Source organism: Lathamus discolor, chromosome 5 (assembly GCF_037157495.1).
Source record: "Lathamus discolor isolate bLatDis1 chromosome 5, bLatDis1.hap1, whole genome shotgun sequence".
NCBI classification, from domain to species: Eukaryota; Metazoa; Chordata; class Aves; order Psittaciformes; family Psittacidae; genus Lathamus; species Lathamus discolor.
The window spans coordinates 7,622,464-8,199,179 of NC_088888.1; the positions used below are offsets into that span (position 1 = coordinate 7,622,464).

At 40.2% G+C, this 576,716-nt stretch overlaps 5 long non-coding RNA genes across 10 annotated transcripts; 4 read left to right on the forward strand and 1 right to left on the reverse strand.

Annotated features, from left to right (window-relative positions):
• The first annotated feature begins 6,270 nt into the window (after positions 1-6,270).
• LOC136016003 (uncharacterized) lies at positions 6,271-263,848 on the forward strand. 4 transcript variants are annotated; one of them, XR_010613450.1, is made up of 6 exons: positions 6,827-6,986; positions 20,922-21,754; positions 79,687-79,724; positions 223,996-224,203; positions 224,534-224,602; positions 263,795-263,848. It is a non-coding gene; the product is annotated as an uncharacterized LOC136016003 (long non-coding RNA). The 4 variants fall into 4 exon arrangements; XR_010613452.1 differs by lacking the exons at positions 6,827-6,986; positions 79,687-79,724; positions 223,996-224,203; positions 224,534-224,602; positions 263,795-263,848 and adding an exon at positions 6,271-6,512 and having other exon boundaries at positions 20,922-22,328; XR_010613449.1 differs by lacking the exons at positions 79,687-79,724; positions 223,996-224,203; positions 224,534-224,602; positions 263,795-263,848 and having other exon boundaries at positions 20,922-22,328.
• A 103,375-nt stretch (positions 263,849-367,223) lies between these two features.
• LOC136016004 (uncharacterized) lies at positions 367,224-374,389 on the forward strand. 2 transcript variants are annotated; one of them, XR_010613453.1, is made up of 3 exons: positions 367,224-367,472; positions 368,873-369,018; positions 374,271-374,389. It is a non-coding gene; the product is annotated as an uncharacterized LOC136016004 (long non-coding RNA). The 2 variants fall into 2 exon arrangements; XR_010613454.1 differs by lacking the exon at positions 374,271-374,389 and adding an exon at positions 370,375-370,699.
• Positions 374,390-420,579: 46,190 nt separating this feature from the next.
• Positions 420,580-453,130, forward strand: LOC136016005 (uncharacterized). Its single transcript, XR_010613455.1, has 4 exons — positions 420,580-420,718; positions 425,559-425,649; positions 426,638-426,793; positions 453,066-453,130. It is a non-coding gene; the product is annotated as an uncharacterized LOC136016005 (long non-coding RNA).
• Positions 453,131-471,948: 18,818 nt separating this feature from the next.
• Positions 471,949-497,563, forward strand: LOC136014260 (uncharacterized). The gene is made up of 3 exons (XR_010612584.1): positions 471,949-472,019; positions 472,447-472,501; positions 497,481-497,563. It is a non-coding gene; the product is annotated as an uncharacterized LOC136014260 (long non-coding RNA).
• LOC136016006 (uncharacterized) lies at positions 483,974-492,343 on the reverse strand. Of its 2 annotated transcripts, XR_010613456.1 has the most exons (4): positions 492,243-492,343; positions 491,753-491,823; positions 491,353-491,396; positions 483,974-484,462 (listed from the first exon to the last, which is right to left on the reverse strand). It is a non-coding gene; the product is annotated as an uncharacterized LOC136016006 (long non-coding RNA). The 2 variants fall into 2 exon arrangements; XR_010613457.1 differs by lacking the exon at positions 491,353-491,396.
• Positions 497,564-576,716: the final 79,153 nt, after the last annotated feature.

Below are 576,716 nucleotides of genomic sequence, written 5' to 3' on the forward strand. Positions count from 1 at the left end.
AAAGTGCCTTTGGTGAGTGCAGAGGGAGTGATGATTGATCTTTTTGGTAATCCAATGCATTTTGTATCAGTTCTTGGTTAGAGTAGCCAAAACCTTAATGGTACTTATGACCCATATGTTACCACTGCTGGGGGATTACTCTGCTGTTAACTGTTTTGCACATAGATCAAGTAATGCCAGTAATGACAAGTAATGAGAAACAGAGCAGCAGAAAGAAAATCTGATGCTTGTTTCATTTGCCTGAATCTGTGGCCTGCTGTTTTTCACATGGTGTCGATGCCCTTTCCTTCTGCTCTGCACATCCACATTTGCACATGGGCAGCTTCTCCCTTCAGGGACATGCAGACAAGGGCTGGCAAGTCTTTTGTGTCTCTTCTGTCACCCAGCAGGGGCTCTGTTCTTCTGAACACCCATGCAGCTTGACAGAAAGGAAGAAAGAGACAATCTCTTTAAGATAGAACAGAAGTCATGCTGTGTTTCAGTCATCTTGTTTTCCCCCTCCCAGAGATTATACAGAATACCTTCCACAAACCTTTCATATTTGGGGATTTTGGGATCAATGGCTATTTCTAGTAAAGACTGAAGGGAGCCAGACTCACAAATTATCCATCAGATAGAGGTAGATGTGATGGGTTGTGATTTGGAAGATGTTGGGATTCAGAGAAGAGCTAGGAATGTGAACAGACAAGAGGAATAAGAAAAGACCTTTGTTGTTTGTTTTCATTAGGAGAGATGTTATAGCAAGGGTTCGTGATGCTTTCATACAGAAGTGACGTGAGTTTGCTGACAGATAATCCAGCAAGTTCCATTAAGTTGACAGGAAGTGCATGGGTTTACTGGATTTGCACATGGATCTAAGCAGATGTTTTGAAAAGGGGTGCTTAGTGTTGGAGTACAAACCAGCAAAACGTATTGGCGATGCCTCTCCTTTCTGGAGTGGTAAAGTCAAGGCTATACTGTCTGTGTGCTAGTATAGTTTGTGGGCTGAGCTTCTTGACATGAAGTTCACATACAGAAAACTCTCAGATGGTCATGGAATTAGGACCTAAATTTGAAGGTTTCTGGCTCAGAGTACTGTGCATCTGTTCTTTCCTGAAGTCTTTGCTTGGTCCTTTTCCTCCTCCTGGTATTCCTTTTAGTGACTTTCAGTACTCTTGGTGCACCTAAGGGAAGAGTTGAACTGCTGATTTTAATATATTGAGTTAATTTGTCTTCCTTTTGCTTCCTTGCTACAATATTTGGTTTGTATGGTAGGTGGAAAAGGTGATATTTTCTTTCTGGTGCTGCATGTTCCCAGACATCTGGTTCCTCAGAGGTGCATGTAGTATGGGTATATTTTCCTGTTTCAAATTATTTAGCTTCTTTCTTATATTACCTTTTATACCTTCACTTGGCATTTATCAGGCCATTGCCTGCAGCCTCCAAAATTCCCTGTGCAAGATGGGATTTTCCAACTGAGCAAATTATGGTTTTTTTTCTTTAAAATTGTGTTAATTTGATGTTATGGAAAAAGAAGCATAAACTTAGAGTGTTTGTAGAAAAGTGCTTTTCAGTCAGAAATATTGTCATCCCAGCAGGATTGTGCATTTGCATCGTGTGCTCTGTTTCTTCCTCCTGTCTTTGGCTCTTGGAAGGCTGAAATGCATTTGCTTTCTGGGGGGAGGAAATCACACCATAGGTCCCATTAGTACTGAGATTGCTATCTTTATCTGAACTAAGAATCTGAGTATAGTTCCCCTGTTGAAGGTAAGTGTAAAGCGTATAACCATAGAATCACTGAATCCCAGACTGGTTTGGGTTGGAAGGGGCCTTAAAGCTCATCCAGTTCCAACCCCTGCCATGGGCCGGGACATCGTCCACTGGATCAGGTTGCTCCAAGCCCCATCCAACCTGGCCTTGAACACTGCCAGGGATGGGGCAGCCGCAGCTTCTCTGGGCACCCTGTGCCAGGGCCTCAGCACCCTCACAGGGAAGAATTTTTTCCTGATGTCTGATCTCAATCTCCCCTCTGTCTGGTTAAAGCCATTCCCCCTTTTGCCTTGTCCTGTCACTCCAATTACACAACCTCACTTGGTCAGTGATTGTTTTCTTACTAAAAGTCTCTGGATTTCTTCTTCTGCAGGGCAGTATGAAAAGGAAAGAGCAATAGAGAGATTGTGCCAGTTGGCACCTGTCTGTGGGGAATTTTGAGGTGTGTGGAGTAGAGTAGAAGCACAGGGTTGGAGAGGTCATCTCTGTTCCCTGAGTTGGTGCTTTCCTATCCCAACTCTTGAGTTAGAAAACCCTTGATGGAAGTGGATCAAACCGTGTTGTAAAAACCCTAAGGTTTTGCTGGCATTTCTCCTGATGACAGGTTTTATCGGGCTCTATGCTGTTCTGACAAATACTTTCTAGCCATGGCCAGCTATTTGCTTTTGTCCTTTGGCTCACATTGCTCCTTTCCCTCCCCAGTGCTTGTCCTCCTGTTGCCTTGCTTTCTTGGTCTGTGGTTAGCAATCTTACTCACCCTAAGCCTTCATTTTATTAGGCTAAGAAAACCAGGTTTTTTAGTCTGCCCTTGTAATAGACTTGCTGTTCCCCCTGTGCCTCTAGTAATTCTCCTCTCTGCCTGCTAAAGCTTCTGCAATTTGAGTTCAGCTGGAGCTGCAGGTCCCCAGCATGCCCAAACCCCAATGCTGACTGTAATTTAGCTCAGTTCATTTTTTAAAAGGTGGTGCTTTTAATCACAGATTTTCCATGGTATTAGCATGGATGTTAAAAAGAGATAATGCTCGTGCTGCCACTGAGACTCAGCACTGTCCTGTCCTTGCTTTCTCTTCCCTAGGCATGTCCTAGTGCTGGTGTCACAAATGTGGCCTATCTTTTATGTATTCCTTCAAGTGAGCAGCTGTTAAAATAACACCAGCAGGCTTTATAAAATAATAATGAATAATAATGATCCCAGGAGGAGCCTGCCCTTCCATTAGCCCAGCTGGAGGGTAGGATAAATTGTAGTACATTCTAGTTAAGAGTTTAAAGTCAGTGGGGGATATGAGACAACCCACTCTGTGCTGATGCTTCACACACGGATGTATGCAAAGCCGTGTCTCTGCTGACTTGGCTGCCATGAGCGCTCCCTGTAAAGATGGTTTTGTGCTCCATTATATTGAGATGCAGGAAGAAAGCAGGCACACACTCGGGTTTCCATGATCCATGCTGCTAATGGATGCCTTATGGAAAATTTCTTAATAGAAAGCAATTTGCATAATCAGAGGAGCTCTCATGGACACATCTTGGGGTGATTACTGGCCTTCCTCATCATTATCACAGGATATCTGCAAATAGAAAGAGCTGTTACAAATTATGTGTTGAGGCAGCAACTCCACAGGAAATGAAAATGTTTGAGAATCTGGACAAAGCATTGTACAGTGTGATTTCCCCAAGTCTCTTCCACCAAAACAGTCTCTTTTCATAGGATCCAAGACTGGTTTGGGTTAGAAGGGACCTTAAAGCTCATTCAGTTCCAAACCCCTGCCACAGGCAGGGACACCTTCCACTAGACCAGGCTGCTCCAAGCCCCGTCAAACCTGGTCTTGAACACTGCCAGGGATGGGGCAGCCACAGCTTCTCTGGGTGCCCTGTGCCAGGGCCTCACCACCTTCACAGAAAGAACTTCCTCATGTCTCATCTCAATCTCCCCTCTGTCAGGTTAAAGCCATTCCCCCTCATCCTGTCCCTACAGGCCCTTGTCAAAAGCCCCTCTCCAGCTTTCTTGTTGGCCCCTTTAGGCACTGGAAGCTGCTCTAAGGTCTCTGTAGGGGCTTTTCTTCTCCAGGCTGAAGAAGCCCAGCTTTCTCAGCCTGTCCCCAGAGCAGAGCTGCTCCAGCCCTCAGAGCCTCCTCTGGACTCACTCCAACAGCTCCACGTTTCTCTTGTGTTGTTGCCCCAGAGCTGGGCACAGGACTGGGGGGGGGGGGGTGTCTCACCAGAGCAGAGCAGAGGGGGAGAATCCCCTCCCTCCAGCTGCTGGTCATGCTCTGGGGATGCAGCCCAGGACACGGCTGGTTCCTGGGCTGCAGGCGCACACTGCTGGGTCATGGGGGGGCTTCTTATCCACTAATGGGGACTGTACGCAGCTTTTTTTTCTTTCTATTACCGTGTATGTTCTAAGGTGTTGAGGCCTTGCAGGGTTACTTGCATAAGGCAAATATCATATACGTTTATTCTGTGCTGTCAGTGGTAGTGAGACCGCCAGACCTCACCCATATGTCAGCTGGCTATGTATGCTGCTTTGGTTTTGACTGCTAGGTTCATGCATAATGCTCCCATTGGCAGCATAACAAAGCTGCTTCTAAAATAAAAAGAATTTCCTATGTTCCTGAAGGAAGTATCAAGAAGTAACATCTCTGATAATCCAGTAAATGGCTTTCCCCCTGCTGATACTGCTCATTTCTCACATGGGAGAAGTATGAAAGAAGAGTGTTTTTCTTATTTTAGGCATTTGTCAATCATTGTGGATTTATAGAAAAGAGTTGTGGAAGAGACTAGTGAAATATAATGAGGAATGAAAGACATGCCTAAACCTGGCAGAATCATGCATGAGGCCAGTGACGAATCATATGGTCACTTCAGTTAACCTGTGCATGCCAGTGAAATGTAGTTATTGTTTTCTCTATCATTTATTTCACAGTTTTGCCTGTCTCCTCAGCTGTAATTATCATTCCATCGGGGTTCTGTCTAGGAAAGCAGAACCATCTGGGGAAATCAGCATTGCTTCACTCAGTCTCAGCTGGAATTAAAATTATCTGCTGCAAAGATGAAGGAGGAGGAAAAAATGCAGAATACCTTGTCATGGGAATTGCTGACCTGCGTCTACAGTTCAGTGTGAGAAATAAATTCTATTTAATTACATCCTGTAATGTACACTAGCATTACAGGAAAAACCCAAACAAACAGAAGGAGAAAGTTTGCTCCTATATCGCAGATAGGCTGTCTTGGAATTGTGGTGCATATGTGCTTTCATGAAAGCCAGTGAATTGTTCGCACTTACACAGATGACAGGATGAGACCAGCATGTCTTAAAATTAGTGAAATACATTAATTCTTATCCCTAAAATATGACCTCATATTCCCAGGACTGCAGAAACAGAGGATGTGCAGTAAATCAGTCCAACAGCCTTTTACCTCTAGGTCTGAACCCTGCTTAGATCACTGGTTGAAATGAATTTCTGTCTTTGTTTGAAGCGAGTCTCCTCTGAATATTTATTGACATAAAAAAACTGCTTTGGCATCTGGCACAATTTGACATGATTAATTGTCACTGTTAAAAGAGAGCAGGGAAGCAGTTAGAGCAGAGGGCTGTTGTAGTGTTTGGGAGTCTGCACAGTGATTGCTAAACTCATGTTGTTATTGCCAGGCCTACACTTCCCAAAATCCCAGGAAGCTAATGTTAACAAAGCGTTTGTGTGTATGTGGCTGAGGGAGAAGGATCATCAACAAACATGTTAGCGAGTCGCTTAGTTGTTCAGAATCACGATCTATCCAACACGATTCAGCACCAGTGTCTTAAGTGAGGCTTGCTGCTGATCATTCTAAGTTGTCTCGTAAAATTGTCAGTGCAAAGAACACATTGGCCAAATTATTGAATGACATGAGAGTTAAAGTCACGTCAGGAAATAGTGTTGAATGAACAGTTCTCTGAGCACTGGAGCAAACGAAGCCTGATCTATGAATTTGTATCCAGTGTTTTGACAGAATAGGATTTGCTAAAGTGTGAGTTTTTCCTGCTAGGATGTTTCTGTCATTGCTCTGCTGTGCAGATTGTGCTAGTAGCTGCTCATTACTTATTTTGTTACCTGTCCCTAGGTGAGTAGTACACAGTGGCTCTCCTCTATCCATCCTCAGTCATCAGTGTATAATCAGCATATAAAATTCCCACTATTGCTGACTTTCCCTGGATAAGTTGGGATCAGAGCCTTTACTCACTCCTGCAGGTTTTTTTGGCTTGAATTGCCCACGTGATTCTTGCTCTGGCTGCAGTGAGTGTGCAGTGAGGCAGACAAGTAAAGGCACAGGTAGGAGAAAAGCCTAAGCTCTCAGTCATAAAGGTGGTGTATCATAAAGTCACAGAGTGGTTTGGATTGGAAGGACCTTAAAGCTCAGCTGCAGAGCTGATAACTAGAGTGTCTGAGGGTAGCTCACATGTGTGAATGATCAGAGACATGCACAGGTGTGGGCACACAACCTGCAATCAGGCTGCTGCTGAGGCACTCCCCTGACTTTCAGTGTTCCTCACGTCTGAAAGTGCTCTCTTGGAACCATCTCCTTTCTGTGTTATTTCTTCTTCCAGATTTGGGTTTGGATGCAGTCTGTGACAACAGAATATCTCAGTAGAAGTGCTGACCTCACTCCATTTTCAGGATGAAAATGTGGTGAAAGCAGGACAAAAGACAGCAACATCAGAATATGCAGTTTGGAGCAGAGCTTATTAATTGCAGACTGGTGTTTCCAACTGAGTTTCATATGGATTTCATGTGAGTGTATGCAGAATTCATGGTAAGATAGGAGAGATTTCTGTTGATCTACATGATGTGACTATTTGGCTCAAGCAAGCAGTTGGTTGGTACTTCTTAAAATGCTTATTTACTTGCCACAGTGGGCTCACTAAGAGATCTTGTTCATTAAAGCTTATTCAAGCAAAACACTTGTCTCAGGGCCCCTGAAGGCACCAGTAACCCTTAATTGTCCTGACCAGCCTCACCTGGCACCCACCCCACAAACTCCCTCTGCTCATTTCTGCAGCTCTATTTAAGCTGTGTTCTGGGTTGTGTTTTGGGTTTGAGTTATGTTGTAGGTGTGCTTGTTTCTGGTCTTGCTTTCTGATTTGGTCTTTGGATTTGCCAGATTGTTGCTTTCATTTTTTCTGAGCTGCCTGTGAGATGTCTAGCTGTTCCTGCTTTGGTTGCCTTCAGCTCACCTTCCCACTTGGAGCTGCCCTGTCCCTGCAGGTGAGAAACTCCCTGTGACTTCTCTAATTGCCTCTATTTTCAATGTTGTTATTCTCTTCTGAAGAACTTCTATGAAATGCAGCACAAATGAAAGAGTTGTAACAGCTAAGACGATACAAGCCAGGCGTAAGAGTAGAATTATCCCCTCCAAGCAAGTTGTGACTTTTCAAGAAAAAATGAAGTAGTTTAAAGTAGTAATGTGTGTAGTTTAAAGACTTAAGGTGGCTGAAAGGGGTTAGCAGTGGAAACTGCTGTGGAAAAAAAGCTCCTTTATGTGCTGGTGCTCACTTAAAAAAATTAATTTGGAGCTGGGTGGTTTCATCGTGTTTGAAGTGCAAACACTAATCTTAGTGGCTTCATCATTATTGTTTTCTGTTGTTATTATTGAGTCTCTTAATTCTGTATCTAGGCTAATGCAGTTCTCTTGGCTGTGTGCTTTCTGAATGATAAGTAGTGTCATCTACCTAGGTTTGTGAAAGGGGAAGGGAAGTATGAGAATAAAGTTCTTAACATGCTTTGGGAGATGGAGAAGCCTGTCGGGCTCTGCAGAGCCCTAGGAGCTCTGGGTGTCTTTGAGCAGCCATCAAGCTAAAACAGGCACTGTTACGCATCAACATAATCTTGTGTGGAGAAAATGGGGCTGGCTATGAAAGGCAGGGTACAAGGTGTGTTCAGCTGAAGCGGTTGTGGTTTATTCACCTCTTGTTGTGTTTTTTAAATGCTGAGGGCACACTTGGTGCATCTCTGGGCAAGGATGTAAAAGAGGAGTGAGATGGGATGGCTCTAAGCAGACAGTGTCTCATGGCCAGATTGCTCGTAGTGGAGGAGGAGAGCAGGGGATGTTTAATTCCATTCACTGTAGCTTTTCCAAATACAGGAGGGACTCTCCAGCCATTCTAGTCTCTGTACAAAGTTTGTGGGCCCAGCAGTGGCTCTAGACACATGCTGTTTTCATAGGTTGCACTCTCCTGACTATTTATTAAGTGCCAGATTTACTTGCAGCAATATAATTGTGATTGCCAAAGAACATATTTTGGCATCCCCCATTGAGGACTCTTGGTTTTAATGTCTCTGCTATGCAGTGCCACTCTACCATTGCATCACAAACGCTCTTCAGTAACTGCCTGCACAGTTTAGAGCCACCCTGAACCAACTGAGTAAGAAATCACTTAGGAAATGCTTATGCATTAAGTGTGCATGCTTAGAGCATCAAAGTCTGTTCAGGAACCTCAACAGGCAGTGGGCTTTGCTGGGTGTATTCTTTTTCTCTGATGGGTTTTGTGTGGGGTTTTTTGTTTTCTTATGAAACAAACACAGTTATCCCAAAATCATCTGTGGTTTAACAACAGAGTGATGCTAATCTAAAATATGCTTGCTTTTTTGCCTGTTATTACAAGCCAAATGCCTGGCTACAGCCCTCAAATGTGTTTTTATTTGGTTGCTTCAGAAAGATGTGTGGCAGAGAGCAAAGTCTTTGTGCAGCCATTGACCATTTCTGCTGCTGGATTTAATAAATGCTGTTTGAGTTTGTATTCCCTTGCTGGCTTATTTTGGGGAATTGCCCACCCCTGTGAAATCTGAAAGTTCAAGAGAAGAAACTATGAAAGGGAATATCTAATTCCTTTACTCTAGCTGCTCGTTTATTGCCTCAATTAATCTATGGTTGCAAGTCCCTCCATTTATGGAAAATTACTGGAGTGGCTGTGTGCACTCTGCATAGCTGAAAGCTGGATTTTAATAAATGTGGGGTCTTTAGTATGTGGACATAGGCTGGCCTTTGAAATCCATCAAGGCTTGTCCAGCCTGCTCTGAATAATTTCAAGAAGCCAGTGCATAATTAATGAAACATGGTATCAGATCTTTCACCTGTGGGCTGTCAGCCTTATTCCAAGCAAATGTGAGTTTTGTTCTGAACTTGTCCCCCTCCTTTAGACTGTCTTTGCTTACACACTCATATGATTTATCTCTGCAAAATATGTATTGATAAGTAGTTACCAGTTGTTCAGTAGTAAGGCTGAACTAGCAATATAATTAATTATATAATGCTGTGTAATTTGTAATAAGGCCTTGAGTACTACAGTACTCAGTAGTCACTGTGAGCGAGTTAGCTTCAGCTGAAGGTACCTCATGGGGAGCATGTGGACAGGCTCGTCTGGATTGCAGATCAAGGTGAGGAAACAAGAGCTGGTGTTCCCTCTGATCCAGGAAAGGAGTGAATCTTGTTTACCCTTCTCTTAAGTATTTGACTGCTTCCACTTAATAGATTAGTCATAATTCTTTATCCATGCAACTTGAAATGCTCCACAGAAATGGTTAGTCACAGTGGGGAAGGAAGAGGTGGAAAGAGGTGTTTACTCTTTGTATAGCTACCAGAGTTCTGGTTTGGGATGTATATGTAAATGTAGCATAGATTCATAAATGTATATAGCAATATGAACATATTTTAAAGGTCATAGAGTGGTACTGGGAGCTGCTCTAAGGTCTCCCTGGAGCCTTCTCTTCTCCAGGCTGAACCAGCCCAGCTCTCTCAGCCTGTCTCCAGAGCAGAGCTGCTCCAGCCCTCGGAGCATCCTTGTGGCCTCCTCTGGACTCACTCCAACAGCTCCACATCCCTCTTGTGTTGTTGCCTCCAGAGCTGGATGCAGGACTGCAGGTGGAGTAAATAAACATGTATAAATATACAGACTCCCTGTGTCAGAGGGAAACAAACAGTTGTATTTACTGACATTTAAAAAAATAAACCCCCAGTAAAGGGTTATGTTGGCTCAGTTCCTCCCTAAACCCTCTATGTTTGGGACAGCTTGTCCTAATGGCATCAGGCTAATTTGACAACTGCTGAGTTCTCCCATATTTTTTCCCTCTTTGTTTTGATGAGCTGTTCTGGTTGTTAATCTTGCCAAGTCATTTTAAAATTGATTATAGAAAGGAATCTATTGACTTTTCCATGGATAGTGCCACTGATTTCAATTAGACCAACTGAAAGTAAGTATGGACTTCGCATGGCAGGTTGGGTTTTTTTTAAGGTGGTGTTGTATAAATGTGTGTTTAAAAAGGCCCCATTTGCACATGCATGACAGCTGATAAAGCTCAAAAAAGTAAATGGGAGGGAGGGAATGGCAAACCAAGAAGCCTCTTCATGAATCTATGCCCACTTAACATACCTCCCTCATTTCCAACTAGAAGCACATAGTCCACTGATAGCTTTCTAACCCATCAGGTAATCTTAGCTTTGTAAGTATCTACCTGGAAAGCATCATTTTAACCCCTACTTCTGTTCTGGTGGCCGAGTGACCTTTTCAGTTTACTGCATAAAGTTATTAGTGACTGGTGGTTTGTGCCTTTACTCAATGCTTTGTTCTCATGTAATCTGTGTTTTTTCCCAATGTCTGTAACTGGCAGAGGGAGAGGTGGACTTCGGCCTCTGCTCCTGTATGGGTGGTCACTCACCTGGGAACAGAATCTCTCTTTCCTCTGTGCAGCCTTATCTCCACAAGATGAAGGCACTGACTGCCCCAAATTAAGCCATTGTCTGCACTGGGAAATCGCTTGTTTACAATTTACCAGCTATTTGCAAAGCCGCTGTTAACCTGTAGAAAAAGATATTTTGCAATTAGGAGAGGGAATTTTATGCCGCTGGACTTGACCAAGAGCTGTGATTATATATAAATTAGCTTTCTTGCACCCCACCCCACCCCCCTCACCTTCCCCCGAATTCTCTCCTAGGCTTTGATCAGGCTGCATTGCCTTTCTTGCTGGTTGTAAAACCCAACCTGTATTATGCCTGAAAACAACACCAGCAAAGTGTGTTATGTTAGCTGCACCACTAAATGAAACAAACCTTATTATTTTATGTTTTTAGTCAAAGTTCAGTGGTTGAAATGTCAGCCTTCTAGCTTGTTAAGCTCTTCAAGGATTACGAGCTTATAGGAAAAAGACGATGACTTTCTTCTTGATTAAAAATGAACTATTTCAGCTTTGGAAACTGCTCCCTAATTAAAAAGTAAATCATATTATAGGTTCTCCATGATGAACTGATAATAATTGAAAATTATCATTTTATTACCTTATATACCAATAAAATGGCATAGTATTTGCCAGTGGGAAGTGAAAAATAACCTTACAATTGTCTTGCTGATACACGTGTGCTTATAGATATTAAAGGGCCTTACTTGCGTGTTTCTTGTGGCTTAATGCTTTTATTATCTTGAATGTCATATAGAAATAAAAAATTATTTCCCATCACATTTTAAATATTCTGTAATAAACCTTGGCTGTGCCATTAAGTCCTCAGGAACTATTAACTGCTTTTACAGTAACAGAATTTACATTTGGGCATACTGTAGGTGTTGGCTCAAGTACAGGACATTGAGGGGTTGGTCTTCATGCCATAATAAAAGATATTTCTATCTTTTTCTCAGTGTTAGATGCTGTCCAGCCTGCAGATGAGGTGATGGTGCAGTGTGTACAGGAGTGGTAGGACTGCTGGTCTTTCACCAGCTCTCATTCCAAAATCATTTTGAGGGCTGTTCAAAATCATTTAGCCTCAGATGTCTGAGCTTGTGGATCAGCCTTGTATGTAAGCAACAAGACTTCTACAAAGCTGCACCGGGGAGGTTTAGACTGAATATTAGGAGAAATGTCTTACCCAAAAGGGCAGTCAGGCATTGGAGGCTTATAACAGACATTAGGAAGAAGTTCTTTCCTGTGAGGGTGGTGAGGCCCTGGCACAGGTTGCCCAGAGAAGCTGTGGGTGCCCCGTCCCTGGCAGTGTTCAAGGCCAGGTTGGATGGGGCTTGGAGCAAGCTGGTCTAGTGGAAGGTGTCCCTGCCCGTGGAAGGTGTCCCTGCCCATGGCAGGGGGCTGGAACTGGATGAGCTTTAAGGTCCCTTCCAAATCATTCTAGGATTCTAATGTCAGATGCGATGTTGTGCTTGTACAAATTTATGTAGGTAAAATAAACTGAAAAACAATATATTTTTGATGTGAGTTCTGTCATGCAATATAGTCATGGTATAGCAAAAGGGCTGCTGAAGCCACACAGCATTTTAATAAGTCTGTGTTCTGGTCCTAGGGGTATTTGAAGTACAGTCTTGGTGACAGTGGCTTTAGGAAAAAGTGAGTGTCAGATGCAATTAGGCTATTTCCCATTTAGTAGAATTATTACCTTGCTTTTACTGCAGCTTCATAGTCAAGGAGCCTTGGTGACTGCTCAGTGTATGTGGGGGTGGAGTAAAGCTAATAGAAGAGGACAAATGGGAATACAGCCTTTCCCAAAGCACTCTTTATGCCTGGGAGCTTGAGCAAGGAGAGCTCTGCAGAACCTTTACTTCCTCCTGTCACTGGCCCATGTCACTTCAGAGGGATAAACTGGTCTTGTGAGATCGCACCCATGTGCACACAGGGGTAGGGGTCTCCCTAGGGATAGGACAGGTGGAGAAGCAGGGAGAGATGGATGGTTTGGTTCTGTGGCATGTGACATGGAGCACTCCCTGTTGCTAGTCCTGTGTCTGTAACACAACTCATACATACTAGGTGACAATCCCGGAAATACCATCCAAAGCCAGCATCAATGTTGTTATTTTCCTATTTGCCTGAGCCTAGTGTTGTCTCTTCTCCAGTGTCCTAACTGGGCAATGAATTGTTCCCCTATGACTTCTGAATGGTTTTGAAATTCGGTATCTCAGTTCCTGGTTTGGAAAATGAATAACTGATAATTTAAGGGAGAATGATGAGCTGTCCTGTCACCCTTTATTTAACTCCAGCAGATAGCCTGTATGATCTAAATGACAATAAGTTACATTTTTGTCGTTGATGAAGGGAGTCTCAGAATTGATGTCACATATGTTTGGTATCTATCCAAATACCTATTGGGTGTTTTGTAGCTTAGGAATGGCTGAATTAAACTCAGTTGGGCATGCTGTATTTCCTGTTTCATAGCTATTTGTCAGCAAGTGGAACAAAACTTAAACTGACTTCAGTACCAACAAGATTTTGACTGTGTTAAAATGACACTTAAGTTGTGGTAGCAACTGCCTTGGTTGATACCATGTAAGCAGCTCTGTCTTGCTCTGCTAGTTTGTTAGCTGTAACTTTGTGACTGTTTAAGCTTCAAGGTCGAAATCTTCCAAGTGTCTCTCCAATTTACTTAAGTTTATTCACAATTTAAATATAAAAAGTATTTGCCAAAATTTTGGAGAAAGAAAACGCCTTTTAGTAGTCTCCATTACACACGCATGCGTCAGCATTTGCTTTGCTCATCTGAAACCCTGATGTTCTAAGACTGTAGGTATTTTTGGTTCTAATGCTTCTGTGCAGGTGTGTGCCTTTTGGGTCCTGGGGAATCTCTTTTAAATTAGACTAGGACACTGAAAATGCTGTTTGAGTATGCCCTGCATAAATTCACCTGTAGCTTTGGAGAGGCATTAGGAAGGAAGGTGGGATTTACTTTCTTTTACTAAGGAACTGAGGAAGTGTGAGCCTTTTTGTTACTGTGGTGTGTGCTCTGTACCAGGAGATTCAGATATCTTCAGGAATATTAAGGATATGATCAAGTATGCAAGAAGAGGCAGGCGCTTGTAAGTCTGAAAGGTCCGTAGCTTCGTTAGCATGTCTGCTGGCTAAAGGTGTGATGTGTAGAGTGATGGTGGCAGGATGCTAGTATCTTCTGAGCATGCTTTTGTGATTAACCCTGATTTTAACCATGGTTTTGTGATTAACTGAGTATGAGTTACGGATCCAAGGTGCTAATCCCCCAGAATTAGCACACCTGGCTTTACCAAGCCTTTAGGATATTAGACTACCTCTTACCATTTCAAGGAATGAAGCCAAGGAATTCCTGGGAAAGCTGTGGGGCTCTCCCCTGTTGCTGACTGGTACCATATGGATGATACAGCATAGCTACTTCTCCTGCAGGAGTTTGTGACCTCAAATCAGTTATGGAAATAAGATGACATCCCTTCTGAAAGGTGAAAACCATGCACTTACTGTTTGAGAATGACGATCATTCTGTGGATTCTGTATAGAGTATTAAGCTCTTTATGAGGGATAAAGAAAAAGAAAACCTGTATTAAGCCTCTCCCTCCCCCGGCAAATACTCTGGTTCACATGTCTCACTGTATGTAGGTTGTTTGGAGAAGTGACATGTAATGTCATACTCTGTGCACCTGTATTTCCTGAAAAGCCAGTTTAACCGTTCTGATTCATAAGTTAAATTATTTGTTAATTCATTTGTTAATTCTCAAGGAAGTCATTCTTCCCATAAAAATTTTGGGAGGCTCAATGTGGTTCTTCAGTCGAACCAGAAAGCTTTATGACTTATTTTAAAGGTAAAAATCGGTATTCTGTACTGTTGTGTTACGTTTAATGTCTACATAATGTGAAAAGGCTGACAAACTAAGTCAGATCTTTCACTTAAGTATTCAATGTGTTTCTTGCCTCAGCATTCCCATTGCTTTAACTGAGAAAGTCAGTACGGAGGTTATCTTGTGGTGCCAGGTCAGTAAGGTAAAAAGCGTATGTAGTACATGCCAAAGATCATGGAATCCCAGACTGGTTTGGGCTGGAAGGGACCTTAAAGCTCTTCCAGTTCCAACCTCCTGCCACGGGCAGGGACACCTTCCACTAGAGCAGGTTGCTCTGAACCCTGTCCAACCTGGCCTTGAACACTGCTAGGGGTGGTAAAGTGTGTGCTTTGATCTCAACATTTCAATGTTCGCAGCCTTTTAATGCTTGGAGTTTTGATTGCTGGTCAGTAGTGACACAATTGGTGATTTAGGATGAAGAATGAAGCCAATTATGCATTAAAATAAATGTTTTACATAGATGCTTTTCAAATAATCCCCTTAAGCTACTGGGTTTGCCATTGCTTGCAAAGACCCCCAGAGTGATTGTAGGGTAATTTGTGTGTGCCCAACACTCTCTTCATACAGAAAACTTCCCTTCCATAGAACGGAAGCAAATCTTATGACAGTTGTAGTCACTTAAGAGCAAACACAGTTTCTTACATACAGCATAAATTGTGTGTTTTAAATGCTGTGTAGCTTTCAATGTGGTTTATTTGTGGAGCTTCTTTACCACCTAAAAATATAAGCTACTCCATAAATAATTGTTCAGGCTTAGTTGCAAAGTGACAGAGCAATGTTTCATGTACAGTACTTTATCGATGGAACAATTTGATTGAAATGCATGGCAAAACTCTGACAGTGGAAGGAATTATTTCAATGTTGACATAATTTCCAATGGGATTTGAGGCACTTAATGTCTTTTCAGCAATAGCTATCTAATATGGCATGTACATAAGTTAACTATGGAGAGGCATTATCTTTCAGTTTTGGTGGTGTCAGTTGTATTTCTGCCCTCTTGTAGGTGTTCAGGAACATGTCAAATTCCTAGGTGGCTCTTTTTGAAGAACTTTAGAAGTCTGGGAAATCCATTTGTGTCTCCATGTAATGAGTAAGAATTTAATCTCTGCTATGAGCTTTCTGCTTCATTTATCACTTTCACATTTCAGTCTCCTGACATGGTGGATCTGTATCTGATATTTAAAACTGAAACATCTAACTAGGAGGTAGTTGGAGGGAGTCAGTGATACTGCTTGTGTTCGCTGTGAGCAAATAAATGACCTGCTCAGGCAGGTGGCTGAACTGAGGGAGGAGGTAGAAAGGTTGAGAGCCATTAGAGAGTGTGAAAGTGAAATAGATTGGTGGAACCGCACCCTAAGGCAAGGGCAGAGGGAAGTGGTTCAACAAGATATGGATCCCCTTCCCTCCTACCATCAGACAGAAGGAGAGAGCTTAATGGACAAGGATGGATGGAGGGAGGTTCCTCCTCGGAGAGGTAAGCGAAAACCCTCACAATCCCTTCCTCCCTCCCAGTTGCCCTTGAATAACAGGTACGAGGTCTTGGAAATTCAGGGCCAGGTGAATGGAGATGGTGAGGCAAATCTATCTAGTGAGTCGCCCAGGGCTAGTCACTCACCCACATACCTCAGAACTTCCCCAACCAAGAAGAAAAGAAGAGTAATTGTGGTGGGTGACTCCCTTCTGAGGGGAACAGAAGGGCCCATTTGTCGACCGGATCCACCCCACAGGGAGGTCTGCTGCCTGCCTGGGGCTCGGATTAGAGATGTTAAAAAGAAGCTCTCTGAACTGGTGCAGCCGTCTGACTACTACCCACTGCTGGTTTTTCAGGTTGGCAGTGACGAAATTATTACGAGGAACGTAAGGGCAATGAAGAGAGACTACAGGGCCCTGGGACGGCTGGTTAAAGGGTCTGGAGCGCAAGTGGTGTTTGCCTCCATACCTGTTACAAGCGAGGGTGAAGGGATATATAAGAAGACTCTGCAGGTTAATGTATGGCTACGTGACTGGTGCCAAAGGCAGGGGTTTGGGTTTTTCAGTCACGGGCTGCTGTATGGGACACCTGGTTTGCTGGTGACAGGCGGGATACACCAGTCCCAGAGAAGAAAAAGGGTTTTGGGGCAGGAGTTAGCAGGGCTTATTGACAGGGCTTTAAACTAGTTATGAAGGGGGGAGGGGATTTAACTGGGCCTGTTGGGGACAAGCCCAAGAGGAACATGCTAGGGATTGAAGGATGGCGGGCTAAGGAGGACTATCAATCTCTTGTTTCACTTGTGGGAAAGGATAGCTTTTTAGACCCTGTCCCGCAGGGGAAAAAGGGTACTAGGACTGGCTCCCTGAAATGCCTGTACACCAATGCACGCAGCATGGGGAATAAACAGGAGGAGTTAGAAGTCTGTGTGCGGGCTAAAGGTTATGATCTAGTGGCGATTACAGAGACATGGTGGGACAGTTCACATGACTGGAATGTGGTCATGGATGGCTATGTCCTTTTTAGGAAAGATAGGTCAGCAAAGCGAGGTGGTGGAGTTGCTCTTTACGTGAGAGAGCAACTAGAATGTATTGAGTTCTGTCCGGGGTCGGATGAGGAGCAAGTGGAATGTCTGTGGGTACGAATCAAGGGGCTGACTGGCATGGGTGATACAGTTGTGGGGGTCTATTACAGACCTCCTGATCAGGACGAAGGAGTTGATGAGGCTTTCTACAGGCAACTGGAAGTAGCCTCGCGACTACATGCCTTAGTCGTCGTGGGGGACTTTAACTACCCCGATATTTGCTGGAAGACTCACACAGCCAGTCATTCACAGTCTAGGAGGTTCCTCGAGTGCATTGATGATAATTTCTTAATGCAAATGGTGGACGTACCAACTAGGGGAGCAGCGCTGCTAGATTTAGTACTCGCCAACAAGGAGGGTTTGGTCGAAGTGGTGACGGTCAATGGCAGCCTTGGCTGCAGTGACCATGAGATGGTGGAGTTTAGGATCCTGTGTGGGAGGAATAGAATACCTAGCAAAGCCACAGTTCTGGATTTCCGAAGGGCCAACTTTGGCCTCTTCAGTCAACTGCTAAGGGAAGTCTCATGGGAAAGTGTACTAGGTGGTAAAGGGGCTCAAGATAGTTGGTTAGCATTCAAGGACCGCTTCTTCCAAGCTCAGGATCGGAGCGTCCCAATGAGTAGGAAGTCAAGTAAGGGATCTAGGAGACCGGCGTGGTTAAACAAGGAGCTGCTGGGCAAACTCAAGTGGAAAAGGAGAATCTATGGATTATGGAAGGAGGGGCTGGCCACTTGGGAGGAATATCGGACAGTTGTTAGAGGATGTAGGGAGGCAATTAGGACAGCTAAGGCCTCCTTGGAACTCAATCTTGCTAGTCGGGTTAAAGACAATAGAAAGGGCTTCTTCAAACACATAGCAAATAAAACTAAAACAAGAGGCAATATAGGCCCACTGCTAAATGAAGTGGGTACCCTGGAGACAGAGGATATAAAGAAGGCAGAGGTGCTAAATGCCTTCTTTGCCTCTGTCTTTACTCCTGCAGACTCTCCCCGAGGGCCCCGGATTTCTATAGCCCCAGAAGGAGTCAGGACAAAGGAGGAGTTTGCTTTGGTAGATGAGGATTGGGTTAGGGATCAGCTATGCAAACTGGACATCTGTAAATCGATGGGTCCGGATGGAATGCACCCACGGGTGCTGAGGGAGCTGGCGGAGGTCATTGCTAGGCCACTTTCCATCATCTTTGGTAAGTCGTGGGAAACGGGCGAGGTGCCTGAGGATTGGCGGATGGCAAAGGTCACACCAATCTATAAGAAGGGCAAGAAGGAGGACCCGGGTAATTATAGACCGGTCAGCCTTACCTCCATCCCTGGAAAGATGATGGAACAACTTATTCTTGACTCCATCACTAGGCATATCAAGGATGAGGGGGTCATTAAGAACAGCCAACATGGTTTTATGAGGGGGAAGTCATGTATGACCAACCTTATAGCCTTCTATGAGGAAGTGACTAGGTGGAGGGATGATGGTAGAGCGGTAGATGTAGTTTTTCTTGATTTCAGTAAGGTATTTGATACTGTCTCCCACAGCATCCTCATAGATAAGCTAAGGAAGTGTGGGCTTGACGATCAAGTAGTGAGGTGGATCGAGAACTGGTTGAAAGGAAGAAGGCAGAGAGTTGTGGTCAATGGCGCAGAATCTAGCTGGAGGTCTGTGACTAGTGGAGTCCCTCAGGGGTCGGTGCTGGGACCGGTGCTGTTTAATATTTTCATCAATGACCTGGATGAGGGAACTGAGTGCACCCTCAGCAAGTTTGCTGATGACACAAAACTGGGAGGAGTGGCTGACACACCAGAGGACTGTGCTGCCATTCAGCGAGACCTGGACAGGCTGGAGAGTTGGGCGGGGAGAAACTTGATGAAATTTAACAAGGGCAAGTGTAGAGTCTTGCATCTGGGGAAGAACAACCCCATGTACCAGTACAGGTTGGGGGTTGACCTGCTGGAAAGTAGTGAAGGGGAAAGGGACCTGGGGGTCCTGGTGGATAGGAGGATGACCATGAGCCAGCAATGTGCTCTTGTGGCCAAGAAGGCAAATGGCATCTTAGGGTGCATTAGAAAGGGAGTGGTTAGTAGGTCAAGAGAGGTTCTCCTCCCCCTCTACTCAGCCTTGGTGAGGCCACATCTGGAATATTGCGTCCAGTTCTGGGCCCCTCTGTTCAAGAAGGACAGGGAATTGCTTGAAGGAGTCCAGCGCAGAGCCACAAAGATGATTAAGGGAGTGGAACATCTCCCTTATGAGGAGAGGCTGAGGGAGCTGGGTCTCTTTAGCTTGGAGAAGAGGAGACTGAGGGGTGACCTCATCAATGTTTACAAATATGTAAAGGGTAGGTGTCAGGATGATGGAGCTAGGCTTTTTTCAGTGATATCCAGTGATAGGACAAGGGGCAATGGGTGTAAACTGGAACATAGGAAGTTCCACGTTAACATCAGGAAGAACTTCTTTACTGTAAGAGTGACAGAGCACTGGAACAGGTTGCCCAGAGGGGTTGTGGAGTCTCCTACACTGGAGATATTCAAGGCCCGCCTGGACAAGTTCCTGTGTGATGTACTGTAGGTTACCCTGCTCTTGCAGGGGGGTTGGACTAGATGATCATTTGAGGTCCCTTCCAACCCTTGGGATTCTGTGATTCTGTGATTCTGTAATAAACAAAGCATCTTGTTATTTCTCTGTGCAAACTGTGATTGGCTGTAGATAACTCTAACTTTCTTCAGCTGTTCCTTCACAGTGCTTTATAAACTGCATACATAGAGAAGGGATAGTCTTTCCCTGTGTGAAGCTGGTGTACTAGGATCTAGAATGTTCTCTCTCTAGTTCTGCCACATACTATTAGATGATTTTGGTCAAATAATTGCCGTGATACTTTCTTTCATATCAATGGGGGGGCTGTTATATGAATATAGTAATTTGACAGTTCAGCTGTGACAATCTGTGCTTGAAGAACCCTGAAATTACTGAGCAGAAGCCCTTATATAAATTTAAACGGTGAGAAGAATGATTTATTAATAGCCCTTTTCAGCGTAAATTTGAGTCAAGTCTGTGTGCCCAGCTATATAAAGCAATTCATGGGCTGTGTAAATGACTTGCTGATATGAAAGAAGCTTATAGTAACAGTTGAAAACTGCTGTACCACACAGAGATGGACTCAACTCTGCCTCCGTCTTCCCCATTATTCATTCCATAAAACAAAAAATTAACTTCTTGCAAAGCAATATTTACGTGTGTCTTTATTTTCTGATTAGCATTGTAATACAGCTTTTTCCTTGGCTGCAAATAGTTAGGAAATCAAAAGAAGCACTGACTATATGGAATATGAAACAAAATACTCCAGAAATTTTAGCGTCACTTAAGCCAGGAGATCTGATAGCGATCTGGCCTGTTAAAATGACAAATATAGCTCTAAGAGGTTTGCCACTTTTTGGTATTATCCATGGAATAATAGCTTAAGAAAAAAAGAATATGAATGAGTATTAGTACTGAAAGATCTTGAGGCAACAAACCAGGTTTAATGGTTTCTTACGAGTATTCCTCCTATTTGGGTGTCTTAATTGTCTGAGAGTAGGAGTTGCATGTCTGAGTCAGTTTTATGACCTGTCTCAGACTAGATAACAAGCTATGAGAGCATTTTTGTGTGTAACCCAAACTCTTCTACCTGGGTCATTGTCACTGTATTGCTGATAGTTGCATCTTTCCTGGGGTGGTTTGGCTACAGATTATCATAGAATCACAAGCTGGTTTGGGTTGGGAAGGATCCTAAAGCTCATCCAGAATCCAACCAGCTGCCACTGGCAGGGACACCTTCCACTAGACCAGGTTGCTCCAAGCCTCATCCAGCCTGGCTTTGAACACTGCCAGGGATGGGGCAGCCACAGCTTCTTTGGGCCTTCTCTTCTCCAGGCTGAAGAAATCCAACTCTCTCAGCCCACCAGTGGCTACCACTGGCAAGATAAACTGCCACTGGATAATTTTACAGCAATGATGCAGGTCTCTTCTGACATCAGACACTTTTTTCTTCTTTCCCACAGGCAAATGTACCTTTAATACATGAGGTTATTCACAGAATCTGCGACATTCCTGGATTCTGCTTGGAGAGGGAAAAGGTGGAACAGCACCCACAAAGTAGCCATTAGATAAACAGCCTGTTTCACTCTTCAGAGCTCTCCTGCGGCTTTGATGAAAGGTGTGATGGATGGACGAAGGTTGCAGAAAGAAATAATCTGCTCTTGGCTATTTGAGCAGGAGACTCTGACCTCGGTGTCCCAGGGGAGATTTTTGAGTCAACCCTATCATTCCTGTAAGGCTTTATCAGTAGCAAAGAGTGGTGATCCTTTCATCCTGCAGCATTAACACAGTTGCTGTCAGAAACTCTGCAAATACTTGAGACAAAACTGACTTCCGGGCTTGGAAAACCTTGGGTGTTCTGGACTTCCTTGATTGTGGCAAAGGTGTAGAAGAAAAGTCAGCATTGGTTTGATGGATTGGTCTGTCTCTCTAGGCATTTAAAGATCACCTTGGGAAAAAACAGTCAAACAGATCAGCTGGTCTGGAAGAAGCAAGTGCTAAACCTCTGCAAGGAGAAAACTTTTCCATAAACTTTATCTTTTAAAAAAATCTAGGGGGTAAAACTTGCAGCTGATCTGAAGTAGCAGAAAATGAATGGAAAAGGAGGCTGCTGTAAAGTGGAAGAGATTCTGAACCTGCCCAGTGTGTGCTCTCTTCCTGCCAATTTGTGTGGGACCTATTGCCTTCAGTCTTATCCCTCACTGCTCCAGAAGATGCTGTTCCAGAGACAGGTAAACTTGCTTTATTCTGCTCCTCATGAACTGCTGCTACAGATGAGAACTTAAGCCTGTTGGAGGTTAGTGCTGAGGTCTTGTTTTGTTTTTCCTCTCATATTTGGAGTTATTCCTTTACAAAAGTTGTAGTTAGACTGCACCTTCACAGAAGTTTATGGGTGTCCTGATTGATGCTTCCTTGAGACGTGTTGTAGCAAAGCCAAATAATCACAAATGTTACATACTGAACATTAAGGGCATTTCCACTCTGGGAATTAAAAGTCTTTTGAGTTTATAGATGTTAGATGCTGCAGTGTAATCATCTGGTGGAATCATTGCAAGGCTTGATTAATGGCACAGAGTTTAAGACTGGAATTTGTTACTTGTGTACCTTGCACGCTGTGTAGTGGAAATGTTTTCCAGGACATAAAGCTGCCCCTTCTGCCAGCTGCAGTTTGTGAAAACTCCTAGCTTGCTGGAGCCTTGAGTCTGCTGTCACTGGAGGATGTTCCCCACGTTGCAGTTAAATTTAGGTGTTGCGTTCCCATTGTACTGGAGTACCTATAATGAGGGCTCTGTTAAAACTTGGGTGTATCTTGAGTCTTTATCTGTTTGTCGTGATCCTCAATACAAATTAAATATAGTACCTAAGCAAAATATCTGTGAAATAACTTGATAGCTCTTAGCTTGGCTAAGAAATATAACCCTTTGCTGAATATGTGTATGCAGATTCCAAAGATCTCTTCTAAGACTTGAGGATTAACCAGTAAGTGAGATGGAAATGGTCTTCCTCTTCCCTCCCTTTCAAAAATACATATTTTGATGAGGGCAGATGGACTTTTTGTATCACTAACTGTGATGTGCTGAGCCTCAGTGAGATGTGTGCTTTATTTAAAGTACTGTTTTGCCCAAAAGATTAATTTCTCAGAGGCCAAAAGCAAAGCTTCCTGAAAGAGCTGTGATGTTGATCCAATTCCACTACTTTCAAGCTTTTGATGCCCACTGAAGCGTAATGTGGCCTCAGAAGCAAAAGGAAGGGACTTTTTCACAGATTGTGAAGAAGTGGTGACGTTTCTTAGGTTTATAATTAGTTTCTCAGAAGTTCCAGCATTAACTCTTTTCTGCTGTTGTACGTCTGAACTAAGAAACCTCTTTGTTCCCTGTACCAGTTATCTTTTTCGGGTTGATCAGTCGCTACAGCTCATGCATACCACAAGCCCTCAATTACTAGGAATATGATCAGCTTTGCTGTGCTCTGACTGCACAAAAAGTTCAGCTCTGGCATTCCTAGTTTTAATTATTGTCTTTGCCTGAATGAATGGATTTTGCACAAGCATAGCTGATATTAGTGCAGGTAAGACACTTAAATATAGAGGAGCTGATACTCGAGAAAATATTTGAGGAGTCAGGCTGGTATTTTACTCTTCTAGTGATAGAATAGAGATACGCTATTTCATTGCAGGTTCAGTAGTAATTATTTACACTGATAAGTAGGGATATGGAGCCAAATGTCCTGCCCTGGGCTTTTACTTCAACTTGGTTGAGACTGAGCAAAATAACTAATCTTATGAAAGAGGAACGCAGATGATGTGACAAAACGCGCCTGGGGAATAAGGTTGTGATGTGATCCTATCTCTGAGGAAACCAGCAGGAATCCGGGTGGGAAGTTCTCCAGAGTGTTACTCAGAGCTGCTCTGCTGGCTTCTGAAGGCATGAAGCTACTAAAATTCATTCTTAAAATAATGATCCTTATTTTCCTCTTTCATGAGAAGAAGACAGAAATGTCTATTGTTTTGATGTCAGAAAACAAAGTTGTTCGGAGTTATGCTGGTGTTTAGCACCTCACAGAGTCTGTTGTAATGAGCAAGTGAGGCTTTTCCATGCTTCTAGGGAAATTTAATGAGTGGAAGAGTAACATGAAGGAGGAAGAGTGTTGCTCCTTAGCAAGGCAAGTCAGGTGCTGCTGCTTTGGCATTGGGAAGGGATCATAGAATGGTTTGGGTTGGAAGAGGCCTTAAAGCTCATACAGTTTCACGCCCCTGCCATAGGCAGGGACACCTTCCACTAGACCAGGTTGCTCCAAGGCCCATCAAGCTTGGCCTTGAACACTGCCAGGGGATGGGGCATCTGATGGGGTATCTGATGCAGTTACACGGATGTTGCATGGGGCAACAGTGTGATGCACAGAGGTGCTGTGCTGTAGAAGTGGAGCAGCAGTGTGCCTGCTGTATTAAGAACTCTGCAGAGCTGGCTGGCTTTGCTGGGGATTTCTATGGCTCTGCTAATGTTGGTGCGTGAACGATGACGTGCTGCTCTGTGGGTGCAGTAGATGGCTGCTGATGCTGTGGTCAGGCTGGAAGACTTCAAATCTGGTTCCTCTGGCAAAGTGAAGTGTTACTGGTGCCAGTAGTCCTAGTAAGAGGAATAAAGTACTGTTATGGGTCAGTTACTGTCTAAAACCTCGGAAACAAGGAAAGATAAATAGCTGTTGAAAGGTCAGAATCCTGTATCGGTTAGGCTGTGCATCAGTGGAGCTTTACTCAGAACATGGCTAGAGGGTAAAGGCAGGGGTAATGACTTGTGGGTTTTAGAATGTGTTTTGTAAGTGGTTATGAAGTCTGTGCATGTGTGTTCCTCACTCTCTTGGAGTAACTGCATCAGACTCCAAAACAAAGCAGGTGAAAGATGAGGACGCAGTAAGAATAGGACGGAAGAAATTAGGAATAATATAATATAGGAACAAAAAAATACAGGAAATTTCCCAGTACCTTTGTATTGCATCTTCCGGTCTGTTCTTGGGGAATGCAACACTCGGGTAGCCTCAAGAGCATCTAATGGCATGGAGGAGAAAATTCCTGAAAAGGCAGGAAAGTCTGAGAACAACTACTGAGGAAAGAGATGATAGCTATGTGAAAGAAAGGGTTCCTTCTAGAAAGTAAAGTAGGAACGAATAGTGGTGTTTCAGGAATGGTAGCTGGCAATAAACCAGATACCAGTGCGAGTACCTTCCAAGCAACCGAGCAACAAACTCCAAGAAATACTCTTTATGCAGCTTGTAACGATGTAGTGCCAGCAGTCGTCCTGTAACTAAACACTCCGGTAAAGGAGGGATTACTTGAAGAGGGAACATTTTCATGCTTCACTTATAAGCCAACTGCTTAAGTGCTGGGGTTTTAGATGAATATTCCTTGAACAAGCTATTCCCAATTATCTCCTGCAAGGTTTCTGAAAGACAAATAGTCTGTTAGATGACGTGAGGGGCTTGTGCCATGCTCATAACTAGTTCCAGCTTGGTCATGAAATGAAGCAGAATCCTTGGCATCCTGTGACTTCGAGTGCCACTGGACTGCCCAGTGTCTTCGCTCTTCTCTGAAGCATCTCGCATTGCCTCTGGAATGCTCGTCTGGGTGCTGACAGATGATAGCAACTCTTATGATGGTTGTTTTGGTTCCTTTGATCTCCCCTAACAAAGTACAGTTTGCTCAAAACAACTGAAGGAAGCAGAAGCCATTAATTCTCCTCAAAATTATTCTTGTGTGTCCTGGGTTCAGCAGGAGCAGTCATTTTTTCTCCTTCTTAGTAGCTGGTGCAGCGCTGTGTTTTTGACTTTCAGCCCCGGAACAGAGCTGACAACACCAATGTTTAGTCTGACCAAGGACTTTGTGAGCCTCATGCTCTGCCAGGGAGGAGGGGAGGCTGGGAGGAAGCAGGGACAGGACACCTGACCCAAACTGACCAAAGAGGTATTCCATACCACAGCACATCATGCCTGGGATGTAACGGGGAGTTAGCTGGAAGGGCACTCTCTGCTCAATCAGGCTCGTTTTCAGCGGGTCGTATCGTATTCTCTTGCCTTGTTATTTCCCTTATCATTATTATTATTGGTGGTAGCAGTAGTGGTTTGTGTTATACCTTAGTTACTGGACTGCTCTTATCTCAACCTGTGGGAGTTATATTCTTTTGATTCTCTACCCCATCCCTCCGGGAGCTGGGCGGGGGGGTCGGGGGCTAGGCTGAGTGGCTGACTTGCCAACAGAGTTTAAACCACGACATTGTGCAAACCTCTGTGCTGGCTTTGGTGGCCGCTTGTGGAAATATGCCTAGGATTAATTGCCTTAAAGTCTGATGCACCTCCAGAACTGTTTTAAAACTTGCTTCATTTCTAATTAAAATGAAATCTGAACCCAGGTGAGGTTTTTGATAATTTCAGCCTTTTCTCCTGAGGACTAGCTGCTATTGTACTGTTCTATGTTACCATGCTAAAATCACTCCACGCGATCTCATTGACTTTTCCTTGAACAAGGAATTAAATAGTCTTCAGAATTAGTTCCCCCATGAGATACGATATTAGATACTGGCTCCAGTTATGCTGCACACTGTCAGTTTTCCACCTCTTGAAATTCTTGAGGCAGATGCAGTAAAATTTCTTCAGGCTCGATAAGGAAAGTTGTGTATAGTTTGAATGCTCGGCAGAAGTTGAGAGGCTTGGTTGGAGTTTGGGAAGGCTGCTCTGAGATTCTCTCACAGGGAGTTTTCTGTACTAAAGCCAGCCTGTGTCACTGCTGCCGATTCTGCATTACTTTGGTGTTATACATTTAAAGAAGAATAACTTTCTTTGATAAATGATGTGTAAATAGTAAAGGCAAGAGCATAACAAAAAGTCACCACAGCTTAGCATGGGTCTTTCACATTGAAGACCCTAAATACTGTCTTTATGTGTGTGTGTGATGAGAAAATGTAAGTAGCATATGGGAAATTGAGGATGGAATTGTTCTAGCTAAGTTTTCTGCCTGAATGCCTTATGCACAGTAAACCCTTGTGAACTAACATTGGTTTAGCCAACTAGGAATATATCTTTGGGGTATGTTTGGTTTCCAGTATGCACCAGTTCTCTGTGTGTGTTTGTTCTTAAGCTGTATGGTACAATATATGCGGATGTTGTGCTCAAGAAATAAATCATGTCCTCGGAGAGCATATTGTAACCACATCATCATTGAAATGTTAGAATCATAGAATCATAGACTAGTTAGGGTTGGAAAGGACCTCCAGATCATCTAGTTCCAACCCCCCTGCCATGGGCAGGGACACCTCACACTAAACCATCCCACCTAAGGCTACATCCAACCTGGCCTTGAACACTGCCAGGGATGGAGCACTCACAACCTCCCTGGGCAACCCATTCCAGTGCCTCAGCACCCTAACAGGAAAGAATTTCCTCCTTATATCCAATCTAAACTTCCCCTGTTTAAGTTTGAACCCGTTACCCCTTGTCCTGTCACTACAGTCCCTGATGAAGAGTCCCTCCCCAGCATCCCTATAGGCCCCCTTCAGGTACTGGAAGGCTGCTATGAGGTCCCCACGCAGCCTTCTCTTCTCCAGGCTGAACAGCCCCAACTTCTTCAGCCTGTCTTCATACAAGAGGTGCTCCAGTCCCCTGATCATCCTCGTGGCCCTCCTCTGGACTTGTTCTAAGTAATTCGTCTGGAAGGAATGGGTCTCTTCCCCCCGCATTCTTCTTTGTGTGTTTCTCTCCTCATTGGATGTGAATGTCTATTTTTTCTCTGCCTAAAACTGGTTTAGATCACATCCTTGGTTTAGCAAGAAGCACAAGAAATTAACACAGAAGCAAGGATGATGTTTCACCTGTGGGGTTTGGTTTAGCTTGGAAATTCTCTGGAAGGTAGTAAATAATACAACAGTACTTTATTTAAAGTAAACATGACAGATCATGACTTCTTTATGGAGTTCTTCCTTGATCAAGCTGCTATAGACTTACGAGTTTGCTTAAGGGATGCCAAGTACAAAGATGCAAACCTGTGTTATGGTAGATGATGTAATACAGTTGTGATTGAAAAACTTCCTAATTGTAATAGGGGCACTGAAGTGGTACGTCACAAAAATGCCTTTGTTTTTATAGAGCATGTGTTGAACTAGGTGCTGTGTGCAGACAAATGGGGAAAGTCTTATGCTATTGTGATACTAAAAATGTATTTTTAGGATAGACTGAGTTTTTTTTCTCTTCCTTTGTAGTCTGACCTGGTTTATCAGCTCAAGCTCTCCTGTGTGGATCTAGGGAGGAGATGTTGCCCCTGTGAAAGCTGAGGTTTCTAATGAAGTTACCTGATCTCAGCAGCTGGCACATAATGGAAAATACCAAATATTGTGGAAGCTTTCTGTTAGCAATTCTGCAGGGCAGTTCTGGCCATTTGGGATGTTGCTTGCCCAGGACCTTACTGTTCAGGTACCAAGTTTCTCATGGCGGAGAAAAGACTGAAGACAAAGATGAAATGTCAACATCTGTAATGTCTAGTATCTAGCTTGCTCTTTCCAAATATTGCAGAGTGACAGTCATTTTTAATGAATTTATTGCTTTAGGTCAGCAGAAGTCCTCAATGCAGTTAATTGATTCTGGAGTGAAATACTGAATTCAGCATGACTTGAGGATGTGTGTGTGTGTGGAAACGGATTGCTGGTATTTATTGCTGATATTTATCAAAGAAGGTTGTCCTTTGACACACTTAAAGTTATTTTTACTATTGTTCTATAAACCTGCTTCAAGGAGGATATTTATGTGACAGATTCACGATGAGTGTGCTCCAGGTAGGTCCGCTTTCTGATTGAACGTACACTGGGAATGACTTTTCCCTTTGCTTACTCGATCATGTAGGCTTGTTGCCTGACAGAGAAAGCAAGAAGCATAGTCCTAACCTCAGAGTGTGGCAGAACTTATTTATTTTTCTGTAATAAAATGCCTGTGTGCAGAAGTTGTGAATCCTTGGCCTAAGAACAAATGGAGGAACATTTTGGAAAAGGTTATAGGACGTGCTGAATTGGAACTGCGTGCTGCTCCAATGCAAATCATGGAATTACAGAATGGTCTTCTGTACAGAACTGGTTGCTGTTACCATTCAGATTTCTTTAGGCAAAACCTCCTTGTTACAACTTTTTAGTACGAGAAGCATGTGACTTTACAGCGAGAGGTAGGTGTCTCCTAAAAGGCCTTGGGTCTGTCTTTGAAAATATCCTTGAGAGAAGAGAAAGATACATCTAGTAAAGAAAAAAGATGAAAAAAGGGAAGATGAATGTGTGCGGTGCTGGTGGGGACAGCTGCTCTTTCTCTGTATGCGTGTACAGAAATTAGGGTAGAAAGTGAGTCTGGACTGTGGCAAATTATGATTAAATGAAGTGCCCTCGTTGTTGTTCCCAATGCAAGAAAATTTCATTACTCTATTGATTTATAGTGATTAATGTTTTCTTTCTCCCTCTCTCTTTTCTTGTTTTGAGGCTGCATTGTCAGGAAAGTGAGCATTCACAGCTGCTTATTGATTCTAACTAGGGCTGAAAGATGATTGAGTGCTGTGGCTTTTTGTGCCCTGTTGTTTCTCCTGTGCTCTGGTGGAAAAACAATTAAAAGTATTCCCATTCCCAATAACAACATTTCTGGATGTTCTTTTAGTGACTGAATGTAATGCTAGGGATGGAGATGGAAATGGCAATGACCACCTGACAGCCCAGTGTAAGATTAATGTGTATCACTTTAGGAGATAAGGGCTATAAAACAGTACAATCTGGTCCTTTAGAGCAAGACTGAAGTATTAATTTAATCTGTAAAACCGCAGACATAAAGAATTATTAACAGGGAAAGGATTTAAGGGTTTGGCTGTATTCTAGTTGATTTGTAGTAACCCAACAGCTAGAAATGTGTCCGATTAGCTGATCAATGAGACGCTGTTCCTGCATGTTGCATTGTCCTGTCCCTGTGATAATGACATTGGGTTCTTTAGCTTGTGCAATACTATACGTATTTGAATCCATAAATAGGATTGAGCTTTGCTAATTATAAATTGGGATTATGCAGCAGTGCTATCAGACTTTATGTATTGCTTCAGCATTTTAGTGAACCAAAACACTTTGTTTCATGCTGGTGTTTTTCTCCTCTCACTGGTGAAAAAATGTGGGCAAGTGAAAGCAGAACTGGTAGGCTGATGAGGGGAATAAAGGGTGTGCTGGAGGAAATAGTGGAATTTGAATCATTGTCAAAATAGTGGGTTTTAAATCGTCTGAACTGCTCTTGTAGCTCAGTTTCACTGGCCTGTGTGGCTCCTGGTTACAGCTGCCACTACTGGTTTTCTCTAACGTATTTTAGAGAAGAGGACACCCCCCCCCCCCCCCCCATGTTTGTGAGGTGAGGGCATTGATCCAGCCTTTTGGCGTAATAGCCTGTGGTTTATTTTGCTTTTTGATTGGTCACCGTGATACTATGTTACTGCTGCAGTAGGTTTCTCTTCAGGGTAATACATTTTTATGCAGCAACTCTCAAGCTCCCCTAAACAGTGTCAAAATAGGAAATCTTCCTTCCTTGCTGGTTAGCGTGGCTCCTCTGCCTTCTGTGCTTTTATTACCTTGGTTTGCAGTTATTTTACCCAAGGGACCCTAAACACTGCCAGCTTTCACATAGGTTTGTATTGAAGGTTTGTGGCAGTGATTCTCTATGGCTGACCACAGGGACAAAGCTGTAAAATCTATTTGTGCTAATTTTCCATGTGAAGAGATACATCACCAAGTCATACTGAATTCTAGCTAATCTTTCTTCTTCACCCCCTATCTCCAAGTACAAGAGTGTGTATCCTGAACATTATTGCTGGCTATGGAAGGACTCTGCTATTCTCTTGTTTGCTCTGTGTGTCTGTGTGCTGTTCCCAGGGATGGTGACCACTGCTTCCCTAGGCAGCCTGTTTCAGTGCTTAATAACCCTTTCAGTATAGAAACTTTTCCAAATATCTGATCAAAACCTCCCTTGGTACAGCTTGATTTCAGTCCATTTCCCACTATATTCCTCATGCCATGTCATAGTATTGTATCGTATATCATAGAATAGTTTGGGTTGGAAAGGACCTTACAGCTCATGTAGTCCCAAACCCCTGCCACAGACAGGGACACCTTCCACTAGACCACATCTTGGTATACCATGTGCCTGTTTGGCATGTAACATGACTCCTTTTCAGGGTGTGATTTGCTACAGGTCACACATCCTTTCCTAAAAAAATAAATGCTGGCAGAGTTGGTGATTCCCATGATCGTGTCATACCTGGTGCCCATCTTTGTGGCTTCCTGCCCAGCGCTTAGAAGCCACCTCTGTGGTTGCTGCTTCTACCTTCTGTTGTGGTTTTTTCCTTTCCACAAGATAACAAAAGTGGTAGCTCTACAACTCCCATATCTGCTTTTGTAAGATAGAAGCTGCTTTTAATTTGCTGGTAGCTCATTTCTTTTTGTAATAAACTGTTTAACCCTCCTAAAGGTTTATGCAAGCTTTTTCTTAAGGGGTTAGACGAAGCTTATGAAGCCCAGCTGGTGCAAAGAAATGTGACCACTCATTTCTAGTAGTTTCCTTTGGCTGCTTTCTCGGATGTTCTGTGCCTTTTGTGGTGGTATTAATTGTACTAGCAACTCAGGCTGGTTAATGGCAGCAGATGTAAAGGGGGTTTTACATTCTGTGGTCTTCCAAATGTAATTTGGATGCTTCCTGCAGCAGTCCTGCACTTGATTTACTCTGCCTTCCCTCATTCATCTGCTTACAGATGGTGTGATTTGGGTGAAGAAGCCTTGTTGGGGTGTCAGAGCAGGCTGTGTGTGTGACCCACCTACCAGAATCAATCTCGGGAGAACTGTGTGGTGTCTGAGGCTGTGTTTTGCATAGTGTCTGTGGGTTGGAACCGTATCAGTACTGCCTTTAGCAGAAGAAAAGAGGTTTAAAAGCTGTTGGATAATTAGGATGGAAATTCTGGATTATATTTTCACTGCAGTGCGTAGTTCAAATGCTGAACATACCAATTCCAGCTCGGGGCAGTATGATTTAATCTTAAACAGATTTTGAGAAATACAAATACAGGAATTCTTACTCTCCTTTGCCTCCCATCTTGTATTTTTTTTTTTAATGGTTTAAGTATAATAAAGTTACATTATCAGATAGCTTTTGCTTTCAGGGCAAAACAATTTTTTATTTTTCATTAAAAATGTATAGAAATAAGGATTTCTTGCATCTGAGGTTTTTTTTTTTTCCTTAACAGCCATGGTTAAGCTGCTAAACCACTGCACAGTAATTAGGTTTATTGCAGTGTGCCATGGTGTAGACCTATTTAAATTCCTAACATACGGATCTAATTTTGTATCTTGATGGCAGAAAAAGAGAATATGTAAGAAGGTGTTACACTTCTCACTGCTCTGTTGTGGGAAGGAGATGAAATAGAAATCAAACCACCGAAGTGCAAGGGTAATGTGTATTGGGTAAATTCCCTTTAGCCTCAACTGCTTTATACCGGGCTTTTTGCAATGTAATTGAAAGTGAGGTGTAGTAATTAAAATATGATGTTTTTTCCCTTCCAAGCCAGTGTATACATCCTATCAAAGAGCAATTGCATGATCTCGGGTAAATTAATTTCCTGCATTCAGACATGTTGTCTTCTCCTTGATTCATACGTTTCCATAGCAACAACTGACTTCACAGGGCCTGACTCTGCCTCCTCGTAGAGGTGACTTCAGGAGCAGGAGCTGGTATTTTTACCATGATTGTTCTTCATCTTGAACATAAACCAGTTTATTTTTCCTAAACTGAATACATTTCCTTTCTTCTGTGTTTACATTTTTGTAACGTTTTTATTGGTGTGGTTCACTGAGAGGGTTGCAGGCTAAGAAAACCCGCACAAATGTGTTTTCTTAAAAGCTGCTTTAAAAGGACAATGAGGCTTTTTAAAAATCTTGTGAAATTTTATGACTTGAATTAACTTCTGTCAGTCTCCAGGAAAGACATCAAATGGCAAAAACCTGGATGCCATTTACAAGGATGCAGGTAAAATACAATCATAGACTGATTTGGTTGGAAGGGACCTTAGAGCTCATCCAGTTCCAACCCCCTGCCACGGGCAGGGACACCTTCCACTCGAGCAAGTTGCTCCAAGCCCCTGTGTCCAGCCTGGCCTTGAACACTGCCAGGGATGGGGCAGCCACAGCTTCTCTGGGCACCCTGTGCCAGGCCTCAGCACCCTCACAGGGAAGAATTTCTTACTAATGTCTCATGTCAATCTCCCCTCTGTCAGGTTAAAGCCATTCCCCTTATCCTGTCCCTACAGGCTCTTGTCAAGGCCCCTCTCCAGATTTCTTTAGGCCCCTTTAGGTTTAGAGATATATAATTAAGATAATGTCCACATTCACTTCCCCCCAGAGCAAATAGGTCACAGTTCCAGAGCAAAGATCATGAAAACAAAAATAAAGAGAAAAACCTTGAAAAAGGCGGTTAAAATTTATTGTAGTGAATTGTTGGATTAAAATCATGTTAAAAGTCAGCTAGTATTATACTAAAAGCAGAAATTATACCACATATATGAATGTATGTGTTCTTTCCATACATTGTATTTGCTGTTGCTTTACAAAACAAGGATTGAACTCCTGCTGTGTTGTCTAAAGAAGGTATCCAATGTATGCCCTAGTGTAAGGTCTGTCCCTTAAAAGTGAACAAAATATGATCTCAAGAAAACCCCTTTTGAAAGTAAGGAGTAAAATCCTTGTCCCACAAAAATCTACTATTTTCCTCTGGAACGTGTGCAACGAGGTGATTTTTCCTGGTCTTTACCAGTCTACAGGAAGCTTTCACTGAAATGTGATGTGAAATAAGATAACCTCATATCACGTACTCTGGAAAATCACAAGGTAAAACATATGTTGCAGAGTTTGATATTGATTGATTCTGTGATTTATTTTCTTCTTAAAATGTGTTTAAACATCAAGCAATGCAGGAGCCAGGTGGAAACGTACCTTACTCTTGCAGAGCTGTATTCTATCTCCACTGTGTCTGTAGGGAAAATGCACAACAGCAATGAAAGAAAGCAAGCAATAGTAAAAAATATATGTCATATAAGCTTTGGGAGCAGAGTACTTATGGATCGTTTTTGTGTTGTCTCATACTTGGGAATATTAGCTGTAGTGCGCAGTCCACAGTGCTTTTTAGTGTTATTGGTGTATAATATTAGTATTAAAAATAGATCTGTAATGGCATATTATAGTGGGGGGAGCTCCCTTTGCACCCTCAGGAGCTGGGGCCCCTTGCCTGAAGGTGTGTTTGTTGGAGAAGCTTAGTCCTTATGACCTTCTAATGCTTGTTTTCGATCAGTGGGACACCATGGACGTGGCATATGTTCTGTTCTCTGGGTGCTTCCCTGGTGGGATCAGTTAGTACAGAACTGTATTGATGGGAACCCTTATGCCTTGTGATGTGTAAGATAGCTTTGGTGCTTCTTGGTACTGTAAAGTCCCACTAAAATCATAGTTGTGTATCAGAAATAATCAGTGTCATTACTGATGCTTACAGAAGACAAGTGAGAGGAACTACAGCCATGATCTGGTTGTGTCAAAAGCAAGTAGAAAAGCTCAAACTTGTAATCATATGCAGGTATACCTAGGTGGCAGGTACGCTGTGTGCCTTCATGCTTAGTTTCCAGCGATGTTAATGTAATGTGCTTCAGTTCAAATTTCCTCTAGAGGATTTTGAAGTCCATGGGGACTGTGCATATTCACATTGTCTCCCCAGAAGGTTGCATAGCCTTAAACTATTCCCATTTAGTTACAGATGTCTCTTCAGGTGTATGGATGCTGCCCTGACAGATCAGGTACCATCTCCTGTTCTTGATTGACTTCTTAATTCCTCACTTTGCTTGGAAAAAGCACTTTTCCCTGGCTCATGAATGGCTTTGAAGTGTTATGGGTCACTCTCCATTCACCTTTACTTTCTCAACCCATAAATTGACTGGAATACAAATGGATTTAATAAATGCAGTTGACTGCTGCCTCTTGACTGAGATGAACAGGCAATGGTAATCAGTCAGTTTGGGGTGACAAAATGCAGGATGCTGTAACAACTGGCAGAGCTAACGGCTCTGCATTTGCTGCAGAAGTGCTTGTGATTGTTCCTAAAACTAGACTAGATGTTCACGTATCAGAGTTCACGGCAAATTGCGTTATCTAGCAGGTTTTTCAAGCTCCCTTCATAGAAGAAAGGCTAAACCCGCGATTGAAGTGTATTTATGAGGCAATGACCTTGCATGGAGATTTTCAGTATGTATTTAAGAGTTCCTTTTAGAGCTTTTCACCAGTTATTAACAGCAATAAGTTAATTGAGTTCTAGAGTAGATTTTTTCCATTAACTTATCATTACAAACTTATAATGTATGCTCTAATTAGGTAGTGTTTCCAGTGGGAATATTGAACTAAATTGAAACTGGGACAAATACATTTGACATGCTTAGTAGCACCTACTAGAAGTCTATTGTGCATCCAGAACCTGCTCAGTAAGCAAAAGTAAGGAAATTTGGCTGAAATATAGGGTGCAGTTTGCATAAGTGCTTGCTGAGATACTGACATTAGGTAATATGTTTTTGAGCGTGTCTGTCATTCCCCTCCTTGCTTCTGTGTTTTTCAGTCAAAACTCCCATTAATTTTTTGGTCACAAAAAGCTGTCATACTGATGTTTTCTTCTAACCTATGAAGAAAACAAGGATATGGGTATTGGAATTCCCACTGTCCTGGGTTCAGCAGTAGCAGTCATTTTTCTCCTTCTTAGTAGCTGGTGCAGTGCTGTGGTTTTGACTTTCAGCCTGGGAAGAGAGCTGATAACAGTGATGTTTTCAGTTGCTGCTCAGTAACGTTTAGTCTGACCAAGGACTTTCTGAGTTTCATGCTCTGCCAGGGGAAGAGAGGAAGCCAGGAGGAAGCAGAGACAGGACACCTGACCCAAACTAGCCAAAGAGGTATTCCATACCACAGCACGTCATGCCCAGTATATAAACTGGTGGCAGTTACCCAGAAGGGCGAGATCACTGCTTGCTTGTGCTGGGTATTGCTCAGCAGGTGGTGAGCGGTTGTATTCTCTTGTTATTTCCCTTATCATTATTATTATAGGTGGTAGCAGCAGTGGTTTGTGCTATACCTTGGGTACTGGACTGCTCTTATCTCAGCCTGTGGGAGTTACGTTCTTTCGTTTCTTCTCCTCATCCCTCTGGGAGCTAGGGGGGAGGAAGGGGGAGCGTGAGCGAGTGAGCTGCGTGGCTGACTAGACTTAAATCACGACACCCATGAAATAAAAGCTTGGAGTTTGGGTTGGAGTCTTCACTTGGAAAGCCATGACACCAAAAAAGCATGGGAGGAAGCGTTTTTTGTTACTTATTTTGTCTGTGCCAGGAATAATCACAGAATCCCAGACTGGTTTGGGTTGGAAGGGGCCTTAAAGCTCATGCAATTCCAGCCCCCTTCCATGGGCAGGGACACCTTCCACTAGACCAGGTTGCTCCAAGCCCCATCCAACTTGGCCTTGAACACTGCCAGGGATGAGGCAGCTGCAGCTTCTCTGGGCAACCTGTGCCAGGGCCTCACCATCCTCACAGTAAAGAACTGATTTTGAAGTCTCTCTTAATTCCTAATCCGGGTTTACTTCTTTTCAATTTAATGTACTTTAATGTGAGCAGTAATGTAACAGCTGGATTGAAACCAAATTTTATGAACCTTGTTTTATTTGTCATTATTGTATAATACTCTCAGTACCTCATGCCTACCTGTGATGCTGTGGATGATTAAAAACTCTACCTACTCTGGAGGATTCTGCCTCCAGGTAACCTTCCCTTTTCAATTTAATCTTCATCGTTCAGCTACTACAACACAATAGAATGGGACTCATATGAGCAAGAGCTTAATATACCCATAGGAGGACAAAATAAGCAATCTTGAAGATGCTATCAAGTTGCAGAGCTATCCAGCTGTGGACAGATATGGCCTCTGGAATAAATCTGTACAGCAGTTTTTCTTCTCCAATGAATCCTCAGGCTAATGGCAAAGAGTGGGTTTTGGAAGTAGGCAAGTTGTTCTGGTTTCTTAAACCCTTCTCCCTGCCATTTTCTTGCCCTCAGCAGGCACACACTTCCTTTGGGAACCCAGCAGAGGCATCCCATGCAGCAGGGCATGCCCGTTTTTGGGCATCCCATTGTAGGGGTGGAAAGAGGCTCAGTCTGCCATGGGCAGAAGATTGCCACTTGTGCAGTATTGATACCTGTGGGCTAGATGTGCATGAAGAAGAATGACAAAATAATAGTGTTTGAATTGCTTCTATAGGAAACTGTGGGTTGCTCTGGTGGTGGGATAATGTGCCGCCCATAAAGCATGGATGGAAGGATGGCAAGTTATAATTGCATAGATAAGCTTAATTCCTGAATTTCATCATTTTGGAGTGCTGAAATCTGCCAAGGAAATACTCTGTTAAAGTAACATTCTGGTATTATATATAGATACCAATGCATTTACTTTATAAGGATTCATGGAATAGTCAGTGGAGAATTAAGAAGTGTTCAGGGGACAGAAGAATGGGTGCTAGTAGTAGCTATTCTGGTTGTAAAGGGAGGTGAAGTCACTGCATATGGTATGCATAGTATAGGTTACTCAGCCCAATAGTAGGTACACACTTAGATACATAGAAAATCTGCGATTGGGCAGAAGGCTGATGTATTATTTTTTTTCTCCCAAGAGTGTTCTGAATAATTGTATTTCCTTGGATAGTTTCTGTGACAAATTCTCACCCTTGAAAACCTGTGTGGGCTTTGTTTTTTGCATAATGTGTGCATCAAATACCATTCTGAGGTGCTTCTGCTGACCTGTCAGCGTTTGATTGCTGCTTGTAATTAGGTGAGATAGAATTATAGAATCAACCAGGTTGGAAAAGACCTTCAAGATCATCCAGTCCAACCGTTCCCCAGCACTGCCAAGGCCACCGCTAAACCATGTCACTGAGGGCCTTGTCTACACGGTTTGTGAACACTTCCAGCAACGGTGATTCCAGCACTGCCCTGGGCAGCCTGTTCCAATGCCTGACTGCCCATTGGGAAAGAAATTGTTCCTAATATCCAGTCTACACCTCCCCCATTTCCTTATCCTATCCCTTGTTCCTTGGGAGCAGAGCTCAGCCACCTCCTGGCTCCATTCTTCTTTCAGGCAGTTGTAGAGAGCGATTAAGTCCCCCCTGAGCCTTCTCTTCTCCAGACTAAACCCTCCCAGTTCCCTCAGCCATTTGCACTGGTATTTATTGGCAATTTACACACTGGTTTCTTGCCTAAAAAAGTCAAGTGTGAAAACTGAAAAATAATGAGGGTCCCTTTTGGTATGGGAAAACAAAGGGAAAAGTACTTGCAATGCTTCCCCTGCATAGGGGGGTTAGTATTCATCTTTTGGATACAAGGTTTGAAGTGGCATCAGTGCATTGATGACTGATTTGCTTCAGCCAGCAATACCCTGAGGGCCAGTCCTCGTGGAGCAAGGTGGAAAGGGCATGTAGCACAACTGGGATGGGCCAAGCCTCCCAGGATGTTATAATAGTCCCATTTGCTTAGCAGTTATGTGTCCAGTCATGGGTCATTAATTTTGATGATATCCAGTCTCTCAGTTTCTTCTGTCAGTTTCCTCAGGAAAAGAAATGGTTCATTCAGGGAATTGTTTCATGAGCTGACTGTATATTCATAGTTGATTAAAATAATTCCCTGCCTCCCCTCCCCTTAACCAAGTCTTCTTTATTTTTAGGGTATTTTAAAATATGAATTTCCCATTGCAATTTCATTTGTCTCTAAAAGATTTTCCAGGAAGACTTTATGGAAGTGTTTAGTTGGTGGCTTTTTTGTTTGTTTTTTGTGGGCATATTTTTGGGGAAAAAATGTGACGTTTGTATACGGTAAATGCTGTTCTCAGTAGGACTCATCAATAGGAATCATTACAAAAACTAAACCTGTGTTCAATTTCAGTTTAATTACTAGCCATGGCTTTAGAGAGGAAAAAGGACTATTTAAGTCATCTTTGCTTCTGGCAATTGCAGACTTTCTGCTTATTGTACATTTTCTATGGCTTTGTCCAGTTTAATTATAAACCCCTAATTAGCAGTACAAGGTAAGTAAATTTTCCTAACAATATGTTTCTCAGCGGGATCTTAAATACATCTGGAAAGTCAATCTGCATAGAAAAAATTCCTGTCTCTGGCAGTTATTATTTGTAGTGCCTCATAAATAACGTTCACGTATGGATCTGGGCTCAGGAAAGGAAAATTCATGTTCTAGGCTAGAACCTGGTGAACATGGAAACCACAGCAGACCAGAGTATGTGGTAAATAGCGTTTTACGGGTGCAGCTGGAATATTCTTGTCCTCTTGCACATGTGTGTTGAGTGAACTCTGGGGCAATGGCAAAAGCTTTGAATCAATGTAAAGCTAGTAGGTGCCACACGACAGCTGTGTCTAAATTGGAGCAGGATGGGTTTTACTTGGTGGATAAGGAATTGGCTTGATGATCAAGCTGAAAGAGTTGTGGTCCATGGCTTGATGTCCAAGTGGAGAGACAAAAAGAGGTGACAAGTGGTGTTCCTTAGGGGTCAGTCCTCAGCGGAAGGTCAAAATATTCCCTCAACACCATATAATGGGCACTTTTTAACTTTGCACTTGTCCTAGGTTCAGCAGTAGCAGTCACTTTTCTCCTTCTTAGCAGCTGGTGCAGCGCTGTGGTTTTGACTTTCAGCCTGGGAACAGCGCTGATAACACCGATGTTTTTTGTTGCTGCTCAGTAATGTTTAGTCTGACTAATCTGACTTTCTGAGCCTCACGCTCTGCTAGGGAGGAGGGGGAGTTGAGAGGAAGCAGAGACCGGACACCTGACCCAAACTAGCCAAAGGGGTATTCCATACCACAGCATGTCATGCCCGGTATATAAACTGGGGGCAGTTACCCAGAAGGGCGAGATCACTGCTTGGTTGGGCTGGGTATTGGTTGGCAGGTGGTGAGCGGTTGTATTCTCTTCCTTTGTTATTTCCCTTATTATTATCATTGGTGGTAACAACAGTGATTTGTGCTATACCTTAGTTACTGGACTGCTCTTATCTCAACCTGTGGGAGTTACCTTCTTTCAATTTCCCCCCCCATCCCTCTGGGAGCTGGGGGGGAGGAAAGGGGGGGGAGTGAGCGAGCGGCTGCGTGGTACTGAGTTACTAGCTGCGCTTAAACCACGACGGCACTCAAGGAGCTTATTTGCATGAGGGATACCTGAACTTGTGGAAAAGCCAGTACCGGCCATGAAGATATCTCTGCTTACATTACTACTTCCTGTAGAAGTTCTTAAGTGTTTTGTAGTTTTGTGACCAGGTTGCTCCAAACCCCGTCCAACCTGGCCTTGAACACTGCCAGGGATGGGGCAGCTTCTCTGGGCATCCAGCTGATGGGTGCTGGTATGATCTTTGAAGATGACTTGGGGTATCTCTTTGTCAGCTCCTCACTCATTTCTCAGAAAGGCCAGAAAATCCCTGGAAACTTCTTTGCTCCCCCATGTTTCTGTTAAAATGATTTTCAGTTTCTCATTGGAAGTGTTAATATGGCTTTCCAGGCAAGTTCCTGAATACACTTACAAGTGCATAGAAATAGTAATAAAGGAAGACTTTGCTCAAACCAGTGAGTGAACACAGGTCTGTGCAAGTGTTAGCACCTTACTTTGGGGAAGACAGAGCAGTCCCTCTGGTGTGATGACCTCAGTTCTCTGTTCTCTGACTTGTTCTGTTTCTGCCACTGTTTTGCAGTGCTGTGTTCCCCAGAGCTCCTTCTGGTTGCACCACTTGCATCTCTTTCCAATGCTGTTATAATCGGTGTAAATATCAGGGAAGAATCTCTTTCATAGATAGGTCTTAGGTTGGGCAGTCATAAGTGAATGAGCTTTCCAGACTCCCAGAGAAATCATTGTTTCTCTGAATAAACCCGTATTTTTGTCTGTGATGATAATTTCAGTGATTAAAATGTAATTAGTAACTAACTAGGTAAGGGTGAAACAGAAATCTCAGTGGCATGATAGGTTTCTGACTCCTGGAAGGGAGTTAATCCCATTTGGGAGTTCTAGGGGAAGAAAAAAAAAGCAACAGTAATTACCTAATTAATAGGGTCTGCTTTCTGTACCTGCTCTTCAACTGCAGTGTTACAGTTATCGGAGGTACAGTTGCACACTGCAAAACCGTAAGGGTAAACTTGCAAGTAGGGCAAGGCACAATTAAAACTGAAAATTGGTATCTGTAACATTAATTAGAAAATCATTAACTACCATTTATGATAATGTGCTGTCGTGTGTCTCTGTCTTCCTCCTGTTCCTCCTCCTCTTGAAGTAATAAAAATTCCAATTTATCACTTCAGAAATTGCAGAATCCCAGACTGGTTTGGGTTGGAAGGGCCCTTAAAGCTCATCCAGTTCCAACCCCTGCCACAGGCAGGGACACCTTCCGCTAGAGCAGGTTGCTCCAAGCCCCTGTATCCAACCTGGCCTTGAACACTGCCAGGGATGGGGCAGCCGCAGCTTCTCTGGGCACCCTGTGCCAGGCCTCACCAGGAAAGTGGGATTATGTTATGCTTCCATTCAACCTCTTAATCTCTTGGAGTTCAAACCCCTGTTTCATTCCACCCTTAAGAAGTCCACTGTGTTCTTGTGGCTGAGGAAAGTGAGAAAGCCAGATGGAGACTGGAGAGAAGGAAATCTTTGAGGAGGTGTTTTGACTAAAGAAGCCAACACAGTGACTCGCTAATCTGGGATTAGATTGTTTTCTCAGTAAGCGTGCTTTAAACATGGTTAATTCAATTTGGGAAAGGTGAATGTGGCCTCAGAGTATGCAACTAGTGGTCTTGGATTCAGAGGACATGCACTCTGCTGGAGGTACGTGAGTGTTTCCAAGACTTGTGAAGTTTTTTTATAGGGAAATATGAGCGATTTACTACCAGGACCCATCAAAGTAATTTCTCATTCATCCACAGCTGGTATGCACACTGCTATTATTTCTGCTAATATGTTCTTTCGTTTCTTGGACAATGTGGATATTTAGTAACAATGAAAGCTTTCAGGATTTCAAGACACTTCATTAACAGCAGTGAAGGTAGAATCCAGTAAAGAAATCACCTCATTTGTTGTTTTTTATTTGGTTGGCACAAGCATAAACAAACCGCTGTTCCTGCTTCGAATGGCAATGAGCTTTCCTTAGTCTCTGAGTTGTTGATAATTGAGAAAATAAATGTTCCGAGGTCGATCATGATTTTCTGTGTGTTGCTGTGTTTGGGGTTTTAAAATATTTTTGCCTTGTAAAGAGGTTTTCAAATAGTGTTGTGTTTGGGTTTTTTGGTGGCTTTTGTTTCTTGTTTTCTCCAGATGGGAAGAAGTCTCACATCTCACTTTGTGTGGGAGCTGCCTGCTCAGAATTGCAGAGTGTGCTGGGTTTGTTTGTTTGTTTGTTTGTTCTTTATTTTGTAAGCAAGAAGCATGGTGAGATCTGAATGGAAAGATGACACCTCGCACCAGCACATCATCAGTCTCCAAGTGTTCACCTGGAAAATGGGAGCCTTCTGCCACATAAAGGCTGTTTCTTAGCACACTGTTTTGAGAGAAAGATCGCTTTCTGTACATGCATTAAAACAGAAAACTTGCCGGGGAATGCTTTGTCTGGTCCACAGAGGTCAACTCTTTTACTATGAGCCAGAAAATCTGGTTGAGCTGAAGAACCAGTGCTTTTAACACCTCTCTCGTGTTAGCTAGACAGTACTCTGAAATTGCTTCTGGTTTTCTTGAAAATATCACTTATTCTGTATGAGCTGGTGACTGTCACTCAGGGAAGTGCTTATGCCCTGAATACTATGAGCATTTCTAATTAGTTGTGCCCATCATAGATTTCCTTTATATTTCCGTCTCCCTTCTTATTTCTTACTCCCCTTTGTATTGCTACCACAGGTCTTCTTAGAGGGCATGACCTTCATCAGGCAAAAGAGGTGCTTTCCGCCGTTTCTCAGAACAGCCTTACAGTCTGATCCATACCATTCATTCTTTCTCACATAGCTTTTCTGTGTGTGTTAATAGAATCCCAGACTGGTTTGGGTTGGAAGGGACCTTAAAGCTCATCCAGTTCCAGCCCCTTCCACAGGCAGGGACACCTTCCACTAGACCAGGTTGTTCCAAGCCCCTGTGTCCAACCTGGCCTTGAACACTGCCAGGGATGGGACAGCCACAGCTTCTCTGGGCACCCTGTGCCAGGGCCTCAGCACCCTCACAGGGAAGAATTTCTTCCTAATGTCTAATCTAAATCTCCCCTCTGTCAGTCTAAAGCCATTCCCCCTTGTCCTGTCCCTACAGGCCCTTGTTGAAAGCCCCTCTCCAGATTTCTTGTTGGCCCCCTTTAGCTGTCCTCAGTTTTATTTTCAGCTTCCTGTTTGCTGTGGCATGTAGAGTGTAAGCACACAAATATTTCCCAGCTTCATAAGACGATCTCCTAATGAGTATTCTATCTTTGTTAAACACTTCACTTTATTTCTGATGCTAGGAATGCTGTCCTGACATGTACAACAGTTACTTGGTTTGTGCAAGGTTTCATATATACCATTAAGAATTTATCTCAAGTTTTTCACAGGTATTACAAGTAACAGTGATCCAAATGACTCTGAGGTGTGTTTTATGGAAATACAGTCAAAAAAACAGAGGCAATCTTCTTCAGCAGGCTGCAGCCAATATGCTGGGATTAATAAGCAAAGTTATGTTTGTCTGGGGGACTTTTGCGCAAAACATTATTGAGGATGACAGCTTGGTTATGAGAAGCTTGATGTATACATCAGTTTAAAAGCTTGTCACCTTCTTGATGCATTAATTCAAGTCCTTTATGCAAGTTCCTATTCTAGGCAAAGCATATGGTCTGTCACTTAGCACATGACATGTTTTTAGATCACTGTGTCTGCAAGCAAACCGTCCCTGCATGTCAATGTAGAGACTTGCCCTGTAAAGGCTGGCACCGATTTATTACCCCTTCAAATAGCTCTACTCTATTGTTGAGACTATTTATAGTTTAAATACGAGGAGAGATGTTCACTGTTTAGCCCACAGCTCTCCTTTACTATCCTTTGAATTTTCCCTGTGAGAAATGACTCCTATTCATCCAGCAGCTGAAATAATATTCATAGGAGCATAAATGTATACACTCGTATTTCTCTGTAATAGTCATGTTGACAGGTCTCATAACTTCATAGACAATTCCCTTCACTTACTGCGTACTGAACTTGATTTTATAAAGATTGTTTAATTCATCAAGGTTAAGCAGACTTTAGCCAGATCAAGATGAACTGTGAAATAATAGAAACCCTGAAATCAAGCTTTAGGGAAAGAGGTTTTAATTTACGCTTTTGATAGGCAACTGTGAGTAACAGCAGAGAAGTAGGACTTGTGGTCAGGGTCATACCCATAGGAACGATTTACTCTTCAGTGCATCAGAATGAGGCCCGAAGTCCACTCATGAGTTATGCAAAAAATGGGTAATTGCTGGATACTTGTACTCTGAAATTCTATGCAGCTGCCAAAGCAGGTGCACATTAGATTGGGTGCCTTTGGATGGGGCTAGGGAGACTGCAGACTAATGGACAATATTTAAATCTCCACATCAGAGAGCATCCACCTCCATGAATGGACCGGACTATTTACCAGTGTACTGAACTTGCTACCAAGATTCCCCTCCCTATAGAAAGGTGTAGCAGTAGGAAAAAGGACATATCTACAATACTGAGAGTGCAAAACAGCATGTCTTTGAACATTCATTTGCATTCTGGATTGTTGCTCAGTGCTATTAACCTCATTCCATTTCCTTTCTGGCTGCAGCTATTGATACGAATGTGCTTGCTTTGTTTTCATACACTGATTAGCAAATGTCAGCAACAGAATATGAATATTTGCATTCATACACATCCTGGAGCATTTGCTATTCATGTTTTGCTATTAGTTATTCACTTAATTATTTATTTCCTTTTTTTTCTTTTCTCAGTGGTTGTCACCATTCAGTTGGGAAGCAGAAAAGGGACTTTGTGACCTGGGTCAAAAACTGCCCATCAGCCTGCTGAATGCTAAACCTTGGGATAAGAAGTTGTGCAAAGTACGTGGGGTCTGTTTTATTCAGCCCTGGGAACAAGTGTGCTCCCAGACTGCTTGAAGGGGCAGCATTGATGGAGCTTTCTCACAGAAATATGCCTCATTTCTGTTTTTTTGGGTACTTCTGTGCCTCAAACAGTCAAGCGTGGGATAAAAGAGGATTCAGTGTGATGAGTGGTATTCATTTAAATGGCTGATAAAATGTCCTACTGGCAGCTGAGTTTAGGGATCAGTACTGTTAATAACATGCTCTTCCCCTCAGCTTTTGTTTGAGGAACAAAAGCGGAGGAAGCATCCTTCCAAATCTGTGCAGTCACAAAAACTCTTGTGAACATAGAACATGTGAAAATGGACAAGTACAAGACCTTACCAACAAGATGAGTAGTGAGTGTGTGTGCGTTTTGGTATCTCTGAAAGAGGCCTTACAAAGGTCGTGTGGAGCTGTGGCAACAGTATTTAAAACGGACTTGTAGGAAAGGATAGAATCATCCTTGAAGTGGCGTGTCAAGGGCACTGAATGACAATATTAATTGCTCTGAGTGTGTGTTTATAGAGGGAAGGTTTGTGGGTGGCTTTCTGAAGTCTTGGAGCGCAGGAGTTGCATGCTGAGGGAGGTGAGCCAGGCAGGTAACTGGCTGTGATGTGGATGGCTCCAGTTTTGGGAGGAATGCATCTGATGTCTTCTGTTTCCTGGTAACAAAATTAACAGCCTCACTATGTATGTTATTTACAATACGCAGCTTAACATATGTTCTGGTTAACATTGATTTTGCTCAGGGGTTTCTCTTGTCCCTATTTTAAGCACTGTGCCAAATAAACCCCAGGTTAGCAGGTGTTAGTTTTGCAGGCTGCTGCACTGCAGAGAAGTTCTCTTGGAAGCCTGGGGGAGATGAACACGTTTCTGACTTCAGAAGAAGAGGTAGCAAGTGCAGAATTGAGGTAGTGGACACTGTTATCAAGGGAAAACTAGACATTCCTCTCGTAGCTCTTAAGGTCAAAAGCACTCTGCCTGGTTAGGACTCCAGCTGCATTTTTAAGTCACAGAGGTTATTTTTGATGTTAGTAGGGGCAGACTTAGCTTGGTACAATCATAGAATGATAGAACAGTTTGGGTTGGAAGGGACCTTCAAAGCTCATCTAGTCCAGCCCCTCCTGCCATGAAGCAGGGACATCTTCAACTAGATCAGGTTGCTCAGAACCACAACCAGCCTGGCCTTTGATGTCACTAGGGATGGTGCATCTACCACCTTTCTGGGCAACCTGTGCCACTATGCACTGCGGATACTAGTTTTCCTGTCTTGCTGTCTCTGCACTCACATGGGACAGCTCGAAGGTGATCTGTGCAGTCAACAGCTCTGCTAAAGCTACAGTTTAAATTTTCCAGTATTTGCAGTTACATTTTCATAACTGACTCCTGTCTGTTCATTTTTGTTATCACCTGAGCTAGGCACACTTAGGAAGACTACGCTTACGAATTTATCTCAGGAACTAAATTCGTCATAGAATCAGTGAAGTTGGAAAATGTTTGCTGGAGCTACTCATGCTGTTTCATAGAACCATAGAATCAACTGAGTTGGAAAAGATCCTCAAGATCATCAGGTCCAACCATTCCCCAGCACTGCCAAGGCCACCCCTAACCCATGGCACTGAGGGCTTCATCTACACGGTTTGTGAACACTTCCAGTGACGGTGATTCCAGCACTGCCCTGGGCAGCCTGTTCCAATGCCTGACTGCCCTTTGGGGAAGGAATTGTTCCCAGTATCCAGTCTAAACCTCCCCTGGTGCAGCTTGAGGCCGTTTCCTCTTGTCCCATCCCTTGTTCCTTGGGAGCAGAGCCCAGCCCCTCCTGGCTCCATCCTCCTTTTAGGCAGCTGTAGAGAGCGATAAGGTTCCCCCTGAGCCTTCTCTTCTCCAGACTAACCCCCCCCCAGTTTCCTCAGCTGTTCCTCATCACACTTGTGCTCCAGGCCCTTCACCATCACTGTTGCCTTTCTCTGGCCCTGCTCCAGCACCTCAATGTCTCTCTTGTCATGAGGGGCCCAGAACTGAACACAGGATTCAAGGTGCGGCCTCATCGGTGGCCAGTACAGGGGGAGCAACTAATTGTAGGAGATGGTCATTGTGTCCTAATTTATGGTGACTGTTAACAGATTTGAGGTGGCATTGCATATGCATTGGAGATGGGATTAGATGATTTGAAACAGTTTCTCAGGTTATGTATCTTTGGTTTAGAGGTTTTATGCATATAAATTTCATTCTGTAGTAGTTGGTGACAGTTCTTCTCAAAGAAGGTTTTCTGTGGGAGTGTCTGTGTGCTAGAATAAGATAAATGTAATTAGGAATTACTTGTTCACTGAATAAAAGGAGTGAGAGTTTTAGACAGAATCTTGAAAGAGGCATCCTCATAGAAATAGACCCCAAGCATTACCTTTGTTGTCCCCTCAGTTCATTATATCCATAGTAAATGCTATCTGTTTTTGTTCATGGATGTGTTGTTTTGGAGCAAGGAGAGGGGGAAGCTTTGAAAATCTTTGGTGACTAGTATATCTAGACTTATTATTATCAGCTTAGAATAAATCATGAAAAATAGGAGAAACTGATGTGTCTTCACAGTGGTGCAGTTCCACCGATTACAATAGAGTTTTGTGAGAGAGAAATCAATGTAAAATTAAAGCCCTTATATTTATAAAGCTCTCTTTGATCAAGGGCCTCTGCATTGAATGAGTCTTACAATATCTAAACCATAATAAAATTTCCTATTGAAAGCATTATACAGGGCTGTTACAGTAATTTGCTCAAGGCTGCAGATCAGAGGAATCGAGAAACAATACTCAGCTCACTTTTTTGAAGTGTTCTGACTGCAATTGTCTCTAACATGCTTGACCAATACTACTACAGGAGGGTAAAAGTGAGAAGAAAATCGGTGAGCTGCTGTCATTATTGTATTTCAATACAATAGTGCTAATATAAAGTAACCGGGATACTATATTGGATTTTAGCAGTGGACTTGGCAGTGGTAGGTTAACGGTTGGACTCGATGATCTTAAAGGTCTTTTCCAACCTAAATGATTCTCTGATTAACACTGGAGTAAAGAAATACAGAAGTTCAACACTGTTGGCGACAACTGAGAACAATGAACTGCTGCTCCTCACAGCTTTTAAAAGCAAGAAAACAAACCAAAAAATCCCAGCCATCCCTCCAGTTGTGGCGCTTGCACCTTTGTTCATATGGATATGTGTATGTACTATTGACTGTAGTCAGCACAGCTGCTGAAGAACTACAGTTTCCATCCTGCAGAATGGATTTGACAGTATTTCAAGACTTGCTTTTAACCTAGACAGGATAAAAATCTTTCCATAGAATAAACATGTTGCTTTAAGGTAGCTTGATATAATTCTCTATCACCCTCAGCTTTTGTAGTAGGACCACTTGATAGTTTAATGCATTAGATGCTGCATTGCTATTCACCTTTATGGACTGAGATCTTCAGGCTAGCATTATTTCCTGTGGTTTGCTGTCATCCTCATGATGTGACTTGGTAGCTCAGTCGGGGAGATAAGTTTGGTGCCAGACAGGGAATATATCCTTGCCAGTGGGGACAGGCTGTGAAGTAGAAGGGATAAGGGTTACTTCAGCATTTTCTAGCAGAGGTAGATTGATCTCGAGGAGCTGGGAGATGAAAGTCAAATCTGGATGATGCTCCCTGGGGGCAAAACTATCTTAAATAAAATGATGGGTTTTGAACAGACTGTTACTGCTCAAGAACAAGATACTGGTGTTGTCCTGAACACCACCGTTGACTTTACCATCTTGTTTCAGGTAAAGTGAATTAAGGTTTGGAATTACTAGAAAAGGAGTCAAGGGCGAACCAGAGATCGTTATTAGGCTACTGTATAAATCCAGGGTTTAGCTGCATCTTGAATAGTGTCTAGAGTTCTGACTCTTCCATCTGAGATTGGACAGCATAGAATCATAAAAGGGTCAGAAGAGAGTGTTAAAAAATGATTGGAAGGATGAAAAATGGCTGCTATAGGAAGAAAAATAAGGGGGGGGGGCTGTAGAGACAAGTGGGAAATAATGAAAGCTTCAAGGAGTTTAGGGATCAAAGTCGGTGAATACCAAATAATAGTTTGGTTTTCCCCATACAAGAAACAACGGGCATCATTTAATGGATGGTTGGATTGTGGAACTCACAGGATATTCAGGTGTTAAAAAACTGAATAGAGAACAAAACCTCAAAATCAAACAATAATCCTACTGGACATGTCAAGGGGGAAAAAAAAAACCCATCCTCTGAGGGTTATTAAATAGTCTGGACCCAGAAGGCTGTTTTGGGGGTAAGTTACTACATTTTTGCCCCATCCTCATGCAGTTCGCCTTGTGCTCACTGTTGGGGCTGCTGAGCCAAGTGTGTATTTGCTCTTGTTGAGTATATAACATGGTTATTGCTATATAATATAGCATAAGTGTTTAGCATCCTTATTGCTGTCATCCGAAACCAGAGAGTGGTGTGTTTGGACAATTAAAATATTTTGGTGAAAGAAATACGTATTTTTAAATGAATAAATAAACTCAGCTGGTTTGTATACAGCTTCACTTACACTTTGATTTCAGGCATATTAACATCTGTGCTCTGTAATCCTGGGATATATTGATTGTAAGAGCAGAAGTGGAGGCAACTGATACTCCTCTGACCTATTGCCTCACTGAGGTGTTAAAGCAGATGCCATAAAAATGCAGGGGTGAGAAGGTGAGCTGCAGCATTCTCTCACTCTTTATGCTTCGTTTTGTTCTGAACACAATGCTTGTGGGGGCTTGTAGGATTTTGTCAGCAAAGCCAGTCTCTGGTCCTCATTGCAGAGAGGCAGTGATTTCTGTCAGTTACTAGATCTCTGGCTGCAGAGTGAATGCACTATCTTCTTGCTGGGTGAAGACTCAGCCTTACTGTAGAGGACCCAGTTGCAGAGTTGCTGTCAAATCATACTCATCCCAACTTGCTCTGGGGGGAGAAGCGTTGGATAGGAGTGCAGCTGCTGTGGGACGCAGAAGCCAAACAGGAATATCCTTGAAGTTATTCTTTAATGAAAATTACAAAAATGGATTTCTCTTGGGCTTAGGACTGTTTTATTTTATTCAGGAAGGATAAATATGTGGATGTGTATCTGAATAAACGTCTAGACTATAATTTCTTTTGTGTTCCCAGAGTGTCTATACTCTCTAAATATGTGTGATAATAAATGAAGCGGCAGCAGCAGCAATGTTCGTAGTGGAAAAGGTGAAATTGAACTGACTATTGAACTTTCACCACAGAAAGGAGATTATTTCCTCATAAACTAAACAACGTGTTTAAATAGAGCTGCAGAAAAGGAAAGGGGTTTTTTTCTTTCCATTTCTCAAAAAAATCCTTTCCTTTGACACTACACTGTTCCCATTCTTATTTCTGGGATAAACCAGCTATGTTCGCAAATGGGTTGCCACCAAGTGGCGTGGGCACTTTTTTCTCTGAGTAGTAACTTGACCTAAAATGAATTTTCACAATAACTGCAATGAATTTCAGAATCACTTTGGGTCAATTTGGTAACTAAATTATTTTTAAATTATATTGATAATGAATAAAAAATAATAAAAAAAACCCCAAACACAAAACGTATGTTTTTGGCATTTCAGAGCTTCCTTACTTGCAGGTTTGAAGCAGGGCTTGGAATAAAAAAATCACATTACAGAGTCTCCAATTTTAATTTTATCTTTGAAATGAAGTTTAGTTCAGAAGCAAAGATACCTGCTGAGCCAAAGTGAATGTATGTGTGTATTTAGAGTTACATTGCAGAAGACCAAACTGTATTTGTTGATTCTGTTGCTAAAGAGAGGGAAAAAATGACCTTTTTCCTATTTGCAATGTTGCTGTTGTCACAAAATATTTGTCTTGTTGTATTAGAACCACCAAATCAACATAAACATTGCATATTTTATCAGATATTTTATTAACCAAGAATTATATCCTAAACCACTGTGCATAGTTTCAAGTATTGTTTGTGTCTTGGAAAATCCTAAGACTGCACGGAGCATTTGAGATGAGGATAGTGTTAGATCAACACAGTCGTTACACACTGGGCTTGGTTCAGCAGCATTAAAGTGGTCTGGCACATACTTCACTTGAACGCAGTAGTGTCAAGAAACTGGGCAAATAAAGGGAAGGAATTAATTGCAGGAAAATAAATGTATCTTAAATTGGGGTAGGGGGAGGGGGTTATCATCTTTATATATGAACTAGCAGTGTTGGCTAGTTTTGTTGCTCTGAGTCCTTGAACAAAATAAGTGCATGAAGAGAAATGTATAAAATGTGTGTGCTGTATCTGCGCTGAGAGGTCTTTGGCAGATTTTAGTGGTGTGTTTCTTCTGTAAGTCTGTGTGGTGGTGAAGGTATGTGACATGGTAACTGGAGCTTGTTGTTTTACAATGCCGTAGCTCATAGAATCCTAGAATCCCAGACTGGTTTGGGTTGGAAGGGACCTTAAAACTCATCCAGTTTCAACCCCCTGCCATGGGCAGGGACACCATCCACTGGAGCAGGTTGCTCCAAGCGCTGTCCAACCTGGCCTTGAACACTGCCAGGGATGAGGCAGCCACAGCTTCTCTGGGCACCCTGTGCCAGCGCCTCAGCACCCTCACAGGGAAGAATTTCTTCCTGATGTCTCATCTCAATCTCCCCTCTGTCAGGTTAAAGCCGTTCCCCCTGGTCCTGTTCATACAGGCTCTTGTCAAAAGCCCCTGTCCAGGTTTCCTGTAGCCCCTTTAGGCACTGGAAGCTGCTCTGAGGTATCCCTTTAAGGAGCCTTCTCTTCTCCAGGCTGAAGAGGCCCAGCCCTCTCAGCCTGGCTCTGTAGCAGAGCTGCTCCAGCCCTTGTGGCATCTCCGTGGCCTCCTGTAGTTTTGCTCCAACAGCTCCACATCCCTCTTGTTTTGTTGCCCCCTGAGAGCCAGGCACAGGACTGCAGGGGGGTTCTCACCAGAGCAGAGCAGAGGGGGAGAATCCCCTCCGTTGACCTGCTGGTCACCCTTGGGGAGATGCAGCCCAGGATATGGTTGTTTTCTGGGGTCAAGTGCACACTGAAGGTGAGTCATGGGGAGCTTCTTCTCAACCAGCATCCCCAAGTCCTTCTCCTTCGGGCTGCTCCATCCAGCCTCCCCCAGCCTGTAACTGTGCTTGGATGTAGTTGTTATTGCTTTTAATGAAAAAACAAAACAAAAGAACCTTTTTCGAGACAATAATCAGTTGGTAATGATCATAGACAGTATTAAACATCCATATGTATTGCAGAGATCTTCAGATTGGCTTTGGTAGGTTTTTGTTAATGATAGAAAATATGTCAGTGTGACCTTAGTTTGCAGTTTGCACAATGCTATTTCCCTTCAGTGTAACTGGAGTTAAATCCTTAAAGTAACTATTTGGGCACACTGGGTTGCAAACACAGCAGTCTTATCTTTTGGCACTCACAGAGGAATGCAGTTGCACTTTTGTAGCTTGTGGTTCGACACAGATTACATTTTGGACAGCATGTGGTGTGTACCATGTCAGACACTCTGATCATGGTGATATCTTGCTGACCTCTTGATTATGTTCTCTTACTTGTTCGACTTCAATTATCACATTATCAGCATCAAAGAAGTGGCAAATACATACAGATATCCTCCTGTGCATGTTATTCTGATATGTTAATTCATAATTATTGTTAAGAAAGATAGTATTTATAAAGCATCTTCTGGAAAGGAAAAAAAAAGCACCTTTTTAAAGGTCTTTAGATGACAGTAGGGTAAAGTTCTGATCAAGATAAATGCAAGGATAAGTCATCATGTGGCAGGTGGCCAAGTGAAAATAAGTTGATGGGTATATATCATAATTCAAATAAAGGGTAGTTCTATGGTTGCAGAAGTTGATTTCATTTCATTTTGACAGGGAAGTGCAGCAACTATCCTTGTAGCCATCATGTGTTTCTTGATCAGTGTTCCAGGAATATGCAGGGAATCTTTAACATAATTGTGAAAAAGACGGCAGGTCTGCTTCTTCTGTGACATTGGTAGCTGATTTATTTGTACAGCAGATCCGACAGTGGCATATAAATTTATGCCACGAAATACTCATGTTTGAGTTTTATCCAGGTTTTAACAATAGCACTGAAGCCTTGCTTTTTAATGATGACAACCTGGGAAGTATAAAAAGATACAGATAGAAGGTATTTCTAATCTGATGCTTCACCAAACAGCACTGCGTGAAAAAGAAGGGGGGGAGGGAGGAAGCGAAGTGAGAGGCCTCATCCATTATCATTGCGTCTCTCATTTCTCGTTGTCCCAGCAGCTGCTCCTCTAAATTATGGTATAGACAGAAGAAGTAGGTAATTTCTTTTGTCATAATAAAATTATGGAGAAAAGGTCTGTTTGTGAAAGCCAGTCTGAGCTCTTAGACACAGACCATGTAATTTAAACCAAATGCTAGCAAGAGGTCAGTCTTCCTTTGTATTCTTTTCTGATAGAAAATACACTTGCATAGTTTTAAACTGGCAGAGGGGAGATTGAGATGAGACATTAGGAAGAAATTCTTCCCTGTGAGGGTGGTGAGGCCCTGGCACAGGGTGCCCAGAGAAGCTGTGGCTGCCCCATCCCTGGCAGTGTTCAAGGCCAGGCTGGACAGGGCTTGGAGCAATGTGCTCTAGTGGAAGGTGTCCCTGCCCATGGCAGGGGGCTGGAACTGAATGAGCTTTAAGGGCCCTTCCAACCTAAGGCAGTCTGGGATTCTATGAAGTGAAAAATTAAATGTATATTGATTTTGGTACTGATGGTGTGGTTCAAAAGCACTGTGAAACTGAAACAGAGATCGTGCAGAATTCAGCCTGAAATTAACTGACAGAAGTCACTATTTTTTACCCAAATTCTGTGCCAAATTCTAAAGAAGGAGTGATTCTTTGCTGTGCTAAAGCTGTTAGAAAATAGGTAGGAGCAGGACAGCTTTTTAAGCTATATAGATGTGGAAAGAAAAAATTAGAAGTGGATGCAGTAGTGATGCTCCTCTCAGTGTTGTTTCAGGGTGCCTGTTTTAAAATATCCTTGTTGTGGAACAGGATCACGTTGTGGGCCTCCGTTCAGTTTGCACCCGCTCTAAATACCACATTCTTTTTTTGGGTGGCAGAGCTGACAATGTTGTTATTCTTCATGTTGTTATTTTTATTCAGTTCTCTCCCCATTCTCTTCTGTGGCTTGACTTTTTATTTATTAAATCTTACTTTATTGATTCCAGGCTATTTCTCTATCGGGATCACTTAGGATTCTCCACCAGTGCTCCAAGTGCTTGCAGAGATCTTGCTGACCTGCACAGAGTTGCTTTATTTTGCCATCCAGGTTATTAATGCAAGTTTTGAAAGGGAGCAAGCCTTGAACACATTCTTAGGTTTAAATAACCCCTGGATACAGAAATGCTGATACTCAGGCTTGCGCTGGTGGCTGTGTAGACAACTTGAATATCATCACAGAACTGTTCCATGAGAGACAGCATCCATTGCTACCAAAGAGTTTGCAACAGGCAATGCCAGTCAATATTTTTATATATGTAAAGCTCGCAGTGTGCCCATACCTCTTCTGCAAAATAGTTACTGATCCATAAGTGAGGAAAGGTTGAAAAATCATCCGCTATATTGGGTCTGCCTAGTTCGGTTGTGTGATGTGATTTCTGCTGTCTTTAAAAGATGCATTAAAGTCAGGAAATAGTGCAGCTATTTGTTTCCATTTGCTGTAGCCCCGTCAGAGAATGAATTTGATCTGGATTGATACAGATTGTTCCTGACAAATCCATCTCTTTCTATAATGTTGTATGATGATTTAGTTGCTTAACATACTGCTCCCTTAATCATTTCTTTGAGCATCTTTGTTGCTTCGGTATTCTAATGTCTAATTCCCAAGGATCCCTCTAAAATTGCATATTACGTTTGTTCTTTATAGCCATAATGACTTTAACTGGCAAGTAAATACAGCTGGAACTATTTTATTTTTGTATCTGTTTACAATGAAATAACAAATGTGAAAAAAAAAAAGGAAAAAATCCAGCAAAAAAGAGAAGTTCTTAAGTTACCTGACTCTTGATGTAACATAATCAGGCTCAAACCAGCTCTGACATAACTCAAATATTCATTAGTGACTGTTGCTTTCCTTTTTGCTTTCCTTGAAAAGTAACAAGGAGTAGGAGAAGAGGAAATGGCCTTTTCCAACCTTGTTGATTCTGTGATTCAGTGTTTGTACTGGGTTTGGTTTCTGATTGTTTTGTGGTTTATAGAAATGGTGATGTAATCTGGGCTAAGTCAGTATTAGTAAATGTTCTCTTTTTCTTTCCTCTTCTGTTTTCTTGTCTTTCCTCCCCAGGAAGATAGTGAGGAAAGCAACTATTTTCCTTTAAGGTATGGAGGTTGTTAGGATTTTATGTCACTGAGGTCACATCAAGAATTTGTTGGAAATGCAGAGGAAATGAACTTCAGAATTTTATGGCAGGAAATCCAACTTTCAAAATAGAGGTGCAATTCATAAAAGTCTCATTTGCAAAGTGCCCTTGTCCTGATTTTCCAAATTCTCTTCTCTTGGTACTAAAGAGGCACGCGCTGAGGTTTACATAAACTTGTTGTGCCTCATGGAAGGACTTTAGGTGTGTAAAGTATTAAGATTACCCTGTGCTGGGGTTAGAATCCTGTTCTGAAAAGCACATTTAAGCCCTAGCGTAGGATTGAATACTGGCTCCTTAAGTACTTACCAAAGGAGCACTTTGAAATCGGTGCTGGAGTACAGGTTGGTTTGCATCACCCAAGTACATTCTGTTCCAGCCAGTGAAAATTCTTTTTGGCCATAACTGCTTTGTCAGAAGTAAACTAATACATGTAAAATAGGGACACAACATTTTAGAAGGGGAAATCTGAAAGGGATCTTGTCCTTGTTGTAGGCAGGTGCTCTGCCTGCCTTCTAGCTGGTATTTAAGATCTGAAGAGCACGTCTTTTGTTGACAAAAGCTTTGATCATTAGGAGGCTGTTTCATTTCAAAGTTTGGATGTTGCACTTGTCAAGTATGGATAACAATGATTATTGCTGTTGAGATATGTTATTATACTGCCCTACATAGAACTACATAATCCCCTCCTTTCTAAAATGATGTGTTTATTGGCAGTAACAGAAATGGGTTGGCAGTGTGCAGAGATGCTATTGAGCACAGTATTGGTACACTGGCTTAAAAATCTGGATCTAAGAAATACTGTTGGGCAAGAAGAGTAGTATCTTGAATTCTGATGTTAGCTTTTAGACCAAAGGGGTTTAGAGCACCTCCCATATGAAGACAGGCTAAGAAAATTTGGGTTGTTCAGCCTGGAAAAGAGTATGCTGTGGGGAGACCTTAGAACAGCTTCCAGTGCCTAAAGAGAGGGCCTACAAGGATGGCAGAGAGAGGGACTCTTCGTCAGGGACTGTAGTGATAGGACAAAGGGAAATGGGTTCAGCCTTAAACAGGGGAGATGTAGGTTAGATGTAAAGAGTAAGTTCTTCCCTGTGAGGGTGGTGAGGCCCTGGCACAGGGTGCCCAGAGAAGCTGTGGCTGCCCCATCCCTGGCAGTGTTCAAGGCCAGGCTGGACGGGGCTTGGAGCAACCTGGTCTAGTGGAAGGTGTCCCTGCCTGTGGCAGGGATGTTTTTCTTCTGTCTGACTTGCGTTCTCAGAGACTCTGCCCTACTGAAAGCACAGTGCTTGCAGTAGTCTCCAAGGCTAAACCAATAGTTTAGTCCAGTTTTTTTAATGTATTGCCAAATGTAAGTATCAGGTGATGCCTCTTCTAGCCTCTGTCCAATTGTATAAAATACAGTACTTGGGAGCCCTGTAATGGACACTTGCCAGACAGTGGAGATTGATACCTGTCTGATGAGCTGTCTGCTTAATGGTTTGCCTTGGCAGGGTTTCCCCTCTCCTGCAGCTGCTTGTTTTGGAGCCTGTGTGGCTGCACACGTTGTTTAAAACCACAGCTGCTCTGCTCTGCATCCATTGTAAACCCCAGCTATTGATTTAGATTCTCCAATTTTTATGTATTGAAAGATAAAGAGGTTGTTTAAAAAGGCATTTGTGTGGGACCTGGAGCCTGCCAGGGCTGTGAGGCAGAACAGCCTCTACTTCTTTGCATGGCAGATGTGCCAAAGTGCTCAAAGTGACTCCCAGACTCTGGTCCTTGTTTTATTATAACAAAAACAAATTAATAAGATAGAACAAGAGAAATACTTCGAGAGAATACACAGATCTGTTGGGTCAGGCAGATTGAAGTAAGTTCTGAAAGCAAATCTTTCCGCTTCTCCAGGGGATCCTCGAAAGGTTGGAGCTTTCTTCCAACTTTGCTTCTGACTACAGCTGCTGAGAAGACGTGGTCTCAGTGGCTTTGTTGTTTGAAATAACCCTGCCCCCATGCTGCCTTCTGGAACTGTAGGCACCTCTCTTTACCATCATCTCTTTTGGGCCTCCTATGGCTATGTGCTCTGGGGCTCCAAACACAAAGGAATATGAAGCTGTTGGATCAAGTCTAGAGGAGGCCACAGAGATGCTCCAGATGCTGGAATAGCTCTGCTATGGAGATAGGCTGGAAGAGCAGGGCTTGTTCAGCCTGGAGAAGAGAAGGATCCAGGGAGACCTTAGAGCAGCTTCCAGTGCCTAAAGGGCCAATAAGAAATCTGGAGAGGGGCTTTTGACAAGGGCCTGTAGGGACAGGATGAGGGGGAATGGCTTTAACCTGACAGAGGGGAGATTGAGATGAGACATTAGGAAGAAATTCTTCCCTGTGAGGGTGCTGAGGCCCTGGCACAGGGTGCCCAGAGAAGCTGTGGCTGCCCCATCCCTGGCAGTGTTCAGGGCCAGGTTGGGCAGGGCTTGGAGCAACGTGGTCTAGTGGAAGGTGTCCCTGCTTGTGGCAGGGGGTTGGAACTGGATGAGCTTTTAAAGGTCCCTTCCAACCAAACCAGCCTGGGATTCTGTGCTCCTTGAAGTCCACCCCTGCTCCTCTCAGAGATATACAAATCAATATTTACACTGCAAGTCCTATGTTTGGCAGTGTCTTTCCTACCTGGCAGTGTTAAAGCCCACAAGCTCTCTGTGTTGGATCAGCTCAGCCCCCGTGGAGGCACATCCTGCTCCCCATCACAGAGAAGATTTTTCCCTGTATCTAGGTGCAGCTTCTGCTGTGCAGCCTCATCCTTTCCAGCAGAGTATGGTAGAGGTAGCACTTACACAACAAGTGGGGGAAGCACAATAACGAATGCTACTGCCCATAATGTTGCTTTACACTTGCTTTTTAGCACATGAGTATTCATTTAAGAACCTGGGGGAATTTTTAGCGTTGTTGTGTCTTCTTGTGCATCATGCCTCTCTGCCTTCTTGTCAAGCAGTTATACACTGCAGCCTTCCCAGAACTTTTCACAGCTTGCTGTGTTTTGTTGATACTCTGGTGATAAGTGAGAATGATGGGGAATATAAAATCGAGAGGGCTTTGGATCACTTTCAGGGATTCCTGATTCTCGGGAGCTGTTTTGGCCATGCCCTGCGGAAGAGCAGTGTTCACTCAGGATGATTTGAATGATGTTTTCTGGGAGCTCTCCCAGGGTTTATTGTTGTTGCTTTATTTAATTTCCTTGTACTATTATGGCCCTGCACCCCTCAGTCCCGTGATGATTTGCCCATTGTGTTTAGAGGCATGGAGCAGGGTGTGAGTGGCTGATATAGAGGAACACTGTATCAACAGCTGCAGTGCTGTATTTTCTGTCATAACACAGAAATATTTTTCCATGTAGGTAACTGGGAGGTCAGAGCAGTGGAAGTGTTTTCTCCATGCTTTTTCCCCCAACATGTACTCCTACTCCCCAGAGTTAAAGGCATGTTCTAGAAAGCACATCTGAGCAATCGGAATCAAGTAGGTATGCTTGAAATCATGGCACTTGAGGCTTTTAAGTTAAAACAGAGGAATTTCGGGTTCTAGGTTCTACTTTCTATGTGATTTGGTTGTTTAACAAAACTCTCTTTTGCAAATGGAAAATGCTGTGCTCTCAGAGTGGTTTTTTCCAGTCAAAATCTGACTGTGCCGTTGTAAGAGCTGACAGAGATGCAGCATTTTCAATATATCTGAACATTTCAGGTGCATACAGTAAATATTGATGCTACAACGAACTGGAAATATGTGCTATTACCATCGCAGAAATGGTATTTTTGGAATGAATATTGCCAAATCAACTTTCCTGTGAATTTTATTACAGTAGGTTAAATTATGAGTGTGGTAATAAACTGCAAAATGTGTTTGTTTTGTTTTAAATCTGCAAGCGGAATGAAAGAAGTGCCAATTTATATCAAAATAAGTACTCAAGGTGTTTCTGGTTTTAATTAAGGGAGGTATTTGCCACAAATTATTTTTACTGCTTAGAGGCAGATTTAGAGGCCTCTACCTAAAAGTAGAGTAGCTACACATCTGCATCTACAGAGATCAGTTCTGGTGTGTATATTGCCTGCCACAGAAACGTACTATAGTGAACTCAGTCCGAGGTGGGAATGAAGTACAAATCAGAAGCAGATTGCATCCCTGGATTAAGGTAGGAAGTGAGGAAGGGAACTGACGTCTTCAACTTCTCGGCTATTTTGTTCTTGAGGAGAGCTGCTGACTTGGTGTGGGGCACGTGTTATGCATTAACAACCTTATAGTCTGAATCGCCTACATGAGCCTGTGATGCAAGCTGTTGCATCCACACTGGCATCCTGTTGTGTGCCCTAAAGAGGCCAAAAAGAAGGCTCAAGAGGGGCTTTTGACAGTGCCCTATGGGGACAGGACAAGGGGGAGTGGCTTTAACCTGACAGAGGGGAGATTGAGATGAGACATCAGGAAGAAATTCTTCCCTGTGAGGGTGCTGAGGCACTGGCACAGGGTGCCCAGAGAAGCTGTGACTGCCCCATCCCTGGCAGTGTTCAAGCCCAGGTTGGACACAGGGGCTTGGAGCAACCTGGTCTAGTGGAAGGTGTCCCTGCCCATGGCAGGGGCTTGGAACTGGATGAGCTCTAAGATTCCTTTCAACCCAGACCGGTCTGTGGTTGTAATAGTTGCACTCACTTGGCAGTCTCTGTTTTGAGCTGTAGCACAGTATTAGTGAATTGCAGTCAAAGCCTCCTTAGGGAGGCTGCTGGTATATCACTTCAATGTTGGTGACTGTAAAAAGGATTTCAAGGCAGTTAAAAGAGGTTGTATTTCAGAAGATGGTATCTCTTGTGTAGCTGGAGCCCTCTATTCAGTTTCCTTTGTTTACCTCTTGTATTGCTCTTTACCTGGAAGAAAGAAGACTCATAAATAGCTCCCTTCACTCCTTTATTTCCTAATGTAAGAAATTAATTGGGAAAATCTGGTTCTTTGCAGGAGGGAAACTGCTGTTTATAAATATTTACCCTAGTGATGTGAAATAACATCATATATGAAGAAAAGATGCATCTGGCTCTTAACAGGAGAACAATTTCCTGCTTGGATGTTTCTTGTATGGCCTCTTTAGGTATTAGTTATCTGACTGCATGTAGCTTTCATGGGATTTATTTTATTTGTGCATAAGCCATTGTTTCTCTATAACCCTGTAGCTGAGGTGTCCCAATGACTGATGTTAGCTGCTTGACCTGCAAGTGACTTCTGGAGAAGCTCTGTGGATGCCCGTGTTGCTGCAGCTTGAAGACAGAGTGGCTTTGAGTCATGTTGCAGAGAAGCCCCTTAGCAGTATGGAGGAAAACTTGAATGCAGGGTTTGGCCGTCAGTCACTTGCAGGTTTTCACCAGGCCCAAGGAGCAGTGTGGAGTGTGGGTGCTTCATAAATAATTAGTAGGTATTCAGTTGATGACTTGGCATTCTGGCTTTATTTTGGAAAAAAGGAAAGAAAGAGGAACCCCTTTTCATGTACAGCTTCTCAGCTCTAGTCAGTCAAGAGTTACAAGGAAGCACACTAAAGCTGCTGTTATTGCAGGATGTGTAGCTGCTTGGTTTTAATTAGGAATTGTATGTTGAACGCACAAGTGTAGTTACTTTCCCCCAAGGAAATACGAATGAGTCCAGGGGAAGCCAGACAGGCTTGAGAGGAGCCGCGGCCAGAAGTCAGACGCCTGAAGCAGGAAGGGCTGCCGGGTGCCTGACTCCAGGTTTCAGGCAGCGTTGTCTGTCGCCTGCCTCGCTGTTAGCTGAGTGAGCTGGCTGAGTACCAGGGCACCACGATGTACCACCGGGGAAGAACAACAAAAAAGACAGGAAAAGCAAACGCAAAGTGAACATTGTGAACCCGCGGCGCTCTTCCCAGAGGAGCCACGTGCGTGTCCTGCGGCACTAACGCGGCCTTTCCTTCCTGGGCACCACACGTTATGGCCGGTGTCCAGGGTGAGTGTGGGGCAATTCGAGGGCAACTTCCCTGCATGGCTGTGAATCTGGGCCTGGATCAGAGGAGTTTGGGTCTGAATTTGTCCCAAACGGCTGGAGAACACAGAGCCGGTGCGTCCTCATCTGCTCCATTACAGATCCAAAGGACGTAAGTTGGAGGGGTGGGGAGAGAGAGAGAGGGGCAGCCATGAGGGGAGAGGAGGGGCGGCCATGATGGAAGATCGTGAGGGCAGAGGAGGGAGGGTGACCATGAGGGGAGATCATGACAGGAGCGGAGAGATGGCCATGAGGGGAAATCATGAGGTGAGAGGAGGGATGGCCATGGAGGGGTAAGGGGGCATTATGAGGGGAGAGGAAGGGTGGCCACGAGGGGCTGAAGGGCAGTTGTGAGGGGAGATCCTGAGGGGAGAGGAAGCGTAGCCATTGAGGAAGATCATGAGGGGAGAGGAGGGATGGGCATGAGGGGTAAAGTGATGTCGTGAGGGGAGAGGAGTGGCAGTCCCTGAGGGTTGATCATGAGGGGAGAGAAGGAGTGGCCATGAGGGGAGAGGAAGGGCAGCCATGGGATGCAGGGGGTGGCCATGAGGGGTGAGCGGCATTCATGAGGGGAGAGCAAGGGCAGCTGTGGGGCATGAGGGGTGGCCATGAGGTGCAGGGGCAGCAGCTGTGCAGTGTGGGCAGCTATGGGGGGCACATGAGGGCTGGATGTGAGTAGAGATCATGAGGGGCAGCCATGAGGGGAGATCAGTTTGCCCTTAGTGACATGGGTTAATGGTGGGCTTGCCAGTGCTGGGGTAGTGGTTGGACTTGATCTTTAAGGTCTTTTTCAACCTTGTTGATTCTATGATAGTTACAGCTTTTTCTTTTCTTAGTATAAATCAGCAATTACTGGAAAAAATTGTTGCTGACGCACAGGCCCATTGTTCATAAGCATAAATTTCCAGTGATAGCAATACAGATACTTTAGCAAAGCTTTAGACCCTTAGTATCCAGCTTTACCTGGCTCTTACTGTTGTCTTAATTACCAATCTTCAACTGATGTGAGAGGAAGATCTATCCAGTAAGTGTCCTGGAAGAAATGATGAGAAAGCTGATGGGCATTTTGTCATTTTTTAGTTATGTTTTCTTTGGGGCAAAAATTCTTCTGATCAAATGGGCCTCAAAAACTTGCTGTGTAACTTGAGAGTTACTTGGGTAAGCCAAAGACTTCATATGATGTGATGCATTGGTATTGTAGGCAGATACTGACTTCTTTTGGAGACGTTTTGGGGGCTGGGTCTGTTGGAAATTCCTGAGACACATGTTGGGAGGATGAGAGAAACGCAGACTGAATGGTACAATGAAGCTAGTCAAACATCTTTAAGGCTCTCTCCGACTTAACCATTCTGTGGTTGCGTGGAAGGTAAGCCAATCAAGATGCATACACTAATGCAACAGGTTTTTTCTTGATACCAGAAAATTGCAGACTCTGTAGGAAAAAATATCAAGATGCGTGTTTAAAGTGCATAAAGATGCTGGCTAATAGCCAGACCCCTGGAATAGTGTGTTAGGAATTTCCACGGTTGCTCTTCTCTCTCCTGCTCTTGCTCACTTCTATTCTTCTTTCAATCAGTTGCTGAAGAAGCTTACCTTCTAACTGTAGTGTTGGTGAGAGACAGGTACTTTCCACTGCAGGGGGAAAAAAAGCAACAGAATTAGTTCACTGCCTCTGGAAAGCTGATAGTCTGCAGCTTAAGCCTAAGTTGTCTTAATGGGTTTTATACTGCTAGATAGCAGGTGTTCTGCTCTATGACAACTCTACTTCTGAAGCGTGCCCAACAGACCTAATGGAAATGGATGTAAAGTGAAGTGATTGTTAAACTGGGATGCTGAGAGACAGCACCCTGGAGGTAAAATCCTGCAAATGAACTGCAACTGCAGAATAGTTGCGTGATAAGGAAATTTGTCATATAACCACTAGGATCCTACATTGCTCCTGACTGGCAGAAGACAAGAAAAAGTGTCTGTAGCTTGCTCCAGTCAGAAGCAGAATTTCTCAATTTAGGAGTGACTTTAAAGTCCTTTTTTTGTGTATGGATTATCTTTGTAAATACCTGATTCTATTGATGTGGAAAGAAGCCTATTAAAAGGTCAAGTTTAGTACGCACAGCCTGTGCAGTGAACAGTGATGAACCTTTCGTTACAATTTAAATACTTTTTTATATATTTATATTTTAATATATATATACTTTAAAGAGATGACAATGCCTTCCCTTCATTTACTTGCTGTTTGAGAATGTGAGCAAGAGTATCAGGTATTTCGGTAGGTTAACTCATGAACTCTGATGTGGAGACCCTTTCATTAAAGACCTTCCCTTTAGACGCCAGATACTTTGAAATGTGTGAAACTGAAGTTGGATTTAGGTGTGTCTGTTTTGTGTGGAAGTATAATTCATGATGTTACTGAAAAAATGGAGGATGTCTGGGGGATTTGTGCATCTGTTGAGAATTCTGTGGTTGTGGTGTTGTTCAGTGAGGGCTTGGGTGACACTGGGAGTTCAGGGCTGCTGACTCTGAGGTACCACCATGATAAAGAACTAAGTAAGACATTTTGTGAGTAAAGTCATTTGTAATGCAGTCCCTTTAGAAAACAATAGATCAGACTCCAAACTGATATTCTCCAGTATCCTTCCGTGGCTTGAATATAAGTATATGAATTTATATTTCATACCTTGTGAGATTTTGTTCTGTATTTCTAGGATGTTCTTCGCTGAAGGGCATCATGCTGACCTGGGAGCATTTCTGTAGAGCATTTTGTTGTTAGCTGAAAGGATCTTTGTGCCCTTCAAATTGTGGTTGTAGAATAGTCCTCTTTATTTTACATTTTGGTATGTATTTATTTTTTTCCTCTCTTTGAGAAGAAGTCTAAGGAATTGGGTTCTTTATCTCAAATTGAAACACTCCTAGATGAAATCTCAACAATCTTACTTTTATATGCTCTACATACTTTAATATGTTTCTGACTATGAAATAAAATGCATCATCTCAACAAAATAGCTTCTTTTTTACTGCTGTTTCACTCTGCAAAGCATCTTCTGGAATACATTTAACTTCCTGGTAGCAATTCAGCTCAGTTAGTACACTATAAGCGTAGAACTTGTATTAAATCTGTGAAATGACTGCTCACCCCAGAATTATCTTACTAAAGAAACTCTGCTAAAAGCTGCTAACATATCCTAATAAAAGGATGTGTGATGGCTTTGTAAAGTTTCAAAGAAATGCTATGGAACTGTAAAGCATGTAGCAGAACTTATTGCACGTCTTAGGACAGTAGGGTATGAAGACAATTGCTTTTAAGCTGCAGCTGTGGGAGGCACAGCTTGAGAAGAGATGGTCTTCAGAATTTGGTGGCATACCAGATGAACCGAACCTTTCCTAGAATTCTGACGGTGGAACTGTCCCCTCTAGGGCTGCTGTCACTATCCTATCCTGTGCCTGTTAGTACTTGCCTTGGCCTCTCGCTCTGCCAGGTAGGCAGAAGTTGAGAGCAGGCTTTCTTGTGGTGTTCTCCAAGCAGTGTGTTACATGGGCTGCAGGACCATAGTCTTAGGGACTGCTGCTTCCATGGCCCTGGCACCCTTTTTGCGCGCTTGCTTCTGAGGAAGCTGCTTTGTGAGGCATGATTGAAAGAATATACTTACTTAAAGCATAGATTCACTATAGAATCCCAGACTGGTTCGTCAAAAGCCCCTCTCCAGCTTTCCTGGTCTTTTGGTGCCAAAAGCTGCTCTAAGGTCTCCCCTGCTCTCTCAGCCTGTTGAGAAACTATTCTGTGTTCTCTGAAGTTGGGAAACAGGTTAAAAGGATAATTCTGCAAAGCTTATTTCTTAACTCTTGCCTGTCCTTGTAATCTGGGGTTATAAAATTTCCAGTGAAGGAGCAGTTGAGTGTCTTCTCTGTGCCTGGAACTTTTCTAGAAGAGCACAGATGTCATTGAAAAGCTTCTGTCTTATTCTGTCTGCCCATTAGTGAAAAGACAAAGCATCTTCTTCCTTTTCTCCATCACTAGTTTTATATGCAGAAAGCATGCAAGATCCATGTGCTGTTTAAATAAAACATTAATATGTACGTACTATTTCCTCTATCTTTATATTGCTGCTTGGATTACTTGATACTAATACTGAAGTTTTTGCGGTAAGGAAAGAGATGTTGATAATTCAATTATCAGAGGATGTCCATAAAATTATTTTAAGTCTTGTCAACTATTTTCTGCATCATTTCATGCCAGTTATTGCAACATCAAGTCTTGTAGATATTGCACATCCTGAATTTCACATCAGGAAGCTATAAATATGTTTTATATTTATATGTATATATATAATAGTTCATATATATAAAAAATAGGTTTTTTTATATATATATATCAGCCACAGCTAAATAAGTGAAATCACAAAGAAGTCAGTTAAAGATCATGCATTTTCTATTAGCTCAAAATTTCAGTGAAGCCAAGGGGATGGTAAAAATACTCCTTCTTCATTCATCATGACCTGCTAAATAGTACTACTGAAAATTTAGAGAAATTCTTCCATGTTCAAATAGAAGCCAGTGAATGTTTGTGCAGGTGTCACCCATCTCCTTACCATTATTGACACTGTAACATCACACTACTATCAAGCAATCAGGCTTTCCAAACTTACAGATGATCACATGCTTGATCTTCCCCATTCATATTGATTCTTTGACAAAGGTATGGATGAAACCCCACCCTTCGCATGTTTTGCAAGAGAAGTTCAGTATTGGGCTGACTTTCCCCTGAAAGGCTTCAGTGCAGTGGGAAAATCATCAAGCCTAGAAGCTCTAATGTTGCTGCTTCTCCATACCCTAGCAGTTTGAGGGCTAGGTTAATTCCCACTGTATTTTCCATGCATGTCCGTAAAAATATTAGCCATGTAGTGTTTTTGGTCTACTGATTATTACCCATCCCTTCTTCTTTGTTCTGTGTCTTCAGCCTGATGCATGAGCATGCCAACATACACCATAGTGGCCCCACCTGACAAGTCCCCTAAAATGCACAAGAGGGATGGTTTCTTCCTCATCATTAACTGAGAATCCAAGATGTAATCTCATACATACCGCAAAAAGCAAACTATTTCAGCAGTGCCTAAAAAAACCTTTGTAATTAACAAAGGTTATAACAAAATCAGTAAAATTTTATTACTTTATCTGAAAAGGCCTAAAATAAATAGGCAAAATAATCCCCAACAGTTACAAAGCTGAAGCTGGAAATAAACTGGTTAAGGCATATGTGTTTCAGAGGACCTTGAGAAGAAAGCAACTTAATCTCTAGCAATAGCTGGCTATGTCCCAGTGCCCAGCTGCAGGAATTGGGGGCATATAAAGAAAGGAGAAGTGAAGCCTTTTTATCTGGGGCTAAAAAGCAGCAGATGATCCAGTGAGATTTCTATGTACCTCTTGTTAGGTGTGTTTGAGAACAGAAGCAGGAAGGACTTAGTGCTGATATTTCCCCGAGAACAAACAGCCTTAAAAGCTAAGAGGAATCCTTATTAGATACATCTTAATACTTTTGAACGTTTTCTTTTTGTATACCTTTAGTCCTGCACATCTATGCTTTTTTCTGTCCTGTGTCTGGCTCGGGGAGCAACAGCACAAGAGGGAGTGAGTCAACAGGAGGCCACAAACACACTCTGAGAGCTGGAGCATCTCTGCTCTGGAGGCTGAGGGTGCTGGGCTTTTTCAGTCTGGAGAAGAGAAGGCTACGAGAAGACCTTATAACAGTCTTTCAAAACCTAAAGGGGCCAGCAAAATATCTGGAAGAGGGGCTTTTGACAAAGGCCTGTAGGAACAGGACAAGGGGAATGGCTTTAAACTGACAGAGGGAGATTGAGATGGGACATTAGGAAGAAATTCTTCCCTGTGAGCAGCGGCAAGACCCTGGCCCAGGGTGCCCAGAGAAGCTGTGGCTGCCCCATCCCTTGCAGTGTTCAAGGCCAGGTTGGGCAGGGCTTGGAGCAACGTGGTCTAGTGGAAGGTGTCCCTGCTCATGGCAGGGGGTTGGAAGTGGATGAGCTTTTAAAGGTCCCTTCCAACCAAACCAGCCTGGGATTCTATGATGCTAATATAAAATTAGAGGTCTACTTTCATTTTATTACTGAAAGATTTAGAAATTTTTCTGGAGGTTGTTGCAAAGTGGTTATTCACTATTCTGGCTCAGGAATGAAACTTGAGTTATGGGGCCTAGTAAGAGAAGGGAAGAAGCTTATTAAGCGTGTGGGATTTGTGATGTGTTTTTTGTGGTTTCCCCTTCCCCCCCATCATCTGCTTCCGAGGACACTTGTTTCATTCAAACCCTCCATCTGTGAACTGCTTGGCATGGGGTATTTCCATTAATGTAGACTTGAGAGGAGGGAATAAGACAGATTTGATCCTCCTACATGCTGTGACATATTTTGCCCTAAGGCAGTATTCCTTCCCTGCCTCAGGCGCTATGTGGAAGAAGAAAGGCAAGATGTTGCTGTGTTTGCGGTGGAGGTGGTGATGTTTGAGTTGGTGTGTAGTTATCAACACATACCTCTAAGTAGCTGCTGATCCTAAAACGCGTTGTTCACCTGAAAGCTATCACTGGTGGGCAAGTCTGTAAGTGCATCTGCAGCTTGCTGTTCAGTAGGAGGGACATGCGAGCACAAATGGACTGCGTTCCCAAAGGACAGAGGAATAAGTGGGAGTGACGATCACACGGCCATCTGCTTAATGGTACAAGTGAATCTTCAACTGTTACAGTAAAATAAGCAGTTGTCATGGTTTTAAACAACAGAGAGTGTTATTTTGTTCTGTTTTCTTCCAAACAAATTATTTTGTGACTATTTGAATTACACATTTAAAATAGTTTTCAGTAACCTGTTAAAAACAAAAGACCTATTAGGAAAGAGCAGTAAATTGCTGCAGGAAACTACAATCCCCTTTGACTAACTGCAAACATCATGAAGTGAACAGGGAAGTAAAAGAAACTCCAAGCGAGTGTTTTGGAGATATATATAGCACTGTAAATAATCTCAGAAGACACCTCTAATAAATAATCTTATCCTGATTTAATCCACACATCCATACCTGTTAATCTAACAAATAGAGTTCAGAAACTCAAATATAGTTTGTAGGTTGTGGCCCAAATGCATATGAAATGGCTGCTAAAATTTGCTTATAGAAAAAATGCCAATGTTTCATACACTTCAATTAGAAGTAATAAATAGTATTTCCCTTCTTTATTTTCTATTAGTGTAAAGCAAACAGTTATTTTCATATTCGCTCCTATAAAGTTTTGTAGAGGTACAGATCTTCTAACTGCATTACAGTTGCTGTTTAAACCATGGGATAAAGAACCAAATTTATATGCAGGTTGAATGGATTTCATAGACAAATAATCCCTTTTTAGGTGAAATGTCCATATAACATCACCATGCAATTAGCTGAAAAATGCCAGTTTCTCAGGACAGAATATTTTTTGCAACTGCGCTGAGGTGTAACACATTGCACACATTGACTTGCTCCCATCAGGCTGCTCTTTGAAATGTAATAGAGCTGATTAACCTGTAGAATACCAGACTGGTTTGGGTTGGAAGGGACCTTAAAGCTTATCCAGTTCTAGCCCCCTGCCATGGGCAGGCACATCTTCCCCTAGACCACATTGCTCCAAGCCCCATCCAACCTGGCCTTGAACACTGCCAGGGATGGGGCAGCCACAGCTTCTCTGGGCACCCTGTGCCAGGGCCTCAGCACCTTCACAGGCAAGAACTTCTTCCTGATGTCTCATCTCAATCTCCCCTCTGTCAGGCTAAAGCCATTCCCCCTTATCCATGTCCCTCTTGTCTTGGGGCCCTAGAGCTGGGCTGGCTACAGGTTACCTCAAGGAGAGGAGTGCAGCAAGTTTCAGAAGAAATTAACACCACTACTTTCAGCTCCAGGTATTCAGTCAGATAATTACGGTGTTTCTCATTAGAACTGGGAGGATGTATGATCCCTTTGACTCCAGCTTTTGATTTTTTATTTCTCAGTTCGATTGAATTGTTGCATATCTGCAAATGGTGTTGTACTAATAATTAATTAAATCATAAAGAAACCAGCCATGGCTGTGTACTGTTCTCAGTAAAAAAAAAATATTTATTCCAGCTATGTTCTCCAGAGCAGTATTTCAGAATTAGTGTTGGAATGCTTTTTTCTTATTCCAGATTGTCATATATTGAATTGTCTTTCCTTAGTCCTTGTTTCTGTTCTTTTATTTTCCCTTTTTCTTGGCTTCAGTTGCTTTTTCATGTCAGTACTTTCTGCTTTCAAAACTGTTTAATGCAAGCTAAATTATCCAGATCATACAAAGATTTAGAACTTCAGATTAAACCCAATAATTTATCCATTGTGAATTTTTGCTATATTACTTAAAATGTGTGACTAGAAAGAATCACAGATGAAATCACACATTTTGGTTCTGGTTTTATTAATATATGGCTACTGGAAATAAGGCTTTCACTATATATTAATGTTCAAAAACTGTAGATGAGGTACTTTGTGGCATGGTTTTGTGGTGGACTTGAGAGTGCTGGGGGAAAGGTTGGATTTGATATTTAAGGTCTTTTCCATCATAGTTGATTCTGTGAGTCTGTGATTGTTGGGAAGAAATAGGTACTTGTAGGCTGATTCAGTCCCATGATATAGGTGTCTGAGACCAGCTGGATGATATGCAGTGGTAATCTTGCAGTCCTCAGTTTCTGGATGCTTAACTTGAAAACAAAGTCCCTGTGAGCTGTGAAAGGAAAAGACAGGCAGTTCTGTCTAAAATGTTAGACCTCTGTAAGACAGCTTGTACAGGGCTCCCAAGTGTGAGAGCATTTGCTTCATTTTTGAGTGGGATGTGATTTGTACATGAAAGATAAGGAGCACATGCATACTGATATGCATAGAAAGTTAAGAGAACTTTGTAACAGCTGGAATCTAAAAGCTATGAGAAAACAAAGCCTGTGTTGTCACCTGGGAAGGCTCCTGTTTATGTGTTTTGCTTGGTTTTGGTTACTGTGCTTTGTGTGTGTGTAGGAGAAAATATCATGAATTGCTGTTGCTGTGCTTCTCCCTTAAGCTTTTGTCCTCTTTGCCCTTCTGCAAGTGAACAAGTAACCACTTTTATCACATTTATTATGCTTCTAGTGCTTCTTTTTCTTTCTGCACTGCAAACATTTCCATCTGCGTGCTATCATACACAAAAAACCTGGGAGGCATCAGATGAAGTAGTCTGCAGAGATTATCTCAATTCATTGCAAACATACAGGGTCCATTTCTGACATCCTCTTTATGCATTTCCCCCACTGCACTGACTGGCCTTTCAAATAAATAAAGTACTAGGAAAATATTAAGAATGAAAGAATCTGGCCTATTGTGACTCAGCTTCATTAGCCAGTTAAAATAATTAGCAGGCAACTGACAGGATATGTAAACAGAAATTTAATGTCAAGTGGTGGAGGCACTGTCTCTGGAAGTGTTCACAACTGTGACTGTGTAAATGAGCTCCTGTGACATGGTTTAGTGGTGGCCTTGGCTAGGGGAGAGGTTGGACTTGATGGTCTTGAAGGTCTTTTCCAACCTGGCTGATTCTGTGATTCTGTGTATATTGTTAGAATGGTTATGGTGGGAACTCTTGAAGCAGCGTGGGGACTGTAACGATGTGTAGAGATAGGTATCTCGAGCTTTCCTACCACAAATGTAAGCATTACCTGAGGGCTGTGTGCACACACAAGCACCAATACTTGTAAAATATACACACAACATTGAGGCTACTCAAGTTTGCATACACAATTTTGAGGCTGGTAAAAGATGGGCTGGGAATTAATGCCATGAACTATTGATTTCCAGGGTGCTTGTCTCCTGTTGTTGGCCACTGCCAGTATTTAAGGGGCTCTGAGGATCCTGAATCACTGTTGACACTCTCTGACCAAAGCTGGCTGTTGTAAGGCATGGGTTTGTCACTCAGAGAACTTCTTTTAGGCTATTCCATGGGTTGGAAATGTTACTAGAGATGAGCAAGAGCATGGCAATATAAAGAATGGAGCTGCTCAAATCCACTATTTTGCTGAATTGTATCATACCAGCATTGGCTGTTGATAAGTTTATTATGCACCTAGTAGGTATCTCTTAATTGTGTCATTTCTGTATTCAGAAGCTAAGTGCATGGTCAGATACTGATCATGACTGAGATCAGGTTTTAAGACCATGGAACTTTGAATGTCATGTTCAGGAGTTTTCTGAGTTGCAGGCTGTCATTGTGCAAAATTGCTTCCGCCTCTGAAACAGATCACACGATAGCCAGATCATAAATCGTATTCTGTCCACAAATGGAGCTGAATTGTGTATGTAGTTAGCTGCTAATCTGTGAGTGATGGACGAAGTGAAAAAGAGGCAGCAGAGACTAAAGCAAGGGTTTATGACAGTAGGTTTTCAGCTGTATTAATGACAGGTTACAGCTGAAACAAATACGCTTTTCAGTGCTGCAAAGCATGTGTGAATGGTTTAGTGGTGGACTTGACAGTGCTGGAGGAACTTGATCCAAAAGGTCTTTTCCAACCTAGCTGATTTTATGCCAGGGAAAGATCTATTGATCTTTGCTTGATCTCCATTGGCCCCTCTCTGCCTTTATAGTGCTGTGTAGGCTACAGAGATAGCATTGTGAACACCAGGTTTCAAGTGACATAAATTGGTTTTATTATTTTGACCTCTGTTGAACCACAGAGAATCAGATCAACTGTTGGAACTGTCTGGGTCCTTGACTGATACAAGTTGGCACATACATTTAGGCTTCATAGAATCACAGACTGGTTTGGGTTTGAAGAGACCTTTAAAGCTCTTCTAGTACTAACCCCCTACCACAGGCAGGGTCACCTTCCACTGTACCAGGTTGCTCCAAGCCCCATCCAGCTTGGCCTTTAGCACTGCCAGGCATGGGGCCGCCACAGCTTCTCTGGACAACCTCTGCCAGCATCTCGCAATCCTCACAGGGAAGAATGAGGAAAAGTTAGCCCGGTTCCAAGTGATTGTATAATGTGTACAACATGTGCATGCTGGTGTGCAAACAAGCATGGAGTGATTTTTGAGTTGTACATATTTTCTGTTTATTTCCAAAGCAAGGAAATACTGTCTTATTGAGACAAATTTATTACTTTCTCATATTGCTGTAGTCATGTTCTAAGTGACAGCAGATGAGGGCTGATTTCCTAATGTGCAGTTTGACTCAGTTAAGCTTACTTTTCAGAGCTAATTACTCTATTGGTGTCAAATTAAATTTTTCCTGCTTTGGCATGATTCAAAATACATTTTCCATAGTTGCCCATAGCTGAAGATAAGACACACAGAAAAAGTAAAGTGAGATGGAAAGCATTTACCTTCTTTTCCCTTTGTCATTGGCTGCATGGTATGATCTTGCAGCAGCTGTTTCATCACCAGAACATTTGTTTCCCATTGAGATTCCTACTGACTTCCACTGAAGCTTTGTTTACAGTGAGAGCAATGAGCTTTAAGCGCATTGTGTGGTTCCACTGTATGGGACAGGTCCTGCAAACAAAGAAGATTGCTTAGGTCTCGGACCTGAGCAGGAAAGGCATTAATGCCAGCACACTGCCAAAAGCTGAAAGCAGTGGGATAGTTTATGCTTTGGAAGGTTCCCATTTTGTGAATTTACTGCATGGGCTCCCTGTTTATTTTGTTTGCCTGCCTTGTGTTGTTACAGCCTTTTATTTCTCTGTTCAGCTTCCCTTCTCACAGTCAAATTCCTTTATGGGGACAACTGCTGTCAGATTTCTCTTTTTCTGCAGATGTTTTTTATTCAATTAGGAGCAGGCTTTGAGCAAGGCTGCATGGTCCAATGGTAGAAAACAGGCACTGCCAAAGACTGCTCAGTTCTGTTGTAAGCCTTGGTGATAGGGTTGAGAAGGGTTCAGTTCTGACTGACCTGATTTTATGTGGCCCCATTGCCTTCATTGTGTGGTTTGTAACACTTAAAATCATAAAATTGTGGAATGGCATGGGTTGGAGGGGACCCTAATGTCATCCAGTTCCACCCCCTCCCATGGGCAGTGACACCTTCCACTAGAGCAGGTTGCTCCAAGCTCTGTCCAACCTGGCCTTGAACACTGCCAGGGATGGATCATTCCCTAAAGCTTTTATTATCTTGGTATAATGTCAGTGAGCTTTACGGGCATAGTATTTGAAATCCTAGGTCCGGACTCAGGGTCTAGAGGTTCTGGATAAAATGAGTTTCAGAGGCAGTGAGCAGAGATCTTGCTGATGCTACCAGCTGTTAAATCAAGCCTTTGGTCCCCCACCTTGAATCTAATCTGCCCCTCTTCTGACAAAGGTATTGTCAGGACTGCTTTGAATGTTGTTTCAGTATAAGAATAGTTTTTAATCCCCATTGTTAAGAAATTGCTGCTGTATTTTTAAAAGCATTGTTAAAGATTTTAAAATAGGTTAGGAGGTCATCTAAGCTTTCTTTTTTTTGCCCCCAGAGAGGTTGTAAAATCCTCTAACCTAGCTGAAGAGACTAACGAATTAAAAGTGTAACAGCTGAATGTGCCATGTGGGTGGATGCCTGGTGCTTGTGCTGCTGGTAATCCCTGCAGAGACTAATTTAATTTGAAAGTGGCAGCTAGCGAAAGAAGCTGACTTCAACTTGAATTTATTTCAGGACTTCGCTTTTTCTTCACTTTAATGTGTCTTATCAAATGCTAAAATAGATTTTGAGAAGTATTTACAGAACCCCACCTGCAGTCTTGCATCTAGCTGTGGGGCGACAACAGAAGAGAGACATGGGGCTGTTGAAGTGAGTCCAGAGGAGGCCATGGAGATGCCCTGAGGGCTGGAGCACCTCTGCTCTGAAGACAGGCTGAGAGGGCTGGGCCTATTCAGCCTGGACAAGAGAAGGGTCCAGGGAGACCTTAGAGGATCTGCCAGTGCATAAAGGGCCCAACAAGAAATCTGGAGAGGGGCTTTCAACAAGGGCCTGTAGGGACAGGACAAGGGGGAATGGCCTTAACCTGAAAGAGGGGAGGTTGAGATGAGACATTAGGAAGAAATTCTTCCCTGTAAGGGTGCTGAGGCCCTGGCCCAGGGTGCCCAGAGCAGCTGTGGCTGCCCCATCCCTGGCAGTGTTCAAGGCCAGGTTGGATGGGGCTTGGGGCTACCTGGTCTAGTGAAAGGTGTCCCTGCCCATGGCAGGCGGTTGGAACTGGATGAGCTTTGAGGTCCCTTCCAACCCAAACCAGTCTGGGATTCTGTGATTCTAATTTTCTGAACAAAATCAGACAGCTTGAGTGAGTCTTCTCTTTAAAAATCATGTAATGATGATCTTAGCTGTAACATTTTAAATTATGTAGTAAATCAAGTGCTGGATGCTTCCTCATATAGTTAGGTCTTAATAGTCATCTCCAGTGGCAGTGATGGGATATGACGAGGTTTTTGATGGATATAGAGGTTGTTCAAGAATTTCTTTCGGCAACAGTCTGCAAAGTCTGTATTTGTTTACACTGTGGAGAATAACATCTGTTTTTCTCTGGTTTTCTTGACAATAGGCACCAACTATATTTTATCATGGCATAAATTTCTCAGAGAGACACTTGATATGTATCTGCAAATTGCAAACATTTTATGTGTGTGTGTTTTCAGAATAAGTAGTTTTCTATATTAAAAATAAGCTGTGCTTGGAGGTAGCCAGGTAGCCAGGGTCCACCATAGCCAGGTGAGAACCTCTGAGCTGGTCTCACTGCTCTTCTTGGCCAGTGCCCAGATGGTTTAAGTTAGCAATCAGAGAGTTAACTAGATTGGAAAAGATTCAAGATCATCAAGTCCAACCATTCCCTCAGGACTGCCTTGGTATTTGTGCACTGTTGAATGGATGTGAAGGAGAGTGCAGGGCATCTTTGTACTGCTGAGATGGGCTCCTGAAAACAAACGTGTGTCCACTGCTGTGTCAGTAGTGAAGGTTGTCAGTCAACACAGAATAACCATCTCTGCAGATAAATTGCAAGTCAGGCCTTATTTTTCTAGTGATGCTTTCTACCTTTCAGGAAAGCATCGAATCCCAGACTAGTTTGTGTTGGAAGGGACCTTAAAGTTCATCTAGATCCAACCACTGCCACGGGCAGGGATGTCTTCCACTAGACCAGGTTGCTCCAAGTGTCGTCCAGCCCTACCTTGAGCACTGCCAGGGATGGATGGTCAGAGCAGATGTCCATGGCTTGGGTGTCTGATTGAAAACATTACTTTGGGTGTGAAGGCAACCTGGATGTTTGATCTGGTAAATATTCTACTTGGACTTCCTATTTCCAGTGAAGTCGGTGGCCAGAACAGGTCCCTAATAGCTTTGTTCCTGCAAAGGACATATCCCCATGATGGGTATGATGTATCCATCATACTGCATACTAACATATCAGACTAACACCTTAAATCATCATCTCAAAATGTCTTTCTTATTGCAGGAAGAGTAAGTACTAACAGCAGTTACCAGACTATGTCTCCTCTGCTAGCGTAAGCCTGGGAATGCTATGTACAAAATGCTGTGGGTGGGTTTGGTTCTGGGTCAGCGCAGCAGAGAGAGCTCAGCTGAGGATATGAACAGAAACAGATATAACCTGCTTATATCTGTGCGTCTCGGTGCTGTGGGCTTGCAGATGGAGAAATGTGGTTTATTTTTACGTGGTAGGGCTTTAGTAATAGTGTAGATGTATGAATTGAGTGGGAACCCCCCCCCCCCCCCCCCATGTAAATAATCATGATTCTGTTCAGACTGGAGAATACTTTGGTGTTAAAATGCAGCTCTCATTCTAAGGCTAAGGTGCAGGGAGCAGAAAGTGAGTACTTGGTCTAGCAAACATCATAAGTCTACTCAGTGCAACTAAAATGTTAAGTGGAAAGCAAATGGTGGGAATCCTCTCATTTTCCAGTTTAGTTCTAAATGAATACAAAGTACTTATATTGTACTGCACAGCTGGAGGTGCGGAGGTACAGACAGTGCTCAGATACAGTTCCCAGCTGGGTCTGAATGTGGTCTGGTGGCTATGTGACTTGATAGCATCAAAGATCTCCAACTAGGATTTTTCTAGGGCTTAGTCAAATCTTCACCAAAATAGAAGTCTGAACTAGTATCTAAGTGGAACCGAAATATCCTGGGAAAAGGTTTGCAACTCTAAACCGAAAGGTGACTCCCAGTATGGAAATGCTGAGAAACTGGGAGAGGTTGATTGAAGTACTGTGCAGATTAACTGTAATTCTAATTTACTTTTCCAATCTCTAAGGGCTTTTGAATTGGAAAAATTACCTGCTTCATGGCTGAGGGACCATGTTACTTAAGGCCTTGGGTGTTCTGGGTGTTCAGACCTCACACACAGGCTTTGCTGTGAACCGGTCAGAGTTTCAAAGTGCAGCTGACGTAAGAGCGATCAGACCTGGAGAAGGCCGTCAGAAATACTGCGTAGGGTTGTGTCAGAAAACATCCTGGACACTTAGCCATGATTGTGTGGCAACTCTGGACTGTAAGCTGTCATAACTAGGGTGTTTTGCAACATAATTTTGTCAGGAAGCATAGTTTGCAGCAAATAAGTCACTAGCTTTTGGGGCCTAATACATGTAATTTAATCCTATTACATTGTTTTCCTCATTCACAGCAGCAGCAAGTGAAACAGTGGTTCTGTGCCATCGAAGTTTCCCAGGTGCTGTCTGTGCCAAAGACTATGCAGACACTGCCATTAAGGCTCCTTGAGGGGGTGCTCAGAGCAGCAGAAAATACACTGTATTTTCTGGATGTCCTCCTAAAGCCGAATGTTAAATTAGACATACTGTCTCAAAGCAAGGCGTGCATAAATAAGCCAGTAAAAAATATACATTGGATGTAATACTGAGTCTTGAGAAATACTTATCGTATGCTTTTCATAGAGTCATGGAATTGTTTAGGTTGAAAAGGGCCTTTAGGGTCCTCAAGTGCAACTGTTCTGCCAGGACTGCCAGGGCCACCTCATCATCTACATGTCTTTTAAATACCTCCAGGGATGGTGACTCCACACTTTTGCATTTAATGCTATAGAATATTTGTTCTGCTGGTCCCTTCTGCTGGGCTGATGAAAGATTAGTTATGAAATGAAAATGAACAAATGATGCCTTTTAGTTTCCATCACTTAGAAGGTTCCTTCCTGAGTAGCCTTGACTTTCATTTTCAGTTCACCAGCTCCTGTGTATGGTCTACAGTGTCTGCTATAGTACACTACAGATTAAATGCTGTGCCACCTAGAATATATATTCTCCCTTCCCCCTCTTTTTAGTCACCCAGGTAATTTTGTTTCTGAGAGTGAAGTCCAGTGCAGTCAAACTTGAATTAAAATGCCAAAGCCTGTCTGAAAGAGTTTTTAAAATTATTTCTTTTTACCCTTGCAGGTGTTGGAGGGCTCTGAAATGTTCTTAGAAGACTGGGGAAAGACTTTGAACTTGAAATAAAACCTAAAATTTTATGTTTTTATTTTCTTTTTTAATTGGCCCCACTGAAACAGTTGGTCAGTGGGGCAGCATATCTGGAGTGTTAAGAGGGGAAGTTCTAAGTGTAATTTGGGAGGTGGTTTCATGTCAGAGTGTTTCAGCTTCCACACAGGTTATTTTTGGTCTGGGTCTGAATTTACACTTGTGTGATGGGCCATTGTTGATAACTGTAGGGGAGGCAATCTCATATGGATCTGTCAGTGAAGTATTTTTAGCTGTGGACAGCTTCTTAGTTTTCATGGAATAGTTGGGTTTGGAGGGACCTTAAAACTCATCCAGTTCCAACCTCCTGCCATGGGCAGGGACACCTTCAACTAGATGAGGTTGCTCCAAGCCCTGTCCGGGCTGGCCTTGAACACTGACAGGAATGGGGCAGCCACAGCTTCTCTGGGCAAGACAGATCGCGTTTGCTTGTGCCTCTTCCGGTGTAGGAACTAGAAGGAATTAAATGTTCATTAATTCAAAGCCAGAAAAGATGCTTCTGCATGTAACACGTACGGGAGATGGGGAACTCCAGCCTCAGGATGCTACACATTTGCCTCACATTCAGAAAATACTGCTTCCGTGATAGACAAATTTTGAGGAGATTCTCTTTAGTTACCAGAACTAATGACAGTATTATCACATATAAATGACATAGGTTTTCTAAATGTATTAAGGGATCTTTGTATGTGATTAACGCAATGACTAATTCAATTCTGGGAAGAAAATGGGTGTGTTGACCTACAGAAGGTTTTGAATTTCTGAAGTGCTTGTCTTCATCAGGAAAAGGTGAAGAGCTCATCTGACTTGGGTTTTTTTTCCCCCTTTTCTCCCCGTCTCCCCTGAGGTTTTATAAGAGTAAAAGGAGCTGGTATGTTTAGGGAAGAAGGAAAGAAAAATGATTTCACTTGCAGATTCATGGGCCTGTCCAATCAAAAGTTTCCCTGCGTGGCTGCTACATTTCTGTAGTGGATTTTGGGTTTAAGTAATCTGTTCTGAAGAGGAAGTATCTCCTCAAAATGCCCCAGAGTGGCTTTGGGCGTGAAAAGACACCTTAGGATAATCATGATGTTTGAAGTGCTTTGCTCAGTCGAGGACTCGTTTAGGACATTTTAAGTAGATAGCATGGCAGATTGTCATCAGATCTGGAAAATTGTCCGTCCATTATCTGTGGTAACATATGTGTGGCACAAAAAGTACGTGAGAATCGCTACAATATACTAGACTTTTGCCAGCTAGATTCTTGCTTATTGCTGGAGAGGATTGAGCCTTGCTGGTATGATCTAAACCAACACCAGTGATGTTGGACTATGCTAAATGCCTAATAGCAGTAAATACAAAGAACTAGGCATTTTTTTGGCTGGTTAGAGTGGCTTGATCCTTTAGGTAGATGGAAGATGAAATTGCAGCCCCATTAGGCTGGGAGCAGCAAACACAAGGGATATTAAATAGGGCTGCATTTAGACTCTCAATTTTTTTTGTGTGTATTCAGCAATGACCTCTATTAGATACCATACAGGTAAACAACAAAATCCCTAACACAAAATACAAGGATACTGGAATAGATCGTAGTTGACACAAACTGGCAGAGATCCACTGACACTGGTGGGGCTGACAGCTTGTATCAGCTCTGTGAATACTGGCTCATATCCAGGGCTTCAGAAGCAGGGTTGAGGCCATTATGTTTTTTCTTGTCTTGTGACAGGGATGTGAATTTGGCTTTAAAAAGTAGGGCAGTATCATTGCTACTGTTTTTAAAAGTTAAAGATCAGTTTTTACATGCCAGCTTGGTCTAGAAATCTCCTTTTGTAACTACTTATGGAAATGAGAGAGATCTAATGCAATTAATCTGAATGATGGAAAGAATCATAGAATAGTTTGGGTTGGAAGGGACCTTCAAAGGTCATCTAGTCCAACCCCCTGCAGTGAGCAAGGACGTCTTCAACTATGATCAGGTTGCTTAATGTTTGCAACTAATTAATAATTTTAATGACATTATTAAAATTTATGAAGAAACTTTTTGTTGCGGTGCACTTATGCATATTTCATTTCTTGCTCCCATTTAGGAATGCAGTAGATCTCCCAGCTCATGGACTCTGCTATGGTAAGTCAAATGGTTCATGTCTTGTGTGTGGATGATTGGGTGCTTTGGCATTGGACTTCTTGGGGAATGAAGCATGGTGCAAGAAGAGACAGAAGAGCTAGTTCTGCTTGTATAGGCTGAAGAGGGATTTTCAGGGTCACCTTTCAGGTTGCACTTTGGCTTCCCTCCTATGTGTCCACTCCAAAGTATCTTCCTTCCGGGGTCGGCGATTTGGCTGACAGAACGTATTTTTAGTGGCTTCTTACAAAGATTTTGTGTTGTCTGCCTTACGTATAGTTGCCTGATTGCCACAAATTTTACATGTTGATTGTGACTTCAGAGATGCATTTAGTGAGACAGATGGAGGCAGGGATCACAGATACGCAAGTCTGGATTTAATTATATGAGCCTAAATGTGAAATGTCTCTTGCTTGGTCTCTTGATTGGATCTTGCGCAGGCAGTGCTTCATATTGTGTTTTTATGGTAGGCTTGGTAGAATATCAGTAAAAAGAATGTTTCCTTACACCTGAGTCTTCATCTGTATGGTTTGCTGTCTGGAAGTAGGCTTATGATATTTTGAAGTTGTCTTTCTTCTCCCTTCAGTTGCACATTAGAGAAATTCCCTCTTGTGTCTTTAATAAAGTACCAGGCAATGAAAGAGGCTTTGTTCATACATCTTTTTCAAATGAAATGTATTTAACTACTGGCACTTAAGAGTAAGGATAAAGTCCAAACAGAGTCAGAATAAGATCTGATTGGAAATCTCAGAGTCTACAAAACCAGGTTAAATGAAAGTTGAAGAGGTTCTGATCTTACATTATTTTATAATGGCTTAGATTAGTCTCCTCAACAGGTTTAATTACATCAGAAGGAATACTCAGCTATACCCAAGAAGGTAATTGCTAATGTAGCAAGGCAGTTACCTACAAACTTTTGGCACAGTGAACTGTTAAATAAAGAATGTGCTAGAAGTGGTCTGTTGCAGAACTGGGCTTTCATTCCTGTATTAGCCCAGTGGCATTGAAAACATTTCACTGAAAGAAGACTGGAAAGTCGTCTAGATGTTCAGCTCAAATACTGCTGTGCCACTGAAGAGTTCCAGCGTGTGTTTATAGACCCTAGGTTTGGTGTTACTTCTGTACTGACAGTGTTTGCTAGCTGTCTGTCCTGTGTCTATTCATGGTTTGTAGAAGAGGAGTAAGGAAATAAGTCACAGACCAGCTTTGAAGAGCAAGCGTCAAATATTTAGTATTATATGTGTGTGCGCAGTATGGGACATACAGGTGATAAATATGTTAAATATATGTTTGGTGACCTCTGAGGCACAGTATGTAGCTCATTGCCCTTCTTTTAAAGCTACTTGTTGCCTGCCAGTAGGAGTTTGAACAAGGCCAGTAGTTAATGGCCATTGTCTCTTGGCACAGTCAGTGGCTGCTGCCTTGAAAACTATGGAGTTGCTGGGTTCAGTCCTTGTGATGGGGAGAGTTCAGCCATTCACTTACTCTTTTTCCTCTTGAAGCTGTCTGGTCCCTTGCCCATTAGTCTGAACAAGACTTTTTTGCAATGTTTAATGATGATCTACTGAAGCAATCCCTTGAACATCTGGATTCCAAGCCTGCTGCTGATCTCTGCTTTTGTTTTTCCATTACTTTTAAATAAAGCAGGAAGGCTGATTAGGGAACACCAAAATTGAAAGCAAATGGGGAAAAAGAAAGAACCTTTGGTGAGGTTGCTGATTGTTTCTCCATGTATGTTAATGCAGTGAGATAGCACTAACTGTTGAAACAAGGCTTCTTCCTATAGGGCTCTTCAGACACAAACTGGTTAACTGTAACTGTGCATATGTCTGAAATAGATACTTTTCCTTGCTATAAAGAAGAGTTTTTAAATAAAGATCAACACTGTTTCTGGGAAGCTGTGGAAAGTTTGTGAATGCTAGGTGAACACCAGTTCCTTTTTCTAAGCATTTCTCAGGCTCCTGGCTCTGACCAGTGTTTACAAGCTTCATTTAATTTCAGTCTGGGTGATGTTTAAAAGAGGCAGAAAAAGCCAACGCTATTTTGATGCTAATGTGCTCAGGACTCTACACTATGATATAATATGCCAATTCCAGGAACTTCAGTGTTATCTTAATAACAAATGAGAAGTACTGAGATTAATGGTGGTTTGTTCACTGTTTTTTTTGAACTCAAGAGAGCAATTGCCATCTAAACTGGGCAGCTGTTTTGATTCTGATGAAGGGGGAGACAGGAAAAATTATTACTTCAGAATAAAAAGTCCAAGAAGATTATTCTTCTCATCTCCTCGCCTCATCACATGCTTTTATCATCTGTCCTTCAGACAGCCAGCTGGTTTGTTTGAAATGAGAAATGCTTTTTTTTTTGTGCTGCTTCCAAAGTACTGTTTGACACTTCTGTGCTGCGTTTGTGGGGAGGACTTAAGAGAGCATAGCTCAAGGAAGTAGGTCTGGGATGTGCCTCGCTCAGAGGTCTCTGTAGAAACAGGCAGATCTCATGGTCCCGCAGTGTGATGGCAATGCTGTTTGCAGGACCAGAGACTGTTAAAAGCCAGATCAGCCTTCAGTGATTGACTTGTGTCCTTGATTCAGTGTGCTCCAGAAATGTGTATCTAAGAATGTGTGTGGCATCTTCTCTAAAGACACATCCAGTTATTGGGGGAGGGGGGGGAGGGAAGGTTTGAACTGAGTTTATCCACTTTTTTCTAAGCTCACTTAGACCATGATTAATATTCCAGTATCCTAACCAGTAGCAGTTCCTTGCATAATGCAGCAGCTGTCCCTTGTAGCCTCTGTACTAGTGCTGTGTGTTGAGACAGCTGTTCTTGTACCCTATAAAAACTCACTGCCAAGCACTGAACAGTTGTGCAGACTAAAGCAGTCCTAATGACCATCTATCTCCTTGAGGAGCTCTTGTCTCTTTAGACTGATAGTAGTTGTTGGAGCAGTCCAACAGTGGGGAGAATGAATGAGAGAAAATGAAAAAAGGGAAGAGGTTTCTGCAGAAGGCAGAGGTTGAACAGGATGTGTAAGGAAAGAAAATAATGAGAAAATGAACAGTGGGAAAAGTGACTAAAAGACCATGAACCAATTCAGAATCATCTGCTCCTGTCTTCCCATGGTGGAGTGGAAACATACACTGTGAGTAGATATAGGTGTATGTGTATACATACTGATGTAGGTACTAATAATTAAGATGCTGTATTGAAAAGAAAAGGCATATAGGAAAAGCAGAATTAGAAAGGAGAATGTACTGGATGCATCAAAGATGGTTCTTTTAAGATAACAATAGTGCACATTAAAATTATTAAATATAAAAATTAGACTGTAGGACTCTGCTTATAAAGAATGACTTAAAGAGACAATACAAAACACTGAAAGGGAGTGAATGCAGATACAAGAAAAAAATGCAGGTTACATGGGCCATTAAAAAGATACTATAAAAAGTTTTCCCAGCTATTTGGATTTTGGGTGGAATTAAACTGCACTAAATTGCTTTGGGTTTAATGAGGAAAATTAAAGCAGATTTTTTTGAAATATTAATATAGGTTCACATTGTGCCTGTGGTCTTTGTAATCATCTTTCTAATGGAGCTTTTCCCCGTTCGCCTGGTGATGAAATGAAAGTGCTTCTCACCTCTTTCTTTCTCAGTGCTCAGCGCACAAAAGGTGGAGTTAATTTAATGCAGGAAATCCAACTACATGGCAGCTAGTCAGAATGCTAAGGAAGTAGATACCAAGTAAAACTTCTTTAGAAAATACCCTGTTTTCTTGTACCAGGCATGTTTTTTTACGTGCCATGTCTTTTTTGAAATGAAACTGAATTCACTACAACATTACACATTTGACAACCATCTGTAGGACTGTAATGAGAGGGCCAGTACTTCAAGCAGTTGTTTAGCGGACAGTGTACCAGTGATGGAGTGTTTCTCAAAGACTCTCTATTAAATAAATGCATGAAGCCTTAACCTGCCACCAGTTCTGTATGTAATGAAAATGCTCCTCATCCTCCTAGGTAAGTATATTCTCCTCTCCTATAGAAGTGAAGGGTCTTAGAGAAAATAGCAAGCGCAGTAAGCATCTTCCAGGGACACATATCTTTTATAGGTAAAATATGAAGTACATACACCTATATTTACAGAATTTGTAGCCAATTGGTTTTGCACAGCGTACGTATCTGAGAGCCATAATAGAAAGGAAGATATTGGAAGTTAATTCTGTTCATCTGTAGTAGCTCTGAGCAAGCTGCACTTGGATTTCTGCCTCAATCCCCAATGTCAGCAGTAAAATCAGTATTATGTCCTCAGGTTGTTTTTCTTTCCTTGGTCTGTTATTTAATCATGGAAGATTTTTGCGTAGTATTACAAGTTTTCTATAACTTGATAATTTTACATTAGGAAGCCCCACTGAAATACTGTTTTCTTTGAAAATGAATACTTAATTGAGAGCTCTGTTTATCCTGCTCATGGGTAGGTCTGGAGGACATATGATTCTCTAAAACCTTCTGATTGCTCTTTGCTCCCACAATCCCTTTGATGATGTCTTCACAAAGCTGTTGACCTCACTTTTTGAGTCTGTCACCAAGCCACTACTTCTGAGAGTTTTGTTGCTGAAGCATATGTTGAGAGAGGATCAAGGAAGGAAGCAGTAAATGCTCCATCTCTGGCAGTGTTCAAGGCCAGGTTGGATGGAGCCTTGGGTGACACGGTTTAGTATGAGGCATCCCTTATGATGGCAGGGGGCTTTTAACTAGATGAGCTTAGGGTCCTTTCCTACCCAAACTATTCTTTGATTCTAAATTCTTTTTATTTGTTTGAATAGCTGAGAAGGAGCTGGTAGGGATCTGTTGTTATTAACTGTGGTTTGAGTCCAAGAGCTTTATACTGTAGCCTTCAAAATCGGTGAGAAATCTCTCCCCCTCAAGCTATGAAGAGTTTTCCCCCAAAGGTCAAGTTTTCTGTGAGCCAAACTTTACATAGATTGGGAAAGAGGTCCTGAAAGACCTCCTTGTGTACAATTACTCCACTGAATTTTTGCTTCTTTACATAGGGTCTAAAACCACATGTACAGAGGGTTCATACATGAGTATGTATCTGCAGCTGTAGTGTGTATGTAGTATTTCATTTTTGTGACTTTTTCAAGCTAAATTACTTAAGCATAACTGCCATAAAATGTGCAAAAGCTGCAGTTCAGTTTTCACTCCAGCAATTCAGTTTGAGGGTTTCTATTCACGTGAAAAGGAAGTAGTAACCCATCTGACAATCTGTCTCACAGCCTATATTGTAATCTGAAAGTATTTAGCGCCTGAAAAAATGATCTCTGTAACCTCTTCATACTTATTTCTTTTGAGTGGATCAGTCCACAATGTGAAAGGGAAGACTGTGACCATATTTCTACTCTTAAGTCATGTGAGAGTGTTAAAAATGATGGAGGAAGAATAAAATAAAGTATAACTTCAGGAATAAATCTGCTTCTGCTCTTCAGTTAGTAAGGCATCTAAGGCATCATGGACAATCTTTTTTGAAGAGCCGTAGTGTTGTCTCTCAGCTTTCTTCTTTTCCTGATGCCCCTTCATACTTTGTAACTTTTTAATTCCTTTCTGTGAAAACAAGTGCAGAAACCTTCCATTTTTTGAAGTATTGCTCTTCAGGAATGTTTTCCTTGCACAATGTCTGAATGCAGTGAAAAGGTGGCACATTTGTACTGCTAGGTATGCCTTTGACTGTGGGAGCCACAGACATCCCCAGAGACCTTTTATGTCTTTATGCGTGAAATGACAAGACACATTATTTCTTTTGTATCTCTGCTTAGGTTTATCTGGGTGGAGTACTGGATGAGGAGAAAGGAGAAAATTGCTAGCTGACGTGTAGAAGCCTAATTGAAGCAAGTAACATAGTTGAGGCATATGCTGTCGTGTGTGGTGTACTGGGGCATTATTTTTGCTGGCTTCTAAAATTTTGAAGATGAGTTGGGTCCAATAATCTCTGGGATGCAGTCTTGGATGATTAGTGTTGAGAAACATCAAACAGTCATATTCGGTAGCCTCTATGCTGTGCATTCAGTAGCCATATGTACTTCCTTGGATATGAAACAACAGGTACCAGCTAAACATTTCGCCTTATGCTGACTTACTACAGCACCTCTGGGGGGGCCCTTATCACTGTTCACTGCAGCAGATGGAAGTGGCTTTACAGCCTGGAGAATTGAGATCAGGAGACAATCCTGTAACTTCAAATCTCAAAGCATACTGTAGCAACATATCCAAGTGTGAAAAGATTTTCGTTTACAGGATTTTGTTATAAATAGCTACAAATGACAACAACCTTACGAGTAGCGCTCACAGGAATCATGTGTTGGGGTGGGAAGGTCTGGAAATGGAAACAGTGATTTTTGGAACATGCTTTTGATTAAGAATCTTCAACTACCTTAATAAAGTTATTTGAATGTCTTTAGTAGGTTATACTTCCAGTTCAGAGAAGCTCATGCCGTAATACCCCCTGTTGTAGAAGACCAGGGTTGTTTGTGTTTTAACACACTGCCTACATGCTAGGAGGTGGAGTTTCCACTCTCTTAAGAATTCATGATTGAATTATCCACTCAGATCCCTGACCCTTGTCCAGAGCTGTTTGATAACCATTGATTCCATGTTCATGGCCAGGCATGCCAAACTGTGAAGCTGGAATCAGACCCTGAACCCAGATCACTCTAATTTTTCCTGCCCTAGCCTGCGGTGTAACGTGGTATCATCCCAAAACATCAATGCAAGAGCTGTTGCTTGTTGAAAGGGACAACTAGTCAAGAGCTGATGATCACAGTGAGCCCCAGTGAAGGCATCCACAAAAAGCAAGGCAAGTGGAATTCAGTCCTCAAAGCCCTCAAGCTCCTCTGTATTTTGTTAGTGTGGTATTTCAGGATTTCATGTCTGCTCCCCAGGCAGTGCATGCTCTATGTGAGAGACAGCCATTGCACATACTTATTCATGTGAGGACAGTTTTATAGAATATCTGACAGTGGGCTAGAACACCAGCTGTTTGGCTCCACTGAGATGTGCAGCACTCATCTGGACTTAGTTTGATTACTTTTGCGTGACTTTAGCTTTAACTCTTCAGCAGCTCTGCCTTGCTTTTAATCAGCACTCATTCCTTTTCTAGTTTTCAGTCCTTGCTGTATACTTTCTGGCAGATGATTTTTTTCTTGCTCAGTCTCTCCGTAGGTTTGGCTGCTGTCTTCAAGAATCCTGTAAAATTAATGCATTGAGCCTCATTTATGATAAGAAAATGCCTTTTAATTTCTGTTGCTATAACTGATGGAAGGCAGAAAGGATGGCATGCAATGTATTCAGGTTTCTGTAGTAGCTCTGCGGTGATAGATGAACAGAAATACTCTGTCTACAATCAGGGCTTTGAATGAGGCAATAGCTTGCTTCTAATGGACTGTTGTGTTTATGATATATCATATATAGATATTAACCCTGTAACCTAGGAAACAGAGGCACTTTCTTTGCAGTGTTGGAATTAAAGATGACTAACATGTTCCTATAGATGGCTGTTCTCATTACTGGGCTGTAGTTGACTTCTGAGAGCAAGCTATTCCTTGCAAGAACCTAAGCTTTGAAATAAGTTCAAGGACCATCAATATAAAATCCCATTGCCTGGAAGCATTTGATTGTCTCACATTTCTCAATGGTGAGCATAGAGATGCTATTGTATTTCAGTAGTTATTTGCATCTGTTGAATAATAGAGACTTGCTGCAAAGGAGTCGATATTATTCTGCAGCCATATTCTGTTCCTGCCTCTTGCAGCATGTTACCTGTTGTGGGTCACAGTGCTGGTATTTTGACTGTGCAGGTGTGCTCTAACTTAAATAATGGTAGGATCTTGCTACGTGTTACCACCAAACTGCTGAATCCCACTGGATGTATATATGTAGCTATATTGTGAACTAAAGAACTCTATTTGATGTTCTCTGAATTTCTGAATTTTCTTTGCTTCAGTGATTATCTTGTTATACCTTACATGTCCAGTATGTGCATGACACCTACTTAATTGTATTTGGAGAAGATCTCTTACTGTAGAGCACAGAAGCACCCTGTCAACACTAAACTGTGCTTTGACTTTCAACTTAGAGTTGAGAAGCTGGAAGGAGTGAGAGAGGGTACCTGTGAGCCTCAGTAGGGAAGTTCTGGGTACTAGGTACAGGCAGTGACTTGTTTGTTTTTGACCAGTTGTCCTAATTGTGTGATGGAGAATGCCATTGAGAAAGAAGAGAAGCTTTGTCTGGGATATTGGATGCTCCCTTTATTAGGCTTGGGTAAATGAAACTAAGTTTAGGAACACAGGAAAATCTCCTGGGAGCTTATTTGCTTTGATTGCTAAACCTTTTGAAGTGTGCTTATTGCTGTAAGGAAGGAAATCTGGAAAAGGTCAAGTATGAATTAGGTGAGAAATACAAAAAGGAATTGCTTGAGATGGTCATTAAATAAGACAAAAATGAGATTTGGGAGTAAATGGAACAGTATCACTGTAAAGGTGAAATGCGTCAGCATAAATCAGTAAAGACAGTGAAACTAGAACAAGTCTATACAGGATGCATTGATTTTGTAATGTCCAATTCCAGTCCAGTGAAACTGATATTTTGCAAGAGCCTCACATCCCAGTGTACGTACCTGTTTGTGAAGACCTTGCAAAGACTAAAGGTCAGTCTGTCTCTGTCTACTGTACATACGTAGTTCTAATACAACCGTTACCATCACATCTAGGCAGTAGGAAAAATGATCAATAATATCATCTCTGGTGTTGGGGAATGTCTAAAGCCCTGTTACGCTGGACTGTTGAGTGACTGATTAGCGCAAAGCTGGTCCCAGCTCCTGGAAACTCAGGATCTGGTGTTTTGAGCAAGGAGATAGCTATGGGTGAATAATCAGATGAGCAGGAAACAAAAGTATGGCAGTAGCACCTCCTTGCAGTTGAAAGAGCAGTGTAGCCGCAAGTGGCTTGGAGACTGGATCTCCACCTCTTTATTCTTCTTGTAGTGGCATTGGGGAGTGTCAGCAAAATGCTCTGGGATCCTTGATGCTCTGCTGCTTTGCTGCCTGCTTTTAATGTGGGAAGACTCAGAGTCTTGCTGATCCTGGGTGGTTATTCACACTCTTAATCAATCAAAACAGAAATTGCAGGGGTATTCTTGGGCTTTCGTCTTACTTGTCCCCCTTTTAAAAATAAAGTAAAAGGCCACTAATGTAAAGCAGATAATTGTTCTGAAGGGGGCTCCCGGAGCAATCGCAGAGATAAAAACAGAGCAGATGCATACAAACCAAAAAACTGCTCAGCAAATCACTTAGTTATTTTTAATATTTACCTTTTAAGCTGTAGTTTTGTGTGAATAATGTTAGTATCAATATTAATATCTGCTGAGATGAACAGAACCAAAAATGTTATAGAAAAATGTTACCCTGTGCCATAGTTTTCAGTGAGGAGTGTCAGAAAGCTGATGAAAATCTGCAAGGACTAATTACGTCCCTGAATTTGAGACTGGTGTCGCTGGTGTACTCAGTCTCATAGAACCCCAGACTGGTTTGGGTTGGAAGGGACCTCAAGGCTCATTCAGTTCCAGCCCCCTGCCACGGGCAGGGACACCTTCCACTAGATCAGGTTGCTCCAAACCCCATCCAACCTGGCCTTGAACACTGCCAGGGATGGGGCAGCCACAGCTGCTCTGGGCACCCTGTGCCAGGGCCTCACCAACGTCACAGGGAAGAATTTCTTCCTAATGTCTCATCTCAGTCTCCCCTGTGTCAGTTTAAAGCCATTCCCCCTTGTCCTGTCCCTACAGGTCCTTGTCAAAAGCCCCTCTCCAGATTTCTTGTTGGCCCCTTTAGGCACTGGCAGATGCTCTAAGGTCTCCCTGGAGCCTTCTCTTCTCCAGGCTGAACCAGCCCAGCTCTGTCAGTCTGCCTCCAGAGCAGAGGTGCTCGAGATCTCAGAGCATCTCCATGGCCTCCTCTGGATTCACTCCAACAGCTTCTCATTCCTCTTGTGTTGAGACTCCATAGCTGAATGCAATTGTTGCTTACTACCTTTTGTTTTTTAATATGTCTCTAACGAGTGGCAGCTGAATGTCCTGCAGAGAACATCTTTAGTTTGTATCTGCATGAATGTGCATAGCTGGTTTCAGTATTTGTTTGATATCTTTAACAGAAGCCACAATAACTGTCTTTAAAATATGTCTTTCCCCCCCCTCTAATTTCAAATAAAATATGCTGGTTACGTTAACTGTTCCCTTTCTTGTTGTTTGCAAGTGCTTGAAAATGTCAGCAGCCTTAGGAAGTTATTTACAACAGGAGACAGGGTTCATCCTTTTTTCTTTTTCTTTTTCCTTCCTTTTTGTTTTGGTTTGTTTTTACACGGGAGATTTATGTTTATACACATTCTGGAGATGAAAGAAAATGCTATATAGCTGCACTGTCAGAGCAAAATGCAAATGCTCTGTCTCAGTGTAGGTCTCTGGTGAAAGCCCAGAGCTGAGCTACCTGGGTAACCATTGGCAGTGCAGCTGAATATGCACTATCCCAGTTTGGGATTTGGATGCTGGTTCTGGTGACAAGCCCACCACTGATATCTGGTAACACTCTAGTTCAGATGTGCTTGTACATGCTGCTGTCACATCACATCACAGTGAGGATCTGCTCTGAGGAGACAGCACCTCATCTTTAGTGACTGCAAGAGATTGAGCCAAAGCATCAAGACCATCTTGAGGTCTTGGGCTCTAGGTGATTGATTGCTGGGTGTCTGACAGCTCCACGACCCCACAAGGCAATGCATGCCCTCAAGTTGTCAAACTGCTGGTGGCCATGCCTTCCCCTGCCAAGTAGGGGGAGATGTTACAACTCTTTTTGTGATGGTTGTGACAGGGATATCCACTGTTCTGCAGGGACTGGGAGTTGTGTATCGTACCTGATGCCATTCTGGGAGCCTTAAACCTGGATACCTTTGCCTGTGGCGTTTATGAAGTAGGATTGTAAAAGAAATGTCTGAGGGGGTGTTTTCTCCAGTGACAAAAACCTGAGATCTTAGTAGGAATATTCAGTGAAACAGCAGCTCCTGTAAATCAGCATTGCTCCTTTGAAGAGACTGGGGAGATGGTGCTTTATACTGGCAGCTGTATCTTGTCCTTAGTTGTCAAATGAGGATGTTATGCATAAACACTATGAGTTGTTCTCCTCAAATGGTGTGGGAAGTACACGTTTTGACCTTAATGACCTGCAATCTGTTAGCAGTTTTCAGCAATTACACACTTCATATAAATGATAAATGACTAATATTACAAAATGCATTCACTTTACACTCTTCCACCTCTTAGTAGTTACTTGCTTGCAGTAAAGCTGTATCCTGATTTTGGGGAAATGAATACAAACTTTAAAGAAAAATGAACAAAGATCACAGAAATGGCCTGGTAGAGTTGCTTGTGCGTTGTGCTCATCTACAGCAACAGCTTAATAAACACACCAGGGTGACTCCAGCTTCCATTCATTATCTTAGACTGAAAGAGAATATTCCACCTAGTCCAGACATCTCACGAGAGTAATTAATTTTTCTGCAAATCCTTCTCACCAGAATTTTAGTTTGTGTGGAAAGAAATCCCTCTGCAATTTCCATTCTTCAGACTTATTTCTGCTTTGCCTTTAGCCTGCTGTTCTTTTTTCTAGCCTTAAATGTTCGCTTCAATAACATGGCCAAATCCTGACTGTCACTTGAGTTTTTACACAGCTTACTTCTGGCAAAGTACTGCCTACCTGGCCTTCCTACCATGGTCCCCTCCCTGCCTCTGGTGGGGCATAAATGCTCATCAGTTTCAATTCTGGTAATTGTTTCTGGCTGTGTCAGTTATCCAAGTGGCCAGGTTGGATGGGGCTTGGAGCAATCTGCTCTAGTGGAAGGTGTCCCTGCCCATGGCAGGGGGTTGGAACTGGATGAGCTTTGAGGTCCCTTCCAACCCAGACTAGTCCAGGATTCTATGAAAATGGCTTAGGCTTCCCTTTCATGAAGGTTCTCCCATTCTGGGCTTTCCAGAATGGCTGCTCGTGCAGCCCTTCTATTTCACTTTCGGTGGCAGCATCACGAGTTAAGGTAGCAGGTTCATTGCAGTAAGCTCCAAATGCTCTTTATGTTGTTTGCAGTGCTGTAGTTTGCTGCTCTACTGCCAGTGTCATCACCTTCTATAAAGCTTAATTTAATTCTTCCTTAATTACCTCTTTGTATTAGCATATACATCTCAGGCGGAAGCTGTAAACAGCATACATAAGACTACGGATGTCACAGAAAAAGTCTGTTTTCATGTACTTGTCTGTGGTTGCATGGGGCAAACCTTTGATGCTGTTGTAAAGATGTCCAGGAATGGGAAGAGGGCTTCATGCTCCTAAAACTTTTTTAGATAATTTTTGCTAAGGACCAGCATGGTGGGAGTTGCGTGTGTTTACTCCAAGTTCTCTGACCACTTTCTACCAGGATGTGTATTACTTTGCTTAACTTTGGTGTTTTGTCAAATTACATGAAGAGAAGAAATCTCTGATGTATTTATCATAGAATTCCAGACTGGTTTGGGTTGGAAGGGACTTTAAAGCGCATCCAGTTCCAACCCCATTGGAGCAGGTTGCTCCAAGCCCTGTCCAGCCTGGCCTTGAACACTGCCGGGGATGGGGCAGCCACAGCTTCTCTGGGCACCCTGTGCCAGGGCCTCGGCACCCTCACAAGGAAGAATTTCTTCCTAATGTCTCATCTCAGTCTCCCCTCTTTCAGGTTAAAGCCATTCCCCCTTTTCCTGTCCCTACAGGCCTTTTTCAAAAGCCTCTTTCCAGATTTCTTGTTGGGCCCCCTATATGTGAGGGGGAATACTATCAGGGCCATGAAGACATCTGTAAGTAAACCACATCTCTTACTTTGGGAGTGAGCTGAAGCAGGAAAGTTTTTCTCTTAACTTTTTAATTTAGGTTCTGTGTTATAAGCAGTTGCACTGAGATTTGCCTCTTTGCCCACCTTTCCAGATCCTGAAAAGCCCTGGGATTTATGGAGGTTATGGCTTGCAAGGTGCAATGGGTGTGGGAAGCTCCCACATTCATTTTAGATTCTCCATGTGACTCTTTAATATCTTAGTGTGTGTTAATGTGTCTTTCCTTTCCAAGATGATGCAGTTTTACTTTTCAAATAGATGTCTGTTTGCAAAGTGTATGTTACGTATAGACTTAAACACAGAGGAATATTGATCATACGTGGAGTTGGTATCAGCAGATACTATGTAGACCCTTGTTTGCATCTATATTATTTTCTTCTCTATGTTATGCTTGTGATGCTATTATGTGGTTTTGCTTCATTCCCCCTTTCCTTCCTGTCCATGTTGTACTCTATATTTTGCCTTACTCAGTTTCTTCTCTATTTTCCTTCTGCCTCCTACTTGTTTTAGGCAGAAAAGAAACCCATTATTATTAACGTGTTGACTGAAACTTCTAAAGCACAGCATTCATAGGAATTCAGAAATGAGCAATATCAATTTCCCAGCTGTTACTTAATCTGCATCTATAAAAAACAAATACACTTGACCTTTCGATGAGATTTCTAAATTGTTTTCTTTGAATGTCTCTGTGAAATTCTGTTTGTTAGAGAACTGTATAAAAAGCTTGTATGGAGGTTATGAAGCTGCTCCTTGGGGTTCTGAGGGGTTAGACCCAAATAGCTTCTGCAAGTTTCAATGAAATAGGGCTATTCCACACACACACATACACATCCCCCCCTCCCCCCCCCATCCCCTTCGCTTTTTTCTGCATATCAGTAATTTTTGGTTGGTGACTACAGAGAGCAGGAGCTCCACCCTGGAGCTCTACTCTCTAACTTAATGCAACTCAATACCTAATTCTGCTGAGGGCAGTGTCTGCAAGGCCAGTCCTTCTGGGATAAGTGATGAGATTTCAGTAACAAAACATTGACATCTTGAAGTAATACATGAGGATTGAAATGGATATTAAAATACCCTTATTTATATTGCTAACTCCTTAAATGACTTGGAGAAGGAATTTTGAAATCTGATTTACCCTTTCTACTTGTAATCGGGCTTATACTTGTCATCTGTCTGCCTTTATCTCTCTACAACTACCTGAAAGGAGGATGGAGCCAGTAGGTGGCTTCTCCCAAGGAAGAAGTGATAGGACAAGAAGAAACACCTCAAGCTGCACCGGGGGGGTTTAGGCTGGATATTAGGAACATTTTTTCCCCCAAAGGGCAGTCAGGCATTGGAACAGGCTGCCCAGGGCAGTGGTGGAATCGCCGTCCCTGGAAGTGTTCACAAACTGTGTAGATGAGGCCCTCAGTGACATGGTGTAGTGGTGGCCTTGGCGGTGCTGGTGGTGAACGGTTGGACTGGATGATCTTGAAGGTCTTTTCCAATCTAAACAATTCTAGGGTTCTATGACTTCAGCTGCTGAGCACAACCAGGCCATTTTGCTGCCATTTTCCATCAGTTTCTGGGCAAGTTTCACTGTCGTTTTTTCACCCACGTGAGGTGTTGCAGTCCTAAAATGGCAAACCAGGGCAGTCCTTGTTTACTTTAAAAAGTGCTTTCCCATGTAATTACTTCCTAAAAAATTCTCACTCTCTGGTATTAGCCCTGATGTTGCTCTCTTTCATAAAGTGTTTAATTGGGGCTGAATTTGGCTTGATGGTGTCTCTTTAAACACCACACTTATACCCAAGGAAAAGACAGATGCTGTACTAACCTCCACTGATTGCTTTCTGATTGCCAGTTTAGTTGTCTTTCTTTAGCCATTTAAGATGGCCATATGGGAAATCAACAGTGATGATCTTTATTAAAGCAGCAGAAGGGAGGTGCTTCACCTACACATAGAAGGGAGAGGGATCTGAACCCAATTAAAAACTGTATAAAACTGCCCGAGCATGCTAGTCATTTAAAACTGCTGAGGGCTGCAAAATGAATAGAAAGCTTGACAAAATATTTACACTGTTGCAGGTCCTGTAGGTAAATTAACCTCAGAAACAGAGAGGGCCACAAACTTGCTCTATTTTTTTTTCCTGTAAAAAGCTGGGCTGTTGTATGTCTTTGCATGTGAAATGGCACTAATGAGTGAGAAAGGCTTTGGGAAGATTAGTTACAAAGAAGTTACTGGAATTCTCTCTCATTGAGGGTCTGATCTGGTATCTGTGATGCTTCTTGTTCTATTAGGAACAGGATAGTTTTGTTTAACATTGACTTTTCTAACAGTAGGAGTGACAATGATTTAAAATCCTTCAAAGCCTGCCAAAGTGCTTTGCAACAGGTATGGGAAACAAGACAAATTCAGTCTTTGAGGAGATGATGGGTTTTGATTTTGGCCAGCTAAATGTAGCATGTTCTGAAGTTAAATATATGGGCTACACTTGCAAAAGCAGCAAGCTTCACTGGGCTAGAAAGTCAGGTTCTTCAGTTATCTGAAGTGTTGAAATCTCCTTTAGCATTCTCTCTGCCTCGCTGCTGCAGTGGTGGATTTGTCTGGTGCATTTATTTTGGCATTCCTTGTTTTGGTCCCCCAAAGAAATGCAATAAAATTTGTTGCTGGACCAGATTTTGCTATTTAGGAAAAGATGTAAGATCTTTCCTCTCCCTAGTCGTATTTCCTGGTTTGTCAAGGGTTTAGTGGAGTTGTAGATCCAGTTGTACATCATCCCTTGATTAAAAACAAGTCTTCCACACCATCAATTCCATTTCAGTCTCCAAATTCATGCCATTTAGATAGGAGGGTTAGTAATTAACCTCTGTAGCCTTTTGTGAAATCCAGGAAGAGCTTAATTTTATTCTGCTTTTTAGCTGATACTGTTTGTAACAATGCCTGTGCTATAGAGAGCTATATGGAGCTTTCTGCATGAATGTAGTTATCATCTCAGAGGGGCAAAAAGTCATCTAGTTCATATTAACTGAAATATCCTGTGTGGTTCCCTGTAGTCAACAGCTGGATGATAAGACATCAAGAATACATTAGGTAGCTTTCTAATTAAATATCTTCATTGCATCTAGAACACACAGTAACGCTTCCTTACTAATAAAGAGAAAGCACACTGCAGTCAATTTGTTGCAGATACTGCATTGCCACTCTGATGCCAGACCTCTTGCAGTCTTTTGTAAGAGTAGGATATGAACATAATGTGTTGTAAAAAGTAACATTTGGCTGTGATTTTACAAAGTGTTATCCTATTTATTTTAAGTGTCATGTAATTATCAATTCATTTACTAGCTATTGTAATACCCTGAATCATAACGAATAGATTTGCATAATAGGTAGTATCACATGAGCTCAGTTATAATTTGGTATTAGCTAAATGTACCATGAAAACAAAATGTTTCCTGCAAAGGTGTGATGGGGTTGATATATAACCTGTCTTATTCATGGTGTATCACAAATGCTATCATGAGAAATTGTTCTATTTGTGGACTTCCTCTCAGAGGGGACTGTTTTGCAGCCCTGAACTTCACCCATTTCCTTTCCTGTTTCCAGCCTCCCAATATAACTGGTATTCAGCTCTGCCAATTTTACAGATGAGGAAAACCTCAGACACCTATCCTTGCTGTTAAGCAGATAAGGCGGTCTCTGCCTGAAAGACTGAGGTTATTGCTCAGGTGATACTCCAGGACCTGCACGTGTCATGCTGGGTAAATGAACTGAGGAGTGGTTGCACTGGGGACTTGGCATCCAGAGGGGACTTGCCTCAGCTCTGGGTAGGTTTCTGTAAAAGTCTTTGTTCCCAGATATAACTTCTTTATTTTTTTTAAAAGGTGATCTTTAACAGATCTTAAAAATTCTTTTTAAAGATCTCTGAAATGACATGTGCTCCTTCCTGGAACTGAGGTCACAGAATCCCAGACTGGTTTGGGTTGGAAGGGACCTTAAAGCTTATCCAGTTCCAATCCCCTGCCATGGGCAGGGACACCTTCCACTAGACCAGGTTCCTTCAAGCCCCATCCAACCTGGTCTTGAACACTGCCAGGGATGGGGCAGCCACAGCTTCTCTGGGCACCCTGTGCCAGGGCCTCAGCACCCTCACAGGGAAGAATTTCTTCCTAATGTCTCATCTCAGTCTCCCCTGTGTCAGTTTAAAGCCATTCCCCCTTGTCATGTCCCTACAGGCCCTTGTTCAAAGCCCCTCTCCAGATTTTTTGTTAGCCCCTTCAAGTTTTGGAAGGCTGTTATTTAAGGTCTCCGTGCAGCCTTCTCTTCCGCAGGCTGAACCAGCCCAGTTCTCTCAGCCTGTCTCCAGAGCAGAGTTGCTCCAGCCCTTGGAGCATCTTCATGGCATCCTCTGGATTCATTCAAGCAGGTCCACATCTCTGTGTTGCTGTATTGTGGAGTATATGAGCAGGCTCCCAGTTCTTCAGTCCTTTGATCAAAGCTGATCCAATTACACCCCTGTGTGTGTGGGGAAACAACTCTGCGTTTGTACCAGTCATCATCACTAGTTCAGACTGGTGTCTGACTAATCTGCAGATTTTCACCTTTGCCATCTCAGTGCTGCTTCTCCTACTCCAAGCCCTCTCTGCTGTTTCCTGTCTCAGTCTTTATTACTTGAAGATTTGTGCAAGCAGAAACGAAACACTTTGCATACAGAATAAGTGGTCCCTTTCAGCTTGGGTTTAATGTGTTTTGAAGACATGTGATCTTGCAGTAGTAGAATGATTAGGATAACCCAAATGTGAGCAAAATCTAGTTTCTGAGATAATTCTGAACATGTCATTTGGTTCACTTACAAACTCAACATGTTTTCTGTTGCATAAGCAAGACTTGCTGCTGCAGTTGCCTTAAAATGATCGTTGTGTGAACTGTTGTGTCTATAACAGATGTGTATAATCCCACTTCCCATTTTTTTTAATGTGTTTCATGCAGAATATGAAATACTTACTTTCCTGGCTAGTACAGTTGATTTTTATTTGTGCCTGCAAGTAAGATTAAGGATATTGAAATTGCAGAGATTGTTATTTCCACAAATACAGTGTGGTTGCTGGTACCTCAAGGATTATCTAGTCTGATCTACATGCAGGAGGCAGCACTGCAATGGCGAAAGGCTAACACAGTTGACAACACTTTATTTGTTTGGACTCATATCACTGTTGGCTTTAAAATGTAACAGGAGAAATACATTGCAGGAATTGATGAAGTAATGCCCCATTTGCACAATACTGCAACTCTCTGCAGTTGTTTAAGGCAGGCTTTCTTTCTCGATATCCAAAGTAAAGCTTTTGAATTGCACCTCTGCACCCTCACTGGTGTGCAATTCAAGCTGTCCTCTCTTAGTTATAGTTAAGTTTGGCCAGCTAGAAAGCAAATGATGCAGTGCTGTGGCAAGGGAAAGACTAAATTTTACAAGGGATCCATGTAATATTTGAACAACAGACATTTTTTCCAGACATAGAACTGATTACCCAGTTGGTAATCCCCTCTACTGGGACAAGCACTGGATGTGATAGGATGGAGTTGTCTATATGAACACACAGAGGATGGCATTCCTGGGAGTAGAACTACTCTCTAGTGAGAAGTGTTATTTTAGAGTCTGTATTTCCACTAGGCTAGTGTGTTGGTAAATAGCATCGCCAAAGAAAGTGACTGTTGAGAATTTGAAAGAAAATCCTGTTCTTTAATGGAGATACCAATTTATGTTTCCATAGTTCTCTTTGGCTTGCTGGTAACTTAACGGGGGGAATTTCTGGGCTTTATTTCGTAATGGGATGTTTGCAAATAAGGATTAAGAGAAAATAGAAAGCTAAAGTACCCATGAAATTCACAGGGGACTATTCTGTGGTGTTTATATTCAGTATAGTATTTCAGTTTTCAGCATGTATATCTGAAATGTGCCTTAAATGTGGTTTTGTTTTATTCTGGTTTGCTCTAAATAGCTTTTGGTAGAACAAGTATTTCTTCAGGTTGGTCACAGTTCAGAGGAGCCCACTGTGTCGGAATCAGATTCACTAGATGATGGCACTTGCACAGGCAATGTGGTACTAAACATGGTCATAAGCAGAACAAAAAGCACTGAAACTATACGAGTTGTTGCCATGACCAAACTTATTGTTGTGTTTGTCCCAGATGCTGCTGCTGAAGTGAATCATCTGTCACTGGACAGTGTACAGGGATCATCAGCTCAGCTTGTGCAGGATATTAGCTGTCTGGGAGTGATGGGCTTAGTACTTGTCAAAGGGGACCGGCTCTCTCTTTCCAGTTCTCACTTTGCACTAGATTTCCAACAAAAGCATGAAGAAAAAGTCCAGATCACTTGACTTGCCTTTCCCATTATGCTTACTTTTCTTCTTCTAATATTTCCTACCTCTAGGCAGGGCGGAGCCTGGGGCACGTTTGAATCCCAGCTACTCTTATGTTATTTAAGATCCCTTTCTGATGAAAACACTGATACAAATTGTCTAGTCCCTAAATGAGAGAAAGACGAGCAGAATTGCCTTAGGAATCTCATCCAGGGAATTAAAATTTTGATGTGCCATGTGATGCTTGATATAATTTTTACTGATCCAGAAGAAGTGGAACTATGCAAAAAATGTTCCTTTATCATTCTAATTACATGTTTTCCCTCTCATCATTGAGAGTTTCTCTTCAGTATTCTGTATTGCTGTTAAATGTTAAATTCTGCATATTGCTGTTAAATCCTGAAAGCTATATACCAGCATCCTCAATCCATACTATGGTTGCTGTGATGGTAACCTTAAGTCCATTAGCTAGGGGTGAACTGCATCAGTGCTAGATTCCAGTTCTACCCTCCTAGCTTTTTTCTTTTGGGGAAAAAAAGAGCAACACTTCTTCCACTGGCAGCTACTGCCTCAACTAAAAATCGCTGTAAATTGCTTTCATCTAGTGACACAACAGTGTTGTGTCCATAGAGACACTGGGTCACAAATGGGAACCTACACATCATCCTTTGGCGTGAGCCTTGGTGTGGGACAAAACAAAGAATGGAACCAGTGACTGCATGTTAGGTAGGTCCAGGAGTTGCAGGTGATTCTACACTCTCACACATTACATACACTAGTTCTAATTGAGGAGAGCTCATTTTGCACATCACTTCAAGCAAAGAGAAGCTGTTCTCTACAGATTTTTCACTTGCTTCTTCATATTTCTACTAAGACCATCCTTCCTTAATTTTCTGTACTGTGGTACATCATTTGCAAGTATCCTGAAATATTGAAATGGGATATCTCTCAAAAATAATTTTACTGCTGATGCAGTAACGGTGTTATATAAAAGTTTAAAGCTTAGTGCGACTGGTGGTATCTGCTATCATCAGGGCTGTAGAGTACCACCTTGTCTTTTCTTCTAGCTTTCATCTTTACAAGATAGATTTTCTCAAACTCAGGTTTTACACTCAGCAGAAGTGCCAGGAAATTTCGGATTAAATAACTTTCTCTTCCCCCACAGCTGCTTAACTGACTTTTTGCATGCTCTTGTCAGCAAGAGAGGTAAAAGCTGTAGCATGGCGAGATGTACAAATGATAGGACAAGAGGAAATGGCCTGGAGCTGCAGTAGGGCAGATTTAGATTGGATATTAGGAACAATTTCTTCCCCAGAAAGGTGCTCGGGCATTGGAAATGACCTTCAAGATTATCAAGTCCAACCTTGCTCCAGCACTGCCAAGGCCACAGCTGAGGGCCTTGTTTGCAAAGTTCGTGAGCACTTCCAGAGTCAGTGATCCCACCATTGCCCTGGGCAGCCTCTTCCAATGTCTGACTGCCCTTTGGGGAAGAAATTGTTCCTAATCTGCAGTCTAAACCTTCCCTGGTACAGCTTGAGACCATTTTCTCTTGTTCGATCCCTTGTTACTTGGGAGAAGAGACCAGTCACCTTCCTTTCAGGTAGAATTCATTGTGTGTTTTCAAAAATGCCTTTTCCATCTAACACTACAGCTTTAGGGCAGGTCAAACTTGGATATGTTTTCACCTTAGCAGTGACCCTATTAGCAGCCTCATAAAATTATATCAAAGATGTTTAGTTTCTTGTTCCATGGGGTTACTATGCAGCGTCACAAATGGCAGTAAGAATGAAAGCCTGTGGAAGCTAGCTCATCTTGCTCTCCTGATGTGGTTTCTTATTCTTGGTCCTGTAGCTGCTTACAGACATCTTTTGTGTTATGTCGGTTTTAGTCTATGGGTGGCAGTCACTTTCTAGGTTTCTTGTGCGATGTTTGCAGTCTTTCCTGGGCAAGGCTTATCAAATTTGCTGTTAGTAACACACATCAACAGGCAATCGGTAAAATCAGAGCTAATCACATCATGTATTTTTTTAAGAATCTGTCTGCAGTACCAGCAGACGTTAAATGAAAGCTAATAAAGTGTGTCATCTTTTAAACAGGGGGATGCCCCGGGATTTGATACTGGACAAGCTCTGAACAATAAAAGGCGATTGCCGTAGAGGTTTGCATGCATGAAAAGAATGAAATAATCATGCAAGCAGTACATATTTGAGCTAAACCTGAACAGGCATTACAGATCCTGCAAAATCTTGTGAGCTTATTAGAAAATGAGAGAGATAACAAGCAAAGGCAGCCAGCATGCGGCTAGTAGGCTGTTTGCTAGAGAAGATACACTAGCAGAAGTCCCAGTAATTCCCATAGGTTTGCATATGTGTTCATTGGAAATTCATTGTTTGTCTAAGCAGTGGTTCTTTTGGTGTAGAAATACCGCTTATTTTATATCATAGAAAGGTTTGTGTTGGAAGGGATCTTAAAGCTCATCTGGTTCCAGCCCCCTGCCACAGGCAGGGATATCTTCAATGTTCGTTCAAGAAGGGAGAATTCAAACTATAGGCTATATTGGAAGGATAGCAAAGAAGATATGTCAAGTAACACCCGCCTATTTTTTTTACTTGCTTCAATAATAAACTCACATAATAAACCTCTGTACTGCTACAAGCTGTTTTTAGGTTTTTGTTTTCTTTCTATTTTTCAGCATTGCTAGTGACAGGCAAATCTCAGTAATTTGGGGATGCGACTCTTTTTGATGTAATAAGTAAGTAGGCACTAAATCTCCAAGTTGCTTGTCAGTGAGAAGAGCCAGTGAGAAATAAAAGGGGAAGAAGATCTTGAATTCCCCTGAAATCAACAGAAAAGGTAGATTGGTGCTGCCTTACAAGTACCATTAAATGTCATGCTGTGAGTGAGGTGTTGCAAACTGCTATGCATGTGCTTTTCAGAAAACTTGTGATTCTATGAGCTTGGGATTCTTTCTGCTTGTCACTTGGGTAAAACTGTCACCACTCAAAACTGAAATGCCATAAGCCAGATCCAGGGTATCACACAAGTCACTTACATAGAATCATAGAATCATAGAATAGTTAGGGTTGGAAAGGACCTCAAGATCATCTAGTTCCAACCCCCCTGCCACAGGCAAGGACACCTCACACTAAATCATCCCACCCGAGTCTTCATCCAACCTGGCCTTGAACACTGCCAGGGATGGAGCACTCACAACCTCCCTGGGCAACCGATTCCAGTGTCTCACCACCCTAACAGGAAAGAATTTCCTCCTTATATCCAATTTAAACTTCCCCTGTTTAAGTTTTAACCTGTTATCCCTTCTCCTGTCACTACAGTCCCTGACGAAGAGTCCCTCCCCAGCATCCCTATAGGCCCCCTTCAGGTACTGGAAGGCTACTCTGAGGTCTCCACGCAGCCTTCTCTTCTCCAGGCTGAACAGCCCCAACTTCCTCAGCCTATCTTCATAAGGGAGGTGCTCCAGTCCCCTGATCATCCTCGTGGCCCTCCTTGTTCCAGCAGTTCCATGTCCTTTTTATGTTGAGGATGCCAGAACTGTACACAGTACTCCAGGTGAGGTCTCATGAGAGCAGAGTAGAGGGGCAGGATCACCTCCTTCGACCTGCTGGTCACGCTGCTTTTGATGCAGCCCAGGAGGAGAAGCTGAAACACCATTTGTTTCTATATTTCTAAGAGTTCATGGGGTTTTTTAGCCATTTCTCCACTGAATCATAGAATCACAGATTGGTTTGGGTTGGGAGGGGCAGCCACAGCTGCTGTGGGCAACCTATGCCAGTGTCTTGCCACCATTTCTTCCTAATTTCTAATCTAAATCTCCCCTCTGTCAGTTTAAAACCATTCCCCCTTGTCCTGTCCCTACAGGACAAGCACCTCTCCAGCTTTCTAGTTGACCCTTTTAGGCACTAGGAGCTGCTCTAAGGTCTGCCGTTAAGGAGCCTTCTCTTCTCCAGGCTGAGCCAGCCCAGCTCTCTCAGCCTGGCTCCAGAGCAGAGCTGCTCCAGCCCTCAGAGCACCTCCATGATCCTCCTCCGGACTCACTCAAGCAGGTCCACGAAAGTCCATCTGTGAATTTCAGGTAGTTACATCACTTATGTACCAGGGCTTTTTAATGCAGTCTCAATTATTAGAAGACTCTTACTAAACTCACAAGACATGGGACCATAGGAAATCAGAGATATGGATCAGAAAATGAAGTCAGAAGATCATGTTCCGTTGTCTGACGGTCATTTCAGTCACTCTTAAAATTGTTGAGAAATTTCATAGATAACTTGGGTTAAATGTGAAAAGAGAAATAATTGTAATATATAACCTACACACGAGCTTAACAGACCAAAACCGTAATCAGCTGGAATGAAGTATTATGTTAGGCCTTCTTTGCTGGGGCGTTTTTGAATGTTTTGGGATGATTTACTAAATGAGTTCTTAGAAATGAGGTTTTATTTTTGTACCCCTGACTTTTTTTTGGACATAAATGGAGAAACGGCCTCTGGCTTTGGTGCCAGAAGCAGCTCATCAGTACTGAGTCACCTGAAAAATCCCACCCCAAGACTCTTAACTGCGCTTGTGTTGTTATGAGTTATGAACTGGCTTCACCTCTGTTTGCTGAGCCAGTGATAGAAATGTTTCCTAAAGAAAAAGAGAAATAGTTGAGAGTAAATAACATTAAAAAACCCCAAAGTTAATTAGAGTTTTGAACCTCTTAGTGTCCCTAAACAATGACCAGAGAACATTATTATCATGGTAATAAGAGAAAAATTATATCTGAATTGTTGAACCTTGATCTGCTTTGTGCATATTGGTTTTCATTATTCAGCTGGCATTATCTTTCCCCCCAGGAGTCGAAATTGCTCCTTCGTAGCATCATCTTACTCTTTGTGCCTTTTAATAACCACCTAAAAGCTTATTGGAATGATTTGTCACTTGTCTATGCTGGCAAGACCATTTTCCCCAATACTGAAGCCCCAGTAAAGCCTTGAGTTAGAACTTGTGCAGTGCAGAAGCCTCCAAACATTGGTGCAGACTCTGAAAATGCAAAATAATATGACTTTAAGTTATGGTAAGTCAGAACTTTGTAGGGCTTGGAGAAAAACCTTGTAGGAAGTGTCATTTTGAATGAGCTTTTGTCTGCTATGGATAGAGCACCCCTTAAAAATCCAGGAATATCCTGCCATGGAAATGTAACTCAAAGGACTTTTGGTCAGCTTAGCAAATTTTTGCAGGATATTTATAGCCTTTACTTTATCTCCTGTCTTGTCTGGAGGGATCTTGCCCTATTCTGGCATTCATCAGTTATCAGTCGCTATTGCATCATGGTTCACCACAAAGTCACCTTTTTTCCTTCTATAGCTGGATTGCAGGAGGTAAACACAAGATACCAACAGGGGCCACAGGGAAGAATAAACAGTAGAAGTACCATAGCGTCTTACAATCTTTAAGGTCCCTTCCATTCTATGATCTTCCTCTTGCCTCCCTTCAGCATAGCCAATAGACTTGAGTCTTTGCTGGAAAGTGGATTGATGTGGCAAATCTAAAATGAAATAAATATATTTATTAGATTAATTTTTATCATGGTATTTTTAACTATGGAATGGTAGTGCTAAAGATCCTGAAGGCATTGCCATGTTAACCTTTCTCTGCTGTTTCCCAGTTGGTTGCCTATCATCATAATCAAAGCATCACAGATAATAACTAAGCAGATTCAGTGAGCAGAGGTGCTGTGAGGATGCATTTTAATCGGAAATAGTGAAGAATTTCAGCATTTTTCTATCTGTGCTACACGGTGACATTTTTAAATGCTCAGAGGGCACACAGGTCTCCAGCTCTTGGTGAAACTCTGTGAGAACGTGATGTGCAGCTCTGATTTGTGTTCTTCACAATGACAGAAAATCCCACTTACTGTTATTTGTTTAGTGCAGATCCGGATTTGTAATTTGCTAATAAGAAAATATGCCAGTCAGTGCCACTCAGAATAAAATCAGTCGAGGAACTGCACCAGCATAGCTGAGGGCACATGCCTTCCAGTAATTATATTTTATTTAGGCAGAATATACAGGCATCTTTTAAGATCCCATTATTATGTGTGGCTAAATAAATGCAGCCATTTCAATTATATTCTGTTTAATTCGATAATTATGTGGGTTTCAGAAATTGCCTGCACCTCCCTGGTATATTCTTTTCATGCATGTTTGAATTACTTAAATGCTGCAACTGCAAATGTCTCTAGAGAGAAAGAACTTGAGAGTCTTGAGATAGCTCAAAACCTGAAAAGCCAGTTTAGTATTTTCAGGATTATTTTGTCTAGAAGATGTTTGCTGCTTACTCATTAAGGCATTGAGCGTTGGAGAAGGCTGATGGCTGATTTCTAATACTCCTGAGGAAATGTGCAAGTCTGACAAAGATGTCATTTGCCAGCTCAGGTGAAATAAAATTATGTTTTAATTATTTTAAAAATAGATTACACTTTGCAGGGACATCTTCCACTGGACCAGCTTGCTTGAGGGCCCTGTCCAATTGCTTTACATTGCGAGCACAGGCGGACATCTTGCCTTACAGGTGGGCTCTGATGACTTGAACAATTGAGTAAAATCTTTTAGTGTTACCTCATAGGTTTGGAAATGGGAGGCTGCTAAGGCATAGAAGCACATGTGAAGATGTCACTGTGGATGTTAGCTGTGTGGCGTAACTGAAATTTGGCACTCTCCTACTTGTTTCCTTCTCTTCTAGTTTTTTCCTGTTAGACCTCGCTATTGTTAGAGATTTCTAACCTTCACCAGAAGGGTCTATTTGAAATCTGAGGAATCTAATTTGTGTGGCACCTGGATTTAATGCCAGAATTGCCTGTCCAGAACCATCCTTTTTTTTTTTTTTTCTCTCATTTTGCCTCCTGTGATCACAATTAGAAAAAACAGTATTCTATTCAAAATAGCTGTGTGCTTGGGAGAGGGTTTAGTGGCTTAGATTAACAGGTCTCTGAAGTTATCTGAAGTAGGGTCAAATCCATTAAATCTTAAGGGAAACGTTTTCAGGTTTTGAGCTTTTTGTATGTATGCTGCAAGAAGGGAGATTTAGATTAGATATCGGGAAGAAATTCTTCCCTGTGAGGGTGGTGAGGCCCTGTGCACAGGCTGCCCGGAGAAGCTGTGGCTGCCCCATCCTTGGCAGTGTTCAAGGCCAGGTTGGACAGGGCTTGGAGCAACCTGGTCTAGTGGAAGGAGTCCCTGTCCATGTCAGGGTGTTGGAACTGGATGAGCTTTAAGGTCCCTTCCAACCCAAACTAGTCTGGGATTCTGTATTTCCTACCTTTGTACTGTGCAAGTGAAACTCTCTGGTTTCCTCTTCCTTTCTTCAACCCCATGTACTCACATGCATGAATCAACGCTTAAAAGAGGGGCTCAAAGATTTAAGTGTTTCAGAGTTGTAGCGTCACATACATTCTGTTAGCGACAACACGAGCAGCATACATTCCAATTAGAAAGAAGTGAACAGAAGTAGAGGGAGATGATGGCTCACTGACTAGTGACACGAGGTAAGGATGACAGTAGATGAGACTTCACCTTGCTGTGGGGAACCTGTGGCTTGCTGGAGGTAAGCTGCAAGAAATAGCTCAAAGGGATTTGTTTTGAAACACAGCTGTTAGCTGACACTGGTTGACAATCCAAGGCAAAACAGTTGGTTATGAAGTGCTCTGCCTTGCTTGTTTTACTGCAAAGTGATTTGTCTGCCAAGCGCACACTTTGGTAGACAGGTGTAGAATAATTAACTTATCTTAAAATATACCTGTATAGCAAATGCCTTTGTCAGCTCCATCCCTGGCAATGTTCAGGGCCAGATTGGACGGGGTTTGGAGCAAGCTGCTCTAGTGGAAGGTGTCCCTGCCCATGGCAGGGGTTGGAACTGGATGAGCTTTAGGGTCCTTTCCAGTCCAAACCAGTCTGTGATTCTAGGAAAAGCAGGGTGAAGTTGGTTTGCCAAATGTAGAAGCGTTGATAAGTTTTTGACATGTCAGTGTGGCAGAGTTGTTTTTTCTTTTTACGTCCAGTAGTCCTCAGTCACAAGCTCTGGTTGAGTTTGTCAGGGCAGGTTTTGACTCCAGTTTACTTACTTTTGTAAATGTTAAATATTTCAGCGGTGCTGAAAGCTAATGCAATTGCAGCTGGGTGGGCAAACCAAGTATATTGCAGTACAAAGAACTGATTTCACTCTCACAGTTTTGCGTCATTTAATGGAGAAAGATTAATCTTGAAACCTATAGGAACCTATTCTGTAGCAGTGAAGTTGTGTTGAGTAAGCTTATAAAGTTCTGTGCACTCTGAGTGAGACATAGGACATGAAATGGAGCAGTATCTTAACCTGTGGGATCATAAGCGAACCCTTTTGATTTGTGGATATACATGTGCAAGTAGGTGGTGTGCATTTTTTAAATGATGCTATGGAAAGATGATTGAATTTTCTTTAAATTTGTTTTCTAAGCATTGGCTCTGATCAGAAGGAAAAGGCTGAATCCAGTGTATTGCTTTCAGCGGGGTGTGTATGCAACAAACTCAAGCTGCACAGGGAAAGATGGAAATAATATCTTAAATAATTCACCCATTTGCTCACTAATCATTTATTGCTTGAATAAGTACTATCAAAACCGTAGCACTTCTATACCTGCCTTTTTCTGTCCACTTTTGTAATCATCCATCATTTCCACTACAAAATGGGAAACAATGATCAAGATATTTAACACATCTAACAATAGAAGCAGGTTATCTGGGGTCTAGGCAGCACTTGTAAAAAGCTCAGCATAGTCCACATAAAAGTTACATTGAGCATTGAGATTCTGTTGCTTGAAATTAAACTTCCTGCTGATCTTAACAGAGATTTTGATAGAACATAAAACCAGCTACTAAGCCATTTATATAATTCAAATTGGTAACTTGAATATTCAAGGATATTATTTATATAAAAGGTAAATTTAAAACCATCAACATACAGCTTTTTAAGCATTTTTCCTTTTGATTTTTTGTGAGTGCTAAACTATGCAACCAGGCACTTGGGAAATAGAGTATATTGTGGCTTTGCTTTATTCACAAGAAAAATCAAATGAATGATGTGCATTATAAGTATATTTTCGACGAGGTTCAAAACTGTGCAAACACCCAACCTTACATAATGTATTGAGATTCTGACTCAAATTCAAAGGACAATTATGTTGTTTGGGTAAGCAATAAAATGGTCTAAGCAAAACTCAGCTAAACTGTTGAGAAACCTCTTTGCGGTTATGGATTCCTAATAAATAATTCATACAACTCTAATTGCAGTCACTAAGGGTTATAAACCAGATTTTCACATTAAAGTGCATATATTTTTTCGAAAGATGCACAGATTTAAGAGCTAAAAGGGAACATGACAGGCTGGATCAATGGTCTGTGGCCCAGTGGTGCGGGGTTCAACAAGGCAAAGTGCCGGATCCTGCGTTTCACAGAATCACAGAATCACAGAATCCCAAGGGTTGGAAGGGACCTCAAAAGATCATCTAGTCCAACCCCCCTGCAAGAGCAGGGTAGCCTACAGTACATCACACAGGAACTTGTCCAGGCGGGCCTTGAATATCTCCAGTGTAGGAGACTCCACAACCCCCCTGGGCAACCTGTTCCAGTGCTCTGTCACTCTTACAGTAAAGAAGTTCTTCCTGATGTTAACGTGGAACTTCCTATGTTCCAGTTTACACCCATTGCCCCTTGTCCTATCACTGGATATCACTGAAAAAAGCCTAGCTCCATCATCCTGACACCTACCCTTCACATATTTGTAAACATTGATGAGGTCACCCCTCAGTCTCCTCTTTTGCAAGCTAAAGAGACCCAGCTCCCTCAGCCTCTCCTCATAAGGGAGATGTTCCACTCCCTTAATCATCTTTGTGGCTCTGCGCTGGACTCCTTCAAGCAATTCCCTGTCCTTCTTGAACAGAGGGGCCCAGAACTGGACGCAATATTCCAGATGCGGCCTCACCAAGGCTGAGTAGAGGGGGAGGAGAACCTCTCTTGACCTACTAACCACTCCCTTTCTAATGCACCCTAAGATGCCATTTGCCTTCTTGGCCACAAGAGCACATTGCTGGCTCATGGTCATCCTCCTATCCACCAGGACCCCCAGGTCCCTTTCCCCTTCACTACTTTCCAGCAGGTCAACCCCCAACCTGTACTGGTACATGGGGTTGTTCTTCCCCAGATGCAAGACTCTACACTTGCCCTTGTTAAATTTCATCAAGTTTCTCCCCGCCCAACTCTCCAGCCTGTCCAGGTCTCGCTGAATGGCAGCACAGTCCTCTGGTGTGTCAGCCACTCCTCCCAGTTTTGTGTCATCAGCAAACTTGCTGAGGGTGCACTCAGTTCCCTCATCCAGGTCATTGATGAAAATATTAAACAGCACCGGTCCCAGCACTGACCCCTGAGGAACTCCACTAGTCACAGACCTCCAGCTAGATTCTGCGCCATTGACCACAACTCTCTGCCTTCTTCCTTTCAACCAGTTCTCGATCCACCTCACTACTTGATCGTCAAGCCCACACTTCCTTAGCTTATCTATGAGGATGCTGTGGGAGACAGTATCAAATGCCTTACTGAAATCAAGAAAAACCACATCTACCGCTCTACCATCATCCCTCCACCTAGTCACTTCCTCATAGAAGGCTATAAGGTTGGTCATACATGACTTCCCCCTCATAAAACCATGTTGGCTGTTCTTAATGACCCCCTCATCCTTGATATGCCTAGTGATGGAGTCAAGAATAAGTTGTTCCATCATCTTTCCAGGGATGGAGGTAAGGCTGACCGGTCTATAATTACCCGGGTCCTCCTTCTTGCCCTTCTTATAGATTGGTGTGACCTTTGCCATCCGCCAATCCTCAGGCACCTCGCCCGTTTCCCATGACTTACCAAAGATGATGGAAAGTGGCCTAGCAATGACCTCCGCCAGCTCCCTCAGCACCCGTGGGTGCATTCCATCCGGACCCATCGATTTACAGATGTTCAGTTTGCATAGCTGATCCCTAACCCAATCCTCATCTACCAAAGCAAACTCCTCCTTTGTCCTGACTCCTTCTGGGGCTATAGAAATCCGGGGCCCTCGGGGAGAGTCTGCAGGAGTAAAGACAGAGGCAAAGAAGGCATTCAGCACCTCTGCCTTCTTTATATCCTCTGTCTCCAGGGTACCCACTTCGTTCAGCAGTGGGCCTATATTGCCTCTTGTTTTAGTTTTATTTGCTATGTATTTGAAGAAGCCCTTTCTATTGTCTTTAACCCGACTAGCAAGATTGAGTTCCAAGGAGGCCTTAGCTGTCCTAATTGCCTCCCTACATCCTCTAACAACTGTCCTATATTCCTCCCAAGCGGCCAGCCCCTCCTTCCATAATCCATAGATTCTCCTTTTCCACTTGAGTTTGCCCAGCAGCTCCTTGTTTAACCACGCCGGTCTCCTAGATCCCTTACTTGACTTCCTACTCATTGGGACGCTCCGATCCTGAGCTTGGAAGAAGCGGTCCTTGAATGCTAACCAACTATCTTGAGCCCCTTTACCGCCTAGTACACTTTCCCATGAGACTTCCCTTAGCAGTTGACTGAAGAGGCCTAAGTTGGCCCTTCGGAAATCCAGAACTGTGGCTTTGCTAGGTATTCTATTCCTCCCACACAGGATCCTAAACTCCACCATCTCATGGTCACTGCAGCCAAGGCTGCCATTGACCGTCACCACTTCGACCAAACCCTCCTTGTTGGCGAGTACTAAATCTAGCAGCGCTGCTCCCCTAGTTGGTACGTCCACCATTTGCATTAAGAAATTATCATCAATGCACTCGAGGAACCTCCTAGACTGTGAATGACTGGCTGTGTGAGTCTTCCAGCAAATATCGGGGTAGTTAAAGTCCCCCACGACGACTAAGGCATGTAGTCGCGAGGCTACTTCCAGTTGCCTGTAGAAAGCCTCATCAACTCCTTCGTCCTGATCAGGAGGTCTGTAATAGACCCCCACAACTGTATCACCCGTGCCAGTCAGCCCCTTGATTCGTACCCACAGACATTCCACTTGCTCCTCATCCGACCCCGGACAGAACTCAATACATTCTAGTTGCTCTCTCACGTAAAGAGCAACTCCACCACCTCGCTTCGCTGACCTATCTTTCCTAAAAAGCACATAGCCATCCATGACCACATTCCAGTCATGTGAACTGTCCCACCATGTCTCTGTAATCGCCACTAGATCATAACCTTTAGCCCGCACACAGACTTCTAACTCCTCCTGTTTATTCCCCATGCTGCGTGCATTGGTGTACAGGCATTTCAGGGAGCCAGTCCTAGTACCCTTTTTCCCCTGCGGGACAGGGTCTAAAGAGCTATCCTTTCCCACAAGTGAAACAAGAGATTGATAGTCCTCCTTAGCCCGCCATCCTTCAATCCCTAGCATGTTCCTCTTGGGCTTGTCCCCAACAGGCCCAGTTAAATCCCCTCCCCCCTTCATAACTAGTTTAAAGCCCTGTCAATAAGCCCTGCTAACTCCTGCCCCAAAACCCTTTTTTTTCTCTGGGACTGGTGTATCCCGCCTGTCACCAGCAAACCAGGTGTCCCATACAGCAGCCCGTGACTGAAAAACCCAAACCCCTGCCTTTGGCACCAGTCACGTAGCCATACATTAACCTGCAGAGTCTTCTTATATATCCCTTCACCCTCGCTTGCAACAGGTATGGAGGCAAACACCACTTGCGCTCCAGTTTGGGCCACACTAACCCCATGCAGCGCTCCAGCTTGGGAATTGTGGCTGGAAAGCTGCTTTGTGGAAGAGGACCTGGGGGTGCTTATTGACAGAGCTGAACATGAGCAATTTTGTGTCCAGGCAGCCAAGAAGGCCAGCACCATCCTGGCCTGTATCAGCACTAGTGTGGTCAGCAGGGCCAGGGCAGCGATCATCCCCCTGTATTGGACACTAGTAAGGTCGCACCTCAAATCCTGTGCTCAGTTCTGGGCCCTTTATGACAAGAGAGGTGTTGAGGTGCTGGAGTGCGTCCAGAAAAGGGTAACAAAGCTGGAGAGTAAGCCTTACGAGGAATGGGTGAGGGAGCAGCCTTGAGCTATGTAATGGTTTGAATTTTACACTCAAGAAGCTGAAGGGAACCTGGAATGGAGGTCTCATGAGTTGCAACTCATGTCAGTGACCTCACTGGCTGTTCATTTTTGCTTAAGTCAACAGTATTGTACCAAATGAGGGTTGGATTCCTTGTCCAAAAGGTGAAATAAGAAAATACAGCAAACAGATTTCGGAAAATTTCAATAGGAACATTAACACAATGAAATGGGAAAGTAGAATCATAGAATAGTTCAGGTTGGAATGTAGTTCTGAGCAACCTGATCTACTTGAAGATGTCCCTGCTCCTTGCAGCGGGGTTGGACTAGATGACCTTTGAAGGTCTCTTCCAACCCAGACTATTTTAGTAATCTTCACAATGCTTCGGACACTCAGTCCTTGTTGGGACACGTATTTCCCAGTGTGCTGGGCAGCTCTGTTCTTCAGTCATACTCAACTATTACCTGGGACAGTCTTCCTCCACCCTTAATATCATTTTGTGAAGAGAGCAGGGGAATCCATATTTCCATCTGGCTTCCTCTGTCCCATGGCTATGGCATGTTGCCACTGCCACTTTATTTAACATCTGTGTATATATATATATTTAATGAAGTTTTAAAGTTCTGGAGATTTTTTGTGTGCTTGGCTGCTTTCTCCTTAGTTTTGTTAGGAACCCTCTTAAACAAGGCACTGCTTGCAGATGCGTTTCTTAATTAATTGTGAATGTGTAGTGTGGTGACAGATGCAGAGGATGTTGCCTTTATCCTGATCACATTAAAATGAGTTGTGTTGAATATTCTATGATGCTTGGGGAAATTGCTTAATCCTATTACTTCTTGGAGAAGATTGAGTACCTCCTAATGTGAAATAGGAAACCTCAGAGCCGCACAGTGCAACTGTTGTCTCTGAGAGTGTGACACAAAACCGTATAGGATTTCTTCTAATGCGAGTCAACAGTGATTTCTGGGCTTGTTTATCACATAAATGTTATCTGGCAAATTATTAGACAGTTGCTATGGAAACAAAGACCTACTACTAGAAGGATTTGTTACCATAAGTATTTAAGACAATGCTCAGACCTGCATGCCTGCTGCAAACAGGCAGCTCCTAAGGGTGGAAGTGACAGATAACACCTATTTTTCCTGGTAACAAAACAATTTAGAAATATTTATCAGCTGACCTTTGCTTTTCTTGCAAGTACATAGATCTATGAAATGAAGTGCAAAGGTGTGAAAACACTAATAGAAAAATATGCTTTTATCTTATTTCATACAGTTTGAAAAGATAATATAGATGTTGGTACCTATTAGAGCACAGTGTGTAAGGCATGGGAAGCCTGGAAGGCTTCTCTTACTACTCTGTAGTGTTGCATGAAACAAAATGACAATATATTCCAGCTGGAGGTAATAATAAGTTGCTGATTGTTGAACTAAAAAGAAAGAAACTGAAAGTGTTTGGTATTGGTGTCTTCCTTCTGATGAAAGCTATGGTGAAATTCTGCAAAAGGGGAAATGAGTCCTGGGCATGGAGAAGATGAGCCATAGTTGGATTGTTCTTAATTATCTTCCTTGTGGATCAGCAAAAGTAGTGTCTCCACTTGCTGTATTTATCTCATAAAGAAAGGCAGGATATTATATATAAAAAGTTCCAATTTCCACATAGGCTTCAGTGCTTATAATCTTCTAAGGGTTTTTATAATACTTGGTTAAATCCATCCCTTGAATTGGGCAAGTATCTAAACTCCTCAGCTGTTATTTTGGAAGATCTGGTTCATGAATTTGAAGAGAAAAGCTTAGAAGATATGAGCGATGAAAGCAAAAACAACCCCCAGAAAGTGAAAGATCACTTTACTTTTCTTCTTACTCTTGCAATTTTGAAGCCAGTAGTGTATCTGGAAGGCTGGGTTGTTTTTCTCTTCTTGGAGCCAGCAACCCCACTGTTCTCAGGTTGGTGACTGGTATTTCTTTGAGTATGATACTGAAATATTTTCTTTGGCAGCTTGTGTCAGCACAGGTCTCAGCATTAAGCATAGGCCGCAATTACAGGCAAGAGGGAGAGTCCCATGGCAGCAGCACTGCTGATGTGGAAAGTCTGGTTCCAACAAAATGGGCTCTGTTGTGGCAACTGATGAAGCCGCACCTCAAATCCTCTGTCCAGTTCTGGGCCCATCACTACAAAAGAGATACTGAGGTCTGGAGCGAGTCCAGAGAAGGGCAATGGAGTTGGTGAAGGGCCTGGAGCAGTTGTGATGGGGAACGGCTGACGGGCCTGGCGGAGGTTTAGTCTGGAGAAGAGAAGGCTCAGGGGGCACCTTATTGCTCTCTGCAACTGCCTGACAGGAGGATGGAGCCAGGAGGGGGCTGAGCTCTGCTCCCAAGGAACAGGTGGTACAAGAGAGGAAATGGGCTCAAGCTGCACCAGGGGAGATTTAGATGGGATATTAGGAACAATTCCTTCCCCAAAGGTCAGTCAGGCATTGGAAGAGGCTGCCTAGGACAGTGGTGGAATCACTGTCCCTGAAAGTGTTCACAAACTGTGTAGGCGAGGCCTTTGGTGACATGGGTTAGTGTGGCAACTGAGGCATGGACTCCAGTTGTGGTGCAGCCAAAATCATTTATTGAGCGAGCTTATAGGCTTTTTATAGACTCCTGCCTAGCAGTTAGTAGTTGTTAGCATCTGTTAATTTCTTTTTAGTACCTTTTGCGACATCATACGCTTTTCTCAACCAATCATATTATTGTTCACGCACCTTTGTTTGAACAACTTATTCGTTCTCAAGTGTATAAGCGCATTTCTCTGTTACCACTTTCTGCTACATTATTACTTTATATTTTCCCTTTAACACACATTCTTTTGTTCCCTTAGTCCACATTGGAGTCTTTCATTAGTTCCTGGGAAAGTCCCCAGTACAACAGCACATCTTTGTCTTCGGTAACTTCTTTGTTTCAATGTCTACAGTTCTTTGAGATTATCTTAGTGTTCTAACTTCAGCTTCTCTTGACTCCCATGGTTTTCAGCTGATGAGGGTTAGTATGTTCATGCTGTTATCCAGGTCTGCTGGTACAGCTTCTTCTGCAACATTCCCTGCAGTTTAGTGGTGACCTTGGCCATGCTGGAGAACGGTTGGGCTGGACGATCCTAAAAGTTTTTTCCAACCTGCTTGATTTATGGTTCTGTGAACTGGCATTGGCTGAAGTGATTTTCCTGTGCCCTGAGCATATGGGAAGATGTGCAAGAAGCACAGCTGGGCAGAAAGTCTGTCATCCCCTTTAAGATGTGCACAAAAAGGACAAAAAGGTGACATTTCTTGTGTGATTTTATTTTATTTTTCTTTTCCTAGTAGCTATGGGCAGCAACAGAATAAAAGATGAATCGGCTATTGATCTTAAAGCAAACAGCATGGCTGTTTATTTTAAGCTAGGTGCTTATACGCAGTACTAATACATTGCCACAAATTGTGTTCTAGCAATAAAAGAAAAGCCAGAGGCACTGGGGGATTAAGACAAAAGCAGATTTATAGAGCTGAATTTCTATGCACTGAACACATATGTTGAGTGTGTGGGAAAGGCAAAATGACTCAACTTGTGCTAAGACCAGAAAAATACCCAGTTAGCAGTATCCATCATTGGGTTAAAATTGCATCAGACGTTTAGCAAGAGAATGAGTTCTTTGGCAGAATAAAGAGAATTAAGGAAATTTGGAGACATGATCCTGGGAAGCCCTCTACAGAATAGTGAACTGAGGTTAAAAAGCTCAGCTTTGCCACATGGCTGATGCCCTAGAATGGAACTTCCTGTCTAAAAGGCAGAAAGAGAAGAATTGGATGTGGACCTATTGCTTTGGAAACTACTGAGCAAATAGAAGAAATACCAGGATGGATATATGAATTTGTTGTTCTGTGAGAAAAAGGATGCTAAAAAAGAAATGCTTCCCACCACTTCTAAGAGAATTTTGGAACTGTTATTGGTGCCAAATATCCATCTATATAAAGTTTTTAATGTGTATATATATGTATAGATATGTACTTTACAATGAGTGTAGCAGTGGAGTTCTGGCAGCTCTTTAGCAAGCTGAGCTAGTCTGTTTGTGTTCAGCACCTCCTTTGGGGAGGCTGCTTGGATCATTTTCAGCACCTGAGGTGTAACACAGTTTTGATGGTACAAAGGGCCCTAGGTTTACGTAGATGAATTTTTTTATCCAGGGTAAACCAGTAGAATACCTAAAGGCAACCCAGGCATTTTGGCAAGCGTAAGAGCAGTGGTTTCAGCTAAGTAGCTATGTACATTTTAAATAACAGAAAGAAGATACAGGAGAGAAATCGATCCAGCAATGCATATAGGTATGTCTTCACTATCACACCTGTCCTGGTAGTCAGTTAAAAACATGAGATTACATATTTTGAATGATGTAGAGGGAATTCGGGTTATATCGTGTGGGCTTTGAGGTGTTGCAATTTGAGCTCTGAGAAGGAAATTCATGACCTCTAGCCCGCTGAGACAGAGGTTTAAAATGAACTGAAAGACATCCCAGAGAGGGGAGCTTCCTTTCTGAAACTCACTTCTGTTATTTCTCTGAAACTAAGGCGTGTATTTGCTGCCTTCAGTCAGGTATAATGTAAATCTGGCATGTCACAGCCACCACAGGCATCTGACGAAGATGGCAGGCTTGTCCCTTTGTGAAGTCAGTGAGGGCTGTGAGATAGCAGCAGGGAACAGGGACAGGGAGGTTGGGGTTAAATTTCCTACTTAGTCTGAGAAAATCATCTATATATTACCTGCTGTTGGGAAATTGTCTTTACCACCCCCTTGTATTTTCCTGGAGATCATCCATCATCATTCCTATTGAAAGCTGGACATCAGACTGACAGAAATCCAGGGAGGAAATTTCCAGGAGTGGAAGGAAGCAGGAACTTGACCTTAATGTGTAGGAGTGAGGCATGCAGTTTGAGTTGGGGAGACCTGAACTTTGAGTCTCTTCACATGGCGGGGGGGGTTTGTGTGTTAGTCACCGGATAAGCAACACAAAGCAGCATTCTCTGCTTATATCTGTGGACAATTGAGGTGGTAGTTTCTGTGGGTTTGGTTAAACTCAGTACTTCAGTGTGCTCTTAGGTAGAATAAAACAAAGAAATTCCTCTCTGTGAGGGTGGTGAGGCCCTGGCACTGGGTGCCCAGAGAAGCTGTGGCTGCCCCATCCCTGGCAGTGTTCAAGGCCAGGTTGGATGGGGCTTGGAGCAACCTGGTCTAGTGGAAGGTGTCCCTGCCTGTGGCAGGGGTTTGGAACTGGATGGACTTGAAGGTCCCTTCCAATCCAAACCAGTCTGGGATTCTGTGATCCTAAATACGTTTTCTGCTTGGTGGCTTTTGGGCAGGGCTTGGCTTGGGTTACCTGCTCTGCATATTCTAAGCTGGTTTGGGCAAAAGAGCAGAACCTGGAGAGGAGATCTGCTTAGCAAAGATGAAGGTGACTCTGGGTATATTCAAGAGCAAATCTTTGAATATGCAGGGGTTTACAGTGAAACGTAAAATCCTGCAGCCTCTCATGTGCTTAAGCAGTTTGGGTAGCAGTTTTGTGCATGAAAATTTGGAATTTAGGCACACAATTTCTGCCAGTTTTGCATCGGAAATGTGTCAGTAACACTTTGGATCTTGCCTTTTGTGTGTAATACAACTGTTTAAATGACTAAAATTGTGAGCACTCTGTGGAACGAATAGTGTCTCCTTGGTGGAGTTTTAAGAAACTTCTTTGTCAATGTGGAGCAGTGTTAGTTTTGTGTCTGGCTAATTCAGGATGGTGGCAACTATTAAGCTGTTAGATTAGGATACAGTTAAGGAGGAAAGAATCACTTCCATTCTAAATATTGTTGATTTTGTCAGCTTTCCCAGTTCCCAAAACTGGATAACCTTCATGGAAGCAGCTGCCTTCTGATCAGCTGACGTGCACAATTTTAGAAGCTTTCTTGTTTTTACCATATACCTGGGGGGGCGGGGGGGATATATGTATGTGTATGTGTGTATATATATATATATATATATATATATATATATATATATATATATATATATATATATATATATATATATATATATATATGTATATAATCATAGAATAGTTAGGGCTGGAAAGGACCTTAAGATCATCTAGTTCCAACCCCCCTGCCATGGGCAGGGACACCTTGCACTAAACTATGTCACCCAAGACTCCATCCAGCCTCACTTTGAACACCACCAGGGATGGAGCATTCACAACTTCCTTGGGCAACCCATTCCAGTGCCTCACCACCCTCACAGTAAAGAGCTTCTTCCTTATATCTAACCTAAACTTCCCCTCTTCAAGTTTGAACCCATTACCCCTTGTCCTGTCACTACAGTCCCTAATGAAGAGTCCCTCCCCAGCATCCTTGTAGGCCCCCTTCAGATACTGGAAGGCTGCTATGAGGTCTCCATGCAGCCTTCTCTTCTCCAGGCTGAACGGACCCATATATATATATATATATATATCCCCATGTGTATATATAGATATACACAAAATATATTAAATACATATATATATAGGGATATATGAAGATATTTTTAATGATGTAGGCAGTTCTTTTCAAAGAGCAATTTAAGGTATGGCACTAATGGACCACTGCTGATATAAGGGGAAACTGCAAAAACAGAGCTAATTTGGTGGCAGCAGTAGTTTGATATTAGAAATGGCTTACCTGTATTTCCCATTCTTGATTGGATTCTACAAAAGTGAAAGCCTTTCTTCCTGCTTTTGGATAAATACCAGAATAGATCTGGAGAAGGGGTGTATTTTCACTGGAACTTTTTGTTATATGTGTGTACATAGATGTATATAGTGTATGTCACATCAAGTCTATCACAAGAGCTGTAAAGACTGGGTGTGATTTTGCATTCACGCATTTGCATATATATTTGACTATTAGATATAGCTGAAAGTTATCTTCCAAAGCAACTCAAAAAGTTGAAAGCACCTCTCCTTTTGGATTATGTCGCTAACACGGCTCTGTACTTGACTCAATTTCGAAAGCCATTCTTAGTAGTTGCAATGCATGTGAGCTTTTTTCTCTTGGTCAGATTCTTTTTAAACAATTGTAAAACTGCTCCTAACTAAATTTCCTACCTAAAGTCAGGGTTTCATATTCCCCTATATAGAATCATAGAATAGTTTGGGTTGGAAGGGACCTTCAAAAGTCATCTAGTCCAACCCCCTGCAATGAATGAAATCAGAAACGTAGATTTGAATGCAAGTAGAGTTTGGATTTAAGCAATTTCTTTTCCCTTTGGAAATGATGTTAGATATAATCAAGTGGTTCATGAGCAAGTTATTAGTAAACCTGCTCTATTTTTCTCATACTACAGTCACAGGTTGACATATGTCATTTGGGTATAGGCAAGATTATGCTATGAGTCATGCTAAGTTTTATTGAGCCAAATTTTAAGATTGTCACTAATTTAAACTGACCCTTACGATACTCTGAGGTCAGCAGAAATAAGGGCTACCTAAAAATTCCATCTGCTGCATCATCTTGCAAACAGTACTGTTTCCTTGTTGAACCTGTAGGAGAGCTCATTTGAGCTGTACTTACCCACAGTGAAGTAGTGAAAAACTGAGAAGCTCTTGTTAGAATGTAGAAAATGTATGCTATTTTGGACACTGTGATGTGCCACAAAAAATTGTCAGTATATGAAGAATCCTATTTTCTCAAATAAATTGGAATTGACTAGAGTTCCACTTAACCAGCACAAAGGAACATAGACAGTTGGACCAAATATGTGTGTGTTTCAGTGCAAATATAAGAAGTCTGGAAAAAAAAAGTTGAAACTAGAGTTACTGGTTATAAATGAGATTGTTAATTTAACAGGCATGTTAGAAACTTAGTAGAAGAATAATCAATGTGACAGGCACATCGGTAACAAATTACATGGGAAAGGTGAAGTCATGCCTGTCGAGGACCAGGTTTTTTTGTCTTGAAGTAAACAGAGTAAAATCGCAGAGATTAGCTACATCACTAAAGCAGAGTCCCTACAGATTGAAATAACAAGATTGAATAGGAAAATTAAACTGTAGCACCACAGGACTACAGTATAGTATTAGGGCTGTAGTACTGACTGTCCTACCTGAATAGTGGCATTGCCTGAGAAAACCTAACAAGATCAAGCAGGGCATGAAGACACAAATGTAGTAACAGTGGGAGACATAATTTACCAAGCTGAGATTGGATAAATGGGTTGGGAGGGGGGTGATTCTGAGTGAAATTTTAGAGGCTTTGAATAATTGCTTATATAGAGGCTATTTGTTTATCTTGATAAAAATATATATAATAGTTAATGGCACTATGGAATGCTATTAGGTTGGAAAAGACCTTCAAGATCATCCAGTCCGACTGTTCCCTAGCACTGCCAAGGCCACCACTAAACCGTGTTACTGAGGGTCTCCTCTACACAGTGTTATAAATTATCTTGAGACAGAGTAGTATGAAAAAAAGAGAAGAAATTGCTGTCTTGTGCCTTGAGGCCAGCAGCTTCACTGCATCTGTAAGGAAAACATGGAGCTCCGAATATAGATTTTAGGGAAGAAAAATGATTGTAAGTATTTCCTTGCATGGACTAGATTTTAATTTGCAGATGGCCGCCAGTGACTGTTTTGTGCTCACAACTTCAGTCTTAAAATTCTCTTTTCCCTTAAAATACAGAGTTTGTCTGTAAAAGGGAGTATCCTTTGAACTAAGCAACTGTGGGTAAGTGTGCGGCTGTAGATGTGTGCCTAAGGAAAAACATATTTTGTGATTTAGGACTTGAATTATCTTGTTTAATGTGTGTGTATTCAGGCAAAAGAAAAAACAACCAACCTAGCAACCCTTTTACTTTTTTCCCCTTATGTGCTTTTTTCCTCATTCATTCATTTCCTTTCCTCCATCTCGCATCCTAACATGACGTTGAAGTGTGTTCACTTTTGTGCACAAGTGCTGGTTTTGCAGATAGGCTTTGAATCTTTTGGAGTGGAAAGCTGGCAGGTAATCCTGGCAAACTGTGTTCTGTTTTCCTTTGTTCTGTCAGTCAGATGCTCAAAATTAGGAACTGGTGCTCTGAGCTGAAGGAGAATTGGTAATCTGGGCGGACTTGGAAAATGAGGTTTCCAAGCTGCGGAGTCTAAAATTCAAGCATCCTTATTGTTTTATTGCAACTCAAATCAATCTGTTCATAAGAGTGGAGGTCATTTAGGATGAAAATGCCTCTTTAGCATGACCTTTGACGTTCAGGTGAATGGTGGTGTGAGAGAGAAAGCAGAGACTTTTCCAGGGTCAGCTGGGATAAGCTTGAGTGATCAATCCCTGCTGGTATGAAAGGGAGAGGTTAACTGAGCACAGAGCTAAGGCATTTATCCAGAAAACGAGCTGTGTGACCAGTTCTTGTACTCGCAGGACTTTCAGTGAGCTGCATGGGCCTGTTTGGAAGTTAGCATTAAGAGGTGAAGGGAAAATTTGCTGGCAAAAGGACAGCATTCACATACATGGTCAAGAACTGACTGTTGGACCTGAAGATCACAGAAAACAGGGTCTTATTGTGGGCAAAGGCAGTTTTTCCTGTGAATGTGTCCCTCCTCATAAAAGGATGTAATACACGTTTCAGGCTTCCATTTAAACATCTAGCAGGTTGCAGGATCTAGCACTGCACTCTGTCAGTGAGAGAATCATGATTTAGCCTGGTTTCCCAAGGAGAGAAGACTTATATGATCACATTCTTGCATATACTTGTCTAAACATAAAATTAAACATGAACTTGTTTTCCCTGTTCTCCAGTAGATATTTAAGCAAAATTTCAGAGATGCAGAAGTCTGACAAAGTACATTTCTATGTTTATAACAATGAGCAGCCAGACAGAGGAGAACCTCTTACTGCCTCAACTCAGAGAGGGTTCCCATGAAGATTCAGTCTTCATTAAACATGAGGAACTCTGCACAAGGGAAAGCCACAGGAGACACAAATTAGTAAGAATTCAGTCTTCGTTAGTTTTATTGGTCATGAAAATAACTCAGAGGTTAGCAGGTTCTTGAGCAGAATTGAGTCTTATGTGATGTTAACTACTCCTTGAGCTACCAGTAGGGAAAAAACCCCAAACCCAGAAGTGTGAGTGAGCAAGCAAATGCATTTCATATGTCAACAGCAATGTGTGCCGTATTATTTTTGGTCAGCTCTTGCATTAGGATTAGATTTCTTAAAAGTGGTGGTTTACCAATAAAATAAACCATATGTACCTAGAAATGGAGAGGCTGAGCCAATTTTTCAGCCTTCTTTTCTTCAAATCCAAATAACCTCCAGAATACATTTATTGTGATCAGGGATTTGTACATTTAACCATTCAAGGAAAATGTTAAAATAGCTTAGATGACTATATGCCAGACTTAAGTACTTATTAGCTGAGTTTGTCAGCTCAATTCTGCATATTAAATTTCAGAGATAAATTAGATCTTGGCAGGCATTGAAGGTTTGGGCTTTTGTGCAAACTACAATTAAAGGTCAATACCACTGAAACATAACAAACAGGAATCTTAGGAAATAAATTGTCTCTGTCAGATGTGCTTCAGCTAGATACAGACTGTAGACTCCCTGAATGCAAAATGGAAAGAAAACTGTATGGATCGGTTTAAATAAAGAAATGCAAGTCCTCCAGAAATCAAAGGAGGTTGATCACAGAGGTTTTTGGCTCCAGCCTTTTTTGTCTCTTAACTAGCAGGTAGTTAAATATCCTTTGTATAATGGAGGGATGAAGACATTTCGTCTAATACAAATGAGGACTTTACGCTGTTACTTTCTTGTAAAACAGCAGTAAGGAATTTGCAGCTAAGGTTTTGCTGAAATTCCATCCGCATGATTTCCTACTGCATGTGTATCAGGGTAAATCTGTCCCTTAAATCGGGTTAGAAAGAGCAGAACACTGGAGGAGCTTAATCCCTGTCTTTGTGGCCCAGGTTCTGGAGCCAGCCCAGGGGTGATAAAGACCTAACCAAATTCATTCTCTGACCTACAGCTTATGCGCTGTGGAGCTAGAATTGCACCCACGTGCCCTGGCACAGAGATGTGCCGATGCACGCCTACTCGGGCAGCTCTCCAAGTGCTTTTTGTCACAAGGGTACCCAGCATTTTCCTTGTTTGTGTGTTTGCCAGTGCTGCGTAGGAAGGCAGGGGAGGAAAAACCTGACCTACACAGCTTGTCTGCTTTAGCTCATCTGTGAAACCTGTGATCCCCCGGGTGTGATAATGATTTGTGGTGCTGCTTTCTGTAAAGATGATCATGTTTTTAAGGCAGTTCTGGTCATTAAAAAACACTGATTTATTTAAATCTCTTCACTGGGAATTTTCTAGGCTGTTGCTTGGTCATTTCTTACTGTGCTTATTGCTCTATTAATTTTTACCTCTGAAATAAAGCAGTTTAATAGCGGAGTTCCCTTTTCCTGCAGTCCAGCAAATCTGTCCTTGTAGACAACAGATGGGAATGCGCTGAATGTTAAAGGCTTGACCATCACCTCAGCAATGCATAGATAACTGGGGAAGCCAGTGCGATGTTGAAGAAACAGGAAGATAATCATAAAATGGCTAAGGTCAGAACGGACCTCCGAAGGTCATCTAGTCCATCCTCCCTGATCAGGCAGGGTTGCCTAGAGCATGTTACTCAGGATTGTGTCCAAATGGCCCTTGAATATCTCCAAAGGAAGGTGACTCCATAACTTCTCTGGGCAGCCTATTCCAGTGCTCAGTCACCCTCATAGTAAAGAAGTTCTTCATCATCTTCAGGTGGAGCTTCCTGTGGTTTGGTTTATGCCCTTTGCATCTCATCCCGTTGCCTGGCACCACTGCAAAGAGTTTGGCGTCGCTCTCTGGACACCCTCCTTCCAGATACTTACACGCATCAATCATATTCCCCCGTTGTCCTCTCTAGGCTGAACAGACCGTCTCTACTGACATATAGAGCATATCTGGACCCAGAGACCACGTATTATAGATTATGTGCATGTTAAATGATTCCTGTTAGTCACAATTTTCCCCCTACACTGAGTGTAGAAGCAGGTTTTAGTTGATGGGCTACATTTATATGGCAATTAAAAAATTGTGACAAATGTACAGGGATTTCTTATTCCCTAGCCTTTATGTGCATGGTAACAAAAGGCATGTCTGAAATACACAATGGGCAAGGAAGGCTTTCTCTCATACTATGGAGGATGAGACTTGAAGAGCTCATGTGGAGCACAGCTAGTGACCCATCCAGCACAGGAAAGTCAGATCTGTGCTCAGGAAGTCTCCACCAGGAAGGAGACATAGTACTGGACCTTCAAGAGGGAAGTCTTGAGACTTGAGAGAAAGCTGCTCTTCAGAAAAGGACTTGGGGGTGCTGATTGATGGAGCTGAACATGAGCCAGCTTGTGCCCAGGCAGCCAAGAAGGCCAACGGTATCCTGGCCTGTATCAGCAATAGTGTGGCCAGCAGGACTATGGAAGTGACAATCCCCCTGTCAAATCTGACAATCCCACCTCAAATCCTGTTTTCAGTTCTGGGCCCCTTATAACAAGAGATGGTGGGTGACATATTGAGATGCTGGAGCAGGTCAAAGAAGGGAAACAGAGCTGGAGCACAAGTCTGATGAGGAAAGGCTGAGGGGACTGGGTGGGGTTTAGTCTGGAGAAGAGAAGGCTCAGGGAGGGGGGGATCTCATCACTCTCTACAACTGCCTGAAGGGAGGATGGAGCCAGGAGGTGGCTGGGCTCTGCTCCCAAGGAACAAAGGATAGGACAAGAGAAAACAGCCTCAAGCTGCGCCAAGGGAGATTTAGATGGGGTATTAGGAACAATTTCTTCCCCGAAAGGGCGGTCAGGCATTGGAACAGGCTGCCCAGGGTGGTGGTGGAATCACCGTCCCTGGAAATGTTTGCAAACTGCATAGATGAGGCCCTTGGTTTAGTGTGACCTTGGCAGTGCTGGGGAACTGTTGGACTTGATGATCCTAAAGGTCTTTTCCAACTGAATTGATTCTGTGACTCTAAGTCATATTTTTACACTTCTTTTATTCTTACTTTCTATTTTTTTTAATTTTGGCAGGGTTTTTAAAAGAAAATTTTCAGTAAAAAATGATGTAACTGTCAAAGCATGATGTGGCATGTATATTCCTACATTGCTTGATTTAGACTGTTATTTTTGTTCAGAGCAACTGCTCTGTTACTGATGCTGCAGGGGTTGTGTAAGGCAGCAGAACTCTGAGGTACCAGCAGAGCACTTCTGCTGCCGGCCTGTTTGCTTGTTTAGACTAGTTTAGGTTGGAAGGGACCTTCAAAGGTCATCTAGTCCAACCCCCCTGCAATGAGCAGGAACATCTCCAACTAGATCCAAATACATTAGTTCTGGCTTTTCAAGCCTGCAGCTGGGAATCTTTGGCTTATCTACAACAGGAGAGCCCAGGCAGAGGCAGTGCAAAATGCTCTGTCCTGCAACCTTTTTAGGCTTTGAGCAACCTGGTGTCCCTGCCCATGGCCAGGGGGTTGGAACCGAACGAGCTTTAAGGTTCCTTCCAACCCAAACCATTCTAGGATTCTACAGTTTGTTTCTCTGCTGAGGCAAAATTGTTGACAAAGAGGTAGCATTATATGCCCCCCCAGAACTGAATTTGGAGTCACCAGTTAGTTTCTGATCATCCTGTGAATGGCTCTGAAGCGGAAGTTCAAGGATGTTCTCTGTACGGCCCATGTCAGCTGTTTCTCTGGGTGCAGACATGCTGTGATTAGGTTATCCTTTATTCTGATGTCTGCTGAGCCGTTAATGTACCCGATTGGTTAGGCGTAGGAGAACTTCCAGTCTTGTTACAGTCAAAATAAGCAATTCAAGCAGTTAACACAGCTCCTCCTGACAGAAGTAGGTCATGGAGGAATCTTCTGGACAGCTCCGTCTCTCCAGAGGGGCTACAGACTCCCACTTTTCTTCTCCTGCAACAGGGAGAAGGGGAATGAGTAGGGGGTGAGAGAGTGCCTTGGGCAGCCATGCCCAGGAGAGGGCTCAAGCCTTCAGCATTTTGTCAATTCTTTTAATAGGTTTCTAACCCTTTCATATTTTTCTTTAACCCATTGAGAACAGGTTTTGAATGCTGCTTTTGTGCCCCATGATGTCTTAGATTTCAGAGTAGTTAATTTCTCAGTGGATAGCATACATGCATGCCTAATGATAATGTTAGCAGCTACTATGTCCTAATATACTTTGTTAATGACTATTTTATAATCGTATCTCAATTAACTTGAGTGTGAAAAATAAAGATGGGTAAGGGATGGTGCCGTTCATTCACTGCTGATGGGGAGCCAATTGCTATGTCCTTTCCTACTGCTTTTTATTTGCACGTTCAAGATTAGCACTATTCTCAAAGGAGTGGCTTCAGGCAGCAGCTTGTACCACAAGCTGTAGTGGCTCCTCTTCCCCTACAGTGATGGTATGCTGATCTTAGAAAACCTTACTGAACCTCAGAGCCCATCATTTGAAACATAGTGGGATGTGAAAAATAAACAGGATGGCTAGAGCCAGAAAAAAAAGTGGGATTGTGAAAATCCTGTCTCTCCTAGATATCGAAGGTGAATGTAGATTTTTATGTATCTCTGTATATTTTCAGTGAGTTGGAGATCACATTGGTAGAAGTATTTAGACGACTGGCAAAGTCTCAACCCTAAAAAATTCATACTGCCTACTGTGTAGTGCTGTCTGCTGCTGCTTGTCTTTGCCCTTTGGTGAGGTTGCTCATGTGGTGCTGTACCTGTGGTACTGTCCATGGTGTTTGGCTGGGCCATTAGTGTTGCAAAATGCCTGTGTTGCTGTTGGTTATCCTGTTTTAGTATTGCTTATCTTCAGGTTCAGTGCAAGCTAATATTGATTATATCCTGGTCAGCACACTTGTAATTTGTAGTTTTTATAGGCTTCTGATTTGGCTTAAGAATAATTTCTGTCTTCAGTATTGTTTTCAAAATATAAATCAATACTATGCTATTATTGCCTATTGTTTTAGCTGCCCCTGTTTCTTTTTCTGCCTTGTCTGGTGTCCACCTGAGCATTTTGTGCCAGCTGTGCGAGGAGGAAGGGCAGATGTGGTGGCTTTACCTGAGGAGCATGTGTGTGGGAAAACCATAATACAGGCTTTAGCAAAATCTGTACCTTGCCCAAGAGCAAAAGTAACTTGGCAAAATACCTCAGTGCAAAAGAATGTGCCCCTGGCTTTGACGTAGGCAATCAGTGGTTGCATGTTTGTGTCTTAGTGGGAACCACTCAATATGTTTTCTGGTTTTGTCATCAGGATCTCACACAAGCCTTGACTGAGTGGTGAGTTTTGGAAATGGCCTGAGAGGAGGACAGAAATTACCCTCAGTTCAGATGGAGTTGACTCTGGGGAAAACATCTGGCCAAGAATTGATGATAGGGCATCTTTTATTTAGGAACAGGGAGAAAATTGACTGATGATGAGGAAGGATATATTGCTCTTGAGTATGTTCTTAATGAGAAATAACTAAACCAAATGGACTTCTGGAGAAATTCAGAGTGGTCAGATGATGAAAGGTAACAAAAGGTAAATGAACCATTTGCACATTGCATTTGGAGCAGGCTGCCCAGGGCAGTGGTGGAATCATCTTCCCTGGAAGTGTTCACAGACCACGTAGACGAGGCCCTTAGTGACATGGTTTAGTGGTGGCCTTGACAGTGCTGAGGAATGGTTGGACTTGATGACCGTAAAGGTCTTTACTCTATGATTTTCTGGCAATGGTATTGCTACCTTAATTTACTGTACTATCAGGGGTATGGAGAAAGACTTCAATATATAGGAAATGCTAGTTTCTAAGACTCCAACAGAGTTTAAGTGCTGTACTCTTTCTCTCAGCCACCCTCAGCTGAAGTATCCAGAAAGGAAGCTCACATGGATCCATTCAAGGTGGAAAAGCCTAAGTGCATGGTAGTAAATTCTGTTGTGTTTTTTATCAGCATTCTGAAGGTAGTGTAGCAGGGGCAGCTTCTGTGTCCAAAAGAAATTGCTTGAAAGCCCTAATCCTGCAGAACTACCCACATCTACTCATCACCCTTTGGTTTATGTGTTTTCTTTGGACTCTATTTCGCTTTGAAGCTGCAACTCAAGTATATAGGTAGCTCTGAAAACTATGGGAGAATGGTCAGGCAACTGGTTACTGGTGTTTGTGTGTGGGCAAAGGGAATTGTGGAATGGTTTTGGTTGGAAGGAACCTTAAAGCTCATCCAGTTCCAACCCTGTGCCATGGGCAGGGACACTTTCCACTAGAGCAGGTTGCTCCAAGCCCCATCCAGCCTGGCCTTGAACATTGCCAGGGATGGGGCAGCCACAGCTTCTCTGGACAACCTGTGCCATTGTTTTTCACACTTCAGAATTTTCATCTTAGTATACTCTTATGATTTTATAGTATATATTTTAATTTTGTTCAGTACAGTATTATGCACTTTAAAAACAATCGCTTTTGGTTACATTGGCTATTGGCATGCCAACCTACAAATCTGAACATTAGTGTAGTAGTGTATTATCCCACACACTTCTCCACTGCAAAGGAAGAAGAGGAATAGAGAAGCTGGTTATGTTGTAATAAAGTCATTTGTTGAAGTAGGTCTTAAGGGGCTAGTGGTAAAGAAAAGCATAATTCTGAAATGATTATTTCTGTTATTTTAATAATAGGGGGGAAATTAAGATGAAGACAGTCACTTGTAAGAAGAATGGTATTACACTTGATTGTGCAACAACATGCAGATTCTGTTCAAGTGGAAAAGATAAAAGGTTACTCAATGTGGGACAAATGGATTTAGGGCAACATGATTACAGCTTTATTGAATAATGGGCTGGAGTGGGAATGATATAATTTCTGAAGTGTTTGTTTAAACAAGATCTCGTAGCCAAAACTAGCGATATTGCGTAGGAACTGCTGGAGATGGAGTCTGTGAAAATCAGGATATGTAATTTCACATGAAGAGGATGAGTTACAATTTTAATGGAGATGAAAATGAAATTTTTCCTCATCCTTCTGAGTCCATTCTATAAATCCCCTTATAATGATGGTAGACTTACTTTCTCTAAATCCTACCTACCTATGTGGACTTTTACATATACATGATGTGCATGCTGAAGAGATTAAAGGGTAGGTTTAGTTTCAAGAATTTGGCTCATTAAGACACTCACTTGATATCCTAGTCCTTCTTTTGGAGGTAACCATTCCTGCAGAAGGAATGACACAGCAAGATATGAAGTGCTACTCAGCTGATCTGCTCCAGAGCATTGATGTGAGCCTGCATTGGAAGCAATGAGGAGTTACTTGCAATTTTTTTTCTTTACAAATAAAGCAGAAAATAAAATAGAAAATGCTCTTAGAAAAGGCTTTTCCTTCTGACTGTTTCAAGTGTTATGTTCTCGTGAGAATTCCCTGCAGACCTGTGTCCAGCTCTGGGGCAGCAACACGAGGGATGTGCTGCTGCTAGAGGGAGTCCAGAAGAGGCCATGGAGATGCTGCGAGGGCTGGAGCAGGTCTACTCTGGAGACAGGCTGAGAAGAGAGCTGTTGTTTCAGCCTGCAGAAGAGAAGGCTCCAAGAAGACCTTGTAGCAGTCTTCCAAAACCTAAAGGGGCCAACAAGAAATCTGGAGAGGGGCTTTTGACAAAGGCGTGTAGGAACAGGGCAAGGGGAATGGCTTTGAACTGACAGAGGGAGATTGAGATGAGACATTAGGAAGAAATTCTTCCCTGTGAGGGTGCTGAGGCCCTGGCCCAGGGTGCCCAGAGAAGCTGTGGCTGCCCCATCCCTGGCAGCGTTCAAGGCCAGGTTGGACAGGGCTTGGAGCAACCTGTTCTAGTGGAAGGTTTCTCTGCCTGTGGCAGGGGCTTGGAACTGGAAAAGCTTTAAGGTCCCTTCCAACCAAAAGTTACTGTGAATCAGTGAATGAAGGAAAAAAACCCCACAAATAATTATAAAATTTTATTCAGATAAAACTGATTTATTGCTTTGGATCAGAATTCCATTATTGTTTGTGTTTTCAGTCATCCAGGCAGGAACTTCAACACTAGTGCACTCCCAGGTTCAGATAAGTGGGACTGACTTTACATACCAGATTTTTTGCATTGACTTCAGTGTGTGGGTCAGCTGCGCTAAAGAAGCAAATCTGTGCAGCTTTCTAGGATTACAGCCTTAATATGTAAAATTTAGAATCATAGAACCCCAGACTGGTTTAGGTTAGAAGGGACCTTAAAGCTCATCCAGTTCTAACCCCCTGCCGCAGGCAGGATCACCTTCCACTTGAAATGTATTTCTTTAATATACTGTGATGGAAAAGAGTAACCTGTTCATTTTAAGAACTCTATTTTTTTTTGGAGGGCAGTAAGTGTTTTTTCAGTGAGATTGTCAGAGCTCTTCAGCTATTTAGTGATGTTTGTAGGTTGGTGTTTATCATTTTGGCAAATATTTTGGGAGTTACTTTCACAGTTTTTCCATCTGGGCTTAATAATTGTTGGTTATATGAAGAACAAAGCAATCATAATATTGTTATAGCTAATGCTGTTTTGTATTAGCAACAATTTGTGGACTTCTCAGACAATGATTCAGACTTAGGAAAGAATTAATAGCAAGACAAAGGTTTTAAGCACAGGGTTTGAGATGTGACCGACCAGGCAAATGGGACCTATTCTGCTTCTATTTCTGCCAGGGGCAGGTATGCAGTGATAGGAACATGATGGTACCATGCAGCTGGTAATTCACAGAGCAGCTGTCAGTGGAAAATAAAAGAGAAGATGTCCCTTCCTGAGCCAGCAATGGTGGTGAAATCGTTTTTATCAAATAAACCTTGCTCCTTATATAATCTCGTTGTAATATCCACACACACCTCCATCCCAAAGTTTCCCACTTTGAGATACAACCACCCCTCACTGAGCATGTGCTCTGTGTTTTATTGACTGTGTCTTCAAGAGACAAGGGAGAGAACTTTACCCCAATGGGTAACAAAAGTCTGTATGACCAGAGTCACTCAAGCTCCACCTGAATGTAAAGAGTAAGTGTAAAAGTGAATAGAGAGAAGATGGGTAAGACTCCGTTGTACCTGATGGGCTGAACTTGTCTTCTCCCCCATAGGGTCACTTCTTGGACAGGTACTTTATTTGATGAACATTAAATGATCAATTCGGCTAGCTGGTGTTAGTGATTATAGTTGAGTTGTGTATTTCTTCAAGATGGTTTTGCAGTCAGTGTGCTATCAGCAGCCATTTCTGACCCTTGTCCTGTCCCAAACTTGCATTTTGTATTATAAAAATCTCCAGCTGATGTCCTTTTTGCTTCAGTTTCTGGAGATTTAAATAATTGAAGGATTTTGACATTATCAGTGCAGATCCATGAATATGTCGTTCGAATTCACCTCCAATAGCATTGGGTGTCTAGGAGGGTTCTCACACTGCGATGTTGGGCACAAGGGTCTTGTCTGTCTTGGGATACTGACTGGCTGATCAAATATAAAGGGTTTGAGGAAACCCCCCCTTTCAGCATGACAGTCATATGTGGAAAAGGGCTGTGCTTTGGCATCTCTGGCCACACAGAGCTCATGGCCCTGTTCAGTGTGGCCTGTTTGCCAGCAAAACTGGGTGCTGAATGCCCAAGCTCTCCAAAGAGAGGTCTGGGTTCACCATAGCCAGAAAGGCTCCAGGTAGTGTCAGCATGAGACTGAACCCCTGGTTCCCTCTTGGCTCATGTCAGAGGCAAACCGTGTCCCCTCTCTTAGGAGTGTGCAAACTTGGAGTCAAACCTGGCTGTAAATAAATCCAGGTAATGGTCCATATGATGCCAACATCTGTTTTAAGATAAAATTGGCTATTTTGGATAAAGAGTGATGTCAAAAGTAAATCTGAAGAGCCTATTAAATAGGGAAAGAATAATTTTCCACCATCGTAGTTGTGTTTTGGAGTGGCTGGTAAGTCTAAAGATGCATCAAAGAAAAAATAATGCTGCTGATAATCTGTACAGCTCCTTCCAAAGAGTGCTAACACATCACACATCCATATCTTCATTGCTCTACCCATTCAGCTGCTTCTGGGCATACACGTTTTATGAGTCTTTCAAATCTTATGAGTTCTTTTGGGGGGATACTGATAAAACTGCTTTAATAAACATATATGGGGGGTGAAAATGGAAGCCACTGAACACTGCTGCTTGTGTTCTAGATGCTTGATATTTCTGGTTGTCCCTTGAGCAGTAGATGAGAAATGACTCTATAGTTTTAATTTAAATTCATTTTAGGGCTTACACTTTTGATTAAAGATTGATCCTTTGTCACTCACAAGCAATAAATCTGGATAGTGTCATGAGAGGAAATAATTTACACAGGAGCAAGTCCTCAGCAGCTGTGCTGTGCTTTTGTGAAGCTGTGTTTATCTGCAGTAGGTGAGCATTTGCCCTGCTGTGTTTATTGCATCATGAGTGTTCTATTCTGAATAAAAGCAGGCCCCTGTTCATCTTCAAGAGGATGAAATAGGTCCCAAGTTGCTATAAACAGCTGTAACACCTCTGGCCTTGGCAGCTGTCTGCTGAAATTACGACTTTGTATTAGGGACATGCCCTCAGCTCATTTTTAATTGTGGTGGACAGTACATTTCCATCTGTTACTTCCTTTGTATGCTTTATATACTCTTATATTGATGTACATCCAGACCTATGCTTATTACTCCAGGGCAATGACATTTCTGTGGCTAGAAATGCTTCTGAAGGGCTCCTATATGTTCCAGGGTGTCTCTTTCTGGTCAGAGACCAGCATGGCCAGGGAACCTGGAGCCGCCTTTGCCCAACACAGCAGTAGGAGGGATTCTCTATAGGTTTTTTTTCTTGTTTAACCAATCCCACTTTTCTTCCCTCTCTCTTATTTTTTAATTTAAGTAAAAAACCCTTATTTGCCAAACATTGCTCCCAGTCAATCAGAACAGGAACAGGAGATGTGTGTGCAATGAAGAGCAGGATGAGGACAATATAGTTACTTCCACACAAGTGAATCTGGAGACAAGAATTAAATGTCTCACTATGCTATTTTACATTTGAGCTAGTTATATCTCCTTCTTCTGAAATAAGATTCAAACTAGTTCCAGTCATGCTGGATGAGGATAATTTGAAGATGGATTATTTTTTTATCATTTTTTCGATGATTCTGGGGTTAAACATTAAAAGCCCAAGTGTTTCTATGTATTCTTTATCTTGAAAATCAAATCCAAGTAAGGGCTAAGATTTTTATTTTTAGGATTGATGATTTTATCAATTATGCTTAAAGTTATCCTGCATGCAGAGCCAGATCCTGATGGGGTTATTATTGTGGGAGAAGGAAATGTATAGCTGCCTGGTCAATTCAAATAAATCCAAACAGTAAGAAGCATTTTTATTTGGTTCCTTGCACTTAAAAAAACCACACCCTGAAATAAAACCACTGAACACCACCTCCTCGCCCCCAAACAAAACACCCCCACCCCCTCCTTATCCCAGTTTAATGTGGACAACCAATCTTCCTTATGTAGATTACATTTCTACTGGGGTACATAAACCATCTCAAATCACTTAGGACTGAATTTGGAGTTTGATTGTAAAGATTATCATGTATTTTTAGCTGATTTTAATAAGCACTCCCTGAAGTGCTGCTTTTCTTACCTTCAGTGTCATGTGAAGTTTGAAAGAAAAGTTCTAAAATACAAACAAAAATAAAAGTGTTTATTTCATAGACAGGACCATATTTCTTACGAGTCTTCTGTTATTTTCCCTATATTGTGTAGTTAATGATTATTCTCCTCTGCAGTTTCTCATACCAGAAAAGGGGGGGGGGGGGGGGTGCAGAGGGAGCTTGTGTAGTTGAATTCATTTACAAGTTATTGTGAGTGCCTGGCTACTAACATAGATGTAAAGGCAACAGGCTTTAGAGCTTCCTTCTAATTGGTGAGCACTTAGTTAGTTCCACAGTAAGGAATATTTTGTATATTTTCCAAATATTGACATGAATTTGCTTTGTGTATTTTCCAAATATTGTCATGAACAATAATATTATTTACCATTACCACTTCATATCTTCCAAGATAGCTCTTAGATTGTGTGTATTTACAAATAACAACAAAGAAAGCCAGCTCTCGCTCATATAAAATAATTAGCATCCATCTCTAGTTGTCTGTCTGCTAAAATGATTGAAAGCCACACTAGCTGAATCTGCGGACACATCTCAAATAGCTGTTAAGCAACAGCAAAATAAAACCTATAATTGGCTGCTGCAAGCTGCAGGATCTCTTCCAGGTCATCGCACACACAAAGCATCCTTTGATCCCTTTCCTTGCATGCCTTCATAATCCATCTTTTGTTGTTTTAACCTTTAGTCTGCATCATAATTCCATTGCTTTCTTTTAACCCTCCCTATAGCGTAAATTAAGTGATAACCCAGGAATGGTTGTGCTAAGTGACTAAGGCTTAAGTCACAAGGAGCATTTGTGGCTCTTGGGATGGATGTGGTGGCTGGAGCGAGCATGGAAGAGCATGCTTATGTTTTCCTGATGTGTTTTTTTTGACTTTTAATCATTTTAGATTGCTATTATCATAAAGACGCATTGCCAGAGATGCCCAATTCTATAGCATCTTGTTAGTCAGACTAGACCAAGAGATAGGGTCAAACAGTAAAGATCTAAGATATAATGTCCTCCTTCTAATGCTTGACCAGGTTCAGATCAGTGTTTGAAGTTGTGTGCCTGGTTGACCTGTGCCGTGTAGCTGAGATCAGGTTTGTTCAGGTGAAAATACCTGAAACCTCAGGGCTTATCTTTAAGGTCCCTTTCAACCCTAGCCATTCTATGATTCTGTGATTATCCAGGTTGCCTCAGAGTACAAAACTAAGCTAGAAATCCCATCAGCAAAAGTCTGGCTGTGAAATTTATGACATATTGCCATCCAGTCCAGACTGGGATGCAGAACTCTAAGACCTTATCTGAATATTTCAGACCTAGAAAAAGAGGTCGTTTGGGGTGTTTTGGTTTGGTTTTGTCTTTAAATGGTCAGAATTGATGCTTGTGCAATTTTGTTTGGTTCATTTCCCACGTGGAAACCGGAGGCAGAAACTGAAGCTGTAGATTTACTTGTTGCAGTCTGAGTAGATGTTAATGTGCAAAATCTTGTAACAAATCATATGGATTAATTGAATGATTGCAATATAGAGGAACATTTTTCACTGTAGTGAACAAACAGGCAAGGAAAAGTGTTTTTTTTTAATGTAAGCTGAATATTAATGCGGTGCGATGAGAGTTACAAAGTGTGTTTATAGCTCACTAAACCTCCTCCAAATGAACTCTCATGGGAGGCTGTATGTGTATATAGGCATTATCTCTCACACAAAGTTATTAAGGTTTAGTTGACATTCTTCTGTCTTGCCTCACTGCTTCTGATCAGACAGCAATGGCATGCCCGGCTCCAATCCTTAGTCTACTGAAAGAAAATAGGACAACTGACTGCACCTAAGGAGAGGTAGCAAGATCATCTGCTATGTGGAAGAATAAAATGAGCAATTGATTAGCATGATCAGGGTTAATTTACAGGCACTGAATTTGGTTGAGTTTGTTCGGGTGAGTTTTTCCTTCTTTAGTGGATTCATCTGTGGTACCACGTTGCAGTCTCTTAGAGCTGCAGGATGAACGAACCTCTGTACCCACACCTAGAAAAGGGATCTTTATATGCTATTTCATTTGGGTTATTCTGTTCACTTCTTTTAGAAAATTAAACAGGGATGCAGATACTTCAGGTGTAGCGTAAGTCCACCCTGGGCCCACAGATTTTGCTACAAACCAAAGGAGTACATTTTCCTACAGCGCCATTCTGAGATATTATTTGACACTGGCACAGGTTGCCCGGGGAAACCGTGGCTGCCCCATCCCTGGCAGTGTTCAAGGCCAGGTTGGACAGGGCTTAGAGCAACCTGGTCTAGTGGAAGGTGTCTCTGCCTGTGACAGGGGGTTGGAACTGGATGAGCTTTAAGGTCTCTTCCAACTCAAACAATTCTATGATATTATCTGGCCCCATTCAAACTCTCTTCATGCCCACTTAGTCCTGTGAATGGTGATTAATGAAACAACAAATGCAGTTGATAAGTCAATGACCTTCTCATTTCCCACCTGGAATCACTGGGTTATAGCTGAGATTATAAGTATTTTATTCATGCTGTCCATCATTTGTAAACAATGCCTCCATTTGCTAGGTAAAGGAAGAGCATGCTGTTGCCTGTGTCCCATGCTGCTGTGGGCCTAGAGGGGGCCTCTTTATGTATGTGATAATGATTATTCTGGCTCTCCTAGTTTAAACTCTGAGTCTTCATCTGTTCTTTGAAGGAGGATTAATATTTAAAACATGGAAAATCTCCATATTGACCATTATTTTTGCAAAAAGGAATTCAATGTGTGTATTCCATGTAGGCTATTGATTAATTCTCAGGGCAAAAGGACTCTTTAGCTTTACCATCTCTCTAATTTACCTGTTTAGTGCAAAGAAAATACATTGAGCTATGATCCTGACAACTGCAGTTATGAAAACACATTTAACTTTGATATTACACAGTCTTAAAATATTACTGGGCAGCTAGTCGGTCAGAATATGCAGAGAAACATACTTGGTTTTGATGCATGTGGCTGAGCAAATAAATTACCTTCACATTTGTAATTTTATCTTCGTCAGTTTTCTGCAGGGAGATGGGTGAATGCTCAGAGTAGCCTAAATCAAATTCTCTTCTGCAAAATATTAAAGAAAATTAGGTTGTTGATTCTTTAAATAACAATAGCAGAAGCAGCAAATAGAACCAATTAATCTTTATGAGTAGATAGATTCATCATCGTTATCTGTGTGTACTGTATTCACATCAACGTCTGGAAATGAATTTAGGAGAGAACCCCTGCTCAGGTGTGAGTGCCAATTTGTCTGATGCACTTTGACAGATATTGCAACCTCCACGTCTTCAAAGGTACTGGAAGAAAAGGGGAGTGGAGAAAGGTTTATATCATGATTGCTCGAGCTTGAGGAAATAGTGAAGCCTTCACAAGAATCTCTTTCTCCTGGAAGGCTGAGGAAAAACTCCAGCAGCACAGGAACTGGGGGCTGTGCAGATTTGGGATATTTTTCCGGTGAAGGGAGACTTGATTAACCTGCCGCCTAAAGAACCTGCTGTGGCTTTGAGCTAGTTTTCTTAAGTCTTTGAAGTAGTTGGGCTTGCACAATGGCATGTGTTTGTGGTACTGCTGAGTGGTTTTTTTTTTTTTAGTATGCACCTGTGATTATCTAATTGGGTGCTTTGATTTTACTGTTGAGCATCCTGCTGAGCAAGTCCAGAGGAGGCCACAGAGATGCTCTGAGGGCTGGAGCACCTCTACTATGGAAAAGGCTGAGAGGGCCTGCAGAAGGGGAAACCTTAGAGCAGCTTCCAGTGCCAAGAAATCTGGAGAGGGGCTTTTGACAAGAGCCTGTAGGGACAGGACAAGGGGGAATGGCTTTAACCTGGCAGAGGGGAGATTGAGATGAGACATTAAGAAGTTCTTCACTGTGAGGGTGGTGAGGCCCTGGCACTGGGTGCCCAGAGAAGTGGAACTGTGCACTTCTCTGCCCCATGGCTGCTCCCCATCCCTGGCAGTGTTCAAGACCAGGTTGGATGGGGCTTGGAGCAACCTGCTCTAGTGGAAGGTGTCCCTGCCCATGGCAGGGGTTTGGAACTGAATGAGCTTTAAAGGTCCCTTCCAACCAAACCAGTCTGGGGTTCTATGATCCTGTGAAAATCAGACGTTATGTAAGAACACCTGCCTGTTCTTAAGCAGCAAGAAACTGAGACAGTAAGCTGTCTCAGTTAGTCAACAATAGCATTGGTTAAAGTTGACAAAAGCTGTATTTGACCACAAGCCAAGGCCATTAATACCATGAGGGGTTGTTTTTTTCTGTTTCTTTTTTTTTTTTTTTGTTTTTTGTTGTTGTTGTTGTTGTTGTTTGGTTTTTTTTAGCATATACTGGAAGTGAGGCTCAGGTATTGGAAAGCAATAAAGAAAAAAGTCTGAATGAACACCTACTTATGCTATTTTTAATCTGCGCCTTTTGGAGTTGAGCCCAGGAGCACATGTGAATGGTGCCAAAGGTGGCTGTAGGTATAGGAATGCCTGCTGTTCACTCCAGGCATAAGTCAAATTGACAGGTTGGTTAAGTCTTAGCTGAAATGTGCTGCTCTTTAAAACAGGAAACCCCCCCTGTAACCAGAACCTTAATTATCTTAGTAGGTGGCAGATAGAGCTGCTGAAATACCTCTTGTTGAAAATATCCTATTTGATAAGCGGTAGCATTTATAAAAAATTTCCTGTCACGTCCATATCGAAAGGGTTGACTGACAAGCTTAGCTCATAAAAGTAAAGGATTTAATTGTCCAGTGGCTCCTGAAGCCTTTTCCCTTGGAGAGGTCTGGAAATCTCATTCTAACACAATACTTTCACAGTAACATTGAATTTTTTGCACAGCCACAGTTTAGAATGGAGTTTAACAGACAGGAGGAGGAGTAAAAGTTTTTCTTTCAGACATACTAGCAGTGAAAAGTATCTAAACATTAATTCTGTTTATAAATTCTCTTCATCCATTCTCCATAGTTAATACACATTTCCTGGAAAGAGAAGCACTCAAGTGAGTTTTGCACATGTAGGTAGGGATACATGGATAAGATTTTCTGTGCATCTAAATGTAGCTGTAAACCATAGATACAAAATGAACATTTGGTTTATATATATATGCGCCAGAAATGTTGTCATTAGTGCCCCCTTGCAATTAAAATGGAAATGAAAAATGAGAGATGATATAAAAGCATTAAAATATGGCAAATATTTTGTTTGCATTCTCCAACATTGAATTTTCATTTAATCCCATATTTTACTCCAGCATCATTATTTCCAGACACCATCATCAGTCTCAAAAAGTGACACATCCTCCTTTGCCAAAATGTCACATTCAGCAATAACACAATATCTGTACTAAATAGAACAGTTACTGTAATTGAAGATCAATCATAGAATCAACCAGGTTGGAAAAGACCTTTAAGATCATTAAGTCCAACCATCCTCTTAACTGTTAACCATTAATGTCAACTCCTAAGATCATTTCTACATCAAAATAGTTCAAATGTTTGAATGGAATGCCAGAAAGTTAATACAAATCTTAATTAATTTCACATGATACCAGGTAGAGTGGAAAAGGATTATGATTTTATTTTTTCCCTAGAATACCTGCTCTAAGTATTGAAACACACCCTAAACTTGACCAGATTAATGACTGAAAACAAAATAGCCCTACGTCAGCCAAATGAATGCCAAATGGAGTTTAACATTTCCATCTTCTAAGATACAGAGGGCATCAACACATCTCTACAAGTGTCAAAACAGCTGCCTATGTGCAAGTGCATTTTGTGGTGTACAATTGACTCCATTGAATAGATGAAATGTTGTCTGGAAACTACATGGGTAAAAAACATTACTGAGAACTAGAACAAACACATACACAGCTGTCAATAAAGGACAGAAACACTTTTCTGTGGGAGAGTACTTCTTGTCTTTTTTGAAGTGCATCTCCTAACACTACACACTGTTTTGGTAACAAAGCAGAGTGGGCTTGGAGCACAGGAGCTGGATTCCTTTCAGATGAGACTAAATGGCAAAATGCATTCTCAGGAAGTCACCTAATGTGCTTCAGCTGCAGATGAACACTCAGTCCACAGGAACATAGAATAGCTTGTCAAATGGGAGACCCATCTAAGTGTATAGCATAGACACTGGCTCCCCAGGAGAGCTGCTTGGCTCTACAGAACCCCTCTGAAGGGCTGTGCTTGGTGGAGATGCAGAATAGTCCATGTCTCGGCCGTTAAGCTGTCTTACCTATGGAGCAGGGTAGACACATCCAAACCACTACTGGGGCTAGTGTCAGTGAGGCACACACTAAGCCTCCAGTCACACCTTGTAAATGTTGGAAGTAATGTCAACTGGAATGAGACAAAGCAATGCCAGTGACCCTTTTGACAATGTCATGGTTGTGGCAATTTTGTTCTCTGGACAGGAAACAACTTCAGATACCTTCAATTTAGCAGTTTAGGTGCAACCCCTTTTTACCCAAGCTGATGCTTCAAGACTCAGAAGGGTTGGGGTCTTTGGCTGTGTGGCAGCCCCATATTGCTGACTGACTTACAAGCCTTGTTAGTTTCAAGCCCGTTGGGCTGAAGAACCCAGTGCCCAAATGGCCCCAGAAGCCGGAGCACTCTGCATGGCAGGGCTGCTCAGGGCAGGCATGTGGGAGCCCTAGTTGATACTTGCTCAAATTAGTATGTTTAGGAGGAGTTTCTCAGCCTTCACAGCTTTGTAGATGTTTGCAGCTACAGGCATTCTGATTTTATTATTTAGTAAATCACAAGTCATTAAGAGTTGTTCGTGAGTATTTTCATGAGGAGATGGCACAGGCAAACCTGTGACAGTAGCAGAGATGATAAATCCTTGCTAGAAGTGGTGGGAACATCAAGGAAGGGAGGGTGCCTACAGCAGAAGTGCTGTCTGAAAGACAGGGTTAGAAGGTATCTTCTGTACCTTTTCTTCTCTTGTATTGCTTCCATATAAACATTTTAGGTGTGGGAACTGTGAAGCATTTTCTTGCTCATCACAGTATAATCGCAGAGACTGAAGGTCAGAAGGTAAACTTGCAATACATTTTCACAGGCTAAATTAATACCCATGTGGTTAGTAGTAGTTAGTGTATGGTAATGGAAAGAGCTTCTACCAGCATTTTTCCAAGAATACTCAAGATGTGTCAGATAGTTATTTGTTGTTTGGGTGTTTTTTCACTGTGAAGATATTCTTTACCTTCCTCTTCATCTTAGGAGAAATAAAAATACTGAATTTTAAAATCCTTCACTAGAAATACATTGAGTGTTAGGAGATAAATGAAGATAAACACCAATGCACTACGGTCAGTTATGGAAGAAGTTTGTTATTTCAGAAGTTGCCGCATTCAACCTCAGAAAGAGCAGATGAAGTCCCAAAGACCCGTGTTGAACCTCAAATGTGTAATGTCTTAGTAAAGTCCTAGTAAATGCACTGAGATTATTTAAATGGATAGAGATTGTGAACTACTTTTTGATTTAGTTGGCTTTTCTTTGCCAGTTCTCATGGTCTCAGGCCATTATTTCGTATGCATTAAACAATGTACCTTTGCAACACTGTCGAAGTAGGAAGATACTGCTACCACATTATTAGTTTGCTGTTTTACAGTGCATGTCCCAGAGCCTAGAAGGAACCTCTCTCGGGTGGTTTAATCCGAAGATCTTCAGGGTCTCCTCTCTGCCACCCTGCTCTACTCCAGTGTGGGCAAAGCTTGGCACAGGCATTGTCCTGCTGTATTAGACCAGTGATCTAAGCATCCTCTTTGGTGCTGATTTCCTTAGGCGATATTAAGTCAGACACAATTAAGCCTTTGTAGCTCTTGTGAGTTACAAGCCAAATTTCTGTTGCATGGTTTTAAGATTGGTATGAGTCAGAAGTATTCATTATTATATGCTTCCCCCCACCCCCCGCCTTTTTTTGTTTGTTTTCCTTTTTTGTCTTTTTTTGTCTACAAAATCCTTTTTTAAAACCCTGCTTGGTTCCTGTTGATGTTCAGGTCATACATGGCACTGCAGAACAGTCCAGGGCCTGGATTGTGCAGGTAGGATGGAAGACACCAACTCTAACTGAGAGAGTGCATGAACAGAAGGTGCAAAACTGTATGCTGAATAAAAACAGAAGGTTGAAAGTGGAGTAAGTGATGGGAGGGGGTCTTCATAAGTGTCCTGGCACCTCCAAGTCCTGGAAGTCCAAGGGAGATTTAGATGAGATATTAGGAAGAAGCTCTTCCCTGTGAGGGTGCTGAGGCCCTGGCACAGGTTGCCCAGAGAAGCTGTGGCTGCCCCATCCCTGGCAGTGTTCAGGGCCAGATTGGATGGGTCTTGGAGCAACCTGGTCTAGTGGAAGGTGTCCCTGCCTGTGACAGTGGGTTGGAACTGGATGAGCTTTAGGGCCCTTCTAACCCACACCATTCTATAATTCCATGTTTCTATGAAGTTCCTCTCTCAAGTCTTATTTTGTTTGAGGTAGAGGCTGGAGAGTTACACTGGTTTCTTCATGCTTTGATTCCAACAGTGTTAGCGGGGTGATAGATTTGTGGTACTGATCAGCACAGCGAGCCAGCAAGGGGGAGCATCATCACTCGTGGCTGGGAGAAGAGCTCTGGTTGGGTATGTAGGGGAGGAAGGTGCTTCAGCACCTCTTGGGGTGCCTTGTGCTGGGTAACCACTGGATGAAATCCTTGTGCAGTGATAGTAACCCTGGTTTTATGAGGAGATAATAAAGTTTTAGGCAGAGCTGCAATGCTGCCAGTGGCACAGATAACAGGTACTTAGTGGGAGGAGGAGTTTGAGGACTGGAGAGTAAGATGGTTAAGGTGAAATAATGAGCTATATGTTCCAAAGGGGCCACTCATTCTGGATGCCCTACATTTTAGGTGCTGAGATGTGGACTGCTTCGGTAAAACAGAGGGGTTAGAAGTGAAGTGAAAATGAGTTCCCGTTTCTACATTGCTTTGCACAAAAGAAAAATAACAGGAAGAGTGTGTGACTATTTGAGAGGTGAATGTTTCTAACCTGAAGAACATTCTTAGCATAACAAAAAGACATATAATCACCATAGGAGTGCTAAGATTAAAAAAGGAGAAAGGATGATGAAATATTTGTGGGGAAATAAATATTCGTTGCCCAATTACATTATAGTTAATAAAATTAGTAATTAATAATAAATTATTAATTCTTAAATACTACCTCTACTTACCACTGGAAAAGTCAATTTACAGCTCAGTATTTAGTTGGGACTGTTATGCCCTACAGCAGCAGGTAACTGCTAATATATAGATCCATCATCTGAGCTTGCTCCAAGCAGTTGTTCTGCAGCTCTGAGAGTTACTGACTGTTTTCCCAAAATGCTCAGTATGGGGCTAAATTCTGTCTCTGTCTTTCTGTGTGAATGCTAGTATCTGCAATGCAGTCTTTTTCGAGCATGTATTACTCATTTAGTACACGTGTCTATTACACATGCCACTGTGTTGACCTTTCTTATCCCTTATTTCTGTTTCATTTTGCTTGTGCAGGGAATATCCTTGGGGTTTGGTTGCCCTGTCAGTCAAACTTGCACAAGCCTGTTTTTAAATCTAGATTTGCCCACTTTTCTTCTTGATTTCTCCAGGAGTATTACTTATGTGCAGGCTTAGAGCTGTTGTTGGGGGTACAGTTCAACCTACTTCATGCTGTATTGAAGGCTGCTTCAAGTCTGGGTGAGTTGGGCATAGACAGGGCACAAGAGTTTGCTGTAGTTCCTCCTACCAGAAGCTATTGCAAATCCCTGCCTATCCAAGCAGAGCTTGGTTTTGAGTGATGCCCAGAAACGTGGAGCAGAATATGCCATCACTGGCTAGGCTGGATGTGGTTCTGAGCAACCTGATCTAGTTGAAGATGTCCCTGCTCATTGGAGGGGGCTTGAACTAGATGAGCTTTGAAGGTCCCTTCCAACCAAACTATTCTGTGTTTGCCCAGAATCTCTGTTTTCTCTATTGAGCTTGTTTCTCAACCTCATATAGTAAGTGGCGGCAGGAGGTTGCCAGAAATATTTGGAAAGTGGGACTCAGATATTACAGCTCTCCTTTCTTAGGTCTCTATCTACTAGAGGTGGAAGAACTTACCTATTCTTCTTTCTGCATCCTTGTGTCTTTGCCTTGGACCTACAGCAGGATGACCAGCCTGTGATGATTTGCATTGGTAGGAGTTCACACACAAGCAGCACTCTTGTTTAGTTTGCTAAAGAGCTGTCCTACTTGGCTTTGTGAAAATCAGAGTCCTTGTTTTTTGTCAATAATGTCCATGAGGATGCTAGCATAGATTTATTGAGTATTTCTGTTTTACCAAAAAGCTTTCTCGTGCTATATATCACATATTTTTGTTGGCTCAGTGTGAAAGTGCTGAGCCAAGGTGGCAAGGGAAGAGGTGAAAACTTATCAGCAAACCAAATCCTGGAAGGTCTTTGCTGTCATGAGCAGTTGTGAAGCTAGATGCCAGCATCTAATAGTGCAGCAGGCTTTTTCACTGAGATAGGATGTATACATATATATATACACACACACATATGTAATACATATATACATATGTAATTACATTAGTAGATTATAAAAGTGATCCCTTTGATATCTCAGAGTGATGCTCTCGGGGTAAGAAACACCTTTCAAGAGCAGAACAGCACATCTAGGATGCAGTGTAGTTGTAGTGTGGCATCAGTGTCACCAGGCGTCAAATGGTGGCTCTTCAGCTGACTGAAAGAACTGCACAGTTCTTTACCTGTTGAGCCTGCATTGCTGTTGAAAGCAACATCAAACACTGACAGTTTCTAAATTCTGTGAGGTGTTACACTGAGCCCTTTTTTTCCTTTATAGTTAAGGAAAATATTACTTAGTCTGATACTTATTTTTTTTAAACTACTCATAAGAAAATAAATATGTCCTCATAACCTGGAGCTTAGTATCAGGAGTTTAATGTATATTGGTAGTAATGTATCTGTGTCTCATTTAGTGTGCTGCCACTGAAATGTGTACATTAACAGCTTCTTTTTATTAAGATACCTCCTTGATAATGCAGTGAAAGATTATTTGTGACAAATCTTTTGCTAGGTATTGTGTACATAGCTATGCCTCAAGTAATTCATATAAAAGAGATTTCAAGGGAAAGCATTTGTGTGTCAGCTTTTCATTTTGTTTCTTTGCCTTATGGAAAACAATGAAATCCATTCTGTTTCTGAAACAAGGTGCATATGGTAGAGCTTAGCATTTTGGAGAATGCTGGGTACTCCATAAACTTTGGTACACCTACAGTAATTGCTTTCAGAAGTAGAGTGTGACATGTAGTTGAATTAATGCATCAATTAAGCTGTTTCTCCTTTTCATGCTGTTTACTTTATGTAAGGAGCATACTTTTAAACACGAGATAGTTCCATCTAAAAAATAAGCCCCAAAATATTCTTTTCCTACAATAGAGCTGATGCTTCAGACAAAACCATTTCAAAGTGATTTAAAGTTCTAGGATAATTTTTGCCTTGATCGTGTCTTTCACTGGCTGTAAACACAGTTCCTTCAGCACACAGGCATGGCACAAGAATGCGGTACTGAGCTGATTATATTATCCAATTCCTAGAAAGATACAGTTTCAAATTATTATGTATGCTTGGGCCCGGCGTTTCTCATATTTTCGACACATTTATATTATACCCATATAATCTAATATGAAATAATGGGCGTAATATAAAAGAATGGTGTAAATATAATATAAAAGAATGGAAACAGTATAAAAATGATAAATCTCATCTATTTATTCTTGCTTTAAAATATAAAGACTATTGTGAGTATTATGGAATGTCACAGTCAAAATCTCACAGAGAACAGCAGAGAGACTGATCAGATCTCTAGAGTGGAATTCGATAGAAACAGTTTGTTTCTTCTTTTTTAATGTATTCATTTATTTTAACATGTTCAGCTGTGACAGAATCATCTTGGGAAGAACTGAGAGCAGTAAGTTGGCTGTTGCTGTTCACTTTCTTCAGTAACAGGTCCACTGTAGTTGACACTGATGGCATCTTTCCTCTTGCTGTTCATACCTTAGCATCTGTTGAAGGGAGATGGACAATTAGGTGTTTTTTGAACCCCTAGTGATACCATTTCGAAGCTTAGTTTTAGCATACGTGGATGATGAGTTCCCAGCTTGGTGTGAGGGAAATGAACAATGACAGCAGATGAGTCTTTCTGTAAAGGTTACTGCCTTTCAGTAACCTTTACAGTTTACAGCCTGTAAACTTGTAGTATCCTACATGTGAATAAGTTAGTCCAGGACCATACAATGTTTGGATGCTATTGAAAAAAAGCAAGCTATATCCCCACTTCCTATAGCACTGCAGGATTGTGGTCCCTATTTAGATTAACCTAGACCAGGTTGCCAGGTTCGGTGGGGCTTGGAGCAGCCTGCCCTAGTGGAAGGTGTCCCTGCACTTGGCAGGGGGTTGGAACTGGATGAGCTTGAAGGTTTCTTCCACCCCAAACCAGTCTGTAATGCTGTGATTTAGTTTCAGAAGCTCAAAATATGGGTGTGTGTTTTTGGTTGAAGAATGTAAAACCCCACAAAACCAGAGACTACCACTTAAGTGTGCACAGACTCTGTGGTTGTGGCAGCGTTGTGCTGATCTTTGATAGATGTTGGATTTACCAGAAAGGAAAGGTAAAACTCCTTGAGTTTCTGTATTAAAATGCAATCAGAGGTGACACATCAACCCTATTTTCCCTGTTAGGAGCTGTTTAGGTTGTGTCTGGTACAGCTGCTTTGTGTGCAGTTAATGCCAAACACTGTGTCAGAGCTGCCAGCTCTATTGGGTCAGAAAAGGACAAATTAAGGACCAGTACAGCTGTTTCTGTGAAGCAAAAAAAAATTTGGCTGGTGAAAGACCAATCCTTTACCTCTTTTCAGCAGAAGAGGCTTCCGGAGACTTCCTTCATGTGAAATGTTCTTATGTAAGCAATTGGTAGGCGGAAGCCTGACCTCAACCAACTGAAAGGAAACTTAGATGTTTTACAGGAAATCCTTTATCTCTTTCACCAAGATGTATAGCTTCAGTGCTGAATAACTTCAGCTTTTCCCTTAGAATATCTAGGATAGGAGCAGCTTAGAAAAAACTAGGAGAGGAAAATTTTCGACAAATATTGGCAAGTTTTTGCACTTCTGTGTGAATTATATTGATGGTCATTCTTAAAAAGTCCTTTAAAAAGTGTAAGCCTCCGTGAGCAGCTGCTGTGATCAAAATTGTCTCAGTCTGGTTTTGAACAGCATGTGTGCTTGACTGATTGTGTATGTGGCTTTTAATTCACCTTTCTTTAGGGAGATATCTTTTTCTATCAGCAGTAGATGGCTGAAGCCTCTCAACTCTGGAAGGCAAAATGGAAAGGTTACCAGAATTCTCTTAAGCAATGCTAATGTCATTTAGAAGTCTTTTTGTTACAAGCAAAGATTAGCTTTATGGTCTCAATCACATCCTTTGCTGTACATGTGTAATGCTGTATAGTCCACAGCAGTTAATACGGGGTGCCTTGTAAGCTGGTCTGACTGCCCTGAAAGCTCCATTTAACTTAATACTCCATGTTACTAAGCTGTTTATCCCTGCTCTGACCTGCCTATTTACAGAAAAAGTGGGTTTGTTTTTGAAAATCCTTCTTGCCTTTTAAAAATGGTTTGTACCTTTTTTAAAGGCTTAACTTTAAAAACATAAATAAACCTTCTGTCAAGTAAATTGGGGGCAGTTTTGCTGGTTTTAGGGTTGGTGGCAGAGTGCTGGCATAGGGCAGCCACAGAGAGCTGAGAAGCTCTCAGTGCTAAGACGCCGGGCTCTGTTATTGCTGACCATGGGGTCAGTGCAGTTTGTGCCTGGGGGTGTGCAGCTGCTCATGAAGCAAAGTGGCTGATGGCATAAATTCACATCCTTGTAAGGTCTTCTAATTTTTGGCAGTGAAACACAGAATCATAGATTCCTAGACTGGTTTTTGTTGGATAGGACCTTAAAGCTCATCCATTGCCAGCCCCCTGCCAATGGTCAGGGACACCTTCTACTAGACCAGGTTGCTCCAAGCCCCAACCAGCCTGGCCTTGAACACTGCCAGGGATGGGGCAGCCACAGCTGCTTTGGGCAGCCTGTGCCAGGGCCTCACCACCCTCACAGGGAAGAATTTCTTCCTGATATCTAACCTAAACCTCTCCTGTTTAAATTAAAACACTACAGCCTTCATTGTAGGGATAGGATAAATACTCCTCTGAAGCACGGCAGCCACAGCAAGGAAGTGCTATGTGTGCAGTCCTAGGTTTTGGTGTGGGGAGAAAGTTTCAGACCCTACAATTTATAACTTATTTTGTGTTTCTAATTTCTGCAGGATTCACATTCCTCAGTCTCAGGGAAGTTTACCTGCAGGTTTTTCTGACAAAGAAAAAGAGTGTGGTGTGTTTGAGCAGCATTCTTAGTATGTCCCAGCACTTGCCTGCAGCTTCAATTAAGTTTATCTAACGAAATACTCTACCAGATGGTCAGCTCTAATTATTTTCCATTATCACCGCTGAACTGCCCCATTCTCAGGCCAGGCAACAAAACCTCCATCCTTTCTGTTTTGTTTCTTTCTGGAAGTACACAAAGACAAAATGTTAAATACAGTGCTGGTGCCACATGGGTATACATTTGAATGACTTGTGGTTTATTCCTTTTTTGTAGTTTTATGGTAGGGTTTTGTAGTTTGTTTCAAGTGATTTTCCCAGATGCCAGCTGTTTTCGACTCAGGAAAGAAGAGGTTGGGTGGAAGAAGTATAGAGTTGAGCACTGCCCTTGTTCCAGCTCCCTTTTACATCACTCTGAGAGCAAAATAAAATGACAATAAATGGTTCTAGTCTACTTATACTGATCTGATTTAAATGTAAAGTGGTATGGGGTTAGAGTTGTTGCTCATAGGCTCAGCTTTGATTGTAAATGGAAGTGTGGTAGGAACAAAGGATTGCATCATGCTAAAAAGAAGATGTGAAGTCTCCAGATAGCATAGACCCATAGGATGATGTGGGTTGGAAAGGACCTTAAAGCTCATCCAGTTTCAAACCCCCATCACGGGCAGGGACACCTTCCACTAGACCAGGTTGCTCCAAGCCCTGTCCAACCTGGCCTTGAACACTGACAGGGATGGGCCAGCCACAGTTTCTCTGGGCACCCTGTGCCAGGGCCTCAGCACCCTCACAGGGAAGAATTTCTTCCTAATGTCTCATCTCAGTCTCCCCTCTGTCAGGTTAAAGCTATTCCCCCTTGTCCTGTCCCTACCTGCCCTGACAATTCCAGTAATTATATAGTGTCAGATAGGTAATATCAAATATCTCCACAGTGAAGGTTTTCTGATTAATAATGGAGTAACACTCATTTACACCAGCTGCAGACTTCTCAAAAATTAACCAAAGTGCTCATTCATTGCTGTTGGCTACATATCAAAAATGAGGTTGAAAAAGAAACAGATCAGTTGCAGAAAATGCAGATAACAATGATGCTCTGCAATAGGGAAAAGCACAAAAGTAGGAAAAATAACAAAAAATATAGTTCACAGCTCAGAAAATAGGACTGAGGAGATACTGTATAATTAATAAAATTTACAAAGCATCAATCAAGTAAACAATCTGGTTTTGGGCAGACTGAAAATAGAAGGCCAAATTCTGTCTTCAGCGGCCCATGTGGGGTTTTGTCTCCAAGGCAGAATTTATGTTGTAATCTGAGTGGATAACAACCCAAAACAAGAGAAAGAATGTTTTAGTGGTAGCACAAGTGAGAGACATCAGGCAAATGTGCTAGATTTAAGAGAGCTTTAATTGAGCAGGTTGGTCTTGCATAACAGTAGTACAGTAAGCAGCCAATCCTTGAACCTGTCTTCTAATAAAATATTATTGTTAACTCTTTCCAGCCAGAGAATGATAAGCAATTGATTCTCCAGATACAATGGTAAAAATCTCCACTAATACCGTGTTACAGCAGTTCAGGGGATAAAGCAGCATGGAAAAGACATGCAACTGCTTGTGAGGAAAATATTGTATTGCTGGTCTAGCCCATAAGAAGCTTGGATGGCAAAGAAATGGTTAAAAATCACAGCATTTTCAGGATAGCTAAGTAGGTTGATGAAGAAATGTTTCTATAGGTTCATCTCACCCTACAAAAAGCAAGAACACAGCTGGGTCCTGTGAACACAGTAAGGAATAGTGGGTAAAGAATGGTGGGGTAGTGCGAGACTGCCTCTCCAAGATCTTTGGTAAGCTGAACATTGCACATCTGCTATGATTATTTCAGTAGCAGATGTGCTTAATGAAAAGGGCCAACAAGAAAGCTGGAGAGGTGCTTTTGACAAGCGCATGGAGTGACAGGACAAGGGGGGAATGGCTTAAACTGACAAGGGAAATTTAGATGGGACATTAGGGAGAAGTTCTTCCCTGTGAGGGTGTTGAGGCACAGATTGGAATTAACTAGTTTGGACCTTTAAGATCAAGTCCAGCTGTTGCCCAGGACTGCCAAGTCCATCACTAAACCATATCTAGCCAGTTTTTTTTCTTGCTATAATTCTGTACCTCGCAGGTAAATGCAGAGACCAATAGATAGCCATCAAGTTTAGAATGACATTTTATACTGAAGGAAATTAAGCATATTCTTCCTTAGTCTTCCCTGTCAGTTCCTTTCACCTTGGTAAGTCATGTTTTCAATTCTCATGATATTTTTTCCCTCCTGTGGGTTCTTTCCAGTTTGTTTATATCTTTCCTCAAGTGTGGAGGAAAACAGGACAAAGTACTTCAGTAAGACTGTGTCTGAAATAAGTTGAGTGGAGTAATGGCTGACTTTGTTGTACTCACAATGCTCCTGTTGGTACATCTTGGAATGATGTTTGCCATTTTTTGGAGCACATTGTTTATTCTCACTTAGCTCAGAGTCTGTTACATTCTTTGTCAGTTCTTGCACACTTTGGGTTTGTGCTTGCTTGCTTCCTTCCTTCCTTCCTTCCTCCGTCCACTTTGTATTGAATTTCATCCTAGTGATTTCAGATAATTTCTCGAATTGTAAGGATCCTTACCAACTATAAGCTTTTCATTCAAGGAGCTTTCAACTGGCTTGCTCACAGGTTTTGCAGCTGGATTCTCTGTGTCATTCTATTTCATGCAAGTCTTAATGAGATGATTAAACAGAAGGAAGCCTCAGGTAGACCTTTATTTAAGTGCCCTCCAAAAGTGATAGTAAAGCATGAATAATTTTGAGTACAGAGGATAATGCACCCATTGTAGACCAAACTAATGACTCCTTCACATTGGAGAAAACCATGATACGCTGTCTGAAAAGCCTTACAAAAGTCAAAATCCATCACATCTACAGCTTCTCCACACTCTGCAAAGCCAGTTATCCTGTCAGAGAAGTCAATGAGTTTGGTCTTGGTGTGATCTCCTCTCACAAATCTAAGTTGTCTGTTTCTTTTCAGCTTATGATACCTGAGAGGATTTAAAACTGATTATTAATTTGTTCCAGTACCTTTCCAGGTGTCAATGCAATGCTACCTTGTCTACAAATCCCCAGGTTCCTCTTTTCTTCACTTACTTGTCCTGCTTCAGGCCTATGAGAGCTCACCAGTCTTCATGAGTTCCTGAAGATAATCATTAACAGTTTGGAGATTGCCCTAGCTAGTTCTTCAAGCACTCTAAGTTGAATTTCACTATGCCTTGCTGATTTGAATTCATCTGACTGACTTAAATACCCTGCTCTTGCCTGTGCTGCTCTCCTTCTCAAGCTAATTGTGCTAAGCATTTTGGACATTTTCTGCAAAGATAGAAGCATAGAAGGTATTGAACACTGCAGCCTCCTCTGTGTCTGTTATTATCTGTCTTCTCTTTCAGTCTTTATTATTATCTATATCTAGAGCTTTTACCTATTGCCTTTAAACTTGAGTAGTCTGTGATTCATTTTGTGCTGTAGCTTCTGAAGATTTATTCCAGGCCATCTCTTGGCTTGTTCTACACATCCACTGATGTGTGTAGCCTACGTGTGCTCAGAATGCAGACTTACTTAAACTGTGTCTGTGGGGCCCATGTACTCACTGTGTCTGCAGTCTAGAGTTTCTCTCCTCAGCCAGTGTGTAATTAATACAGTTTGGCATTTTGGACTTCTGGTGCCTGTTTGGAAAGTGTACCCAAGGCTGCTGGATTGACTGAGATACTGTTGGGCTTCCTGACTTGACCCTGCTTATTTTCTTCCGGGTCACAAAGGCAGCAAGAGGGGGAATATGGTATGGGAATTCACAGCTGAATACAGTAAGTCTGTAGATTTTAGAAGTCTTTATTCAGACTGCCATATAATGAGGATATTGGTGAATGGCATTAATTTCTCCATCAGCCTGAAATCACAGACTGGTTTGGGTTGGAAGGGACCTTAAAGCTCATAAAGTTCCAACCCCCTGCCATGGGCAGGGACACCTTCCACTAGACCAGGTTGCTCCAACCTCCATGCAACCTGGCCTTGAACACTTCCAAGGCTAAGATGGATGTGGAGAGGAAAGGATTGATTCCAGCTGCTACTGGGGTAGCTTCTTAGTACTCTATAGAAGGAAAAGACTTTTATAAAGGAGAAGAAAACCCAGTACTGCTTGTAGAATCTGAAATAGCAATGCCCTTCAAAGCTACCTTTTCACAGGAAGATTTTCAGAGGTATTATTGGAATAGTAATATTCTTTGCCTTGCAAAGGCTGAGAGACGGCTTATAGGATAGCTTATGAAATGCTTCAAAACCTACTGTGGCTGTACAGCAGAGCTCTGGGAAACAGCATCCTAATAATTACAGTTCAGCAAGAGGAAAGGTTTGTTCTTAATTATTCTCTGGAAGGGTGAGAGATGTTTGATGGCTGGTGGTGACTTCTGACAGAATGTCAGCCAAGCTGCCCCATCAGGGTTTGTTCACAGGACATGCCATCTTCGACTCCGGGCCCACCATGGGTTTATCCTGAGCACTGAGAAGAGGGTTGATGAGTGTAGCAGAGCTTGCTCTGCTCAGCCTCCCTCTGCTCTGAACCCCTAGGAATTGGCAGAGAAGCTGCTGATCTGACACTGAGGTGTGATGCTGCTCTGGGCTTGTCCTGACAAATCCACCCTGGGGGACCTGAAATTCCTTCTTCCGTGAATGTTAACAACCGTTCAGCAGATGAAATGAAATGCTACTCAAATGACTGCACATTAGATGTTTCACAGTTGCATCAGGATGGTTGTAGGAGCCTCTGATAGCAGTGTAGCTTTGGGAGTTCGGTGGGGTTTTTTTCTCCCCACATATCTTAAGTTTTGACAGGTCCAGTGGGACCTGCAAGGGCTTGGCATCTCTGGTTCTGGGACTCTTTCTGTGTTAAATAGTGTATTGGGTTTGTGTGGTAAGGTTTTGGTACCTGGGGGGCTACAGAGGTGGCTTCGATGAGAAGTTCCCCAATGTCCAATAAAGGCCAATTCCAGCTGGCTCTGAGATGGACCTGCTATTGGCCAAGACCAAGCCCATCAGCAATGGTGGTAGCAGCTCTGGGATAACATATTTCAGAAGGGCAAAAAGTGACAGGGCAGGAGCAATTGCAGCTGGAGAGAGGATTGATGATATGTGACAGAAACAGCCCTGCAGACACCAGGTCAGGGAAGAAGGAGGGGAGGAGGTGCTCCAGGCATTGGAGCAGAGATTCCCCTACAGCCCATGGTGCAGACCATGGTGAAGCAGGCTGTGAGCCTGCAGCTCATGGAGGTCTGTGGTGGAGCAGATACCCACCTGCAGCCCATGGAGGACCCCACACTGAAGCAGGGGGATGCCCATGAGAAGCATGCGCTGGAGCAGGGTTCTGGCAGGATCTGTGGCCCTGTGGATAGAGGAGCCCATGCTGGAGCAGGTTTGTTGGCAATACTTGTGACCGCATGGAGACCCGCTCTGGAGCAATCTGTTCCTGGAAGACTGCACTTTGTGGAAGGGAGGCACACTGGAGCAGTTCCTGAAGAACTGCAGCCCATAGGAAGGACTCACATTGGAGAAGTTCACAAAGAACTGTCTCCTGTGGGAGGGACCCCGTGCTGGACCAAGGAAGAGTGTGAGGAGTCCTCCCCTGAGGAGGAAGGAGCAGCAGAAACAGCATGAGATAAACTGACTGCAACCCCCATTCCCCATGGGGGAGAGGAGGTAGAGAATTTGGGAGTAAAGTTAATTTGGGAAGAAGGAAAGGTGGGGGAAGGTGTTTGTAAGATTTGAGTTTGCTTCTCATTGTCTTACTCTGATTTGATTGGTAATAAATTAAACTAATTTGCCCAAGTTGAGGCAGTTTTGCCCATGATGTTAATTGGTGAATGATCTCTCCTTTTCCTTATCTTCATGCATGAGCCTTTCATTATATTTCCTCCTGCCTTCTCCAGCTGAGGGCAGTGATAGAGCGGCTGTGGTGGGTGCCTGGCATCCAGCCAGGGTTAACCCACCATACTCAGGTAAATATTAATTCAAGAGTTCATTCAAAAGCTGATATCTCAGAAAGGAGGCTTTATGGAGGTACTCTTGCTTGGGTTTTTTTGTTTGGTAGCATTAACTAGAGAGTCAAATCGGTGCTTAGGAGCGTGCACGCATTGGTAATAGCAAGAGTTTACGGCAGCACAGGAGAGAGAATAAGGCCCATTAAATACAACATAATACAAAGCATGGTGTTATTTCTGTATTTGAAGTGTTGACAGTAAAACAAAATAGAATCCACTTTTATTTTTAAACCTGTGACTGATTAGGAGACAAATCTATATGTGGCTATATCAATTTGTTACCTCCATTTTGCTTTGTAAAGGCAATTTTGATTGCAAAGCTGTCCTGTGCTGTGCTATAGATTCCACTGAGACTTCATGTTGCACTGAATCAGCAGGCTGTCAAGCCCTGAGAATCATCCGTTCAGACAAGGCTTTCACAGAGAGCTATTTCCTAGCCAAGAAAACCCTGTTTCTCAGGAATCTGTAACAGTCATACATGGAAACTGAGAATGGGAACAGCATCTATGTGTCTGTCCGATATCAGCATCACTTATTGCAAAATAAAAATGACTGGTTTGGTGATCTTTCTAAAATGCCTGTCTTACATCAAGTGGTTGGTGGTCACAAAAGGTTGGGGCATTAGCTGTGTGTAAAGGAAGGTTTGGAAGCAATGTAAGACCAGAAGGCATACACATGTAATTTGGCTTCTGCAAGGTCAGAAGCTGCTTAGGTTATACTGAAGTCCAACCAAAATATGTGCAGGAACCTAGCCTTTGAGTCAGGATTAAGGGGAAATGAAGACATTAATACAGAATGCTACACCCACTGTGTGCTCTTGTCCAAAGTCTTTTGGCCTGAACTCATGCCATACACAAACTCAGCTTGAAACTAGATGGTATGAGCAAATCCCATAGGGGTTTGTATTTGAAGCCTTGTTTTCCACTGCCTTCTTAGGAAGTTTCAAAACAGATTTTAGATGCACTTGTGGTGGCTGAAGTCTTCAGAAATCAAAAATCTCCACATATATCAGCCTGTATGGCAGGCAGCAAACCACCCATGAGTCTGTGTCTGCAGTGCAGGTCGGGGCAGGGGGAGAAATGGGGGCCTGGAGGTTGCTTGTAGGAGGCAGTTTTAGAAATAGCCTGGGTACTGTTGCGTTTTACATGGTTATGGAGTCAAATTAGGAGACCTGGTCTGCTCAGCATGAATGCATGTTGAACAAGAAGAATGCCCTAATCTGCAGAGGGACCTAAGATGGTCTTTCCAGTATCTGAAGGAGGCCTACAAGGATGCTGGAGACAAACACTTCATCACTGACTGTAGTGACAGGAGAAGGGGGGGATGGCTTTAACCTGACAGAGGGGAGATACACATGAGACATTAGGAAGAAATCCTTCCCTGTGAGGGTGCTGAGGCCCTGGCACAGGGTGCCCAGAGAAGCTGTGGCTGCCGCATCGCTGGCAGTGTTTGACGCCAGGTTGCATGGGTCTTGGAGCAACCTGGTCTAGTGGAAGGTGTCCCTGCCTGTGGCAGGGGTTTGGAACTGGATGAGCTTTAAGGTCCCTTCCAACTATTCTGTGATTCTCTTCTATGGCATCTTTCCTCCCTTAATCAGGAAGCCTTGCTGCTCTCATGCATGGTAGTGAGGGCTCTCTTCATCAGTCTGCAGAGGTCCTGCCTGGTCTGCAGGACATGCTAGCTTTTAAAGAACTGAGGTATTTTAAAATCCACTAAATATTTAAGCATCTTGTCACTAAAGAATGAATTTCTCCTTCATAGTTGAAGGAGTCCAGCGCAGAGCCACAAAGATGATTAAGGGAGTGGAACATCTCCCTTATGAGGAGAGGCTGAGGGAGCTGGGTCTCTTTAGCTTGGAGAAGAGGAGACTGAGGGGTGACCTCATCAATGTTTACAAATATGTAAAGGGTAGGTGTCAGGATGATGGAGCTAGGCTTTTTTCAGTGATATCCAGTGATAGGACAAGGGGCAATGGGTGTAAACTGGAGCATAGGAAGTTCCACGTTAACATCAGGAAGAACTTCTTTACTGTAAGAGTGACAGAGCACTGGAACAGGTTGCCCAGGGGGGTTGTGGAGTCTCCTACACTGGAGATATTCAAGGCCCGCCTGGACAAGTTCCTGTGTGATGTACTGTAGGTTACCCTGCTCTTGCAGGGGGGTTGGACTAGATGATCTTTTGAGGTCCCTTCCAACCCTTGGGATTCTGTGATTCTGTGATTCTGTGATTCTGTGATAGTTGTAGTCTTCACATGGCATAGTTTGACTGTAGAAACAGAATCCTGGAGACTGGCTTTGTCAGGAGCTGTTTTTCTGAGCAAAATGAGGAGCAGAGAAACATGAGGATGAGTAGTGCTCCATGGAATTGCAGCTTTTCATCCTCTAAATGCTGTGGTTCTTGACATTTGGACACTTGTGGCTTTTGTTTTCTTTCAAGTCATTATCAGCAAAGGACAAGCACACGGCACAATATGCAAGCACTCAAATGATTAAATACTTGATTTGGTTTGCGTAAACCTTTTATCTTAAATATCCGCTTTGATAGCTTACAGTGTGAAAATACGAATTCAGGTCTATAGATGAGATTATTGCAGTGAGGGAGGGAAATGCACAGGCTGGGAGATGTACTTCAGACCTGTGGCATGTCTTCCAGTGCCAGTCCTGAAGGCTGCCAGGTGGGCAAGCACTCAGAATTTGGGAGCATCCCTAAGGTAGGTTTTTCCCAGTGGGGCTGAAATATATTCGAGGATATGAACACAACGGACTCAAATAATTTAAAGAAGGCTGTTTTACAGCACCAGTGAAACTTTACAGAACACAAAGATTTCCTCCATCATATTTATTAGCATTTTATTGTTCTAAAAAAACCCATACTTTCAAGAACAAATACAGAATCATAGAATAGCTTGGGTTGGAAAGGACCTTCAAAAGTACATTAATAAATACAATACAGTTGAAACATCTACTCAGCTCTGTTGGGTAGTTGGTATGGTTACAAAGCCCCAACAAAAAGCCTCTACTAGCAGCTAGCAGTATTTTCACTTTGTCTCAAGTATGTAATGAATTCCAGCACTAGATTTACACAGTTGGTCATTCCAAGGCAGGAGAAAATAACCAGATTAATAAGACAATGTGAAAATGTATGTTGTTCCCCACTGACCTGGTATTGCAGAAACATTGAAAGGGAAAAAATCCTGCCACTTAAACGAACAGAAGAATTGCTATCTTTACATAGCTGTTGGAGCTTTAGAGACCCCTTTCTCATGATGAACCTTCAGCAATAAAAGCTGGAGTGAAGCTGCTGTAGTTAGTGAACTCAAGATAATTAAAGAGATGATTGAAAATTGCTTGTGTATGTGTGAAGATGTTGTACGTATTATTCTACAAAGCTTGGTTATTTTAAATAGATTAAAAAGGATCCCTAGGAGTCAGGAGCCAAGTGCACTAGCTTTCTTGTTCTTCCTACAAGAGTGGCTGTCCATCTTAGATATCGCTTTGTTGCTATAGCATCAGGAGCTACTCATGTACATCTGCTTGCACTTCGTGAAGCTGACTGCCATAGTGTGTGCCATTGAATCTTTCCCTTGCTCTCTCATGTATCTTAGCTAAGGACACGCACAAACATACACAGTTTCATGGGGGGTTTGTTCCTGTAAACTGGCTTGTTAATTTAAACACTGGTGAAGACTGGGTTTGTGTAAATGATACGTGCAGACACCAATGTGTGTGATCAAGGTTTGATTGCTCAACATGAGATGTGCAGTCACCAGTGTGTGTGATCAAGTTTTGGTTTCTCAGTGTGGCGCACCAGGAGGTGTTTGCATCTTTCCCACAAGTCTGCTTTCCTTAATGTGATGTCGAGTCTTGTTGGCTCCTGTCAACTTCATACCTCTTGATGAGGCAGAGTTTGTTTACTGAGTCCCCAAGAGGTTTTGGTACCACTGTAGGTCCTTCGCTGTTGGTTTCAACATCCTCTGTTGGAAGAATCTGGGGAGGGGCCCCTACCTGACGGAAGGAAATCACTTCAAGCAACAAACTTCTTTTATGTGGTGGTGTTTTAAGATTCGCACTGGAAATCTGGTAGTTGATGGGTTAAATGTTTGGCCATTATTTGATGTATTAATTCAGTTTGAAGCTTTCTATAGGTTTGTCTCACTTTTACACTTTTAAGAGTTAAGAAATGTACAGAATGCGTGGTGTTTCAGTAGGTTGAGCAATGCGGTCAGTACAAATTGAAGTAATAAGATTACCCATAAATTGCCATTATTCATTGGGCTGTCTTTTGGGGATCTATTAACCTTTCCAAGCCTCAGAGAATGTGTTGCTCCCAGGTGCATACACAGCCTCCTATGTCCACACGGGTCATAGCGGCTCGGAATGGAGCTAGTGTAGACATGGCACAAAACTGCAACCAATTTGGCAATGCTGGAGCAGATACTTTGGACTGTTTCTGTGTCCAACAGTTCAGCTTCAAAGATAGCAGTTCTCTTGTACAGTCAGGGTTAAAATGAAGGCTCTTAATTTCTGGATGAATAATGAAAATAGAACAAGTCAAAAGAATTGAGGAGTCTATTTTTGTTTTAGTAATGCTTCTTTGGAGCAATTTAAACTGAAATCTGAGCAAGCTTGAGGTCTCCATTTTATAATGGTGAAGGCTAGTATAGTGCTGGCATCCTTTGTTTTCAGTAGTTACTGCCCTTGTGAAAGTGGTAACATGACCCATAAGCAGAATGTAGACAGTTCTACTTGTTATGCCTCAAGTAAATTAATGCAGTGGTCCCTATCTGGTCATAGCATCACAGGATGGCTGAGGTAGGAAGGCACCTATAGTGATCATGTAGTCCAACCCCCATTCTGTGTTCTTTGGTGAATGTTGTACCAGGGTGGCATCCACTGGAGGGAAGGGGAGAGCCATCCTGCACCTGGGTAGCACTGAAAGGGGGGTGGGTGTGTTGGGGGTGACCTTGGCCAGCTTCCAGACACATACCCAGCCGCTCCTTCACTTCCTCAGCATGACAGGGGGATAAAATGAGAAAGCTTGTGACTTGAGATAAAAGACAGAGGCATCACTTACCAATTGCCATCATGGGCAAAACAGACACACAGGCTCTGCTTGGGAGAAATTAATTATTTATTGCCAATTAAAATAGGTTTGGATGGTAAGAAACAAAGAAAAATGAAAACACCTCTTTGGCGTGTTCGGGTCTTTGGGGTTTTCAGAAAACTAGGAGAAAGGACTAGGAGAAAGGACTGAGCATGTCTGTTGTGCTCTTGGGGTCCCAGTGTAGAGCCAAAATGTTCTTGGAGGCCGTATGGATAATGATTAGTTACATTCTGCCGCTCACATTCAAGTTGCCTCCTATCCACTGAACTTTGGGAGTTTGTTTATATATGTTACAATTTCACTATCAAAAATGAGCTCTAATAGATGCTACTGAGTGCAGTGAAAGTAGTGGCACTTCACTCGTGATTAGGTACCTGTCCAAGGTTTGTTTGTGAGAGCTTTATAAATCTGCCTCTCCTATATTGAGTTTCCCATTGCTGGATCCACTTCTCCCCATCAGAGAGCAAGATAAAATGAAGAAAGCTTCCACAGCAGGAGGCTGGAGTATATGACTACAGGAAGAATTAGCCTTAGATTTATAAAATTTCAATAAACAAAAGACTGTGACCTGAAAATTACGATACAGGGCAGGGATTAAATGTGTTGAACTCGTATCGGAAACTGTAGAATTTCTAGACACAGTACAAGTACTTCCCTGAACGGTGATAGCAGCCTGCCTGAATCTATATCGCAGAACTGGGGAGGTACACAAAGACTGTCTGAAAAAGCTTTGTTTCCTTTCTTCTACAAGGGCTCCAGCATACACAAAGTGTGCAAATACACACAAAGCGGGCAAAACGCCTTCAGGATTCAGTATGTGCATTAATAAGATAAGCAAATATGAACTTATTGATCTTCAATTAATAAAAATTTAATACAAAAAATACTAATAAGGAAGACAGGTCAAAGCTAGTAAGGTATTTTTCCAATTAGCTGATAGAAAAGACAACAAAATTAGCCTCCTGTTGATATGATGATGAGCAAACACAAATGCATAATTTTCCAGTTCACAAATCTTCTGTATAAAATGCCATTAGAAAAGGAATGCAAAACTTGCTTTCATGGGTATTGGTTTTCAGAGGCATTAGAGGAAACTGTACAAGAAAAAAATCCACAACAATCTAACTGAAACCGAACCTGCCCTATTGTAAGGTTAGAGGAAAGGTTTAAACCACTGCTCTTACTCCAAGATTTCATGGAGTAACGATAGAATAGGAGAGGTTCTGGGTGAGTCAGGAAGATCCCATCATCACTGATGACCTTCAGTGAAGAGCACATGGGTCAAGAGCGGAGAACCATGAGCTCTTGCAGAACTACAGTGTAGCCACGGCCACACACTCTTCTTTGTAGTTGGTTCTGTGAGGGAGATCAATCTTTTATGCCCTTATCACCCAGTGAGCACAGACTGGGGACTTGGTCTGATATGAGGATCTGATACCAAATGAGAGCTTTTAATGTTCTGAAATCTCAGTCACAGAAGGAAACCAGGAGTGAAAACGAGTTCATTAGAGTTCTCATCAGACTGAATCACTATCTAAATCATTCCACTTTTCAAAGAGTCACAGACTGGTTTGGCTTGGAGGGACCTTAAAAATCATCTTGTTCCAACCCCCTGGCACCATTCCTGTTATTTATCTTGTTTGCATGTGCCACTCAGAAAATAGAGATTATTTAGTGTCCTTCAGAGCTCGGCACTTAAGAAGAAAGTTAGTTGCAGCAACACATCCTGGGAAAGGGATTGCTTATAGTACCATATGTCTTGTGCTTTGCAACGTGTGGAAATCTTAGTGTAAATTTGTTCACCATGCAGTATTTTAGTCCTTGAGTCTTTACGTAAGCCTGGTTAGTTTGGCTCATATTGGAGAAGATGCACGTGCACAAGTAGGTGTGGAGCAGGGTATCTGGTTCATGATTGCTAAATGGATCTCAACTAAATCTCCTGGTCCTAGCCTGCCTTCAGAGCACAGGGCTGTCCCCTGATCTTCTGTGTGTTTACTGTACACTGCTGAGTTGGGTTTGGCAGCTTGTTAGCGCTACAATGGGTAGACCATTGCAGATGTTTGGGCAGCCTCAATGCAAGGATGTCCACATTTGTGGGGCAGATGCATATACGAAGATATATAAACATTTAATCAGATTATTTCCTGGCTGTGTCTGTAGGTGAAGAATATTATGACTCTAATTAAGTATAACAGCTCTAAATGAATATATCAGCGTAATCCTGAGAGTCCAAAAATGAGCTCCCTCTGTAGAGCCAAAACCAAAAAAAATGGGGTTTAGTACCATTTTCTTTGGAAATACTTTGTAGAATTGCTGAATTGTCCATAATGTGTTAGTTCTGCAGGTAGTGTTGATGCTCATTAGCAGCCTGACTGTGGTACAGAGGTGTTAAGCCTGTTACTGACGCAAAGGCAGTGAGTCTGGAAGCGCTCAGCTTTTAGGTTCAGCAAGCTTCCCCCTTCCCAATGACTGGAGATGATTGCAAAGGTCATAGGGCTTATGTTTTCAGCTGTTTCATACCACTTTTATTGACATCAATTTAAGCGTGGCAGCCAGGACACAGTGCAGGAATGCATGGCCCATTGGGTATGCTCTTAGCTCTGTCACCAACTGTACCTGATAAACTGGGCAGGCCATTATACCTCTCCATGCCCCATTTTCCCCACCAGTAAAACCACTTTTGCAAAGCTGAATTCTGTGACAGTGCTAAATGTGTTTTGAAACAGATGAGGGCAAGTCTGTAAAGTGGGAAATGTGTTAAGGAACAGCTAGACAGTATTATATTTGCTCCTGTGGCTTCTCCGAACTCTTCCTGGATTCTGATTTTCAACCCTTTTTTCTTCTTCCCTGACTACCTCTCCCTTTGAAATGAGTTGTTGCACTTGTCACCTTCGGACTGAGCTGCTGATAAAACAGTGGGCGAAGGCGCTGACCCCGTGCAGTCAGATGTCTCAGACATGTGCAATAATCCGTGGTGATGCTGAACGTGTAGAAGCAGTGCTCCCTCATCCTAGCACTTTCCACTCTGAGGATCTCTGGAGTTGCTTCTGTAAATTAGACTAGAAGGCCCTTTAGGTCACGGTGCTGTACTGCCCTGACTAGGTACACAGTAAAGTTAAAGAAAACGACAGTTACATTAAACTTGGTAAATTGTCCAAGGTGGGCTCAGAGATCCACTCTGCAAAGTGATGAAGTCTTCAGTAGGAAATGTAGACTGTTTGCAGAGCTTTAAAACTCTTGGTCTGTCATCTTTTCTGATGACTGAGTTTGGCAGAATTGGAATTGGACAGTGAAGGAATTAAAAGGGTAAGACTTCATCCAGGGCTGCATGACACTGATCTAGTCAGTAAAATATATTTATGTTGATATTATTTCTACCAACTTCCTCTTTCTTGTTTAAAAAGAAAAAAAAAAAAAGAAATTTGAAGTTAAATGTTCTCAAATTCATCATCATCCCAGACTGGTTTGTGTTGGAAGCGACCTTAAAGCTCATCCAGTCCCAAAACCCTGCCACGGGCAGTGACACCTTCCACTAGACCAGGTTGCTCCAAGCAGTTGTCCAACCTGGCCTTGAACACTGCCAGGGATGGGGCAGCCACAGCTTCTTTGGGGACCCTCCTCCAGGGCCTCAGCACCCTCACAGGGAAGAACTTCTGCCTAATGTCTCATCTAAATCTGCCCAAAAGCTGAGACCAACAAAGAAAAGGATCATAGAGCCTGGTGACAAGGCATTCGTTTGGGAAGCATAACTTTCTTGTACTTTCCTGCTCCAGTAAATACAGGTACTTGTGACTACAAATCGTGATGGTTACAGCAGTCTTGTAGGAGCTAGTGTTGGGATTCAGATACCATAAGGTGAAGAGAGGTTTTGAATCTGAAGTTACCTCATTCTGACCAATGATAAGCCTGTTTGTTGGTTATCCAAATAGCCACGTTGGACAGGGCTTGGAGCAGCCTGCTTTAGTGGAAGGTGTCCCTGCTGATGGCAGGGGCTTGGAACTGTATGAGCTTTAAGATCCTTCCAACCCAAATCAGTCTGGGGTTCTGTATTTTGCAGAAGAAGAAGGAAATTGTACCTTGCCTTACGCTGGTGCTGCAGTTTATGTGGGCACTAATGAATGCCAGGCAGTCCCCACACTTGGCATTCTGCCCTGCTCGGCTGAGAACACACAGCATCAAGCAGCAGCGGAGGAGGGCTGGAATGTCTGAGAGCAGCTGAGTTTACAGCAGGTCACTGCTTTCATTTCTGACAACACTAAGAAAGGAATCCACTGAGATGGCTTACAAGGCTGCAGTTACATTTCCCCCCTTTGGTTGAATCTAAATCTGCGCCATTAAAAAACGTAATTTTGGAGTCCTCCCATGCGCCCCCGGCTCCTTTTCCTCCTTGCCTCCTTCTGTCATTTTGTTAAATTTTCTCATTGAAACAATTTGATGAATGAGAATCAGAATCCACAGATATCTCCTGATGCCTTTGATGTATAGAGCTTTAAAAATAGCCTGGATGGGTATGTGCATTTAGAGATTACTGTCTGCGGGAGTTCAGGGAGGCAGAATGGAGATGAGGAAGCATCTGTTAACAGCTTGACAAAACTCCCACATGTCCTACGAAGAAAACTTGGGAATGGAGTAAGGAACTAGGAGATGGCACCTGAGGTACCTGTGGGTTCTCTTGGTTGACCTGAAGTCGGTACTGGTGGGTGCTCTTGCTGTGTAATACTTACTTTTAATGCCTTGTGAAATCTGTTTAACTGATCTAGTTAATAAAGTTTCTAGTTTGCTCCTCAGTGGGATGTTCAAGAGAAAGAGCATAATGCATTGACTGCCCCTGCAAACTGAATTAATCTTTATTAAGTAGATTTCACAGAGGGTTGTCCAAACCTGAATGAAAGGGTGTATTGATTTTAAAAAGGGAATTACTTAGACACATGCGCCAGCCCATAAATATTCCTATACTATTTCTCAGTTAATGTAGTCAAAATGTGTATGTCAAAGCAAAGGGGGGAATCTTGGCCTGAAAGCTGTGCTGAAGAAAGTTTGTGATATAGAGCTAACCCAGCAAAAAGGGGTAATTTGCTATGAAAATTTTGTTGTTTAAAGACATTAATATCTTTCTAAATCCAGTCTTCCTCTTATAAACCATTCACCAAGAGCTTGATATTCAGCAGTATTTCAGTGTTCATGATTAGCTTCCTCTTTCTTTTATCCAGACTGTCAGGACATGCTGTTTCTTTTGCATTTGTTTTTCATTTTACCTAATGGAGAAGTCTGTTTACCTGCTGCACAGTACAGCAGCAAAGAACTGCTGCTGTGTGTACTTTGTGCTTTAGAAAGGGTTGATCTAAAGGCATTCCTGATCAGTTTGAATGCTACACTCTGATGTTAGCAGTTCCTTCTGTTCACATACTTAGAATTGGGAAGAGTGTGCCTTTTCTGGTAGACCATATGTTTAATAACTAAATGACCTTGATCTCTTGATTGGAAGAACATCGTTCAGGCTTGTGAGCAGCCTGTGATTCATGAGCTGTTTAAGGCTTTCTCTTTGGAGTTTGACTACTGGCAAACACATTGCTGAGGGTCTCCTTGCAATGTCAGACATCTCCTACGAAATGCCACACATACTGTAACAGTCAGGAGCAATGATGTGCTCCAACATGCCCTTCTCCATCTGAACTGGTACCATGATGCTGGCCAGGGTTTCTATCAACAGTTTGCTCTGGGTGCTGGTTTTGATTTCTTTGAGAGCATATAAAAATAGCTCGTACTTGAAAAAAGTTGTGATATTGTGCTAGCGTATACCCTGCAGTGTGGTTGCTTAGCACAAGTGGGTTTGTGTGTGGATATAATTGTCCAGAAATGGTCCTTTCTGAGTCTAATAGGTCTTATGTTACATTATAGAATCATAGAATCAGACTGGTTTGGGTTGGAAGGGACATTAAAGCTCATCCAGTTCCAACCACCTGCTATGGGTAGGGACACCTTCCACTAGACCAGGTTGCTCCAAGCCCCATCCAACCTGACCTTGAACACTGCCAGGGATGGGGCAGCCACAGCTTCTCTGGGCACCCTGTGCCAGGGCCTCAGCACCTTCACAGGAAGAATTTCTTCCTAATGCCTCAGCTCCATCTCCCCTCTGTCAGGTTAAAGCCATTCCCCCTTGTCCTGTCCCTACAGGCTCTTGTCAAAAGCTTCTCTCCACTTTCTTGTTGGCCCCTTTAGGCACTGGAAGCTGCTCTAAGTTCTCCCCAGAGACTTCTCTTCTCCAGACTGTACAAGCCCGGCTCTCTCAGTCTGTGTCCATAGCAGAGGGGCTCCAGCCTATGTGTTGTGTTTTCTTATGTGTGAAGAGAAACAGACAAGTCCCTATTCTTTTGTCATCTGTATGATCACATGTTTTTCACTAGTACAAATATCAATCTTAAAAGAAAGATAACATCCCTAAAAAGCACTGTTCAGAATATAGATTCTTTAAGTCTGTGTATTTCGTTGTGCTGCTGAGAGTTGGTATTTGTAGTACTTGGATTTAATGGCTGCAAAGCTTTTTTGCCTACAGATATTGTCAATAAAATATGAATGTATTTTCTGAAATTTCAGAATTGTTTGCATGAGAGGAACATACATCAGGAGCCAATAAACCTTTACCTGCTCTAATGTATCATAAGGAGAAAGCACTTTTTCTTGTAGTTTAGGGGAGAGACAATCTTTTAATTCGTGTTTCAGTAATTTATTTTATAAATGTGTTCCTTCAGGAAGCAGAATAATAGGGAAGGTGATTGACAGGAATTCATCCAGATCCGGAGTGTGGGAAGATTCTTGTCAGGGAAGTTTTAGATTGCTCAGAACTTTTCTTACATTTCTGCCATTTCTACAGATAATCTGTTTTTCCAAGAACTTCTCAGGGCTTTAGGATAAATGTCCAATCCCTAGAACAAAAATACTAGCAAAACATTCAAACTTAACGTGTTGATGGAATATGTCAAATGATGAACCTCAGTGATGAACCTCAGCTGATGAATGACTCAATTAGATATTCCTTGCACTTCTACCTTAATCTTGAGAGATGATGCATGAAGAAGCGAATGTAATTAGATAATGCACTTTTAGTTTATATATGAAAATATCTCATTTTTTTCTGAAAGAACCAAGTTGAAAAAAGAATTGGTGCCTAACAGCTGTGTAATACTGTTTTGAAAACAGGAGATTGGAATGGGAGGCTGTGTAATTAAATGGGGGCTGTTAAAAGCTTTAGATTTCTCGAAAAGCATGCTAAAAAGCTCTGTCTTCTTAAAATGAACTTTGTACTTGTAGAACATGGTATTTCACCCCCAACCTTCAGCTTGTTATTCACACTTAGATATTCTTGCTAGATATTCTTTTTCTTAGGTGTTCAAAAGTTCTCCAGACTTCCCCTCGATTGACTGTTCGATTCAGGTACCCAGACTGGAGCTGCCCAGTGCTGCGTCCAGCCTAAAACCAGGCTAAAGCCCCCTCTTGTCGTGAATGATCCTGCTGACTTCGTGTCCCAGTCTGGGACTGTGAAACGACTGACTGGCCTTTGCTATGCAATACCTTAGTAGCCATTGTAAAATAATGATGTGATATTTTAAGAAGTGACAATAAGTATTTAGGGATGTAGCTCTGTCTCAAGATGAGAAGGTATTCAAGTGTAGGAATTGCACAGAAGTCTTGGTTCAAATTCACTGGGATGCAGAGTTATCTTTTGCATTTGTTACGGAAAATATTATGCAAAAGAGTTGGGTTTGGTTTTGGTTTGTGGGTTGTTTTTTTTTCCCTTTAAATCACAGCAGTGTTCATTCAGTATTCCCATGTTTCATTCACTGTGCACTGCATGGTTTTGACACGCCACCACCCCTCACTACTCTGCCATGTTTCTTGAACCTTTATGGTAGGCCAGTTTTAAGTATTTGTGGGCTGAATTTTGAGAGGAACATTACGAGCAGATAATTTCTCCGACTACAATTTGTAGTTACATGTGTGCCGCGCTGCTCCTGGATTGCGCTTAGTTCAGGTGGCAGGTTTAGATTGTGATGTAATTTCTGCCCCTGTCTGTTAGTTATGTCTGTCTTCGTTATTAAGAACCTAGGGTTTACAATTTCTACAAATACTGACGCCTGTCACACTCAAGGAACATCTTCAAAATGAACATTTGGGGATGATTTAGTGATTACAAATTTGGGTGGAGCTTCAGATGTGCTCTTTGTGTGGATTCTCACAGTTGTCTGCATCAAGTGATATGGTATTTCTTTATTTTGCAAACTTATCATTACATAAGAATGCAGAAGTCAAAATTAAGTGATGCAGCCTGGGTAAGAAGCAGCCTAGTTGCTTTAATGCTGCTTTCTTCCCAGGCTTTACTGAGTTTCTTTTTGCATTTGTCACATGGGAATATTCATAATGTATCCAGAGGTGTAGCTTACTGATTGCATGCAAATTGGTGTGATTTGGTTTCTTAAAGGATGGGGGGTTTTGTTCTACTTATCCCTGTTCTCTCCCCTTTTCGTTTTAAGCCATCCACACCAACTTTTTAATACCAGGGAAGGTGGAACAAGCCATAATCTTTCAAGTCTCCTGTGAATAACATCACAGTTGAGCTACACAAGGAGCTTAAAGAAAAGGCCAGTACCAATTAACTCCAATTGTTGTAGCATTTAATACAGTGTCTGTGTGCACAGGGTTGTGCACAGCTCTTTGTATTCCAGTCTTAGGGGCAGCAACACTGTGCCAAGTAGAAAATAGGTTAGGGGAAGTTGAATGCATTCTGTCTTACACTTGTTTACCATTTCAGCATGCTAGCACATTGCCTTGACTGACACTAAATGTCTCCAAAATGTGAATAATCCAGGAAAGTCCGTTTGTCTGCCATTGTCTGAAAAATCTCCTTTACAAGATAGTCATTTTAAGACTGTCTGGTCTGGCATCAGCTCAGCTGGCATTACTCTTGTCACTGAGTGCTGTTTCCTCATCTGCTGTGCTTCAAACTGTTTGGAGCCTCATGGCTGGCTAGTCAGTGTTTATGAGGTCAGGGAAACAAAATTGGAAGTAACTTAGTATGTGGATATTGAGAAGTCCGCAATAGTAATAGACTAAAAGTCATTCTAGGAAAGGGTAGCAATTGTAGGAATTGTTTTGACTGTGTAAGTAGTTACATATATTATTTAAAGAGACTGTTTAAAAATTATTGCCCATGGCAGCAGGGTTGCGACTAGATGATCTTAAGGTCCTTTCCAACCCAAACCGTTCTGTGATTCTATGACTCAGCTTAACCTCCCCTCTTTTTTTTTTTTTTATGAATGCATCCACAGTTGTTTAGGAATCTTGTTCCTTTGGCTGAGAAACACTTTCTTCTGAACTGAAGGAACAGGAATGGTATTAAAGGATTCAATTCTTCACTTTCAACAGCTTCTGCATAACAGATCAAGTCTTGTGTGCTTAGATTCAAGGAAGAAGTCATTTACTGTGAGGGTGGTGAGGTGTTGGCACAGGTTGCCCAAAGAAGTGGTGAATGCTCCATCTCTGGCAGTGTTCAAGGCCAGGCTGGATGGGGCTTGGAGCAACCTGGTCTAGTGGAAAGTGTCCCTGTCCACGGCAGGAGTTGGAACTGGATGAGCATAAGGTCTTTTCCAAGCATAACCATTCTGTGATTCTGTGCTTGTGACTTACCCAGCTTATGTTGTCATGTTCCATTATATATTAAAATCAGTTCTATGCTTGTGATTCTTATCCAGCTTATGTTGCCATGTTCCATTATGTATTAAAATCAGTTCCCTCCCTCCCTCCCCATGCAGTTCCTGTTACACTGGATGAGGAAGATGGAAGCATGAAATAAATCTGGTTTACATACATTTTACCTCAAAATAGGTGGGTGGTTTGCAAATACGCAAGCAGAATACCTGAGATAGTGGTGAGCTATATATGTATTAAGGCAGCTTAATGACCAAAGGTAGAAAAGGTGGTGCTATGTGTCAGCATTCCTTTATGGCTTCATGTAAACATGAGAAGCAGGGAGAGAAAAGAGGGAAGACTTTTGAAACTGAATGTTTCAAAATGTAGACAGCTAGATCTGGGTTCTAGAGGATAACCATGTCCCCTTTGTGACAGATGCTTTCCCATGGAAACACTGAACAAATGTAGGACTGCATCTTTGTTATGGCATTATAAGGTGTCTAGATCTGTATGGGATGGCATAAACCTGACTACATGGGCACACTGTCTTCAAGTAGTTTCCAGAGTTTGGTGATTTAGCACACACTAAGCTAGCAAATGAATGTAGAAAAACCTCATTAATAACAGTCAGAACTGTTACATACAGGCCTCATTTACCTACTTTCTCTAGTGCTCTGCTCTATGGTCAGTAGTCTCAGCCTGCCTCCAGCAGAGCAAAAGGGGAGCTGTGACAAGTCTTGGGTCACCTTGAGGTCTTCATCAGGAGCTGATGTTTGCTGTAGACTTTCTGCCTCCTCAGTCTTGAGTCTGGGTTAATTTTCATATGTTTCTCATCATAGTTTGCTTCCTTTTAAGTAGTTTTCCCTCTCAAGTTTGGAAGCTGCACTCCCAGCATCAAGTAACATAAAAGGCTGTTATTTTTACACTGGGACCACCTGGGTTGGTCAGACCTTTACAATGTATTATTGTTATATTTGCAGAATTTAAGACAAAAGAGATACGGGAATTATCACTCAACCCACTAGACAACTGCTCAAACATGCTGAAGCCACCTGCGACCAAGGCAATCCCAGACAGCTACAGAGACCATGCACTATCAAATCAATGTAAAGCCTATGGCCTTTTGTTATTTATGGCAGAAATCGTATTTACTGAGTTACAAGGGAGGGGACGGTGCTTTTAGAGCTGGCCATATGCTGTTAAACAGTGAAGGCTGATTTATTGCTCCATGTGGAGAAAGGAAGGCATGAATACAGATTACATGATATTATATTACAGATATGCATAAGTGTAATAGCACAAGCTGCACTGGTTTAGCACAAGAGGCACTTGAGATGTAATACTCTCAGTGCCAGAAAATGCCTCCTGCTAACTTCAGTGGAGCTCATGAACAAGAGTGGAAAAGGAGGTGGGATCTTCATTGTGTAGACTTTAAATTCTTCATTTGGTTAGTTTCTGAACTTGAGATTGCTGCAGCATTGCTGAGAATCAAACTTCATCCGCCCCCAGTCACACAGTGCAAACAAATTCGATTTCCTATTATTATCACTGCTTATACCCAGGATCACACCTGACTTTTTATTTGTACTGTGAGTGGGAAGGAAGGATACAGAGAATGTCATATCACTTGCCACATATCCACATCACATAGCCAAATGGATTATGGCATTTGCTTTCTCATGGACCAAGAATTTGCTGATAACTGAACTGGGACTCTTGACTGTGGTCCAAGCTGCCCTCCTTGGCTAAAAAGTGTTTCTTTCACCAGTGGGTTTTCTTCTGTCATCAAGGACGTGCTCAAGAACTTATTCTCTAGGCATATAGCTGAACTTAGCTGTCTGGTGAGTTTAGAATGCAGACACCCTCATTTGCTGTTTCTGCTTGTCATTTTGAGAGGAAGTAAATGAACATTACCTACCTAGAGGTCTTTCATCAAGTGCAGAAAATGTTAGCAAGATTTCTTGGCTAAATGTTTATTATATTGAATACTGAAAATTATTAAGAGCTACTATCTTTACTGTTACCTGTTTATACACATTATATACATGTATGAATGAAAGTATGTTGTGTACACAAGGCAAATCAAGTGAGTCTGAAAGTTAAGAATTACCTTCCATCCTGGTATTGCCCTGCGGCTGTATGGTTCTGCCTTCCTCTCCCATGTAATTTCTGTATTCATGGTGGAAAGATTAAATTTGCGCTGTGCCTCCAGTGATCAAATTCATGCTGTTTTAGAAGAGCATTTGGGAGCAAGTATGTCTGTCACTTGAAGGAATTTGTATGTAACTGTCTAGATAAACTACTGTGTTCCTTCGGCTCTCGAACTAACGAGAGTACACAACAGCAGGGCAAGTTGAGCTGGTGCTAATGTGCCTTCAGGAGAGGGGGCAGTTAAAATCAAGCTAAATTCATTCTTTGTCATCCTCTGTCACCAAGAGGAGCAAAGATGATATGGAAGGCATGGTGGTTAAGTTAGGTAAGAATAGAAGGCAATGCTTTTATATACCTGAAGGATGTAGTGCTGGATGAAAAGGAAGGGTTTGACAGTGGGGCTGAAAAAGGAAATAATGAGAGGAAATAATTAACCAAAATTTAGAATACCAGGGAACTTGCTGAGACAGTGAAAACTGTTAAAAACTGGAATTGTCTCCCAAAGGAAGATGCTGAAACTTAATAGCTTTGGGCTTGTTTAACAAGTCTTGTCAAGCTGCAGAGAACAATCACACTTGCAGAAGGATGCAGTAGATTGTGTGCTGAGCTTTGCCACTTCTTATTGCTCTGATCTGTTAGATGACAGCAGGAGTGACAGTAATTAGGGTGCGATTTTTGGGGGGGGGGGGGGGAGGGACCTCTTGTTTAAGAGCTCAGCTGGTTTTCTGCACCGATCTGAACTACCCTTGAGGGATGGAAGGCCAGGTTGGACAGGGCTTTGACCACCCTGGTCTACTGGAAGGTGTCCCTGCCTGTGGCAGGGGGTTAGAACTGGATGAGCTTTAAGGCCCCTTCCAACCCAAACCAGTCTGGGATTCTATGGAAGTTCAGAATGAGTAAACAAATGCTGTATGTTGTGAGTTAACTTGTAGTTAATTCACTTGTAGGGCAGAACTTCTTCTAGGTGACCACACAAGCAGTCAGGGAAAAACATTTGTTGGACTGGAAAAAGTGGAAATTATTTGTTCTGTAAGACACAGGAGATGTTCCCTGCTTGCCTATAAGACATGAAGCTGCTGCTGGGAGCTCAGGAGAGGAGGAGGAGAAGACGATGTACTCAGTTGCCCAGAGGTCCGGCTGGAAGTCTAATCCCAAGTATTATTTTATAGTTTTTCTCCTTGCAGCAGGCAGCGTCAGAGGGGCTAGGCAATAAATTATAGCCATTCCGAGTAATGGGCCTGTTAAGTGAAATTAGTAAAGAAAAGTTGTTAAAGCTTAATTTTGCCCTCTTCCTACAACAAACCACAAAGGCACTCAGGATACAGGACTGTAAACACAAAGAAAGTAAGCTCTGAAAACTGTATAATTAAACAAGCTCCTGTTAGTTGCAGTGCAGATATTTGCATGGTCACATTTAAATCCTATTAACTGAAATACAGTGTAAACTCATTTGTATTCATGTATGCCAGTATGCAGGCACATAAGCGTGCCAAAGAACAGGTCTTAAGAACACTGAAACTTCTTGTGGAAAGTTGTGGCGCAGTCATCAAACAAAGAAGTCAGAGACTCATAGAATGGGTTGGAATCTTCAACGGTCATCTAGTCCAGCCCCCCTGCAATAAGCAGGGACACGTTCCACTAGACCAGGTTGCTCGAAACCACACCCAGCCTGGGCTTGACCCAGTACTGACCTGAGATAGAGAGGAAAACAGTTGTTTCCCAAGGAAATTAATCCACTGGGATTTCAGTAACCCACAGTCCTGTTCTTCAGTGGGTATGTGATTGGAGTCCGTTTTTTCCCTAGGTTGTCTATTTCTTTGACTGAAAAGCTGTTGTTTCTTCTATTTGTTTGCTGTTGGAGACTGTGAATTTTTGATGAAGTCTGGGAAGTGGGGGAAAGGAGAGGGCGCTGGGACTGAATGCAAAACATCATGTCCCACCAAGAGCGAGGTGCCTCTGTGTAATTCTCCTGCAGATGTGACAGGCAGGCGAATAAAGTTTATTTGCACTTGCTGTCCTCTGTTCGGTGGTAGCCTGTGACATACACAGCACAAGCACTGCCTCCTGCTGTCAGGTGCAGCAGGGACCTGCCGTGGTTTGTCCTCACAGGTAAGGAGCCTGTTTGCACACTTGCACTTAAAGACCACCCACAGTATTTCAGAGCATTATAGATTTAACTGTCATACGATGCTTTCATTGCTGCCATCTGTTTAATAAGTTCACTTGTCTCTGTTTCTACAGTTACCATGAAAGGTATTTGGATCATAATTTCATTATGTGTTAATAAAGCAGCTAGTGTGATGGGTGTCCAATTGCATTTTGGGACCAAGAGCGAGAGCACATTTCAACTTGTGCCTGTTATTGTTCCCCACTGTAAACCAAATCCTTTTACCTGCTCTTGGTAGTGGGTGAGATGTTTCTCATTGTCTTGCATGGGAGCAGGATTTATTTCAGTCAGAATATAGAATCCCAGACTGGTTTGGGTTGGAAGGGACCTTAAAGCTCATCCAGTTCCAACCCCCTGCCACGGGTAGGGACACCTTCCACTAAACCAGGGTGCTGAAAGCCCCACAAAGTCTGTATTTTCATTCGATATATCACTGCACTTTTATTCTCTCAGTGTGCTGTTGCTGAGCTTAATACCTGTCATAAACACCCGCAAACTGACCTGTGGAAAAATTTAGATGTACCACAGCTCAGATAGATTTCAAATAACTCCTAAACACAGTAGCAGAGGGGCAGCAGTGTATGTGGCAACAGTGCATCATGTAAATTACAACAATAAATTTTAATTAAAAGAGGCTAAGATGCTCTTCAGGAGGGTAAGATGCTACTCACAGAAGATGTGGCAATAAATGTAAATGGCTTGCTGTGCTTATGCCTTGACTTCTGGAGAGGTTGAGAGGGGAGGCACACTTGAAAGATTCTGCATCAGTTCAGCTGCCCTATTAGAGATGTGCTGAGCAAAGAAATATTGATCCTAACAGCACAGTGAATTTAAGACAAGATCTGACAATATTAAAAAGAATAAGGCTTGGTGGTCTCTTCTATCCCAGTAAATAGCATCTCAGGATATTTAAAAAAAAAAATATCCGATTTCAGGATGGAATGAAAAAACCACATAGTCTGTGATATACAGGCTTTTTAAAATTCCTGCCCATAAATTACTTATTTCAGGGTAATGATTTTGAATTTTCAGAGTGTGAATTTTTTATCCCATATTGCTCCAAAGCATTTTGTCTTGGTAAACAAACACAGTCACAGATTACATGAGGGAGCTTTTCATTATGCTTCAGCCACAGCTGTGCAGTTATATATATATGATATATATCTAAAATAAAATATAATGTATATTAAAATATACATATTAAAATATATTACTTGTGAAACTGTTCAAATTCGTGTCTCAGATTTGAGGCATGAGGAGCTTACCTTCTAAAACTGCAAGGGAGAGTCACGTAAACACGGGGAGTCTGTTACAGAAGGAGGCTTTAGAGAGGCCATTTCTGTGCCTGGAGAGGTGGCACATAGATTCTGACTGAGGGACAATTCCCCAAGCTTTTCCAGTTAATCATCATGAAGAAGGCTTCATCAGAAGGCTGGCAGCCTGCTCCACTTCACACATAGTTGTGTTGCCTTGTAGGTCTAAATTGCACTCAGAATCAGACTGTTGTGTTGGAAGAGACTTTAAAGCTCATCCAATTCCAACCCCCTGCCACGGGCAGGGACACCTTCCACTAGACCAGGTTGCTCCAAGCCCTCTCCAACCTGGCCTTGAACACTGCCAGGAATGGGGAATCTGATGATTTAGACAACATACTGGGTTTGGGGAAGAGAGCTTTCTCTCACCAGTTACACTGGGGGTATAAAAGTGTGGTGACCAAATGAGAATGTGAATGTGATGCTGCTTGATTTGGATTTGTACTGGCAAAAGGCTGTTATACAAGATCATTGGAATTTGTAGAAGAAAAAATGGGAAAAATATTAATGTATTTGTTTTTTTTCTATGATTAAAAATCTCCCCAAGAAGACCCTTTGGTACTTCATCTGTATTGCAAGGAAACATGGAAATGTATTTAAAGCAGCAGTTCCCCCACCCTCATTGCCTGCTGCCGGTGAGTCTTCGTCCTGGGTTCAGCAGTAGCAGTCATTTTTCTCCTTCTTAGTAGCTGGTGCAGTGCTGTGGTTTTCACTTTCAGCCTGGGAACAGCGCTGGTAACACCGATGTTTTTAGTTGTTGCTCAGTAATGTTTACTCTGACCAAGGACTTTCTGAGCCTCGTGCTCTGCCAGGGAGGAGGGGAAGCCAGGAGGAAGCAGAGACAGGACACCTGACCTAAACTGACCAAAGAGGTATTCCATACCACAGTATGTCATGCCCAGTATATAAACTGGTGGCAGTTACCCGGAAGGGCTATGTCACTGCTCAGATTGGGCTAGATATTGGTCGGCGGGTGGTGAGCGGTTGTGTTCTCTTCCCTTGTTGTTCCCCTTATTGTTATTATTATTGGTGGCAGCAGTAGTGATTTGTGTTATACCTTAGTTACTGGGCTGCTCTTATCTCAACCCATGGGAGTTACATTCTTTTGGTTCTCCTCCCCATCCCTCCGGGAGTGGGGGGAGGAAAGGGGGCAAGTGAGCAAGCGGCTGTGCGGTTCTAGGTTGCCAGCTGGGCTTAAACCACGGCAGTCTTTGATGACGATGCTTCAGTCAAGCTCCTTACCTGGTACTCTGTTTTTAAATATCCTCTATAATAAAACTGCTTCAGGCTGATGTGAAGGATACCAAGTTACTTCCTTTTCCTTGAGAGTGGAATGTTCATGGACACTGGTCCTGGCACTCAGGTTACCTCTGAGTTGAGCTTGAAAGTTAGAATTTACCAAACAGTTTCTATCGAGCTCTTTTCAAAACTCAGGATACCTGGTGCCAAGACTGTGGAGTGCCTTTGCAAAAACTGTTTTCTTCCCTGAGAATGTTTTATGATTCACATTTGGATAAGTGACTTGTACAGCTTACTCAGCAATGAGGGTAGGTGCCCAAGACTGCTGGATTGTGCCCAAAGGATACAAATTACTTAAACGATAGTTCTCTGAAGATCACATATATTGTTAGATAGTGGGAACATCTGATATTTGCAAGGTGTTCGTATGCTCTCAACTCTGAAAATTACAACCCTCATACAAACTTAGGTGCCCAGTTTGGGAGACTGGTCCTTCATTTCTAAAATGAGGTGGGAGTGGCAAGAGAGGAATAAGGAAGTAGAAGAAATTATGATGTTTTGAATTTCTCCTAAGCTAATTTCAGGGTACAGCTATTGTTAAGAGAAATTGAGCACCTCACAGTGTGTTAAGATGTCTTTTAAGAAAACCTGTTGTCCAAGAGTTGGCGCTGATGATGTATTATTGGAAAAATATGATGATGATGGATGCGATTTTTAACATGCTGCTTGTTCTGGAGCATTCCCATATGGTCTTTTGTATTCATCTCAATGATCCCTTGCTGATTCTTCTGTCTTTACTGCCTCTCCATCTTCTGCCTTTCACCTTTTTTCTGCTGTTTGGTTTATTTACTGTTCACTTGTGCATTTTACAGTCGCTTCTTTTCTATGTATTCCACTGTTCAGTTGAGCAGTGGGAAGGGGCTGTTTGCCAGCTGCCTTGAGCATGGGGTTAACTCATGGGGTAACTGGTTTTGCTTCCCTGCTACGTAATTAGCATTCCTGTCCCTGTTAGTTTAGCGGAATGACTTACAGACAGTAAATTCAGTAAATATTTCCAAAGCTATATTGTGTATAAGAAATTATTTTAAAGGCTGAGGAGTTTCATTCCCTGGTTTATGTACTGCCAGTCTGATTTGAATGAGGTTTCTATTCCCTAAAGGGAGGGATTGCAGCCCAAGCTGAAAAAGAGTAGCCATTAAAAACCATTTAAAACAGTGGGAATCTTTCAGTTGCCTTTGGTGGTGGACACTGGATCTGGTCTTGGTAACCATGGAAAGTGAGAGGCAGAGGAATAAAGTCCACAGGCGCTTAGCCTGTATCGATTCTATAACTGCACAGAAATTTCCTGAGAGTAAGCAGTTCTGCACTTACGTACTTAAGCATCCAGTGTGAAGAAATTACAAATGTCCTATGCAAACACAAGACAGCTTTTTAAAAGATAGAAATCGTAGAATCACAGAATCAACCAGGTTGGAAATGACCTTCAAGATCATCCAGTCCCACTGTTCCCCCAGCACTGCCAAGGCCACCACTAAACCATGTCACTGAGGGCTTCATCTGCACAGTTTGTGAATGCTTCCAGGGATGGTGACTCCACCGCTGCCCTGGGCAGCCTGTTCCAATGCCTGATCAAACCTGTTAGGGAAGAAATTGTTCTAATATCCAGTCTAAACCTCCCCTGGTACAGCTTAAGGCTGTTTCCTTATGTAATAGTTACAGTTTAATTGGGGGGGGGGGGGGGGGGGGAGAAAACCCCACTATATCTTTATCCTAACTCTGTAAGCTAGGGAGGCATTTTAAGGGGGTGGGCTAGATGATTTTCAGAAGTTCCTTCCAACCCAAACCATTCAGTGATTCTGTGAAGTAGACTGGTGTCTTGCGAGTTTCTGCCTTTCTGGACAAGAGGTACCTCTGGGCTTCCAGAGTTGCCCTTTATATTTTTTGCAGTTGAGCTGTGGCTCTGCAAAAGCTGAGAGAGGCTGAGCCCACCAAAATTTGGAGCAGTGGGACACAATCCACACCCATCAGGTTTTTGTTGTATGAACCTGTATCTGTCACAGACAGTGATATGTTGTGCATTTTGCCATTTACATAGCATAGATTGATGTGCTGTACAGTTAAATGATACTGTCTATTCCACCACTTGAGTTAAAATTTACTCAACTGCAGCTTAATAGACTTGAGCAGACTGTATAAATGCAAGCCATTACTGCCTAAATGTTGTGGAGCATTATGGTGAGCAAAAAGAAGTGTCAAATCAACTCTTTTATCCAAAGACAGAATAATTCGCTACTTTAATCCTAACCCAAATGCAATTTGTAAGAAGTCACACATGAGAGAGGCTTGTGTTTTGATTTGCTTTATAAGCAGGTATTGGGGTAAATGTGATGCTCAGAGAGACATGTCCTGCCTGTGGGTTAGAACAAGTTTTGCTGCTAATTAGTGGGGTGAAGCTCTAGCAAATAAATGGTAGGTGCTTAGTATGTGCTCAGCCTCTGCCTCTGTGGGTTTTGATTAGACTATCAGTGCTGTACCAGTGGTATTTTTTTGCTTTAACTTTATACTTCTATCTCCAGTCTGGCCATCTGATAGACATGGCTGGAGTCTAGGAAAAGAAACAGCATTCTTATATTTTTGTTTATCCTTCCTAACATTAAATGCATTCCAGACACGATTTTCTTTTGTATTTTCAGCGTTTGACTCTGAGTGGTTGCATTTGTAGTAGGAGTTTTAACAGATATGTGCTGATTTTGACATCTAGTGTTAAATGTCTTCAGTATGTACCATGGTATTAACTTCCAGCTTGCGTATGTGACTGGGTTTGACTTTGAGATTGCAAGCAGTATTCTAGTAGGGATTGAAAACTTACACAGTAACAGCTTGTTTCAGATACCTCAAAGGTATTGCCTGTCCTTTCTTTTCATAGGAAATACAGTGGCAGATGCTATCACTAATAGTGCTATAATAGCATGTCTCTGTGTCTCTCTATGGACTAAATTGAAGTCCCATTACAATCAGTGGGCAGGTTCTGCCTGCTTGCCTGCAAGGAAAGCAGGGCAGGCCTTCCATCTTTGAACTACACTGGCTGCAGATGTCTTAAGCATACAAAACATCTTAGTTAACAGTTTGGAAGAAACCGATGCTGACAGCAACTGGAAGTTATTTTCATTTTCCCATAAATACTGCCTTAAAAATAACACATGAATGCACACTTAGTTGAAAACATGTTTTAGAGTGTTGCTAATTCAGAAAGTGTCAAGGTGGTTTAGAAGTTTGGGGCTTTTTGTAATACGTTGCAAGAGAGACAGTATTAGAAATAATGGATTTGTCATGCAGAAATACACAGCTGCTGCGCCAAAGAGCTTTTATAGCATCAGGACCAATGTTATGATTGGGTCTAATTAAAAAAAAATCTGTGTGTGGTTTTGTTTTCTGTTTGGTTGGGTTTTTTTCTGTCTGAGCAAGGTTCTGCCATCTCATGTTACTCATTACATGTGATGATAATATCTAATTAATATGTGGAAATTACGACAGGAAATCCTTCCAAACATCAGCTGCCAATGCCTGCTTGACTATCCAAATCAGAGGCTTCAACAAAAAGCCAACTGCAGTTCTGGGAGTTTTGGTTGGATTTACTAGAGTGCAGATGCTACCTATATATTTACTGTGAAGGGTGGTGAGGCCCTGGCACAGGTTGCCCAGAGAAGCTGTGGCTGCTCCCCATCCTTGGCAGTGTTGAAGGCCGGGTTGGAGGGGCCTTGGAACAACCTGGTCTAGTAGAAGGTGTCCCTGCCTGTGGCCGGGGACTGGAACTGGATGAGCTTTAAGGTCCCTTCCAACCCAGTCCATTCTGTGATTATACATATATAGGTGCCTGAAGCAAGCCCAGAATGCGGGATGCCTGGGAACAGACTCAGAGATGAGATTGTAAATGAGTTTGCAACCACCAGGAAAGGAAAGATTTCTGTTAAATCCATTCTCCATAGATTCTGGCTATGTGACTTTTATTAACTCACTGCTTGATTTCAGCATGATGGTTTGCCTTGGTGGTGATAGGGTCTGATGTAATTCATCTTTAGCTCTAATCTAGAGTAACTGTGATGCTCAAAACCCAGTGCTCTGGCATTCAGAAGCTCTCTGCTTTGTCCCTTGTGACTCCAGGCATGCTGAATGGATCATTTCTCCCTTTGAGTTGCTTATAGAGCCAATCATGCTGCTTTAGCAGTGAAACAGCGGGACAGCAGTTTTGTCTTACATGTGCTGTTCAGTTAGGGTTGCAACAAGTAGTGCTTTGACTACACAGAAGCTGTTATCGTGAAGTGGCATCTTGGGTGGTTTTTAGTGGTGTACAGAGATTATAAAAATGCCCTCTCCACCACCACATTGTTCTCCCAGTACAATAGATTTGTTAACATGCCAAGCCCTTTTAATTTGCTTGTGTCCATTTTCCACTCCCCCCAGTGACTGGTGGGGGTGGAGAAGCTCCCCATGACTCAGCAGTGTGCGCTTGCAGCGCAGAAACCAACTGTGTACTGGGCTTCATCACGAGCAGCATGAGCAGCAGGTTGAGAGAGGGGATTCTCCCCCTCTGCTCTGGTGAGATCCCCCTGTGGTCCTTTGTCCAGCTCTGGGGCAGCAACACAAGAGGGATGTGGAGGTGTTGGACAGAGTCCAGAGGAAGCCGTGGAGATGCTGTGAGGGTTGGAGCACCTCTGCTATAGAGGCAGGCTGAGAGAGCTCGGCTTGTTCAGCCTGGAGAAGAGAAGGCTCTGGGGACACCTTACAGCAGCTTCCAGTGCCTAAAGGGACCAACAAGAAATTTGGAGAGGGGCTTTTGACAAAGGTTTGTCCCTACAGGACAAGGGGGAATGGCTTTAACCTGACAGAGGGGAGATTGAGATGAGACATTAGGAAGAAATTCTTCCCTGTGAGGGTGGTGAGGCCCTGGCACAGGGTGCCCAGAGAAGCTGTGGCTGCCCCATCCCTGGCAGTGTTCAAGGCCGGGCTGGATGGATCTTGGAGCAGCCTGATCTGGTAGAAGGTGCCCCTTCCCGTGGCAGTGAGTAGAACTATATGGGCTTTAAGGTCCCTTCCAAACCATTCCATGATTCTGTGATTCTAGGATTCCCCACTACCAGTGGTGTACTCTGCTTTAGGGGAAGTCGTTGAGGGCTTTTCTCTTTAGCTGCTCTGTTCACCTACTGCAAAATTAAGAGCAACCAGTAACAGATGAGTTATTGCCATCTTGTTTCCTGATTTGTTAAGTGAATAGATTTAGCACCTGACTGAAGCACGGTCTGAGTCGCCTTGTTCCTCCTCCTGCAGTGTTGGGGCCTATGGATGACACTTTGCTGGAGCAAAATCCCAATTCATGACCTATGCAGGATTTTCAAATTTGGGAAGTGATTGCATCATCTTTTCTTCATGCAGCAATTTCATTTAAAATTGTGTAGAAATGCAGTGGACAGAGTTGTAATCCACTTATAAAGTGAATTTCCTTCATACATATAATTTTATTGCTATTATTAGGAAAGAGAAGAATAAGTATGTATCCAGAGAGATACACACTCCGATGTAAGTAGTCCATGAACACCAAAGGCAGTTTTAAACAGCTCTAGAGTTGTAAGCCTTATTAATGCTTTCTAATATGCGTGCATATAGTTGTTCACTTTTCTGCTGACATATTTTCCTAGGGGAAATATAAACATTTTATCAGTTTTCCCATATCATTCCCTTCCCTGCTTTAATTTCATAACAGTGGAACAAAAAGGCACAGAAGGGTTTGCCTGATAAACAGAGATGTTTCTTTCCTTATCTGGCTATTATGAGGCAATCATCAAAATTAAGTTAGGAATGAAAGGAAATAAAATCAATGATAATGAAGCCAGTGTTCTAGTACATAGTTAGCATTTTACTAAATGGCAGTGGTGTTAGCTCTTAGCAAAATGTTCTTTTGTTCTGGACTTATAATACAAAACAATGCAGGTTTATTAACACACTATTCCATCTTGCTTCTCTGTAGAATAGGTACTAACTCAGGTATTATGTGTACCTGGTTACATTTAAAATATATGAGTTGTGCCTTGGACTGTGATGGGAGTTCTCTGGGAAATGTGAATTTTGCTGCAGAGGTATGTGACTGTAATGGTGTAGGTGTGACCTACCAGCTAAAATGCTGTCGCAAAGCTGGGGAGCCAGGGTGTTCTTCCTGTCTCTGTTGCTGGCCTTTGGGTAATCTGATCCAAGGTACTTCCTTTGGTATTTTACCCAAATTAGATACAGATCTGTTGACATTCTTATCATAGAATCAGTTAGCTTGGAAAAGACCTTTAAGATCATCAAGTCCAACCATTCCCCAGCACTGCTAAGGCCACCACTAAACCACGTCACTAAAGGCCTTGTCTACACAGTTTTTGAACTCTTCCAGGGATGGTGACTCCTGGGAAGAGGTGTTTTAAAACTCTTGGAGGGAGATGGGAGGCATCGTTTACTAAAGCCAAGGAAACTTAACAACAAATCAGAGGTAGTTTCATTAATAAACTTGAGATTGGCAAAAAAGCTTTGTGATAATCTTTAAGTTTAATGGTACTGGTCTTTGAACAGTCTAAAAGCCTCTATAGATACTTTTGGACGTAATGCCATGGGTAAAGAAACAATTCCTCTGCAGTCAGATGAGAGGTGTTGCAAGCAATTTGAATAGGTTATTATCAATATGATTTCCTTAAATCTTACACATTTAGGCCAAATATTACTGGCAACAACGAGAAAAAAGTGCTTCAGGGTCATTAATGTTTCCTTGATCTTGTCTTACACGGGTCAGTCTGGAGTGAGACATAATTTTAGAGACTCGTTTTTTCTTAAGAAAAGCAGGTGAGTCTTACTCTCCCGTTGTTGAAAATTCATATAGGATGCATGTTATAAATTGGTAGTCTATAGCTGTAGCCCCGTAAGGTTTAGGGCTAGAACATATTAGCTGCTCTGGAGGAAATTGAACTTTGTTGTCAGATACTAGCTGTCCAGTCTCTTGAAAGCCTTGGGGTTTATGAGCCAGGATTTCAGTATTTGTGGTCATAGCAAAAGCAGCAAGATAATCAAATAGCAAATAAAATGCTTAGGCTGGAACACAATCTGAAGGGTAACAGTTCCAAAATGAAAAGCTTTACAGAGCCCAGAGGAAGAAGGAAGCCAATTAAAGATGTTGGGTCTTATTACAGAGTCAGGCTTATTACAGATTCAGCCTTAAATGATCTGTGAATTCTGTTTATGAATCTGGAACTGTGTTTATTCTGAGATATAAAGAAAACAAACAAAACAGAATGGTAGGTTATCCCTAGCAGTTGGAGAGGAAATGAAATGAAACTGCAAATGGGAAGCTTCCTACATTTTCATTTCTGATGCAGTTCCTCATTCTAAGGACACACAGAGACTCTCTTTAATAATGGGGCTGTTTTCTTGCCTCTGAAATAAAATGCAAGGCAAGTGAAGTAGGTAGCTGTCTGCAAATGTATTTTTATCTTGCAGTGCAGTTACTTTTTAATGAGAACTATAGAAGCTGATTAATTGTGGCTTCTGCATCTATAATTTAGGCAGGACACATTTGCAAACAGACTGCCCATCAGCCTGAACTCATAGGAGATCTTTCTGTTTACAGTAGTAGAAGAGAACATTTAAGCATTCCTCCCAGTACCAAGATTATAACACAGAGCTGAGGCTGTTTTGGAAGTGCTGAGAATTTGTAACTTAAGTTAAAACCAGTGGGCTGGTGCTGTGTACGCTGTATTCGCCATTAAGTGAGCATCTCTTCTGGCCAGTATTAGCAGGAGGGACTAATGCTGCTTTGCTGGTTTGTTATTTATCTCAGTATAAGATTTTCTGTTTGCATTACTTGATATAATTTATGATTTTAAATGGATTTTTTTCAAGTTCTGAATTAGAATTCATATTTGTCTACTGTGAAAACTTAGGAGATCTCTGAATTGTGGTCTCTTTAGCAGTCTAATGTATCCTCTTTAGCACTCACATGTTTGTAGCCTGCTTGGCAAGAGGGAGCCGTCATAATCTTATGAGCAAATACTGTGGTTAGATTCATTTTCCATCTAAATGGGAGGGTAAATACAGCTTCTTAAGTGAAAGGATTGGCACTAAACACATAGCCCTGGTTCTGGAGGTTTTACACTGCCAAAAGACATGGGAACATGCAAGAAAATAATTCAAAAGCTGTTTGCTTATTTGAATTTGACAAAAGAAAGCAAAAATAGAAAAACAGTTAATCTATAATGATGATAATTTGACTTGTGGCATATGCTTTTTGGTTCAGTGGGTTCCCTGTGTTGGTTTTTGAGCTTGAGCATTAATGAATTCCATTTTTGAGCAACATGCACCCTTTGGGATGTGAAGGCTTTCTGAATATTATTGAAGGAAGGCTGTGGGATGCTCACACGATGTACTTTTTCCCTTGGCTGCTGATGGGGGTTCCAGCTGAGTTTTCGTTCTGCTGCACTGTTTCTGCTTCATAGTTGTTGCCTCTTTTGATTTTTTGGGGGGAACATAATCGAACAGCTTGATAATTTTAATTAAAACATTTGATAAATATTCATACTAATTTGTATATGATTTGCAATATTTTCAGTGGAGATCAGGCACTGCACTGGGTATTCTCACATGTAGGTTGAAGCAGCAGTTCAGTTTTACCGTAGCTTTTTGGGTTTTATTTTAATCATCTATGTGATATTCTTTACAGCTTTCAGTTCTTCTGAAGAACGTGCAATCAGTTCTCTTATATTAACTCTCATCAGCATCATCTGAAAGCCAGCAGGAACTGCCTTCTTTGAAGAAGAATACTTGGTGGTATTTCACTCTGAACTGTTACAGTATTTAGAGCGTTACTCTGGTATCCACTCAGACATCTTCCCAGCTGAATTTAAATCTTATGCTTCCCTAAAACAATGTCACAGTGTTAACTTACATTGAGGAGGAACATATTTTTCCCTTATTTGGCCCTATATTCACTGGTATTATAACTGGAGATGGTACAGTGGATACTTGTAGCTATTGCTCATACTGGCATCCCTTGGGTGATTCAATCTGCCAGTTTGTGGTTAAAATGTACAAAACCAGACAGTGTTCCTGTGGTAGCTGTTCCTATGTTTTATGAGAGCAGTGCTTGTGGAAACATGATTCTGACATACAGTCTACAGTAGCAGAATTAGAAAGTGAGAGCTCTGAAATTTGTCTTGTCTGTAGCACACAAATTTACAGAAACAAAACAATGTTTGAAAAATAATATGATCCAGGACTATGACCCATATGTAGTTACATAGGTGTGAGTTGTTGTAGGCTACATTTAGAGCACAAGTCTGATTACGAGTGGCTGAGGGAACTGGGGGGGTTTAGTCTGGAGAAGAGAAGGCTCACGGGGGACCTTATTGCTCTCTACAACTGCCTGAAAGGAGGATGGAGCCAGGAGGGGGCGGGCTCTGCTCCCAAGGAACAAGGAATAGGACAAGAGGAAACAGCCTCAAGCTGCACCAGGGGAGGCTTGGACTGGAAATTAGGGACAATTCCTTCCCCAAAGGGCAGTCAGGCATTGGAACAGGCTGCCCAGGGCAGTGCTGGAGTCACCGGCCCTGGAAGTGTTCACAAATTATATAGACAAAGCCCTCAGTGACATGGTTAAGTGGTGGCCTTGGCTATTTGTAAGGGTAATAAAACTGGCATAGGTTACCCAGAGAGGTGGTAGATACCCCATCTCTGGAGACATTCAAGGCCAGATTGGACGTAGTTCTGGGCAACCTGATCTAGTTGAAGATGTCCCTGCTCATGGCAAGGGAGTTGGACTAGATGAGCTTTGAAGGTCCATTCCAAGATAAACTATTCTATGACATGCGCACTACTGTTTGTGTGTCCCTGTGAATTGGTGTCAGTAGCATAGATGTCACTAAGCTGCAAGTTAAGCCATGCCAGTTTACTGTTGACCTCTGCTGGCTTTATTTGTCATGAAATAAGCTGGTTCTTCACCCGTTCAGCTTCACTGCTCAGTGACTTAGATATATAGGCAAGGCTTAAAGGTTCCCCATCCTTCATGTATACCTACTTGCCTGCAGCAGCACCACAGGGCCCAAGGACCTTCCCAATATCCCTTAAAGAAAGGAAATGAAATTTCTGCTCCTCTAAAAAGTCTTCTGATAATTCTGCTCCTGTTGTGCCAGAGACAGAGAATATCTTCCTCCAGGTCCACTAGGTGTTCATGCGTGGGTGTAAGTACATGCCATTGCACCCAGCTCTACTTTCATTCTTCTGCCATGGATCGGGAATGATCGAGCTCATTGTCAGGCCATATTTCGCATGAAATACATCTTTTTCTATTTCCTGTTTGAAAAATCTCAAAGCACCATGATGGGCTGCTTTTACAAGTGATCAAGATTTTATATGCTCTTTCTGTTGTTATCACCCCTACCTGAGTTCTTAAAAATAAACCAACTTGGAGAAGCAAAGGGTAAGACTACAAAACACAGTCTCAGCTCATCAGCTTTTTTAAGCTTTTGTCTTTTCTGGTGTTTGTAGTGATTAATGGCAAAGAAACCATCCTCATTACCAGCCTCCTTGACTCTCTGATGACGCTCAGAAATAACTCCAGGACATGTTCTTTAAGTAGCAGCTGCTTACTTATTTTTATGAATTTCACTTTATCAGCTTTGCAGATAGAAAACCAAGCTCATCTATGCCCTTACGATGTTAATTGACAGCCGCCAAGATATACGTTGTTTATTGCATTCAAATCAAATGACTGGATGGAAATATTCTCATGAATAGGTAACTTCTGAATTATTAAGCCTATCCAGTAGGAGTTTCGGAAGAAACAGCCTTTTGTTCTGGCTGTGCCATCTATTCTGGGAACATCATCTGCTGTGCAAGTGTGTGCCTCTTAGAGACAATGTATAATTAATATAATTGCTTAATGGGACATTTCCCTTGACCATAGCGTGCCATGCTGCCCATCCTCTTCCACTTGAGTGCGTTGCTCCACTCCAGTGCCATTTTTTAAATAGGAGAGAGTAGAAATATTTCCAACAAATCCTTCAACCAACTTCTCCACAGCAGGTCAGTAAGAGCATCATGACACCCAGTATCTCATATCCTGTCTATGTCTGAATTGGTAACGTATGGTCTACTCCCATTGTCCAGTGAGCATCTCTGTTCAGGATCTACGCCTATGGACTCCAAGGATTGCTTTAAATTCATGGCGAGCTGCAGAAAGTGTACTGGCAGTCCTTAGGCTGCCACAGGATCAGTAAATAATACGCATAAGCTATGGTTAGCATGCAGGTTGTGTGTGCTGGCATAAAGGTCATTTTTCTGGAAAGAAACATATACTGAATTTGGGGTGACATCCCTTTCAAAGACAAGGGGACCCAAACCAACTGGAACATGAGGAGGGGCTTTGAGCAACCTGCTGTAGTGGAAGGTGTCCCTGCCCGTGGCAGGGTGTTAGAACTGGATGAGCTTTAAGGTCCCTTCCAACCCAAACTAGTCTAGGATTCTGTGATTCTACTCTATTCTCTTCATTAGAACTTAAGCACAGTTGTTGTTGTTCTGTTTATAAAATAATCATGTTTCAGTTTTCTCACCTCTGTTTTGCCTCATTGTAATTAAAAGGCTGTTGAAAGCTTCATAAAGCTTTTTTTTCTGGTGAATTATTTATAGCTTTTAGGTAATATGAGACTATCTGCAAATTATGCTGAGTAGAGTGGCCAGTTCTGTAGCACACACACACACACACAAGCTAACAAAAAGGAAAGCGGGAGCACAAACACAAAGATGAAAAAACAGGCAGCAAAATGAAAAATTTCATTAAAAAAAAAAAAAAAGGTTTTCTTCGTTACTGGAATTTGTGAAAAAGTTTACTTTGACCTCATACAAATTCCAAACCAAATCAATGTTCCGTTTAGCTCAAAATACTTGGGGTGAGGGGAGAGAGGTAGAAGTATCAGGAGGGAAATGCATTCTTTTCCAGTTGCTGAGGAGGTGCAACTTGATTTGCTAAGCTAGCAAACTGCAAAATCAATTATTGACATAACTGTAATGTAATTTACTAAATGAAGGGTAGTCTTTCAATAATTCCTAGCTGAAAAGAGAAGCACTAGAAAACAGACTGGATGGTATTAATCTGTTGGCTTTGATTAGACTAAATATTGGTAGAGAGTTGTGTATTAAGAATAAAGGCACAAACCTAGCCAAACCTTTTGAAGTTCTACTGCCATTTCTGAGATGAGAAGCAAGGAAATTTGCATTATGATGGTATTATTTCTTATATGTGTGTCAGAATGATTACTTCAGAGATGATTAAGATGATATCCATTCTTACCTTTCTGAAGTTATTATGCATTATTTATAGTTTTTCCTAAGTCTTCTTTCATACAAAATGCTTTAGATCAAAACCTAAACAACAAAGCTTAGTTCACTACCTTTTTTTTTTTGCATGCAATTAGCAAATTTTGTTCTTAACTTTGGACGTAAATAAAGCTTGTAAGCTGCAGAAGCAATGGCGCATGCAAACAAAACCACACTAGGTTTTGAAATCTCAATTTTGGTGCTGGAGCATGTCAAAGGCGTTTGTACACCAGCTACTATGCTGTTTTTCTAATAAATAAGTATAATAGCACAAAAATTGCCAAGTCTATCAGAATTGTGTGCTGGGTTTGGCTACTGTGTCTGGATACACAGTGTGCAAGATGAGTGGAACCACTACTGCTTTAATCCACACCAGTGAAATTCTACTAATGGATTTTCCAGTGAGCAAATATCAGTAGAAATATATAATTAAAAGCAGTATTTAGTGCAGTCCATTTGGATCTACAGTACCATAAACAGTGACAACTGTTGTTGCCTATTCTGGCATCTGCAGACCTCCACTTTGACTAATTAGAATAAGAAATAGTAGTTACCATTATTTGAACAGCTTTCAGTGATTGAATTATTCAGTGCGTTACATTGGGTTAAGCTGGAATATCTATTTATTTGTACTTTCTGAAGGCTTTCAATGGAACAATAAGCTGGACAAATACTATTTGGTGAATATATCATTCAACTCTAGTAGATTCACATATATATTTCTTAATGTTATTACTGTAGCATTAGCTCTAGTGGAAGAAATACCTGAGGTGGCATAAAATTAATAGCGGCAACAGAGAGAAAGTTATGATGTAACTGCATCTTGACATGTGGAAGAGATTAAAGGTCCTGCAATTGATGACTGTGTTTGCAGTAGCTAACAGAAGCTTGTCATGAGCAGTGTTTTCAGTCTTTGCTCCGTGGTTTGGCTGGTCCTTGGGGAACAAAGTGGGTCCTATTGCCTGTTCCTGACCCTTGAGGGAGGTGAATGAGGGATGTGCTTCATCACAGCCATCTGCACAGTAGTTCTTATGAGGAATACCTGAAAAGTCCAAACCGAAATTTGATCAATGATCTCATTGCTGGTGTCCAGCAAACACTTTTGTGCGTAAATGACACCTGAGAGCATAATAGCCACTGAATACATCACAGTAAATATAATTTTAACAGTGGTCCACTAGCTGTTTTTTCCTTCAAAATAATTTATGATCCTCCCAAGCATGAAAGAGGCAATACTGCAAAACAAATGTTCTGCATAACCTCTCTGTTTTCATTGATTACAGAATTAATGTATGTGACTAAAGAAAATGCAGGAAAAGAGCGTATAGCAATAACTGAATTTTCCTTAGAATTAATTTGCTTTCTATTGCCCTATGTATTTGGGGAGCAAATACAGCAGAACTGCATGTGCAGTACTTTCTGTTCAAAAGCAAAACACTTAAAAGAAGATTATGCTTAGAGATCTAGGATGAAGAAACAGGCTGAGAAAGTTGGGGCTGTTCAGCCTGGCGAAGAGAAGGCTGCGTGGAGACCTCATAGCAGCCTTCCAGTACCTGAAGGGGGCCTATAGGGATGCTGGGGAGGGACTCTTCATTAGGGACTGTAGTGACAGGACAAGGGGTAACGGGTTAAAACTTAAACAGGGGAAGTTTAGATTGGAGATAAGGAGGAAGTTCTTTACTGTGAGGGTGGTGAGGCACTGGAATGGGCTGTGCCCAAGGAAGTTGTGAATGCTCAGTCCCTGGTGATGTTCAAGGCCAGGTTGGACAGAGCTTTGGGTGAGATGGTTTAGTGCGAGGTGTCCCTGCCCATGGCAGGAGAGCTGGAACTGGGTGATGTTAAGTTCCTTTCCAACCCTAACTATTCTATGATTCTATGATATCAAAAACATCCACTTAATTCCTCTTGAACCATAACAAAGGTAGGGTATCTCAGACAGAAATGAAGGACCTTTGGTACAACCATCTGTTACTCTGGATCAGTCCTGTTTCTGCTTCAAAACAGTACTGTTCTGGGGAAAAAAAAATATACTAAAGGTGTTGCTTTCAGCATTAGCATAGTATCCCTTATCTGAATCCCATCCTCTGCACGGAGTATATTTCCTTCATCATGTATCATACTTACTAATGAAAGACTATGTCCAGTGTGACATAATGAGTAGGCTTCTACTCTGGGTGCCCTATATTCATGCACCTTTGCTGTTTCCTTATTTAATTCAGGATTTGCTGTGGCGGAGGAGGTCAGAGAGATGTCAGCATTCATAAAAAAATGAACTCAAAATGTGACAGCCTTAAAATCATGGCTCATCTTTTCAAGTACCTAGAACCCTCAGCTGGCTTCTGTGGTATTTGATTGGTTCAGGATGGCTCTGTAAGTTTTACTTCTTGGTAAAACTGGGTCCTACAGCCACATGTGCTTACTTACCTTTCCCATAACTTTTCTGGAGTGCTTGGGATTGAAAACTTGACCATGAATTACCATTTGTGCATATGCAGGCAAAGCAGACAGTTAATCTAGCAGTCCCAGGGAAGACTTTTATGTCTGTATGAATAGTATTTAGAAGCTTTCTGTGACCAGTGAGTGGTGCCTTAGATCTGATGAAGGGCAAACTACATAATCATGGGTAGCTTGAATGAGGTTATAGATGTGTGGATGAAGAGGTAATACTTAAGATATAAACCTAGAGTAAAATATACTGTGGCACCTGTGGACACATATCTGACTTCTGTGGAAGTTGCTTTGCTACTCTTGAGATGGGGCTAAATCACCTTTAGTTTTGTATTATGTGTTCGCAGGATGGAACCAAGTGATTTTCAGCTGCTGTTGTGACATATGGACAAGGATGTAGCTAAATCTGCTTCAGGGGTGGTGTTATATTTTTATAGCTCTTTAAAATGGACTCTGTTATTTTGTTAAGACTTCATTCTTCATGTATGGTTGGTTTAATTGGCTTAAAATCAAAAGCCGATTCAGCAGTGCAGAAGGACCAGAGTACTTCAGGGATTTCAATATATACTCTTAAGGTGTTTAAGTGCTTCAGCTTTTTCAGTTTTACATTAGAGGTGTGGGGGAAACAAACTCTGCATCAGCCAAAAATGGTATTTTTCTCCTATTTCTCAGTTCATTGAAATAAATATGTAGTAAAAATCTGTCACGGTCAGCACTTTCCGTTTATGCTTTCAAGCTAAGGGATCAGATAAAATGCAGGCATACTTTTGTATGTCCTATAAACTGAAATGCTGGACTGAATATAGTTTTACTTACGAATAGTGTAAAAGCCAGCAAAAGTGTTTTACTGTATTTTATTACCCTAATGCTGTTGCCACCAGCTCTTTTCAGATGATGTACTGTTCTAACCCTTGCTGTAGTCTGCATAAGGCTGATTTTCTTCTGCTCATTTCTGAGGTTTCTTGTAGTATTGTGGAATCAGTTTAACATCTGACCTTTTAGCCAGCAGACTGGAGAGCAGCCCTGCTGAGCTCATGCAGAAGAGCTTGATTGCTCTGTTGTATAGTTCAGTATTTTGGATATGCAGATGTTAGTGACTGAAGTATATTATCCATCTTGAACACCACTTGAATTTATGCTGAAGCTTTCAAGTTCTGTTCTTTGAATAGGTCCCACAATAATTGAATTCTCATATTGTGCACAAAAAGAAGCCATACCTTATGAGCAGAACTGAGAACTCCCCTGATTGTTAAAATTGTCATAAGAAGGCTTTCGGAAAAAAAAAAAGACATCCGACACCTGCAGCAATATTCAAGCTCTCTGGGTTCTGGTGGTTTTATATAGAAATTGATTCTATTACTGACCTAGGAATGAGAGGCAAGTTGACAATATGCTGAGCTTTCAGTGTTATTGCACCTCCTGGAGATTTGTTGAAATTTTCCGTTCCTCTTACCTGCCAGAGGTGTCTTCAAGTGTTCAGCTCTTTTTATGGAGCTGGTAAAGTTCCTGTGAGGATGGTGGTAAATGAAAGAAGGCTCACAGAGGACAGGTATGTCACCAAGGAGTCAGACAAGGTCACCTATTGTGAGAACAAAGTGAAGAAAAATGTCCTCAGATGTTAGTTCGGACCATCCCTAAGAAAGACTTTCAACCTTCACATATGGAGTCTGGGGATTCCAGTGGACTCACTGTACGCTTTGCTGTCCCTCGTATAGGGATGACAGGAATGCCCAATTTACTAGGTGCTTACTGGGGGAAGATTGCCACTATGGCCTGGCAAATGCAGACAACTATTGCTTTTTCCTACAGTAAGAAAAATAGGCCTCAGAGACAAACTGAGATGGAAGAATATGAGCTTACAAAAGTGGAGTTGAAGTAACGAGTATTCTTTTAAAGAAAGCGTGGTCTTACAGAATAGTAATAACAACTGAGCCCTGGCTAACAGCCTTAAAGTAAAACAGTGATTTGAACTGAAGTCTTACTTTGCTGAATTCTGTTCAGCCAGTGACTGGTGGGAGAATTTCAGTCTTTCTGGTTTAGCTGAACAGCCAAGGGAGGTTTCTGTCCCCTTTGACAGGGCAGTAATTGGCTCCAATGCTGTTGCCAGTGAAACAGCTGCTGTTGACTTCATGGGGATCTGTATTGTGCTCACAAGATGAAAGTGTGGGTCAAGGTCGAAGTGGTCACCATTATGGCAGTTACTGAGGACTGATTAAAAATATTAAGAGGGTGGAAAGAAAAAAGCTTTTCTTGATCATGAACACCATGTTCCATGGCCTGTGTTTAATAGAAAACCTAAAATAAAATCCTTGAGCATCTTGCTGTCAGAAGCAGAGCCACAACCCCATGCGAATATGGGTAAGACCTGTAGTTGCGCGGGACTTCTGTAGAGCAGTCTTTGTGTCTCGCAAGAAGGGGTGTTCTACAATGAATATAGTGTTTTTGAAGAGGTGGTCTAGATTCTTTTATTCTAATAATGATTGAAAAGTTCTTCAGCAGTAAAGCACTTTATTCCATAGTATACATTGAAAAGAATGGGGCCAATCCAGAGTCCTTCCTAGGAAGTCATAAGATCTTCTTTGGACCTAACGGCAGTGTTTTCAAAAGGTCATAAATTCCTAACTGCTTCTGATGCTCAGTTACACCTTCTGCGTATGCCCCCCATCCATAGAAGGCTGTTCTCTTCACATGTATTTCTGTTCATGAACTTTCAATCTTTGAAATGACTCCTCAGGAAGTTTTGTGCTATATTTACCTGACAAAAATGATCCTGTCATCAGGGAGCACTCACAGCTCCTGAGGTCTGACTGGCAGAAACATGCTCTCCAATTGAGTTCTGCCAGTGGTATTTGTGTATGATGAATAAGACCTGGAAAGAGAAGAGATTCAGGCAAGACAGTGTGATAAATCCTTCTGCAGAGACGTAAATGATTTATTATATTATCATCAATTATTAATAGTGTTTCATCAGATGGACTTGAAAAGGTTCAGCGCATTATTGTAGACACTGCACCCTTTTGAGTGACTCCAGGTGTGATTAAAGGAAAATACAAGGTAGAAAACAGAACTGTCTGTAGGGGCTCAAAGTCTCTGAGGGTCACAGAGGGAAGGAACAGGGGCCTCTGGAGTGTCCTTGGCATTGTCAGGTGGCACACAGTGTGTCCCACATGTACGTGCACACACAGAGCTCAGCTTTTTCTAGAGAACATTCCTCAAAGTTCTGAACTGAAAATACAGCTTATTTTGTGACTTCCCATCCAGCTTCACTTCACATTGATAACATCTTCTCTCCCTGCTTGCCTGACCCTCTGTATCATTTTCATCTAACCTTTCTTGAACCCAGTGCTCTGATACAATTCATCTTTTCCCTTTCCTTCATGCCTTGCATAAACAGTTAAGGTTTTCAAAGATGCGTGAGGCAGCCTGTTGTGAAGATAAACGTTTGAAGGTCTTTGGGGACTCGAGCACTTCTTCATCACAGTTAACAGTTTGGTTTCCTTAGAAAAGGGTTTCCCAAGTCTGAACAAGTTTTATTTCTCCAGTGAAAGCTGAGATTCTTGAAGGCAGCTTAAAAGTGTTTCCCTCCCCTCTTACGCTAATTCTTCATATTTTCTTGCTAAGGCAAGAGCTTCCTGCTTTCTAAAGTCTGAAATTGTATCTATTAATTACATATAATGAATATAATAGGTATGTGTCTAATCTATGTATCTTGGCTGGAGCAATATTCTGCTTGGTTCTTTGATAACATTCTGATGGTCAGGTGTAGTGTAAAATGCTGGTTTTCAGTTAATACGTAAGGCACTTTCTTTCTGTTTTCCTGGCTCTTTAGTCAGCTGAGGTGCTGAGCCTGGAGTACCAGTGGTGGAAGAATAATATGGGATATAAAAACTCTCATGGAGTTTCCTGTCATGAATTTCAAAACATATTTTTATGCTTTGAACTGTTTTTTCAGTGATATTTAGCTGTCTGAGCAGAGCACAATGCAAGACCCAGCTCCTTTTGTGAGCTAGAGAATAGGGAAAGTCACTACAGGAATGGTATTTGTTACTCCCAGTGGTGGGAGTCGGTGGCTCACATACCCTGGGGAATTTTTGTGTGTTGATGAAGATGTGTTTTCTTGGATACTTTGTGTATAAAAGCTCTAAAGCCTTGGCTGAAATGGGTAGTTTTTTATGCAGATTCTAAATAAATTAAATATATATGCATATATATATATATTGAAGGGAAATGACAGATGTTTGCAAACAAATAGCATGTAATTCTACAAGTCAGTTTGCAGAAGATTTTGGAAGAAAGGAATTTCTATCTTTGTTTAATTATTTCCTTATGGCAAAATGTGTGTGTAGAGTCAAAATACTTCATATTTTGACCTCTTATGGAGCAAAAGCTTAGCAGGTAAAAAAGCATGTTTATCCCTCTGTTCTGATAAAATGAGCAGGGTTTGTTTGGTTTTCTACAGCTTGGAACAGATATTTGGCAGGTACCTGTTGTAGCCTGTACAAGTGTGTGTCTGAGGTAGCTGTGGTAGTCAAACTGAGTTTTAAAGCATGAAAAGGGCTTGAGGGGAGGGGCCCAGCACTGATGCTACTACTACCTGGTGAAATGCCTTTGTATATGGAAGGTCATTAACCTTATCCACGTTTTGAAAACAGAGAAATAGGTGGCAGAGTCAAAGGTAACTTTTGCATACATACAAATCCATTGTTTTTCATCATCTGAATCCTTTACTTAACAAAGCACAAACTTTTTGGTATTCCCAGCAAACTCAGAATTGCCTCAATGGATTTTTGCACAATGTGAACTCTGTTTGTAGGAGGAAAAAGGATAAAGAAAAAAAGGCACTAAAAGTTTTCCTACTGCAGAAGGCTTTGTGGGTGGATATGTTAGGCTAGACTGTGCTATTAAGAGATCAAGATGAAAACAAAAGCAATTCTATCTGAAGTAGTCCACCTTGAAAGAAGTAATGTAAAATCAGCATTTACGATCAAAATTTTCTTCTCTTAATGTTCAGGTTCTAGACATCAGTGATACCTATTTTTAATATTACTTTTGTCCATATTTTTGCATTCATATAATGCATTATTTAAGAGGAAAGAAAGTTGTTCTCTCACTTAAGAAGTTGGGTATTTTTGGTGGGCTTTTTTCTGTATATTTTGTTTTGTTTTGTTTTTTAGTTAAGGAGTAAATCGAAAAGGCAAAAACCTGTGTTCTTAAAAATATCACCCCAAAATGTTTGAAAGGCCAAAGAAAGTGGATGCTGAAGCTCAGCCGTAAAACAAAACAAATCATCTGTGAGGGTTAGATAATAAGCTTTTTGGTGGAAACAGTTGGACTTGATGATCTTAATGGTCTTTTGCAACCTAGTTGGTTCTATGATATTTAAACACATTCAGAGTCAATACTATTTTTTGTCCTGTTTATTAAAGTCCAGTTTTATATATTTTAAAACTGCAGATAGATTTCAGACTTGTTTTAGAATATGTTGAAATATTCCTTTCACATATAACTATACAACATTGCGACTCCTTAAAGATGAAAATCCATTTAAGCTTCTGTAAAAGACCTCTCCTATTTTTCAAACTATTTCATGAATTTCAAGCAAATACATGATCAGTTACATTTCTTCCAAGTCATACTCTTATTTTTTGATGAAATAGTGAATGAAGCCTATGATATAGTTTTGCCTAGATGTGTTTCCTAGTGAAGAAGGGGAGAATTTTATCATGGATTAAAATGAGACTTGACTCAAAATCCAGTGCTGTAACCACTGCAAAGGAGTTTTCTGTATTGTGTAGTGAGTTTGCTTCCCACTAAACGAAGTTATTGTAGATATACAGACCAATAGAAAGAAGGGATATTTTAAACATCAAATTAGAATGACTTCCTTAGGTTTCCAGTCATTTTGGTGTCTTTTAGGTAACCAGTTTAGAAAAAGTCAGAGAAGAGAATAATAGACATTAATTTATCAATTTTCTGCAGTGTTAGGTTTTTCATTGATACATCATACCATGTGTTCAAATGTCAAAATAGAGCTCAGCTGTTAGAATTGGGTTTAGGTTTTATTTCTGAATAGTATTAATAGGCTGTTCTACTATCCCTTATCGCTGTAATGGCTTCTCAACTGAATTTTAGTGCAAATTAAAACCAAGATGGAATCAATGTGTTTTCAGTACTCTTAAAAATACATTTGTGGGCTGAACTATGTTGATTGTTCAACTTGATGCTGTCTTTATATGGGCAGTTTCTTCTCCTGGGTTTGGATGATCATCATGATAATAAATGTAATCTTCCGTTGATACATATTTACACACTGGGCCTGATTCTGCACACCTAAAAATGTACGCCTTTTCTAAGGCTAAAATTTTTAGTATTATTTTCTAATTTTATAAATCATTGAACTGCCTTTTGTGCTTTGTGCTTCTTTTAGGGAGCAGGAATAATACATAAAAACTCAGATAAACCTAAACTAGTAAAGAAATTGGTACACTTTTTGAGTCCTGCTCTTTCTTAACAGTTTTTTTTTCTTTAAACATTGTGAGACACTACATCCACTGGGGACAGAAGTTTTAAAAGAGAGCTGATGTTGTGCATGGAGAGAACTATATTATTTAATATAGACCTATTTCAGCTAGTACATGTTTATAATCAAAGTAGCCAAATTGTTGTTTCAGTATGTGTTGAGTTGATAGCTTGGAGTGTAGTCAGCTCCTGATCAGAAATGAGTTACTTGTTCCCCTCTTAGTGAGGATCCACTACTTTTTATTCTGTGAGCCGTTATATGTACTTTATACAAATTTTTCATTGTAATCTCCTTTTTCTGTTCCTTTTGAAAACCTGTAGATCTCTAATGGAGTATTTTTATAAAGCTGATGGAACTTGGGTGTGGAGCAGTCACTTCAGCTGCACCTTCCTGCCAAAACCAGCCAGTGCTTGTTCTGACTCTTCCACCCACTCTGTCTTCAAAAGCCCTGGACATTCAAGGCCAGGCTGGATGTGGTTCTGGGCAACCTGATCTAGTTGAAGATGTCCCTGCTCATGGCAGGGGGTTGAACTAGATGACCTTTGAAGGTGCCTTCCAAGACAAACTATTCTGTGATCTGTGTGGAACGTGTCCACGCTCGTGTCAGACCAGCAAACGCCGTCTGGACAGAAGGGACTAAGGCTTTCTCTGAGTAATGAGGCTGTGCCTCGGGAGTGAAGTGCAGCAGAAACGTGCCGCTTTATAATGTACTTATTTGCACTTTTCTGGACTCATGAAACTGGCTAAAAAAAAAAAAAAAAGAAGTAAGTGTAAGACATATGCAAAATACCTACTGAAATCATAGAACTTTTCTGTATAAGTGTTCATAGCAGAGAGACTCTCGGTTTAGGCTGTGACAACTGTTATCATGGTAAAATAACCTGGATCCTTATGATCCGTGAGTATTAGAGGCTGTATTTGTGAGTTCAATGGAGAGCTGCATGGAGAGCCTGTGTGGTGAGTCTGTAGGACTTGGAAGTTCTGTATATCCTGTTATATAAATGACACATGGTCTGATGGTATTTTTAATAACAAAAGGACATAACTTATAAATTATAAGAATACTATGCAAACAGCATTGCAGATAGGGTGAACAAAGTGCCATTTCTAGATAATACGTATACGTGATTACAATATCCATATGAACAGTAGAAGTGGGTGATCCGAGTAATACATTTGTTGAAGATACGTGCTGTTTCCTCCCCAGTATTCATCTCTTGAGAGACATTAACAAACAACAGGCTGGACCCCAGTCCTCTGCTTCCTCTAGAGGAAATAGACCAAGCAGACAAAAGAAGCCTCGGCCTGTTCCAGAGCCCATCTGCTATTTCAGAGCTCGCTGCTTTTCTATCCATCCTTCCAAAGCAGTGGAGAGACAGAAAACACTAAGCAGCATGGAATGGGCTGCAAATCCTCCCGTGCTTTTTTTATAACATGCACTGGAGAGGTAAAGATTTCTTGCTGTCCTTCTGTCAGCTGTAAACCAGAGAAGACCATCTTCTTTTTCATCCTTATGTGGTCATAAAGCAATTCACAAGATCATACCCCACAGAGAAATTAAAAGCAATTTGGTCACTCTAAATCAAGAAGAGTAAATGAAGGGGAAATGCTGTGTTTGAGCAAAGATGTTGAAGCTACCAGGCAAAGCCTGGCGGTTGAGGACCAGCAGAGGGTCTCCATGCCTGGAAGAAAATGCTTTAATTAAGGTGCCAGACTTAGTGTCTGGTTGGGTACATAATTAAAAGATAATATCATTTATAATGGAATCATAAAATTAAATAGTAGATTTTTTAATTACTTTAGGACCAAGTTAGTACTTGATACCCCATGGATACGTGTCTGAGATACTGATAACTGAGCTTGCCATGCAGAACAGATTCACCCTACATCTATGATAAGTACAGCTAAAAGCCCCTGAGATGTAGTTATTTTCTACTGAGAGGGAAAGGAGCTCTTCTGCTGATGGCAATTGTACTCAAATACCTTTTACCCTGGTGGCTAGTTTATTGGGTTACAGCTTTGCCGGCTGCTCAGCAGTTATCAGAATGAAGCAATTCAGAGGAATTTCATAGAATCATAGAATAGTTAGGGTTGGAAAGGACCTCAAGATCATCTAGTTCCAACCCCCCTGCCATGGGCAGGGGCACCTCACACTAAACCATTCCACCCAAGGCTTCATCCAACCTGTCCTTGAACACTGCCAGGGATGGAGCACTCACAACCTCCCTGGGCAACCGATTCCAGTGCCTCACCACCCTAACAGGAAAGAACTTCCACTTTATCTCCAATCTAAACTTCCCCTGTTTAAGTTTTAACCCGTTACCCCTTGTCCTGTCACTACAGTCCCTGATGAAGAGTCCCTCTCCTGCATCCCTATAGGCCCCCTTCAGGTACTGGAACGCTGCTATGACGTGCAGGAAAACGTGAATAATTTTACGTGTTCTGCTTGTTTTGCTGCCTGTTCAACCTACCCACAAGGCAGTTCTGCAAGTGAGGTGACATCTGTTTAAGAGTAAAAACAGGATTAAACACTGCTTGGACCTGGGCTTGGTGGGCCCCTCACTGAGAAGAAGCTGTTGCTGCCCCTCTGTCTGGAGCTGACATTCTCACAGAATCCCAGACTGGTTTGGGTTTGAAGGGACCTTAAAGCTCATCCAGTTCCAACCCCTGCCATGGGCAGGGACACCTTCCACTAGACCAGGTTGCTTCAAGCCCCACCCAACCTGACCTTGAACACTGCCAGGGATGGGGAAGCCACAGCTGCTCTGGGCACCCTGTGCCAGGGCCTCAGCATCCTCACAGGGAAGAATTTCTCCCTAATTTTTCCCTAAGGGGGAAGGGACCTGGGGGTCCTGGTGGATAGGAGGATGACCATGAGCCAGCAATGTGCTCTTGTGGCCAAGAAGGCAAATGGCATCTTAGGGTGCATTAGAAAGGGTGTGGTTAGTAGGTCAAGAGAGGTTCTCCTCCCCCTCTACTCAGCCTTGGTGAAGCCGCATCTGGAATATTGCGTCCAGTTCTGGGCCCCTCTGTTCAAGAAGGACAGGGAATTGCTTGAAAGAGTCCAGCGCAGAGCCACAAAGATGATTAAGGGAGTAGAACATCTCCCTTATGAGGAGAGGCTGAGGGAGCTGGGTCTCTTTAGCTTGGAGAAGAGGAGACTGAGGGGTGACCTCATCAATGTTTACAAATATGTAAAGGGTAGGTGTCAGGATGATGGAGCTAGGTTTTTTTCAGTGATGTCCAGTGATAGGACAAGGGGCAATGGGTGTAAACTGGAACATAGGAAGTTCCACGTTAACATCAGGAAGAACTTCTTTACTGTAAGAGTGACAGAGCACTGGAACAGGTTGCCCAGGGGGGTTGTGGAGTCTCCTACATTGGAGGTATTCAAGGCCCACCTGGACAAGTTCCTGTGTGATGTACTGTAGGTTGCCCTGCTCTTGTGGGGGGGTTGGACTAGATGATCTTTTGAGGTCCCTTCCAACCCTTGGGATTCTGTGATTCTGTGATTCTGTAATGTCTCATCTCAGTCTCCCCTTTTTCAGGTTAAAGCCATTCCCCTTTGTCCTGTAGGGACAAACCTTTGTCAAAAACTCCTCTCCGGCTTTCTGTCAGCCAATTTAGGCACTGGAAGCTGCTTCTAAGGTCTCCCTTGAGCCTTCTCATCTCCAGACTGAACAAGCCCAGTTTTCTCAGCCTGTCTCCAGAGCAGTGGAGACATAGCTTCATCCCTCAGAGCACCTCCATGTCCTCTTCTGGACTCATTCTTACAGGAGTTTCTTTCAGAGGTTTTCTTCCTGCTCTAGCCATGCACTTGGCAGACAAAAGGCAATTTTCTCCAGGCTCATTATATGTGTCTCTTGCTTCACAGAATAGAATCACAGAACAGTTAGGGTTGGAAAGGACCTCAATCTAGTTCCAACCCCCTCTGCCATGGGCAGGGGCACCTCACACTAAACCATCCCACACAAGGCTCTGTCCAACCTGGCCTTGAACACTGCCTGGGATGGAGCACTCACAACCCCCCTGAGCGACTGATTCCAGTGCCTCACCACCCTAACAGGAAAGGATTTCCTCCTTATATCCAATCAAAACTTGCCCTGTTTAAGTTTGAACCTGTTACGCCTTGTCCTGTCACTACAGTCCCTGATGAAGAGTCCCTCCCCAGCATCCCTATAGGCCCCCTTCAGGTACTGGAAGGCTGCTATGAGGTCCCCACTCAGCCTTCTCTTCTCCAGGCTGAACAGCCCCAACTTCCTCAGCCTGTCTTCATACGGGAGGTGCTCCAGTCCCCTGATCATCCTCGTGGCCTCCTCTGGACTTGTTCCAGCAGTTCCATGTCCTTTTTATGTTGAGGACACCAGAACTGCACACAATACTCCAGGTGAGGTCTCACAAGAGCAGAGTAGAGGGGCAGGATCACCTTCTTCGACCTGCTGGTCACGCTCCTTTTGATGCAGCCCAGGATACGGTTGGCCTTCTGGGCTGCGAGCACACACTGAAGCCGGCTCATGTTCATTTTCTCATCGACCAGCACCCCCAAGTCCTTCTTTGCAGGGCTGCTCTGAATCTCTTCTTTGCCCAATCTGTAGCTGTGCCTGGGATTGCTCCAACCCAGGTGTAGGACTTTGCACTTGGCATGGTTGAACTTCATAAGGTTGGCATCAGCCCGCCTTACAAGTGTGTCAAGGTCCCTCTGGATGGCATCCCTTCCCTCCAGCATATCAACCGGACCACACAGCTTGGTGTCATCGGCAAACTTGCTGAGGGAGCACTCGATCCCACTGTCCATGTCAGCGATGAAGATGTTAAACAAGACCGGTCCCAACACTGATCCCTGAGGGACACCACTCGTTACTGGTCTCCAGCCGGACATTGAGCCATTGACCGCAACTCTTCGTGTGAGGCACACAATACTCCAGGTGAGGTCTCACGAGAGCAGAGCAGAGGGGCAGGATCACCTCCTTCGACCTGCTGGTCACGCTCCTTTTGATGCAGCCCAGGATACGGTTGGCTTTCTGGACTGCGAGCGCATACCGGTGAATCATGTTCAGTTTCTCATCCAGCTCTATCACAGGGTGTCTGTAGCTTGTCATCTTTCAGGGACTTACCCTACTTAAAAAAAAAAAAAAAAGAATAAAAAATTAAAAATCCAACAGCAAAAAATACCAAAACAAACCCCCCAAAAATTGTTTTGCTTTTCCATCTGTAGAAAAAGGCTAATGCCCTCCTTGTTATATCTTAGGAAATGATATAATCTGGGCGTGCTGTCTCAGCAAATTCTTCCTGTTGTGCTGCCTAATCCAAACAGTGTGTGCCATCCGCGTTAATGCACCTTAGGGTATAGTCCTTTGTCTGTAGTTCTGGATATAGCTGGTGACCAGCATAAGTTAAAAATAAATCTCATTATCTTGCTCTAAATAGAAGGCTTCCTAGATCTCAGTTGGCAAATACTGTTTTAAAATGAGCTGTGTGAAATGCCTAGCTGTGACTCTTATGGTAGATGTATTCGTTACTGCAGCACACAATGCTGCTTTGCTTCTGTGTGTCTGGGACATGTTAAGACAGAGACACATTTTAGTGGTTCTGTGGTTCAAAGATTCGAAGGCCGCGTGAGAAACAAACCTTGCAAGTCCAAATCCAGCCCTGCTTCCCCCTTTACTCCAACCTGCTCCAGTTCTTCCCTAATAGTCATCATTCCCAAACTGACTCTTTCTCAGATCTCATAAGGCTTTCCCACTCACATAATATTGTTTTTCTCAAGACAGTTTCTCCAAGCAGAGAGCCACTTCGTTCCACCTCCCTCTGACAAAATCCTTCACTTCTCAAAACATCTCCAGGCAGTTTCCCCATCAGCTTGCTCTTCCCCATAAAGGGTTGCTGGAGAGCGGTTGCAGTGTAGTCCTTCTCCTCCATTCTCTTGCCATTTGAAACAGGAGTTTTTTTATCTTACGTATAAAAAATTAGGCTAGGATTGCTTGAGGGGAAAAAGGTTCCTAATAGCGCCATGTTAAATCTGATTTTCTATTCAGTAAGATAAATACAGGCCATATTACATGTTAACAGTGTTTAATACTGATTTTTCATGGGTCTGGGGTTTATCTGTTAAGATGGTATTGTACCGTGAAACATCCTTGTCAATAATTGAAGTAAATCAAGTTTAAGTAGTGGATATAGTTTGGTTTTAGATTGTCTAAGCAGGTGAGTACACGTTTTCAGTCCCAGAAAGAATGATATAGTATAAGCTTTAAAGGACTCGTCAACTCAAGGTTAGGTAGGAAACTGTTTATCATGTTTTACCAGGAACAGAAGGATTACATGGGGGATAGGGAAACTGAGTGTTATATGGTTTCAGCATAAAAAGAGAGGGAAACACTAGTCAGTCATGATTTAGGAGTGAACTGCTATGGAATAAATTTTCCAGCTGTTGCAGCTGGCATAGCTTCTAAATCTGGGATCAGACATATTTAACCCTAATGATCCTGGCTAATACCCAGCCCTGAGGAGCAGAACTTGGGGGCGTTGGGTGATGAGAAGCTCCCCACAACCTCACTTCAGTGTGTGCTTGAGCTCAGAAACCAACCGTGCCCTGGGCTGCATCCCCAGAGCATGAGCAGCAGGTGGAGGGAGGGGATTCTCCCCCTCTGCTCCACTCTGGTGAGACCCCCCCACCTCCAGTCCTGTGCGCAGCCCTGGGGCAACAGCACAAGGGGTGTGGTGAGGGCCTGGCGCAGGCTGCCCAGAGGAGCAGTTGTGCTGCCCCATCCCTGGCAGTGTTCAAGGCCAGGTTGGATGGGGCTTGAAGCAACCTGGTCTAGTGGAAGGTGTCCCTGTCTATGGCAGGGAGTTGGAACTGAATGAGCTTTAAGGTACCCTCCAACCCAAGCCATCTGGGATTCTATGATAATAAATCAGCTCTTCCTGGTGTGTGGCAGAACGGTCAGATCACAGCATTCCCTCCAGCACACCAAATGTGGCGCAGGTCAGAAACACCAGCTCTTGTTGTGTTGCAAGAGATAGCCCTGGTTGACACAAGGGGCTAATGTCACCTTGCTTCAGTGTGTCTTCAGTAAGGGAAAAACTGGTTTTTGACAGTCTGAATATGACACTGGAAGGCATGCTAAAAAGATGCTATTGTCTCAGCAAAAAATAGTTCAGGAAATTTGAAGTCTGTTAGGTTGGTATTTAATTTTTGTTATGAAGGAGTGGAAGAAGGGGCTAACTAAAAAAGGAGAAGAGAAGTATTACTCAAACATTCATCCCTTGGCCTCTGAAAAAATGTCCTTGTCTTTTCATGAAGTGTATCCAGCAGCAATGGTTTGGCATCGCCATACTGAAAACGTATGGGTGCCTCCTTATTCATTAACACTTGGAAAATTCTTAATGTGAACCATAACTTGGAGCACTGTGGGAAATAAATGAGACGTAAATTGTTACATCCTCTAGATTCTAATTTTATGATAATGTGCTCTTAGCAATTTGGGTAGGATTATGGGGTCACCTCTCACATTCTCTAGATGGATCTTTTTGTAGGGAGAAGGTTACTCGATCCTCCTACGTGGTATTTGGAACCTCAGGCTAATGGCCCCTATTTTGTGAAGGACCACAGCAAACCAAGCAGAGACTTTGTACTGGTAATTTGTAGCATCTACGAAATTGAAGTCTGATTCACCACTTACTCATGTCAGGGCTTCTCATCAGTTCCAATAAACCAGGGCGAGCATTTCTCTCATCAAAGATGAATTTTCATGTTGTTTTGTTTGGTTTGGTGGGTTGTTTTTTTTTCCTTTTAGTATTTCCTTAAACAAAGAACATGATGTTTGAGAGGTTAAAAAAAGGCATCCTGTTAATTTTGTCCTTTAGGACAGCAAGCGGTTGTCCGTCAGAATGAATTCAGTAAGCACTTGGGAACTTGTCGATGCCTCTATCTCCAACATACTATTTCCTTTGAATATTCATATCTGTAAGATACCTTGTTATAGGCAAACAATATGCAGAGCAACTCAAGAGTCTCACCTGCTCCTTAGTCTCAAGAAGGCTTAGCAGCAGTCCTTTTCTCAGCAAAAGCCCTGGCTGCTCAGGTGCACTGCAGCAGTGAAATCAGCTTGTTCTATGGCTGATACAGGGTTAAACTGAAAAAGTGCAGCTGATGCAAATGAAAACAGCCTCTTTCCATTACTAACCTGGGAAATTACTCCTTTTCCAGTGGGCAACCAGTGTGTAGTGAATAAGGTGGAATGTGATGAGGAGGAAGAAACATAATGTTTTCTTTCATCTTGATTCCCCTTTGGAAAGTGCAGAAGCTACTGAGGTGATTTGTTGCTCAGGATCCACTCCCATGTTTTTCAGAATGATTTAAAGCAGCAAAGTGTGGGTTGAATATAAATGTGCTCTGACTATAATCGTGAGACAGAACCTTCCTCAGATGTAAGCAGGCTTTGTTTCACATCTTAGCCATCATCTTCTTCAAGACAGCAAGCAACCCAATGCCTTATAAAAGTTTTAATAGATCAGAAACCTGCACTAAGGTGCAAGATCTGCTGGGCCACTGGAGAAACAATAATATTAATAGAATAAAACCCCTTCACCTCCTTCCTAATGAGGTGACTTCAGTAAGACTTGTAATCCTCATGTGGGTGCTCAGCTTTAGGCATTTCCCAGAGGTGTAAGCCCCTTGCCTGCCTATGCATGACAGTCAGGGACTCACTGGGTCAGGGCCTGGGTGGTTGAGGTGGTCACCACGGAGGCTTGGGAGAGATGTTACAGATGAGCCTTGCAGTCAGCATGCCAGCTCTTTCCGACCCTGAAATATCTCTTTTTCCCAGGAGGGGCGGAATCAGCCAATATCCCCAGGTGGAAACAAGCCTCACGCTCTCCATGCCCAGGGTATAAACTGCAGTGCTCCTCCATGTGATGGAAGGAACTGGTGAGCAACATGTGAACTCTGAGGCTGGGCTGAATATTTCTATTTTTCCTTTATAAAAAAGGGCCATTGAAGTAATACAATCACAGAATCCCAGGTTGGAAGGGGCCTCAGGGATCATGTGGTCCAACCTTTCTAGGCAAAGCATGACCTAGACAAGATGCCCCAGCATCCTGTCCAGCCAGATCTTAAGTGTCCAATGTTGGGGAATCACCGCTTCACTGAAGGGGTTATTGCAGTAGTTGATTGTTCTCATTGTGAGAAATTTTCCTCTTGCATCCAGTCAGATTCTCCCCAGGCATAACTCGTACCCATCTTCCCTGGTTTTTATCATGAGACTCCTTGTAAAAAGGGTGTCTCTGTCTTCTTTGTAGCCACCCTTTAAATACACGATAAGGTCTCCTTCTTTTCTCAAGGCTGAACAAGCTCAGCTCTCTCAGCCTTTCCTCACACATAGTCCATAGTAAGATTCTCACAGACTTCAGTGGGTCTTTCAGTGAGCTCATGCTTTCCTCCTTTACTTTTTTTTTTAATCCTGTAATATTTATTCCAAAGAGGTTCAACCAAAGTATCAAAGTTTAATAACAACATTTGGTTTCATGTGGGCATTTCTACCTGGAGCTCGGTAAAACTGATTACTACTTGCAGCAAGAACCCGGAAAAAAAGGACTTTCTGACTTCCCTATGTGTCGGTGCTTTAAAAAAACCGAATATTTTCTGCTTCACAAACATGCTGAATGAAATGCGTGTCTCATTTATCACTTAAGTAGTAATAACAGTGTCCGCTGCATGCTGCAGGCTGGATTCTGACATGGGTGGATTGACAGTGTTCGCTCAGCGGAAGCAAAAAACAGATCCATAACAAAATGTAGCCTGGGGGGCTGGAGGTGTGACAAGTCAACCGTGATTTCAGAGTCTTGCTGGGACCCTTATTAAACTCATTTGTACATCTGAAAACAACAGTTGCCTCAGTGGGTTAAAGGTAGCTGTGTGTATTGGTCTGAGGAAGGCTTGAATCCTCTTTGTGGCCCAGGGGAACACGGCTGCTCAAGAGCAGCCTGATGCTCTTTTGGAAGAGCAAGCAGCAGTGAAATCTAAAACTTAAAATACTTAAAAGGCAAGGTTTTGTTTGATTTTGTTTCCTCTGCATTATGGTTTATTTGCCAGAGATGGCATGGATGCACACTTTGTGAGGCAGGAAGGAAAATGATGTTTACCTGTCCTCTCCTCCTTCTCCTCCTCCCCACTTACTCCCCACTAAGTGGTGGCAAAGAACCACCTGGGTGAAGGAAATAGTTTGTTCCTTCTTGATATTTTGTTGGAGGAAGTGATAATGAGAGAGTGCCTTGCCTTGTTTCCTGGCAAACCCAGGAGCTGCATGACTGCAAAGGTGTCAGGAGAAAAAATTTGCTCTCTCAGGGCAGCAGTGACTCAGGTTTCCACTTCTTCCCTTGTTAGAGCTGTGTCTCAGGTGTGCTGCTGGGCAAGTGACCACGCTTAGGCCATGGCTGCTGCCTTTTGCTGAGAGGTGTCCCTAAAGTCACAAGGTGACAAAGTGAGTCACAGGTCTTAGAGAATTACAGGATATCTCAAGTTGGAAGGGACCCATGTGGATCATTGACTCCACAGCCCTGCTCCTCACAGGACTACCTAAAACTAAACCATATGACTGAAAGTGTGGTTCAGATGCTCCTTGAACTTTGACAGGCTTGTTGCTGAGACCATTACTTTTGGGAGCCTGTTCCAGTGACCAGTCACTCCCTCAATGGGGAGCCTTTTCCTAATGTTCCATCTAAACTTCCCCAGACAGAGCTTCATTCCATTTCCACATGTCCTGTTGCTGGTCACCAGAGAGAAGACAATATAAATGTTTTGCTCATCTTTCAGGCTAGACAAGGAGGAGTGTCACTCATCCGAAGCTCAGCCAAGGTGACTTGGTTTCTAGGCTTGAACACTGGGTGCATATTCTTATTTTCATTAGACCTTATCCCTGTGCAGGCGGAGGGCTGGAGGAAAGGCGATGTAAGGAAAGGCTGTGTGAGTTTGGGTTGTTCAGCCCACAAGCTGAGTGAGTTTGGATTGTTCAGCCTGGAGAAGAAAAGGCTTCAGGGAGACCTTATTGCACACCTTAGTTCTTAAAAGGGGCTTATGAGAAAGATGGGGAGAGACTTTAGCAAGGCCTGTTGCAATATGACGAGGGGTTTTATTAAACTAAAAGAGGGGAGATTCAGGCTGGATGTGAGGAAAAAATTCTTTACAAAGAGGGTGGTAAAACACTGGCATAGATTGTCCAGAGAGGTGCTGGATGCACCATCCCTGGAGACATCCAAGGCCAGGCTGGACATGGTTCTCAGCAACCTGATCTAGTTGAAGGCGTCCCTACTCATTCCTGGGGGTTGGACTAGATAAGCTTTTTGAAGGTCTCTTCCAATACGAACTATTCCATGATTCTAGGAGCAGCTCAGGGAGATGCCAAAGTGCTGGCAGAGGCACTTGTGTGGGCTTGTGCTCCTTGAATGAAAGTGTCTCACCCTTCTGGAAATGCTGCTGTAGTGTCTGACACTCAGCATGCTAAAACGAAACATGGGCTGCTCTGGAATGCCTCCCTCGAGCAGGCTGATTGGGAAGGGTGATGACCTCACTTTCACATGCTGCTTTTTGCAGCAACTTTTTTTCTTTCTTTTTTTCAATGCACAAGAGTAACAAGTGACTCTCAGGAAATAATTTACTAATACTCAGAATTAGTTCCTTGCTGGATGTCTTTGGAACAGGCTGCCCAGGGAAGTGATGGAGTCATTATCGCTGGAAGTGTTCACAAACCGTGTAGATGAGGCCCTCAGTGCCATGGGTTAGTGGTGGCCTTGGCAGTGCTGAGGAATGGTTGGACGTGATGATCTTGAAGGGCTTTTCCAACCTGGTTGATTCTATGATTCTAGCAGCATTTCAGTAAGGATAGTTATGGGAGGAGTAGAAACTCACAGGGAGTAAGGTCTTTATATATGTCAATTAAGAGATGATTTTGCCTGTTTCTACCCAAGAAAGCACAACTCAGAAGTTGAAACGCTCTGGGCAAAGTGGCTCCAACTGCTTATTATTTTTCAAAGTATGGGGTGATAGACATTGATCAGCCAAAAGGAAAGTCAACACAATTTGAATAGTGGGGTATGTATCTCTGAAAGCAGCTGGCAGGGATATCTCTGGGATGTGTGCATTAGCTGAAAGAAGCCTCTGCATTGTGGGAAGCTGTCTCATAATGTGAGATGCTTCCTACGCTCGCGCAAGAAGGATCCAGTGAGTTCTTGCGAAACAGCGTGGTTGTTCTCTGCTACCTGGAGCTGCAGTACCTCAATTACCGGCATCCCATCTGTAACATCTGTGACTCAAGATGAGCTGGACTGTGCACAGAAACCCATGGTTAGTGACTAAAGGGAAGTGAGAAGGATCTGGCTGTAAATTTTACAAAGATTATTTTATATTTACTGAGACCACTTCAGAATGCACGCAGATACTGTCACAAAAGGTTACATTTGCAGAAGCACTTAATTCCATAGGGGTTAGGTATTGATTTACATTTGAGTCACACAGTGTGAACTTTGAAAACATAGGGGAAAAAATTCAACTAGGAGTATGACCTCAAAGAAAAATAAATCAAATACGGGGTAGTTTGAAGATGACCCAGAAAGGAGCACAACTGCTTTTGGTTTAAGTGAGCAAATCTTTTAGAAAATAAAAGAATAAATAGCAATTACAAAAAGAGTTTATGGTTAGCAATACATCACTCTGTGTAAATATATAAATAGCTTATCCACAGCATTTAACTTGGAGGGATGGAAACTAAAAGGGAGGAAATGGTAAGGAGAAACAGGCTTCACCCTCGTGGTGGAGTCATCAAATGTATTCTGGATACAGTGAGGAAATAGCGCAAAGTGGCTTACTCCCAGTTTTAGTGACTATGTAACAGGTTTGAATTGAAATATAGAAGAATTCCCAGTGGTTGTTTTGGAACTTCCATGCGATTACAGATAAATAAGAATATATTCAGATCTGTATCTTCATATCTGCATACATAGAAGTAGGATAATTACATACTATATCCAAAGTCCATCATTCTCTCTTACTGATAATCAGTTCCTTAATTCAAAGTATAATCTAGTGTAGTGTATAGGAAGTCATAAAAGTTGAAAAGAAAAATAATAAAGTTTTGTCTTCTATGTGCTAAATACATTTTAGGTCTTGATTTTATAATGGTGGAAGTTACAGCTGGAATATCTTCACCAAACAAATATATGCAGAAAGTTCCATTTTCCTACACAGGATTAAGGTAGATGGCAAACATGGTGCCATCCACCTTGTGCAATGTACACAGCTGAGAAGGAGCTCTTTTTATAGAGAAGTCTTTAGAGTTCTACAGTTACCAAAGTAGTCAGTGCTGCAGCCTTATTACATACTATTCTGTATATTTGTATCCCTATTGACTTCTGGTAAGGGAATGTTTTGGACATTACTAGAAATGTAAAAATCTCTCCAAACTTCACAGAGTTGTTCTCCATTATCTTAACCCTTCTTTAGCTAAATTGAAGTAATGATTTTTTTTTTCCTGAATTTGCACAATGGCATTTGCAGTATCCTATCTTACTTTTCACTTTATAGTGCTATCCTAGTGCTTTCTGTTCTTTTTCAGCATCCTAAAGGACAGTTACAAATAAGAAATAATCTTATTCAATTAGATTTCTAAAAGCAAAAGAATCTTATTTTGCTACAGAAATAATCAAAGAGTTATAGCAATCCAAGAAATGCAATATTCTCAGAACTCTGGACTGTTTCACAGACAAGGTGGGTGCATCTATACCTATAAATCTTAGCTATCAGAATAGATGGATAGATGAATGGATGAAATTGGGCTATCTATAAATGGATAAATTGGGCTTTTCCAAGTGTCATCAGTAATCATCAAACCACTGAGTAATCACAAAGAAATTACCATTTTGCTTCCAGAATAATGCCTTGGTACTATTCGGACAGCAGTTTATACAGGGAGCAACGAATGGTCATAAAGAGCAGTGATGAACTGCATTTACTTATTATTCTCCTTTCCAAAGGATTCAGATTGGCTGATCTTGTTGAACACTGCCTGACTCTGATACTTTATCACTAGCCTTAATTTCCTAAACCATGTTTCCTAGGTTGCTTCAGCTAGTAAGATATTTTGATCTTGATTATTTGAAGTGATCACAAACCAGTGCAAACGTTATATTACGGGAAAATATTTTAGTGGAAGAAGAAAATAATTTGCTGTTTAAATTGAATGTCTGTGTATTGAATAATAATCTGCTCTAGTAATTAGCTTTCAAAATAGAGCTGGTAAGATGGATAAACTAACGAAATAAAAATAATTTGTTCTGCCAGCCTTCATGGGATTTTAATTTCCGGTATGTTATTGGAAGGAATATTTGGTGAGAGGGAATTTCTGAAGGATAATTCAGCAGGACACATATAAAACAGAAGAAAGAAATGTTATCCTTTAAAACTGGCAAATTGTGTGTGGAAGGTTACCTTATTTTTCTTCATCTATTCGATATAAACCATCTAAATACTTGCTTTCGGTCTTAGTGGAGTGAGAGGTGTTATCATTAAGATCACGTGGCAGAGATTATAAATCTCCTCATTTTACTTTTGCCAAACTTCAGAGCCACAGAGGTGAAATTTCCTGTGCTTAAGGTCTTGTGAAGACTGTTCCCAACATTAGCTGGGAATAGGTCAAAAGAGTGCCATCAAATGGAGTTGCTTGTGCCCTCATCATCAAATTAAAGAAACAGTCCTTGCTTTTGTGTTTGCTTAACATGTAAATTTTGACATGAGAAATCACCAGGTTTAGCTTGCAGTATACTAAACTGTTAACCCTTACAAAGATATTTTTCTCTTTTTATGGAAAGACTTAAGTCAAGAACTACTTTGTGTAAATTAGCACGATTTCAGTTATTTCAATAATGAAAGCAAACCTACTTCCCTCCCTTAATTATTTATACTGTAATATCCATTATAGCTATGAATATTGTCGAATTAATGATGCTTTTTTCATTTATACCAGCAAAGGCATGATATACTGCCCAATATACCTAACTTAATTGGTATGGAGTGAATGTTGCTCCCTTTAAACAAAGGTAAACTTCTTGCTGTGTGATTTATTACAATATGTGGTGTGGCTCCTGATTGCATGTAGGACCTCTCTGAAAAAGCATCATGAATAAGAAGCCCCACAAGGGAACTTGTTTTCTGCCCAAATAATTCCAACCTTATGCTTCCAGTCTGCACTAAGCAAAGTACACAGCCGGCTAGAGAAAGAGCAAGCATGCATGTGCACATGTGTATGCAGGTGAGGAGAAGGGCTAGAAGAGGCAAAAGAGAGAGGGTTGCAACTAATTTGAGCACAGCTGCTATGGGAAGTGAAATTACTTCGTTTTCCTCAACAAACAGAAAGTTAAAGGCAAATTATTCCAAAAAACCACCCCAGTAATAATTATGAAATCTTCTAAACTGAATGCAAGCCTCTGACTCTCTCGGCGCCTCTGAAGTGCAATAAATATTTTATGACTGTGAATAGCATTAATAGCGTGTAAACCTCACATGCGTGCACACACACACTATTCCCCAGAGGGAATCAGCTCTTGAGTGTACCAGACTCCAAGGCACTATTCCCATGCAGGAAGCCTGTGTGCTTATGGGTGTGTGTGAAGCAGTTTTCAGGCTGGAGGAAGAGCTGTCCATAGCCTCCCTGGGTTTGAAGAAGATGGGCTTTTCATTGGAGAGTCTGGGCTAATTCAGATCTGTGCCAAGATGTCAGCCACGCTGGATTTTAATGCCCTGTACCTGATGAATAATTTCATTAATCAAGCACTGGCTGTTTACTTCCATTAAGCAATAAGGGACTCTGAGAGCGGATTTTAGTTGAGCATTACTCTGCCTTTTTTTATTCCCTTAGACCTTGGCCTGATACAAAATTGAGGTCAGTTGAAAGGCACACACCGATTTCCACAGGCTTTGGATGGGACTCTTTAGGGACTGAACTGAATTACAGATACTGTGATAAGGAGTCCTGAATCCCTTTCACATGCGCCTGACCCTCAGAACAGAATCTGGCTCTACATGTTATGTTCATCAGCCATCTTATACCCCTGTGGGAAATCTTGTGGGCTGAGAGGAAATAGGACATCAGTTCAGGAAATATATGGGGCCAGAAGAGAAAAGCTCTGTTAGAGTGAATGCACTCTCTTTTGTAGGACAATTGCAATTATTTGCCTTGTAGAACAATTTCTTTACAGGTTCATTTAAATGGTTAATTAAATTGTAAATTAATACACTTGCCTTCTATTTATTAGTACAATTAATATAATTGAGGGAACGGCGCAGAAAAGAAAAAAAGGATAAATAATGCAATTAACAGTTTTATGAGGAAGGATGGTTTTGTGGTTGATGGAGAAGGGAATCGCAGTTCTACTTCTGCTCTGTTACAGATACTCCAGATAAAGTACTGAAGTACTTCCCTCTTTAAGATGGGTGTAGTAATCTTTGTTTTTCAGGTACTGTCTCTTTGGATTGTCACGTTTTAGTACACCTTTGGCTTTGTCTGAATGCTTGTAAAACCCAAGAAGATGCCAGCCATTCTTGGGACCCCATCAAGAAACCTGCCATAGTCTTTTAATTTCCCTCTTCTGTAGGAAAATTAAGGGATTTAGGCTATCTTGTGGAGCCATTTTTTCAAATTTCTATGGCCAGTGCAAAAGGGAGGGATCGGGAAGATTTATACTGTTTCTTTTATAAGGGGAAAAAAGGAAAACTGTTCATCAGCTGCCTTTTACTCCTAGCTTGATATGGTAAGGAGCAGGGCAGTCAGGCTGGACATGCCCTGGCTTTCTGACTGCTCTCCAGGCCAGGTTGGGGTTGATTATTTCCATTCTCACTTCCTTTTGCCAGTTTAACGGCTGTTCATCATAGCCACCTCCACTCCTTTGGAGTTCTCTCACCTTCTAGATGTTCTTTCCCACCTATTATGCTGCTTGTCTGGTTTTGATTTGGGACGGGTATGATGTTAGAAATGAAAACGATGTGTCAAGCTACCAGGAGGAGATAGACACCTGGAAACCTGAGTAGTTTTTCTGTGTCTTAGGGGAAATATCTCTGCTTACTGCTCTTTTAATATGCACATGGGTAAAACTTAGGTTATTCATGCCAGAGTTTTATGGGGCTTGGATGTTTTGGGGTTTTTGGTTGTTTTGGGGGGGGGAATTTTTTAATAATTTTCAAATAATTGTGTTATATCCAGTGTTCATATGTGATGTTGGAACTGTTGTCTAACTCATAGTGTGGCACTGGAAGCTACGTTATCTTGGCTCTGGCATTTTTAACAAGCTTTAAATTTCCTGGTTTCCATTCCAAGAGGTCCATACTTCAACTAAGGCAAGCCATGCAGAAGGGAACTGAATGGCTTTTTGCTAGTGTCCGGGTCACCTTCCACTAGACCAGGTTGCTCTAAGCCCCATCCAGCTTGGCCTTGAACACTGCCAGGGATGGGGCAGCCACAGCTTCTCTGGGCAATCTGGAAAATGCCTTGCAAGCGTACTTGTCTAAATGGTTTAATATATTTGTCTAAATGGTTTAATATCCATAAACAGTGAATGAGAATTAGAACCAGAGTTTAAATGCAGATATTGTCATGTGATGAGGTGGTGGAGAGTAATCAATCCATGGAGCTGGACCTTGTCCCAGGGCGCCCCAGGCCTTGTTATGAACTAAACATCACACCATGGCCTGGGGCAGCTGGTGCCTCTTAGCTTCTGCTCTCCTGTCTTCTTTTCTCCCACCTTGAGAAGTCCCCTGCTCTGAAAAGCCATGAGGTGGAGGGTGCCCTTTCCTCTGACATAGACCAGCAAGGGCAGCACCATTAAGAGCTGACCCCTGAACGCTGTGGAGCAGTCACTGTGGTTTTGTATGTAAGGGGGCAAGGGAAGACCTTCTGGTGGTGTTTGCAAGGGTGTGCTTTGGGGTCTGGATATGAGCGTTAGGCAATATGTGGAAGAAGCCCATCTCTTGTCCATAAATACTGAATGTAAGACTGGTGCCAGTTCCTTCCCATATGCTGAAGGATAGTTCAGGGTGTAATCAGGACATCTCTTTGACTGAATGAGAGAGCTAAGAGTTTTTACCCTGACCTATTTAAAGACTAAGGTTGTTGACCTGATTTCCTATACGTTTGTTAATTTGGTTGGTTTTGGAAGGACTGCAGAAATCTCTGTGGTTGTACTTGCCAGGTATGCATGGTTGTGGATAGGGCCCAGCAGTTGCTATGCATTAGATGAAGTGCTGCCTGTTCCAGCAGTTGTGACGTACATAGGGTAAAAGTGATGGAGGAGGAAGTCTAAACCACCCCAGCTTATAGTTACTAGAGTTCTGACTACAGAAATAAATATAATTGAAGACAAGTAAAAGGCTCAGAGCAGCTTTGGCTGCTGAGTGTTTGCCCATATCTGCCAGATTTGTATTACACATGATTACAATGTAATAACTAGGCCAAATGCTTGAAGAACCAAAACCAATCCTGTATGGCTCAAAGTGATAATACCTTGATTGATTTTAGGAGAAGCAGTAGTAAGTCCCAGACACTTGTCTCCTCTATTGACTTGAGCATTAATTAATTTATGAGTGGGTTTCACATTTCCACATGGTGTTGCAGAATTACAGTAGAATTAATTACTTGGTAATCGGTGAGTCCCATTAGGTGAAACAATATGGACTTGTTCAGTAGCTTAAACATTATTCAGCATTAGCGTAGCAATTGTATACCCATTACAATGATGATGCTTTTATTTAATATACCTTCAATTAGTTCTGGTTCATTTTGATCTCTACCTCCAAAAAAAACCAACATTCAATCAAGAGCTGTGACAAGAGCAGAATGATAAATATGCCAGGGCCAGCACTGCTCAGTCCTTCAAGGGTGCTGCACAGGCTACATGAAGGTGAACTTCAGAACTGTTTGCCTTAGGTGGTTCTTTTCCTTGAAACATCATCTATAGAGCATTAGCATGTTTTCATTCCTTAATAGAAACAACATTCATGATTCAACCATTTACAATATTACCTTTGGACCTGCAGCAACTAATTAAGGTGAATAGGGCGCACAAAGTCTTTCCCCTATGCTTCCTCATTGCCTGAAATACTCAAAGGAGTTTGCCTTTGTTACAGGACAAGAACTCCATTCTTGCAGCCAGTTTCTACCTCTCCAGGTTTTGGAGGTCCAGCAGACTGGGAGCATAGTGGTGGGGTAGGGGACATGTCCTTGGGTGGGGAACCCAAACCCCATCCTGACAGTAAGGGCTGCTCACAGGGAGGGACCAGGGGGACTTGCCCCTGTTTCTGCCTCCACCGGAGACCTCTCTGTAGAGCTGGACCACAGCATCTAGGCCTAATAAAATCTGCAATTCAGCCCCTGTGCCGGGTCAGGTTGAAACTTAAACATGGAAGGTTTAGGTTGGATGTTAGGAAGAAATTCTTCACTGTGAGAATAGTGAGGGTCTGGAACAGGCTGCCCAAGGAAGCTGCTGAGAATGCCCCATCCCTGGGAGTGTTCAAGGCCAGGTTGGACAGGGCTCAGGGCAACCTGGTCTAGTGGAGGTGTCCCTGCCCATGGCAGGGTGGGGTTGGAACTGGGTGATCTGAAGGTCGTTTCCAAACCAAACCGTTCTGTGATTTTATAATTCTTTGTGTGGATCACTTGGGGGGGTGTGGGTCCCCTCAGAGCAGCATTGTATTGCCAGTCACCTTATAATCAGTTTTGCTGTGCTAATATCACTTTGCTGCTTGTCTTTGCCCATATTTAAATCAAAGCTATCATTATTAATCAGAGAATTAGAAAAACGAATAAAGGAAACAATTCTTATTCCCTGGAGGGTGTGATTTTCAGGGAGGCAGTAATGCATACAGAGCCTTTCCCCTTTCAAATCCCAGCAAGGGCAGCCATGACTGAAAATCATTACCATATGCTATTTTGTCTGTCATCTTTGTGAAATGTGTAAGTATACTGGACAGATTCCTATTACATAAAATAATATTACAGGGGGCACGTTCAGAGCCTCTGCACGCTAGCTGAAGATAGAAGAGAGGAGCCCGGAGGAAGTGAGAACTCCTGAGAAAAAACTCAGTCCTACGCTACACACTTTTCTGTGTGGTGATGTTTTTGAATGCCCAGCCTAGAAAGCTGCACTTCATACTCACAGTCTGTGCATGCAAACTCTTTAATATAGTTTCTTCTGGGCTCTCAGGACTGATGCAAATGATGTGTTTCTGATTAATAGCACTCTGAAAAACGTGGATCTCAATTTCTTGTACCCACTCGACTTACACAGTGACAGTGTGAAGTTCTTCTCCGTGACCTGCCCCAGAAGTGCCACCTACTAATCTGACGACTGTTAACTCACTGAGCATAATGCTCATGAATTTATTCTCTGTTCATTTGAGTTCTGCTGCTCTAACACACAGATGAAGAGTTTCTTCGTACACTTCATGCACACTTGTCCTAGGAGATTGTGCGAGTACTGTGTACTTCACATTCATTTGCTGTGTTGGTTTCTCTGGCAACTAGAAGGTGCCTTTGATCCCCCTCTACCATCACTTTGTTTTTGCATTTTGATGATTTTATCATGAATTCATGTTTAATTCACACCGAAGTGATGCAGTAAGTGGCAACACTCAAAGAAAAGATACTTTTTACAAAATCAAACCATATTCATTTGAACTCTGGATGAACTACTGCATTCCTTTGAAGTAGAATATATTAATGAGGACAGATATTAAGAAAAAAGGTACTTACTCAAAGTCACATTTTTATTATCTGAGGTTGCAGTGCAGGTAGATCTGTCAGATAAAAACTGGAGTGTGCTTTTAGTAAACTTTTAGTTGAAACACACTGACAAGTGACTAATAGCTTTGTGTTAGGTTTTTGATTCTTTTGGCCATTTTTATCTCAGTTTTGGCTGCTTCATTATGTACTCACTGATATACATGAATTTCATGGACAAAATCACATGTATAATTAAAATAAACTGCACAAATGCAAGACGCATTCAGTGGGGTGGTAATAGAAGTTGCCCCATCCCTGGAAGAGTTCAAGGTGAGGTTGGATGAGGCTTGGAGCAACCTGGCCTAGTGGAAGGTGTCCCTGCCTGTGGCAGGAGGTTGGAACTGGATGAGCTTTAAGGTCCCTTCCAACCCAAACCAGTCTGGATTCTGTGACTCATTTCTCCTTTCTATGAACCAGCTTGAGCTAGCCTAAGAAACTTGATTTTGTAGGAAGTAGAGGACTACTCTTCTTTAAAACTAGTTTTCTTCCCCATGGCAGGGGTTTGGAATGATATGATTTTTAAGGTCCCTTCCAACTGACACCATTCAATGATTCTATCATAAAAATAATGAACAGATATTTGAAATCTTTTCTAAAGTTTCTGACCAAATTTGCCTCCTGCAAGGCATGTCAGGTGGATTGATACCTCCTACCCCTTGGCTATGGATTAGATATGTTGTGAAAGCATGTCTCCTGTTACTCAGAATCTGCTCTGATGGACAAGTGTGGCGTGTGTACAAGAGAGATGGTAAGAAAGTAAAAGAGAGAGAAAATAAAAATAGGTGGCAAGGGGCCCAGAAGCAGTAAAAGTCTGAATGAGAACACCTCTATCACTTCTGCAACAGCAGCTTAAAGGCCCAAGGAGAGAAATAGATTTTGTAAATCAGCCTAAATATTTTTTACAGGGTGCAGTATGCAGCTTAAGAACCCAGTTGCAAAAAATAGCTTTTGCAGATCAGTGAAGAAAATACATTTTACTGGCTGCTGTTTAGGAGCAGGGAGATGTAGGATGGGGAAGACCTTTTACAGGACAAAGAACAAATACTTGTGTATGTGGAGGGAAGGGGGTTGTTTTGGTTTAGGTTTTTGGTGTGGGTTTTATTGGTTGTCCATAAAACGCTACATGAAGGAAGACACCAGCATTGTGTAGCCATTTTTATTGGTTCCTATAAAACCTGTAAGCCTTCCTTATGTTTTAAAACATTATTTATTGATGTATGTTTTTCTATTAACTAGTCATTTGTGCATATAAAGCATCCCTTTGTACAGCAGTCCTGTTACTGATTCTGCTAAATACTGATTTTGGAGAAGCCTTTTGAAATAACAGAAAAGAAGTAAATACGTTGGGTGGCAGCTCTTGTTTTTAAATGAGAAACAGAAAGATCAAGCAAAAGGTCTTCAGACAGCAGAGGTTGGAGCCATATGTAAGACCCAGTACTTTTGCTGTTATGTGACTATTTCGAGAAGCACGATGCCTGCCATCACAGGCCCAGGGAAGGTCCTGCCCTGAGAATATAGAAGGATGACAGTGGAAGTGCAGCTTTACCAGACGAGAGGGGGGTTTTGTTACTAGTCAAGGGAATTGGTTAATAGGTCTTAAGGGGCACTGAAATTGGAAGGAGGTGTTTACAAAGCTGTAGCAGTTTTTTGTTTTTCTTGTCTGATCCATCTTTCTTCAAGATGGACAGGAACTGTGCACAGATTGGGAACAAGATAGACTGGCAAAGAACATACTGAATCTGCCCACTCGTTTCTTATGTCAATAAGAAACTGAATAGAAAAGATCAGATCATTGAGACATTTTTCATCTTTAAAAAAAAAAAAAAATAAAAAAAAAAGGGCAAAATACTCTTTTTAGGTTTTTTGGCAAAACGGCATGTGGGGATTTTCCAACCTCTAAATTACTCTGCCGTGGAGCAGGTTCTCTCATGCTTACTTGGAAGCTGGGGCAGTTTTTGTGAGAGGGGAGTTGTCTGTCTTCTGCTCCCTGCAACATAAGTGCTACAGGAATAGTCGCCAGGACCAATCAAATGATCTAATACCACTGTCAAAGGAAACGTTATATTCGCCTAGGTATTTCCACCTTCTTTGGGACATGTTATTGATGGGTTGTCCAGGTGTCTGGTGCCAGGAAGGGGTTTGGGAAGCCATGTGTATTCCTCCTCCTTGCAAAAGGACGTCTTTTTTTTGTTTTGATATCTGTTGTCCTGAGGTCTGCCCATTTTCCTACATCGGAACTGCTTTTGAGCATTAACCTGGTATTTCCAGGCTAATCTGTATGGCTTCTTTGAAAGGAGAGTTTCACCTAAAAAGTGGTTTTCTCATAACAAGTGGCTGTTGCCATCCAATGAGGCAGCCCTACTCAAGTATAAGGGCAGCAATAGTTAAACCTCTGTGCACTCAAACGGGCTGTACTCTCTTAAATTTTGGAATGGATGCAGTGAAATATTGCACTTTACCTCTTGAAGAAAAGACGTACATAGTCTGAAATCTATATGTCCAGCAAAACAGCCCATTTGTGGTGGGTTTCAAAGGTTTTGTTAAAGGTTTACCACCCTTTAGTAAAAAAATAAGATACCCACATAGAATCGACCAGGTTGGAAAAGCCCTTCAAGATCATCCAGTCCAACCGTTCCCCAGCACTGCCAAGGCCACCGCTAAACCATGTCACTGGGGGCCTCATCTACGCGGTTTGTGAACAACACTTCCAGGGATGGTGATTCCACCACTGCCCTGGGCAGCCTGTTCCAATGCCTGACTGCCCTTTGGGGAAGAAATTGTTCCTAATATCCAGTCTAAGCCTCCCCTGGTGCAGCTTGAGGCCATTTCCTCTTGTCCTATTGCTTGTTTCTTGGGAACAGAGCACATCCACCTCCTGGCTCCATCATCCTGTCAGGCAGCTGTAGAGAGTGATAAGGTCCCCCCTGAGCCTTCTCTTCTCCAGACTAAACCCCACCCAGGTCCCTCAGCCGTTCCTCATCACACTTGTGCTCCAGGCCCTGCACCAGCTCTGCTGCCTTTCTCCAGACCCACTCCAGCACCTCAGCGTCTTTCATGTAGTGAAGGGCCCAGAACTAGACACAGGTTTTGAGGTGCAACCTCACCAGTGCCCAGTACAGGGTGATGATCACTGTCTTTGTCCTGCTGGCCACACTGTGGCTGATAAAGGCCAGGATGCCATTGGCCACCCTGGCTACTGGAAAATGCTGTATGAAGAGAGAGCCCTTCCAGTAAGGGCTGACCAGCTCAGGAGAGGAGCCAGGCTTGGGTGACTCCTATTCTACTTCCAGCAAGAGAGGCAGAGCTTGGCTTTAAAACCGTGTGAATCTCAGATTAATTTCTATGTTTCTTAGGCATCTTTTACATAAATACAAATTCTGAGGAATTCTTTTATTTTTTTTTCTTGCAGCTTTAAATTGTGTACAAGGTTATACTGAACCAATTAGTTACAGAAACCCCACATTATTGAATTGGTAGCTGATTAAAAGAAAATGTAAGAAAGTAACTCATAGGAGGCAAGGGTTGACTTATCACTTGCTGCAGTACAAGGACCTTTTAAAGCCCTGGATAGAAACAGGAAGGTACATTTCATTTGTTTTCTTTCTGTGCTTGTGGCTAGTTGCCAGCTTGTCAGTGAGGTGCTCTAAAAAGGACATTGAATCATGACAAAGGCTGTCAGTACAGCTGTGTTTTTCCATCAGAATTGCAGGAAGCAGTCAGCTTCATGTGGTTTTGAAGCAAAACGGTATTCAGAGTCTTGCTTGCTTGAATTGGTGCCTGGGTTTGTTCATAAAGTTCTGTAAACTTTTTGACTCATGTTCAGGTTAATAGTTTGCTAGAATCATGTAGCCTGGATGCCTTTGTGTTGTTCAGATACTGATTACCCAGACGTCTACTTTCACATGTTCTTCTATGTACAGGATCCTCATGTCATGTCGGATCATAGAACTGGGAGATAAGAGAAAGGCTGTAGGCTACTTCATTTGCAGCTTTTTAACTCTTTTAGTCTTTTTGTGGTTTTTTTTTCCCCTTCTCTTCAGTGCAGAAATGGAACTTCAGGCTTGTCTTCTCTGCAGAGCTAGATAAATGTTACCCCTTTCAGCATGTGGTAGCTCTTGCTGCAGGTAGATTTACATGAGTCGAGGCAAGTTGATTTATCTTCATAAGTGGCTACTCTTTAGAGTTCTCTCCTGTGGTGGTGCTCATGCCTAATTTATTTGGAGATTGCAATGCTCTGACCCCTAGACAGAAAACGGTACCAGCCTGGAAGTCACGTAATTCAATCAGCTATAGTCTACAGCAAGGCGGGATCCTTCACATAGTCTGCACAAGTCTGCTTGTTACAGGCACTACTATGATAGAAATAGAAATAGCAGTTACAGCTGAGGAATTCTGTAGGAAAACGAGACAATGATTTCATTTCTCTTTTTGGCAGGGTCCAGCAGGGTTCAGAGAGATGTGGGAAACTTTTATTCTTCATGTGTTAAAATTTTCTCCTTCAGCACGTTGTTGGCAAAGCAGGGAATGTGACACTTGCAAGGGATTCAGGTGTGGCTGAGGACAGAACAGCTTCAGAGAGAGTATGAAACAGCTCATCTTCTGGCACTGTCAGTCATGCAACCCACCGTTTTGTAAGCCAGTCACATATCACTGGTGATGTGGATTAATCCACTTTCTGCCTATGCCATCACCTCTTGTATTTGCTATTCCAGTTTCATTCCTTTTTTTTTTCCCCTTTTTTTTTTTTTTTTTTTTTTTAGAAGACCACAGGGGAAATAGATCTCAGTGACAGTAGATGATAATTTTGCTCGATGCACTCTAGCTCATTACACAACCTGTGTCTTTCTAAACCAGAAAGGATTTACATCTCCTCCTATCATTTCTGCCACACTCGGATTCAGTGAAAAAGCTTTGGGATGGCTTGGAGTAAATTTAATTTTCCCTGCTGTTCCACGAGGTGTGAATCACTTTCTAGCAGATGATGTCACTGCCAATTTACAAGTTTTTCTTCCTGTATTTCTCTGTAGGAGGAAGCCTAAGGACTCTCTTTGTCATGGTAATGAAGTTAGGTGTAGAGGGTTATGCAGGGCAGGAGACAGTCTTCAGACTGTTTTATTCTTGCCAGCACAGCTAAGAAGCCAAGTTTGAAAGGTGGGACATGAAGTGCCACATTCAGCCTCTGGCTAATAGAGACTGCAGGATTTGACCCGGTTCCATTCTGGGATACTGTGAAGGCTTGCTTTCGGTGGCACCTGTGACTGTAGGTTGAACAGTGAAGAATTGTGTTTGGTTTTCTTTATTTCTGACACAGAAGTTGAATTACGCTCTGGAAAGCTCTTCCTCAAAGAGCAGAACGTTTTATTCTGTTTAGAAAAAGAAGTGCCTTTCAGTGTTAAGAACATTTCATACCCATAAATATTGAACTGTGGGTTCCTGTGAACTGTTCTTGACTCCTTGCTCTTGATCTTTTACTAGGAAGATGCACGTGATTGTTTCTGCTTTCACTAACTTCCCCAGCTTTTCAGTAGGAGGAGAATAGTTGGTGAATGCTGCTTATTCTTCCCATAAAACTGATCTTGTTGAAAGAATAATAGCATACAAAACGAAACAGTTCTGTATGGCAAATGTAATTCGTGTAGATACATATATATATATACACATAAATGGGAAACCAAAGTATGCAATCCTAAAAATATTAATGCATATCACCTCTGTACTCTCTTTGATGCTCTAAGTACCTTATTAACCCCAACAAACAGAATTGCTGGGCTGAACTCTGTCTCTGTTTTATAGATGAGGACACCAAAGCACGATTTCCCACAGAGCAAACTGTCATAGCCACCGTCTCCTTCCTAACCAAGGACCCCTTACTGCAGGGGTCTTCAAATAATAACCAATGAGCTGCAGCAGAGCAGGACAAGCTATCAAAACCAGTTAGCAGGATGGAAAATCAGCACGTATGGGACAGTCGGCGATCCAAAATGAACTTGTTAAGTGAAAGGTATGAACATTGCGTAATTAGCACTGAAAGAGTAGAGGTCGTTCCCAGATTATCAGTGTTTATTAGTCTTCAGAGGCAGATATTAGCATTTTCTGTAATTCAGTCATACAGTTCTTCTTTACATATATTCTGTTCGGTCCTTTCTCAGATGCGTATGCTGCCTTCAAGTTAAGTTTAGCATCTAGTTCTAGTCTGCTCTTTGTGTATCACTCATTTGGAGAGTCAGTGTGGAAGAAGGTTAAAGTTCTAGATTGGGAAGGATGGGTGGAAATTACTCCTTAAAAACCTAAAACAGGAGCAGATCCTAATTTATCTTTTTTTTTTCCCCAGAGGCCTCAGTCTTGAGAACTGCATTTATGTACGATGCAGGTTTGGATGGATGGCTCTTAACGACCAAAGGTAAGTTCTTGTTGAGTGCTTGAAAACGTATTTAAATCTGCATGGTCTCCATCCAGCTAGCAGAATATCTGAAAGGATTAAATAGAACTATTGTAAAATGTTCCTGTTAGGCAAAAAAGAAAGATGCAAGTAAAATTCATATTTGCATTGAATTCTGTTTGTTTGGCTTTATGAGCATATGCAGGTCAGCTAAGTTTATTTATTCCTGGCTTGCTTCTTCTCATGTTTGAGGGCATGCATGCCTTGTAAACACATTTGCTTATTCCCATGATGATGCCAGACATTAAAAGGGTCAAGCTAACTTTGTGGCAGTGAATGCATTTTCTGATACTCGGTACTTCTTTAAGTGTCTTTTAGGCAAGGATCAAGCACATTATAAAAATTGTGCTTAAAGTGTTACCCATCTGTGAGCTAAAGAAATACTATTTTACAGGTAATACTGATAAATGGAGCGAGGGAGGTGTTGATTCAGTAAGCTAGTTAAGAAAAACCTTTCATTCTTATTTGGGTGCAATCCCTTACTGTGAGTAAAACACATCGGTTTCACCAACTCAAAGCCCCTCTCCTCTCACACACCCAGCATGATCATTCTTGGTAGAAGTCGTTTGCAGTCCCTGCCTTCTTGTGTTCTTCCTCTCAGGTAGTTAAGATCATCACTATGGAAGGTATCTCTTTGTATTAACAAAAAACTTTTTACGCTTAACTACTGTTTTAACTTTGTTAACAAACGTATACTGTTGTCAGCAAAATGAATATACTCTGCAAAGCGTGTGGGATAATTGCCACGACACACCATACCCTGGGATATGAGTAAGCCAATGTGCTGATGGTGCCTATGCCCAGGCACCTGCAATTCTGAAGGTAGCTGGTTCGCAGAGTGCTATTTCCTTGTAGCTTTTATTCAAGGGGACCTCCTAATTACAGATGTTCTGCTCTTACTTTTTAGTGTGCATATTTCACTTGCAAGCAGTGGGAGAGAGTTCATGGGCTTTTAACATCCAGAGTACTGCTGATGCATTTTCAGTCGTGGAGCGTTGTGTTGTTGGCCTTTCTATAGCCATGTGTTGACTTGTACTTGTTTTAAGCCATACTTGGGCAAAAAAAAAAAACAATACAAAAACTCAGATCTCTGTCCATTAACTTTCTACGGTTTAGCTTGCAGCAAGCATCTGGATTTATTCTAGGTATATTTTGTAGGTGAATATTTCAGAAAATCTAGCCCAGTGGCTCCTGTAAGTTGTGTACTTAGTTGCATGACCAGGTCGCCCACCATAAGACTGTGTGGTATGACATATGTTGCTCATTTGCTTTTGATTTCTCTATTCCTTTTGTCGTATTATTGGATTTGTAATGGATAAATCAGTATCTTCACACTGTCAAAATCTCGTGCAATTACAGACACTTGGAAGAAGTTTCCTCATTTGTAAGCCATGAATCACATTACTTAATAACATTTGGCCACATGATAGTTTCTTCCCCTTGACAAACCCTGCCTTACACTCTCCATTTGCTGATCTTGTTAGAAATGCTATAGCAGAAGTATGTGTGGAATCTAACTCCTTAGGGAAGCATTTACCTCTGCTAAACCCAGGACACTCTTGCAGTCTTAATCTTCATTCATCCCTGTGTCGTGGTGATGTGATGAGAAGTTGCATCTGCAAGCACTTTGGTTTTTGACCCATGCTTTGGACAGCACTCACTTTCTCCAGTCTCTTTTGCAGCTATGTTCTGTTGGCATGCTCTGGGACTGCTTGTGCATGCTGCCCATAGTAGGTCTTCCATCAAGAGCCATCTCTGTGTATCTGGAGGATGCAGAAATGAGCCCGGCCTTGACCAAGTGTAGGAAGTAATGTGAATAAATTATACCTGGCACTTCACAACCTGGGTTTTTAGGATTTTATCCAAGCAGGGGGAGAACATGCTGGCCACTTGGCCCAGTGAAACCTCTAAAGGTGCCTTTATGAATGCTCTTGGTTGTGACTGGCATATCTGAGGTGTCATGCAGGGCTTTCGTGATCTCTCATGAAACAGGCTTATGAGCTTTTGCTTTCCATGTATTGCTCTCAAAAGGCTAAAGCGGCACAGTGGCCATACATTGCTTACATCTTTTGCATGGACTAGACAGCTAGGCAGTGCCGAGCAATGGTGGCTTTTCTCTAGCAGGACAGTTTTTTTTTTCTCTGCTGTAAATACTGGGCTTGCAGACACCAGCCAAGACCAAAGATATTTCTTTGCAAAAAAACCCCACAAACCCAATAGAGTTAATGGTACAATGGACAGAGACAGAATAAAACAATGATGAGCAAGGCAGGCAGAAAATTATTTGTGGCAGGATAGCTACAGGAGAAGAAGTGATAAAACCTGAAGAAACAGCAGGGAAGCATCTGTCAGTGCTTGAGATTGCATCTTGCAGGGAAAGCCAAGTAGATACTAATGATCTTAAAGGTCTTTTCCAACCTAGTTAATTCTATGATTCTGTGTTGGAGAGACAGGGTGAAACATGTAGTCTGAGAAACAGAAAAGGAAACTGGACATGAGATTAGTTGGGAAATCTTTGAGGTGGAAGAGTAAGACAAAAAAACCACAAAGTAGGTAGGTGGCTATAGCATACAGATGAGTGCTGGTTCTGAGAGCTTCATAGTGTCTGTGAGCAATTCAGAGACTCTGCCCAGACATGCAGGAGACACTGGAGAAGACTTGATAATACTTGGTATTTATTAGCAGAATTCAACCCCAGAGTCTCAGTTCTTTCAGAGCGACCAATGGAATGAAGATTTTTTTTCTTTTTCCACTTTAAAATGATATTTTAAAACAAATAACATTATTCTAGTCAAGTCGGCCAGGCTAGTCAGGCAAAAACAAGACAGTGGTGAAATTGTTTTACGGTATTCCACTCACCAGGCTTGCAGGCTGCAAATAAAGGACCAAATTTGCCTAAGTTTCCTATGTATGAAATGAAGCTGCCATCTGCCATCCTGCAGCTTTCTCTGACTCTGATTTAACCTAGTCATACCCCAGTCTGAACTGAGAAGCCCTTTCTCAGTTGAAGTGGAGGAAGAGGGTTCATTCAGGGTCTTCAGATTCCTGACGCTATCTGCCAGTAAGCTCTCTGCTATTTACGCTTCTGTTTCTGCTGTCCTGGGTTTACCAATAGCCGTTTTTCTCCTTCTTAGTGACTGGTGCAAGCTCTGTGTTTTGACTTCCAGCCTGGGCAGAGAGCTGAGAACACCGATTGTTTTTAATTGTTGCTAAGTAATGTTTATTCTGGCCAAGGACTTTGTGAATCTCATGCTCTGCTGGGGTCGAGGGGAGGCCGGGAGGAAGCAGAGACAGGACACCTGACCCAAGCTAGCCGAAGAAGTATTCCATACCACAGTATGTCATGCCAAGGGAGGTAACTGGGAGTTACCCGGAAGGGCACGGTCTCTCTTTGAGGGGGTCAAACTCTTTTGGCGATGGTATCCTAGTCTATTCTCTTGTTCTTTTATCATTATTATCATTGGTGGTAGCAGCAGTGATCTGTGTTATACCTTAGTTACTGGGCTGTTCTTATCTCAACCCGTGGGAGTTACATTCTCTCGATTCTCCTCCCCATCCCTCTGGGAGCGGGGAGGGTTGGGGGGTGGGGGGGAAGGAAAGAAAGAGGGAGAAAAAAATAAGGGGGAGGGGGAGTGAGTGAACGAGCTTTGTGGTTGGGTTTAAACCATGACACTGCTTAGAAGCAAAGCTCACTTTGGAGGCACAGTAGAGGTTTACAGTTGGTCCAGCCTTCTGATTCCTTTGACAGGAAATATTTAGTTCACTGAAGGTGGAGCCAAAATTGCCTCACATTTCAGGCAGGAATCAATAGCACTTAGGTGCTAAGCTAGTACCCACAAAGAGTGGCCCATGGACTCTGTTGGACAGGGCCTCAAGTAACCTGGTCCAGTGGAAGGTGTCCCTGCCCATGGCAAGGGTTTGGAACGGGATGACCAGAGACTGGTCTTTTCCAAACCAGACTATTCTATGATTCTGTGACTTAAGATACAATAAGGTAGCAAGATGCTGAGGTGACAGTGACAGATGGAGACTTAGCTCAAAGGAGAAAGAGGGAATATTTTGATCAGCCTCTCTGGAGTGAGATTGGGAAGAGACACCTCCTACTTCAGGTGGCATAGACAGTCCAGGAGAAATGCTGGGCCTCATGCTCTTTCATTCTCTTGGAAGTTGTTTCAGTGGTTTTCATGCTGAGAACAATGTGATAGTGCATGCTCTGTCTCCCCCACTCTTGCCTTGTTGGACATCTTTCCTGCCAGTGGGTGATGCACCAGCAGGGAATTGTACTTCTTCCAAGGAAGCAGTCACCAGTAGCTGAGTTGTTAAAAGCGGCCATGAGACATTTGTGAATGATAAATGTCAGTGTGGCAAGAATGGATGTCTTAAATGTGGCTATTTTCATGCGTTTAGAGTGCTACCTTGGCTACGTGACACTGACCTGTGACTTAGGAATGTTGTGTCTCTTCTTAATGAAGAACACAGTTCTGGATGTTTCTTTTTTAAAGGCAGAGCACTGTAATCTCCAGACCATTACTCTTATTTCAGTGTTGTGTATCTTGAGGTCCTGTATTGTATACATCTGCACGAGCAGGAGGCTTTTCTTTACTGAGTGCCCGTGAAATGCGTATTTTTAGAGGACAACCCGCTGTTCATCCTTGGTTATTTTCAAGCTCCTTTCTGTAACTCAGTCCTGTTAAATTGTGTTAAGCACAATGGCTATTACTGTATAGCTGTAAAATTGGTTGCTTTTTCTCATAGCAAAATGGGCATTGTAAGGAAGAGGCAGTGGAATTGGGGTAAAGGCAAGATCTGTTATTCGAAGCCTGGGAAATCTTTGAGTAAGGTTGAGCACAGTGGTGGTGCCTACAACCTGTGAAAGCGCTTTCACAAATAGCTTACCCCCAGTGTCTGTGGAAACAAATCCTATTCAGCATGATATATGAAATCATAACCCTCTGTAGTATAGGAATCAATGGAACCATTCATATAATAGATGACTGTTCGGGCTTGTGCAGTCTGCTGCTCAAACATAATTGGCATCCATGTAATAAAATACTGAACACCAAGGGAAATGTTTTAGATGCTTAAGAGTCATCACGTGGTTTACTATAGGAGATTGACATATGACTTTGTAAAGCAGAATGGGCTAACTAGCACTTGAGTTGCCATTAAAGTATTTAATACTGTGTTAAAGAAATACAAAGATTTTAGGTTTTCCTTGTGTTTAATGTATCATCAAAATCAGCTATTAGGGGTCTAGTGGGAATAATAATAGAGAATCAGATTGAAGCTGTGGATGCCTCTTCCGTGGCAGTGTTCAAGGCCTGGTTAGACAGGGCTTAGAGCAACCTGGTCTAGTGAAGGGTGTCTCTACCCATGGCAGGGGGTTGGAACTGGATGAGCTCTAAGGTCCCTTCCCACCCAAACAGGTCTGTGATTGGCAAGCCAGTGTTTTTGCATGAAGTTATTTCTCAAAGACACGGATGCAAAACAGTGTTGAGAGTGCAGCATTGCTGACAAGCAGGACTGGGTGAACAGTTGTACAGTACGCTGTACATTGTAAGCTCTTCTGAATGGAGCCTGGTTTTTGCTGTATGCCTACATGGTGTTTAGCACAGCTGAGAGTCCTTATCTCTGCTGGAGGCCCCTCTAGATGACACTGTAAGTGAAATAATAATAATAGTCAGCAGCATGTCTTAACCATGTTAATAAATTCCCTGTTTAGAAAGAGGACCTGCTAGCTTGGCATTTGAGCAGACTTGCAGCCTCTTGGTCTTAACCCTGCAACTCTTGGGCTCTGTTTAGATAATTATGGTAAAATAACTCTTTCATAATATCATGGTTCTATGGTAGCATTGCATCCAGCATCCAGAAAGCAAGTTTAAAGCTAGCTCTGGTCTGCCAGCATACTGCAGTCCATAACATAGACATGCTAATGTTAAGGGTTGTTCTTGCTCTGCAGGGTGATTCTTGCACACATAGAGTTACACTGAACTACCAGAACTCCCCTCTTATGTCAGCTCTGCTCATCTGACCATCTAGTTTGTCACCTTCCATTTAACTGATCTTTCGAGTGAAGCAAGAGAAAGCAAATAACTACAACTCACAAGTGAATGATGCTCAGCACATCTGTCTTGCTCCACAACATTCAGTTCCTTGAAGGAGTGTGTTATTTCTCTTCATTATTAATGCTTTTGATTCTACCAAAGGAAATGGCAAAAGGAAAACGGTGTTCTGCCTTTTGAGTGTTGCATTAGGTACGCTGGTACTTCTTACCCTCCAATTCTGAAAGGTGGCTTAACCACACCAAGTAAATTGATCGTTTACATTGAGATGTGGTACATGCAGATGATTCATATGGGGTATTAGTAATTCATGGGGTATTAATACTATTCTTTGTGTAAGAGGTGGATGTCCGTCTTTCTCAGATCCTTAGCTGTGGTGATTCTGCTCAGCCCTGCTGAAGCTTTAGAGGAAACTTATTCATAGCAGAGGTACATTCTAGCTTTTATTTAGTTCTGTGTGGTTTTTTTGGTTTTTTTCTTCTTCATCAGTCTTCTTTTGTTCCTGTTTTAATTAAGTGATGGGTCATTTTGTAGCATGGAGGTGGCTGGTCTCTTCTCCCAAGGAACAAGGGGTAGGACAAGAGGAAACAACCTCAAGCTGCACCAGAGGAGGTATAGACTGGATATTAGGAACAATTTCCTCCCCAAATCAGGCATTGGAACAGGCTGCCCAGGGCAGTGGTGGAGTCACCGTCCCTGGAAGTGCTCACAAACCGTGTTGATGAGGCCTTCAGTGCCATGGGTTAGTGGTGGCCTTGGCAGTGCTGGGGAGCGGTTGGACTGGGTGATCTTGAGGGTCTTTTTCAACTTGGTTGATACTGTAGTTCAACATTATAGCTTTGAGTCTTCAATTTCACTATGAAATGTCTCTCTCCTAAGGTGAGGAGGCTTATGTGTAAGTCAGTCTTAGAAGAGGTTTGGTATGGATTTGAACTCAAGATAATTTGGTATGTTTGGACCATTCGTACTAAATCAGAGCTGACTTGTGTGTCTAGTAGAAAAGTGAAGTTAAGAGAGAGAAGGTTAGAAGACTGTTTCTTGCTTAAGCATGTTCGTACAATGGGGATTCACCTACAAGTCAGAATAAAGCCCTGACTATTTTCCTTGACGTGTTAGGCTTTGAACAGAAATGGATATATCTGTTATAGGACTTTTATAGTAAAAATACGATAAAAAGCGTGGATGAAGATTATTTCCTATCAGTAGTCTTTCACAAAGGTTGCTTTTTATTAGAGCATTAGTGATATTAGAGCTGTAATATTTATTTAACTGTTTCTTTCATGGTCACATATGTGATAGCAACAGGATTATTAATCAATAAATACTTTTGCAGCATGTGTGAAAGTACTCTGGTATCTGTTGCAGTGCACTTAGCAACCAAAACCAGATTTTTTTATTCTAAATGATAAATTGCCATTGTATTTTTGTTCATGATTTCCTTTCCCAACTTAGCAGGTTGGGAATGAGTAGCAACTTCAGATTGGAAGAACAAGGATTTTGCAAATTGCGCAAACTGCCTAGCAAAAGGAACTGTCTGTATTTTTGAAACTGTTCATGTGCTCTTTATGGATTGGTGAAAGCTTGACAAAAATGACCCCTGCACAATGCATTTCTTTTGAAGTGGATGATGCAGTTTTTAGCAAGCAGATTCTTTGTCAATTCTTATTACAAATTTAGTTTTAAAATGCTAAATAACTGTTTTGTCCTATTATTTTGTGCAATAGCCAACCTAGGGCAAGGATGCAGATTCAGGTTAGAGGTGGGTTTCTGGAAACATCATCTTCTGTTCTGATTTGCCTTACAACCTGAACTCTGGTTTTTGTCTGTCTTTTTTTGTTATGAAGAGATTGTGAAATAAACTGAGGAGTTTGAGACCCAGTCGTGCAGCCATGTCCCCAAATCAACAAGGGTAGAGGCCGCAGCAATGAAGGACTAAACCCTGAGATCTTGGTCACCTCTCTACCACTGTTATACCTCTGGTGCAGTGGTAAAATCAGGTCTGAGAGCAGCAGACAGGGCTGGAATTGGGAAAGGGTTTCAGCTGTGAGGATATGTTCATGTTTGCCTTCGTGTATATTTTCTTGCCTGAATACAGACCAAGGTGTAACAGGAGGGACTGTCAGGGACTCTAAGTTGAACTGGTTTGCCATGGGCTTAGAGGGACTTTGTTTCTGCTCAGTGAAGAGTGGCATGCCATAAAAATCATCAATTGCTAAGTCACAGGCTACAAGTAGCTAGGATTAGCTTTGATTCAGTGCTTCCCTGTGATGCCTTAACTTAGTGTAATGGAAAGTCATTGGCTCTGCTTTCCTCGGCAATGTTCCCTCTGTGGCATGAAGGTCTTTGGTGATGTGGGGAATGGCGTCTTTGTGCTGCTCTGTGCTGGCAGTGAGAGATTGTCTTCTGTGTAGTCCTCGATAGTCTCCCTCCTGCCAAGCGTGGTAAGTTTTGTGTTTGCGAAAGGAGGATTTGTTCTTTTGACTGCTTCTTTCTTCACTGTGCAGTTCCTCTGTATTGGTTTTTCCTCAGCTTATTGCTAATCCTTCCCTATTCAAATCTTTGCTTCCTTGGGAGAAGGATGACATGTAGCTTTTATTTTTCCTTTTGCAACTTGCTGTAACTTAGACAAATCAGATGCTGTGCAATTGTGTATCGTGCAGTTGTATATCTTGCATTCTGTTGTAGACCCAGCGAGTACGCTTGCGAAACACTATCTTTGGTGCAGCCCTGCATGCCGCCAAAGCAGAGGAAGCACATTCAGGCATATGCAAAAGGCCTATTTTGGCTATAGAAAATTCTTGCAGATCTATGAGCAGGTTCTTCAGTCTGCTGTGGTCACTGATCACGGTGTCCCTTCCGATGTCAGAGTGATTCACAGCTGCCGAAACAGGAATAAAATGTCATTTTGAGTCATGGTGACTCATTTTTGTATTTTTTTAATAACTCAGTCAAGTGTCTGAGAAAGTCTCATGAAACTTAATTGTGACTCGAGCCTCAGTTCAGGAGCACCTTCTAATTGGTTTCTCTGGGACTTCAGAAATACTTCCTGCAGTTAATTGTTGAAGTGGGGACAAACGCCAGAGGATTTTGTGGACGCTTAATAGACGTGTTCTAGAAAGTCTGCAGACATGAATAGTCCTGTAGCTTGTGCCGTTCTCTAATAATTCCTCACACTTTATATTTGCCTTTTTCCTTTTGTACTTTCTCATCTAGTTAAAATCGGGGTGGTTTCCCCCCACCCCGGCTCAATGTGGCTTTTCCCCGCAGGGGTCAGATATAAAACTTGCAGCCTCTTCTTTACAAAGACAAGCTGGGAGAATGGTTAAAAAAAAAACCTGAAGAAGAATCCTGCACAATACAATCAGGCAGATTTTCATAGGCATTGGGAAATGCTCTGAGAGGCACTGGAGGAACGCAGGTCAGCTTGCAAATCTCTCAGATACTATGACTGGATATGGTGTCTATCTTCTTTTCCATCTTAACCAGTTGTGATGCCATTAAAAGTCAGTGTGCTTCCCAGCAAAAGTGGTTGTGTTTCAGAAATGAGAGGAACAATCGCTGTGTGCAGTTGGCAGATGAGTTTGTAATGTGCTTGGGGATTCTTTTCCATGCTGTAAATTCAAATTACATCTCATCATGTGCCTAGTTAAAGAACCAAGTGTGTCACAATAGGGAAAGAGAAAACCAGGGACAGATTGTGATCCTGTTGGCAATTATGTAAGTCTAGACCACTTCGCTGTCATTTCTTATCCCAGGATAAATGAAAGCAGGGTAGGGGGTCTTTGGGGAAGAAAGCTAACAAGCAAACATCCCACTCTCATGCTGGACGATTTATGAGAGAGCAGTTCTTGGATTTCAAGTGAACACTAGGAGCAAAGCAAAATATGTGAACATCATTAATACTGGAAACAAGTCACAGAATCATAGAGTCGCAGACAGGTTTGGGTTGGAAGGGACCTTAGAGCCCATCCAGTTCCAGCCCCTGCCACGGGCAGGGACACCTTCCACTAGAGCGGGTTGCTCCAAGCCCCATCCAACCTGGCCTTGAACACTGCCAGGGATGGGGCAGCCACAGCTTCTCTGGGCACCCTGTGCCAGGGCCTCAGCACCCTCACAGGGAAGAATTTCTGCCTAATGTCTCATCTCAATCTCCCCTCTGTCAGGTTAAAGCCATTCCCCCTTATCCTGTCCGTGCAGGCCCTTGTCAAAAGCCCTTCTACAGGTTTCTTGTCAACTCCTTTAGGCACTAGAGCTGCTCTAAGGTTTCCTCAGAGCTTTGTGGGAACATATGTTCTGAAATGCTGTCATGAAGTAGAAATTGAACTTGTATTCCAAGTAATTATGAGTGATGTGGAGACCTGAAGAAATCATAAATGTCGAAACCTAAATCTGATTAAGTCCTTGGGGTGTATCGAAAAGTGTAGTGAACACATGTTCCCTATGGCTTCCCCATCATTTTTTAATCTTTCATTATTCATGTTTAGCTTTATTATCATCATCTTTTTGCAAGCAGTGGTGTGTTTAAATAGAACATATGTATTTGACTTTTGCGTAGAAGATTGTATTATTCCAATGGATGGAATTATGAGTTTGTTTGTGTCATCTCAGGAATGAATGTGTCACTTCTCCTGGGCATATTGGTGGCTTAAAGCCATTATGATGGTACCAGAGCCCCTGGTGCTTTACAAAAGGAAGCGACGAAAACTTTCTTGTCATGTTTAAGCAGCAGGGGAATTTAGGGATGTTATCCAGAATGCCATTATTCAACTTGGAGCACAGCCAAGGCAGTGAAACTAACAGTGTGTTTAATCTTATGAATAGATGGCATGGGATCTTTAATGACCATGTTTTGTCGGTATCTTGGATTTATGAGAGACAGTTCTCGTGGTGCCATGCTCACGAGACATGAAAAAAATCTGTAATTCTGCTTGAGTTTTGTTTCAGCTGGCCTTTTTTAAGGAGAGGTGCATTTATTCTGCTTTATTCCTAATCTGTTCAGTGCAGCCTTGTGATTTTGGGGAGTTAGCCTTGGGAGGAGGCAGCTGGTCCGACCCCATGCCATCCATTGATGGGGAAGCTGTTGCCCTGGCAACAGGAATGATGAGAAACCAGCGAATGGCTCTTTTCCAGTTCGAGTTTCTTTTTCACTCGGCATTACAGGTGCTCATTAGCTTCTGAGGCAGAATCATATAGCTCCTATCAATCCAAACTAAAGCTAAGTGGAACAGTGTAAATGTCACCTCAGTTTTCAAGGTTGTGAGCTTCTGAAGCCTGCTGCTATCAACATTAATTTTGTATTGAAAAGTATGAACACATTAGGATTTATTTTTTCCCCTTTGGGAATTATTCATGGCACTGTATCAAAACAAAGCAGCGAGGAAAGAGTGAAAATTGACACCCTGGCTTTATCTCATGCTTTGTGTGTGCAAGAATGCTGTTTAAAGGGGAGGTTTTGGGCTCAATTAGAGTGGAGCTGGTGTACGTGGTGAAACATACGACTGCCTTTTTGTTAATGCTCCTGAAATTTCATATTTCCTTAGGAAAAAAGAGGAGTTGAGAGACAGGAGAAGATGATGACATCCCGGTTGGCATAGGGAGTCGGCAGCAAAGGCATGCGGGTGTTTTGATGCCTGTGCAAATGAGACCTGTGAGTACAGGTCCACAACACCACATGCAAATTTTAGCCAGGATATTGTAATTTCTCTGACATTCTCCAAATGTTTTTTCCCTTGTAATGTCTTTGTGAAAATGACTACATGAGTTCTAGGGCAATAATAATGAATTCAGACCTTTTTTAACATCGAGGGAGGGACTTCCTGGATCTATTCTGCTTGGTGTAAGAAAAGGTCCAATTTTGTTTTCTAATGTTTGGGCTAATAAATACGGCTCTGACACCAAAACAGGGAATTACCAAAACAGTGATTAAGTAGAACATAAAACAGAATTCTTGTGTACAAAATATTTGAGTAATTTAATTCATTAATTCATAAAGTTAAGAGCTTTTTTTGGGTTTTTTTTTTTTTTTTTTTTTTTTTTTTTTATTCCCCATGAAGATGGTATTTCCATGAAAGTTCTGGAAGCTTTGAGGACCCCCTATTAGCACTCCCAGAATAGCTGCTCCTACACCAGTGTGAAGGTCCTACCACTTGGCTGTCATAGTATCATAGAATGGTTTGGGTTGGAAAGGGCCTTAAAGCTCATCCAGTTCCAACCCCTTGGCACAGACAGGGACACCTTCCACTAGACGAGGTTGCTCCAAGCCCCTTCCAGTCAGCACCCCCAAGTCCTTCTCTTCAGGGCTGCTCTCAGTCCAGTCTCCCCCAGCCTGTGTTTGTGCTTGGGATTGCCCTGACCCAGGGGCAGGACCTTGCAATTGCCCTTGTTGAATTCTGTGAGAATTGCATGGTCCCACCTCTCCAGCCCATCCAGGTCCCTTCATGGGGAGTTGTGCAGAGGAAGTCTGAAAATTGGTATTGCCTAAGTATGACTGGATTTAGTGTTACTGTCAGGTGGAAATACACAGTTATCTGGGGCTCAGCTGATACAGCTTGGTGTGGGTTTAGAAGTAGCTAGAGTGAGTTGCAGCGCCTGAAAGACTAATGTGGAAAAGGTCTTTGTGAGGAGCCTTGTCCTGTTGCCCAAATCCTGTGTGTCCGGTTCGAGTGTGTCACAGATCAATGCACTTCTCAAATTCCGGCTGAATTTCTGCTGATGCCTGGGGTAGCTTAAGATTCTGGGCAGACTGTAAGATGCTGCTGACTGACCGGGTAGGATGAAATGCAGGGAATATGCACGGATTTCCACAGCCTGAATGTTAACCCTCCAAAGAAAGTCTCCATTAATACACTGAACAAATAAAGTTCTAGCTATGAATAGGCACCATAAAGCTGTCATTTTTATAAAACAATTTTTTCAAAAGCCCCATGCTTTCAAGCATTACTGTGATTACTAGCTATAAATCTTTATAATGGCTATCATGTTGTTGTAGACAGCATAAATACAGCTACTTGCAGGTACTCAAAGACCACCAGTCTGGTCTGTGGAGATGGATAAAACCTCAGCTACAGCATTTATTTGTTTGGTTTTTCCTCCTGTGAAGCGTTAAGGCTGTGAAATTGGTATATATGAATGGCTACTTTATCTTGGATTGCAACAGGACACATTTTTATGCAACATCAGGCTCAATTCATGTGAAACTAAAGCTTTTAAAGCCTGTGGACACTGACCTCATTCAGAAAAGGTAGCATTCACCCTCCTGCCCAACATGTCATTTTGCTCTAGTGCCATTTCATGAGCAGGCATTTTTCAGACTTGTGCTTTTCATTGGCTATGGCTTTGTAACACACAATAACCAGTTAGGTGTATTCAGTTAGAGGTTCTCTTTTGATGGGGGGTGAGAGAGGGGATGCTGTGTCAACAGTTTATGGTTGTGATTCACTACAGCAGTTCATGTAGCCTGTAAAAATAAAAGCAGCATTAGAACAGGGGAGAAAAGAAATGGAGAGAAGTTTGTGGCCAAAGTCTTGGCATTAACAGCTTAAATCTAAACATTAACCTTTCATTCTCATGTGTGTAGGTTTATTCAGTGAAGTGCAAGGTCTTTTCAGTGGTCTGTTGTTCCTTTGCTTTTGTTTTGAACTCCAGTATTTTAACACATAGTTTCCTGGGTTATGGTGTAACACATTCTTCCCTCTCAAGCCCAAAGACAAGTTGGATGTTTGGTTTATTCCTAATCTCTTCCTAGGGTTTCCCAGAATGAAAACTATGAATGTATTTGGTTTCCTCTCCAGCACTGTTATGCCTGTCTCATAAACTATACTGCCAAATTAAATGTGATCAAAAAAAGAAACCCTTCATAATACTGCAAACAAAATGTGTTACTTGAAAGGCTTCCAAACTCCCTGCTCTGCTTCCACATTAGAAATGCACTGTAGATCAGTTTGTTTTCTCTTATTGTTTTGGGGTTATAATCCACTAGGCAGGGATCAAGGTGAACATCTGAATGCAGCATGGCTGTTGTGTTCCATCATATGCACCATCAAGAGGTGAAGTCAGTTGTGCATCATATGTTCAGTGGGGTTTCAGTGACAGTGGAAACGTGTTTCTCGCTAGGTTTGCAGTTTGCAGGAATGGCTAGCCTGATAAGGCATCACTTATGTCTGTCTTCTTCCTCACAAATGGTTATACCCCAGACCTCAGAAATCTGAAGTATAGTCTTTGGAGGAGTCCTGGGTAGCTCAGGGAGGAAACATGTTCCAGGACTGGCTGTAGTCTCACTGCTGTGCGCTGGTGCTGCTCTGATCATCATGTTCATCATCCCCTGTGGATGAGAACACTGGTTGAGCCCATGTGAGGAATGCTGGTGGAACAAGACACCTCTTGAAGCTCATGATACCTCCTTAGGTCCCATGCAGTTTAGTCTCAACAAATCTGACCTGAATTTTCATCAACGATGGTAGTACTGGGTGAGGTCATTAAAGCACAGTTTGTAAGCAAAAACCTACTACAGCGACCCCCTCAATCCCACCCTTCTGTTGGAATAAACAGAATTGCAACAAAGAAATTCAAGGATTCAGACCTGTTCACCAAACCCCTACCTAAGGTATAGTCAAAGATTATTGTTTAAAACAATACTGACTCAGCAAGCTATGGTGGATGTCGCCACAGTGGGTATTAAATTTTACCCTTACCAAATACAGGGACAAACAACAAGTTGAAAAGTGACACTTACCTGTCCTTCTAAGGGTTGAATGGAACTCCAGCTATCTATGAAAAATATCCATTTGTCCCTTCCTCATATACTTTTTTTCTGCTACAGAACTGCGTTTACAGCATAGCTGTTCATTACTTGGGCACTTATCCTGCAATGCAAGTTAAACAGCCTCTCAGATTTTTGGGAACCCTCTGGGCACTAGACTCTTGCTTAAGCTTTTTGAAGTCTCTGTCAAAACGGCAGCTGAGAGATGAAAGAATTGCTCTCTAGCCGATTGTAGGGATGATGTATAATGAGATGCAATTTGCCTAAATGCAATTGTACATGATGAATGTCATGGTGCAGCTATCAGCAGAAGTCTTGCTTTGAACAGCTATAGACACCTGAACTACGCCAGCCCCAAACCTAGTTCTAAAAGAGGGGAATGCAGTTGCTCGTGCCAAGCCCAGCTTGCAGGTCAGGAGCCTTCCCCAGAGCATCACTAGTTCAGAAATAGTGCTGGCACTCGGGGATCATGAGACTGCCCTTGCTATACATTTATCTGCAGGCAAGCTTGAGGGGAGGGAGAAATGTTGCATTTCCTTGTGGGAGGTGTTGAGCTGGATTAACAAGTTCCTAGTGGGTGGAGGTGCACAGCACCTGCAGCTCTGTTAGCTTCCATTTGAAGCTCAGCTTTTTGGAAAGCTCTCCATGTATGTCACTTCCTTGGAGATAGTGTTTTGAAAAAAGAAGTACTCAAGCATTAGAAGAAATAGAAACCATCTAGGATGGGATTTTTGCACTGGGTTCGAAGACGACATTTCTTATGCAGTGGATAGGGGTGGGTTTTTTTGTTGGAATTATTTATAAATATATGAAATAGAATCTGAGAATTAAAAAAGAACCCCAAACAATTGAAATGCAAAGTTCATTGTCTCAAAATGACTGATTTTCAAACAGAAAGGAAAGAAGATAAATCCCTTTTAGAGTTGTCCTCGTCCAGAGACACTTGTGATCCATAAGCTCTTTGAATCAATCCACATGAGACAGAGATGCTTTCTAATTACTGAGAAATTAATTTGAAACCCAACTCTCACAGCCTTTTTGCATACACGGAGCCCCTATCCTGTCCTGCACACATTAGCGAACTGTGTGTGCTGCCTGTGGGTCCCCATAGGATAATTTAGAGATACACATGAAATTACCCATTACACATTTCTAACACATTTTAAAACCCAGAAAAGAAGATAGAGCATCTGCCTGTGTTTGGGGAGGTGGGGGCAGAGGATGTTCAGTATTTGAGAACCCTTTCTAAACATAAAAAGGTGATGTTAAGTTTCTGGATCATGGCTACTGACCTAGCTGTAGGACTTACCTAAGCTCCACAGGGAGCTTTGTGACTAACTTCTTGTACATATTTGTGTGTGTGTGTACATATATATATATATGTATGTATGTGTGTGTGTGTGTATATATATGTATATATAAACAGTGTAGTCTTACACACAATCTGAATACTTCACAAATTACCTCAGCCTGTTTTAATTGTGTTTTTGTATCCTAAACTGTTACCTATTATAAACTAGGTAAGGGGAGTTCCCCCAAGGTCATCTGGTTAAACTCCCCCTTAATAATGAAGGATTATTAATATACTGTATTTTCCAGTGGTTGTGCTCACTTTCTTTTTAACATCTTGAATAATGAGGTTTCTGCTGCCTATCATGGAAGATTATTTCACATGGTAACGGACCTTGCCAGTAGGAAGTTTTTGTTATTTGTTTCCTAAAGCTTTTTATCACCTTTCAAATACCAGAGTGAGTCATATGCTCTTTGAGAACTGTCTTGAAACATCTATAATGCATCCCCGTGCAGAAGATACACACAAATTTCAGTAAGGTGATGATAGGGCTGAACAATGTCATAAGGCATAGTTTCTATCCACATATTCAGTTAAAGAAAGAAAAGGACACAACAGTTTACTTCTGTTATAAAAATAATCTGCTTCTGCCCAGAACTAAAGGAAGTGTATGCTTAAGAAACTTGATTTTGGAGAAAGTAGAGGACTACTCTTATTTCAAGCCAGTCTTCTCTAGAGAGTTATAAATGCACATTCACCAGGAGATTTCGATAATGTTGGGAATGTTACACTGTGACAGCTGGGGGGCATGAGAGGGTCACAAAATTATATCATAGTGATACGCTTTTTTAAAGCTTTATACAAAATATAGTTTTTACACTAATTCTGTGATGAATTAATAGATGCTATGGGGCCAACTTGTATGTGTTGTTGGCATAATTGAAAAAGAAGAGACTGACCTGAATTCAAATGAGGAGTTTGAAAATGTGATACATCTAGGCTGCAGTGTCCAAAATGGTATCTCATTTGCTTTCCACTGGTCTATGCTGTTCTGTATTAGCCACAGAGCCATCATCTTTGGAGGATTAGAACAAGAACTGGGGATGTGCACACTAAAGAAACAGGGCTTGGAGTGATGTTTCATCTTGGTTTACCTACCAGAAGGAGAAAAAAAGCATCTTGCTTGCTTTACAACACACTTCATGGATATTAGATTGGAAGTTACAGATACCCTGGAAGTGAGCTATAAAGACAGAGCTGCAAAGACTGTGAAAGAAGAGTTTTATATGGCCTATACTGTGATGGGAAATGTGGGGGTTTGAAACCTGTGTGTGCAGGGGGAAATGGGAAAGCAAGGGGGGGCTGTGGCACAGCAGCAGCAGCCTAGCAAAAGGCAAGCAAGAAATCTGTATGCAAGGAGGAGGGAGTGAAAGGCAATGCAAGGGGGGAAGGCCTGTATTTAGCCTATCATTGTCTTTGTTTGAAGGTTGGTGTCACTTGGCTGAAAAAAGAGTGATTTTGCAGCTAATCTTGTACTTATGATACAACCTTGTGTATGTGAGATGAAGTTAAATACCTAAAAGCAGCAGCAGCCATATTTGAGGACTGCAGTTTTCCTTCATTTAAGTGTGCTGGGTGACCTCTAATTACAAGAAACCTTGAGATGGAGCCTTTGACCAGGTCTTTGGCCAGAATAAATGATGCCAACTGTAATGGGTGCCTTGAGGCAAGACAGATTTGTGCTGTTTGTAGCAGTTAATGAAACAGTTACAACTTACGTTGTATAAATTATTTATTTGTCTTCTGTGGTCTCCTTCTGCAGATCTGTTAGAAAACAAATTAATTTGCAGACTGTTCATAGAAACGCATTGTAGAGAGCGTTGAAACTCTTCCATTTGTTTTGGATGCACATCAGATATCTGGATCAAGTAGCTCCATTCTGCATGGTATAAACAGGTTATTTGGTTCACTGAGTAGATTCAGGTTATCTTGATTGAGGAATTATAAACGTGCAAGAATTTTGTCAGTATCTTCAGATTAAAACCAGTATTTTTTAAGAAGTTAATGTCAAAAATGTGAGGCACTTGAAGAAAAATTCAAGAATAAGGGAGATGCCATATTTACTATAAACTATTTAGGGTGTTTTTTTCCCTACAAAATACTAAAGCAGGAGGGCATAATGAATTATGAAATATATTCATCTTTGGCTTAAGAAAGACCGAAATGTGTTGTGCTCCTAAGTACAGTACTTCTGGCTGACAGCTTCTCTACTCTGAAGGCTCAAGGCCAAGAGAATGCATTATTTATCTGAGTTATATTTGTTGTTTATCCTGAAGATTATAATGGGATTTATATATTTATGTGTTTTGTGTGCATATGCACCTATTTATTTATAGAAATAAAATTATATACATATATTCTTTTTTCCTCATGAAGTAAAAATGGGAAATACTGAACATTCATCACTGTGAAGGAGGGGGACAGGGCAGTGCTTTCCATTAGATTTACTGGAATTGGAAACAAGTTTTAAAATTGTGTCACAACACAAAAAACTGTTACTTTTGATGCTTATAGATAGAGGGATATTGGTATATTGAAAAAACGGGAAATTCAAAGCACTGGTGAATCCTTGAATGAGAGTATCAGGGAAATCTTGCTAAGCAAATGAAGATGAGTACTGTCAGATAATGACTGTCAAGCGGACGATATGTAAATGATGCAAATGAAGTTGAGCAGCGTTGGGTGACGATTGTTAAGTGGACATGAACGAATGGAGATAAATGATGAGAGGCGATGAATGTTGAGTAGGCAAGAAGCAAATGAAGATAAACAATGGCAGGTGATGTTTACTAAGCAGCTAAGAAAGAGAATCAAAATGTTGTCTTATTTAGATGGCTTACAGATGGTTTATTCACACTGGATCCCTGAGTAAAACCCGTTCTTTATGGGCTTACATGTTTTGAATTTTAAAACACTGCTAATGCATGCCATGGTCTCCCGGTAGCTGACCTACTCCTTGGATTTAGTTGCATTTGAGATATGCCCCTTGCGGTGAGCTTCTGATTTAAAGAACAGGGACATTCTGTGAGTGCTAAAGAAAGCAGGAAGGCTTGTTAATGCTTTTTCATTACATTCAGGCTTTTATATATGTGAATCACTCTGGGGCTTTATGCCTACCTATTCCTCCATTGCTGAATTTTATATGGAATTTACTTTGTCTTCTTTTCTTACAACAAACAAACAAAAGCCACTTTCTTGTTTCATTCAGTAATCTTAGGAAGGACTATTGCATAGAATTGTCTCATATTTTTTACTTAGATTGCATCTAAACTGGAGCAAACTTAGAAGCTGAGTTTTAAGTCCTGAGTTTTACTGATGATAAGGGAGCCAAGCTATTGAGGTCCGAAATGGAAGGCAGCTGGAGGGATCAAAACCCACTTATTTGAGAAGAGCTTCAATCAGATCATCTCAGACATCTAAGCCAGAAAACCTCAAGAGATGACTTAATTGGGCTTCCTTAATTTTGGAGTGTTTGGACTCTTGTGTCACTCAGTTGTTCCCCATGTGTTTGTGTTATATCCTGTCTGTAGCATCTGCATTGGTTATGGGAATTAATGTTACCTATTTATTCCAATTAAAATGCAGTGTTTTCTATTTTAAAGCAAAGCACAATGCAGCACTTGCAGGTAGTTGTCTTGTGGCATTGAAAATACTAAAGTATTTTCCCATATTTGCGTTGTTCCAGCCTTTCCCTCTTTGCCTGTATTAGCCACAGCAGATTTAAAGTCTAATTTACCCTGCTTGTTTTTCTCTTCCCTGCATGGGCAGAGCAGGTTGGGGAGCTGGCCTCTGATTCGTTCCTCATCTGTCCATGGCCGAGTCACCTACAGGTGTTAATTTTCCATCAGAGTTTCACTCCGGGTGACTCAATTTGATAAGGCTGTGCTGCTTTCCTCCATGGTCTCCAGTTAGATGTCACAGAAACAATGGGCAGGAGGCTGTTCATATATGCTTCTTAGGCTGGTTTTTTTCAAGCCTTGTATTTTTCCACGTTAGTCTGCTCATGGGCACTTTGTATGTGTTCTTAAGAAGCAAAAGAAAAAGTATTTTACCAGAAATAAAATGAAGAAGAAGGAAGCGTTTAAGGTGTTGTCTTTGTAGCATCTTCTGCAACGTCAGGAATGAGCAAAACTGCATGTCTTATGAAGCTTCTTGTACATGAGCTATGTAAGAGGATGCAGGGAGTTTTATCTTTCCCATCAGGTATGAAACATTGACCGAAACATGCTCTAGGAAGAGTGTGAGATTTGAAATGCAGTCAAAGTTTGTTCTTCCACCATATGCAGTGTTTCAACAACAGCCCTAGACAGTCAGTCCATCATCCCCAGTCCTACACAGGTCCTCAGTTTTCTCAGTAACACCACCCTTACCAAAGAACCAGAGCAGATTTTTCAGTTTGTGAACCTTGGAATTGCTGGGTCCAATGTAGCCCTGGAGCTAAAGGTGCAGCTTCAAGTAGAATCAGTTAGCAGTGGATTTTCTACTGTTTGGAAATATGATAATTCACATTTTTAACCCTAACCTTGATAAAAAAGCCAACATATAATAGCTTTTGTAATTTTTAGTCAGTTGAAATGTTTCAGTTCTTCTATAACTACTTTAAAGACCAGACTTTTAAACAAAGCAGTTAGGAAATAGCCAATTAATCTTTCCATTCTGAAATGGTGAGAAAAGGTTTTTACCATTTACATGCTTTCTTTTTATAGTGTTAAAAAGAATTTCCTTCAAGATCATCTACTTAAGTAATTTTTGTTAGAGAAGATTTCTGTTGAAGTTATTTTGTTGCCAGTTCTCAATCATTGCAGGGAATATTTCTTTTAAGGGCCATTGGCTCCCTGTATTACTGTGGAGAACTCTTTATTAAGTAATCTTTATGATTCACTGATACCCAGGAACTGAGTTAACTGGGTCCAATTCACTGTGACCTGACTACTGGAGCAAGTACAGTGACAGATTTAAATGCTTGTTAAGCATTTAAATATGTAAGATAAAATTTAAATATAATATAATTATATAATTTAAATATAATCAATAATATATCATTCAAACTGAAAGAACCAGGTCAGTGAGAAGATATTAGTGTTTATTTAATTGGCAGTGAAGTTTAATTATTCCTTTAGTTTACGTATTTGTATAAGAGCTGTCATTTTGTCTAAGTTTAAGCAGAAGCTGTTTAACATCAGAAGGTTATGATGTAAGTACATCAATAAATAATGCCAGTCAACAGTATGGCTATCATGTCCTGTCCTATATTGAAATACAGCAGCCCAAAGAATAGAAATTATTATCTACTGTGAAAAAGCTACATGTAGAATTTCATGCCCAAAGTTGTCTTTTGATGTGTAATTGAAAAACTATGGAAAACTTCTTAAACCATTACATTTTAGAAATATTAACTAAAAAAAGGCTGAATAGTCTTCTCTACAATTAGTGGAAAAATATGGGGATGTTTGGGTTGAATTCCAATGAACAGCTGCAAATTCTCCACAAGATCCAGAAGAATTTTCCAGTCTCAGGAGCACTGATAGAAGTTCATGTACTATAACAAAAGCTTTTGTCATTGGCTTAACTTCTGCCAAATTCTGTGCCACTGGGCTCACTTCCCATAGTCTCGTTACCTCATTACTGCCTTACAAAGGGTGTAGTCTTGCATAGTACAAAATGGTCTGTCTTTGTTACAGTGTCGGCATGTTACTCCTTTGAAAACAAGGATTGTGTATGGTGGGCTTGTGGACTCTTAATACAGCGCAAGCAGGTTCCATGTCAGATCCAGTGTGAATGACATTTTATTTCTTGTTCGTGATTGTAGGTAGTCAAATGTTGTCATTAATAGATGATGTTTTGGTTCAAGAAAGCACCGAAGACATTAGTTTGCAATACTGTAGTACCAGCCAATTACTTTTTTGTTTTAGTCATTTTGAGCTTTGGTGCAATGAAATTAGGGGTCATTTTTCTTCATAATAGCACTATGTGCTCTCAACCTCGCACTCAGACATTTGAATCTTAGTACCTTTCAGCTCAGCATCTTAGACAAGTTTGTGGATGGAGACTGATCTGCATGTTAGAGATGTTGCTCATCACTATTTTCTGATTTTTATATCCCTTATTATAGAATCATAGAATAGTTAGGGTTGGAAAGAACCTGAAGATCATCTAGTTCCATTGGCAGGGACACCTGCCATGGGCAGGGTCATCTCACACTAAACTATGTCACCCAAGACTCCATCCAACCTCACTTTGAACACAACCAGAGATGGAGCATTCACAACTTCCTTGGGCAACCCATTCCAGTGCCTCACCACCCTCACAGTAAAGAACTTCTTCCTTATATCTAACCTAAATTTCCCCTCTTCAAGTTTGAACCCATTACCCCTTGTCCTATCACTACAGTCCCTAATGAAGAGTCCCTCCCCAGCATCCTTGTAGGCCCCCTTCAGATACTGGAAGGCTGCTATGAGGTCTCCACGCAGCCTTCTCTTCTCCAGGCAAAATTTACTATGAAAAAGGGGAAAGTTGTGTATTTTTTCTGTCTCTTCTTGCATATTTCAGGTCACAAAACAGCTAGTGTAGGAAAGTTAAATATAAAAAAGGGGACAATGTCTTAAGTTTGTGAATTTGGCATTCTTTTATTCATTGCATGACCTTTGATAGGAATGCCATAATTAGCAAAACGAAGTGCATAGATACGCTGTTGAATCAACAGAAAGATGTTGAATTATACTCTGATTTTTAGTTTCACATTCTTTTATTCTGTGGTATAAAGCAGCTTGGTCTGCTGCTGTTTTGTGGGGTTTCTGTGTAGCTTTTTTCCCATACAGTGTTCTTGCCGCTCTCTGACACTCCACCTCCCTGACACCTGTAAAAAGAAGTGAGATTTAATCAATTATCGCTTCCAATATCATCAGAAAAACTGAATTGAAACAGCCTCAAGCTCCCTGAATGATTCATACTATCAAAACATAACGCTTTAGAAAAAGACTCTTCCACTTTAACCAGTTGACAGTATATGGAGAGAAAGAGGGAGTAATCTGGACTGTAGTCTTGGAAGAGAAGTTCATGCAGGGGCAGCTTTGTTTGCAAAACCACAAATGCAGAAATTGGCAGAAATTTTCTCTGTGTATCTTTTTTTGTATGTGTACTCCCGATAAACCTTCATTTTAACATCGTCCGTATCCCCTGCAATTAGAGTAGCAGCATCAGTTATTGCTTGTTGGTATCTGCTGCTTCAAATCATCTTAAAGAAAGGAGCAGATGACATGATGCAAATGGGACTTCCCGTGCTAGTACTGTTGAAGCCACCCCATGCAAATGTTTGAAATTAAGGGGTTCATCTACTGACACATTAACTGTTCTCCCTTAAACACTTGTGTGGTAGAAAGGCTGATTTGCTGGAATAAGGATGCAGCTTTTTTGCTCAAGCAGGGAAGAAAATGGCTTTAATCCTGAAGAATAGGTGTAAGTCTTGAAGCAGACTGAATTTAAATGACGACAAGCACTGTTAGGCTTAAGGTGTACCAAGAGGTCTAAGTTAAACTCTTTGGCTAGTGACAAGATATGCTTTTACTAAAATGTGCATTCTTCAGTTCTTAATCTCTCTTACTGTAAATATGAGAGGTCTCTCTCATCCTTGGCCTTAAGCTTTAAAGTGCCAAAAAGGAAAGTGATCCTGATGGCCCTGTCAAGGTGATTGCCTACCTGAATGAAACTGTGACTAATGAGGTCTTGATACCGCACTCGTTACTCAAGCAAGGTTTTAATTAACTGAGGTGTCAGGTCCTTAATGTCTTATCCTCGAGCACCTTCTTTCCTCTGTGATACTTCCCTTTAGCTTCCAATTTCAAAATTGATTACATTGAATGCAGGTTCCTTCATTTTGTTATAATAAAAATCTTTGCTATTAAGATAAATGGAAGTTGTTTCCTTTTTCATCTTGTGATGTTTCAGTGCATGCTGCTGGCACTGTGAAATAATAAGTATCTCACAAGCTTTTTCTCAGGTTTAGAGAAGGCAACAGAATTACAGTCAAGAAGCATCTTTTTTTTATTAGTATTTTTTGTGTTCTTTTCCTCTGGTGCTAACCGGTTGTTAGTTGAAGCTTATGGCTGCCAAACCCTGTAGAGTAAAACTTTTGAAGTAGCATCTGTCTCTTCTAACAGCTTGCGTGGATTGCTGTGGGAATGAAATTCCTTTTGACTCGCCTCCAGTTCCAAAAGAATTTGTGTGTCCTTATCTATTAAGGATGAGTCTGCAAAAGATGTGTATGCAAGCCTATGTATGATAGACAAAAAGGCTTTACCTAAGGCTTAATCTCCTCATACTATAAGCAAATCAGTGCTGTGCCCTTGGAGTCATCTGAATCCCAGAATGTAGCTCTTTTTTAAACTTGTAAATTGCATGAAGGTACTGTATAACTTTTTTTCTGTGCACTGGAATAGTGTTTTGTTCTATAGAGCACAGTGAAGCTGCATAATAATGAGCTAGCCAAGGTTTCTGGTAGGGTTTTTTTCACTCTTATTCAGCTGGTTCAAGGCAGGATACCTTCAGACGTTGCTGGCCTTTGTATTATGACTATTTTTTTCTGCTCTGTATAGCAGCCGGAATTCATCTGTGTGAAACATCACTGACAGCTATAGCATTTCCCATTTTTTAAAAACTAATCAGTTTAGGTTTACCTAAATAGTACTGTACGTTAGATACGATTGCAAATGTCAAAGGAGCTTCTGTTCTGAGAGATTAGCTGTAATATTCCACAGTGTATTTGGCACACAATGAAGTCAGTGGGCTTAGCTCCTAAATAGAATAATTGCTTTGAAGTAGTTTAACTGTCAACACTGGGAGAGGTAGATGAACCTAAGAAACATGAATTCTAGGGTTTGGTGTGAACATAAGGTCTTCACAACCAAGGAAGCAACATTAGGGGGTAGGCAATCCTTTTTAGTGCAAATGAAGCTCTAATAGCTGAGACTGTATGAGTGCCTTTCCCTTCCAGGTTCTTCAGAGTTCGCTGCCTACAGAAATTGGAAGTAGTAGGACAGCAGTCACAGATGGTTCCAGCTGATGGATCTGTAAAGCCCCGAATCCAGGTCTGCTGAGTCCTAGTGAGTCAGCTCCGCAGTTTTCTGTCATGTCTAGCCAGCTTCTGTGAGGTTGTGTCTGGCTGTGCAGGGAAGCCCACGCCTAGCTAACAGATTGGAACAGCATGACAGATGTGAGAGGACCTCATATGTACTTTTGTTCCTGCCCCAGCTGTGTTCTCACAGTGGTAGTTTCAGTCAGTTTTGTGGGTGGCTTTAGCTTTTGCATTCTTATTTTTGAGCATGCTGTGTTTTATTTAACCTCTGTGTCAGTGTGGCAGTACCGTTGCAAGGCAAGTCATTAATTACATGTTTTTCAATTCGGCATCTTAAGCGTTCACAAGATAGCATTTGCACAATTAGTTATCTTTGCAGCTAAGCTGTAAGATTTTTTAGGTTTTCAAAGAAAGAGGCTCGTTCATTTACTTATGCTCTGCAGCGGTGGACCACAATTCAACAGTTGACATGCTTGGGTTTGTACAACGTACTGACCAGCTGAATCATAGAATCATAAAATCATGTAATCATAGACTCATTTGGGTTAGAATGGACCTTAAAGCTCATCTAGTTCCAACCACCTGCCACGGGGTTTCCACTAGAAACCACTAGACCAGGTTGCTCAAAGTCCCATCCAAAGACGAGGGCAGGGCTTCATCTGGCAGGTCTTTTGCGAGCTGTCCTCACAGTGAGTGGTTTGTTAATAGTTATACCTATGAAGCTGAAGGACTATTTGCCAGCCTTTCCTTTCTCTGGGTAAGCATGTGTGTTATTACGTTTTAAATGCTTCCTACAGGTATTTGCAACTTAAAAGTTTATTCTTGCACATTGCCTATCCAGTCAGGAAACAGAAACTAAGCCAGTCAAGCCATTCTGGGGCTTGGAATAAGAGACAGGTGATATAATCTTTCCTCCTCTCTTGGAGAAGAAAAAGGCTTCTGGACAACTATTTCTAGACTTAAGATCAAGTCTTCCATATGCAGAAATCTATTCATTTGGACTAAGACAGGACATGTTTTCAAATGAGGGTGACAGAGTAAGCTAGTTTTACATTAAAGTTGCCACTTGGTTGTGTGCTGAAGATACTACTAGGGCCAGAAAGAAAATTTGACCCTCATAGGCTCATCTTCTGGTTAGGTATTTTGGCTGGAAAATGGTTCTGTGACTTGCTGCTCTGCTGATGGTAAATCAGTGTTGGCACTAGGGTAGAATCATAGAATGGTTTGGGTTAGAAGGGACCTTCAAAGGTCACCTAGTCCAGCCCCCCTGCAATGAGCAGGGACATCTTTAACTAGATCAGGTTGCCCAGAACCAGTTTATATGAGATGGATGCTTGCCCCCATCCTGTCAAGAAAGAAAAGGGAGAGAAGTCCCTTTATGTGTGTATTATGGATGTTATCATAACTATCCTTTATTTTAGTTATATCAGTTCTCAACCTTATCTTGGCAGAGGGTGAATGACAGAGGAGTGCTGCCTTTTGCGTTTCTGTTAATATTGCTCTGTGATTGCCTAGGGAACAGGACTGTAAAGGCTGAAATCTGTGCAGCAGATTGCCCCTCTGCATGAACCAGCCTCTGACAACTTTATTTTTCTTCTCCCCACACTGGGTGATTCCCCACCCCCAGAAGAAGTGGCAGAACTGACAATCTTTGTCCTGCCACCATTTGTATATTGAATTGTGTGCCCAAAGGCTGTGAATGACCCCTTAACAGATGAAAAATGTCTCAAGTTTATTTTTGTGCTTGCGCAATTACTGTCATTACCGGGTGGCTTAGAGAAAAAACTTCTAGTGAATGAATACCTTCTGTAGGTTAAGTATGTTTGTGAGCAGTCCTTGATACTTACCATTATGGTGTACAGGTACCTCAGATATTAGGGTGTGATTTCTCTAATACTCTTCAGAAATTGTTTCTTTTCTTTCTTACAGAGAATGAAAGGGAGCCAATTTTTACTTAATACTAACCACTTAATGCTGCTTCTTTTGTCTGATAAAAAGTCAAAGGAGGAAAAAAAGGAATGACAGACTATCTAAGCTCTAGCTTTGGACAAAGGCTTGACTGCTTTCCACTTTGCCAGGTTAATGAGGGAGATGATAAGCTGTGAGAGTTGCATTAAGCATGGCAGGCTCAGTCTCCAGGATGGAGCTAAGAAATTATAGAGTTGTGAATGGGAACGTAGTTTCTGAGGCTGCTGCCAGATGCTATGCAGAAAACTTCTCCTCCAGCTCATAGCCTCTAGGCTCTCCTGCAGGCACTTGTGCGTGACAGTCCCTAGGCCAGCATTGTAGATACTGAGACAGATGCACACTCAGAAGTGTGTTCCCACCTGAATTCATGTGGTCGGGATGCATCTGCTATGCCACCCCTGGGGTCTGCTAGTTTTTCCTGATCTTAAATTTCATTGAATAGCACTTGTCACTCTTCACTATGTGGCAGCTGTCATCAGGTTACAGTGCTCCTGACACTGCAGCTCTTTTATTCTTCCATCAGAAAAGCCTTCATCCCTCTCATAAGAGCAGAACTGTATACCTGGAACATTGCATAGCACTGTAACATGGTAGAGCAGGAAAAGCACTTCATAATCACTTCAGTGATTATCTGCTGTAAGTGCAATTGCTCCATGCTGGAGGATGTGATGAAGGTGCAGCCTTACTAATTTGGAGCTTTGCTTCCCCATTCATGGTGGAAACTTACTACATGTGATCCTGGTACAAACCCTCTGGTTTGGTTTCACTTGCAAGAAAGCCAGTTTGCATGCATCAGGAATACGCCGTGATATAAACCAGGAAGATGCTATGTGCAGACAACTGGGCAATTCATTTCAAATGTGGCCTCCTTTCTGAAATAAAATGGTAATGTGGGTATATGTAAGGTGATCCCATCATTCTTTGTTGTGAATTCTTTGTTCTTCTTAGAGTGTATTAGTTGCTTTAATACCTTATTACTTCTCATTACAAGAGTCTTAGTATTACCCTCCTTTGACAGTCACTGTTGACAGTTCAGCTGTCACTAGTGCCAGCAGAAGATACAAATATGTGTGTTTGTATGTATGTGAAGTGACAGAATCCTCAGCACAAATGCGAGCATCAGAGGAGGGAATTCAGAGGTTAGTAGGGAACCCAGTTCTTCCCCAGTCCTTACCATGTGGTCCAACCTGATTCATGTTGGGAGAGCATTAGCCTGGGATAGGCAGATGTTCACATGGTGCAGTGAGCAAGTCTAGGAAAGTCTAAGCAATAAAACGTATTGCTTGGTAAGGGTTTATATTTTATTTTTCCAGTTAATATTGCTGTTTGTATCATTCCTCCGCTTTGCAGTTTGTTGGTAGCAGATTTCCTGCCTTTCCTCTTTAGGAAAGAAACAAATTATCATCTTTGGGGAGTCTGGCATAACCAGTTCTTCACATAACTACCTTCTCCTTCCCATATATCATGTAAGAAGTGGGGAGTGCAGGTAACATCACTGCTATTGACTCCATCCCATGAACTCAAGCAGCCTCTTCTCAGGTTCTTATGGACCCTGCCGACCTGGATTATCGCTAACCACGAGTTTGTACCTTTTAAACCACACTGCAACAGATCTCATATCTAGCATATTTTGCAAGGTGCTGAGGACTAGAAGAAGATTATTCAGCTTCACTTCCTCCAGGATGTTTTGTTATTAATGAGTTTAACACCTCTACTTAATACAGTCTTGTTTGGTTGCCGTTAGAGACGTGACATCAGTTCAGCCTTAAGAACTCTCAAATTATTTTGTCTGTCTCACAGGTTAACTGGCTGATTACAGATAGAATTTGTAGGTCCAGCTGATTCATCAAGCTAATTAATTTAATTGCTTCATCAAAATTAGCTGTGCCAAAATATTAGACGACAACCGTGGTACTATGCAATAAAATGGATAGATTTTAAAACAGAATTAAACGTTTACTGTGCAAGAAGTCCGAGAAAAACACTTGATGTTTTCCAGTAGTAGCTGAACTAGAAAAGAAGGTGAAGGGGAGGGTATGGTGGGTAATAGGCTTGGGAGGCAATATATGTAGCTTTCCAGCTCTGAAAAAAGAAACAAAAGAAGCTTTCACACTTGATCAACCTGTTTAATGCGACATCAGATTGGAACATGTTTCTTCTCCCTTAGTGAAGAGCATCTTTCTTTTTTAATATACTTGATTTTTTTAATATCCTTGATTTTCATATCATCTAAGAGAAAATTCATTGTTTCATTCTGACTTCTGTTTAAAAAACTGAATTTCTGTATTTGTTCCTTGTATTTTCTCTTTGGCTGATAGAGTTCATTTACTCTTCAGCCGTTCATGTGTGTATGAAAATATTTTGCTCAAGCATTTCTGAACGCTTCAGTAATTTTTACTCACTTTTAAAATAATTTCTTTTTTAAACTCATATTAATTGTTTAGACAGGCTGTATTTATTGTGGTTGGAGAAAAAGAGAAGCTGAAATTTTGGTACACTTAAAAGGAAACTCGTCAACATTTGAGAGTTGATTTCAAATCAAGGGGAACAGTGAAAGAGGTTGGACTTGCAGACTTGGTGAGGTATTAGTAGTGGGAAAATGTGATCAACTTTCTTGCTAACCCAGTTGGCTCAAGCGTTATCTAAACAGGATTTATCTGTTGATAGACCAAAACACCTGAGCTAAATCATGCCAAGTAATCTGTCCAAATTAGGCTTTCGTTGTGTGCTTCGGCTCAGCCTTGAAAACCTTGTTATCAATACACAAAGGTATTGGAAATGGGTTTAATTTTAAATGAAGATTAAGTTCATCTGTTTCTCAAGGATCTTCCCTCCCTTATGATTACAGTGCAAGATGCACAGTCTTCCAGTCTTGCGAACATACAGTTTCTTTGAACACGAATAAGTGATTTTTTTCCCGTACCCTTCTCTCATCTTCCTTATATTATTTGGCTTTATTGTAAATCTGAAGAAAATTATTTTTTTCATTAAATACTGAGTTTTAAAAAGGGAGATTATATGTATCACTTTGTTAGCAGTGATAGCCATCTTTGCTGTTGCAAGCTAATGCAGTAGTGCTCTCAGATCAAAGCATTTCTGAGGATGCAGCACTATTATTACAGGCTCTAGAACCACAGAGTGCAAAGCACTTTATACTCAATACTGAAGGGAGGAGTGTCATCAATGGATGAGCTTTTCCTTTTTTGTTTTCTCTGTATTTAGACACAACTGCACAAATGTTAACAACATTCAGAATAAACTTTCACATATTGGGATGGCTTTTTACCCTCTGTCCTGGGCGCTGTCTTGCTCAGGGTGTGGAAAGCAGTCAGAAATCGCTGGCTCCACCATGCGTCGCTGCCTCTCCACACTAAGAGCAGGTTTTTGAAGCGCAGGCGGAAGTGGCTGGTCCCATGTGGTACTTCCAATAGCTGACACAAGCCAAAAGAATTCTTCAGATTTCACATGAGAACAGGCCAAGAGCAGCTTCGCTTAAATAACTGGTTTCTTGATGATTCTCCACTGAAAGTATTTCAGTATAAGATAACACGATATCTGTTATTTGAGACACTCCCAGGCCTCAATGTTCTGTAGTAAGGAGTTGCAGCATGTCATAGCTGGTTTCTTTTGTTCTTTCTCAGTTTCAGGCTCTAATGGTTTAATCTGAGACATGCTTGGGAATGGTCCTGCCTTGCCACAGGTTGACTTGTCCCATATTAAATCCCAGCCAGAAAGTTGGTATGAAGTTCCCTTTGTTTCTGCACCTAATTTATCATGGTGGAGTGCAGCAAATGACCTGTCTGCCTTCTGGGGTCATTTCAAATTAGATGAAAATGGTACCCCAAATTGGTACCCAAACTTTTGGTTCACACAGGAGGCTTCCACTCATGAAAGACTGATACTAGCTCAAGGGAAGATGTAGGAAGATGTAGTTCCAGTAGTAAAGTGAGCAGAGGCGCAGCTTGCCCAGCCTGCCATGGGAGCTGTTTCTTGGGGAGCTGGGTGGGAAGGGCAAATTGCTGAAAAAGGGCTGCATCAGCCATAGGCACTGCCGAAGGCTGGCAGGCAGCATGTGACTTACAGAATGGAAAGATTTCTTCACTGAAAGGGTGAACAGGCTGCCCAGGGAAGTGGTGGAATCACCGTCCCTGGAAGCATTCAAAAGCATACAGAAGAGGCCCTTAATGACAAGGTTTAGTGGCGGACTTGGCAGTCCTGGGGTAAAGGTTGGACTTGATGATCTTAAAGGTCTTTTCCATCCTAGCTGATTCTATGATTCTATAAAGCATTCTTCTGAATCATATATGGCAAAGAGAATAGCATGTTAATACTGAATGGTGTGAGCCATCTCAGTTCAAAGGTGATCATTTTTACAGAGAAGGTAAAAGTACTATCGCTTTCTGATAAAGCAAAATCCCCTTTGTATTTAGTAGAGTACCAAGAAGACTTTTTAGATTGCTCAATGTATAGCATCATGCTATTCTAACTTTTCTTCTTCCTTCTCCTTTTTAAATTATGGTGTGTTTTAAAAAATGGTAGGTAGATACCACATTTTCTTCAAAGATATTTTTCTCATGAGATAGTTTGATGCACAGTTTCCTAATCATTTGATAAAGTTTCTGCAAGAGATTTTTTTTTCATTAGCTAAAATTTTCACTGGAATTAAAACTCAACAATAAATTTGACACATCCGGGAGAAAAATATTTTCAGCATAAATCTCCGGTTCATACAGTACTAATTGCTTATACAAAACCAGTGTTATTTTCTTGAGACAGCAAATCATAATAATGGGAATTTTGATTACAGGAATTTCAGCTGGAAAAATAATAATAATAAAAAAGCAAACAGGTATTAAAATGCAGCATTTATATTAAAACGTGGTTTGTTTCCAAAGCATCTGCCTGTTTTTGCCCTTGAATCGTTGCTTGAATAAGCTGCAATGGGAAACACAAGAAAGAGTCAGCTTCTTAGCTAGTGTGAATAAATCAGACTACTGCAAATCACATAAGCAGAGGATGTAGCCCAGAGTCCTCAGCTGCTCTAGCATTTTTCAGGAGGGTATGGACTTTTCCTTACGTGCCGCTGTTTGGTAGGATGACTGTTTGCAGGCTGACTAGCATCACTGGTTGCAACTGAAAGAAAAGAGTCAGTGCTGGTCACAAGCACACTTTATGCCAGAATAAAACTGGCTGTGCCACAATGCTCCTCATTCCCTCCCAGGAAAGGTGACTGGTCCATTTGAAAATGTATTGTGTCATTCTTTATATTTAAAAGACCTCACCAATTTTACCTCTTGAGGATGCTTAAAGGTGACCCTGCAGAGAGTAACAGAGTGACATGGAACTTGTACGTGGAAATTACTTGAAATGTGCTAACATACATACACCTCTCTAGACAGGCTGAGAGAGCTGGCAGCTGGGAGAAGAGGGCACCTTAGAGCAGCTTTCAGTGGCTAAAGGGACCAACAAGAAATCTGGAGAGGAAATTCTCCCCTTTTGACACAGGCCTGTAGGGACAGGACAAGGGGGAATGACTTTAACCTGACAGAGGGGAGACTGAGATGAGACATTAGGAAGAAATTCTTCCCTGTGAGGGTGCTGAGGCCCTGGCACAGGGTGCCCAGAGAAGCTGTGGCTGCTCCATCCCTGGCAGTGTTGAAGGCCAGGTTGGACGGGGCTTGGAGCAACCTGGTCTAGTGGAAGGTGTTCCTGCCTGTGGCAGGGGTTGGAACTGGATGAGCTTTAAGGTCCCTTCCAACCCAAACCAGTCTGGGATTCTATGAAATAACAACACTCAGCTTCATGAAGTAGTGATTGCATATGGTTCATAGCAAATAGATGACCTACTTACACAAAAAGCATTCTGAAGAGCTCTGTAAGCAATGAAATGGAGGAACTGTGCATGTTCATAAATAGAAAAAAGGTAAAATCTGGTAAAAGAAATCATTAGTGTTTCTCTTCACGAAGATTAAACCAGAAAAAAAATTAAATGTAAGAATTGTAGTAAAATATTATTATAAGCTAGCTATCTGGTTATAGTTTCCATGAGCTTTAAGAGTCTCTTCTAGGGAGCTTGAAGGTTGGGTGTGTTGATTCTTCTTTTAAAGTATAAAATCTGAGCAAAAAGGAAGGTACAAGACATCAAGGGGGTGTTCCAGTATCTATCAGAACCACTAGGAAATGAGTCATTTGCATTCAGAGGGTGTGATGCATCTGAGGTTTATGACTGAGAGAGTGCTGGAGGATCAAGGGCTTGCAGAGGTAAACAGGCTGAAGCTTAAAACACAACAGCACTGAAGACAGCTCAAACTGGGAAATGGAAGAACGTGGAATGTGCTGTTTTCTAACTATACTTACAGAATGCAGGAGGTGTTTCTTTCCCAGATACCGTTTCAGAATATTAGGATTCCATGTGTCTTAAGGTCAAGGTGTAATAAAGTCATAGACTTAAAGGTAGTTGAACAGGAACTTGTATGCTGTAAGACTGAAGTATTGCAGGCGTCTTCATGTAAGACTTAGACTTGCAAACTATGAATCTTACTTTGATCTGTTATTGTACAAGTACTAATTCAAGCTCCAGAATCCCACCTGTGATGCCATTATGATGGCTGTTCTTGAAGCCTGAAGCTCTCCTATTCCAAACACCCCTCAGCTCACTCTCTTCCACTGAAGATCTCAAGACATCAAAAATATCCATGAACATGCAATAAAAAGGCCTGCCACTCTGTAAGTGTGGTAATTCCCTTAGCCATAAATCCAATATACACAACAGATTGTAAGGGCTGTTTTAGGCATCATGCTCAGACTCCATTCAGGAAAATGCCGAGCTGAAGAGAAGAAACCAACTTCCTTTTAGGACCTGTAGGGAAAGTAGAATGTAGGGAGCAGGAGTCTGAAGTTTCTCACCTAAATACATGCCAGAAAGGCAATGTTTAGGTTTTTTCCCTACTGTCTGAGCTTTGTCAAAGGGTAATGAATAAAATCCGTTACAGGGAACATCGTGTGTTTTATGTGGTAACTTGTAGTATCACTCTTCTGCAAACTAGCAGGAGGCCTAACCTAGCCTCTGGGATTTCCAGGTGTACCTTTCGCTGCAGATTGTCCCAAGGGTTTATCACCACAGCCAGTTTATTTGGATTTTGTCATTTTCATAAAAGCCATGTGTCTTGAGACTGTCAGATTCACTTGGGTTTGTTTGAAACATCAGATGAGATTAAAACGAGAGAGAAGCTCCTGACTACAAAGCTAGAAAGGCTGTTGCAGAAGGGAGGCATAATGTAGGAAATGTACAGTGTAAAATGCATCTGAAAGCAATCTTTTCCCCAAAGTACCATATAAGATTGTGAATGGTCCGAGATGTAGCCGAGGGCTGATTCTACAAAGCCCCAGTCAGAGACCTGCCTTTGAGAGCAGATGTGTGAAATGACTTTGGGAAGGGAGCAGCTTAGTCCTGCTTGCCCTGGGCACTCTCTGACTCATTTCCTCTTTTTCCTTGGTTTCAGACAGGTTTCTCAGGCTCACTAGCACTCTCTTTCTGTTTTATCCAAAAAGAAAATTACTTTGATGATACAAATCTCCACTAGTATTTACCCTGTTTCTTTTCATTAATTTCCTGGTGCAGTCATTTCCCCTGTCTTGGGGAGCCTTCTCTAAGCATGCATTGCCATTTTAGTCCTCACTTAGCACATTGCTTCCAGCTGAAAGCCTTTTTAGCCCTCACTTAGCACATTTTTGCTGGTTGAAAGACTCTATTTTACATTATTTTTATTTTAAGAGGTTTCTACCTTTTCTGGACTCACAAGACCCTGTGTATATCATAAGAAGTAGTCATTTTGCTACGCATAAATCCTATTAGAATACTCGCTGCTGAGTTTTTCGTTGAGATCATACATAACAGCTGCAGTGTTCAGACAGTTGTTTAAAATGATTTTGATGGTGTTGCCAGTTTTGGGGATCCTGCTGTGACAAAATGACTGATGTTGAGAAACATTTATGCCACGGGTGGGATTCCCTGCAGAAGCAGATGTGTTTACCCCTGGGCAGGTGCAGAAGTCATATCTAAGTGAAGGAGATGTATGACTTGTAAGAGGGAGAAGTAGGGCTGTATGTATTTCCATATATCAGTTGCTTTCACAGGTGAAGATTCCACAGACTTTGGACAGTTAAGCTTACTTGGATGCTGAACCCACTGCAGTGCATCCCTCACTAAGAGTGGCAGTTCTCCCAAAGGGAAAAGGCATCTACTCCATAGATGGTCCAGCAGGCTCTAGTTTATCCTCAGCCTAATGAACTATATAGAAACTACATGACCTGACTCTGCAAAGTAAGTGTAAATCAGGAGCTCCTCCACTGAAGTCAGTGGGATTATGGCACTGTAAAAGTGACATATGTGAGAGGAAAAACAAGCTATAAGATGAATGACTGGAGTTGTCACTGAGCTGCAGAATCTCTTGGCATAGTTGGTCTGTGCACGATGCTTTCAAAATCAGAACAGCAGAAAAAAGATTTAGGGGAGACATCAGTAAAGCAACAAAGCAGAGGATCTTGTTCAAAAGAGGGAAACAAAAGTAATTCTAAACTTTCTGAAGAAGTGGTGGTTGCTCAATCAAAAAACAAGAGTGGGTCTTTTCCTCACCATCTGTTTTAAAGGCTGGGGGGAAGGTTAGATTTAAATTCCAGACTCTATTGAATTTTTTTTTCTTCTCCTTTTTTCCTTCTTCTTCTCACTTTCCTGTGAAATTATGCTAAACTAATTGCCACTCTACTGCCTGTGGTAAGAAAAAAAGAGTAATCTTGCTTTAGCTTTTGCATTGCTCTCATTCTTGCTAGAATTTCTTCAACGCAGACGTTGCAATCAATTCTTAAAACTTCCTTCTTGAGGGAAATAGAAAAAACACAAACCCAGAAGAACTCGTCTACAGCCTTTTTGAGTTTCTTACAGCATCACCAGTCTTTGGAGCTGCTTACATCTTTGTTGCTTTGAATAGGCTAGAGCAGCACTCCCATGATGTTGAGTGTTGTGATCTGTTCAGATGTGAAGCAGAGTTCTCGGACAACTTATCCGTGAGGTAGAGACTCGAGTGAAACCTCAGTGCCTCAATTCGTCAAGTACGTATCTTGCGCAGGCCAGCGTTATATGAATTTTAGATGGTACTAGATGGTTTAGGGCACTTTGAACACATTTTGCCCTGATCAGTTAAATTGTGATTCAGTTGTGATTAGCCACACAGCCTCTCCAAGTAGATGAGAAGTCCTGCTGAAACCTTCCACCAACACTCTTCCAGTTCACATAAGCTACCTGGTGGCAGAACTGTGATCTACGTTTCTGTGAGTGATACCTGTTTTCTTTGTTAGGTTTTAATTCTTTTGTTTGTAACTGCCCTTCTTCTCTCTCTGTTTATTTGAAAGCAGAATGCATATTTTAAAGGAACAGCCAGCAGGGAAATGCTGTATTTTTCATTGGGGTGATACATATAGAAAGTGAGAGACTGCCGAGTCAGGCACAGTTTGCTGTTTGTCGCTGCCTAAAACCATTAGCAATGTGAGATTATACAAGGCACCTGCTTAAAGATCAAAAGATCTTGCTTGAAACCCTGGAGAGTGATATTAAAGGCAGATCTTTAGTCTGTACTCTGCACAAAAATAGAAACTATTTCCTTTTTCCAAGAGCTTTTATGGCTTGACTAACAAAGGCAGGCATGGTTTTACATGGCTTGTCTCAAACCTTTCAGATTGTCCAAAGTGATCTTTGAAACATCTGATGTGGAATAAGGGGGGGGTTGTTGCTGATACTGTTTCATAGAGAGGCATAGAGTGGTCACATCCTTTACTGCTTTAAATCCACTTTGTTCATCTTGGTGTGGGCTCAACCAGTGCTGCAGCTTTGACTTCGAAGTGCTTTGTGTCCTGATGTACATGACAGCACTGACTTGAGTGCCAGGGTACTCGGTGTAATGCAGGAGGGGAGCTGGGTGCTTAAAAAAATGAACTAGTGCTTTAAAAGCTTGGGCTAACCATCAGAAAGTGCTGGAGGGGGGAAGACAGCGGTGTACTGCAGGAGAGCAGCCATCTCCAGTCTGATTTCCTTCTGGTATGAGAAAGAGGAACGCACATAACAACACTGCTGCAAAAGTAAAAGGTGGGAATGAAACCTTTTGTTCATTTTCGCTAAAGTTAAAGCATCTGCTGCCATTTTGTAGCTGACTCTGGTAACTTCGTGCTGCTCTGCAGTGTCTGAGTGACATATGCTTGAAGGTTTTCACTCTGCTTTTACTTTCAAGTAATTAATAATTTACTGGGCTGGAGTGCAAAAAAACACAGCCACAGCCTAATGACTAGTGGGTGTCTCCAGGAGAAACAGGAAGTGGGCTCACATCCCCACTCCAGTATGTGCTTAACATTATATATTCATTGAAACAAGCTCTTGCTGGGTCAGCTCCTTCCTGGATGACTGCCGAGATCACCAGAATGCAGTGATTCCTACTCATGTGTGTGTACTCTTTCTTTCCATATTCCACTCCTCGTACAAAATGGGATACTTTATAGTATAAAGGGTATGAAAGCACCAACCTAGAAATATTACATAGGCTGGTAGTCTGACTCTTCATTTTGGCAGTAGGGGGGATAGGTTCAAACCCTTTCAACCACAGGATGGATATTTGCTGCTTGTGTCCTGTGTGCATGTGAGTGAAAGGGGGAGGCACTTATTCTCCATTGAGGGTTTTGTATGCAATCTGACTGAATAGCTGTGCTCTGTGAAAACCTGCATGCTTCCTGAAAGAAAGAAAAATGCACAGAGTAGTCACAGTGGTTCATTTGGAAGCAGCTCAGCTGAAAATCTAGGCTTCATTTCTGAGGTTAACCACTTTGTGAATAGCCAAAAGCAAAAGGATGATGTTTATGATACCTGTGAAATTGTCATGTAAATAAGGTACAAAGATAAATTCCTCCCTATTTTCAAATCAGATTTTCGAAAGAACTTGAAAGCTTTTGTTCAGAAAACTTGTAAAAATTTTCAGTTACTGTGCCTAGGCTGAAGTAGAATCCTAGAATGGTCTGGGCTGCAAGGGACCTTAGAGCTCATCCAGTTCCAACCCCCTGCCGTGGGCAGGGACATCTTGCACTAGAGCAGGTTGCTCCAAGCCCCATCCAACCTGGCCTTGAACATGGGGTATCATTGACTTCTTTATAATACATAAATATTTAAAATTACTTTCTTTCCTGCTTTAGAAGTGTTTCTTGAAGTCTTGTTTCTCTGCAAAATGGCTGCCTCAGGTAGAAGGCTGTGAATACACTTCTTGTCGGCATGTTTTGGCCGTGTCTTTCGATCTACTGCAGTTGCCAAAAGCAATCACAGCAGCCACAGATGCAACCGCAGGAGGGTTCTTCAGTGGAGAGGGATTTCCTCGTGGAAAAGCATTGAGGTTTTTATTCTGCTGTGTATTCTTGCTGTGGGGGATGTTTGGGGAAGAAAAGATCTGCAGCCAAAGTGCTTCCGAGCCCTGCCAGTCCCTGCTGCTGGAACAGGCTGTTGGAGTGGTGGGTGCTCAGGTATGAGAGCAGCTTTTTTGTGTCTTCTGCTTTTTGCCAGACTTGGGACAGTTCCCACCTGCCCCCAGAAGGCAAAGAGTGTAGAGAGGTGGCTTAATTCCCTTGAGTCTGGCACAGTATCATGACTGCTGGGTCTGAGAGCACTTCTAGTGCTCAACAGCAATTTTCCAGTGCTGTGAACATGACAATGTCTTCTTACCTTGCAATTTGTTCCATTGGCAAGTGATTATCCTGACTCCAACTGAAATGTCTTGTCATTGCAGGAAGAGACTTTGTATGCATTTGTAATAGCTGGTTTTGTCACTTTTGAAAGACTTAGGGGTTTTCTATATTCCAGTATAAATAAGCTTTTAGACTGTCAAGGGTCTGAATGAGTGTTCACATATGTTGATAGGACTGATGACTTGAGGATGGTAAACAGAGAAAACGAGAATAAAATGACCAGCCCTAGAAAAACAAGTTATGAATATCAGGAGACAAGCCTTCAAGGGAAAACAGCAAAGAATAGGACCAAACCAACCCACAAAACCCAACCAGACCAACCAAAAAAAACCCTATGTCTACAAGAAAAGGAATACATGGTAAGCTAAAGAAATATATATATACACATGTATATATACATATACATGTATAAAGAATGCTTTTTCAAAGCTCACTAAGGAGGTAGATACAGGCTCATTGTGCAGTCTTTCTTCTCCTCCAGGAATACAGGCCTTTAGTTCAAGTCAGTCACTCATTTCAAATATATCACTTCAGTTTGGAAGTTGGCACATTGCAGCTAAAATCAGTGAATGTGTTTTAAAGAGCTTTCTGGCTTGAATAGAGATTAAAAAGTTCTTTCTAAACTTCTTTTTTCTTTTATAGGCACACATGATTCTTCCACATTTGTGATTTAGCACATTATTTAACCAATAGATTCTTGGCTGAGTGATTGTATAATGCAGGAGATATTCCAGGAACTGGCACTGTTTATCTGATGGGTATAGCTGTGTTTCAATTCCCTTGGTTTGCGTCTGAGAGCATTTAATTCCTTCTGCCTCTCCTGTTGTCAGAAGTCATCCTTTTCCTTCCAGATCCAGCCAGGAACTGTCTGACAGAAGTCTGATGATCCCCTTTCCAAGCGTATCATCTCATATTCTTTATATGAGGTATTTTCTTACAACTCTGGAGTACTAAAGCGCTATTCCTTTCTCATTTTATATATGGGTGATTGAGGCAGGAGTACAAGCCAGGAGGCAGTGTCTTTACAGAGCAAGATTCCTAGGTTGGAGACTACCCAGTTGCTCCTTTTTTACTGGAAATGGAGAAGAGAAATGCTTGAAATTACCTTAGTATTTTGATGTCACCTTGTCAATCAAAATTTCTTTTCTAGAAGGCAGTCTTATGGGTAATAAAAGGTGGGTGGATGGGAAACACATAGAATAACAAAATCTCGTTTAAATAGAATAGAATTCATTGCTGGATTGGTCTTAAATTTATTGTTCAGTGCAAAGAAATGTGCATATTAGTGCCTATTAGATTGTTAAGTGTTTTTCTTTGGTCATTCTCATCCATTTGGAATTATCGAGGGTACAGACAAATAGATATTAATGGGCTGTAAGAGCCATTGTTATTCCACTCTGAATGCCAAGTTGTGATGGTTCCATTTCATTCCTCCTGCATTTATACAGCTGTGAGGTGGTTTTTTAGAGCAGATATTTCTTTTTTTCTACTATCTTTTCCCAGCTGATCCTTTTAAACGTACGGTTGTTGGTTTCCTTTCAAGTACAAAATAAATGTCCATTAGTCCTTTGTCTATTTTGTGACTGATCTTTGAATCTCCAAGGTGTAAAATCCACGTAGCTGTGGCTGTTGTGCTGATCTAAAAATGGAGATTCTGGCCTATAATATTTATCTGCTTTATGCTGGCAAACTTTGAATCTGATGAAAGAGTCTGCATGAGAATAGAGCTCAGCTAGTGCAGAAGAGCAGGGGGGGATTAAGCACATTTGTCACCATTACCTTTGTTGTGTCTCTTCCCATAAACAGAGCATTCCTTTTAGTCATGTTCCTGCTGGTTTCCCGGTGTCCACTTTAAGATGAAACAAATCCAATTTGATTTTCTTTCTCCGATCTGCATATTGATACAGATCTGCCCTTATTGTACTTTTTTACCAGCTCATCCTTGCTAATATGCTCTTGCAAAATTTCTCATAAATGTTTAATTCCTAACCATCGAGTACCGGAATAATTTTCATGGTACAGAAATGTTCCGCTGACCAACTTACTGGAGTAAAAATGCTAATATGACCCTTGGGTCAGCCATGCAGCCGTCTTTAATGCAAATTTAATGCAGTGATTCCCCTGGAGATGGAAGATGGTGGGCTTACCAGAGCTGCACTGAGCAAGGTATCAGTATTTAGCATCCCTTCATTACTAGGCTACTGTTCACCTCTGAGACTAGGAAAGATGATCACAGAAATGCACTTTTACGTTATCCCTCACATACACGATTGGCTATGCTGTATGAAGACAGGATTTTACAGATTTGATGAGAGGTTTAAAAATAATAAAGGACTGAATGGGAGGGGGGAGAGGGAAGGGCAGACGACCCAAGGTGCCTGTGTACTGCTTTCCAGTTGTTCCTCTGTAGAAAACCCACAAAAAGCCCAATCCATGCTCTGGATATCAAATAAAACATCATATTTTTCATAAGCTGAATAGATGCCTTGGAGAGCAGCCAACAAGGGAATTTTCCACTTGTGCTGCCTTTGCAGCCTCTTTCAAACATGCTGTTAAGCAGCAGGGGCACATACGCACTTCACTCCCTTTTCTATTATGCAGCTATGACACATTAAGCTCCTTGGAATGGTATTCATATTTTATCAGCTCTCCTAACTTCAGTTCTTTATTTATAACGTGCTCTTTTCTTTTTTTCCATCCTGAATATCCAGATTTAGTAAAGAAAGAGACCAAAGCAGTTCAAGAAGGAAAAAAAAAAAACCCAAAACCCAACAAAAAACCCACAACCCCCTCTATGAATTTAATCATACCTTTCAGATGGCGTGAATGTTTTCACTCAGCGTTAAAGAACACACCTGATCATTATATTCTCTTTACATACACAGCTTGCCATGGCACCCTCTGCAGGTCACATCTGATTTGCTTACATTCAGTATAGCATCTTTGCTTTCAAGAATAGCAGATTTTATTCCATAAAACATGCTATTTAATCTCTGTGTCCTGCCGAAATACTGAGCTTCCTGCACAAGAAAGTACTGAAGTATCTATGCAGACCTGTGCTGATTTGCAAATGCAGTGATAGAGGCTTGACAAAGACTTCAGAAAACAGTGCTTTGTAGCCTTGTTTTTGTAAACCCAGGAAATCTCTTTTGTGGTATTGAGGAAAACATTAATTAACTGATCCCGATATCACTATCTGATAAAGTTGAAGGCAGCCTGTAAGTACCAACAGGAGCTGAATTTACTACCACTACTCCAGTAACCTGAGCAGCTAGTCAAAATTAAAGACCCTGCAAGAACACTCTGCGTAGGTGGAGGAATCGGTAACACGAGCACATGATATTTTTGGTGGGATCTCAGTGTGTTTGTTTTGTAAATAAGTCCTGTTCTTCAGAATACAAGAGAAACAGCCATCAGAGATTTTCCCTATTCTGAAATACCAGCCTTGCTACTCCAGTAAGATCTGTCCTCAGGAAGCCTTTCTCTCTCTCTCTTTCTCTCACTCCTGCCTCCTACTTCCATCATATATTTAGACTCGTTTCTTAGCCTATGCTTCTACAAGGAGGAAAACATTTCTCCCCAGCCCACACAGGTCAGCCCTGCCATGACCTGAGCCAATAGCTGTGGCCAGTGAGTCCAAGGCAGAGGTGGGTTTTGGATGCTGAACAAGAGTAATAGCTCCCAGCACAGGTGCCTTGTACGTGAATGTAGTAAAAACAGTCTTAAAATCAGTGGATACATGAAACAATGTCTTCATTTACCTGTGGATGCCAGGAAATTGGTGAGATTTCAGTGTCTGTTTGGTGAGACTGTCTCAGGGATGGCTGGGGCAGGGAGAGTTGAACATGCTTTCTTTGCTCTCTGGAAAGGATTTTGATATAAGCATTATTTGAAAAGCTTGCATGTCAAGAGAGAAGCCAACCTCTCAGAGCTGGGAAAACTAACCAAAAAATGAGTGCTAAAATCTCAGTCCTTCCTGCTTGGAGGATATTGCTGAAGTAAAAGTCATTGAACCAGCAAGTTTGGAAAAGGCACTTAAAATCATCCAGTCCAACCGTTCCCCAGCACTGCCATGGCCACCCCTAACCCATGGCACTGGAGGCCTCATCTACACCATTTGTGAACACTTCCAGGGCCGGTGACTCCAGCACTGCCCTGGGCAGCCTGTTCCAATGCCTGACTGCTCTTTGGGGGAGGAATTGTTCATAATATCCAGTCTAAACCTCTCTTGGTGCAGCTTGAGGCCGTTTCCTCTTGTCCTAGTGCTTGTTTCTTGGGAACAGAGCGCATCTACCTCCTGGCTCCATCTTCCTTTCAGGCAGTTGTAGAGAGCAATAAGGTCCCCCTGAGCCTTCTCTTCTCCAGACTAACTCCCCACCCAGGACCCTCAGCCATTTCCCATCACACTTGTGCTCCAGGCCCTTTACCAGCTCTGTTGCCATTCTCTGGACCCACTCCAGCACCTCAATGTCTCTTTTGTTGTGAGGGGCCAAGAACTGACCATTGAAACACTGGTTATCTCTTAGTGGATGGAGGATGAACTGCATTATGTTTGGCAGAGCAATAAGAATGTACATGGGGCAGATGGCACAAAGTCTTCAGACGCCCCACCCTCCCCCCGTGGGGTAGGGATGCTGTTCCTGGGGTAGAAAACAGGACCAAAATGTGATGGCAGGGCAGTAGAGCGCTTCTTAAGTATTCCCTCTATACTAAGCACATGCATAAACCTAGGGGCTGTGAATAATTGCTTGATGTCTTCCTGGAAAAAAAAAGGTTAGAGGTAAAATGGACATTCTGAAAAATCCTTTGCCCCACTGTAAAGAGACGAATCTAAAAATATAGTCCTTTAGTAGGGCTTTTGTTTCACTTCTTAGACACAGTGTCTTCCATCAAAGCCTTTCAGGAGCTTTGTATAGAAAAAAATGAAACTTGCATTTTAATCTCATGGATCTGCCATCAGCTTTAGACAGCACTGTAGTATGCAAATGGACTGTAAGTGATAATGTACAACTTGAATTTCTTTGGAATGCCATAGTCAAAGAAACAATGCTTTTCCCTCATAGTCGACCAAAAATGCTCCTTTGATATCCCTTCTCTCAGTGTGATTCCTTATTTGAGGCATTTCTTAAAGCCCTTTGCACCTGCAAAACACTTCTGACATTTTCTCACTTTAAGCACAGAAAAATGGATGGTCCAAGATGGAGAATTGAGTCCTCCAGGTTACAGAAATGAAAGGAAACATGGCTTCACTTTGAGACAGATTTTGACCTTGAGTAGGTATCATTAAATGTGTTGATTTAATTAAAACTTTACCTGTGTGTTTCTCAACTTTGAGGACCTACTTGCGGTTCAGTGTTCTTGAACTCTGAGTTTTATGAAGCAGTTGTGAGAAGAGATTTTGAAGGATATTAACTCTCTTAGGTGTAAAGGTTCATAACCTCTTACAGCAATCCTCCTGTCATCGCCAGTTTCAGCTGTATCTTACAAGCAGAGTTGAACATGACTTTGAAAGATTTGAGGAGGATGCTTCATACTCAGTGATAATTCTAAAGTGCACTCATTGCCTGAGTTGTTTTGTTATTTTTCTTGCTACTGACTTTTATAGGTTAAGCACTTCAGTATCTCTTGATGAACAAGCGAGTCAAGGAAAATACTCTTTTTGATACCATGTACAGCATGTACCTGTCCAGTACGCACATGAACAGACAAAACTAAAGAAATAAGCAGTCATAGATAAAACATGAAGCCATGACCTCTGTGTTACAGTCCATCACAGCAGAACTGAGATCCTCTTTAACTTCTCAAAGTGGGAAGTCTGGTGAATACTGCCATTTGTGTGAGAGTAATTCCAGAAACAGGAGCTGAGCTCTCAGATGGTCTTATACCAGTTTACAAGGTTTTCTCACCATCTTGTGTCATGTGGATGACTGGAATTCACTGGGAATAAACATTGCTGCAAGATTTCAAAAGAATTGCTTCTTAGACAATGTAGTTCCATGGATTTTCTTCTGAAATCAGCTGAATTTCTCTCCGTTTTCACCAGTATAGTGAGGAACGGGACTTGGCACTTCGCTGGTTTTGCTAGGAAATGAAAACTGTCAGGTAACATTTCAGGAAATGTCAAGGTCAGTAGGTTCGGTTTTCTGCAGACAGGCTGGTTTTTTTGTTTCAGGTGATTTTTTTGTTAGATTTGAGCCACAGCTGTTGAAGGAAACTACAGAAAGAGAGAAGGAAATAGGGATCTGAGCTCCTGGCTTCTTAATATAGGATCAAGCTTCTTTTAAGTCACTCTAATTTGTGAGTTGAGATCAAACACTTTGTTTAAGATAATGAGTGTAGTAAATCCAGGGAAAATTCTTTGATTGCTCAGTGGTGCAAGGGTATTTTTTAGTAAAAGAAAAGGCTCTCAACCATACTACATAAGCATCTTGATGAACCATTTAGCTTCTGCATTTTAAAGGTGAGATGAGCTACAAAGAGTTTTGATTTTCAGGCCAGCTAAAGTGATCATGGTGTGTAATTGCCCTGTTTTACATGTGGCATTCTGATTAACCTGTATGTAACGTCTGAGCCGAAGTGGCCTGGTGTGAAGTGGCCTGAGCTCTGACTATCATGCAGTCTTGGACCTTGCTCATTCTTACATCGCTGCAGACTCTGGCATATGCTGTAATGAAGAGCTAATGCCTGAAATAACACAGGCATGACTCAGAGCCTGCTTGTAAGAGTGAGAAAGTGATGGGTAAAAATGTGTCATGTTTACATCTAAGGTTATTTTGTTGAGGAATAGAATTGCATAATAAACCAAAAGTTAGATGGATGCAAAGATTTGATTTCTTTAAACTGTTTTGTTAAGTGAGAAATACAGCTTAAGCACTTTTAGCCAGAAGTCTTCTCGGGTAAGGACAAGCAGAATCCATGAAGTATTTCTGTAAGTTTAAAAGGAGATTTAAGTAATTTTAAAAGGTTTACAGGTTTGAAAGCTATGTTATGCAAGACAATTATAGAGCTCATTAATATAGATAGAATTGGTCTCAAGCTGCAAGACTGAAGCCTGAGGCTTTGTTTCAAATAACCTTAAATGTGGGTTTAAGCTGACAGTAAAAAATGTGCCTAACCTTCCTTGGCAAGGAGGGAGGAAGCAATCCTGTTGCAGAAAGAGGCTGTATAAAACATAGCAGGAATGTTGATTTGATGCTTATATTCCCATTCACTAAATGCTTTCTGCTTGTAATGCAAACAGTCCCCCACTGTTTCACACAGGTAGTAATTAGAATTGATAGAAAACCAAGTTGAGAGAAACATAAAGAAAAAAAAAAAATACAGCAGCATTGTTAATGATTTATGGATGGTTCATTCTCATTTGCTTCTCCTCTTAAGCACCTGGTTTGTGGACAGCTTGTAGAAGGGAGCCTTGAGGTTTAAAAATACTGTGGAAGTGGTTTAGAGGTGTTGGCTAGTATTGCCATGGAGAAGGATAATGCTTTAACGAGAAACTTCTAAGTCAAAACCCCAAAGTATGGCAAATATGAAAACATGAAGTGGGAGAAGAGGAAGAAAATAGCCTGAGCAGAGCTCTGCTGTACGCAAGACTGAGTTAGGAAAGTCATCTTCTTTAAAGCAAGATTGACAGTGTCTGTGTTGCACTGCATAAAGAATCAGACTGAAAGCAGAAAACTGATCCATCAAAGGAGAGACCAAGAAAAGGAGCAGAGAGACAGTCGGGAGAGGAATCAGAAGATGAGGACTGAAAAAGCTTCGAAGGGTGTGTCTTTGAGGAGAGAGCAACCAACAGTGTTGAAAGCCAGCACGGAATTCAGGAAAGGAACACGGAAAATTAATTAATTCAAAATGAATTAATTCAGAATTAATTCAAAATCAATTTCATTTTGAATGAACATTCACTTGAAGTCTGTTGGAAAATGGCAAGCACTTTCAGCAGGCTCAGGCAGGTTTTTTTGAGGTCTAGCTTAATCATTAAAATATTCCAGTAGAAACAGCAAAAGACTGAATACTCATCTTTTGAAATTAGTTCATAAATCCTTCTTGTGGTAGGAAGCAGAAAATCATTACTTAAGTTTTCTACATAAATGATCTGATGTTGACTTAATGGCAGTAAGGTACGGTCAAGTCCAATAGGAGCACTGCTCTGCTACCAATACCTCTTACACCCTGTCTTAATAAAATATCTTCGAGATGTTTACCTACCAAGTGAAGCCTTAAAAACTAAACCAGCTTCTTACATGAAATGAAATCACATCAGATTATTTTGTTTAGTTTAGTATTGCATTAACTTCATGTTGAACCAAGAATGCGTCAGTGTGATTCAGTATACATCCTTTTCCCTTGTAAGGAAGGAAAATCTTCACAGTGTCTGCAAACAAAAGCCTTTTTCTTTTTGCCTGATGGTGCCATTAGGAGATCGTTTGAAGTAACTATAGGTTGTAAATAATTATGAAGTCCTGTTAGCATTCCCAGAGATTTTTGGTGGGTTTTTTTTTATTATTATTATTATTTTTTTGGGTTCGTTTGTTTTTGGTTTTTTTTTGTTTTTTTTTTTTTTAATAAAAAAAGTAAAGGCCCAAGCCTGTGCCCAAAGTGTGTGGTTGCATTCACAGCACAGGGTTAATCAGAGATTCCCAGACTGGTTTTGGTTGGAAGGGACCTTAAAGCTCATCCAGTTCCAACCCCCTGCCACGGGGGACCTAGGACATGTTCTACTAGACCTGGTTGCTCCAAGCCCTGTCCAGTCTGGCCTTGAATGCTGGCAGGAATGGGGCAGCCACAGCTTCTCTGGGCACCCTGTGCCAGGGCCTCAGCACCCTCACAGGGAAGAATTTCTTCCTAATGTCTCATCTCAATCTCCCCTCTGTCAGGTTAAAGCCATTCCCCCTTGTCCTGTCCCTGCAGGCCCTTGTCAAAAGCCCCTCTCCAGGTTTCTTGTTGGTCCCTTTAGACAGTGTCTGTGTTGCACTGCATAAAGAATCATAAAGAATTTAGAGCCAGCCCAGCTCTCTCAGCCTGGCTCTAGAGCAGAGCTGCTCCAGCCCTGATCATTCACCCAATTCCCAGGGAGTTCACCCATTCCTTTTCAAGTTAGAACTTACACACAGGTGTACTCCTTAGTGAAGGTGCTCACCTGAGGAAGGACCAGAATGCTTGCTTTGCACCTCAAATCTGTCTTTACACTGCCTTCGTGTTTTACTGGGGAATCTCAGCACCCATTATTGATAATCAAAGTATTTTTCTAATGTCTTAAAACAGCTACCAACATATTTTTCTTAGGGTTAAGACAGGTTGTTAAATGCTAATCAATATATTGTTTTATGAAACATGCTTTCCAGGTCATTTCTTTATCAGTTTGACTTAAAAGCAGTTGGCTTTCCAGCTTCAGTCTTTTCTAGCTTGTCACTCATTTGTACCTCAATTTTAAAACCAGAATGGTGAGAATGAAGTTCTATAATGGATATATGATTGTTCTGAGATAGGCTAGGTAACAAAATAATGATATTTATTAGGGAGTCTATGACCATAAAACAGGAAAAATTTTATATGCTTTATAGAAAACATTTTTCTAACAGATTAAAATGTCTTGAAGATCTGTGAAATCAGGTAGAATGGCAACTTTTTATTTATTAAGCTTATTATCATCTTTACCTTGAAGCTTGTGCAGATACTCGTATTGCAGATATTATTCTCATGAAGCAATGAGCAATGACCTTGTCTGTACCTACTAGGAAATAAGACGTTTTAGGACTGCGCAGTAATTGCCAATGGCAGTGTAAAAATAATGCTTTGGGAGATAATGACTACCTCCTTATAATGATATACTTCACAAGGATATTATTATTTTATGGATCTGGAGTATTGTTTTTTTCATCAGCAGACATCTATTGAAGATTGTGTACAAGGACTTAAGAATTTGTTGCGAATAGAATAACAGGGCTTCAGACCTGCAAGGTGCATGGTACACCCTCTTTGTAGTCAGCTAGTAGCACCTCCACATTTTCCCCTCTGTAGTTGCCACCTGTGAGCTTCCAACATGTAGGAGTAATTCTGTTTATTACTTATTATGCGGAAACGTGCATTTTCCTGATTGAATCTCATTCCTTTTCTGGGGCTGCAGGTTCAAGCTCATCATTTCTTTCTTTATGGTACTCAGAATCTCTGTACTGATTATCAGGAATTTAATTAGAATTCTCAAGGTTTTCTATAGTCATTCGTGAGAATGTTGAGCAAGGTACATGGAACTGCTCTGGGTGGAGAAATATGAGCTTTCCTTAACAACTTCAGGGTAACATCAGACTGTCTTCTTGGTGCTGACACCTAAACAAGCTTCTAAGAATTCAGTTTTCAGCCGATATTAGACTCAGAGACTTCTTTGGAGCTCGCACTCTGGTAATTACTGTGTTGGAAACAATAGCAATACCATGTTGTCTAAGCAGGGGTTGGTTCCCATGCACTGAAAAATGAGAAAAAACTCTATGGCCTTTGAAATTACACCTTCTTTGTGACCGTGAAGTTATAGCCTTGTGTTTGTCTAGCTCTCATTTGAGTTCACTTTAAAATAAGTAGGATTGATACATCAGTCTCCCCAATGTCTTGTACTTTTTTGCAGTCTAATCTACATCCATTTTCCAGAACATTTAGCTGTAGCTGAATCTTCATCTTCTTCCAGGACTTACCATCTGCTTCAGAATAGATATCCAAGCATGAAATGTCTTGGATATAAAATTATGTCATTTTCAGGACTTGCTGAGCAACATTTCAAGTTATTTTACTCTGTAAAAAAGAAAAGGTCTGGATTGTGTGCTTATAGAAATACATCTTACCTTACGCCATGCAGATGTGAATGAATGAGCTCATTGTATTGGTTTTGGTAAACAGGGCTTCGCTGAGTGGAGATGATGGAAGCAGGCTGAGAAATAAAGTGGTTCTGCAGCTTTTTAGATGTAGCAAATACACAAATTAATGTACTCCAGTATAATACCTTGGGTCACTTCTGGACTATCTCTCAGGGCCTAGATACCTATGCACTTTTGCTATCAAAGCACTCAATTTAACACTTCAGTGACAGGCTGTTAAAGGTACACATGAGAGAGGCAAGGGAGAGACAGACATCACTCCCTTAATACCTTTGAAAACTCCACATTGTGATTAATTTTTAAAGGTTCATTGTTTCAGGGAAAATTTCCTGGTGTTAATAATAGGCTTCAAGAAATTTAATCTCTCCCTTTGGTTGCAATGTCAGTCCTTAACTGCGGAGAGACAGGTCTTGATTGTTGTTGCTGTTGACTGTGGGTGTTTATAGAGTTGCATTTAAGAATTTTCAGCACAGATGTAACCCTATGTGATAGAAGGGTGACAACCTGAAAGTAAAAGGAAGGGCAAGAAGCAGCCTGCTGTTAATAAATGCTATATACACTGAATTATGATTTTTAAAAGCAGTTGTTTTCTGTGTAAGCTATCTTTCCTTGCCAATTATAGTGAAACATAGCAATTTATTTAGGGGTGATTCAGTAACAGAGCTCATCAAAGGATGTATTCTGGAGATTGAGGGAAAGAGAGAAAAGTGTTGATAATGATAAGATGACCAAAAGTGAAATCGGAGGTTGCCTGTCTGCCTTCTACTGAAGTTGTGACATGAAAGTAGCAGCCAAGGAATAAAAATGAGACTCATTGAGAACAATATTTCTGACTGTGACATGGCACATGAAAATGTGATCACAGGAAAAGTAGGTCTGTGAGAAGAACATGAGGCCTTTGGAGAAGAAACTGAGGGGGAGTATATGTAATGATTGTTGATGATTAATGACAAGGAGCAGCAGAAATATGCTAACAAAAAGCAGTATGGAAGAAGATCCCAAATGTTCATCTTACAGGGTGTTTTTGGGTGAATCTCTCTGTCTTCAGGCTGGAAGGTATGATATAAACTCTGGCATGATGAGAGTTTATACTCAAAAGTCAGCTTCTTCTAATCCCAGTGTGGAAAAGCACTTCCTTCATTAAAGGAAGAGTGGAGAAAATAAAACATAAGGAGTTTACTATTTTGTGTCTATCCATATTTATTTCATTCCATATATATGCATGAAAATGTAATGTAAAGATGGAATGTGTGAGTATTCCAGATGAAGCTTACAGCAAATACAGGCTTTCTGAGAACTATGAAAATCTATTTTTGAAAGTGAATAGAAATGTTTCAGAAGAAATGGTTTTATTTCTCCTGTCTTTGTATTTGACTGAAATAAAATCGAAACTTATGGTTCTAAGAAAAGCAAGAGTCAGGGACAAGGGAGCAGATGTTGCAATAGTCAAAAGGGTAGCACGAAATCAGAATCTGAATCTGTTTGAAGTAGCATGGCTGGTACACATGGCTAAATAAAAACAAAGAAACTCTGTCCCTCTAGGATAAACCAGGAAGACCTATAAAGAAATCTTTTCTTCAGGTATGACCAGCCCTTCAGAAGGAATCTGAAATAGCCCTTGTGGCAATTCTTTTGACCTGAAACACAGGAGAGTTGAGAAATGATTGGCGAAGCATGTACATACAAGAAAAGGAATCGGCCCTTGTCCTACCAGACTTTAAGGACAGCTTAGAAGCAAGTTTGGACTTGGAAAAGTTGTTTGTCATGCTGGGCAATGCTTTTAAAAACTGTAAGTTTTGTGAGCATCACATATAGCCATTAGTTTTGTTTAGTCTCTGTGTACAAACAATTTGAGTCATCCGTTTGCCTCTTTAAGACCTTTGAGGTCTGTGAATTCATATTTTATATTTCCCCTCTCCTGTGAGGATAACAAATCTTGTGCTTTTCTACTTCTCTTTCACTCTTGAGACTAGTGAGGCTGTCTCTAGAGAACCACTGGATCCTCATGGAGGCAATCTGTCTGTTTATCTAGGAAACATTTCTGCTAAAATACAAAATATCAGGATTCCTTGTATTTTGATGTCCTCAGAGTCAACAGCCCGTATTTCTCATGCCTGAGCAGGAACCCCCTAGATAATTGTGTATTCTGCAGGGTAAGCAGAGAACTCGACAATCATGCAAGCAAATAGGAAAGTAGTCCAATACCCAGGCTCTTGTGGGCCCAATGGAAACAGGAGCCTTTGTCTGAAAAAGAATATTCAGCCAGTAGCAGTATTCTGATTTAATTGCTCTTATTTACAGATCAGAGAGTACCACAGCATGCAAATTAAGGCATTTTTGTCTCTCTGCTGGTGACTGCATTCATTCTTTTCAAATGCTTTCCAGAGCATGTACTCTTCATTTTTACAGATTGGCTAGCTCGCTGTTCCTGGAGGTTAGTTAGTGATGCTGGCGCTTTGCTTTGGGGATGTTTTCAGAGCTGTGTGCATTTTACCAATAGGGTTTGTGCTTTATCTTAGAGGGAGTTATATGCATTTTTATGTGAAAGGGCAGTTTGGTTTACTCAATTCCACAGTATAAGGCAAAAAAATATTGGGATGCTAAACCTACTTCTGTGATAACAATATAATAGCTCTCATTTTTAAGTGATGACAGAAAGAGGTTACTGACACAGTGTCATGCTCACTTGCCTAACCAGATCTATGCCAGGCTGCATTTATCTCATTTGCTTTCTCAGGGATAGCTGTATAATACAGTCAGGCTTCCCACATGCTTTCTGACTATCTAGGAGTGCATTTACAACTGGAAGCCATGCAAGTTAAACATCTGGCATTTTGAGAGGTCATTCTTGTTCCACAGGAACTGGTCATAAAGTATTTTTAGGGGGTATTACTATCCTTTCTTGCCACAATGAGGATAGCAGATTTTTGCAAGAGAGAGGAAGAGAGAAGAGGGGAAAGAGCCTGTTTCATCTGCATAATGCCCAGCAGGATAAATCTTTCCAGATATTTTTGGTTTAAGAGTAGTAATTTTGAATAATACTTGCTAGGAGCCTTAGCAGTGTTTTTTCAGAAGTTCCAAGGAGAAAGCAAAAGCAATTTGTGATTTGCGTAGATAAAAAGGCTTTTTGAATACCTGTTTTTGCTCTTCCCTGTGATTAGTATCATTCACAATCCGTGCCTTATGGTTATGCTGGTTTGTTATGAAGATGCTGCAGGGACTGTTGTCCACATTACCGTAAATATGCTAAGTTGATTAGTCTTAGAGACAAAATGCCTCTTTAAATTTGATTGTTTCCAAAAATTGCTCTTGTTATGATCAGAATGGCTTCCCAAATGCAAAGATGATTACAAAAACTGAAACAAAACCATAACAAAACCCACACAACAGAACCAGCTATGAAATCTGTCTGACTTTATCAATGTAAGCTATGTTGACAGGTCTCATCTATGGGTACATGCAGTTTTCCCACCAGGCATCAGTCCTTCTTAGGTCAGCTTCTGTCTTTGTCAGCAGCAGATTTAATCTGTAAGAATGTCTTCCCATAATGGAGAAAAAGTTCTCAAAGCCCCAGTCTTATCTGCTTCTCTTTATAGCAAACGTAATTTTAAATTTACGTCTGTTTAAAAGGAAAAATAGTAAACATTTTGTCAGCAAAAATGATGTGCTTTTATCTGAATCTTTTGGGTGTCATCATAATACATTTCTCTTGCCTGCAAGATGGAAAAGGCATACTTAGATATTCCACGTACTGTTAACTTCGAACATGCTGTTGATATTATAAATTTTTATGATTATTGATACCATATGAATTTGTACCTGGAAATAAGAGCAAACATTCAATAAATTAAATGTGTACCATAGGCAAGTGTATGGAAATGCTTTACCTGTAAAGACACACGCTACAGACAGGGCTGTCTGTTTATTTGAATACTGAAGAGAAACATGGGTAAATTGCCCATCCCAAGTGGTCATGAATTACCACCATGACATTAATGGCTGCGCCTCTTCTGTATTGATGCGGAAATTGATATCAAGTAGTCAGATTATCGAATGATACTTCTCTTAAGCAACAAAAATAAAGAAACAGCTAAATGAATCCAGATGGACTCTCCTCCTTCCTCAACATAAGCCATATTATCTAAGTAAAATGCTCAATTAATTAGTTGTGTGACTTCTCAATACATCATGCTAATGTCATCATCCCACAGGCAGGAAACAGCACCTGCAACACTGTCAGATTACAGGCAGTGGTGGACAGATCTGAGTAGGAAAAATTGGCTGGAGGCATTTATTTTTCCAGTACTCCTACTATAATTTTGTCTGAGGAAATGAGACATAAAAATACTAGAGTGACTTTCTCAGAATTATCCAGTAAGTAAGTAGCAGAACAAAGCTATGACATAGCATCATCTAACTTAAATGTGTTTATCTAATTTACCAGACTAAGCTTCCTTCCTGTCTTTTAAAAGGTCATTTTGATATCTAAGAAAATAACTTTTCAAAGACATTAAAATTATGGCCTTTTTGTGAGTAAATCATGGCACACATACTAACCTGTTTGACAGAATATGATAGCATTAAATGAGATGCATACCCAGAGCTGATGCCCCTTTCTGATGCTTCCCTGTCACTTCCTCTGAGCTTGGGCATTTCTTATATTGAATGGTATTTAAAGCAGTCTGAATTGTTATGTGCTGTTTTCTTTGTGGGAAAGAAAGAGGTGCTCTTAGATGAGCATCTCTTTTTGCAAACTGATACAGTCTAGTTTTTGTGTCAACCCAGTTCATACAAGCATTCATTTACTTTCTAGCACTAATTTGGCATTCCAACACAACCTTTATACTAAACTAAGGAATTAGCAGGCATTTTTATTGCTTTAAAGAGGCTTAAAGATGCTTTGATCCAAGAAAGCTGCAAGTACTCACCTACAAATGAGGTGATCAACATGTCATACCATTCAATAGCTATGAGATTTTCCTGCCTGTGTCAGGCACAACAAATGATGGGTGAGTTTTAACAACCCAGAATCTCTGAACTCTCCTCTTCCACTTAACTGAACCAAAGTGAACTTTTTGGATGCCTTTACTAGTAGGCAATTGAAAAATTCAGTTGGGAATGGGATGGGTGGTGTTAGAGAACGAGAATTACGAAAAGCTTTTTCTACACACATTTTTTCTTTTCCTTTCACCTGTAAAAAGGTGCTTTCCCAAGGCTGTAATAAGCCAAATTCTTCTTTGGTATAGTAAGATTAACCTCTGTTGACCAGCACCCAAAATGAGCATATTTCCCTTCTCCTATAACACCATGCAGTTAATTTGTATTTTGCTAGACTGATGTTTTGCTTTTTCACTTATGAACCCCCTCTTCCAGTGTGACAATTGGTGCTTGATATTTAATAAGTAATTCTAATGCCAAGTAGAATAAGAGGGCTGGTGATAGGATGGATGGATTCATAGAGGTAAGGTTTTAAAGACGGGGTTTTTGTTTGCTTGGTTGGTTTTGAGCTGTGTTTTTTATGGGAGCCAGCTTCTGAAGGATGCCTGAAAAATATTCATAGGCTTTCTTTCTCTGTAAAGCCTGTAATAGTGTTTCTAAATGTTGATGTGTTAAATAAACGCACAAATGTTGGACCAGTGTCATGTAAATGTACAGGTCTCTATTCTTGTAGCGGCTGTAAATAGCAGCTGCTAGGGAAAGCAAATTTTTGTCTTTACTAGCCAGACATCCACTGACACATCAGAAAGGTTATTTCCTAACCAAGGAAAGGCAAAACTTTTCAGCAGTCAGTAATATACTCTGCCTCTATTTTGTGGAGTGTTAGATCATACTGATGGTCTCTTCTGGTTTAAAAACGTGTGACTTTGTGCCTCAACCTTGCAACTTCTATTTCAAAAGCCTGATTTGACACCAGAGTTCTCCTCTACTCCAGGAGGTAGCATGCTTGCCTGAGGGCATTCTTCCTCTAGATAGGTTCCCTTCTCAGTGGAGAGGGGACACATTGGATGCGGATCGCACTTCTGGATGTATTTTATGCAAATGCTATTTTTTTGGAAGATTTACTTCCAAATTTCCTGTTCTCTTGTCTGGTTGCCACATAGACATGAGCTTGAATCTCGTACTCTCCATCCCACTAGCTTCTTGAATGAGACAGGGTTCCTGCCTTTTCCTCTTTGAAAATAATACTCTCCACTTTCAGTGCAGATTGTTTTATGTCACTTTAATTCATTTAATGTAGCTTTTAATAATTTATGCTTACTGAGCTATTACACTAAAAAGTGATTACTTCAAATGACATTGCTCTGTGAAACTGTTACAGAAGGAATGAGTTCAGTAGAGGAATCCACATATTATCACTCCAATTTTAGTTGAATAATGTAATAATTGTTTGAATTAAATGGTTTATTAGGTACAGAATACATCATATTAAATCACAACAAATAATCCAAGCTGTGGACTGCAAGATGGGTTAAACTCCCAGAAGATACATATGTCTCTTGTACTGTACTGCTTCTCTGTATGGAAGAAGCTATTATGAGAAACAGATTTCAGTTGTCTCCAAGAACAAATAGGTGAGAATCTATTCTTTCTCCTTTATGCTAAATTTAGAATGATAGATGCAATAGAGTCTTAGTATCAGGCTCTTTCCCAATTTAGGCACACTATTTTTCCATTGATTCAATAGTCTATAATGGAAGGTAAGTCAGGGCAGAATTCCTTTTCATGGGCTGTAATAAAATAAATTATCATTCTTCAGTAATCTTGAAAATAGTTCAAGCCTTCTGCAAGAATATGAACAGAAGACAGCTACAAACCCTTGGTCATAGTCATGTCCAGGACATAAAGTAACTAAATTAGAGAAGGGGCTTGACAGGCTTGAGAGACAGGCCCATGCGAACCTCATGAAGTTTCAACAAGGCAAAGTGCAAGGTGCTGCCCTGGGCTCAGGGCAGTCATAAGCACAAATACAGGCTGGGGAAGACTGGATGGAGCAGCCCTGAGGAGAAGGACTTGGGATGTTGGTTGATGAGAAGCTTCCTGTGATCGACCAGAGTGCGCTTGAGCCCAGAAACCAACCATGTCCTGGGCTGTGCTCTGGTGAGACCCTGCCTGCAGCCCTGCATCCATCTCTTGGGGCAACAACACAAGAGGAATGTGGAGCTGTTGGAGTGAGTCCAGAGGAGGCCACGAAGATGCTGTGAGGGCTGGAGCAGCTCTGCTCTGGAGCCAGGCTGAGAGAGCTGGGCTGGTTCAGCCTGGAGAAGAGAAGGCTCCGTGGAGACCTTAGAGCAGCTTCCAGTGCCTAAAAGGGTCAACAAGAAACTTGCAGAGGGGCTTTGAACAAGGGGAAATGACTTTAAAGTGACAGAGGGGAGATTGAGCTGAGCCATTAGGAAGAAATTCTTCCCTGTGAGGGTGCTGAGGCGCTGGCACAGGGTGCCTAGAGAAGCTGTGGCTGCCCCGTCCCTGGCAGTGTTCAGGGTCAGGTTGGACAGGGCTTGGAGCAACCTGTTCTAGTGGAAGGTGTCCCTGCCCATGGCAGGGGGTTAGAACTGCATGATCTTAAGGTCCCTTCTAACCTAAACCATTTAATGATTTTATGATTCTGTGACTTCACAGCATCTTTTAAATTAAGAAATAAACTGGGGGAGAGGGAGGAGGGGGGAAGTGGAAAAAGAAAAAAAGTGGTGCCTTCCAAAGTCTTCCTCACTTTGGAACATTTTGTAGGCAAACTCGCTAAAGAAACCTTCAAGCTCTTCTAGCTAAAGCTGATTTGACAATTGAGAAATGCTCAGCATTTTTGGTGCAGTTTTTAACAACGTTAGGCCATACATAGGAAACAGGCTTATTTTTCTCTGTCCATACAAGAAAACTTTATTTTGGTGAACTGCTTGTAGAATTGACTTTTTACTGGGTTTTTGCCAATGGATTTGAGGTTTTTCTATTATCAATTCTTCTCGTTTCTATTATTACTATTATTATGATGATATAATTTTTGGTTTTCTATTATTTCTGTTGATTTTCTATGCCCTCTGGATTATGAAAACGAGTTTGAAAAGGGCAGGCTAGGAAATTAACAGGAAATTAATATTTCCCTTCAAAATTTGAGATTCTTCCTACAGGATGTAGATTCTCTTTGACATACGCTCCCAGAACTCTTTAATTCAATCGGATTTGTCCGGTTTTCTTTACTCAGCTTACTTGTGAGGCTTGATATACAGAAAACAAATAGGGCTCTTGTTATGGTTGCTTACCTCCTTCTGGCAGTCGCAATGGTTAGGTGCCCTTATGATTCATAATGGTTTCCCATCTGCTGCTTGCTTCTGTTCAAGATGCTGTGCATTTTTAATCTTTAAATTGCTAGGTCTGTATTAGTTTGGGGATACATAGCTCCCTCAGAGAGTCTCCTAAAGACAGGATTCTCCTACTCCTATTTCATCCTGATGCAGGTTGCTATTCTGTGAAAAGAAGTATCTGTAGTGCATGGAAGGGGGCGATACGTACACCAGAATCCTTTTTGAAGAGGAAAATTTATAATCTGTTGTCAGTATGGATCCGCTTGAGCTCCATTTCCATCTTCAAGAAGTGTATTTGCAGAGTGGACAGCATCTCTTCCATCAGCTAGATTAATTACCTTTAACAATTTCTTAAAATAGTAAACTGGCATCAAAACTGCAAGTACTGGAAGCAGATATGGGACCCAGGCAAAATAAAATGTTCGTGTCTTTTATTTAGACCATCTTGAAAGTAGTTACAGGTCTTAAGTCCTTCTGGGTTTGGGGTGCTCAGTCTGAGTCATTGAAAGAATATTGGAGTTACAAAGAAAAAGAAACTCTTCTTCCACTGTAAGGTGTCTGAAATTGCACAGATTTTAAAAACCTTGGCTACAAGCATTCAGTTATTTATAAGATTTCTACCACTTGATCTAACACAGAAATGCAGCTGTTTCTGTAGAACTCCATTCAGTTAACAATTAAGAAAATTATAGGTTATTCTTGAAACCACTTCCTCCCCTCAGGAATGAGGGCTTGCATATATATATTTACACACACACATATATGCAGATATATATACACACTCACTGCCTTAGTTCATTCCCAAAAGACATAAATAACTCCCAAGGCATTACAGCCGCCTTTCCTACTTTTTCAGGAGCTCACCTCAAATTATATCTAAAGGCTTTAAAGCACCTTCATAGGTGAGTCACAGCACATAATTCAGGGGAAAAAAGAAAAGCTGCAAACCCAGTTCACATTAAGATTGGAATTGAACCATACAACCAAAGGCTACTGCAGCTGAGGAATGACCTTACTTAATATTTGGGCCTAAAATTTGCTACTTGGCTTATTTGATTGCTCTACCTACAGCAAAACCACAAGCTGTTTGGCTCAGTTCTGATCTCAGTTTCATGCTAGTTTTGCTGAGATCATTATTTATTTCAGCATGGAATCATTTATGGTTATGTGGTTTATCACAGTAAGCATTGTGGTTTTTTATTAACCTATGGGAGCCAACAGGTAACAATAATAAAGAGCCCAGACATAATAGTTAGTTCAGCACCTCAAGATGCAGCTTTAGTGGCAGAAAGCTTTGCAGTGTAAGGTGGATGTGTTCATAGGTTCTCTTTTTGACTAGTGACTTGAACTGTGGTAGTGGTTTTATCACTATTTACTGTGTGGTCTGTACACACAAAGTGTGCAGCAGACTCCCCACAGCAAGTTTCATGAAGGGACCAGAGGTACTTGGGGTGCAGCAGAGTTGCTCTGACCATCCATCGTGGGCCCTTGCCTGGGCTGTTGTGGCTGCATCATTCTCTTCTCGCAAGTAACAAGTGATAGGACAAGATGAAACAGCCTCAAGCTGCACCAGGGGAGGTTTAGACTGGCTATTAGGAACAATTCCTTCCCCAAAGGGCAGTCAGGCATTGGAACAGGCTGCCCAGGGCAGTGCTGGAGTCACCGGCCCTGGAAGTGTTCACAAATTGTGCAGATGAGGCCCTCAATGCCATGGGTTAGTGGTGGCCTTGGCAGTGCTGGGGAACAGTTGGACTGGATGAGCTTGAAGGTGTTCTCCAACATGGTTGATTCTGTCATTCTGTCATATAAAGAGAGATGTAGGAGCCTAGCTCCTAGCCAGCCACGGATGGTAACTTGCTCATGGAAACAATCACTGTTCATTGTAGCATCCCTTTTGAAAATATCTTCACCAGCTTGGTTTTATATATAAATAAATGTCATTTTCAGTATTTAAGTTTTAATAAAGATTACTGAGTGGACAGGTTTGAGCTGTATTTACTTCTTCTTATCCTCATAGGAGAGGCCTGAGGTGCAATACCTTGTTCTCTGTCCATATTTCATCTCTGTCAAGGGTCTAGAGACTATTCAACAGCTAGAGGTGGGCAGGAGGACACTCCAGCTCTAATCCTCAAATATCTTCCTTTTCTTTACCTTTTCAAGTGGGCTGAGACTGAAGAAGAGGAAAGGCACGGTCAGGGTTCCAGCTTCTCATGCTGCTTTGGCCTCGTTTAACACCTGCATGTTGCAGCCTCAAGGGTGACTCAGGGGAGAGTTAGGAGGATTTGGGGGCTCTTGGAATTATTTAATCTTTGGGTTATTTAGTATTTTCTTCTATGGCTCAGGAAATGCATGCTCTGGGCAAATTCTTCCTTTCTGAAAGCTTAAATCCATGCCACATGTCAGAGTATAAACAGCTTTTAAATATGTGCATATTTTTGCTATGTTTTCTTTAAAAACTATTCTCACAGAGTAACAATTTGATCTTCATAGTCAAGCCATGCATGGAATCTGAATGTGTCTACCTGATGGCCTACTTGTGTTGCAAAATGGGTGTTCAGTAAAAAGCATTGGTGTAATTTGAGAACATTTTTCTATAAAAAAGAGATCTTAGCATACTGCTGCACCCTTCTTACGTGATCTCCTTCCTACAGGTTTCTGTCTGCTTCTATTTTCTTGATCATCCTGATGCTAATAGTAAATCAGTCAGAGTTGACCATCTACTCAAGAACTTACCTGAAAATATCATTAGTTTATTAGATGGTTGTCTGTGTTTAAAAACTAATCAAGAAAAAGAAGAATCACTTTTGAAGCTTCCAAGCTTTGACAGTTTGTAACTCAGCTGATCTCAGTACAGCCAAGGACCTGTGCTCCTTCATTCAATCAGATTTTTTGCCGACCAGTTTCTTAACTCATTCAATTCCGCAGCTTCTAAATAATGGCTGTATCTTCTGCTGTCTGTAATCTGAATTAAGATGAAGAACCTGTTTGCTTCCTTGGTAATAGTGTATCGGGCACACTGCACAGTGATAACAAGCCCCATTTTAAAGACAGCTTCATTATGCTCCCTTCAGGTACTGGCAAGGGCTGGAGGTGAGATAGGGGGTGAGATGGATCACTGAGCTGATCAGATATGGCAATCTTTGTGTTTTCTGCCTTCTCAAGGACGACAAGATTTTAACCAAGCATAAACAGCTTACAGCTGCCTTGTAGAAATCTGGTTTATACGTTTAGGGGTTGGGGAAGAAGGTGCATTTCCCAAAGGTTGTGGGAGAAGTCTGCAGCAGGGATGCAGAAGATGATGAGGGATTTATATTTAACTGACAGTTTGTAGCAGCCAGTTCAATGAGGAGCAGAGCGCAGTCTTTGTTGCTTTGTAAAAATAAGCAAGGATGTCTGTTACTTCCTGTTTTCAGAGGGATTGCCATTTTAAAGGGGAACAAGCTGTTTAGGTTTTTTTCCCCAATCTTTTCTATTTATTTCTGTTTAAGGATGAGGTACCTGAAAATGGCAAAGGCATATCTTACATGAATAGGTAATTGTATGACAAAACTGCTTGGGTACTTCTTTTTTTAATGGATATGTGCAACATATTTGAGACAACAGAATTAGCAGAATTACTGGAAGAAAGTGTTTTCCTTTGGTATTCAGAAGAAATGATAATGGAAGGATAAATTGAATTGTGGAATCTAATAAGGAGAGGAGTGCCTAAAAAATGTCGAATGCCAGGGAAAATAAGGTATCTAACTCCATTAGACCTTTTCACAAGTCTGCATAAGTCACCTAGAACCGTCTTTAAAGTTTAAATATCCTTTGCTAATTTAGCTTCCAGGCTGCAGTTCAGAAAAAAAGGCCCCAGTTGGGGGTAGTCCCATAGTACATACTTAAAGTGAGCTCTATGGGACAGTGATTTGCTTAGTCATGTATGGTCCCATTTCCCAGCCTGAAGAATAAGCTCTGATAATGATTTCAGTAAGAAAATCTTTTTTTTTCATGTGGAAAGCTTTGTGAGCTTCAGAGAACTAGTGCTAATGAAACATGCATAAAGAAACACGGGGGTGCTTTGATTATTTTTTTTCCCCCTTCTAATGCTGTTTTGGAATGTTCTTACAAAAGTCATTGCTGCTGTGATCTCTTTACCCCAGAAAGAAGCTCACTATAAAATGAGAAGGCAGAAACAAGGATCTGTTGATGGATTAAACTATAAAAACAAGTGATAGCCACACTTCTAACAAAAAGCCTGTTAAATATCCTTTAAATCTAATCTTGGCAATTGTAGAGTCACAAATTTAGAGAGAAGAGTATTGAGAGCTGGAGGGGACACAGAAAGAAAATAGTTGTGACAGAGCCCTGATGGGGGTAGGTGTGACCAGGAGGCTAGGAGCCCACTGGTACCCAGGCTGGCCGAGCCCTGGGGAGGAGAGCACCCCTCCAGCAGCCCATGGAAGCAGTCTCTCTGACACCTTCTGCTGAAAAGCTGCAATGTTGATGGCAAAAGCAAACTTTTTAGATGGATTTGAATTTCTTACATAACATGCCCATAGTCTGTGTTTTCAAAGGGATGCTGGAAGAAAAGTGTGTGACTTCATTGAGTTCCCAGTGATGGTCACGTCCCTCTGGGCTGTTTGAAGTGCTTGATTGAGATCATATGTTGTGCTCGCAGATAATGGTGTATTTACTCAGCAGTGTGCATGCATGTAAAGGCAATTTGTGTGTATGGCAGTGTGTATAAATATATGCAGAGATATCTCAAATTATATAAATATATTCATATAAAATTATAACACTCAATTTTCCAAAGGAGACATGCCTCAGTTTGACACATTATGCCGAGGTACCTCTGTTGTGACATAGTGTTAACATTCATGTCACTGTTGCTTATCGTCTTGTGCATTCAGTCCGCCTTCCAGCTAAACTGGCATGAAGTACTCAGTCTGTGGTACCGTATAGCATCAGCATTTGTGGGATGACATTCTGTATGTGCTGCTTTAGTTTAAAATTTCCTGGAAGTAGTTTCAACTTTGGAATTTGACTGTTGTCACCACTTCTGTCCTGTCAAATAAAATGCATTGACTATGGTAGTCAGGCATTGGAACAGGCTGCCTAGGGCAGTGGTGGAGTCACTGTCCCTGGAAGTGTTCACAAACCGTGTAGATGAGGCCCTCAGTGACATGGGTTAGGGGTGGCCTTGGCAGTGCTGGGGAACAGTTGGACTGGATGATCTTGAAGGTCTTCTCCAACCTGATTGCTTCTATGGTTCTATGTCTGTCTGTGGTCACATCTTAATATTTTGTAGAGTACGTTGTTTCCTGGTCCCTTGAAACATTTCAGTCGCTCACATCACCCATTTTCTGCTGGTCTTTGTGGGCGTGTAATGAACAGAAAGAAAAACATTAATCCAAAAATAAAAGTCCAGTGTTTCAGGCTTTGTTAATGCTTCCAAAGGAGCAATGATAAAATGAAGGTTTTCATACGACCTCGTTTTGACAAGTGGCAGTATCTCAGCTGCAAGCTCATTGTGTTTCCCATCTGGCATGAAGTGGTAATGACAGTCTAGTAATAAGTGTTAAAACTATTTTTGTCTTAACAGGTTATTTGTTTCCATTTTGACTAAAGGTTGGTTGAGTGCTGATAGTTACCTGATGAGAAAAATTTGCTGTGGTGGTACTGATAGATGTGCTTTATCAGGAGGCATGTAGCTCTGACTGGTTTGGGTTGGAAGAGACCTTAAAGCTCACCCAGTTCCATGGGCAGGGACACCTTCCACTAGAGCAGGTTGCTCCAAGCCCTGTCCAGCCTGGCCTTGAACACTGCCAGGGATGGGGCAGCCACAGCTTCTCTGGGCACCCTGTGCCAGGGCCTCAGCACCCTCACAGGGAAGAATTTCTTCCTGATGTTTCATCTCAGTCTCCCCTCTGTCAGGTTAAAGCCATTCCCCTTTGTCATGTGGCCCTTGTCAGGAGCCCCTCTCCAGATTTCTTGTACACCCTTGTAGGCATCACGTGGATGCACACAGCAATCACTGTGAGGCTCAGAAGGAGGAACTGGTGCTCTCTCAGCCTGCACAGAACTCCTGGGACTTCTAGTCAAAGCTGCCTTTTAATCTTTCTCAGTAGTAAAGGGTCCACGCACCATCTTAAATGCTTGTGAAAGCCCCAGATTTCACTATTTCAGCTGCTTCTGCAAAACTTTACCTGCAACACAGGTGTCACTGTCACCTTACGTGAGTCCTTAATACCTGAGATGTTATTTAAATGACTTCCCATGTCTCTTCATTCCATTTTAATTAAAAGCAATAAGTGGTGGACTTGGCAGAGCTGGGGGAACAGTTGGACTTGATGAGCTTAAAGATCTTTTCTAACCTGGTTGATTCTGTGATATTGATTAGAAGACCATAATCCAATTTTTTTTTTTTTTTTTGAATACAAGACAATAGATGAAGACTGTCTTTGTCACAGTAAGCTCTAGAGTAAAGTATTGCTGTTGCAAATAAAGCCAGTTACTTGTTAATGCCAGATTTGGAATTAGTTCTGGTTGTGCATTGTAGGACATTTATTTTATTATACGAGAAAAGGTCTCCTCTTTCTAAATCGGTTTTATTACTGTGAAGTCGTGAAGCTGTTTGGTTTGTGTATTTTCAATCTGCATTTCTTTCAAACTTGACAAAATTCCTAAATATGAGTGAGAAAACTCTTCCTCCTAGGGAGGAATACAAGATGAAGAGACATATTTTTGCAGCTTGTTCCAAGAGAGAGATAATTGTCATTAAACAATAAAATCTGACCTTATTCATGAACAGGATCTGGGCTTTGGGAAGTATTCAACATGCGCTGATTTGCAATGAAAGGCGGTCACTTTGGGTTCCCTGTCACAGTAGGGACTTTTTTAATGGGACCATTGCTAATAGGTCTCACTTCCCTGAAACAAGGGAGCCAACAGAATGACTTTGTATTATAAACAGCCGGAATATTCATCCAGTTATGTCTTCAGTGCCAGGTTTTTATGCGCTTTTGTTGGTTTTGGTATTAATGTACCTATTGCAGTGTATTTCATTGGAATTGCGCTTTGTTGGGATTTGCACTGTTGCAGAATCTCAAAGCTGTTAGCGTGTGTTGATTAGCTTTTCTTGATTATTTGCTAACTGGTGTAGGGAACAAGACCCTTCTAGTCAGCAAACAGGCAGTGCATTCAGAGAAACCTTTACAAATCCTTTTCTGGATTATCATCCTTCCAGGGCAGCACAACTACACATTAGAATACTGAAAAACTCCAAACAGATCATAGAATCACAGAATAGTGTGGGTTGGAAGGGACCTTCAAAGGTCATCTAATGCAGCCCCCCTGCAGTGGGCACGGACGGCTGATGAGAGGGAGATTGCTAGCCTTTCCTCCCACCCCACGTCATAAAAATGATGTCTCTATAGGAAAATTATGTGACTATTTCTGATGTCTCTTTCTCTTTTGAAGTGCACAGAATCATCTTTGAACCTTTTTTTTGCCTCCTATCGTCCCATCTGCCACTGCTCACCACAGTGTCAGAACTGGATGCTCCACTTGAATCCTACTCTGAGGGGGGGTATTACCCATCCTTTCAATTTCCTCCTCCCCTGCCTATATTGGAGGCTCTTACCTTTCAGCTTGGAACTGTGCACTGCTCTTGTGTGTCTTAAATTAACAACACTCCTCTAGCTCCCACCTGAGTCTGAGGTTATTTTTTTTCCTTTCCTTTATCTCCAAAACCCCTGTGCTGCACAGACTTACCCTACATCTCTCTCCTCAAATCTTTCTTCTGTGCCTTCTGCCCTTTCCCTATCTCAGAAGCAGCATGAAGCAAGGCTCCTAATGAGCTACTCCTTGATCAATTTAAGGTGCATGCCTCTAGCTTATTCTTCTTGATTTCACTGCTGCCTTTGACAAAGATAATCACTCTCACCTCCTCTGCTTTCTCTCTTCTCCTGCCTTTTGTGATTATATGATATCCTGATGATGTGTTGTTGACTGGTCACCTACAAATCTGGAGCAGCAAGCAGTCCAAAGGGCAAATAGTTCTGACACCTGCAAGAGAAAACTATTTTTGCCATCTCTCAGGAGAATACTTAAAATCCTTTCTATATTCAGCTGAAGTTCTGTTTGCAGATGCATCTGGATTGAGAATAATTACAAAAGAGCTTCTGATATTCTGTGAATACTGCAGTAGCTCCAGATTGCTCCACTGGGAATTTCCATTGAAATCAATGGGATTATTACTGCAGTAAACAATGACAAATATCTGAATATGGTCAAAATAAAAATTCTGTGAATTCTTGACTATTGCTTAATCAGAAGTTTCACATTAGGGATTACCAGTGGGATTTTAGAATATTTTTCCACTTTGATGTTCAGAACCACAGATACTGGAAACAGCGTGACTGGGAAATGCTAATTCTGAATTGGTTGAGCTGCAACTCTTCCAGCAGATTCTTCTTTTTCTTCTTTGCGTTTTCAGAAAGTAATGTTGTCTTTCTCATTTGAAATAGTCAACTCTTTCACATAGGGAATTTCTATCACTTAATATTCATAAAGTTTCATTCAAGTGGAAAGTTCTGTATTAGTAATAGATGATTATCATTAAGAAGTTCATTATGTGCAGGCAAAGTACAATTGGGGATACCATTTTCATGAAGAATACCGTAAGGGTGTTTATCCCCATTCAAAAGCTATCACTCCTGTGCTCAAATTAATGGGAAGCTTGCAGTGCTGAAAGTGATGGAAACCAAACAGGCAGGGTAGATAATGCGGTTATAATAATGTTTTGGGGATTTACATTGTTTAAAATGAAAGCATGTCTTCAAATGCCTATAGAGATGATGCAATTACATACCTGTTAGAATTTAGAGAATGAAGAATTCTCTACAGTCTACTGATTATTAAACTTGGGTAGCATTTGTGGCAGCAAGATATGATACTCATATCATTTGAAGTGTATCATAACTCTTTGATTTAATATAATGTTCACTGAAGTTAGATCTTACAGCATATCTCATCTAGGGTAAACTGCAAGACCAGAAAAGCCCAAAGTACACATATTTGTACATTGCAGTTTATGTGAAGTTCAGAGTCAGTCTTCCTTCAAGGTTTAATCTACTCCTGTTATTTCCCTCAAGGTTTTTCCCTTCTCTTACAGCTTTATTGGGTTTAGAAAGATCTCTGTGGTTATATCTCTTTTTTAAGTGAACTAAACCCCTCTTCAGGTAACCTTAAGGTATCAATAAAAATGAATTTTACATATTTTCCTTAAAAAATTTAGTTGGGCTGAAACCATTTTAATATGGCGACATCCTTTTGATGAATATAATTTACACTCAGGTAAGGGTCATGAAATACACAGGGTTTATATCAAAAGTCTATCTGGGAAAAAATTAGGACTGTGCATGTTTCAATGTGTTCAGGTAAGGGAATGTATATGTATGAGTGGATTTGTGTGTAGGTACATATACGTGTTCGTGTGTGCATGCACTTTTCCAAGTACAGTCAAAGGGTTCAGCTTTTTCGTGCTCTGAGGATGTTGAGGAAGCCCAGTCATGAGATTATTGAGTGTTTCTTCTCAGTCTTATGAGGAGGTCTGCATGTCACACAAAACCATTAGTCATTGTTTGCTGAACATTTGGCTGAAGCTCATTTAAAAGATTAGCAGAACTTTCCCAAACTCTCTACCATTTGCAGTGATTCCTGCCCACACAAAATGAGTAAATAGTAGTCTTAATTCCAGCTGCTGAATGTACAGAATTCTGGTTTTCTTTTGATTTCCTTACCAGGGCAGCAAGTTAACTCATAGCAAGGAAATAATGAATTTCTTCCTTTATCTGACTTCTTTATGACCTTGAAATGTATTTATTTTGCATGTATGCAGAGCAGCTTTGTCAAGAAATGTATACCAAGCCATGATATTGTTATCTGGAATGAAACCTTTGCTGTATCTACAAGGGTATGCAGTGACAGGACAAGGGGGAATGGTTTTAAACTGACAGAGGAGAGATTAGGGGAAAATTCTTCCCTGTGAGGGTGGTGAGGCCCTGGTACAGGTTGCCCAGAGAAGCTGTGGCTGCCCCATCCCTGGCAGTGTTCAAGGCCAGGTTGGCAGGCAACCTGCTCTAGTGGAAGGTGTCCCTGCCCATGGCAGGGGGTTGGAACTGGATGAGCTTTAAGGTCTCTTCCAACCCAAACCATTCTGTGATGATTCTAGGATTTCAGTTACTCCTTCCCCAGTAAATATATTACTGAGAAAACTTCTTCGTTCTTACTAATCTGGAAGCAAACAGGAAAAAAACACAGTTGTGTTTAGCCACTACTGTGGTATCAATGGTAGGGTTCTCAGCTGGTGTATGCTTTCAAAACTGTGTTGGTTTCTATCAAATCATGGTAAATTGCATCAGTTAAGACATTCTTTCTTTTTTTCTCCAGAATCCAAAAGTGTCTTTCTTTTTTTCTTCTATGCTATTTCTGTATGCTTGTTTCATACAGTCACTAAATATTAGTAAATTCAATTAAAAGGAAGTAACCAGATTTAATCTGTATTCTCTTCCTGCTTGTTAAGGATTTATTTATTCATTCATTCATTGAGATGCTCTGCAACAGGATATATTTGACAAAACATAACTCGCAGTATTCATTGTCATCCCTGAATTACTTCTTTTGTTTTTATTTATGGGAACCATGCAGGGAAAGGGAAAACAGAGAAGAAATCTTTCTTTGCTGACTATACTAATTATGCAGAGAGCCAGCCTGAGTTTTTATATGAAGATTTACGGATATATTATTTGATTATTTCTCTGAACCTCTCATTTTTGATCATCCTGTAGAACGAGCCTGCTCTCATGTTTTTAATTTTTATTTGTAGTACAGAGTAGGTGAGGTGCAACTGTTGTATCATGGTTTCTTTACCCACCTATTCACAGTTACGATAAGCCTCTTTCAGCACTGCAGTATGATGTTTCTCTCTTGTGCTTGATTCATTCTATCATGGAAGATTTATGCGCATAATAAATTTGGGGTTACTTTTTTAATACTGAAGAAATTAATACATTCTATTTTCTGTGTGAAAAGTGTGCTTTGTATTTGGGACACTGAAGCAGAAGGTAGTTAAGGCTGAGGATGGTTTTTAATTCCAGTGGGAGTTCATTGCACAGCTTTGGAGATGCCCCAGAGGAGACTAATGTCTTGCTTGAATGATCAGTATATTTGCAGCAGATAGTTGCACTGCAATCAAGAGACAAAGGCATGAACTATATGTCCTCATTTTGGAGATTTAGTAACCATCACCTCCTTGCTTTGACCAAGATGTCATTGGTAAACCACAATTTGGAAAGCAGCATACAGCTTTTCTTTGATACTTGAATATTCCTAGGCTTTGAGGCTGAAATCCAAGGGAAGAGGAATCCACAAGGGTAGCAGACTCAGAAATCTGGTCCTCTGTCACCCTGGTAGCATTTCAGAAAGCTGTTACTGAGCTTTGCTCTTCTGGTTTTCAGCCTAAATGTATTTAGTAGCCATTTCACACGTCAGATTGTTCTTTTGCCAGCATTGACTTCTGTAGTTAGTTAGCCTCACTCCTATTTACCCAGAGGTATTCACAGGCAAGAGTTATAGCTGGTCCCAGGCTTTGTGAGGGTAAGCTGAACAAGCTGGGTTCTCCTGGTTTGCCTCTGTAAGATGGACTTTTCATCCCCCTAATTATCTCTCTGAACACTGGAAGTTCGCAGGCATCCTGCCACTGAGTTTTATGCAGATCTCTGTCATCCTCTGTTGACAAACTATTTTGTATTAGCTCCTAAGTGTATGAACTTGCAATCATAATTCATTATTTCTGCTTTTGAAGTAATTTAGGTTTCTTTGGAGGAACTCTCTACTTCTCTGTTGATAGTACCTTCCAACTTCTTGTCCTCAAGCAGGTTTTAGGAGTCCATTCTAATGTTTTATGCCAAAGATGTTTAAGATTAAACTGATCCTGAGATCCTCTTTGAGGGACCACTGGCAATCTGTTTTAACTCCCATTAATATAAACGTTGAATTTTTTTTCTTTAGGTTCTTTAGCTATCTTGCAGTTTCTGTCGTTCTGTTTTATATCAGTTTGCCGTATGGCACTATGTTCAGTGGTTTTATGAAGACTAAGTACATTTAACTTCGTCACAGGACAATGAGGAATAGCTTTAATATAACACAGGGAAGATTTAGATTAGACGTTAGGAAAATATTCTTTACTCTGAGGGTGCTGAGGCCTTGGCACAGGGTGCCCAGAGAAGCTGTGGCCCTGGCAGTGTTCAAGGCCAGGCTGGACAGGGCTTGGAGCAACCTGGTCTAGTGGAAGGTGTCCCTGCTCATGGCAGGGGTTGGAACTGGATGAGCTTTAATGTCCCTTCCAACCCAAACCAGTCTGAGATTCTGTCATTGTATAAAACCAGCTTCTTCCTTTTCTTCCTCTACCATATGGTCTCCACAAAGAAATTAATAATAAATTATCTTAATTTTTAAAATTCTACGTATTTTACTTGAGTCATAGACATTTGGCTAACACCATTGCTGGAAGAAATTACACATTCATCTATAAATTATCCTGTCAATGTCACTCTGGAATATTGCACATTGTCACTGAGCAACATAAAGCAATGTATTCTTGCACATAGGAAAGGAGATATTTCTGGTTTGCTAAGGGGAAACTGAGGCATAAAGTTGTTAAAAGACTTTAAAATTTAATGCAGAAGTTGTTCCAAATCTTTTCAGAGTCTTTGCAGCAAGAATATTGTGTCTTTGTACTTATTCTAGTTTCTAACCCACCTACATTTTTTATCCCTTCCCTTTGAAGTCAGGAATTGGGAAAACTTGTTGAAACTTAGAATTTTCAATTTGTGCATATAGTTTACCATATGCCCTTTCCCAGCTGTCATTGTATTTGCCTTCTTCATAGCACTATTCCTTACCGTAGAATCATAGACTAGTTTGGGTTGGAAAGGACCTTAAGATCATCTATTTCCAACCCCCCTGCCATGGGCAGGGACACCTCACACTAAACCATCTCACCCAAGGCTGTGTCCAACCTGGCCTTGAACACCGCCAGGGATGGAGCATTCACAACCTCCCTGGGCAACCGATTCCAGTGCCTCACCACCCTAACAGGAAAGAATTTCGTCCTTATCTCCAATCTAAACTTCCCCTGTTTAAGTTTTAACCCGTTACCCCTTGTCCTATCACTATAGTTCCTAATGAAGAGTCTCTCCCCAGCATCCCTATAGGCCCCCTTATCTTAAAATGAAATTAATTTACTCCTTCATCTCTTTTCCTCAATCTTGGTTTTTCCTCCTCATAGATAATTTCTTTCTGTCTCTGTTTATTCAATGAGGTTTCAAGTCTCTTCACTAGTGTACTTTTTTCTCTGAGCATTTGAAAAAGTTCTCCTTAGCCTTGTCACTTGTGTACTCCGTTAAAGTCATCTGTCCTTGGGTACCCCATGCCGTGGGGTTTTATTTCTTTGGGTTTTACTTTTATTTCCCTGCTGCTTTGTTTGAAGTCGTAGAGTTTAGGGGTCACTAAAAATATCTAATTCTTACCAGTCTTTGGGTTTATCTTTATTGCTCTAAACAGGCTTACAGGCTGATTACGAGTCCCAAAGCAGTATATCAAGATACGGGAAATACTCAAAACTCCTCATTAACATTTGCTTGGTTTTGTTAAATGAAAAGTAATTATGAGCACCATTGTGTCGTGCAGGTAATCATTATCTTGAATATGTCTTTGGGAAATAAGATAGCAGATCAGAGCAGAGCATTAAGCTGTCTACATCTATTTGGATACAATAACTATAATCACAGCCAAGAGACCCAAATGGCTGACGGTGCAAGCAATTTTCTGCTATTTTTCCACTTTTCTACTTTCTGGCATAAAAGATTACAGAATCATAGAACAAACTAGATTGGAAAAGACCTTTTAGACCATTAAGTCCAACCTTTATCCCAAGACTGCCATGTCCACCAGTAAACCATGTCATCATTGTGATTGTATAAATGTAGGAAGACACTGTTGTGTTTCTCTCCAGTTGAGATTTTGTTTAAGCTGCCCTATTCCAAATAATGGAATAAAAAGCATTAATGGTGGTTACATTAATAGCACTTTTAAAATGTGCTTTTACTGTCCTTTTAGTTTTCCAGAAGATTAATGTTGTCCCGTGATCCCAGTCTCTCTGAGGCTGAGGAATCCTTTGGAATGTGCTCTGGCTTTCCCATGGGCTTTGCTTCACCTGGAAACGTAGACAAGAGGGGACAGAGCATGCTTGAGGCTCACTTACAAGCCTCAGTTCACTCTATAATAGGTTGAAACTGGATCAGATTTAAGAGATCCTGGGAATATAAGAACTTAAGACACTGGGTCTCTTCTCATTACATCCTTCAACCCTGCCCCTGCTCATCTGGACACCCAGTTTCATTAAGCAAAATCAATCTAAGCAGTGCCATATCTACAAATTTAGTTAGAGATTATTTATGGATTCAGGGACAAAACAACCCACAACCCTCAAATTTCAGTTATTTCTGTTTTTTCTGCTAAATTTCAGCCTGTCATTGTTAACTGAGATTCCGCATCATCATTCTTCACTCCTCCACCCTTATTTTCTAATGGGCCACAAAACTTGCATTCACCTCTTTTGTCATCCTGATACCCACAAAACATTTGTCTCCTTATTTTTTAAGTGAAAGAGACATGCAGACAGAACTGTGTGGAGTGGATTCCTTGCAGGCTGTATGCAAGGGTCTCTGAGTGATGCACTGCTTTTCAGTAAAGGCTCTGAATTCTTTCACAACACATCTGTTACTCTATCCATTCTCAATCAACCATATAAAGCTTGTTTTGCTCTCATCTTACTCAAGAACTTTGAAGCTGTATTTCATCCTTCTGATCTAGCTGTCTAATGCTTTGCTTTCCCCCCAGAGTACAGGCATTTTATGTGCTAATGGAAGTGATAGATTTAACCACAGGGCATGATGTATGCAGACAGTAGGTGTCTTGCAGTTTTCAATGACATCTATCACCTTTTTTTCGTACACAATGTTTATTCCAGTAGGTCTTTTTCACAGAATTTAGTCAGTTTGCAGAGCTGTTTTTATGGTGCTGTGCATCCTAGTGCTGTGTATCACTTCTTACCCAGGATTACAGTGGAAGTGAGTCTTCCATAAATATCTCAGGGCACAGGAAAAAGCTTGAATGTAGCAGAGACAACATCTGCTAAAATTGGATGTTTATGTCATATTCTGTATTGTGTATTTGGTTCTTGATGCTTTGTATTAAGCCGCAGAAGTGCCACATCAGATCAGCTGTGCTGTGTCATGCCTCTGTTACGTGCGTTTATTCCCTTTAATATTTAAAGATTTCTTTGCCTTTTTGTATCTTTGCATTTCTGACCAGAAATGAAGCAGCAGTTGACTTGCATTTTGACTCCATCAGGGTGAATCATGAGTAAATAAGCTTTCATTCCATGCTTTACCAAACGCAAGCAAGAAAAAGGAATGCATACAGTGAGCATTTTATACATACCTTGGGGTTTTTTGCAGAAATTATTTACCTGGAAGATTTCATTCACCTAAAACATGCCACCTTCCAGGAATCACACTATTTACAAACCCTAAGATATTATCACAGCATGGCAATTCAGCCACTTCTGTCACCCAGCTGCCTGTCTGCAATGTGGACGAGCCCTGTTGCAGACATGTGGGTTGCAAGGAAAGCTGTCTACTTTATGTTCTGTTAATGCACATAGATCAAGTTAAAAATTCACTTCTGTTTTTCCATTGTTGTCACACAGTGGGTGGAATTCTATTTGTTTGCCTGCCCCTTCCAGCTCCTCCTCAAGTGCATGCTTACTGCTATTTTCCCGGCAAGTGTATTTTAGAATAATTGTTACTTTTATTTCTTTTTGAATACCAGTTTTGAAGCATGGGAACTGCAATGGTTTTGGTGTGACAGACTCAACTCCCTTGAGTTATAAGACCAAATAGAGAAAATTCTGCCCAGGAAAGCCTCATCAACTTCAAGTGCGTTAGTGTAGGTGGGCATGAGCAACTATCCACATAGCTGGATACAGACTGTTGACAGTTAATTAGAAGAGTGAGATTGAGACTTTCCCTTACAAAATAAGAGATTTATTTTTTTATTTCCCTTTTGCTGATAGAAAGTTGGGGTGTCAGGAAGCTTCTTTGAAGTGTTAGGAGTCTTAAATACAGTTCTAGATGCTATAAATTAAGAATATGGGAATTTTCTAAATTGATTGTTGATGAAAACAGTCATTTCCCTTTACTCTTCCAAGTATATGGTAAAAAAGACCTGAATTGGCATGACACAATTCATTTTTTTAGTTTTTAAATTCTGACGTGAATATGCAGAAGGAGATTTACATGAGAACCAAACGCCTTGTGTGGCTCCATAAGCAGTGGCTCTGTGTTTTATTCCCTGGTACTTCATGTATTATATACCCTCCTCTGGAGGTGCTAGTGGACTCTGCCTGCGTGGGGAACAAAGCAGACGAAAGATACATCTTCTTCAGAAGTCTGTGGAGCCCAGCACCTTGCTAATGAGGAGCTGCTGGGAACAGCATTAGATCCAGGGCTCTTCCCTGCCTCCCTGGTTAGGGTTTGGGGAATCCCAGTTACTTGGTGCCACCACAAAGGGACATCTAGGTCCCCCCTGCCTGCCAGTGATTCTGGTAGAGACATCACATCCCTCCCTGCCAGGAGAGGCACATCCATCAAAAAACTTTTGACCATGCCCTGTTCAAAAGTGTTTGCCATCTTTTTATGACATTAACACCAAAGGCCTGGTTACCACAAGGGTTTATGTTGTGTCAGGTTTCAAACATCTACTCAGGAAAGGGAGTGACCCTCACTGAAAGCTTTCATACAGGGAAGAGAAGAAGTTACTGTGGTACTTTAGAGTGAGCATGTATATGAGTGAAAAGAACAAAATGTTCAGCTCTGAACTTTGCCAGTGATTCAGTCTGAGCCTGGAACTCCCTTAGTTACTAGACATTTCTTTTTTCAATGGCCTTATAGCAGTGTGAGACAGGAATACCTTCTTCTGTCTCAGATTGCCTACCTATAAAATGCAAATTACACATTCACACCTACCTTGGAGAGGAGTCTTGTCAGGAGTAATTAGTTAATGTGTGCGAAATTCTCTGAGGTTGTAGAATAAAATTGCGCTGTATTACATACTGTTACATACAAAATACAAAAGCTGAGTGTGAAATGCATGTCAGCGCAGGGCTCTGGATGCTCTCACAGAAGGTTAGGCTGGTTACATGTTGGCATTTTGGCAAAAATAGACACAAAATTACTTCAGTTTTATTGTGTTTTGGTTTTTGTCATTTGAGTCACAGTGGTTCTTCTCCATAGACGACTATTTGGTGTGTACTGATTTTGAAATGCATATCAGAGATTTTAACACAGTCTTGGACCCTAGTAGTGTCTGGGATTGCTTATGTACCTCAGCTTAGGCATCTCACTGCCTCTCAAATGGCAGTGGGGCACAGCTAGGCAACTGAACTGAAACCAGTTTTAACCCTTCCCTGTCACTTTTTTGGACGGTTTAAGGTAAGTGCAGGCAACCGTAAGCAATCTCTTCTAGCTGAAGGAAGATTATACAGGTGGAAATTTCAGAATCTACCAATTCCTCTTCCAGTAGACCTGTATGAAAATGTTGGTCTCATGATGACCACTGGAGACTTTGGAAGTCTTCCTCACTTTGGAGTTGGGCATCTTGCAGTCCTTTGGTGTTGGATCATGCAAAGGAGAGCTGGCATTTCGGCAGTGCTCAGTATTTTAGCACAGAACTATACAGTCAGCACTCTGAGGTCAGTAACACAGATGTAAGCTGTTTGAGTTGAGAGGGAAACCTGTGGCATGAAGTCGTCCTCTCTGCAGATCTGGCACTAGAGAGGATGAGGAACATACTTCTGCTCCTAAATTGCTAAGCTGTTGCCTGACTGCATTTCAATTCCTGCTTCTGGAAAGGTTTCTGTTCCAGTTTCTCCCTTATGGCCTGCTTCCTGGCAATCTCCACCAGTGCCTGTTTATTATTCTCCCTTTGCTTTTTTCCATATTCATCCTTCTTCTATGCCTTCTCACTTGAGCGCAGTAAGCTTTTCGTTCATTCTCTTCTACACCAGCTGAGTAAGCCAGTATTAGGAACGAAGGGAAGACAGTTTTGCTTCCAGTGCTCAATAAGGGCCACTTTCAGTTAGAAACAGTGAAGGAGTAACTGTTCTCCTGATCGTCCGCAAACTCCTCTCCCACGTGTGTGCACGTGGAGCCACTCCATGGCGATCAGGCAGTGCTCAGGGCAGGCAGATCTTTGAGAACAACAGTAGCGTCTTGTCACCAATCTCAACTCTTTGTGTAATAAATGCACTCTGAAAAATAGCTTTTGTCACCATATTGAGTAACATGGGTGCTGGTAAACTTCAAGTTAAATTTTTATTTCCTTCTTAAAATTGCTTGCTATACTGCAATTCATATCAGCCTGCTTTCTGGAGATGGAGGCAGAGTACTCTGGTATACAGCTGAGCCAGGGGCGTGCTCCTGCCCTCTCTTTCAGGTTCTGAGGACGGATTGCAACTCTTTCTTACCACTGGAAGTCTGACTGCATGTTTGCAGCATGCCTTGGTCCATTTCACTGGCAGTTTTCCATTTCTGTATTGCTTAAGGAGGTTTCTTTATGTATAGTCTACTTATTTTGCTTTTAAAACCTTGCAAAACAAAGTTTTATCTCACTTTATCTCACTATTAATCCATCCTGAAAGAAGTTGCTAGGTCAGATTTTCTAGTGATGTGTTCACCAGTCTGTGAGCTAATTGATACAACCTGTATCAAGACAAAGTAGCTAAAAGAGCTGGCTCTTTTTCAACTGAACGTGCAAGATGCATTAGGGCCATTGCACATCCCTGCTGTTGGCAGTAATGCAGAGAGAATAGATGACAGCTACTGAGAAAAAGAATCCTGACTCATTTCTGGTTGCAGGAAGAGGAAAGCCGAGATTTGAAGTATAGCAGAAAATGCTCCAAGGGCCAGGCAGGAGTAACCAAAGAAGAGATCAGAGGATGCTCCATGACTGTGAATTCTGTCATCCACCTATAGGCCATTTGTCAGCTAGAAAGCTGCTGCCTCAGTGAATTTTAAAGCCTCGAGATTTTGTGCATGTTTGAAACTGGATTACATCTGCAGCCTCTAAACCCAAAAAGACTGTGTAAGCTTTTTACAAGTGTGTTCTCTATTAACATTTTGGGTGCCTTGCTTGCAGAGAACATTTCCTAGACATCTGTGATAAACAGGAGTGTGTTTCTATATTTTATTGTATTTTTTATATGGCAAGTGCCAAGAGTGATCCAGCCATGTCAAGAGGTTGCCTTGCTCTGGGAATATAGCATCTGTCAGTCAGTTTCCTCAGTAGGGCTTCACCTGCCAGGGAAAGATAGTCCTGCGATGCTGCTTGGGCAAAGGTTACTATCCAAAGCATAAATAGGCTGCTTTCTTAACCCGTTCTTTAAGTGGGACAGTTTGATCTTTTGTCAACAGCAGAGAAATATGTCTCAAAACATGCTTTAAAGGAAATGCCAGTAACTCCAAGTGTGGTTTTCTTGCAGACTAGAATTAGAAGGGAGCCTTCTGTGCACATTCTCTTTGATTATATTGATCCAGAAAGTTCCTCAGTAAGCCTGCCTGAATGAAACTGAGAGTCTGCCAAGACTTCTGGCTGAATCGTTATATCTTCTGCCACCTGAAAGCTGTGCTGGAGTCAGAAGTCCTGCTGTGATGGTCACAGTCTACCAGGTCACTTCTGTCCATGTTGCATGCTAATCAACTCATCCTGAGTTGCTGATGGTGTTAATATATTCTGTATCTAGTCAGAATGGTTGTCTGAAATGCAAACACCTGATTCATGTCACAGGAGAGGTTCACCACCCGGGAAACGTATGACTGAGATATCAGTCCATCACTTTTATCTCACACCACTAGTACATCAGGCTCTTATAGTGGAGAATAAGCAGTACAGCTTTCCCCTTACTTTGCCATGATACCTTTGTCCTCTTCCTAATTGGCAAGTTTTCTTTCCCTAACAGCTCTCATTCCACCTAGTGAAAGAATTAGAGTCCAGTGAACAGAGTCTTAAGAGAAATGATTGCCAGCTTCAAAGAGAAAGAATATTTTATGCTGTATGTACGGACAGCAGTGAGAATTTAGGTTTGGCTTTCTGTTGATTTTCTTACAGTTTAGAAATAGTCAAACTGGTTTAAACTTTAAAGACTTTCAGGCATTGAGCTAATATGCCAATCACGTTTCATCTTGGAATGAATTTTTAGAACAGAGTTCATAAAGAAAGTGAGCGCTGATATGACATTAGCCATCCCAATGTGAACAGTGTGACTATAATCTCCACCTGAACTAACAATGAGATTGAACATTGGGTCACATGGGGTTATTTTAGCTGCCATAAACTCTAACTAGGTAAGACTTGAATCTGCAAGTGTGAGGGAAAGACATCTAATACAGCTAGGCAGGGTTCCAGTTCTGGGGAAAATGAATGTTCGTATACACCATCCATATAGGTAGGAACTCGTGACAAAGTAAGTTTTCCAATAATCTAGAAGAATAAATTAGACTCCTGTGTGGGATGATGTGCTCTGAACTTTCTTTGTGATCTCATTGGCACAGCATAGAAGTAATGAAGGCAATTTCATTGTCATGCTGTAAAGCAAGTAGAAGTGAGGCTGGAATCCAGCCCTGGCATTTCAGCTGGTGTTTACACAAAATGAGCAAATAATCAAGGTCAGCCTTCTACACCAGGACTTTGCTCTATGGTGACAGAGTTAGAAATGAGTTTCCATTCCATGAAGCCAAACCAAGGTAATGAACAGCATGAAAAACAGAGAAGATACAGAGAACAGTGTAAGTCAAAAACACTTTCAATGTCAAAATCCACATCCATTTTGCAATCTTACCCTACAACCCAACCAGAAAGTTTGAGTGTGACAGGAGAATAAATATGAAAGAGTTCTTTGTCCCGGTGGTTGTGGAAATATCTGTTATTTCAACAAGGAGAAAAGGCGAAGGACAATTCTGAAGAAGCTTGTAGGCTCTGTGGCTCAGCAGGGGGACAGCTTTGGGAGAGCTGGGGAGTCTATTTTTGCAGTTGTCTGGACTGACTGCATTTTGAGCATGAATAGCTTCCCAAAAAGACTGGTAAAACTGTTGGAGATTTGTGGACTGGTTGTTTATCAACTCTGCCTGCTGCAGTGTCACAGAGCAGCCATGAAAAAATAATTTGACAAGTGGAAATCTCCATCCATTCATTGTCTCTGTGAGATGCTAAATTTATGGAAAGAGCTCCTTGCGATGTTTTGTTCCCCTGAAACCTGCCCTTTTCAAAGAAACAAACAACAATTCAGATGCTTTTTTATTTTTCAGGTGAACTGTCTATATTTCTTCTTAATCTGGAATAGAGAAAGGAGAGTATCTGGTATTTGAAAATCCTTCAGCTGAAGTTGATTAAGTCTCATGGCTGAAGTGCACTGTAAATGCCAGATGAAAAGGGTAGACTGGGACCAGGTGGCTGCATTCCACAATCCCCTTTAACCATCTTTGAGCTGATGTGTTTGCTGCAGGAGTTACGTATTATTTATGTAAAAAATGTTTCAAGGTTCTTTTCAGAAGTGAAAAAAATTAGAATCCCAGAATCCCAGAATGATTTGGGTTGGAGGGACCTTAAAGCTCATCCAGTTCCAGCCCCCTGCCACAGGCAGGGACACCTTCCACTAGACCGGGTTGCTCCAGGCCCCATCCAGCTTGGCCTTGAACACTGCCAGGGATGGGGCAGCCACAGCTTCTCTGGGCAACCTGTGCCAGGGCCTCAGCACCCTCACAGGGAAGAATTTCATGGAAATTATTTTCTGTGGTTCCTGTCATTTTTGACCTACTGAATATCAGCATATTCAGTCAGCAATATTTTGACCTATTCATATCAGCACATGAATATTAGTTTCAATAAAGGGTTTCAAATGATTATTCCTGTAAGAGTTTGGGAGCAGACACTTGCTGGTCACACAGATGGAATTGAAATGTGTCAAATCTAGATCGTGTTCCTTTTTCACTGCTGTCGATTCTTTGACTCCTCTTTGCCAACTCGTTTTCATTTCCTTTTCTGTTCTTTGAAGTACCATGCTGCTGTGGTGCTCTGATTCTCATTTGTGGAAGAGAGGCTGGAGAGCAGGAAGGAAATTCTCTCAAGCTATGCCAGGGGAGGTTTAGACTGGATTTTAGGAGAAATGTCTTCCCCCTAAGGGCAGTCAGGCATTGGAACAGGCCGCCCAAGGTAGTGGAATCACCATCCCTGAAGTGTTCATAAACTGTGTAGATGAGGCCCTCAGTGACATGGTTTAGATGTGGACTTGGCAGTGCTGGGGAAATGGTTGGACTGGATGGTCTTGAAGGTCTTTTCCACTATAGCTGATTCTATGATTGTTTTGCAGTACAATGCTTGGAAATTTGGTGTAGTATTGGGATCATACTGATCCTGACCACTCTAAGACCAGTCCTTACAGGAAGGCTTTTCCTTCAGAGACTGGGTTATTGCCTCATGTTTTGGAATTACTAAGTTTCCCACAGATCTGCAAAGAGATTTGTGGATTCATTTGCATTTAGACAGCCCTCTCCCATAGGTTAAAGGTAATTTCAGAGAAGTTCTTCTTTTGTTTGTTGAACTCTAAGGGAATAGCGGGAGCAAAAAAGAAGGCCAGTTCTGCTAATATGTGGAACTAACCAAATAAAAAGAGAGGGAAAGCTAATGGTATTTTCCTGAGTTGATTATTAAGAGACCCATTCAACATGTTTTGCAGAGGAATTAAACTAAATGCCAGGTCTTTAGTGCTTTTTAGCAAATATTTGTATTAGTAAAAGTATCTCTTGATTGCACAGTCAAACCTGTGCCTTGCAGAGTAGTGGTAAGCTAAAGGATAAATTCCAATTGCTGTAATCACATCCATTGAAGACCAGTGTTGCCCTTAAAATTAGTACTATCTAAATCTGTAATTTTCTTTCGGATGATACAGAAGGAAAGTTAAATACTACCTGAAGTTCATAAGCAACATCTTAAAAAATCATTTGTCTAAACTTAGAAGTTACATTCTTGCCTCTTAAGGCTCTGTTGACCGTTTTATTCCAAGGACATTAAGAGTTTTAAAAAATGAGGGAATTTTATCTCTGATGGTAATATCTTTGTAAGGTATTAAAAAGTGATACCTTTAAGATGGCATATTGTGAATCTGCTTCACGTTAATTTAGAGATGTTACCGCAGTTTTCTGATTCAGCATTTTTATTTCTCAAGTAATTCAGGATAGTAAAAATAAGTTTGATGAAAGCAGCTTTGTGCAAATAAGAAGAATAAAAAATCAGCAGCAATAATGAAAGCTAGCTGGGAGATTTTTCTTTATCCGAGCCCGATAATGAATCCTTCATATTTTTTACTCAGGCTGAGGAGACACAAAATACACATTTTTTTTCCTATTCTAGTGAAATTGAGGTGCAGATAAAATTCCTTTGGCAAGAGTTTCAAGTAAAATTCTCTCTTTTCCTCTATCGCTTAATTCAATATCAATACAAGTTGTGTCTGAACACCTCTGTTCAGCATCTTTGCCAGTGGCTGGTAGATTAATTTTCCAGTTACAAGCTCCAAGCGCTACTACTGAATAGTGATATTCAGAAGCTGGAAACCATATATACTGTATTTCCTTCTAGAGGAAAGTTGTGCCATTTTCCCTTTTTAAAGCTTTTGAATTTAATCGCTTTGTTTCTGGTCTGCTCGTTTACAAGCTCTTTTTTATCGCACAGTATAGATAGGCTCATTCAAACTCTGCCTTTTCTGATGCGTATGTTTACCTGATGGATGTCCTGTATGGTTCCATTATGTATAAGACTTGAAGAAGAATATTCTCATGTTAAATTTCATTTTTACAAATCCATTTGTGGTTAGACTGGTTCTTTCCTACCTGACTTCTGTCCTCTCTTTTATATTTGCCCAAAGTGGCCATTAAAGCAGATTTATTGTTCTACTTTTCAATTATCTCCCCAGATATGCTGAGCAGGGTTTTTTTGTTGCTGGGTTTTCTTTTCTCTTTTTTGGCTTTTCAGGGTTGTTGACAATGATCGGTGGCCTTCATTTTATTCAGATTAATTTTCGATACTTTGCTGTTCATAATTGAGTTTCACTACCAATATTCTCCATGTGTATTGAGTAAGAGCAAGATTACATTGCCTATGCTTCTGTCACTCTCTGTGTTTATAGTGGACCACGTTTCTTTCCAATCCAATCTTCGAATGGCTCCTTTGAGGAAACTTTTAAGCAGCTTTACAGAGATTTATTTTTCAGTTGGAAGAATTTTACCTAATGGAAAGTCTGATTTTCAGGTTTAACCTAGTAAAGAGGCATTGCAGGTCAACACTTCTTCTGCAAATGTTTCTTGGAAAACTTTTTTTAATGACTTTACACTCAGTACTGAAGTACAGCTTAAGCAAGATTTATTCTTTACTATAGGTAGGGGTTTTAGAATGTATTTGTCCTGATTAATTCTCTTTAATAATAGCTACAGAACAGATAACTTGCCCTGTATGTGATAATAAGTTTGGGTTTGGGTTTTTTTTTCCTAAAGAAGGTTTCTTTATATTTCTGGACAGATTCCAGATTTTCATATAGCTTAACTGTTGCGACTAACACAGGAAAAAAGTACATTTTTACAGCACAACTGCAATATTATTTCTCTCTGACATGGGCTGAAACACTCCCTCATCAGTTTTCCTTGGGACAGAAAACTGCAGTTTATGTCCTATAACTCTGCTTCTGATTTGCGGCCTCACAGACTAAGAGACAGTGCAAGAAGGTAGTCACTTCTGCAATGCTTTCCTCAGTCATCTTCTAGAACAGCATAATAGCTGTGCATTGTGCCAATGAGTCATCCTTCTGGCTGTTGGTTAGTCAGCACTTGGGCAATGCATAAGCCATGAGCAAAAGTAATCACTGAATAAGCATAGGATGCAAAAGAAATGATATGTGAGCGTTTTGATTAAAAGGTCAAGTGCAAAGCAGATATGATGATAAATGGAAAATATTTTCTCTAAAATAAATAAACAACTCAAGTCGCTTCCATAGCCTTTATCGTAATGTTGAAATTGCTTAAGCTAATTATGATAAATGAGGCTAAATGGAGTGTGCCTCCTGACTGAAAATACTCCTGCAATTTCATGGTGCCAGCTCCAAGTTTTCCAGAGCCATTAATCATCACAAAGATGTGCTGTACCCTCTTGCTTATGGGTATAGGAATTTATATATATATTTTTATATGTATATACCTAAATATATATATGTAAAGTTGTGTATATGAGGGTGTATATTTGAGGGTGGTGAGTCACTGGCACAGGTTTCCCAGAGAAGCTGTGGCTGTCCCATCCCTGCTGGTGTTCAAGGCCAGGTTGGACAGGGTTTGGAGCAACCTGCTCTAGTGGAAGGTGTCCCTGCCCATGGCAGGGGGTTGGAACTGGATGAGCTTCAAGGTCCCTTCCAACCAAACCAGTCTATGATTCTATGATATATACTTGTATATATACAACTTTAGTATCATTGCATTGCAATCTGTATCATTGCATTGCAATCTATTTCAGATTAAACATTTTCTACAGGGGTGAAATGGTTACATCTTCTTTAAATGGGGTATGGGATATGGATGAAGCCTCAAGACAACCTAGAAACCAAAGTAGTGACCTATTAACAGAAATAATTCATGGAAAACTGTTACTTATGAAGGTGTATATGTGATTGTATATGAGTCTGTAGGGGACCTGGGTGATCTGAGTTGAACACGTAAGTTGTTTGAATATACATCATGCTGTTAATTTGTCATTTGCGACTCTGAAGAATTTTAATTTTGATTGTACAAGAAAAGGTAATTTAAACGTAAACTCTGAAAAGTAATTCTTTCATATGTTAGGGCCTTTACAGCATATCTCCAAAGTGCTTACTATACCTGAAGAAGGCAGGGAAAAATTGGTAAGGAAGGAAAAAGCATTTGTGAGTTGAATAATGAACACTGGAAATGCTTTATTGATTTGGTAACAGGTTGAAATTTTAGGTGGTAGATAGAGTGAACATTAAAGTAAAATTCATTAATCAGAAATGTGGAAGAGTGGCATTTAAGGTGAAAACGTCGACCTGTCTGCCACATTCTCAATGGGTGCTGAAAAACACAATTCCAAATGTGGATCCCTGAATACTTAGGTACACCTCAGCATAGTGCCATTGCTGTGAGTGTTAAGGTAGCACAGTAATAAAGCCTTCCAGTGGTACAAGAGTAACATGCATGTGTGAACATACATAACATCAGTTTATATCTGTGACAATTTAAATACTTCTCTGTATAGCCACTTTTTAGAACCTTAATAGAGTAAAGATATACAAGTAATTTTGCAGTCAATGTAGATGAGACTTTATTTACTGGGTCTTTGTAGCTGTGTGTCAAACATAATTGCATCTAACATTAGGAACAGATTTATTTAAAGTAGCTGTTAGGTTATTTGATGAAAGCTGTTCCGTACACTCATTGAGGAGCTCAGAGAGGTGTTGGGAGGAGGGGGAGCCCAAGTAATACCCTGACAGCTGCTGCCAGGCTCATCACTGGGCTGTGGGATGCATTATGGGATGCAGGGAAAAAAAAGTTTTGGATTTTGCAGGACTTATTATGGTATGTTTAGGGGAGGAAACCTTGGGAGGCGTTCGGGTTATTTAGGGAGGAACTGGTATGGGAAAATAAAGGGATAAGGTGCTAAAAGGCCTGATAGCATGTAAATAGTGCACGATATATCTTCCTCTAACATTATTAACCTTCACAACTGTCAACTGCTATTGAAAGTCATCATTATGAAAAATGTCCCAGAAAAAGACGAAAATGGAGATCCACACCTCATGCAGAAGATGTGCATATAGTCTAGTGATGAACATGGAATTCCAAAAGTCAGAATATCCAAAAAATGATTTTTGGAATTCCATGTCACCTTGCATAATTATACATAATTAAACACAACTGGATAAATGCATCTTTTTTTGTTTCTTCTGTATTAATTAGGTCCACTTAATTTCATGGTAGGCATTTCAGAACAACTGGTATTGCTTCAAGGTTCTGTTTGTTTATGCAGAAACCTGCAGCTGGAACATACTATTTAAAATCTTGGTTTTAACACTGTAAGTCTTTGTTTCAGTGCAGGAAGGATTCAAACTGCTAATCCATGAACATGAGAAATTACATTTCATTTTGAAAAGAGCCTAAGAAATGTTGGCCTGTGTCCTCCAAGGTGCTTAAGTACTTAAAACTGTCGTTGGGCTTTTAGTGAGACTTTGAAAATCACCTACATGGCACTTAGGAATTTCAGAGGGAGAGATGAAAGCACTAATTCCCGATTTTTTTTAAATGTACCTATTTTGTCTATAGATACCTTTGAAAACCTGGATCTGAGGCATCTTTCAGATTTTTAATTATATCGCCCCTCGAAATGGTTCATTTTTGTCCCTCTGTGAAATGGTAGGGTAGACAGGAGTGCAAGCATTATAAACACAGCATCCGACCTGAAAGGACCAGATCTCCATTTATTTTGAGCTCATTTTCTTCTTCTCATGGGTTTTGCTTGCTCTCTAACTCATGCTATTTGCTCTTGGAGTTTCATGGAAAATGTATTTTCCAGGGTCAAGGCTCCTGCTGTAACCTCCACGCACCTCTGCTGTAGCTTTTACTTGGCTTCTTAAACAGCTTTGGTGTGCTGTACTACAATAACCGTATTCACTTCTCATCTCCACTGCTTCTTCACTCTCCCCAGTGGTTGCCTCAGGTTTCCCAGAGCAGTATGCGTCAAACAGTGCCTTTGCTCTTTCAAACATACTTTCTTTCTTTCTTTCTTTTTCCTGGTTCAGAGGTAAATCCAACATCATCAGAATATGAATTCTTTTATATTATTCAAATGATTTGGTAAACCTTGGTTTTGGCTCATGAAGTAGCTTGAAGTGACCTAGTCCACTTTGGGCGGTGTAAATCCTGTCAGTAGCTGTGTTAATACAGTTTGAAGTGGTTAAAGGAAACATTTAATCTTTCTCTGTTGCTTACTTCCAAGTATTTTGTTATGTTTTCTGCTGCTTCTGGGCTTATAAATCAGCTTGTACCCTCTTGCTGTTCCTGTGGAGAGATGCCCTCCCAGTCCATGTTGGAGCTTCTTTTGTTGCAGCTGGAGTGTTTGTGCCCTTTGACCCCCCATCTCTTCAGAGATGTCTCTTAAATGAGACTTTCTGCCCTGATGGTTTCATTTTCCTCTTATGTTTGTCCAGTTTTTCTCTTCTTGAAGACTTCAAGGAGATTCTTAAAGACTCCCTCTTTCTCTGAAGTCCTAGGCAGCACAGCTGCCCCAGCAGACCAACCCAAGTGTTGGGATAAGGAACAGTCCCCTGAAGTTACCTTTGTGTTCCCCAATTCCTTCCCTTTCAGGAAGGTGGGATGCAGATCCATCTAACTCCAGGTTTAAACTTTTACTCTGATGAAGGGAGAAATGAAGACAAGCCTATTTAGTTTCAAGGAGAAGATCTGTAGTGAGAAGTAGCTGGTGAGAAATTCCCAATTCATACTCTGTTCCACATTGAATTATTTGGCTGAGATGGAGAGTGAGCACAAGGTGCCCAGGAAGGTGTCTCTAGTATGAGTCAAGAGGTCATAGAGTGAGAGCAAGCTGGGAAGAGGGATTCCTCTTTAGGAAAATCAGGGTGGAGAATCAGGGAGGAAACGATGCTTGGTTCAGAAATTTGTATCAAATGCATAAGACAGTGAAATAGGGAGAGAAAGTCTGAGGAAACATCTTGTAATTAAAATGTTCACATACAGTATCTGTAAAGGACAGCACTTGGTGAAATCAACAGGCCATCTTAAAGCACTTTTTATTCCCCCTTGAACAAGAGTATTTTAGATAGAAAGTCAACTGTGAAATGAAATGTATTTCTTATTCAGTTAAATTTCCTATTTATCAGCTATTTCACCTACCATGCCATGTATCTCCTATGCAGAATCCAAATTACCATTTGCTAAATCAAATAAAAAAAACAGTGAATCAAATACATTGCCTAGAAAATCAAATAAATCCTAATTCAAATACATTCAGGAGCAGTGAATTGTCTGCTTCTAAGTACTGTTTTGTTCAAATATAGAGCTCTTAATATTGAAAGATAAATTTATTTGTTTACATATGTACATACGTTAAAATATTAAGATTTATCTTTCAGCTACCTCTAGAGATACCCTTAAGCAGCTTAGTGTGCTGTTAATGCTGGAAATGCTATTTTCTTCTGTCTCTGTATTAACAGAAGAATAGTTCCTTGTACTTTTTCCTCTCTTCCCTAGACAAGTTTAAGATGAAAAATTAACAATGAGGAGAATCTACATAGGAATTTATGGTAGGGTACAACAAATGGCAGCCTATACAACTCATGTTACAGTTTTAAGACTGTCTGATATATCTTATTGAACACTTAATAACTTGAAAATGTAACAATATATTTTGAGTACCATACTAAGGTATTTACTTGCTAAGTTTTAGCCAGTGTAGTACCCTACCATAAATTTATATGCAGATTTTCCTCAGCTGTTAATTCTCATCTTAAACTTGTCTAGAAAAAAGAGAAAAAGTACAAGGAACAATACTTCTGTTAATAAAGAAAGAGAAAAAAAAAGTATTTCCAGCGTTATAGAGGTTATTAAACTAAGCAGCACATATCTCAAAGAAATTCTTTTATATTCCTTTACTATACATTTTCAATATCTCAAGAACCTTTGTGAAATACAAAGCTATTTATCTAGCTTTTTATCCTGACCCGTGTGCTCTTCTGTCCTTGTTCGTGCACTGAAGAGTTGGGAGTTTGACAGGTAGGGGTTTTTATGTCGTAGGCTCCTTTTGAAATAGTAATTACAATACATTAATAAAAAGGCCACTAGAGAGCGATTGTATGATGTATAATAGAGCTTCTAAGTAACACTCACCTAATGATTTCATTTCCCAAAACCAAATAAAAAGGCACAGAAGAAATATTCCCAAATATTTGGCAAATTAAGTATATCCATCATCTGTTTGATACCTAACTTTGATAGCAACTTTTTCTTAAGAATAAGGAATGTCATAAATCCTTTCCTGTTTGATTTGTAATTTCAGTATTTCACTGAATGACCATTTTTAACTGTGTGATTTCCTTGTATAAGCTGTCACTTTAAGGGAAGCATGCCTTCTCTTTCCTCTGAGCTTATTTGAATATCTGATAACTCTGTCAAACAAATGTGTTTGTATGCATCCTTTTGTACATCCTGTCCCACCACTGACACACAGGATCAGTGAATTATTTGGACAGTGCATATGTAATATTGAAGAACAGCGTGTATGTTTCAAAATGGGTTGGAGCATTAAGTCGTGTAGGTTAAAATACATTTTAAAAATGAATGCTGTAGGTCATTTAGTGCCTTTCAGAACATTTTCATCTTGGGCTCAGTAAATACACAGAACAAACTCTCCTAACTCTGCATATAATCAAAACCTTCATAGAAATACTGGGTGGAGATCTCTCTCACTCTAAAACCAGCAATCGGGCATGATTGTCGAATTTTGTTTCCCTAATACTCACATTCACTTGGCTGTTTGCCTTGCTACCCAAAGGCCTAGTTTGGGGTTGATGTTGTTATTACTGTGCCCTGCTGTCCTTGCTGATGAGAAGTGACCTTGACAGTCTCATTGAGTGGCCGTTGTAGCTTTGATATTTCCAACAGGGGATAGAGGTTTGAAAAGATACTGCATGACATCTGTTTGCATTGAGCTACGGAGCCAGCTCTTCTTCCTATTCAATTCTTACATAATGCTCTAAAGGTGCATTAAAGAAACTGCTCACTATTAAAGATTGTAATAAATCTTAGTCAATTTAAGTGGCACAGTCAAAGTAACTTCTCCTCTAGTAAAGACCAAAATAGCATAAAAGTTTACAGGTGAAAATTAGTGACCCAAAACAGTATCAGTTTGCTGTGATACCTTTGTTGCCTTCCTATAAAATCAGAAAGCTTCTTTACAGGAACTGTTAGGAATTCCCAGATCAGGTTTTGGTATTCTGCTGCCTGTGAGGCACAGTAATAGTTGTGGAGAGAGTTTAATTCTGCTTCTCCTGAGTCAGCTTTCCCGTTAAAGGGGCTCTGTCTGGACAGAAGGTTACTGTGAATGTCTTTTTGTCGCTCTTTTTCCAGGCAGGCAAGATGTGTGGCCTTAGAGTATTCTGAAACCGCAGTCAGGACTGGTGATGATAGTTTGAGCCCCTTTTCTTCAGCCTCATTTCTCTCTTTCTCTCTGAGTTACTACAGTGTATGCCTGCCTTAAGTACCTGAAAGGACAGTGCTGAATATTTTCAAAAACATGAGCAAGTGATCTGACAGAGGTAAGTCTTGGCTCAGTTACGGAAGATAGTTCATATCTTGTATACAAGTAGTGTATAGAATCATAGAATAGTTAGGGTTGGAAAGGACCCCAAGATCATCTAGTTCCACCCCCCCTGACACAGGCAGGGACACCTCACACTAAACCATCCCACCAAAGGCTTCATCCAGCCTGGCCTTGAACACTGCCAGGGATGGAGCACTCACAGCCTCCCTGGGCAACCCATTCAAGTACCTCACCACCCTAACAGGAAAGAATTTCCTCCTTATCTACAATCTAAACTTCCCCTGTTTAAGTTTTAACCCGTTACCCCTTGTCCTATCACTACAGTCCCTGATGAAGAGACCCTCCCCAGCATCCCTATAGGCCCCCTTCAGATACTGGAAGGCTGCTATGAGGTCCCCACGCAGCCTTCTCTTCTCCAGGCTGAACAGCCCCAACTTCCTCAGCCTGTCTTCATACGGGAGGCGCTCCAGTCCCCTGATCATCCTCGTGGCCTCCTCTGGACTTGTTCCAGCAGTTCCATGTCCTTTTTATGTTGAGGACACCAGAACTGCACACAGTGCTCCAGGTGAGGTCTCACTAGAGCACGGTAGAGGGGCAGGATCACCTTCTTCGACCTGCTGGTCACGCTCCTTTTGATGCAGCCCAGGATACGGTTGGCTTTCTGGGCTGCGAGCGCACACTGAAGCCGGCTCATGTTCATTTTCTCATCGACCAGCGCCCCCAAGTCCTTCTCTGCAGGGCTGCTCTGAATCTCTTCTTTGCCCAATCTGTAGCTGTGCCTGGGATTGCTCCAACCCAGGTGTAGGACCTTGCACTTGGCATGGTTGAACTTCATAAGGTTGGCATCAGCCCGCCTTACAAGCGTGTCAAGGTCCCTCTGGATGGCATCCCTTCCCTCCAGCATATCAACCGGACCACACAGCTTGGTGTCATCGGCAAACTTGCTGAGGGCGCACTCAATCCCACTGTCCATGTCAGCGATGAAGATGTTAAACAAGACCGGTCCCAACACCGATCCCTGAGGGACACCACTCGTTACCGGTCTCCAGCCAGACATGGAGCCATTGACCACAACTCTTTGTGTGCGGCCATCCAGCCAGTTCTTTATCCACCGAGTGGTCCATCCATCAAATTGATATCTCTCCAATTTAGAGAGAAGGATGTCATGTGGGACAGTGTCAAACGCTTTGCACAAGTCCAGGTAGATGACATCAACTGCTTTACCCTTGTCCATCAGTTCTGTAGCCCCATCATAGAAGGCCACTGTCGTGGTTTAAACCGAACCACAAACCTTGTCCACTCACTCCCCCGCTTCTTGCCCTCCCCCTGCTCCTGGAGGGATGGAGAGGAAAATCGAAAAGAATGCAACTCCCACGGGTTGAGATAAGAACAGTTTAGTAACTAAGGTATAACACAAATCACTGCTGCTACCACCAATAATAATAATGCTAAAGGAAATAACAAGAGGAAAGAACACACCTCAGCACCAGTTGACTGATAACTCGCCCCACTCCCCCCAGCCGAGCACCGACCGATACCTCATCCAACCCTGCAGTCCCTTCCCTTCCGGGGTAACTCCCCGTTACATCCTGGGCATGACGTGCTGTGGTATGGAATACCTCTTTGGTCAGTCTGGGTCAGGTGTCCTGTCTCTGCTTCCTCCTGGCCTCCCCTCCTCCCTGGCAGAGCATGAGGCTCAGAAAGTCCTTGGCCAGACCAAACATTCGAGCAGCAACTGAAAACATCGGCGTTATCAGCACTGTTCCCAGGCCAAAAGATCAAAACACAGCACTGTACTAGCTCCTAAGAAGGAGAAAAATGACTGCTGCTGCTCAACCCAGGACAGCCACCAGATTGGTCAGGCAGGATTTCCCCTTAGTGAAGCCATGCTGGCTGTCACCAAGCACCTTGTTGTTTTTCATGTGCCTTAGCATGCCTTCCAGGAGGATGTGCTCCAAGATTTTACCAGGCACAGAGGTGAGACTGACTGGTCTGTAATTCCCCGGGTCTTCCATTTTCCCCTTCTTGAAAATGGGGGTTGTATTTCCCTTTTTCCAGTTGTCGGGAACTTCACCTGACTGCCATGATTTGTCAAATACGATGGCCAGTGGCTTAGCAACTTCATTTGCCAGCTCCTTCAGGACCCGCGGATGGATTCCATCAGGTCCCACGGACTTGTGTGCGTTCAGATTTTGAAGATGGTCTCGAACCAGATCCTATCCTACAGTGGGCCCAAGGACTTAAAGGTAAGATCAGAAATAAAGTTCTGTGCCTAACATACAACATAGGTACAACTGAGATAGTCATGTTGAGAAGTAAGATGGTAAGAACTCTTCCTGTGTATCTGTTTGCACTAGTGAGATGCTACATAAATGCTGTAAGGATGCGCCCACTGTAGCTGGGAATTCATCTAAAGTGGAAGACTCAACAAATTGACTCCTGACTGCCCAGAGGTTACTTCCTGTACAGTACTTAATCAGGAGCCTTGGTTCCTGTAAGATCAAGAGGCTACAGATGCCTGGTGTGTAGCATTTCATGGAATGTCTACAGACAGCTTCCTCTCAAATCATGCTTCACAAACCCTTGACTCCCCCTTAGCTTTGTCTCTATTCCCGTGATTACCTGATGTGGTCCTGTCTTTACACTTGACTGAAGCCGTGCAGCAGTCTATAGGATGCCATGAGGTACCTGGATTCATTAGCTCTAAGCTGTTATGATCAAAATCACTGCAACTATGTTCTGTGTTCCTGTTCCTCGGCTCCGCTGGTCCTCCCAAAAGCAATAGTGACAGGCCCTGCTCACACAGACAGGTTTCTCACTGCATGTAAAGCTGCAGGGCAGTTCAGGAGAGAGCACTGCAGAAACCAGTGTGTGAGAAGTTGGGTGCAGGCAGTGGTGGTACAATAAACTGACCACACAGCAAGCACTGGCTTGGGAAATGCAGCCACAACTCCTTTGGAAAAGAGGAGTTTGTCTGTGGTGTGTTCATTTTTATGTTCATGGCATAAACAGCCTTGGTGGTCTGGCTTAAGATGGCACTATTTAACTTAAAATGATTAATTTTCCAATCTCAGTGCTATTTTTTTTTGACAAATTTCATTTTTTGCATGCAAAAATTGTGAAAGGGTCCTGATTTCATTCGTGCAAAGTCCATATCCTTCATATGAGGAGATGTAAGATACATGCAGAACAACTCAGGGGTCCAGGTCAGCTAAGTGAGTCAGAAGTCTTGGGAATGTTGCATATTAAAACCTGTTCCCCAGGCAGGATTCAGTAACATAGCATTTAAAAAATGAATGGCAAGTCAGGAAGATCCATCCTTAATATGTTAGGTGCTTATGTAAGGCTTTTACTGTCTGCTGGGGATGCTGGAGTAAGTTAAGAAAACCAATCTTTTGGATGGGGTTCCAAAGGCCCTTAGTACACCAGTAGACCAAACCCTTGGAGTTAGATGTGGCTTTCCACAAAACTAATGTGATAGTGCTATCCATTTTTCACCTCTAACATTCTCCTTCTGAAATGATATGTAGTTTTGAAAGAAAGTCAAGTGCATTTCAAATAATAGGACATATTCTTGTAGCCAGGATAATTCACTTATTCTAAGAAATACTCAAAAAAGATCCCTACTTGTAGACTATAAGAAGCTCATTAAAAAAGGGAAAGAAATTCTACCAATATCCAGGATACTCAGATCTTGATGAGTTTTACAATCTGGGAATTTCACTGCTTCTGCCATTCATTTCAGCTATGTTTGTGCACCAGACATTTGGAAGCAAGTGATGAAAAATGAAAAGGAGAAATATAACATCGAAAAAGTCTGATCAGTTCCACGTTTGTTCTTCCTTCTGAGCAGAAGACTAAATATGCCCATAAATTGAAATAAACTTGACTGGATGCTACTGCTGCTAGTTCTAAATTACCAGATGAAAATCTTCTACAGCATCCCTTTTGATACTACCTAATTTAAATTAATTGCCTGTCTGTGAGTCCAAATCAAAACTTAAGAATCAGACTAAGCCTGCAGTATTCATATTGCATGTAACTATTTAATCCTGGAAATTATTCTTCTAGAGTTTGACTTCCAAGGACAACTACTATGAAGTTCTGTGCAGGCTGTGTATGTGAGAAAGGAATATTGACTCTTCTACCTCACCCAGCTGGCTTAAAGTCTTTCTGCATCACACTCAGCACGTGTGCTATACAGAAGAGAGCTTAATCTGTACAAATGCATTTTACAGCTCTCTGACACCTTGTGATGATGTATTCTGTATTCAAACCGAGGATTTCCTGGGGTTCATAATCCATAATCTCATGATCTGAGTAGTCATTGATGGAGTTTCATTTTATTTCCGCAGGCTAGCATAGCCATGGTGCATAGTTATACCAAATGGTGTGTACTTATACCAAACGGGGCATATTTATGGAGCATGTTTATAGGAAGAGCATACTTGCACTGAAGTAACACATCCATCTGTAAGGCACTGTCATAGCTGTCCTGCATGACTTCAATACAGTGAAGTCCATGGCTGGATGACAGTGCTAATTAGCATCTTGGTGTAGTTGCCCAGGGAATGCTTTTCACTAGTGAAGTGGTTTGCTCAGTTATAGATTTGATTTAATAGGTAAGGGATCTGAATAAGTTGGTTGTGACTTTGATGCAGTGTATAGCATCTCTAATTTGATAGGCCATTAATCAGGTTTAACTAAGTAACAAATTGCAGCTTTCATCAGCTCCAGAAATAAAATGTGGTAGGGTCTGGACACTCTCTACCTACATTGCCTTTTGTCATTAATTACATTGTTCAGGGGATCTAAGATTCTACTTTGTGACTTATTCCTTCAAGTGCCACCATTAAAAGTGGGTATTTAATGTAAGGTGGGACTACATAGGATGTGCTAGTCAGCTATTCTGTCTTGAAAAATCATTTTCTGCAGGCAGCCCAGTACTTCTAGCAATATCAGTAGAGTCATGGAATAGTTCGGGTTGGAAGGGACCTTCAGAGGCTGTCCAGTCCACTCGCCTTACAGTAAGCAGGGACATCTTCATGCTCTGCTGAAAAGGTTTTCCTAAATCTAGATACAGCTACAGCTTTCTCAGTTTCTCTGGTCCTACAGAATTGGGTTTTGGTCGCAATGTGTTGTGATATTGGCTCACTTGATCTGAAAGGTAATTTATTTTCTTTTTATTTTGATAGCTTTTGTTAGTTCAGTTAGATGTGCACATGGCTATTTGACAGAACCTCTGATTTCTCGGAACACTAAGGGTTCATCTTTGTGTGCACAACTGAGCACACATACTTATAAATTTTGGTCAGTATTTTAAAGCTTGCCCAAAGTCCAGTGCAGTGGAGATGTGTTCCAGTATCATCAGCCAAATTTTCACAGTACTGGCACACTGAAAATATAACACATCCAGAAGATCTAAAAGGTCCCAGAGCTTTCCACTGAAAGACCATCCAACACTCAAAAGTATTGCAGCCAAAATTGGTTTAGCAGTGCTTTGACAATTGAAAGTATTTGCATCGTCTTGAAAAGTAAAATATGTTGATAAATGAATTTTCTAAATACTTACAAAAATTATGAGAGATGAATCAAAAATGATTCGTATATGATGTGTATTGTCTTCTAGCAGGCAGAAATTAGAATCTTCATCTGAAGGTCATGAGTGATTTGTGAGATTATGGAGCTGAACAAATTTCCTTCATTTTTCATAAGTTATCTATCTTATATTTTCATTATAACCTAGTGTGGTATTATCCATAAATGTGTCTTGAAAGAATAATAGTCATGCAAAATAGTGGCTAAATCTCTCTGCATTTGAAGTTGTCTGAATGTTAAACAACACACAGTACATGCAAAAAGGAAAAACATAAGCTAAGAGTGGTAGGCCTGGAGAAAATCACATTCATTGGACAAAATTCAAACACGAACATCTAACAAGAAGTCTGAGTGGAAGATGTATTTTCTTTATACTCTTATTTTGCTGGCTAACATGTTTCTAAACTGAATTTGAGATACAGTTTTGAGCGTGCTTGAACTTAGGGAAGAGGGATGAGTGCATTTCATTATTCTAGGACATACTTGATCAAAACAAACAAGTACTGTACTGAGATCCAAGTAGGAAGCCAGAAGTGGAGGGGGTGGAGGGGGATTGATTTCCAGACAAAATGGTCCAAGAAATTTAGAAATGTAAATGCAGTTAGGGGAAATGCATCCTGTGCTGCAAGCTAGCAGAAGCCCTCGGCACCCTTCAGGCCTGCGTAAGCCCTGTGTGAAGGCTAATTAGCTGCGTAGCATGAATTTTCAGTTCCAGATAAATATGCATTTTACAAACAGTCTGCAGAACAAGAATTATTTATTGGACATGTTTGTGAATAATTTGAAGTGTAATATGAGCTCAGTCAGTTTTGAAATCCATTTACAGACAGTTTACGAGTGGGTGGGGAATAAAGAATCAAGCTTAAGAAATACTTGTTTTAACCCTCCCTGCCAATTCCTCCAGCTGTTAAAAAAAAGCTCAAATGTGCTTCATGGCAGGGGAAATAAGGACTTGCACTATGTTGGGGACACAAAACGTCTCTAAAGGTTCACAGAATCACAGAATCACAGAATCCCAAGGGTTGGAAGGGACCTAAAAAGATCATCTAGTCCAACCCCCCTGCAAGAGCAGGGTAACCTACAGTACATCACACAGGAACTTGTCCAGGCGGGCCTTGAATATCTCCAGTGTAGGAGACTCCACAACCCCCCTGGGCAGCCTGTTCCAGTGCTCTGTCACTCTTACAGTAAAGAAGTTCTTCCTGATGTTAACGTGGAACTTCCTATGCTCCAGTTTACACCCATTGCCCCTTGTCCTATCACTGGATATCACTGAAAAAAGCCTAGCTCCATCATCCTGACACCTACCCTTCACATATTTGTAAACATTGATGAGGTCACCCCTCAGTCTCCTCTTTTGCAAGCTAAAGAGACCCAGCTCCCTCAGCCTCTCCTCATAAGGGAGATGTTCCACTCCCTTAATCATCTTTGTGGCTCTGCGCTGGACTCCTTCAAGCAATTCCCTGTCCTTCTTGAACAGAGGGGCCCAGAACTGGACGCAATATTCCAGATGCGGCCTCACCAAGGCTGAGTAGAGGGGGAGGAGAACCTCTCTTGACCTACTAACCACTCCCTTTCTAATGCACCCTAAGATGCCATTTGCCTTCTTGGCCACAAGAGCACATTGCTGGCTCATGGTCATCCTCCTATCCACCAGGACCCCCAGGTCCCTTTCCCCTTCACTACTTTCCAGCAGGTCACCCCCCAACCTGTACTGGTACATGGGGTTGTTCTTCCCCAGATGCAAGACTCTACACTTGCCCTTGTTAAATTTCATCCAGTTTCTCCCCGCCCAACTCTCCAGCCTGTCCAGGTCTCGCTGAATGGCAGCACAGTCCTCTGGTGTGTCAGCCACTCCTCCCAGTTTTGTGTCATCAGCAAACTTGCTGAGGGTGCACTCAGTTCCCTCATCCAGGTCATTGATGAAAATATTAAACAGCACCGGTCCCAGCACCGACCCCTGAGGAACTCCACTAGTCACAGACCTCCAGCTAGATTCTGCGCCATTGACCACAACTCTCTGCCTTCTTCCTTTCAACCAGTTCTCGATCCACCTCACTACTTGATCGTCAAGCCCACACTTCCTTAGCTTATCTATGAGGATGCTGTGGGAGACAGTATCAAATGCCTTACTGAAATCAAGAAAAACTACATCTACCGCTCTACCATCATCCCTCCACCTAGTCACTTCCTCATAGAAGGCTATAAGGTTGGTCATACATGACTTCCCCCTCATAAAACCATGTTGGCTGTTCTTAATGACCCCCTCATCCTTGATATGCCTAGTGATGGAGTCAAGAATAAGTTGTTCCATCATCTTTCCAGGGATGGAGGTAAGGCTGACCGGTCTATAATTACCCGGGTCCTCCTTCTTGCCCTTCTTATAGATTGGTGTGACCTTTGCCATCCGCCAATCCTCAGGCACCTCGCCCATTTCCCACGACTTACCAAAGATGATGGAAAGTGGCCTAGCAATGACCTCCGCCAGCTCCCTCAGCACCCGTGGGTGCATTCCATCCGGACCCATCGATTTACAGATGTCCAGTTTGCATAGCTGATCCCTAACCCAATCCTCATCTACCAAAGCAAACTCCTCCTTTGTCCTGACTCCTTCTGGGGCTATAGAAATCCGGGGCCCTCGGGGAGAGTCTGCAGGAGTAAAGACAGAGGCAAAGAAGGCATTCAGCACCTCTGCCTTCTTTATATCCTCTGTCTCCAGGGTACCCACTTCGTTCAGCAGTGGGCCTATATTGCCTCTTGTTTTAGTTTTATTTGCTATGTATTTGAAGAAGCCCTTTCTATTGTCTTTAACCCGACTAGCAAGATTGAGTTCCAAGGAGGCCTTAGCTGTCCTAATTGCCTCCCTACATCCTCTAACAACTGTCCTATATTCCTCCCAAGCGGCCAGCCCCTCCTTCCATAATCCATAGATTCTCCTTTTCCACTTGAGTTTGCCCAGCAGCTCCTTGTTTAACCACGCCGGTCTCCTAGATCCCTTACTTGACTTCCTACTCATTGGGACGCTCCGATCCTGAGCTTGGAAGAAGCGGTCCTTGAATGCTAACCAACTATCTTGAGCCCCTTTACCGCCTAGTACACTTTCCCATGAGACTTCCCTTAGCAGTTGACTGAAGAGGCCAAAGTTGGCCCTTCGGAAATCCAGAACTGTGGCTTTGCTAGGTATTCTATTCCTCCCACACAGGATCCTAAACTCCACCATCTCATGGTCACTGCAGCCAAGGCTGCCATTGACCGTCACCACTTCGACCAAACCCTCCTTGTTGGCGAGTACTAAATCTAGCAGCGCTGCTCCCCTAGTTGGTACGTCCACCATTTGCATTAAGAAATTATCATCAATGCACTCGAGGAACCTCCTAGACTGTGAATGACTGGCTGTGTGAGTCTTCCAGCAAATATCGGGGTAATTAAAGTCCCCCACGACGACTAAGGCATGTAGTCGCGAGGCTACTTCCAGTTGCCTGTAGAAAGCCTCATCAACTCCTTCGTCCTGATCAGGAGGTCTGTAATAGACCCCCACAACTGTATCACCCGTGCCAGTCAGCCCCTTGATTCGTACCCACAGACATTCCACTTGCTCCTCATCCGACCCCGGACAGAACTCAATACATTCTAGTTGCTCTCTCACGTAAAGAGCAACTCCACCACCTCGCTTCGCTGACCTATCTTTCCTAAAAAGGACATAGCCATCCATGACCACATTCCAGTCATGTGAACTGTCCCACCATGTCTCTGTAATCGCCACTAGATCATAACCTTTAGCCCGCACACAGACTTCTAACTCCTCCTGTTTATTCCCCATGCTGCGTGCATTGGTGTACAGGCATTTCAGGGAGCCAGTCCTAGTACTCTTTTTCCCCTGCGGGACAGGGTCTAAAGAGCTATCCTTTCCCACAAGTGAAACAAGAGATTGATAGTCCTCCTTAGCCCGCCACCCTTCAATCCCTAGCATGTTCCTCTTGGGCTTGTCCCCAACAGGCCCAGTTAAATCCCCTCCCCCCTTCCTAACTAGTTTAAAGCCCTGTCAATAAGCCCTGCTAACTCCTGCCCCAAAACCCTTTTTTTTCTCTGGGACTGGTGTATCCCGCCTGTCACCAGCAAACCAGGTGTCCCATACAGCAACCCGTGACTGAAAAACCCAAACCCCTGCCTTTGGCACCAGTCACGTAGCCATACATTAACCTGCAGAGTCTTCTTATATATCCCTTCACCCTCGCTTGCAACAGGTATGGAGGCAAACACCACTTGCGCTCCAGACCCTTTAACCAGCCGTCCTAGATGTGCCACACTAAGATCTTACCTATCTTATTTTTAGGATCAGAGCATGTTTTCCTCTCTGGGGAGTGAGCTCAGTTTTTGGGAAGCGTGTGGACAGAATGAGATTTTGGTAGTATGTAAGTCCATTGGCAGGCTCCTTGTTCATCCTTTTCCACTCTAAGAAGGTTAATAAGAGCCTGATCCCACAGAATCTAAAATCAGTTCTTTAAAACGTGGATGGCATAAGGAGGAAATTCTTTCCTGTTAGGGTGGTGAGGCACTGGAATGGGTTGCCCAGGGAGGTTGTGAGTGCTCCATCCCTGGCGGTGTTCAAGGCCAGGTTGGATGAAGCCTTGTGTGGGAGGTTTAGTGTGAGGTGTCCCTGCCCATGGCAGGGGGGTTGGAACTAGATGATCTTGAGGTCCTTTCCAACCCTACCTATTTTGTGTTTCTATGATATTCACTTAATTTTGTTCTTTTCACAAGCAGAATGAAGTAAACCTTTATAATCTCTAGTAAATGTTACAGGATACATGTCAGGATGTTTATGTTATAGGATACATGTTGAATGCACACATATTCATGCATTCCCACACATGGTAGGAGTCATAAGACCAGTATACTCCTTTTCAGGCTGAATATGGAGCAACTGGGCAGCTCATTTTTTAGTAAATCAGCCTGAAAGGACAGGTGGTTCTGCTTTCAGGTACATATCCTAATTTCTACCCATAATTAATTCATGGCTCGTTTATACTCATTTGTCGTTGTGCCAATATTTTACTGGTTGCTTAAGTAATTTTTCTCTCCCTTCATGTTTACATACCCAAATATATTTATAGGGAACAGTCATATCCCTTCTAAGCTATTGTTTTGAGAAGCTGAACAAGCCAAGCTCTTTTAATCTCTACTTGTAAAATGAATTATCATTTATATTGCTCAAGCACACTTATTTACTGTGAGGTTATTTTTGTTCTGGCCTGCACTTTAATTATTCTTTGACTTTCTTATTTGTTAGGAACAAGCAAGAAAAAAAAAAGGGGGGGGGGGCAGGGGGGAATCACAGACAGTATTTTCTGTGCCAAAGCAGGGCTGGGACCCACAGTGTTGTTTGTGTAAATGACAGCTGGATAAATGTGTGCAAAAGCTGATACACTTGTATTACTAGAGTGCATTGGGGATGGGCTCTTTTAATACATAGTAGTATAGTGGATGTTAGAAAGTAGCAGTTGCAAATTCCTACCAGGAAATGCCAGCTCAGGGAAACAGTTCCTTTGAACAGCTATACTGAGCAAGTTATATCTTTTGTGTCAATTCAGCAGGGAAAATTTCTGAATTCCATAGCTGTACTTGATGCAGATACAAAATTACTTCCTCACTGTATGTTACAGTGACTTGGCGCTGAATGAAAAGGAAGATTTCCCTTCTGGTGGTTATTCCAAAGCTTCAACATACGTGTTTTCTCACAGATGGAGACTTGATTGCAATAAAAAGCCTAGTGTAGAAAATACTCATAAAGAAAATAGCTGATTTGGTTTGTATTTCAGCTTGCTTTCTTTCTGTAGGTCAGATGAAAACCAAACATTTTTTAAAGTTCTCGTTTTATTTTGGGAATGATGTACACAACTTTTCATCCACTGGTGGTAAAAACCTTTGTAATGCCCCAGTGCTGCCACGTCACTGAGGCTGCAGAACATCCTCTCTCAAAGGGGTAATTCTGTCTTAGGAGTGATGGATTTGGCTGAACCATAGCAATGCTCATGAGGGAGAGAGAATGAGCTCAGAATTCCACCTCTGTGACAACCAGTGGGCATCTGGTTAACAATAGATTTTGATCTCCAGGTAGAACAGACTTCTGCTTAGTTCTGTTTTGTGCCATCCTAGTGCAGTGCAATATCACACAGCTGTACCAGCAATGGAAGAAATATGGTGACAGTTATTTGGGATGCCCTCTGGAGTTCAACCTTCTGCTTGTCAGAAATTAGTAATGCCAGTGAAGCTTCAGGCAACAATCACACCAAAGATGGGATTTTTTCTTACTGGCTTACTGTTGCCACTGCCCTCTTCCCTGGCTGCAAGCTGTACTTGTGGCTCACCATAAATGATACTAATTTCTTTCCAAAATTCAAAACCAGGAAGAAATAAGATTTTGGTACAGAAAATAGCCCAGAACCAGAAATAGTGGGGATCGCTTTGCAGGCACAAATTTATAGTACAAAGTAATCTTTCAGCTGGTAAAATAGAAGGAGGCAGATAGTTAGAAATAATCACAAGTCGTCTTCCTCACTTCCCAATTTCTCAAATCCTCAGATTAGCTCAAACAAGAAATTCTCATATTTCATAAGTCTTGGCTATATGTAGCTGTAATACCACCATATTTATTTAAATGCCATCTATGAAATAATCGAAATAATGTATAGAAATAATAGGTACAGAATAATGTAATAATAGATATAAATAACAAAAGGGTGCAGTAGGACTCAGATGACAATAAATGATTCAAGTGCCTCATATTTCCCTGCCAGTTTAAAGACTTTCCTTTGACCTGTTTTAGATCCATGCTTTTAGATTGTTCACTTAGATTCATCTTCCTTTGTGTACTTTTAAATGCTTAGATTTAAGAATGGTGGATAAAATGCAGGTCAAGGCTCAGATGAGGTGAGGATTAGACAGCAGGAAAGTCAGTGGTGCCAGCTGTCTAGGGACTTCCACAGTAACTGTAAGTACACAGGGATGCTTCTGGAGCTGCTGCTTCTCCTTCTTTCCTTGGGACTCAGAATAAGGAGCAGATTGCAGATATTTCCAAGGAAAAAGAAAACTGTGTGATCCCCGGATGTTAGAACTTCACTTGGCAGCCGTCATAATTATTTGGTGGAAAAGAAACTGGAGAAAGAGCAAGTTCATTTTCTTATTAGGGGGTTGCCTGCTGCTGCTCAGGGCAATGCTGGTGCACCTGAAGAGATGGGAATTGATACCACCTGCTTGCTAAAGGAATGAACTCAGATCCTAGGAAATATTTAGATAAGGCTCATACTCTCAAGCTCAGTTATTTGGCTGACCCAAGAATTTGGCTAGCACTTTGCATTTTTTACTGTCTTTTCCCTATCGTCTTATACTCCAATCTACAATGAAAGCTACAGTTCTCTTTAGTTTTCTGTGGGCAAGCAAGGACTGATGGAAGCTGCAGGAGTGATAGTTGTTACAAAAGCACACTAGCAACCTGAGGAACCTCTTCTCTTTATCAAACATTTCAGTGGAAGACTGTAATAAAATAGAAATGCATTTGGATTTTATCATAGAATCATAGAGTGGTTTGGGTAGGAAAGGACCTTAAAGTTCCAACCCCCTGCCACAGACAGGGACACCTTCCATTAGACCAGGTTGCTCCAAGCCCCGCCCAACCTGGCCTTGAACACTGCCAGGGATGGGTCAGCCACAGCTTCTCTGGGCACCCTGTGCCAGGGCCTCACCACTCTCACAGGGAAGAATTTCTTTCTAATGTCTCATCTCAGTCTCCCCTCTGTCAGGTTAAAGCCATGGAGCTTACTGTAACCACATAAAGAAGCACCGTGTGCTCTTTCAGTCTCTCACCTGGGATACGTAAGTACCCAAGGGTAGGACTTGGCTGAAGAGAGGCGGAAGAGTAGCCATGACTGCCTCTTGCACGTAAGTGTTTGGAAAAGTGCAGGGCCAGAAAGGAAGCTGAAATTGCGTACACGATCTCCCTAAGAAGGACGTGGTGACTGGTCTCTTCTCCCAAGTAATGAGTGACAGGACAAGAGGAAACAGCCTCAAGCTGCACCAGGGGAGGTTTAGACTGGAGATTAGGAACAACTTCTTCCCCCAAATGGCAGTCAGGCATTGGAACAGGCTGCCCAGGGCAGTGGTGGAGTCACCATCCCTGGAAGTGTTCACAAACCGTGTAGATGAGACCGTCAGTGACATGGGTTAGTGGCTGCCTTGGTAGTGCTGGGGAATGGTTGGACGTGATGATCTTAAAGGTCTTTTCCAACCTGGTTGATTCTGTGATTCTGTGATTCCCCCTTGTCCTGTCACTACAGGCTCTTGTCAAAAGCCCCTCTCCAGATTTCTTGTTGGTCCCTTTAGACATTGGAAGCTGCTCTAGAGCTTTCTCTTCTCTAGGCTGAACAAGTCCACCTCTCTTAGTCTGTCTTGTTCAGGCTTCTCTGTTCTTTTTTGTTTGCCACTAGCTGGACGGATTTTTTAATGGATGCCACTATTTCATAATGCTGTGCTTTACCTCATACTACACTCATCCATACCAAAATACAATATAACATACTTAGCAAGGAGAAACAGTTACTGTAAGAAGTTTTTACAAATAGGCAGCATACAATCTTAGCATGCAATCCCCAAACATCAATACAGTGTGATCTGTATTAGGTTTCAGAAAGGTCATCAGTCTATGAGAAGCAGAGACAGCCCCTCAAATTTCCATTTCTTGGCTTGGCATTAGCAGCCATCCTGTCAGACTTGGCCTTTAGAGACAGATCTGATCTACCATAAAACAGGCTGTTCAACAGGTGCCTCAACAGTGGCAGATCTGCAAGCTACTAAAAATACTTTCTTGAGCAGCCTTTTGTGTGGGATGCTGTATTGGTTTAGTCAAAGCCATCACTTTCATTGTGGAATACTGCTCGCCTGATTCCCTTCTCATCCTTGTGTAACCTACTGATGGTGACAGTGCTGATCTGAACACCAGTGTCAATGAATTAGAGAAGATTCTGTGTTTCTAAATAAGTATGTGAGTCACCTCCAAAACCAGTTTGATATAGGATGGGCACTCAGCCGATTCACTTGGAGTGTGCTGGGTCAGAGTCCATCAGCAAGCTCATGCTGATTCCTTCTCCGAGCAGTTTAGCTGATGGAGCAATTGACCTGACAGAAACTTGCTTCTCTGCCCATCCTCTTACTCTGCAAATAGCTCATTGATTTCATGGAGTAAGGTGCTGATAATTTCTCTTCAAGTCTGTTCTGCAGTACTTCATTTGGATAACTATAAATTAGCAACTCAGGTTATCTGCCCACTCTGGGAAATGTGGTACAATGAGACATGTCCCTGCAGATTACTTTGCCTCTGGGTGTGCAAATACCATCAGAAACTGAGTGCTCTCTATGGGAAGAAAAAAGATTACTGAGGCTATGCTCCTTAGTGTGCTAGCCAGAAAGCAGTTGGAAATGATGCTGTCTTCCTGACTCTTAAAATTGATGCACGTTCACTGTTCAGCCTGTGAGCCAACAGAACAGCCTCATTAGCAGTACCAGGTTTAAAATAAGATGATTCCTGATACAGGCTTTCCTGGATTTTCCCTTGGAAGATAAACTGTTTCTTTGCTAGGAAGAAGTATAAATAGGACTTGGAAATAGTTGAAACATCTTGTTTGTTTAGTTTTGATTTTTGCTGATCTTCATTTCAAAAACAGAGAAGCTGATTTAAACGTTTTTCCTTTTAACTGTCAAGAAACACAATATTTTTAAAGAAATGAGTGCTTTATAAAGGAGGCACTGACAAGCTGTCTGCCCTGCTTGGTACTGCCTGAATATCAAAACAGTTATTTAAAATGCCTGATCTAGGAAAGAGTTTTGTTTCACCATCCAAAACAATAAATTATTCTTTTTTAGTATGTTGTTTTCTTTTCCAAGGTATTTAGCAACCTGGCATTTTAGTGATGGCTGCACAGCAGAGGACCATCATATGTCAACAGTAGGCCTGTAGCTGTCTGTCTTGCTTTTCCTTTTTTTCTCTCTCATCCCTATATATCTCAGATGACCCCCTACATCATTATTTTTGTAACATGAGCTAGAACACTTCACGCTCCTGACCCTAAGAGTAAAATGTGCTCTTATTAAAAATGAAAACAACTACCCAAATGCCTTTTTTTTTTTAACCTACCAAAATGAGAAGCCCCAATTAATTGCTGCTGCCACAACTTCTATGAACCCAAACCCTGAATGCAGAACTAATTGAGCTTCTTTTTATATTGAATAACATGGGCTGAGCAGGAGGCGATGTCAGTCCTTGATTACCATTAATAACACCATTCTAATTGCCCTGAATATCTCGCTGTAGCTGTCAGCAAGGTGATGCTCAAATAGACAAATAAACGTAGCATGTTCTGCATATCCGGCATGTTCTGCAAACCCTTTGCCACGAGGACAACCAATCTGGCCAGCAGACTGGCAGTCTTTGTCTGATGCTTGCAGGTGAAGGTGCTGCAGTGCTGTACTCTTTATGACATAGGGCACGTGCCACAAAATCGCACTGTGAGGACAGTGATAGTTATTTATGTTTCAAGCAGATAGAAGTGCCAGATTTTGCGGCACAGCCAGTTAGCTAATTAGCTGCATCAGTAATACAAGGCAATCTTAAACAAATATTTGCTATTTAAGAGGTTTTTTTGAAGAGCCCAAAATTTCACAGATTTCGCTTTAATATAATTTCCTACCAAATTCACCTGCACGGTTAAGCCGAAATAGGTCAAATTGAGCTTCTTTTCCCATTGTTTTCTTTTTCCCTTTTCTTGACAGAAGTATCACATGAATGAGGAAGTGTCATTCTGGATGAACTGTCATTATCATCACATGAATGAGGAAGTGTCATTCTGGATGAACTTTCATTATATCAGGAAGTCTGATTAGAAAGGCAAGAACAGCTGGGCTACATATTTTATGAGCTTCCTTTGAAAGAAAGCTTTTTGAACATACTGCTGTCAGTCAGTATCTCTCTAGCTCCTTCAAGTTTCCTTTTCTCTCAACCAGTATGTATCAATAATAGGCTGTAGAGAACTTACCAGAAAGAAGAATCTGTTGAAAAACAAGAACCATTTTAACATATACTCTCTACTTTTTTCTCTAAAAGAGATGGCCTTTTTTTCTGTCTTGACCCTAGTACTAATCTTGTTGGGGTTATGGTTCCCTGAAATACTGGTTCCTGCTGCAGCTCCACAATTTCAGATCTGGTGGTAGATGTGTTTTCATCAAAGGACTACTGAGGATGTATTTATGCTCAGCAAGTGAAGACCTTGCTGGCATTACAAGAGTGATCTCAGAATATTGTTTGAGCCTGGAAAAATTGACTAAAATAGGGCAATACTGAGTTGAGGGCACACTACTAGGCTGTACTCGGGAAATGGAGGTTGGACGACTTCTCATGGGAGAAGTGTTAAATCATCATTTCTTCCATTTCAGTTCTTCCAAAAGAACAGACTAAGGGCATGTGTTGACTCCCTTTGTTTGCTTGTCTCAACTATGTTGGCCTGCATGAGAGCAGCTCTGTCTGTTGCCCGCCCCAACTCAGGCAGCTTTTTTTTTTTAGTTACATTTTCATTTTCAGGTACCTTCTGGAGGCTGCTGCACAAAAAAAAAAAAAAAAAAAAAAAAAAAGAAAAAATAACAATCTGCATCTATAAAAAATAACCTTTATATATATTGGGATCAAATAATGCCTCTGAAGAAGAAGAGAGATTTGCTAAGTCTGTCACTCTGCTCGTGTGGCGCAGCCCAAGGATGACTACATAACAGAGATGGCAGGAATATCTCTACTCTTCTTAGAAGCCAAGTGAATTTCATGGCACAGACAGGGAGATGGTTAAACAGGATATTTTCAAACAGAATGTCATTGAAAACATAGTCAAGAGTCAACTCTGCCAGAGCAGCAGAGATATCATCTCAGAGCAGAGACAAGGGTGTCAAATTCGTACACTGCTGTATTCCCTTTTTAATTCTCACATGCTAATTGCATTTCTTCCATTCACAGCTAGAGCATTGAGAGGTTGGCTCTAGTTATAAATACAATTTTTGAATCTTTTGGTATCTTTCAGTACATAGGCAAATTGGGTTGTTTCCAGCGAATCTGTAAATCTTTCAGAAAAGAAGCATGGTTGCATCTTAAAATCTCACACCTTAAAATGTTAGGTAACGTTGCACATCAGAGAGGGATTAAACCTTATGCTCTAGAGTTTTTATTAAGCTGTTTTTAATATGGAAAACATGGGCAGATATTTTTTAACACACTTTCTCCTGCCCTTACCCTCATCTTTTCTGATGCAAGGATTTTGGCTTTGAAACTTAGCTGCAGACAATACTGTCACTGTCAGTTTTGCCCCAGTGAGCTCTTATGTTATGGGAGCTTAAGGTAGTTTGCAGTGCCAAAATTAAACAGCACAAACTTTGAATTACTTGACTCCTTAGCTAGCAGCTCTCAAGTGCCTGTTTTCTTTTGGGTTTTAGTAGAAATATAGCCAGATGCCCCCCACTTTCTGACGATCAATGTGACACAGCTTTGTGGCAACTCATAGTGGTTTGTCACTGACATCTTATCGATGATGCAGTCCAAAACAGTGAACATCAGAGTATTTGTACATATTTTATTGATTATTACTGTGTTTTCATTGATTGCCTGCCACTGCAGTGGAGTTGTGATGTTTGGCCTTCTGCTTTTTCAGTGATGGACTTCTTGACCTGAAAGACTGGTCAAGCCCTGGGGGTGAATTTTGCAGTCTTCTATACAACTTGTCTCATTAGCATTAACCCATCAAACTCACTGTTGGGCGAAAAGAGCAGGAAGAGAAAGAAGTGCAGGAGGGGACAGAAGGATAAAAAGGAAAGTTAAAGATGGATGCATGCCATTTTCTAAGATTCCCAGAGCTGGGAGATTAGCTCATGAGGCTACTTATGTAGAGTGTGTCTGGAGGAGCCATCTTGTTGTTTCACATGTATAGAGTGATTGAGTCTTCTTCTAAGAGCAGTGTTGAATGACTTACGGAGTCCCGTTCACGAGAGGCTGAGGCACTGCGGAAATGGGAAGGAGGCAGTAGGAGGGGATTTGTGGAGAAAAGAGAGCTCTCAAACTGCAGGGAAGCATTAAAGGCTTTTATTTGCTCTGAAGCACCCACTCAGAAACCTAACTTCAGATAGCACAATATAAATACAAGATAAAAATATTAAAGATATAAAATGGAGCATTAGTCACAATGTGATGATGTTTGGTACTTCATTGTTGATGTGCTTCCTTAAGAATGCCAGTTTCATACAGGCTTTCTTGTGATGCAGAAGAAAACAGAACATTAAACTGCTGACTTTGTCCTTGCTAACTCCATAAGTACACATAACATTTTATGTAAGCAGTAAGTTAACAAGGAAGGTGTTGGCTTTATGAGTATACATAACCATTCACAAGCATATTTTAGTTACATAAGGCATGCTTCTATTTGCTTTCAGGAAAATAAGGGCAAATAAATCACACTATTTTAGTTGATACCATCATAGCAGAAAGTGCTCATGTTTATGTTTAACATGCTGATCCAGAATGCAGTTCAGAAACAATCAGATTTGCAGGAAACTTCTAGTTTTGAAATCTAATGATGACTAAATCTGTTTGTTAATATTATTTTCAAGCTGTATGTTGTTAGAGGCACAACCTAAAATGGGAGGGGAGGACAAAGGCGGCTGAATGAGTACAGCTAACATGCTGCGAAGCAGAAATGTTATCAGGTAATATATGTTTGTAATGTCATTAACTTTCTGATCTTCTGCCATTCAGAGCAGGGGGTTAGAATGGTTTGCAGCAGCAGCTGAACAGATAAGGAGAAAATAAATGCCAGGCTACAACTAGCTCCTGCATTATTGATTATTTGGAATTTCTGAGTTATGATTTATATAAGTCAGTTTCCCCACACCTGTTTGCAAAAATTTGTCCCTAGAAGAAACAACTTCTCATTACTGATTTTTGAAAAACGTCTCTTAACTCAGAGTGTGGGTACCCTAATTCCAGTTTAAAACCATCTCCTTTCAATTTACGTCTATTCATTTTGAAAATGGATTAAATGAATCCAAAATAAGGCAACCTGGTTTTTTTTTCCGTTCTTCTCTTCCCCCCTTCCTAGGTGGATGTCCTATCAGGAATAGTTAGTCTGTCCTCATTTCAGGCTCTAATTTATCCAAATTAATGCAGTTATGTTCGAGAATTTGTTGGCATCAGACTTTCCATGCTTGAAAGACTCATGCTTTCCATGCTTGGAAGACTCACACAGCCAGTCATTCACAGTCTAGGAGGTTCCTCGAGTGCATTGATGATAATTTCTTAATGCAAATGGTGGACGTACCAACTAGGGGAGCAGCGCTGCTAGATTTAGTACTCGCCAACAAGGAGGGTTTGGTCGAAGTGGTGACGGTCAATGGCAGCCTTGGCTGCAGTGACCATGAGATGGTGGAGTTTAGGATCCTGTGTGGGAGGAATAGAATACCTAGCAAAGCCACAGTTCTGGATTTCCGAAGGGCCAACTTTGGCCTCTTCAGTCAACTGCTAAGGGAAGTCTCATGGGAAAGTGTACTAGGCGGTAAAGGGGCTCAAGATAGTTGGTTAGCATTCAAGGACCGCTTCTTCCAAGCTCAGGATCGGAGCGTCCCAATAAGTAGGAAGTCAAGTAAGGGATCTAGGAGACCGGCGTGGTTAAACAAGGAGCTGCTGGGCAAACTCAAGTGGAAAAGGAGAATCTATGGATTATGGAAGGAGGGGCTGGCCGCTTGGGAGGAATATAGGACAGTTGTTAGAGGATGTAGGGAGGCAATTAGGACAGCTAAGGCCTCCTTGGAACTCAATCTTGCTAGTCGGGTTAAAGACAATAGGAAGGGCTTCTTCAAATACATAGCAAATAAAACTAACACAAGAGGCAATATAGGCCCACTGCTGAACGAAGTGGGTACCCTGGAGACAGAGGATATAAAGAAGGCAGAGGTGCTGAATGCCTTCTTTGCCTCTGTCTTTACTCCTGCAGACTCTCCCCGAGGGCCCCGGATTTCTATAGCCCCAGAAGGAGTCAGGACAAAGGAGGAGTTTGCTTTGGTAGATGAGGATTGGGTTAGGGATCAGCTATGCAATCTGGACATCTGTAAATCGATGGGTCCGGATGGAATGCACCCACGGGTGCTGAGGGAGCTGGCGGAGGTCATTGCTAGGCCACTTTCCATCATCTTTGGAAAGTCGTGGGAAACGGGCGAGGTGCCTGAGGATTGGCGGATGGCAAAGGTCACACCAATCTATAAGAAGGGCAAGAAGGAGGACCCGGGTAATTATAGACCGGTCAGCCTTACCTCCATCCCTGGAAAGGTGATGGAACAACTTATTCTTGACTCCATCACTAGGCATATCAAGGATGAGGGGGTCATTAAGAACAGCCAACATGGTTTTATGAGGGGGAAGTCATGTATGACCAACCTTATAGCCTTCTATGAGGAAGTGACTAGGTGGAGGGATGATGGTAGAGCGGTAGATGTAGTTTTTCTTGATTTCAGTAAGGCATTTGATACTGTCTCCCACAGCATCCTCATAGATAAGCTAAGGAAGTGTGGGCTTGACGATCAAGTAGTGAGGTGGATCGAGAACTGGTTGAAAGGAAGAAGGCAGAGAGTTGTGGTCAATGGCGCAGAATCTAGCTGGAGGTCTGTGACTAGTGGAGTTCCTCAGGGGTCGGTGCTGGGACCGGTGCTGTTTAATATTTTCATCAATGACCTGGATGAGGGAACTGAGTGCACCCTCAGCAAGTTTGCTGATGACACAAAACTGGGAGGAGTGGCTGACACACCAGAGGACTGTGCTGCCATTCAGCGAGACCTGGACAGGCTGGAGAGTTGGGCGGGGAGAAACTTGATGAAATTTAACAAGGGCAAGTGTAGAGTCTTGCATCTGGGGAAGAACAACCCCATGTACCAGTACAGGTTGGGGGTTGACCTGCTGGAAAGTAGTGAACGGGAAAGGGACCTGGGGGTCCTGGTGGATAGGAGGATGACCATGAGCCAGCAATGTGCTCTTGTGGCCAAGAAGGCAAATGGCATCTTAGGGTGCATTAGAAAGGGTGTGGTTAGTAGGTCAAGAGAGGTTCTCCTCCCCCTCTACTCAGCCTTGGTGAGGCCGCATCTGGAATATTGTGTCCAGTTCTGGGCCCCTCAATTCAAGAAGGACAGGGAATTGCTTGAAGGAGTCCAGCGCAGAGCCACAAAGATGATTAAGGGAGTGGAACATCTCCCTTATGAGGAGAGGCTGAGGGAGCTGGGTCTCTTTAGCTTGGAGAAGAGGAGACTGAGGGGTGACCTCATCAATGTTTACAAATATGTAAAGGGTAGGTGTCAGGATGATGGAGCTAGGCTTTTTTCAGTGATATCCAGTGATAGGACAAGGGGCAATGGGTGTAAACTGGAGCATAGGAAGTTCCACGTTAACATCAGGAAGAACTTCTTTACTGTAAGAGTGACAGAGCACTGGAACAGGTTGCCCAGGGGGGTTGTGGAGTCTCCTACACTGGAGATATTCAAGGCCCGCCTGGACAAGTTCCTGTGTGATGTACTGTAGGTTACCCTGCTCTTGCAGGGGGGTTGGACTAGATGATCTTTTGAGGTCCCTTCCAACCCTTGGGATTCTGTGATTCTGTGATTCTGTGATTCTGTGAAAGGAAGTCAGGACAAAAGCAGTATCTTTTGCACTGTAAATTCTACACAACTTCACTTTGCTTTACAACAATCAAAGTGGTACTTCAGGTGTTAAGGATTTAAAACACACCCTGCATTGGCAGAAAGATGAACTAACACGTCTGTGTTATTCTGTTAATCTAGTTTTTCCATATTTTAATACAGCAATCAAAACACTGCCTATGTTTAAAGTAATGTATTAAGTTTTCTTTTGACTCACAAGATTAGAGAGCATTAGAAAGCTTGCTCATCATTAGCTTTGTTCCAGTTTCTTCCAGTAATGTTAAACATAACAAAACCCCAAAGCCCCAAGCCTGTTCCTGTTTAAAATATTGCCGTTGGTCATCAGCTAGTACTTCAGGGGTTTTATGCATTAAAATATTTTAATAGAGCCCCAAATAATTATTTTCAAGAGTGTCTGAAGGGTGCTGGAGATCAGTAGCAAACAGTAATTTAACTGAAAAAGAATTTAACTTAATGTCAGACAGTGCAAATAATGGTATGAGTTACACTACTAATTGCCATTTGAAAAAGAAAACTGGAATTTGCATAGTCTTCTAATAGGCTGTATTCTCCTCTTAGAATCAGATCGAGCCTGAGGAATGAAAGGTTCTTCCTTCCTTTAAAAAGACTCCCTTTCTGCCTCCAAAAAGTGCAACAAACTGGTTTATTCATAAATGTGTTGTCAAGATGCCCAGTGTCTCCGTACTGCCCTGATTGTCAAGCAGCAGTGTGGCCCTGTGTTACGAGGTCAAGGCTCCACTATGCCCTGTGGACATTTCTCATGCCGAAGAAGACCCAGAGATGTTGCTGGTCCTCTTCTCAGCTGAACTGGAGGAGAGGCTTCAGCAAGGGGTTTGGTGTCTCTACCTCCAGCTTTAGCATAAAAATTACACAGAAATAAAAGTATCTACAGCATCACAAATGCATGCTAATCATACACGAATAGATCCCAGATGTTTTCATATGATGAATGGGAGCTCACACTGCAAGGATACTAACTGGTTTTAGTGGTAGCACTTTAAGGGTCCCAAGGTGCTCCCTGTTAAGAAATACTTATGAGAGTCATGTTAAAATATATATCCAAGGGTTGGTTTTTTTTGTTTGTTTGTTTGTTTTTGTTTTTTTGAACCTTTTAAGATGATCAATCAATATATTGTTTATTGTTTCTTGAAAAAAATTGTATTAGTATGGAAATGTGTCTACATCAGCCCAAACTAAGTAATTATATTGCTACTACTAGTGAATCAAGTTTTATGGTAAGGTTCGAGTCTACAAGCTGGCCTTTGCATTAGTAGCAGACTTAGTTTATAAAGCCACGGTGGTTCTGTTCCCATCTGTGACTACTAGCCAATCATGGAGATGATTTTTTTGCCAAATGCATCAGTTCACCAAATTACTTATAAATGTCTGCATGACTATGTTAGAAAAAAGACTAAGCTCACACCTTCAGCAGGCAATCCTCTAGGCAAAGAGGTTGGGATTTTGCTCCAAAGCAGGAGCAAAAAAATCCCAAATGCAGGAAGCATCTAATTAAATGGTGCATACCCTACCTTCTTGAGAGCAAAAGGTTTTTTTCCTGACGTGGGTGATACTGCATATTGTGATGACTCCCAGTCATATTTCAGTTTAGTTAAATAGTGGTGAGCTTGATACGGAAATGCTTTTGCCATATGTGAAAGAAAAGCTTCATTACTTTATCTAAGATGAAAAAGGAAAACGCAAAAGCCGCATGTCATTTAGTTCTGAAAAATGACCTGACCAGATGTCAAAATTATTAAGCAGCAGCATGACAGCCCTTGGATGCCAACCCTTGAAAACAAGACAAGAAAGACAAGGAGGTATGTGGACTGAAACTAAACTCTGCATATGTTCTTTAAGGGGAAACAAAAGTCTGTCTCTAAATACTGGCTTAATCATTTGTTTCCAGCAGTCAGAAATATCAGCTGAATTTTGCCAAATTGTATGGAGCTGGAAAGTTTCAATCTATAACTTCAAGGATCTGTTAGTTTGGTTTTCTCTCAGGAAGGTTATCTTGGACATATTCTGCAGAGGTTATTTATAAAATGAATACACTTTTTAGAAGGGATTTAATAGAGGAGAGCTTTGTTTTCCCATTACTTGCTGCGCCCCTTTCTGTTCCCTAACAAAGTCCATTGGTTGTGTAGGATGGACCAGAAGTGGGTAATAATGTGCAAAGGCTTCATTGACTGTCATGTTACTGATATGTCACTGTCCGAATGGCCTCAAAGAAAGGGCTCTTACACTTTATCCCATGTATAGGTTATGTACGGTCACTTACAATCTCACCCTAATGTTGGCAGTAGAACTAGATAAATAACTGTCCTATTAAGAAACTCTTAGGAGCTTTTTTGATCTGCAAAACACTTTATAACCATATATCAAACTCCGCCTTTTTGCAGAGAGGGTGCTGCGAGGAGATACTTGTCCAACACTGACGGAAAAATAAGAATAAGCAGGTAAGTCCTTAGATCCTGTACTTGGAATTTAATCTCTACTCTGTGACAGACCAACAGACTTTTTAAACACCAAGTTCTACAGTGCTGCTGTTCATTCCATTTCTATGCTAGAAAAACTAATAAAAATGCTGGTTTATATCTGTTATCCTACTTCTAATTGTTCCTTTGGTATAATCAGATCGTCATTGATTGATAAAAACACAAATCTTGCATTTTTCTACAAAGATAATTGATTTTCGTCATTTATTTCTGAAGCAAAAATATTACAAGTTAATTTCTTTTAAAACTTTCTCATAAACTATTTTATTCTTTGCCTCTGAAAGTTAATTAAGAGCAAATTAATTTTTTTAGTATCTTCTAGCTGTAGCATTTCATTTATGAATTATAATTACAGTATTTATTATCTTTCATCATTGGTGTCAGTCAGCTTCCAGGAACCTACAAGTTCAACAGAGTCCAATGTTTGAAAGCTATACCCAGAAACTGAGAAGTTTCTAGAGAGAAAGAAAATAATAGATGGTAATAACATACTTGGTGTGAGAAATCTGTCAAAGGAACTGAATTTTTGAAGTAGTTCTATCACTCTCTTGGAGGAACCTATTAGCTCCTCTGGGCTTTCTTTTGGGGCTGGTTCTGCCAATATTACTTGATTCAGTTCTTGCTAGTACTAATGTAAATCTCCATTAACTTTATTTAAGATCAACTGCCTATAGTGATGCAGACAGAAATGAAATCAGATACCATGCAAAACCTTAGGCCTCTTGGGGAGAGGAGGGAGAGCAGTTATGATAAGGCACATGATGAAGATGACACCTTGCTGATATAGGTTTTGGGCTTGTGTCCAGCCAGCTGAAAGTATGTAGGGGAGGACCCTGTGTCTGTCAGTCTGCTGTCCTGTGATCTTACCCCTGACAGTTCCCTCACAGACCAATGAAAGGGGCATACTCCTGACTTCTAGTACAGATTTTCTCGAAGTATTGATGCTTAAAGGATGGAAAGAAGCATGAAATGGGACAAGATTAGACAGGCTTGTAAAGCTTGACACTTGACCCATGAACTTTTCCATCCTATTTTCTCTTCCTGCCCTGCTGTGGTTTGGGAATGAGAGAGGAGCTAGGTGGGCATCTGGTATTCTTTCCATAACTCTTTTGAAAAATAATATGTTACAAGAAAGCTGAGATCTTGCTTCAGATGAGTGCAGATGGAGGATGAGATAGGTGACCCAGGCAGGCAAGGCACGATTCAATATGATTATCTTTAGGAAGAAGAGCTCATGGCATTCAGATGGAAGGGTGTATGTGTAGGTACAGGGGGCCGGTTTCAAAGAAGACTGGCAAGGTTGGAGGACTCTCTGTACAAGCTAGAGGGTGTGCATGTGTGTGCATAGAAAAGATAGAAAGAGGAGCTAAGCTGCCTATCAAAATTGCCTGAAGTTGATTCCTGTCAAACCAGCTTCTCAAGTAGAAGGGAAGCATTCAGGCAGCTTTAGTCTCCCCAAGCACCAACAGGACCCACCAAAAAAAGCAACAAAGACATTTTAAGTGCCAGTGGATTGTCACAATTTTTGGTTTCAGTTTGCCCTCAAAATATATATCAGCCTATTTCAACTACTTGTCATCTGCCTGTCAGGACAGATATTTCAGACCTCCAGAATGAAAACGCTGATTTGGACAGAAATCCTGACTTCACCATGCAGAGATTAGAGGAAAAACAGGAGACTTTATGACTGTGCAAGTAGGCTTGATTTGAATTTGGGACAGGGTGGGCAGCAGGTACCCAGAACTCCTCATTCTCTTCTACCTTTGTCCTGGTGCTGCTAGATGTGGGAGAGATCATTTCACTCTCTTTGCCTCAGTTCCCTACCTCTTAATTGGCATTATAAAAGATGGGTAGTAGTAGTGAAATAAAAAGGGGTGTAAAGAAATAGAAAAAGGCTATTTGATAATCTTTGAAATGTATCTTGACAACCCTAGTGATCTAAGTAGGATGGTCATGATGATAAGGATGAATGCAATTCCCAACTTTATCTCAGTGTGTGGATGAGATTCATTTAAGATCCACACTACCAATATTTCTAAGAGCAAATAACTACCAGAAGACTAATCTTGCCATGGTAATGTGGCATTGTGAAGTAATAGATGCCACTATGTTTGTGTGAGTCTTTGACATACAGTGTCCAACACATGATGTGCTGGTGGTTTCCATTTGGAGGTTTACTTTGCAGAACAAATAGTATGGGAACTCTGTTGCCCTCTCCTTAAATGGGCCCAACTATACAAGGTCCAAACAGTAGGACTCAGCTGAGCACTGATGTACAGGAAGCATCTTTCTCATGAAAAAAATATGAGCTTTGTGCTTGTTACCCTCAGCGTTGCTGATTGCTGGGATGCTGAGTTCCAAAATCAGTTTGGCAGTGTTCTGATTGGCAGTTGTGGTGGTGCAGAGCTGTATCACGGGGTGGGGAAGGTTCAGTAAATCAGGTTTTAATTTGCATTGCAAATAAAAAATCATTGCTTGTCTTCAGAAGGATGTTGTGTCAGAAGCAAATTGGGTTCAAAAAGCTGCCTATGACCCAAATTCAAAATCCTAATGCTGGGTTGATTGCAGAGAACTGAATTTGAAAATTTAGACCTGTGGTTCTGTGTTGAACGCATACTCAAAACCAGTGGTGGCATAGGAGAACATGAACCATGATGTTATGTTAGCAAAAGTGAATGGAAGAAAATAGAAATGGAAAATAATATATAAAAAAGGCAGATCATCTGAAGTATTTGATAAGCGATGAGGCTGAACATGGTGCCAGTCAGAACCATGCTTACAAAATAGCATAACCTAGTGGGTTTTTTCCTCTCACCCTGCCTCTGGGTTTTTGAGTACATCCTGACTGTACCATTTTGATAGCCACGTCTGTGGTCATGTCTGAATTGAGCAACAGAGTTCTTGTAGAGATCCCCAGACTGCTCTAGGTGTCCTCAGGAGCAATATAGCTATGTCAGCCCAAAGCAGAGTCTGTGTTAGCTAGTGCTGGCAAGTGACAGGTCTTATTAGTGTGCATGGGGCACACTGTTAATGTGTCTATGCTGCTTTGTCTCTGGGAGAGCATCTCCTCATAGCATTGCTCTTGGCAATGGGGATGAAACATCTTGTATGGGTGCTAGTATAAGAATGTCTCTGCATGAGATAAACAGACGCAGAATATAAATGTGTGGAGAGAATGTTTTATATCTTCTTTCTGTAGTCTTTAAAATACTGTGGACAGCACATTGTGGAGTTATTTACAACTGAATAAGGAGGTTATGAACCTACAGGCACCTGTGTGGGGATATGTTTGTCAATATGATGAACCAGAACTCCAGAATCCTGACATTGAGATGCTTTGCTTAAATAGGCTTTGTGTGTCTATGTTCTTTAAATTACCCTTGGCTGTAAGGTCATGTTTTTGTTTCACCTGGAGAGAAGGTAGGCATAAAGGCTCTTGCCTCTTCTGTCCCCCATTAGTCATGGTCATGACTTAGCCCAGTGACCTACGTGTAAGAAACCTATGCCCCGGTAAACCTGAGGCTGACCCTCCTTAGCAAGTTGCCTCCTGAATGCAGGAGCTTTAGACTAGGAGCTTCTCCTAGTCGGAATCAGCTGGTGTTGGTAGGGTCACAAGCAAGATCACAAGCTAATACCCTCTGTGCCCATAACACTTTTTGGATTCAAGCACCAAAAATATAAGGTAGAGCTTCCAACCCTTGAAGAAAAGCACTGTTTTGTGCTCTCCATTGTGTTGTGTGTTGTTCAGGGATGTTTCTCTTGGTGCTTCTCTTTTTTACACAGCCCCTTATGTAGGGCTAAGCTAAATCCCACAGTATAGCCCTTGGTAATTCACCAGATAAAAAGGAAATGTTAATATTACGATGGTGTGGATGCTAAATAGTAATGCACCTATTAAAATATTTGCTGGTGGAGCTTCTCACTTGATGGCAAAGACCATGACCCATATTATTCAGTGTGTATTAAACAAGCTGTCACCTAAGCATATTTGTGAAAAATAATACTGCACTTTGGGTATTTTGAATGCCTGCAGCATTTAATGTCTGCCTGCTGTATTTGCCAGAGCCAGCATAAAGTAAGTGTACTAGACTGCAAGGACAGTCTCCTCCTGTCAGTTAAGGTACACATATATTGTCAACCCAGAGCACATGATGCAGATTGTCCCTTAATTTAAAAGCATTGTACATCATAGCAAGATCAGGTTTTGAGCTCATAAAAATCCACACCAGTAATTGTCTGAAAAATAATCAACAACTTTAAAGCTTGAATTTCTGGGATGAAAGCTAACAATCTGTGGAGACAAAAACATGGAAACTTTCCATCTTCTCCTGTCCCCAACAATGCAGGAAAAAGTGTGAAATTTGGAATAGACTATAAAACTTTTTTACCTGCAGACTCCAAATTCAATTTAAGCAACCAGTCAGGGAAGGTAATTAGCTGACAGCTGTTCTGTGTAGGAGAAATTAGCTAATGAGTGTAGTCCATTTTCTTCTTAGCAGACAAGTACCTGCATCTCATCCAGAATGAGTCAGTGCCCTCCCGGGTGGTCCTGCAGCAGCCAAGGACATGCCAGCCATGGAAGTAGAACTCACCCCAAGGTGCCAACACACACATGCATACAAGGTCATTGGAAGAATGGAGAAGAAACTCTTCACCTCTTCCATGGAATCATAGAATCACAGAATGATTTGGGTCGGAAGGGACATTAAAGCTCGCCCGGTTCCAAACCCCAGCCACTGGCAGGGACACCTTCCACTAGACGATGTTGTTCCAAGCCCTGTCCAACCTGGCCTTGAACACTGCCAGGGATGGGGCAGCCACAGCTTCCTCAGGCAGCCTGTGCCAGGGCGTCACCAAGCAGGTCCTTCCTGGGGTGTGACTTCTGCTTTTAAAAATGTGACAGAAAGAGGTAGGGATGGCTGATGGCACTGATGAAGAAAGCTGTTGCCCAGGAGTACAATCCTTGTGTGTGACCCACCACTTCCCCAACCTGTCCTGTGACCAGAGCAATGCTTGAGGGAGCTGATGTCCATTTCATCTTCCCTGCTGGGAAGGCCTGTATCAGGAGGAGGGTCTTCACCTCAAACTAGTACTTACAGTGAGGCTTTAAGTGAGGCAATACCTCATCTGGGAGAAATAAAATCAGACTGTTATTCTGTAATATTCTCTCTGCAAGACCCTTCACTTAACAGTCTTTACACTCAGTTTTCTGTCTTTACATTTCAATAGCACTGTTTTCCTTTCCCCATCCTCTTATCATCTCTGCCCGCAGATTCCTGGCACAGAAGTCCCTGGCCCCCTCTGCATTTACTTTTCATTATGAATGGGTGGAGGCAATGTTGGCTCAGCTATGTTAAAGTCTTTTCTATCCCCAACTTTGTGGCATTTGATCTTTTCTGTTATTTCTGAGCTACTGTGTTTCACAAAAGTCCTTTATTTGATTTTGTCTTGCTTTAATTCATATTGTGTGCAAGTACAGACGTAATGTGGTCATGTTGACTTCATGTCAGATGGGTAGAGAATTCCTGATTTTATTCCCTACTATTTCTCCCCATCAAATCTATCTCAGTTTCTATTCTACATCTTCTCGGAGCCACTCAAAGGCATCATTACTGGAGAACTGGTTTTGATCACTTGAAGCAGACTTAAACACTTTTGCAGTGAATAGGCAGACATTACTTTGTATCTCAATAAAGTAAGTGCTGATCTGACATTTAAATGTCGTTTGGACACACTCTTGACCTATATGCCTTTGTTCCTTTGAAAAGTTTCAAAGCTGATGTCATATTTCAAAGTCTTTAAATCAGTCTTAAAGGGGAAAAAGATAACAATTGTATGACACATTGTAGGGACAACTATTTTTTATAAGCACAGAGAGGCAGTGATTCTTGTTCAGCATTAATACCTAATCAAGATTACACAATGCATCTTAGATATGAAATTCACTTCAACTTTGTGAGCCCCCAGATTTGCTTGAAGAAAACAAAACAAAAAACCCAACACATTATTTCCCAGGAGTGAACTGCTCCAGTGCTATACATATTCTTTGAGTAGAGGAAAAAATTCCTTTTCTTTCCTATTATCAGGAAGTAGGAAAGCATCATCACAAATAACTCTTATCACCTGAAATCACTTAAAGAAAACTTTCTGAATTCAGTAGAATTTGGTTAACTCAGGACAACTCAGTGACTCCAGCTGGGATATAAGCAAGTCTGAGAGTGGTATCTAAGATGTGATCATAGTTCTAGGGTCTCCACATTTTTACAGAGAGGAGAAGGACAACTGGAACTTTGTCAGCAGGAAAAGTTTCAGAGATGAGGCCTGATTACTACCTGTAAGCAAAAGGACAAGAGCAGTTAAAGACTATTTTTTGTTCACTTTAGTAGGGTAGCATGAAAAAAGCATTTATTTGTGTTTGCCTGTAATCCTTTAAAATAACAGGAAGCAAATGTTTAAAAACATAAACATCTGTATAATGCTGTCATTATTCCAGTCATTTCTGGATTACACAGGAGTAAATATGCATGACAGTAATCTTTATACATTTATCTGCTGCTAGGCTGTGTATTTTATCTCCTGTCTTTGCAATATCATTTGCAATCTTCTTCCTGCTCATCATCCAATGGGCAAGGTTAGATCAGTGCTGTTTCTGACAAAGTAAAACCCAGTGTGGCGTATTTGCAAATAGAAACTGCTGAGCATGGTCACAAAGTACAACAGAGAAGTCTTACACATGAAACAAAAGAAATCAGTGTGCAGAATGTGTATGAAGAAGTAATTTACATGTTTATGAGAGCCTATAAACTTTTTTATTGCATAAAAATAGGTTTTCAGCTTGTCTGCTTCTGAGTAAGTCTTAAATAATAGATTTTTTTTTGGATGACTGATTATAGGACTCCAACCCAGGCAGTTTAAATCACATCTCCTGTCCATTTTAAGAAACACAATGATTTTCCAGCTTTGACATCATATATTAAGTTTATGCCATAATGTAGTGGGGGCCCAATTCTGTTAGCCTAGCCTGTAGTCACAAGACCTGTATTTTTAGTGTCATTAATGCAGCCTCGAGCATAGCAGGATGAAGCTGTTCCTCCAAGAACAGCAAGTTACTTTTGCTCACCTGGTAAACTTATTTGGTTATGGGTTGCAAACAGGATGGCAGATGAGGTCATTGTTGCTGTACATGCAGAGTTCCCTTTCATTTACTATCAGGAACATTTCCAAAAAATTCCTATTTTCCTTCTCGAAACTCTCCATAATCTAGCTGGCAGGCTGCAATCCAGAGGGGCTGTGCAGGTATATGCATATAATTGTAAAGGTAGATTATACTTTGTTATTATCTCTAGGCTTTCTCAGATTATTCGATAAGCCTATTTTTATTAATGCATTTAGGATGGCTGGTGAAAGGCAGATGGAGTTGGATAAATTTTCCTTCCTAGCACATTACTTGAAATTAAAATATGCTTAATTATGCACTGTAGATGCAGTATTTTTAATTCCAAGAATATCACAACTTTTTTCTTTTATTCATTTTCTGTCTGAAACAATTAAAAGGAGGTGCAATAGCTCTTTAGTTTCCCATTTAGGAGTAATGTAAGCACCAGTACATCTCCCTAATCAGACTGGCAGAAAAAAAATCAAACATCTGATTACTGAGCAGTCCTTCTTCGTTTTCTGACCTGGACATGTTTTTGTGCTGCAGAGTCCCTCAAACTGCCATCTCTCTTCACGCTAATCAGCCTCAGAATGAGACTGAAGGGGGGGTGGGCTGGGGGGGTGGGCTGGGGGGGAATGATTCCTCTCCCTGACGACACTGACATTAGCAACAAGCAGTCAGTCATAAGGGATGCAACCAGAAAGGCAGAAGGGGAAAATGACAGTGGCACTTCCTAAATATTAAAGAAGCTATTCTAAGACAGAAGCAGAAGTATGTGTTGGCAATATCAGAAGATGAATGGCTAGCTATAGTAAATTCCTTTTAGATAAAAGATTATTTTTCACAATTATTGATGTAGTATTTAATTTTTTTATTTGCTTTTATCTTTTTTCCTCCTTCCTTTCCCCATCCTTCCCCCTTTACTGTGATACTTGACACTGGCTTCCATGCTTTTACTCTACTTATTCATTTGTTGTCCAAACTTCTTATAGTTCCCCAGGAGAAAAAGCATCACCTAGACATTGCTAGCTGTTATGCTTGCTTTATACCTCTTGCTTCTTCTGAGCGTCCATTTAATAAAGGCACTTCTTGGGCAAATGCCAATTACTTATTTCATTATATTTCAAGCTTGGATATATTTGAGACACGTCATGCCTGAAGTTAACTATCTGCCATCTGATTCAATGAAGGAAGCAGCCTACTCATTAACTCCATTTAGAACAAGTCACATACATTTGCTGCTTCATGTAGCCATGTACCGGATTTGATTGTGTATTGTTATTTTGGTCTATTTTGGTTTATATCAGGATTACACAGTGAATGAGTTACTTTATTTCATACATCTCCAGGTTAAATGCTACACATGAACTACCGTGGTTCTCTTTGTATGCAGTTAGCACATCAGTTGCAGTTCTTAATACTGGGGATACCAGTATTTCAAAGAATATATCACCATCACAAAATGTATAAAATTCGTATATGACTGCAGCAAGAGTCATCTTAATGTTTTCTTGGCTAATGTAAAGACAAGTCTTAAAGGAGGGAAAATTTACTTTGGCTTTACATTTGCAATTCCCAGGCACATTCAGTCATTTTAAAATTATCCTGGGTTGCTTAAACGAAGTAGTAGTTTGTGTTCTTCAGAAATAGCTTCTGACACGTTATCGTGCTGCTGAAGCCTGTGTATTTAATGAGTAAAAGAGAACCATTTTCAAAAAACCTTGGCTATTTTGCATGGGTATTCATCATTATCATTATCACCAGTCATCCTAGTGAACACCAGGAAAGCTGCGTATTAGTCACTGTGAAAGGTGCTAGGTTGAACTATACATCACTGCTACCTTCTAATAGACTTTGAAAAAGGAGAGCGTGATTTACATTTTTTTGCATTTTGGAAAAGCAGATGAAGGGTTTTTTTCAAGTCCACAAGCATTCACTCTGCCAAATTAGCACAGATTCTCTGCCAGTTCGTTACGGTGGGTATGAGGGAACTGTTAGGTAGGGAACGCATTATCCTTATTTCCACATGGGAGTCAGCAGCTGGGGTTTGTGGTTGCTGCCCACTGAAGCATTTAACAGCCCCACCTGGAGAACCTGATGATGCGTCCTTCAGGACCTCATCCTGATGTAGTAGCATTACAACAGAGTGAAGGAGCTCAGTGGCAGATCCCCATCCTACCCATACTTCAACATGCTTCTCTCTAAACCCCCAGATGCTGTAGTCCTACTGCCTGAAAGATTCCTTAGGCACATTAGCTCTGCCAAACATACAGCACTAAGACTAATTTTTCTTTGCCATTTCTACTACTGCAGTAGTTGGCACTTGGTATGGTACAAAAGCAGCAAAATAAAAGATAACCAAGGTCTTTGAAAGGGTGGCCAAACAGAGCCTCTCCTCAGGAAGGTGCTCCCTCCAAGTGAATGTATCTGCTCATTACTAGTCTGTTCACATGCTGATTCAAATCAGGAGAGAAATTCACAGTTATTTTTGGGAAATAGGAGAAATCCTAAAGTCTCTGAATCAGCAGGACTGTAAAAGCTAACGGGCAGGCCCAGAAACCACATTCTTGGGGTTCCTCACATTCTTAAATGAACAGATTTAAATGTGTCATCACCTCTAGCACATCAAATACAAGAATTTTTCTCCATTCAAATAAAGCACTTTTTTAAAGGTTTTTCTGTATCAGGTCCTAGCAGCAGAGTGGGTTTCAATTCAAACCTGTATTTCTCAATTTTTGATGCCATTATATCCAGATATTATCTGAAAAGGCTTTTGTAGTGGTCATGGATAAGTCATTTTGAATTAAATTTGGAATACTGGGGATGGAGCTCAGTGAATGATCAACCTCTGATGATTCCAGCCTTTTGCCAGCCCCCTTCTCTGCACAAGAACTAACAGGAGACTATAATCACATTATTGGTTTAACAGTAAAAAAGATGGGATTGGAAAATGAATATTTATAAAATCTAACCCAGATATCTGACCAGAATGCTGACTGCTCATGCAAAACAAGTCATCACCCTTTACTACTTCCTGCTCTGGCTTCCTCCCTAACACTCAGAATGTTTCTTCCATCTGTTTTACTTCACGACTTCTTGCTATATTAACCATAGTTCTCTGCTATTCAGTGAAAAGTGAGAACTTTCCTTGGCATCCTACCTTCATGGTACTGCCGTTCTTGCTGGATTCAGTCTCACTGGCTAGATTCACATTTAACATCTAGTTGTGAGTAGTCATCTAATAAACAATTTATATGCACCTCACTGAAATCAACATCTCAGCATCAGCTTTACTTCACCTTTATTACATGGATTAAAGATGTTTCATAGGAAAACAAAGCCTTCCTCTATGATGCTACAGTAAGGTGTTTCTGCAGTCTGCTAGCACAGTGGAAGAAATATGTAAATAAAGATGATGAGAAAGTTATCAGAAGACACCAGCAATGATGGTATTAGTTGGCTGCAACTCTTTATGAGAAAATTTTGTGTTCTGGGATTCTCTTAAGTATTTAAACACATTGTCAGTGAGACTGACATACTATGATCACTTAAGCCCTTTCCCTTAACCACCCGATTGTACTTTTTGCCAGTATCAGAGCTTCCGTACCGATTGTACTTTTTGCCAGTATCAGAGCTTCCGTATATGTAAGCCAAAAGTAATCAAGTCTGAACAAAGTTTTAAATGAACTCTTCTTACATGTCTAGTAAGTATAAGGTGGCAGTGCAATGATTCGGCACGGACTTGGGAGGGGTCATATCTTTTTAGTACTGGAGCAATAAGCTGAAAGAAAGAAAAAAGGAAGTGTGGATTGCTCAGGAAGTAAGTACACTTACAAACCACTCTCCTAATAAAATATTCATTAATTTAGAATGTATTAATGCCAATATTTTAACATACTTGCAAAGTTAAGCTTTGATAATGATGTATTAGTTGGCTTTATTGATGTAGTATTTAATCAGTAGAATAACTCTCCAAACCATATAATAGGACACAGCCCCATATATAATGACAGATAGATGTGTAAATTCAATGGTTACAGGAATAATAAGCCTTCTGGGGATTTTGCTTTGGTGCTGTTTTCTTGAAATTAACTCAGTGCTGTCTGTCATTCATCTTGTACCTGCTGAACCAAAGGGGTTTGTGAGTTGGATAAGAAACTGCTGAAGGTTTTCCTTTGTTAGAAGATCTATTGATTTTCTCTGTAAAGAATGTTGAACTTGCATTGTGTTTTATGTCTGCGGTGCCAGGGTGCAGTATTCCCTATTGTAACTTTAATAACTGCCACGTGACTGTTTAGAAGGACAGTTCATGGAGACAAACAGAGAAAGAACCATTAAACACTTAAACACTGACAACAGAGCGTTTAAGCAAACGTGACAGAGAAGCACAATTTCTTTTCCCAGCTTTGAATCATGTTGGATTAATGACAGACTTAACATGAAGGGACGCCTGTGTAAAGAACTACAACATTTTATTCCACCAAATGGGTGGCATATCAAAGGATGTCCACTATCAGAAACTTTAGGACCACTACCATTCTTGTAGAACACCACACTGACCAGACTCTCTTCTATTTTATGTGTCTTTTCCTACTCAATGGACTGTCCCTAGTACCTTTCAGGCATGTGAATGGCTGGTACCCTAACTGCAGATCTCTTAAGGTGAAGATCTCTTAAGAAGAAGTTTGACCAATATGTAACTTAATTGTAGGAAAACATGGATGCCTGGGGCTTTTCAAATTCTTGCCCTTCCCACCCCTTTCAGTCTCATTTGTTCTTAGACATTTATATTCTTCCTACTTCAAACACCTATGTCCTTTTGGGGATCTGGCCCTCATGTGCTTTAGACAACTACACTGGCATATTGCCACTGACTATATTTGCTGTCCCCCTTACCCCAGCCATGTATAATATCTTGTAAATTGCATCTCAATATCCTTGTATTAAAAGCCTTTGAGGACTGTTTTGGGGATGAAGGTAAATTAGGCAGGAATGCCCTTGAAGGTTATGCTCAGTGTTACAACAGGGCAGTCTTTTTCTGTAGCTCAGTGTTGTCAGAGTCCAGCTTCAGCATAAAGCTGTTCATACCAGCTAAGGGCATGGCTTTAGGAGTACAGGACATGTTCCATCAGCTCCTTTTCTATTTTCATAGCACAGTTCTTTCATTTCAGAGAGAGTTTTCTCATAGATTATTCTCCATTAAAAAAACAGGGTTTTTTTTCTTGATGCTTTGGAGGATTTATTATCCTGAAACCATTATCTGAAGATACATTTGCACTTTTAGTGAAATCTCTGCACAGTTATGTTTACTTATGCCACATTAGTTAGCTATGTCAAATCAAAGCACTAATACTAAAGGCAGTTAACAGGGACATAGTTTGCATTTGTATTGCTCATGGGGGGAGGGCTCCAGAGAGATGGACTAAAATGACAGTGTGGGCATGCACTAAATTATTTGTTTATTTCAGTTTTATTTTAATTCATAACATTTGATCCAAACTCATAAACTTAAATTTTGCTCCTTTCTATCATGTCTGATAATATTCTTCTTTAGTACAGGACATATAGTGTCAAAAAATAATCTCTCTTTTGCTGCAGAATTTGATATGTTTGGTTTTGTTTGTTTGTTTTTAACCTGGAAATTACAACAGCAAATTTGTTTCTAACTAGTACTACTTTCTCAATATTTATAAGCTGCAGTGACAGCCAAGTGTTGCTGAAGGTGCTGAAAAGGAAATGATGGAGTGGTTTATTCCAGTACCACGCACTTGCACATCCAAACTCAGTAGCTGTTTAATAACCATGACTTACATAATTGGATCTGTATGGGTAACTTATTCTCACACAGGAATGAATCTTGCCGTGGTACACTGATCAACCGGTTCATCGTTCAGCTCACATGAACACCCTTCTTTTCAACTTCTAATAAGCACAAGCTCAGCCTTTGGAAAAATCCTAAGAGACTAAAGGGACTAAAAGCCCCCAACAATCCAAAACCTTTGCACAAGGCAGAGTGCCCACTGGATGGGACACTGAACTGTGACTCTAGAGAAGAGCCTGCATCAGCTGTGTGATTTGCAGTAATTCACTTAATAATACCTGCATGTTGTAGAAAGTTTTCAGAACAGAAACTTCTTACTGTATCCCAATGCTTAGCACAATAGAACTTCATTTAGGGGTGAGATCTCTACTGGAACTGTCATCTCAATAATTGTTTTCTGTTAATCAGTCTGAAAACAAGAGCAAGCTTTCTTGCTGCATCAGTGCAAAACTCTGTGGCATGTAAATCAGTGCAAAATGTATCTTGGCTGTGCTGGTATCTTTCCTTTATCTCTCCATTAAGTGCTACAGTGCAGATTCCTAAGTTAGCTGCTACTCATTGATGTTCTTCAGGACTCAGCTACCGAAAGAGAAAGAAATCAGATTAATTTCATATTCATGTTGCAAATCTTAATCCAAACAGAACCTTAAATATTTGTATGGCCTTCCTTAGCAACAAATATGTTTGTTCTCTTTTCAAAGGCGCACCAGAGAAGGACTTGAATAAATGAATTGCTCCTTGTGCCAAGTTAAGTGCTGAATCCCCCAAAGACTTTGTAGTTCCAGAATGAGGTGGACTAAACACAGAGAAGTTACCTTTCTTCCATTCTTGATAGGATGTGAAGTGGATTTCTGTGTGCTAGAAAAATATGTGTTGCCATTAAAGGATTTCTAGATTACAAATCACTTTTTTCCTTTTTTGTCTGGCCCTTCTTTTTTACAAGGAAGTGCATATCCAAAAAACACAGGAAGAGCAGGATAGCAAATTGATCGGCTTAGCCAAGAAGCTTAAAAGGATTTTGCTTCACACAATTTCTGCTGTGCGAGGTCAGACCATTTGTTTGATCAGTGTTTTTACATCAGAAATGCTTTTCTTAAGTTCCTGTTGGAGCAAAGTTGAAATTTCCTCTGTTTTGTATCAGTGATCTGCTTTCTTAGCAGTGATTCTGGTTCATGATGAACTAACTCTCATTTGTTTAGAAAGTAGTGCAAAATATTTTTATATTTACAGAAATCCATGAGTTCCAGGAGGTTTTTTCTTCCCAAACCACAGACTCATACTGCAATAGTTTGTGTTTGCTTTTCTCATGGTTTTCTTTTTCCCCTTTCAGACTTTATAGATGAGGTGACTAACTAGTAGAAAGTAAGTTTTTCCACATTCTGAGTTGTGGCAATTCATTCTGAAGCTTCTCTTGTATCATTTTTGCATGGTATCTGAAATTCTTTATGGTTTTCTCATGTGCTTTTCTGCAGTGACAATGGATCTACATGCTAAAATGTAGGACTGCATTCTGCAGGTTTATCTATGAAGGAGTGACAGACTTAAGTAGGGGATGTTCAAAATCTTGCATCCATGGGGAGGGAAGAAGGGAGAGAGGGACGGATGGATGGATGGATGGATAATAAGGCTTAACTATCACAATGCAGTGCAAACTGATGACAACTGATTAGGAGGACAGCCTCTTCATAAGAGATGAATTTAGTTCTATTCTCACATCTCTGGAAATCTACCCCAAAAAGCAGAGTATTTTCTTTACCTTCATTTGTTCATTATTAACTTAAAAAAAAAAAAAAAAAAAAGGGCAATGGCAGAGAGGACAGATGCCATTTAACTCCAAGAACATTAAGAAGAGAAAAAGGAGAAGGCAATCACAGTGTTTTCCTTAATTTTTCATCTTGCTCTCTCAAAACAATCCTCAGCTTTCCTGATCAGAAAAAAGCCTCTCCTCCTGCAGCTCTGGCTGTTGTTGGCATGGTTCTGGCATTAAGTAAAATAGCTGAGTTTTGCAACATGGCACCCTTGATACACTCCTAACAGGATTACTGTAAAATGAAAGAACATCTGCTAAAAATACAACTTTAAAAGCACTTGAACAGAATGTGATTCCACTGCTGCAAATAGAGAAGGAATGATGGTACGCTGCCTTCTTGCTTATGTTGGTGATGCAGAGTAGGACAGGAGTGGATATGGTAAGAAGAATTCAGACTTAGTATTTCAGGTGAAATGTCAGCCAGCTTGTTCTTCTCCAGTGCTTTTCTGTCAGTAAATTCATCTGGAAATCGGAAGAGTTTTTACTTAATTTATTAGTGCTTAAACTTTATCTAGCCAGCCTAGTTGCAGGCTCTCTTACTACTTTGTTATTTGTATTGATTCTGGTCCCAGAAGAAGTATAGTACTATAACAGAATGAAGCAAAAGATAAACTATTTCTATAGGCTGTAAACATGAAGCCTTCCAACATAACCTAGCCCACTAATTATGGCTGTTAAAAAAAAAAATAATCCCTCTGTGCAAGTCATTTACTTTATGCTCCTTCTGAAGCATCATGTATTGCCTACTATAAAAGATACTACTAGTGGAATAGCTGAACCACAGAGCTGAACAAGCACAGGATTTCCTGGAATCTTTGGATTTTAAGGCTAAAATAAATTTTTCTGATCTTTAGAAAAGTGAGTGGTTTTTGTTTTAGGGGAAGACTTGAGGGAAAATCATCTACACTTTGTGACTCCTCTGCTGTGGGTCAAACTGTAATAAACAATTAGCTTTGTTGTGGCCCTTGTCCATTCCTTGTTTCCTGTTTTCTCTAAAAAATTCTTTCTTGTACTTTTGAACCAAGCAACTACTTTTTCTTTAGCTAGTTTATACTTTGATGCAACACTAATGTCTGAAAGCACTTCTTGTTTCCTTCGAGGACTCAGCTTCAGGCAGCACCACTTTATGCCCAGGCGGAATACTTCAGAGAGAAGTTACTCTACTGGGCACCTAATTTAGTTAGGTGTTTTACCAACCTGGTCGTTCTAGGTTTTCTTTTTATTTAGTGTCTGAAGTTTGTCTTCTGCAAGAAATGATTCAGAGTAGAACCCAACTTCGGAAGGCTACTAAACAAGTAATGCTAAACAAGTTCTGTATAAGTAGTATAACAAATCACACAATCTAAAGAGGAAAACAGTGTTTGCTCTGATCTCTTTGAAATTTTAATCACTGTACCAACTTCTTCAGGGCAAAAACTCCCCTTTAAAATCTGAATTAGCAGTAGTAGTCAACAATTCCAAGTATGTAATACAAAAAGGGTATGGCAGGCTTTTCAAGATGAAAGAGAAGCTGCTCTGTCCCTGAGTCTTCTCACTTTAAACAGAGAACAAGAATTAAGATATTTTGCAATGTGGTATGTATCAAGCCTACTTAACAGTATTACAAGGCTTGATGTTATTTTCAGTTCTCAGATGCTGGCAGTAGGGAGTCTGCTAACTCCAGATTCACAAGATAAATAGCTTTGTATACAAAAATGCAAGATACTATCCTTTTAATCAACACCAACCAAATCTTCAGCTGATTACTGATAACTGATTACTCACCTATCCTTCAAGGGCAGGTGAGTTGGCCTCTTGAAACAGACCATCTCAACTGTTGCTCCTGTTTGATGAAAAATACCACTGCTCAGCTGACTAAACAAGTCCAGTTTCCATATGCATGGGTTTTAAGAAATATAATTAGAGTTAAATTAATTATATTCTGAGTTTCGAAAACATACAGGTAACATGTTAAAACTTCCCTCTGTAGCTGCAGAGGTTTGGAATACATTATTCTGTAATAAAATGCAAGACTGAGTGTGATCCGTGAGCTCCCCCAGTTTGATCTCTCACTTTGTCCCACAAAAGAAGGTGGAGACAGTGGGATTTTTCTTCACCATTTTTTTCTTTTGGGCATTAAGGAGCTATTTAAGGTGATGGACTTGTAGCTTCAATGGGAACGTAGGAGGTAAGGACACCAACCACCAAAGCACAATTTTTCTGCAAGTGCAAACTGGCAGTTTTTATGAAAAAATGATCTTTGAAGCAGTCACATCGTATAATCTGAGCAGAATGAGGCTAATCTAATGACTCGAAGGCTTTTTTCCCTCACCGTTACAGAAGAAGGAAGTGGTTGCTTTTACAATGTGGAGGAGCTATTAAATTAAATTAATAGACCTAGTATGTCTGGATTTGTAGAAAGCTATTTGACAAAGTTTCCCTTGATAGATTATTGTAAAAGTTCTCTAAATATGGGTGAGGTAATACATTATTAAGATGGATAAGGAATTGGTTAGAAACCAGAGACATGAATTAAAGGTATCTGTTATTCATAGCAGTTGGTAAAGAGTGAAACCCTGATGGGCTGTAATTGTGTCAATACTGTTTAATAGTAGTTAGTATTTTTACTGTTTCAGCAGAGCTGTAGCATGCTCCTGCTTTGTATTTGTGGGTGTTAGACAAGAGAGAAGCATAGCTCAGTGAACTGCAGCATTTACAGGCTTGAGCCAAAGGTTTTGGGGCAGTGGGTCAGGCCACACAGGATTATTTGCATCAGTGAAGTGAATGGCTGCATGGACAGAATTTGAATATATACCAACTAGAGCATCACCAACCACTGACACACACAAGATAGTGGTTAAAGGATGGATAGCAGAACATCCCAGACTGCACAGAGGCAATACTAGGTTTTACAGAGGTTTTACAAGTGTAAGCAGGGCCAACATTTTCATATTTGGACAGATCTGATAGCCATGAGAAATGCAATTTTTGGAGCTACTGCGCTGATGACAGGCTGACAAACCAAAACCATTTTGTCCTGGAAGCGCTGAGTACCGCACATGTTGTCCTCTGTTGGCTTGCGTAGCTCTGCCTACCCTATCCAAGTGCCCAGATCAAGCTGTTGTTCCTAAAAGTGAAGTTGACATCTGCACATGATTTAGAATCATAGAATAGAATGGCTAGGGTTGGAAGGGACCTTAAAGATAATCTAGTTCCAACTCCCGTTTAGATTTAGATGGAGAAGACCACACATACCCTCCTAAACAGTCAGGTGCAGTCTAACCCATTGGTATACCTCGTCCATCACAGACCTGACTAATCCCAACGAGGTCTGGAGATCACTGGTGGAGCTGGATCACACTGCTCATGGCTGCCATATTGGTCCCAAGCAGCTATGTATGTTTCCATACTGAGCTACATAGGTAAGACAGATTTGAAAGGAGCGATTTTCACACAAGGAAGACTGTGCACCAGCTTCCCCATGAGTACAATGATTACCTGACAGCTCTCAAGAAAGCTTTCTAGACATTTAAATTTTCTATTGTTCCCTTAATAAAACCCCAAACCTTTAATGTAATGAGATCAGCTATACCAGCTTTTCAGACAATTTACATTGATGATATATATTCATATAGTACAAAGTGGCAGTGCTTAGAAATCAAACCAGCAGTTGTGTTTGATCCACAGTGGTGGCTGAAAACAGTGTATACCATCTGAACAGGTATATACAACCCCCAGGGGTGAGGTGATGAGGTGAACTTTAAGGACACAATTACTTTTGCTGAGATTGTGACATGAAAATTTTATGTGTGAATCGAGATTTTTGTTGGGTTATTTTTCATTCAGAAATAAGTGAAGTGCAATTTGAATGCATGCTGTCAGATGAGTGACACCTATTGGAAAATTATAGCACAATAATCAATGTCTGAGACAGAGGAACACTCTATTTGACCACAGAAGAAGAGATCACACAGTCATTAATATAACAATAGACAGAACTTCTGGTACTTAGTACCAGCAGTCCTTTTGCACCTAAATGGGAGCCAGACAGCTGTAGAGAGAAAAATGAATGTCCTTCTCATCGATTTTTCAAATGTTTCTAGCATTAGAAGTGACAGGTCACTTCTAGTTCAAGTGTAACATGGGCATAGAGAACAAAACACTGGGAGAACAAAATATGCCAATCAAGAATTTAATTGCATTTTGCTTTTCTGAGTCTGCCTTTGAAAAACTCTGTATTGAAAAAAAACAACCCATATATGCATTGAAAAACATCATGTGATGGCCCGGGGCAGGATAACCTGGGGAAGTAGTATGAATGGGCTAGTCCCGGTAGAAACAGCAGCAGCCCAAAGCGTGAGTTGTCTCTGCTGCAAATGTCTATTTGTTGTCTGCAGTGTATTCATGCCCAAAGTTTTGGCATGACTGTATTCCTGAAATGGAAATGTGCTTTTATGTTGCTATTTTTTCCCCTTTTTCTGGGGTCAGTGATATCATTGTGACTGGAAGTTAATCAACCTGATAACAAATGAAAATTAGCAACAGTTGGTTTTCCTCTCCCTTAGCCACAATCTGAACATATGGACTCTACTCTGACTCATGGCTGATTGTATCTCATGTTAGCAAGAGGAAAAACAATGACAAAATTGGATATGATACTGGGGGATGGTCTTCTATGTAGAGAATAAATATAAGATGAACATTTAGGAGCAGGTTTTCATTGAATTAGCTGAGGAGGAAAGGAAAGGAGCCTGCCCAGAAATAAGACCACTGTTTAATGAAGAAAGGGGTTTGCTGAGAATGGAGTATGGGTGTCTCTGGAAATTTCCAGGATCTTCAGTTTGAGAGTTAAGTAAGTTTTTTTGGGTGAGTAGTATCAAAAGAAAGTTAAATGCCTCAATATCTCCTTTGTAGATTTGTGACCTCCATGACCACTCTGCTAATGCAAAGTCCACAGGACTACACTAAGTGTTTGGGTTCCCTGTGCACCTCTGGCAAGAGTACCTGAAAACTAGTAAAGTGATGAGGAAACCATCTAATTTGCCAATAGAAAAACAGAGAAAATGGCTTCGAATTTTCAAAACATGGAAATGTGATGCACAGTTACTGTTTTCTCCTGGGAGGAGGAATCTTTGGTCCAAGTCCTAGATCTAATGACTGTTGGTGCATTTTAAAATGTACAAGCAAAATACAGACCTTGTACTTGGAAATTACACAGGCACCCAGGACTTCCCCCTACAGGTACACAGGTTTAGTATTAGGCTAGAGAGCCATGCACACACTGTCCCAATTAACCATGTATTCTGTGCTAATGAGATAACTTCTGTTATAATACTGAGAATAAATGTTTCTCACTGCACATAATATTCTGGCTGACTATTGAAATCAGAGTAGGTGGACTTGACTCCACCAGACAGGAAGAACTAAACTGGTGGTCTTCGTAGATAAAGGCTTAAAAATGAAGCTGCTATTTAAACTGATGGGATGGGGAACAATGCCATCTTCCTTCCCTCGGCTTTGTCGTAAAAGGCTACATTTAAGGCAGTATGAGCTATTTTGCTGTTACTTGCTTGCCAGATTAGTATGGGGGGAAAAAATGGGACACTTCATTTGTAGACATGGCTGGATCTTGTATGGGGAAAATACTGAGTTAGCTGGTTAAGGCAAAATTCCTGCACATGCCCAGAGGTCTTCTTGGAGCTCTGCTGTTAAAAATTGACCTCTTTAGGGACTCAAGGCAATTCCAGAGTTAGACAGCAGTTGAACAATTTCTGTGGATAGCAGTTTTGGTCATCTAAAACTACATCCCAGCTGAGAACGAGCCACAAGAGAGAAGGTTCAGCTGCTGTGAGGTATTTAGGGTGCTTAATGCCCACTGGTTGCAGTAGGAGCCAAATGTCAAGGTACATTTGTAGATGTCAGCTTCAAAGTTCATTGTAAGTTTTGTAATAGTTTTAAATTTTCTCACTATATGTGAAACAGTATTCTAGGCTAGCTTTTATATCTGTACTTAAAGCCCACATGCTGTGCATAGTCCTGCCATCAGAACTGTTTAACCCACACACTGTTCTTTTAAAGGAAAATTAATGTTTTCTTTACATAGCAGCAGGGATTTCACAGTTGAAGGCTGAATAATGTATCTTTTAAAAATAGCACTTGATGCTTTCATCTCCAAAGCCTCTTGCTAACACTGGGCTCAGCCATGCATTCCTCCAGGTATTGAGCTCCTCCAACTGTAGAGCAAAATATAGATACAGGAACTGACAGGACCAGTCCCGTCCTTATACACCTCCTGTAAAGTAAATTATTATCCTCTCGTTACAGACAGGGAGACAAATATAGACTGAATTTGATTTTGTCCAATTACAATGCTGGGTAGCTGCTCACAAAATCAAGGCCGTATTTCAAAATAGATTTTATTAGTTCATTGAGCTCACAATTTTGCCAATGCAGTACACTGTGAAATGGGAATTTAGTAGTAGTCTGGCAGTGATCTGTACTTTACTGGGATTAATATAAATGAATTCGGTATTTATACTGAGGTGCTAAAATTACTAAACTCATTAAGAATATAACATTACAAAGATCCCAGTGGATAACACAAAGATTTTCAAGTGCAAACCTTTACACGGGATGAGTTTAAATGAAAGAAAGCCTGTTGTTTCTCTGTTTTGCTTATTATTTTTGTAAAAGCTAAAATACGACATTTAGAGATTAAAGCATATAAACAGCAAAAAATATATTTAGAACTTGTCTCCCAACAAGTTTGTTTCTGCAAAGTTAGAACTGTCTGACCTTTCTGGATAGCGTAAAATTTCAGTTGTGTTGATGATACTGAAATTGATATGACTTTGCTAAAAGAGCAATTCTTAATTCTCAAGCTTTTTGGAAAAGTTCAAGTTTTGAACTCTTCAGAATCAGAACCTGCTTATTTCCAGAAGCAAAAAATAAAGCATACTCATGATACATTTCTGCCCTTCTTACTTGTATGAAATTGTAGCTGTTCTACATGCAATCATCTTAAATTTACTAGGAGTAAGACCCACAAAGCTGGGCTTGAGACTCCATATATTGATCCTCATTAGGGAGAGGAGGGAGCCTAAATAATTGCAACTTTCAAAATGCCTGGCATCTGAAAATTTAAAAAATTACTCCACTTTACTTGTTGCTATGGAAAGGAAGAAAGAAGACAGAAACACGACAGAGTCAGTAATACTATTGGAGCAGAATTCTTCAGCAGAGATGGTGAAAATTATGGAGGACTGAGAAGCATTTCAAGATGAAATAGAAACAGCAGAGATGAAATTTAACTTGAAGTAAACACACATTAGCCTAAATTATCCCATACTTCAATTACTGAGCACAATTACTGTGCTCCGAGAAAGCAGAACCTCTCCATAAGAGCAAACATAAACAGCAATACCAGTTTCTGCCCAGTCTCCATCAGAAGTCTGCAACACAGATACCATTTTTAAATGAGCAGAGAAACATCAAACATGCAACACCTTTATATCCTTCAATCCTATTGTTTGACATGCTTTGCTAAATGTCTTTTCATTGATTTTAAGATACGGGGATTAGCTATAGTACTAACAGGAAAAATAAAGTTTAGAGTTCCTTGTACTGTACTATTTAGCAGTTTGAATAGAGAAAGAAAAGGAAAGAAGAGGCATGTTTTAGAATTGTTGTGTGTAAGTAGACTGTAGGATTAATTTCTGCAAGACGCACAATGCCTGTGATGGCCTTGAATGATTAAATGATACATCCCAAAACGGGTTGAAGGAAATCATACGGGACATAAATAGGAGTCGATAGTCCACATTACTCTCTAATATTATAGAACCAACCGGCCACAATAGGGATCGTTGCCCTTTGAGTAACTGTTCACTGCATGGAGGAGAACAGGGTGAGGTATGTGATTTTCCTTTTGACGATAGCAAAGTAATAAATATGTTTTAAAAGTTTTTCTTTTTCAAATGCTAACCTAAACCCCCTACATTCTAGAAAAAGCTAAGCTATGCAATGTTAGATCAACCAGCTAGTTGTCTGCAGTATTTATGGTTTCACAGGGATAACAGAAACTGTCAGAAATAATGTCTGTTGTCACAGCCACTAATGCAAAGTCACAGAGACTTAATTTTTCAGGTCTCTTTTATAGTGATAAAAAGCTTAAAATGTTCTTAAATTCATTTAGAGAGTTCTTTGTTAATGTGTCCAGAAGTTGGTATTTTCAAAAGATTTTGGAATAATGTATTATGCTAAACTGTCTGAGAATGACTGTGCATCATTTTAAGTATCAGTCTGGTTTATTCATCTTCCAGACACTGTGTGAATGTGCACAATGAAGCCAAATCCAGAATTCTGATTTCGTTGTACCTGCTCTGACTTCAGTGAAGGACCTTCCTGAGGATGATCACAGGATTAGCTGAATGGTACACAGAAGAGGTAAAACAGCATTTTCCCATGGCTCAAAAGCAAGACATAGGATAATGGATGAACAGAATACAGGCCTTAAGACCTCATTCTGTGTGATGTTGAATGTCTTAACTTTGATTGACTTAGGGGAAAAGAACTTAAGTAGAGCTGAGAGTCCTCTAGGAATGACTTCTTTAAAAAACAACAGCCACCAAAACACAAAAGCAAACCAGCCAACCCCCATAAAATCACAAAAAATCCCTGTCAATATGTGTGTATAAGTCCTGATTTGGTCATTTTTCAACTTAGCTTAAGAGTGAGCTACCAACTTTTCCTTGAAGATTATTATACTGCTATCTGACATTCATTGATACATAAGAGTTTGAAAGATGTATAAAGGAACAATTTCACTGCAACAGTGATGAAAACAGGAAACCTTTTTAAGGACCAGATTATATGAACAAAACCACTGACTTTCCTATTGTCTTACTGAATTAAAGGTAACTTTTCATTTCTGTGATTGGTTTGTGAGGAACAAAACTTCAGTTTAATGTTACCTGAGGTAGTTTGGACGTTTACCTGCCTACATCCAAACTCTTATGATCCAGTCGCTTGTCCTATACCTTGGGAACACTTCAAAATTTTGTCAAGGCATGTCAAAAAGAAGATCCACATGAATTATAATTACAAGAGACACTCATGGAAGGCTTCTTCTATCCTTAAAACTTTTTTTTAAATCAGAAGATACTTATCAAGCCAAATTGCTTTGCAACTCAGGCTGATCAGAACATGCTCCTTGTTATCATAACTCACCTGACAAGTAGTAGTATTAGGCTGCATTAACTTGGTGGCTTAGGACCACTGTCTTAAGTTCCTGCTCTCTGCACCCAAAAAAATCACTTGGTACTTTTTGGGTATATGAATTTATAAAGCACTCACCTTGATAAACATCATCGTCATCAAACCTCTTCCCTCCATAGACAATGGAACACATCCCTGTGCAGAGAGCCCTCACCAACATGTTCTGGTTCCCAAATGCTGCCCTATAGGCCCCACCTTTCCCTGGACTGAGTGTGTCCTGGGCTTGCAAGAGGCAGTTGTCATTCCTGGTACCCTTCCTGCCCCTCTGCAGACTGCTCATGTGTTAGACGTGCACTAGTGCAGAAGGTTGCTGTCTGCATCCTGCTGACCCTATACCAGAAAATAGCACAGGGTGAAATGGGACTAGCTTTACAGAGAGCACAATTAAAGCAAGCAAGGGGCAAAAATTTATTATCCCCCTTTAATGAGTGGTGGGCTTAGGTATACTGCTCTGATGACAGGACTCCTGTGCCGCTGTACAGCCACTGACTTCCTCACTTTGTGACAGCAGGTAGGCCTTCAATTTACATTTTGGTCACAGAGGATTTTTCTTCCCACTGAAAATATACTCTAGTTACTAGTAATATTATTTAAATGTAAAAATTTTAGTGCTGGTGAACACACTGCAACAGACTGACAGCATGATAGCCTTAACAGTTCTATCTTGTAGAACTCTTTCTCATTTCTCAGAATGTTTTACAGTATTTCTTAGTGTAATAACATCATCTTAAAACTTCAGCTTTTAAAAAGGTTTTGAGAGAAAAAAAGTCCTGCAACAAAAATAGAAAATTGTAATATGTTTTATGGCAACAGCTTTAAATGAAACTCTTTCAGCATTAAAAATCCATTAAAAGTTAAACAAAATCTCCCAACATAAAGACAAATATCTAGGGATTCAATTACTGAAACTGCTTGCAATCAACTTATTTAAGTGGAAGATCCTTTTTTCAAGCTTACACGAAAAAAGAATTTTTGAAATAAAATAGAAAAGCCAATGTCAAAGTTTCTGTACATCACAAAGCAATAAGGCAATTTAATACAATATTAACATATGAAACGGAAGTTTAACTATGCTTTTCAAAGAGCTCTTTAAAGAGAACTGGAGAAAATGGGCTGAAGATACATTCTTAGGCCTTCGTTTTAAAATTAAAGTTTCCATAGTTTCAGAGGAATAAGTTGAATAGGGAAGTTGGTTTTTTTCTATTATGCTTGTGCTTCTGGACCTAATTCCATTCAAAATTAGAAATAGAGAATATTGCCAAAATTTATCAGATCTGAAAACAGTTTCAAATTTAGTCTTATCTGACTTATGAGCAAAGTGTGTGGGTCCTTCTCTCCTTCCTGATTAAGACGAAATTGGTAGAAATATTCAGTGTTCACATATATTGATCCAGAACAAATTAAAATAGAGTGTTGTGGGAATCTTAGTTCACTGTTATAAGAGATCTGGAGTTCAAAGACTTGCACTGCTGTACATTTACTAAGAAAATAATATCCATCATTCTGTACTAGCAAAAACCCAAACAACCCAAAAAAAAACTAAACCCAAACACCACTTTTTTCCAAAATGTTAATTCTTCTGGGAAAGTTTTGCAATTGGAATTTATCTTCTTAATAAAACTGAAAAATTGCTGCAACTCTTCTCACCACTCAAAAAAATCTAACATACACATAATCATGGTAAGAATAGTTATTTTCCTGCTTCATATCATCCATGTACATTCCTCATTCATTTCGAAGGGGACATTTTCAGCCTGGGAAAGATAACTGCAAGCCAAATTTTGCAAACAACAGGCTCGATAATGTAAACTGGTCACTTCCTCGACTAACTACTGATGGAAAAAAAAAAGCACACATTGATTTAAATTTTCCAAGTGATGAAAAATCCTCCACTTAACCTGATAAAACCTTCCAGTGATTAAGTTCTGCCTTTACTAACAGTATTATGTCCTGTAAAGGTAGTCAGGGTTAGCATATTGCACGAAAACACGGCTGTACTTTCCATGACATACAGTAGACAAGCTGATAATAACTTTTTTGTTCAGCTCTAGAGAATCAGTTTGCAAAATGTGTCATTTACATAGTTGAGTAAGGTGGGGGGTTACTATATATATGTATAAGCAAGGCTAATGTAGAAAACTGGGAGATTATTAGAGAAGTTTGAAATGGAGAAGTACTGACAGAAGGGGATTATGAATTTCTGGCAAAGAGCTACCTTCTTGTCTGTAAAATAGACACATCTCTGGTGTCACAGCAGAGAAGGAGGAGAAAGATAGCTGCAAAGAAAGGCACAGCTGTGAGACAGGCAGACAGAAGCGAGTAATTGCAATGTTAAATAGCAAATAAGGGCATGCCTGCTGAAAGCAATTTGAGTTCACTTGGGTGAAAAAGAAGGAAAGCACTGAGTTCATATATAACTGACACAAATTAGTAATAAGCTATTTATTCTTGCTGCTCCCATCACCTTTGACTAATACCAACCTTTCACAGTAAAGGAATGATTAAAGTCATCATGGCCAAATTTAACCCAGTGACCGCGAAGTCAGCAAATGAATCCACTCTTGTGACTAAAGTCAAGAATGGCTAGTGGTACAAAATTAACCCAATCTTAATGATATTTGAGAAATGTAATTTCATGCTCCACCTCAGCTAGTTTGCCTTGTTACATTTCTTTGGAATCACTATTTCTGAACAAGGGAGAAGGCCTTTAGAAATTACAAATGTCATCAGTGGATTAAGAGAAAGTTTAGTTTCATCCTCAACTCCTAAATGTGCTACTCCTATGCAAGAAATGTCTAAATTATGGTGACATCATGTATAAATTATAGGATAATCAGTTTCATCTGTCAATGAATAGCATATTCCTCTTTCATGTTTTACCTTTAGATTCAGAGAGCTGAGGAACTGAAAGACAAGGCAAACTCCAGACATCTCCATCTATGGCCTGCACCAGCTGCTGAAGGTGGCCCTCTGATTAGCCTAAGGTCAATTTTTTGGCAAAACTCTGTCCCATAAAGCTCAATGGGACCATGCTGTTGTACTGTATTTACACAAATAGATGTTACCATGTGCAGCTGTGGATTATCCAGGGAAACTGTACGACATAGCAGCAGAGCTGTGCTGTAGCATGTAAGTCTTAAATGGTCCTTAAATGGTCCTTAACATGAAGCATCGGCCACTGTTGTTGAGCAAGGACTCAGCCCCTTGTCTTGCTGAGGGGGCGATGGCCGTGGGACCTGAGAGTACTGAAACCCCTCTATAGTAGTGTGGATCCTACAAAGCTGAAAGTTAAGCACATCATGACAGTGACAGCTCAAAGACAGGTTCATGTTCAGTGTGCCAGTTCCTCAGCCTGCAGTTGCCTACGAGGGGTACGTGTGCGTTCCTGCGCCTCTGCATGGTTTGCTTCTCTGCATATTCATAGAATCCCAGACTGGTTTGGGTTGCAAGGGACCTTCAAGCTCATCCAGTTCCAACCCCTGCCACAGGCAGGGGCACCTTCCACTGGAGCAGGTTGCTGCAAGCCCCGTCCAACTTGGCCTTGAGCACTGCCAGGGATGGGGCAGCTACAGCTTCTCTGGGCACCCTGTGCCAGCGCCTCAGCACCCTCACAGGGAAGAGCTTGATGTTTCATCTCAATCGCCCTGCAGAGTGCCGCTTGACCGAAGCGTGGTATCAGCACACCGGTCCCTTGCCGGTTAATCGCGGCTCTCCCCGGTCACACCCAGGCTCACAGCCTCTCTCCCCGCAGGGGGATGCTCTGACAGGCTGCCGGCTGCACCAAGCACGCGTTACGCTTCCCATGAAAGCAATATCGATCTTTTCGAAGTGAGAATTAAACTCGAGTTGTTAAAGCTCTCCGCCCCGCCATGGCGTTTCCGGCGCGCATGTGCAGTCGGCGCACGACAGCCGCTGTAGCGGGCGCGCTGCCCCTCATGTAGCCCTTGCGCTTCCTGCGGCCGGGTGGTGTTGGTGTTGCTCTTATTTCGGCCCTTCCTTCCAGTTCCCTTAGGGTCGCCTGGCCCGGCGGCTGCTGCTGGGGTAGGCTGATTCCCGGTGAACGAGGGCCGGCTCTCGTTTCAAGGGTGGGCCGGCAGGAGCAGTTACCACAGCGGGGCTCGGCCTCGCTCCGCCCCGCCGAGCCTGGGTGTGGGGGCTGGCGCAGCCTCCTCACGCCACGGAGCTTATAGAGCCCTAGAACGTGCTGCTGGCACAGCGGGCACCCCGAGGTAGGGCTTGAGGGAGGGCCTCGACCTTTTCCTTTCGGGAGGGGGGCGAAGGGGGTTGTAGGGAGAGGGCTCTTCTGTGGGATGTGTGACCCAGAACATACTTCCTCGGGTAGAATGAGGGGAGCCTGAACAAGAAGTGGTGGCTCTGCATGAGGTCAGAAGGGTAACAAAAGGACAGCTGTTGAAGTAGGGAGGGCTGGAAGCTTCTGACTTAGAGTAGCAGAAGGAAGCCTGGTGTCTGCAGAGCTGTAATTGGAGAATAGATACTTTGCCTGGTGAGGATGAACAAGACCTGTAAGAGGATGTATCAGAGCCAGCTGTCACCAACCTGAGCATCCCTGGGCTGGGAGAAAAGGCAGGTGATAGCTATAGGAGACACGGAGCTGCGCAAGACAGAGGCAGCAGTGCTCGTGGGATGCCTCAGAATGTTTAGTGATGGACTTGACAGTGCTGGGGAACATTTGGACTTGATCTTGAAGGCCTTTTCCAGTCTAGCTGATCCTGTGATTTGGTCCTTGCCAGGGTTTGGGTTTGGGATTTTGCGAAGATGCTGCCAAGGCTTGCCTAGCACTTGCACTATTAACACTTTCATCTCTATGTGAGCGCCAGTTACCTCCACTGGAGATAACCTGCAGCGCGTCAAGAGTTTCTCTCTAGAGTGAAGGACAGGAGGGCCAATTGGTGGCCTCCATCCTTCCCATGGATAGGAAAGGCTCAAACAGCAGTGGACTCCTCCAAGCAACATTGGCTATAGTCACAGGCAGGGCATTGGCTTCTGTGACCATGAGATCTCCTGAGGTCAGGCAGCCTCACTTCAGTCCTTGGGGAGATGAGGGAGATGTTCTAAATACATGAAAGGCAAGATTATTACTAGAAGCAGACAGTATGAATTTAGTTTTAAGCAGGGCAAATCTGGTAAATCTTAGCTGACAAACCTTTTGCTTTCTGTGACAAGGTGGTTGATGCTGTAGAGGAGGGGAGAGTAGTGAAAGTCCTGTGCTGAAGCTGTAGTAAAGCCTTTGCCACATCTGATGAGCTTATCAGCAAGTTGGTGAGTTGCAGGCTGAATAAATAGGCAACAAGGATGGAAGTTGACCAGACTGTGGTACTTCCCAGAGTTATGGCCAGTGGTGTAAAGTCCAGCCAGTGGCCAGTAACTAGTAGCATACTCCTCTGATAAATTCTGTGATCCGTTCCAGTTAATCTCTTCATTAATGACCTGAATGATGGGATGGGAGTACCTTCTCAGAAAGTTGTGGATGACACTTGAATTTAGGATGCAGGGGAAGATGTGTTTAGCAGAGCAGGCCGGAAAACAGGGTAGATAGGAACATATGAAGTTCAGTAAAAGTCAGTGCGAAGTCTTGCATCGCATTAAATAGTCCTGTGTAACATTACAGGCTGGGGACCCTCTGATGAGGAAACGGATCCACCTCTGCATGTACGGGTCTGGAGGTCTTAGTAGGCAGCAAGTGGACCATGGGCCGACAGCAACATGTCCTTGCAGCAAAGGCCAGATGCATCCTTGGCTGTATTAATAAGAAAGGTAGATACTTTTTCTGTTTCCTTTAATAAATTGCAAGTGCGGTTGCCATTGTAGATTGTTTATATCTAGTCATTAGCTGAACCCAGAAAAGTTACCCATTTCCTATATTTGGCACTTGTGAGACTGCATGTGGAATAGTGTGTCTGGTTTTGGGCTCCCCTGTAAAAAAGGATATTGACATGCTGGAGCTCCAGTGGGCCAACAGGGTAGTCAGGAGCCTGAAACATGGTGAATGAAGAGAAGCTGAGTGAGCTGGGCTCACTCAGCCTTAAGAAGAAAATGTTTCAGTGGGACCTTACTAGTTGTCTACAACTCTTGTTACCCTGGGAGGCTGTGGAATCTCCATCAGTGGAGATGTTCAAAACCTGTCTGGCCATGACCCTGAGTAAGCCAATCTAATCAGGCATGGACTAGACTTTTTGAGGTCCATTCTAACCTAAATTCGTCTATGTTTTGCAGTCCTCTGGACTATTTCTGAGGAGAAGGGCAAGGCTTGATTGTTTTTTCGAAAGCTATCACAGACCTTGTGGAGGGGATAAAAGCAGGGAACTTACGAAGTAAAATACTTTGGCAGACTAGATCATAGCACATATGAATTAAGGGTGGGATGAAGACTATAATTTTGACTTTGTAGGCTAGATACGCTTTTAATGTGAGTATGTGTGAACTAAAGCAAGTGAGGAGCAGTTATTTTCTCGAAGTTGTTTTTAGTTTCATATTAATTCTCTTGCATTGACTCTTATAAATGAACATATGTAATTCTTGTTACTTTTAGATCAGTCTGATTTTGCCCAGTCTGCTTATTGACTTTCACACCTGTAGAGGGAAGAAATTTAAGAAGTCTTTCATAATCTGAAATGTGCTTTAGTTACTTGTAATTATGTACCCAGCATAGTGAATTAACCCACCTTTATTGTGCTCTCTTCTGCCTTAATTGGTTACCGAATAATTTTCAAGCCAGTTAAATTGCTTGACCCTCTTAAATTTTCCCAGACCATTTTTTTCCCCTCTTTTCCTTTGCTTCAGAACTTCCTACCTTCTGTTGAACTGGCAATTAATCATAACAACTCTGTTGGCAGTCAATTGCTTTCTCTTTATAGAACACACCGTATGTCTCTTGCTCACAGTTCTCTAGTTTTTGGATATGTTAAAAATAAAGCCAGTTGAAAATAGCTGAGGATTTTAGCTAGAAGCTGCTTTTGGAGTTCTCTGTGTGATAGAGTACTTTGCAAGTCAAAAAAGATTGCACTGTTACAAGAAAAGGCATGAACAGTAACCTTTACAAATTCTTTATCAGTAAGAATTGACTCCCCATAGACATACAGTTTTGACTCGAATTTCCCTTGGATATTTCAGCAGTGCCTCTCATCTGAAACAGGACTAACAGCCTGGACTCAGAGCATAAGTGCTACTCAAAATGGAGTTCAGCATGCGTTTTAATTGCTTATGCAAGCCCAATGGGAGATAGTGGGGCTTCAGCCTGTGCTTAAATCTATAAACGATGAAGAGAATCCTTGTTCGCTGTGCTTGGTGGTTTTCTTTCCTCAAGAGCTCTTAAGATCCGGTTGACTTGACAGGGTACGTTGTCCTATAAATGGAAGAGATCTCTCCCATGTGATGGGAGATGCGCATTGAGCAATGCAGAAAGCAAAAACATGGAGGCGTTGCCCAAAAATTGGAGTTAAGGAACACAGATGGGGTTCTGGGAAAACTCTGTCTGAACTCCATCACCAAGGTTCACTCTTTCTCCCTGTCACCTTACAAGAGGTAGTAGCCTTCTCATTTGGGAAGGAGGTAAGATGCGCTTGTCATCCTACTTGCAGTGTTAAAGGGAGAGCTGCAGACAGAGGGAAAGACATCCCAGAAGCTGGAGACCTGGGGGAAAGGCTGGAGAAAACTAGAGGTACCCTTTATGCAAAAGCATCTGGGAAGATCAGGTGGAAGAGGTGACCAGAGAACACTTCAGCAAAGTAGAGGTACACAAGTCCCTGAAGGGCCCTTGTGGAGTGCACCCTGGAGTTCTGAGGTAGCTGACAAATAGATGCCTTGGGAGGCCACTCCAAAAGGGAGGTGTGCCAAAGAACTGGAAGAAAGCAAACCTGATGTGGGCTGATGAGCAGTGCAGTGGATGGAAAACTAGCTGCAAGGCCAGTCCCAAAGCGTGGTGAGCTGTGGCACCAAGTCTAACTGGAGGCCAGCAACGAGCAGTAAACCCCAAGGCAAGGAGTAGTGCCATCTAATGAAGAGAGGTGGTCCTTCCACTGTGCTGTGTCCTGCACTAGGCTCAGGCAGACCTGGCCATGCTGGAGAGAACCCCCAGTCTGAACCCACCCATGGCCTCTCCCAGTGTCTGCTGGACAAAAAAAGCCCCCAGTGTCAGAGCACAGAGCTGTGCTGGCCCAGAGCAATGCTGGGAGGAGGCAGGATCTGGCTGAGCATAACTCCCTCAGCACTGTCAACAACTTCTGCTTCCATAACTGTCCCTGTCTGGGCACTGCTGTCATGGTGCACTCAAGGCTGCTCCTGTCCGGGCGGGATGGGCCAGGCCAACAGCTGCTGTGGCTCCACGGTGGGAGCTGTGGCTCAGCGGTGCTGAGCACGGACCCATGGCTGACCCAGGGTCGCAAGAGGAGTGAGAGGTGCCTACTTCTCCTCCAGGAGCAACTGGTCATCGCCAAAGTGCAGTAAGACCCTCAGAGCCCCACTGCCTTTCCCCCAGCCCTGTCCCTGGGAGCACGGCAGGGACACCAGTACCCATCTCAAGTGTGGGTCAGGGACACGGCTCCTGCCTCGGTGCACCCAAAGAAGGCCACCTCCACCTCAGTGCCTGCCTCTCCTCCCTGCAGACACGGCACCAGCATGCGCGCCCAGAGCCACAGTAGCCATGAGCCTGGCCTGTTCTGTGGGACAGGTGCAGCCTCGATTTTCATCCTTACTAGGGTGAAAAATGCTTTCATCAGGGACACTTCCTCCCTCAGAAAGCAGCTATCAGCAACATGTGTTACATGTAAATATAGCATTATTTGTAAAAGCTGAGAAACACAGAATGCTTAAAATTTCATACAGAGATATGATGGTAATCTACTTTATCATTTTAATTAATATATAGAGCCTTAAATATCAAATGAAGTTAGGTAATAGTTAACTAAGTCAATTAGACATGAATCATACATTGTGGAGTTTTCTGGTGGCTGCCTTTGCTTTGTAAATCAAGATATCAGAAATCCAGTTAACAATATTTGACATAATAGTTATTTACCATTTATAAAGAGAAAATGAGGTTTATATGGACCATACAGTTTAAATGAATTCAAAACAAAAAAAATAGTAACAAAAATTAGCAGAGGCGCTATAAATAAACTGATGGATAAACAGAAAGAACATACATAGGTTTTTTATCCCTCCTTTCTGAAGGAAGAAAACAACTACAGTGAGAAGCAAGATGCATCTCACTTATGACTAAGAAAATGTGGAATAAAGCAGCAGGAAAAAAACAGCTTTGTGAGAAAAGGATAGCAATCATCTTAAATGCATAAGTATTTGTATGTGTTCCCTACATTTTCTGGGTAATTGCTCATAGTGTAATAACATGTTCAAAATTCTATTCATCTTGCACTTGCATTTCATATGTTAAAAATTCATAAGTGAGAAGAATTTTATTGTTCTCCCTTAGTGGAGATGAAATCCAGAAGCTTACAAAAGTCAGGCATCTCAGTAGGAAAGAAGAAAAAAGATCATTTGGTTGTAATCTTTAAAACTAGAGTTATTCACTGAAGTCTCTTTATAAGGCAAGCATCTAGAACACTTACGTTCCATGAGAAAATAATACAATTGGTAGAAGACTGGAAGTCTTTCAAGAAAAACAAAAAAGGGTGCTGATGATACCCAGCAAATAACCATGATTTTTATCTGGGATCATGTGATATTTGGTAGGGTGTTTTAGTCCTGTTTTTTGTATTGCTTAAAGCCTGTGAAAAGAAGTATCATCTTCTCTTGAGATACAGGCTGAAAATATAGCAACGATTGTAAAATCTCTCTTGACTTACACGTGAGATTTGGTGTATGGGTCTGTTCTGCATTTGATTAATTTTCTGGGGGTTCTTAGTGACAGTAAAATATCTCACAAGGTCTTTCATGCTGAGTGGAAAGGGGAACCTGACTGCACTCCAGTTAAAGTCAGCTGGTTTCTTGTAGAAGGAATCATGCGTTATATTCAAATAGAAAATTCCTCCAATTCTGTGAAAAGCTAAAATACTAAGTCTGAAATGCATTTGTGTGAGGAAGCCCTGAACAGGAATGTCTGCACAACTTCACTGTTTCCAGTGAATTTGTGTGAGTTGGTGCAGACTGAGGTTAGGAGAGCGGGATTTGAGACTGATTTGGGGGAGAGGGGTGGTATCTGTTTTCCTCAATGTAATAGGTATCTGAATCTGGAAGTTTACTTCTCAACAAATATCTGCATTTTTATATGTGATTTGAAAAGTATTGTTTGAAAACTTATTTTCAAGTGTGCTATTCTTCTGTATGGAAGTTGAATAAGTTGGAGAACAGAAGCCTAAAGAAGTGACTTGTTTTGCCAAGCCTAATTCAGATAAAATAAAAACAATGCAGATCACTGTTATTAGGTGACCTGAGTTAGTTTGGTTCTATAACACAAGTGTAGTTAGTCTTGGTAATTACTGATGTTCTGACTGGTCAGGCAGCTATTTGCATCTGTTCGTGAGGAAAGATTATTTTTGACGGTGGCATTCATTAGGTTAGAATGAGCTTAAATCCTATTCTTCCTGGGAAATTATATATAATATATATTTTTTAGATATATATATATAAAATACATATATATAAAAAAATATATATAATATATTTTATATATATTTGTATATATATTATATATAAATATTATATATATAATTATATATATTTTTATATATAAATAGATATATAATATATAAATATATATAATATATATTTATATATATAATATATTATATATAAATATATTATATATTTATATAATTTATATATTATTTATAGTATATTTTATTTATATGATGTATATAAATATATATATCATATATATATGATATATTTTTTTTTAATAGAGAGAGTAAAAAAAAAAAAGCCTGCTTAAAACTAAGTCCATGTTTAGTATTTTTCATGAGTTTAGGGTTGTGTTTCTGAACTTGAAAATTAATTCCTTTTTGTGTTTGGTTTTTTATTTGGGTGTTTGTTTGTTTGTTTGTTTTTGGCAGAAAACCAGGGCTACCTGTGTTCCATCAGGATTACCAGGATCTCATTCATGACCATGAAAATCAGTGGAAATATTCACACTGACTGCAAGCAGCTTTGTCAGAGGCTTCATAGTAAGAACAGGGTCGTCCAGTTCGTCCAGGAATACACAGCAGATCACATCCTGTGATCAAGCAGTGTATTACCAAGTAAGGGTCATTTAGAAACTAAACAAAGAACTCTTCAAGTCTGAGTTTTGAATATTTCTAGGGAGGCCTTAATAGTATGCAAGGCTTTAGAAGAAATTTTGAAGGTGTAGCGGATCTGACTGCAGTAATAAACACAGGGAACACAGAGAATTCCTTTTTCAAAGGAAGAAAACAGCAACTGTACTACAATAAAATATACTAAACTAGCTTATGACTAAAAGAGTGAAGATTAAAGGAAATGGAAACCATTAAAATCAAAAGAATTTTTGGGGGGAGTGTTGGTTCTTTTTCTTTTTTTTTTTTTGTTTAGGGATCATATAAATTGCATTAGTATTTCTTTCTGGTTTTTACACTTTTAAAGTTATTTCAATATAGGTTTTAGCTTGGAGTGTGGATGTAAGCAAAATGACCCCTTTAAGCTGAACTGGAAGCCTTAGCTTGTTCAACACGTGTATGTGCTTATGTCTTTGCAAGGTTGACTTACTTCCTTATGATAATCATCAGGTTGAAAAAATCCTTTGAGACTTGTATTTGTCTATAACTGATTTGATATTTTAGGTTTCTGTTGTTACAGGGGAGTTGGTTGAGTTACTTGTTTTAATGTGGGTATAGTGATGAGCTTTTTACCTTCACAAAACGATTGTATCATCAACGCAGGTGGTTTGTTAGTAGATGACAGTGATAGCTTGTAGGAGCCATTATCCATTGTGAGTTTTCCATGCCACATCACTCAAGTTAGGACTTCTGCATTTAGATAGTTGTTGTTCCCCCTGATTCTACATGAAAAAAACAGTCTGCCTGGATACATAAGTAGTCTGAAACAAAGTAAGGCGCAAAAGAAGTTACATCTTATGTAGTTTTCTAGTAGGAGAGTTAAAATTCTGAAGAAGTCATCAGTAAAACTGGTAAAAGCCAGTTTGGGTATTTTTCCCAAGTTTTATTGTCTATTGGTTTTTAAGTGTAGGTTGTTTTTTTTTTGACTGTCTCTCTGAAGTATAATGCTGGATCTGATTTAACATGCAACTATTCTTTGTGGATTTTTAGAACATATTTAATATCATTTTATTTCTACAAAGCATGAGAAAAAAATGCCACTGCGATATTTGTTATGTGGTTTTGAATTTTCAGTATTTTGCTGAAGTCCTATTTTCCTGATTCACTGCCACAGGTCTGGAACAAAGTTTTCGATTCTAATGAAATAAGGAAATCACTGAAGAGAAAGTTTATGGCTATAGCCTTGTTCTTGCAGACTGACAAGTTATTTTAATCATCAACCAAAGCACAGAAGCACCTGTTTGTTACTGCAGCCTTCTCCATCTTTGGGAGCAGTGTTCAGTGATATTAAGGAACTTTATAATGAAATGATACCACCTAATGAGCTACAAGATAAGCAGGCATTTAAGATGAAGGCTAATATTGACAGAGACTGGAATTACTTTTCTCTTTTTCCTCTTCTGTTTGCTAAATTAGGGCTACACTGTGTCTGTCCATCTTTCTAGAATGAGCAATGTGCAGCTATGCTGCAGCAGTTGTAATTCAATGCCTGTTACCCCATTTCCCCCAGTACAAGGTGTAGCACACCTTCTCCTCTTTTAGGGTAAGTCTTTTTCATCCCTTTGCTGGTTCTTGTACAAGTTTGTTTGACAGAATGTGTGTGTTCAGCCAAACAAACCCTAACATCTTGTCACTCATCCCATCATTATCTCTTTTTGAATGTTGCAGTAATAATGCTCTATTGATTTTGCTTTAAAGGCTAGAATTAGCAAGAATCTGGACTTTAATATATAAGTAGTTCATGTCATAAAGAGATGACTAATTTAACTAATACATGGTCCACTTACAAGGTGAAAGGGAGCAGTATTGACTTTTTGTAGGTAGGAGAACATAGGCTAGAGTTTAACCTTTGAACTGAGTGCAGAGGTTTAAGGTATTTTGTTTTCCTACCAGTGCTGTCTTCTTGGCTTAGATTCATCACTTACTTTTATGGCCAAATGAGCTTCAACTCATGGCACAAGTCTCAAATTTTACATATGCATGCTGAAGAATGATTTACAGCCATAGATAGAAATTAAATAATTTACAGGTTCAAACCCAGCACTTTCAGAACTCAGTACTTTATCTACACCTCCTTAAACAGGTTTCCCTTGAAGTCCTTGTGCACACTGTGGTGGCCATGTAGCTTCGCAAAGTTTCTAGGAGGTGAGTGGTCTGGCCCATACCAATTTGACTGCTTTAGGCTAAGATGAGGGTTGAAGATGTCTCTGTCATTTCTTCTTTGGATGGTCTTAAAGCTACAGGAATTTTGGTAGAAGCAAGGACCTAGTTCTCCAACTCATCTACATCTGGGTGGCTGCCCTGATTTCAGTAAGGCCAACTAAAATTGACAGTCTCACTTCAAAATTCCAGACAACAGAAAGAGAAGTGTAAAATTCAAGGGGGAGTGGTTTTAAACTGAAAGAGGATAGGTTCAGATGAGACATGAGGAAGAATTTCTTCGGTATGAGGGTGGTGAGGCACTGGAATAGTTTGCCCAGAGAAGCTGTGAGTCTGCAGAGGACTACTTCAGAACTAAAAACCTTTCTCCCAGTGCCCTTTACTGTTTTGTCAGAACAGGATTTTTGTACGCCATAAAATATGGATTCGTGGATAGAAAATTGTACATGCTTTATTAGTGCCAGGTACATAATATATTCCCCAAATTAGGTCAGTTCCCTTGATCAACATTCAGCTATTATTTCCATTCTGTCACATTCTTGAAGCATGAGGGAAGGATTTAAAAAATAATTTCTTGTATTTTTAAATTATATAAATGATATAAAGATACCAGGTAATTTATAGCAACATAACTCTATTCTCTGGAAGTCTCTTAAAGGGAACCTCCATCACCCTTCCCTGAGTGGGAAGAAAAGAATACCCTTGAAGTGATTGTTCCATTCAGAAAATGACTTGGTGGAATATATTGTTCTTTTTTATAGAATAACTTTCATAATGCATTTTAAAAAGAAAATGAAAAATATATACTAAAGAGAAGTAATGCATTTTTCAGCCCGAGTGAAAAGTGTAGGAATGAGCATTTATGAGCAAAAAGTTGCACAGTGAGTAGGAAATGTAAGTACATAAACAAAAATCCACTATTAATCAACAAGTAAGACTAGAGACAGTATCAGCCAGGCCTGCTGAAGTCACATTGGTGAAGTGCTTCAGTTGCTGCTGCCTCTGTACATCAGCTTCTTAAGCAGGCTCAGGTTTTTTCCTGTCCAGTTACTTCATGTGTTCTCTTGCTTAGATGCTGTACTGGGAACTGGTATGATATTCTGTTAAAAACTGTTCCATTCATAGCAACATACTGGGTAATAGTTTGCACAGCCAGACATTCTCTGATTGAACGTGAGTGATTCCAAGTAGCATCTCACAGAACCATGTTTCATCTGTCCACATGAAGATGTGATTTGTGTATGGCCAGGACGGCAAGGAAGTGGCTTCTATGTCAGTGATTCCTGTATTTCACTGTTGTTACCTCTGGGCTTAAGTTACAGGAGCTCTGAACTGGCTTGGTGTTTTCCTAGGAGCTTGACTTGGACTCCATAGTAAATAAACAGGGAGGTGAAGTGTGGTAGGATGATGGTGTATAATTCCTTGTATAAGCTCTGAACATTGTGTTTATTGTATGTCAGAGTGCATATCCACTGTCCGTGACTCATTTGTAGTTCCCATCGTTTGCACATCTACTCCATTGCTCCAACTGTAGCAAGATCACGTGCTGATTGCTTTAGGTAAAGTGTCTTTGAATGTTGGACTCGGTGCCTGTAGCAAACACAGTCAAGAGGCACTTGATTTTCCTTACTGCATGTTTATTTTCATATTCCCTGTCATTACATCTTTTTATAAACAACCTTTCCAGGTAAAAGGAGGTCACTTGGGGAAACAGGGCAAGTAAATAAATAAAAAAACCTTCACAATCAAGGAATATTTCTGCATAGTCTAGTAAAACAAAAACTTTGCAAGAATCCAGTGTATGTTACTATGAATGCACTTCTTCTAGCTTGTTTCTTTATTCCAAGGAATCTAGAACATTTGCTTTTATTTTCATATGGTGAGAGAATAAACAAACCTCTGTTACCTTCATCCATGGTGACAGCGCAGGTGACCAAATTACTAGAATGCAGTTGCCTTCCTCTGCCAAAAGAAGGAAAAGGCTTTAGTTATGTCTTCTTCCTTTTGTACTTTATTGGTGAATGATAACATTTATACTCAGGTTATTAATTCAAAATACAAGCTGATGGCAAGGAAAAGTTTCTGAAGGTAGGTCCCTTTTAGCATGTTTTGACTTACTTATCATAAAGATTAGCTGCCACATTCAGTTTTAAGCCAACTCTTAGCACTACTGGAGGATATTTCTATTTAGATCTGCCAATAAAAAAGCCAAAAGCTAGTTCTAGGCTGTTTGTTGCTTTGGCATTTCCGTGCTATCTAAAAGCTAACTGCAGTGCAAATATAAAAAGAATACTCATTATATTTCAGTAATTATAGGTAAATCTATTTGACATGCAGTTAATATCACACAAGCAACAAATGCAGTTATATTTTCTAACACATCAAATTAATAACAAAAAATTATGTGCATTTAAAGGGTATTTAAAAATAAAGCTAGATTAAATTGCAAGTAACAGCAAAAAATATATCAGCTGGTTAAGTGACATCAGTGTGAAACAGCAAGGATTGGACAAGTCATGACACTGCTACAGAAATAAGGAATTTTTCTGACATGTCAGAATTCACAATTCAATGCTGATTTTGGTTATACATTTTCTGTACTTTTTGTCTTAAGATGGTGTAGGTTTTTTTGGTCAGAGTAGCCATGTGGTTATACTTTATTTATGAAGGCTGAATTATAGATGCAATGCTCTCCCTTTGCTTAGCCATGGTACAGCGTGTTGGATGAAGATGAAATTTAACATGTATTCTGCTTCACTTCCTGTCTAATTTATTATTGTGGTAGGCTTTTAAATAGCTACTGTGGATTCCTCTAAGGCAATGTTTATCTTCAGCAACAAATGATACAACTTAGAATAATTTTTAAAAGAAGCTCTTGGCATATTGTATCAGTCAGCTGGTTCTGTCTAGAACATGAAACTATTTCTGCTTTTTAAATATGCCAGTGTAAAAAAACAAAAACAATTAGCTTTTATTTAAAAGCAGGGGAGTGCTATTGGTGGGGTATTTTCATGATGTGATCGTTTTCTTTGACTTTCAAAGCATCTTGGCTTAGCAGAGAGTGAGTTTGAGAGGAATGGTGTGCAAGTCCCTTGGAATAGAATTTTTTGTCATTGAATCCAATTTAAACATCAGAATAAAAACCTGTGTTGTTGGAATATATTGCAGGCAAATAGCATGTTAAGCCCTGTTGTTTCTGTGGGTATAATAACAAGAGGATCAGTGAGTGTGGACATTAACAGGCAGAATATATTTGTGTGTATAGATCCATACGTTCATATACAAACATAACTGTGCTTAAAGTACACAGCTAGCAGAAAAGGGCATATGATTTCTAGGTATACAAAGAGACAAAGTCAGACAAGTATTCCCAGAGAGAAGAGCTTAAAGAAGCTGTTGTTTTCTCAGCAACAATGTGTCTGCTAAAGGATTAAAATTGAAATGGAAGTTTAAACTTTACAGGTATTCGTATCTGTGAAGTATCATAAACATTAGAGCCCCAAATTAGAAATTCTTTTCAAGGAATCCCAGTAGAATGACAGCTCCTGATTTCTGTAAAGCCAAGAGAAGAAAAGTAATGTTTACTTTTTTTTTTTATAGCATCTGTCTTTAACCTTCAGTCCTTTAAAATCTCTTGCTTCCTGAAACACAGGAAACAAAAGGGACACATAATAGACTTCCTTTTGCACATGGAACAAAGCTGGATGTAACTTTTATCCTTGGCTCCTTTGTTGCTCCCCAAATCTATTCCTCTTTGAACAATCTGCCACTACTCTGTGCCAGCAGGAGCTTTAGAAGAAGGCCATCTGCACTGGCTGCTATATGTTGGGACAGACTTTCTTAATTCCTGATGTACTGGAATGGAGATTTCATTCTGTGTCCAGAAATCCCACCCACTATGTTTTGCAGATGGGGCAGGGGTGCAGGTCTCACATATCTTGGTACTGCTGCTGAGGCCATTTACTCACATTTTGTGGAGGGGCATACAGTACATACCGAGTCTGCACTCAGAAACTAAATGAAAGTTCTACTGTTTCATCTAAGTACTGCCAAATAAATGAGTGACTTGGAAGAAAATTTTCATAGTAAAATTTTAGGTGGATTACTTAAGTTATGCAGTTCACTGGAGAAAATCGGAAGCTTTCAGCTACAGTAAAGTCTCATCAGATGTTTATATAGTGGCAGTACTCGAGGGGGTCCTGTTAAACTATGAAAGTATGGAAAAGAGGAAATGCCTGTCTTGAATGTGTTTCCACTGCAATAAATCATACTTAGATCTGAGATATATCTCTGCAGTATGCTGAAAGAAAAGGTTGTTTTGATTAATTTAAAGACATCAGGCAGAACTTTCTTCTCTTTAATTCAATCCTGCAAAATATGAAATCTCCTAAGTGTTTTCTGGATTCTTGTCTTTCATGTCTTCCTTTTATATCTCTATTATGAGCCCTATCTTTGGGAAGATTGTTAAGGTATTACCCCAGAAACTGAGATCTTCTTCCTAATTCCTTTCCATTCAAGGACAAAATGACTTTACCTCAGTTAAAAGGTTCACCTGCCTTTTCTAATGAGCTTGTTGACCTGTCTTTTCCCCCCTGCCCTCTGTGTAACAGATGACTTGCAGATTGGTGGAGGCCATTCCCCCAGAGAGGAAGCAAGGTTACATCAATATTTCTTTTTGACACTCTTGTCTGGTTGATTATGTTTACTTCATCCTTCACCTGTTTTTCTCATCCTGAAGCATTGTGCCATAATTGGCATTTTTAAAAGACTAAAGTGATTATAGTGATTTTCTCAGATAAGTCGTGAAAGTCTTTCTGAGCATTGGTAGCACGTTTATTAATCCTAATAGTTTACTAGAGAGGGGAGGCAATTGAAGATTATCTCTGTCCTCTATTGAGGTGTGTACAACTGTGCTTCATTGCAATAGTCTAAAAATAGTGAATTCCCCTTCTCTCATTAACAAATGGTAAAACCAGATAGTGACCTTTTGAGACCTGTTAGCAGAATAGTTTTGGGCCTTTCAGAAGGCCTTCTTCAGTTGCACTGTCCATACAGCTCTTCTTTATAACTGGAGGATCATATACAGTGCCAAAGTCCATTAAAGAGTTTGCCATCAGAAATCCAGGACTTCAAAATTTGTAAGGAAACATGTGGGATTGGGAGCTTTTAATTAGATTTTAAGTACAGAGTTGAATTTGACACCTTCCTTTAAGTATTATGTCCAACAAGGAGAGAAATCCAGGGCACTGCCAACATAGGCTTGTTCTGCACTGGGGAACATTTACAGAACATTCCCAGTATTGCATCTCCACTGACATTAGTGATATGAGGAGCTGCAATATTCACAGCTCTCCAGCACTAGCAGCTGTTTCAGCACTGTGTTAATTAGATTGGCACTGAGCTGGTTTAATAGGCATGATGCTACTGACAGCTGCTGGGGTGTCATCTACACTAGGGCTGCCAGTACTGATAAAGCTGTAGTAGTACTGGTAGCTGTGGCAATTATTTGTAGAGTTCTCCATGGTAAGTAAAGCTGAGATATGTGGGCTGAAGTCATGGTGTCTATATGAATGTATATATGTGATTTAATTTATTCCCTGTTTTCCCCTAGCATCCTACTCACATGTATGTGCTTTTCTGGTCATCTGTGAAAAACTGAAAATCTCGTGAATTATCTGTCTTCTCATTTGATATAGTCTTGCATGAGGGAGAGTAGAGGGAACAGGAAAGTTTCATATTTGGGATCAAGGATGTGCATCTGGGTAAAACAGGATTAATAATTATCTCAGTGTGCATTGTGCTGTGAAGTGGTGATAACTTGTGTATTTGTTAAAGTAGTTTAAAAGGCTTTCAGTGCCCAACACAAGTTGATTGTGCTGGTCTCATCCACATGTATGTGGTACCTGTTTTCTGCTTGGAAGCAAGATATGTTTTGATGAATCAAGCATATTTATAATGAAGTATAATTTATGAAGATATGGAATGGAAGGGAGTCTGTATGTGATAATGTGTCAGATCATTCATTTTTTTGTATTGTTTTGTCGTTTGTCTTTACATTTTAAACAGGTAGAAGCACTATTGAAATCACAAGTCTAATCTTTATTTCAATTTTCTTTATTCCGTTTACCCAAAGCACTACAGTTCTTGACATTTTTTTTCCTGTACTGAAAATTAGCACTGCTTGGCTTGACCCATATGTGAGGTTTCTTGAACTACTTGAAGGCTAAATAATTTAAAAGGCCACTGTTGAGCAAACAAAGAACACTGTTATCCCCTTCCTGGTCTTTCTAATGCAATTACCTTTGAACCAACTAGGATGAGATTTTTCAGAAGTAGCCCTTGGGCCTTACTGAAATCATTTTGAGACAAGTCACTTCTACAGAAAGTTGATTCTGTGCATGCACAAATATGTAAACAGGTGAGAATAAAATTAAGGAGTAAGTTTAAACCATCCTGTAGTCTTAAGAACAGCTTAAAGAAGAGTTCAAATACTTGTCTGTGGATGTCAGCAGCATACTTTTTTTTAAATTGTGGGAAATAGAGACTAAGGGTAGCAAATGCTCCATCCCTGGCGGTGTTCAAGGCCAGGTTGGACAGAGACTTGGGTGACATGGTTTAGTGGGATTTGTCCCTGCCCGTGGCAGGGGGATTGGAACTTGATGATCTTAAGGTCCTTTCCAACCCTAATAATTCTATGATTCTATAAATACTTCTTTACTCCTCTTTTAAAGGCCGTGCCTGCTCCTGTGGGTGTACCCATAAGGAAAACCAAAATCAGTGCCTGTCTCCTTTTCCAGAGAAATGCACACACATTCGAGCAAAATGAAATACCCATTTGCAGCTAAATTGCCTGTGGTAAACATTGAGAATTCTACCGGTTCCCTGATAAATCACTACCCAGTCATGCATATGTTTGGTTCTGACCATTGTTTTGCCCAACCGCACACTCACAGAGTTTAGCTTTATAAATCCAATAGTGTAAATCTGGTAAATGTTCTTGAATATGAAAGAAAATGCCAGCCTGTTTGAACTATTCTGTGCAAGATATCTGTCAATTCCTTTTTACTTACAAAAAACTCCCATTTTTTGAGCAAAGCTTATAGCTGTGAAAAAGGCAATGCATTTGTCAAATGTAGACTCATTGATTAATTTGTTGTATTTAAAGCACAAATCAAAAGTAGCAACGTATATTGGAGAACCTATGCTGGAGTAATTGGAAGGCAGTATGAGCAAGTAAAGTATACTCTTTCATTTTTGTGTATTTTAGTATGTATTCTCTGTGCTGGCAAGTGATAAAAGCAATTGTGAACTCCAGTCATTTGAGACCGTAAGAAAACTGTAATGAAAGCTCTTCTGAAAAACAGTGATTATATATAATATCAGATGACAAGCATATTTATTAAAAATCCATACAATTATTTTAATGGTTAAGGCCCCACTTTAGCCCTGCTGTTGTTCTGTGTAGTTAATTTCTAGTTCCTCAGCTTCTGTAGAACTAGGAGCCCTCTTGTGAAGTAGACATGATAATGCTTCCTATCCCATGCTGTTCTTTTTCTTTTTTTTTTCTTTTAAGAGTCATCCTTGAATAAATATTCCATTATTATTATTTACAAGTAAGCAAGCAATATTCATGGCTTTCTTATGTGTGGGGAAGAAAAATGGATACATGATTTTTCACCTAAACTGTTCATCAGTGCTGGAAGTTCTCTAGAATTAGTAAATTTAGACTAAGGTTTTCCATGGTTCAATAAAGACTAAAATTTTACACATCCCTGCAGGTGCAATGCAAACCTTGGATGACCTCAGTTCTGTCACCTTTCACTCACTGTGTGTGATAGAATGTGAAAATAATTGGAGACTTCTACAAGCAGGGGCTGTTTAATGATTTCGCAGTATATTCTGACCCCCTTCACCTCTAAGTCCATTCTCTTTTCCCAAGGGATTACATTATTTTATTTCTATGAAAGGGTAGAGTTTGTAGCTGTGACACTGCAAAAATTTATCAGAACCACAAGAGCAGAAGATTGATGCTATTAGTAGTAACATCTTTTTCCATAGGCAAAGGAGGATTCAAGCCTGATATTGCAGAGGTTTTTGGTGATTTATAACTTCTTGACATTATTGCTGAGAAAAGCATATATACATTAGAAGAACTAAAGGCAGCCACTTGATAATAGCTCCCAACAGGCATTGTCTAGGAGGTGCTAGAGAGATGAGATGAACAAAGGCATGAGGGACCCATTTCAAGGGTCAGAAATAGGTCCACTTTTCCTCACTGGTCTCTGTTCAGTGCTTCTGACTTCAGCTAGTTCAGGAGCAGCGGTAGTGATCATAGTATTAAGGAAGTGAAATGAAGGAAACCTGAAACAATTCACACAATGTTTTCAAACCTCAGTGAAAACTAAGTGTGTGGGGAATTTCTAATTAGAAGAGGAAGTAGAAATCACACACTAGAAGTCAACATGGAATAAGATTTTCACCATCAGTTCATCATGGTTTACAAAATTGAAGGTTTTAATTCAAGTTAAAAAACAATACACAATAGTTCAGTCTGATTAGTCTCTGACAGGCAATATTATTTTGCTTTTTTTCTTACAAGACAAAAAGAACTATTAAAAAAAATCCTGTATTACAAATAAAATTCTTTCACCAGCTACTGAAAATTGTCATGCCGCTGGCATCTACACTAACTTACAATATGGCATGTAAACGAATTAGCAGTGGGTTATGTTTAAGACCAGTGAGGAGTAATAGTAAAGGTAATATTAGGTATGATTAAATGGGTTAATGAAGCATTTTGGGTAAGAATTTAATTTACCTCATTAGAGCGAAGCAGGATTTGAAATTAAGTGAGCTCTACACTAAAGTCAGAGTGGCAAGCATGAAAAAGCAGAAGTGGAAAAAATATTTCTTACAGTAATGTGGAGCCAGTTGGTGTAATCTGCTGTTGCTGATACAAAGCTACAAAACTGAGACTGTCTTTCAGCCAGAGAATGTATTTTAAAATGGCTTCCACCTGCAGTAAAGAATAATGATGATCTCAGATACTAACACTCATACTTCTTCAGCAAGCCCAGCAGGTAATCTGGGAATGAATCCAGATTATTAAACATAGCTATCTAGTGCCACCTTTCATGTCCTTGAGCATCCGAGCAGCTTGGCTGGCAGTTACAGGAGTAGATGTCTTCTAGGATGTACTTCTGTAGAAGCTGCTAGAAGCCAGATGGGAGAGCCATATAAAATGGCATATAACATAATAAATAACTTGTGTTCCCTCTCCTAGAGGTATCTGATGCCTCTCCTCCATTGAAACATTTAGTTCACAGTTTTTATTAACAGAAGTAAGCCTAAAATCCAAGTTAAAGTTTTTCTTCAAAAATCAATGTCCAAAGATACTGTTATATCATAAAGGACTTTAACCCAGACTTAACTCTAGCAACATCTGTAAGAGCATTAAGTCTTACGCCTTTTGAGACACAAAGTGTCTATATGTCTGGATGCAAACTGATAAATGAATTCCTACATGCATTGAGTGTGCTGTTAGTCTGTCTGCAGTGATAGCACTGCTGTTGTCCTTCAGTATCATACTAGATTTAATGCTTAATCTTTCCCCCTGATGTAATTCTAGCCTCCAGCTAGGTAGTTCTGCAGGTGGTGCTGTGGGAAATGTTTGCAGTTCAGAAACAGGGCTGAAATAGAAGGAGAAGGAACAGCTTCATTCCTCTTCAGCTTTTCCCAGAACAGAAATATTAAGAAATATTTTCTTTCAAAAATTTTAGGTGGTTATGAGTGCTTTTATTTTTAAGAGGGGAACAGTCCTCAATACATGATACTCAATACATGATCTCATTGGAGCACTCGCCCAAAGATCAGCAAAATATATAAAGGTGCAAGGTGTGTTACTCATCTGATGGTGCTTTTAACCCACTTTCTTATACTGTTGATGATTAACATTTATTTTACATCCCGTGTAACTAGACTTCTTTTTTCTAGTAATAAGAACACATGCGGCAAGAAAAGCAGTGGAAAAGAATAGCCTGGGCAAAAAATGTGCAGAATAAAAATGTATTCACAGAGAAATTATTAGGTGTTAAAAATAGAATCCTTACATCTGCTCCTGGATTATGGTGACCAGTTGCAGCCCTGAACATGGTGTATTCTGAGCACTGAGGGAAGCTTCAAGGGTAGTGTGTGGGATATTGCACAACACTGGAGAATACCAGCCTCCATAAAATCCTTTGGGGGAAATTAGTATCATTCACAAAGGGAAACAGTTGTTTTCTGCAGCTCACATCATCTCCAAAACTTCCCTGCAATTTGGAAGAAAGAAGCTTTTATTTAGCTTCTGCAACCATGTTCTAAGCAAGGAACAAGTATTTTAGTATTTTTTGTATTCTGAATAACCTTAGGAAGTTCTTCAAATCAATGCCAAACTGTCACATCTTTAACCTTTTTTAGCATTGTTATGATTGAAATAGGGGAAAATAAGAGTTTAGAGATATACTTGTGTGTTCTCTATATGTATGTAGATATATACTGTCTCATGCTATCCACTAGATGGACTCGTGAATAGACCATTCAGAATCAAAACTCAGACTCCTGGTTAAGCTGCTGCTGGAGTCTGTCTCACAGCAGCAGAGTTGGGGATAGAAGCTTCTGCACCTGCGCCTTCTGTCAGTGCAAGGACCAGCTATAATTTGCTAGGAGAGATGTTCTGGCTTGCTCCGATGCTCTCTCTAGTGATAGTGCTGAAAAGACCAGCCAAGAATCTTACAAATTTCTGCATATACGAAGTGTTATGTAAGTGCTTGAGGTAATTTGAATTAGGCCTCTCATATGTGCTCAGAGTGCATGTAAGGGCGCCATATGGCCATAAAAATGGGAAAGGCATGTGCTGAAATTCACTGATAATTAGCTTTAGCAGACAATTGAATATTCTACTTGAAATGACAGGCTTATTCCCTATCATTGTTTTCAATTACTTTTTTTTTCCAGTCACAAGCTAAATTATTATTGCTCTTTGTGTTAGTAGTTTGTTTCCTTACCATAACCAGCTGCTTTTCACTTTAGTTGCTGTATTTGCTAAATGATGCAATACTTTCTCAACCCATAAAATCTGAACAGCTAACAAAAGCGTAAGCAGTAACCATTTCATTAAAATAATTATTTTTAAATCACTTTGAGCATACAGCTGTAGTTATGCCTACAATGAGGGATAGAAATGACCTTCCAGGGAACATGCTTGCATTTCCGGATAGTATGGAGCTGTCAGAGTAGCACTGTATTCTCTCCTTACTCAGTTCTGACATCAGAAACAAGCCAAAGAGTGGCCAAAAGAGAAAATGGAAAAACATCAGCAGAGCTTTGTGATTAATACCCGCTTGTATTCCAGCTTCTATTTCATACAGTGTGTAAACTGAAGTAGTTCTCCAGCAGCTGTAACAACACTGGGGCTTGATGAAGGCCCTGGGATACTTCAAACTGAGTGGGGAATATACAGTGACTGTAGATGCTTGATAAGATAGTCAATGAAGTCAGTGGGTTAGGTGTCCCAGTAGTAACAGGACAATAGAACACAGAAAGCAGAAGTGCCTTAGTGCTGTGGAAGTATAGAAAACTAAATGAATGCTGCAAAGGAAAATAAATGTGTGTTCCTACCACAGCCATTCAATCCCCACAGCTGGCTTTAGTTTATTAAAGAGCAGCACCCTAAATGCTCCAGTAGTTTTGGGGAAATGGATTAAACTCTATTGAGTTTGTCTTTCAAATACCATTGTAAGGCCAAGTTGATCTTTTTTCCTCATTTCAACTATGTGGTTGTCTATGAATATGCCTTTCCATAAGTATTTTGTGACAAATACGTTACTAGATTGATTGTGTAATATGTGCTATGTAAGTATAAGTTGACAGAATCAGAGAAGCATAGAACTGCAAGGAACTGATGGATTTTCCATTATTAATGCTACAAATGGCTCTCCTTTTCTTAAAAATTCCCTTTTCTGGGACTTCAGCAAGCATTCTGTGACAGTAGTTTGTTATTTTTGTCACTGAAAACTGAGTTATTTTTAAATCAAAACTGTATCCTGTGTCTTTTGTCGAATCAACGGTCATTTTTTTGTCCCTTTCTGCTGTGGACCTGAAGATCGAGTTTATTTCCTCCTTCATTCCAGCAGATTTTTGTGTCATTGAAAACGCTACCATATTCCTCTTTTTAACCTCCTTTCTTCTACTCTGAACAACCCCAATTCAAATGATCATGACAGGTCTTGCAGAAGAAATCTTAAATTTCAATCTAAGCCTAGTATTAGTAGATACATCAAGTGGATTTGAGAGGCCAACTTCATTAGATTTTGAAATGAGATTGGGATTCACTGTTCCTTCCAGCCGTGGATGAGTGATCACTCTGCACATAAAGTCAGCCTGTTGCTATGGCCTTCTGTGAAGTTTTTGCTGCAGTGATGATAAAATACTGTAAATTAAAGAAACAAAGACATGCTGAAGATACCCCAATAGACAAGAATTTTGTTGAGAGACTCTGTTTTCAATGTGGTCTTTCAAATGTGAAGAAGCAGCAGCAAGGACATACATCTGTGAGGCATGGTTATTGAGTAAGGAGGATTAAGGTCAAGATGTTTTGACTGGCTTCAGCTAAAAAGGTGGAGGTTTGAGAATCCAGAGTCTTTTGCAACTCAGCCAGCAAGTAGTAAGTAAAACTAGTCTCTTGAAAGTTTGTCTTTGTCATAGAAATATACTGGTCCTCTAAATAATCTGGGAGAGTAGAGTCTTTTACCAGTTTGCATGTATTCTCAGTTTATATTCTAAGCCCAATTTAAAGAAGAGACCATAGCTAGTATATGTGCAGCCTCTTTTGAAGGAAGCAAATTTTTTTTTTTAGTATAGTAAAGTTTAAAAATAGTGCCTTTTTTTTTTTTTAATGTGGTTTTCTTACATCTTCCATTGCTGTGAAAATAATAAATAACCCTGTCACTTTCATTGTGCTTTCAGCATGTCCCTTTAAGGAAAAGGACATGTCCTAGCTTGCAGTATTTGCTGTAGTCCTAGTACTCAGAAGATAACATCATAGCAAGTTTCATTAATGCAGGTAATAAATGCCCTGGATTTTTACATCATGTGTGTAGTTGAATGGATAATTTTCCCAATGATAAGGCATTATTCTAAGAAAAGAAGAAGACAATTAACTAGCAGGCTAAGAAAGAGAAGTTGTTTAATGGCTTCTGAGTTCTGTGTCCCCCTGGCATTTAGAGCTGTCTTCCTATGTTACTCCTCTGTAAGTGGAAACACTGTACTTGTAAAGTGCATGGAGGACCTGCAAGTGAAGGGAACTAGGTGTTATCAAGAAAATATAAATAATAATTGACCATAAATTTTTACATAGTGTGATATGACCTATACATACCTCTAAGAACAGGTTAAATCAGTGTCTTGGGTAGGTGGTCAATATATTGCATGGTCTTGTGAGAGAAATCTCATGCTCTAACACTCTTAGTATTTACCTGCTACTGAAGCAGTGTCAGAAAGAAACTGAGTTTTGCTAGATAGGCACTAATGATATCAAGTCTTAAGTGTGTTTTGGAAGAGCTTTGAATCACACTGCTAAGTCATTCTTACTCTGTCTTTTGAAAATCTGATTTAAAGTGATGACTTAAACTCAGTATTGATGCAAAATGTTAGTAAGTGCAGTCCCCTTGCCTAGAGTCACAGTAGTAACGTATAAGGTTGTTTCATGTCTATGGTAGTCTTTGTCTCATGTGTCATACCTTTTCTAAGTGGTTCCCTGTCCAAGGTGGAGTTTGTAATGCTGTAGTTTGCCATTCACAGAAATTAATAATCCATGGGGTGGCACCCCTCTGTGGAACTGTGAAACAGGCCAAGTTCAACAGTAATTTGAAATACCTTCTTAGTTTCTCTCATTAGCCCTTGTTTCTTACTAGTCCTGTTGATCTGAGATTACAACCAGGCTTATTTTTCTTAATGAAAACGGCAAATCTCAAGTAGTTGCAGTTTTCTACAATCAGATACTACAAGTATTTATACTGCTGGGAAACATACAATTTATTTAAAAATGCATGATAAAATTGCAAGAGTGGGCAATATTCAGAGCATAGCACTATTCCCAGCTCACACCCCCACTGTCTGATGCTTTCCTTGATTGTAAGTCTGTCCTTGAATGCCGAGAAAGCAGTGGGCACTAGGGAGTAGCAGTAGCTTTAGTTCACTCTACTAATATCATTAAAGAATACATCAGCTGTGACAATTTAGCAGCTGTAGGAAAGCATGATCACATTTGCATTTCTGGAATTTCTGCAGGTTTAAAGAAGCATGGGAAGGGAATTTCTGTTCTCTGTTCTACACCCTTGCAGATGTAAAGTGACTGGGCACAGAGATAAGCACACTGTGGTGAATTAATAGATGCTGTACTGGCATTGCATTTTCTTTATTTTTTAATCCCTGTAGAATTTGTTATTGTTTTTCATTGCCTTTGAAAAACCTAAAGGCATTTCTTTTGCCCAGCATTTCACTATTAGCTCTCATCTGAAACTGACTATGTACATATTGTATTTACATATATTGTATTTACTCCTTCTGAATAGAAGAAATTCTAACATTGATGCCCCTGAGTGAGCTGCTGTTGAGTGCATGAAGCTGTTCTGTATGCTTGAATTGGTGCTTCACTCATTAGTCAATGCAGAGCACTGGGAAGCCTTGCATATGTATCATACCATTAGAGGAAAAAAAAACCAAAACAGCCCACGCTCAATTGCTTGCTCTGTTTGGTTTGGTACTACAAAGTCTGTAGTAAATCCTTGTTGTTGTGCTGAATGAGTTACTTACTTCAGATATTAAAATAAATGTGGGCAAGCCAAATAGGGTGAGTCATAAAGAATTCATCTCATGTACAGAGGACTCTGGACAATAATTGTCAGGGTCTTAGAAATACCATGTGCATAGTGAAAGATTCCTATGTGTTACTTCTAGACCAGGACTAGTACAGTGAATTCCCAAAGTCTAACTACTTCTAATACATTCTGATGTTTTTATTGAAGGATATTGGCTAATCAAGCTCTACCTAACTGCAGGGGCATATTGCTGCTTACAGATTGTTTTGATGAACATGAATTGTTGGGTTCCAACAATTCATTCCAGTTATTGTGATTTAGCTCTGGAATGACAGGCTTTATGGTGCAGTTGGTTTTCTGATCCTGAAACTTTACTGTCTTTCTAATGGGATACTACAGATGCTACATTCTGGAACGCTGGTTACAAGTTCTGTGAAATTTTCTGTCTCTCTAAAAGCCTGCAGGGTTTAGGGTGGAAAATCATCAATACACAAAACCCCAGTGTTCTTTGATGAGCTTTGATGAGTATCATGGAAAAGGACCTTACTCTTTCAGCCCACTTCAATAAAAGTGGGTGCTTGAGTTAGGGACCTTTGGATTTGTCAGTGGACTTTCCAGAAGATGAGTCAAAGCACTCAAGTGCCATATAGGTGTCACTGACTATACAAAAGGCAAAGATCTATTTCAGGCGTGTGTATTAACTGAGTAAGTCGACAGTGTGAATATCCTGTTCAGCCCTGACGCAATTTGCATTTGCTCTTATAAATAGAAAAATCTTTTTTATCTGGTGAAGTGTATTGTTATATGTGTGTCTGAAAAGAGAAGCGGGGAAGGTATGGAGGATCATTTAATTACTTGCAATACTAAGTGTTTAAATTGTTTGGAAATGTCCATTGTCACAGCTTGCTCAGGCATTTTCGTGTGGCATGCAAACTAATAAAGCTGCTTATGTTTCCCCCTCAATTTAAAGGGAAACAATTTTCTGGTGAGCTGATGAAGAATTAAGATGTTTTTCCTAGTAATTTTTTTCTTCTGTATGCTGACTCTGTGATGCTTTGTTTACAATTACTTTAGTCTGACAATCTTATTACAGCTTAGCAGAAAACTTCTCTCAAACTGGCCTAAAAGAGGTCTTCTGACAGCATGAATATAGGTAAGATTTAAAGTAGAGGAGCCAGCCAACAGCCGAGGCCCTTTTTTCTTCTGTGACTAGTTAGTTTCTTGAATAAAAAGGAAGAGAAAAATCTCCGTTGGAGGATGGTAACAGTAGAAAAGGGAATGTTTCATTACTGGGTGACGCTTACATTTCCTAGTACACTGGAAACATTAACCTCATTGTGGTGAGTATCCACCCTCCATAACGCCCTGCACATCACATACAGATTTCAAGTTTCCATAAAGGTTGCATTTGACTCATTGTTTAGCTGCAGATACATGGTCCATGTTTAGTCAAGGCTGTTCTCACTTCAGTCTCTGAACAGTTTTTCTGTAAAGAGCAGCTTCTTTCCACGCTGGCTAGACATTCATCCTGTGGCACTTTCAAGCACTGTGGGATCCTTTAAAAAAAGGATGTATATGTATTTATGCAGGGCCTGTTGTTTCTGACGTAAACAACTGAATATGTCATGTCACTTAGAGTACAGCTGCTCATTTCTGTTTCAGTCAAATAGGCAGAATAAAATCTTGTAAGATGAAAGGTATATTAGTAATGTTTTGGGAGTTGCTTAATACTCTTCATGCTGATGATTTTCACTAGTATTTCTATCTTAAATATTTCTTTCCTGTTCTAAAGTGGTTGTCTCAGGATGGACTAGATTAAACTGAGGCAACTTATTTTTCAGATGAAATAGCGCATGCTGAGCTAGTTGTGGATATTTATGGTACAAAGATAAAGCAGTATTTCGAATCCTTTAATTTTTCTAAGCAGTTATGTGTATGTTTGATTTTCAACTGCTTATTTTTCCTTCCTGTTTGTTTGTTGTCATCTCTGTTGTGATTTCCATGAAGTCCTTCCTATTGCAGAACAATATTAATTTGCTTAAGGATAAGATTTATCTGTGGGGAGGTGGTCAGCACAGTACCATATACTACATGGGAACCACTGGGAGGGTATAGAAGCAGTTACACAGAGGCAGTAGCATGACTGTTAAGTGCTACAGAACTGGCACCAGTAGAGACCACTCTGAATGCTCTGGAGTAAATCCTAGTATCGTAGTAAATCCTGATAGGGAAATGGCAAGAGGAGACGTGAGGTAGTGCTCACCCTCAGCAAATCAGCAACTGCTGACAAAGTATTGTGAACTTTTGACCATTTATTTCTTCAGACTTTTAGGAGAATTTTTGTGTCTTTGTTTTTTGTTTGTTTGGGGGTTTGTTGTTGGGTTGTGTTTTTTTTTTTTTTTTTGTGGTTTTGTTTTTTCTTAATGACTGACACCTTATTTTTACCTAGGCTTGTGAAAAAGTGCAAAAATTTCCTTTGAGCAGTCCTACCCAACCTTAATAATTTTATCTTGCCATGAATTAGACTGTCAGTCTCATGTACTCTTTGCAGTAGTTCATTTCAGAACTTCAGTTAAGCATTTTTATAAACATCTGCATCACTACTTAATAAATTACTCATTGTACCTTAAAGCAAAATGGTAATGCCTGTAATGTTACTTCAGTATAGTAACTAGGTGAATGAATAATACATGTTTGTTTCATGGTAAGTACAAGGAAATGCTGCTTCCTTTCCCTTTCAGTGTATCGGATGTGCAATTACGGTATAATTAAGTTCAGCTTACATGACAGGTGAATGACATTTCCACATTGCTGTTCCAAGCACACTAAATACACTGTACAGCAAAATTTCAACCAGAAGCAATGCAGGCAGCTACTTCAGTGCATTTCATGAGCCAAAATGGCTTCTGTCTCAGTTTCTTCTACCATGAATAGGCAAGACACACTTTTGACAACGTGTATGAACTGAGAGACCCAGTAAGGCAATGAAATTCCTTAATTAGAGTAATCACAACAGTGAGTGAGTGTGGAGTACTGGAGTTGTGATGGATAGAATTAGTAAAGTTTAATCTCTTTCATGGTATGATTTCATGTCTTTTCTTTCTCTGTTTAAATGTGACTACGCCCATTTGTCAACTGACAAGAAGTCTCGTACCACATTTGCAATTCTAAATGACTGAGCCTTATGAATCATTCTGCAAGAGATGTGTAGGAAGTCAATCTCGAGGGAAGGAAAATATTCCTCCAATCAAATTGATATAGCCTATTCCTCACTGCAGCTCTAAAAAGAGGATTGAGGAAAGCTACTTTTGTTTGAAATTATGGAAATTATGATTTAAACAAAAATTACACAGTCCTTGTAGTTGCATAGGAATTTATGAAATTATAACAGTTAACTCTTAAACTGCTCTTAACTTGGGGAGACTTTTCTTGTGATAAGCCAATTGACATCTAGTACATGGAAGGGTGGTGTAGAACTATTATAGTCAAAGAATAGCAGATTTTAACTGTGCTAGGTGTTGCCACTTATGAGTGCTTCAAATGCAGATTCAGGCAACTTGCTGGAAAGATGGGTACTATTTTTGTTACTACAAGCAATGCATGAACTATGCAGAGTTGCAATGAAATCATTTTTTTTCCCGCAATACTAAAATAAGCAGCATTCGCCAGACTACGCAAATCAGAGAATGCAGTTTCAAAGTCCTTTTGTTCCAACTGTACTCAGTGGGTGTGGCTTTATTTTATTCTGCCTTTTCCAGGCATTTTCCATGGGGCTTGTCTATGCAGCATGGAACTCAGATAAGAGTTTTGCCCTTCATTTTAGCCCATAATGAAAAGCTCCCTTTGAACATGGAGAGAGACACAAAATGGTGAAATGTTTTCTTTAGGTGTAAACTCTAGTCAAGTTCTATTAAATTTGAAATGAGAAGGGATTTGTTTCTACCAAGTGCCCAAAATTTTCTAGTCAAAAACTGTGAGGCGTGCTGACGTAACTCCCCCTGCCTTCAAATCAGAAAATAAGGTAGATGTTTGATCAGATGTTTTAATATAATCAAGTAGAATTTGAAGGAGGTCCAGAGGATTTTTTTTAAATAAATAAAAAAATTCCTTGCCACCTCTATTCACAATGGCTGGGAATAAAACACATAATTTTTTGAAGGCTCAAGGATCTAGGTGTATTTCTCTCCCATTCTGAAATATGCAGCTGATGTTGTGATACAAAAGATTGTGCTGAAATTGTGCTGAGATGATGTTTCATTACTACTGTATTCAGTGACTGAAAGTAAGGGGTGTGAAAAATCAAAACTAATAGTAGCTATTCTTTTTTAATAGATCAGAGTTCCTCTTGCGCATAATGTTGTGTTGAAGAAATGCCAGACATAAAATAAGAAATTGACTACTATAAAAATGTTAGGTCTTAGGTTAGATCAGTTTTGTCCAGAAAAGTTCACTGCATTTTCTGCTGTGTCAAAATTATCAATATGCATTTTTAGAAGAAATTTGTTACAAGTGTTTGAACAACATGAAATCTTTGAAGTTTGAGTGAAATTTCATCCTACTTCTGCTGTTCCTGTTGCAAACATTGTCCCTTTTCTGTATTCATGATGCCTCCCAGTAACTGTGGAATCAACACATTCCATTAGCACACTTCTTGTGCCAGGTCACCAATACAGATTCTGAATGCTAATATGAAATAATAGACTTTTTTGCACTTCATTGGCAGAAATCATTCTTACATTAGGTGAAAGTTTATTCTACATCTTGAAATCTATTTTCATATATATATGTAAATATATACATAACAAATACGTTTTACCTATTCTATTTTATTAAAATTATTATTACCATTAATGTCAAATCGCTATTAAACCTTTGTAAGATACTCCTAGTACTGGCAAGCAGAATACAAATCCTTCAAGGTTTTAATCTCTGGCTCTTCTATCTCCATTCATTTCAGTTAATTTTCAGGATGTTTATCCATCAAATAGTCCCACGACTGAAATAGTGGCAGAGCCATGATTTCATGCTAGTTACTTTCACAGGTATTGTACACCTTCAATAAGTAAATTAAAAATCCTTTAATGGATTCATTACTGTTTATACCATTGAATATGCCCTTGTTGTCAGTATTGTATGGAATGAAACCCTGAATAGCCTTTTTTGTCCCTTTGCATGGTTAACTCCTTGTTCTGCTTTAAAGTACTGATCACATCAAACAAATATTTCTTTACAGCTCCTTTGATACCGTTTGTATAGCTTAAGAAAGTTACCTTTGTTCGTGAAAGTTATCTGTCTTGGTAGAGGTAGGATTAAAAATGAGTACTTACATCATGGCTGTCTGAAGATCTCAGAATCTAGTAAAGTAAATGGCTTGATCTAAGGAGCATCAGTGGTCAATGAGCAAGGGAGATCTTAAATGCAAGATTAATAATATTTTCATTCTACATTTCAACAACCAAAGTTCCTATGCATGCCTGGCTACACATGCATTATTTAGAGAAACTCTTCTAAGTGCTCTGTTGCCATCAGGACAATTTTGAAGGCTGTGGCTAACATTTATCTTGACTTTCTCTCACAGGAAGTCAAAGGTGCTCTGCAGTATTGCTTTAAGTAAGAGTACTCAAAATTCTACTTACACCTAGATTTCAACTGTTTTCAAGTATTTCCTCAAGTAGAAAACACGGTATGCTCTAAGTAAGGTGGCTGGTGTATTTTGTTTTGCTGTGAGAATGCTACAGGATCCCACCTGATCTTAGAGAAGAAAAGGCCTAATTAATAAACATCACAGTTTCATAATTTTCAAAAGCTCTTGTGGATGCTGAATAGTCTCTTCTGAAGGCAATTTGAGAAGGGTTGTATCTTTGATCCTAGTTACATACTCAGTAATAATTCCAGATCTGTGTTTTTCTGAGAGCACCACTGCTGCCTTTTCTGGAAGTAACTTCGGTGTCTTGATTTCAAGATTTGCATTAGACATTGAAAATCTCACATCTTACATATTTGAATGTCGTTTCACACCTTAACTGATCCATAGATAAGAGAAATTCTCAGCCATGGTGTGTAAAAACATATTTTGATTATGAATATCTGCATTTGACTAATAGTAGTTTCTTCCCTGCATATTTTTATCACGTAGTGTATTTTCTGCAGAGAAGTGGACAAGTACTTAAACTCAAGAAAATGCTTAGTATCCTAATAGGGAAATACAATGCACAGTCATAAGTCTATCTGCTTTGTGTTAACCTCACGTTAGAAGTGGGAAAACAAAAAAAAAAAGGAAAATTCATACAAATGACAGGATCCAAATACATTTTATATTGTCATTTATCTTGTTGTCTGGAGTATATGGCATTAGTAAGTAGGTAGAGAAGAAAGACTTGGGTGTGTGTCCTTTCTGTAGCTGCCATCTGGTAGCTATATAACGCAGTTGTGGTGGTCAAGCAGGTGGTGATTAACCGTGATTCAAAATGATGTTGCACAGCAGCCATCCACAGCAGGGAATGAATTATGGCATTTGGTAATATTCTGCTGGAATTCACATGCTAGGGAGAGTGAGGTGACATGCAAGTGCTGCAGGCGGGGGATTCTGGGAACATGTAGGAGGTTCCTTCTCTTTTGGAAATTCCCTGAAATGTGAGGATCTAACAAGAAAGTATCAGTCTTGCTGCTCCCGCAGTCCTTGCTTTGTGTTGCCCTGCCACAAAAATCACTTGCCCGTTAATCCCTTACACCTCCTACTTGATCTGGATGGTACAGTGCCTGACAGAATTTCTTCTTCAGCTCCTTCCAGTTATTGTAATTCATTTGAGACAGTGAAGACCTGCCACTTCCCATTGTTGTTCTCTCTCCCATGTATTCCAGTGGAAAAAGATGTTTTGTATTGCTGCATATCATATGTTGAGGCTTGTCTTCCTCCTACTATTGACATCTGTTTGAGGACTACAACTCTGTGAATGTTTGCCCAAATCCTACTGAATGCCCATGCCTTCCTTTACGTGATCAGGCTCCTCAGTAACACATACTCATAACTCAGTTTCTTCTGGCTACAAATTAGATTTCATTCTTTCCTATAAAACACTGCTTATTTTAATCCTAATTAAAGGCTGTGCATGGAGTGAACCGCTGACCTTCTATTCCCACTTTCTTTTCTCTGTACATGCGTTCAGCAGGAATCTTTTGGTTCATTCAGTTGATCACTTTTGGACATAGCTCTAAGATCATAATTTGCTTCCCTGTGAGCTTGGTACAAGGTAGATGATGGAAAATGTGAAGACACATTTAGATTTTCTCCCAAAGAACCAAGGCTTACAATAATTTTTTGTTACCATGAAAGATCTTGTTGATTTCAGTGTAACAGCTTGGGAAAAAAACCTCTGCAGGAACAAATTGAGGGTGTTTTGTTCTTTTGTTCCTCTGGAGACAGGTCACATGTGAGGATCTGATGACATGGGCGATTTACAAAGTGGTTTTTGTCATATTGTAGTTTTTACCATGCTCACTGAATTGAGAAACCCTGTGTAGCAGCTCTGCATTTTAATTTCTGATTTAGATAGGGGCTGTTTATTGCTCCGTTTACTTCATTCTAGGTCAACAGCTTTAATTAGTGTATTTTTAGCAGGCCAGGAATGCAAATGCACACAGACGTGGGAATATATTAACTAATACAATTCAGGCAGATAGTGGAACACCTTTTTGTTCCTCTTTAAGCAGAAACATTTACTTTCTTGTAAGCATCACTAAGCATTTTTCTTTTTTATTTTTTACACTCATACTACTATTTCTCCCTATTGTAGGGTTTTTTTAATTCTACTTTTATTACCCTTGTAAAAACATGTTTCTAACTTGTAAAATTTAATGCAGAGCATTCTTTAGAAGTCATGTGTGTGCTCAAGAATTTCTCTCTATAATAGAAAGGTAAAACTATGAAAGTCCTTGTCTAGAATGTTACATTCACACCTTTACGGTTGACTGAATTAAGGTGTTTCCTGTATTTCTAAAGTAAATATTAGGGTGGGATGGGGGAATTATAATGACAACATGAATGTTAGGAAGAAGTAGAACAAAGGTTTTGTTGTACTAGCGTATCCATGATTTACCTGGAGACATTCAAGGCCAGGCTTGATGTGGTTCTGGGCAACCTGATCTAGCTGAAAATGTCCCTGCTCATTACAGGGGGGTTGGACTAGATGAGCTTTGAATGTCCCCTTCCAACCTAAACTGATCTGTGATTCTGTTCTATGATTCTATGATTTTTCAAGTGGAGGTATTGTCTGCTACTCCAAATCTGTTATAAAAACTTCAGTTCCTAAGTTAATGCTCTTGCAAGTAGAACTCTAAGGGAGTGGAACATCTCCCTTATGAGGAGAGCCTGAGGGAGCTGGGTCTCTTTAGCTTGGAGAAGAGGAGACTGAGAGGTGACCTCATCAATGTTTACAAATATGTAAAGGGTGTGTGTCAGGATGATGGAGCTAGGCTTTTTTCAGTGATGTCCAGTGATAGGACAAGGGGCAATGGGTGTAAACTGGAGCATAGGAGGTTCCAAGTGAACATCAGGAAAAACTTTTTTACTGTGAGAGTGACAGAGCACTGGAACAGGTTGCCCAGGGAGGTTGTGGAGTCTCCTACGTTGGAGATATTCAAGGCCCGCCTGGACAAGTTCCTGTGTGATGTACTGTAGGTTACCCTGCTCTTGCAGGGGGGTTGGACTAGATGATCTTTTGAGGTCCCTTCCAACCCTTGGGATTCTGTGATTCTGTGAACAGTTTTGAACAAACCTAGGCTTTTAGTACCATACATTTTTTCTAAAGAATCAGTTAGAAAAGCTACCATCATGTTTTTCTGATACTCAGATCTTGTTGCACCCATGCTCCAGTATCCCAGTAAGCCATGTAGCAAAGCAGAACTGCAGTTCCCATTCTGATGCTGGGAGCCATTGTGTAATTAATGTTTCGTATCAAGCTCGAATCAATTTGATGGCGACTTAGGAGAAAATTGTGTGGAGGACAAATTACTGTTGTTCTACAGCAGCAGTTAATGCTGATCTTTATAGCATCTTTATAGCAAAATAATATACATTCTGGCATTGCACTTAATGGAGGCTGCATGACAAGTGATTAAAGTTATTAATTGCTTCTGTGAGGCTTCATATTTTCCTGCTTTTTAGTTCATATTACAAAACCTGATGTAATTATCCATTTGGCAGTTCTCCTTGTCAGTCATCTAATGATTCATAAGCCAGTCAAACAATATGTTACACACTGGATCATCTGTGAAGACTTTCTGGCAAAGCTCCTGGCATTGAACTTTTGTTTTACAGGGTATGAGCCTCAGTTGACATGATGTAGTGTGAAGTGTCCCTGCCCATGGCACGGGGGTTGGAGCTAGATGGTCTTAAGGGTCCTTTCCAACCCAGACCATTCTGTGATTCTGTCTACATTGCTTCTGGACCAGTCATGTTACCTCTGTACACACAGCTGTAGGCTAGTAGACTGCACCTATTTTTGTTGCCCAGTATGACTTATACATCTTTCCTCTCCAGAAAACATGCAGACAGTGGTGCTTCTTTTGGCATTAGTTTTTCATGTCAGGAAATATATGTCACGTACTAATTTTGCAGTTTTTCTGGGGTATCTACTCTTGTATGAAAGTCTGCTGTTTCAGCTTGAGGACACTTAGTTACCTTTGCTTCCTATGGCTTGGTAGCCTTTAGTTATTAGGGGGCCTTCTTCACTGCAGATAGCAGCACATATGTGTAAATTACAACTGCACTGGGGCTGGGAAGAACTTTCTTCATGTATTTATTAGTAAGAAAAAAAGCTAGAAAAAAATGCTGAGCACAAACTACAGGCACACTGAAGTTCCTTCCTCAGCAACTTTCTTTCCTTTGTGCAATTCCTTGCTGCAGCTTTCCTCTTCATAAGGCTCTGTAAGATTTTACCTATAACTGGTCTTGCTGCGTTAAGTATATAGTGGTATGTAGTATTAAGTGTGTCCTTCTAGGTTATTAAGCACTGACAAGATAAACAGTGCGCACTGCTGAGGTCTACATCTAGGTTAAAAAGTAATTGTTTTCACAGATTGTCAGGAGGAAACATCAGTTGTCCAAACAATCCTTGATACTGTAACTGTGTATAGAAATTACAGCTTGCAGAAAAACAGACTCATAGAATGGTTAGGGTTGGAAAGGACCTCAGGATCATCTAGTTCCAACCTCCCTGACATGGAAGGAGTGATCCCAGTATCTAACAGTATGAGAAGATGAAGCACTACGAGGTAAGCTAATTGTGTACCATGTAAATGAATGTTCTCAGTATAAATTCTCACAGATAACTATAAGATGTGCTGTAGGGAGAACTGAAAGATAAACAAGGTTCATAGCAAGTAGTTGGCAGTCTTTCCTAGATGAACCTGTTCTCAGGGGACAACCCTTTTTACAATCTATCCCTTTCTTAGGAAGCTACTTTACAGTTCCACTCCCACTAGAGCTCTAGGCTCTCTCTCTCTCAAACCAAACCCTAAGCCAAACCAAACCCTAATTAGAGACAAATGGTGTCTCTAGGTCCAGTCTAAGCCTCAGCACAAGTCCCTCATCCCTGTCCTTAATGAGGAATTTCTCAACAGAGAACTCTTGGCAGGCTGTGCCTTCCATTGACAGCCTTAGCAAAAGCATCTGTACAAAAGCCAAATTAAAAAGTTCTTGGGGAAGAGATGTGATTGAAGTTTACCCCTTCCTGGAGCTTTAGTAAATACCTTTCACTTGAAGTAAACCCAGTTCATACTAGGTTTCCCCTGAAGAAATCTTGATATAGGGCAGGTCTTTGATTTTAGGCTTGAGCACTTGCCTGTTATTTGGGTTAGGTTTATGATTCATTTTGGGAGAGGGACATTTTAAAGCTTCAGCTAAGAGTGGAGCTGGAAGAGGTGAACTGCAGGCAGATTTCTCCATTGACAATTTGTCCCTTTTGACAGTCCCTTTGCAGCCAGTCAGCAGCTGATAGTCTGGGCTTTGTTGCTCTTTGTCACTTAGCCCAAACCCCTGAGACGACGCCCTGAGGAAAGGGATTAAAAGGGGAGAGTTGCAACAAGAGAGTGTAGCAACAAGAGAGCTGTTGTGAGGAATGTTCGACTTGCCTTTTTCAGCTGTTCATTCTCATGGTTGTGAGTGGGAGCTCTTACTGGACTTATATTTTAGTTGTTGTAACTCATCATAGCAACAGTTGTGTTCATACCAGCTTTCACCGGGCTGGACAACACAGGAGGTTACTTAAAGCCAAAAAAACTATCAGGGTCAGACTAGTGATGGGCCACCATCTCTTCAATGTTATACCCTGTGAAGAAAATCCAGTAGTACCTCTAATAATTTTATTTAACATTATGTAGCTATTGTGTAGCTATATGGAATTGCATGATTCTGAGTCAGCACAAGGTGTCATTCTAGTTGCCTTTCCTGAAGGGAAGAAAGTTACCTAAGAGATTGAATTCTCTGCTCCAATATATTATTATTCAAAGTACAAATCCTTTTTGCACTTAGTCATTAACCTATATACACATAAGCAGGCACTTACCTGGTGACACAAATTCTGTTACAATTTGTCACTTCTGTTGGTGTGCTGGAACTTTGCCCTGTCTCTTGCATTTCCCTTTAATTAATATAGATTTTTAATTTAAAACAGTTCATAGCTTTTTATCAAAGCTTTCACACAGAAACCTGAGAGGTTTAATGTTTCCTTTTACCTTTAACAGATCTAATTTCAGTGCATGTGGGAAATGTTAACTAATGAGAGTTTTTTGAAGTAATTTGTAGAAGTATACTTCTACAAATGACAAATTAAATGGGACCTTTTTTGCTGACCACATGTTAATTTGGGGTAGGAACTGAGAGATGTCAAACTTTTATTTGCCTTAGGTTTATGTTTAAATATATAACCTCATTTTGCAAAATTCTTTTTCAGGAATTTTTTTTTCCACATTTATTAGTTTGTTAATGAAATAATTAAAAATCAGGTTAAGAGCAGTATCCAGAAATAGGAATAAAATCTAGAATAAGTGTGATTGACAAAAGGAGAAATGCTTGGCCAGCACAACTTATTCTGAAGTCAGGAAAATTCTAAGTATAACTTTCCATGTTTTATTAACTTCTATTCAGCTCAGTTTTCCTTATCAGTCATTAAAACCGAAGAAGGAAGTGTCAGAATCCCATGCAGAAAGGTGTTCTTGCTTCATTTCTAGACAGAAAGCAGATGGAAAAGGCTGAAAATTTTAGTTGTATGTCTTTTATTTCTTTCTCTTTTTTTTTTTCAAAGCTGTGAAAACAAAATCGCTAACTTCCAAAATACCTTTTGTTTTTTTAAGTTTTCCTTTTACAATTAAAGAGCATCTATAACCTGAAGTTTATGTATGTGTAGTAAAAGGGCAGTCCTCAGACACATCATGCAAACCAGATGACAGGGATCATCTTAGCTTAAAAACTAAAGTAGCAGGTGTTAACTCTACACTCTAGTAGGAGGTCATAATACTACACAGTGTTGGAAAATAAAACATCACTTGAAAACCAAGGTCATTTTTCAGAGGATGCTGATACTTCCTGTATAAGACTGTCTGGGATTTTTTATTGTTGTGTTTAGGAGTAGTGGAGGTAACAGCATTAGCTGTAGGTTAACATTAACAAGGTTGACACTCCATTGATGTGGATGAAGAAAGTCAGGTTCCTATTGAGTACTGTAGCTATGACAGGATTAATGGGTTGTAGGTATCAAGGTTGCAGGAATGATGCAGGGCTAGATGGACTGGCTTAAAATTGCAGCAGTTCTGCTTTTCTGCAACATGCCTATCAGCAAATTTTTACAGGACATCTGGGCTGTATCACACTGCTTTTTTTAACGCTGGAGAAGTGACAGACGGGGACTAAGATTTTCTTCCCACTGGGAAATTCTCCATTACTACAGTAGGTCATAATTAAGTCAAAATGACACCCTCGCTTTCTCTCTAGGAGGAAACTGATATCCTGACTCCCACGTTTACTGCTTGCTCAAGTGAACAGTGCCTATAAGCTACTCCAGAGTAGCCCCTTATGTCTCTGGGCATTGGTGAATTCTGGTCACTGTGCTATTGGAGCTCTTTGTTCCCTGTGACTGAAATTTAGATAAACTCAATATACAAACTGTTGGAAGAGTTTGGTGATGTGAAGTTTTGCAAAATAGCGGCAATAGCAATTGAGCATGTGCACTTATTTCAGTGGTTTAATTGAGATAGTTAATAAAATTCCTATGTATGTGAACAAGAATAGAGCAGTCGGTATGATCCTATCTACGTACGTGAAATAAATAACCCCAAATTGCCTTTAATTGATGTAAAAAAACCTGGGAAGTATGCAGAAAAGAATTGACAACTACCTGATCCAGAGCAGAAGTTCCAAAGAAAAAGTTCTTTTCATTAGAAGCCTGAGCACTGCAACCTGTTTTTTTTTTCCAAATAAAGCTTAAGTGTTGAAATGTACCTCATAGCAAATGACTGTTTAAAGGTCACAAAAAAGAAGAGGAAAAGACCCCAAACATTACAAATTCAGATTATAAATAAACTGCATGTATTTAGCAATGAGGGTTACTAACCCCATGGCTTACCTAGTGACGTGATAAATTACTAATTCTAATCTTGAAACCAAGTTAGGCCCATCTTTGGCTTGAAATCCTCAGTTTTTTTCATGTCTTCCTGCACTTGAAAATCATTGGTTTATTATGAATATATAAAAAAGATCTTTCCATCAAGGCAGATCGTGAGCCACTCATGAAGAGCAATAGCACATCTCTACTTATATGTGCATCTCTTCAGTTTTTAAAAATAATATATCTAATTCTGGATAGAATTGTTCTAAATTGTTTGCCAAATCCCAGTATGGATGATGCCTTCTTAGAAGAAATGGAATTTAAAATGCAAAAAGTAGTTTTGTTGCATGATAGAATGGGACTTGCTTCTAAACAAAGTATGGTTACAAACACCGAAGATGATTCCGTGTCTGTAGAGTGCAGTCCTTCTCTTTAACGTTACTATTCCAGCTTGCCTTCAGCTGTCTTCTCAATTCAGTTACAAGATCAGTTGTAAGTTAAACTCTCAGTGCTGTAGTTGAGCTTTACCTTGTGGAGTATGTTCCTGACTGCTTCTGTTCGGCTTTGGCCTCTCACCTTTAACTGATTCTCTTTTTCACTTTGCCATTTCACTATTCGGCTGAGATTTTCTTCTTACCACAGATGGTTATTGTGCGTCTTCTTGCTTTACTGATTTTCCATTTACAGCAAAGCTGAGCTCAAGTCATTGATAAACTCCAGTCAGAAGAGTGGAGGCAGTTTATGATCATGAAACTAAGCTTGTTACTGTTTGGCGGGGTTTGCGGTTTTGGGTTTTTTCATCTTCTCTGAAGAACCAAGGCTTCTTTTTGAGATCTGTCATTGTGAATCCTATTTCAGGATTAAGCTCGTTATGCTGTATTTGGATATTCCTGGAAAGTACTTCAAGATACATTTTAGAATCAACTGACAAAATGCATATACATTATTTTTACGCTTTATGCAGCATTAGATACTAAATGTGGCAGAGCCATTTCTAACAGACTTGAACTCAAGAGGCATCTGCTTTTTGCTCTTTTGGCATGAACACTACATTTAGATACAAACCGAAAGACACAATAAGGAGCTGCTGTTAGATTCCATATAAAGTTTAAGTAATGAGTTCTGTTAAATATTGGGAGCTTTGCTTCGTGTGTCTATTTGATGTCACAAAAAATCTCAGTAACTGTTCTCTGACTTCAGTGTCTCAGTTTTGAGATCATACATAAAACGGCTTCTCAGCATGTTGTATAATCTGACAGACTCAAAAGGACTCGGGTAGAAAGAGACCAACTCAAGAATAAGAAAACCCAGCATGAGATTCCAGCATATGGGCCTTCAAATTCCTTGAAACCAGCTATGTGCAATAGAAGACTATGATTTTGAGTACAGTTTTGACAATTTCAGACCTCACATTTTGAGGTTTTAAGGAGAATGTGTGTTATCCACAACTTCTGTGGAAGGAGTGGTCCTCGAATCACCCTTGCCCATCAGATTACCTGGTCAGAGATCCACTTAGACTCACTCCAGGCTATGCCATTTCTTTCTGAGGTTCTGATCATACTTTCCAACCTCACATATGTGAGGGAAGTACTGTGGTCAATTAAGTCTGCTGTGTTGCCTGGCAAAGAGTTCAGACAGATAGAACAACCTGCACAGATGCGTCTGGAAAGACAAAGACTGAGTTTGATCTGATCTGATCAGAAATGTGCTTTTGCATTTATATGCAGCAGAGATCTAGCACCAAGGGAGAAGAAATAGAACATGTAGCAGATGATGTTCTGAAAAGCTTACAATATATTTTTTTAAATTTAAGCTTTTCAACATTTTTCAAACACATTTCAGTCTCAGCATCTGTCTATAGATGGCATCTATCTCAGAAATTTTTCATCCGGTTCTGTCAGTCGTCATCTCACCTGGTGCTTAACAATGAACCCTAGTGTGGCTGGAAGGAAGGTGACCTGTCTTCTTTGCAGTTATCGTTGATTTTCATGCACAAGCACAATCATAAGATGTTTGTGCCAGCTTCTTTGTCATTTTCCCACCCTTGTGAGAGCATTATCAGCTATAATACTAGTATACATGGCCTCCTGATTTTCCTGGGAAATGTCACTTTTCATACACAGGACCCAAAACAATGCCCATTGATATCAATAGAAGACACTGTGTTTATTTTAATGGACCGGGTTAGGTCCGGGTCTCCCCAGGACAATAGTTTCACTCAATAAACATCTCTATGTAAGGAACATAAATTTTGCTATACTACTGTTCTTGTTAAAAGAAGTGTTTCATGCTTCATCCTGCTTTTCACAGGATTTGCTATTCTGTTTTGTTTTGTTCTTACTCTTTGGAGTTCAGTGCGTGTGAATAGTAAGGAATTTGGAACTCATGAATTGCTTGATAATGATTGTGAGTCCTTTTAGGTGAAACAAAGCAGTAGTGCCAGCCATTGTAACACAACAGGCCAGCCTCTGTTACCTGACAAATTGGTTAGCAACATCTAGCTTTGAATGTAAACACATGTTTATAAGGCTGTAGAGAGGAAAATCCTGAACAAATATATTCCACAGATCGTCAAATCATACTGACATTCTAATTTTTATTGGGGTTTTTTTGTGCTGCTCTCTGTGTGAGCATTTGAATTGTTACTTCCCTAGACCCTTCTTCTACCACACCTCTTCAAGGCAGGTAGTATTTGTTTTGTCGTTCCTGGTTTGTATTTCTTTTCGGAGATTAACCATGTGAATGCAGGACAGTCTGATGAACATGGTTCTCTACTTCACCTTTTTCTACTTATTTTTCCTGTGAAAGGTGATGATAGTTGGTTTCCTTGTTCATGTCATTTCACATCATTAATTAAGTTACCTAAAATATTTACCTCTAATTAAAAAGGTTGGCAAGTTTAAACATTTATGGCTCTTCAGCGTGTGTAACAGGCTTCAGAGGTGGACCGTGTTTTTGCCAATTCAACCTATATGATGGTTTTGTATGTCCCAGTATTATTCCTATTGAAATACATCAGAAGATGCTTCTAAGGGTTATTGTGACTGCAGTCCCAAAGACCCTGAGAAGACATTACTCAGATTCTCAGGGCTCTCTTCTGCTAAGTAGTTGTATAGACTGGTGAGTAGATTGAAATTTTAAAGGTATTGAGGGGAGGACTCATGTATAAAAATTATTCCATAAATCAACTCTTAACAACTAGTTACAGACCACAGAGTTACTGACTTAGCAGTTTTATCTAAACCGTTGATTCTTGAGAGCTTTAAGGATAATTTGCTTAAATCAAGGTTACATTAATTATGGAAACTTGATTAATTGCTGCAGTGCTCTGGCTTTCTTGAAACATATTAATCCTAATAGAGGTACCTAGGTACCAAAGCCTTGACAAATACCAAGTGTTGTGTATATGGCATATAATTTGTGTTATCAGCAATATAACCATTACATTCAAAGACGCGTTGTTTCCACCAAGTGTTACTGCACCATTTTGTGTAGTTGTTCCTGACTGGCATAGCAGTGTATGTGACAAATGAAACAGAATACAATCAAATACCCAAGAATGTACTCTGCATTGCTTGCAGAAATGCAGCACATAAATACAAATTGAGCAAGAAAGAACTGAAGTTGACTTTGATTGGAACATAGGCGAATAGTGTAGGTTTGTTCCCTCTGTAGTTTAAACAACATGGAAAAGCAATTTATAACTAAATAAAGTGCTGGGTGTGCTGATCTGAAATTGGGAAATAGAGCTGCTGGGTTCTGAAGTTCAGATGAAATCGTACAGTGTTCTTTGTTTACTCATTTCATTCAGTCTTTTCTCACAGGGGACTCGGTGGTCAGGGCCATAGCAATGACATCTGGCACTTTTTCTTGGTGAAAGAATAAGAATTCTGAAACTGTGCTTTAGTTCTGGCATAACAGTCAAAAGAAGAAAGAGTTAAGCAAGCAGATGCTTTATAAATATTCCATATTCCTGGTTTCCTTCTTTTAAATTTGCCACCAGTGGTAAATTGGCAGGTTAATATTCCCCTCTGCATGTCTGTCACACCGTTTCTGTCATACGGGACATCGCATTTCAGCGAGATGGTTGCCTTCAGCATTAGATTCAGAAATGTCTAACTGCCAGGTTACACAAACAAATTTCAGTCTCCTATTGACAAGTGTTTCTCAGCTTGTTAACTTTTTGACTGTTTGGCTGAACGTAATGGGTGTCAGTTACTTTACATAGTTGCTCACCATTTTACTTGTCTGAAAGACACAACAGCTAGGTTTCTCAGGAGTAGCTGAGCAATGAAGAGCATAGCTTCAGAAGAGTAGGTACATGAGCGCTAATACGTACACCCACTTACACCCTCAAACACAAATAGCTTTATAGGGTAAACTTACGGAAGTGCATAGGTTCACAGATTAAAACATGAGGCTAGTGGACTTCAGATGCTTAGACACACTTATCAGCCTCCCCAAGAACCACTTGTATCTAAATACCATCTAAAACATAGCCTTGAGCAATACTGTGCTCCTTTGATCCCTAGAATAAGTAGAAAGAGCCTGAAGGCAGTTACATATCTTGTGGGCTGTTTAAGGTCCTTGTAATCCATAATTTGTAAACCATAATTTGTAACTGGTCATGACACTGTTTCTCCTTTACACACACCCCACGAGCTCGGGTGGATGGCGGCAAGGAAGCTGCCACGCGCTGCCCTTGTGCCATGGAGAGGCTCATTGCCGAGTGCCAACTTAAGTGTCCTTAGGGTTGCTTAAAGCTGCTCCTCCGACAACAGAGATTAAATTCAGGGTAAAATTCTTGTCACAGATGTGGATCACTCAAGAAGAGGTAAGTAAAGGCACAGTGTGTTGTTATGCAAGTCTTTATATGCAGAAAAACATACTGATTTTACAAGGAATTACAGTTTTATGAAGATTCAGGTTAAGGCTTGGTATTGCCAGTGGCTAGAATTCATGCTATAGAAATATATTATCCAGTTACACAACAGCAACAATATGATCTTTGCAGACAGCATGTAAGAAAACCTGTTTCCTCAGTTTATTATATGACTTAGGGAATGAGTACATTAATAAACTGCAATTAACACTATCAAGTGTTTTCATCTACTTAAGCATTTTTTAAATCGTTAGGAGTGAGAAGAGAGTGGGAAGCCAGTGTCCTGGATCATCTGAGATGTAAGAAATTAGTGTATTGGAAAATAGAGATTGTTAGGCCTTATTTGCAGTTTACTTTGCTTGCGCCTTATCTCCAAACATGGGATTATAAAGCTCTGCTTGGGTTTTGTGATTTTTTTTGTTAGATAAGTGCCCTGCTCAGAAATCATCAAAGTGTGTATGTTTAATTTAAGGAAAAATATACATTGTTATTTTACTATGAGGCAAATAATATTTACATGGGATGTGCAGCAATGCAACTCACAGATAACAAGTATTTATAAGCTAACACAGAATTAAATGAAAAAATAGAAGGTAGTTATTTAACCAAAGTTAAAAACATTGTTTCCAAATTTGTTGTAGATGATAGATATTATTCTTCATACTAAATTTCAGATGCAGAGTCTTAGACTTAAATTATGTTTAATCCTCTTGAAATTTGGGGCTTAAATCTGTGGTTTATACCTTATTTATAAAGTCCCAACAGTAGTAAAATTGCATATCGCTATCTTAATGATGGAGTACATTGCAAATTTTGAATTTCTTATATTTAGTCAGGAATTACATTGCATATGGTAAACAAGTGAACATTTCAACTCTTCAAAGATGATAATGTATGTTCTTTCAGTATAGATAAGTATGTAGGCATGAATGACAGACTCCTACCATCAGTAGTTTTCAAAAGAGTCTATTATGCCATTTAGGAAGTGGTTTTTGGTGGTGATAGTAATTCTTGCTACATGAAAATCTGTGAACATTTTAAGACAAAGAAAAATGCTAATTTCTTCTGTGTGCCTTGGGATAAGGTTACAGGTGTTATGTTAGCCTGTACTGTTAGGTATTCTCCATGTGAGGAATAATTTCTTCAACAGACATTTCAGCAGTTGCTTTTCTATACACATTCTAGCTAGGGCTCCATTCATCCCTTATACTTTTTAATTTTGTTTTTCCTCCTTCATTTAGGTTTTCACACTACACTCATCACCACAGACTCTTTCTTCCGAGTCCCTTTGACAGTCCCCAGGCTGCCTGCCATCTGTGGATGCAACTCTTTATGATCCACCCCCTCTGTTAAAGGGGCTGTTTTTGTAAGACTAACATATCCATAAACAGGCCCATGTACCTGTGGTTGAAAACTGTATGTATTACATTTCTCACTATCAGTGGGCTACAGAGGTCTTGGGTACATGAGGCAGGAAGGTTCCACAGACTGCTGGATCAAGCCTTTCAACTGAATTCAGTGTCACCCTAAAAGCAGTACTCAGTGTTGGAGACTAGTGTTGTTCTCCCTAATACCCAAATCTAACACTGTGTGTCTGTTGGGATTTCAGACACCAAATGCTGATCTGAGCTCTTCCTGGTGACAGAGAACCTTCAAACCACTTTTATGTACAAGATAAACTTGTCACCATCAGTAAAGATCTCTGTTGCGTGTGAGTCTCTTTCCTCTCTGCTTTTTTAATACCATCAGATCCCGGGGAACTCACAATTTAAAAAGTAACATGTAAAAAGAAAAGTAATTTGCTGATTCCCTGGCTTCTTGCTGCTGCACTGTCAGATAAAGCACAGTAAGGTGAAAATGATCGTTTCAACAGTTTTAAGACTGTTAAGAGGAAAAAAACCCCAAACCTCTGATTCCCTGCCCTAAATGGAGTCTCATCTCTTTACCAGAAAGGATAAGAGCTTTAGAGTAAGATGCTGCCATTCACTTGTAGACAGCAGTTTTGAAAAGTCAACTTCCTATTCTTAACCTGGATTTCAAAGACGTCTGGGTGCTTCAGCTGTTGAAACGTGTTTGTCAATCATATGTCTACAGATATCTGGATAGGTTAATGATCATTTTTTTCTGGTTAGGGATGCGTTGTGAGGAGTGCATTAGTGCTAATGTTGATAGTTGCACTTAAGTGCTGGCTAAGTAATGAAAGATGATGCATCTCAAAAGGCGTCATGGGTTATTTTGCCTTTAGATATCCTTCAATTTAGTAACAAGTAAAAAATACTTTCTAGGAAAAGAGTCTTTTTAGTAAAAAAAATCCTTAGTAAAAACTGGATGCCATATCTAATCTAACATCTGAAATAAGAGAACATTTTGTTTATTTAACCACTAAATTGTGTTAGATTAAAAGCCATTCTGAGGAAAAATGCATAGTTTTGTTCTGGAGACATCAACTGATAAAAATCAATGGTTCCCTTTGAATCTTGTCTCAGTAGTTCATAGCCTTCACCCTTAGAATTTCTGGTTTTATTTTCATTGAGCTTTCAGAGAATCTCTGCAGGTTGGGATGTCCTATTTTTCCTTGACTAATTTTCCTTCCTGAGCAAAGCCCACAGGAAAATCCTCAGCTAATGACAGTTCCAGCTAACTAAACACCAAACAGGTCACGCTGGGTTGGTATAGCAGGCTCCTTGTGACATTTGGGAGTCTTTCATCCTAGGTCTAGAAGGGTACATCGCATGCCCAACTGTACTTATTGCCTTATCCCTTTATTGTTATCCGTTTATTGCACATGATTTCCGTAGTTAAAACCTAGGAGATCAGGTGCAGAAAATATTCCTTTAGTGAGACTTCTTTTCTTTGTGCCATTTATAATGTATGTGATAATTTGATAGATGTTTTGTGTTGCTTTTTCTCCAAGAGAAATTTTCAGTGACTTTGGTTTTAATTTTTTTTTCTTTCCATTTTTTTCATTGAGAATATGTGATCCTTAAAAAATATTGAGGTTATAAATACAAGAAGTGTTCTATACTGAAAGCAAGGATCACTGCTCTGCCGGTATTCATATGGTTGGTGGACATCCTCAACGTGGTAAGTAAATTTTGCCTAAGGCAGAATTTGACCTCATTTTCTCCTGCAGCTTTATCAAAGCAGAGATGGGATTGTGACAATTATTTGTTTGCTTGCAAACTTCAGACATGCAAAAGGAAATTTTGAGAACTGTATCCCACTATAAATAACTTACTAGGACTGCATGAGTTCATTACAGTAATTGCAGCCATTTGAATTCAGTCTGTTCCATTTCCTAAGATTGGTGGTAGCTTTATGAAGTAAAAATTGGCAGTTTTACACTAGATACTTTAATAGCTAATTAAGCCTGCTACTTCATTATTTCATCTTGAAAATGATACCATGCTGAGGTAAAGTTTAAGAGAAGGGCAGTGTAAGTAGCTGTGGTTACTGTCAAACTATTGGCTAGCTGTCAGAGTGAAAACTGCACAATAAAGTGAATGTGTGGTAGTTACCTTTCACAGTCATATCTGGTTTAGAAACTATTTATTTCCGAAAGAAAAAGTGGTTGTGGTGGCAAAAATTCCTGGGAAACAGTCCCTGTTTTCAAAGCATTTTTCTTTTAACTAATAACAGTATTTGTTGTTAAAATCTGCCTTTGTTTTCATGGAATATCTCCAATTGGTGAAAAATTGGTTACAGCAATATAGCAACCTTTTTTTTCCCTTTGTATTCAAATGAAAAGTATCACATCTTCTCAGGCAGTAGTTAAGATATAGTATGCCAGGCAAAGAAACAAGCTTTCTGCCTTCAGTTTTGATTAGAAGAACAGAATCCAGCTTTGATCTGTGTAATATGACAGCCCTTTAAGATACTCTTTTTCTCATCAGGATGTTTTGTCTATAGTTTAACAACACAGTTGCAAGATCACTTGCCGTGTGGTCGGCATGTGGTTGTTCACACATGCACATGAGCAACTGATCCTAAAGTAAAGTAAAGGATTTAGGCTTTTAGGCTGAGCTCAGCAATGTTTTTGTGGTCAGGTTTTGGGACAAAACTGGTGCACATGCCAGCATTTTAGGGTGTATAATTTGTATCTCTATGTATGTATGGATATGCATTGCACATTATTTCAAGCCACATGGTTATCAAATGTTGAGTAATTAAAGCATAAAAGGAAAACTTGTTTTCCACCATACTTTCTCCCACCATAAAGCAGTCTTACCACCATCCCAATTCATTACTCTTCAGTGTTGCACAGGGAAGTGGTGGAGTCGCCATCCTTGAAGGTATTTAAGGGATGAGTAGAAGTGGCGCAGAGGGGACATGGTTTAGTGGTGGACTTGGCAGTGCTGGGTTTATGGTTGGACTTGCTGATATTAAAGGTCATTTCAAACCTAAATGATTCGATGATATCACAGGGGGGAAAAAAATCTGAAACAATTAATCATGAGCCCATCCCCCAGACACTACAAGCTATAAAAAATAAGGCAAACCCCAAGCTTGCCTGTTATCCTTGCCAGCACAGAGTAGGACACACTGACACATACTTCTCTGACCTTGAGAACTAATTAGATGAGTTCTTTACACCTAGGGATGAAGTCTCACATGCTGAAAATATTCTGAATAGTTTCAAGGACAAAAATCCCTTTGGTCTCAAAAAAAAGTAAAAGAAAGAAAAGGAAAGATCACCCCATTGTTCTCCTCTGTACACGCCTCCAAATAGTGAAAATACAGGCTGATTTAGTGTCTTTATCCTAATATTTAAAATCTCCATGCAGATTTTTCCTGAGATGAATTTTTAGCTTTAAAATTGAAACTGTCAGGGACAAGGAAAGCTCACACAGGTGAGTAGCAAATACTTCACAGAGGTAAAGAATTACTTTGCAGTTCAGTGCAGTGGGAGATCAAACTGGCCGTGTGCCTTTCACTCTGAAAACAGCGGGTGAAGTTACCAGGTTTTGACTTGGTGGCATTTTGTCAGACAACACGTCTATTCACACACACAAGCCAAAGTATGTAAACCAAGAGTTATTTACTATGGCAAATCAAGGAAGTATAAAATGAGAGAGAAACGGAAGACTAAAAGTCTTATTTCTGGGTTTGGATATGTGCAATATTTTCAGATATTATAGAGATAAGCCTGTAAAAATATAAAGCTTGTTTTCCACTTCTTGAGAGCATATAGGCTTTTGAGACATCCGTGTTAGTGTTATAAATTGTTAGATTTGTGCATAGATAACAAATTAAATGGTGTCAGTTTTATCTCAGCCTTTGCTCCATGAAGCTAGCTTAGGGACCTGCATTACAGTTTGCATCTTTAATGTATTAAACTCCAAAATACATGTCTGAGGTAGGAAGTGTCTTTATGCCCATGTTACAAACTGGACACTGTAGCACAGAGAAGTATTTTTTGTTTGCAGTTAGGGTCCCAGTGAGGCAGGGATGGCTAATGAGATGTTTAGAGATGTCTGGGCTCCTTTCGTCACATCCAAGTTTGGTCTACGTCATTTGCTCCAGGTCCTATTGGCAGTGATAGGAACGGACCCAGTTTCTCAAATGACTTGTCCTGGCAGTCTGGCTGGTGGATCATCCATTTTCTCTCAGGCATGAGGAAAGGCAGTAGCCACAGAGAGCAAAGGACAGTGCACTGACAAGTTCTGACTATACAGTGCAGCCAGTGGCAACGTCATTTGTTCTGGTTTCAATTCTGGGGAGGAAGTTGGAAACAAAATACTGTAAAAAGTGAGGTTTGTCCATAGTTTTGTTGTTTTCACATAGGTTTTTGTCTAAGTGGTACACTTGTGTTCTCCTTTCTGGCTATGTCATGCATAGCTATTTTATATGATACAAACTGCCATGAAGTTTTGTCACTGCCCCCTGAACTGTGACATCTTGTCAGCTGGAAGCTGTTACATGGGGAGAAGAACACACAGTTCTTGCAGTAAGGGTATTTGCAATTATCCCTCCATGAGAAAGAGCAGTCTGAATTACTCTATGCCAGCTAGTGCCATAAACATGGAGAAGGTATGTGGAAATGTCATTTTTATATATATATATACATATATATATAATGGTTGATGTTGTGTCTGCTTTGCAACTCTTAGCTGGCCTTCCATGGAGTGCTCAAAGAAGACAGGAAGATTGTGATTCCTGTCTCTGACACAGGCACAAGGAAGGACAAAGACTATTGTTACAGAAGCATATTCCCTGGGATCTGGCACTTTTACTGTGGCAGAGTAATGGTGGAGTTTTACCTCCACCGTCTGGAGGTGGTAAAACATATCTCTCATTCCATCATCAAAGCAGAAGCTTGCTCAAGTTACCAGCTGATCCAGTTTTGGAAAAGCTGATCAGTCCCCTTACTCTAATCTGGAACTTTTTAATTCTCTAAGGAGAGCTACTACTGCTGTAGAGAGTGTGTAGGTTACTCTGGACGCCATCAAATCTTCCCCACACAGCCTAACCTTACACGACACTGGGACCTCATTAAGGCTCCCCCACTTCAAATCAACTGGATTCCATGTTCCGTAGAAGAGCAGAGACAATACATGTGTGTATACAGTTGTGGATCTGTTGTTGGTTTCATTATTGACTGGAGATTTTGCTGGTTGACTGTACATCCATCAAAAATACATTTCATATGCATTATGCAGTACTCTAAGAAATGGATACCGGATTCAGAGTGGGGAAAAAAAAGCACAGAAGCGCTAACAGCACCCTCCAGCAAAAGCATTTCAAATGTTTAAGCCACTGTGTTTCAGGAGGTGAGATTTCAGTTTGTATTACTGCTCAAAATGGCTAAATATAGAAGCAAATGAAAAATCATACACAAAGGGATGCTAACACAAAGGGATGCCAACACGAAGGGCATCTTTTTCCCCTCACAGCTATATGACCCTGCCTGAATGGGGGTTAAAGGGATGTAAGTAAAAGCAGCATATGACTGGTAGTTCTCCAGTTTCATCTGAGGTACAAAAGGCAAGCCTGAGAGGTGTGAAGTTGGCCTGAATGTGAAAACAATCATAATGTGAATATGTAAATAAAACAAAAATAACCAGAACGTTCTCTAACCAGATTATAGTGTCATCTCCAGCCCAAGAGGCAGCCTGAACCATGGTCTCTGCAGGTGCCTCTTCTTTAGCATCACTGACTGCTGCTGCTGCTACCCCCAGAGCCTCTTAACAAGCAGAAACTGTTAGCTGAACTAATGAGCCTGGAAAGGTGCAATGAAATCCATAGTTCACTAAAGCTTCTGCTATAACTCTGGGTCTTTTCTGTTCTTTGTGGTGAGAGATGCAGCAAGTCCTGCCTTGAAAATGCAAACACTTGCTGAATTCATTCCCGTTTTGGAAACCACTGGAAGATTTTCATAGCTTCAAATGAAGATTTTTCTTGAAACCACAGAGAAGGGTGTTTTCTTTATCCTTTCACACAGTTAAAGTCTAGACAGCCCTGAAACCTAGGGAAATCGGGCACTTCTACTCTCCCCTGTATTTCCCAAACAGTTGATACTGGTAATTAATATAGGCTTTATCCTAGGGCTGCTCGGTCAATTTAAAGTTCCAATATAACTTACGCATTTGAAGCTATAAAATTGACATATGAATGTGGATAAAAACATATTCAGTTTTGCCCTATAGTAGATTAGGCAGCTAGCTAGACCATACTTGGCCATGCAGTGAGGATGTTCATGCATTTCGTTTAAATAGAAATGCTTACCTGTTTTCACTGTTCCATGCTTTGTCTTTCTGTACTGTTATTTTAGCTGGGGCTTTTTTTAAGTGAAAAAGAAGTGTTCTTAAAATACTCACATTAAACACAGGGGAGGTAATGGCATGTTGATATTTTTTCACATACCTGCAAGGCTAGGTATTACGGTCTCAGTGATATTAAGCTTGGAAGGCATTTTGCCAAGAGAAGACACTAGAAGATACCCTATAGAGCCAAACTGTTGTTAATCTCCATACACTACATGACTTACAGTACCTGGACATATACCAGAGAAGAAACATTTTGCCAAATCTACTTGTATTTTTTAATCTAAGCAAGACATCAGCATTACACAGGCACTTCTTGCAGGTATTTTATGACCTGTGTAACAAACTTACATTGTCTTAATGAGTATGAGGCTATTCAAAATGTTTGTTAAAGCAGTAGTTCCTGGGGGCATGGGCATGTGAAAGCCTTTTGACTTTTACTTTGAAGCATCTGAAAATCTCCCCTTGTGGCTGCAAGACAAGCTTTGGAAAATGTGAGCCATTGCAGGCTTAGAAGTCAGAAAAAGAACCATAAAAGAATGAAAACCTTAATTTGAAAAGTCTAGAAAAAGGAAAGTCCAAGATTGTTTTTAGTGCCCGACATCAGATTTTGAATTCAGAATTGTTGACACAGTACTATATGAGTGAATTTTACTATTAGTTTACATAGTAACATAAAAATTAATGGAAATTATGCTTGAAATACATTTTTTTCCATGATGTGCATGAAGTTCTGACATACACCACTGTTTAAGTCAGTATGCAATGCAACCTTTTAATTGTTTCTTTCTTTTTACCATGAAAAACAATCACCATTTCTAGTGAAAAACCTGTTCTGCTAATATTTCTTCAGAATTTCTGCTATTTTTTGTGTCACCAAAAATGCCCTTTGGAAATTGGAGGACAACTCAGTAGTTATTTTAAACACTTTATAGTAGTTGACTTGCTAAATCAAGATAAATTACCGTCACCCCCAGACATGTTCATGAGCTTGTCGAGATCACAGCCTACAAACACATGAAACAACACAGGGTATTCCCTTCCATATGCAAGCTCCAGGAGCAGTTTTAAAGTTGTGAGGAGACATCAGCTCTGAGTTCCCCTTGAGTGTGAGGGCTTTAAATGGCAGAACGCTGACTGCTAATTACTAGAATGAAAATGTATGTTTTCTAAATGTGTGATAAACCGCTCTTGAAACGTGAGAACCCACAAACAGGATGTGGTTTTCAGCTACGCATATAGTTGTTCTAAGTTAGTTTTTTGCATTTGTTTTGCAAATTCTATTTTAACACAAGACCTAACTGGAAGTCACAAGAATTGTCATTTGAATATTTCTCACATTTTCTTTTTTATCTCAAGGTATCATCCATGAGAGAGCGCCACTACATGCTATTCGCACTGTGGTAGCACAGTCATCATGGCCATTACATAGTTTGGCAGATGCAACCATGAAGCTTACCATTGTGCTGTGAAGTTGGCATACAGGGCAGTGTGGAAACAAAGTCCATGCACTTTCAGCATTTCAGAAATGATCCCTGCAGCGCACTGGTCCAGATTTTGTCGACTGGGCCAGGATGCTTTGCAGCTACCTGCCATTGACTGTGGAGGAAGGTATGTTCTTAAACACATCTGGATGCCTGGACCCAGCTTCTGTGAACAAGATTAAACATAGAAGTGATGGGAGTTGCTAACTGCTGCCTGCGTTTTTACCTAAATGCTCACTTTTGCAGGATAATTTCAATGGGACTAAATGCTCCAGGTTCAACCACAGGAACTTGTGGGGTTGAAACATGCCATGCTTTGCTAAATGCAGAGGTTCCCTCTGCAAGTACTTTAAATTATATAATCATATAAGGGTGGTGAGACACTGGCACAGGTTGCCCAGTGACTGCCCTATCCCTGGCAGTGTTCAAGGCCAGGTTGGCAGGGGCTTGGAGCAACCTAGTCTAGTAGAATGTGTCCTTGTCTATGGCAGGGGGTTGGAACAAATGAGCTTGAAGGTACCTTCCAACCCAAATCACTTTGTGATTCTGTGATAATGGCATCTTGAAAACATAGTCTGTATATGAAGACTGCACTTTAAATGTATGTTTTAGGTACAAACATTGCACTTGCTGGCATGAGCCTTCAATAAGCTCCTGTGACTTCAAGATCCTGCCCCCACCATAGGCCAGCCAAGGTCCTGAAGGTCAGAGTAAGGGAACATACTGTTCTGTCAGTCCTGTCATAACCATTATATATATGACATATTTTGGCCTTTGCCATATCTTTGACTAGTTTATTATTTATAGTTAGTATTTTAAAATTTCCTTTTTCCCCACCTCCTGTCACAAGAAAATGAATGCTGGTTGCTGGTACATTTTGATCTCATTTACATGCCCCAAATCTAGAACGACTCTTCTCACTTCATATCCACTGATTATTTCACAAAATAGCAATTCCTGTATTCAAAACAACTTTCCGAACAACTGAATAGGATATTTCTCCTCCTTGTAACTACATCATTAACCTGAATCATGAGTATCTGACATAGTCTCTATTTTTTGGACCATGCATCGACCTTATTTCAGACATCTGCCTGCAGAATGAACTGAGCAATATGTATAATGATCTCTTTCTGTTATGTGTGTAAATATTGGCTTAATCATCTTTCTGGTTTTGTTTCAGCAGCAGTTTGCAGTATGCAGATGGACGTTGATCAGCCTCCATTCAGTAGTCACGTTGAAGGTAAAGGTGTAGTCATGCTTGGAGGGCTGCACCGCTACAAAATCAGAGGTTGCACAAATCGGAATGCTCTTCTGCTTAACGTCAGGGTTAACTCTTGTGAGTTGCGTATGATATATTGGACACCTTCCAGAATATTCTGCTGCATGGCTGGCATATTCACAGTTCAGTGTCATGGGCTTCATTCTCTCTGCAACAACAACAAAACTCAGAAAAGCTGGTAAGCCTTTGTTAAGACTTCAGAGAAGTGGTGGGTTAGCAGATAGTTTATACTGCATACCCTTTTCACTGCTTTTCTGAGTAGGTCATACTGGCTGATGTGGCTGCTTGTGTTAAGTTCACTGCCACTAGCTGGCAAGGGCAATTTTTACTTTTGTTCTTTTTTCCTTTATTGTAAGCAAGTGATCTGGGGTCAGAAGTGGGTAAATAGTAAATTATTTATAGCGCTTTTATCACTATAATGCTCTAATTACCTGATCTCTTGGTCCTTCTTTTTTTGTTAATGCATTGTGACAAACTAAATGGTAAAAAAATCTCTGATAATTCTTGAAGCAGAAGCTCTAGATTAATGCCCACAAAAGTATTCAGACCAGTGTGTGCAAACTTTTCTTCCTTTGATATGAGTTTTGACATCAGTAGTGTGGATAGTTAAGTGTTTGTCAGTGGAGGATGAGCCCTGCAATTGCAGTACCTGTTCTGGGCGTTTTCAGAAACAGATCCTGTCACCAGTATGTTTTCATATGGGTTTGATTGATCTAAAGAAGCAGAATTTCAGTATAGTGATGCCAGAGGATATGCAGAGATTTTATTCAGTCAGTGTACCAGGGAATGACCTTTTGTCTTAGAAGAGGCAACTCTGTGATGTTGACATCAGTGTAAAGTACGTGAATTAAAGGAAAAATATGGTTCCCTGTAATACCATAAGATACATGGAATCATAGAGTAGTTCCATCTGAAATAAAAGCTTGTATTTAATGGTGACATTATCTTCAATGTGAAAAATTTAAATGTTTTTGTCTATTTTGGATTACTTCTGCAAGCAGAATAGCTATTAGTTGAGTTACGTGGATCATACAGTGTAGGTGTCAGTAAACTGTTTCCCATATCAGTGCCGGAATGAGCATTTAACATGGAGAAATGCCAGCAAAACCCTAGAAACCATATATTTCGTTTCCTCTGTAACTGTTTTCCCTAATGAATATTGCAAATCAGTTTATTTGATTTTATGGTGTTTGTTTTCACGCTGGGTTGTAAAGTCACCATATTAAGGTGAGAACCTCAAGCACTGCTGGGAATGAGATATGTGCAAATGCCTGGAAGAGGGACCAGGACCAGGCTGCCAGAGCCTTGTATAAAAGCATCAGCTGGGCTCCCATGCATGTACCTGGCTTAGCTTCCACCCAGTGTGGTGGTTGTTGTAGTGGAGTTTTATGTCCTCACAAGAGAAAGGAGGGAAAAATAAAATAAATGAATTATATGGATATGCATGCTGTTGGTTGAAGGGATTTTTCTGTGTGTCCTCTTTGTGTCAGACCTTTCTTGGCCTGTCACAATATCATGTGTGGAAGAGATGAATTTTTAAATCATGGCCTGTTGTCTCAAAAACTCGACATCTGCTGTTGTCCTGCTTCAATATAATCTATTTCTTCATTCAAGAAGTTTATTTCCCCATAATTGCTGATGATTTCTTTAAGGCATAGTCTTAAGTAGAATAGATTTTACCGAAGGTTTGCCAAAATATACTAAAAAAATATATTGTATAAGAGTTAAAGGGAAAAGGAAATGAATACCAAAATCAATATTATTTCAAAAATTATATTTACCTTTGAGTTTTGTTAACAATCCTTGTTTGATATAATCATAAAAATAAGATTGACCACATCACTTAACTCCTCCAACAATTCTGAAAATAGAAACATCACACTCTTCAGTAAAAATCTGCTTTGGGGGAACTAATTTAAAAACAAAAAGTTCAAAAATATTTTCTAATGTTACTTTACCAAAAATGTTACACTTTAAATAATACACATATTAGCACAGTATTTATTTTCCCTTTTGTGCAAAGACATCGTTTGTAGAAAATTCATGACAAAGGTAAGGACCTTGAAGTTCAGAGTACTGCTTCAGATCTGCCTTTGGATTGTGCTTTTGCCACTCTTTTTTTCTACTGAGAAGTGGTTTTGTTGCTGACCTATGGGTAATATATTCTCACATTTATTTAATAATCTAAGTATTTATTTAATACATTTACATAAATATTTACTACATCAATGATTATACTAATGAAATATTTATTTGATAATATAAATATTGCCAGTAGACTGGCGAAAGACTGGCTGTTACAGAAACAGGGAGAATAGTTTAAATCTACTTGGATGTTTCCTTCCCTAAATCACTCACTTCTATACTGGCAAAGGGAAGCAGGACTTCATCTCCTCTGTGAAAACTGTGAACACTTCTTTTTCCCATGTTCATTACCAGCAATAACACATTTCAAAATCTTTGGGAAAAAAAAGTGGCTGACATATTTGTACTTGGAGCAAGCTACGATGTGATTGTGGTTCTCTGGAGAAGCTATTCTTAATTGTCTTCAGGACTGTGTGTTTTCTATACCAGGTCAGTATTGCAGGAACAGAGGAAGTGCCAGTCATACAACCTGCAAAAGCAAAGGGGAACTTAATAGCAAGAGGTTAAATGGATTTGGGTCCAATACAGCTGTATGGGGAGTGTTTATCCAAAGAAGAGCTCTGGCGAGGCTGCGAGAATAAGATTAATATTGGCATTTTTCTGTGAACAGAAAAAGAAACACGTGCTTCTAATTGTTTCACATAATGCATTCAAAACATATGCTTAATAACCATGGAGAACATTTGATGGAGTGTTTACAGAATAATAAACAGTACAATTAGAATAACAGATCACTCTGTGTCCCTGGACCTGCTCCTGTTTCCCCCATACTCCATTTCCTCAGCTCTAGTGTATTTTTCCTATTTTTAAAGTCTTTTTAGATTGATGCTTTTCTGGCAGTTTGGGCTGATTTTAAATTTCTCATCAAACTATTTTATTCCCATTGACATTATATTTTGTATACCCCTCTGCCTGGTCCAAAGATAACAAAGCCCTGATGAATTTCTGGATTTGAACTTGAGGTCAACCAAACCAAACCATTTCCCTCTCAGCCACCCATTATTATGCTATCTTTGAGTAACCACAGAAGGGCAGAAACCTCTAAAACAGCCAGTCTGAGAGCAACAGTCCCACACTTCCTGGCTTACTTTTTAAATTTAACTTCTTTAACTTGTATTTTAGCAAGTGCAGAGGCAGAAGGAGGTCAGATGATCCCCAGGCCAGTGTGAAGTATACCTGAATGTTGAATGCACACTGTAAGGACTTCAGCAGAGTTCAGTACTGGTGCCAACTCAATGGCAAGAAGTTAAACACTGGATGTCACTGTGGATGTACTCTAATTACTTCTATCTTGATTAGAGATTTCCACTTGTTTGGCATAAGTCTCATTCTGTGATAACAGATATTTAATTGGACTTTGGCTCTGGGTTCTCTTCATCATAGGACAAGGGGGAATGGGTTATAACAGGGGAGATTTAGGTTAGAAATAGGGAAGAATTTCTTTACTGTGAGGGTGGTGAGGCACTGGAATGGGTTGCCCAGAGAAGCTGTGGCTACCCCATCCCTGGCAGTGTTCAAGGCCAGGTTGCACAGCGCTTGGAGGAACCTTGACTAGTGGAAGGTGTCCCTTCATGAGCTTTACAGTCCTTTCCAGCCCAAGCCAGTCTAAGATTCTATGATTCATTCCCCAGAAGTTTGTGAAGTTAAATTCATTAATAACAAGACTGTGTTGATTTTTGGTGACTGTTTTAGCCAGTGATTTATTTTGGCAACTGGTAAGAGTAGCTTCACCTGACTTCATATATTCAGTTGTTTAGCTGAACTGGGTAATTTTGAATATTTCTTCTTCTCCTCCCCTCACAGTAAAATTGAGATAAAAACAAATTTAAAAATGGTAAAAAAAATATGCAGAATCTGTCCAGTTCTCTTATACCTGTGGGCAGTATGAAAAACTGAAATTCAAGTTCTAACTAGATTTGGCTGTGACCTTTTCTCTTGATCTGAAAGACAGCAAAATGCTAGATACATATGCCTTAAGCGTAGCTGCTTATCTTACACCGTATGCAGTAGTATACACATAGATGGTCCAGCTTGTGTGTGTGGGTGGTTGGGTAAGGTGAAGCAAATCCAGCCAACTTTCCCATTCCCTAGCTCAGATCTGATGGAGCCCTAGTATAAAAGAAGAGGTAAAAAATTGGATAGAGGTACAGGACATAGTGTGCATTAGTGTGGAGACTGAAACTGGTGTAGAGTTCATGATTCATCTGTGGTGTGCCTAAAGTATCACACATTTGATGGTGAATGTTCTCTGTTTCTGTCTACCAAATGGTGTGATGAAGCAGGCAGGGAAAGGGAGGAGAGTTGGACAAGCAGCTCAAGACAGATATTCTATGAGTTTAAAACATTTAATTGCTAAACAGAATTTAAAATAATCCTGTTTTGTTTTTTGCATGTTGTGTGTATTTTGGGAATATTTCCACATGATAGCACCAAGTGTCTCATTAAAGTTGCCTCAAAAGGATCTTTTGAAAAGAAATTTTATCAATCATGAATATTGTTTTATGCATAGTACGTAAAGCTATTCAATATTACATGTTAAAATACCGCATGTATTAAAAGTAGTAAAAGTCTGTGTAGTATTCACAGTTGAATACATAAATACTCTGTTATTTCCTTTTCACTCAGTACTTAAAAATAATTGTTACATTGGTATATTAAAAGCATCTTGTATTGCAGTATGACTTGGTTTTAGCTGGATGGAGCACATTAACTTTCTTTTTGTCACTCAATTGACAAACACAGACTTGGCTTTGCCATAGCAGAACTCTTAACTGTAATCCACTGTATTTCACAGTTCTAAAGAATATTCAAATAATCAGAAAGATCAAAATTACTTACAAATGACCTGGTTTTGTTTGTCTATATCACTCTAGGAGATCCATGAGGAGGGAGCTGAAGTAAAACCAGAATGCAGCAGTTCTACAAAATGCATGACTGCTACAGCAAAATGAAAAACTTCTTAAAGTAAGTCTTACTTTTTCACCTTCCCAGAAGAAAAAGTATGCTTAAAATTCAGCTCTGCACTAGATTTGGGTAAGCTATGTGCGCCGGTTGCTAAAGAAGAATATGGCTGAGAAGGGCAAGCTGATCTTCCATCAATACAAAGGTTTGTACGCTGTGTATTGCTTCATAAATAAGGTGAATTTGGGCAAGCCAAAGTTCGCTGGCAGAACATTCAGAAGTTGGAAAATAAATCTTTCACAGATTAAGTTAAAAGGATAACTCACGTAACATGAGTGTTTTAATACAGGCAAACATGAAACACAAATGGCAGCTGTCTTGTGCAGTGCATTATAAGATGCATGCATTATGGGAAGCTTTCATTATTCTCAAACCAAACATTATAAAAAGCTAGGAAAACATGTTGTAACCTAATGGGAATGTATTTTTTTAGCGCTTAAGAAATTTATCCTTGCTTTTATATATAACATGAATGCAGTGCTCTTTAGAATAACATGGATTTTGTTTGCAATTTCAGATAATAATGGTAAGGACCCTTTTTTTCTCACTTGGAATTTTAATATTACTTCTCCTGGCTAGAGCTAAAGTTCTTTGAGTGACTTATTTTTTCCATTTTCATTCCTTAGTTCAGTAAGACACTATAGTATTTCTCAGTTTTCCAGGAACATAATTTTTACTGAAGTCATTGAAACTTTACTGCAGTGGTTTCACAGTTGAGAAACTAGTAGCCACACTCCCAGACTTTACTTGTGATTAACATACAAATGTACATTACATCTGGGAGTCTTCTCTTTTTTAATTAGTAAAATGTTCATACAGGAGGAGTAAACAAGAAACCTACAGAGAATGCAAACAGCTTGTATTTACAGTAGTGTGAAGCTATGTAGAAATAGGACATGATGCATCCACTTCCCCAATGAAACAAATATTTGTAATTGTCAAGATGGTTGATGTTGAAATAATAATTAGTTCTTCTTTGGTTTAATTTCAGGGAAAAACCATAATTACATATGACAAATACGCTGGAATTCACCCTACTGCCTATATAAAATTCCAAAAGTCATCTCAGCAGGAGAGGCACATGCTAAGAGTTTATTTCAGTTTGAAAAGGAAGACGTTTCTTTCAGCATTCACTATGCATTTGGCAGTAAGTGATGTGACTTCTATTGTGGCATTTTTAGATATTTACATAATGATCTGAAATGTGGTGAGTGAAGGGAAATGTAGCCACACTAATCTACTTGCTAAACAGTTCCATCAAGCTTTTTATTGAAGGGTGGTTTTTGTAAGACATACGAAGTTACAGTTACATCTCAAGATTTCGCATCAGAATACGTATGCTTGTATGAAACTTGCTTATCTTGCATGTTTGTGCTCTTTCATTCCATCAAATCTTACACACTCTACGTGCCTCCTGATTTGAAGTTTCCAGCAGACTTCTCATTTTCAACTCAAAATATAAACGAGTGCTGGCTGTTCATGGCCCAGCACTGTCTTCACATAAAATACTTCATCCACAAATTAAACGCCAGCTTGGCAGATCAGATAAAAAAAGCAGAGTACATCCTGCACCCAGATCTGCTCTGTGGCTAGAAACAGGCAGGTGAAAGAATTCTGCTTTATTTGGAATGTTAGTGTTATTTTGCAGTCCATTTCTGAAGGGTTTCACTCTTTTTTTCTCCTGCATCACTAACCCTAGCAAGTGAAGAGAACCACACGGCTCAGGGTTTATGCATCCTGATAGTTCTCCAGTCCTGCTATTTCTTTTTCAAGTTCATGCAAAAAGCATGAGGAATTGAACTGTGTGTGAAGCAGCCCTCCAAGGCAAGTGCACCTGATGCACCACAACAGGAAATGCAGGGCTAATGGAAGAAAGTGTCAGACACTTGTGGAAGGAGACTCCAGAACTTCTCGGGCAATCTGTGCCAGTGCTCAGTCACTCTCAAAGTGGAAAAAGTGTTTCTTTGTGATCAGGTAGACCCTCCTGTGTTTCAGGTGGTGCTCACTGCCTCTTCATGTCAAGTGCTGAACATATTGCTGTAGCAAGTAGAAGCAGAAATGTAACCTCTGTTACACCTACGGTCTATAGAAAAAGGACAAAAAGGCCATCTACTAACTAAAAATTTGTAGTCTAAGAAAATTCCTGGTTTTGTTGTTAGTTGAAGGGCTCTTTACATGCCATAGGAAGTACCAGTAATATGGTCTTACGTTTCAACTTCCATTAGACTTACTTTTTGACTCTGTCCAGTATAAAAAGAGAGCAAAACAGGCTTGATTTCCTGTGTATGGGAGTGGATCAAACCTCTGCAGGTGCCACAACCTCTGCCTTTTTCCTTTGAGACAATATATCTTTAGTTTATGCAAATGGTCATTGCTACACTGACTGCTGTAGCACTGCGCTGGTTCTCACCAGCCTGTCCCCTAGGAGTTACAGACAAATGTGAAACAGTTATTTGATATATATGTGCCCATGTGATACACTTCCAACATAGTGTTCCTTGCATTCTGTCTCCACCTCTTTGTCTTAAGATTTTCAATAAAAACCCCTCTTACTTTCCAGTCCCCACCAGTGATCTCCAATATACGTAAAGTGGGTTGTGAGTTAGATGCAGCCTTGAGTTGACATTAAGCTAATAATGTCAACTCCAAATTCACTTCTTGTGTTTGTCTCCAAGGATGGTATCTGCAGAGGACAGGGACATTTTTAATGCTGTATTTCAGGACCTTAGTTCTGCTTTGTTGCCTCCAAAGATGTGTGATATATATGACAAAGACTGAAAGCCATCAGAGCCCCACATTCGGTTGACAGTACCATTTTACAGAGTAGTTTATCGCCTGCATGGTATCTTTCAGGACAGTAGGAAGCATCATTGATTTTAACTTTTCTTTTGTTCACTTAGGAAATCGGCACTGTGAAAAAACTCTCAGCTTTACCCCAGTGTCTTTTGTTTAAATATCACAGCTGATTAAGTTAGACCCAAAATATAGCCCTCTGAGGAAAATGGATATAGAACCATAGTGTGAGTATGACTGTTGAAGGAGTTTTCCTAGACTTTAACTAAAAACATTTAAGTTAAAAACAAGATATTTTCTGGAACTATTGAAATCTCTAAGACAGCAGTATTTTACTGATTCATAAGGACTGGTGAATGTAACTCACAAATATCATTTTCATTTGTCCCAAATCTGCCATCCTTCTCTCTGCTAAGTCTTTATGTCATTAAAACGCCCATTCCTATCCCAGCTGCAACCAGTGCAGCAATGTGGGGGATGAAGTAACTCACAGCTAAGCCATAGATGGAAACAACTGAATTCCAAAGTAACTATAAAAAGGCTTTCCTAATATGAACTAGACTTGATATTTGTAAGCTTTCTTTTTATTTTGGAAATGTGTATTAGCCTCATTTTACAAATGATCATACAAGCAGCTCACAGCACATAAAGGAGTATGTGGGGTCCTGACTCTACGGTTGTACAGAAACAGAGGCACACCAAAAATGCTAAAGGGTTTCCATTGCCCTTGGCTGTCAGCTTCTGTCCTGGTCATAAATCTGTATTAGAAAAATGGTAAGACTTGAAATAGGATTCACCCTCAGTTCTTAGTGGTTATTTGGTCTAAGTTGTGCCTGTTCATGTAAAGGTGAATGTTGTCAAAACACTCCCATTTCCTCTCTGACATGGGTTTTAATTGTGCACATTTTCAGTATTTGTTAATTAGAAGCAACTCAAATAAACATAATGTGAGGACTGGCAAAGGTTTACCGCTTTAAAAGAAATTAGGAATAAACCACCATAAAACAGTTTAGCTGGACACCAGCACCATGCCCAGTGACGGACATTGAATAAGCTTCTAGAAGTAGCATTGCCAGGAATATTTGGTCTAACCTGCAGCCCCTTGGCTCTGCTAGCACTGGGTCTCTTTTGAGAAGACCTCTCCTGTTGTTCTGCACCATGCCAAACTGGGTGGTAGCCTTCACTTTGGGCTCTCCAAAGGTTTCTTGGGGGAGGGAAGGGGGGTGCTGCGGAAACATGACTGAGACCACAGTGATGTTTTTAGAACCGAGCAGGCAGTTTAGTCAGAATCAATAATAAGTAACACAAATCAGGAGAAACAGGCAAAATGAAGATTGATTGATTAATACAATTAAGTGTGGCCATTTTGTCCATTTGTTTGGTGTCCTTAGGCTGTGATAATTCTACAGTTTGTGTAGCTGCTTTACTATTTAATGCCAGATAATTTTAAAGAATGGCTTGATCTATTGACATTTATAGCAATGTAAGCATTAAAATACTCTGCCTGACTAGCTAAGGATTTTCTATCTCACTGGAATCTCTGAATATACTGATAAGTAAAATGGTACTGTTGAAGTTTCCCTCTTAGGTCTTCTCTAACCAGTGGACTTTATCCTGCCTTTTTCACTTGGTTTGTGAGTTTAGTCCTTTTCTCATTTGTTTTATCGGACTAAAACGTTCCAGAAAATTGTATCTTTAAAAGTACTCTACATTAGCTAAATGCAGCAGGCAGGTAAGTAGTCACTTATGCCAGTGACATTAACCCCATCTTCTTTAACAAAGACAGATGGGAACTAAGCACATAGTCTAAGAAATCAGGCTGTCTTGTCTCCTCCTTGTAGCATAGCATAGATTTTTGTCCAGTTATTTCTGTATTGAACACAGATCCTTGGGTTTATGTGGTGTTTAGGCTTCAGACAAACATCTTGTCCCTATTAAAAGAGTGTGGAGGTGGAGGATACTCTTTTCCTTCAGTATTTTCTTTCAGTGGTTGCAGTATGTGTAATTTCTCTTTACAAACTGTTTAACTGAGATAGATGTCAAGCTGCTGGTTCTTTTGTAATTGGCAGACTCTCTTTGAGTGATAAAACCTATCATCTCTAAATTTGCCTTAGAGCGAAACAGGATTAGATTCATTAAGGCCCTCTCTACACAGCCATACTTTTTTGGCCCTCAGTGCTGCTGCTTTAATAGCCTTTCTAAAGTATATTTAAAATAACAATGTATTTTAAAAGGAAGTTCAAGTATCATTCTTGCCAATGCTGTGTGCTGTTATGAAAGAACCACCCTCTCCAGCTTGCCATTAGCTCTTGAGCCATGCAGGGTTCATGTTGATGCTTACAACATGAGTATCAAACTTTCTGTCAGGGTTTTTTGTCTTCTGCGATTCCTGCATCTGTTTTACAGTAGAGCACCTATATAACCAATGTGTAAAGGAGACTTTGCTGACCTCTTGGGAGGAGATGCTTGGATGAAGTTATTGTTGAGAAAGGGAAGAAAAAGAAGAAAGAACTGAAGTGCTGTAATCACATGCATCTGTCCCACCGGCAGGTTATTTGATACTTGTGAAACAGTGGTATGGTGGGGGCAAGGTACATCCATGAAATCTTCCCAAGACTTCAGATGTATTCGTTCTTTGAAAAGCAGATGTGTTCCTTAACAAATGCTAGTGAAGGTGCATTTAGTGAGTCTTTGGAAGAGTTATTCAGCCACTCAGGAAAAAAAACCTTTGAGATGGAAGAAGCCAGTTTAAGTGATCTACTCTGTCAACATGTTAATTCCTAACACTGTAGGACTGATAAGTGCATTTTCTGGGTTTTGTGTGTGGAGAAGGTTTTTTTTTCAGGGGGTTTGCCCAAGCATCGAGTGTTGGTATAAATTGGCCTTCTATTGGTTCATTATATGTTATATGAAACTATCGTGCCTTCAGGAAGTTTGAAACTGTGGCACTGTTATAAAGATTCAGGTTCAAGGAATATGTTAGAAAGGACTAATGCATTTTGACCAGGGACCAAGAGTGAGAAAAGTTTGGTTTGTACATCTGTGGGCAGGATGCACAAGTAAAAGTCATCTGCATCAATAAGCCAAATTTTCTGACCATTAAGAGTGGAACTTGCAGAGATTCGCCAGATTAATATGCTGCCTCCTTTACTTTGTAGATGTGGAGCCCAGTTTTGCTGTAAAAGTTCCATATGGAGGGTAGGCTCAGGTCCTTTATAGCTACCAAGAAACCAAGATGCCTTAACTGTCCTGGTTAGGTCTTTCTGTTCACAGAACATGGTGGTTGTTTTCAACAGGAGAAGGCACCTGCGGATTTCATTATGGGTAAAGAACACAATTTTCTATGGCTTGCCTGTTTCTATTGTGTTTAAAACCCAAAAACTTAAATTCAGAATATGCAGCTTTCATGACATTGTGTTTTTTCCATCCATTTTATTGCTAAACTTCTTACTGTTTAAACTTTCTTACTGTTCAAAGAACTGACCAAGCTAAAACTGTTTTGTAAGCTTGAATATTGTGGAATGGACTGCTGTAGATAAGGTGCTATCTTACTGGGATGTTGATACTGTGGGATCGTTTTGCTCTCTCTATCAAAACAGCATGAGTTTTTTTCTCACACTGTTGGGGTTTTTTTTCCTTTTTTTCAAGTGCTTTAATTCACTGACAGTTTAACTGATCAGTGTGACAAAGCCTCACTTTCAGTTTAGCCACTGACTCTTATAAATGCTATAGGCTGAAGAAAAGCATCTTTTCAATGGCTCTTTGAAAACTGAGATTAGTGCAATCAAAGAATACAGATACTTCTTGACTTGAGGGTATGTTTTAACGCATGGAGCAGAAAAGGCTCATACAAATCTAGTCAGGCAAACAGTTTAGTTTCCACAAACCCCCCAAACCCACTATAAATAAAATTGATGTATCTGAATTTTGGAAGTTTCTTTGAAGTTTGTTTCAGAAAACAAATATATTTTTCAACCCCACAAGCCTGCACAATGTGGTATCTTTAGCTGTCAGTGTTCTTGCACATTCTTATTTCCAGTCACTGCCATGATATCACTGTCATGAATGCAGGGCATGTACTGGTGATGATCAGAACAGCTCAGTCAGAAATGCCCCTGTGCTACAAGGGCTGGGCAGTTATTACTTGATAACGTGGGGATTGATGGTGGAAGGCTTTTTGCTTCATTGACTCATGGAAGAAAACTGAATTAGTAATTAGGAAAACAAACACTTGTGCCTTTTTGAGCTGTAGAATGGCGGGAGAGTTAAGAGTAGGCGTAAGAACTCAAAAGAGATATACTGTCCTTTCAAGTCATCTTCCATGATAGCAATAGTAAGTCTGGGTAGGCTTGTTGGCACAGTACCTATAACCACTTAAGAATGTACATTCCTTTTTTTTTTTCCAAGAAAGATGGTTTCTCTACATTCCTCCTATCAAAGTAATTACATACATAATCAAATTCAAAACATTTGTCACTGGTGTGAACTCAGAGCACTTTAGAATCATAGAATCATAGAATAGTTAGGGTTGGAAAGGACCTCAAGATCATCCAGTTCCAACCCCCCTGCCATGGGCAGGGACACCTCACACTAAACCATCCCACCCAAGGCTTCATCCAACCTGGCCTTGAACACCACCAGGGATGGAGCACTCACAACCTCCCTGGGCAACCCATTCCAGTGCCTCACCACCCTAACAGGAAAGAATTTCCTCCTTATATCCAATCTAAACTTCCCCTGTTTAAGTTTTAACCCGTTACCCCTTGTCCTGTCACTACAGTCCCTGATGAAGAGTCCCTCCCCAGCATCCCTATAGGCCCCCTTCAGATGCCGGAAGGCTGCTATGAGGTCCCCACACAGCCTTCTCTTCTCCAGGCTGAACAGCCCCAACTTCCTCAGCCTGTCTTCATAAGGGAGGTGCTCCGGTCCCCTGATCATCCTCGTGGCCTCCTCTGGACTTGTTCCAGCAGTTCCATGTCCTTTTTATGTTGAGGACACCAGAACTGCACACAATGCTCCAGGTGAGGTCTCACAAGAGCACAGTAGAGGGGCAGGATCACCTCCTTCGACCTGCTGGTCACGCTCCTTTTGATGCAGCCCAGGATACGGTTGGCTTTCTGGGCTGCGAGTGCATGGTGAAGCCGGCTCATGTTCATTTTCTCATCGACCAGCACCCCCAAGTCCTTCTCTGCAGGGCCGCTCTGAATCTCTTCTTTGCCCAGTCTGTAGCTGTGCCTGGGATTGCTCCGACCCAGGTGTAGGACCTTGCACTTGTCATGGTTGAACTTCATGAGGTTGGCGTCAGCCCACCTCACAAGCAAGTCAGCTCAGAGTCAGCTGTCTCTCTGCTTCTGCCCACCTCTGTTCTATTTTTAGACAGTATCTTAGGTTGGTCTCACTGTGTCATGGTTTAAACAAAGTCAGCCATAAATCACGCAGTCTCTCTCTCACTCCCCCCCTTCTTGCCCTCCCCCTACTCCTGGAGGGACGGAGAGGAGAACAGAAAAGAGTGCAACTCCCACGGGTTGAGATAAGAACAGTTTAGTAACTAAGGTATAGCACAAATCACTGCTGCTACCACCAATAATAATAATAAGAGAAATAACAAGGGCAGAGAATACAACACCTCACCACCAGCCGACTGATAACTCTCCCAACCCCACCCCACCGAGCACCGACCGATACCTCCTCCAACCCTGCAGTCCCAACCCTTCCGGGTCACTCCCCGTTACATCCTGGGCATGACGTGCTGTGGTATGGAATACCTCTTTGGTCAGTTTGGGTCAGGTGTCCTGTCTCTGCTTCCCCCCGGCTTTCCCTCCTCCCTGGCAGAGCATGGGGCTCAGAAAGTCCTTGGTCAGACTAAAACATTTGTGTTATCAGTGCTGTTCCCAGGCCAAAAGTCAAAACACAGCGCTGCACCAGCTACTAAGAAGGAGAAAAATAACTGCTACTGCTGAACCCAGGACCACCCCTTATTCCATACCATTCACGTCATGCTCAGATCCCACATTTTCAATATACCATCGCTCTTATTTCAGTGCACTCTTATCTTAGTGCATGCACCAGTCCCTATAAAGCTGCTGAGTCCATCTGGTCCATGATGTCAGGCTCCATCTCTTGTAACAGTCTCTCAGAGCAGGAGAGGCTGTGTGCAGTGTTCACACTCATGAATAACCTGGGCAATAGTGTCCATTGCTGAGTCCATCCCTCGATCATGAGTCCATCTCTATGTTGCATCTCTGCCCTGATGGCTTGAAGTGTCATGGCCCACCAGGCTCAAAATAATTCCCTGTCCCCTTCAGCAGTTTCTGCAGCTTGTTGCTGGGGACTCCATACAGCTGCCTTCCATCTCTGATGCTTCCAAAGCACTGGAGGGGCCCAGTGGACTAGATACTCGCTCATACTGTCCCACACACCCTGCCACTCATGACTCTCCAGCCTTGGGGAAAATCTCCTGCTCCTCCTGTATTGTCGTCTAACCTAGACAAAACCCAAATCCGACTCTGTTTAACTTTTGAGATCAGACAAAATGGCGGTGGGTAGAACACACTCTGTGTGTGTGCCAGCATGCTGATCCCCATCGCAATCAGCAGGCAGGTCCCAAGGGTACTCAAAGGCCATTCAAACCCTTCAGAACTCTCAAACGATGCTGCTGTACTTGTCCCTGGGGCTGGTGCAGCTGCTGTGCTTGCCGGCTCTCCCACCACCAGCTTCTCTTTTTCTGAGTCCAGATCTTACTCCTCTGCCTGGCTGGGAAATGCTGTGTGGTCTCCTGCATTCTCCCTGGGCATGACGTGCTGTGGTATGGAATACCTCTTTGGCTAGCTTGGGTCAGGTGTCCTGTCTCTGCTTCCTTCCGGCCTCCAGGCTTTATGACTGTAGGGTTAGTTCTGTTTTCCAAACTAATGCAGTATCTTTGTACTTCGCTATAAAATGACTGGTGTGCAGTCTTCATGCAGGTGTTGCACAATGAACATGTATTTATGAACTGGTCACAGCAACTTAATGTAGAGAAAGTCCTTGAGGAAATTAGTAATTCAGTAACAGGACTTTAATCATGTAAAGTGAAGAAGGCATAGGATTACATATTTAATAAGGGACATAAAAACCTAGAGGTGGGGGTCTGCTCATTAACTGAGCATACTCTGTCCCATGAGTTGAGTCCTATGAAAGAAATAGCAGGTAAGCATGTAATTAAAACAATGTCCATGCATACTGTGCATATGTTACAGATACACACAAAAGCAGAGAGGTTTTAAAAATGAATTGACAAATTCTGCTCTAGTATTTCGTACCTTTTGTATACTTCACTACCAACCTTAATGTTCCCCGATGAAAAAGCTTTCTTTTTCCTCAATGTTGTATCTTTTAATGAAATCTTTGGACAAGTGTTTCATGCCAGCTGTGTAAAAGAGAAGCAATATAAAACTCTCAGATAAATTTCACGTATCAGTTAAAATTATTCTCATGGAATTAAAGCTTGTGCAGAATTATTGATCTGACACAGACACATTTGTTTGTATAGGCTATGGAGCTGTGTCTGGTATTCATGGACACAGTCACTTCATGAGAACAACCAAGTTGCAAAATGCTGTCAACAGATCTTGTCAGCTTTTCCTTCTGTTCTTGGTGGCCCCTTTCAGGTTGCAGTATGATACAATGCACTCTTAACTACAGTGCAGCTGTAGCCACCGGCACTGTGAGGTTTCAGTGTACTAAAAGACTTCATTTTTCTCATAGTGTGAAATTTGATAGAATAGTATATATATGTTTCTGGAGGAAAAAAAAAAAAAAGGGCTTTATGTATGGAATTGTAAATCACCAGTATTTACTTTAAATTTTAATGAAATCCAACATAGTACAGATTGCAGAAAGCACTTTAAGTCCCTGCTTTGTACATGTGCAAAAGTGTAAGTAAATAGGTCTTTACACTTTCTCTGTATTTTAGTTATGTAATAAAGTTTTCATAGGTAAAAATGTAAACAGGAAAATAAACTTGGTTTGGAATATGATGGCAAAGCCTCAAAACATACCTTTACAGTGTAGACCAGAGAGGGGTTGTTTAAGCCGAGTACAAAGAACATACAAATGAATTATTGCTGATAAGCAAATGGCTCAGCTTGTAAAAGGCAAAAGCAGAATTGTTCTCACTGCAGAGTACTGTAGGAATATTTGCAGGCAAACAACATGTGCTTTATGCCTTTGCTAGAGCAGATAATGACTCTGTAGTGGCAATGAATCTCCTGATAAGACAGGCTTAAACAGTTGAACATGTCCTGGTTTATATTAGAAATGGGTTCAGGGCAATACTGCTTTGAACCTATGACTCATTTCCAGTGAAAATGGTTTTAACAGTTGTACATAGTCCTTGCTGTTGGTCTCCTGTGCTTTCGTTACTTGTCAAAATGTCCCTTTGGACATAGTCCAGGTTGGATGGTCAGAACCAGAAGGGGTTCAGAAGGAAAATAAATACAGGAAGCAGTTTACATTTTCAAGACTTTAAAATTGATCTGTCCTTTTCTCAGGCTTCATGAAATTTGTTGTTTATATCATTTAACATAAACTGGTAATATGTTTTATGTATATGTTGAACAGGGTAATGTAAGTGAACTTTCTGAAATTTTGACTTAATGTTTATAAAAAGCACTTGCAAAATGCTGTGAAAGACAGATTAACTATGTTCTACTGTACAGGTTTCTCTATACCATTTACATGCAGAGGCTCTCTTCCTGTGTAACCTCTAATGATGAAATGAGTGGTCTAGTAGATAAGGGGAGCAAGGGGTATCACCTACCTGGAATTTAGTAAGGCTTTTGATACTGTCAGTGGATCCCAGGGGTCAAGACTGGATCTGATCCTATTCGACATCTTCCTTAATGATCTGGATGAAGGATCAGAGTCCACTCTCAGCAACCTTGCAGACACAAAACTGGGAGGGTTGGCTTTTGCACCAGAGGGTCATGCTGATGCCATCCAGAGGGACGTTTATAAGCTGGAGAAATGGGCTGACAGGAACCTCATGGAGTTCAACAAGAAGTGCAAAGTCTTGCACCTAGGAAAGAAGAACCCCATGCAGCAATTTATGCTGGGGGCCACCCACCCAGCTGGAAAGCAGCTTGCCGGAAACCTGGCATGCTGGTGGATGCCAAGTTGAAGATGAGCCAACAAGGTGCACTTGCTGCAAAGATGACTTGACTGTATCCTGGGCTCCATGATGAGTGTTGCCAGCAGGTGAAATGAAGTGATGCTTCCCTTCTACTTGGCACTGGTGAGGCCACACCTGGAGTGCTGTGTCCATTTCTGGGCTCCTCAGTACAAGAGAGATTTGGACGTACAGGAGAGAGTCCAACAGATGACCACTAAGATGATGAAGGGACTGGAGCGTCTACGAGGAAAGGCTGAGAGAGCTGGGACTGTTCAGCCTGGAGAATAGAGATCTCAGAAGGGGCTCTTTCTTATTAATGTATATAAATATGAGAAAGGATGGTGCATAGAAGATGGAGCCAGGCTCTTTTCAGTACTATCCAGTGACAAAACCAGAGGCAACAGGCACAAACAGAAACACAGGAGGTACACAAACAGAAACATGTCAGGAAATGTTTTTTACTCTGAGGGTGACTGAGCACTGGCACAGCTTTCCCCACGAGGTTGTGGAGTCTCCATCTTGGAGATACCAAAAAGCTGTCTCAATACGGTGCTAGGCAACTGGCTGGATAGGAGGTTGGAAAAGAGGTCCTTACCAACCTTAACCATTCTGTGGTGTTCTGTGATTCAGGAGTGAAAAAATATCCAGTAAAACTTGAATACAGCCATGTACACAAGTGCTTCCTGCTCCACTTAACAGGAAAAGAATAAAAATAATGACCCTTAGAAGTTGTATATGCTTCAGATCTTCCAAAGTAGAAATAAATACACTTTTTTCCCATACAGAAACAATCTCGATGGAGCTTCAGTGCAAATTAAGTCTAAGATACATGATACATCTGAAGTGATGAGCATAACAGAGGAGGAATAAGGCCCTTCAGGGCTATGGACTTCCCTCTAAATGAAGAGTTGTTCAGTCTACTGTTAAAACCACCTGCATTTGCGAAGTGTGACAATTACTTTCAGGGTCAAACACCGTTATCTCCCTTCTTATTGAAAAGCACGGTGTAATAATGTACCTTGGGTTGCAGTTCTCCTCAGCGCCACTTTACAAATTGGACAGTGCAAGGCTTTATCTAAGTACTGGGTCAAAGTGCCCGGATTCCTGATGGAGATGGGCCTGGTGCTGCTCCCAGCACTTCAGCTTATGTCAGGTGGAGTCAAAGCCAGGCAGTCACAGGAGGAGGCTGGCACAAGAGAACTTAAATCTGTATTTTCATATTGATGTCTCTTTAAAAAGCGTAATATTTTCTTTGAAATTCATGCAAAGTTTTGCTCATCCTTTGGAGGAAACTATGTTTTTCATTAATGTACTGATAATTCCCAACACAACTCCCATGGTTCCTTAGCAGAATACTGCATACTTTACACTAATCAAATGCTTCCCTTATGGCAGAGAACTCCAGAAGGGTGATACAAAAAAAGAGCCAAGAGACACTTCACTGTGAAAAATAGTTCCCAAATTCATTGCTAGACTCAGAAAATGAAAGAGATTTGTTTCTCTCTTTCTTCAGGAAGCAATAATAAAAGGACAATGTATCTGTATCCCAACCAAGAAAACGTTTATCCCCTTCTGAATTTTTAACATCAAGTGAAGTATGAAGAAAATTCAGCCATGTCTGTACTAACAAAAAGACCCCAAACAAACAAACAAATCTAGCTTTGTTTGGCCTTAAATGTGGTAAGGAGAAGCATATTTAGAAACCAGCCACAAGGCAGTAAAATTGATTTCTGGTTTATCTGCTATAGCTCTGAGTCTGTCGCGGAGCTGGGAAATAATTGATTGCTTGAAGCCTTGTAGCAGTAGTTAAAAATTGATAAATGCTAAAGCTGGCACAGTGTTTTATAGGTTCTCAAGAATTGTGGAGCTTCCATATTTCTTTCTCATCACCAGCTCTAGATCGTGAGATGAAATTTAAAAGACACTTCATCTTAGTCTTAGTAAATTATATTCAGCAACTCTGAGACCTTTCGCTGTGGGAAACAAAGCAAAATCTTTAGTTACATAGTACTGATCAATAACATGTGAAGACAAGTAAGCTTTTTGCAGGTCACCGTACTGTTTTAAATCAGATGATCAGATTACATTAGAGAACAACAAAACATCTCTGTCCATAAATGTCTAGGAAAATTATTGGTCTTGATAGCTGTCATCCCATGAAATGAACTGCTGTAAAATATTGCAGAATTGGATCCTATTTAGTAAAGAAGTGCTGAAAGATTTCATTAATGGAAGTTTTATTAGTGCAGGAAGTTGGCTTTTTATATCAGCTGACCACTGACTTTTATACTGGGGTAAGCATCTTTCTTTGTTGAAATCTAGGAAGCCAGATCTCTCACCCCCTTCCAGATGCCTTTCATACTGTCAGCAAAACAAGGAAGTCAACAAGTTGCCCAGGTGGTCATTCTGGAAGAATACCTAGACTTCCACAATAATATATAGAGTTATCATGCTTGGAAGAGAGAAGTTAAATTATTTTATTTTAGATACTTATCTAAAATAAAACTTATCTCCTGCTCTGCATATAACTTCAAACAGGTACTCAGATTAAGCTAGTAGTTGGGGATGTGTCCCTGTCACATCCCCAAGCTGTAACAGTAAGATGGTTTATACAAAGAAACCAGTTACTAAATGACTTATCTGTAGTAATTCTTGTCATCATCTTGAGTAGTCCACATAAGAAGTGTAGAACACAAAGTAAGTGTGTACAATATAGTTTAGAACTGTGAGCCAAAAACTTGATTTTAGGTGAACAGTGGCTGAGACTGAGCTGCAAAACTTTTAGTTTACCAATATAAACCCCTGAAATTAATTATAAAACTCACTTTTACTTAATGTGTACAGGATCAGACTCAAACTACATGCGAAATAAATCACAGTTAATTTTTAATAAACCAAAAATGTTACCTATATGCACCTTAGTACAAATAATCACCACATAATGATGTTTCTCCCATATCAGATTAGTAAACAGTTTTGTATCTGTGTTTCACTGAAACAGAGACTAATATTGAGGCAAATTTCAGTACTAGTTCGTTAACTCAATAGAAAATGCAGCAGGCAATACAGCGCAAACTCTGCCTTTTATATTGTCCATTTAGAGGTAGGGATCAAATTATTTCTTTGCTATTTTGCTTGGCAAACAAAAGCATTTTAAATTGTTTCTGTAAGCTTAGCAACTCAGTACTTACCTTCAACATTGCTATCAACATCTGTGATCAAACTGCAGTTGCCATTTGCAGGTTAGCATAAAAATAGCTTGTTTATTCATTAAAATCCTGCTTTTTAAGGCTGATGCTGATCTTCAAGTCAGAGCACCTCCTGCATGACACAGCCCAAAGCATTTCACATTCCAATGCTTGTAGCAAACCCAACTGCCTTAGGAACACTGAAAGTATATAGGAATTCTTACATTATTAATGTTTCAGAACACATCCAGAATATCAGTTAATGTCACAAAGACTTAAAATACAACTACAGAAATGATGAAAGTAAGACCTTCTCCTCCATTTGCCCCTTTTCTGCTTCTGTATGCATTCCTGTGTAACCTGCTCTAGGTGGCCCTATCTTAGGGTTGGATCAGATGATCTCCAGAGGTTCCTTCCAACCCTAATGATTCTGTGATTAGTTTATCCACTCCCCAAGAGAGAGGATAGAGAGAAAGAAATACAGGCAAACACAAATGCATTCTGAAGGAGCTGCCTTTTCACTGAATCAAGAGGCACTGAAGAAACACTAACACAAACTTTTCTAACCCAATTAACTTCAGGACACCAGTTCTAATGGTGCTGGCAAAATAGATATTAAACACAAATCTTTGTAGCTTAACCTACTACGTTTTCCCCATGCAGATAAGTGCACGTGTGTGCTTTTTCATCAGCATGAGCTAAGACAGGTATGTTAGTATCATCAGCATTACCGAAGGTATGGCTTACCACCAGGAATTTCTTGCTGGGGAATGTTAAAGCTGTCTTTGAAAAATACATAATTTTACATGTATAGATTAAATTAATTAAATTAAATATATTAGTGGCATTCTCTCCAAAAACACCAGAGACTTCTTCTTGGCCCAAAAAGCTAGAGTTTGGATGCTATGAGATAAAATAGAAGTAAACTCTTTCATCTTTGCTTGCCTAATGTTCCTTTGAACAGCTTTTAAAGGAAAATCTCTTTAAACAAGAGAAGTTTGAATTACCATGAATCAAATGTCTTTTACCCAAATCATTAATTTTGTACGAACAGTGAATTTGTCCTAGTAAAAGAGTGGCTCAAATTGAGCAATAAGGTTCCCAGATGGTGCTTTGTGTTGTATTTGAAGCATATATTTAACCCTGGCCTCATTCTTTGTCCTTTGCACCTGGTAAGAATAGAACTTTTTCTAAACACTCAAAGCTCAGGACTTGCTATCAATCTTCTGATTTCCTGCTCTCATCTTTTAACAGCTTTTTGGGCTTCAGTGGGTACACAGACTCATAAGTGGAACACACTCAGATGCAAACGTGCTCAAAAATGCATATCCTCATAAAATGCAATGCTGTGCTATTGTGCAAACAATGCACGTAATTAATCTTCCTAATGATCTATACCATTAAAAGTAGACAAGTAATAGTGTGGGATACAAAATGAACAAGCAAACAAACAAATATTTCTTACTGTAGCAACCTCTTGCAGGTTAATAAGCAGTTTGTAGTAAAAAAACCCCACACTTTTTTGAAGGGAGAGTAGATCTTAAAATTGTTACATTTGTAATTAGCTTATCAAAAAACTCACTGAAAGATGAGCAGAGAACCATTAGTTCTACTCAAAGCTCTAAAGTATGTCTTTATCTAAAAAGCAACATGATGAATCACCACAGTTGCGCAGTTCTTCAGTATTTTCCACTTCTACACAAATTCAGATCACTCTGTTGCAATGAGAATATATTGACATTATATGACTTAAAGAATTGTCGTATAATATGACAGCATCTTTCATTATGGAATGCAGTTTCATTCTCTTGAATTTAAATTACTTTTCCTTACTCATTACGTGTCTTTTCTGTAACTTTCATTGCAGGCATTTTTCTTTCGATAATTCACAAACATCCATAACTTTTGATAACTTTGTCTCCAAGGACAGAAAGATAAATAGAGTATCCTTGAATAGTTCTAATCTTGATCTTGAAAATGCAACTACATATTATGATGGGTGTTTAGCAGCACACAGGCAGAAAAAAAAAACCCTGATTAATTGCTCTTTAAACAGCTCTAGCAATAGAAATGCAGATAACCTCTAACAATGTGCTGAATTCTTTAAGTAGCTGTCAAACATGTTTCCAGACAGTATTTAAAACTTGAACTGGGTTTATCATGTGGTGCTGTAAGACTACATAAACTGGAATCTTACAAAAGTCTTAAAAAAGGACTTTAAAATATTCTGCTTCTAAAGGGGGGTACAATCACATTTGAGGGGTTCTTGCTTCTCCCCATTGCAAATATAAGGTGTCTAGAACAACCACAGATACTGATTCCACCGCCTTGGTTAGGTGCCACAAGCAGGGGGATCGGATCTGCCAGTGTTCAATTAAACTTCTTAAAGCCTGATTGACTTTTAGAAATAGTTCGAAGGATTTTAAATTAATTAATTAGGCTCTTAAGTAAGTTACTTCAGCACTTTAAAACTGGACCAAAGAGGCTGAAAAAGCAAGGCTACTTTCACAAAATTGCATTAAATAGTTGACAAATCTGAATAAAGGAAGCTTTCTCCTCAAGGCAATATCTGCTTTTAAAAATTAAGAACTTGGGTCCAGGACAATGACATAGAAATGTGTCAGTTTTGTGTAGGATTGTAGTACAAGTAAGGTTTCTAACTAGGATTGATGAGTTTCTTTGTATATTTGGACCCCAATTCACAATCCTGTGATAAGGTCCCTGGATGTTACAGAGCTTGCAGACTGGGCCCATCTCTATCATGTTTAGTAATGAAAAAGGCCTATTTAGAAATGAGATAAGTAAATATGACTGCTTCACAAAAAAAGAAAATAATAAAAAATATCAATTTCTTTTTATGGGCTGTTAGATTTTTCTTTGGATTCAACATTTTTATCGCTGCTGAAAGATTTTTAGTGCTGAAAAATAAAATATAGAAGTAATCCTAAAAAATTGGAGTTTGGGAGAATGGCCACATTGGTAATTACCCATAAGCCTTCACAACACAGCAAGGAATGTTTCTATGATTTATATCCATTGCTTAGAAAAATCTAGAAAGCTTGTACAATATAGCATGCCCTGATATTAGCTTTACCTCAGCAACCTTACTGAAGCTTAACTTAATGAAGTAATAAATTCAGAAATGTGTTTCTGCATGCATTTGTTTCATAGATTTATTATAGATAAATCCACTTCTAAAATGCATTGGGATGAAAAGTCGACACTGCAGAAACTTCCTAAATACTGATGCATGTATTACAGTCTCCATTACCAATAATATATAGAAGGTAGAACATTTACTTTAATGATGATGAACAGAGGCTAGACACAGACTGACTGCTGTACAATACGCCAGTATGGTTAAGTATAATTCTCAATAACTGTTAAAAGGAAAAGAATATTGCCTGTATATAGCAGGTAAATAGTTTCATATTTATACATTATATTTGCTGTTATTCCTATTTAACCTATATGGGAACTATAGACATAAAAGCAATTAGGCAAATCTACATATATAGTCTAGATCCTTATGATTCTGCTCAAGTCATCACCAAATTAGGTAGAAATATTTTCATTTACATTGCATCAGCCCCTTCTGGGTGAAGAGTTTTGGGTAAAATTGTGACTTGCTTAAAAAAAAAAAATAGCAAGTTTCCACTAACATTTCTGGAACCCCACACTGGCAAAAGTTTTAGCAGCCTGGGCACACGATATATTGAAACATTTTATTTTGTACAGAATGGGTATGTTTATAACAAAAGAATACACTTTCAAAGGTTTTAATCTTCAACCTTGAAGTCAACAACATTAGTAACATTAACAGTAACATTAAGGTTAGTTGATATTAGTAAACATCACCTCATCACCATAAGGAGCTCATTACTGTAAGAGGAAAGAGAGCATTAGGTCTGTCAAATTATTTTAACTCGCTGTCTCCCGGACTTACTTACATTAAGGATAAAGGCAATTCAGAAATGGCTTTTGCAGTGTTTGGGAACCTCCCTTTCCCTTCTCCTTTTCTTAAGAAGATATCTGTTTCAGACATGCTGGAATGCCCTTGTGTGTGATGCTTCAGTGGTTGTCATTTGATAAACTTCACTCATTGATGCTAATCAGAAATGAAGTATCTAATATTGATTCAGGTAAACCACAATATTTAGCCATCTGAGCCACTGAGGTACCTCTTGAAACTATATTCATGAAGTCCCTATAGTACCCCTTCTCAAACCAGCCTTCCAGAAAAACATACTCCTTGGAATGTATGGTAGGCTTTGGAATAGCTGGGGAGGCTTGTTACTGTAGGAAGGTGTGCCTCTCATGCAAGAAAAACCTGGCCTGAATAGGAACCCAAACTGTAAGAAGACTGTCTTCTCTTGAGACAATCAGGTTGCACAGGTGGATGTAGGAATCCATGTGAACTCACTTGAAAAGTTTTAGATCTCTCTGAGGGAAAAATGCAATATTTTCAACACAATTAAGTTTTTACTGTTGTATTGCACTGAAAGCAGCATCTTTCTGCAAAACATTATTCAGTCAAATATGTATTTTCAGAAGAAAAAAGTGGTTTATCTGTATTTATTCTTTATCAAGAAAACTTGCCACTAGTTCTTTCCTTTATCAACATACTGCACTTCATGGTTGCCCATTGCTGATAATGCTAAGCACATAAAGAAAGTATAGGTATTTTCAACCAAATTTGTTCAGTAGCACAGTTGAGCTCATTTCTGATTTTCTTTCTAAGTAACACCAGAAATGAGATACCAATCTGTGAATTCATACAAGTTGAAGAAACTTGTATCCATCTACTTGTCTTATGTATGCAATCATTTTGAAATCTCCTATATAACAGCGGATATTTGTGTGCATATGTTTGAGCCGGTACATACTTACAACTTTAACATGCCCACGGACCTTTGAGCTGCATTTTCCACCCATCTGTGCATGCATATAAATCTTCGAATGTGTAACTGTAATAGTAACCTTTATCAAGACCTGTTATGGAGGTGCAGAAGATGCCTTAAAAACATGCCTGCAAAGGACAGCTTCAAAATGTTTCTTCTGTATCAGCTCCATTTCTCCTTCATGTTTCTATGTAAAGATGAGGTTATGCATGGCCTCTGATGTTCTAGGTATGAAATTATGTACACATTCATACTGAAGAACATTTGACAAGAGCTTCATTTTCAACAGTGTTGCAGAGTTCGGTGCATTGCATTGAATCTAGACGTAAAGGCTGTAAGAATGAATGTATCATCGTACTATTGCATTTAAACAAACCAACAAAATTTAAGTTAGGATTACGCAACTGGAATTACTTGTATCACAACTACCATAAAGTTGTGATTACATCCTGGAATGCTTACTAAATAAATCGCTTATAGAAAAAGGCAAGGTGTTTCTGTAGGGTAACGTCTTCCTTCAGCTCACAGGCAATATGCACCCTTCAAAGAAACTACTGAATGTTTTATCCATTTGAAAACAATGGGATGTTGAAATTCACTTGTGAAAATACTGCCCTGTTCTTTGCAAGTGCACATATGCATGTAAATGAGAACAGAGTTTGGCTGGGACATTACAGACACAGTCTACACTGTTACCCAGCATTTTCTAAGAACATCTGCAGCATTATCCTGAGACTTTTCTGTGACTGAAAGCAAACTCTATGCTTTGGGAGCTGAATATAGTAATTCAAAGCTTCTTCAGTACAGAGAACAATTGTGTATTGTTTAGTCTATGAGAGTGAATTAAATGACAAAACTCAAAGTGCTTTTCACTGACGAAGGAAGTGGCGTGCATTACTCTAACTCCCAAGGAACGAGCTATAGATTTGCACAGTTAATACATGGATGTTTATATAATGCATCTAACTGCAGATGATATTTTTTAACCATACTTAATGGTTATTGGATTAAGTTCCATTCACATATCCCTTATAAAGCATATGTGATGATAGTAATAATCTAAGATAAAGGAGGCAAATGTACATAGTATATATGTTTAATATATGTGTATTTTAATATATGCATTTTAATATACATATATTACACGTCATATTATTCTTGTAACTAACAAGAAGCTCTACTGTTCAAGGTGTGATGGACTAGAAAACCTGCCTGTGTCACAGCGGGAGAACCAGTGCATTTTTAATACATTCAAAAATTACTAGAAATGATAATGCAGTGTGTTGTGCATTGAATAAAGGCTTTTGTATCATCAGATGATGATTACAGAGATGATTACAGGTGTTTGTTTGACAAAGTCTAGCAGTAAGTAAGTATTAATGAGAAAATCAACACCACCCGTAAATCCAGGGTACAGCCTCGGAAATTGGTTCAACCACAACCTCTGCTCCTTTACCCTCTTGCTTCTGCCAGCAAAGTTGCCCTCATCTCATTCCTTCCCACAGAGCTCTTCACACTGCTGATTTGAAAGTCTTTATTTGACTTAATTTTACTTCTCTGAATTGTGGTCTTGACACAAAACTCAAAGTAGTGGATTTTCACTCCCATAGGGATGTGCATGCACAGAAGTGCCTGGTTTGTGATCACATTATCCATGCAGTTCCTTACTACACTTAACGAATTATTATAATTTCCTATTATAACCCCTATCACAAGTCATGTGGTTTCCCACAGATATCCCTGTTCTTGAACTGGTAAGCAGAATAGCCTCAAAATTGAGAATCCTTTGCTTTTTCAGCGTCATTTGCACTAGTGTCGCAATCAGCACAATAAGGTAGCATATTTTTGTTGGTTTAAATGTTTAACAACGCAGTTGTATAGTGATTGGCTCAGATATGGAACACTGAGGTGCTGAGTAACATACTCTCAGGTTAAGTCTATTGTAGCGTACTAAATTTATTCAGGCCTGTTGTCTGGCAGAGCCCTGGAATAGCCTGAGTCTGTGCTATTAAACTTGTAGCGTCAAGAGCAGGATAACTATCTTGAATAGCCAATGTGGGATCATGCCTGGTCTGTGCTAACTCTTCAACTATGTCTGCTTAGTGCCTGGGAAAATGCTACATGTCCTGAGCAAACCTGTGGCAGGGATCATGCAAGTACCACGGAGTAGAGGTAACACCACATCCACTGCCATGTGTGCTTCCTGGCATTGGCAATTATTTCCTCATGTTGAGGAACTACCCTTCACACCATCTATTTCAAATTCCCATTCATTCAGAAAATACCAAACCCTGTATAAAATTCTTTTTAAAGAGAAGATCTGAAAGTTGTATCTGTCAGTGAGTTCTAAAATACTTGAACATGGTTTAAACATGTAAGGCACAGTATATTAGCCCTATGTAGTAAAAAGAGTCCTTTTCATAATAACAATGATTCTACGAACTTAAGGTCAAGTTTTTCATCCTCCATCCCCTTCCCCATTAAGCTTGAACTGTTGATTCAGGGAAAATACAGTAGTTGGTTGAGGGAATAATACATGTCAGTAATCAGAGAGTTAATTTCTGTACATCAGTCCTTTTTTAAAGAACTTAAATCTTTACCATGAACATCTCTGTAGGCACTGTTTTATTTCCTTAGCCATCCAAATATAATTTTATATGTCACCTTCTTGTGCCTATTTACTATAATAACAATGATGCAGAAGGTAAGATAACTAACTCACTTAGAGGTGTGAAATGTGTTCAAGAAGACTTCAGATCTGATACTTAACACTTGTTTAAAGCTTGGCTACAGAGACAGTAGCATTATGACTCAAACAAGCAGTGCAGCTGGCATATACAAGTGCTGAAGCAATCTTGAGACTAAAAACTAATAAAATATAAAACCATAGCCAGCTATGGAATACTGGGGATGTAACTTTGGTGTTGGTGTTTTGGACACTTAAGATGAAATATTGTTAACAAACATCTTTCCTTGTTTCTTCAAAGGCAAACAGACACATGCCTCAAACACGTGTTCAGAATCAGTATTTCATTCTTGTTATCACATGTGCAGAATGTAAGGGCACATTTTTATCTATCTGCACAATTACTTTCTCTGACATGGCTGCAGAAGCATGTCTGAGAATGCTTCTTATACCAATTACATCAGCCATTTCTTATCACACTAAATCATCTGTAACCATTTGTGTTCCCTGTGTGCTAGAAATGCAGCTGCTGCCAAGGCACAAGTACAACGGGAAAAGTGATCAATGTGCATTCGCAGGAGGTGCCAGGACAGTTACATGAGCACCTCGTGTTCTCCCACACACTAACAACATCTCTAACATTGTCTTCCCCAGGCCATGAGAAACCAGCTACAGTACTTCAGTGACACACTGACTGTGTTTTTTTGATGGAAAGAAAGTGGGTCTTGTTATGTCTTGTAAGGGAATTTCTACTACTACTACATAGGTAGTAATTCCAGTCCTAGCAGTTACCACCTAGGTAATGATGGGCTCTGCACTGTGCTGAGCATAAGAAATCACAGTGTGACCACAAGTCAGATGAAGAGCTGTAAGAAGACTAATGGGAGTAGCTGCCCTTCCAAAAATTAGCATTTCCTGCCTGCAATTGCACAATGAGATATAAGAAAGTGTATCTTATGGGTAGGGTCTAGCAGATGCCTTGAGTGCTTCTAGTTGGGTTAAGAAGTGGCCTTTCAGTCATCTCCAGTACCAGAGCTGATTTCACATATCCTGAAAGGTCTAGCAATGATTAATTAAAATGTCTTTTGTTTTCAATGTTTAGAGAGGAAAAACATTGTAAGGACAGGTAGATACCTCAGTTAAAAAGAGCATGCCCCATTCCTGGGGAGGGCATAGTGTGAACATCTCTCATGTCCATACAAGATGACATCCAGTGTCAGAAGAGTCACAGAAGTGGCAGATCTGTCTCTAACTCCTACATATGACAGACCTTCTAATGGAAAAGATGAGCCACAGAAAAGGAACAGGACAAACAGCTTGACACCTAGGAATTTTGATACCTTGCTATCTCCAGGTGCCAGAACCATGGAGTGGGGCCAGTTTGGGTGACTGAGAAACTGGAGGAGTTTAGACTTAAATGTGGAAGTTGAGAGAGACACGAAATAGTCCCTAGATGTTTTCAGTACTGCATAGCTTCAATAGTTTGTACTTTGAACAAGACTCTTGACAGGGAAATGCAAAGGGCAAAGAAGGTCAGGAAGAGATGCATGGCAGAAAAGAGTAAGGTGAGTAGCAGGAAAGACAGTTTTGTGGCTATCATCCTGCTGGGCACTAACAAGTAGCACAGTTTGCAGAGGATGGCTTGGCCAGCTGGCATCCAAAGGAGGCTGTGTCTTTCAAATCACCATGCCCATCCCTGACAAGCTTCAGTAAACTTGATAAATGCATTCCACTGCTGCTGTCAGCACTGAAGTAGACAAAAGCTCCATATCACCAGCTGAAAGAAAGGGTCATTTACTGGGGAGCTTAAAAAAAAATAGATTTCCAATGAACTGAAAATCCTGCTGTTAACCAGTTCTAGTGGTAAGCAGTGCTGTATCAATTGCTTTCAACACAGCAACTGTCACTTCTTTTGACAATTTGCATCTTTTAAATGCATATTTTCAGTCAACACTTTAGACTTCTGAGCTGTCACTATGCTCACATGTCACTGCCGTTACTGCAATCACAAGTCATTGCTTATCAGAGTGATTGCCAGCAGTGCACTTCTGCCAAAACTGCCAATGGAGGTGGTTACAAGCTTTAATAAAATAGCTTAAAGTATGTGTGCACGTGTGATTGGGGGAGATAGAGAGGGAGAAAGAGAAAAAGAGACTAAATTGCCCTTTTGAATGCTCAGCTAGTAGAGCTGTTACAGGATTACATCAGGACAAGAAAAAATTGGTATCAACTGTTCTAGTTTTAATGAAAATAAAACAAAACTCCAGCCAATTAAAAAACCCCAACAAAAACACAAACGTGAAACTCTCAGTTAATGTAAACTGAGTTTGGAGTGTGCACCTCTAACACCTTTTGGCACGACATAGGCAGCAGAAGTCAGGACACCTTTAGGCATGCCCAAACCCCTCTTCATGTGTACCTGTGTGCCACCAGCAGATACACCAGATGAAAAGTTGTCAAACATTAACCAACAGCACTAACATCTGTCACCATTATTTTTTATTGTAATCTATCTCGTACCCCTAGAGACAGTGGGAGAAGTTTGACCTTCTGCTTTAAAATAGCAAGTGTGAAAAAGTTTTGGAGGTCCATTACAGACCCCACGTCTAAGACTGTCCTGGCCTTTGTGTGTTAAATCATCCTGTTACAATAGTTTATGAGTACTTAGCCAGGGTAGGCTATTGGTACTGAGCAAGGCTGACAGTTAACTAGAGCTGGTTCAAAATTTTCTGAGGCTTGTTTGCTATTGAAAACATTAATTCATTTGTATAAGCATATTTTGCTGGAAGAAGTGACATTAAAAGGTTTGTAACATTATTATTTTGCAAATCATTTTAGGTATTTGTAAGTATGGGATGAGCAAACTTAAAGGCAATTTGCAGTGCTTCAGTATTATTTCTTTAAAGTCTTTGTCCTTTACAAGATAAATTCTGAAATAGTATTTTTTCCCCAAATTCCTATCTGTGATGAGACTTCTGGTTAAGTTACAATAAATGGATTTTCTCTTTCCATGACTTGATTTCTACTCATTTTACTTGTCTCTTCCCTAAAAAAAATGTGGGCATGTACATTAAAAACAAACATTACGCATTCTGGCCAAATAATACTCCATCAAGGTAATGGTATTTCATGTCAGCCTGGAAAACTAAAACATTACATGTTTTTTATATAACTTACACTAAAAATGTCTCAGTATTTGAACATTTTCTGTGAAGAGTGGACCTAAATATAGGGAGTACTTAAGAGTATTTACATTAATATTTTCCCAGCAAAAAAGAGTGTACAGCTTAACCAGGGCCCTGATCAATACTGCACACACCTCGCATAGCCTGATGTCAAAGCAGGCATGGTACTTCGCTTCAGGCATGCCTAATAACTCTGCTAGCATTACAGAGGAATAGAGGAACGAGAAATGGGATTTAATATGAGTTAACAGACCTTGGGAAACTAATATTTGTGATTAACTGACAACTGAATGCAGCCCATGGCTTGCTTTTTTTTGCTTTTTGTTTAGATTCTGTATAACAGAATGAGAGAACTAAAAGTAATTCCAATCCCCCTTCATTAAACAAAGAAAGTATCACCCTACCTGGAACTCTTTATTTGCTGAGGCGTTCAAGGCATCTTTCTCAGCCCGCACTGCATACCCAGCTGGCTCCTTCTCTAGGTTTTTAATGCTTGCTCTGGATGTCATTATACTCTGGAAGTTACCATTTAGTGCTAGAGATGTGTAAGTAGCCAATTTTGTTCTGCAGTTACTAATGTTAAATGTTAATTTTATTTTCCTTTCTGATTTAAACCCTTTGAATTTCCTTCATGCATACAAAGTTAGAAGTATTTAAAAAAATAAAACCATTCCAGTGGGGGATTGTGACGACCAACAGTTCCCATGGTTTGTGTGCTTTAAGTGATTTAGATTCCACAGGCAGGATGATGGCATGATTTACAGAAGCATTGCAGGGTCACTGTTTCTTGCAAGCCTATGTGAGAATGCATGTAAGTCCAGCAGCTTCTGCAATGAGGCTTAAGAAGGCCACACTGGTATAAGAAATTCTGGAGTTTAGCTGGAGTTTTTTATATGTCTCCTTCTCTTTTATAAATCTCTCCAACATCAACTGTCATTGCAATCAGTGTGGGTTTGGCAGATTTCAGTCAAAGTCAGATGATATCTATTTGACCATTGCATTTGAAGTGAGATAGAATATGGTCCTGCTTATGGTTCAGCTACTTTGGTATGTAAGTTCTAAGTATACCAACTGAAGAGCTCTCGTTTTCTTTTTTAAAACTACCAGGTCCCTCTTTTCTTCAGTTCAAAGTAACATCATCCTGAAACAAAACTTCTGTAGGGCACCACTGATTTGACTTAACACACAACACACAATATTCAGCAGGACAGTAACATGCAACATTCAGCAAAAAATCCATGTGTGATCCCTTTTAATTCTTATCCACAGTGAGTAAGATGCAAGCTAAGGATCTTCTCAGCCTTAATAAAAATATATTTTTTTAAGGACAATATCTGTTACACACTTGTAATGGAAAATGCAGTAGAGATGATTACATCTTAAACTCTCATAGACAAGGCTTACAATTAAAGGTTTTATGTGGTTGCTATCTTCCTACACTGAGCCTATATTATACCTGAAATCCACTCAGTAGCCAGTGAAATGATCTCCCACTGCTCTTCTGTTACTGCTTGAAAGTGTTCTAGGTTCCAGCAGAGAAGTCCTGTGGCTGATGGAAGAGGAGCAGAGGAAATGATCGTTAGGGGGGCATGCAAGCCTCTGACAGAAGCAGGCTGCTGCAGGCAATCTTCATGGTGCACTAGGACCTGAATCTCATAGCACTCAGAAGATAAAGTACCTGCATCAGCTCCCTAAAGCTCTGTCAGCAGAAATTTTGCACACTGGAAACACAGAGAGCACCTCTAAATTACTGTGTAACCAGAAGAGGTACTCCCAATTTTTTTTCTAGCTTTCTGGGAGTGAATTAACTCCACCTTCAGCGCTGCTATATCAAATACTTTTGTTAGTAGAACCACAGATGTGAAACACTGCAGTGACTAAGCTGAGCTTGATGACAAGAACTGAGCTCAGAGAAAGAAAAGCAAGATGTCAACAAAACCGGCCACATGATGAACCCTGAACAACTGCAGGATTGCTTCAGCTTGGAAGAATTTAATTCCATTTGGCCTGTGTGATCTGCCTCAGAACTTTCTACATTGTCATTTTATGAACAATGCTCTCTGGTGCTTCTCTTGTGGTACGTTACATTCAAAAGCCATTACCTGAAGCCACTAAAAACAATAGTTGAAATAAAAAAAATGCCCCTCCAATTTCTTGTTCTGATATACCCCTTGGTCAAAGCCACAAAACCCAAAACTTACTGCTTCATGAAAGCGGAGCATTAAGAAAAGCTGCGAATGCAAAAGGTTAATAATAAAATTGTGAAAATCGTTTGGTTGGGTAAGGATACAAACAGAGCAGCTCACCTACATTGAGCACCAGCGCAAGACCTCAAGACTGCTGCAGCTTCCATCTTAAACGATTTCCTGAATTCATCTGGAAAAGAATTGCAAGACTGCCAAGATTAATGCCGGGTTATGACTTTTAATATTTGAGCACCTTAAAACTCATCCCTCTTTCCCCTGAGATCAGTACAGCTTTTTTTCCTCCTTTGTATAATTTTAGTCTTTACAACTATATGTATGGCCTTGATTTTCTGAATAAGTGTGTCTTTAACTAGTCTGACTAAGGAGCAGGTATCTACCTTCCTCAGCCTTCAGATAGTCAGATTTTCATAATACGTGCATGTGTGTGTGTCTTCCTTCATAAATACAGTCTATGTATGACTTATTTTATCTTGAGCAGGGTGTCCTGTCTTGCAGTTTGGATACTCCTGCATGCTTTGTTAGGTTAAATACACTAAATCCAACATTTAGGTACCACCTTGGGCATTCGGACTCTCATGAGCCTGACAACAGGTAAAGTTTGCTTGTGGGGAAGCCAGCTTCCTTCCTCCCCTCGCCTAATGACTCGTGATTTAAACACCCAGGTCGCATACTTCCTAAATGAATTCCCAAAGAGCTGCCCCATTGCAGTGAATCCCCAAACACAATCAGGAATCTGGTGTTTATCCCTCTGTTATTCTCGCCCAAGTTGTTCAAATATTTAGAGTCAGCCAGAAAATTAAAATTATTCCATAGTTTAAGCATCCACCAGGGACACCCAGGGCCTCTTCTCAGCACTCACACAAAGCCCAACAGCTTCACCTGAATGAGACCAATTCCAGAATGTAAATGAGACAACATGTGAATTAAATTTTAGGAGCTCCACATCCTTAATGACAGATTGGATACGGAGCTTTCCTTGTCTCTCCCTGGGATACTCTCAAAGGCCAGCTTCAACATTTTGTAACTACCGATTGTTCCTTTTCTTTTCTCCTTACTACACTGGTTGATAGAAACGAAGTTATTTCTTAATGCTACATGACAACACATAATTCATTAATTTTCGTATTGCCTTGATTTTTCTCTTGTCTATTTCTTATTTTTATTCACATTAGCTATACAATTCAACACCATTATATTCTCTTGATTTTGCTGTTCTTCCTATTGCTGTAAGTTCTTTACCTCCCTCTAAAATAATAACGGGAATATGGGGTTGGTTTTTTTCCAAAATGAACTCTCCTTCCATAGGGAAAATTCATTGTATTTGAGTCTGTTTTAAGGAAAGGGCACATTCTGAAGAAGTTTTTAGTATCAAAAACAGGGGAAAAAAATCTGAAGGAATTAAATAATTGCGTTACATAACTTTCAAAATGAATATTTTAATGAAGGTTTCCTTTTTAGAATTCCATTCATAGTTTTGCCAGCAATTCTGCTATTGTCTCACAGAATAATACAAGCTTTTTTTCTCTGCTGATAAATTCCAATCGGCTCAAAGTTGTTCGTAAGGGAGAAAATATTTTCCTTAGTTTTGCTGGTGTCCCTTTCAAACATTATTCAGATCTTTGATAAGCCTGAAAGAATTCACGTGCTTCCTCCATTTTGTTCAGTCCGTGACTCCACAATCTCCATGACACTGAGCTATCAGTACCATACATTTTATTTCCATACAGCAGCCTTCATACATGATTTCACACTTTTTTTTTTCTATGGCAGGCAAGGAGAGATGCAACTGAAATGTGTCATTAACTCAGAGCCTGATGAGGAGCTGTCTTTTACTGCGGAGAGAGAGACCAAGAGCTTCTCTGTTTTGTAACTTCTCCGCACCTCAGTATTGGTTTTAGCATGGCCCACCATATGATACAACTTCTTCACAAGACAGATGCCTGCTTCATTCTGCTTTACTCAGTGAATGTCTGGTGTCATTTATTGGGCTTTGTTTTCTGTTGAATACAGGACACGGGTCCTGCTGAGCTCTGGAGACTTTCTTACTTATGCATGTAACATCTTTTGTTATTCAGCTTCATTTACTGGAGGTCTGTACTGTGCATCCTCCTTTACCAATCAAGTGAATGGATGAAGCTCTCCCACATCGCTTATTCCCTCGCAAAGGGAATGGAGGAGATAAGGAGATATTTTCTTCAGTGCAGGCAGCACAGAGACACCTGCTAGGAGAAACACCTGTCACCACTGAAATCAGTGAAAATCCTGGCATTCATCTCGGTGGATGTGGTGTGGACTTCACTGGGGTTTGGTCCAAAAGTTAACTGTCATCCCGAGCCATTGAGCTGATTAATTCCTATGGCTCAATGCCAGTAACGGATAGATTCCCCTTTGTAACTGATCCAATGAGCAAACTCTAAATGTTACTCATAAACACATTCCCTGGTCCTCACAGAGATGCTGTCCCTCTTGTACTGGACAGGAAGCCAGCACCCATTTACTATGTGTATCTGGAGATAAGGCCAGAATTTAGCCCTAAGCTGCCTTTGCAGGCCATATTGCTGACTCCCTTACGCCGCTTCACTCTGCTGTCCTAATTTCCATGCATGCTTTTAGATATTCAGTGCTCACTGATACACAAACTGCTTAATCTTCCTCCAATTTAGCTTTCTGTATCATCAGTCTCCCGCCTCTGTGCAGATCACTCATTTCAATTTCCCAGTGTGCTTTTAGTAATCAGGTATACATTCGTTTCATCTACTGCTTACCAAAACATTAATACATCTGTCTCTCAATCTCGACAAGAGATGTCTCGGGGGGACATTTCACTTACATAATTGGTGAGAGTAAGGCTTGTTTAAAGGTACTGAAATGGGAAAATCAGGAACACAAGACTTCTAGTATTGTGCTTGGTAAGTGCCTGACAGGTTCCAGTTCATACTGACAATATAGCTCAGTTTTAAACTGAGCCTAATGGAGCTTGCTGTTAACACATGGGCTTCTGCTAAGAAATTGTTGAGAAGAGTCTTCAGATTCTTTCTCCCTTAGTGTTCACTGTGATTCACTGTAAGGGACATGGCCGTTACTCACCTGCACTAGCATGAAATTTGTACTGTTACCTATGCCAGAATCATGGCAGGCAGGAGAAGAATCATGATCTGCAGAAGGAGGGCATTTATTTGCTCCTTTTTTAAAGGTCTTGCATTGAATTTCCAAGTTAAACTGCAGTTGGAAGCAAAGGGGAATTCTTCACAAGGAGAAGTGTGGGAAGGATGGTGCTAACCGACAAAGCAGATCATGCTCCTGCTACAGCTTCTTATGACTAAGTGTAGCAGAGCTTACGTTGGCTTAACTGCTTCCCCAAGGAATTGCCACAGAAAACACTTAAGTTGTTTAACATAGGTGAGAGAAATAATACAATAGGTAACAATTTTAAGTATACACTGATTAGAGAAAGAAAGTTTGAGATATATTAGTTTTTAGCACTAAATGTCAGAATCCCAGCCTATAAACTGAAAAAATCAAGGCATGGTTTTGGTGTCAATCTTCCACTACTGCCCAGCTAGAAATTAATTCTGTTACTTCAGAATGGTCTTCTCCATTCATCATACAGATGCTAATGATGCTCAGTGCACCCTACTGATCTTTGCCATGTAACATGGTCCTTCTACATGTCTTTTTATAAATGCTTGAAAATATCTCAGTGTGTATTTGCTGCAAAGTCTCAGCAGATAGGGATTTTAAGATTCAGGCAGTGTTTTTAGCACAGCCATGAATTTAAATCGTTGTTGTCTTTCCACAGACATTATTTTGTCACTGTCTTTCATAGACATTACTTTCAGGTATATGGGCATAGTTAGCAAAGGAAGCAAAACTCCTACACATGCTTATCTGCAAATAACACCCATACAAACCCTAGTAATATAAAACTGATGTGGCTAAATACAGAGGGAAACTGCTGTTATTGTGAGAGCATATTTACACCAGATGATAATGAAAGTACAGTTCTGCTAACATCGGTTTCCAAACCACTTTCTTCATTACAGATATTACTTTTCTCAGAAGGTAAACTGAAGCAATTTGTGAAATAGTGAGTTTTTAATCATATTCTGACTGCAGCTCTCAACACACTCTTCATTGTGGCTTGACACTCATTTGGGTACTGCAAGACTCTACTTTTGAGTTACAAGCAGCAGAAGCAAAATGATACAAAGTTTAAATTGAACTGACTGCTTGAAAGACCCTGTTTATGAAGAAAGAACTTATTTGTACTGTGTTAATATTCTCATGTAGGTCAGAGACATCTAAAATGTAGTGTAAACTTGCTTGGTTTAGGCAGTTTTTTAGACTCTAATAGAATTTCTCTGAAGTTATGGAAGAGAGAAGGCTGGCATCCTCCTCAGGCAGCCATAGCAAGACAAGGCAAAGTCCTTTTACTTTCCTTCTGGAATGAGCTGTTCTTTCTCTAATGCCTCTTTAAATAAGAAACTTGCTTATAGAAACATAATGATAGCGGAAACTCCTTGGCTGCACTTAAATCAACAATTCTCATGCCAGTTGCCTGTTAGCAATATAGATATACTTTGTCTTTTGCTGATAAGCATACTGAAATCTGTCAGGATATATTCTGTTACCTCTTTTTAATTAAAGATAAAAATCCAGCATTTTGTGCTAGTGAAACTGAGCCTGATTACCTATCTTGAGAAGCTGAGCTATTGCTGTACTGAGGACTAGGAAATGTTGTTTTATCAAACCGAGCAGAACTGGAATTGGAACAAAATTTCTGGGCATTGTTTGAACAATAGCTCCTTTCCCTTCAATTCTCAGGACAAAGTAAATGTCATAGATTGCTGGTAAACATTTTTCCCCTACCGATTTTATTCATGCCTTAAAGGCCTTGTTAGGGTGTTTCTTGCAGAATGGATGCCTAAAGCTGTGAGAACCTTTCAGGGTAAATCGTTACATAGATCACAACTACAACTACGGGCTTCTATGGTCTTGTTTCCAAAACTCATCATAAGAAAATTACTAGCTGGCTGCTATTTCCTATCTCTTTTCACAGCATCTTTAGTTGTCTTCACACTAAATGCTTACAAATATCTGAGTAAGAAAAAAAGGAAATTGTTTCTGCAATTTAAAAGTTGCTAAGAATATATTGTAGAGAAAGGTCCTCACAAGTTTACATTTTAGACTCAATTGATAAGTTTTTACTCAATTTTTCAGAATGAACATTTTAACTATTAAAACCTCCAAATATATAACATCAGGCTCTAAAATAGAGCTGTCCTGCAAAAGCACTGTGCAAGTTTCTAGTCGGATTTTTTCCATTTACAGAAAACAAAACCAATAGTGATTCATAAAATGATATTAATCTAGACAAAACTACATTCAACATGAAAGACTAAATGTCTAGCCAAGTGACATACAATCTCATCACTGAACAAGCTCTTCAAAATGTACCTTCTTCATTCTGATTTATCTATCCATGAAATGGCATGCACGAGAAACCCACAGATAAATGTTTTATATAGCCTTAATAATTCTCATTTGGAAGAACATTCCTTATTATTTGAAAATTAAAAACCAAAATGAAAGCAAAAGATTCCTTCTATGCTGCAAGCAAATATTTTGCAAAGTCCAGTTGCCAAGTTCGTTTGCTATAGTCTGTTTCCAGTTCTTGCACACGCAAATGTGTGTCAAGTAAACCCTTCTATATCCATAGTCCCACATCCAGCATAATTTAGATTGAAATTATAAAACATCCCTGCAATTTCCTAGACAATATTTTGAATTTGCAAGTGATTTATGTTGACAAGAAAAAAACATTTCAATGGATTCACAGCCCCTCAGAAAATTTCCTGAGGGGTTATTCTAAGGATTTATTTCTAAGGACATTTCTAGGGATTATTCTAAGAGTTTCTGCAGAGAAGAGCTTGAGTTCAGCATGTTATGACCTACTATAATACCATTTTCAATATAAAATAACAGTAACTTTTTTTTTTTAAATAAGCTCTAGAGCATCTTTCTGATAGAAATTCTGTGATCAAAATGGTGAGAATATCCTGAAGGAAAAAGCCTATGTTCCAGAACTATCCAGTGCTTGAACCACTGACAGTTTAGACTTTGACTCAAGTATGAAAATGACACTTCTCCACACTGTAGAAGTACTCTATACAGCAAGTACAGATGGGTGGCTCAGAAAGTCAAGGCATGGTACCACATGATCCCTGAAGCGGTGTCATTGATGCTGTGATAGATTAGTCAACTCAACTAAACTGAAAGCTGGTTCAGTTATGGCTGCACCACATCACAATCAGCCATGTAGATGTACTAGCTCTTATGTTTTCTGAAGTGACTGGGAATAAAAACATGGTTTTGACATATAAATGCTGACCACATTGGCTCATGCTGTCTAGATCTTATCACATTTTCTTTTCTCCAGACCTTAAATTATGACTAAATTAACACTACCTGTTCCCCCAATAAAGCTTAGGCTCATTTTAAAATATAATCAGCCAGAAGAAGTTCTCAGAAAAATTGTAACTTTAAAACCTTCCTCAGCTATATGTCTAACATGGCACACATACTCTACAGCTATCTATGTCCATCTTGTCTAACATGACATATGCTGTCAAAGAATGACAACTAGCTCTGCACTTGAATTTAGTTATGTAAATAAGATTAAATCACTGATTTAAAAAAGGTTTAATATTATTCCGATTTGACCAAGCCAGAATTTTGCTTTGAGTCTTTTTTATTTTTAAAACATCTGGAATCCAGGGAATAATTATCTTAATGAAGATGTACGAAGAGTCGTTGTCTATTTGGTAATTGTATATTTAGCACTTTCAAAAACGTGTCCATTTCATTATCAGATGCCTCCACTACCTTTTTCCATTGTGATAGAAAACGTCTTTTTTTTTCTCTCTCTGAGTGCCTTTTAAAATGCAAATAAAATCATCTAGGACTGAATAAAGATGAAATTTACATCTTGTCAACTTCTATGGTGAAAAGCAAGAATAAAAAGAGAGGCTCAGGGAAAAAGAAAAAATAAAGTGCACCTTGGTGAAGAATCTCATTGATGATTGTTGTCAGCTTCAGGATGGTGCCATGACCTTTCCTTCAGGAAAGCAGAACTTCATCTATTATGGGTCACGCTGGAAGGCCCGATCAAAGATTGTTTTCTCTCTTTCTCGTAGAGAGGAAGGAACTAGCAAATAGGTATTGTGCAGGGCTTCCTGTAAAATCAACTTCCACCTCTGTGTCCAGTATATTTACCACCACTGCCAGCAGTGTGAATGGGAGAATGCTGAAAATCACAGGTACAGGTATTAATTTTCCAAATAACCTTTTAATACAAACAGTTTAATTCAAGAAAATCCACATAACTATAATCAGTCTCAAAATACATTAACATCATTTCAGTAGCTTGATTTGAAGTTGTCACAGCATTCTAAGACAACAGTGAGGCATCTGGAATAGTAAAATGAATGATATAGTCTGGTTTTGGACATGGGTGATGCTGGTTACAAGACGTTAACTTTCACTTTATCTAGCATGATATGACTGCACAGAAAAGCAAAGATGTCCTCATGTGTTATCTTCTTTCTAGAGACAGTGATGTTAAGCTAAATCTTTCTGGAATCAATAAAGAGGTTTCATTTTTGCTCTAACTAGAATGATCTGGAGTTTTAAAGGACAAATCCAAACACATTTTAAAGCCTAAAAAAGGAAAGTTTGAACTGGTCAGAGAAATGACAGGTTAACTTTCCTATGAAGGTTTTTCCTATCTTTCCATGCTGAGTTTAATAACCCAAGACAAGTGGCTTTACTTCAAGTATGCAGTGAAAGCAGAAAACTCAATACCTGGCTAGTCCCAGAGTTTCCTTCCCCAAACAGTGGCTCTGCTGAATCAAAAAATTACAGTTTCTGGTGTTAATGAGGTATAAATCCATAGAGTAGCTGGTAATTTTGGGAGCAGTAACTTGTACATTTCATGATGGAGAAACAGCAGTGAAACAATGTACAGAATTACCCCTTCATCCTTTCTCCTTTGTTCTTGGGAATCACTTCCTGAAGGCCACATCTGCTTGGATTTTTATCAGATTGCATTTTATACTTGCATGAAACAAAGCTGTTAGTCAGTAAGATGTATTGCATTGACCAGATAAGACAGCCATATTTGCTTTCATCAAGCTTTCTTAAAGAACGCTGATCTTACCAATGGTGTTTGGCCATGAGGCCTTTATTTTCAACTAATCTGTGAAATAAAACATCCATTTAGTTTCACTCATAATTGCTAATTATGTTTATTTCTAATTAACTTTTCCTTTACAGATGGCTTGTGAGGAAGAACTTAACGTCAAAATATATTTCCAAGTCTTATTTTTCACTGATGTGCCTTTAACTCTTTCTCCTATCTGCAACTCAAATAAGCATGTTTGCTTTGTCATTTGATTTGGAATATTTACTTTTAATCTCAAGTAAATCTCAATATAACGTGTAACACCATAGATACTGGGCATGTCATATTAGACTCTAGCATAACTCACACAGAATCTTAGTATCAGTTAGGCTGGAAAAGACCTCCAAGATCCTCAGGTCCAACTCATGTCAAGTCTGAAAAGTAAAGGAAATTCCTATATTTACTGTCAGGAGCTGACACAAAGAGAGGCTCAAGACTTACTTTAACAAAAGATTTGGGATCAGGCATTTGGAGTTCCTTGCTCCTAGGGGAAAATCAGGACACAAAGGCAGTGGTTTCTCAGGCTTCCTATATCAAGGATAAGGACTTCTGTGGGTTTTAGGCACTTCTATGACTAGAGGTTTCACTGTAGACAGAAGAAATGTAGGTAAAGAAATCCAGTTTCAGACTTAAGAAACTAACGCCCACGTAAATTCCAACTCAGCGGCAAAATCCTTTATGTCACCTAGCAGCGAGGTAACATCTTGTCTTCAGGACAGAGGCTGATTGCTTGTTTGTAACAGTCCACATCATCACACTAACCCTTAGCTGTCAAATACTATGTGCTTGGGCCCTTGCAAGGCTATTAGTTGCAGTTTAAGATGTAATACATATAACCTAGTACACAGTCATTATTTTGGTGCGTTGGCTGCTATGAAGTGACGAGCACAGCACTATGTTTTATAATATATCTTTCTGAAAATTCATATAAACCTTAGATTAGCCTTCAGGGGAATACAAATGAAAAAATAAAGCAAAATAAAATGAGGTACAGCACTATGGAATAAGTTAAATTCTATGATAACAAACCCTAACTTTTTTCTTGAGTAGCAAACAGTGAATTTATGTGATACATCTCTGTTAAATTGCATGACAGGTAGAATTTTTTAGTATTTCAAAGTAAAAGCATTGGCTATCTTTCCGTTACCCTTGAAAACAGATGTTTTGGTTCCTGATGTCAAAGAAAGGCTGTCCAATTATCAGAAGCCTTCATCCAAGACAAGATGGTTAAAATCTTTCTGAATATGGTAAAATCTTCCTTGAAATTCAGACAGTCCCCGGTGGTTTTCAATCAGTCAAACTGCATATAGAAGGCCCCTCCACCTACCTCCTTTGGAATGGTGCAGAAGGAGGTCCAGCAGTCCCATGAGCACTGGGCTTTTGAAGGGCGGTTCTTTAAAGAAAGGGTTCCTCACCATTGAGAAATATTTCCCCGGGGCTGAAGATTCTGTAAGCGAAATAAAACAAAGCAGAAATATTCAGACTGGAATGATTTTTCCTCTGTAGTTGATAACAACACCATCTGCTCAAGGATTTTATGCTAGCAGGCTAAAGTCATTGAATAAACTGCACACTCCAGATTGTTTGCTCCTCCGCTCTATATAGCAATCTACGACTGTTGATTAATTAAAGTCCAGAGTTCCCCAATGAGAAAGGTAGGTACTTTTATTCCAGATGGGGAAACTAAGGCAGAGAGAGTTTACCTGACCTGTGAAAAGCAGCTGGAGAGTTCAGTTTTAAATCGTAAATCACCAGAGCAACTTTCCACATCATTACACAGCAGCCTGAAATATTGTCATAAGCTTTCTTTCTACTATTTTTTTGGAGCAGTGGGAATTTGGGGAAGGAACTCAACTAAAAGGTCTTTTCACTTACCTTCAGGAGCAGCTGCAACTGCTAGTGATAAATAATGAAAAGTATACATTGCCATCTGATGTCAGACTGCTTTGCCTGGTTTATAGTCTGAAATTTCATAAGGCAGGGGTTTCTTTGACTGGATGAGTTCCAAGGTGGAAAATCGTATGTGGAAACACATACCAGATGATCTCAACTATTGCATTGATCCTTCTGCCTGAAAATTAATTAAATGAATATGAATTTGATGTTCAAACGGCATATTCCTCACTCCTCAAAATAAAAGACATTGCTGAAACAAAGGATTAAAAGGGTTAAATTACCAACCTGGTGCCTGTCCAACAGAAATTAAACTTAGAACTGAAAACTTTAACATAAGCAGAAAAACTAAATAGGCAAACAAACGAAGTTTGAAGACAATCCAGGAGACTCACATAATGAAGACAAATACACCTTCTTGCCACAGAAGAGCTAAAAAATAATTGCAGACTTCTTATTTACAGATTATTTGTATAGCACCATTTGTATTCACACTCTGTGCAGTTTGTGTATGTACAGCTCTGTAAACTGCTTTTAGATTTCTATGGATGATTTAGCATATATAGGACTTAAAAACCAGTAAAGGTTATAATCACTGCACCCTTAAGCTTACACTGCAATTTGACCAAGGATGGTTGTGTGGCGATATTTCAGGAAGGAAGAGATATAATTACGAAAAAGCTTTAAGCCTTGAGTTAAGGAGAAAAGAGATTATTCGTGGCAGTGAAAAGGCCAGTCCCACAGCATGGCTGAGTTCTGCAGAGTGCCTGCAATCAGAAGATGCAGAGTAGAGCACGTGATGACCTCTGTTGTGTTTGGTGGCAATCTTGCTGTCACTCTGTGACCATGAGGTGTCATCAATGGGAAGGAAGCTCAGCAGGGCCAGAAATACCAGCACAGGAAATAGAAGTGGTCTCAAATGATCTCTCTAATGCATTAGCAATGAAATTAAATTAAGAGGACACATTGTGTAGAGTTAGAGATGAATGGTTTAAAGTGAGAAATTAAATATGTGCAAAGTAGAGCCAGAGTGACAGGGCAAGACAAGATGATGGTTAGATGAGACAGGAGCACAATAATATCTCCCTGCAAACACTATTATTTGGTCCTGACTACTTTGGATAACTTTGGATAGACTTGACTTAACTTAGTGATAAACCAACAAAAAACTCAGGCATTGAGTGCGTTTGAATTGTGACTTCCAAATTCAGGATAAGCACTACCAAATTAAGAAGCAAAATGCGAAACATACCTGGGCAAAGACATCAGAAGGGAAGAGGATTATATTGGAAGTTTGCCACAGCCCTTTGCAGCAATGCTATTTTCTCCATTGCTTCAGCTACACATTGCATATGATATTAATCAATATTAATTGATTAGATTCCCTTTACATGATTCTTAGGCAGTTACAGCTCTGACAAGTTAATTCAGTATTAACTGGGTTTTTTCATTTTAGCATTTTCTTCTTTAACAGAGATTAAATTATTCTTACTTTAGTACAAAATTTAAAATGTCCTATTCATCTCACATCAAGAAAATTATCACTTCTTACATCAGCAATTTCAGCTGGCCTCTGCTGAATGAAAACTGGTGCTAACAACTGGTAAAATGCCAAGTAAACCAAATGGTACTTGCTGTATTATTTTTGCACTGCAATAGCTTGTCCCCAAACGTACAATACCCTTGACAACTAGGTATGTCAGCCTCAATTCTGATCAGACTAATTCTGCTGCAGATCCAAACTGAATTACTTTAATGAGCTGAAGAACAAGTTTTCCTTTTACCAAACATGTAGGCTACTGGCTTCATTCCATGGATGATGCAAACGCTGACTGGGGAGGCTATCAGTTGTGGGAAAAGATGTGAAGAGCTAAGTCAAAATAGCTCATGGTTAGTCTGAGGTGCTGGAGAGAAAATAATACTCATGAAAACAGATTTTTGTATTGAAGCAGAGGGCCCAATGGAGATATAAATTACCTAAAATATAGAAAGACCTTAGTGGTTTAGTATGTTTCCTACAGCTGTAACATTTTCAGAGCCCAGAATCTTGCTGAGATTCTCAGAAAACTCAAGTTCCTGTCCCAGAAATCTTGCAATCCAAGCCACTGAGAAAGAGGTGAATACAGTGAGCAAACAGATGAGCAGAAATAACAATGAATGCTTCATTTCTGAGTAATAACAACACCAATATATTCTGATAAACAGATACTAAGAAGTCCTCCTTGTTAAGATTTACATTAATCAGGAAATAAGGAGCTGGGTTTTTTTTAAAGAGACACTTTTCATAGCATTGTCCCCTGTACTAAGAGCATTAAGCCTAGAAATTCACATTTACATAAAAAACGTTTCGTTTATTCTGCAAGACAGAGATGGACCATTTAAAAATTCTACCACTTGGAAATGAGTGCACGCACACACACAAGCACACATACACTTTTTCTTCAGAGAATACAACTCCATTTTTCACACCACGTGCTCCCTCCATACCACTTTCTTCTTCCCTTTGTCCTGCCTCATCAATCCAGGATTTAAGTCTCTTCTTTTTTGTAAGTAGTCCCACTGTTTTTTTGCTTGTGAATTGTTACAGTTTCCATGCAGTAGATTTTTTTGTGCAGCTCTATGTTGTTACAATGCCGTTTCACTGTAAGCTGTTTGACTTACCACTGTTGCGGAAACACTCCAGCTTCTTGTACATATATAATAAAGACCTTAAATGTTTTCCAGATGCCTATCTGAAATACATTACTTCTAATTAAAAAATATCCCGCAGATTTACTCCTGAGAATAATGATGTAAAAAAAAGACACCTTTCTTAATCTAGACAGTGGGCCAGTCTCATGCATATGGTATATCCACTCTGGTTTTTAAGTGTGGGGCTGTTTCTAGCATGATACTAAAGACAGTAAGTTTTCCCTCAAGTGTTTTATTAATAGTGGCATCACCTTCTACTGTATTTACCTTCTAGCTGCTCACCACATAGAATCATAGAATCATAGAATAGTTAGGGTTGGAAAGGACCTCAAGATCATCTAGTTCCAACCCCCCTGCCATGGGCAGGGACACCTCACACTAAACCATCCCACCCAAGGCTTCATCCAACCTGGCCTTGAACACCACCAGGGATGGAGCACTCACAACCTCCCTGGGCAACCCATTCCAGTGCCTCACCACCCTAACAGGAAAGAATTTCCTCCTTATATCCAATCTAAACTTCCCCTGTTTAAGTTTCAGCCCGTTACCCCTTGTCCTGTCACTACAGTCCCTGATGAAGAGTCCCTCCCCAGCATCCCTATAGGCCCCCTTCAGATACTGGAAGGCTGCTATGAGGTCTCCGTGCAGCCTTCTCTTGTCCAGGCTGAACAGCCCCAACTTTCTCAGCCTGTCTTCATACGGGAGGTGCTCCAGTCCCCTGATCATCCTCGTGGCCCTCCTCTGGACTTGTTCCAGCAGTTCCATGTCCTTTTTATGTTGAGGACACCAGAACTGCACACAATACTGCAGGTGAGGTCTCACAAGAGCAGAGTAGAGGGGCAGGATCACCTCTTTCCACCTGCTGGTCACGCTCCTTTTGATGCAGCCCAGGATACGGTTGGCTTTCTGGGCTGTGAGAGCACACTGCCGGCTCATGTTCATTTTCTCATCGACCAGCACCCCCAAGTCCTTGTCTCCACCTTCAGACTAAAATGGTCACCTCACCTTTGGACTAAAATACCCTGAATCATTCTATGAGACAATAACTCAATAACTTAATGGCAATAACTTAATGTTGGTATCATACAGCAGAACAGCCATTATCTTTGTATTGCTGTTGTCTGCTGGAGATTGCAATGTAAATCTGGACAAAGAGGGATTAATTGTCCACACGGTGCAATTAAATAAAAGGTAGTGATGTCAACATACTAAAAATAAAAAAGAAAAGGTGGTGGCAGTGCATATTTTGGTTATTAATGCTAGCAAATGTGCACAGAAGTAAGGAACTGGCTGGAAGAATTAGACCCTTTTCCCTGCCCTTGCTTTGTGACAGAGAAACCAAAGAACAAAACTGGTTGGTTGACTAATGAACAGAGCCTCTGATTTCCAATCTTGCTGTATTTATAGGTACTTTACACAACTTTTGTTTTATGCCAACATTAGTTGGTCGTTCAGTTGTTTGGTTCTTGTTTTTCTCTGTGTTTCTTTCCCTCCTCATGCATCCTTGAGGAGCTGACTTACTTACCTCCTCTGCTAGTGGTGTGTTCAGCTGCCCAAGCCTGGCTCTCCTGGGCTCCTCTTACAAAACAGTCTCCACAAACATTTCTTGTAGTTCATCTCTATACCTGATCCTCTGTGAACTTACTTCCTAGCCTGTAAAATCCTGTGTCATTAGCAATATGCCTGTTCTTTAACAGATAATTCACCTATTAGGCTCCTTGGAAGTCGTTCTCAGTGTCTTCAACTCACCGATATGGTACTGCAAGGAAACAAATGTTCAATGCCTCCACTCCGTTATCAGAACATTAATGAATCCAACAGTATCAAGAGACAAGTAAAGAATCTTGGTGAAAATTCTGCATTCTACAAGTTTCTTACTCTTTTCGTTTAGGCAAATAGTTTGCTCTTCAATATGCAGCAAAGTTAGGAGTTTCTAAAAGGAACAAAAAGAATTGTTCACTAGAGATTTGATCCTAGCTACTCTAGCTTTTACTGTCCCCATTCTACAATACCAATGTAGCATTAAGAAGCAGGCATTATTGATTATGGTGCCAGATGTATGGGGATAGCTCTTCCTACTGAAAACAGAAAAGTGTTAGGTTTGATTACAGCCTTCAGAATCAAGCCTTAAAATCTTGTGGTAAAATACAGAGTAGCTATACTTGACCCTAATGAAATTTCAAATTACCATACATTTGCAGTGTTGTTAGGAACATGAATAATTTGGATCAGTATTTGGACTTTTAAATACCATCAAGTCTACTCTGAAGCCTTCAGAAAAGTATCTGTTGCTCATTGCAGATACATATCTGTCCTGACTCTTCTTTGAAGCTTGAAGGCATATGCAACTTCTTTATCCAGTTCTTTATCCACCGAGTGGTCCATCCATCAAATTGATATCTCTTCAATTTAGAGAGAAGGATGTCGTGTGGGACAGTGTCAAATGCTTTGTACAAGTCCAGGTAGATGACATCAACTGCTTTATCCTTGTCCAACAGTTCTGTAGCCCCATCATAGAAGGCCACCAAATTGGTCAGGCAGGATTTCCCCTTAGTGAAGCCATGCTGGCTGTCACCAAGCACCTTGTTGTTTTTCATGTGCCTTAGCATGCCTTCCAGGAGAATGTGCTCCAAGATTTTGCCAGGCACAGAGGTGAGACTGACTGGTCTGTAATTCCCCGGGTCTTCCATTTTCCCCTTCTTGAAAAGGGGCGCTATATTTCCCTTATTCCAGTCATCGGGAACTTCACCTGACTGCCATGATTTTTCAAATATGATGGCCAGTGGCTTAGCAACTTCATTTGCCAGCTCCTTCAGGACCCATGGATGGATTTCATCAGGTCCCATGGACTTGTGCACATTCAGATTTTTAAGATGGTCTCGAACCAGATCCTCTCCTACAGTGGGCCCACGGTCTTCATTCTCACAGCCCCTGTGTCTACCTTTTAAGACTTGGGTGGTGCAGCCAGAGCCTTTGCCAGTGAAGACCGAGGCAAAGAAGTCATTCAGAGCCTCAGCCTTCTCCAAATCCTGTAATTCCAGTTCTCCCAAGAGCTTCCTCAGGGGGCCTATGTTGCCCCTAGTCTGTTTTTTGTTTGCTATGTACCTGTAGAATCCCTTCCTGTTATCCTTAACATCCCTGGCTAGGTTTAATTCTAACTGGGCCTTAGCCTTCCTAACCTGGTCCCTAGCTTCCCAGACAACATCCCTGTACTCTACCCAGGCCGTCTGTCCTTGCTTCCACTTTTTATAAGCCTCTTTTTTCATTTGAATTTTCCTCAGCTGCTCCTTACCCATCCGAGGAGGTCTCCTGGCCCTCCTGCCGCACTTCCTTCTAGTTGGGATGCAGCACTCCTGAGCTTGTAGCAGGTGATCCTTGAATATCAACCAAGAGTCTTGGGCCCCCCTGCCCTCCAGGGCTATATCCCATGGAACCTTACTAAGCAGGTTCCTGGAGAGGTCAAATTCTGCTCTTTTGAAGTCTAGGGCAGTGAGCTTGCTACACGCTCTTCTCACTGTCCTGGCGATCTCAAAATAAGTCATCTTCGGAAGGAGGAAAAGTAATCACACAGAGTATTGCTGGTTTAAAGACTATCATCAGAATGTCTCAAATGTGAGACAAAATTAAGCAATGAAAGGAACAAGTCTGCCTACTAACAAGAAGCAAATCAAAGCTGTATGTAGAGGTGGACGCAACAGCTGAGTTAGCATTGTTCTTAAATAGTTCCTTTACGACAACTCAGGTGTCCACTCCCAGTGGGACTCTCACCTTTGTCTCTCTCCAAACCAAAACAGTTATAACCTTTACAAGTGCACATAGTGATAGGACAAGGGGGAATGGCTTTCAACTGACAATTGGGAGATTGAGATGAGACATTAGGAAAAAATTCTTCCCTGTGAGGGTGCTGAGGCGCTGGCACAGGGTGCCCAGAGAAGCTGTGGCTGACCCATCCCTGGCAGTGTTCAAGGCCAGGCTGGAAATGGCTTGGAGCAACCTGGTCTAGTGGAAGGTGTTCCTGCCTGTGGCAGGGGGTTGGAACTAAACAAGTTTTAAGGTCCCTTCCAATCCAAAAAGTTATGAGTTACCCAAAAAAAAATGGAGGCACATTATCCTTTATGTGGCCATGTGCCATGCAGTCTTGCTAAATACCAAGCATGGTGTTCAAAACTCAGTGTATGAACATGAAGCCAGGTTTATCTTTGGGTTGCCCTCAAATTAAGAGGCCTCTGTGCTTTACCTTCTCATTACTGAGGCTCTACTGCTTGTAATCTGCTGAAGCTGTTTTTGTAAATTGGCTCCTGGGTACTGAAAACATTAATTAAAGCAGCAGGCCCAAGACTGTTGAAAAGAACGTATTTCTAGATTCAGCTTGCTATTCTTCCCAGGTCTAATGGATGTTCATAAACATCAAAGACTGGAAGCCAAGAAACTTGAAGATTCCACTCTTCTTTGTGTTTTCCCCAAATAGATAAAGAAAAACACACTATTCCTGGGTACAGACAGAAATGATACACAATAGCGACACTACTCTTGAGACACCTTAACACAGAACAGACAGCTAATACCTGTTAATGAACAGCTTTTAATTATTTGAATCCACAGTGCAGTGCAATCGCTAACAGTGTGGATGAGAGGAACTGTGGGAATATGGAGGTTATTCACTTCTAATTTAAGCACTATAATGAATACCTAACTTCTTAAATGCACTGACCAAATGAACATACCCACTCTGTATTTACCATCACACCACTCATTAACATGGTGATAATTAACTCTGTGTTAAGTTTCACAGTCTGAGGCACTACATTAATTAAAATATTAACAGGTTTTATGTGGTTATCATTCATGCTAGTGCATTTGACATGGGACTATTGCCAGATAATTTATAAAACTGGACATGCCACTTCACTGATCAGCAGTCAAGATTCAAGTTTCTCAGTCATATAACTTGCAGAATAGCTGGGAAATGTCTGTTACAAATACAAGTGCTTCAAAATATGCTGTACATTTTGTTTTCTTCATTCTTTCTCTGGGTATCTGAATATTTCTCCTTCCTTTGGCCTCTTTATTTTCTTCTGTTCCAAAGCGACCTGAACTTTTTATTCTTGTCATATTTATTTATTCTGTTGGAAAGAAGAATTTTCTGCCCCTTTTTTCTCTCAAAAAGATGTCGTGATTTAAAAGAAAATAAAGTATGTTAATTATTTCTAGTGTTTTCTATTCCCTTCACAAACTGTTGGGTTACATTTTTTCTTCAGAACTTTAAAATGACATGCTGAGAAAACTGTCATATGTGGATTCATGACTGTCTAAGGTCCACTGGGTTTTGAACTTCCTCGGGGGATATCAGAGCTTTGCAGGAGTGACAAACAGCAATTGAGAAACATCAGGAAGATTCAGAAGTTCAGCTAATTCAAATCTCACCCTGTCAGACTCCAGGTAAGTTACCCTGCTGGCAACTAGCTAAGATCCGAGACATAATTCTAATTTGTGTAAATCAAATGTAAATGTTGGTGCCCAGACTTTTGTTTCAGACACTCAAAGAAAGCAGCTGCAAAGCCTGGTTTGATACCAGAGGTTCCCCCTTGTTTGGGGATATGTAGTTGAAGAATATATTTGCATAGCTTCTAGAGATACCCAAGTCCTAATGACACAGCACATACTTTCATTTTTGATGAGAAATGATGCCAACCTTAAATCAAGAGTGGGGCTTGCTGGAGATCTTCAGCTTTCCAGGAAAAAATACAAACCAGACCTCCAAAAGTTCCACCCTAAAGCATATGACTTAGCTCTCTTAAGAAACATCTTAACTATACCCCACGGGGGCATGCATTCAGGTAAACTAATGCCATAACTCTCATTACAGGCCAAGTCCCTTCCTGACAGAGCCACGTGGGACTCCCTGTCTACTCTGCACCATGGTACATGTTATTCAACTTAGGCCCATAAAAGACAATAGGGCACAAGGCATCTGCTTATGCTTTGAATAATGCATTCCTGTGACATTTCTGAAAGTTCTGTTTGTCTGAATCTTTGTGGCGGTTTGGCTAATGCAGTAGTTTTTGGTATTTACCTTTTGACAAACATCCAACAAATTTAAGTGTGACAACCCACCCTCTTCCTGTATTTCCCTGTTCTGATGAAAAGCTGGCATTTCCAACATTAGCAACAGGACACAACCACCCCCTTCCTCTCCATTGTCTTCTCCTTGTATCTGACAGCTCCCAAAGCATCTACAGAACTTTGGAAGTTTATTATGTATGTCAATAGAAAGGCACACAGGGTTGGAAAGAGAGGTAAAAGAAGACATCAAGATTTTTATCAGTCTCAGAATGGGGTTAATTCCATTCTCATTTTTTCTCAGGCAGAATACAGTGTGGAAAGTGAAGAAAGGTTTATAATAAGCCTTGGGGTATGCAGGGGTAAATACTGCAACCACAGGCGACACAGTGATGAAACTGTTATCGCCTACTTTTTTAACCAGATGAGATTTCAAAAACTTTCTCAGTTCTCCTAGAAGAAGCAAGAAAACAACTCAGATCTGACCTGGCCACTGGCCACAGGCCATGACTCCTGTTCCTAGAAAGCTTGATAAAATAGGTTTATCTTTGTCCCTTACTCAGTGAAAATATCACAGAACCACCTCTACAATTATTTTCAATGAATAATTCCAGTGACAGGAGCCTACCAAAAAAAACCCAAAACAAACAGCTGCTTATTCATCAAGTGCATCTTTGTAATGATTTTTATCATGCCCCAGCTGACTTGACTGAAGATATTAAATGTTATTTCTGTTAGCACTGAATAGACAATGCATCTGGGAGAAAGTTATTTTGGTTCCCAAATCATTAATACAATTATTAGAGCCTGAGGGTTTCTGAACAGGCTAAATGAATTAGACATACAGATCTTACAGAAGTTTGAAGAGGTGACTATCGAAGTAGCAAGATGCTATTTTAAGCTCCCATGGCAAAATCTATGGTTCCTGAGCCTGGAAGACTGAATGATGGCTTTCAGATTCCAGGCTGATTTCCAGACATCATCTTTACAAATACCCACTGAAACCTACTTCTCTGTATATGGGCTAGATTTGCCTAGAAGTTGTTAAAACAATAACGAGGGTATTCCTAATTACACTTTTCAGGACAGAATATGTATGATCAACAGATTGAGAGTCATCAATTAATAGAGAAATTGGTCCCAGTGTCATTGTAAATGAAACCGCACAAAGGGGTGGGGGGGTGGGGTTATTTGTATCTTTTATAGTGATTGAATTCAACAATAAGGTACATAACTGATGTGTTTTAAACAAAGTCAGCCATAAATCACAAAGTCGCTCTCTCACTCCCCCCCTTCTTGCCCTCCCCCTACACCCGGAGGGATGGAGAGGAGAATCAAAAAGAAAGCAAATCCCACGGGTTGATATAAGAACAGTTTAGTAACTAAGGTATAACACAAATCACTGCTGCTACCACCAATAATAATAATAAGGGAAATAACAAGGGCAGAGAATACAACACCTCACCACCAGCCGACTGATAACTCTCCCAACCCCACCCGACCAAGCACCGACCGATACCTAGTCCAACCCTGCAGTGCCCTTGCCCTTCCGGGTAACTCCCCGTTACATCCTGGGCATGACATCCTGTGTTATGGAATACCTCTTTGGTCAGTTTGGGTCAGGTGTCCTGTCTCTCCTTCCTCCTGGCTTTCCTTCCTCCCTGGCAGAGCATGAGGCTCAGAAAGTCCTTGGTCAGACTAAAACATTTGTGTTATCAGTGCTGTTCCCAGGCTAAAAGTCAAAACACAGCGCTGCACCAGCTACTAAGAAGGAGAAAAATAACTGCTACTGCTGAACCCAGGACAGTAACATTCGCTTAAACAAAGAAAAGTAGAAAATAGAGGGGAAAACTTCATCAGGACATGCAACAGATAGGACTTGTAGAATACAGGTTGTTTCATGTGTGTCCATTGCAACCTGTAATCAAAGACTTCTTTCTTTTTTTTTTTAATAAAGGTAGATTATTACCAGGTTCCTGTTTGTGTGCTAACGAGAAGGAAAATGTGAAATAAAGGTCTTGGCATTCTGATAATGTATTTGAAGATTCATTGGTATTTTATGCATAGGCTTCAGACTTAGAGTATTGAAGGTTACGCAGTAAATAAAACTAAATAGTAAATATTTTATCAATATTTTCAGTTGATATTATTTCGTTTTTTCAGAAAGAGTAAAAGTTGTCACAAACCCATTTCAGACCCACTTTCTAGCTCTGAGCATTAATGCTGAGGGAAGCAGGTGGAAGCAAAAACAGCAAGCATGCACTGTGAATGTTTGTGGTGTGAATTATCTAAAAGCAGCTACAGTTGCACCAGATTTCATAAGTTTGACCCTTATACTGCCTGTATCAATGCAGTATTTATGCCTGCATCTCATTAAGTTAATCCCACTGCTGTGGGACGAGAAGTGGCAGAGCAAACAACTTTAATAAGCCTTCACAGCCATATCCCCAGCCCCTCAGACACATGCACAGCACAGGCTCAGTTAAATTCTGAGTCATCATTCGGGCTGTGTGGGATTTAGAGCACAAACAGTTAATTCAGTAATATAAAAATATATATAAAGACAGATAGTGGTGTCTGTTATCAGAGATGAGACCTGGCAAATGCACCTGGCAAACAGAAAGGAGAGGCAATTAATCAGTATCAAGCACCACATTCAGATGTAATGGAAAGAAAACAATAACAGTATGTGGTGCAGTTCTTAGTGGGAATCCTAAACAAGTATGAATTTATTTTGTCACAAACTGAGCCCAAAAGAAGTCAAAACAAGGTCATTGGTAAATTCCCTCAAAGTCCACTTAATCAAAGATGATGTGATAAAGGTTAGTCCACTCTCCAGTAGGCTGTGATTTTACTGGACGTTCACATTGAATGCATAAAGGAAAATCAAGGCTAACATAAAAAACATTCCTGTCAGGGTGACAGGATATAGCTGAATAACTGGAAACCATCTGTAAGGCCTACCAATAAGTTCTATATAGGCTTCCCACTTTTTTTTTTTTTTTTTTTTTTTGTTGTTTTCAAAATACTATGCTAAGGTTTTTTTAAACCAAACTGATAGCAGCTTATTCATAAAGTAAATTAGCTAAACAGTATAATACTGTGGGATTTATAACTTACTGGAGTCTTTGAATGCAATTTTGTTTCCCCATGCTCTCACAACAATGTGTTTAAGAGCTAAAAGCAGGCCCATGGGATACATGCCTTTGTGTACATTAACATCTTCTTGCAAAATTCCCATTCTAGAAGACACAGAAGAAATTCCCCACCTTACATGCCTTTGCATTACTAGAAAAGACTTTTTAAAGCATTTTATTCCTAGAAAAGACTTCTATTCAGAGGCAGGATCACCTTTATATTAGATAATTAGCATCCTTATTAATGCTCTACTACTCCTGGCTGAGCTCATCAGTCACTACTATCATAAATATTGTTTCTTAGAGCTTGGTCAGTTGCATAGAATTTTTCAAGTTTGAGTTACCCATTAATGTCCATACTAAAAATCATTATTCTACAACTGGCATTACTATTGAAGATGCAGACAAAGTGAGCAGGTTTAACTAAAATAACGTAATAGCTTTAGAACAGTTTAACCTATCTGTGCTTTACATAGCCTTCCTATAATGCTACCCTCAAGGCTGCATCATGGTTGGCCTTGGTCCTCTAGCTTGGCAATGGGCATCAGGTGTCTACCATCAGATATGACTACAGAAATGCTAATGCTGGTGTACTTTGTGTAGCATGCAGTCCTTCAGTCAGCTTTCGACCTTTGATAGTTAGTATCCTCCTTGCTGAAAACCAACCCGGTATCACTGGCAGTGCCATACTCAGAAGGCACATTGTAAGGTTTAGGTAATGTTCAGCAGCAGCTTACTCTGTTTCTAAGCTTTTTGGCAATTCAGTCTTTTGCAGAAACACACCTAACTACTAATTTCCCCAAAGCAGCACTGTATAATTATTTTTTTCTCAAGCCATAACTAACCAAATGGAGGTTTCTCACTTTTTTTCACAAGAGCCTAACAGAGAAGCCTTCAGGACCCAAAACTTGCATGGCTTTGGATTCAAAGTTGTCATAGAGAAGTGCCAAAATATCCAAGGTATAGGGAAAAAACATTTAAAATGATACTGAAACTGTATAAAAATACATAGACATAAATGAAATCACAAAAATGTTTATCTTTCCTGTTCAAAGCCCTGTCCTAAGGGTAGAGATGTACCTCTTGTCTGGATTCTATGGCCTTTTGGCTCTTCTGTCCTTGCTTGTTTGTGCCCAGTCACAGCCTGATAGTTACACTACCTATCTGGGATATGGGAGGTGGCACGAAGACTCACATTTTCCTAACTGGAGGCCAGTTCAGAACCATGATGTGTCAGCATACACTGGCCATTGCTTCACTATTGAAACAAGAGGCTCTGATTGCTGTCAACTTTTCAAACCACCTGATCACAGACCTCACTACCAAACATCCAGAAGCTCACAAGGGTTCTTAATTTTTAGCTTGGTGCTCAATAAACTCACCATGTATGAACAGTAGACCTGGGCAGTTTCTAGTCCAGACCTTAAGTCTATAATCTTGTATTACCCAGTAGAAGTGTATTATTTTTGCCACAGACACAGACATCAAATTCAGCTGCTCTGTGGCACCCTGCTGCTGCAGTAGGTATTTTATTTTTAAATGCTGAAATCTACCACAGGTGTCTGCCTTCACCAGCTGGAAGCTGACCCAGAGACATTTAATTTAACACATTGAGTACTGCCAGGAAAACAGAGCCCTTCAGCCTTGGAACCAGGAACTCTTAATTCAGAATAGCCAGAGAGAGCCTCCATGAAAATAAATCACATTCCAAACTAAACTGCCACCATCAGCCAGATGCATGACAGCCCAAGTAAACAAAAGCAGAACTATTTCTGCATAAACTTCATTAGTAGGCTGAGCCTGAGTTGAGGATCACAAGGGACCCAAGGATAAGAAACTTCTTAGGGGATGATTCTTTTTCCAGCCCACACTGTACTCATGCAACCCCCTTCTAGCCTCACTCCCACTGCAGCTCAAGTGCTTACCTCTGTCCTAAACCCAGCCTTAGTACTGGCCTCGGCCTGAGTGCTAAGCTAGAAATTTTGAAACAAAAGGGTTGACAATCACTTAGCTGATTTTTATTCAAATAAATGTGTTAGTAGAAAAGAGCTCTAATCAAGTCAGACTACATGCAAAAACTGAATTAAATCCTCCAATAAGAACCAATGTATTCTTTTATGTGTTTATTTCTGTGTAAACAATTTGCATTTTCCAACGGCTATTTCCTTACTAATTTCCCCTAGTCCTACCATAAATGAAGTATAAGTAGAATTACAAACCTGGAAGAAGAGATTTCCAGACAGTCAAGCTTGCAGTACCTCTGCTGACTTAAGTGGAATTGTACCAGGAGATAAATTTTGATTCTCCTTCTTCAGAGACTACTTTTCTGTAACAAAACCATGAAAAAACATAAAACAAAGGTAGAATTATTACAGTCATATGAATAATAGAAACAATGTTAAAATTAACTCAATTTGTTAAAGTTTTTCTCAATCATTGCAATATCTTAGCTTCCTAGTCATCATGGAAATGTTTATGTGGAGAAGCAGCATTATACTAGCAGATAAATAATCCCATGCAATATCTGCTATTCAAGAAAATTATCTGTATTGCAACATAATTATCTCAGATGACATACTGACTGACTCCTAATTACAACAGATCCAGCTAATTACTTTAGTTTATCCTGTAAATAGCTCAGCATGTATCTTTATGAGAATTCAATAATGACACATTGCTCAGTGGGACTGTATATGTAAATTGATTCTCAAGTTTTTTTTATGCATAAAGTTCTTATTTTTCAGTATTTGTAGAAGATTTCCTTACTATCTAACTTCTTAGAAACTTAATGATGGCGAATGGAAAAATATTCAGGGGAACTCAAGTGATACAAACTGGTATGGCTGGGATTTTTGGACACTGTTTTCAATACCTAAAGAGGAACTGAACCCTGGTGTCAGATTTGCATCATACCATTTTAAAAAGCTCTCTTCCTCTGTCAGGGACAAGAAAAATGGTAATTTACCAGTCTACCGCAAATGCATTTGTTCTGTACAAACTGATCTACTCTTTTCCTCCTTTAGTTTACACCATGGAAAAGCAGTAGTAGGCGAGAGCTTTGTAGTGCTTGTGCTACCTGTCTACAGAAGTGAGGAACGAGTAGGAAGCTGCCATGATAGATACAGAGTTAAGTACCCAAATGCAGTCAAAATTTGGTGGAAAATGGATGGAAGCCTAAATCTACTTAAAAACAATTCCTATCTGTGTTGTTTAGATCCTACAGCAAACTGTAGTCTGCCAAGGAATACAACAGGAGGCATCAAATGTGTAGCTATCAATTCTGCCCAAAATGTTGACTTTTATTTCTTTTATCCTAACTTCACCTGAAAAAGTAGAAATGTAAAAAAAAAAAAAAAAAAAAAAAAAAAGCAAGAAGCTTGTATCACAAAATAGTTTTATTCAAGTAATTTTAAACAGGTTAGTAATATGAAGCAGTGTAACATATGTAGTGGACGAATTATGAGACCACAGTGACTTTGGAGTAAGTTTTTTATTCTGAGTCATTACAGAACTTTTAGAATCAACTATCAATTAAACTTTACACAATTGTGCTGTGGCTAAAAGCTCTAAAAATATTCTCTGACCACTTTCAAGAGTACAGCATTACATTTTCTCCACTACAAATATGTTTTCAACCAAATAGACAACCAGTCTCATTTAGGGTCCACATTTTTTTACTGGTATCAAAAATACTCAAAGATTTTTCTCAAAGATTTTTATAGAATCATAGAATAGTTAGGGTTGGAAAGGACCTCAAGATCATCTAGTTCCAACCCCCCTGACATGGGCAGGGACACCTCACACTAAACCATCCCACACAAGGCTTCATCCAACCTGGCCTTGAACACCGCCGGGGATGGAGCACTCACAACCTCCCTGGGCAACCCATTCCAGTGTCTCACCACCCTAACAGTAAAGAACTTCCTCCTTATACCCAGTCTAATCTTCCCCTGTGTAAGTTTTAAACCGTTACCCCTTGTCCTGTCACTACAGTCCCTGACGAAGAGTCCCTCCCCAGCATCCCTATAGGCCCCCTTCAGGTACTGGAAGGCTGCTATTAGGTCCCCACGCAGCCTTCTCTTCTCCAGGCTGAACAGCCCCAACTTCCTCAGCCTGTCTTCATACGGGAGGTGCTCCAGTCCCCTGATCATCCTCGTGGCCCTCCTCTGGACTTGTTCCAACAGTTCCATGTCCTTTTTGTGTTGAGGACACTAGAACTGCACACAATGCTCCAGGTGAGGTCTCACAAGAGCAGAGTAGAGGGACAGGATCACCTCCTTCGACCTGCTGGTCACACTCCTTTTGATGCAGCCCAGGATACGGTTGGCTTTCTGGGCTGCGAGCGCACACTGCCGGCTCATGTTCATTTTCTCATCGACCAGCACCCCCAAGTCCTTCTCTGCAGGGCCGCTCTGAATCTCTTCTTTGCCCAACTTTGCCCACTTTTTGATCAACCAAAAGTGAGAATAATAAAAATGTATTTCACACATATACAAACTCAATCAATTTTAGGTTGCATATTTCATTATAAAGTATAATTTTGGGTTGGGATTTTTTTAATAAGAAAAAAATCAAACTTCACCATCTCTTATCAGGATTTTACTCAAGCCAGCAAGGTGATGAAGCATGACTCTAGTATCTTCTCTTGCACTAAAACCTGACTGACAAGAAAGCACATTTGTGTTTTCTGCTGTGATATATCTGGAAAGTACTTGCAAACAAGTGCTATTCTTCATAAGCATTTTTCATAGTAGTACTTCACTCCAAATGCTGTGGCCAAATTCACATCTTAGTGTGTATTCTGCTTTTCTTCCTGCAGACTGAACATTTCCCTTACTTTTTGCCCAAGTTCTCCTACCTACTGCCAAAAAGCCTGTTGTACATCTCCAGAGACAGCTGTAATTCAGTGGCAAAGAAAGTGATGTAATTTGTAAAATGCTTTATATTCCATTAGGGCAAATAGCAATATATAAGTTGAAGACATTTTGAAACAGCTCCTCAGGTGGTACACACGATGAGGTTGCTTCAGAGAAATTATGGAGACAGGTGGTATAAATCTGCTAGCACCTGCCTCAGTATAATCTCTTGGGTTGAGGATTGATTCTGTTTCACTGAAAAAGGGGAAAATAACCACCTTGATAGAGAACCTGGCAAAAAAACTGTGACTGTCTAAATTAGAATTCTACTTTTGTAATTGCCCCATTCCCCTCTGTCATTAATTAGACCATTAAAGAAGTTGTCTCACATTTAGATGCTCACAGCTGTGGCTTCAAAGTGTTTGTACAAACAGAAAGGTGCCAAGCTTTTAAATCCCACTTCACACTTTCTTATATGTCTTCGTATTTGCATAGACCTATGTAAAATCTTCGCTACATAGCCATTAAATAAGAAATACGACTTCTTGCTCAGGAACTTGATGATCACAGGTTGCTTGATGTTGGAGAATATTCTGAGAAACAGCAATAAATGAATATACATACACACATTTTTACCCTGCTCTTCCTGTCAGAGACGTCATTGCAATGTTCTTTGCATTTGGATGATCATCTTTTGACACAGGCATTCAAAGTTAGAACAAAATATGTTTCCTGAAGTACCTCTGCAATAGCAGAGGACAGTAATATGTCTCATTATTCTTTACTTCATTAGACACTACAACTCTGTATATTAAAACATGAATTGCCACAGGTAGCAACTGCCGTGGCAGCTGTAAGTTTCCACATTTTTTTGACAATTGTCTACCTTCAAAAATATATCAAAATCATTTGGAATTCAGTTAAAAGTTGAAGTAACATGGGCTTGCAGTTGTCTTGGAGATTGTTTACCATGCTTTCAGTTCAGATTTCTACAGAAAGTTTGCAATTCAACATTCCATTTATAAACACCAAATTAGCAAGGATCAAGTCTCAACGTGACAAGAGCATAATAAGGTATCAGTTCTCATGCAAGACTCTGAAGTACAAAATCCTAGAAGTGATAGATCACACTGAATTCAGAATATTGAGTTCCTAATGAATCTTTAGATCAGTGAGGTTAAAATCAACCGTCTATAGTTTCTTTGAAATGTCACCTCACCTTTTACTACCCCACTTAGGAAACAACAACTCATTAAGATGACTACCTGAGTCTTGTCTTACTTTACAAGGTATATTTCATGTCTTGTGGTATCATTAAAAAGAATGCTTTTATGGTTTGATTTCTTCATGTAAAATTAATGAAGCTGAAAAGTCACATTGAAAAATTATGTTTACAGAAAGACTGTGATGCTAGCACATAAGAAATACATTTTTAAAGACATAGAAAAGGGTTGGAATTTATTAAAATGCAGTACCAGCATTCAAGTATAGAAGCAAACATAAATGGAAATTAATATTGGACAGCGAGAGATGAGTAAGAATTAAGATTAGGATATTTCCAGATTTCTGGTGGGAGTTTGTTATTAAAGAAATATTTTTTCCATTCAAGTTGGTGACATGATATTGTTGAGCTTTGAAATGGTTTTACTTTAATATTTATGATGACATTTTGCTTTAATTTATAATTTCTAATTATTTCAGAATGGTACACAAAAAGGAGAAAAAAATAAAGCAACTACAACAGGTTTATTTATGAAGTAATCAATTGCTGACTGATATAAATTGTCAGGCAGATTGCTAGCAAATTATTTTAATTATCAATAATTATACCTATTTTAGAGACTTGGATCACCGGAGGGTTGCCTGTGGTTTTTGTAATAGGGGAAACTTAGGATTTTCGATCTTCTGGCAAAATTTTCTCAATACAGAAAAAAAGAAAGTCATGCAAATTATGTATGACAAGGATCACTTCAATTTCTCCCTACGCTATTTTTGATATTGTGCATGTCAACCCATTGTTAGACTTCTTCTATGTTCTGACAGCTACAATGACCATCTCGATGCTTATTTGCTTCTATTACCAATACCTCTATATGAGCTCTTGTCAAGTATTAAGATCTCTTTGTACAAAAATAAGGAAGAAAAAAGGGTAAGAAACAGAACAACCTGTTCTCAGGTTTGTAAAGACTGAGATTTGTTTCTCAAAGGTTTTGAGGACAGCCCAGATTTGTAAAGATTTTTCTCTACTGCATTTTAGAAGTGCTTGTGACAGCTGGCGTGCTTTTTAAAGCTTCTATGGAGACCCAGTCTCTGACTATAGTGCTCTAGACGGAGTTCAGCAGCTATTACTTACACTAGTAAATCAATCAAGGATATGATGTGCTCTACACATTAGTGGGAGAATTTTGCTTTACAATAATGATCTTAAAGATAACAAAAGAAAGAGGGAATATAAGCAATAATTTCACTTACATTAATAAAAATCCTAGATTTCAAAAGTGTGGTATCCCACAGGTGTGATGCTCCCAAGGGGAGGCAGAAAAAGCTAATAGAAAGAGGCAGCCAAATGATTTTTCAGTGCATCATTATGATGGTTATCACACAGGATTTACACGTGGTTTCCAGATTTTTGTCACAAGATTTCATAATAAGCAAATTTAATCCTGTTGTTTCTACTTTTGTGTACCATGTTGTTATTTCAAGGGAGTCACCATCAGGTAGGAAATGGTTATCAGGTCTATAGACTACAGAGTCTAGCTTGTCTGGTGAGGCTCCCATTAAGTGAAGTATAGATATCCATCCTGCAGACACTTCCAGCTAGGAAGCAGATTGAGAACCTTAGATCCTCCCCTCAGACTACAACATTAGTCAATATTAGAGTAAGGTGCATAACTGGCCAAATTGCTGTCTTTCTGACTGATTGCAGGAAGTCCCCAAAGGAGACCACACTTTCCCTAGCATATTTATCACTTGAAATTATTTTAGTCATTAATTTCTGCAGGTGACTCAGCAAATCACCGACAAAAATCTAACCTGAGCCTGAACAGAAATGCAGTGTGTATAGTACACAAAGTTCCTTTCACTGGCTGCTAGCAGTATAGATTCTCATTCACCTTAATATCTACAGTCACAAATTTGCATTTTACTTCTGGCTGTTCTCTGTTATCAAAGTATTTGCAAAGTGGCAGAATAATCCTCTCTCATGTCAAAGTGTCTCATATCACCTGTCTTGGCCTAGAATATTGACACTGCAATAACAAGCTATTCTCATTCATATCTATTTCTGGTGAGCACAAGGATGTATTTCACAGTTGGTTTCAAGGAAGAGAAAAGAGGGGGAAGGAATTGAGAGATGGAGAGTAACCATTAATTGGTGAAGTAACCATTAATTGCTGATCACCATTAACCCACAAAAAAGCCATTTCATTCAAGATGTAATTGGGAGTAGTGATAAAGTATAGAATGTAATGGAGCCCTTTGAGATGTAATATGGGAGATTTATTTAAAGTAAGTTAGCAAGGAAGTCTGACAAATATATATCGCTTTATGATTGCTTGTGCCTTTGTTCTACATTTGTCCTTCTCTACTACTTCTTATCCTCTGTTAAGATCTTTTTCTAATATTTTGGTACACACTAACCCCAGGAAGGCTCATAAACATCCAAGATTAACCTCAGCCATGCTCTTGCTATCTTCTTTAGAAAAGCAAATTCAGAGAAAGTCTTCAGCTGAAGTGATAGTAGTCTGGTAAAGAGTCATCCCTCAGGAAAACAAGATCAACAGTGAGCAATGGATCTGTAATCATCAACCAGGTAGCCCATCAGAGGTAGCTGGAAAAGCAGAGAAGATGCAGATGAAACATCTGAAAAGATAGCCTTTATCTTTAGAGATGGCTGAATTAAAAGACTGTTAATGAGAAACCCTAAGCAAGTACATGCAAGTCTTTTGCATTAATCCTTCACGTCATCCTGTATCTTCCTCTTCAAACATGTTTTACTTTGGTACTTTCCTTTGAACTATAGACCAAAGATACTTCCATATTTATACTTCCATTAATCTTGGTAAAGAAAACTCATGTACACTTTCTTCTTTATCCACCAATATATTCAGTGCTGGCCCTGGGACAGCATACAGATTCTGCTATCAAGTGTCACGAAAGACCAACAGATCAGATGTCATTGACTCACAGTGACCACCCTTGGCTAGCCAAAGTAATATCTGTTTAAGCTATCAAGGGAATAGAAATGGGCAAAATATGAGCTACTTAAAACTGCATTCACATGCATTACTGAAATGTGATCATATCTATTGAATTGTTTGTCCAATAAGTCTGGACATTTGTAAAATATTTATTTTTCATCTGTGCTCAAGAAGGGACATTACTTAAGTGCCAAGTCTTTACAGAAATAGTAGGGTTTTGTAAGACGCCTCTTTGTGAGGTCTACCTTGCTCTAAAAACTGTGACATTCTGCCCCCTAATATTTTTGCTGCACACTGAAGGAAATCCACTATGTTGATGAACTTCCCTTCCTTTGATCTCTTGTAGTAACAGGACAAGCGGTAATGGGTTAAAACTTAAACAGGGGAAGTTTTGATTGGATATAAGGAGGAAGTTCTTTACTGTGAGGGTGGTGAGGCACTGGAATGGGTTGCCCAAGGAAATTATGAATGCTCCATCCCTGGCGGTGTTCCAGGCCAGGTTGAACAGAGCCTTGGGTGACATGGTTTAGAGTGAGGTGTCCCTGCCCATGGCAGGGGGGTTGGAACTTGATGATCTTAAGGTCCTTTCTAACCCTAACTATTCTATGATTCTATGATTCTATGATTCTAATTTGCCTCTTTCAGACACACACACAAAAAAAAAAGTTTAAGAGTATTTGGAAAAAGAAAAAAATTAACTGTCTGCTTGTCATGGTTTAAGCCCAGCCGGCAACCCAGAGCCACGCAGCCGCTCGCTCACTCCTCCCCTTTCCTCCCCCTGCTCCCGGAGGAGTGGTGAGGAGAATCGAAAGAATGTAACTCCCACAGGTTGATATAAGAACAGTCTAGTAACTAAGGTATAACACAAAACCACTGCTGCTACCACCAATAATAATAATGATAAGGGAAATAACAAGGGAAGAGAATACAACCACTCACCACCTGCCGACTGACACCCAGCCCAACCGAGCAGTGATCTAGCACTTCCAGGTAACTGCCCCCAGTTTATATACTGGGCATGACGTGTTGTGGTATGGAATACCCCTTTGGTCAGTTTGGGTCAGCTGTCCTGTCTCTGCTTCCGCCCAGCTTTCCTTCCTCCCTGGCAGAGCATGAGAATCACAAAATTCTTGGTCAGACTAAACGTTACTGAGCAGCAACTAAAAACATCGCTGTTATCAGCGCTGTTCCCAGGCTGAAAGTGAAAACCACAGCACTGCACCAGCTGCTAAGAAGGAGAAAAACTGACTGCTACTGCCGAACCAAGGAAACTGCTTTAGTCATCAGTGAGGTTAGTAGGAATTGCTCAAGCAACAAATTTCCTCAGCATTTTGATAGTAAAATAATTTGGTTTTCTCTTTAGTCATTTGAAACCAGTCTTTCACTAGACATACAGCTGGTAACAGAATTTATTTTAGACAATGCTAGTGGGTAGAGAGAATGTTTTGATTCAGGTTCTCATACACTTAAGCACCTGCAAGGCAGATAGAAGTATCTTCATTCCCGACAAAAATGTATCACACAAGGTAATTTAGACTTCTCTCATTTCTGTTTCAAGATGTGCTTAAGCCAGTTTTGAAGCATTAAAGTTGTAACCATTAAAATACAGCATTTTCAGTACAGTTGAAAATAATGATAAATACGATCTGTCTGATTAAAGACCATGTGAGCTTCTTATTTCACATCAGTTGATGTGAAGCCTGGGACTATAAAAAAGAAGAAAATTACTGCAGTCGTTATTTTGCAATTTTTTGCTTTTACATTGCTCCAGATTCCTTCAATACAACTTATTAATGGTTAAATGTTTAATAAGCACAACATATTCTATGAGCAGCAGTAAATGGATGTGAAACAGCTTCATTTTCAATGAACTATCCATCCCAAATGATAAGCACAATTCAACTACATTCTGAAACCAGAGCAATTCATTTGAAATCAGTGGGACTACACTCTCAGAGGAAAATACTGTTCATGGAAGAAACGTGCCTTTTATTCTTTCTTTTCCGGGATACGTGAGTGCATTTGAGATCTTGGAAGAAGGGAATAATGAAATAACTCTCTACTGCTGCCCAGAACAGGTTATTCACAGAATCTCAACTTACTGAATTACCCTACTGAAAACAAGGGGTTTAATATCCAAGTGGGGCTTGCCAGTTGGCATCCACTACATTCTTACAAGTATTTCTTGTCTAATACACACATAAATATGAAATTACTTGATTTTAGAAACTCGGTAAATAAAAATATACACAATTCTAAACCCACGAAAACTCTTACAAAGATTCATGAAGCAAATAAGCAAGTATCAACTAAAACCACAAAATATTCTCAATCCAAACTGTGGTGCAACCTGTTGTACTGGGCAACCAACGTTATTTCTCATGCCAGTTATCATATGCCCTTTGCTTACTGTTTTATTTCAGTGAAAATGTTTCATTTCTCTGGCTCAAATTCTTACAACCACAGACAAGGCCAGGCTGGACAGAGACTTGGAGGACATGGTCTAGGGTGAGGCAGGGACTGCCTGTGGCAGGGAGCTTAGAACCAGATGATCTTAAGGCCCTTTCCAACTCTAAATATTCTAAGATTCTATTATTACCCATTTCTCCTTTCTATGTCAGACCTATCAGTAGTAGATTGACTACTTTGTAGATGAGAGATATAAAAGTTTTTCTGAGATGAAAATTTGAATGCACAAAAGTTGAGCTATCTAAAATTGTTACCTTCTCTGGAGGTCTCGGAGCAGGTCTCACGGATCACCTCAACAGATTTTTAAAGTGTATCTTTGTTTTCCAGACTGAAGTGTCATCTTGGAGTCTCTTAACGCCAAGATAAACAGGGAAAAATGATAGAAGTGATTTTGATAGTTTTCCCTTAAAACTCAGTATTTTAATATCTATCTGAAACTTTTTTAAGAGTGTTCAGATGTTATTCTAAAACACAAAATTTTAGGCTGAAGAAAGTCTTGATCCTGCGAAGATACATTACATGCTTAGCTCTCTATGTTTTGGGACACTTCATTGAAATCAATAGGACAAGTCACAGGGCAAAGCTGAATTTACAGGCAAGCCTTTGTCAATTTAGGCCTCTAAATAAAGTGAATACAGTTTGGGTGAGGTTTTTTGGTTTTGTTTGTTTGTTTGTTTGGGGTTTTTTGATGTGTTTTTTTTTTTTTTGTGACTTTATTTATTTATCTCTTAGCCTTTTTCCTGTTTTGTTCTTTTCAATAATTCCTAAGTAGTCTGCTTCAGACCTGACTGGGTAGATTAGAGTCCTATGGGATATTGTTCAAGTAGGGTTTGCAGATTTCTCCGTTAATCAAACCCAAACAAGCATATTTAGTCATTGAAACTGTTTTCAGAAGACTGTATATTTATTACTGAAGTCTTGTATCTCAAATGCAATTCCACTAGCCACTGGACAAGAACAAAACACAACTAAAATCAATCACAAGGGAGGGAGATTCAATTGTCCTATGTTCCTGTTGTAGTTCTGTTCCTTATACTCTGTAGAGTGATGAACTACAACTAAAACTTATTCAACAACACGTACCAGTGTCATTGCTGGATAATGTTATGGAATAGCTTTATAGCCTGATTCTGGCCCAGATATATTCAGACATGAGTCTCCCTCTGAGATGCATCCCATAGAAAAAGGATTCAGGTTTCTTCTGCTCAGGTCATACTAATACTCTTGTTACAAGCAATAAACTTACATCCACAAGGCAAATCAGCTGGTCAAAATTTTAAAAGCATTATGTTTTTAATTAAACAGCACTTTGACTGATCCATTCACAGAATTTACTCTATTACTTTGACCAAGACTAGATGCTGAGATTAAAAATGGTGGTAACTGAAATAACTTAAATGTCGCCATCTCTTAAGTTGTCAGCATGGCTTTAAAAGGTGCAACTTGTTAGTTAACTGCTAAAAACTGTCTCTTGGGTTGCATCCATAGAACTTATTTCTGTTGCAATTAAGAAACCTAGAAGACTTATCAGGGCACAGACCTGTTCAATGAATGTATTTGACAAGCTTCTTTTTTCCAAAACCTTTTTATCTTTTCTCTGAATAAAAATATAACTTTTTCTGAAGCACCAGTCAGATAATTGCTATCTGTCAGGGAGCAGCAAGAACAGGCTGTTTCTGAGGGGAAGATGACTCCAGCTAAGGCAGTGCCCTACCAATGGAGAATAGACTACCTGAGCCACGTGTGTAGAGTCAGGCAGTAGCAGCAAGTTCTACTGACAGCCCCAAGCCCTGCAAGAGGGTAAACTATGGCCAAGGTGCAGCCAAGAACAAAAGAAGGCTTGGCAAGAGATGAGGCTGGAGACAAAGCTACTAGAGACATCTAACAGGTCTATCAAAGAAAGAAGCTCTAGAGCATGGGTCTGAGATGCATCCAGGGGCAAGCCCAGAAACCAGCACTTCTATAACATATTTTAGGGAAGAAACAGCTCCAGGTCTCAGCTTAAATGGAGCCCTGGGGCAGGAGGTGTGGATGGGACTCCCATGTACATCTTATCAGGGCCATTAAGACTTATCAGTGTCCTAACAGTATCATTCTTTTCTAGGTTCAACTGCAGAAGAATATGTGGCCTCAAATAAAGTTATCAGATTAAAATATGATAAAAGAATATATTAAAAGAAACTTAATCCTCACTGTTCCAGTAGCATCTGAAGATCTGATTATGTGAACTAACTACAGCGGGCATAAATGCTTGCTGGTGATATGTTTGCTCCAACTTGTTTATATTCATTTTATATGCTTGCTTCTTGCAAATATTAAGAGGAAGAATTTTTGTTTCTTGTAAAGTTTCCAGCAAGCATATTTCATTGTAGTACAGAAATAGCTGAAAATAACATTTTAGAAGATGAAACAGAGCAAGAAAGCATTGCTGCTTAAGCTTCTAACTAAAGCTATAAAAAGACTCCAAATTTAACTCCTTTCTTTTCTTAAAGATCTGAGTTAGTTCAGAATCAAGTAGAGACATTACTAAGCATGTTTCTTTAATATATTACTAATATTTAACTGATTAATACTTCTACTTAATTTGATCTACAGGTATACCTGTGGCACATATGGAAGTGACAGAAAAGGCTTACGTAGTTCCTTTTAATGTAAGGACTTCTTACATTATTGAGTAAAGGCCCAGGTCACTTTTTCCAACAAAGTTAATAGAAAACTTACATGCATGATGGAAAATATTAGTCTTCCAAAACTAGGCAGAAAGCAGGGCTGAAAAGATATTCCTCTTCCCATATGTCCTGGGTTCAGCAGTAGCAGTCATTTTTTTCCTCCTTGGTGGCTGGTGCAGTGCTGTGTTTTTGATTTTTGGCCTGGGAATAGTGCTGATAACACTGATGGTTTTAGTTGCTGCTCAAATGTTTGGTCTGGCCAAAGACTTTCTGAGCCCCATGCTCTGCCAGGGAGGAGGGAAAGCCAGGAGGAAGCAGAGACAGGGAACCTGACCCAGACTGACCAAAGAGGTATTCCATACCACAACATGTCAGGCCCAGGATGTAACGGAGAGTTACCCGGGAAGGGCTAGCTCTGCAGGGTTGGACGAGGTATCGGTCGGTGCTTGGTCGGGTGGGGTTGGGCGAGTTATTGGTTGGCTGATGCTGAGGTGTTGTATTCTCTTCCCTTGTTATTTCCTTTATCATTATTATTATTGGTGGTAGTAGCAGTGATTTGTGTTATACCTTAGTTACTAAACTGTTCTTATCTCAACCTGTGGGAGTTGCATTCTTTTCGATTCTCCTCTCCATCCCTCCGGGAGTAGAGGAAGGGAAAGAAGGGGGGGAGTGAGAGAACTAGCTGTGCTAGTTTAAACCACTAGCTGGGTTTAAACCATGACACCAGGTGTTATGGCAAGCTCAAAATCTAAAATAATGCTGCACAGCCTAAGAAAGATGTGTAAGAACACTCTCTACTATCTGTGAGTTATACTCTTCTCAAAATGTTCCAGTGATGTTAGTAGTTTGGCAACACCTCTAGCTATCATACCAAGAATTATATTCCTAATCGATACGAGGTAGTTATTGATAGAGCTTCTTACTGGGGAGACAGCAGAAAGAATCACAAAAAACAGGCTGTCATTAGAGCTTATTATTAAGCTAACACGGGAAGAAATATTAAAAACAGATGAGATTTGGATTTTCTATTGAGCTAGATTCCTAAATTCTACTGAAATGAATTAGTTTATAACTAGCTTATGCTCACTTGAAAATTGTATTATTGCTAGTCCTACGACATTTACATGGAAATAACCAAAACCTGTAAGAATACAGAAAACCAAAATTAAGCTTTATGCTGCTGTAAGTTCCAAAGAATTCTTTCCAAGGGCTGTATCGATTTTTGCATTTTTTTCCTTAAGGGTGTTCTCAAACTTTTGGAGTCATAGCTATGGTATTTCAAAAACTTACCAGCCCAGATGCTACGTGAAAAGTTTTTCTACTGCATTTTGCTCAAATCCTTTGTTAATTACTTACCAAAGCTTCTGCTAAAAATTCTTTACCTCTTTTCCTTTTTAGGGAAATCCTTGTCAATTTTTTGTTCTACCTGTTTAATACAGAGAATAACTTTGCCCAGTAAGCTCAAATTTCCTGGGAATCATGTCTGGTGTCACAAAAAACAACACCAAAAACAACCCACCAAAACCCACCAAACCAAAAAAACAAACCAAAACCCCAAATCCAACCCAACAAACCAACTCCTTTGTTATTTTTCTGTTTTGTTTGTTTTTGTTGTTTTTTTACTTTAAAGATGCTTAAAGCCAGAATAACTGTTATTGCTAGCCTAGCCTTTCTTTCCTCCTATCTACCTAACCTGTTTTTATGCTAGCAGCCCAACTACCTGTCACTTCAGTTTAACAAAAGACACCTGAACAAAGTGTATTTTAACTAAGCCATGCTTACCTCCTTCCTCCAGCTGCTCTTGAGTCCCACAGCACATTGTTTTGCTCAAGTCTTCTGCTTCACAAGTCAGACTTTAATTGGCAATTGGAGATTCAGACACAGAACAAGAAAAAATAGCTGGCAAGACAATATCTAGTGGTTTTGCTGCTTCATACTGCAGGGTATATAAATCCTAGCACATTTAACACAGTTTTAACAATAAGAAAACCTTAAGAAATCAAATCATTTATGGAAGAGGAAATAGATGAAAAAGCAAAGCGTGCTCTGCTTAACAATTGACTTGTGCAGCTCTAGGGAGAGAATTTATTGGTAAGCACTACCGTAAAGAGGGGAAGGCACTGAGAACTCAACCAGCAAAGCCTCTCAATCACCATGGGGTGGAAAGAAAATTTGTACTGAAGAGTCAAAATGCCACAAACTCCTCCCAAAAACTAAGAGAGCACTAACGCAAATTATCCATACCAGGTCTAATAAGACATAATGATCTGACCTGGTCTTCTTCACAATCGAGTCACAGAAGGAGACCCTCACACTTGAGTTCACAGAATAAGCCCATTAACATTACTGCCTCTCCTTGTAGCAGCTGCAGCTCTTTCCTCTGGCAGCAAAGCTGTAGTAGAGATGAGGGAGGAAATAGCTGTGCTCCCTTCCTGGCAGCTCAGCAGGTGTAATGAATAGGCTCTCTGGGAAGTAAGGTTGTTTTAAGATGTTCTCACTGTCAGCGAGATTACTCTTCAGAGATAAACTAATTAACCATTGGAAGCTTGCATGAAGATTAGCCTTTAAACCCCACATGATTACTTTACTCCTGGGTTGTCTGAAAGAGGCCAAGAAGGGGCCATAGAGGACTGCCCTCTTTTTCATCTACCATGGAAAATGTGTTCTTAGGTTCTCACTGAATGCAAAGTGCCAGCTCTCCCTAGACCCACCTCTTTGTAAAAATCATCATATAAAGCTGGGGTTTCATAAAAAAGAACGAAGAGCCAGAGTGGCCAGCTAAAGAAGTTCTTGGGTGAAGACTGTGAGAAGTAAGAATCTCTGAGAATGCTCCTTGCTATGCCTAGAACAGTGCTGGAGAGCAACAACAGACAGTAACATATGGAAGAGTGACTGCTGCTCACAATGGAGACACCCTGGGTTCCTGGTGGCTTTTCAGTCCCAGCTACCCAAGAATTCCATAACCCAGTGCTACAGGAGCTTGAGGAATGGAGAACTACAAAAGACAGATTTCACTACCACAGTGCAACTGTAATGTCTTCCTCCACATCTTTGAGCAGGAAAAGAACAGCGTCTAGACAAAAGAAGCAGAATAGAGATTTACTAGACCATGTTGTTCCTCTACCTATATCCAGCTTTCAGCTTACTTTTTTAGCTGATCTGACACTGGCAGAAGATTACATGTATCATGCTGTTTCCTCAGGAAGTTTTACTAACTACCTTGAACAGCCTTCAGATATATGTAAAGATCAGGGATTAGTTAAACTACTTCATGGAAAAGTGCAACAAAAAATCAGTGCATCTGGCATGACACATTTATGGCAGAGCCTAGAATAGTGAAATATCATTAATGGCTGAAGCCACATTGGGCTACTGAGTTTTGAATTGGACCTTTAAAATGCTACTTAGGAATTCTTCGGATTCAAATAAAGGCTTAAATTGGAGAATTGAAAGCAGGCAATAAGCTAATCAAATTTATGAATTATTTAAAGGGTGGGAAATGAAACATTAAGTATATTTCAGGAAAGGAATAATAATATGAGCTTGATAAATTGAAAAAATAGACTGGCATCAATCATGTAGTTGATAAAAATATACACAGGCACTTAAATAGAGACAAATAATGAGACGTAAAGAAACAGTAGAAAATAGAGGATAACTATCTCAACTTCAAAACAGGCAACAAGAAAGCAAATGCAAGGCTTGAATGGTATTACTAGGGCATTGTGTGTAACATCAGCAATTAGTATATTTCCCTTTATTTTATACTGTTAAGGACCCAGCTTCAACATTTTCATCAAACTTCAAAAAGAGAATGAACAAAGTGAGAGAGTTCACAACCTTGAATGACAGAGAGTGATTAAAAGTTAGGAAAGTGGAGCTGATGATAAAAAAGCTTGCTTAGACTCAAGAAAAGATAGCTCAGGGAAGACAAAATTGTCAGGAAGTAACAACACGGATGTTATAAAAAGACAGGCATTGATTATTCTGACTTCTCAGTGAGGACAAGAACAAAATAGAATGTGTTTAACTTAAACTGCAACACAAATAGTCTGTTTAAACGTTAGGAAAAACAACTGTCAAATGTCAAAAAGTTGCCATAGTGCTAGACATTACGGAAGAAAAGGTCATATATCTACCCAGAGCCATGGAAAGAAGTCTAAGCATCAAACAAATGCTATGTAGGCATTCTTACGAGATTGCTACTGTCATGTCCTTACCATAAGATTCCAAATGGAAGAGGAACGTATGCCTTGTTGCTAAAATGAAGAGTAATTAATCATTTAATAAGCTAACTTTTTAAGAAGAAAGTAAGAACAGAGACATATACCCTGTCAGTAAATAAGATTCATTCAGAAACTATTTTGGAATTAGTCTGGATGAATGTTACATAGATTTTGATTTGATCAACCATACATTACTTTCATACATTCTGCTCTACTTATCTTGTGGAGCTGGTTAGGCAAATCCTTTTAAATCCATGAACTTGGTATCAAAAATCTAACTAAACAGTTTCCTAACATGTGAAACAAGTATGGATTGACGTGTAACTTCCAAATATTTTACGATTATTCTGAAAAAAGACATATGATGAACTGTATTTAAGGGTGACCACATGATCGTTGCATATATAGTATCTGTAGGAAATGTATTTATTATTTTGATACAAACTATGACAGCCTTGCTTCCAATTTACCCTTTTATGGAACAGTTCGAACACAAGCAGTCCAGAGTTCCCTTACTATAACTAACAAATATATATATATAATGACTTCCTGAGAATTTAATACTTGTTTTTTTAAACACCATTTACATACAGTATCTTAGCTTAAAGCAATTTCGTTAAGCATCCACAAATAGTTTCATTTCCACTCTCAAGTCTACCTTTAGTGCTGAGGTATTCCATCCTAATTCAGAAACTATATTATATATTTTTTGACAAATACATGCCTATATACGAAGTTACTTCTGCCCACATGCTTATTAGCACTGCAGTGCTGCAGCGTCGAATGTTGAACTCTCTGTACCTTCACTGATGGCATCATAACCTTACAATATGTGCCAGAGTAACTGGATTGTTCTCGTTTGTTTCATCTGATCCAGGAGTGCTGGAATGTACTGTACTCTCTTGTACACATCCATCATGTCTTTTTTTTTTTTTTTGGTAAATATTAAATTAATACATGTTTTCAGTTGGTAATGGGTTTTATCAGGCAGTATTAATTGCTTCTGACTAAAGCAAAGAACAATGCTCATATTTTCTGGCATTTAAATGACTCTGTCTTTCTAGCACCTTACCTTTTTTCCCACAAAACCATGCAGCTTGGAGTTGAATAAGCTTAAATTCTATTCAGTGTTTGAAATCCAGGATACATTTTCTGAGTGTGTATATACAGTGAAAAATGAATGATGCTGCAGGTGGACCAGAGGGTCTATGGAAGTGTGTGAACCAGAAAGGGTCTATGGAAGTTTTGATCTGACATCACTTTGTGGTATACATATCCCTGTAGTAAGGGATGGGTCCCTAAATTTAAATGGAGTAGTAATTTCAACCTAAGCAGTACACAGCTGTGCTTTCTGATTTCAAATGAAAGCCCTAATAAATTCTCAGAATTCCAGATTAATTCCATCCTGAGATGGCAGTGTTCAAGGCCAGGTTGGACAGAGCCTTGGGAGACATGGTCTAGTGTGAGGCATCCCTGCCCATGGCAGGGGGTTGGAACTAGATGATCTTAAGGTCCTTTCCAACCCTAACTATTCTATGATTCTATGGAGTTTAGAAGTCCTAAACATAACCAGTTTAAATATCCAAAACCATATGGGAGGTGAAATCATATCCAAAAATGTCACTCTCAGTAAAAATCACTGCAAGAAGAGATTCCTAATCAAAGAGCCATCTTTCAACTACAGTTGTCTACAGATAGTTTCACTGTAAAACTAAAAAAGAAGAATCTCATCAATAATTTTAACAGTAATTTACAATTAAGCAGATGCACTATGCAGCTCATGTCATGTCACGACAACACACAAAGCTATAAGAACCCAGAAGCTGGTTGACCAATTTATGCACAGGTTCTGCAATAAGGAATGAAGAACTCTGTGTGGAAAGTTGTATACTCTCAGTACCTACAGAGTTGTCCACATATTGTACCAAGCTTAGAAATTTATCAGGCACAAAAGCAGAACAGAAAATAAGGACGTATGTCACACATGTCAGCTATCTAATACTGTACTTTATCCTTCTAAGTATCCTACTCTAAAAATAATGACATCCCCAGCAATACATGAATTGTTCTCTCAGCACTTTTCCCTAATCTTAAATCTCTGCTCAGTGGAAGTGAAAACGCTGCCAATTTTTTTTGTGCAGATTCATAAAGAATGAGGATTAGCAAAGCATCAGGTAAGAAGGTTATACTGTACTTTTTGAGATATCAGAAAGGACCATCTACCATGCTTTGCATAGCTACAAGATGGGTTTTGGCAACAATTACCCAGATGACTGTTAGAAGTCCAATTATAATCCTAGCCATTACTTCACTTGGTCTCAAAAGTATGACTTCCACATAGTTACCACGACTCTTCACTCTTTTTTCATAACTGTAAAAACGTTTCATGGAAATTCTGGTTTTATCATGCATATTAATAATCATAAAACAAATATAGGGAAATATTCAGAAGCAACAGAATGTTACCTGAAAGATTAAAGTTCAATTTACTTATCATTATCTATGCAACTGTTAAAGAAGTAACTATTATTGAATGGAATATTGACACCATAAATTCTGCTTCCGAGAACAAGGGGATTTTTTCAGTTAATCAGAAATCCTTATTTTTTATGAATATTTAACAGGGCATGGCTAGTTTTGTTGTAAACTACTGTGTGGTGAACAGCAGACAAAATTCATCCAGTTCTTTGAGTTCCATGTAGAGGTCCTATGCAACATATAGTTGCCAGCAAAAATACACACTATAGGACCAAACAAGGTAAAATACTTAGGACGAGTTAGGTAGTTGAAGAAATGACTTGCAGAAGGCTATTAACTATATACTTTTACTTGCTGATAGAATCAAAGATTTAAGCCATCTCATGTAAATTTGAATTGGTTTAGTCATCAAATAAGCCTATTTCTCTTTAGCATCTCACACTACCATGTCATACTTTTTACTGCAGAAAATGAAGAACACATCTGTTGTACCTGCGAGGCTAATTTAGGCAGTATTTCATTCCACAGAATTTGCAGGTTTAGCCAAGGTTTGTTGAAATGTAACAGAGAATATGTAAAGATGACTACTTGCCAAGAGCAAGATTTCTGCTTTGTCCAGAGTCTGACAAATTTCAGAAGCCTCACATCTGTTGTCACCATACAGTAACACGTCAGAGGGAGGGAGAGGGGTCTTTGTTTCTGCATGACCTCAAGTGTAGACATAAATGCGTATGTTATAGTTCTAGCAAGAACAGTGGCAATAGCAGTACACTGGAAATTATGTGCATGTGTGTGTGCATTTGCAGAACCAGATTCTGAGGAAGGACAGCATATTTCATGAATCTGAGTCACTGGAGCAAATGCATTTTCTCTACAAAATTCTTCACCCAAAGAGTAAGGATATTTTTTTCTTAAGACATCTGGGAAATAAATGTTCAGAAGGTAAGCATGCAAGTTAAAACATTATTCAACAGCAGAGTAAGGGAATGACATTAAACTAGAGTATTGTTTTGTGTTTCTTCTTGTTTTCTGATCACCTCAGAAGGCAGTTGACAACAGTGAAGCAGGAGTGTAAGAAATCAGGAAGGACATCTGAAGTGGCTTAATGTATATTACTGAAGAAAAGGAAATATTATTCGTGGAGATATAAGGCAAACGCAAGCTAAGAGGTCGATATGAAAACAAGCACATCAGTCAACTCCTTGACACAAAAAGGTCTGGACATGGAGCTAAGACACTGTCTCTGATATAGTAGTTCTAGTCATTCAGATGAGACTTCTGTGATTAGGCATCTACTGGGATTATGAACAAAATCAAAGTATCTGATAGAATCTTTGCTGATGAACTTTAACCAACATCTGATTTTATTCAGCTCAGCTAGCAGCTTGTCACAAAACAGGCCAGTAATGCAACCCACCCGACTCTAAAAGCAGATGGCTCTTCTTAGGAAAACAGGATATAACCAAATGTTCTGTTTATTATTCAATATAGTGCTAGCAAAAACAAAAACAGAACAAAAAAGTTGTATTTATTATTTCAACTTCCCCATCACCAATATCTGATGTGCCTTAAGAGTGAATATTGTGGTCCTCACAACAATATCCTCACATCTTTAAGGAATTTACTTTAAAAAACATTTCCTATAGTGCAACAAATAAGTATGAAAAATACTAGCAACTTCTCCTCTAAAAGCATAGAAAATTGTTTGCTTATGAAGCTACCATAGGTGAGTTTTTAGTAAGTAACATATAAGAAGTCTGAAAAACAGTAGATGCTGACGGAAATTGTCCAAACACTGTCCTTTCTGATTTTTGAATGTGCACAGAAGTTCCACAGTATGACCTCATTTGGAAAGGTTACAACAATTTTAAGGTAACTTACCAATTCTGTAATTTATGCCTTATATATTAGAGTCTATATATGAACTGGGTATGTCGGTTCACCTATACAACCTGTCCATCTTATTTGTTTTGTTTTAATTCAGTCAGGCAGAAAAAGTTTGAATTAACAGCGAAACTGCAGATGTGTGACAGCACATGTATTATTCCAATGAAAAAAAGATAGTTCACTGACAGGGCTTCACAGCTAAATTTGCTTTCCTTGCTTGCCTCTGTTTAGTCCTACCACTAACTGACAGGCTGGGAACATGAAAAACAAACAAGGAAAAACAAACGAAGAATCTTTTTTTTTTTAATTTTATGACTGTTGATGGGTCCTTATTTTTGCTAGAATTAGGTGTTACCTTCATAAAATGTATTTTGTGGGTGAAATTAAGACGCTGTCAGTGACTACAACATTTTCATTCTGTCAAACAAGTGAGAAAGGAAGAAGACCTCTGATCATGTTAGAATCCTATTCCATCCAAATACTAAAAAAAACAGTGTCAGATGAACACATTACTGAGAATTTTTTTATTTTTTTATTTTTTTTAAGTTTTAAATTAAAAGTTAATAAATTCTGGACCATTGATTAACATCATACAGCAAACACATAGAAAGCCAGACAGCCACTTTCATCTTGTGATCCACAGTCATTCCTTAGTGTGGAACTGACCTTTCAAAAATCATAGAATCACAGAATAGTTTGGGTTGGAAGGGACCTTCAAAGCTCATCTAGTCCAGCCCGCTTGCAATGACCAAGGACATCTTCACCTAGATCAGGTTGTATTTCGTTCAGGATTTCAGAGACCACATAAATTGGCAGCTGCAACAGCAGCTATTTTGATTCATGGCAGAAATCACTATTATGTCTGAGACACAATTTTTGCAAGCACTGTTAAAGCTAAGAAAGCTGAAAAAAATACGGAACTCATTGCTGGCAGCTAGGCACACTGTGCTGATGGCTGCTGAGTCAGGTGCAATGCTGCTGCCCCAGGCCACCTCTCCAACCATCTCAGACAGCCAGACCCTGCAATGCAGTCACTGCCTTCACCCGCTCCTGTCAAAACACTCTGGGTTAGCACAAATGCTGTCAATAGTAGCCTTTTGATTCATTTTTGTTAAAACCAAGATTGTTTTTGTAGAGCTGAGCTACAGAGGTACTGTAACAACTGTAAATCTGACAGGAGACCATGGATGTGGGCTGGGGAGGGCATGGGCAGCCTCAAGGTTGTTATCTCTTAACCTGACTCAGCTGCAGCTGTACAGATGGTCATATCCTAGAACCACAGAGTCAGCTAGGTTGGAAAAGACCTTTAAGATCATCAAATCCAACACTTCCCCCAGCACTGCCAAGGCCACCACTAAACCATGTCACTAAGGGCCCTGTCTACATAGGTTTTGAACATTCTCCCAAACATGGGTATTTCAGACCCATAAAATCTTGCTCTTATAAAAACCAGTATAGATGGGGTAACTGAAGAACTGGGAGCTTGAAAACAATATTTAAATAGAAATAAGTACTTAAAACCTTAAATTACCATTATATATATGTATATACACTCTTGTAATTTTCTGCTGATCTCTGTATTTCTTTATAACCCCCTGCTCATTTTTCTCTCTCCCCTCCCTTTTTTTATTCCAATGGCAGAAAACAAAACAAAAAAAAAAAACACAAAAACACCCAACAAAAAAAACCCCACACCCCACAAAAAAAAAACAAAAAAAAAAACCCTCCCCAAAACCAAAAAAAACTCCAAACAAACAAACAAACAAAAAAACCACCAAAACCCCAAACAAACAAAAAAAAGCCTCATAATTCCTGAGATTGGGCATCAGAAGTATTTTTCATTCCAGTATCCCTTTCCCAAAAACCAGAGAAATTTCCCTTTCTAATGCAGCTCATCAAACATAGGATCAAGCAGAGACAGATAGGAGATACAGATTTGGATCACTTAAGGCTAATGGGGATAAAAAACTAGAGCTGCCTTTGCATGAGTGACAGTGCTCTAAAAATGCACTCATATTTTTCAAGAGAAAGCTGAGAAAGACAACCAGATCCACAGGGTCACCTACACAACCACAGCTGTTACAATCTGCCAATTCCAATCTCATGCACACTGAGATTTGTGAAAGAGGTGGAATTTCAGATCTGTTCCTTCTAGCTTGTCTTCTAAATACCTCTTTCTGGTGCACCATTCTCGTGACCCCTGTTTTCAAGGGTCTGCTCTTTCCATGTGTATATATTACATAAAGGTGGATGCTGTAATCTTGTGAATTCTGATGCAGAATATCAGTATGGCTGTATTAAAATAGCCCCTGCAGAAATTATCTGACAACTATGTAATTACTAAAACATGCAAAATCTACAAAACTTAATACTTCAAAATGAAAATAGAACCATGGCCTTGATTAAAGAGTTTTTTCCCTACCATGACATCCCCTGGGAATTTTAAAATTCCATATAAAGATCTTAATTCTGCAACCAGCTTCATAACTTTCTGTGTCAACCTTAGAAACTTGCCTTATTGCCATTAAACTTGAAATACAATTCCACAAAATACTCTACATAAAGCTGGTGCTGAGTAATAAAAGAATTTTTGTTCCGTTTTCCAAAATCTTATTCTTCATCTTTCTTCTATTTAGGAACTTAGAACATGGGACTCAATTTGGGAGGCCAGGTCTACTGGCGGCCGATCGAGATGGCCTGACAGCTGTTTTGGTAGGAGGCTTGCCAGGCTGGTCAAGAAAGATTTAAACTAGATGTGTGGGGGGAGGGGAACATCATTCCATCCCAACACACCCAATCAGTTGCCAGCACCTATAATAAATGCTGGGAGTGATGCAGAGATATTTCAGCCACTCCAGCCAATGAGCCAGCTTCATTTGGAGCTCAGCTCAGATGCTTCTATACAAACGCCCACTGTATGGGGAATAAACAAGAGGAATTAGGGATGTGTGCATGTCTACAGGGATGTGGTATAATTGAGACCTCACCTGGAGTATTGTGTCCGGATCTGATGTCCTCAACAAAGAAAGGACATGGAACTGCTGGAACAAGTCCAGAGGAGGGCCACGAGGATGATCAGGGGACTGGAGCACCTCCCGTTTGAAGACAGGCTGAGGAAGTTGGGGCTGTTCAGCCTGGAGAAGAGAAGGCTGAGTGGGGACCTCATAGCAGCCTTCCAGTACCTGAAGGGGGCCTATAGGGATGCTGGGGAGGGACTCTTCGTCAGGGACTGTAGTGACAGGACAAGGGGTAACGGGTTCAAACTTAAACAGGGGAAGTTTAGATTGGATATAAAGAAGAAGTTCTTCACTGCGAGAGTGGTGAGGTACTAGAATGGGTTGCTGAAGGAAACTGTGAATGCTCCGTCCGTGGTGGTATTCAAGGCTGGGTTGGACAGAGCTTTGGGTGACATGCTTTAGTGTGAGGTATCCCTGCCCATAGCAGGGGAGTTGGAACTTGATGATCCTTTCCAACTCCAACTATTCTGTGATGATTCTATATATTATGTGAATTCTGAATACCAACATTATGAATTCAAGTTTTCCTTAAATGTGTAGCCCAATTAAAAACACATTGTGGTTTTTTCAGGTTGTTTATGAATCCAAGCATGCTATCAGCTAAATCTGATGAGAAACACAGATGTTCTAAACTTTCAATTAATATCTCAGGTGACTGCTGAACTGCAAACAAATTCATTTGCTGCACCATAACCCCAGTGGAATAAAATCTTCCCTGATAAATATATTACTCAAAGTCAAAACATAACTTCCTAATTTCAGCTGAGGACACTATAAAATGCCTATGACAATGAGCTGAGAATTAATAAAATATCTCTTGAAGAGATTCACTTCTGTTTTCTGAATTTTGAAGTTGCTAGGTGATGAAAAATAAGTTGATTGAATCAATAGAAAATGCTTATGGGGAACTAAGAAATGTACTGCAGGGTGCAATTCTTTGAACATGAATTAGCATATTGTTATGAGAATGAAGTCATTTTATAGAATTACAGGGCTGAAGATTTGATAAAAAACTTACTATCAGAAGTCGTGAGCATGAAAATTATTCTGGAGACACTTAATGGTTAGTAAAGAAAAGAAAAAAATAACTGAGAATAACAAAAAAGGAGACTACTGGAGAAGATGTAAGAAATCAACTAGCCAGGCTGCTTTTTAGATCTAGAAAAACTGCAACTGAAACCTGTTTTGATGCAATTAGGGTAAAATGCTATTAATAATATGTATTTACACAGGTATAGGCAAAAGGAAAAGAACACTTCTTTGTTTAAAAAGCTTCATCAACTACCTAATTAGAGGATCCTTACAATACTTTACTTCTCAAGAATATGAATATAGTCTCAATGGCAGAGATCAAAATAATCCACCAAACTACCATTAACAGAAGCAGAGCACTGTATATTTCCCAGGCATTATAAAATGAAACTCCTAAAAGAACCACAACATTTTGTTTAATTTTTCTTATATAAAAGTCTAAATAGCTCAGTGCAATGAGCAAGCTGTACTTTTATACTCTGAAGGAGTCAGCAGCAGCGGCAGTTACTGCCACCTTTCTAAAGCAATACTGCCTTGGGTATATTTTGTCTTAAAGTAACATTTCCTTAAAGCACAGAATCATCATGCAAAGGGACTGTAGCATTAATGAAAATCAAGCTACATGGGACAGCGCTGGAGAAAATGGAATATCACAGAGGTAGCAATAAGTGCAAATGAAATGCAAAAACCATTTGTAGCAACTTACCTTTTAGCTTAGGAACAATTATAGGGACCTCTCTGGGAACTTGAGGAAAAGAAGAAAACGCAGGCCCGAAAACAATGCGCAGATCTGAATTCTGCTTCAGCAAAATCTGCCAGAAAATGCAGTATGTCTATGGGAAACTTCTAACCAGACGCCAGCTATTAAATAACAAGCATTAATGTGACGGACAATACTGAATCTCAGATACTCTGACATGCAGGATGAATAAGCAGGATTCTCATTCTCCATTTACTGGAGCACCGCAATAGTGGCAAAAACCATGGGCATGGGTTACCTCTGAAGTTTCTATGAGACATATCTTGTCTATCTCTTCCACATAGCTCAAGGCCACTTGGCAGTAGTTTCTTGAAGGAAAATCTGGCCTCATTCTGTGCCTTTGCCTTGATAAACACTAGTTGCTTGATTTTTTATGGGGTTTCTTTATGCCACAGTTTAACTTCAGAACAGCACTGGGACGCCTCCCAGGAATATGCTTTTTCCTTTGTTAGCTCTCTCAGCCTTTGGCAGGTTTTGGGGCATCCCACTGGCTACTAGTAAGATCAGACTGAAACAGCTTCTGTGTTTCAGCTGTCTTTTTCTTTTGACTAGCTTCTTTCAGATTATTTGTGTGCACTGTCAAAACAGTTTATGCCAATAGGCTTAAAACACTTGCCCATGCAGTCACAGATTAAGTATTTGTTAACCCCGAGGAAATTTCACGCCAATATATAAGTGCAGTTCCACTCCACTGGCATTAGTAACACTGACAATTTAGCACAGTTAGGCTCTTTTTGAGAGCATGGGTCAGGGTGTAAAGCAAACAGGAAGCTATGTGAATGCAGTCTGCATGTTAACAAATGCAGACAAGCAGTCCCAGGGCTGAGATGCTATGTTCTGCCTCTCTGAGGGACTTATTAGCCTGGGGCAAGCCCAGTGCTAAACTGCATCTACCTCTTCTCCAGAGATTGTAAGGAAGAGCCTGCAGCTTTCTGAAAAACATCAGGTAAATACTCTGTTGAATAAAGTCTATGTAGTGAGAGATGCCTAAGTTAGCTCGGAGTTCCCAACACTTATCTTGCTTCTGGACATCTGGTAATCATGGGGATTTCCTTGAGAATTCTTATAGTTTGAACATGGCTTAGGGCAGGTGGCTAAATCAACTTTCTCACAATGACCAAAACCTGTCATGGAGACAAATAGTAAAGATCCTGATCTATCCAGTACTACTAAAGGTAGCAAATTCTGGACTAAAAGACCACTGAATAGTGACATCAAAACTGAGCTGAAATTAAGTTGTATGCTCACTTAACATAAAGCTTCAGATTATCACCTGTTTGAAGAAAGCTGCTTTTTTAGCAACTTCTCTACTAGATATTACTTGAACCATGATCACGAAAGTGAAAAGTTGTTTACTCCAGGTACCATGTAAGTATAATTAATGAAAGGTAATGTATGGTCATATGGGAGTTGAAATTGTAGCCACAGATTCATTTTTTCTTCATTATCATTAGAACTAGGCAAAATTAAATTCCAGGCATCACTATAAAGGCTATATCATAGTTTTTATGACTTTGCTTATGCTTTTGAGAAGTCACTGTTCCATAAAATTCACTGTTTTGAATAAGAAGTTTTGTATGACATTTTCAGGAGGTCCTCAGCTGGCCTTTGGCATTCAGGAACACTAGCACCACTTTAATAGCACCATGTCCTTTCTCAGGGTTCTGTTCTAAAGGCTGGTAGTAATATCTGCTTCTGCCTGCTTTACAGTTCTGTCTAGTAATTTCATGTCTTCCGAATGGGATAATAAAAAAAACTGATAGCACTAAACTGTTTTTCTTTTCTCTCACACAGGTGCTTATTTAGTGACAGTTAAAAAAAAGGTCTTCAACCACCTATAGTACATATTGCTGTGCAACTCTGAAAACACATTTGTAAAGGATCTATAACAGAAAAAAAAGTGTGCTGCATCGGGGAGATTGTCCAGTCTAACAAATGTGCTCTCAGCTGTACAGATTTGTACTTCTTTGTATTTGTAAAATACCACTTCAAATATTAGAGCCCTGGTTATGGTAAATATATTTAAGATCAGTGCTGAAGACAGTGAGTGCACTGGTTTTAATAAAGCCACATCACATTCAAAATATTATCAATAACCTAAGACGGCCTTTAACGTACAATGCCATGTAACTGTAGTAATGTGATATTGATGAATTGTGATATGATATTTGGTTAACACACATAATCAAATACAAACATATATTTTTAGTTTCGAACACAAACATAACATTATAATGTTGTTATTTAATCACCAAAATGAGAAGCACACAAATACTGTATACTTAAAAATATATTAAATAGTTCTGAAGTTACAGGAATTTACTGCTAAACTGTTTTTCATTAGCAATATTGAGTTTGTCAGTATTGAAATTTAGAAAACTGATATTTTGCATAGGAAGACTAAAATTCAAGCATTTCAGTAGCAACAAAAATGTCAAAGGTTTATTTTTTTTATATGTAAAGGATGAAGATGAATAATATTAGTTTTAAAAGTCTGCAATGATGTTTAAAATTCTACTTTGGAGGTATATTTTTCAATACATTTTAACAGTTCTGTTGTGGTTTAAGCCCATTCAGCCACACAGCCACTCGCTCACTCCCCCCCCACTCACCCCCCCCTACTCCCAGAGGGATGGGGAGGAGAATTGAAAGAATGTAACTCCCACGGGTTGAGATAAGAGCAGTCCAGTAACTAAGGTATAACACAAATCACTGCTGCTACCACCTATAATAATAATGATAAGGGAAATTATAAGGGAATAAAATACAACTGCTCACCACCCACCAACCAATACCCAGCTCGACCCGAGCAGTGATCTAACCCTTTCAGGTAACTGCCCCCAGTTTATATACTGGGCATGACATGCTGTGTTATGGAATACATCTTTGGTCAGTTTGGGTCAGGTGTCCTGTCTCTGCTTCCTTGCAGCTTACCTCCTCCCTGGCAGAGCATGAGACTCACAAAGTCTTTGGTCAGAGTAAACATTACTGAGCAGCAACTGAAAACATCGGTGTTATCAGCGCTGTTCCCAGGCTGAAAGTCAAAAACACAGCACTGCGCCAGCTACTAAGAAAGAGCAAAAATAACTGCTACTGCTGAACCCAGGACAAGTAAGAACTCTTGTTCATTCTTTGTTCCTAGAGTATGTATTTTTTATGTAACTTAAGTACCAGACTGTTAACCTATAATTCCAAGTTTGCATCATCTCAAATCTATTCTGTATGCAATTAAACAATTTATATTATATTGAATTTAGCAATACTGACATTTTGAAAAAATAGTAAGCTGTCTTCTAATGTAAATGGTTAGTAAAAATATGAAAACTATTTTTCTGCAAATACATACCACACCTAATCAGATTATTCTGATCATCATATATCAAGGTGCCTGGACAACTAAAACTGGCAAATTCCAAAGATGTAATATTTATGAGTAAGTCATATGTCACTGTTTTTTTTAACCTGTGCATCACAATTAAACTCAGACCTTCAAACCAACGTATAATTATAAAATGACTTGAGGTCATGCCCATTCCTGTATCAGGAAACCTGTGAGAGTTTTTCTGTTGAGTTCAATAGCTGCTAAGACATACCTCTAGTAAAAGTTTAAAATCAAAACTCTGAAAACAAATCCTGGAATCCCATTTTATAGTCGGAAGTGTTTTACACAAAGGAAATAACTTATAACCTTCCAAACTTATATAGTAAGCCCACCGCAAATCCATAAAAGTATCTATATCTGTTCATGAAACGTATCTCATCATATGAAAATGTAATCCAGTGTCCTGAATAACAAAATAGCATCTTTCTTCACTTTTCTATATTTATCCCAAAGTAAATATTATGTATGTTATTTAAGTTAATAGGTTAGATACTAGATGGTCTAGTTTTTCAGTTCAAGGCAACATACAGTTAAACAAAAGTATTATTTTTCTAACTTAAAGCACCAAACCTAATTTCCTATTAATAGTCATGCACTCATGAATCAGATTCCCAATTTGCAACTATTTTGTCAGTAACTGGACATTCATAGAGGGAACTAAAATTTTTACAGGAATTATCCAGAATGCATTAGCAGTCCTTTTGCTTAATACCTACATTACTTGCTTGCAAAAACAATACTAACACTAATTTGGTGTTCACAGACAAAACAAACAGCAAGTACTCAGTGAATGGCTCACAGGCCACCAATAGGCTGAATATAATCTACAAAAATATGGTATAAATAACTGTAAATAATAAATATACCTGCAGAAGGCAAAAAGGGGCAGCATACAAAGATTGTTATTGGCAAGATGCAATATATTTGTAATTTGATTTCTCAACTGAACTTTAAAATATTGGCATTGAAAACAAAATAAAGAGTCATATAAAAAAACACTTCTAGCCCCTGTTGTCACTGCAGTACCATTGATTCTGTCAGTCCTGAGGGTACATTTGACATAAATGACTACAGTTAAATCCTCTCACTTATCACAGACTCACCACAAGTTGTCTGTGTTGATGAGCAGCAGCCATATGTATCCACGTTCCCAGCTCACTTCTGGGGCTGACTAAAAGAAGAAAAATTGTCAGATTAGACTTTGAAAGGTCTTTTTTCTCCAGTACTGCAGGAATAAAAAGGCCAAGGCCAGGATATGAGTTTGAACATCAGTATGAGCAATGTTACTCCTAGTTACTTTAACTCCTCTATACTATCTCCACATGTACCTTCTTAGTCAGGCACAATTCACTACTGCAGTGCATACATCAGTACTTAAACTTAGCAAGGTATTGAAGTTTCTGATCAAGCTAGTAAGTAAAGTTCTTATTTTTCAATTTGTTTATTGTTAACTGTAAGTGGAAATCAAGTTGCAAGTGCAAACTTACCACCTAGAGAATCAGAACATAGCTTTTAATCAAAATCAGAACGAACTAAACCCAAGAAATATATACAATTCCTCACAAAACCAGGTTTTTCCCCAAATAAAGTTGTGAGATTCAGATTTTCAGATAAGGCAAAATCCTGGAAACCTTTGGGTACCACCATAAACAACTATTTGAGGCCTAGTCACACATCCAAGTCATTAAAAGCAAAACTGAACTGTATCACGATGCATATATGCATAAACGTTAGATCCCAAATATTACCGTTTATGTGACTATGATGAAATGTTTTAGCGGAATATCAGATACAGTTCCATCCTTAAATGTACAAGAATTAATAATTTTAAAAATCAAAGGATTAACAGTCTTCCATCCTGCCCCTCCTTAGTGCTAGAAGAACTACGGGTAGGTGCTTTTTTATTTGTTAGCATTGCTGGGTATTTAAACAGCAGAAAATGTGTTGCCTTTACAAACATTTCATAATGTCTCCTAAAAGCATGGCGGAGTTCAACTTGAACTTTTAATTCGATATCCAAGTAAGTCCAACTTCAGACAAAATTGATTCACTCATCTCTTCCTACATACCTTCTGGAAAATACAGCTTCCAGCACCACAGCAAATAGTGTATTTATACTTGTGTGTACACATGTGAAGACCCTATTCAGGGTTAAATAATGCATAACTTGACAATGTATTATTTACTTTAGGAAACACAACATGATTGATGCAATCAGACACAATATACTTCAGCACATAACAGAGAAGCTGAAAATTCAGGAGAAAGAGAAAAATCCACAAAACCCCAAACTAAATCACTTTTGTTACTGAAACAAGAACTAAGAGCCAGGCTTTCATGAAAGAAAGCTAGGCACCAAGAAATCAAGAGGTGAAGAAAATACCCATTCCATTTTAGCTTGCTATGTTCAAACTTTTTTCCAGTTTAACTAGTTTCAGTTTCAAATTATTAATTTTTCTAAACTTTTTGCTGTAGCATATTTTACATCTTCTTCCCATTAAAGTATTAACTGTATTAACGCTGTAATCATACGGGTTTGACCTATTTAGTTAAAAGAATGCCATTTTGTGCATTTCTCTGAGTACTTCTTGCAAGCTAATTATAGGTCTCATCTTTTGGAAATCTAAGCGTTCCCCATAGACATGAAGAGCTAGGCCCCAAAACTAGAATCATAAATAACACATTTATAAAGCAAAATCACTGCCCTACACAAGGTTAAAAAATTGAGACCTTTCCTTGTCAGTGATTCCTTAATTCTACAACCAGAGATCACAATAAAACCTCATTTGTCAACACATCACACATAGAGATCATGCTGAGTTATTTATCTTCTCTGATCCCAGTTATTTATCTGATCTTTTTCGTACTGTCTCCTCAAAGCAGCCTCTTCTTTCTGCTCCTATGCCTTCATGTAGGTATTACATGATTATTTGATACTGTAATTTTTCATTACTTTTTTTCTTTCAATAGGCTTAATTTACCTCTCAGTCTACAGAGTTCTTTGACCTTGACAGTTTAGCTGTCCACCAAGCTTTGTAAGCGACTACTAAACGAACACTAGATACTATTAGACCTATTATTTATCTCTTCAAGATTCTGCTAAAAACATCCCTATTGACAACTGCTTTTGAGATCTGTCAACCAGCTAGCTCATCATTCATTTCACATGGGCTGCATGGATATGAATAGTGCCATTTTCCTATCACAATGTTGAAGGCAACTATATTATATATACAGTTACCTTTATCCATCAAAACTGCAAGCTCATATACTGAAAATAAATTTACACCACCAGGCAGACTTTGCATATTGTGTATTGAGTATTTTTTACATTTTTTTGTGTTTTATCAGTTTAGGATTATTTTTTTTCCCCATCTTGCTCATTTCTGCTCCTTTTACGTTTTACTAGAAGCCCGTCAGATTAGCCATATTACAGGAGGTTGTCTCGCTTGCCTTTCCTGAAAAAAAAAGGCCCAACAGCTTCTTGGGGTACCTCAGTCTATTTATTTCAGTAGATATATTAAACCCTGAAAAATTTAAATATATTTTCAACCAATTCTTTTGGGGAAAGTGTGCAGTGTTCAGGGGTTACTCTGTATTTAAGCTTATTTTGAGGACTCTTGTTCACTTACTGTCCAACCCCAAATGGAGAAAGAGAAGAGATTTCAACTGCTGTTTAAGAAATGTCACCCTTGAAAGCACAATTCACATGATATTTAGCCGTACTAATTAAAAAAGTTGAATTCGTTGGAGATGCTATCTACTGTCCGCTATTACTAATGGACTAGAGTGCATCATTGTTGTCAATCACATCACCAGATACACCTACATCATTTCACAGCTTTCCAAATACAAAATAAGTTTCTTATTAATGAATACCTGTGACTTTTTTACATTCTTATTAATGGCTCATTATCTCCATCTGGCTTATGACCCAGTAGGATTTATTATGTTCCACATATAGTTAAGACAAAACCAAACACCTAGCCCATTATTTTATTGATTTCCATTAAGAGCCAGGGATTTCTTTCATATCCCCAACTTCCCTTGTCAATCTTCCAACAGTTTTAAACTTCTAATTTTTACTGATTATTTTCTTATCTCCTCTTTAGTATTACCATATGACTGTTTTTAATACCTATTTATTGCCTTCATTTCATTGCTTGTGCTGTTCAGTGAATTGAGCAAATCAAGAAGAAATAGGCAGGCTTAGAAAAGGCCACAGAAAAGAGGAATGCCCATATAAGTGGGAAAAGAACACAAGTCTTCAATTTGAAATTGGTACTTCAGAAGAAAGACCTCTGTACAAAAATATCTGACATCTACAAGTGCTAAGTATGATGTAAGAATTAAGTATTTTTACTCTGTTTTATCAAAAGCATTCATCCTGGACTGCAGAGTTGTGACCTAGCAGGCATTTTTAACATTCATTCTCATTCTCTCTCTTCTCTCAAAAGTGTAAACCCCAGTCCTCATAATAGTTATTACAGGCATTCTCCAGCATACATTTGTAAATAGAAGTCCCAATTAATAATAAATTGATACTTTACAAGGGTAGCTCACCTGTTCTCTAGTCTGATTTGATCAGTATAGAGAAGACCTCTTCCTGCATTTGTTGTTGAACTGTGCTAGATAACGTGCTGACTTGCGGGGTTCAAGATCTAGCACTTGTGAGTTTTCAGCAGCCTTAAATCAGGTAATGATTTCTTTCATAAAGAATATCTCTTTCTCACTGATAGAAATATGAATTCTAAATTCCAGAATGAGATAAACCAGTTTACAGTATTTTGGTCATGTGAATCACCCCAATCAGTATCTTCGATAATACCATGTGTATAAAATATTTTATACCACTGACAATTTTTAGTTTTTACTTTTGTTTTAATATTTAGCCTTGATAACAAAGCAGCTTTAGAACTGCCTTTCTTCACAGTTTTATGAGCTTGAGTTTGTGCAGGATTCATTTATTTAACATTCTCTAGGCTGCTTCTGCTTACCTGTCACTGAGAAGACCAGTGCTTTCCTATGAGAACAGGCTGACTTGCTCACTTGCATGTTTTTCTTGCGAAAACACAGTATCTCCCCCAAAACACACACATCATACATACAACAGTTCACCTCTTGTATTTTCTGCTGTCTCTTGTTTATGAAACCATAAGGACACCTGCAAAGACACTTCATATTTTTCACCCATGCAGTTGCCTTCAGAACTCACACTGGAAAAGGCTTTTTTAAGTATGCAGTTATTCCATACCTTAGTTATATAGATATCCTATATAACGTTATGCAAAATAACTTTATACTTTCTGACAAACCTTGCTGTTATGGTTTCCATTACATGAATGTAGAACACCTTGTATTTTGTTTTTGAAAAGACTTCTTTTTTGTTATTTGTAATACAGAATTCTTGACAACTTCTTGCTTCTGTAACATGCTTTAATAACTTCCCTTAGTACCCTTCTTCATGCCAAATAGCATTCACAAAATATGTTCCTGGTAACTGTGTTTTGTCCTTCCAAAACAGCTATCTCACTATATGACTCATCAAATACATGACAAAAATGTAACATTCCTAGCTAGATAGAAGACCTCCTACTTCTCTTTAGCAGTTCATTATCAAATCACCAATCTGTTTCATTTTCTTTGTAGTGTTTCTGGCAGGGATCTCAAACTACGTCATCCCAAGAAAAACTTTATTTTCCTCAAATACTGTGTTGATATTTTCATTCCAGATCACTGACCTTCTCCTTCACAATTATCAGATTATACTTAACGCTGCTGCAATCTCTTTTTTCACTTTGAAGTATTTTAAGGACGAGGGCTTCATCAAGATGTAGGTTAGTGGTTGAATCCTTACAGACAGGGAGATGGAGAGATGAAGTGGGAAGCAGAACAGAAAACACAACCTGTCCAAGGCAGCTTAGTCATTGCACTCGATTACTCATTATCTTCTTCTGTTACCTGCTGCAAAGCCATCTGTTAGTGGAAGGAACTCTACTCTGTTTCTCCAAATTTGCCCAAAATCCCTTGTTTACCACTCTGCTCAAGCAGTTTCTTGGGACTGCTTGTACACATAAAGTTAATTGTCCTCTTACATGTTTACAAGGTCAAATGTTTGCCAACAAGATTAAGAAGTTACCCGTGTTTTCGTTCTTCAATGAATAGAAACATTATCAAACTCCCAAAATAAAACATTAAAAAAATTATCTTTTTCCTCCATTTTTTCCCCAGTCCTTGTGATATTTTTCACTGAACCTATTTGATGAAAAAAAGAGTTACAACTATTAGTCACTTCAGCAAAGAATTCAGGATATTTTGGGTTTTTTAGATAATAACCTCACCCAGGCCACGTAGGGACAGATGGTGGTCATGTTCAAGCTTTACGGTATTGCACATTTTAAATTTGCAGTACATTGAACCAAACTTATCTAAATGTTGAAGTGATCAGTTAACTCCTAATACAGTATTTTCATTTCCTCGATTAATACTGTTTGGTATTTATAAGCCTGTTGGTCAAAAACCAAATACTGCACTGAGTTTTATGGGGAAAATTATTATGCATTAAAACATTATTACAATAGCTATAATATTATATAGTTTTACTGAGTTGCAGAATTCATGTTTTGTTGCATAAAAGCTTTACTACTCACAGATATTCTATTTTTTCATTGTTTTTACCCTTGAAAATACCATCTTTAATATTCAGGCTTTAATATCTGCTAGTATAAAGTACCAACTTAATTTATAGTTAAAGGCAGTCAATATAGTTAAATGTAGTTAAATATTTTGCTGTTGGCTTATAAACAGAAATACAATATCTATTTGAGTTGAGGCTTTTTAAATAACATAGAAGGAACAGTATCATTTTCTTATTGAGAGCTTTCCATAAATATTGTTAATAAACAGGTAGATATATAGGGGAAAAGTAGTCAAATTTAATCTGCTTTCATAAGAACATGTATTTGCAGTGAAATAACTGGGAACTGGGCAGAAATCAAACACATTAGGTTAAATGTTGTGCTGTAAAACAGGTTTTTAACTTTACATTCCAGATGTCCTAAAATAGGAATTCCAAAGGTAATCGTTGAAATTGATATAATTTTCTTCTGTCCAAAGAGCACTTTTGCTTGACAACTTGATTTTATCTGACACTTTACTGAATTAATTTTATTCAAATTAGCATCCTGTAAAAACACTGAACTTACAAACCACTCCTAATGAGTAAACTGTGTTGGATTTTTCCTCCTCATCATCACAAATTGCTTATAGAAAGGTATGTTTAACAATTTTGTCTTTTTGAAATAGTTTCTGAGACAAATTGCTTGTTTAATATCTTCTAATGAGAAAATTGTTGTACAAAACCCCAAGTGTTTAAAATCTACCTTGCGGTATTTTTCATACCCATCTTTGAACTCTGCTGTTCAGCTCCCCAAATCAGTCCATTTTAAGTGAGAAACTGCAGTATTTCTTCTAAGAAAAATCACGTCTATTCACTTCATATTTATCCTACACACTACTTTTTATAGTATTCATGTGATACACTAGTGTCATAAATTGTTGAAGTAACTATTCGAAAAATTTAGGTTCTAGCTAATAATGAGGCATGAATTCATAATAGTGATGATTATAGAAGATCATTTGAATGTCCTATATGGGGAACATTCTGATGTAACAACAAAGGTAAAAGAATGGAACAGTAAGCAGTTTCTCATTGTTCTTATTAACTAACCAGAGAGTTTAAATGCATTAAGAGACCATCCTGTAAAATCAGGGGAACACTAAAACCTGGCATATAAAAGAGATTTACTCAAGAGACAGTTCAGCTGTACGTTAAACCACTTCCAGCTGAAAGGTAAGACAGATAAAACACTCTAATCATCTGTTTCTACATATGTGCAGGGGTTTGGGTATTCACAGGAGTTTTTGATTCTCACTTGTGTTGGCTAGTTTATACACTATGTTTGATTTGCTAAACTTCTGTTGTATTGTTCTTTTTAAACACCCTGAAGAAATGAAAGTCCAGGGAAGCTTCCTCAATATTTTAGAGTAGCAGCCTCACTGAAGCCTTTCACGCAGCAAATTTACATCCAGATTCTGCCTGGAGTATACAAAGTCCAACAACTACTTCAGGTTTACAGTTTCATTTGGCTGCCTCTTGATGGGGGAAAAGCCTATGCCAGTTGTCATTGCTCACTAACATCAGAGGTGAATTTGCTCCTATCTGATAAATCTGACGTTAGATGAAGCTGGTAGATTGATCCACTTTTAAAAGCACGCAGACATTTCCCTATATCTTCACATTAGGAAGAGAAACAGCTGAATTAAAATAAATAAATAAATAAATAAGGCATAGGGTTCCAACTATCAGTTTTCATTTAAGAACATTTCAGGGATTAGTAAGTAATTTAGAAATCGTAATACTACAAATTCAGTTCATCAGAGCTGTAATGATTTAGCCAAGATTGACCAAAAGCAGACCATCCAGGAAAACAGTTCAGGTTTTGAATTTGCCATTAGATTCCAAACAGACACAGCCAAGGATCCATTAGCGCAGCAAACCAAAGATTGTGATTTGATCCTAAGATCACTATTTCTCTCTTCCCTAGATTGGAGGGTTCACCCTCATTAGAGAACGATTTTCACAGTAACTATAAAATGAATAAAAAACTATTATCATCTAGTTGGTGACAATTATCCATTCGAAACTTGCTGAAGTTTTCCTTTAGTATTTCTCTTCGCTTTGTCCTTTCTTTAGTTCCGACTCTCTGACCATACAGAAAGTTCTTTAAAAAACCTTGCTTTAGACTCCCCTTGCCATTGCAGAGTTTTCCTGCTTTCTCACATCAAAAGTACCTGAACAATTGTCTGTTCCAACTGTCTGAAGTCATTCTTCCTTGAAAAAGAGATTCCATTATTAGGTTTAATGAGCAAGAAGGAAGAAAAAACATTTTTACTTTTTACTTGCTCTGTCTGCACTATTCAACTGTGTTTGTTTTCACAATTCTGCACTGACTGGTGTGTCTGTTTTTACTGACAACTTCATTCTCCCCTGTCCCAGACTCATTCAGTGGCTTGTCCTATTGCATCTTAGGAACAGTGCAGGCCAAGTTGTTCTTAAAACTTCCTACCAAAACCTTCCAAATCTGATTGTGTACCAACTCAGCCTCTCTTCTTTTCAGCCTCACATGTGTTCCTCACATCTAAACACCAGCTCAGCATGAAACAGTACCAGTTGTTAACCCCTGACAACTGCCTTTGTTTCTTCACCATGTTAAATTTTCTTTCCCAAGCATGAAAATCTTGTACTATATCAGATTGTTCTTGTTTTGGTTTGGTTTTTTTGTTTTGTTTGTTTTTTTTTTTCCCCCAGACACAGTCTTCATATCCATAGTGTGGAGATATTTTGCAAAGGATTTGTCTCTAACATTACCTCTTCAAATTCTGAACAAGTAAAAATATAAAGATGCTATAAGTTGTACTTATCAGCTCATATCAAACCTGACATGGCTGCATGAATAACAGACAAGGAGGCAGCAGCAATTTGTGGGAAACAAGTTAATAAATGGTTAAACAGAAATGATAATATAGAGGAAAAAAAGAAAAGGAATAAACTTGCTTTGTGTTAATTCATTGTATTAATAGTACTTGGTTCATATGAATTTTATCTTTTCCTATATGGAATTAAAAAATATATTTATGGTGATCCAGAAGCGGGATTTTTTTTTACATGTTTAATGGCTTACATGATGCACCCAAACTCTGCTATCTAAGTAAATTCTGAGTAATTGTGAACTTCTTGTGATACTCAAAAGATAACTCCTTTTTAACCCCATCATATCACCACCAGCACAAGCTTTTCCATGTAAAGCTTCCTATATGTTTTACCATAGTAGACATCCGCAGGCATTTTAGGTTCTCCGTGCTGAGAGAAAAGCAAGATTACCAGCTGTAGCTAGTTTCAGTGTGCCACTTTCTCAGGTGATCTTTTTAAACTTCAACTTGAAAAGTACTACCTACTAAATACTTATGCTCCCCAAGCAGACTGTTATTCCACCTCTTTTCTGCTCCTGGTATTCATTTCTTATTTTTACTAAATTATCATTAGTATGATGAGGACAATGTTTATCCAAGATAGTAAGTGGCTAACCCCAACTTCCAGCAGGAGTCTTGCCTCCACCAGCCATCACATGCATTCTCTCTCTCTCTCTCTCATGCTCTAAAGGAGTGTAAAAGGATGGATAAAATACTTTCTTTATGTGTACACACATACTTTATCTACAAAGATATGTTTATATAAGTATATATATAGCTATGTGTACATATATAAATATATTAAACATTTATCTCCATATCCACATCTAGTGGAAGGTATTCCTTCCCTTGGCAGGGAGATGGGAACTAGATGACCTTAAGGTCCTTTCCAACCCAAAGCATTCTATGGTTCTACATATGTAAAGTGTAGATATACAGTGTATAAGACTTCCTCTAAGAAGAGCTAAAGAAATGAATATTTAAAGTGTAATGTGAATATAAGGAATTAGTAAAATTTCTTCTTACATGCTATGCTGCATTCATGCTATACTGTTCATAGGACCCATCAAACCCGGAATAACTCATCAGGTCAGCATGCTACAGGCAATTATCCAATGTAGATCAAGGCACTGGCATAGTATGCAAGACCAAAACTCTATTCTGTAAGTACCTTCTGGAGCAGAATTTATGACATATTGTCCAGTTGCTTATGGCAGAGGAAATTGCAGGGAATAGTGTTCACATTTCATCAAAATAACCTTAAATTTCATTGAACATCTTTAGGTGTTCACGCATCAATGACAGGAGTGAAAAAAGTACTGATAGTCTCATCTCTAGACATAAGACAATGCCGACTGCCTTCCAAACAACAGAATGTATGGCAGTAATAAATACTAAAACCAGGTAAAAATAATTGTTTTAACTTTGAATGTCAAGCAGGGTCAACATTTCAATGATGTGTTTTGTCAACATACTTCTACCTGCAGTCCTAAGATGCTTAGAAAAGAATTATCACCATCTGGAGTGTTACAGAAGTACAAAGCTGCTATCTGTTATTTTCACCAAAACTTCAAATGAAATGGTGGCAGCAGAATCCATTTAATCAAATGTATTAGTGAGTTCATATTTTTGGTAGCAGCAGATGGGTGGCAGTCTGGAAGACGTAGATAGAAAAGGCTCAGGGTAGTTCTGAATATTTTCTTAGCGTGTAAGCATATGCTGGAAGTGGGTGAGTTACCACACTATAGCAAGTTACTGCTCATTAGTAGAAGCCGTGGTAACTGATCACGTGAGATTTAGTCCATTCAGTTTGCAAAGTATCAAACACATTACATGATGGAGTTCATATTGCGACTAGTTTTTAAAGATGTTAAAGCTGGGCCGAAAGAATGGTTTTCATGCTGTTAAGTGGTATAGGCTAAGTGCAGTCTGGTTACCAGGGCTCAGATTTATAGTACAATGAGTAACATCAGATATGATACAATTATTTTTCGGTGTTCATCCATGCCCTGTGACTCAGGAACGCAATGGCTAGCTATCAGAGACCAAAATTATATTCTCTCTGCCACTAAACTGTTGCCTGAACCCTAAAGGTACTTAATTTTTTCTTCCTTAATCCTAAAAACAAGAGTACAGCAAGGATTTTCTAAAGCTTTCAGTACTGTCTTAACAATACTCCCTTTTAAGTAGATAACTGCATTTCTGAAAGAACTTGCTTTTTAGATCCTTCAGTGTAAGACTAGACAGGTACAAAACAATTACAGTTTGAAAACTGAGAGAGGAACAACTATGCTTATTTTCTAGTAAGGTAATTGACTTTTCAATGTATATAGATTTATTAATAAAAACATTATAAAATTTTTGAAAGTTTTTATTCCAGAAATTTATGCCAGCACATTTTCCGACTCCGCAATTCAAAAAATATAGGTTCACCCCTCTTTTCATGGAGTCACTCTGACTTCCATACTTTTTTGGTTCAATGAATACCAAAGCCAGAAATCCAACAAAATTCTGCTTGCTACGTTGCAAATCCCTACTGCAAAACGACGTACTGCATGAACCTCTGCATGTTGCCACCAGCAGTTCCAAATGCGTTATAGCAAATCTTAAATGTTCAGCAGAGTCTCAGAAATACATTGTAGATTTTAGAAATGAGCCCTACAGTTGCAAATTATAACTTCAACCTCCTTTCCCCTTTCCTCTTCTTTCCCTTTTCCTCCCTCTCCCCTCCCAACTGCATCCCAAACATGTCTCTGCTGCTGACATTAATCAGCATCAGTGGGTTGTTACGCAGTTCTTTGCAATTTCCACTTACACAGCAAAAAAGATACTACCCTTTGTTGCAGCTATTAGTAATGGGGTTTTGTGATTTGTGTTTGTACCTCTGGGGACCCTAGTATCATCCTGTTCTTGTATTTTGGAGTCCTCTATTATGAACTACTGAGATCTGTGGGTCTGCAGGTTTCTAATTTGGCAATGTCAAAACAGCAGCGTGGTTAATCAGGTTATGTTAAATAGTCAGACATTAAGACCAGGTGGTGTTCAAGGACAGAAAAGACTTTACTTCCATATGGAGTCCTTCAGTTTTGTAGCCTGTCTGCAAGTTTCATGGAAACCATTATCAAGGCTTTGTTAAAGTACGCTTTGTAAAAGTGTACTTAGATTCAAAACCAAACCCTACAGGGCTTTCTATTTTGTCCCTGGTTGATAAAAAGACTCAATGGTTTGTTGTTTGTTTTTCTTTCTTTTAAAATAATAATTCTTGAAGCATTTGAAATAATGTTAGGAATAAAAATAAAACTCTTTTAGAGAAGATGTGATCAACGAGGAATTAAAAAGATAAAGTAGCAGCATATGCCATCTTTGTTTGATTTGAAGAATTTCTGGTATTTGCAATATTTGCGAGATGAATATTTAAGAATACTTCTGAACAGGCAGACTCAGATAACCTTGTTCAACTACTGGAATCACTCCTATTTACACACAAAGATCATCAAACTTGCAAGATTCTTCTGTGACTTTGTTTTGTCTATTCTTACATTAATACCTGAGGATGTGGTAATACCTCTGTAGCTTATCAGGAATTTTTGTTGTAAGTAGTTCTTCAGCAAATTAGGATATTCTGATAGAGACATAACTTTTGCAGTAATGTGCTGATTTTGATGAGCATTTCAGGAAAAAAGAAATTATCTGTGTTTTCATAAACAGCTGATTGGAGAAAGAGGCCCTTTCTTACAGATAGCTGTATCATTCAGTTTTTCATCTGGAAGCGGAGCTTACATTTGTTAAAAAAACCCAAACCAAACAACCAACTCAAACCTGTCAAGTGCAAACTAAGACCAGGATTTGCATGAAGTACCGCACCATTTCTCTAGAAGATCTCCAAGAGCAGAAAAACGTTGGTCCCCAGTTAAGAAAACGACAGGATTAAAAACAGAGAACCTGTAGAGGGAAGGATTGCTTCACTAACGCTAAAATGGAGTAAGGCTTCTGGATGTCAAATTAGGAAACCTCTAGATAGAATCATTAAAATAAAAACTGCTTGAAAGCCAGCAAGTGCTTCGTTCTCCAGCGGTACATTAATTTAAAAATTCAGTATTATTCACAGTGACAAAAGTCAGGACAGAAATCAGTCAGTTTCTTGTAGGAAACACGGAACAACAGCCACAATGAAATGAAAGTAAGAACAAAGATAAATATACATGTGCTTCTGTATGAATATCAGAATCCAGAAATAAAAGGAATGGACTGAAAAGACTGGTTTGAATAAGGCTGTTGCTACACTGAGCATGTACGGAGTTGGTGAAAAATAACTTATAATCTATGGAATCACTTAATATTGTGGAGTAAAGCACTTAGAAATACTGAAGTCCATGAAGAAGTGGTTCTGAAAGATGAAGAAATTAAGAAAGCACGGAGTGAAATAAGACACTGTTGTGTAACTAAAATGTAACAACAAGAACCAGTGTCTCTATGAGGCTGAAGACCAAGAGGTAACTTAGAGGAGCGTAGCAGCTATAATACCAGAATATATGCAGTTACTTGGCACCCTACTAGGATGGTAGTAATGAGTGTAGTGAGTAGAAATCACAAGAGCAGAACCTAAACTGAGAGCAAGAGATTCTGATCATTGCTAAATTTGCTACACTTTGAAAGACAGTTTCTCAGAGCAACAGGCTGAAGGAAAACACCTAAGCAGCACGTAGCAAAACATTACTTCTCTTTAGAAATAACCAGAAGGTGCTTATATTTAAAATCACTTCAGATAAGGAAAAAATCCACTACACAAAAATTCATTTCCCTTTCTATTTCACTGTAGAGAGGGAAATAAAGCAGCTGGTTGAAGTAACTACCCAAAAGGCTGCAATAGTTAGCATCTCTAACATTTAAAGATGTGATGGTGAATATACATACTAGATGCATACACTACACACAAATGGCAACAGAAGTGGGCAGAAGAGAGGAAAGGATGTAGAGGCAAGGCTTGCATCTTTAACAGGAGAGTAAAGAAAGATATTAGAAACAAAAGATAATTTAGAAAGACGTGTCCAACTGAAAGAAACAATAAAGGGCATCCCAGGAAGTTAAAACTTTAACATGGCAATTCTTTAACAAGATAATGTAAAGCTTACTAAAAGGAAAACAACCCCTAGCTCTACAAATAAAACTTCTTTTCCAAACGCATTGACCTTTAGAGAATTGATAGGTCCACAAATGGTAAAAAAGTGAAAGGAGCACTCTTGGAAAGCAAGGTGAATAAAGACAGAAAAAGGAGAAAGAATTATTTGGTAGCCATTATTTTAGGGAAGTTGCTATATGAGTTTTTAGTTAGAATGAATCTGAAAGATTGTTTTAAATTTAAGTATCAATGCCAAAAGTTTGAGAGTAGTAATTGTTTACCATTCTGCACAGTATATCCACAAAGCTAATAGAATTTTCCTTGACCTATTAACTTTTGTGTGGCCTCAGGACCAGAAGAACAGAGAACTGTAAATGCAGTGTGACTCTTTTTTATAGTTAGAGGGAAGAGAATCTTTTGAATAGCAATAGACCAGAAAATCTGATTTATCTAGTGGATAAATTGGAAGAAAACATACAGACAGAGCTATAAGACGTATAGACAAGTATGATATAATGGATGTACAGTCGACACTGCTTTTGAAAGAAAGAAGACACATCTGTGAAATTTTATTAGCTTTCCCTGAAATCACAGTTGGAGAGTGGAATGAAGGTGACCAGGCTGTTTTTAGGAATTAGGATATCCAAAAATTGTTTTGATATGATGCCTCCCTAAATCTCTTGGCTAAATTAAATTAACAAAAGCAAAGATCAATTCATGAATTACCAACCAACTCAAAGACAAGAAAAAAAGTTGTGTTGAGCTTAAGTTACCAGTAAGTCCCCGAAGTATCAGCAATGGATGATTTTTTATTTCTTTACTGTGGCATATCTTCCTGAGTAACTTGAAAAGGGATATGAGTAAGAAAGAAATAAAGATGGGAGACATAGTTATGCCACTTTGTTTCAATCCAGATACACTCAAGAGGTACCCATTTCTTGAACATTGAGCACAGTGCATGTGTGACAAAATGAGAAGTGCAAAAAAGGGTAACAAGAATAAGCAGAGATAAGAAATCATTTTCATATGAGGTGAAATAGCACAAAGCATGGCTCAGGACAAGTTGGTAGGGGAAGGGGGGTGGTGTGTGGATAGTATAATAAATGGGTTTGAAATAAATTATATGGATATGATATACAGAAAATGGTTATTCACTATTACTTATAATTCTTCAAGGACTAAAGTGAAATATATCAGAGAGTCACTTCAGAGTCACTTCCTTAAAAACTGACATGCTTTATGACTAAGGATAGATATTAATGTTTAAATTATGGGATTATCAGACTTAATCTTAAAGATGGAATAGTATCATCTGTTTCAACCAAATTCAACTGTTGGTTAGACCTGTAAAACCTGAGAGTACGAGACATACCCTGTAATATATTTGTGCACAAGCTTTATACTTTTCTATTAGTTCTCCATTACTGTTGCAAACTCTTATCATAATTCCAAGCTCAAATAGAGACTTATTGTTAAATCATTTTCCTACAAAAACTGCAAACTTTTTCATAGATTTTGTTCTCCTGAAAGTAGCATTTCTGTCTTTTCACGTTTCTAATGCATCTTGTATAGATACAAAGAACAGATAAATAGTTATGCAGTTCTTGGAGTCCTGCATTTTGTGACCTTCTTGTTCAATGAACTTGATTAAAAGTTTATGATTGGTGAAAGGTACAAGATATTTGAGGTTATAAATTTTACTTTCAGATCATGTAATTTTTGGAGTCATACCTAAGTTTTTATATGAAAACAGTACATTAAATAGAACTTTAACCCATACTGATCTGAATTTAACTATCTGTAATTATGCATTATAGGTCAATGTGTGCACACAAATATGAATTTTACTGGTATACAATTTATTTAACCGTGCATATAAGGGTTTTGCCACAGTGTTAACTTAGAAATAACAAGCATCTTGAGTTATCATCAATGGTAGGTAATACATAGATGTTTCTAAATCCAGAAGCATCAGGTATAGCAGTACCTAGCCTGTTGACATCAAGGCAGTATCGACTCATTATCAAATTGAAAAAATCTATGCTTCTTGAATTGCCAGTATTGGTCTTCTGGTGCTTGGATTTGCCCAACCTTTCTTAGCTTATAAAAGCTAACAAGAACAAAGCCCGATGTGTCATGTGTGCTCAAAAAGTTACGGAAATGTATTTGAAATTTGGTGCTCAAATGGACTCTGGAGTGGAGTTACTCTTTGTCAAGTTTCAGCCTACAAAAAGATTATAAAGCTGAGCTATAAACTAGTAAAAATAGAATTTGGAAATCAAGCTCTGACATGAGTCTCAGGCATAATAGGATGAGCACTATCACATATGAATGAGTCTCTCTCTTTCACAGTAGCATGTCATGCAATATGCAAATAACTTGGCTTAATAAACAGCTTCATTTAAAAAAGGAGTTCATGTGGTTAAACACTCAGAGACAGTTATTAATGTTTTAATTTTATGGACTGAACTAGGATGCATAAAATTAAATCCAACAAAACTCTAAAAATAATTAAAAAGAAGTCAACTAAATGCAAGTGATCAGAAGCTAGTATGTTGCTGCTAGGTTAAGGTTTCTAACTTCAGGAAACCAAAAGGAATATATTGTACAGGCAGTAAATAATAAAATCATTCATATAAAAATACATCTGGATACTCATGTAGTATGTCACAATAACTTTAGTTAAGCTATATAAAGAAGTTCAAGATGAATTAATAGTGGCTTATAGGTATGAGATATAGGTATACACTAGGTAAAATATTTAGAGGCATACACTACCTATACATGGTACTGCTTTCAATGAATGAGTGTAACTCCAGACAGCTTAGAGAGAGGAAAATCTCAGCTAAGCAGCTTTGAATAAAATAGACATACACAACAACACTGAGGGTCTTAACTCATTATAGAGCTATTTATATACTAGGTCTGAATATACTGAATAATATGGTTTTTAATAATAATTAAAATTTCAACTCTACAGAAAACTCAAATTTGAGTTTTGTAATAGGATCATGAAAGTATCTGCTATAATATTTACCAGCAGCTTAGTGATACCTTGTTCCAGGTTCTTCAGATCTTTCAGGAGGTTTTGATTAAGTTCTGTTTCTCACTTCTGCTAATGCAGACCCACATTGACAATTTGTGTGGGCCTATTTGAAATGAGCAGCTAAGTGGTTTGCATTTGAGTTACTCTAACAGATTTTTGTAATCATTTAAAAGATGTAGCATGTATTTGATGAAGGTTAGATATATTCAGTGTTTCTAAAAATGGTCCTTTTGTTAATTTTCTTAGTAACTTTTTCATTTTATCATTGCAAAGAAAAAATATACTGATTCTTTAATATCATACTAAGTTAAAGAGTATATATTTTTTTTCAAATCTTGTTTATTTTGAAACTCTTTACAGTCTGCTCCACCCTCTCAACTTGCATGTTGGTGAAGCCTCTCCATGCCCAGTAACTGAACATAGTCTTCCAGCTCACAGGCTTTTCTCACTGGTTCAGGTGTGGCAAATTCCCCTAAATGTAAGTGCTACTATCTCTCCCCTAAGCACCCCCTAAGGTGGTACTCCTAAGCACCTTCTCTGCAGATGACAGCCATTCCCCTAAAAGGCTAAAACATACGCCTACATTAGAAATGTACAGTCTACAACGCTACCAAATCTGGCAGGCCCAACAGCACAACAGGTTCAACTTTTCTGGTGTCAAACCTACAACATACAACATCTGTTTGCCCAGTATTTCCAAAGTATCTACAGCCTCGGCTGCCAGACTTCCCCAAATGCAGTAAATCATTGCCAGCATTAGTAGGGCAGTAGATTACCACTCAAATTTAGTCTCTAAAAGCCACAGCTTACTACTGATATCAGTGGAGCTCGCAGGTCTGAGTTAAGCACGTATTTCAGTGTTGACACTCCTCCAGAAACACTTTACAGACAGTTCTTCTGTTAGTGGTTGGTTTACCTAGATTTATGTCTTTACAGAATTCATATGCCGCTTTGCTAGCACAGCAGATCTGCATGTTTGTGAGCCCTAGGTCTCTGGAGGAAAAAAGTCCTTTCAGCTGGGGACTGGTACTGGCCATTGCTCAGCCTAAACAAATCCCAGTGACACAGTGCTTGTCAGAAAGAGACATTAATAACGTAGGGACATTGACACCGGCAATTTTTCATTGACACTGATGAGTTGCTGAAGTTGGGTCTTTCGTTAAAAAATATGTTTTATTACAACATGTCTGTTGAGTTTTTCTCAGACTCTTAGCTCAGTTTTCAAGTTGAAAGATAAGAAACCTCTCCCAGATAGACAGAGTTTTGGAGCATTTGGGATGAAGACATGAGGGTTAGAAACTATATTTCCCCTCTGTATTTGGCAGATGTCTTGTCAACCAGCAGTTGATAAATTCTTTGCTTTAGATTTTCCTGAGAGATAGCATTTAAACAATCTTCATCTCATTTTGATATGAGATGGAAAGTTTGCAACTTCTAAATGAACTGGGAAGATCTACTGAAGAAGAAAAAGTGCTTCTAAAGAGGATCTAAACCATTCTGAAATAGATAGCTATGTGTCCTTGGACAAGTTATTTAGCTTCTCTCCTACTGTTTATGCAGAGATAATACAATTCCCAGCTTATACTGAGAACCAACTATTGTCTGTGGTGTGCTTAGTGAACTTGAAGTGCTCTACCATTTCTTGAGAGCTAGAACAAGTTTCATAGCACCTATGATGTGTGAACACGGGCGTTGCAGTCTGTAGGGGACAGTTCATTTGACCAAAGAATTAAACTGAACTTTAAAATATAATTTTGCATGCAGCAGAATGCAGTATTATTCTTACAGGCAACACTGGGAGTGGTGAAAGAAACCTATCTAATGCTGTCAGCTCTGCTACTCTTTTTCCAAAACCAGTTTTACTCTGAGGCTAAAGAGTGCGCAGTCAATGGTAAGCTTTTATGGGCATTGATACAAAAATTAAGCTGAATTAAGTATTTAATGGGTCAAGACTTAGAATAGGGTAGTGGAGATAGGCTTCTTTTATTGATGTAAATCCATATAACATTTAACCATATATATATTACATACAAAAGTAAACTGATTACTCCTTACTGAACTCTAATTATCCATAAGTTTTGGCAGTTGAAGGAGAAGCTGAAAGGCAATGTTGCCTTGACAAACTAATGGAGGTAGCTGCTGTTTTAAAACACAGTGAAAAGTTATAAAACCACAATGCTGCAGACAATGAAGAGAACAGATTTCAACTTTCACAAAACAGTGTTCCATTGATAAAATGCTTTTCTAAATTTATGAGAAAGTACATAAAATTTTAGCTCCCTTTTTAGAGAAATAGCTTTTTATCTTCCTAATTCTATGCATGTGACTAATCCAGATTACTTAATTGGGTCTACTCATGTACTTAACATTGAACATGTACTTCAGCACTGGTATGATTAGTCTCTTGATGACTATATGGTGGAGTCATGTCCCATTCATCTTATACCAGATGCATTTGGTAAATTGTTTTTATGCTAAGTATCGTATATCATGTTGAATTTGAAAAAATAATTATTACTGTTATTAGCTGGTTGCCATCACTGCTTAGACAGTAGCAGAGCACCTTTTAGGGTTATTATCAACACGAACTGTGGGAGGCTGATCTTGCTGTATAAAACTGACTCATTCGGCTAATAAAAGGGGTTTTATTTTAGAACTATCTCTATGAAAGTAGCCATTTACCTCTTGACACCCACCTTATAATAAGATGATTTTTTTTAAAAGTGGAACATGGTCTTTCCAATGACTGACACAATCGGTACACCAGTATATAAAAGCATTTTTTGAAGTACCTAAAATAATCCAGCCACACTTTTCATTGTTTTTCTCTCTTATCCCCTAAATGTTTACTCCAAACCATACTCTAACCCATCGCCTGATAAACCTTGACATGTGTCATATGTCTAGACTCCTATCATCAGGATTATTGGTATTTTGTCCACATCAACAAAGTTTACCAACTGATACAGAGCACATGCCTGTAACTCATTAATGTCATTATGCCATTTATAAGGAATGTAAAATTATTCTATGCTCAGATAAAAAGAAATAGGCCTTGTAAAAACAAGCGAGACTTTTTCAGTTCTAAAATGGGATCAACGGTTTTCTGTGCCCAGTTAAAAAAGCAAAGGAACCATTTATTCCCCGAAATAAAATACCTGGGGAAAGGTAATTGGTAACTGTGCATCATTACACAAATGTGAAATTTTCTAATGTTACTAGAACTGGTATTATACTAAACCATTAGAAAATATTATTCAAAATGCAATAGATTAAGACACATGGCAATATTTGCTTTTCTCTGAAAGCAAAGGGATCGACTCCAGCAAAAACAAAGGAAGTAATTCTACAGGCTCAACTAGTATGTAATTACTACTTATAGGAAGAGGTATGGGCTGAAATAACTAACTACCTGATATCCATTAATGTCAACTAGATCTCTCTATCTCTTTCACAACTGTCCTGCAATGAGCCCCACAACAGTTCATTATTTGCTTCCTAATTGCCAGGTAGTGGATAGTAAAGACTCTCCAACCTTTTGTCACCTCATTGCTGGTGGTATGGGCACTGCCTAGGAACAGGACAATCTACTTCAAAATGCTGTCCTAACTTAGCCCCAGTTGAGGTTAGAATTGCATTCAGAAGTAGGTCATGGAAGACAGGTAACTTTCCCACATTCTATACACCAAATCATATCAGAACACAATGGCTCTTCTATTCCATTTAAAATGAAAAGGGCCAAGTTCTCTGCTGTAGTGAATAATGACTGAAGCTGAAGGGGGAAAATGCATATACATACATTAGGTTATCAACAAGTTAAGGTGCTTGTTTTGAAGATAAGAGATGTAACTTGTCAAGTTTTACCCCTGATTCACATAGCAAGGATTTGACTTTGTCTTCTTCAATGAAAAGCACAGTTAACATTTGAAGGTATTTCTGACAAAATACAATTATGTAAGTTACAAAATACAGGTTTTAGGATATGATGTTTGATTTAGACCTTTAAATAGCCTAGTCAGTAATGAAATGCATATAAAATAGTATCAACAATAATGAGTTATTTTCAAATCATACTATAAAGCCATTATTTTAAAAGTTTGCTTACAGAACAGCATGGCATGGAGGACTGAATCTAACCTAAAAATATATTCCCAAATGTATAAAATGGTGCACACTTAAAGTTTCAGACTTAAGAAATAAATTCCCCTTAAGAAACAAATTTCCCCTTTCCAGTATGCTGGGGAAAGGCACTTCATGTGGAAAGAGTGACTCCGCTTAACATTATGATACCCTTCTTACATAGTTATAACCTTTGTCATCTCACTAAATGCTGAGTGGAAGGTTTTAACTTTAATGGTACACTAGAATGGGTATCACAGTAGAAGTCATCTTTTCCAGCATGCCCTATTAAAATATTTCTAGTATTGCTATGGAAATCACTTATAACTGCAAGATACTTCACATCCTTAAATGCACGGAGTGGGCTGTAATAGAAGTGAGTGAAATGCTACTCCGTCATTCCAGCATGGATCAATACCAGTACTTTTTAATACATTTTAGCCACATTCAAAGCTACTTTTCAAAAACAATATTTGTGTTCAGAAAAAAACTTACCAGTAGCCTGTCCACCCAATAATCACCTACTTTTTTTTCATCTTTAATGTTTCCTATTTGTTCACCAACTACTGCTTTTTATTATGTGTCACAACTGTCACATTTTCTCCACAGCTTGTCATTACTATTTACTGGGTAACCTAAAAGAGCAGATGCTAACCTTTTCATTAAAAAAACATAGGCTAACTAGACAGACACCAAATCAGAATAGCAATTACATATATTCATGCACCAGTAGTCTCAAAAATGATGAGATCTTTTCCTTTGATACTTGCCATTTCAGAGGAGTTGTTGAAACCTTAAGGATTTTCCTGTGACATTATATATGTTGGTCTATACTACTATTCTTTCCTACATTTCTGGGTATTAACGAAGCAGTGAGAAGTAAATTAATTTGGTAACTTTTCAATCATAAGACAATTATATCAAAAAGAGAACAAAGTATTTCCTAATATTTCACCTAACTTCACAAAAATTATGTCAGGATAACAGTGGGCTTGTGAAAAAAATAATTGAGAGTGGGGTTTTTTTGTGGGAAAATGAATAAATATTTAGAAAGAAAGTGTAGTCCTTTGCCAGTCCTCAGTTGTCACCATACTAAATCAAAATGACAGATAACAAAGATGGGGTTGTGGGCTGTGATTTCTTTTTAGTAATCTTGCTGTTGCCCTCACTACTAAGTATTTCTGCTTTTCTCCACACTGTGCTTCTTCCAATTGCAGCCATTAAGGACAGCCTCCCTAGATGCTTCTATATCCCAAAAGATGTATCTTTCACCAGCCAGTCATAGGTTTTCCTTTATGTTTTTGCCAATGTTTGGAGGGATAGGGATAAGGCAAATTCCTAATACAGATCCTGAATGCACAAGTGGAAGGACAGCTTGGAAGCTCTGAATATTATGCTTTCCAAACCAAAGTTTGGACTGTACTTAGAGGTTGTAGTTCACCCAGAGGGTTCAGGTCTGTCATTTCACAGATGAAGACATGCCTTTAAAAGTTACACCTGCACTTCCTATTTTTACATTCTGTTATACTGAAGCTATAATCTGAAGGGTAAAGGTGAGGAAACAAAGATGCAACCATGGATGACTTCACTGTTTTGCCCTAGAACACCTGCCTACTGGATACTCCAACACAAAATCCAGTTCAGTCACTGTGGAGCTCAGTTGACCTCCACATACATCAGAGCTCCAGGGTTCACATTTCACCATGTCTTCTACCTTATGACTGAGAGCCTGGATAACAGGCTTTATATTATTAATCCATTACTGCCCATGCATGCTGTCCATCTGTATAGCTGCCAAAGGCATGCAGCCACATATATGCCTCTCTTCTACTACTCCCTAAAGAAATCTTGAGTGTAGAAGCCCAGAGATGGATTGCAGACTGATAGAAAGCTGGCTACTTATCCTCACTAGGTATTGAAATGCAGCACACCGTAATGTGTGCTAAAAGCCATGGCAGGATTCTGATTTTGGTGCAACAAAGAGGCCCTGCCCCTCCTGAGCTCCCCATGACACATGCAGTGAGGAATCTCTTTTAGCATAGAACAGTGAAAGAAAATATTAGTTGCCCGTAAAATGGTCATATTTTCCTTGTAGCAAGCATTTATAGATTTTAGAATAAAGCATGTAGGAATGTTCTAAAGCATATGCATTTCAAAAATAAGCAAGGGAATTTCTGAAAATGGAGGGTCAAATATTCAGTTGGCATAGTCCTTGTGATTTTGTCAGAGCAATGCCCCTCTACAGCTACAAACAGTTGTGCCACAGGTTACACATAGACTTCTGTAAGGAACAAAAAAATAGCAAACGTCAGATGAGCTTTGAGTTGGAGAAGAAAGAACTGCTCATCTGAGGGAGCGTGTAAGTTTTCAGAGAAGAGCTGAAGTTCTACCCACCTGTTTTGTTTTGTTTCGTTTCTTCATATCAGCATGTCCTCGCTTGCTTTGGAATGAAGGCAACCTCTTCACACGGTGGACTGAAATGTTCACTGAGCTCACACATCTTTTAAGTCTAAAACAAATTACTTCTGTTATCTGGCTAAAATTTGAATTAACAATCCGAAATATTGGTGAAAGAGGCTAGCAAGCTGATCTTCTCAGTAAGTAAATAGAAGGAATGTAAGCAGTGGGAATGAAGACAGGAAACACTGAAGGAGGGTGTACACAGAGGGAATTCCAACCTAAGCTTGACAGATGCAGCAAGTCATCCCTGATGCAGAAAGTTTTGAGCAACTTTCGGACAAAGAGTTTTTAAATCATTCACCTGTTCCAAGAGTGCCTTTTCTTTGGAGTAATCTATCCTGAATACTAGATCCCTCTCCCTACGGAAATTCATTCCTATTTTGTACTTGGTACAAACAAGCCATCTCTGCCTCAAAATTATCCCACATTTCCCTATAAAATTCTGGAATTGTGAAAAGGGTGGTTTAAGAAAAGAACCCATGCACATGGATGCCCAAATAGGTACAAGAGAAACACAGATTTTGACAGGTCCCTTTTCAAGTCAACTGGACTTAATTCTGCCATTTCCCGGGAGAGCTCTGATGGGACAACTGTCTTTACTACCAAATCCCTCTTAAGGTTGATGCACCAAAGGAGCAAAGTTGCTTGTTTGCGAACATAAACTAATATCAGAAAGATTAATTTAACTGTTTTAATAGTATTTGTAACATCTAGAACATGGTGAAATGTGTGGCTATTGGTAAGCAATTTGCTGCAAACAGCTATTGTAAAGCTTATCTCCTTGTGCTTTAGTTCACCTGTCGTTCTCACTCTCTCCATGTACTGTTGCACTGGAAGCTTTGTCCTCCTTTGCCATCCTGAACAGTTTCAATTTATTCCAGCCCTGTCACAGTTCATTTTTTTCACCCACACATTGCAGATTTCTGGAGAAATCTCTGTATGAGGTAGCTTTTGTCAGACTTCTCTTGAGATTCTCTGAAAATCTCAGCCTCCTGGACTAGTTCCATATTTTGAATGCTCATGTCTGGCCACGGCCCAAACAGAACACATTTGTCAGCTCAGCCAGGACATTAATATTCACATTGTGTCCCATCCCTTACAGCTAGCATTTAAGCCTTGAGAATACCAGAAAGATGCCTCGGAGCATGTGAAAGGATATTATTTCCTCCTTTAAATAGAAAAAAATACATTATATCAGAGCAACCAGCATACTCAATGATTAATTTTTAAAAGCAGAACTCTCCAAGTTATATTGAGAGCCTCAACAGCAAATACTGCAATATGCAGTTGAGAATATTTAATAGTAATTTTAAGTTACATAACTATTAAATTATTAGAAACAGACATTTCTGCTGTTCTAAGCACACACAGCCACACAGACTCATGAATAATTGTCTCTCCCTTCTGAATGACCTGTCCCTTTTCTTCTGATGCCTGTCCCTGAGTTGATTAAGTTTGATGAATGGATGAATACAAATTAATCTCCAGTTTTTGTCTAAGTTAGATTTTATTTCTTAAGTGGGGAAGTCAAAATAGTTCCTACTATGCATAGCTTGGATGTTCTTCATAAATGTTATACATCTGCAACAAAATTTATACTTGAATTATTTCAAGAAGTTTCCACTATTACTTTTAATTCCTTTTCTTGATCCTCTTTTCAGCTTGTCTATAATGTGTGCTTTTCTTACATGAAAATGCTGTAAAAGCAGTTGTATAAAAGCAGTATATATTTACAGGACAAGGAAATACCTGTATCCTTAGAAAATTACAAAGTTTAAAATGCAGCATTAACCTCTTTCAGGCAACATACCTCTCTCCAGTCTGTTTTCTTTCAAAACCAGATTTCTTTATATGTATACCCTTTTATTTTCTAGGATACTTTAGAAATATTTTAATCTTTTCATTTTTTCCCTTTTAAATGCTAGCAGCCTGATAAAATTTGAAGTAAAAAAACTGAAAACGTTACTATTAACTTCACCAGAAGTTGATCAACCAGGATTAAAACCAGAGTGTATTTACAACAAGCCTCAGAAAAATGCTGAGATATTGCTTGATACATTACAAGATTGATAAGTAAAACTTCCATCATGCCCATCCACACAATTTGATTATTATGCTGGAAAACGAGGCAAATTATTCAGAAAGCTAAAGTTTAATGGGTACAAGGTTGAATTTATTTGTTGTATGTTGATAGTTTACATTCTGAATATATATGGTACTAGACACTGATCCAAGAATTAACCAAAAGCTCATAGCCAGGCACACATAGGCACCAGAGTTCATCAGCTTGCATGGCTAAGTCCTAAGGAGCCACATTCCCTTCTTAAGTCTCCCACAGGTTTCCAACCATCTTCATCCCTGCCTACTCCTGAAACAAGTCTTTTCTGTGGTGGCAGGGAGCTGTGTTCCACTGGACAATGAAACTTAGGTTCCCCACCATGCAGAGGCTTTTGAGACAGAATTCTGAAGCCAAAAGCTCTTGACACTGTGCTTTTGTCTGAAATATTACACAAATGTATGCAATATGTTTCAGTATTTGAGGAGAAACACAGCTCTTAATAGAGAAGTAACTACCTTGTTTTGATAGCAGTTGTTTGCAAAAGGTAACCAAGGGTACCCAGTCATGGCTACTGATAACAATGAAAAGGTTTTGTTAACAATACTGGAAGCTAAACTGGATCACGAATCATTACAGCACTTGGTAATTAGAGCCTTTCTTTCATTTGACAAGATAATAAAAAATCAGTGATCTGTTGGAGTGTAACAAGAAAGAATAAAATCCATTTTTATGCAAAAAGGGATTGTGCTACAATGCAACAGTCTTCCACAGGTTTCTTATTTATAGATTTTTCTCTAAAAGGTGATAGTCGTCACCTTAATATCTTGCCACTTTATGTGATGTAGATTTATCCTCAGAAGACCTCTAAAATATGGAACAAATTAATTCAGTGTTACAAGGTGACAAACTGTGGCTGAGGAAGTCAGACACCAAGCCTGTGGAAGAATCACAAAAAGACTCACTCAACAGAAAAATCAAAAATTCAGTTAAAAGAGAAGCTCCGATATGTTCCACATTATTGAGAACAGGGGGGGAAAAAAGCCTCTACTAAATACTCAACACCAAAAAACATACAGCACATTTTAACCACAGAAGATCTTCATAGTGTGTTTCTTACGTATTTTCCCCACATAGAAGGAAAAACAAAACTAGGCAAAATGATAAAGTTTCCTTTAAAAATCAAAGCAGCAAGAACAGTCACAGTAGTTTTCAATCTTCAGACTTGCAAGTAATAGGTTTTTCCCTTCTCCCCTAGTTTTATTAGAGTGATTCCATTTTCTTGTCAAACTGGATATCCACTTTTGAAAAAGCAGGCTGTGTTTGCTTTAGGCTCTACGCAAGGAGAGTAACATCCCACAAGAAGCTTTATCATATGGTCAAAGCTGACTACCTACTACAATAATCTTGAGATGAAAATGAAATATCACTCTTGTGAAGTCTCTTGGGACTTTCACTTTTCCTTGAGTATAATAACTCTCTGAATGAAATGGATCCCCCGAGGTATGAGCATATTTTCACTGAGTTCAAAGGACTTACATCAGTTTACACAAGATACAAATTCAGCCCCCTTTATTTTTTATATTATTGAAAAATGTCACTTACTTTCTACCAAATAGCCTTCTTATTAATTGTTTAGCTGCACAAATGGATCTTTAAAAATATCTCTGTGAGTACAAAGCACAAAGACTTAAGTCGGGAAGATGTGGAAGTTCTTCAGTTAGCCGTCTCTGTAACTGAGAAATTAAATCTGCAGATATTCCATTTCATATTTTATCAGTGCAATCACAAATGCACTCCAAGAAGTCCTGTCTCCTCATGCATTGTGTTTTAATATAAATAAGAACACTAGACTGCTGTTAGATGCCAGTAAAGCAGCCTGAAGGGCCAGCAGGTAGAATCCATGCTGGCCACAAAATAAAGGGAAATGATTAATCCGAGATGAACCCCCAAAACATGAGTCTGTGGTATTGTTCAAAGGATTTTCCACTCTAGAGACAGAATGCTATCAGAATAAGTTCTTTGTTTCTTTTAAAGAATTTCTATTTGTGGCTTAAGAGGAACCTGAAAGTTCATCACGTGAGAGAAAGCAAAATATTTACCGAATTCCTATGAACCACTACCCACTCACTTCTTTCCATAAGAGAACATTTCATGTGTTGGTAACATTAGGTGGCTGGTTTGATTTCAGTGAAGAAAAAAAGCTATAGAAAGTTATATAGATGGCTCACTTGATTTCCAGGAACAAACGAACAAAATTTGCTCTCATTCTATTATGAAAACATCCCTCTTGCTTCTGAAACAGGCCTATTTTTATACAAATAACACAACAAAAAATAAATATGGATAATTTATTTTTAAATTTTTGTCTTCAACTTTCTGTTTGCCAAATACTGGAGTGGCATTAATCAGTAGATGCTTTTGCCTGGTAACTACATAATGTCCTGGATACCTGTTTGTGGTGGCTATATAAGCAGGATACTGAAGCCTTTGACCTATTGCCTTGCAAGCACACACACACATAACAAGGAAGACAAGTACAGTTGTGCTATAGCTGCACTTCCACTGAATTTCTAGAATATTTGTAAACAAGTCTGTGACAGGCAATCATGGAGCCCTTGGAAACCAGGAATTATAGACCAGTTTAACAATCCCTTATGTATAACATGCAGTGTAATTGCATGTGAACTCTTCAAATCAAATACAAATTAACATATAGACCGCATATTTTAGAGACACAGATGCAAGTGATTTGCTTTCCATTTTGTTTATATCATATTTAAATATAACACAAACTTAAAAAAATAAAGTATGTCCCTGGTTAAGAAACTAGGTGTCGATATATCCAAAATTCCTTAAAATGTAAGTATCTAATAAAAATAAGACCCAAATATGTGAAGAAAAAGTAAATAAAAAACAAAGGAACTGAAATCTACCAATATTTTGCTTCAGGAGTATCAGAAGTGTCACAAAAGAAGCTTGGTATTGTTGGCTTCCCATCCGCTAGGCAGAAGCACAGGGAAGATCTGGAACCTGCTGACTGGACCTGACATTGTCTCAAAGTTTCACTGTTAACTCCCATAAAGTAAAACTAAGAGAATTACTGACAGTTTTACCAGTGATCTTCCTCTAGCAGTGAAACTGAAGAACTGAATGCCTGCGGCTACATCAATTTCCTTAGAGTTCATGGATGCATGCAGTGGATGAAGTCAGTTCTGAGATGAGAATATATATTTTACATTGTACGATTTTAAAAGTACATCTATGAAGATAATTTATTTTTTGTTAGTGCACAATGAAGTAAAAAGCCCTTTACCCTGGGAAATATCAAACCCTTATGCTATCTCAACCCATTATTAACACAACAAAAAAAAATTTCGTAACACTGCTTCTTCAAAACTCCTTCCAGTAAGAAAGTTGATGATGCTCCCAAATTTGCAGGCAGAAAAGCAGCTCTAGTAAGCATGTGACCTCCTATAAGTTACATTAACAACAGACCACTACCATTTTCTCAGGTAAAACCTTCATCAACTTAAAGACTCAATACAAGAACACTAAATTTGCTTGAGTAACGGGGATAGAACTTGATCATGAGAACAAAAAAGGGTGCAACTGTAATAAAGGTGGGGTTTGGTTTTTCCTTTTCTTAGCGCTCAGAATTTTTGTTAAGGATCTTAAAGAGGGATGCACACTGATGAGGTATGTTTCCACATTAAGTGTCCTTTGTAGGTAGGCCATAATTGTTTTTCAAGGAAAATATATACACTTTAATTGAAACAGAACATTGACATTGATTTCTATTACATATTCAAAATAAGTATTGTTTCTCCCAGTGACATGCATTACCTTGAAATTCTTCATTACTTCATGTTAATGTGCTATGGTGCTCAAGAAAAAAATCAGGAAGAATTCCAAGTGTGTTTATAATTCTTTTATAGCTATGTTTAATGCTTCTGTGTACTATAAAAAAATAAAGAACTTCCACACGAATATATAATTAAACCATGAACTTCACTGTCATAAGAAAGTTCAAATTGTGCATACTATCCACGATCAATATAGAACAAGTCTTTCCTGCAGATTGATGTCTGGTTCATATCAAGGTGCTTGCCTGCATATGAAAAGACTAACCTTTAAGACAAGGAAGAGAGAATCAGATATTACAAAATGTTTTTTTAACTGGTGAAATAGCTCTTGGAATGGAATTGCTTATCAAAACTAATATAATGCATGAAAGGTAAGATTTATCAGGAAGAAGTTCCCAGGGAAGTAATTGTATTTTCCAGTATTTCTATATTTTTATATCCTCTGGTAAGAGAGAAATACTTTCCTCTTTTCATTTATACACCAAGAACCTTGGATAAACTTAATTTCAACGCCAGAATAAACCAAAGCTGAACAGGAGTTATTACCTCACAGTTTCAACAGGTATCAGCTTCCACCTGCTGAGATGGTTAGCTGGTCAGTCCTATCAACATGAACAGATCACCAAGGATTATCTAGGACATAACTATATAAAAACTGCATGAAAAAAAGCATTTTCTATAAATAATAATTTATAAATTTTTGTCTTTTTTTGTTGTTGTTTCTTTCCTCTGAAAATAATTAAAGATATTAAGATATGCATCAATTGATGCAATTGATTCTTTGTGCTGAAATATCAAACAACAAAGATCATTTTAGCATGCTTGGCTTTGAAACAAAGTGGATTGTGGGGATTTTTTGGGTTTGGGGTTTTTTTGGGTTTGGTTGTTTTGTTGGGGTTTTTTTAACTTTTGGGCAGAATACTTAAGTGAAAACTTGAATAAATTGGCTATTAAACCTTTCAGAACAAGGTGACATGGACAGCAAAGCTGGTTATCTTTGAGAAGTGTGACTGAATGAAAAGGAAAACAATCCAAAATAAACACATTCATTTTACTATGCAAAGCATCCATTTAAAAACTGTCACAAATTGATGCAAAGTTGTCTTTTAAATAATTCTTTCTTCTCCATGTTCTTCTTGCCTTCATTTAGTTTAACAACTTTAGCCCCATGCTTTTGCTTTCTAAACAAAATTAAAAATAAAAAAAGGCAAACAAACCCCATTTCTACTCCCTGTATTTATTTCTAGCATTACCCCAGAAGCAGACTTTGCAGGCTGTATTTGTACCCATGCACATCATGACCATTTTCCTAATCAGCTAATTATGCCTAGGCACATCTCAATTCTCCTTCTATCGCTGAACTCTTGAAACATGCCCTCCCACATATACATAGTCAGAAATCTGCCAGTTCACGGCTGTCTGCAATATTTCCAAATGCACTTGTATTCCTAAGCTCCTCTGGACTGAGTTTCATGAAACTGAAATTCTTTGGGAGCATAAACTCTTCTCCTTTGCCTTGCTTCCATTTCCGTATCTATGCTGCTTGAGTATCCAGTTTGGTTTTAGAGCTAGCAAAAATCAGACTGATGTACGTTAAAGCTTGCTGAAGATGACCCTACTCGTTGCAGGGGGGTTGGACTAGGTGGCCTTTGAAGGTCCTTTAGAACCCAAACTATTCTATGATTCTATGTTAAGTTTCAAAGAGATTGAAGCATGCTACAGAAAGCATGGAGTACTACAGATAGAAAATATCTTAGTAATCAATAATGTAGAGCTACAGAAAAACACCAGTTTCTTCTGACTTGGGAAAAAGCAACGGAAATGTAGTAATAAACAAAAATTTTGAGGTTTAGCATTAGTTTCAAGTCAGAATGGGGTCTAAATTACCATCTGTTTCAGGCTCACCTTCATTCTGGTTTACCTGAACTTTACTTAGGTGGTGAACAGCCTGGGAGCAGGTTGCTGCTTCAGACAGTCACAAAGAAGTAATGCTCAGCAGCAGCTTTGAGCTTTAATGATTAATTTGTACACCTGTTTCTTTTGGGATTTTTTTTTTTCTTATATGCAGGAAGAAGTGAATATAGCATCCCAAAAAAGACTTTGCTGCTGACTTTGCAACAGTTTATGAGCCAATCAGACCCTTTCTCACAAAAGCTTTGTAGTTCTGCATTTCATATACTGGCCATGGGGATGACCTGAACCAAAGTAACTTCACACCCTACTGCATAATGCAGTCAGGCCTATAGAAGATACCCTCTCATAGTAAAATCTTTATTTATATAAGCACCAGAAGATGAGCCCCAGTTCTTGTTACCAGTGTTTTTGGTGCATAAGGAGCCAAGGTATTTGCTGCGTAACAAACAAGTTACTCTTGCAAATGTATGTTTTAATGAAAGAACGCTACCTAAAAAGTCAAAAAGCCAGAATAGGTCTTTGATCATCCTTATTTTTATTACTTCAGTGAAAAACAGCATATGTATTATCGTTGAACTGCTTATACTCATAAGTCACATATTCAGGCACATACACAGAGATGGCAAATTCTTTCACTTCAGATGAGCAGGTATATCCTCCCAGCAGATAAAGACCCAAGTTTTGGACACAGCCCTAGCTCCTGTTGAATAAATGAAACAAAATCTGCTCACTTGAAGTTTAAAAGAAAGGATCCTGTCTTGGATGAAACAGAGGAATTAACAAAGGATGATGGTTGAGCTGGAACAACCTTCTCAGGATTAGCACTTATGAGGCTTTCATTATTTTAGCAAAAAAGAATAAAGGCAACTAGTCACTGTAAAAGAACGTTGTACAAAAACTTTCTCAATGAGATGTGTTCTTGTTGTTGCTGTTTTGTAAAGTGCTTTTAATCTTTTAATCTTCAAAACTGACAATTTGCCATATTTCATAATAACAATTTATTTAAAATGGCCACACAAGTATATACAATACACTATGATTTGGTGAACTGTCTGTTGTTGCAAATTGCAACTATTGCATTCAGGATTGATTTATAGACATAGGAAGACTGCCAAAACAGACTTTGTACTACTCTGCTGATTTCAGAGTTACTCAGAATTTAAACTGGTGCATTCAAGAGCAGAATGAAATTATGCAGATAGAAAATTATTCTTCTTGTAGACAAGAAAAGGCTTGCAAACACTAGATGTATTCATATTTGAAAAGATATTTGTGCAGGAATTAAATTTTACACCCACAAAGACTACACAACAAGAAAATGAGGAACATGAAATAAGTAAGAGAAGCCAACAAATAATTGTAAGTGCACAACACAATACCATTTTCTTCACAATATATGAGTTGAACAGTTTTACACATTACTAACAGAGCAATTGATGTAAGTATGTGAGAAGAGCTCAGTTTCAGGACAGGTGTGATATGCATTTCAAGCTAAGAAACAAAGCCTTAGGGAGATACTGCTGCTATTATCTGTCACCAGACTTCTCGCTATGAAAACTTCCATTATGCTTCAAAAGGAAAATATTCTGAAAGTAAGCAGTGCAATTTGATTTCTTTTTTCATGACTTATATTCAATTGCTTATGTATCTTCCTCTTAAAGAGTAGATCAGCAAGCCAGTTTTGTTCAAATGCATTGAAAACTCTTTGCTGCTTTATCCCTCTGGTGAGAGTATGCAATTGGCTGTGAACTTCCATATATATATACACAGAGTTTAGGAGTAATCAGGATATAATTTAGTTAGAACATTTCCTACCTGCAATAGTGGAGGAACATGGAGTACCAACTGAGCCCAGGTAAATAGTACGACTAACAGGATTTGGCAACAGGAACCAGCTTGAGTTCAGCTGGAGCCTTATTGATTTCACTGGGGTTTGAACCAACTGCAATAAAACTAACTCTTCAGCAAAAGACTAGTTTGCAGCTTGTATCTCAAGAAGGCTTGCAAGCTCTCACAAATTATGCAAGCTTAAATTTCTCTACTGGCAAATTATACACTTATCCTAACCACCTATAAGATACCACAGCAGTGACACCCTCCTTATCTGCTGTGTGATTATTTGTTCAATATGCATTTAGGCAGAGCCAGCTGTTAAAGCCCATAATGTCAACAGCAGCACACTCATCTCTCACAAGAAAGTGGATGAATAAAAGTAAAACAATTTCATTTTTTAATAAAATACCAAATAACTGTTATCGCTGGTTTTGTTTTGAAAGCAGACTTCTAGGTGGGGGGAGAACCACTTAAATGTCTTCTACGGGGCTGAGAGTTTATCAGTGAACTTTCTTAAAGATAGCTGCTTAGAAACTGTCACACAGAGCCATCAGGGCTAATAGTGACAAACAAGATTTCAAGTGCTTTCCACACAACTAACAGCAGCAGACCTTAGATTCAGCATGGGTCCCAGTGCTATTCTTCAAGACACTGCAAATGAGAGCAGAGTGGTCTTCAGAAAAGAAAAATAATTTCCAAATTCTCTTTCCAAAAAGAATTGTTTGGGATCTGGAGCGACATTAGTTTCCCAGGCAAAAATGAGTGACTTGATTGAATGGAAATGAAGCAGTTGAGATACCTCACACAAGTAATACATATAAATGCATTTGCCTCTCTTAATCCACGTCTTTATAGCCAGCAGTTCTCCATGCTGAATGTATGGCAAACTGTTTTCATAAGAGCAGGTAGCATTAATTAGCAAAATTAACACTTAAAAGAGTTTAAGCTTTAAGCAAGCAGGGAAAATATTTTCCTTCAATAAATGCTTTAGAATTACCAGTACATATATAAAAAATGGAAAGGTGGCTTAGAGAGATTTTTAGTTGGCTTTTCTCTCATTTTCATATGCAATTCTGAGAAAACAAGAATTGTAGGTGTTGCTTTACAAGGTGCTACAAAGAATTTCTCACTGTACTCAACTGTCAGCACAAAGCAAATAATTGTATAAAGGACTAGGAACTGGTCTTCCGGAATACTTTCTCATACCTCTCCCGCAGTAAAGGTTAAAAGTGGGTAGAAGACCTTCAGCTATGATAAAACAGAACAACCCCAGCACCAGTGTGAATGATCCTTTGGTCAGTAAGGGCTATGCTAATATTTTCTGAGCCCATATGCAGAACTCAGTCCTTGAATTCACGCTTAGGCAGGGGGGCTTAAAAGAAATACTTTGGAATTTTTGCTCTATTGTTGACCCAAAACTGACTATTTAAAAAAGTAGAGTACTAGGAAGACAGTTCTCCCCCATTTCATATACAGAATACAAAGGGAGGAACAGATTTTGAGCATCTTGAAAAAGGTTTGATAAGACAGGGTCTTGAAGATAGGGTGTAACGGTCTACATAACTGCAAACTGTGGTGTCTAGATATAAAACTACCAGTGGTTTTGCCTGCAATATGCTTTTGCAACAGCAGACAAGATTCCTTATCCATTTAGAGTCATACATTCATTAACAATTTTAAAATAATACATATAAAATGCTTGAAATAATTTCTTTTTTTCTCAGAACACACTAAGGACCACTCAGCAGCATCAAATAAAAAAAGTAACACATCCAGTTACATAGAGATGTTAACACACAGTACATTTGATAAGCTAGCTATTAGAACAGAGGAGCAGGTGAGGTTTTTCTTCCCCAGCTACGTCTCGTCCCAAATCCTTGATTAATCCATGACCACAGCCTAAGAAGGTTGCTAAGCTTAAATGGTTCGGACCACTTATACTTAAATACTGGAACAGCCTAAAGACATTTTCATTATACACAGTCACTAGTTATTTTATTTTCATCTAGTCCAAATCAAATAGCTGGCATAAATCTCTTCGGATTTTATATGCCACTACATTACAAAGAATCAAAATAGACCTTCAACATCTTTATCAAATCTGTAGATTAATATTAACTGTAATGGGTTTTAAATCATCTCTATGAATAATGAAATCATCTCATATGCGTAGGGTTAAATGGAGTCATATTCAATAAGTAAAGGAACAGTCAGGTATTTGAAGGTCCTAACTAATAAGCAAACCCATTTTGAAAACTGCAGCTTTCAAAGCTCACGAGTTTATGAGATTTTAATTAAAGTGATCTGCTGTTAATTTAACACATACCCTAGATACTCAGGTATTGAATTAAGCAGATTTGAGGATATGGAGCTTTTTTTAATTATCACTATTCTTCTAAGGGTATTTGCATTGCTGAATTAGATCTGCTCCACGTGGACAGTGGTTTTCAGAACAACAGAGCTAGATTTATCTTACTGCTTTAGGCATTGGCTTAATTATCCCTGTTCTGCAGGGCCTGTAATAAAATTCTCAATTAAAACACTTTCAGAGTAGTTTGTGTGGCTTAAGTTTGATTTTTTAAAAATTCCTCAAAACAAAAGAAACAAAAGAAGTGGGGCCTTTGAATGACCAAGTAAGATTTTTTTAACATGTGTCACCATAACCTTTTTGGATGTGGAGCAAAATGAGTGGAACTCAGAATTTTCAACCACCCGTTTACAAAACGTTGAATGCCTGATCCTAAGTATTGCAGTGGGAATTACCGGGTGCTGATAAAGTGCAACAACCCAATTTCTATCAGCAGCTAGTGAGCACCTGAAGCCTCAACTTCCAAGGAATTACAAGGGGTTTTCTGTCTTTCAACATCTGTTTACATTATAACCCTCTGCAGGAATCTGATTTTGCATAATCCCTACCTTAATCAGAGTCCAGTCGCAACAGAAGAATATTATTTTTATTGAACATCATAAATTGGTACTACTTTCCATTCAAGTTGTGTTCCTTTTCTCAGGTTTATTGTTTCAACTTTTCATAATGTTAAAGATAAAATTTATCTTGCCTTAGAACTTGTAAATATGCCCTTGAAGATAAACACACATGGCAAGAATTTCATACGAACACAGAACAGCCCAGAGGACATAAGCAATAACATTTCAGCAAAACAGAGCTTGCAAGGAAAGAACTATCACAATTCAAAGTGTGTCCTTCAAAGTATTTTAAGTATCTTTTTATTTTACTTGAAGTTATAGACCCAAATGATACTGATTTCCCAGTGCTTTGTCTAGTGTGTCATCAGATCCCTTACATATATTTTCCACAGCCCAAGCTTTTTACCCTCAGACTGCTTCACCTTGCATTCTGTTTACATTTTTCCTTTCCCTTCAACCATTTACTCCTTAAGTAAAAGGCACAATCTAAGCTCCCTGGCATTTAACCATTTCTTCTTAAGTCCCAGAGCCTCCTCATTGGAAAAAGGACACAATTATCTGGAATTTAAAATTTACATGCCTGATCACATCTTTGGTCCATGAGGTTTTACAGCTTCAGTATAATAGTGGTCATAATGCTGCAAAAGACAGAAAAGGAAGAAAACTACATGTTCTCTCTTCTGGTTTTTGATAAGATGTGATTTTGGTAGCAATGTTAACACCCTTGGATGTAGACATTTGTGATGGATTGAAATTCTTGGAAAAATAGCCTGTCATTTCATTTTTTATGATCTTTCTCTCAGAAATGTAGCTAAAATGAGTTTCATGAAGAGTATATCCAGACTATGTCAATAATCCTTTTCTCCATGGCAAAACCCAAGGAACTGCCTGTCATCCTCAGAGGTGCAACACTGTCACATTGAAACACCAATGTCCAAGGAAAGAAGTAGTACAGATAGAGTTAGAAAATAATTTGCCTTAATCATTCCCCACTGGTTTACTCTAGATAGTCTCCTTTGTGTCTCTAGGGAACAATGAGATAAAAAAAACCAACTATCTGCACCACTATCTGGAAAAGATGTAACACCTCAGACAACATGGATGTCCCTTCAGAGTCCCTGCCTATATAGTGACAGGAAGATCTATTCTCTGTATCTTTCTGAACACATTCTTCATGATTAAAACCAGTCAGAAATTATCTTAATTCACTTTCACAATATGTAATGATCTTAGCCAAGAGACTGGTGGCATGTGAAGGCTTTTCAGTTTCTCCTACCTTCAAAGGAGAAGGAAAGGCAAAAGGCTCCTCATACTGCTGAGAGGCCCTCAGCAATACAAGTGAAGGAGCAAAATCTTCAGTGGCCACAGGAAACTACTTCATAGAAGCCTTTTTCTTTTGAGGAAGACAACTGAGCAGCAAGGAGTGATACTTAATGTCTGCTGTCTGAGCAGCAATTCTATGGTACTCACACAGTCATTTTTGGAAGCTAGCAACCTGTCATTAAAACTCCTGTGCCAATATCCCAGGAACAATCAAATTTCTCTCACTGGTACAGCTCATTAGCTTTGCTGTCTGTACATGCTCATTAGCTATAAAAAGATCACTCTTTGACCATACAAAAAGAGATCAATCCATTATTGGTCATACAAGAAATTGAGTTTGTAGAGAGACTGAATCAATAGCTATACAAATGTGTATTTTCCCAACTGATTCAGGATGTACTACTTAGCAGCTGACACTTAAAATTTTAAATTTTTCAATATTTAGCATTTCAAGGAAATCTATACTTGAGAAAAAATAAAGAATGCTATACAATTTACTATAATTGGAACCTTTCTCCTTGCGACTAACGGGTAGCTTGTATAAGAGCTATAACCATTTTTTATTGTATCATTAAAGTCTCAAGCAAAAGAATTTCAGAGAATACTATTATAATAGCATTTCATCAGACACTAGAAAGAGGCTTGGGAAAAGATCTGGTTTTTATCTCAATTTATGTCACATCAGCTCCTGAATTTACACATTCACTGTTTGAGCGTGGTCCAGAAAAGTCGTGAAGGATTCGTAATGCTGGTGGATTTCCTGCAAGTAACAGGTTCTTTAATCCTAACTCTAAATTAAACTTGAATTGTGTCATTAATCAATTTAGATTGTTATCCTTAAAACAAATACTCTTGGAAAACTGCCAGTAATATTTTTCTTGAATAACTTAGAATAATTCTTTTCACAACATCTTCTCATTATTAATCAGGCTTTATCTTCATTCCTACCTGACAGGAGAGGAGGACAAAAGGTAAGACAGTACCCCAAGTACTGACATGCCCTCTGAGAACAGGACATATCAATTCTTTTATTCTTTTTATATAGCTACTGTAAATACACTATTTTTCTTCTTCATTTGCTGCACTTTAATAGGAAATAACTGAGCTTCCCAAAATAGTCATCAGCCTTCTCATTCAAAATCTGTATGAGTTCAAAGTTCCTAAGTTTAGGTTACTGTCTACCTATACATTAACATTGTTACTCATGTTCAATTTCAGCTGCTGTTATAAAAGCCAACCTGTTACAGACTGCCAGGGCTCCTCCAGTACATTTAAATACCAATTACAGATTCTCACATCTTCTGTAATTTTTATTTGCAGACCAGCTTTAGTGTAATCAGCAAACATTAGTAAATACACTATCCACTTTCTTTTCTAAGCGCCACATTTGCTGCTTGTCAGTATAGTCATTTTCTGTGGCATTCAGCTTCATATCTGCATGGAGCTGAAGCAGAAAAGCTACATTAGGATTACTGTATTTCTTCTTCTGAGTTGTTTTCAGGTTTGGTTTCCCAAATCATGCTATTGACCTAGGAAGATTCAAAAGAGGATGATAGAATAAGATTACGAGAAGTATGCTAAAAGATGGAAATCAGCAATATAAAACCATGTATATTATACTGGAGACAAGCTGACAATTGACTACTGCAAATACTTTCACTAATCAATTTTTAAACGTACATTAGAATGGCAAAATATAAAAGTCTCAGGCAGACATCTACACATCTTCAGTAACTGAAACGGAGATAGCATTAACTCTTACTATACATATATAATAAAGTGTTATTAATAATGTAACATACATTATGTATATATTTCATATATAACAATATAACTAACATTACTGTTACTTCAATCACTGCATACTTGCAAAATAAAGCTTTATTCTATATTCTAGTATTCTCAAAATATACATATGCTAACTTGTTAGTCAAATGCTTCAAAAGGCATTCTCAGAGATCACCTCTAACAGTAACTGCAAATCGTTTTATGGTAATATCAGTTTACACAGTTCTGACCTGTATTTAACTCAGCGTATCTTAACTTCCCAACATATACACAGTTGAAGGAGGTGATCCTGCCCCTCTACTCTGCTCTCGTGAGACCTCACCTGCAGTATTGTGTGCAGTTCTGGTGTCCTCAAATTAAAAAGGACATGGAACTGTTGGAACAAGTCCAGAGGAGGGCCACGAGGATGATCAGGGGACTGGAGCACCTCCTGTATGAAGACAGCCTGAGAAAGTTGGGGCTGCTCAGCCTGGAGAAGAGAAGGCTGCATGGAGACTTCAGAGCAGCCTTCCAGTACCTGAAGGGGGCCTATAGGGATGCTGGGGAGGGACTATTTATTAGGGACTGTAGTGACAGGACATGGAGTAACAGGTTAAAACTTAAACAGGGGAAGTTTAGATTGGCTATAAGGAGGAAGTTCGTTACTGTAAGGGTGGTGAGACACTGGAATGGGTTGCCCAGAGAAGTTGCGAATGCTCCCCGCTGGCGGTGTTCAAGGCCATTTTGGACAGAGCCTTGGGTGGCATGCTTTAGTGTGAGGTGTCCCTGCCCATGGCAGGGGGGTTGGAACTAGATGATCTTGAGGTCCTTTCCAACCATAACTATTCTATGATTCTATGATTCTAGTTTTTTCTACAAGTCATTAATAACATACCAGTCAACCATCCCTGGTATGTCTGCACAGAAAGGGACAAAATGTAGAAATACATTGTTAAAGGTGTTCCATGTTTTCTTGACAATGAAATGACCTGGCTCAAACTCAATAAAAGTAGTATCAGTCGTAACATATTTCTTCTCTCTATGAATAATATGAGGCAATTTTTTTGGTTTCCTATTGCTTAGCCAGTGTATATAGTTTATGACAGGACATCATTTCCTGCAATTTTTATTTTCCCTAAGGTTGCTTGGGTCACATTGTTATCTGGAATAAAATGACACAGCTCTGTTGACTACAGTGCAATAATGCTATCTAAACCCATCCTGAAAGATTCATGAAAATAAAACTTTAAAAATGTATTTTGTCAGACGTCTTTTCTTTCTTTTTTGCCAACTTTGTAGGAAAGCAGTAGGCATAATTATCCTTTCAATAAGCAGTGTAGGTCTGATCATCTTGTATTGTTTTCAACCCACTAGTACACAATACTTAACTTGAATAAACCTCTGACTCTATTTCACATCCATTTCCAGTGAAGTGTAGCAGTCTGCAATTCCCAAAGACTTTCTAAACCCACAATGTACCAAAAAAAAAATCTCCAAAAGAAAAAAATAAAGCATGGATATTTCATCTACTTTTAGAAACATTTGCTGTTCATTCACTTACTTGATTGATTTTTCAAGATTTATGACATATCCAAGCATAATTTGCTTATGTTTTCTATTGGAATGTCAAATGAATACTATCTATGGCCTAACGCATACAGCAAACCCAGGATAAAGCACACTGAAAGGATTTGATGAAATGCTATAGAAAGCAATGCATAAAGATATGAAATGGGTGAGCATGACGCAATATATTTATATTTCAGATGACTATATGCCTTATCAGATTTCACAAGTCAAATTTTTTCACTGTGAAGATACTTTTCACTTTTTTCTCATGAGAAAAAATTACACACAGTGAAAATGAAGTGTTTGTACTTTAACTTCCCTTTAGATGGGAGATGGATATTTTAATTAACAATCCTCCTAGAATTTTAATTCTCCACTTTTTTCAGGGTATGGATATGCTGAGTAAATCTTAATCTATGGAGGTTACCTAAATAAGAGGTGAAAAATGAACATTTTAGTAGGTGAAGTGTGCTGAGCATGGGTTTTGTATCTGGCAACAACCCTGTGACTTCAGCTGTGATGCCTACTCTGCATTCCAATAAATCAGCTCTACATCTCTTCTCATTAACTCATCCTGGAGAGTTGAAGAGTTGCATTGATTTACAGTCCTTTGAGAAGGACCTGAGCTAGTAGCAGATTCTAGCGACCAGGATAGCATTCTTGTAACAATTAACTGACAAATCAATATACTACCTGACAGTATTTACCAGCAAGGGATACTGGTTGATTTGGTTGGGTTTGGGGTTTCTATTCTTTGGTTGGGTTGGGTTTTTTTATTTTTTTAATTTTTTTTTAATTCTCTCTAAAGCAGTGAAAATAAGATAGGTTAAGACTTGTAGCGCAGATTTTCTGTTTTGGTAACCTACACTTCCTTACTTGAGACAATTTTGTTGTACCTATACAAGTTCATCAGTATTCTGCTTTCAAGAATTAGCAGTCATAAACTAGAATTATTTGTTACAATTTCTGGTTTGATTTTGATTCGGTTCACTGAAGACTGAAAAATAACACAAACAGTTCAGAACGCTTCATTTATATCCTATATGTGAAACTAAATACAATTTCTCCTCAATTTCTTCTCATTGAAGCTAAACCTCTTCATATGAACAGTGAACACAAAGCACCAACAAACAAGAAAAAGAATTCCTGGTACATCCTTGCATTACTTTGAGGCAAATTTGATTTTAAATTCATCGGAGAGAGAACTGCTCTCTTGGAATGGTCTGAAGTTTTTCATAGAAAGTGTCAAACAATATAAATGTTTTTAAGCAGGTTATTTGCCAGTGCAGCTTAAGTGCACTGAATGTCTATATGCTAATGTGTGTATGAAAAATCTAATAACTGCAATGACGTGAGAAAGATGTAGCAAAATGAACTGTAATGCTGCTACTGTTATTGTCACTGTATGATAAGGCAAGAAATCCCTGTCATTTCCATTCTATTCACCTACAGACTTTGGGTCTTCTGCGTAGCAGAAGTTCGATATAAGGAAGAAATTCTTCCCTTGTGAGGGTGGTGAGGCCCTGCCACAGGTTGCCCAAAGAAGCCATGGCTGCCCCATCCCTGGCAGTGTTCAAGGCCAGGCTGGACAGGGCTTGGAGCAACCTGGTCCAGAGGACGGTGTCCCTGCCTGTGGCAGGGGGTCAGAATTGGATGATCTTTAATGTCCTTTCCAACCCAAACTATTCTATGAGTAAATGAAAATGATAAAGGCATTTGCAAAGGTTGCAACACACACAGAAAGCTTTTAACAGGACAAAAATCCAAGCGAGCTGACAGAGCTCTCAACTGAGGTAACTTCACGCATTCTCTTTCAGACATCTCGATCTCAGATAAACCCAAATTTAGCTGGTAATGTTAAAAAACCCTCTTTTGTTTATCTGTTCTATCTACTAAGGAAAGAAAATCAGCGTAAATATACTGAAAGAAAATAATAAGCTAGCAAAAAAATTAACTAATGAGTTGCTAGTCTCACAAGTATTTTTCAGCCCAGCAGCTCATACCCAAATTTTCCTGGAGCAAAATTTTTAAGCAAACCTGAGTGATTTCACCTTTCAGACACTTGAGCTGCTTTTTAGATTAGAACTTTGAACCTTTATCATGTCTGGTTTTCAGAAAATCTTCAAGTCTTCCTGAACAAATACTTAATTTGAATAAACATATCTTTGAAAAATGTCTGCTCTTTCAGGTGAAGGTGTCTCTACCCTATTCCCAATGTTAATTGTGGTCTAGTAATCTTGAAGAATATCTACAGGGAAGAGTTTTCTAAACTATAACCACTTTCTCTGAGAACTGGGGTGACATTCCAGTGAAGCAAATGGTAATTCTATGATTGTTGTAAAGATCAGGATTTTACCCAAAAATGTACCTTGTCAACACCTCTATGTCCTTCTTGTACTAACCCACATTTTCCCTCTCCCATTTTTGCTATAATTTCTCTTGCAGAAGGTTCTTGGGGAAGCTTTCATGTTTCATAACAAAACAAACACCAAAGTCAATTCACTCATGTGGATAAATTTCATGTATAGAGCTGAATTCAGAGGGAGTGATGGAGCAAGTACTTAGTGTGACATGTCATGTCAGGTATTAGAATTCTATTTCTCTTGTAACGCTGTTTCATCTCTTGTTGAAGAACAAGGAAGAACAGTTTTTCCAAAACTTTTCAGGAAATGATACATACCTTGAAACCTCCAGGCTATTCTGTGTGAAACTCTGCGAAGATGTTAAACTTTTCCACTTAGCTTTCAAAGATAAAAGAGCTGCCTGTATCAAAACCTTCAGTTAGTGTTCAAGAATCAGATACTGAACAATACCGGTAAGACACATTCTTGTCCTGAATAATGTGGTCTCTTTCAGCTACATTGCTTGGTTTTAAACTTGGGTTTTATCAAGGGCCATAGGATGATTAAGACTGGAAGGAACCTCATCAGGTCATCTCTTACAAAATCCTGCTTAAGGCACAGTAATTTGCAGAAGTAATTTGCTCATACTGGTATCTCTACATACACGTAATATACAGCACACATTCCCAAGTCCATTGTGCACTTCTGCCCTGGAATCCTGAAATAATTTTCTCATTACACAGGTGTGCAATGTTATACTTGAAAAAGGGATCAAAATAAAAACTCTTCAGTTTTCCTCATTAAAACACTGTATTACTGGTATTAGCATATTCCAAATAATTTAGTAGAATTAATTACATTGCTACTTCAATTTTAAGACAGGTATTTTTTCTCTTGTGATATACTTTCTTCTATGGAATGAAAAACAGGATTTAGTTGGCAGTGTACTTTAAAATCCAGAGGGCTTTGCTCTACTCTCAGTATTGTTATATGAGCCAAAATCCCAGTATACCTGGCAAGGTAAGCCAGTTTCATTGCCAAACTGTTGGTATATTGTACTGTATTTATAAAAATATGAACAAATAAATACGGGTGGTGACATGAAGTTTTCTACATAGATAGCAATTAATCAATGTGGCTATCATGAGCAACTGTGTGTTTTGACACAGGAAAACCTTGTTTTCATAATCAATTTATAGGGGGCAGCGGGTAGGAAAACCCTGAAGCTTTACAAAATCTACCACACTGTACCCTTGTCTTTCCTGTGAAAACCAGAGTTTTACAGCATTCATATTCATAAGAAAGTGTCACTACATGGCATATTATTTTTTCCATTGAGAACTATAAATGTGCAGGAGAGTCATTTGTAACGTCTGACAGTGAAAAAGTAGCTCTTCAATGCATGGCATCATTTATTTTCAGCAGAAGCCATGCTGTGTTCTGATTAGAAAGGAAATTGTAGAGGAATTAATGGGTTTGAGGTAATAAAACCAAAAATCCTGCTCATGCTCTATTGCATTAATCAAATCTTACTTTTTAAGACATAATTCAGGTAATTAGTTGTTACTGGCTACATTCAGTAAAACCACTGTTGTACCATTTATATTAGAAACAAATATATTTTTAATAAATGATGGTATTTCAAAGCTTGACTAGTGACAGTTCTATTAGCAATTGCAAATAATTGGATAGTGATGAATGGAAATGTAGCACAGACTTCAGGAGTTTTGCCCCTCTTCACAGACTGAGCAGTACTCAACTTATGAGTCACTGAGGTGGTGAGCTTAAGTCCCTCAGTGCTGATGATCATTTAGTTTCCGATACACATGAACTTTATAGAACACCTTTAGCTTATCTACCTCAGTAAACTGTGACCATCCTTACAACCAACCATGAGCAAAACCGAAAGTATATGGAAGAAGAGGTACAGTAGAATCTATGATGATTGCTCCAGATTTGTTGGAAATCCGAATGATAATTTTCCAGTGACTTCAACAAGTTTTAGCTAAGGGTTTTATTTTTAAACCTCACATTAAAGTGTCACTTTCCTATTTTTCATTTTCTCACCAATCTCTAGAAAAGCAAAAGTTCTAACAAAGCTGGAAGCACTTTTAAAAAGCCATCTTGTAGAAGTGTTTGTAATTGCAATATAAAACTGCAAAAATTGTCCACAGAGAAGTGGGCTTAATTCATACTCTGTACCGCGCACAGGTAGGAGATGAAACAGAAGAACCACAGATTCCTGGAAGAAAATTCAACTAATCAAACAAGTTGCAGGAGTGTATGTATGTCCATACTGAATCAGCTAGCCAAGAGGTTATGGCAGTCAGGGATCCTCTGCTTTAATAGAAGAGATGACATGAAAAAGGCTTTCCTACAGATTTAGTCTAGATCCAGCATCTGGCCAGGTATGTTTAGAGAAGTATTATTCGACCATGTAGACTAAATAGACCAGATTACTTAAGAAAGAATCCTATCAATTTAGAAATTATTTGTACTCAAAATAGAGGATTTGACCAAGAATCCTTCACACTGGAGCAGATACTTGCTGGACCACAGAAATTATATTTGATTATATGAAGTATAACCTCTCTGTTCCAGAGTGGATTCAAGTTTGAAAGCCACCTTCCCAACCACAACAAACATAAAAGAAAAAAAAAACCGCTAAAGGTCTGGGGGTTTGATGATCTACATCATTGCAAATGTCTGAACATTTTCCTACACATCAACAATCCTAAGGAGGGATAGCAGCTTCAGTTCCCACCACGGAATTCACAGAAAATAGCTGAAAAGATTCATTCACACTGCACGTCTTAAAGACTTCCCAGGAATACTTGATTCCAAAGCTTCATTTCCCATTTACAAGAGCAGCCGGTCTATATCTGTCTTTCTGAACCAGCAGATGAGAATACAAATACACATTTTGCTTCAATAGCTTTCGTTTTTTTTTTTTTTTTTTTTTTTTTTTTTTTTTGCAATTTTTTAAAATCACTGAGCCCTTATGATCCAGTTTGTACCACCCAGGAACAACACAAATTAAGAGTTACTATGGCATGCAGAATTACTTGTCTAGAGGTTGATTCTTACATCTTATACTCTGCAATACATAGGGTTTTATAGCTTTACACCTTGCAAAGTACACATAACACTCTTTCAGTTCACCTCTTCCTTCATGAACTCAGTCAAATAAAGCACAATTAGGGTACAAATACTGGGTTAAAGGGTTACGGCTCGGCTTCAGCTGCTTGTGGCTCCCCTCAGAAAGCTACTGCTACAAATCTGATATCACATAGACATACATTCTCTGCCTGCTCCAGTTCTGTCAAATGGTCCGAGTTTAAAAACCAACAAAATAAACAAACCACAGATGGGATGAGAGGGAAGCAGATGCATAGTTAAGCTGTCAGATCCAAAGGGTGATATTTCCGCCTTACAAAGTCAGAGGGTACATAGGAGACAGCAACAAACCACCCAAGGTAGTGATCTAGTGAGCTGCTCAGCTGCAGCCAGAATACATCTTTGACCATATCCTTAGGAGTGCACTTGTGTGGTTCTGCCACTACATTTCTTGTCCCATGTGAGAAGCTTAATATTTACAATATAAGGAATTGCACAGTTCACAAAGGTATAAAATACACCTATACGGTATCTGTATCCATGCTATTTTGCCTTTAAAAATTGTATTCTTAAACATATAAACTGGGATGATTTGCAGAATTAAAATTAATCAGTGTGAACTGTGTTTGCAGTACAGAAGTTATTAGAGCCATTCTGAATTACAGCCACTAAAATTTTGTCTCACTGTATGAACAAGTTTTAGCAAATTACCGAATCTCATACAGAGTGGAAAGGTTAAAGTTTCATTTATAAAACCAAAGAAGAAATGTCTCATCTAAACAACAGGAAAGCTTTCCAAACCGAAATGATGACTAAAATTATTTCCTGTGTTCTATGTCTGCTTCCCCTTGTGTATTAATTACTCTTCCATGCTTATCTGATACCAGTCTGCTTTTAAATCTCTAATTAAAATATGAAATGTGGAAAGCTATTTTTAAGCACAGAATTGTATTGTTTCATCAAGCTGAGTTATTCCTTCCATATTCAAAAAGGTATTACCATGCATTTCAGATCTTAGGGTCCAAAATGGAATAGAAACTGAAGAGAAAGCGCTAAATTCCCTATCGCTTCTCAGAACAAAGCTTTAAGCTCTGGTTGCAGTCTGTCATAGCTATCCAAAATCACTCTCCTCTGGGAACTATCCTGGTCTAATTAGTAATGCTGGAGCATGACCACAAATACAGCCCCATTAATCTCATCTGCATTCAAAACACAGGGAAAAGTCTGCTACTGGAAAGAAAGATTCCTTCTATTTCTTGTTCCTGCACAATTCTCCTCTGTCTCTACTCTGCTTAGCTCCTTGTTCTGGATGTTCATTTTCTTGTACCAAAAATACCTCCATCCAAAACGTGTTCATAAAATGCTCCTCTTCTATAGGACCTTTCAAAACACACTGTCAGATGTTGGCCCAGATGAATTGTAGGCATTTGGTAGACACTAATAAAGGTAAGTCTAAAGGGTCTTTCATTAGTATTTTGGCAAGATCACGTGAACACACTGTAAGCGAGAGACTCTAAAACACGTAAGAAATAGTCTGAAAATTGTGCTAAGCAGTATATTGAGTCTACTTGAATATACCGATTTAAAAAACAAACAAACCACTAAGAATATTCACTGATTCCCTACTGTTTAAACAAACACAATATTCACAATGGGAAATACACATATTCATACACCTATTCAGGCAGGAAGTCTGATCCTACCTCAATGCCATTCAAAAGTTCCACAAAAAATTTTGTGTGTACAAAATACACACCCTATATCCCAAATTGCAAGATGATGAAGTGAAAATTGTGCTAGCACCTTATTCAGCACAAGGAGGTACCTTTCCAACACACCTCCATGGTGTTAGATACCATTAAACTACCTGAATTATCTCTTTCTTGTAAAAAAACGTGACCTGCTGTAGACTTTGAACTCTGGTGCTATGAAAAGTAGTTGAGCCAAACTCCATCTCCCAAATTATTTTCCCTCCTTAAATTTCCTACAATAACTGCACACACACAAAACTGGACTTGGTTATAGATCCAGCACAGGATGAAACATAAGAATCTTAAAAACAAAGGCTTCTGTATTCAATTTTAATGTTGTGACCAGAGCTTGCTCTAGTATGAAATGTAGTAAACAAGTGGAAATTCAGCATTTATATCATTTATTTACAGATTCATTCTGTGTATGGTCAAAAAAAGCCTCTCATCTCACAAAGTGCAAACTAAAGCAGATCCAGAAAGATGTCTTTTCTATCTGCTTACACCAGTAACTGTTCAAGTTCCCACTTTGTTTTCAAACTCACAGTCACAGATGTTTCAAGCTCCTGTTACACAGAACAGCTTTGAACACACTGAGAGCTACAGCTTCTCAGAGTATTGAGGCTTTGCGTAACGATTCTCTGTACAATTATCAAGGCTATAAAGAAATCAAGCAAAGATACTATGAACAGTGTTATTAAACATATCCAGTCTATATATATGCTGCTAATTTGCTATCTTCACTTTTCAATCCACAAAGTACAATGAGCAACAGTCATTGTTCGAAAGGATGCTATCATTCATATTCACTATGCAGAGTTGGCCAGATCTGAGGCATAAGCAAGGTAAACTCATGCAAACTCATACAGGCCCTTTCTGACATATTTCCAGGTTGCCCGAAACCCTCTCAGCCACTTGCCACTTTTACTGCTTTCACCTTAAATGAAGAGGTTGGAGGACACTAAACCTTTTGCTTCCTTCTCAGTTACAAATAGACAGAAGAAGTGAAAAGACGGTATTATACAAAGATCCCAAATAAAATTAAACTATGTGTACTCTGCAACTGCATTTTCTAATTAGAATTACATAGTAATTTTTTATAATCGCCTAAAATACGAGGGAAAAGTTCCTTAGATCAATTTGGCTGTCCCTAACAATCAGAAACATCAATTGTTTGTGCTTAGCATTATAGCAGTACTAAAAGAACTGAAACACACTGAGACATTAATACTGCACATGGAATATACCTACACTGAGGTATTGAGCTGAGATTTAACAACATTTAAGTAAAAACACAATCTTTAAATAAATAAAATTTAAGCAACTTCTATACATGCCTATAACTCATTATACAAACAAAAAACTAATAAAATTTAAAACCAGCATGGGGATGTGCATGAATGTAGAAGGAAGAAACAACATAAGAGTAAACTTTGCTTTAAACTTCGCATAAGAGTAAACACTGCTTTCCCTGCTGGTCCCTGGTTATTTCCCATTATCCCCTCCTTCTCCCATCAATTAACTGCCTCTCCTTGACAATAATTTTCCTTGGAATTATTTGACTGTGTTGGTAGTATATGGGTTTATTTTCTTGAAGCAATACTCCTTAGAAGTGGTGGATTATCCTAGATTTGGCTATGCATACAAACATGCATATTTTATGAATATGGGTGAAATCCTGGCCCCAAGGCCCTGCTGTAGAAATAAATTTAACTGACCAAGATTTCATGGACCCCAGTGGACTTCATCATAGATAAATCTGTGTCAGGATTAGGACTTGAGTACATAGTACCCAAATTCTCTCCTGTTGCTTTACTATCAAACAATCCAAACTCTACACAAAGTATTTTTGAGAAGCAAAACATTTGCATTTATTAAAACAATTAACAATTAAAATTATAATATCAAGCCTAATTTTAGATCTCAGTTTTCAAGTTTCTCAGTTTATTCACAGTAATTCTATTAACATCCAGCATATGACCTGAACATCCATTACTGTGAATGGTAAAATGCGTATCCCTTTAAATCAGTTATAAAAGGGTCTCTTGAGGTATTTTGCCAAAAATGCAAACTCTCTCATGTGGTTTTGTTAATTATGAGACTAGTGCTTATCTCCCATTCATTGTCTTAACTCAAAATGAAGGGGATCATATCCAAGACTTCACTATGATCTTTCCAATCTTCTTGTGAAGGTGGTAGCATATGATTACTGCAGCTTCTAAAGTTATTTTCTTCCTTGTTTCAGGAATGAATTCCACTAACATTGCTGTTATTCTTGCTTTTCATCTTTCTTCCATTTCATATCCTCCCTATAAATCTCCCACTTCATCAGCTTTCTACATTTACTTCAGTATCTTACTTCAACATCTCCCCGATCTCATAATGTTGGCTATTCAAGGAACACAGAAAAGCTTTATCATATATGAGCAATATATATACGGTCCTAACAGCAACTCTTGAATTACTAACCCCACTTCTTGTGATTCCTGGCTATTTTTCTGAAATCCCCCATCAAAGCAAACATCTGATATGAGCCTGCTTCACTTGCGTAGTACAAGTGGACCAAGGTTTATTATTAGAACCTTGTTAACTTAAAATATTACTTAAGAAAACTGCTCTTTTCTGTGACTTTAAAAGACTCACTGCATCGTAGAACTATTAGGGAAGAAATACAGTTTTGTAATCACATTTTTTAAACTGCTTATTTGCCCTAAATCTCTTGCTACTTCTTCTGTTTTTCTTCTGAAATTTCATCTAAAATTTTACCATTCAGGTAATAAATGTGTATAAATAAAAGGAGAAGCAAGGTTAAACTTATTTCTACAGTTGAACTTACACATCAATCTCATTTGAAACTATTCTCAAGTAGACTATTTGGATTCCACCCACCAACAATCTCTCTTTCGCAAATGTGCATTTTATTCTGCATTTAAACCTTTAACCAAATTCCAAAGACAGTGGATTCTCTCCACTGATGTGAATGGGCTTTGGATCTCACTAATGCAGGGACACAGTTAGGCATTCTAATAATAATGCCCCAAAGTTCTATACTGAATATATGAGAACAGCATTCACCAATGTTTTCAGCAGCTTTGCTTCATATTCCTGAATTCTAAAATTAGTATCACATTAGTTTCTACTTGTACAAGAATGTTTTCCGCCGTTACGTTTTAGGAAGAAATTCTACAATGATATATTCGCTACAACATCAAGTCCCAAAGCACATTCCCCTGCAAGAAGGCACTACAGTATCACACAGACTACATGCTAGAACTCCAACAGGTCAAATAAAATATGACAGAGCAAACACAAAACAGTTTCATTTGGATGCATGTAGAGTATCCCAAACTATTTCATAGAGAAATACATAGTATCCTCTGGGCATCAGACAGCACAAGCAATAATCCTGTCACTCTTTTCCTGTCCATTGCACTTGCTTCAAACTGCATACTCAAGCTTTAAAAAGAGAGCTCCCGTCAAGTCAGAAGAAAAAGTATTTCTTAATCCATCCAACTCATCTCCCCAGACCACACTGTTTTACTTCAGGTCATACTGAACTCTATCAAATTACAGGCTGCCACACACATCTGCAATATGCTATGTCACATCATTAGCCAATGCAGACATTCAGAGTAAGGGCAGGTTTATGTATGTACACAGAAAGACAACTGGATCTGATCTGCACTGCTCACTGAGCTGTGGTATGGTTTCAGACAAATCACTCCAGGGATATACAAATACAACAGAAAAGATCCATGCACCATTTGAACCTCCTTAGTACCTGTCCGACACTGACAACTCACACAAAATCCAGCTGCACAGAAATAATATTGTATGTGTATCTAACTTTGCAAATTTCATTTTAATAATACAGACAAGCACAGGGATTTCAACTTTTTAGAGTCTTATTCTTTTCCACTTGTTGTCATGGATACTACATCTTCTCTTTCCCTTTTCACTCCCCTTCATCATATCTGACTTTTCTGTGTTGGTGTCCATGGTGACATCCTGCTATCAGTACACAGTGCATGTCCACACTTCCACATTTTTCTAATGGGCTCAGGTACTTAAAGAAGTTGCCCCTATGTGACTGACATTATTGCATCTTAATCTCCCTTTACTTGCAAGCTCCGGAAAAAAAAGTAAGAATAAAAAATAAAAAACCCAACAAACAGTTTTTGTACTTGAGATATTTTCAGTTTTATTCACTTGGATAAACTCATGAGAATCAACATCTTATTTTCAGGATGGCTTCTGGGGACAGCTGCCATATATTCAATCCATCACACAGGCAAACAAGGATGCAGAACAATCAGGCAAGTGTTTATGCATCAAAATATAATTGGCTAAACTTCCAGAGATGCAGAGCTTCAGAAGTAGACAGCATAGGTATGAAGGCAGGGCAAGATATTTCAGAAATTGGGAATACCAAGTTAAAGCATTTCAAAAATACATATTTACCCCTATACGTCACAGTTGCTTTGAAATGATTTACCAACATACAAGCTGGGGGGGTGGGGGTGGGGGGGGGGAAAGAAGGGAGAGAACCCAAAACTAACAACAACCAAATCTCCCAAAACCCTAGTAGAAAACGGATGCACAGGATTTCACTATGTTATTACCCTCCCATTTATTAGACCCTCAGAGGATCCAGCGTACACATTCAGTGGAGGGACAACCTACCACTTAGGACTGGCTTGAAGATACTTCTTGCACATCATATGTAGGCACACTTTGTAGTAATGAGAGCTTAAAAGAACTTTGCAGGGTCATATTTCTGGGGTAATGGGTGGACTCAATCTTAAAGGTCTTTTCCAGCCTAGGTGATTTTATGATTCTATGTTGGTCCTACCTTACTATAAGGACCAGATAGCTTTGGCTTACAAGGGGAAAAAAGAAAAAAAAAAACAAAAAAAAAAACCCCACAACAAACAATAAAAAAAAAAAACCAACAAAAAAACACCCCACGCACACACAAAAAAAAAAGCCAAACTCCTGGCCCTCAGTGGATCAGTGGCAAAGCTTCCAATAGCTTCAATAAGGCCAGGATCCCAAATGGCACTTCAAATATTCACAGTCGGTGAAGTGTAACCTGGGCATGCAAGCTCCAGGTTTACCGAAGCCCCTGAAGCTCTGAAAAACAAGGAACTGAAACACTGTGTTGGACTTTGCCTGGCAGCAGCTTTCAAACATTCCCATGAATATTTGATGGTAGGGATCCTGGCATACTATTGTAGTCAGCACATGAAATAATTCTGATCTGTCTTGATGTGATAAAGTAGCCCAAATAAAAGATGTTTACAGCTGCATGAAATATTTGTCAGGACACAAGTGCAGGAATTTTTAAGTTTATGGTATTCAAAGCAAGTGTTCCCTAGTGCCATAGATTGTAGAAATTCAGCCATGGGTACTGCGAATCAGACTTGATAGTTCCTCCCTGAGATGCAATCCAGAAACATCTCCCTAATTTCCTCCACTTGCTTTTCCATCTCCCCAGGAGACAGCTATTCTAACTTGCATGCTCAGTACACTGAGATCTAAAAACCGGCTGCTAATTACGATGTGTTTCAATTCTCAACTTAACTGGTGATCTGGGAAATCAAGCCATGGTCTCATATGTACAGTAACATCAATAAGCTACCACCTAGACTGCTGAGACATGATGTCAGTATTTGTCGTTATACAGTGCATCCATCCTCTGGTTTGCCTCTAAATTCTAATGATCATGTGCTGTTAAATTATTCAGACTGTTCGGTCAAATTTATCCTATTCTTAAAAAAAAAAAAAAAAAAAGAAGAAGAAAAAAGTGTGAATCTAGTAGCTAGAGACAACTTATCCCAGTAGGCCTTTCTAGATAACGCATTTAAAAGAAAGAAAGGAATAGTTATTTCAAAGTGTGTTTTACAGGCAGCCTGCTTTCAACTGTTAAAATTGAGGAGGGAACAAACATGAATTATGGCTATTTCCTTATTTAAAAGTAATAGATTTCTCCCACCCAAACATAAGCTATACAGATAAAAGCAAAAGCACTGAACAGAAACTATATGGAAATAGTGGTGGTTTTCCCTCATCGGGGATACCTGGTACAGGTCTGTTCAGCTAATTCACACAAGAAGCAACTCAGACATCTTCCTACTACGTGTGTTCTCACTAACTGATATCTAACAAATAATGAATCATAGAATAGTTTGGGTTGAAAGGATGAAGAACCAATTTTTATTGTTACAGAACATTCTTTACACGTACTTGTAGAGCCTCTAGTTTCAGCAGGACATTTTCACAGCCCTGAGAAATAGGTAACCAAGATAAATTTATATCTTGAATTACCCGCTTGGTTTTGCAGAAAGCATAAAAAAAAAAAAAAACCCCAAGAAAAAAAAAATGAACACTTACAAGGTGATACAAAATAGCTCCCACATGGATGGAGTTAAACTTGCAACAGACCACATCTAACCGGCTTAAGAATTAACTACTACTACTAGCACACAGAATTTGTAAAGGACTGTACAATTATGGACCAAAAAGGCAGTCAAATCCATTTTCAGTTTCACAGCTTGTAATACTGTCTTGATTTTTAAGGCACTTTCTGACATTACTCAATTCTATTATGAAGTTTCAAAATTAAAATCCTTTATCTGTGGTCTCTGTATCTACTCTAATGCTAAAACCTTAAGCCTCTCTAACACTAAGGTCATTATCTGATCCCTCCAGTATATCCTCTCTGAAACCTTAAAGCTCTTATCTTAGGACCTCTTACAGGGCCACACATCTGTTTAAAGACATGACTTCTCAGTTTTGGTTATTTTCTTTTTTGCTTCTCGTACAAACTGTTTTCAGTGATTGAGACTTCTGGAGAAACAGTTACACCTGGGACACAGGTAAACACACGGCAAAGGTAGCTTTTATTTCTCACTATGAGGCAACTTAACAAGCAGGCTGGTGCAAATCTCTTGGTTTTTGTTTCCAATCCAAAATCCCATTCCATACACTCAGATCACATACACTTCAAATACTTAGGAAGGCCCTATGCAGCTGAACCAAGATTTCAAATACATTCTCTTTCAGTGAATTCGCCTTCATGTAGACTTCACCTCTATTGCTCTCTTGTCAGTTGAAAAGGCTCTGTGAAACCACAAGCAGAGAAATGAATGCCATGGCTGAGTCTCAGCAACTTTCCTGACAAGAGCAGATCCAGATAATTGCTGGATCATGTCTTGGCACATACATCTTGTAACATCTCCCAAGACAAGAGATTCGAGATCAGACATTCCCAAGCAGCCCGCTAAACAGCTCTTCAGTAAAAGCATCAGGTTCCAACTAAACCAGATTTTTGAACAGAAATTACTGACTTTCCACGGATTTGTTTTGAATTCATTAAGGATTTTCCCGACAGAAATATCAGACAATTACAGCATCTCATGGGATCTATTTATCTGCTTCCCAGTATTTCCACTGTCTGCAGTGGGTTTAGCTCCCATGCACATATTTCCCACAATCCACTATAATCACCAACTCCTTATGAGGACTGACAGGTACCACATGAGAAAGAACCTAACCTAAGGCCAATAATAGACAAGAGAATGGAAACACAATTACTCAGCCTCAGAGAGCATGGAGATGGCTTTTCAGATATTTGGGGTTTAGATATTTTACAGATGTACTGGAGGGAGGGCAAGAATAGTATTTTTAAGATATGTATGGCAAACCACTTCAGAAATGGCTTTTGCAGAGCTGGGAAAGGTAGATTAATTTTTTTCCCCCTAATAATTCCTTTAGTTGTACTTTCTAGCTGTATTTTTCCCTTCCATGAGAACCATCTCAGGGTTTTTTTTTTTGTTCCTCCTTCCTCTTAGAAGACAGTTAACCAATGCTATATTCTGAATATGCTCTGGCCAGCTGATAACTACCGTTACAAACACGCTTTGAAACACCTCCAGCTGAGCACTACAAGGGCACTTGTTCTGCTTCCCATGGAGGGAGGCAACTGCTATTTAACACAAAACTTGCCTAACTTTGGCTTGCAAACTTAAATGAAAGAAGCTAGGACATAAAGCACTACAGTGAATTCTGGAATATATAACAGTGTAAAAAAGAAAAACCGTAAGCATTCACATGGAATTCTCATCAGGGCTCTAAGGTGAATTTGTGAACTGTAAATTTGTTTACTAGAAATGCAAGTTTGGAACAATCTATCATTGTATCATCTAAAGCTTCAAAGCTCTCTTCATCTGCCTTGTTGAACTCTTGCCCAGTGCAGAAGATACTTATATTCAAGCAGAACAGAAGCTAATTTGAAGATTTAATGTACAACTGCTTCTAGATAGTAATAAAATCCTTCTCGGAGCATTAAGTGTGCAATGGCATTGCAATAAATAAAAGAGCTTTCAGACACACATCTCCAATTTCTTTGTATTTAAACCCTTATTGATGGTGCCATAACTACCTCTATCTATTTAGACCTTATTTTGGAAACTTTGTATACTGCTGCCACAGCCCTTCACACTTCCGAAGGAAGCCAGAGGCTACCACAGCATTCAGTAATTCAGACTGTCTTCTCCAGATGCACTCATGGCCACAGGAGTGTGCAACAGGACTTTAGAAGTTTCCATCTGCCATCCTTATTTAGCCTAAAAGCCTTGATATTTCCACATCCAACAATATATTCTTTGTGTGTTTATTTACTTTTGAAAGGTAAACCTAAGTATTCCAAATGACTTTTAAGAAGCTTGAAATGGTAAATCCAAACAACATCCAGGGTTAATACAGGACTAGGAGCTACTTAAATAGGAAGCAAAAGGTTTTTCCTCACTACCATAATTTCCTGAGAACTACAAGTATCCACCTAAGTACAGATTTCTTCCTACATAAAAGTTAATCTTTAGGACTGAATACAGATACTGCAAAAGTCAAAAATCAATGTTCCTTCGGGTTATTTGCAGATCTTGTGTACTGTGTTTCTTCAAGCATTTTAAGATTTGGCTTAACTTAAACCTTTTCTTTTCTCACAAATTATATAAAGCAATTGCTCTAAATGTATTAACTTCTTAGGCAAAGCCAGAAGTAAGCGTGATCTAGATCTTCCCCTTTCTCTGCTCTTAATGTAATTCCAATACTCATATTTGCAGATTTCAGTGACAAAATTATTTGGTTTTGTTAGCAATTTCCCCCACAAGCTTGCTCATTTTAATTGTTATACCATCAATTTTAATAGTAAAATTTTGCTTAGTGGTTTAGAAATAAAGGCATTCATCTATACTGCTATTTAGAAAAAATACTTCCCTGAAGAAAGAAAAGCCAATATTCAGACTGAAGAATTCATCAGGAAAAAAACTCCAAAGCTAGCATTTTCAAAACCACTGGACTGCTTGTAGAATTGCTGATTCCCTTCCAACTGACCCTGTTCAGAAACTGGTAATTTTTCAGTGCCCATAATTAACTGACATCTCACAAAAAAAGTATGCATGCACAGTTTCTTTCCACACAGATTACCTTAGCAGGTTGGCTGCTGTTAATCTGTTGTGCTGAAATAAATTATAAACCAGAGCTTTTCCTAGTTAGTTACTTCCTGAACAGGAAGAGACCTGGGTTTCCATTAAAAAATCTTATTTTTCTAAAGGTGTATTTATGTGTGGAGAAACCTGTTTTTCCATTTAAAAGTCTTCTTTTTCTAAAGGTTTATTTATGTGCTGGGGATAGCAATTCTGCTGATATGTGTGTGTCCTTTTTCACAGCTTACCTCTCTCAAATCATCTGAAGTCTGACAAATTCATCCTTCCGAAGACAAGCATACACTGTGAATAAGAACAGTTCAGCTAAAATCCTGCAGTCCTTCTCATTAAGGAGGGACACCTCCTTTCTTCATATCTAGTCCCCTGCTCTATGCTCTAAACACGTCTCAATTTCATCAATCTGCCAAAGGCAGAGATCTATGTTGACACCAAGCTGAAGCTTATTTCATTGCAGTCATGGGTGTGGAATGGCTATTGCTCCTGAAGTATAACAAAAATGACAATCCAAATTCAAAAATTTCACTTAAAATCAGAAGTGATCAGTGGGATCTGGAAGAGTTATTGGTAACCCTGGCTTGAGCATAATTCTTCATACCCATCTCACTGTTTATTCACATGCCAATTAGCTGTCAGAATTACAGACAGTATGTAATGCACCATCAGAACTGGATGATCTTTAAGGTCCCTTCCAACTCTAACCATTCTGTGATTCTATAATTTTGAAACACATGCGAGGGGGTTTGTTTTTTTCCCCATGGAAAAAAACAGTGCTACACTTCCTGTTTCAAACAGTTTTGTTTCCTCCCCTCCCCTCAGTCCTGATGCCCTGTTCTATTACGAAGGGCTTCTTCCAGCTGTATACCAGCACAGACCATCTGTGTAATGATTATTTTATATATGGACTACTCCCACCATGGGTTTGCTGCCCATGATGGTTCCTCCCAGACCTCTCCTTTTATGCTCCTTTGCTTTATGTTTGCTTACATGACCATACTATGCTGTTAGTGATTGCAAAGGAATAAAACCATTTTCCACCAACATTTATTAATCCATTAACAAATTACATCAAACACGAAAGCAGTCTATAAAAACCACATGCTTTTCAAGCTTTACTACTATGCTAATATATAACTGTTGCTTACTTTTGTTTCTATTCTTCTTTTTCCCATGGGCAGCTGAGCCACTCAAGGAAAGTCACTGCAATCCAAAAAGAAAGCACAGGAAAACTACCTGCTAGAAATGCTTCATTAGTATTTACTCACTGATTTTCTTTGCTTTAGAGAACAATGAGCCAGAAATGTAATACAGCTTCATTTAAATTTAAATTCCACTTTAACTGGTATATTGCTTATTGTGTTCCACCACTTATTTCAGTTACTGTTTGCCAGCATAACAATTCTTCACTTGATGGCACTTGTTCCAGCTGTGACCTTGAATATATAAACCAAAGATGAAAAACTTTGTCTTTTCAAAACTATGATGAAAGCAAAAGGTTTCTGAGAGAGCCTTGAATATAAAGTAGAAAGTGAAAGTCAGGTACAGGATCAGCCCTGCAGCAGATTTGAAATAAAAAATAATCTTATTAATTTTGAATTAAATTAAAATGTTTTGTAAAGTATTAACCAAACTCAAAAAAAAAAAACCCGTAATTTGTTGATGAATTACACTGCTACTTCCTACTAGCCACAGGAAAATAATCAAACATTACAAAGCATATGAAATGTTGGAAAGTGTTAAAATTAAATACCGGGAGGCATGTATACAAGTCAGATTCTGACTTGTAAAAAGCTCAAAAATACTTACGTGTTTTTCTTAGAGCAATAGGAAGTCACTAGGACCTAGGAGTAAAGTTCACCAAATAACTTTGTTTTCCTTCAAGTTTCTGATTAAAAGAAGGGTATTAGAAGGAATTTGTTGTAAATTTGCTTTACATTAACTGTTTCGTTTTCTGTCTTGTAAAACAATAGAAAATGACGATGAGGATGACCCAAACCTCAATCCAGCGAAAACTGATTCCCAATTTTGACAGTTTATATTCACATTATTTCTTAAAACGTCCTAGAAACAGTCTAGGATATGATAATTCTGTAAGTATCTAAAGCTTGATGGTGAGTGCGCAAACAGTTTGGTAATGACCAAGACCATTTCAAAAACTAGCAGGGGGCAATGCTGCCTTATGGCTGCTGTTTTGCTGAAGGTCAGTGGCACCTCACGCTCAGCCATACAGAAAGGTTCTGTGAGCACTCATTACACAGCCTTTATACCCAAGCAGCCAACCTGCAAGTATCTGTTTCAATGGTGGTTTAAATTCTGGAAGAACACAAGACACCTCAAGTAACTGTAGCACACTGATACTACTTTAGCTGGCTGGGCTGTGGAGGCTCTGATAAGCAGCAGGTAGACAACACAGAATCATAGCATCAGCTTACTTGGAAAAGACCTTTAAGATCTTTAAGTCCTACAGCCAGAACAGACGGCAGAGCAAAACACCTCTTTGGTGGCTTTTGTATGCCCTCTCCTCCCATTCACGCAAATGCAATTTTTAAGTAGTTGCTTTGTTCTGGTCTGGCATACCTACCCTAGTAGGGATGTAGAGCATGTGTCTATCACACCATTAAAAGACAAGAAATAAAGGAGCTAAGATGCAGTTTTTACTCTGCTTTGCCTCTGGTTCCAGAGGGGAAGTCAAACTGCTGGCTCATACCCATCCAAACTTTTCCCCTTCACACAAACCAGATGTTCACCTCAGTCTGTGAAAATTTGAAAACAACATTATTGAATCCCCATCTTTTCACACTTAACAGCAGGCAGCTCACCAGAATTTGCTTTGCTACAGACTGATCAAGTGGAAAATTTTATCTGTCCACATCTTAGACACCTTCCTACTCCCAAGCAGCTTTAAAGCAAATAGATACATTAACCATTCTCAGACCCAAGAAATAAAGCACAAACAACTCAGCTCAAGGAACTATGGTGATTTGCAACAGAAAAAATACATTCATTAACCAGAACTAGATTAACTGTTGAACCTCCATCTCCCAGTATATACTTCGTATCTATTCTCATTCAATTATTTTGTCAGACTCTGCTAAATGACACAGATTTTCCAAATTCTCAACTTGATGAATGTTATTTAAACCTGTTTAGTAAAAGCTGACTGTGTTCTCTATATCTTCGCTTTAAAATTAACTGCAATGAGAATTTTTGCTCATAAAGGGAACAAAAAAAAAAAAAAAAAAAACAACAAACCAAGCCCAAACCAGGCAACTTTTAGCATTTGCAATGCTGACTTTATCTTCTAATGTCCTTTCACTGATTCTCAGCTTTCTGCAGGCATCTCTTTTCTTTCCATTTGTAGTAGATAAAGACAGTTTAAAAGATTCAAGTATCTCTTCTCTTCTGTCACCTCCATCCACTGTGGTATTTGTAGAGTTGTCTACTCTAACGATGCTTTTTTTTTTTAGAACAGGTTAATTGTGCAGGTGCACAAGTTCATGTGAATTATCATCTCTGTTTTTTTTTCCCTGAATAGTAAGAGGTTCTGGCTGCATTAATTGCCCTCATCACAGAAAAGAGCCCTACTGTTCCCTACGAAAGGAAGTGCACTAGTGAATAAGCTCAGAAGCCTCTTATGCTGTCAATAGAGAAAGTAAAACAAAATGCACCCTCATTCCTCTGCAAAGCCTGGCTAAGTTTCCTCATTAATTCCTCTGCCAGAATATAAAGCCAAACTTGTACCATTCTGTCATTTAGCTTATATGTAAAAGGTTTTTGGAGCCTTTCTGTTGAAAGTGTTTTCAAAACAGCAAGTTACTGTTCTTGCCAGTTTAGTTTAAATAAATCAATAAACATTGCCTTTTCCTCCTCCTGCATACAATTCCATTTTAATGCTGCTTGTTCTGTTGGTTTTATACCAGTGACTTGCTGGATAATATAAATCAATTCTGGGCTTTGCTGATTACAAAAACATTTTCAATATATGTGCATATTTGCATATTACATTTGATTTAAGAAATAGACTGAAAACTTTACTATAAGCCCGCCACTACAATGCCTGCAATTAGGAAACCTGAGGTTGCAGCAATTTTAAAACAATGGTGATGTTTTCCTCTTATTATATTTGGATGCACAGCAGCACACTGTCAGGTGCCCCTCTTCCAAAAGGATAGATTCAGCTGGTGCTACTATTCCTGCAAGAGCTGTACCCGCTATTTTTTACATGAAGGCCATTCACCATATTTTAGATAGAAAGAGTTGTGGGTCTCTATGGTTTCGCTACATTCTGGGACACAGGGATGCAGCCAAGTACCAGGCCCCACACGAGTCACAGAATCACAGAATCACAGAATCCCAAGGGTTGGAAGGGACCTCAAAAGATCATCTAGTCCAACCCCCCCGCAAGAGCAGGGTAACCTACAGTACATCACACAGGAACTTGTCCAGGCGGGCCTTGAGTATCTCCAGTGTAGGAGACTCCACAACCCCCCTGGGCAACCTGTTCCAGTGCTCTGTCACTCTTACAGTAAAGAAGTTCTTCCTGAGTCAGTAACAGCTCTGCTCCTTTCCCTTATTATTTTAGCCTTAGAGGGACAGATTGAGAGTGCAAGCATACAAGCAAATACAGAATTTGGCCCTCTGCATTGTATCAGCACTCCATTAGTGCAGCTTTATGACTTAATAGTAACTAGAATGTCTTCTTACTGGTGTAAAGAGACTGACAGTCAGGCCAGGGCTAATGATAGCCTTGATGATAGTGATGTGCACTCAGAATCACTCCATTTTTGCCTCATGGACTCTGCAAAACTAATAGGAATAAAAAAGTTGAAATATCTATTGCTCACCAAAATAACGTGAGATTGCTTTGAATACAGCTATGGATTATTACTTTGGAAGAAAGAAAAATAATTTGGCCGTTGTTTCGAACTGTCACTATTTTTTATACCATGGACATGCACTTTAAGCTTGTGCTGGGTTTGTAAGTCCAGCTTTCAGCTCCTTTTTTGCATTTGGAACTTTAATTGCCATAACAACACAATGCCTCTTTAAAATTGTTTTATAGTGTTCAGTCATAGCTACTTCTCAAGCCTGTTTGATCTTTGATTTCACAGAAATATACTGAGCTGTGTTTTCCTTTGAAATGTACAATGGATAAAATGTCAGTAAACTAATAAACAATCTGGAAAGAAGTAACAAAAAAAATGTCATAAACTCCCTTTAGAAGTCTTAGAACTGCACAATACAGAAGTAGATGCAGCTCGCTATTAGAACTCACGTAAACAATTGCACTGAAGTTCAGCAGTCCATGATCATAATAAAATCCTCCTATTTTTAACATATTAGGAGAATGTCTGGATATTACTAAAACTAAACCACATTTTACCTTCTGGGGACAGTAAATATATAAATATATATATGAGATTGTACTTATAATGTAATATAATATCTATATTTGCATTATATGTGGTCAACATCATAAATACTACTTTACCTCAAGGAACTCCATTTTCCATTTTCTAGACTACTAGAATTATTATCTTTCAAAGTGAAACAGAGATCCATTGCATCTGATAATTTTTCAGAGCTTATAATGGTCCAGAATATGATTTTTGACTATTTGATGCATATTTGTTTTCAGTGGTTCCCAAATGCAATTTATTCAGCAACAAATGCAATAGCTCAGTTGTCCAGCTGCCAGTGCTACAGTCAGAAAGCTGGGCAGGTATAGTCACCTGAAATTACTAAACGACTCATGCTGTATAGTCACCCTCCTTCAGAAGCAAGCATAAGTAATTTCTTGCACTGACACTGTGTTTTATTTCCTGCTGTTCCTATTTTAATTATCTTTATTATATTTTTCTTCTCATGTCATAGTGCAGCAAAATATTACTACTTGCATCCTACCAAAGTATAAACTCCGAATATGATTCCCAAATATACTCTAGATAAGTGGAAAAAAGAAAAGATGTTCTCAGTAAAAACAGCACATCCACTCATCAAGTGATGGAGCTGTAATTAGATTTTTGTTTCCCACCATTTCTCCAAACAAAGAGCTTTTATTGCTGGTCCTCGCCTCAAGCATCTGATCAGAATTCAAATTTTTCCTTATCAGCTTCTCCAGACAACATGAAGTTAGGGATTTTAATAAGAAAAAATAAGTGCTTTAAATCAAAGCATACTGTCTTATAAACTTACATTATAAATACTTTGATGATCATTCTTATAGGCAGTATCTATTGGCTGCATTCATAGAATTAAAACACATCTTAAATATGTGATTAAATAAGTGCAGCTTAGATGTATTTTAAAAGGTATTACCTGTGTTTATTACACATAATTTAATCTAGACATTAACCTGTTAGTACCATCACATAATACTACAAATGGGCATGTAATGAGAATTGCATAAGAAAATAGGAACTATTCCTGGTTTCTAAAGGAAAATAATGGAAGTTCTAGATACATATTTGCTTTTCTGTCTCTTAATAATGCATATGTTAGTAATGTTAGAAATACATCCAAGGTTTTCAAGCTACTTAGCATGAAAAACTATGAAGAAATATTTTGTAATCTTAGATGTTACACTCACTAATTAGCATTAATATACACTACTGCTTCAGAGCAATATTAAAACTAAGGGTCTTATTTTGACAAGTTTTTAGCATACTACATTGTGTTGACCTATAATCTGCTGACGTACAAGGATGATTCGTGGTTTTAAAAGTATAAGCCAGTTTAAGAACTGGCTAAATAAAATGAAACTAAATACCCGTTTGAGAAGTAAACTTGCAACTAAAAGATTTTTGTGAGAAAAGGCTCACCAAAGTAAGGAAGTCTCCATGAGCCAGCCTTAGACTGTAGCAGTTGATCATCATCACTGGCTGCTTCTACCTAAATAGTGGCAGCAGAGGAAGAATTGACAGTTGTTGTTAGAGGGATTCCTAACTTCTGCTTTATGAATGGGTACAAAGATTATTAACAGGAAAACAGGAGTATGAATAAAATGCAACAGCCACAGTACATGAGATTAATTACTTTCCTGGTGTTCACTGAAACTCGATATCCACCTGCAAAGTCAATGGAAGGCGACAGATGCAAGTATTAAGAAAGTGCCATTTGAAAATGACATGAGAGCTAATTGGAAAGGTTTCCTATTATCTCAATTGTTAAGATTTAAGATTTCCCTGTTCAATGTGCCAAGAAATAAAGCAAGCACACAATCTAACTGTCAACGCACAAAGTCTTTGGCTGGGAAAATACACCCCTCCATTTTCTTCCCTGCTCTCCGTGTTAAAATTAATGCAATATGCTGGATATTCATTGAAAAATGCAGGTGTTGATCTTAAAAAAAAAGTCACTGCACAGTGGGCTGTTCGTAAGAAAAAGAACATATACAAGAGATGTTTATCTTCAAGTAGCTTAAGATAGACATTTTTAACATGTTCACTACAAAAGACTTCCTTGAAATATTTTCCATGAATAAACCTCTGAATTTAATTATGAATTTCTGATTCCAGTAGCAGCTAAGTCCCTCTGAGTAGGAGAGACTTTTTTGTTTGAAAGCTTGCTTAAGTACAGGAAGAGACCCAATTAACTTGAGCACCTTTGGGATAGGAAAAGGATAACAAATCCCAGTGAAGTTTAAGAGAGCTGAAAGACATGCAGTGAGGTATGTACTATATGGTTTTTTAGTACTTTTAGCTTAAGCCAGAAAGATTGAGAACAGAAACCATCACAGAGACAGGAAGGCAGAGTAGGGTGAAAACAGTGTACATATAGAAAAAGAAAAAGCAGGAAAAAGAACATATCCCAGTGGTGTTATCTTGTAGTGCCTAGGTGCCACAATGCACCAGCAACATGGAAAACAGGAGCTCATACAAGGGAAAAATAAGCAAGATGCCATGCTGCTGACAGCAGTGAAAATTTTTATTCCACATTCATGCACCACATAAATAGCACTGTAGGCTTTCCCTGTTCATTAGGGTCCAAACCATGACAGTTCACTGTGTATCCATTAGCAAATGGTAATCACTTTCATTAAGTACAGAGCATCTGCATAACGACCACATTCAAAACAGTGGCTTGCTGATAAAGATGTTGACAACCTTTTCAACTATTATAAATGCTTAATCTTCACAGTTATACCATTTGTTGCACAAGCAGCAGCATTCTCAGAAGAATTAATAATTTTGCTGTGTACAAAATGGAAATAGTGAAGACAATCATTATGCTAGAGCATAATAACATAGAAAGAAAACAATTGCAGCTTGGAAAGAAAAAAAACCCCAAAGCAACACAACACAAAAAATCCTTCTACTGAACTATGTTATATGGATTGTCATTTGCACCTTGCCTGAATAAGACAGAGGAGGAAAGAAAATCAAGGAGTGTTCCCCTCTTAACAATCAATACATACATGTTTTCTATTTCTGTCCTCAAAGTACATGATTGATTGCTCACTGCCACAGGTTGCCCAGAGAAGTCATGGTTGCCCCATCCCTGCAGTGCTCAAGGCCAGGTTGGACAGGGCTTGGAGCAACTTGGTCTAGTGGAAGGTGTCCCTGCCTGTGACCTGGGGGTGGAACTGGAAGAGCTTTAAGGTCAATGTAACGAAACAAAAATAGGATGCAACAACATGTTGCTACTGCATTTCCAGTTTGGATTTCCATTGCAGGTCTTAAATCTGAAGCATTTCTCAACTGAGTTTCCAGCTGAAACCTAACAATAGAAACAAAAGGTATTTTATTCTAGAAATTCTGTATTTCCTATTTCTAGCTCTAATTTGAGTGCCATCTTTGAGTTAAATACAAGGTAATTTTTCATGTATCAATCTGGTATCTTATTAAAGCAATCCTGTACCTTGGATGGATAAAAGTCATACAGAGAATGTCAGCATCCTTCTATGGAGAAGAGCTAAAAGACTGGACTCAAAGCTTTCCAATAGTACGAATTCAAGACTTAGACCTCATTTTCCCAAAGGCTGTCCTTCATGTACGTAGCCCATTAAAAAGCTGTTTGGAGTATGAACCAGAGCCTCGGGTCTTATTCAGTCCTTTTTTCTTATGTGTATTTTCCCCTCATCTGTATTTTCTAAAATTTTGATTCTTAAGACATTGAAGACACTTTAATTCTATTCATCTTCTAGTTCTTCAACCACCTCACTTTGTTATTGAGGAGTCACCCACCAATTCGCTCTGACCCTATGCAGCACCTCTCATCAGGGCTTGCAGCTATGGAGCAGCAGGGGTCCATGCACTTGGGCCAACGCACACCCCCCACTACATCTCCCTACAGAGCCTACACCACCCCTCACAACACTTTGGTCACGTAAGCTGCAGAACATGCACTGTGCCACTGCAATCTCAGTGGCAACACAGGCAGCCAGTGCGTGAACACAGACTTCAGAGTTCCTTCTGTTTCCATAATGTGCAACGATGTCTGATTTTAGGGGGGAAGAAGAAGAGCTAATAGCTTTTAAAAACAAGGGAGCAAACAGGATTAGATCTTTATTTCCTGTAGACTAATTTTTGGTTTAGTTCTTAGTCCAGCATTTTGTCTGGTTTTCAGAAACAGAGGTTTTAATTGCATTCATCCTCACACTATTTTCCCGAGTCACTTCATATAGAATTCTGTGTGTACTTTTCCCCACTGCGTACTAATTTATATTTTTAAAACAAGAACTTCACCTGTCATGAGATTTCCCCCTGTGCCTGGCTCGTATTTAAGATTCTTCCCCACAGCTTCCTTGAGGACATTTAGAATCTGATTATTCTGAATAATTTTGCACCTATAAATATTCCCATCCATTCCCTCGGGACATTAAGGATCTAGCTATACCTACATATAGCACTCATTCTCCACAGAGTTATTTAAATAGCCAGGCGTCCGAACATAGAAGCCTTAAATCCTCAGTTTGCTCTTTATCTCTGAGCCTCTAGGGACAGTGGACCAGGGCACAGAAGGAATGACCCAGCTCCACACAGAGACATCCGACTGAGCAAGATCACCAAGATATAGGTTCAGAGTCATTGATTATAGGAAAATGATCATAACTGAATAAAATAACTGCTGCTCAACCCCACCAACAAGGTAATGGGCTTAAAAATGACACATTTCTCTTACTCCATATGGAGAAACATTCAACTCCAGGACAAGTACAGCTCTTAAGTGAACTTACATATAAAAACTATAATATTACACTGCAATGAATAGACATTCTGCAATAAAAAGAAGACAGAAAAGGGGAAAGGATAGGATTGTTAACACTTCATTGTCATTTGCCATCTGGCTTAATCTAACAGAGATTACCTCTCTAGAACCACAACGATCCCCTTTAATGTGCTCATGAGAGAAGCCAAAATTTATTCTTATTGTGCCAGATAAGGTCATTAAAAATTGTTCATTCCAAATATCTGGACTGCATATAAATCTTCCCTTTTCTTAGAACAAAAATAATGTCAAATTCATTCATAAGGATAAAGGGGAAAGAAGAAGAAAGCTTTTAAGTGTCATTTTCAAACTCCTTTTCAGTTTGAACTGGAGATGTTTTGTGTGTTCAGACAGTTTATGAGCTGGCAAGAAATGGTCTAAAGAGAAAGCAGCCTAGGGAAAAAGAGTAAGAAATTTTTCTCCAGCATTTGACTGTAACATCATTAAGAAATACCAAAATAACGCTCTTAGAAAGAAAGAACTATCTGGATCATGTGTATCCATGCTCTTCTGTTGCAAGAAACCATGTCACATACTATTATTTGTGAACTTGAAAAGATCCATCTTCAGCTATTTTGGTTTTTTGCTCTCTCTATTTCTCTTCTCAAGACTTCACAGTTTTGCTCTGGAAGTAACACTTCCACTTTTAAATGCTGACACCTCACAGTGTGGCTTTCAGAATGTGAAAAGTACAGTTTATCTAAATTTCCATGTCATTTTAAGCAGAAAGATACTGAGAATTAACCTAAAGGTGTTGAAAACTGGGGGCTGGAGGCAGCATTTCTTTAAAGTTTGTGGTTTGCTATAAGGAAAATTGGGATTTTTCACTGCATGTATTCTAAAGGGAGATTCTCCCCCTCCCGCCCCCCATTAAAAACAAAAACAAAAGAAGAAAGCTATTTTTAGGATTGCTCTAGTAATGAATTACTCTCTCAAATCTGTAGAAATTCAGACAGCTTACGAGAAGAGTTCTCAGGAACTGTATGGCTAATACATTGGAGCAAGATAACCAGGAGACAGCTGCACAGAACAACCTCACTGTTAGCACTGCTGAAGATGGGAAATACTTATTTCCCATTATTAGACAATAAAATATGAATCAGTAATGATGCCTGCTAATAGAGGCATTAGTAATGATTTCACGATACTAATGCATTCTCTGGGAATTCAAATTTAAACATACATATTTACAGTCAAACTTTACCACTCTTTAGCCAGTATGGAGAAAGGCACATTCTAAACACATCATACCACCAAGCAGGCATGAAAATACAGTTTTTAAAATAAAGGTCCTTCATAGAGAAATACACATGGAAGAGCACTACACACATAATTAACAGGCAAGTGTAAACTCATATTACCAACAACAAATTAGAACATATCTAAAGTCCTATTCTTCAACAAGATTTGTGATCAGACCACATAAAAACATAGAAGAGGTTCATGAACTGCCCAACTGCTAATATATACTATAGCCAGTAGTTTTTTCCTGCATAAAAATAAAGCACAGG